At 41.2% G+C, this 576,716-nt stretch overlaps 1 protein-coding gene, 1 non-coding gene and 1 pseudogene across 2 annotated transcripts; 2 read left to right on the top strand and 1 right to left on the bottom strand.

Annotated features, from left to right (window-relative positions):
• Window positions 1-115,182: 115,182 nt before the first annotated feature.
• SEMA5A (semaphorin 5A) lies at window positions 115,183-544,122 on the bottom strand. Its single transcript, XM_036280207.1, has 23 exons — window positions 543,692-544,122; window positions 443,291-443,382; window positions 391,801-391,997; window positions 341,672-341,771; window positions 326,705-326,750; window positions 264,145-264,207; window positions 255,000-255,098; window positions 253,211-253,424; window positions 237,135-237,420; window positions 232,490-232,625; window positions 225,645-225,849; window positions 201,212-201,419; window positions 189,883-190,000; window positions 180,308-180,489; window positions 176,415-176,558; window positions 164,753-164,900; window positions 138,955-139,180; window positions 135,816-136,034; window positions 129,589-129,759; window positions 127,923-128,078; window positions 126,495-126,542; window positions 120,820-121,031; window positions 115,183-118,320 (listed from the first exon to the last, which is right to left on the bottom strand). Exons 3-23 carry the CDS (start codon window positions 391,919-391,921, stop codon window positions 118,201-118,203), a joined length of 3,222 nt encoding a protein of 1,073 aa, XP_036136100.1. The 5' UTR covers window positions 391,922-391,997; window positions 443,291-443,382; window positions 543,692-544,122; the 3' UTR covers window positions 115,183-118,200.
• LOC118641477 lies at window positions 376,489-379,447 on the top strand (annotated as a pseudogene).
• Window positions 544,123-547,170: 3,048 nt separating the features above from the next.
• Window positions 547,171-547,240, top strand: LOC118643043. Its single transcript, XR_004961931.1, has one exon. It is a non-coding gene; the product is annotated as a small nucleolar RNA SNORD123 (small nucleolar RNA).
• Window positions 547,241-576,716: the final 29,476 nt, after the last annotated feature.

Below are 576,716 nucleotides of genomic sequence, written 5' to 3'. Positions count from 1 at the left end.
CACACGTGTGTTCTTATATTGAGACGTGGTGTGAAATTCATTTCATGTAGCTGAGAACAGAAACTTCTGTTTATATGCAAACTGCAGCTGGAAAAACTGATGTATCTCCTCTAAGGTCTCCAAAGAGGAGTGCAAGCTAGATATAGTTTAGTGTAGCAATCTTCTGTTCTTGATATTCCTGGCTTAGTGAGGATTGTTTGTCTTTTATTGTTTGTTAAATTCAATAATGGCTATGGAGTTCTAGGAAGTGCTTTTTATGTATACTGTCAAATGTTGTTTCACATCAACAGCTTTACTAATATTGAATTATTTGTGCTTCCAGAATCAATACTACTTTGTCATTATGTGGTGTCCTTTTAATACCTTACTACATTCCATTTTAAAGGTTTTTAAGGATTTTTGTATTTATGTTCCTAAATTGCTCTATAGTTTTTATTCCTATGAAATGAATCCAGATTGCAATGCTAGCTTATATTAGTCTAAGATAAAGCTAGACTATGTTGAAATAATGAATAAACCCAATCTTAGTAACTTAACCAAGACAGCTCTGTTTTTAGCTGATGGTATAGATGCAAAGCTGTTGAGCTCTGCTCAACACAAAGCCACTCCAAGGCTTTAATTCAAGGAGTCACTCTTCTTCACCATTTTCAGCCCCATCATCTGAAACATGAGACCTTCACTGTAACTGAGGCAGAGAGAAAGCGTGAAGACCTTACACTGGCTGAGCCCATGCCAGCCAAATGTCATATCTTGCAGCCCCTTGGCTAGACCCAAAGCTATGGCTCAGCCAGAGGCTGGGTTGTGCAGCCTCTCTGGTGCCTGACTGCAGAATTGCAAACTGGTAACCCATGGTAATACTTAACTTATTGCTGTATTTGTGTGCTCTAGAAGAGTTGTAATGGTTAACAGTGCCTGTTTCCAAATGTCTGTGAGGATTAAATAAGTTGACATGGGTAAAGCAAATAGGGCGGCACACACAGTAAATAGTAAAACCTGTCTGCTGTTATATTGTATTCACAGGAGCGATGATGGTAGTGGTGGTGGTGGTGGTGATTGAGACAGCAGCAACAGTCACATCTGTAGCACTAGCAGTGCAGTAATGTGAGTCATCAAAGCAGCAGCATTAGCCACAGTAATGGGGGTAGGAGTAGCCGGACTTGCAGTAGCAGAGCAGTACTAGTAGTAGAAGTAATTGTCGTAGTAAAGGTAGTGGTAGTGGTAGTGGCAGTAGTAGTAACAACAGTAAGAGTAGTATCAGGGAAGCAGTAGCTGTTGTAATAATAGTACCAGTGGGGGTAGTATCATGGTAATAGTTGTAGTAGCAATAGTTTTAGCAGCAACAGTAGTAGCAACAGCAGTTATAGTCACAGTAGTAGTGGTTGTAGCAATAGTTGTAGTAGAAGATACACTATCAGTAGTAGCAGTAGCAATAGCAGTGGTTGTAGTACAAACAGCAAAAGTGTTATGTCTTCATTCCTTGGCAAAATTCACATATATAAGCACATACATACACATGTGTATACCTTTACCTTTTTATTTATTTTTTTCTATTGATTTAAATATTTTTTTTCCTCATTGATTTTTAGAGAGAGAGGGAGAGAGAGATAAAAATATCCATAAGAGAAAACATCGATTGGCTGCCTCCTGCATGCCCCCAACTGGGGACCGGGCCTACAACCTGGGCATGTGCCCTGACCAGAATCGAACCAGCAACCTCTTAGTGCATGGGTTGATGCTCAACCACTGAGCCACACCAGCTGGGCTTCCCACTGATTTTTAGAGAGAGTGGCAGGGAGGGAGGGAGGGAGAGAGAGAGAGAGAGAGAGAGAGAGAGAGAGAAACATCAATGTAAAAGAGACATATCAATTGGTTGCGGTTTGAACAAGCCCCAACCAAGGCCAGAGACTGAACCTGCAACCAAGGTATGTGCCCTTGACAAGAAATCAAACCCATGACCCTTCAGTGTGGGGGCCAATGCTCTAACCAGTGAGCAACACTGGCTAAGGCTATACCTTTACCTTTTGGGCAGTTAGATTTTATGTTCCACTTTCAGTTTCATTTGCTTATTATTCTATTCATAATTCCATTAAACATTTAGTAAAGTACTTTTCTTTTTATCTTCATTTATTTAAAAAAAATGTCAAAATGTTCATTCTACTATGATTACATCTTCTATACACAGACGACTGTTTTATCTCTTCTGAGGTAGTTTAATTTAGTCACTTCTGGGGTAGTTAACTTCTTGAAGGCTGAAACTAGATATTCTGGGCTTTGGTCCTGCCTCCAGCACTCCTGACTTTCTCTGTTTTCTCAACTGTAAAATGAATCATAGTAGTACTGACCTTGTAGGATTGTTTTGAGGATTAAATAAGCAAGGTATTTAGGACAGCGGCAAGCCTAGAACAGTTGCTCACTGAAAGTCAGTTCTTACTGTTACCTGAGTGGTGTCTCCTTTCCTGTGCTACTTACTTGTATTCGCTCTCTTTTCTCATAGATTTGTCTGAGATGTCTCTATTTCTGACCAATTGATTGCTTCTAGTTTCTGGCTGCTATATTCTGTAATCTAATTTTATTGCTTTCTTTGGCATTTCCAAATTGTTTTTGTCAAAGTCCTTCAGTTATATAGTTAGTGGATATAATTTTAGTGTTTGTATTCTAGTACATGCATTTAGAGTCATACTTTTCCTGTAGTGGTTTGGTTTGTATTTACTTAAGGACTAATAATGCACAGTACTTCTACATGTCTTTATTGGCATTCATATAGTATCTTTGTAAGGTATCTATTCAAATCTTGGCTTATTTTTATTGGGGTTCTTATTATTATTGAATAGGAAGAGCTTTTAGTATGTATATTTCATGTATTTTTATATAATCTAAGTATATTTTCTAGATCTGCAAATATTTTCTCCTAGTTTGTGACTTGTCTCTTCATTTTTGTTACGGTCTCTTTAAACGTGTCCACATGTATCATGTACATTTCTTTTACCATTTGTGATTTTTCCATTCTAAGAAACTTCTTCATGTCTCAAGGACACAAGGATTTTCTTCTAAAAGTCTTATAATTTTAGGTTTTCCATTTGGGTGCTGTATCCATTTAAAGTAAATATTTGGGATGAGATGTCTTCTATTCCCCAACCCTACCACCACATATAAGGTTATCCTATGGCTTGAAATGGTTATGCCATCTATTGAGAAAAATATACATCTACCATTTTATTATTTGTTTTCTTTCAATCCCAACAGTTTAACTAATTGTTTTGTCATTTTTTAGTGTTTTTTTAATTATTATCTCATAAATAAGTATTACATGCTTCTTAGTTGTGCATTCTTTTACATATATTCAGGAGTTGCTTTAGAGATTACAACACACTTCAATGAATAATTTTATCCTCAAATATGTTATTTTATCTATATCTTCCTATACAATACTAGTAATTAAGGACATTTTAAATTTATTTACATTAATTCATCTTTTGAATAGTTGATGTTATTGTGCTTGCCTATTATATATATATATGTGTGTATATATATATATATATAAATATTCTTTTCATATTTACCAGCAGATTTATTCTTTCTGCTGTTCTTAATTCTATCCTAATTTTTTTTCTCCATCTTGGATTGTTTTACTCTTGCAAGTAAACCACTTTTCAAATTTCTGTTAATGAGTATCTGCAAGTGATAATTCTGTTTCTATTTGTTTGGTTCTTATTTATTTTACCTGCATATTTTCAGAAGACTTTTACTTAGTGTGGAATTCCAGACTGAAAGTTTTGTTTGTTTGTTTCAGCCCTTTAGTGAGGTGATTTAATTTTTTCTGACTTCTGCTGTGTTTGCTTATAATACCAGCCAGGAGTTTCACTCTTGCTCCTTTGGAGGTTACATGTGTTTTATTTCTGGCTGCTGTTCACAATACCCCTTTGCCTTTCATATGTCTCAGCATTGCTACTGTGACTTGTCTGGCTGTGGTCATTTTGCACTTAAGCTGATTACATTCAATAAAGTTCTTGAATCTGTACAATGATTTTTTAAATTGATTTTTAGGAAGTTATTGATTTCTCTCTCAGTGTCTCTCTCCTTGTCTTCTGGGGTTCTAAGTATATGCAATTCAGACCTATTGACTCAGTCTTCTTTGAAGCTTAGATATTATCTATGACAGAGAAGGTTCACAGTACCCTATGGTAGACAGCTGTTGTGGAGCAAATCATTTCATTTCAGGATAGGTCTGAGCTGACTCAATTTGGGTTAAAATTTTCAACCTCTGTCTACTTCTGGTGCAGCTCTACTGCTACTGCATAGCTCTCCGGTTGTCACAGTTTGAGGCTACGCTTTGCAGGGCATCAATACACCTTAGCTCCTCAGCTCCAATTTTTTTTGCTCTACCTTGGAAATCTACTGAAAACTACACTCTAATGTTCAACTTTTGCTTGCTTAGTTCCTCATGCATGGCACCCGTGTAGTTCAAGAGTTTTGCAAATGTTTAGAGGGTCACGCAACAACATGCCAGCTCACTGCTCAGCACTTGTTTGTTCTCAGGATTTCTGCCTTTCGAACTTGATTTTTCTACCATTTGAGCTCCAATTATGCTTTTAGTATAAAAGCATAGAAGAGCTACCATTGAGTAAAAAGTTTTACTATTTCCCTAGCCCGGTGGCTTAACTGGTTGGAGTATTGTCCTGTACACCAAAGGTTTTGAGTTCAATTCTTGGTCAGGGCACATACCTGAGTTGCAGGTTTGACCCCAGGTCAGGGTGTGTACAGGAGGCAACCGATAGATGTTTCTCTCTCACATCTGTGCTTCTCTCTGTCTCCCTTCCTGCCTCCAAAAACATATCCTCAGGTGAGGATTATAAAAATCAGTTTTAACATTAGTAACATTTTTTACGCATGTTGCTAAACTGTCTCTGCAAGATTGAATCAATTCACTCTCTTACCAAAGTGTACGGCACAAAGTATATTTATGTGTAAAGTAATTATTTTCTATAGTGTCTTTAATCAATATGGGCAATACAAGAAGATGAATAAAATTGAAGTTATTCTATCTAAAAAAAAATGTTTCCATAAGTAAGAGAGAAAATGTAGAGGCAAAAAATTCTTTTTAGCTTAATAAAAGAAGGTAAAGTAATGGCTCCTCCTTGATAAATTTCAAGCTTTATATAGAGATCACTATCAATTTAGCACTAGATAATATATCAAAGTCTAATGTTACAGAGAATTTAAACTTTCACTCATGTCACTTGACTCTGATAAAAGATAAGTCTTTGCTTTGCCTTCTATCAATTTGCATATATTTTTTTATAAAGACATAAATAATAATTTATGTGTTTTGATATATTATAAATGATTTAAGGTTTGGGACTTCTTCCAATACTCTTCCAATTACATGTAACAACTTTAGATGCACTATGGGTATTTCATGCACTGTGTTGAATGAATATTTCTTGAAAAATTTGGACTTAGCATCATCAGCAAACCTTTAACCTAAAGAATGTCATCACAATTGCCTTTTTCTAAAACATCCATAGTGAGTAGTTAACAGATTTCTTTTTGTTGGTCAAAAAACTGTCAGTGCATCAAGACACAGAAATGCCTGGACTAGTCAGCATAGGCCAACACTGTTTAAAGAGAGTCCTACAATTCCTTATCTCAATTATCTTCTTAAACATACTTTCTAATATTTTTAAATCTCAGAATATTTTCTTACAAGTGCAGCTAGCATCCACATAAGAAGGGATCGTTATTTTTACAATACTAAAATTATGACTTAAAAAGAAACTTGCAATCTTTCATGATTCATGCCCTAGGGCTCCCAGGATCTATTAAGTATAGACATACATGAACCTAAGAACAAACTGTGGCTCAGGCACACCAGAGAGGAGGACTCAGCTTGCACACACACTCGACAGTGTAGAAAGGAAGTCTGAAGGATTATCTACACCCACTCTCCTCACATCTCCCAGTCAAGATTCTCCTGTACCATAACAAATACCGCTTGGCCCTGTTCATCCTGCTAAACAAACACATCTGCAGGGCTCCAGGCACAGCTTTGTAGATGTCCTCCCCAAGCACATGCTCTACAGGATAATGCAGAAGAAGCCCACAGTATTGATAAAACTATTCATCAAAATGTCATTCCTTAAACTTTTAAATTATAGCATTTAATATTCTTGGGACAGTCATGATTTTATAGAACATTGACTTCACTTTATTATATTAAAATATTCCCCCAAATTCTCAAACTTAATGTCCTAAGGTATAAAGATTCTTCCAAAATGTAGGCATTTTAAAGAATTAAGGTAAACCATAGCAGGCTTTAAGAAAAAATCCCTTCCAAATAATTATCTCAATAATGTTTGGGATGATTGTTTCTGCCTCAGTGATTTGGTAGCTATTTATTCCTCTGCTAAACCAGATAAAAATATATTTACCATTGAAAAGTATTTTACCACCTGATACACCAAGGTTGCAAGTTCCATCCCCAGTTAGGGCACATACAATAATCAATGCATAAATAAGTGGAACAACAAATTGATGTTTCTCTCTCTCTTTCTCTCTCTCTCTCTCTCTCTCTCTTTGTGTATGTCTCTCTCCCTTTCTATCTAAAATCAATCAATCAATAAATTATAAAGAAAAAAAGAAAAGTATTTTACCATAATGATTTATAAAGTAACATGACATACCTCTAGAAAAAAATATTATTGAACCTGTTAAATGCATAGCTACGAGCCACAGAGAGTGTATGGAATAGACGTAGAAGGAAACTGTATATTGTAGTGTAAAGAAAACAAGATTGCCTGCCTGGCCGGTGTGGCTCAGTGACTGAGGGTTGACCCATGCACCAGTTTGATTTCCAGTTAGGGCACATGCCCAGGTTGTGGGCCCAATCCCCAGTGGGGGGCATGTAGAAGGCAGCCATTGATGTGCTCTCTCATCGATGTTTCTGTCTCTCTCTCCTTCCTCTCTCTCTAAAATCAATAAAAAAAATATATTTGAAAAAAAAAACAAGAAAACAAGATTGCCAAAAATATTATGTTAATGCTTCTCTGAGAATACCTATGCAAATGACTAAGATTAGTTAATTTTATATAAATAAATACATTCTTTCATTAATTTCAGTTATGCACAATGTATTTACTTTAATATATAAATTTGATTCATTTAATTTTTAGTATAAAGAGTCTTAATGCATCAATACTAATGAATAATTGGTACAGATCTATAAAGAATATTTCATTCACCCAGCCAGTGTGGCTCAGTGGTTGAGCGTGGACCCATGCACCGAGAGGTCACCAGTTCGATTCCTGGACACGTCATTCAATGTTCTCTCTCATCAATGTTTCTAGCTCTCTTCCCCCTCTCCCTTCCTCTCTCTCTAAAATCAATAAAGAAAAAAAAATTTTTAAGAATATTTTATTCATTTTTGGTTTTGCCTCATCTTTTATTCATTCATTCATTCATTCATTCATTCAATTTTACTACTGTGTAAATTTACTCCTTTTCTGAACCATTTGAGAATATATATTTAATATCATGTTCTTCCCACTACTGCTTAAGTGTGTATTTTGTAAGAACAAATTATTCTCATATATAACACAGTATGATTATCAACTTCAAAAATGTCCTATTAACCTGATAATTTTATCCAATCTGTATTCCATATTCTAATTCCTTTATTTACCTCAGTAGTGCCATTTTCATTGTTGTTTATTTCTCTGGTATAGATCTAGTCTATACATTGCTTTTGTCATTTCTCTTTAGTCTCCAGTTTAGTTCTTCAGATTGTCATTGACCCTTGAGTGCTATTTTGAATACAGCCCAGGTATTTTATAAAATTTCTGCAGTTTGAGTCCGTCTGATATGTCCTCATGACCTGATTCAATTGCTTGACCAGCTGTATTGGATATGATGCTATGCCCACAAGATAATGTCCATCACTCCCACTGGTGATCTGAATTTTGACCATCTGGTTGATATTTTATTTGTTTTCCTCACTCTATACTTGTGTTTTTACTCTTTTGCAACTTCCACGGTGAGAACCCTGGTTTCAGATAACATTATCATGTGTAGTTATTTGCTCAATTCTACAATCTGCACACAATTATTTCAGAAACACTATAGCTGCATAGCCATAATAAAACAAACCTGGTAGTCAAGATTTGTTTGTATGTGATTCAGGTGATGAGAAATATCAGTTATTATTATATTGGGTCATATTTTAAAGTAATTCTGACATTCTCCCCTAATTTAAAACTGCTAATACATGCTTTTATAATATAAATTCTATACACTAATTATTTTATTGCTCAATTTATTATTTATTTTTAGAGTGCTTTATCTCATTGCATTGTATATACTTTTGTAAACCAATCAATCAGTTGGTTACTTCTGTAACAAACCACTTAAAACAAGAACAATTATTTCCCTGGCTGGTTTGGCTCAGTGGTTAGAGCATTGGCCTGCATACCAAAGAGTCACGGGTTCAATTCCAGTCAAGGGCAAGTACGTATCTAGGTTGCAATTTGATCCCTAGCCCTGGTTGGGTCATGCAGGAGGCAACAAATTGATGTGTCTCTCTCACATTGATGTTTCTCTCTCTCTCTCCCCCTTCCTCCCACTCTATCTGAAGATAAATGGAAAAATATTCTTGGGTGAGGATTAAAAAAAAAAAAAAACAATTATCAATTTGGTTCATAATTTTTTGGGTGAACAATTTAGATTGGCTTAGTCTGGTGGTTTTGGTCTTTGCTAGACTGGTTCACACATCTGTGTTCATGTGTGTTTGGGAGGGTATGCATATAAAGTTTTTATGTATTATAAAATGTGATATTATGGGTCATGATTGATGTATAGACAGGCCCTGGATTAGTATGGTTTAACTTACAATGGGAGAAAAAAGACAAGTCTCCAATGAAGAAAAATTCCAAATAAATTATGATGATTCTGTGACCTCATTGAAGTGAATGAAACAAAGCTCTTTAGATGAAGTGGATCAAAACTCCTTAGATGTGAGCTTCCCATGGTGACTGTCTTCAAAGAGTACAGTCTAGAAAGAAGAGATACAAGAGTAACTTTATAGTAGAGAAATCTGATGAACTCTGTCTCAGCCAGCTGAATAAGGTCACAACCAACAGCCATAAGTCATGTTTATACACCGTTGATATGATGTGACAGGAATGACACTATCTCAGTGGTCTTTGTTCCAGTAATTCATAACCCCTGTCTAACCAGAAGAAAAATGTCACACAAATACAAACTGAGGGATATTCTACAAATTACCTGACAAGTCCTCCTCAAAACTGTCAACGTCATCAAAGAACAAGGAAAATCTGAGCAGCTGCCATAATCAAGAAAAACCTAAGGAGTTATGACAGTTAAATGTGCTATCCTGGGGAGGATCTTGAAAAAGAAAAAGACATTAGATAAAAAAAAAAAAATGAGAAAAAAAAAATTTTTTTTAAAGACATTTGCATAAAATAACTTTAGTTAAGAATAATCTATTGGTGCTGGTCATTAGTTGTGATGCATTAATATAACATGTTAGCAATATCCAAAACTAGACTGGGGTATACAGAAACCCTCTTTACCATCTTTGCACAGTTTCTTAGTCTAAAATTGTTGATGGTGGCAAGAACAGCACCAGGTGTTAAATTGGTGAGGTCAGACCTGACCTTGGTTCAGCAATCTCGGTACTTGAGTTCTGGCTAAGAAAGAATTCAGAAACAAGACTCAAACTGTAAGAGAAAGTTTATTTGGAGAATCACAGAGGTAGAAGAAATGAGCAGTAGAAGAAATGGGCTCAGGCAATAAGTTACAGAGGCGAAAAATAAGAACCCTAGGAGCTTAGGAGAGAGAGATCAGGGTAAGGTAACACAACTGAGGATGATGGAGAGGATGGAAAAGGGAAAGGCACAGGTGTGCTCCCTGGAGGAGGGAGAGCTCACTGGGTCCTCCATCTCAGAGATTTAAGGGTGGGGATTTGGGGCGGGAAGCAGGGGTATCTCAGTAGAATATGCATCAGCTTTGCAGGTATGTCTTTTTTAGGTTGCAGTCTCTACTAATTGGTTGGCATCAGGACAGGGGGTCATTAGTCAATGCAGGTGGTCCTGAGATCAGCTTGTCTGGTTTTGCTGCCTTTCTGGGCCTTGAGCTGAAACATAACTGAGGGCTGGATATATTTGATGCAGGTCAGAACCTTATTGTCCAGGGGAGCTTAATGCTTAGGGGCTATTCTCTAGCTTCCTTGTTCATTTTCTCTCTAAGTGGGACTAACCCATATGACTAGCAACATGCCAGGGGAGGCCGGGTAAGGGGAGGGTCTAGACTGCATGATTAGTGACATGAAAGGTCAGGGGGTCTAAACCAAATGGCCAGCTATATGCTAAGGATGACAAGGTTACCCTGGGGGTGAGGTCCTTTTTTTTCCAGTTATACCTGTTGCTGGGCACCTGGGGCTTTCTGCTCTGGTGAACTTCTGTACCTGGCCTATCTTCCTTGCTCGGCTCATGCCTGTCTAACTGCCTACCACAAGAGGAGTTGCCAATGTGTCTGGAAGGTTCATATAATTGAAAAAGTAAGGTCATCCCAAACCAGGGCAATTCCTGTGTCTGGGTCAGTGCTTCTATGGAGAACTGCTCTTTTAAAGTCAATATACCCACTAAATAGTGTATTTAAATATGGGAATAACCAAGTGGATTGATGTAATGTATTTACCTTGACTTCTCATTTGTGTTTTCTATAAGTTGTTAAATGTCTCCTCTCTGAAATAATGTTCTATTTAATATAACCATAAGGAATGTATGCCTCTACCAGTATTTTCTAGCTCTTTCTGTCTCTTATGTTTTATCAGAGGTTTCTTGCAAAAAAAAAAGGGGGGTCTGAATCATGGAATTCATACCCAGAGCATTGATAACCTTGTGGGAGCTCTCACACATGAGGCACTGCACCCGTGATGATGAGTATTATACCTGGGTGTGCATGTTTCAGGTTCCAGAATCAAACTCTAAGAAGTGGTTAGGAAATAGTGTGGCTGAAAAGGCCACAACATGAAATGAGAATATTTAATGATGTAGCATATGTAGACATGAATTGCAAATGAGAAACATCAAGAAAAATGTCACCAGGTGCAGGCAGGCAGCAGCAGGGTGGGTGCCAGCCAGGCTGGCCACTTCATAGGTGTGGGCTACACGGGAGCTGTGCAGAGGACGTAGGTGGGCCAGAATCCAGGGTGCCTCCTGGGCTACAGCCAGCTCCCCTCAATGTGCAGGCGCTGTGTCCAGCGTCAGGAGGCAGGCTAAGGGCTGAGATATCTTCAGGCTTCCTGACAGCTGGTCCTGCAGTTCCTCCTCCCCACTCACCCTGATACCATAGATGGTCAGGGAGTCTTCCCCACTGGCAAAGATGGAACGGGGCATGGGGCAGGGGTGGATTCTTGCACTGAGCATGGAAGGCTAGAAAGACAAATGGGTAGGGCCCAAGCATGCCAAAAGCTAGCAAGATAATTGGATAGAAAAAAAGAGTCTCCCCCTCCCCAGCCCTATAAGAACCATAGGCCTGAGCAGGAACGAGAGATGTTCTGTGAGACTGGAGTTCACCGTTCTCCCAGGTCACAGCAGCCGAATAAACCTCTTTCTTTTTGTGCCACTGCCTGCCTCACAACTTTGGCTTTTGTTACAACAGGCAGCCAAACCTGCATTTCAGTCACAAAACCACCGAATACTATCTGGGAATGTTATTGTTGTGATATATGGTCTACCTAAAGGGAGAACTATAGTACTATTTAATATATCTGTACAGAAAACATGCAGAGAAATTTGTACTAAAAAGAATTAGGAAACATCTCTGGATAATGAAGAGGAACTCACCATATGTTGAAGAGAGAAGCTGTTTCATAAATGGGTATTGCTTGTGTTCCTGTATTAAAATGAGGTGACGGCCTTGACTGCAGATGGTGGGAAGGGAATTAATGGGGCTGGCAGCGTCAGTGACTTCAGAGGGAGACTCTGAAAAAGAGTCTCGGGCTCTCTGAAAAACAACAGAACAGAAAGCAAAATCCTATAGTGGGAATTAAGGTTTAATTCACAAAACTTTCTGAAGTTTCTAATTGTTTACTTAGAATAAATTAGTTTCCAAATGACTGCAAGGACAGCAAATCAGAGGGTTAGGGAGAGAGGCAGGGTACGAAAAATAAAAATAGAACTCCAGCCCAGTTCGTGTGGCTCAGTGGTTGAGCATCAACCCATTCACCAAGAGGTCACCAGTTTGATTCCCATTCAAGGCACATGCCCCGGTTGTGGGCCAAATTCCCAGTGCGGGGCATGCAGGAGGTGGCCAATGGATGTTCTCTCTTTCATCGATATTTCTCTCTCCCTCTCCCTTCCTCTTTCTCTAAAATCAATAAAAACATTTTTTTTAAATAGAACTCCAAAGACAAAAAATTTACATATGTAAAGAAGTTTTCAGAAGAGATAGATGCTAAAATAATTTCACTTTATTTTTTTCATTTTTTCTTATTGTTCTACTAGTTGCAAACCAGGTTGTTTTCTTGTTCACTCCTTTGTATGTTAACATGTGGCCTTGATCTTGAATTGACGTTCTGGGAGTGTGACAAAGGTTGACAGCATCTCCAAACTACAGCCTGTGAACTGCTCATTCATTAGCAGTGTTGAAATAATAATATCATTACCTCCAGCTGGTGTTGGTGCCCTGCAGAGGTGAATGAGGAGTACAGCTTTAGGGTCCCCCATTCAGAAGAGGTCTGGTGCCACAGGGATGAGTGTGTCCTCTGGTGGGCCACTCCAAGGCACCTCACCGGTGCCCACTGACAGTCAGCCCTGAGGCTGCCTCTCTTCTAAATCTCAGATGATGCCAATTCTTGCGTGAGTGTGTGTGTGTGTGTGTGTGTGTGTGTGTGTGAAAGAGAGAGAGGCACAGAAAGAGAGACGCTAGTTATCGTCTAATATCTGATTGATTTTGTCTAATTGTTAGCTCCCTTTCAGTTCCAGCTCCACTCCATCCTCAGTTGGTGACCTAGGGTTTCCTTGGTACTGAAATACTACAGTATTGACTGAGTCACTATAACTTATTTAATATATTCAATAATTTCCTTAAATAACAGAAGCAATCACACTCACTGACCTACTGATCTGAGCTGCTAATGTTACTAGTGATGTGCTATGACTTGTTCATCTCCCTAGATATTGTATTTAAAATTTTGATAAAACAATGTATAAAAATCACTTAAGAAATGCCTTACGCTGTTTATTATCAGAGATGGCCCACATTTCCTCTTGGCTGTGCAGTTCCAAATATTGATTTGGACTAAAAGGCCTCCAGGCCAATAGATTTCAATTTAATTTGTTAAAGTAGGACTCTTTATTGTAATTTTTCATATTGAACCTATTCCATGGAATTCTGAACTTAAATTCGGTGATGTTAAACAATCAATCATTTCAGAGGTCAACCCTTTTAGGAAGAAGTGTGACCTGCATAGGTGATCACCCAGTTCTTCTGGTGTAGGTGGCACCCCAGTGTCAGCAGGTGATGGCATGACAGCTAAAAGTAATCTCTTTGTTCTAAAGGACAGGAGGGAGACCCCAGCTATGGGCAGTGGGGGTTCTCTGAGAGGAGACAGAAAGTGTCCCAGAGCACTTGCATCTGAGGGCCTATGTTTTACTTGGTTCCTGTCCTAAATATATATATTTTTAAGTATATAATTTAGAACTTTACCCAGCTGGAGAGCACAGACTTAACATCCTACAATAGTGAAAAAGTGGGATTCATGTCAAAAATTGTATTTCAGAGTTGATGATAGTGAAAGTTCTCAATGTTGTAAATTAGTGGGAAATAAACACTTTAATATATTCCTTATAGATGGTCTAAGACATATAAAAGCTTTCCACATTTTGTATTTGGAACTGGAACTGAGGGATTGACTATGGAAGTTGTTTTTCATCAATAGCTTTATTGAGGTATAATTGATATACAAAAATTGTACATATTTAAAGTATACAACCTAATTAGCCCTGGCATACATATTCTCCCACCAAACCAACCACAATCAGGCAATAAGTAAACCAATCACTTCAAAATTTTTTCCTGCTCATTTGTGTTTGTTTTTGTTTTATTTTTAATTGTAGTAAGAACACTTGCCATGAGAACTGACTTTTAGACAAAATTTTCAGTGCACACAACAGTACTCTTAACTCTAGGCACAATATTGTAGATCAAGTCACTGAAACGTAATCATCTTGCATAACAGAAACTTTTACCCATTAATATAATCTCCCATTTCCCCCTCTGCCCAGTTCTCAGAAACCACCATTCTACTCTGCTTCTATTTAGATAGCTCAAATAAGTGAAATCATGCAATATTTGTTTTTCTGTGACTGGTTTAGTTCACTTAACATAATGTCCTCCACATTCATCTATGTTGTCATGTGTAACAGAATTTCCCTATTTAAAATATTGAATAATAATTAATTTTATGTATATGCCCCTTTTTCTTTTCTTATTCATTTACCCACAGATAGACATTTAAATTGATTTCTTGGATATGACACCAAAGGCACAGGCAACAAAAGCAAAAATGGACCATATCAAACTAAAATGCTCCTGAAAAGCAAAGAAAACAGTCAGCAAAATGAAATACAACCTATGGAATGGGAGAAACTATTTTCAAGCTATATACATAATGTCCAAAATATATAAGAAACTCATAAAACAACCCAATTAAAACATGGGCAAAGACACTGAATGGACATTTCTCCAAAGGAGACATGCAGGTAAATGTCCAACCAGTATATGAAAAAGTGCTCCCCATCACTAATCATCAAGGAAATGCAAGTCAAAGCTGCAATTACATAGTACCTTGCACCAGTTAGGATAGATATTTAAAAAAAAAAAAAAAAGATGTAGAGACATTGCAGCCTTCATGTACTGTTGGTGAGAATGTAAAATGGTGCAGCTGCCATAGAAAACAGTGTGGAGGTTCCTCAAAAAATTAAACATGAAACTACCATATGATCCAGTAATCCCACCTCTGGGTAAATATCTAACAGAATGAAAATCAGGATCTCAAAGAGATTTCTGCACTTCCATGTTCACTGAAGCATTATTCACACTAGCCAAAGCTCTGAGAGATGTTGCTGTCATGTTAACTGAGCACTTCCAAATGTGAACTCACAATTTCCCAGATCAGCCTCCTGTTAACCAATAGTTTCTTACCTGAACACCTTTCAGGTTCTGTCTGTCTATCTATCTATCTATCTATCTATCTATCTATCTATCTATCTATCTATCATCTACCTACCTACTTACCTTCCCCCTCCCCCATCCTTCACCCTGTGCTATGTCTTTGGAACCCTGATGGACCATATGTGGCCTTAGCCCCATGAACATGGCTGAGCAGCCCTGGGTTAAAACTCTTCCACAGTTGCCTGGCCAAGACTAGTGGTTAAGATTCTGCAGGCCAGGGCTGGCAAAAACCTGCTAGAAAGGGAACATGGATGTGTGTCCTGCAGGCATATTTTGGCAGCTGTAGAGCAAGTAGAAATGAAAGCACCAGTACCAAAATAGGGGCCCTTTTTCATACAAAGTCCCTTCAGTACCATCTTCTGCCACAATTTAACATCCCCTCAACTAGTAAAGGAGAAGCAGTGAGTGAAATCAGTTCCATGATCACAGAGGGTGTGTTGGAGAGGAGCAGCAATAAATTGATAACTGGCACAACTGACTTACGAGCATCGCCTTTGGTGTGTCTTGTTGACTCACATATGTTTGTTTTCTGTCTACCAAAGTGCTTAAATCTAAACAGTGGTGATGTACCTCAGCACGAAAAAACCGGGGACTGGTTCACAGAAAGGCACTTACGACATGGCTAGTGGATTGGTCGTTTAGTAGAGCAAGGGCACAGTAGACACCTGGAAATGAAAAGACACTGGTCATAGCAATTCACTTGCTCCACAGCACTTTAGTGTTCAGTAAGTGTCAGATTCTCAGGGAAAAAGTGAGCATCCTAGTTTGTATAAAAGAAATCATACATCAAAGAACAGACTTTTTAAGAACAAGAAATACAAACATTAAATCAACACATTTACACATATGAATTTGGTTATAATCACAATGCGTAAATTTTAAGGTTGCACTGGGGAGCTCATTATCATAAGCTCATTATCTCTCTCTCTCTGTCTCTGTCTCTCTCTGTCTCTGTCTCTCTCTCTCTCTCTCTCTCTCTCCCTCTTTCTCTCTCTCTCTCAGAAAGTTTCTCATAAGAATAGTGTCATAAGTTATTTTTACACATTCAAAATTATCAACTCCACTTTTATAAAACTAGATGATTGTGAAACTGGTTTTGCCAATATACAGAACATTACCTCTCTGTGATTGTGACTGAACCTGGGTCATTCTTTGCTGATAACTCCACACCATACCTTTACGTTATTGTGCCCTGCTTAGAGAGGACAGGGTGAGAGATGGCTTTAACGCCACCGGGAAGAATCAGTGCCACAGTTGTGGAGATAAGCTCACCACAGAAGCCAGCTATTCTTTGTCTAAACAAGAGTCTGGGTTGGAATTTTTTGAAAATGTCCTAAAGGATGTTGAGTTGTTATAACTTATGTAATGAACTGGACTTTTACACTCCTCCAAAAAAAGACTGCTTCCTAATCAGTATTCAAGGAGTTTTCATAACCATGTACTGGAGTAAATAATGGCCAGACTATAAAGGAGGAGAAATGTAGGGAAGGGCATCAGGAGGGAGAGGAAGAATATTGACCTCACTAGTCTTGGGACTCCTGCAGCCACTAACTTTACCATTCAGTAGTTTAATTTGTGATACCAGTTATTTGGGGGAAATGAAAAAAAAAATTTTTTTTCAATAATTGCATTTCTTTTTAGATATGATGGACTCTTAGTAGTAAAATAAATCAAGCAAAAGATAAAATAAAATATGTTATAATGTTCTCTTTTGTGTAAAATGTCAGCAGACCTCATTTGAGTATAGGCTACCCAGCACTTAACAATGCATGAAAGATTTTGAATAATTACAGACCTGCCTACTGGTTTCATCCCCATGGTAGAAGCGTAATAAGTGCTGACTAAAAGGAGAGTCTGTGGACTGAGACATTGGCCTAGAAGTCAAATTCCACAGTTAATGCTTTCCTTTTACTGGATGATTACTCCACACTGCAGTTTCTGAGTGATGAGAAAGCTCTCAGAAGAGATGTCACTGTCCCCCGGAGGATTATTTACATTTCCAATATAGTTTGGGGTAAAAGGCCCTCAAAGAAAAGTGTCAGGTAATAACCTGGGCCCTGTGGAGCCTGGAGGAAGATGCGGCTAGAGTGAGTTATTTGAAGAATGTAAGGCAAATACCACCCTGTCAGTAATGACAAGCTCTGTCTGAAGATGAATCGTGAGACAATAAATCATAAATAGAATTTCAGGTGTCAGTCAGAACAACAGCTATTACTTTGTCCAAAGTGAAGCAGTTGGGGACAACAGAGCTGAATATTGCATATCTGGAAGCTTCTGTGAGCTCTGGGTACCATGACAACCAGACCTAGATAGGGAGTAACATTCATTCTCAAGGGTAAATGGATCACAGCAGGTTTTCCTTCTGAGCTTAGAACACAAAAAGGAAGAGGGATAAATGGAGAATTAATTTCACTGGCTCCACACTCCTGAGAATGTCCAGATTCCTAGAGGCTGCTGGGCAGGGCTGGGGTCATGGGTGGGCGTGATGAAAACATAATTCAGGCAGGTGTCTTCTGCTCTTGCTGTGGGAAACTGGTAGGCATCTCATTTTGACTTTGCACAGAATAGCACTGATTAGAGTCTTTGCCAATTATCCCTGGGCTGCAAACATTGAGGGAATAATGTGGAGATATTTTTAAATGAAGCAACTTCAGATAACTTGTATTTTTCATAGCATGTGGGTATTTGCTATTAATGAATAATAATTTTGAAATTCTAAAAGCTTTCATCGTGCACTTATCCTGTGATCTTGATAACAAAGGGATCTAGGTAGAAGTAGGCTGAGTGTTCCTTCTAATTAGTTCTTTGTTTCTTATTTTTCAGTGGCATTTTTTTAGAGAGGGAAAAAAAAAAAAGTTGCACAGAGTTGGACTTGTGTAAACACAAGTGGACCAGAGTCAGAATTTTGTACCGCACAAGACAAAGTGACTGGACACTTTACGTGCTGTTTGCCATCTTCCTTCTCTTCCTTCTGTCAAATGTTCTCTATACTGACGATCTCTCTGTTAAAGATGACATAGATGAGTTATAGGTATAGTCACTGCACAGTCCATCCAAAAAAAACCAAAACCTTTTGAATTCCTTTTTCTAGATTTTCAAGCTGTGGCTGCAATTCTGCACTCAATTCCGAAGTGTGGGTTCCCCCCCACACCAGGCAATTCTCCAACACCAGCTGCATGTCCCACTATTCAACTCAATTCTCAGACGATCTACCTGAAGGCAATGTCAGACCCCGTATGTTAAGGGTTCTGTCCTACAAAACTGTCCCCCCACCTCAGACCTCACTCACAAGTCCAGGTTGTCACCTGTGCTTCTGACTGACTGGCTATAGACTAGAGGTTCCAACGCCCCCTTATTAAGTTCAATAATTTTGCTAGAGCAGCTCACAGATCAAGCAAGAAGAGCTTATCCATTGGTTAAGCCTAGTACCCTACAAATGAAAACACCGCTTTCTACTACTTAAAAATATCACTTTTTTTCTTTTAAATTGTTTTTTGTTTATTTTTTATTGAATTTATTGGGATGGCATTAGTTAATAAAAGTATATGGGTTTCAAATGTACAATTCTGTAACACATCTATATATTGTGTGATGTGTTTACCACCCCAAGTCAAGTCTCTTTCCATCACTATTTATTCCCCCTACATTCTCTTCTACCCATCATACTGTTGTCTGTGCTTATGAGGGTTTTTTTTTGTTGTTGTTGGGTTTTTCTTTTTTTGTGGCTATGTATTTTGTTGTTGTTGTTGTTTGTTTTTGCTGTCAGAGGAGAGGGGCATTGGGGGGCTGGGTGGAAAATGTGAAGGGATTAAGAAAAAGTCATTTTATTTGACTTAAATTTTAAATCAAACTTTAAATCTATCATTGTATGTTTCCATTTGAATTAAGAAAACAAAACACCGTTGGGACTGCGGACATTCTAAGCCAATGTGTCTGCTGTCTGAGGTCTGATCTCTCCGTGATTCTCCCAAAGGGAGACATGCCATAGGGGATCTGCATGCTCAGGGCTGCACCAGGAGGGAGGCAAGGAAGGGTGTGTCCTCATCCCCAGATCCCCTGGAGTCCCCATGTTCCTGTTGTCATCATCCAAACAGTGGCTATTCCTTGTTTTCCTGGAGGTTCACTCACTATGTGGGTTGAGGGCAGCAGGAGGTGACACATTAAGATGTCATGAGGTTCAGCCAGAGTTTTGCTTCTGCACATTAAATTGAATTAGAAGTCGCCCTCCTTCTGTATCCATCATGTTAAGTTGTCTTGAAAAGATTTGAGTAAATTATTCCTGGAAAAGGTTGCTGTGAGTGGGTTGTGAACTTCACTTTTTTTTTTTCTTTCTGAAAAGTAAGCAAAAAAGTTCTGTTAGTGATTCAGTGGGGTGGAGGGGCTCTTTCTTCGCCCGTGAGCCTGTACAGTCTGCAGTGATGGGAAATGAAATTGTTGACCTTGGCAGTTTAGTCTGTGTTGCTATTAAGTCACTTTCACGCTATTGCTTTGGGGAGGTTCCAGAGTCCTGTTCATGCGTTTTCTACAGATCCCTTTTCCTCAGTCCTGTTCTATCTTCCCTATAAAATTATAGTGCTCAGGAAATATTAAACTCAAATAAAGCGTCCCTGTTCCATATTGCTACCATTTTGTTTTCTGTTATAATAGTCCTGCGTGTTACGTAATGGAAGGGACACATATTCACTTAGGAAAAGAGAATACTGTTCCCCCAACCTGTTCCGTCTGTCAGTGTCAAGGTTTAGGCGAAGGGAAAGGAAGCGGCAACAGTGACTGTAAGACAGTGTCTTTCTTCCACAAGCTACGTGTGCATGTCTGTGGTCCTTGCTCTGCAACTGGAGACCAGATGCCACTCCAGAGAGCGTGTGGGTCCCAACAAGCCCCAGAGCTTCCCAGTGGGAGCGTGGTGGGTCCACCTCTCCACCAGCCACATGAGGCCCTGGGCATTTTCTTCCTTAGCAGGTGCTGCCTGAGCTACTGGCAGCCTGGTGTTCAGAGAGAGGAAAAGACAGTGGAGTCACCAGGAAACAAAACCGCTTGCTGAGTCTCCTAGGACTGCTAATTTCACAACTTCTGTTAACTAGCCATTGTTGTGACTGATATGCAAGCCTATGATGTGTCTTTTTATGGGACTGATGTGTTATCTAGGCAAATTTGCAGAAGTTCAATAACCAGAGGTTTTACACCAACATAGAAAATAACTCACACATGATGAAAACTTAGTAAAAACTTCCAAATAACCAGTCTGTAAACTGCCACTCCCAATCACTGAAAGTCATCAAAAGATAACCCAAAAGAGAATCTTTTTGAAAGGGTCAGCTAAAATGCCCCATTTAAAAGCGGGGGGAGGGGGACAACTTTCACATCCTGATTAAAATCAGAATTCTTAGAAACTCAACCTAAGCACAGATGGCATAAGAGACAAGCTGTCCTTAATCTCATCAGGCCTTCCCGATGGTGGCCATAAGGCCAGCCCATCCACTGTGGGAGCAAGGACACAGAGGCTGCCTGCCCACTCCAGTGTTGGGACTTCTCCCAGAAAAGTCCCTTCAGGCATATGCCACATCCTTTAGGAGGGGCCATGAGAAGAAATTAATGGTCTCGTGTCTTCCAACTGCAGACAAAACCACAGATGGTGTGGTGTTGATAACCCAGCAAGGCCTTCCTCACTCATACTGTAACAGAAGTGTTACTGTTCTTGCAGTTGACTCTGTTCAATGATGAGTAAAGAGGCAACTGCATGATAACCAGAGCTGGACTCCAGTCTCACTAAAGATAAGCCTACACCACTGGACTCCACTCAAGACCATGGAAGGACCAGGATGCGATGGCACAGCTGACTGGGCCATGGTGTTATAGCCACCTGCCAGCTCCTAATGAGTGTCTGGGGCCTGCTCAATGGAAGTGAAGGGATCAGAGGGGTTTTACCTTTGATTCGGCTAGAGTTGCTGGTTTCATCAATCCAGGGCCGCATTTTACAGTATAGTCTCAGGTTGGCATTTTTGATCCATGCAGGTAATGCAAATTCAAACTCCATACTCCTGTGTGGCAAGGACTCAATATATAGGTTTTCATGATTCAGCAACCATTTACTGCACACCTAGGATATGCGAGGTGCTGTTCTAGGCGGTAGATCCAGCAGTGAACCAAAGGGTCATAAACAGTGTCCTCATGATGCGGAAATGTTCAGAGGGGCGTTGGTCTCATCCTGGAGGCACAGGAGAGCGAGCTTTATTGCCCCTTCTGGGTGGTGATGGTTTTCCTTGCCTGCTTAGATTGGCAACATTGAAATGACCCTGGCTCAGGGTGTTGGTTCTATTTTCCCTTCTTAGTAGAATCAAGGCCACAAACCTGCCTTCCCATGGAATTTGGAATCCTATCCCCCTGTGCCTGTATCCAGATCCTGTATCAATCACTTTGGCTGCTGGAAATTCAGCTTCAGTCTCCCAGTATTTCTTGACCACAGTGCTCCCCTTGCATTTGAGCTAAGTAGCTAATTATAGTAAATTCTATTATATTTTATTTAGCACGTATCAGGGTGTCCACAAAGTCTGCAAATATGGGTCATGTTTTTCACATTGAAAATGTCCTAGATATGCTTTTTATATTCTATGTTTAAAGAATTTATGGACACATATTTTTAGAGAGCATGTTTGGATCCAACTAGGTCTACCAAGTTACTGTAAGTGCGTTCAGAATCCCTGCAAACTTCATGTATGGGCACCTTCTCCACCTTCCCACTTCCCACTTTCATATTTATCATGGAGTGAATGATAGAAGAGGAAAGGAGTCACAGACTCTGTCCTGGTGAGGAAAAACTGTGATACACAATTTCGAGAACTGATGCCCTCCTCTTCTTCTCTTCCATGATTCGTGTTCTCTGAGCTCATCATCGTATGTTCTCTCTCTCTCTTTTTTTTTTTCCTGTTTCTCGCGCTCCACGAGGTGATGAAATTTGTTCTGTGCACCCAGCATCTCTTTCCTCCATCTTTGTTGATAGTGGTCATCTCCATAGGGGTCTTTTTCTTGCCATCCCATGGTTGCTGGTGTGACTGTTAACATGAGTGCTTTTCTCTCCATGACAACGGAGGGGAAGAGCGAGCCAAACCCACCCATTATACAGCAATGCCATGGCCAGTGTTTCAGGTATTGTTGTGCAATACAGCACCCCAAAGCTTATAGCTTTAAAACCACCTCAATTTATACTCAGTCATGTGTTCTATGGGCTTATAAGGCAGGTCTTCTCCTCTAAGTGAGGTAATCTGGTGCTTGTAGGTATTCCACCTGAAATTTCTTAGGTCTCTCCACTTCTAGGTCTCCATCCCTCATAAGTTCTCATGGCAACAGGCTCCTTCAAAGTTGCTGCCATTCATCTTATACCCCCACCCCCCCACCCCCACAACCAATGCTGTTCTACACTGTTGCACAGTGGTGTCTCTAAAGCACACATTAGATCGTGTCTTTTGCAGCAGACTATACTGCCAAATCTTCCCTGAGACTTCAGAGTGGAATCCAATATTATGATGGAGCATGAAAAAACCTATAATCTGCTCATCTCGGTTACCTTTTGCAACCTCAGTCCTACCACAGCTTCCCATATTTCCCCTGGCCTTTGCCCATATGGAAATTGGCCCGGTTATATAAATACATCATGCTTTCTTTAGAGACAGAGTTTTGAGGCTTCTCACTGGATTGTCTTTTTGTCCTTTCATCTGAGACCACTGAGACCACTATGGTTGTGTTTGGGGGAAAGAGGGTGGATAAGGTTGAGAGAGTAGGTGGAAGGAAACCACAAGATGAATATTATTCCAATATGAAAATGCGCTTAACCCTTGACTCAAAAATTAAACTTCTAGTCGCCTAATTGAAAAAGTACTTAAAGTTGCTCCAAAATGATTTTATTACAAGATATTCCATCACAGCAAAAATTAGAAACCTAAATGTCTTTGCATAGGAGGCTGATGAATTTTTAAAAAAATGTTTTGTACATTTATGCAATAAAATGTAATCGCACTAAGAGAAAAACTTGATTATTAAAGAGCATAAAGAAGCAGGGAGCAGGGAAGCAACATCAACAGCAAAACAAACAAAACATAAACCCTCAATAGACGAAGAGAGCAGCATGGTGATCACCAGAGGAAAAGGGGGTTGGGGGAGGGAGAGGAGGGTAAAGGAGGGATGAATGATGACAGAGGAGGCTTGACTTGAGTGGTGAACACACAATACAATATACCGATGGTGTATTGTAGAACTGCCCACTTGAAACCTATATAATTTTATTTATCAATGTCACCCCAATAAATTCAATGAAAAACAAAGAAAATAAAAATAAATTTTTTTTTTTAAGAAAGTGACTCTTTAAGTTACAGAAAGTGGTGTTTCTATACCCTATTTGTAGGATACTATGCTTAACAGAGGAGTGAGCTCTTGCTTACAAGATACTCTTACTCTGTGTTGAATGGAATTTCATCATTTATTATCAGAAAGATGCATGTGTCATTTCTGCAATACAGACAAGAGTTTAGATGTATCAGCAAATAAATCTTGAAGTATTCATTTCATAACAAAAATGGTCCATTTTCTTCCTTTGACTGTTTTCTAGTTTTGTTTTCTGTGTGCATTAGTTGCTAAAGTGCAGGGAAGATCTATGGAATATGATGAACTGTGTTTGCAGAGTTACTTTCATGCTAAACTCCTGTTCTTGGCTACTTATTACTTCTTTAAAAAAAAAAAAAAAAAAAAAAAAAGAGCTTTTGGCCTAAAATTTCTCTTTCTGTTTTCAAGCCAACAATACCTTTTATTTGGAAAGTTTAAAGGGGAAAACACTTTCAGTTATTAATATTTAAACAAATATGGTTCTTCATACATTGAGATTTAAAAAATAACATGTAAACACTTTTGTTTATGAGTAACCTGAAAAGGTTTTCATTGAATTGCCCTCAAGTTGGCATAGTTGCAGTCATAACTTAAAAAAAAAATTTTTTTTCTTTATTTATACTTAAATGCAGGTGAGTAAAAGTGAGTAGCAGCATTCGAATCACTATTGCCTTTGGCCTTTCTGGATAAATATTAATCTCCAAGTGAATCCACACAGATGAATAAATCTCTTCATTGGACTAGACCACAGCAGTGTGTGTGTCTGTGTGTCTGTGTGTCTGTGTGTTTTAACATTCTCTCTCTCTTTCATCTGTTCTTTGACTGCAAAAGTATTTAGTTTCACTCTTGAAATGATGAACCTTTGCATGGGTCTATTTTTACCCCCTTCTATGAAATTCACTCACTTCACCAGTAGATAGAGTAAAAAAAACTAATTCCTTTCACCCCGCAGCACCCTCCAGATTTTACTCTCCCTCTGTTTTGAGATGTGTCTTCCTGACCTTTGCCTTCCACCATAGACTTGGCCAGGTCCGAGTTGGAACTGATGGCAGCTCGCTGCTCACAGTGTGGTCTGGGGCCTGGCATTGGCCTGCCTGTGCCTCTGTCCCTGCCTAGCTCCCTCATCACTTTCACATGTTATCTAACTGCTTCCTCTGATTATAACCAAGATTTCATTTACTTGTACCCCTGTCTACTAAATTTTCATTATTAAAACATTATTGTTTGTCCGGCCAGTGTGGCTCAGTTGTTGAGCGTCAACCCATGCACCAAGAGGTCACCACTTTGATTCCCGGTCAGGACACATGCCCAGGTTGTGGGCCCAGTCCCCAGTGTGGGGCATGCAGGAGGTGGCCAATCGATGTTCTCTCTCCTCAATGTTTTTATCTCTCTCTTCCTCTCAATTCTTCTCTCTGTAAAACAAAAAAAAATTTTTTTAATTTTATAAACCAAAAAACATTACTGTTTACTATTTGCTGCTGAGCCAGAGAGGATATTGTGATTATACTTTTTCTTCTTGGACCTTTTTTTATTTTTATACTCTCCAATAGCCTTTAATATGCTTCTTGATATGGTGTTGCTTGGGTTCAGGACTCCCTGATCATCTCTGTAGTCCGAGTTCCCCTGAGAACAGTCTTCCTGGGGCTCTTTGACCACAGCTCCCACTAGAGTGTTTGGCGTGGTTCTATTTTAATAGGATACTATTTATCAAAGTTTTTCTTCAACCTTTCTTATTTTGCCCCCTTGACCCCTGTTCTGAAATACTGGGTGATGCCAGTTTCCAAGCCATATGAAGAACCTGCCATGTAAACTGAATAAACTGAGATTCAAGCGTTGGTCCCCATCAGCCCAGAGTGTGTATGTTCCTCTTCAAATCACAGCGTAACCCGGAAGCCTGGGTGTCTCAAGCATCTCACTGACTTTTGTTCCAGCTTCTAAAATTTTATTGTTATTGTTGCCTCTCTTGTGTTTTGTGTCTTTTAAAATTAGTTCTAGTGGTGATTTTTGGAGGGAACAGATTTAGTTTTTATAGCTTGAATTCCATCTTCCCACTTACCTGAGAAATTGTGTATAATCGTTAATGCCAGTGCAGTCTCTCTCCTTTGTAAGTGGTTCTGGAAGGCTTAAATGAGCAAAGAAAAATCTAACCCTGACTGTCACAACATATTCCTTATTACTTTAGGCCTGAAAACATCCTGAACTCTAGAGCTACAAGTAATGGACAGAGCAGTATTTTCTATAACAACAAACTAAATATATCCCAAAGCAGAAGAACTAATGCATCTAGGTTCCTGTGTTATTGAAATATTAAATTAAAGAATTGTTAAATATCTTGCATATTAAGATGCACAATTAAGAGCTAATGTATAAAATATATAAATAAGTTAAAAGAGAACTGTCTAATGCCTCAGTGGGAGGAAGATGATTATTTGTTTTAAACCATGAACTAGAGGAACATTTGAAGTGAGTTTCATTATCCATTTTTTATTATCCAATCTAACTTCTCTTGAAAGTACCATTAGAAATTTATGAGGAAGAAATCAGAAATCATGATAGAGTAAAGCTGATATTAAATTTCTAATTTGTAGACTTTCAAACCTTTAGCTTCTGTCTTTCTATTGATTAAAATTCTTATACTTTACTAATTCATATGAACCCGCTATTGAACTCTAATTTTTAGTTGCTAAGTGCATTAGAAAATTCTTCTACATGTTACTTGTTGATATAAAATATAAACCAAGCTAAATAACACTCACTTTTAAATGTTCTGTTGAATTATATCTATCTATAACTATACCTGCATCTATATATCTACAGCTATATTTAATGATTTCCTTGGACTTCTACTCCTAGCAATATGACAGACTGAAAGAACACCGTTGAGTTTGGGGTGAATTGAAACAAATAAAATTTAAATGTATTCTGAGGCTCCTGGATGTCAAACAAATATTAAAAGAGCAAAAAGATAATTAAAAAGTGCAGAAAAAAACATTATCTTATAGTATTAAACTTGGGGTTGCCCTTGGAAAAAAATACTAACCCTAGGTCTGATATTATGAAATTAAGTCTAGTACCTGCAAAGATCAAAGCTTTAACATAAGACTCTTTTTTTAAGACATGTTGTCCATTGAAAGTCCTCATCATTTCTGAGATTAGATTTAACCATTGGGGGCAAGATTTTATATCACTAATTGTAAAATGAAAGACACCACCTCTTAAAAGGTTTCAGATGTTAAAATTATAAACATAATGCAAAGTGCTATGTATGAAATATCTAAAAATTAAATATTGAGTCAAATAATAAGCAGAGATGTACTATCAGAAATGGCAAGGCAGATGTGAAAAATAACTAAAGAAAGCATATGGAGATAAAAAATATAATTATTAGTAATAAAACCGTAATTGTGCACTTACAGTCAATTAAGCAGAGGTTGAAGAAGCTATGGGTGTCTTTGAAGACAGAATTGATGAAATTATGAAGAACATAGTAAGTCAAGGCATAGTAGGAGATGTAACAAGTGCTCTAGATTCTACTGTGTTAGGAGCCCATCTCAAAACTTAACAGTTTGAAACAATTATATTATTATTTTCATGGATTCTGAAGGTCATTGTTTAGGGCACAGCAGGGATGGTTTGTTTCTCATCACAGATGTCAGGGACCTTAGCTGAGAAGACTCAAAATCAGAGGTGATTTTAATTAGTGGCTAAAATCATCTGAGGACACCTTTACTTATGTATCTTGAAAGGTAATAATAACGGTCATCAGCTTGTACCCAAATTGAGCTGTCAACCAGTATAAGTACACATGGAGTTTTATCTGTGCACCCCAAGGAAGAACCTTTTGGGGGCTCTCCATGTTGTGTAAGCTGAGCTCTAAGAACAAGTGTTCCAAAAGAGTGTGTCATTGTAGCCCTGGCCGGTGTGACTCAGTGGTTAGAGTGTCAGCCTGTGGTCCAGAGAGACCCGGGTTTGGTTCCCGCTAAGGGCACATACCTTGGTTGCAGTTTGTCCCCAGCCCTGGTTGGGTCGTGCAGGTGGCAGCCACTCAATGTGTCCCTTTCACATCGATATCTCTCTCTCTCTCTCTCTTTCTCTCTCTCTCTCTCTCCCTCCCTCCCTCCCACTCTGTCTGAACAAAAAATGGAAAAATGTCCTTGAGTAAGGATTAAAAAAAAAAGTTTGTCATTGTGATGACCGAGTTTTGGAAGTCACTAGCATCACATCTGTTAGACTCTATTTGGTTGAGACAATCACAAAGATCCATCCAAACTCAAAGACAAGGAACTTATGTATATCCCACTATTGGCTACCATGACTGTCAGGTTCACATCACAGAAGAGCATGTTGTGCCATCTTTAGAAAACATACTCTGTCACAGAGGTCAAATTCCATAGAGGATATTGAAAAAGTCTAACATATCAATAATCAGTATCCCTGGAAAGAAGACAATGGCAGAAAAGCAATCTTCAAAAAGAAAATAGCTGAGAATTTTTCACAAGGATGGAATACACGAATCTACCAATACAGGAATCACACCCTATACCAATAAGGATTTATGATTTAAAAATATACCATTTTCATTTTTTAATAAAAGATACAAACAAACACAAAGTTGGAGAAAGTTCTTGGGATTAAAAAGAAGGTAAAAGGATCACTTAATGAAGCAATACAAAAAGTGTCTCCTCAGACACAAAAATGAAGTCAAAAAGCAGAGAACTATGTCATGGAAGTGCCCAGAGAAAATGAATCTCATCCTGGAATAGTTTAGGCAGCAACACTGCATTTTATTAATAAAAGTGAAATATATTTCAAGAGATCAAAAAGTGAAAAAAAAATTACCATCCACCAATCTTGGCTAAAGAATTTTAAACAATACATTTTTTTTGTAGTTTTTTTGAGGTATGCGCCTTCAAGGAGTCTTATTTCAAGCATTTCAAAGGTGTGTTAACCTAGATACGAAAACAAAAAACAATGAACTGGTGTTGCTTTAAAAGCTTTCACTAAGTGGTCAGGTCTTGGTGGGCAGTCTCACCCAGGCATGGAGTGCTCACAGCCTGCGTGTGGGCATGTTGAGGTGGCAGAAAAGCATGAAGCGTTTAATTTACAAGAAGGGGCCTCAAGCCAAGGAATGTGGGCAGCCTCTAGAACTGGAAAAAAGCAAGAATACAGATTCTCTCGCCCTGGCCAGTTTGGCTCAGCGATTAGAGCGTCGGCCTGCCGTCCAGGAGACCCGGGTTCGGTTCCCGCTAAGGGCACGTACTTCGGTTGCAGTTTGTCCCTGGCCCTGGTTGGTCGTGCGGGTGGCAGCCACTCGATGTGTCCCTTCACGTCGATGTTTCTCACTCTCTCTCCCTTCCTCTCTCTCCCTCCCATTCTATCTGTACAAAAAAATGGAAAAATATCCTTGGGTGAGGATAAAAAAAAAAAAAAAGAATACAGATTCTCTCCTCCAGCCTTCAGAGGGAATGCAGCCCTGCCAAAACTTAAGGCCAGAGACCTACTGTGGACTTCTTACCCCCAAACCTGTAAGAAATTTGTGTTGTTTCAAACCACTAAGTGTGTGGTCATTTGCTATAGCAGCATTTGGAAACTCTTATAATCTCTGAGGAAGGGAGGCATAAAGCTACAACTTCAGTTTCAAAGAGGAGGAGAGTAATGAGAAGAGGTGGAAAGATGGTTTTGCAGGACATGTTGGATCCCATCTGTGCCTCCTTATGAAGAGACTTGTGGGTGGGGGAGCAGAGAATGTATCCACAGGCCACACTATCCCTGACTCCCACATGGCATATTGGGGCCTGGTATGTATGGGAATATTGTCTGAAGTCTGAAGATGCCAAGAAGAAGTGATGTAGCCAGTGACCCTCCAAACCTGATATGTGAGCCAGATCACTTTGATCTCTGTGGTTTCCTCTTCCTGCTACCATGGCTGGAGCTGCAAAAGAGAGCTGGCTCTGGAGACACTCCATGGTTGAAATATTTACTCATCCCTTCTGGAGAGGACTTTGGGCAATTTACTGAGCATCCCTATGCCTCAGCATTGTCATCTTTAAGATGGGTGCAATATGTAGTATGCACCTTCTCATGTTACCATGGGAATTAAATGAGCTCATATATTTAAGTGCTTAGCGTAATAGTAAGCATATAGTTAGAACCAATACACCATTATTGTTATTTTATCTTTGCCATAGTAATTACAGCTCCTGAAATTTATCTGAAGGGGAAATTTATCTGGGGGAAAAACATAAGCAACCAGTCAAAAGGCATTGACTCGAATGCACACAATTTTAGGACAGGAAGAAGGCTAGATACTATCTGATCCAAATGCCTCATTTTCTGAAACAAGGAAGGAAATTACTTATTTTGTACTGATGCCCTCAGGAGTTAGCAGCAGGACCTGGCTGGAATCAAAAACAGAATTGAGTAATGGATCGATGCACTTTCTATAGCATCGTAACCTCTCTATAGACATTATTCCAGAATCCAAGTGGAGAATTTATTTGAAAATTATCAAGAAAAGTCAGGATAATAAACTGAGTTTACACTGTGTACATTCTACTGGGATCTTTTTGCTTATTTTTCTTTCTTATAACCCATTTTAAAATTTCTAACTTTTTACATGCAATGGAAAGCAGGAAGAATTACTATTATCAACAGTTCCACATTGTGAAGAGACACTAAATTGTCTGTTAACATCTGAATTGTCTGAATCTCAGCTGAGATAAAGAAAGGCCATCTATGGTGTTTATCATCCTAATTGTTACCCTGGCAACACATCAAGTTGTAACAAGTCTATAAATGTCATGGACAGAGATTCTTTAATCGCCCATTGGGCTCAACAGGTCCTTGAACTCTTCAGATAAGAAAGATTTTTTAAAACTCTCTCAAACACCAGGACTCACACAAAGATAATTACACACACACACACACACACACTCATTGTTGGAATGGGATGGTCTAGTCCTCATTCTGGCCACTTACCAAGAATATTCTAAATGAAATGTGCAAGTATTTACATGATGGAGATTAAAAGATACATCAGAATTGCCCTTTAAATGTTAGAGACTTCCTTTTGCCTCCAAGGAAATAAAATGTTATTTCATGGCTACCTAGAGGCAGAGGACTGAAGGGAAGGAATGAGTGTGTGTGATGCTGGCCTTTTTGAGTTTGGATTGCTAAGATACATCTGAAATTTCATCATTTACAGGGTGCAGTGGTTCTTTGCTTCTCAAGCCATTGCTACGGTGTCTACGCACACACTGTCTGCGGGTCTGTTTCTCTCTCCACAGCCCATTGTAACTCAGTCTTGTGATTGTTGTACATTTTTTCCCTTAATGAGGGTGTGGAAAATAAGAAGACCCTGCACCCCACAGCAAGAGCTGTGTGGGGGACATAAAGTCCAGGCTCTAGTCTGGCTCCCACATTGTACTTGGGTGCTGGCAGATCTCTGCACTGAGCACTATCAAGGGATGATGAGGAAGAGGGCAATGCCTCAGTCCAGAGAGCTCACCCCAGAGAGAGCGACATCTGCTAGGAATGCATGACACCCTGGGGTGCATGACAGGTTGCATGAGAAATACACACTGAAAATGGGTGAAGGATGCTAAAAGTGTCAAACATAACAGGACACAGTTTTACCTATATTGTTACACTACTACTCTCATTAAAGTCTAGTTCTGGAAGTCTGAAATGAGTCATGGTTATAAGCTGAGTGTTAAGGCTTAAGGAGGCTCATAGAAGTGAAGTCAAGTAACTCATGGTTACTGTAATTTTCTGAGATATCTAGTCCACATTTTCATTTGTCACAAATAAGGCAAACCCTAAGAACGTTCATTTACTGCAGTGATGAACCCCTCTCCATGGACCCCCATCTAAACCCAATATTAGAGCAGTAGCTCAAAATAACTGATGAGAATGCTATTGAGTTACACATTTATTTCTCAGTCTTTTGTGTAAAAAATCATGCAAAATCCAATGAAACATATTTAAAATAAATCAAAGGAGACAAAGTTCCATATATGACAGAACATGCACCAGACCTCTTAGGGAGATAGAATCCATTAATAAACACTCGTCTTTGTTCTCTTTAATTACTAATAAAGACAGCAAGTAAACATAAGAGAGAAAAAGGGTAAAATGAGAGAATCTCATATTTGTATTTTTAATTTGAAAAGGTTTTCAGCTCAGCTCCCTTGAATTGGAGAGATGTATATTACACAGCAGATTAGAACTGTGATCAGCCTTTGAGTAAGCACCACACAGGAAGCCAGCTTCATTACAAAGGGGACCCATTTTCATTTATTATTATTTAATATTTTTTAATATTTTGGGGAGAACCAGGGAGTAAGATGGGCAATGAACATTGTTATTTCTTGCTCCCAGAAAAGGATTAAATAATTGAAATGTCTCTTGGAGTCAGCAGGCTAAATTTACTACATAGAAATTTCAGGAACTGTTATTTACTGCCAGGAAATGAAGGGCCAGACCAGTGCTTAGAATCTATCAGAGCTTTGAATAGGCCCAGCAATCAAGAAAACTATTGAGTGATTTATTTGGAAACCAGAAATGTCATTTTTTCTTTATCACAGATAAGAAAGGTGTCTATTTGAGATATGGTAAAACGTACTGCCTGGTATAAATTATCCACAATGAACAAATCTATCTCTCCTCTTTGACCTTGTTCTTCGGTGGCAAGTGGACAAAGGAATTACTCCAGAAACCACTAAAGCCTTGTGGCCTTGTGTTAAATCTCAAGGGTATCTAAAGTATCATGATTACAAACCTAAATTTTAAGAGAAAGAGAACAATTTTAAAAATGGTTCAAAAGCACCTCCTTGTTAACTTGGCTGCCTGACAAATCAGCGAATCTCTGCAGAACCGAAGCTGCTATTCAGGGCCATGTGGCAGGAGCTGACTCACACAGAGCCACCCCACGGAGAGTTTCACCAGGAAAGAAAACATCCATCCAACTGGAACCACGGATGGAGACTCTCCACGCGCAGCAGAGACCAATTCAAACTCGGCAGAAGGGGTCCAGGCCTTAAGGCTCAAGAAGAGCAGGGATTGGATGCTCTGTGTGGGGTCTTGGCCATGGGAAGGCCCACCCCCACCCCACTGGCCAGTGAGGGTCTGCACTTCACCATGTGCTGGGCCAGTGAAGACCCAGGAACCTGCAGTGACATGCGCTAGGACAACATGAAGGTTACAAATGTGCAGAAAAGGTCAAATCATGAGTGGTGCTCATTTGTGGATGTGTTTTCAGGGAATGAAACTCAATGTAGATTTGAAAATAAAGGATGAGAAAATAAAATCACTAAATTACCCACATGCAACAACATGACTTTTCTTTCTTTCTTTCTTTTCTTTCTTTATTTTCTTTGCTAGTTCTAGCAGTCTGAAGGGGCTCTTGTTTATAAGTTGGGTGTAGCTAACCCACTGTCACCAGGAGTGGTTTCACCAACAGGAACAGGAACTGGAAGCAAGTCACCCCATTTCCACCTGCCAGACAGGAAGGGGGGGCCCATTTCTCTTTTCACAGAAGTCCTCTTCGTGTTGGGTGAAGGGTCTTGTGCCACCTCCCAGGGAAGAATGTGCTGGGCCCTGACACACCTTCAAGGGCCCAGTTCCCTCATTCCTCAATCAGGGGCTTTGAGCATAGTAGTGAAATGACCCCTTCAGGCAAAACAAGACCACTCCAGAGACCACAGCCTCAGGGAACAAACGGAAGGTCAGCTTCAAATTCCTTCTGCTAATACAAGGTGTGTTCCCAGCACGGGGAGGCTATCACTGACCACAGACATCACTGTTTCTGGCTGGTTTAGAATCCAGGTCCTGTGTGTCGTTATTTTACTGCAGGTGAGTTTCCAAGATTCCCAGGATGATCAGAGAACGCGGGGCAGGGAGGGGTGCAGAGCACGGCACTGGGGCCTTACCATGTGGTGCCCAGACACTTGGCAGTGTCACAGCCGTGGTCTGCACTCTATCCATTTGAATTTCAGTCTCTTCAAAACAACACGCAGGGCTTGGACTAGCAGACCTCTGACCTATGGTGGCACTTAGATGAGACCTCGAGTGGTCATAAAACATAATCAGAATATTGTTACTTTCATCCATTCATCATTCACTTATCCCATGCACGTGTTTAAAGACTAATGAGTGCCAGACACCTGAGATGACAGAGATGGGATGATGTCACCCTGGCCTTCAAGTAGCCCCCACCGTAATGAAGACACAGATGCACTATTACCTCGGATTGTGTTAATGGACATATTAAAGGAATTAGGGTTTAACGTTTACCAGAAAAAACAATGACCTCTGACCTGACACCTCACCATTTGACATTATTTGGTTCCACGGTGGTCAGAGTCCACACCCACAAAGCTCATGTGATAATGAGAGGAGTATGACCAGGCACCTCTCAGTCCAGCTCTGCGGACTCAAAGGAAAAATTGTCAGCTGAGCAGCTAGACCAAAGTCCTACTGCCTTGCCTCTCACACCTTGCCAGGTTATTAAACTCTGAGACAAAGTATTCAATTCAGAAATTTAAATGTTTATTACAACATTATTGACTATATTTCCTATGCTGTACTTTACATCCCCGTGACTATTTTGTAACTATCAATCTGTACTTCATACTTCTTCCACCTCTTCACCCAGTCCCCCAACCCCCCCCCCCAGCAACCATCAGTCTGTTCTCTGCATTTATGAGTCAGTTTCTGTTTTGTTAGTTTGTTTATATTATTCTTTAGATTCCACATATAACTGAAATCATGTGGGGTTTTTTTTCTCTGACTGACTTATTTCACTTAGCATAATAAGTCCATCCATGCTGTCACAAATGGTAAGATTTCATTTTTTTATGGTCAAGCAATATTTCATTGTATGTAAGTACCACCATTTTTTACCCACTCGCTGATTGGTGGGCACCTGGGTTGCTTCTATTTCTTGACTACTGTAAACAATGCTTTCACAAACAGGGGTGCATGCACTTTTTTGAGTTAGTGTTTTGGGTTTTTTCAGATACATACCAGGAAGTGGAATTGCTGGGTCATAATGTAGTCCCATTTTTAATTTTTTGAGGAACCTCCATACTTTTCTCCATAGTGACTGCACCAACCTGCATTCCCACCAATGGTGCCAGGTGAGCACTGGCAATATCAGGAGAAACACTTTGTAAAGTGCATGATTGTCTAACTACTATGCTGTACACCTGAACTAATACAAAATAATATTGGTTGTAAATGGTAATTTTAAGAAATTAAAACTTAACCCTGGCCAGTTTGGCTCAGCAGTTAGAGTGTCGGCCCGTGATCCAGAGAGACCTGGGTTCTTTCCTGCTAGGGGCAAGTACTTCCGGTGCAGTTTGTCCCTGGCCCCGGATCGAGTCCTGTGGGTGGCAGCCAGTCAATGTGTCTCTTTCACATCGATGTTTCTCTCTTGCTCTTCCTCCCTCCCTCCCTCTCACTCTATCTGAAGATGAATGCAAAAATGTCCTCAGGTGAGAATTAAAAAATTAATTAATTAAAAATTTAAAAAAATTTTATAGCCTAAACTATTCTTCCAAAGCTGAGATGTTAAATAGCATGGCAAGCCTCCACAGAACCCCCAGCACCCCCAGCCACTGTCATGTGCAGGGGTGCATCAGATCGTCTCGTCACTGTGTGAGCAGCACTAGTGAGAAGAACTGAGGTCCTAGGAGTTTAATCTTCTCAAGTTTTCCCAGCTGGTTAATGGTGCCTAATACTTTCTTTCAGTTGGAAATGCTGTCCTGTTTGTTGAAACAAAGGACGGCAACTGCAGCATGGCCGTTATTTAGTGAATGGTTTGACACAGGGACACGCTATTCCGCGGTCTGTGTCATAAATCCCACCGACAGTGAGTCACAACAGAAGAGCGTCTCATGATAAACGTGAGCCAAGTTACAGCAGCGACTTCAGCATTTATATTCACAGCTCCCTCAGTGGCATAGCTTTTCCCTTGTCTTTGCTTCACCTCTGGACTTGGATATGTTCTATGCTGGGACTGTTGGCCACTTGTTCTGCTGTATGAGGTGCCGCCTCTCTGCATAGGGTGAGCTTCGGGTGCCTCATTCTGTTTCACGGGCAAAGGTCTAGAGTGAGACGCACCTCACGGAGAAGAGTACCACTCGGCTGTTATCAGATCTATCATATCATCAGGGAGAGTACTCGAATGTCAAGGGCAACCATCAGGTCCGATGTGAGAAGCAGACTCCACATAAGAAGGAAGAAGCGTTGGGGAGGTGCCTGGGACCACCCAGCTACTGGGGCCAGTGCTGGATCCCAAAGGCAGGGCTCCTCCATCCCAGCTGAAAGCCCTCTGAGCTCCCTGGGGCCCTTGCCTGGCTTTTCCCTCCATCACGTGGAATGACAATATTTATCCAAGAACGAAGCTCGCATGGCTCTTCTGAGGTCCTTGAGGAAAAGCTGTTCTCCATGTTGTGTGGCCTTTTCTTGCAAAAACAAGATTGCCTGAAACTCAAAGCTGAAGACTGACGCGAGACCAAGCTGCACAGGCCACTTAATTCCCAGGTGTCCCAACAAACACACGTCAATGCGGGCTGGTAGCAGCTGTGCACATGGAGTTGATGCAAGTCCTCTCTAACCCCATGGCCCTCGTAGGAATGATGGATGCTAAATGCTATAATATGGTCACGGGGACTTCAACAGTGGGATCTCAGCTCCCTCTGCCTTCAGTAGTGTCTGGCAGGGCAAGTCCCACAGAGGCTGCTGCTGAGACCCAGTACGTGGATGCACACACATGTGAGTGAAAGTGTGTGGGCACGCCTGTGAGAGTGTGGATTTCTACCATATGATTCAAAGTGTGTTTATAAGTGATTGTGTATGTGAATGCATGTGTATGAGAGTGTGAAAATGTCATCATGAGTGGATAATGAGTGTGAGAGATTGTGAGTGTGTGTGTGTGAATGTGTATGAGTGTGAAAGCATGTTTGTGATGTGTTTTGTGAGTGTGTGTGAACATGAGTGTGAAAGAAAATGTGAGAGTATAACTAGACTAGACTAGACTAGAAGGGTAGATGTGTGTATGAGAGTGTGAGCATGTGATGTGACAGAGAGGGTACATGAAAGGGGGTGTGAGTTTGTGTACTCTAGGGGTTGTGGAGATGTGGTAAGAAGGAATATGGAGAGTCTGTTAATCACTTTCCCTGGAAAATATGGACACTGCACATCCCCTGACCCGTAAGTGCATGTGTTGCTGAAACCTCCCAGCCCCAGAAGCCTAGAGAAAGATGTGGCGTTCCTTCAAAATGAAAAACAAGAGCCGCAGTCACAACAGGTTCCCACTGTTGCTCTGACCCTTGCCCTTCAGTGCCTGTACCTCCGTGAGCTCGCGATTCCTGCCCGGGTTCTCCTTATGGATGGAGAGACTGTCAGCTAGAAACAGTGCAGCCTGCTCCCCTCCCCTCTCCTTCCAGCCTGTCCCTTGGCCCTGTCTTACTTTCAGGACCTTATGGTGCTAATCACTTCAGGCAAAAGACTTTCAAAAGGAAATGATTTAGAAAAAATCTGTTTGTTAATTTTAGATTCTGCTTCCACAGACCTGTCAAAGCAACTTATGTAACAAAGTCAGCCGAAAGCGCAGAAGAAATTCTGGATTTGCTGTTTCTGCTTTGCCCTGAAGGAAGCCCCATAACTGGGCACTGAGCTTGTTGAAAGTCCTAACCAAGGAGCCTGGCCGCCCTGCTTCCTCTGCAGGGAGGTCATTCCTTCTCCTCTGGGAACCACCCCCTGTGCAGGAGCTTGGAAGGGCTGCCCCGGAGCAGGGGACGATGGCCGTCGCAGCCACCGCTTCCCCCACATCTCTCTGAGAAAATGAGTGTTGTCAGCTCACGTCCCCCAAACAGCTTCTTTCAGTCCAGGACTTCTTGTAGAAGAAGAAAAGCATTCAATCAGGGAGAAGGCAAAGACGCAGAAACAAGGAACAAGATGGACTGTTGGAACACATTCCAGGGGTAAGAAATTCAGGCAGAGAGTCAAGACCAAGGCTTCACCTTCAGGTTTTCATCTTGAAATGTTCAAGTTAAAAAATATTCACATCCCATATAAAAACATTGAACAGTTATTTTGAGAAAACTAGGCTGACATTCAAAACTGACATTAGAAAGATTGCTTACTACAGACTTTTGAGACTAAGACCAAGGGTTGTCATTCCTGGCAAGGAAGATGGAGACCTTTGTCCGTGGCTTTTGGCTTTGGTCTATTCTGCAACTCTACACGGTGATCCCTGGTGCCATGGTGTGGGGAATATTCTGCAAGGAAAAGAGACAGAGGTGAATCAGAGATCTCATCACTCCCAAAGATTGCAAAGGGGCTCTCTTTGGCCTTTGACAATCATCACTGTCCCTCTAACATCTTTTACTACCAGACAGCACTTCACAGTTCACCTCTCAATCTTCATACCCACCCGCTCCTCCAGTCACTCCCATTAGCTGGTGTTTCTCAGAAGTCTGATATGATGCTTAATTTCTTCTCAGTTTCCATGTCATTTACAGAAAATCCTATCCAATTCCATGTCTTTAGTTATAACTGACAACTTTTAATTTTTTTTTTTTTTGGTACGTGCCCCTAGTGGGAACCAAACCTGGGACTCTCTGGTCCGCAGGTCGATGCTCCAACCACTGAGCCAAACCAGCCAGGGCTTAACTGACAACTTTTAATATCTTACAAAGCCCTGACCATTTTTCAGGGGTTCAGAATCACATTTTCAAATTGCATATAGAACGGTTTTATGTAAATACCCTAATGCAATTGAAATTTAAATCTCTATTACCTAGTTTTATTATTTATCCCTAAATACAGTCTACTACTCCTGTATCCTTTATGGAACCAAGGTGATTTTCTTAATAATATTTTAATAATTATTTAGAACCAATACCGTTTTCTATAGAAAACAGTCCTATAAGAACGGAGTTCTTATTGATCTGCAAAACACTTTGAGATGGATGTGGAGGTTAGTTTATCAATGAAAGTTGGGGGGTGAGTTAAATGCTGGACATAAACAAGAATTGCGACTGGCCGGGTATATCCAGGAGAAAGAGAGTGAGGAGTTAATGCAGGAGTAGGGAAGAAAATAATAGCAGGAAAATAATGAACAGGTGTGTAAATTTGTAAAGAAAAGTTAGTGAGAGACTGTCACTGTCAGGGTAGCTGGAGGAGACAGGTCACTGTAGGCTCCGTCTCCTGCAGTGAGCAAGGTGTGCCCTTCCAGCTCTCCAGTAAAGAGCCTTCTGTCCTAATTTAGCAGTTTCCTCAGATGGGGAAAATAAAGCAGATGGAGTGTTTCTTCAGTATGGAGTGATATCGGGGCAGTTGATATAAGGGTCAACTTAAAAACAGACAAAAGACAATCAAATGTGTAGAGATAGTCCATTGACAACAGAAAGGGAAATGCAGACCCTGCTGAAATCTGGAGAGATGTGTCTTCAGACTTTCACAGTTGTTGGAAAGACAGTTGAAATCAATTTTTTTATGAATATTAAGAGGTCAGGAAAACTCCTTTGACAGTGGATTTTCTCTTTTGAGTTAATAACCAGATCACACTCAGCCATCTGGGTCGCATTAGACCCTGGGACAGTCACCATTGACTTCTCCCTCACCCTTGGCCTGGACTTCTTCTGTATTGTTGGTCCTCATCCATTCTTCACCCTTTCCCTGCCCTGCTCTGCACCACAGGTCCCTCCTGCAAGCTGTATGTCCCAGCCCCCTTCACAGCTTTGTCTGTCAGGACCCGCCAATAGGAAGCTCCAGCAGGAAATGGGAAGATGAGGGGAGGGGAGAAACCAAGGCATCTTCCTCTCTCTTTGTCTTTGGAGTCTTTGGCAGAAGCTGGGTCTCCTCTATGTATCCAGCAGAATTCTGTGCTGGGCCCTGCCACTGGGTCACCCCAGCCCTGAGCTCCAGTAACTGCCTTCTGCCTGTGAGCCTCTAGCGGGGGGTTAGTAGCATTCTGCATGGTCCATCTCTGAGTGACCTCACCAACTCATTCAGATTCTCAACATTTCCATCACATATATGAGCAATGTTGTTTAAATTGCCTCTGTTTAATGGTTTTTATTGATTTTTTAGAGAGAGAGAGAGAGAAACATTGATGTGAGAGAGAAACAACCATTGGCTGCCTCCTGCATACCCCCTACTGGGAACTGAGCCCGAAACCCAGGCATGTGCCCTGACCCGGGAATCAAACCGGGACTTCTCAGTCCATGGAATGAAGCTCAACCCACTGAGCCACACTGGCAGGGATTAATGATCTCTGTTTTAAACACACAGAATGATTTCCTTTTTCTTAACATGCTCACTGATAAATTACTTATGGCCAAATTTCCCAACGAACCCTAATAAGAAATATATTTCCATTTGGATATTGTATTTCAACCAGTATAATTTCTTGAATCTAATATTAGAAGGATATCTAAAGTATTAAATACAGAATCTACTCTAAAGATGCTAAGGGTAAAATACCTATGGGATAATGTAAAGCGATTCATTAGCACTTTGAACAAATCAGAGAAAGGCAATACGTTATTTATTCATTTAGTCACTTCCGCATGCACCCATTTTCTTAGCAAACATTTACTAGCACCTTCCATGAACTAGAAGTTCTTTGTTTCCACAGAGGAAGGATTAGAGGTGTGTGGACAGGAATAGATGGCAGTAAAAACAACAAAACCGTTTCTCCCTTTGAGGAGTCCAGGTGCAATTGCAGGAAAGAATAAACAAATAATGACCAGTACTGCAGCCAGGTTCTGCACCCCATGCAACCAGTGCCTGCTGGACAAGGAGGACCCCATGGTCACTTCTCATTAAAAACACAGAAATGCCAGTTTTAAAATATTTATTATCTCCTGTGTGTTTACTTTTACTGCACTTCTCTTTTATGCGTCATCTGTTTGACTTTCTTAAGTTTGTTTGATGCTTGGTCCTGCCAGACTTGCATTCTCACAGCTGTTGGAGACTGACGTACATATTTTTGTGTTAATTTGATTTGTCATGGAGGAAATAAATATACACTCTGCCAAAAAGTGTCAGAGCAGCCATATAGCAAGACCTATTTTAAAATTGAGTGCATCATGTGTTTCTTTTTTCCTATTCCCAGAATATTCCCAGAGCAGAAATACATTAAAATTTGATATTTTGTAGACTTATCTGCGTACCACCAACACAATACTTTATTTGATTTAAAAGCCAACTGCAGTGTAAGCTGTGACCCACATCTTTTATAAAATGCTACAAGGTGAAGCAAACTTTAAAGAATCAGAGATGGGGAAGATAACATGTATATCACCTCAGCACCTGGGGTGTCACTGGAGAGCCAGACCAACCTCCGTGATCCTTAGCTCTGCACATAATTGAAAAGAAGGAACACAAGAATATTTTTAGAAATAACTTATGTGAAAGGCTTAATATATGAGTGGACAATGGCCAGATCATACATAAAAATAGAACTCTGACACACAGCCTGCAGCAACCAGCCCAGGAAACCAAACCATTATCTCCAAACTAGCCTGGGAAGCCAGCCTGTTCTGTCTAAGTCAGTTTTGTAGGAAGTCAGACCAGTTTTGTAGGAAGTCAGACTAGTGAATGATCCCAGAAGCTAACCATTAACCCCTGTAACAATTGGTCAAAAAGGGCCAGGACTTGGATAATACTGATAGCTTCCCAGTTCCAATTTAGGACCAACAAGAGAAAATCCAATGTTCTCCCCTAACCAATCCCACAGGGTGCTCCACTTCTGGTTAGCCCTCCTCCAACAACAGCTTCCCATCAGGACAGCCCTGAGCCTTCCCTGCTTTCCACTAGAAAATGACCCTTTGGGTCTCTGCCCAAATGCAGGCGATGGTGGCTGACTCCTTGGCTATAGGAAACTGAATTAATAGCCCGTGCTTTTCTCTTTCGGTTGATCTTTATTTCCACATGCGATTCCTCTGCTTTCTTTTCCAACATGCATTTAGTTGCTTAGGTGGGGCATCTATTATTACAGTGAACAACGCACTCAGGTTTTTAAACCAGATTAATTATCAGAGTTTCAATAGCCACTTTTGGGAGAAGCTGTGAAACTGCTTGTCATAGCATCTTAGCTCAAAACCTGAATATATCTAATAAACCCAATAAAAGTACTAAAAGAGGTTCCCTACTGGGGTCTGCATCATTGGGCTAAGCAGAAATGTAGGTTCCTATGGGGACAAAAGCTAAAGAGGTAAAATTAGAATGTGCCTGGAGAAAAACTCTGCCATATAAAAGGGGATCATTAACAACTACAATACCTCAAGAGAGGGTAGGCAGGATACAGGCTGGGTCTGGAAACCTCAGTAGAATGGACCAGTGGCCACAGGAGACCATCCACCCATAGCAGAGATTCAGGAAGAATTTCACAGCTGACATTATAGACTAAAATAGATCTGTGGTTGGAAGGGCAAGGGGGGTTGTTTTATGATGCTCTAAAAACAGTATAAGGGCTAGCACGTTGAATGTAGATGGCAAAAATACCTTTAATTCTTAATATGTTAATATACTTGAAGTATTTCAAATGTATGATTAGATTATTTCTAAACATTTTGTGGTTGTGCCCAATTACAGTTGTTATGCTGAGATAATGAAGTAGCCAGATATTTGCTGTGCACCCCTCCCGGCTAGTGGGCTTCCACTGAACAAAACCAAGGTGGGTGTGCAGTTTTCGAAGGAAGCTTCTCTCTCAACTGTAGGAAGAGCTTGCTTGATAAGGAGAAATGATGAATAGATCTGATGTTTCACACTAGATGGTATTCTGGAATTAAAAAGGGGGGGGGCATTAGGGAAAAACTAAGAAAATCCAAATCAAATATGGAGTTTAGTAAATATAAAAGTATCAATAGTGACTCATTAGTTGTCATAAATATACCATAAACTATAAGATGTTAAGAAGAAAAGTTTATAGAACTATCCAAACTACCTCTGCAACTTTTTTTCAAAATATAAAACTATTGTAAAATTGAATGTTTATTTAAAAAATAAATGCTCCTTAAAATGCAAAGGACTGAAAATACATAGGTTTTGTTTTTCTCCTTTACTAGGCCTATGCAGCTAAGAACGTGGTCAGAGGTATAACATGTCAGAGATGTTATATTAAATTCTAATCTAAACCTAAGGTGGGAAATACAGATAAAGTGAGCATACCTCATGTAATACAGGAAATCACTTTATAGTACTCATCAATATATTTAAGAAAGTGTTGAGAATCAGTCATTGCCATAGTTTGAGCTCCAAACCATTTTTATTTGATACTTTTTTCAATGTTCAAGATTAATGTTAAGACATGAGAGCAGAAAGCTTTATTTTAATATGTAGAAAGTATTTTTAAATGGGCAGGTTCTTTTATGGGATTCCACTTATAGATTTGGATTTCCTTTCTAAATAGTGTGGGAATTAAGCTTTTAGTCACTATGCTAAATAAGAACCAAAGACTCTAGATAAGGCATGTTCTTTCATCAATAACTGCTGACCACACTCAACTTATCTAGAGTGATGACAAAGCAGAGCCTCACGTCTGCGCCAGACCACACACCATACTTCACTAGGCAGGACACTACTTTGAACAATTAGCTAGCAATCATAAGTTAAGCCTAATTAAAGGTTAAACATTAAAGATAAAGAAAAAGCTAATAAAAATATTTTCAAGCAACTCAAGCAATCACTGATACTTCAACTCTGGGTTTCTTTAGGAATCTATCATAGAGACATTTTGTATCACAAGTATTTTTTTTTTAATTGTGAAAGAACATGCATTTATGAAATACCTTTAAGCACTTTTTTTGGATGCAGATATTATAAATTCAAGGGTCATTTTTCTGTATTTCTTGTAATATCAAATGGTGACCAACTGCCATAAAACTTCAGATTATACGCTTGTAACAGAGCAAATGTTCCCTTTACTGTTCCTTTGGTTGAAATAAGTTCTTATTGTGAGAACTCACTTCCTATGATTTACAAATGTAGATAGATAATTCGTATCAAAAGCTTCCACGGCTTATAGAATTTTGTTTTTGCTTGAATTGTTTCTGAGGATGAAATTCAAGCTGTAACAGATATAGTAAAACCTTAGTGAATTTTGGAGCGTTCTGAAGAATTGAAAATACTTAGTGAAACAGGAGAAAAATATCACTCCCTTCCACAGATAATGTTGTATAAAATATAACCAAATGAAATATACCAAATACTTTTAGTGACATTTACTATTTTGACAGTCTTATGTTCACCATGAGAATCTAATGTGAAGATTTAAATACTAATTAGTGTATCACTAATAACAGAGAGTGGTATAACATAAGCAATAGCACAAGGTGGTAAGCCTGACTCTAGTCTCCATCCTACTGACTTGCTATCTAATTTTAGGTAAGCCACTGAACTGAGGTTGTTCTGTTTTTTTCTTTTCTTCCTGTAAAATAGGGACAACAAAGTACTCACCTCAGAGGATTGTTAACTGTTGCTATTTTTGTCATATCTTTTACCTCTAAGTATGTCTAAATACCTACTTCATAGTGTTGTTCTCTTAAAAGTTTTCTTTTAAATTAAATGCAAGGAGAAACACACACTGTCTTTCATATTTAATCATCTATTTGCCATTTACAGTGCTCATCAGACCTACCTGCAGATCCAGGTTTCCAGGGTTCCTGTGTCCTGCAGCCCGCGGGACAGCCTTGGTGCTCCCCACAGAGCAGGTAGGCTGTCAGCAAATCGCCTGGGCTTCTGTTAACATGAAGATATCTCAATTTCTTCCTCACTTTTGGAGGATATTTTTGACTGATAAATTTTAGCTTTTTTAAATTCCTGCACTTGAAAATGTATTTCTATTCTCTTCTGTGAAATTAGCAGTTATTCCAATTCTTGCAAGCCTAAACATAATGTGTCTTTATTTCTCTGTCTGCTTCCAAGGTCTTTATTTCCTTTTCTTTAACTTTGGTTTATAGCATTTTGACTATGGTGTGCTTAGGTATGGTTCTTTTAATATGTATTTTGCTTGAGACTCACCCAGATTCTTAAATGCATAAGTAAATTTTTGCCTCTCTCGCCCTCCTCCCTGGTCTGCCCACCTTGTCCCAGCCCTCTCTCTACGGGCCAGCACTATGTTCAGCAGACAATTTTCAACTCAGTGTGATTTGGGCTCTTCCACTTCTGTGTCCTTTCATCAGTGCTTTCTAAGCAGGGGAACACATTTTTTATTTTTACTTGTACTGAAGGAAATCACTATTTGAATTATAAAAATTTATGAAAATTTTAGGTGTTATAATGTTTTATGCTGAAATAAAATTTTAAAGTTGATTTATTTCCCTTTAAACAGTAGGCCTTAAGAAGTAGAATTCTGCATCATCTATCAAACTTCCAATCCCTAACCATTTATATAATTTCTCTTCCTAACTCCATTAACCTTTTGGGACCCTTCACCAACATGTCTCTGGGAAGATTTGAACATCCTAAGGCTCTCTGGTAAATTAACCCTATTTGTCAACTGCTAGCTGAACACAATCTGCCGTCAGAGTCCTCCGTCCATGCTGGGCGTTGTGGTTTCCCTTCTTGCCTTCGCATCCTTTCTGAATTCAGGATGGAGTTCTTGCATACTTGGGCATCCTGAGAACACCATTACTTGGTCAGATGTACCAGTTGTTAGAAGACCCTTGGCTACATGGTCTCCCCTCCCCCTGCCAACAGCCTCCATGAACAGTCAGCTCCACCAGTCAGCAGCCGCCAGGAAGCAGAGGTGCAGGACTGACCAATGCCTGCACTTCTCAGTGGGCTGAAGCCCAAGTCCGGTTCATCCTGCCTCCCGCTATCTATAACCACACAGCACGGCTGCTTTGGGGAAGGAGGATTAAGACAGCTCTGAAACTTGACTGGGTCTTCCTGCATCGTCCATGGTTCCCAGCACCCAGGCAGAGTGGAAGGATCCCTCCTGTGAATGCTGCCCCCCCCCCTCCACACATGACAGCCAGCCTGACTCCCAGGAGTTTCTGTGTGCTTCTGAACTTGCAACCAGAAGTCGCCATAGGGTGGGAGAGACCACTGCAGAATTATTAGCAAAGCAGTGTGTTCAAAGTGGAGCTATATTCACTTCAGGAAATGTTGGAACATGAACAGGGCAATCCTGGGTCGGAGCAGAGAGAAATCTACACCTCCCCTTGTCTTCTCCTTAGGCAACCATGTTCTCATGACAGCCAGCTCCCTGACAGGTCCAAGAATCAGGCAGAATGTTATATGTTAAAAAAGAAAGAAGAAAAGTAATTCAGAAGCTTCAAATCCCTTCTTAGGAGAAGGCTGGCCTTTCACCAGCACAGATGTCTTATGAATCCCACAGGTATGCGTTGGCAGAGGAGAGAGGTATACAGGAAACCAATGCGCTCGGGCAGGGATATTGCAAAGGACAGTTACAAAAGTTTGGTCAACTTTTTTACCTTCTCTCAGCCTCTTTCTCAGGAGGCAAGACAAGAGGAGGAACTTGCAGGAGAGGAGTGAAGCTTCCTTCTGATTGACTTATTGTTCACCTGCCCACTTGTCACAGACGCTTGCTAGCATTAAACCACCAATCGTTCCCCGGTTTTATCTCAGTCTCTAGCTGCTGTGTGTCAGTTAATGCATCTCCTCTTCATTTGGAGCAAAGGGACTACTGATGCAGTGCTACGGACTTTCCAAGCTGCCACCATCAATCAAGCATTGCCCCTTGAACACCTGTTTCCCTGCAGGCAGCATTAGCACTAGAGCCCATCTGCCATAAGATATCGTGAACCCTAAAACACGGTGCTTTTGGAGAGGCCTGCTTGTCTCTGAGGGTTTAGAAGAAATCAAACCTTTCTCTCCTTGGCACTGTCAAAGCACAGCCTTCAAGGACCTGCCGCATGATTTCTGCACATTTCCGTGTTCTCCCTGAGCATGACATTGACTTTGCGTTGTGTGGAGTGACAACGGCATCACCCCCAATCTCAGCTCTCATCCCACCTGTTAAAATACAAGCACTTTTCCTTCAACTAGTCAGTTTTGCAAGAGAGCAATTTCTCAGTCTTAAGGCAATGCTTCTCAAAACATCCCTCCTGACCCAAGTCTCAGGGCGGAGAGAGAAAGGGGCCACTGAGACCTCAGAGTGGACGTGTAGCTTCAGAGAAACTGAAATGCCTATTTGGACCCTCATGTTTCCCCAGTAAATGCCATGTGAATTTCGTACCATGTGCCATTATATATTCATATTTTTAGAGAAATAATATTTAGTATAACCCAACTTCAAGCAGAATTAATTCTACCTGAAAAATTTCCATCTTTATCTCGTGGTTTATGGTCCTCTCTGACATGTATTGGTCCCATTTTAAAAATTCAGGGCTTACAGTTTATACTTTCTCTTACTTGGAAATATCCCTTAAGTGGCAGATCATGGGATATGTTTGTCAGTCCATTACAGTTTAGTATGAATAAGCTTGATAGAACTTTTGCAAGAGGGTGTTAGTGTAGAGGAAAGGGTTATGCAATTATGAGGATATGGGGAGAAGATAATGAATAACACTGAGTGGAGACAGTGACACAGAGCTGAACAGGAGAACCATTGCATGATTATAAAGCAACACACATCCAACTATTATTTCAGGAATTAGTACAAGGGAGGCAAACCTGGCCTGTTAAATTAAGGCAATTTTAATAGCTTCTATAGCAGTAGTTCTTTTAATTTTACACACCACATTCTAATCACAGTTAGCAATAAAAAGTAGAACATACCCAACCTAAAATGAGATGAGATCCAACAGGAAACCAATATGAATGACTGAGGCAAATGCAAGGTCATCTGAGTATATTTCACAAGGTTGGCTCAACCACCTCATCTGAGAGATTACCTAGGAGTTCAGTTCATAAAGAAGGAAATATGAAACTTCTTTAAAGTTGTAGGTATCTTTAATAGTCATATATGGATGGTGTGAATAACACTGTAGATAGATAGTGATAGGGGAAAAAAGTTCATGACATTTGGGCAATCACCAATGTTCTAAATAAACTTTATTTTTAGAGCAGTTTAAAGTCCACAACAGAATCCAGCAGAGAGTGCGGAGATTCCCATATACCCTGCCCTTACACATACACAGCCTCTCCATTATCATCATCCCTGACCCAAAGAATGATGCATTTAGTAGAACTGATGAACCCATGTTAACAGCCCATAGTTAACATTAGGGTTCACTCTTGGTGTCGTACATCCTACAGGTTTTAACAAATGTATAATAGCATGTATTTATTATTACACTATCATACAGGATAGTTTCACTGCCCTAAAACTCCTCTGTTCTCTGCCTATTCATCTCTTCCTCCCGTTAACCCCTGGCAACCACTGATCTTTTCTCAGATGCCATATAGTTAGAGTCATGCAGTATGTAGCCTTTTCAGATTGGCTTCTTTCACTAATATGCATTTAAGGTTCCTCCATGTCTTTTATGGCTTGAGAGCTTCTTTCTTTTGAGTGCTGAATAATATTCCATTGTCTGGATGTACACAGTTTGTTTATCCATCACCTACTAAAGGATATCTTGATTCTTTCAAGATTTTAGCAATTATTAATAAAGCTGCTATAAACATGTATGTGCAGATTTTTGTGTGTACATAAGATTTCAGCTCATTTGGGTAAATACCAAGGGAGATATTGTTGGATTATAAGGCAAAGTATGTGTAGTTTTGTAAAGAAAAAAAAATTCACCAAACTATCTTCCAAAGTTGTCATTTTGTATTTCCACCAATGGCCTTAATGGTCTTCCAGAAAGATCACATTGTTCCATTACATACCTCATCTAAGTGCCCTCTTCTTTTTCCAAAGGTCAACTCATTTCAAGTCATACGTGGAAAGAACACAGTTTGTCTTCTACTTTGGGCCACTACATTTGCCTTTGAGGTCCACTTGCCCCTCAATGGTCCCTCCCAACCTGCCCCCACCCCCCTCCTCTTCTAGTCTCCATCCATTCCCTCCCCTCTTGTTTCCTCCCTGGTTCCTCCCCACACTTATCTTTGTTCCCTCCTTGATCTCACACTCCCCTCTACCCACTTCCTAGTCCTACCCATCTCTTCCCGCTCATCCTCTTTCTTCCCCCAAATCACCACTCTCCTCGCTGGGATGGATGCTGCCCAGAGGCTGCCACTCAGTGGTCAAGGTGGGGAGCCCTCACCTGCCTTGATGTCTCTTCCTGTGTGCCTTGAAGCATGGCTCTACCCAAGGCTCTCCCAGTGGGTAAGCACACTCACATTGCTAATACTACATTTTCTTTTCTTTACATGCCCCTGGTTCTTGAGGGCACCTCCTCAAACCTGTCAGTCTTTACCCACCTTTCCAGAATTGGAAGTCAAAACTCACAGGGGTAGATTTGCACCATAATTCTTCCCCCCTCCCAGACGTCCTCTAGAAAGGCCTGGCATCCAAGAATGTTCCAGGAAGGTTTTGATGCTCCAACTGCAGCAAAAGAGCATTGGCTGTCAGCAACAAACCCATCCTCTTCAGGACTCACGGCCGCTTACCTCTGCCCCCAGGCAAGTGAGAGCTAGAGCAGGTGTGCATACTCCTGAGTGCTCAGAGGGTGAGGGATGAATTAGGTTCACACACACACACACACACACACACACACCCCTATCAAAAACAAGTTTCCACAGCAGCAGAAATTGTTTTCTAACTTCTATAATCTTCATAACAATGTCTCTGACAGTGGATTTTTTAAAAATTATTAAGTAAATTAGAAGTTTTGTTTTCTTCATCCTCTGCTATCAAATTGTGCCCTTCTATCTCGCCAGGAAAAAGGAGCAGGGCCGCTGGAGCCCATTGACAAAATGTGGGTCCCTCCCTCATCTGCAGCAAACCTGGTTGGGACTTGACAGGCAAGGGCTGCTGACTTCTTGCCTAGTACCCGTGCACCCTTTGCCACTTCCAGTTGGAGAAGAAGCACGTCTGCCTGTTTGTGACAGGAATAGGGAGCCAACACATGTTTCTGATCAAGCAATGTTATCAAATTGGTATCCAATAGAACTTGCTGACTGCAATGTGCATTAGGCATGCAGGGAATGGTCTGGAATGAAATATTTAGGCAGCTGTAGCCATAAACAGGATTAGTCTGTGAACAAGGTGGGTCATCTGAAGTTCAGAAGGCTCACTGTAGTCACAGATGTTGCTGTTGGGGTGACGTATTATGAGGACTCCCCAGCTCATTGTCAGACACAGGGACACACACCCACGTGTCAAGACTCATCCCTGCACAGATGTTGGCTGCTGACCCCAGCTCAGTGGCAACTTCCCAGTCCAGCCAATGGCCTTACTCCCATCTGCTGCTCTGACCGCAGGTCCCCTTCCTGGTGACACTGGTGTCCCAGTGCACTTCCCTTCTGGCATTTCTAGGGACAGCTGTGGCAGGGACCTGATCTCTCTCTCCACAGATGTAAAAACTAATGCCTGTGTCACTGCTTCTAGCTTGTCTGGACCTGTGTACCCACTCACTTGTTAGAGATAATGACATGGCCAGACAGTAATTGAGGTCAGCAAGCCTCACTTCCTCTGCCACGCCTGGACAATGGCTCCCACCGCATTTTTGGTTTGTTTGTTTCACATGAACTTTCACTTAGAAGAGGTCACAGCAGTAACTGATCGGTTTGAAAATAATTCATCATGTTTTGATTTTGCTTTTGAAATCCTGTTTTGAATTTGGTCATTGGAGTCATCAGCACGCTCTGTGACCTTCCGTGAAAGAAGGCTTATCTGCTTGGGCAGTTTGAGCCTTTCGTTTTTGAGAGGCTAAATGACATTCTAGGAAAAATGTTTCTGAGAAGCAATGCTTTCTTATTAGTTTGTCAGTGGAGGAGTCGCTGGCCGACGGCTCTGGACAGGGTCAGAGAGCCAAGAGCACTGGTACTGAAGTCACAGAGCTTGAGCTGGGTCAGTGTGGAGATCACCCACCTCTGCCCACGTACCCCCATGACAATTCAGATGGACTGCTGCTGTTGCACTTTTGGTCCCTGGGTAGTCATCACAGAGAATTTGTGTTCAGGAATTTGCACATACTAGGATGTTTGGAATATTCCCCCCACACAGACTCCGGTTTACTTGTTCCTGGATCAGGCCTGGAAACTGGAATGATATAAAAGCTCTGCTAGAATTGTATACCCTTGATGGTTATGTAAGGTGGGGGCTGAGTCTCAGGCAATTGTGAATAGGTTCTTATACCCTTCTGAGATGATGAAGACTGATTTAAAAAATGGCAATAGTGAGGCAATTCTGTTCACATATACTCTCCAAGTTTCTAGTTAGCTCTGGATAAGTGCAGTTTTATGGGCTCAGTGGGATGTTGTATTGAGTCCGGTTCCCTTACTTTCCCCAGGAGTGCCCTTATTTCCCCAGCCAAGGAGCAGATCCCCTAGGGAAGCTACAGAAACCTGAGGAGTGAATGATTGCCCCAGGTGCCCTGAGGTCATGCGAGGGACGGTTCCTCAACTTGTAAACTGAAAGAGTTAAACTGCGTTACCATGAAGTTTCCCCTCGACCTGCATTCTTACCAATAGTTTAACTGTGGCATTGTCACTTCCCAAAGGGGCTGGCATGTGACTTGGTTTGACCTCTGAAATATGAATGGAAATGAAACTCGTGACTACAGAGTGAAGCTTTAAGAGCCAGGGCAGGACTGAACACCTTACCTTCCCATTGGCCTGCTGTAGTCACTTGTGCCGAGTGAAGCTTTTCTTCCTGTGGACAATTGAAGGATTATCCTGGGCAAAAGATGCTTGCCCACTCATGTTGTATAGACCAGAACCAAACCTTGACTATTTCAACCAGTGCAATGATTAGGGAGCCGTTTGTTACTCCAGCATCCTATAGGTTTTCTGACTGATGCATCCAACTTCTGCAATCTCCCCAGGGACATTTCCAATGCTTTGAGCCCTGCTGAGAGCGACTTTGTCAAATGCGTGATGATCAGGATGATCCAGATAGAGTAACCTGTTTGACTTTCCAAAAAAGAGATCATTTTTCATAGGTGACAACTATAAAACATGTATGACTTTTTCTCTGCATTCCTGGGATTTGGCCCTTGTGACTTACAGATGCTAATGTAACCCAGACATTTATGATTGTGAGACTAATAATTAACAACTATATTCTTCAAAGATTATAATTAAGTGACAGTTATAATGAAGCATCGGGAGTTTCTCTCTCTCTCTCTCTCTCTTTTGTCATTTAACGATCAATGATTTGGACATCAGAGGCTACAGGATTTATAAGAGACACTCCACAGACAGTCCATTTCTCCCTTTCCGATTAATGGTGTTTGGTTAAAAATTTCATACCTGAGATTTGCTATTAACTTAGGCCTGAGGCAATGAACTACACGTGTGGCATTCTGCTGAGATCATATGCACAAAAATCACATGAAAAACAGAAATGTCAGAGTTCATTTAGTCCAACTGCTTGCTAATGAAGACACATTACTAATGAAGAGGCTTATTCTTTAACTGGAAGTTGCACCTGAGGCTGGGAAAATACAGAAGACATGGGTAAACCAAGACAAAGAGTGGAGAAATTATTTCTAATTAAGCATCAGTGACGTATTTGCTGAAGGTCAGATACCGTAATGAAAAGTTCACTGGTTGTAAAGAGGAAATTCAGGCTGTCCTGGCTGATGCCATCCTGAACTAATTTCAATTTGAAATCACCAGGGTACTCTGCCCAGTGTCCCTGTCCTCTTACAAGGCAGTTCTTCGTGTCTCTGCGGTTGCTCATGCACTCCCAAACAGGGCAATGAGAGAGCAAATGGCCCTCAAACCTTAGAACAAGAGCAGTGACAGCCGCAGACATTCAGCAGACTGTTGTCTTTCCTGTGCTGAAGATGCTAAAGTACTGTGACCTGCCAGAGTCCAAGCAGTGCCTGGAACCGTGTCCTTGTCTTTCAACACGCTCCATAGTGTGTACTTGCTTTACAGAAATACATGGTAAACTTGAAAAAAAAATAATTTATTTTGGATATTCCTGGGACACCTGTCAGGAATAGGTACAGCATAAAAAGTAAGAGACTGACAGACTCCGAGGCTAGTAGTTTGGGGCAGAAGTATGCAGTACAGAAGGCCTACTGAGTGGACGAGGATGCTCAGACACGAAATGTTGATGTAGTAAGAACAGTTCTCAACCCGAGGACAGAGATTGTGGAGTCTTGCTCACTGGGTGGATACTCAAAGAGGATTGGAACATTCTAATGAAAGTTTTATCAAAGACATTTTCATAGACCTAAATCTTAGCCCCTATGTGCTTCTGCATGCAGGGCCCTCCTTGCCATAGCAGCCGAGAGGCACTGACGTCTTATATCCTGATGCCCACACAGTTCATCTCAGGTATTTACGGTGTGCCTGTGTGCTAGGAACGAAGATGTAAAAATCTGAGTGGCCCTTGAGGTGTGTATTCTCCTTTCCTGGTGAGCTTAGCACAGAGGCTACTTAGCTTATCAGAGTTATTTCGACAGAAGAATAGGCTAACTCCAGTCCTTCTCACTGCCGTACCTAATAGAGAACTTCTTACCCCAGGGATCGTCCACTGGTGATAATCACTGCCCTTACAAAAGATGCCCCAGAGAGCTTCCTTGACCCTTCTTGCCCTGTGAGAACAAAGTGAGAAGATGGATATCTGTGGACAAGTTATGGACTCTCATCAGACACCAAATCTGCCAGCACCTTGACCTTGGACTTCCATCCCCTAGAACTGTGAAAAGTAAAATTCAGTTGTCTAAATCCACTCAGGTTACGGTATTTGTTTATAGCAGCCCCAAGCAGACTAAGACAGGTATGTGTCTCTTCTATTTCTCCGCTCCCAAGTTCTCCTCAGTAAACCTATGTTCTATCTGTACCATGTGCTAGTTGTGTCTGAAAGTAACCCCTGTGCACAGCTCAGGAGGGGCACAGACAAGTAAACCCTACTTAGTGTTAAGTCAATGTCTTACCACTGGGGAGAGGCCCTCATTCCCACCTGTTGCTGGTAGGCATGGATTTCTCTCAAGAAAAAAAATTTTCTGAGACACATGGGAGAATGAGTAATTTTTTTTTTGCATGGAATTAAATCCCTGAGTTTCCAAGGTTCCATTTCCCTTTGACCCCACAAGGAAAAGTGTAGCTGGGGCTTCAATAGGGCTAGAATCAGCCAGAGTTTCTGTTCTGTGTTAGGGCACAGTCCAATCCAGCATCAGCCTAGCTTAGTTTGTGTTCCCTGCTGCAGTCCATCAGTCATTGCATGTAGGGTCTGCAGGGCCACGTGGCTATGGAGGAAACCCAGGCAAATTCAAGGAAGCAGGAATGAGAGAGACCCACAAGCCAAGAGAGCTCCTTTGTTTAGGGGATTATGCTTCCCCAAATTTTCACGGCCTTGCACTGACCACCACTTCTGGCCAATAATTTCTATTTCCAGTTTTGACTGAAAGCAAGCACCTTCCCCAGATCACCCCAACTCACCGCACATATGCCCATCTTCTTCTTTGTCCAGTCCCTTCCCCTAGTGACCTGCAGGGAATGGGTCGGTGGTTCCCCAGGCAGTGCAAAGTTGCAGCTTCCTGGTGAAGCTGCCCGAATGATATGCCTATAATGTCTGGCCTTCTCATTTCTCCTTTCTTATTGTTAATAACTAGCTAATTACACCTATATCAAATGTATAAACAATGTTCTATTTTACTACAAAGAAAAAAGCCTAAATTCCACCTACAGTCTGTGGGAAGGTTTCAAGGAGGATGGAGTCATCAGTTTGGGCCCTGAAGGCGAGTTAGGTTTAGGATAGATCAAGAAGGTGAGGGCATCCAAGTAAAGCAGGGGTCAAAGAGATGTGAGTGCTTGGGGGGTGAGAATCTGTGCAGGGCTTGGATGTCTGTGCTTTCAATAGACCACATCTGCTCAAACAGCAAAGGGTACATGGGCTGGACCTGAAGAGTTTATGCCACAACCCTCTGGGAAATAGACATGTCATTAGGACAGCTATCAGTGGGACAGTTGTCATCAGGACTTCACAGAACGTAGAGTTAAAATGAAACAGAGACTCATTGATTTTTTTTGCTTTGCGATGGTTTTGCACCTCTTCTTCAAGGTGCTGCTTCCTCTAAAGTGGAGAGTCTGTAGCTTCAATATGCATCGTATATATGAATTATTAAACATTCATTTATTCAAAAAACACACACTTTACTACACATTTCTCAGAATTTTTGGTTGCTGTTTGGTGGTAATGGGTAGGTGCCACTTCTCTTTCAGCAGACAGATTTGTGTTTCTTCTTCTGAAAGATCTGGGGTTTGCATTTATTGCTAGGATAGGTTCAAAGTTGCCAGTATCAAAGGAGAAAAGTCAGTCCCCTTTAAAATTTCTGTGTTCCAATGCTGACCACATAATAATAATGTGACATTCTACAAATAATTATCATATTCTAGAAGACTGTCTGATATTATTTTAGCAGAATAAATACTGGGGGTGGGGGGGTGCTAGAAAGTTCACCTATCTGTTTCTCTATTTTTTTCAAAAATATATAATGCCATTAACCTAAGGTAGGATTTTTAATTCAACTAAAAATACCTTTGGACTATTGAACAAAAGTTTTAAAGAATTGAGTTAGGTGAAAATTATAAACTTAATAATACAACTCAACTTGAAATGCTCTAGCTTCTGCTGATGGAACATGAATTGGTAAAAAGGGCAGGTTCTCACATTAAATTAACTGTGGAGTTAATACTTTTTTTTTAATCTACCCTCTGATTCCAGCTGTCTTCTTTTCTTAACAAGCAGTTCACATTGACCTTCTCGAAGAACGGTTCCCAGCAGCTAGAGGAGGGCCAGGGGAGCATGATACAATGAACAGCATAAATTGCTATAGGGAAAATGCCAACTTAAAAATCTATATCTAGCTGAATTTCCAACTGGAAGGCAAAATGAAGATATGTTCAGTCAAACGAAAATGGAGACAATCTTTTGCAAGCAGACCTTCACTACAACTGAAAATAAAGCAATGTTTCAGGTTGAAGAAAAATAATACTACATGGAAGCTTGTATCTACATAAAGGAATGGAGAGCCCTGGAAATAGTAGACACAGGGGCAAATAAGAGATTTTTAAAATTTTATTTAAAAGATAAGTAGCAGTTTAAAGAAGCAATTCTGAAACATTTTTGTCTCACAACACCTTTACAGTCTTAAAAAAATTGTGAGAACCTCAGAGAGCTTTGTTTATAGGGGTTATATCTATTAGTATTTGCCATGTTAGATATTAAAATGAAAACATATTTATTTATAGAGATTAATAAGTGTTTATTTATTTATTAACTTGTTTAAAAGTACCCATCCTATATCAGCCAAATAATATTTTTTAACAAAAATAAATACGTTTTCCAAAAGAGAAATAAATTAGTGAGCAGGGTGACATTGCTTTATATTTTTGCAAATCTCTTTAATGCTTAACTAAATAAAAGACAACTAACATAGTATATTTTCTTTCCCATTTATTCTGTTGCAATGTCACACATAATGTAGCTTCTGTACTTGAAATAATATAATTTAGAAGTAGCCTCTGACAATGTGAACATATAAAATTATAAACCTTGAGCAATTATTGAAAATAAATAAAACAGATTTACCAAATAGTATAAAAGTGGTGATAAATAGAATATTACAAATTAATCACGTACTCTGAAAGAAGACAGGAATAAAAGAAAAAAGAAAAGATGAATATGCAGTACATGTAGAAAACACATTTTTAAAAGTGCACATGAACCCAACAATATCAGCAAGTACATTAATGTAGAAGGTTCATAATCAATGATGTGAGCTTCCTCTGCCTTAATAAATGAGAAAAACTGTATCAAATTTAACCAAAATAAATATACTGGAGGAAACAATAAAGAGTTAAAACAATGAAACGGAAAACAAAAATAGTAGAGAAAAACAAAATCTGGATCTTAGGGCAGATGAGTAAAATGTATAAAACTCTGGATATACTAATGAAAACAAGAAAGAGGAAGAAAAAGCAAATATTACCATTGTATTAGTCTGTTTAGGCTGCTGTAACATAATACAATAGGCTAAGTGGCTTGAAGACAGAAATGTATTTTCTCACAGTTTTAGAGGCAGGAAGTCCAAATTCAAGGTTCCCTCAGCACTGGTCCGGTGAAGCCTCCCCTCCTGACCGCAGGCAGCCACCTCTGCACTGTGTCCTCATATGGCCTTTCCTCTGCGCTTGTGCAGACAGAGAGCAAGATCTCTGGTCTCCACTTCTCTTCTTTTTTTTTTTATCCTCACCTGAGGACATTTTTGCATTTATCTTCAGATAGAGGGGGAAGGAGGGGGGGAGAGAGAGAGAGAGAGAAACATCGATGTGAGAGAGACACATTGACTGATTGCCACCCACATGACCCCAACTGGAGCTGGGGACGAACCACAACCAAGGTATGTGCCATTAGCAGGAACCAAACCCAGGACTCTCTGGTCTGTGGGATGATGGTCTAACTGCTGAGCCAAACTGGCCAGGGCTCCATGTCTCTTCTTATAAGGATTAGAGTCCAACTCTATGACTTCATTTAACCTCAGTTATGTACATATAGGCCCTATTTCCAAATACAGTCACATTAGGGGTTAGGGCTTACATGTATTTTTGGGAAGACACAATTCAGTCCTTAGAAATCATCATCAGAAATAAAAGAAGGAATAACATTAGAGGTCCTCCGGACATCAGAAGGATGTGAGGAAATGTTATGAACAAATGTATGCCAAAAAAAATTGGCAATATAAACAAGTAGATACATTTCTCAAAAGATCAAAAATAAAACTGACACAGAAAGAAGTAGAATGTTTGAGCAGCCCTGTTCCTAGTAAAGAAATTGAGTTTGTAACTAAAAGCCTTTTTATAAAGACACAGCAGTCCCAGCTGGCCTTACTGGTTAATTCTATCAAATATTTAAGAAAAAATCCCAGTGTTACTCAAAAAAACTTTTTTAAATAAGAGGACAAAATATTTTACAAATCCTTTTCTAAGGCCGTCATTGCCCCATTACCAAAACCAGACAAAGATAATGTAAGTAAAACTATGAATCTCAAGAATGTGTATGCAAAACCCTTCATAAAATAATGTTTAACAACAACAACAACAAAAAAGAGTAATACATTAAAAACTTAATATATCATGGCTGAATGAAGTTATTCCTGCAAATGTAAAGTTGATTTATTAATCAAAAACAAAATATTTCAATTCTCCATATTTAGAGAATATAGAAGAAAAACTATATGATCATCTCAATAGGGACAGTAAAAATATATCAGAATTCAACACCCATTCACAATTTTTAAAATTCCCTTAGAAAACTGGAATTAGAGGGAAATTATTGTAACTTAATAAAGTTCATTTACAAAAATAAAAACACCTATACTAAGATAATACAAAGTTGGGAAAAAATAAGTTATTCATCTCTAACAATGAGAATAGGTCAAGTTTGTTTCTACCAGTTCTGTTAAACATTATAATGAAGATCTCAACCACTAAAGTAACGCTCAAAAAGAACTTTTAAAAGTATAAAATGGGAAAAAGGAAATAAAACTGTCCTTATTCAGAGATGACATGAACTTATGATATAGAATATTCTAAGAAATTTGCATAAAAGCTAACAGAACTAATAAATGAACTTAGCAGGGTCACAGAATTTAAAGTCAATAAGCAAAATAAATATACAATGTACACAAATATAATAATATACATATAGACAAATGAACATTTATAAAAATAAATTTAAAAAATTCACAATAACATCAAAACATGAAAAAAATTAAAGACAAATTAATGAATCTATCCAAGACCTATGCAATGAAAACCATAAATCAGAGCTGAGAGAAATTAATGAAGAATTATCTAAATGAAAAGCCCTGTTTTGTCACTGGATTGCAAAACTCAGTATTGTCAAGATGTTTATTCTCTTTGAAATGATTAATGGATTCAAGGTAATTTCAAATTAAATTCTAGAGGTATGCAAGAAAATTTGACAAACTATTTCTAAAATGTACGTAGAAATGACTATACATTAGAACAGCCCAGTCAATTTTGGTAAAAGACAACCAGATGGGACACTACTTGGCTTCAAAACTTATGACAGAGCTACAGGTATTAAAATCAGACTGACAATCCCCAGAAGAGGGGATGGTGGGGGAGAGATAACACAGAACTTATATGCATGTATGCATGAACAGTGGACATGGACAACAAACTGGGGACAGGGCGGGGAGAGAGAGGGAGGGGGGAATCAGTGGGGGGGAAAGGAGAAACATCTGTAACAAAAATTAATTAATAAAAAAGAAAGGACAAAAAAAAAAGAAGAAAATTAGGAGTGGAGTGGACAAACCCATATGCAGCTTCATTGTAGCCATAAGGCTGTAAAAATTACAAACTTTTAAAATTATGGTTCTAGAATTTAGGATTCAGTCAATGACAGCCTAGGAAGAGGGATTGCCACTTAGCTGTGAACCAGGTGACACTAAGAATATCAGGCTTGGGACTGTGGGTTGAGCACATCCCCATTCAGTGGCCCTGGCAGCCTGGGACACCTGTGGACCTCTACAGAGTCACCTGTCCTTTACCTTATTTGGCTAATCTCTTAAATCTGTCCTTGGGGTCTTCTTTTCAACATTTTATTAATTTTAAATATTTTCCTTTAAAAATTGCAAAAGCATGTTCAATGTATATAAAACCAAAGGAAACCATAAAGAAAGAAAGTAGGATCTGACCATTGAACAATAAGAAAAAACTTCGTACTATTTTCTTAAGCCATGAACAGAGATCAAGGAAAACATGAGGTGAATGTTGAATGAATATTTAGAACCTGGTTTGGACTTATCTGTAGTGATTGAAGAGAGACTGGTAGTTGCCTTAAGGAGGATTCTGTGAAGGAAGGAGCACTGGAATGTTCTATAGTCAAATGTCCGGGTAAATACATAGAATTAATTCAACTGCACTCTTAAGATTAGCACATGTCACTGTACATGTGTTTCCTCAGTAAGATTATAAGAAAAAGTTTGGGAGCATTTATCTTGCTAGATGTACTGGATGAGAGAAAATGTAAAATTAAATTTGAAAATACTTCATTGTCCTTTAAGAATCTTTCTTCTTTGAAATAGATCTAAAACAAATAAGGGTAAGGAGTGGGTAGGCTTTGTTTTATCACAAGCTCAATGATCAGGTGGGATCCAATTTAATGAGAAGAGAAATAAAGTCCTTCCTGATTAATGGAAGTCCCCACCACCCAAACCTGGAGTTCTGCTGAAAGGCATAGCAACTTGCCTGCTGAATTTCCAAGCAGCATGCCCAGAAGCATGCTGTGTCGGGCTTCATTTGTGACAGCTACAAGCTATCTGATGGCAGAAGACACCACTACCCACTGGCATGCCACATGTAGGTTGTATGTGCTGGCAGAGTTCTAATGACCAGAGTCACCATGGGTCATGGAACCACTTCGAGGCCAGTGCCCTTTCTGAGAATTGATACCTATCAGTTTTTCACCTTTAACTGTTGCTACAGTCAAAACAATTATGCAAAGCAGCAGCAAATTAAGAGAGACTGAAAGCTGACCCTTTGTCAGTTTCTCTATCCAGGTGGGTTTGTTTGTTCTTTTTACCAGGCAAGATAATAAAGGACTTTTAACTAAGTGGGCAGATCTGAACGTTAGTGTAGATTACAATGACTGACTCGGGGACAGACTATTCAGCTTGTGCAGTGTAATACATGGAAGTCCTGGCTGTGTAAACCAAAAGTCCTGCAAGGAGAAAGGGTGAAGTATTCTGAGTGAGCCATTTACAACTACATCAAGAAAGGCAAGCAAATGTTTAGGGAGTAACAGATGAACCTGAAATCTCAGTGACTCAGCATAACAGAGAAATGTTTCTTGCTCTGTAAAGAGTAACAGACAGGTTCAACTTCGTGCTGTCATTCAGGGGTCCCTGTCACTGGAAACAGCCATGAGCAGCACATGGCCCCTAGGTCACCCTGTGTTTGACGATCTCTCAGCTGATAGAGGGAAAGAGAGTGGATGATCTGTCTGGAAGCTTTTAAGGATCAGGCCTACAAAAAGCATATATTAAATCTGCCCACAACCAGTATGCTAGAAGTCAGTGATCCCATTAAGACAAAAAAGGGGTCAGCAGATATAGCTACATTAGGGAAGAGATGCATGAGTCTTGGTGGCCAGAGAGCTCTCTCCACCACAGACACTCAAATACAGTTTGAGGTGACTTTCAAGACTGTGAATGCTTGTAAGGTACTTGCATGGGTCCCAATCAGAAACTCCTTGCTCTGGACATCAAAGTATCCAAAAAAAAGTAGATTAGATTATCCAAAATAATCTGCTAGATAAACTTGCCTTTGTGATAAAATAATTTCCACTTTTGGGGAGAGCAAAAAGCAAAATTTAATAGAATGTGTTTTTTATATATATTAGGAAAAGGGAATGGAGGCTGATATTTCTGAATTAGGGAGAGATCTTAATTAGGATGTGATTAAATAACTCCCTTATTAGGGTATAAAAGTGGAAATTTTAAAACTTACACAAAATGTATTTATTTATTTATTTAAAATCCTCACCCGAAGATATTTTTCCATTTGTTTTCAGATAGAGTAGGAGGGAGGGAGAGAGATGGGGAGCAAGGGAGAGAGAAGCATCAGTGTGAGAGAAACACATTGATTGGCTTCCACCTGCATGACCCTGATCAGGGCCCTTGACCAGAATCAAACCCGCGACTCTTTGGTCTTCGGGCCAACGCTCTAACCACTGAGCAAACTAGCCAGGACCAAAATTTATTTTTAACTAACTGTTTTATTGAGACTCAGTATACAAAACCTACAAATCATAAGTGTACACCTCAGTAAATTTTTCACAAAATGAGCATCCTAGATCAAGATTGAAAAAAAAAAAACATGGCCCTGGCTGATGTGGCTCAGTTGGTTGGGCATCATCCCATGCCCTGAAGCTTCCTGCTTCAATTCCTGGTGAGGGCACATGCCAGGGTTGTGGTTTCAACCCCTAGAAGGGGTGTGCAAGAGGCAGCTGATTGATACTCCACTCTCACATTGATGTTTCTCTCTCTCTCTCTCCCTTCCTCTCTCACTAAAAATCAATAAACTATGTTTAAAAATTACCTTAAAAAAAAAGATAAAGAACATGACCAGCCCGCTCCATGTCTCTCCGCCTATACCAATCAAATACATTTAACTGTTTTCTTGGCTTCTAGTATTTCACACCTGTTTTATCTCATTTTGAACATGATATAAATGACATCAGACAGTGTGTACTCTTTTATCTAATTCCTTTTCCTCAACATTGCATTTGTGAGATTTGTACACTTTTTGTTGCTGAATAACATTCCATTGCTACTTCTGAGAATTTATTAGTTCCCAGGAGTCTGTCCACGGCCTCCTTGTTCTTTTAGTGCTGAGTGCTCTCTCTCTCTGGGACCTCCTCTCCAGTTCCACATAGTGCTGTATTCTCTCACATTCCACTTCAGACTAGACCCCACTGCTAATAGCGATGCTTACCTGTACTGAGCAGATATTAAGTGTAGAGCCTTGAAATTTGGAGACTGGCAAGCATCAGTTTTTTGTGCTGCATTTCCTAGGCCCTTTTATAGCTAGATGTGGCCATATAACTGGATTTCAGCTAATGGCATGTGTGTCTAAATGATTGATGTCTGAGACCTACAGGATGGTCCATAGGAGCCGCTCTCATTTGATCCTCCAAGTTCTTTTCTTCCCATGGAAATCACATGTCTGAGTGGATGGAGATACAAGATGAAAGGAGATTGAGCTCCTGAAACACTGTTTGAAGGAGAGCTTTTTATCAATCAGGGACACCAGTTACAGGATTCATATGAGTAAGAAACAGTCTTCTATTCATGCCTGAGGTATTACATTTGTGTATTTTTGTTTGCTTCAGAAGCTAGGGTCACCTTAACTGGAATGCCCGCCGCAGGTGCACACGGGCAGCTGCCCACTGACATCTTCCCTGTAGGTTTCACAGGCTCCCCAAGCTTGGCAGGCCTGGAATTGAACTGTTTCTCTTTCCCCACCCGAACTCTATTCCACGATCTCCATTCCCTGTCCATATCTACCCACACAGCTGGAAGTCAGCCTGGAAGCACTAGACCCCCAGAGCAGTCCATCCCACCATTTCTACAAATTCTTCCTTCCGAGTATCTCTTGTCCCATCGCCTTCTCGCATCCTTCACCATCAATGTCTGCTTGAGTCTTCATTATCTTGCACCTGAACCTCCTTAGTATTTCTGCTTCCTTATTGCTCTCTGTAGTATTAGTCAGGGTTCTCCACAGAAACAGAACCAACTGGATATATAAGAGGAGATTTATTTTTAGAATTGGCTCATGTGATAATGGAGGCTAAGATATGCCAAAATATGGCATCGGTAAGCAAGAGTACCAGGAAAGCCAGATGTATAATTTAGTCCAAGACCAAAGGCCTGGAAGTGTGGGGGAGAGTGCTGGTGCATGCCCCAGAATCTGAAAGTCTGAGAACCAGGAGCTCTTATCTGAGAGAGGGGGGATGGATGTCCCAGCTCAAAGAGAGAATTTCCCCTCCCTCATCTTCTCATTCTCTTTGGGCTCTCAAGGGATGGGATGAAACCTGCCCACATTTGTGAAATAGATCTTCTTTACTCAGTCTTCTGATTCAAATGTTAATCTTGTCCTGAAATACCTTCACATTCCTTCAGATAACATTTTACCAGCTATATGGACATCTCTTAGCCCAGTCAAGTTGACAAATAAAATTATCCATCAGACTGTCAGATATTCTTTCTATAATAAAAAACACTCCAAATTTCAGAGTCCCTCAATGGTCCTTCATTCCCCATCCTCCAAAAAAGGCCAAATATACAAGGCTTGTAATAATCGATGATAACTCATCAGTATGAATGCCCTATGCTGAACCACTCACCACATCTGTGACTCTCCTGTGCTAATGGATGTCTTCTGACATGTCAGAGAATGTGTTGCTTGAAGGCTTTTCTTTTTTTTTTTTTATTGATTAATTTTTGTTACAGATGATTCTCCTTTTTTCCCCCACTGATTCCCCCTCCCCCTTCCCTCCCTGCCCCTTCCCCGGATTGTTGTCCATGTCCACTGTTCATGCATACATGCATATAAGTTCTGTGGTTCATCCCTCCCCCACCTCCCCACTCCTTAGGGGATTGTCAGTCTGTACCCTGCTTCCGCGTCTCTGGGACTACCCCATTCCTCACACTGTTATGTTCATTATATTCCACAAATCAGTGAGATCATATGAAATTTGTCTTTCTCTGTTTGGCTTGTTTCACTTAGGATGATACTTTCCAGTAGTCTCAAAGGATAAGAGATCTTTCTTTCTTACTGCTGCATAGTACTCCATTGTGTATATGTACCACAGCTTTTTGATCCATTCATCTACTGATGGGCTCTTGGGCTGTTTCCAGATCTTAGCGATTGTAAATAGTGCTGCTACAAAGATGGGGGTACATATATTCTTTCTGATTGGTGTTTTATGCTTCTTAGGGTATATTCCTAGAAGTGGGATCACTGGGTCAAATGGAAGATCAATTTTTAATTTTTTGAGGTGACACCATATTGTTTTCCATAGTGGCTGCACCAGTCTGCATTCCCACCAGCAGTGCACTAGAGTCCCCTTTTCTCCACACCCTCGCCAACACTTGTTGTTTGATGATTTGTTGATGGCGGCCATTCTGACAGGTGTGAGGTGATATCTCATTGTTGTTTTGATTTGCATCTCTCTGATGATTAGTGATGATGAGCATTTCTTCATATGTCTCTTAGCCATTTGTATGTCCTGTTTGGAGAGGTGTCTATTTAGTTCCTCTACCCATTTTTTAATTGGATTCTTTGTCTTCCTTTTGTGGAGTTGTATCAGCACTCTATATGTATTGGAAATTAACCCCTAATCTGATATATCATTGGCAATTATGCTCTCCCATACAGTGGGTAGCCTTTCCGTTTTGATGATTGTATCTTTCGCTGTGCAGAAGCTTTTGAGTTTGATGTAGTCCCATGTGTTCATTTTCTCCTTTGTTTCTATTGCCTTAGGTGATGTGTCAGTAAAAATCCTGCTGCGTATGATGTCTGAAATTTTGTTGCCCACAGTCTCCTCTAGGATTTTGATAGATTCATGAGTTACATTTAAGTCTTTTATCCATTTTGAGTTTATTTTGGTGTAGGGTGTAAGTTGATGGTCTAGTTTCATTTTTTGGCAAGTAGCTGTCCAATTTTCCCAGCACCATTTATTAAAGAGGCTGTCCTTACTCCACTGTATGCTCTTGCCACCTTTGTCAAATATTAATTGAGCAAATTGCCTTGGGTCCATTTCTGGGTTCTCTATTCTGTTCCACTGGTCTATATACCTGTTCTTGTGCCAGTACCAGGCTGTTTTGATTATGGTGGCTTTGTAGTATAACCTGAAATCTGGTATTGTGATCCCTCCAACTTTGTTCTTCCTTTTCAAGATTGCTGTGGCTATTCGAGGCCTTTTTTGGTTCCATATGAACTTTTGAAGTAATTGTTCTAATTCTGTGAAGTATGCTGTTGGTGTTTTGATGGGGATTGCGTTGAATCTATAGATTGCTTTGGGTAATATGGACATTTTAATGATGTTAATTCTCCCAATCCATGAACAGGGTATGTGCTTCCACTTTTTTATATCTTGCTCTATTTCTTTTTTCAAAGACCTGTAGTTTTCTGCGAATAGGTCCTTTATTTCTTTGGTTAAGTTTATTCCTAGGTATCTTAATTTTTTTGCCGCAATGGTAAATGGGATTGTTTGCTTAGTTTCTCTTTCTGTGAGTTCATCATTGGTGTATAAGAATTCCATCGATTTCTTGACATTAATTTTGTATCCTGCTACTTTGCCAAATTCATTTATTAAGTCTAGTAAGCTTTTGGTGGAGTCTTTGGGGTTTTCTATGTTTTCTATGTACAGTATCATGTCATCTGCAAATAATGACAATTTCACTTCCTCCTTTCCAATTTGGATCCCTTTTATTTTTTCTTCCGGTCTGATTGCTGTGGCTAAGACTTCCAGTACTATGTTAAATAGGAGTGGCGAAAGTGGGCATCCTTGCCTTGTTCCTGTTCTTAAGGGAAATGCTTTTAGTTTTTGCCCATTGAGTATGAGGTTGGCTGTAGGTCTTCATATATGGCTTTTATTATGTCTAGATATGATCCCTCTGTTCCCACACTGCTGAGCGTTTTTATCAGAAATGGATGCTGGATTTTGTCGAAGGCTTTTTCAGCATCTATTGATATTATCATGTGGTTTTTATTCTTCAATTTATTTATGTGGAGTATCACATTTATGGATTTGCGAATATTGTACCAGCCTTGCATCCCTGGGATGAATCCCACTTGGTCATGGTGGATAATTTTTCTGGTGTATTGCTGGATTCGATTTGCTAGTATTTTGTTCAGGATTTTGGCATCTATGTTCATCAGGGATATTGGCCTGTAGTTTTCTTTCTTTGTTGTGTGTTTTTCTGGTTTTGGAATTAGAATTATGCTGGCTTCATAAAATGAGTTTGGAAGTCTTCCTTCTTCTTGAATTTTTTGAAATAGTTTGAGGAGAATGGGTATTAGTTCTTCTTTGAATGTTAAGTAAAACTCCCCCGTGAAGCCATCTGGGCCTGGGCTTTTGTTTGCTGGAAGAGTCTTGATTACATCTTCAATTTCTTCTGTTGTTATTGTTCTGTTCAAGTTTTCAATCTCTTCCTGATCCAGTTTTGGGAGACTATGTGTTTCTAGAAATTTGTCCATTTAGCTTAGATTTTTGAATTTGTTGCCGTATAATTGTTCATAGTAGTTGTTAACGATCTTTTGTATTTCTGTGGTGTCAGTTGTTATTTCTCCTCTTTCATTTCTGATTTTATGTATTTGGGTTCTCTCTCTTTGTTTCTTGGTGAGTCTAGCTAAGGGTCCATCAATCTTGTTTATCGTTTAAAAAAACCAGCTCTTTGTTTTATTGATCCTCTGAATTGTTTTTTTTGGTCTCTATGTCGTTTATTTCTGCTCTGATCCTCACTATTTCCTTTCTTCTACTTGCTCTGTGGTTTTCTTTTTGTTTACTCTCTAGTTCTTTAAGTTGTGAGGTTAGGTAGTCTATTAGAGATTTTTCGTCTTTTTTGAGGTAGGCCTGTAGTGCTATGAACTTCCCTCTCAGAACTGCTTTTGCTGCATCCCATAGATTTTGTATTGTTGTGTCCTCATTTTCATTGGTTTCCAGGAAGTTTTTGATTTCTTCCTTGATCTCCTCGGTGACCCATTCATTGTTTAATAACATTCTATTTAGCTTCCATGTGTTAAAATGTCTTTGTATGTTCTTCTTGCAATTGATTTCTAGTTTTATACCATTGTGGTCTGAGAAGATGCTTGTTATAATTTCAATCTTCTTGAACTTGTAGAGACTTAGTTTGTGACCTAACATGTGGTATATCTTTGAGAATGTTCCATGGGCACTTGAGAAGAATGTGAATTCTGTAGTTTTGGGGTGTAGTTCTCTGTAGATATCTATTAAATCCATTTGGTCTAGTGCTTCATTTAGAGTCTCTGTTTCCTTGGTAATTTTTTGTCTAGAGGATCTATTCAGTGATGTGAGTGGGGTGTTGAAGTCCCCTGCTATGATTGTATTGCTATCGATTTCTCCTTTGAAGTCCTCCAATAGTTTTTTAATATATTTTGGTGCTCCCATATTGGGTGCATATATGTTTATCAAGGTTTTATCTTCCTGTTGGATAGATCCTTTCAATATTATGTAGTGGCCTTCTTTGTCTCTAGTTATGGCCTTCAATCTGAAGTCTATTTTATCAGATATAAGTATTGCTACCCCAGCTTTTTGTTCTTTTCCATTTGCTTGAAAGATTTTTTTCCATCCCTTTACTTTCAATCTATGTGAGTCTTTTGTTGTGAGGTGGGTCTCTTGTAAACAGCATATAGATGAGTCATGCTTTCTTATCCAATCAGCTACTCTGTGTCTTTTTATGGGAGCATTCAGTCCATTTACATTTAAGGTCGTTATTGATATGTACTTATTTATTGCCATTTTTGTTTAGTGTGGTTCTATTTTCCCTCCCATTTTTCCTGGTAATTACAGCAGTCCTTTTAACATTTCTTGCAGTGCTGATTTGGTGCTAATGTATTCCCTTAGCCTTTTTTTGTCTGGGAAGCTCTTTATTTGACCTTCTATTTTGAATGATAGCCTTGCTGGGTAGAGTAGTCTTGGATTCAGATCCTTGTTTTTCATGACCTTGATTACTTCATGCCATTCCCTTCTAGCCTGTAGTGTTTCTTGTGAAAAGTCAGCTGAGAGCCTTATGGGATTTCCTTTGTAGGTAACCTGTTGCTTATCTCTTGCTGCTTTTAGGATTCTCTCTTTGTCTTTAATTTTTGGCAGTTTGATTACTATGTGTCTTGGTGTGGGCCTGTTTGGGTTCTTCTTACTTGGGGCTCTCTGAGCTTCTTGAACTTGAATGCCTTCTTCCTTCACCAAATTAGGGAAGTTTTCTGTCACTATTTCTTTGAATATATTCTCTAGCCCTCACTTACTTTCTTCTTCTTCAGGGACTCCTATGATACAAATATTATTCTGTTTCCAGTTGTCCCACAATTCTCTTAAGCTCTCTTCCTGTTTTTTAATCGTTTTTTCCTTTTGGTTTTCTGATTAGTTGATTTCTTCTAGCCTGTCTTCTAATTCACTGATCCGGTCCTCAGCTTCCCCTACTCTGCTTTTTAGACCTTCCAGTGTGTTTTTCATTTCTGATATGTCATTCTTCATTTCTTCCTGTTGGTTTTTCATTTCCAGATGGTTTATTTTCAACATTTCTATGTCTTTACTCATGTTGCTCATGTCCTTACACATGCTGTTGAGCTTCCGCAACATCATGGCTCTAAATTCTAGTTCTGTTAACTTACTTAACTGCACCTCATTTATTTCATCTTCTGTAGAGGTCTCTTGATCTTTCATTTGGCTTTTGTTTCTGTTTCTCACCATTTTCGTTATCACAGTGGGCTTTGGAGTCTGCCAAGTTTTCCCAGTGGGTGTTGGTGTTCTGCTGTTTGTGGCTCCCTCTCCTGGGTTTGGATGCACCAGGGAGGACCCATTTTAATCCCACCAAGTCCCCTGTTCTCCGGGAGTCTGTGTGGCTCCAGCTGAGAGCTTAGCAGGCTACAGCGTTCCCAGGGCCCGTGAAGGGTGGCAAGGGAGGTGGTGGGAGTAATTTCCTGCTGAGTTCCCTGGTACGGCCGAGTCCCCTGGTGCCCGGAAGTCTGTGGGCCTCAGCCGAGAGTTTAGCAGGCTACAGAGTTCCCAGGGCCCTTGCAGGGTGGCAAGGGAGGCGGTAGGATTGTCTTCCGGCCGAGTTCCCTGGCACCGCCGAGTCCCCTGGTCTTTGGGAGACTGTGCGGCTCCAGCCGAGAGCTTAGCAGGCTACAGAGTTCCCAGGGCCCATGCAGGGTCACAAGGGAGAGGGTCGGATTAACTTCCCGCCGAGTTCCCTGGTCCCACCGAGTTCCCTGGTCCCGCCGAGTTCCCTGGGGCCTGAGAGTCTGTGCAGCTCCAGTGGAGAGTTTAGCTGGCTACAGAGTTTCCAGGGCCCATGCAGGGTGGCAAGGGAGACGGTAGGATTAACTTCCCACCGAGTTCCCTGGTCCCACCGAGTTCCCTGGGGCCCGAGAGTCTGTGTGGCTCCAGCGGAGAGTTTAGCTGGCTACAGAGATTCCAGGGCCCATGCAGGGTGGCAAGGGAGACAGTAGGATTAACTTCCCGCCCAGTTCCCTGGTCCCGCCGAGTTTCCTGGTCCCACCGAGTTCCCTGGGGCCCGCAAGTCTGTGTGGCTCCAGTGGAGAGTTTAGCCGGCTACAGAGTTTCCAGGGCCCGTGCAGGGTGGCAAGGGAGACGGTAGGATTAACTTCCCGCCAAGTTCCCTGGTCCCGCCAAGTTTCCTGGTCCCGCCGAGTTCCCTGGGGCCCGCAAGTCTGTGTGGCTCCAGCGGAGAGTTTAGCCGGCTACAGAGTTCCCAGGGCCCATGCAGGGTGGCAAGGGAGACAGTAGGATTAACTTCCCGCCAAGTTCCCTGGTCCCGCCAAGTTCCCTGGTCCCGCCGAGTTCCCTGGCCCCTGCCCAGGCCGCTGCGGACCCTGGGCTCTTGGTCCCCTCTCCCGTCCTCGCAAGCCTACCAGGATTAAGTGGGTGTTTCTGGTTAAGTGATCCTCCAAGATGTCTTTCGGCTGCCCTTTCCTGACGGTTTGCCTTTATTTTCGTTGTAAATCCAGTTTGGTCTTGGGAGATGGTCTGGGTCATTCCATTCACTTCGCCGCCATTTTTCAACTCCTTGAAGGCTTTTCTTATTCTGATTACTCTTCTTAGTGCACCAGCAATGGAGAATTTACTCAGATCATTGCCATGATCACCCTTCCTTAGAAGTGAGCCAGGGTTATTAAAAACATCTTCCTATTTTAAAAGCAATTCATTCTCATTCTCTCTCACTCTCTCGCTGGCTGTCTCCCTCTTCCTCTCTCCACATACTGTTCTTCTTGGCAAATCCACTTTCCGAGCACGTCTGATCTTGGAGTCCCATCTAGCTCCACTTCCCTCTGGATTCACACCTCAGCTGTTCCAATGGTGATGCTCCAGCTTCCTTCCATCAACGCCTCGGTTCACAGAAACTGGTTTCCATGTCTCTTTCATGCTCAAATATTTCCTTTGATTTCAACATAAAATCATTTTTTAAAAAACTGCTTCCAGTCTTCACCACTCCTCATGTCCCTCAACCAGGACACCAAAGACTTTAGCTCCATCCTCCATGTTGTCTGAGCCCTCTCTGAAATTGATTGGGACTCAAGCTAAAGTTTCACTTCTTCGACCAGTTCCTCACAACAGGGCTTTCTCACCAGCCCTGTCCCTGACCCTCGAGGCTCCTGGTGTACACCCTTTGCCTGGATGTCCTCATGGGGCCCCCGGTGGCCTCCAACAGCACCTGGGTGGTAAGGATTGAAAACCTGATACCACAGCCTCCTTTGGAGTCCAACCCACACCTGAATGTCCTCAGTTCCTAAACTCATCACTTCCCAAATGAAATCCACTTGCTCTACCTACAAACTTCCTTCTCCACCTTACCCTGATCTTCTTAAGCTGTAATGCTTAAAGCTTTCTTTGATCCTCCTTTTCCTTCCTCTTTCCCCAATTTTTCTACCTCCGAAATCTATCTCATGCCATGTACCTCCATTCTTCACTGTGCGAGGTCCTACCCTGATCACCTGTCTCCCAGACGACTATGTTTGCTGCCCTTCCACTTCCAAACAGCTGCCAGAAACATCTTTCTGAAGGGAAATTTATCATTCTGCTTAAAATAAGGCATTTATTGAATGCAAAGTATAACATGGGAAATCTCAAAATGGTTTGGGGGTATCCATCCAAAGGGCAGCACCAGTGTGTGTGCCCTGCACTTAAATGCTTTTCTGTGCTGCTCTCCCCATGTGTCCACCCCTCAGGCCCTTATTATATTTTAGCCTCCCCTGAGTGCCCCATGCACATCTTTATACCTTTTTATATCTAGGAACCCTCTAAAAAATGTCGTCTGGTAGTCCTTTTAAATCTGAAGCTATTTTTAAATACTCAAGTCAGCTATCTCCTGTGATGCCTTTTCGTCCATCAGTTCCTTGAATAGCTGTATTAATATCCTTATTATAGATTTTCTTACTATATTAATGACATACTTATATATGTTTCCTTCTAGAATATGATGTCCTCAAAATTAAGGATACAACGATCTTTACCCCTGTATTCTCAGGGCCTAGCATAGTGCCAAGGATATGATCAACTCTTTGTAAACTTTTATCCCTTTTAAGCACTTACATTCTATTTCATGTTACACTTCCATGTTGGAATTTGAGATACTATTAAAGCAAAGCCAGGTAAACTTGTATAGTGTCATTATTAACTTGGAGAAAATTCTGTTTAATTGCAGTATTTCCCCTCAGGGTCTCCTTTTCTTACAGAGGTTGTAAAAGTAATAATCACAGAACACCTGACTACTGTGAACTCTGTGCTAATGAACTCTGAGTGGGACTTCAGTATAGAGAGTACTTCCTACCCAGGGACAAGATGATTGACATTTGATAGCATCTCTACAGCATTTGAAGTTGAGGATTTCAGATGAGCTAACTGCCAAGTATCTTAACCTATAGAAAAACAATGACATTGGTAATGGCACTCTAAAGCTGTGTACTTTAAGTCTTTATATATTGACTTTATTAAAAAAAAGAAAAGAAAAGAAAAATCCACAACTTACCATGATAGTGAAAATTAAACAGCAGTAAAAAAAAAGAAGAAAGAAAATAATGACCAATGAAATGAGATTCATGAGAAAACTAGCTAGATACTCTTGCCAAGAATAAAAGAAAAATCTAGAGATAATGTGATGTATATAAATAAGGGACAGTCAATAGTGTAATGTATATAAATAAGGGACAGTCAATCGCTGAGCTTATCCAGTCCATCTGGGAAATAGAAAAATTTAGATGCAGTTTCCATACAAATGACAAGGAGAGAAAAACAAACAAACAGAAAAACAGAATGGGTTCCAAAACCTAGTCGTTCTACTATACGATCCAGCAATTCTACCTCTAGGTATTTATCTAAACATAAAAAATTAAAAAACTCTAATTTGAAAAGCTATATGCACCCTATATTGATTACAGCATTTTTTTTTTTTTTACAATAGTCAAGATATGAAAGCAACCCAGATGTTCATCAATAGATGAGTCAAGAAAGAAGATGTGGTATATACCTGCCATGGAATATTACTCAGATAGAAAAGAATGAAATATTGTCATTTGCAACAATATGTGTGTACCTACAGAGCATTATATAACTACATGCTCAGTCAGACTTATATGTGGAATCTAAAACAAAACAAAACCAGACCCATAGAAACAGAGATCAAGTTGATGGTAGACAAATGGGAGGAAGTTGGGGCCATGGGTGAAAAAGGTGAAGAGAAATATAATTAATAATATTGTGATAAGTTTTCAGTGACAGATGATTACTAGACTTAGTGTGGTGATCACGTATAAATGTCGAATCAATATACTGTGTACCTGAAACTAGTATAATTTATTTACAGACTATACTTAAATTTTAAAAAAAGAAAAAGAAAGGTATTCAAGGGGCATTTGAACGTGCCTGGCCTGGACCCTGTCAGCTCTGACTATTTCTGCACATACAAACCTGGAAGTCAGCCAAGGGTTTTCGAACTAGAGATACCAGCAGAGTCAGCCACTGGGTGGCCTGCATCATCAAGAGAGAGCTGGATCACATCACCTTGTCGCCCCCCTGCCCCCAATTCTCCACACTGAACTGCCCTGTATTTTTCCTTTTGTTTCCCGGCATATTGATTTTTTCCTCTCCAATTTCAACTAAAGTCATATTTGCTTCCTAATTCTGAGCTTAAACATTGCTATCTACCGGGATAATTGTTGTTGTGTTATCTGTTGATTCCCAAACTTAGGAGGATATTCAGATGAACTATTTTTACTCCCTGTGACCTGGTGCTGAGGGCATGTCCTGCTTGGGAAATCTAGGATACGAAATGAGCATCATATTTCTAAGTGCTCTTCAAGCAGTCCTCTGCCTCTTCCCCAAAAGAACCAGCCTTTCTCCAATGCTCCCGATCACAGTGTGCTCAGTTCCAGTGGGTTGATACAGAAGGAAACACCCAGTTTTACATATTAGAAGAGATGTGTATTTCTCTTCTGATGATGATAAGCATAATATTTTGCATCTTAATAACTGGCCTCATTTGGATATTTAATTTTCAAAGAGAAGAACTATTTTGTGTAGGCTACTTTTACTCGCTTTTTAAATGGTCTGGAATGTTCTTCAAATACTTCAGAGTATTCTACATTATTTTCATTAATGAGTCACTATGATCTGCTGTAACAAATTTGCACAGTACTTTTGTCCCCCAAGCTGGTGGCTCATAATCCTTCACCACTGACTGTGCATCGCTTCCTTGTCTTCAGTTCAACCCGGCTGCTTCTTGGGGAATTCCTCATGACCGGTGGGCTGAGAAAGCGGACACTCAAGCCTGGTTTACAGATGAATCTGCACAGTATACTTGAAACCCATCAAAGCCACAGCCACAGCTGTCCTCACAGTCCCACCACTGTCCTCAAGGTCACTTCTGAGTGTTGGGAAGGGCTCCTTCTCCCTCTCAGCCTCTGACCAGCATCAGCCTTTCTCCATGTCCAGCATCTCTGAGACCTGCTATGGGTTTTCAGTGCTCATGAGGCTGGAGAGCTCCAGAAGGCTCTGCAGTCAGAGCTCCTGAGCCAGAGGGAACTTACTCAGAAAGACAGACGAAAGGGCAGGTGGTGTGTTTGTGGGGACACATAGGAAGCACTCCAAGAACTCCAGAAATAACTGGAGGACTCTTGGGGAAAGGACTTCTGTCCCACCCCTATCACAGAAGGAAATTATCAGTGCAATGGCTACTGACTATGTCATACTTTCACACAACCACGGCACTGCACCATGAGCCGTTCCTGTGATCTCTTGGTTGAGATGGTTTATACCATTCACACAAACCGGCTTCATTTCCTCCTAATTAAATTGTGTTGCATGCTCTTAGCATCCCTCACAATTCCAGAAGGGTCCGACTCCTAAAATTGGCAAAGAATAAAAAAGAAAAAAAAAAGATGATCTTCCTAGCTTTGAGGAAGGTATTTGGAAACAGAACAGAAATATAAATTGGGATAACCTTATCACAGAGAAATTTAACTATCAAATCAAAAGCCTCAAATACATGTCTAACTTTGACCCAGTAACTTCATTTACTGAAAATGTCTTAGGACATACTTACAAATATTGTCGTCACTGCCCTGTTTGTGATAAGATACTTGGAAACCACCTAACTTCCCACAGACAGAAATTTTACATTCTTGACATGGAAACTATGGAAGCACTTAAAATGAAGAAGCAAAGCTAACATTTTTATGGTTTCAAGTTTTACAGTTAAATCTTTAATCCATTTTGAGTTTATTCTTGTGCATGGTATAACAAGGTGGTCTAGTTTCATTGTTTTACACATATCTGTCCAATTTTCCAAGCACTATTTATTGAATAGACTTTCTTTAGCCCATTATATATTCTTGCCTCTTTTGTCAAATAATAATTGACCATAAAGGCATGGGTTTCTTTCTGGGCTCTCTATTCTGTTCTATTGATCTAAAGAAGAAAACATAAGCAGTAAAATCTCAGATATTTCTCTTGGCAATATTTTTTCTGGTATATCTCCTCAGGCAAGGGAAACAAAAGAAAAAATAAACAAATGGGACTACATCAAACTAAAAATTTGTGCACAGCAAAGAAAACTATCAACAAAATGAAAATACAACCTCCTGAATGAGAGAACATATTCATCAATGATATATATCCAAATTTATAAAGAACTTATACAATTCAACACCAAAAAAAAAAATAAAAAATAAACAATTCAATTACAAAATGGGCAAAAGACTAGAATAGACATTTTTCCAAAAAGGACATGCAGATGGCCAATACACATATGAAAAGATGCTCAAAGTTATTAATTATTAGAGAAATACAAGTTAAAACCATAATGAGATATCACCTCATATCTGTAGGAATGGCTACCATCAATAAATCAACAGACAGCAAGTGTTGACGAGGATGTGGAGAAAAGGGAACCCTTGTGCACTATTGGTGGGAATGCAGATTCGTGCAGACACTATGGAAAACAGTGTGGAGCTACCTCAAAAAATTAAAAATAGAACTGCTTTATCATCCAGCAATTTTACTTCTGGGAATATAGCTGAAGAAATCCAAAACACTAGTTTGAAAGAATATATGCACCCCTATGCTCATTGCAGCATCATTTACAGTAGCCAAGATTTGGAAGCAGCCCAAGCCCCATCAGAAGATGAGTGGGTAAAAAAGATGTGGTGCATTTATACAGTGGCATACTACTCAAAAAAATAAGAAAAATGTTACCTTTTGCGACAGCATGGATGGGCCTGTAGAGTATTATGCTAAGAGAAATAAGCTAGTAAGAGAAAGACAAATACCATATAGTTTCACTTATATGTAGAATCTAATGAACAAAATAATTAAGCACAATAGAAACAGACTCTTAGATGCACAGAACATACTAACAGCTGTCAGAGGGGATGGAGGTGGGGGAGTTGGGTGAAAAAAATATGAAGGGATTAAGGAAAAAAACCCTCGTAAACACAGACAACAACAGTATGGTGGTTACCAAAGGGAAAGGCAGGTGGGGTAGGTAGAAGAGGATAAAGTAGACTTGACGTTGGGTGGTGAACACACAATACAATATACAGATGATATATTATAGAATTGCACACTTGAAACCTATATAATTTTATTTACCAATGTCACCCCAACAAATTCAATGAAAAGGAAAAGAAAACCTAATAGTGTTTTGCATAGGACATATTCAAATACAATGCTAAGAGAGGGGAAAACAGTTAAAAGAGTATTTAAATATCTAATAATGCAAACACCTTCATTGGAATAGACACATTCTGGATATGGATTTGCCTTGCTATCACCACCGTCCATAGACTCACAGAATTGTCTATCATTATGATGTTCTGCACAAAATAATGCTTCTGATCAGGAGCTCACTTCACAGCAGTAAGAACAGCAATGGGCTTATATCCATGGAATGAACTGGTCTTGTCACATATCCCATCACCTGAAAGCAGATACCCTAATTAAACAGTAGGGAGGTTTACTGGGGACTCAGTTATGGCACCATTTTGAACACAAAACACTACAGACAGTTTTGTTCTGCCTTATAGGCTGCAGTATATTCTTTGAATCAGAGACCACTAGGTGTTGCTTTCTCCTCCAGAGTCAAAATAACTGAGTCTGGGAATCAAGGAGTAGAAGTCAATATGTCTCCTCTCAAGGTTACCCTAAATATGCAACTCAAAAAGTTTGCTTTCTGTCCCAGACACATTGAACTATACTGATTTTGTTTTTGTTTTTTGTTTCTTTTTACCTTTAAACACTCTTCACACATTTCTCCCACCTCCTGCCCCTCCCTCTGGTAACCAACAAACTGTTCTCTGTATCTATAAGCATACTCTTTCCATTTTGTTCTTTTTTAGATTCCACATATAAGAGAGATCATACAGTATTTGTCTTTCTCTGACTGACCTATTTCACTTAATATAATGCCCTCAAGGTGCATCCATGTAGTGTTAAATGGTGAAATTTCATTTTTTTATGGCTAATAATATTCCATTGTATGTTTGTACCAAAATTCCTCTATCCATTTATCCATTAATAAACACGTAGGTGGTTTTCATATCGTGGATATTTTAAACAATGCTACAATGAACATGGGTGAGTGCATATATCTTTTTGAGTTAATGTTTTTGTTTTCTTCAAATAAATACCCAGAAGTGGAACTTGATAGATCATATGGTAGTTCTATTTTCTTTTCTTTTTTTTTTTTGAGGAAACTCCATATTGTTTTTCACAGTGGCTGCATCAATTTTCAATCCCACCAACAGTGCGACAGTGTTCCATTTTCTTCACATGCTCGCCAACTCTTGTTATTTCTTGTCTTTTTTAATAATAACTATTCTAATAGGTGTGAGGTATATCTCATTGTCATTTTTATATGCATTTCCCTGATGGCTAATGATGTTGAGCATCTTTTTATGTACCTATTGGCCATCTGTATGTCTTCTTTGGTAAAGCGTCTATTCAGATTTTCTGCCCATTTTTATATTGGGTCATTTGGCTTTTCTATAAACACTACTGTTTCTGAGGTCTTATTTCCCAAAGCATAATGGCTCTACCAGAGAATACAAAAATGGCTCACTGAATTAGAAAACGAGACTGCCATCTGGATTTGGTCTTCTCATGCCATAGAAGCAACAGAGAGAAAAGGGGTAATAATCATTATCAAAGAGAAACTTGGTCACTGTTACATAATGGCAGACAGGGAAGACGATGTCCAGAACACATAAGGATTCACTGGACTAAATGCTTCCATGCCCACCTGTAAAAGTTAAGGGAAAACTACAATAATCAAGATGGTAGCTCTTTTGAGTATCAGTACTATACAGGAGTGAACATTTGTACTTCAGTAGATAGAAAACCCTGCTCAGCTTAGGTTATAGTTAAGGGCAAAAAAAAAAAAAAAAAAAAAAAAGGTGGAATTTTTAGTTGAAAGAAAAAATTCACAGATATCAACTACAGTCATATGATCAATTAAAAAAAATAAAGATGGTCATATATCTCTTATTTGAGATATAGTATTTGTATATATTAAACATTTCCCCTTTATCTACCCTTTCCTTTTTTTTTATCCTCACTCAAGGACATTTTTGCATTCATCTTCAGATAGACCAGGAGGGAGAAAGGGAGGAAGAGAGAGAGAAACACCCATGTGAGAGAGACACATCAACTGGCTGCCATCCACACGACCCCAACCGGGGCCGGGGACAACCAAGGTACGTGCCCTTAGCAGGAACCGAATCCAGGACTCTCTGGTCCGCGGGCTGACACTCCAACCGCTGAGTCAAACTGGCCAGGGCCTACTCTTTCCCTTTTTGTTTTATGAATAAATTGTTGGAAGTAACTTTACCATATAGTCTTTAAGCAACAGAATAGTTAATGATATCATAACTGACTTTGAGGAGTGATTAATATAGCCAGCAAAGGACACAATGATTGCTAGAAGTATGCACCTCCTCCTACTAGTGAAGGAACGAGAACGTGTTCAGTTATACAAAGAACAGCTGTGCCTCTTTAGATGGAAATAGAGCTATACTTTTGCTGTACAGAAGTTCAAATATGTGAGGAGTGTGTATATGGAAGATGAGAAGCCAAAGGAGTCTTCATATATCATTTTATTGCTCCTCAGCTCAAAATACTCTTCTCTGCTTTTCTTTGTGATACTAAAGCTGTAGCTTGCAAACATTTCTTCTGTGCTAGCTGGGATCGTGCTGCTTTGTTATTTCCTGGTGAAGTGCTGCTTTGTTCTTTCCCAGCTCCCCCTAGTACCACCACCATAATGATTAAATAAACAGCACTAGTGTTCTTTCTCTTTGATAACTCAGTCACATGCACAAAGAGATGGAGACATCTATATACATTTGATGAATTGCATACCTAGTATCTATTTCTTTATTTGTTCCTCCTTAAAATAACTCTAGCTTTGTCCAGGTGACCACTATATTCAGATGCTTTGTCAGAAGCTGACTCTATCCTCCCATTCATCCATTCATCGGTCATTCACTTACCTACCAACTGCGTCCACAGCCCTTACTTTGTCTCAGACTTTTTAGAAATAGTAATTCAATAACTCACCCCCATTTGCAGACACGAAGCCCCTAAATAATCTGGGTCAGTTAGGTTCAGCCCATCCTCGGTGCTAATATTTAGATCTAAGGTGGAAACGTGGCACCATCTGGACCAATGAAGTATCAAGAGAGGTTTACCACTGGCTTCAGAGGAAGTTCTTGTTATTCTCCTGGGGAATGCCCAGGAGCAACCATCTTCATCACCAGGTACAAGAGTGGAAACCTGGAGTCTCATACCCTGAGATTCCACCTTCAGGGAACCATTCTTGACAGGAGCTGGAATATGGACTTGGGACTGGAGAGACAGAAAACCTGAGTCCTAGGTTCCTCCACTGAGCCAGGGGCCCCATCAGCACCAAGGCCAGCGGCACCTTGCAGTCCAGCAAGTGAACCTGGGGCTTCCTGACTTTCTTACTGAGTAAGTTAGGGGTGGGTTTCTCTTTCCAATTGCTGGAAACACCCCTATATGTTCACAGGTCTTCCAACCTGACAGAATAAGGTTATTTCTAATTAAGTACACCATGCACACTGATAAAGAGAAGGACTCAGTGGACTAAGTCTAAGAAGTTTGCTCTAAATAAGAGACCTGGTCCTAGAGAGAGAGTATGCCTTTTAATTATAGGCAAATTTGTTATTTCCCCTGTCTGTGCTTTGGCTCTTCCTCCATCTTAACATTGAAGGAGGTAAAAAAATTATTCCATAGGACTTGATGAATATGCAAATAAATGGCAATACCCACACAAAGTCAATTATAATTAAATTTATCACGTTTCTAGTGTGGTCTGATTCATTATGGGATGGTAGATTTTCAGACAACTTTGAATTAATTCTAGAATTTTGGTCCCTAGATCCTTTCCTCAAAACACTATTAATAACCAGCCAGTGACTGTGATTTAAATTGCATTTCATTTGGAAGCCAGCCAGAGGAACTCCCTTACAGAAGAGATGAAATAACTTTGCATTTCCATAGGCCTCTTTCAAACTACATAACAGCAAAATTCCTTGAAAAGGTGTGTTTAAATTTAGCTTCCTAATCTGTTGATCCTTGTTTGGTTGCATTTACAATGAACTTGTTGAAATAACATACATCTTCCCAAAGTCAGAGATGAAATATCTTAATTTCCAGCAGTGCAAAAAAAGTCAAGCAACAATGTAGCTTCAATATATGGCTCTTACTAATTGTCAATAATCAGGAACAAGTTATTATCATCTTTGAGCCTGTTTGCTTTTCTGTGAAATGAGGATCAATCCATCAATTTCAAGATTTATGGAGTTCAATGCAATCATATTGATAATAATATCCAGTACCACAAGTGTCTTCTAGTTCATATGTTGCTAATATTTGTTTTCACTTCCTTTTCTACTCACAGGCTTCATAAACTAACATTTACTCAGTCTAGTGCTTGGCTTCAGTTTAATTTTTAACTTCACCTTGAACCTTTCTCCTAAGTCCTCCACTTTACCCAAAAATATCTCCTTCCATCATCCAATCACTGTGCATTACCACCTCCAGCCATGCTTCTGTCCTCCATACTCTCCTTCGCTTTCAGACTTATTCTTCTCTTGGCCTCTCCGGACTTTGGCAACCCAATCATCAACTTGCTTCTTCTGAAGACTTCTGCAAGCTGCAGCCATGCATTGGGTCTGCCTCTAGAGCATGTCATTGTCTCATTGTAAGGTATCACATGCTCACTAATGTCTGAGCCCTGCATTGTGCAATGACAAGGACTCTGCACTAGGGGGCGAAGCAACAGATTATTTACCCCACTGCTCTCAGATACTGTGTTAAATACAGACAATGAGGCTCTTAAAGGGAAATGACTTATTTTAGGTTCATGGGACTAGTCATTTTTCAAGCTGAATTATCTCAGTTTACTAGAGGAATCATGTCACTAGTTAAAATATAAACTAAAAGAAATAAAGTCATACCATATGAAATATAGAAAATATAATATATTGTTTTCAACATCCATTGCTTCAGAAATCTATTTGCTGTCAATGGCTCTCGTGTATGACATGAGGATGGTGGGCCCATCTTTCACAGCACTGTGGTAAGAATTAAATGAGAATTCACAGACAGTGCCATGGGAACCCCATGTCTGGGCTCTTGTGCCTCTCCACTTCCCTGGACACAGACTTCCTGACTGCAGGCATCTGGACTCTACGGGATGCTTTGTGCTGGGAGAGTTATCAAAAGATGCATCGACCATGAAAAAGCTTGCTGTCTATTTTCATGTTTGCCACGAGCGTTTCTTTCTTTTAGGCAGTACATAGCTCATAGAACACCACGCATAAGTGTCTTCCTGGAGTTTGCTGAGAGACTGGGGAGCAGTTCAGCCTTTCCCCGCTGGAGGCAGTAGAGAATAAGAGAAAGGGTCAAGAAAGGGAATTGAAAGAATTATAATCACCAGACACTTCCATGTTTCAATTAAACCTCTCCAACAACACTCTGAGGGTTATTGTTTCCCCTCAAAAAAAGAAATTGAGAGGGATAAGTGACATTCCAAAGAGCCCCACAGAGAGTCTACACCATGCATGGTTGACTGGGTTCAGGCTAGACTGAAGACCCCAAATCTCCATGGCAAAGGAGGCAACCAGCCACATCCAGGCACCATGTCACCTGGGTGTGAGATAAAAAAAGCGTATAGGAGAGAGATGCTCTGTGGAGCCACAAAGCATGTGCTTAGGGGGAGTATCTCTTTTGCTGGGACAAGCAAAAGAGTTCTTCCTTTCTTCCTGCCAATGTCTTTATCATTCTTCTCTTCTTGAACTTGGAGCCAACAGAGGATTCAGAGCCAGCTGAGGGATACCCAACTCCTGTAGCTCAGAATTAATTGACAGGTGGCCCACTGGAGGGGAAGGCTTTGATGAAACGCATCTCAGCCAAATCATTCACCTGGTAAAATGCTGCCTCCTCCACCATATGCCATGCCTTAGCCTTTGCCAAAACATTTTTTGGCCAGCACAAGTGCATATCTTTACTGCAGAGATGCTTTGTCATTGCTGAAAAGGAACAAAAGAAATATTAATTCAGTGAATTTAAAACTATAGAAAATAGGACATAAAAATTGGCCAATTTATAATATTCAGTTCAACATTTATCATAGAACAACTAAATTTATCCTGGATGTTGCAAGAGGATACTCTTATGGGAAAATTTATTTCCTAGTTGAGATTATCTTCTATATATCATCCATTAGTCTGCAGCAATGAAAGTCTTTCAAACCAAGAATATAATGATTTGTAATTTAGCCAAATTCAGAAGTCCTGCTTTAGTAAAATGCAATCAAAGTCTGGATTGTGGTTAGATATTGTGCCTCAGAATGGTTTATGAATCAAAATTGACAAGCAATTGTCTGATCCATACATTACCATTAAACATTTATAATTGAATTCTTGATTTAAATGCATCCCAATTGCCTGCATTGAGGAACACTTCTCATAAAGAGAGAAAAATAAACACTAGACGATTTGGATACTATGGCATAAATGTTTTAATAGATTTTTGGAATACTGTGATTTCACAGAAGTGACATTTATAGCTTAATATAAATTCTGAATACAGTGGAGTAAGATGTGTGACATTGGAGTTTATATGTTTAATATTGATCCTCGGTGTATGAAATCAAGTAATAGAAAAAGCAGATAAAGGTATGCTCAGGATGGCAAATCTATGGCCCATGAAACACGAGTCATCTCTGTAGAAGTCATGAAGAAATTGCTGATCCCATGGAGAGATGAGAACAGTCATCTTTGCAATTTCATAAAAAAGAAGCAGTAATGGTGTATGAAAAATGTATATTTAGCATGTGCCAGGCATAGTGCTGAGGATTTTACATGGATTTCTCACCGAATCTTCAGGATTTCTCAGATAAAGAAAGTCAGGACTCAGTAACAAGAAAGAGCAGGGGACTTGAGACTCAGCTCAATGAGGGAGGACCAAAAATTTGTGTGTCATAATTGGCAAGATAGTCCCTGTCATCAGCTGATTAAATGGTATATATCTAGGAAGAATTTTCTGCAAAGTGAGAGTTTCTAAATGGACATTCAAAGAGTTTTAGTTATTCTGAGCAACTTGTAAATTAGTGTGGCATGGGGTTACTAAATAAACAGATAAAATGTACTCAGAAGAAGAGGGAATTAAATAGGACTAGATCACAAAACAAAGTTGAGGACTTCCTGAGCTGCATTCCATCAAATCTTCAAGTTAGACCAGACACATAAAGTTCTGTCTTGTTCCTATTCCAGTATATGTTCCACTGAGCCTGTGGTTAATTCAAACAGAAGCGGAGGAATTTTTTTTTTTTTTTTTTTTTTTTTACATGTAGGTCACACAACATTCTCATGTGTGGCTGATAAATGTTGTTTTGGGAGATAGTTCAATTGTGTGTAGTTCTTTGGACATGCACTAGAAGGAACTCCATACTGTAGATGGAATCATAGTGTATTTTTAATACTACAAATAATACAAGCTGGACCAAAAATAAAACTGGGTCATTATCACATCTCCTGATCCATCTAGCTGTGACCTTGGGATACTCTGTTTTTTTGGGCTCTCGTTTTCTTTATCTGTAAAATTTGTGCTGTTGAATTATCTTCTCCCTTTAAGAAAGAGGATCACATGGCTCAGATTCTTTTATTTCTTGCCTGGGATTTTTCTTAGAATGCTGCATGGAAAATGTCATAACACCCAAGTTTCCTGCTCAATAGGTGAAATCTGTCTTCACTTTGGACCACACCATTCCCATAAGAGAAGATTGACACTCTTACTCCTAACTAGAGATAGTCAGGAGTAGTAGTACATGACAGGTTCTCGAAATGGAGCCTGGGGACCCTAGGGAGCACCAAAACCCACTTTAGGCAGTACACAAGGTCAAGACTATTCTCACGATAATTCTAAAACATTGTTTACCTTTTTCACTCTCATTCAAATCTAAAAGAAAAACTAATTGAATATACTAAGCATGAGTATAATGAGCTCTTTAAAAGGCACACATTGTTACAGACTTTGACCCCAGAAATGAGAACACCAGGGAGCACCTTGCAGGGTGAGTTATGGCCTTGCATTGGCTGGAGGACCACAGACAATACTGCTGGGTGAAACCCAACATGACATTCTCACTTTCCCACGATACAGTAACTTGTGGATTCAAATGTTTTGCTACAAACACAAAGATTCAGATAATATCTCAGACAGACTTGCAATTTGACTCAAAAATGGCTGAATCTGTAGATGTGACAAGACTTGCTTATTTTGCTTACATTTGTCAAATATGAACAATAAATAATCATCAAGAAATATTTCCTAGTATGTAAGTACTCAGCACAAAAGTTAAGAGGTACTAAAATATTCAAAATACTGAATATCTTTTTTAATCTTGTGGTTTATCTCAACAAGGATGGCATCTGTGACCACCAGGTGTGAGGGAGAAAGAACAGCATCTCACTACCGGGAAAGGAGGGGGAGGAGAGCATCCCAGGCACCAGGAAAGGAGGAAGGAAGACTGAGCCCAAAAGGAGGAAAAAGGTAGGTGGAGTCAGGATATACTTTGCAAGTAGAATGCCCAGGTCTATGTGCTAGAATGATATAGCCAGGCAGCACCTTCACCTCCCTTTATGGAGAAGGAAGCGCTATAAGCAGGAAGAAATAATATGAATCTTTCCTTTTTATTAAGCTATAATTTACATATTACATTTTATTAGTTTTAGGTGTACAACATAATGATCTGATATATGTATATATTGCAAAATAATTACCACAATAATTTCAGTTAACATCCACCATCACATATAGTTACAATCTTTTTCTTGTGATGAGAGCTTTTAGAATCTATTCTCCTCACAACTTTTAATTATACAAGACAGTGTTGTTGACTATAGTCATCATGCGGTACATCATTTTAAAAAGAAACTTTGATGAACTAATGGCATTAGAAAAGTATTTGCAAATATGATTTGAATGTTTGAATGACTCTTCTTCTCATATAAAAGAAATAAAATTCTATTTCTCAATGAATAAAAGCACAGTGCTGGGTAATGCTAAGAGAGATCACTGGTAATTATTTACTCAACATTATTGTTTCATTTATCCAAACATTGAATTTCTACTATCATAATTATTTTTATCATTATAAGGTTTTGTGATTTTATTTCAGCAGCAATGTTAGACATTTTTATTTGCCACTTCTACTTTTCTGAGGTTTCGTTACATATATTTTATAGAGGTATTTATATGTTAATAATTTCAATATATAAAGTATTCCATAATATTACCCACACCTCTACTTGAATTTTCACCCTATTTTCCTTTGTGTTACTTGCTTTTATCTGAAGGGTATTAGAAGAAATGGCAGGTTTTCATGACCATTCTAAAGTAGGTGTATGTAGGACGATACTCCCATGTAACTTTAATACAGTAATAATAGCATTATGACTAGTTTGCCAAGGAATGGAGTGAAGAAATTATACATAATTCATGCACATAAATCATACAGAATTTTACAATAAACTGGCCAGCTAGCAGCATCTGAGATAAAGGTCTGTAGGCTTTAGTCATCCCCACATTTAATCCCATTGCCGCCTCTGAATTACTAACAAGATCTCAGTAACCCCTCTTCCAGCTTTATCTGCTCTTCTGGTATTTCTTCCTTTCGGGGAGTTAGGCGGTGTGGAGGAGGCTTGTTCTCTCACATGAGCTACTTAAGCCTTCTGTAATTCCTCATCCTCTCAGGGATTTTCTCCCAGTAAATGTTTCCATATACTCCTTCCTATCCAGCTTATCCAGTGATTGATTCTTCCTGTAATGTGTCTTCCATTCACCCAGGCACACATAAAGATAATGTACAGTTTGCTCCATGGCATCAATGATGGGGACAGTGCCATTGCTTTTCATTCTACTAAAGATGCTGCATATTAGCCAGTCCATGTAAAATACACTGATAGTTGCAGCAACACTAATAAAGTGTCAGGTCAGTGTCATGTGTCTTAAAATCTTGAATTGTGGCCAAAGCAGTAAATAATTAAGAGTCAGTTAACTTTTTGAAGATCAGAGATTCTACTTACTAGGATTTCATGAAGCCCCCTAAGGTGCAGAGAAGAAAGCTTCCACATTCCTTAAGAGCTTTCGTCCATGACTTAGTTGAGATACTCACCTTCCCTTTAGGGGCACTCTCAGGGAAGAAAGAACCAGGGAATTAATTATCTTTACTTCCCTTAGATATTTTCAGATTAGTCAGAACCAACTGAGCCTTAAGCCACCATGCTTAGGATGGATGATGCCATACGTGTTTATCATCCCTTTAAAGCCCTTCAAATTCATGTAACTTCAAATACTGAGGGTAAAAATGGGGCATATTAAGTAGTGTGAGTTCCACAGATAAAATAAAATTATCCAGGAAATAAATCCAATTTTTTTCCTCTCATAGTTCTGTTTTCTCTGCTAAACAACTCAATTATAAAGAGACACATAGTACAGTTTTTCGCCTACTAAAGACATAAAGTTACTGAAGATACAGATCAAAGTTATAAATACCCCTTGCATAATAGACCTCATATCAATCTCTCACTTTTACTTTACTCATGTAGCAATGCTGTATGGAAGGTAGAATAGTAACTGGCTATATTTCAGACATGAGAAACATCAGACAGGAAATTTGTGTAATTTTCTAAAGGGCTCAGAGCTTGGAAGTGGCAGAGTCAGACTGAAGCCAAGAAGTCTGACGTCTGGTTTCTGCTCTCTTTCCACAGTAACAAAGGGTCTCTTCACTGCTCCTTACTGCCCATTGGCCCAGGGTGCGTCCGAGCAGCAGATTCATGTAAATTCTATTGGATTAAGGGATAAGGGTACATGAGAATCACAAATGTATTCAAATAATATTAATACCTATTTTCATTATATTACTTTTTGTTGACTTGGCTGGTTTTCTAAGTTATCAGTGGATTTTTGCTCTTTTGATATTTGTAGATTAGGTTGTTGCAATCCAACCACCAAGAACAAGTGGAAACACTGATAAAATAATTAAATATGATTATTTGATTGAAAGTTTTGCAGAGCTACCGAGACAGTAGAACCCAAGACACCAGAGATAACGGTAGCACAGAGAAGTAAACTCACCATGAAGCACCATTTTCCTCTTGAGTCGTTTATGGATTAAAAGGCTAGTTTCCACTGGCTCAGAAGCTAATGCTGACAGATGAAAAGGCTAAGCAGAGCTTTTAGAAGTCTCATTGCACCAGCGAGACCAAAGCTGAAGTTTAGATCCCAGCAAAGTAATTAACCCAGTCATTCAGTGGACACCCTGAGGGCTACATCCTATGAGTAAGAATAAACAGAAATGAACCAACCCCCAAGAATAATGAAGTCCAGCCTCTAATCAGTCAATCCATGATTAGATTCAATTTATGATTGGCTTGAGTCACCAGGCTCTGCAATTTTTAATTCACAGATATCTAAGGGGAAATAGGTGCTTAATGATTAATTATCTGCCTGTCAGAAGTAAAATTGATTCTTTATCAGGATGATAACAAATCCTGTTTACAACTTTTAAAAAAATAGGTGTGGCTTTAAATTAAAAATGACTTAACACACCAGGAGATAAGACCAAATGTAAAAAAGTAAAGAGAAAAAGAAAAACAGAGACCAAGATATTCATATTAAAGGATAAAAGCAGGAAAAATAACAAATATATGGCTGGGGTAATCTACATGAATATTAATTTTTAAAAATAAATATAGTGCTTTATTGAGTTTTAAATATCTATAGTATCAAAATACATGGCAACAATAGTAAAAATATGAAAGAAAGCACATAGTGATAAAGTGTTCTAAGACTTTTGAAGTTGGAAAATAAAAATCATAGATTCAGGCTGTAAACTCTTAGGTGGGGATTCTCAACCAGGTCTCATTTTACCTCCCAGAAGATATAAATTTCTGTAGATATCTGTGGCTATCACAGTTGGGGCATCACAACAGGGGTTTGCTACTAGTTGCTATTTGGTAGAGGTCAGGGATGTTTTTAAACATTCTACATTACTAATAGCCCCCAACAACAAAGACTTATTCAGCCCAAAATGTCAATAGTGCTGAGATTGAGAAACCTGCTTCATAGTATCCACTACCGATTGATTAGAGAAAAAAACTTGATAATATTCATGTGCTATCACCTGACAAGTTTACACCTAGTTATACCCAACAGAAATGTGTACATATGTGCACCAACAACATATGTAAAAAGGTTAGAGCAGCATTATTTATAACAAAGAAAAACACACACACCTGTAAACAATGCAAATGGTCATCAATAGTAGAATGTCTAAAGGATGGTTTATTCATTCATACAATGGAAAACTGTACAGGGACAAGAATGGGCAACAACGTGGATGAATCTCATAAACATACAAGAAGTAAAGCACAGTGGAAAACATACTCCATGCTTTTCCTTATAAAACTTTCAAAAATGATTAAAGCTTAACTTTGAGATGTGAAATGAAGATAGTGCTTTTCAACTCAGGGAAATAGATAGTGAAAGGGAAGGGTAGAGGGAACCTCTGGTGTGCTGGGGATGCTCTCTTACCTCGATATGGGAGATGTTTACATGAGTGTGTTTCCTTTGTGACAATTCATTAAATTGAACACCTATGCATTCTTCACTTTTCTATACATGTGAAATACTCCAATAAAAAAAGAAATAAAAGATATCTTTAAAAACAAGCAAGTGATAAAAATCTGTGGCCCCTGGTTCCCAGAGTAATATCTGGTGCAATTTTCCAAAAGGTAGCAATATTTGTACCAGGTTGGAAACTCTACTGAACCAAAGTATCTGCTTTCCTTTAACTCCTTCTGGCAAGTATACACGTGTTTTCCCAATGTTGATATTTTACATGTTACTGGGGTGCTGGAGGGTAGAAAGAAGATGAACAGGAAACCTGAGGACCTGTGTGGATTGCATTGTGTGAGCTGTAAAGAGGAAATCTCCTTCTTGACTGCTCGAGAGTTGTGTCCATAAACTAGTTAAGTTAGAATACATTTGGTATACGTTAAGTAAAATGTCTCAACTTTTAATTTATAAATTAGAGTAGTATTAATCATCCTTATAACAATATCAGCATTATTGACTTATGTAAGTGTATGTCCCCTGGAACATTATCCAAAGTATAAGACTCAGTTGAAATAAATTTATAATTCATTAGCCAATGGGATTATTTTTAGTAAAATATAACATAGAGAATACATACACGTTCCATTACTTCTCACTAGACTATTTTGAATAATAATTTTATACAATTAACTTTTCCTTATTTTTTAAAACATCCTTCTCTCTGTTATTTTTAAATATGAAATAATGTGGAATGAAAGTGACTGAAAAGCTTTTCTTCCAAATCAAAGTCAGGACTGAACTATATTATTGTGCATTTTTTGTCTTGCTTTTGCCTCTTACGTATTATGTCATGAAATCCCGGGGCTTTAGCAGTCAGGTTGCAAATCACACACTATTGGACTCTCACAGAAACAGTACATGGAAGAAGGCATGACCAGTAGACACAGAAGCCACATCACATTCAGAGGAGAGTTTCTATCTCCACTCAGAGTCATTGCTAAAACTCTATGAACTAAACAACTAGTTTATTTCATAGTAAAGATAGCAAGCATGTAGGAGAAGATATCTTTACATTAAACTAAACATGCCATAATAGAATGAGAATTTATTTCCTCCCAACTCATTTAGGTCTCTAAACTATAACAATCCTCTATACATTATAACCATTTTTCATTATGTGTGGATTATTTCAAAATATTTCCTTTGTCTTAAAACTCCATCTCCATTTCTTCAGAAGCACTTATTTTTATCATCTCTGGGAATTTAACTATTACCCGACCTATGTCATATTTTTATCACCAATTTGACACAGAAATCGCTTTCATTTGTATTCATCATTTCTTTTGTCCCTCCTTCATTTGGGAGCAGGTGCTTCTGTCTTAAGCCAAGCTCCTCTCTAGGTTCCCTGCAAACTCATCCACACCACCACCTCCTCAGTTCTCAGAGCTCTGATTTGGCAACTATCTTCTCTCTGCTCTATCATCAACCTCTCTTTGTCTCCTCATTGGCATTTTAAAATGCTCAAGAATCTTCTGTCTAAAGAAAAAAAAAAGTCTTTGACCCTAGGCATTCCTCCAGTTACCTATATGCCTCTCATTTCAAAGCAAAGACTTCCTGAAAACTTGCCTACATTTGTTATCTCTATTTTTTTAACACCACTCCCTAACAGCTGTTCTCAACCTGAGGGTCATGACCCTTTGGGGGGTCAAACAACCCTTTCACAGGGTCACCTAAGACCATTGGAAGAGGCATATTTCCGATGGTCTTAGAAACTGAGACACTGCTCCTCTATTTGTCTCCAGGAGGGTCCGCCCACATGCAGATACGCCCACATACAGATATGCCCACATATGAGTACGAGGTATGATGACATCATCATGCCAAACCCATCATCTACACCCCATACATATACAGGTGTATGTGACAAGGTTGTCACCATATTGTACTTTTGCAGACCAGTCACATATGTGTAGAGAGCAACTACTGTGTAGAAAGTAGTTACTCTGTTAAAAGCAGCAGTATTGGAGGTAAAACAACACTTCATGAATTATAATTACTGGGTAAATGTAAAATCACATACTGTAAAATCATCAACTACTGCAAAAAAAAAAAATTCAGTTTTTTATATTCAGCTGTGGTTGATGTGAATACTGCCCCCTTATGATAGTAACAGGTATGTAAAAAACAACAACACAGAATGGTAAATCATAGGAAACTTTAATGAACTGTATTGACTAAACTATGCCATGTATCATCTTTAGTATTATTCAAGCTATTGTTATATAGTATTTTCATTAGCAAACCATCCCATGACAATGGATCGTGTAGAGAAGAATGTCAAGAAAAGAAAATATAGTGAGGATTTTTTACAGTATGGTTTTACCTCAATAATTACAGCAGGAATTGAGGAACCACAATGTGTTATTTGTTGTAAAGTTCTAGCAGCCGAATCTATGAAGCTGAACAAATTAAGACGCCATTTTGATAGTAAGCATTCAAGCTTTGCCGGCAAGGATACCAACTATTTTAGAAGCAAAGCTGATGGACTCAAGAAAGCCAGACTTGACACTGGTGGCAAGTACCACAAACAAAACGTAGCAGCCCTTGAAGCTTCATATTTGATGGCACTCAGAATAGCCAGAGCTATGAAACCTCACACCATTGCTGAGGATTTACTGTTGCCAGTGGCCAAAGACATCGCTCAAGTTATGATCAGAGATGAATTTGTTACAAAATTGAGTGCAATTTCCTTATCTAACGACACTGTCCGCAGAAGAACAGATGACATGTCTGCTGATATTCTTGATCAGGTAATCCAGGAAATTAAATCTGCTCCACTTCCAATATTTAGCATCCAGCTTAATGAATCTACAGACATTGCAAACTGTTCACGGTTACTGGTTTACGTGAGGTATAGTAATGATGGCGACTTAAAGACGAGTTTCCTTTTTGCAAACCTCTTGAAACAACAAATACTGCATATGGTGTATTTGAAATAGTTGGTTCATTTCTGAAAGAGCATACGATCTCTTGGGAAAAGGTTTGTGGTGTTTCCACAGATGGTGCTCCAACTATGCTAGGATGTTGATCTGGATTTCAACGTTTGGTACTGAATGAGTCACCAAAAGTCATTGGAACTCACTGTATAATTCATTGGCAAATATTAGCAATGAAGACGTTGCCACAAGAGTTATAAAAAGCGATGAAATGTGTCGTAAGTTCTGTCAATTTTGTAAAGGCGAGCACTTTATTTATTTATTTATTTATTTATTTATTTATTTATTTAATTTTATTTTTTATTTTTTTGGTACATGCCCCTAGCCACTAGGGCCTTGCGGGAACTGAACCTAGAACTCTCTGGTGCGCAGGCTGATGCTCCAACCACTGAGCCAAACCAGCCAGGGCAAGATGAGCACTTTAAACAGTCAACTATTTTCACAACTGTGCAACAAGTTGGATGCGCCGAACAATGCTCTGTTATTTCACACTGAAGTGAGATGGTTGTCAACAGGAAAAGTTTTAAAATGTGTTTTTTGAGCTTCTTGATGAACTCAAATTTTTTTTTTTATTCTTACCTGAGGACATTTTTCCATTTTTTGTACAGATAGAGTGGGAGGGAGAGAGAGGAAGAGAGAGAGAGAGAGAGAAACACATCGATGTGAAAGGGACACATTGAGTGGCTGCCACCCACACAACCAACCAGGGCCGGGGACAAACTGCAACCGAGGTAAGTGCCCTTAGCGGGAACCGAACCAGGGTCTCTCCAGACCGCAGGCTGGTGCTCTAATCGCTGAGCCAAACCGGCCAGGGCTCAAAATGTTTTTTAATCAGAAAGCAAGACTGTAGTTCACAGAACTTTTCAGTGATAAAAGTGAACTGCAGAAAATAGCTTACTTGGTTGCCATCTTTGCCATCTTGAATGAATTAAATTTATGATGCAAGGACCAAATGCAACATGCCTCGATTTGTCTGAAAAGATCCGATCATTCCAAATGAAACTTCAGCTTTGGCAAAAAAAATTGGATGAAAATAAAATTTACATGTTGCCTACCTTATCTGCTTTCTTTGAGGAACATGACATTGAACCAGACAAAAGAATTATGATGGTAATTTCTGTGAAAGAACACTTGCACATGCTTGCAGATTAAATTTCATCATACTTTCCAAATCTACCTGACACCCCATTTGCACTTGCCAGAAGCCCATTCACAGTCAAAGTTGAAGATGTTCCTGAGACAGCACAAGAATTCATTAAACTTATTAACAGCAATGCAGTGAGAACTGATTTCTCTATAATGCCAGTTACAAAATTCTGGATCAAGTGTTTGCAGTCATATCCTGTTCTGTCTGAGACTGTGTTGCACCGTCTTCTTCCATTTCCAACAACATATCTTTGTGAAACAGGGTTTCCCAGCTTGTTGGTTATCAAGTCTAAATACAAAAGTAGACTTGTTGTGGAAGATGATCTTCGTTGTGCTCTTGCAAAGACTGCCCTGAGAATTTTTGATCTGGTGAGAAAGAAGCAGTCTCAACCTTCACACTGACATTGGTTTTTTACATGTACTGTCACAAAATGTAGCAATGTGGTTTACTGTTGTTATATTAAAACTGTTACCCATGCTACACCATGTTTCAAGACAAAATTTCATTTATTTGTAATTAGAAATAAATATTTCACAATATATAATTACATATTATTTTTTAAGAGATCAATGTATTTATTTTTTAAATTAATTAATTAATTTTTGTTACAGATGTTTCTCCTTTTTCCCCCATTGATTCCCCCCTCCCTCTCCCTCCCTGCCCTGTCCCCAGCTTTGTTGTCCATGTCCATTGTTCATGCATACATGCATATAAGTTCTGTGGTTTATCTCTCCCCCACCACCCCCTCTTCTGGGGGTTGTCAGTCTGTACCCCACTTCCACATCTCTGGGACTACCCTATTCTTCAGACTGTTATGTTCATCATATTCCACAAATAAGTGAGATCATACGATACTTGTCTTTCTCTGTTTGGCTTGTTTTGCTTAGGATGACACTTTCCAGGTCCCTCCATATCATCTCAAAGGATAAGAGATCTTTCTTTCTTATTTTTGTGATTAATCACTATGCTTTCTGTTCAATTTGTAACAATGAAAATACATCCTGCATATCAGATATTTACATTACAATTCATAACAGTAACAAAATTAGTTATGAAGTAGCAACAAAAATAATTTTATAGTTGGGGGTCACCACAACATGAGGAACTGTACTAAAGGGTCACAGCATTAGGAAGGTTGAGAACCACTGCCCTAGAGACACCATGTAGCTGTCCCCATTGAATGTCCTATATCTCCTCCCACCCCAAACTTGATCCTTTTCCCAGTAGCACTATTTCTACCCAGTTGTGGGAGCCAGAAACCCAGCCAGGAGTGCCACTGCAATGGGAATGAACATCTTCTTCCTGTGGCACCATCTCTTGCTCGTGGAATTCTGCTGTTTCATAGACAAGGTCAATGCTAAGCACAATTTTATGGCTTTTTAAATATTTTGCCAATTCTGTGTGAAATGTTGTGTCAGTTTATAATTATAATAGAAGTGTTCAAAAGGGTTAAATTAGACATCACCAAAATAGTCTCATTCTCTTTTGCCCTGGTCAATTGGGTGAGTGAGAAGTGGTATTTTATAGTTTTTGAATCTCAGTAAGTCTTGAATCTTTTCCCATGTAGCTATTGTCCTTTGTCTATTTGGGAGTTGGCATTTTTGATCCTTGACTCATTTCCTTATTATTATGGTAACTTCTTGTTGGTTTGCACACAATCTAAAAATTTATATGACTTTTTTGAATAAGTTTTGTTTACCAATGGAATATACTGAAATTTTAAGTCTACATTTTAAGTCTATATACAAATATACAAAATATAATCAAATTAAATTAGCTCAGGGTATGGTAGAAAATCACAAAATCGTCATTAATGAAATATCAGAATCACCATAGACCTAGCCTTTATGACGGGTAGAGAATAATAGGTCCAATGAGTTATGGTCTTACTCAGACTGAAGAAAAACCCTGAGTGTTTTACTAGTTTATTCTGGGCAGACACTATATTACTTCTCAATGAAGCTCAGAGTTATTGATTTCAGTCAGTCTTCAAGGCAAGGACTCTTATTTTATAGGGAACTGTGAGGTGCTGCCAATGTCTCAACTTGGGTGGATCTGTCACTTTGATGACTGTCTCTCTGCTCCTCCTCCTGGGCTGGGTCAGGGTCAACATTGGATGGTAGGGGGTAGGGGTGGGGAGTAGAAATGAGCAGCACAGCTGTCTCATCAGTCTCCAATGTCCATGAGATTGAAACATTTACTTTCTTCACTCAGAATAGGGTTTCTGAGACTCCCGGAGAGAAAGGAGTTTCTTGGGACCATCGGCTTCACTGCTCACTGCCCATTAGAAGAAAGGCAGCAGCTTGGAGAAGCAGAAATCACAGAAGCACCTTCTCCCTGACACTCCTTCCTCTATCGGACAACGCAAATAAAAATCACAGTGTGAGCAACTGGGAAATCTAAGCTTATACTTGAGATTATGGCCTGCCCCAGATGGCTTGTGGTAGGGAGGTGAATACCAGTAGCTCCTGTGTAGGGCATGAGAAGTGGACTATTGTTGTTTGTTCCAACTCCCCCTAACATCACCACTGCAAGGACAAAAAAGGAGAGACACCAAGTACCCTACTTGGCTGCTCTATATTCTGCCTCATCAGCCCTCACAGATGATCCTTAGAAAAGAGGAGATAAGTATGATTGAAAAGGAAAGTCCAAATGGCAAAAAATTACTGATGTCTGACTCATGTTGTTTTCAGAAAGGTGAAAACTGCTTAACTCATTCAAATACAGAAACTATTCTGCTTAGCTCCTATGTGATTGTAGCACAAAGAACCCTGATGACATGTTTGGTTGATGAGTTAAGATATTAAACATTTATAATGGTTTATATTTATACAGATCAATTCATATTGACTTCTCATGGAGTCTGATTATCCAGATCAAATTGAGGAAGAAATTTTGTAATCATGTAGTTACTATCAAAGATGATAACTGGTAAAATGGATAATTAAGGTAAAAAATGGCCTCCATTTCATACCTCAGTTATTAATGTTCACTGAATCCCTACCATTTTCCTTTAAGAGGACAAAATAGAAAATCATTCACTCTAGCCATTTGACAATGAAGGTAACTATAAGAAGGCTAGTTTTTTTCTAATTTTAGCTTGCTTTTCTTTTTTTTTTTTTTTTTTTTGATTTCTCCAAAAAGAGAATAGGGGAAAATTTTTTTCTATTTTATTCTAATATCATTTTTTCTTTTTACTAAACTTATAATCATAATAACCAGTGAAATATGTTGAGACTATTATCTCAGCAGAAAATAAGATGAATATTTATCTGGATTTGTGTGTGTGTGTGTGTGTGTGTGTGTGTGTGTGTGTTAATTATGAAAGATTAAATGCAATCTGAGTAGTTGTAAAGGAAAAATGAGAAGACAGTGACTACCTTATATCTGTCTAGTACTGTTTCCTTCTTGTTTTATCTTCTGAAAAGTGTCTGTGGTTATATTTGGTTGCTGTGTTTCAAGATTATTATTAAGATGTCTGGAATTCTACTTTTCCTCAGAATATTTTGACCTTGTATAGCATTTTCTCCAGCTGTAAACAACATAAAATTGAATGAAGAGGCCAAACCAAACACGTTTTTCTGCAGAAAACAGAAGGTAGAAGTACACGTTCTAGTTGGAAAGAATATCTCCAGACTGAGCCCAGGAAACAGGCTCCTCCTACCTTTCTGTTCTATGATCTTAAGCGTATGGCTTTTATTCTTATGTTCACAGAATGGCTGCTGTGCTTCTAAGCATCACATTTTTATTCCAGGCAGCAAAAGGGAAAAGGGGTAAGAGCCAAACAAGTGTGCCAGATGAGTCTGACCCTTTTCAACTACACTTGAGAAGCATCTCTTCTTCGCTATTGCCAAATGGACAACCAGCTATACATATATTCTCTGGGGGTTCCCCCTTTCAGTATACGTGAGCCATCCCCAGTAGGGGGAGTGTGGAGAGCTGACAAAGTGCATCTATCACAAAAAAATAAAACATGCACAAATACATTAGCACACAGCTCCCAGCCACCAGAGAACTGTCCCTCCAGGGTTCTGCATGGTCCAAATCATAATCTAGAAAAATGGATGTGTACTCTTTGTATATTAAAAATAAACTTGCTCACTTTCTCTTTATTGTAACTCCTCATTTTGGTGTTATTTATCAATGTAAAACAAACTGGGATCCTTGGAAGAATAGTTGATATTCTCAGATCATGTTAAATAGTTTTGCATTAGGACAATAAACCGAGTGTTGATCTGGGGTAATGCACATAATCTTTCTTTCACATGGCAGTATTCAGACAGTAGGGTCAGATGGCATCTATAGTCTATTCCCCACTACTGTGGAGATGACACCCTGACAGAAGCATTTTCTCTCCCACTCAGCTCACAGTGAAGCCCTGTCCTCTGTCATGCCACAGGGAGAATGAATTCAGCTTTCTCAGTATGTCCTTTGATGTAGTTGCCATAAAATACAGCCAATTTATTCTCCCTTTAAAATATCCATCTTAAAACCTTTATAATTTCTGGAACTCATTGGCCATGATTCATGCTGACAAGAAAATCACCTGATTATATGATATATGTAGTCCATATTCTATACACAAGTAGTCTTATTTTTCAGAAAGTAATTTAGGAGCTTAAATTGAAGGCAAGCAAATGTACACATCTAGAAATAGATGTTGAGTTGTTGTTTTTTTTTTCCTTGACTAATTTTCCTTGTGTCCCAGAACTTTAAAGCTGATGCAAGCCCGCCTTCCTGCACCCATCATTGTAGAGGAAGCTTACTATTCCTCTTAGTCGTCTCATTTGTATCCCACAGCTCCGCTTGGAGCAGACGTTCTCCGGCAACCAGACATTCTCTGTGACCAGACTTGTTCAGCTGGTACTTAGCATCTCTCAAGTCAAATGTTACAGCAATTTACAGGCCACATCGTTTCCACTTCTACCTGGTTCTGTGCCAGACTGTTAAAAACCATTTAATTAGATTACTGCTGAAAATTTCCAACCATAATTTGACGGTTTCAGACCAATTATTAAAACCATGTTCAGTGTTTTGTTTGCCTTTGGGATTCAGCAGGTGGAAAAGGTTACTGTGTTAGGTTAAAAGGTGATCAAGTTGTTCCTGCTCTTCTTTCCATGGTGGGGAGTCACCTGGCCAGCCAGGGGTCAAACAGATCATTTCGAGTTGGAAGACAACTTTAGTCTGGGTGAAGACTGCGATATTTAGGGTGAAGCGGTAACACTTGGGCATTGTCTGGTATGTGTGTATTGGGGTTTCACCTGCAAAAAAACACCTGAAGAATTTCAGTGAGCCCCAAGTGAACATTAATTTGTGAGTCTGCCAATGATTGTGACCATAAAAACATAGTTATATGGTTTCTAGCAATTATCTTTGGAAAAGCATATAGAATCCATGAGATTGCTGAAAGTATAGAAAGAGATACATTTTCTCATAAGAGAAGAAAAGTGGCTAAAGGGAACACCTTCAAACAAATCTAGTCATAGAGTCAAAGTCAATAAATAAAAATACTGAATGAACTGCAAAACATGCATTTGTACGCACTTGCACAATCTAAGGGACTCAGCCCAGAAATCCACAGAACATGTGAGGAATGTATTTAAAATGCCCAAACCAGTTTGCCCCAGCATGTGGTGAGGAACTGAAAGGTCAGGGGAGACCAACCCCAGGCAGGGCCCCGAAGCAGCCCAGGCAAGAGCCAGAGAGAAGTCAGTGGTGACTATCCCTGGGTCTAATGTGACTCATGTGGCAGACTGTGATCAGTCATTAACTCAGATGAGGAAATCCACTGTCAGAGTTTTCCTGACCTCCTAATATTCAGAAAAAAAATTGATTCCAACTTTCTTTCCAACAACTGTGAAAGTCTAAAGACAGATCTCTCCACATTTCAGTAGGGTCTGCATTTCCCTGGCTTTGTTGCCAATGCACTGTCTCTATACATTTGATCCTTATCAGACACTGTCATCATTCCAGACCAAAGAAACAACCCCTTGTGTTTAATTCCTGCTGTCTGGGGAAAATGCTACATTAGGACAGAAGACTCTTAACTGGAGAGCTGGAGGGCGCACCTTGCTCACTGCATGAGATGGAACTTACAGCAGCCTGGGTCTACCCCTGCCTCTGTTTATCTAAAAGAAGTGAAATAAAAGTACACATTGGGAAAAAAACAAAATGCTACCTATCTAACCTTTGCTCTAAGGAGGCCTGCTTCTAAGCATTACCTCCTTCATTTATGCTGCATCTATCAATCATTCACCCATGGTCAACTGACCTACTGAAGGCAATTTGAAATAAGAGCTTACATTCTATGGAATAAACTCCAGTCCAGTCATTCAAATATCTTTTACTTGCCATCTACCTGCTGTTTTGTTCACTGCTGAGAACAAAGAAAATAATTTAACAGAAAGGATTTTTATTTTTACTTACTGATTTTGGCAAAATGTATTATGACCTAGTGGAAATTCATTTTCCAAAGATTAAAATTAAGCATTGTAAATATTGGCATAATATAAGCTTCTAGTTCCTTTTGATGATCATTCGTTTTCTCTTTGTTGAAACTTGAATCATGACATTTGGCTGCCACTATTTATGCTGTTACTATTCAAGTTGAATTCAACTAAATTGTAAATATAATGCAGGCACTAAAGTCATGTAGTTATCTATTTGTTCCCAAGTGAGTGAATATGTGAGTGTGAGTGTCTGCGTGTGTATGGGTTTGGCTATTTTATCACATCTAAACCTGCATGGTTGTGCTATTCAATATCCAATAGTCAAAACCTAAAATGGGTTGGCCAACACTTGAAGGCATTAATTATACCACTCTCCAATGTATTTAATGAAAGAGTTTTGACAATAAGCACTACTGAATCTTCTAGTATTTAATCTGTGCATTTGCACCTACAACAGGAGGAAAAAGTTCCTTATAGAGTTCATTGACCCTGGAGGATATTTTTCAGGTTCTCTTCAAAGAGCCATTCTTTCCCTGCTTCTACATTCATGCCTAAAGTGGATCATTATTTTTTATAAGAATACACTTCTAGTCAAAAAAGCAGAATATGGCCAAAGATATCACCTCTCCATTCAAAAATATAGAAAGAATGGACACAAACACACACTCAAAAATAATGTAAAGTATCAGTGAATACATCTGGGAGTGGAGTACCATGGTCAGAAGAAGTGGGGCTCAGTGGGATTCACCTTACAGAAAAAGCCACCAAACACAGCCCAAGTATTGTAAGAGACCATAAATGGACTCCCTATGTGGAGTGAGCCCTAAATATAAGTTCTTCGCTTAAGAACAGAGGCTGAAAATGCTCTTGGAGCCCAACTACTATGTCTTAAGGAAGCACTACTGAGCCCCCACAAGGAAGGAGACCACAGGAAAGGCTCACCTTCTGTAGAATCCAGTGCCGGCTGCCAGTCAGCCTCACCCAGCCGAGAGGTGAGTGGGTGAATCTCCAAATGGCTCCAGCCTCTGGGTCTTCTGCCTGAGGACCGGATATTGTGGAGCAGAGACCACCTATTCCTACTGTTCACTGTTTGAATTCCAGACCCACAGAATCTATGATCATAACACAGGTTTGCTTTAACTGCTGAGTTTTAGGGCATTTGTTACACGTCTTTTGTAACCATTCATTATTTATGTCTTTATAATTTGCCAAATGTTGATTATCTAGGCCTCCAGAGCTCAGAACAAGAACATGACATTACTTCTCCTCATTATTTTTTTCTGTAGAAAGTGATGTGAATAGCTATGAACCATCCCTGCTCTATGAACCCTTTTCTTTGGTGTCTTCTGTCCATATACACTTGTTATTAAACTTTATGTAAATAAGCTATAGGCATTTTCTATATTTTGGTTATTCTATATCCAAAAAACCTTTTTTTTTTTCTTAGAGAGTTTTTTCAGGTTATTTTTGTTAAGATTTATTATATCTGTTAGGTGCGGTGGAGACAGGTTGATCTCACACCTGTTCCCATATTCTCTTCAAGTTCAAGGTCTAATTAGACTCTGTTTTGGGGGTTAGCTCTCAGCCCTGTGCCCTCTCCACACCAATGTGCCACGTCACCCCACATATAAAGTCTTGTTGTCAAAATAAGTCAAGTTCTAAGACCAAGTCCAAATAATTTCCAGAAATTAGAAGGTATGTGGAACAAGAACAGAAGTCTGAATGCATAATTTTCCTTTCATACTTATTTGAAAATAAACTTTTATATAAACTCTACAGTCATGGAAAACATATAATAGGCTGTTCTTTGGCCAACCTTATTTCTCTGAGGTTAATTAAACAGTTGGGGGGTTATTGACCTTGTTTGTCATTGTGCCCTTTTTCCTGAAGCCAGTATTATGAACGTGGTCATCAAAATGACAACACAAACAGCAATATTGTGGTTACCTGCCAATTGCTATTCATGTCTGTATTTTTTTAGCATTTATCTCTGACTCAGATATCTCCTGAATCCACGGCTTCACATATCATGTCGCTTTGCGGTCCTCACTGGAGCTGTCCAGCACGAATTTTCATAGACAATCACAGGAGACACAGTCTCCTTCTGAGCAGACTTCAGGGGGTAAGTTTTAGTGCTGTGCTGAAATTATGGTTCTTATGGGTTCTGTGAGGACCATTTAATTTCACTGTATCATAATTTACCAGGTACAGCGATATAAAATAAGATTTGATTGAACACCTGGGGTGTCTAATCAGTGTGATGAAGATGAAGAGAAAGTCAAGATGCCCTTGGTGTTAGGAAGCCTGGACTTTTAGTTCTCCAGTTTGTGGGATAAAAAATTTCTCTAATGCCTAATAGTGTCTTTCCCTTTGTGACTAATTATGTTGTTATCTTCCCTGTGTGTAGAAACATGCTTTCTTCCCGTAAGGTTTCCACTTCACTGTGAGATACTTCTGGCCTCTTGTCTAGTCAGCTTAGTTTTTCTCCAAACTTCTATATGTAATTTCTGTTTTATGATTCCATTTTTCTTTTCTTTTAATTTAATAGAAATCTGGAAACTTTGACTATCATGACTACATGCCATCTTATTTACAAAAAGGTATGATACTGCCCAGTACTAAGTACATCATTGGCAACTCTGTTCCATGGGTCTGTGAGGTGCTGAGTTAGAGCAGCTGTAATAAACCCTCAACATGCATGTCATGTGCAGTTAAGAGTATGTGGAGTTAGAAATTCTTGTAATACAATTCCAACAGGTCGAATAGCCCAAAATTAAAAGTGGAACAGAAACCCGGCCACTGTGGCTCAGTGGTTGAGCATTGACCCATGCACCCAGAGGTCACTGGTTCAATTCCCTGTCAGGGCACATGCCCGGGTTGTGGGCCTGATCCCCAGTGGGGGGCATGCAGGAGGCGGCCAGTTGATGTTCTTTCTCATCGATCTTTCTGTCTCTCTCTCTCTCTCCCTTCCCCTCTCTCTAAAATCAGTAAAGGAAAAAAAAATTTTTTTAAGTGGAAAAGAATATTCTCCTATAAATTTATTTGTTCACTTAATTTTAAAAATTCTATTCTAGCTTTCATGGAAGACCTGCTGTGTTACATTAGACATATTAGATGTATAGAAAAAAATTTTAAACACATAAAATTCTTTCATTCCTAAGGAACAGAGTAAAAAACAGTAGATGTTAACTGGAGAGAAAACAATCCAGGCTAACACTGTTATAGTCCTCTCTTTTCTTCAGTTAGATCTTTCATTCTCTAAATTCTGTAGTAGTGTTGATCCTTGTATCTGACATAATGGCTTCTGTGATGAAAATGGGATAATCACACACACACACAAAAAAAACTTAGGGAAAAGATTATGGTTAAAGATGAGAGATGAAAGCCAAATTAGTGATAACTTGGATGGACCTTGAGGGTCGAACAAACTGAACAGAAACGGACTGATACATACAGAGAACAGACTGGTGGTTTCCAGAGGGGAGTGTTGGGGAGAGGGCTGAGTGAAAAAAGGAAGAGATTAAGATGTACAAATTGATAGTTACAAAATAGCCTTCGGATGTAAAGTACAGTATAGGGAACACAGTCAATAATTTTGTAATAATTATGTATAGGGCCAGGTGAGTACTAGACTTATTGGGGGAATCACTTTGTAATTCATATAAATGTCCAAGCACTATGCCTACACCTTGTAAATTATATAAATATCTATCCACTACACTGTACACCTGAAGCTAATATGAAACAATAATAAATGTCAATTATAATTTCCAAATAAAAAAAGGACACTTTTAAAATCCAGCTTAAAATTTTACATCTTAAAAATTAAAAATCTCAAATCATTAAAACGTACTCTCTAATTTATTTATTTATTTATTTATTTATTTATTTATTTTAATCCTCACCTAAGGATATTATTTTCATTGAGTTTTAGAGAGAGTGGAAGAGAGGAAGAGAGCGGAAGAGAGGGAGAAAGAGAGACAGAAACATCAATGTAAGGGAGACACATAGATTGATTGCTTCTGGCATGCATCCAGACCAAGGCCAGGCATTGAACTTGCAACCCAGGTATGTGCCCTTGACCAGGAATCAAACCCATGACCCTTTTGTCCAGGGGCCAACACTCAAACCACTGAACAACACTAGCCAGAACTATAGTCCCTGCTTTTTTAAAAAAATTCACTGTTTGTTGCTTCAAATTATTTTAATTACAGCCTCATATAACATTTTGATGAGATAATCATTTTCAAGTGAAGAACAACTATATTTAAGAGAAGCAATTACTTTCCAGAACTGTGCTGAGCATCCATCCATGTTTGAAACTGAAATACACAGGTGATAATTTCTTCCCTACTAGTCACAGGAAAGCACATGATGTGAAGTTAGCCTCGTCTAATAAGCTACTCATATCACTTTGCTGAAATCAGAAGACATGAAGAAAAGGTCTTTCTTTTTTTCTTCTACAGGACCCAGGGGGAAGCTGGCTGCTCACCTCTGAATTAAGCCATCACTTTGTATCACTCTCTCGGAATGAATCAATGTCTCCCTGGTGCTCTTACATAAACACATAATGAAATATGAGCTCCTGTCATCATCTCAGATCCCAAACAGCCCCCAGGACAAAGCTTTGCCTGGGGTTGACTCTCCGGAGTGGCTTCTTGAATGTGGAAGGATTAGTCATGGGATCCTCAGTGAAGCTTTAAATCCCCATCCCCACCCTCAACAGGGCAATAACAGCACTGTGAACTGTTCCCCTGTATTTAAGCAATAAAATTCTTCCAGAGCATGAAAAAAAATGCTGATATTTTTCCTTGTCATAATGCACAACCGTGCAGCACAGATCTGCTCTCTGCTTTGATGATAAAATATACTTGGCGCAGCCTGTCGGCTTTTATTGATGACATCTCTTCATTTCAGTACTCCCTGTTCTCTCTAACACTCCAAACCCACATCAAGTGCAGCAGAGCTCCATGAACTTGGGCACGGCCCAGGGAGGGATGTATATTCATACATCCCCTTAATCCAGCTGGAAGATCAGCCTTGTTGTTTGGTAACTAAGGTAAGAACAAGACAGTGCCCAGCACGGGTCATGACAAATGGGTGACTGTGGCTTCATACAGCTCAGGGCACTTCAAGTCCTTTGCCTGGCTAACCTGGGAGAAGGGAATCTCGGGAACTTGAGTGACACTGGTAGGAGGAAGACAGCGCATGGACCCTCGCACACAGGCTGCTACAACGTGTGTTAGAACAAATGCAGTCAGAAGACCTCACCCAGGACACTGAAGAGAAGATGGGGCTCCCAGTCCTGACTCTTCACCAGAGAGGTCTGTGACATAAAAGTCCCTTTGCCCCTCCTGCCTCAGTTCCCTCAAGAGCGAAATGAGAGGACTGTATATAGCTTAGTTCCAAAGGCGATGTAAGCTTCAGTACTTTGTTCTTTCAAAACATTAAGGACAAACACAGATTGAGTTGAGAATTATAGCACTATAAACACATCCAAGAGTTTCATAAAGCAGTAAAAATGTGCCTCTGGTCCCACATCTTATAATCATCTAGACTCAGTTATGTTTCAGCTCCAGAACGACCTCATTGACCACATCTTTGTGAAACCAGATGAAGCAACGGGACGGCTGACATCAGGACCAGATGCAACGATCAACTACCCCCTACCTTAGTGCCACGACTGTAACTCCCTTCTTCCCCTATACAACCCATCCCCTGGAAGCCACTGCGAAGCCAGGTCTTTGAGGATAAACTCCCTATGACTCCAGGCTTGGCACTACTTCCCCAACTAATAGATCCTCACTTCCTTGGCTGTAAACTCCTATTCACGTCTGCTTGGGCTTTGATGCACACAGGCAACATACCTCTTTAGTTCAGCAACACTTATCCAGCTCTGTCTTCACCGCCCACTCACTCCACTGTGCTTCTCCTCCCGACCTTCTTGAGCTACATTTCCCTCAGCCTTCTGCTTCTGTTTCAAATTCTAAACAGGAAAAGGAATTGCAATGAATAATTTCCTCTAATAATGTCTAGATCTATAGAAGATGAATTTAAACCCTGGTCTAAATATGGGTTTGGGACTTTAAAAGTATTTCCTGCCCTGGCCCGTTTGACTCAGTGGTTAGAGTATCGGCCCTCAGATCAAAAGGTCAGGTCTTTGATTCCCGGTCAAAGACACGTACCTGGTTCAATCCCCAGCCCTGGTCAGGGTCATATGAGAGGCAACCAATAGTTGCAGCTCTCTCACATCAATGTTTCTCTCTCTCTCTCTCTCCCTCCCTCCCTCCCTCCCTCCCTCCCTCTCTTCTACTCTAAAAATCAATGAAAAAATATCCTCAGGTGAATATTAACCAAAAAAGTATTTTCCAACTTTTAAAAGTGTTTCTGCCTGTCTCATGAAGTCAGACAGGAAGCAGTGATAGAAGTCAGGGTTTTGTTGATCGTTGTCCTGGAATGTCAACCAGTTCCTTTCATTCTTAGGCCCTTAGGAAGGAAAATAGCTAGAAGCAGTACATTGGGAAATGCCAGGAGAGCATTTAAATAATCTAGTTGTGCATAAATCAGAAAAAAAAAAAGCTTTAAGAGACATTTCAAAAGAAGTACATTATCTAAGGTTGTTTCTGGAAGTTTTTCCCTTAAATCTAGATTGGGTAAAGATACAAAAGTATAAACTAAATAAAGATAAACCAAAATAAAGGTGAATATCTTTAAATATTAAAAGGTAGATATTCTTTTCAACCTTAAGTATATATTAAATCATCTTATTCTTTTCCCCATTAATCTTAATTTCTATTTTGTATTGAATATCTATGCTTTATTTTGCCTTATTTCCTCAGTTCTACCTTTTAATTACTGTCATCCCATCAGTAACATCTAATTTACCACGGACCCTTCTTCGGAGATATTTTTTAATGCATATAGGGTTTTTGTTTGTTTGTTTCCAAAATGTTGATGGCTTTTCTGAATTTCCTTTCTCTTTGGGCATCATGCTCCATCTTTGCCTTATAGATTCTACTCTCTTACCATTTTAAACATCTTAAACATCCTTATTTTCAAATCTTTTCATAAGATTTGAAATAGCCCCAAACTAGAAATAACCCAAATGTTCATCAACTAATGTCAGTATCTGAATCTTTCTCAAAAAATAAAAAATTCCATCATGAGGTTATACTCTTTCCTTATGTTCCATGGAAGTTGTTTTAGGGAGACAGCATTGCACCAGTTGTGGGGGCCTTATTGGTGAGAGAGTTTTACATTTATCTCTGCCTAGTTTATAACATTTTATCAGTCTAGACTATATATTTTTTTTGCATCAGCATTACTGAAAGATGTGAATAACACAAAATAAATATTTTGAGTCAATGTTTATCATTTTTGGCAAATATATATAGTAATGTAACTCTAATAGTCATTTCTACTACTCCAACAATTTCCCTCTAGCTCCTTTGTAGAGAACATGTTCCCCCGACCTCCAGCCCCAGGCACCCCTATTTATGTTTTCTGTAACTCTGATTTTGCTTTTTCAAGAATTTTGCCTCAGTGAAATCAGAATAATGTGATGTCTTCTGTGTGTGTGTCTTACTTGTTTTACTTAGTATAATGCTGAGAGTCATTTACGTTGTTGTTTATCGGTAGTTTATTGCTTTATGTAACTGAGCCCTTTTCCGCTTTATCAGGATACCATACTATCATTCACTAGTTGGTGAACATTTGAGCTGTTTTCAGTTTTGCCCTTATGAACAAAGCTGCTATGAATTTTGTATACAAATACTTGTTCCAAGTTTTATTGCTTCTTTGCATGCTTAGTCTTTCGTTAATGGATGCCGAAAATTGAAAAACTGTGTTTAATATTGAATTTATTTCATTCCTGTATAGTGTCAAGACTTGTTCTGATGGTCAGTTATGTTATTTAGATTGCCCTGACCATTTCAAGATTTGCTTTTAAGTTTGCTAGGGAGGGTATGAGCATATTTTATTACTGTAGGCTGCCGTTCAACATTCACTTCTATATTAGAGTTTTGGACATCACACAGGCTGTGGGTTCTTCTTTCTCATGGGCTACTCTCTCAACCACAGCTCAGAACTTGTTTCCACGTAGGCATAAGATTCATCCTTGTGTCATGCATGACACTGACTTCCCAGTTCCGGGCCCTAGAGAGGAAGTCCAATTCCACTTTCCTTCAGCACAAAATAATGTCATCCTTGAGAGGCATCATCTGGTGTCTTGTACCACTTCTCTCCAAGGATGTCTACCACCTCAATTAGAAGTTTTACAACCTTCTGTTTTAACAAAATACTTAGTTGAAGGGACGCTCTAATGCATTTTTGGTAGAACTTTCTGGATGGTAGAACCTTAAGCACTGCAAACTGTTTAGTAAGTATATTTTATTTCCTTAGAGACAATCTGTGTCCCTATGTGCAGAAAGGCCAGCACAGAAATAGGGGCCTTAGTATAAACTAGTCACAGTAGCTTACAGGTGATAGAAGATCAGTGCAGATCAGCTTTTCCAAGAGAAGTAGTTTTCCTGTTCAAAACATCTAGTCATTAAAGGGAGAATCCAATGTAATGTAATAAATATAACAAGACAAAAATCAGCAATATTCACTCTAATGAACCCACTCATGAGTTATATGTGTTAACTTGCTTTTTCTTCAGGCTTCAACATTCTATAAACAACAATGCCCAGTTCTGGCCCTGTGCATGCAGGGTGAAGGCATGCCTGCATTTCCCCGAATCCCTGCCTCTCCACTGTTTCTGAACATCTTAGCCTTGTCTTTCTAGTAGCAACATTAAATTCGACAAGGTGGGTGAGCTGTCACCCCTCAGAGTACTCGAAACAGATTCAAAGGACATTTCCACTTGGGTTGCATAACATCTCATTGTCTCACAAAGGACGACCGTCACAAGCCCAAAACCTTCTTATACAGTCCAACAATAAGGTTTATTGCTACCTAGGTCACTTCTCAATTTTATTACATTGTTGAAACTTGTGTTCTGAAAATAACCTGACTAAATTGTAAAGTTAACAGTGATGGGTTTTAAGACAAACAAGACAGTTTGGCCAGTTTCTAAGCACTGAGAGATCACCTCATGTCCTGACCTCCAGGTTTAGCAATCTGACATTTGCCAACTGCCAACAACCCATCCTTAATAAATCTCCAGGCCCTGCCCTTGGGGCCTGCATTGTCTCACAAACCCCTCACCTTTCCCTCTTTCTCTCTCTGTGATTATAAAATCTTTTCACCATGTTGTGAGCCATGGTCTATGAATTGACTATTACTGCCCAGGAATGTCCTCAGGGTAGGATTCTTCTAGAAGCAGGGGGTTGGTCAGGAGGTGTAGAGTAGTACCGGCAGCCCCACCGCCACCATACCAACCACCTTTAACTATTCTACATATTTGTGTTTCACATATATGTTTTTTTAAAGGAAAAGAGCTCCACAACTTCAAACAAAAATAAATTAATGCCACTTGTCCACGGGAGTGAGAGTTGTTTTGTTTGTGGACAAAGGCACCCAAGCCCTCCAGCGTGGGGGTCCCCTGACCTCCCTCCCTTCTCGCCTGCCCTCCTCTGCCCTGTGAAACCTTCTGCCGCCCCCTCCCTGCACCTGGCGCCAGCATTCTCCCTTCCTGTCACTGACTCTCGAGTTGCCGAAAATGTAGGGCTACTGATTTTCCACCTCTGCCTTTCATCTGCTCACAATTGTTCCCATGTCTCAGGAACCTCCTGCTGTCCGCACCCCCACAGCAGCTTCATGGCGGAGCCCCCAGGACAGGCCCCCTCCAGGGTCCGGAGCGTGGGGCGGACTCGGTCCCCCACCACGGGTCCCCTCTCCTTCCCCTTCACCCAGAACGCTCCGAAGAATGAATGGGGCTGCTGACTAGTAGCCAATATTCATCTCCGCTTCACACATTCTTGTTTTCACATAATCTTGTATAAAGATTTGAGTTTTCAGAAAGGCATCTTCCCGTGAGATTGTTCCTAAACAGGGACTTTATATTCAGATTCGGCGGCTGTGACAGGGCGGATTCTTGCCAAATAATGTTTATCCAAGTAGGTCCCTCCCCAGTGGCGAGGTGTTTGAATGCCGTCAGGGAAGAAAACACAGATGAAGAAGCGGAAGAAGAGAAGAGCCCTTAATGAGGTCACTTCTTGGGGTGCGCAGTTACACTTATTAAAATGCCTCAAAACGCCATCATGCTGGCCCTCAGGATCCGTCATTTCCCACAGGACTGCCGTGATTGTGGTGTCGCTCAAGGACAGCAGGCCCACATTCACGCCACAAACTGCACCCAGTGACGTGCGCTGCTCCGTGAGCCCCGAATTGACTCACGCTTATACCCATGTCCAGTTCACCTGTACACGCGCTCCAGCCCAGGTCACCTCCAGAGTGCTGGGCAGCAGGTGTGCTCATGCAGCTGCGGACACCAGCAGTCTCACCACTTCACACCCACCTGCTGCACAGGTGCTCCAGCCCTGCTGCACATGCCCCCGGACATCAGGAGCCCCAGGGCTGTCCGTGGGCAGGAGCATGGTGCACAGCCATATCTCAGAAAGGGGCCCCCTGTTCTCACTGGGGTCCACCTCCCTCCCTCAATTCCGTAATTTCTGTATCTGCTTGGGGTTGCTACCCTTCAACACGCCCCTGTGACAGAGAGCTCTGGGTCCCACAAAGAAGTGAAAACAGCATTCTCCCCAACTCACGTCACTCCTCACCGCTGTACCAAACTGTGTTTAATTTCCCCAGACACTCACAGATCTCCCCTGGCCAAGAGCCCTGTCCAGAGCCTGGCCTGGTGGCCTCTGCCCACTAGGGTTCTCAGTTCTAGGACTGGAGGAAAGACCAGGCCCATCACTGTGTTAACACTTTCCTGCTAACATCTCCATCTACCCCACCTCACACAAGACCAGGAGCCCCCAAGATATCTGCCTGCTCCTTGAAACGCTTCTAAAGCTTCTAATCACACACAGGAATAGTTACATACAAGAGCCGTCTGTTTATGTGGGCTGTGGCCTGTTCTCACTGACACTAATAGGAGGTTTAAAGCTAATGCTCCTCCCAAACCCTGTTCCCTTTTCTCCTTCACCCCCTTACCTGATGATCCAGCCACACCTTCATCACCCAGTCTCAATGCTGGCTGCTCTCACCCCAACTCGGGGTCACCTTCTCTCCATGGCAGGCCCAGGGTCCTCTGGCCCCTACTACTTCTTGCACCAGGAGAGGTCATGAGGACCTCTGTGTTACCCTGGTCACAAGGAAGACCCAGCTTCTAGTTGCCTGCTGCTTGCACATTCCTTGGCTGGAGCAATCGGACTCACAGCCCAACCTTACTTCCAAAGAGAGAGAAGACAAGAGAGCAAACCCCACAATAAAGGGGAGAGAAATGCAAACTAAGTTATTTCAAAAGTATCACCTCTTACTTGTTCCTTTCAAAGCAACCATGGGCCCCTTTCTAGGCACTGACAGGGCTTTGACAGGCATTCCTGCCCTGATCTCCGCCACAGGTGTGATGGGTACCCTACTCGCCTAATACCAAGCTCACACACATTAGTGAAAAATCGTAGTTCACCAAAGTTTTCTCTGTGCTCTACAGTAAGACTCATTTTCAAAATTGTAACAGTTTTCAAACTAAGGATGAACGCTTACAGTTCCTGTGGATTGTATGAGGAATCATTTTACAAAGGGTTATTTTAAAATTTTTATTTCCTCTGTTATACTTTCAGCCTCTCATCTGGAGAGCTCCGCACCATCGAGGACTATCAGGGTATGTCAGACGTGATCTTGTTGCTTTCGGTTTTGGTCTGGCTGTGATCACAGGGGTGAAGCGAGAGGTTCATGTCTTCCGAGGAAAACGTACGCCAAGCTGACCGACGAGAGAAAAGCCATTTCAGACATTATTTTCTGTTGGATTTTATAAATAAACTGCTGTAAAGAAATAAACCAAGTAAAATGCCAGAAAAAATAATACTGTTTCATATATGATTTTAAGGACACTTTCTTCTTAAATTAAATATCTACAGCTTGGCAGCTGATACACTCAATCCTTTCTTCTATTCTTCAAAAGCTGGGCTCCAGGAGACACTTGAAATAGAGATTTACAATATATATTTCAAATAGTTCCAGAAAGATATTTTAAATCATATTTCAATTTTATTTTTAAGAACATGAGGTTTATAAAAATAAGTTGGATACAAAAGCAATGTGTGAGAATGTGTAAATATTAGAATATATGATTATAATTACATATTCAAAAAATCACAAGAAAGGAAATTGTGGTACTTATTTATTCCATTCACTTTCTAAATTACCAGCCAAAAGTAGTTCTTCATGGAATACTTCAAATTTTTAATATTTCATAAAATACAGATACTCAGAACCCAAATTGAATTGGTCTGGGATGGAGTTTGGGTGATGTTTTACAGAAAAACACCCAGAAAATACTAATATGCGGCCAGAGCTAATAATCTCCTGGATTGTCAGCCTGCTCAATGGGGGCTCCCATGAAGGTATAGGAAATTATTCTTCTGGGAGCCTTTCAGGGCTGCTGGATATCCAACCTTCCAAAAGGAGAGAAGTCTTTTAACAGTATAGTCAGCCTGGGTCGTTTGCACAAACACAGAATCTAGAAAATGAATATTTCATTATTGGTAACTAAACAGTTTGATTATAACATGCTTCACTAGTTTTTATTTTTATATAGTTCCATTTCATTATAATTTTTGGTCCCTATATTAAATGGGATTTTTCAGGGTTTTTTTGTCAATTGAAAATTATATACATGTTTATATATACATAGGTGTATATATATTAGATATAAATACACATTGCAGAGAGAGAGCATAAATACTGAAACACAGTGCTCGCTCAGCAATTCTCTTGGGCCAGGCATCTCTTTAGCTGTGTCCATGCTCATAGTGGTTCATTCTAGAAAACGTTTTCTGCAGAGAAGAATGAAACACAGTGTGCAGGAGAGAAGGTGAGCATAATAGTTAAACAGATCAATCGTCGACCATATGTGATGCCAACCACGTGTAAATTAAGAACTCTATCAGCTTTCCTTATCACACTTGCTATTGCCCATAGAAACGTTTCTAAAAGTTCTTTATTTCACAGAATCATGAAGCTGGCAGGTCCTGTCTTTGTCTCCACTCGAGAGGCTTTAGGGTCTGAAGAACCAACAAGAGCATATTATGGGATTTACCCAGGCGGTCATCAAGTCTCAATTTGCTGAAACACGCCCCTTCAAGTAGTGACTGCTCCTTAGTATGTCTGGAGACATAGGGGACTTTGACGCTATGCAAAGAAAAATGCCACTAAAGGGTTTCCTAAATGGTAGGATTTATTTCAATGCTCACATACAGTTGAATGAGACAAACTATTTACATAAAACCTAGGTACAAAAAATATAATAGAATTTATACTGTACATAATCTGGATTCTCCTATTTTGTCTCAGATAGAGGTGAGGAGGGGGTTGCTATGAATGGCAAATCGCCACACTATTAGCAGTACTTAGGGTCATTCTTCATGAATTTGTGTTTTTTTTTTAAAAAAGATAAGTTTGGGTTGTACGAATTTACCAAGAGCAGTGAATGAGCATGGAATTTGCACGTTTGTAACAACAGCTCATTTGGATTTATGTTTTCATCAGAGTCGAGGCTGGCAGAGATGTGAGTTGGTTTCTGCTGATTAGTTGGGTACCCCTTGCCCACCCTTTCCTTCTCTAAACTCCCATGATTGATCCAATGAAACAGGCAATGAGCTTCCTGCCCGGGCTCCCACAACTGGCGTCTCCAGCTGATTTTTTAAAACAATATCTGTCAGGTGTCATTAAAAATTTTTCTTAGATATTGACATGGACAGCTCTCAAGTGAGCATTTAAGACCAGTGAATTGATGAACAGAAAAACTAAAAGTGAACACCACTGGAAATTTGTATTTCACATTGAATGTAAGAACTGAAAGAAAAGCGTGGCGTGCTCACGGGCCCTGTGAGGAAAAACTCAGCAATCCACGAGTTTTCCAACAGGGTGACCAAAGCTCCGTTCTGTCACTCAGATGAAGGGGAAAGTGATGCTATCTCCTTCTATAAAAGCTCCAATATGAGCAATATTAATATATACATATATGTAAATGGCCTTTAAAAAAATGAAACAATACCAAATAAGTTTATTTTGTATCACAAAACAGCAAAAGCAAGTTAACACAGAATGAGGCTTTTAACATTTCATAACATTTTCAAAAGTCACGTCAAGTGGCATAAGACAAACATTTTGTTACACACCTTTGAAGAATCCTACACTAGACGGAGTTTGTGCATTTTCTTTGCCAACGATGCAGTGTTTGGTGGTGAACATAGGGGCTCGGATCAAAGGTTCATACTGTGCTTCCTTTCAAAGTGCAGAAGTTCAAGTTTGGTTTTGGCCAACAGCCATGGAATAGAGGAAAAGCAATCAGCTTTAGCAGAGAAAACACCACTAACTTTCTTAACCTACATGAAGTGACAATTATGTGAACTTGTGAAGCAGTTTTGACAATGACTCAAAAAAGAAAGAAAACCAAAAACAAAAACCAGTAGGCAATATTCTAGGTGGTTCTCATTCCACTCACTTCATCTGTGGCAACTGTCTCTAGCCTGGGTCTGATTTTCCTCTATCTATGGACTTGCCTGCAGAGGGGCAGTAACACATATCTTTAACTTCTATAAGCATCACATTGACATCCTCCTACAGGGCAAACACTAAGGTGTTTCCTGGAGGTTGTAAGATTTAAGTGATATCAGTTTCTGGAAGGCTGAGGCTGGGTCCACCACATTCTGAACACACCAATGTGGGGGTGAAATCACATGTGAAGATAATGCGCTTCTTAGTCATTTTCTGTTCCTGAGTTCAAAGAGGCATAGAAGAATGATTTTCTTCAAAGAACAGCCAATCAGTCCTCTGCTTTGAGTTGGAACCAATCATATCCAGATGAAATGATAAATCACTTTAAACAAGGCACTGACAACTTTTTATAGTAAATTAAACTATCTGAGCAGAGGATGGCTAGCGATGTTCTCTTCTTAGCAACATGACTAAATAGTTTGGATTTCCAGAATCTAGATTTTGTTCTGAGCTTGCATTTATCTAACATGTGAACCATTTGAACTACTGTTCATCCAATATTTGGATCCTCTGGAATTACCTTGTCAACAAGCTGAGAAAAAATATGATCATGTTTGAAATACTGGCCTCATATTTCTGAGTAAATTTGGTAGAATGAATCTTCTTCCCCACCCAATAAAATTGTTAGTTTAAAAATGCCACAGAGTGGTTGTCTATCTCCACTTTTCTCCTTCCTGGTTCTTAACTAGTTACCATCCTCATGCCAACAAAGTAAAATGTATTTACTTAAATGATAATTGGTTTTGACTCTGGTCATGGGTAAGAAGCTTGATTGTTTTCTATGGCAAACTTATATGATCTTTTGAAAATACTATGTAAGACAGCCTTCACTAGGAACTATATACTTTGTGTTAGGCTTGAATTTGGTTTTGATGATGCTCTAAGTCCCTTGGCAGAGTGAAACTATATTTACAAATGAGAACAGGTCTCCAATTCTGATGCTTCAGTAACATGAACCAAATCTGTGACAATGCAACATATGACCACTGAATCAAACTTTGATCCACCTGTTCAAAAAAATATGTATGGGGCACCAGTAACATAAGTCATTAAATAGGGGGTATGAGCCCTGGCCAGTTTGAGAATCAGCCTGCAGTCCAGAGAGATCCGGGTTTGATTCTCGCTAGGGGCACGTACCTGGGTTGCAGTTTGTCCCCGGCCTTGGTTGGTCGTACGGGTGGCAGCCACTCGATGTGTCCCTTTCACATTGATGTTTCTCTCTCTCTCTCTCTCTCTCTCTCTCTCCCTCCCTCCCGCTCTGTCTGAACAAAAATGGAAAAAAATGTCCTCGGGTGAGGATTAAAAAAAGGAGGGGGTATGAAATAGTCATTTTAGAGATTCTGTGTTTTTCGCCTTCCTATAAAATGTTGGTGCACTGTAGGGTTGATAGATGGTGACTAGTCTAGAGAAAACAATGCTGGGAACCACTTGCAAAGAATTTAAATGAGACTAAAGCCATTTCCTAATGAAAACCAGCCAAACGTTAACTATATCCAGAAATAATCCTAAAAATTAAACTGTGATTAATGTCATTTGACATCAGTTTCCTTTAGGGGGATTCAATTGCTTGGTGCAGCATCAAGTATTAATTTAGAATTGTGCTTCTTGCAGTAAAAGGAAAAAGAAAAGAGAGAATAAAATGGCCACACAGAAATGAAAAATGCGACAAGTGTCCCCAGGGTTTGGCAGGAATCCCAAATGCTCCAGCCTAAAGAGCTGCCGTAGGAAGGAGGTCCCCATGGAGTGGTAGATGTCCCTGTGAAAGCCTCCTGCCATGAGGCGGGGCATGAGGTGAAATATACACATGAGCAAGAGCTCTACAGTGACAGGAAAGCAAAGTCACTCCACAGATTATAGATGAAGTTGTTCTAAACCATCTGACACCTGTTAAGTGAAAAGAAGGGAGAGAGAAAAAGAAGAGAGATACAGAGAGAAAGAGAGAGAGAAGACAGAAAAGCCAGAATGATTTTTCTTTGAATAGAATGCCAGGGAAAGATATGAGGGGATTTCTTTGCAGTGATAATAGAAAAGATGTATATAATCAACAACATGAAAATTCTGTTGTAGATAAAAGGTGTTTTCCCCAGTCATTATACTAAATTGATTCAAGACCAGAGTTGATGTCATTTAGAAAACATTTTCCTTGAAATCCAGTGATGCTTTTTAGAAATATTAGTTTCCTCCTTGCCTCGGGGAACTAGAATGACCTTTTAAGCTTAGAAAATATTGAGGGCAGGGATCCAAAAGAGCAGCCAACATGAAACACAGTGAGAACATTTTTGTTATAGGAAAGTGATGATATGGGTTGAAGTATGCAGTGAAAGTCCAATCCAGGAACAATTTGGAAACCATCTGGCTACATCGTACCTCCAGAATGTGGACTTGGAGTAGAGACAGAACAATCCACACAGCACACAAGGAATGCAGGCGATACTACCTGAACTCCCTGCTGCAAAGACCTGAAGAGCATTCCATTGCAATCTACCAGGCCTCCCAGAGCCCACCTGCCATTTAAATTTTAATTTTAGAGCCATTTTTGCAAATCTGGAGATAGGAGGAGATTTTGAACTTAATATTACCAAACATTAAGATTTTCCCAACACTTTATGAAACTATTTCTTCAAATTGGATAGGGAAAAAAACACACATATGCTAATAAGTCTATGTTCCTCAGTGCCCATATAATACATTTTCACAGATGCACAGATCTGAAGATTTGTTGATCAATAACAACATTTTTCAATGTCCACCCACACCTTTATCACAACGCCCTGAGGCATTAGGTGAAGACTTTCAATCTTGTTTCTACTTTCAATAATTATCCAAACAATTGTCATATGTTATGTATCAGTTGTTGGTTAATAATTTATCTTCTTTTTTGTTTTTCCTACTGGGGACCACTATGAATCGTATAGCACTCTGAAATGCTCAGGACCACAAGGATCATTAAAAACCTTACTTCCAGATACGCTGATTTCTCAAGGTACATCTTGAAATGCTGTCGCCTCCATGCAGGGAGCAGTAGGAGTTTGTGGATGGGAAGGCAACACTAGATTAAAACCAAAAGGCACCAGAGCTAAACTCTCCTCCTCACCTGGCCCAGAGGCAGGCAGCAGCTCACCATGTACAGCGATGGGCAGCAGAAGCGAGTTTTACATATCATTAATGCTCTTGGTAGGGGCATATGGCCACACATTAGTTCTATCAGAAAGATGGGAAATAAAAGCTGGCTTTCATTAAACATCAGTTCTCTCGTTACTTTCCATAACATAGTAAATTACAAAACAGTTGTTTTTAATTCTCTTTCAGTACTTTCAATACTTTCTTCAGTGGCATCATTAATGTTCAAGACTTTTTCTTTGCAGGGAGAAAGGAGGTGTAGAGTCTACCCAAATGCTAAACAAATGATTATTTTACAGACCGGCTCTTCAGGACAGTATGATGGACGAGACAGGTAGGCATCCAGGCCAACTGTGTGACCAGGAGCTCCCTGGAATGGCATGAAATCAGGAGTCAGAATAAGGCCAGTTTCACAGCAACCACGGAATATCTTCCCCTTTGTGGTGTCTGTGCCTCTGCTCTTTCCATTTACCTGAGTGGTAACACAGGAACTGCATCAAGACCAAGAGTGGAGTATCTTGGGCTTCATAAATCACCTCTATAGATACAAGCCAGGTTGCATCCTGGGCTTCCTCAGGCAAAAATCATTTCATATCCACACACAAGTTGCTTCTAAGAATTCCACAGTATTCTCCAGATTGGGAAGATGGGCGCTCCATGGTGAATCACTGCATGGCCACGTTCACACTCTTCATTTTATCAATATGATGGACCTAAGCCTTCCATGTGCGTGTGTGTTAGTAAGAGCTCTCTCATATAAAGTGACTGTTGAATTGAAACACATGAAGATTTATGCTCAAGAGCAAGAAGAGGCTGCTAGTTCTAAAGACTCCTTCCAATGTAGGTGGTACATTTATCAAAAAGCTCAAGGAAACAATTGACTTGTTAGAAAAATGGACTGAATGCAATAATAATAATAATAAAAATCCACACCATGGCTCATTCAACAATGATCAGATATTATAGACCAGATTTTCACAATGTCCTATTTAGACTTTGTTAACTTTAAGGATGTCTGTTTTTGGTAGCAATGGGACACTCTTAGCTTGAAATGCACTTGAAATGTATCCAAACTTCATCTCTGAAGTCTCAGAAACATGGGCAGTCATGGATCACAGGCCTTGAGGAACTGGGGAATTACAAGAAGCCAAAATATAAGCACTATTAGTACTCATCATAATTATTGAGATCTGTAAAGTAGGCATTAGAATAAGTCTTCCCAGTGAGATGTGGGTTGAAGTATTTGTTTCTTTCCTCTAGGATTAAGTTGTTTTTATTAAATGCCTGTAAAACATAAAAGAAATATTTAAGCAGTATTTCAGAAAGAGAATATAACTAGGAGATGATGATGTTAAATTCGAACTCTCTGCTAAGGTCCCATTACTGGAAAATATGTTTTCTCACTTACCAGCTTCCTAACGTTATTGGTTTTACTGAGGATTTGCCTTATCACTAGAATGCGGCTGATAATTTTGACATCTCCCAGTCTATATCTGAGTTTGAAGCAGAAAATTTCCAAGAGCTAGAAAACCTAAAACTAAACCTCAGGGAAAACTAAAACTATAGTGAATTCAAACTAACAAACACTTGGAATGTTATCACATATACCTGAGTAAATATTTAAGCAGTTTTCTTATTACCTTGGATAGGTACCATGACAAGACATTTTGATGGAATTCATTTAAGTAAATGCATGGAATTTCAAATGACTTAATTTCTTTTCCTTTTCTGCACTTGTAAGGTGACTACTGCAGGCACCTTGGACAGGATGTTCTTCCTTTTTAATAGTCACTAAAGCCACTTACACTACAGTTGTCCCTACACGCTTGGACTTTCGCGGCTTCACTCTATCTTGGGGGACGACTGTGTATAAATAAAGAATCCTACTTCCCGGAAATTCGTTTATCGCAGTAGAGTCTGGAACTGATTAACCACGATAAACGAGAGCTGACTGTATAGCTGAATTATCCCAGGTGGAGGACAAATATTGGGAGAACCAAACTAAAGTTGAAGGATTGTAGGCTGAGGCCAACTGTCCATGACTAGTGTAGGCAAGGCATCAGAAGAAAGTTCTAGAAGGATTTACTAGTCACTAGGCAGTAGTCAGTGCTCTCAGGTCCTTGTCCTCAGAGCAGCAAGATTTCTGATGATTTTAAGTGGCTCCTGGATCTTAAGAAGACCCGTTAGCTTATCTTCAGATGCTAGAAGTGTTAAGAGTGGCCACAGATAAGCTGAGTGGGTTGGAATCATGTTTAGAGAAGACTCATTCTTTGGTTCTGGACTGTTTGAAAGGTTCTTGCTCACAGAAGGAGCCCATGTTCCTCCTCATACTGGGGAGCTCAGTTCTGAGAGGATGTGAGGGGGTGTTAATTACTGGTGCTTCGCTCCCCACCTCTGCCATTAGACTAGGATAAGGTGCTGATGGACTCTGGAGGTGGTATGAGCAGAGTCTGTGGCTGAAAGTCATTGGTTTTGTCTCTAAGTGGTGGAGAATGCAGGTCTCATGGCCAGTGGGGAGGGAGGTGGTCGAGCGAGGACATTGGCTCTTAGGACACAAGATCTTTCAACCATCTGATGCTGAAGATATTCAATAAACCCACATGGGAAGGAAATCAAATTTCAAAGAAACCATCATAGCATAGAGAGTGCATCAAAATACTCCCTAAGAATGTTAAAGGGAACCACCACCTGAACAGGAATACCAAAATACATATGACTGAGCTCATGAGAATTTCCTTCATTCACGTGGGTAGCAAGGAAGGTCAGGTGCAGTTGACAAGAACAGACAGGGCCCTAGATGTCTTTCCAGTAGCACCCCTGACCTCCTGTGTAGACACAATGAGAACAACAGCTACTATTTGCTGGGTGCTGGGCCTCAAACATCTTAATCCATTTAAACCTCACAACAGTAATAGGAAATACATATTGTTATATCCACTTAAAGATGAAGATACTGAGGTTCGAAGAAGTAACATGTACTCTAACCCATGATGCAAAATGCCTCAAATTACAACTACATTTATTTTGCCCAGCATTGTCCAAGGCATTTCATATAAATTACCCCCATTCGATGTTCATTATTTTCAATTTATTGAGAAGAAAACAGAGGCTCAGTGAGTGTGAATAACAGCAGGTAAGTGACTCATGAGCCTGGGTCTGCCAGCTCCAGCACCCTTCCCACCCTTTATTCCTGGGAACGAGGAGGAGACTGGTTATTTACTCTGGACTTTGGAGCAAACACTAGGTTAATCACCCATTGGGGCAATTTACAAAATCCACCAGTCACACAGCTCTTTTACATCACACAGAGCTTCACTGCTTGAAAATTATTTGAAGAATGTCTTTATAATACTGTAACAGTTTTTCTCAGATTCCCATCTGTGATTCTGAAATGAGCCTGTATATCTGATTGCCCAAGCCTGGTCCTCATTACCATTGCCCAGCATGTATGGGTCCTCAGCCTGGGGGCTTCTCTTTGGCATAACCTCCTTTTGGATGCAGAAGGCATAGTGGGCAGAGTTGGACACCGGCCAATGCCCCAATATTTTTCCAGCATTCTATTTGTTGCTGTTTCCATGTCCCATTTTTAACTACAATCCCAATAGGAGATGCCATCTTTTCACAGGCAAAGTAAAGCTAAAAAGGCAATTCATCACACACCAGAGTCTGTTACCTTGTCCCCACTGTGACACCTGTGCCACTGCCATTGTGCTTTGCCAATAGCCCAGGGTCCCCCTGCCTTCTTTGCACATCTGGCTGCTGCATTTGCTGCCCATCCCTTACCTTGATGGCCTCCACAGAGTCATACTTGTCCAGTTTGTTGATGTGGTTGGTTATGCTGGTGTTGAGAGGGGCAGGTGCAATGGGGTGGATGACAGTGGCATCGTGAGACTGCTGCTGGTACCGCTGGCAGTAAGTGTAGACGAGGAGTGTAAGCAGGCAGCCCAGGATGGAGCTGCTCAGCCCCACAGCGACCATGTGGAACATGTTGAACTCTGGGAAGACAGCATCGAAAGTGATGCCACACTGGAAAGGAACACGCTACGCAACAGCTCAGTGCTTTGGCGAAAAGAGAAAGACGAAATGGAAAGCCCTACATCCATTCAAAATTAAAGAAGTCATATGCCCCTTGCCCGTATGCCAATTCCTGCTAAATGCCATGGCCACCAAGACACTTCTGCAAAGCGAGCACAGTATATTTTAAGTCAAAGCAAAGCATGACCCTCAGACTTTTGGAGATCACCTTAATACACTAGTAGGATCTTTTTTTTTAAGGGCCATACAAGAATGTTCTTCTGTTTCAAGTGGAGCACGCTCTACGGTCTCTGGGGTTTCTAGTAAACGTGCTCTTCGGGCTCCTGGACAGGCTGGAGACCCTGCAGGCAGCAGAGCTGTGTCCCTCCCTCAAAGGGATGGTGCATTTACTGCTCACCTGCAAGCCAGACTATTTCTCCCCTTTCCTTTATTATTTTATTTTATTTAAAAATGTGTTCCACTTACATAATTCTTATGTTTTTCATTACATTTTTATTATGAATATAAACACATTATATAACATTAGAAAGTGTAAAAGGGAATACAAGAATAACAAGTCTTATTCTTTCCCAGAGGGACTACTATACCCACTTTCTGATGTGCTGTTTCCAAGATTCTCTGCACACTTCTGTGCTATGTGTGTGTGTGTGAGTGTGAGTGTGTGTGCATAAATATTATCCCGAGTACCATTTTTTAAATTTACATTATATTTTGGAGATCTTATAAAGAAAGTGGAGTTCTTACAAAGAAATAAAGGACTTGTGTCAAAAGAATAAAATATGATATTTTAATGGTCATAAAATGACTCTTTTCTTACATATTTTTCTGTTTGATAGAATCTTTGAGTTATTTTCCTTGAGTTGTGAGTACAAAGCATCAACAAAGTGAATGGGCATGGATTTATGACTGCAATATAGCAGTGGTTTGAGTGACATCAGGTAACATAACCAAGACCTGCATAAAGTCTGAGAAACAACAGCAAGAAAAAATAGGCTCTCATGGTGTGTTTGTAAAACACTTTACAATGAGCATTTCAAGCCTTTCAGGGACTAAAGACAACACTGGGCAGCGCTGGTGAAGCTGGGCTTAGGGAAAATTAGGTCAAATGGAGCACGACCTGACTTCTTCTGCTGTGTTGGCCCAGGTGACTAGCCAGTCGTTTGTGGGTTACTGGCCTGACATGTTTCCCCTGCACAGGACCATCCTGAGGACCTGGCTTTCCCACAGGGTGTCCTCTCCATTGTCCACCAAAGGGTGCAATGTCACATAAGCTCAAAACCTCCTCCCTCCCCAGTCTGTCCACACTGCCCCAATGGAACCAGTGGAGATGCCTGCTGGGTCCCACCAGCAACTCCAGGAGAGTCTGCAAAGCTGCAAAGCAAGGCCCCTGGGGCTCTGAGGAAGAGGAGACCTGCAGGTCTTCCCCCACCCCCAGGTCCTGGGGTACTTGCACCGTAACTACCCAGGCTCCCCAAGGACTTTTCAAGCAGCCTTCACCTCACCTGTGATCCACAGCTGAACCGAGTTCTCTCACCTGTCCCTAACCCTGGACTTCTCCCTCTAAACTGGATCCCTTTACTGTGTTCCAGGGCCCTGGGGCCCTGAGAGTGGATCCTCTTTCCAAGGTGGACGGACACTGTGCTGTGGCTTCCTCCTCGGTTTGCTGTGAGCGCAACCAGCACCTCCTACCCGCACCAAGACTCCAAACGACCTGACATTCCTACGGCAGGTGTCCAGTGTCTTCAGTGGGGTCCAGATGATCCACCAGGATGTTACTAGAACATTCCCCAGGTCTCACCAACTCCTACCATACACCTCAGTTTTTCACTTCTTGATTATTTGGCCAATGATTTGACAATGTGAAAGGACTTCATAAATCTTTGGCTTTTCCCGATTTTGCCTGAAGCCTCTAAGGCTGGACAGCTCCCAACCAGGGACAAGTGGATAAAGCACCTGGGTTGGTCCATCGGCGACCACTACAGGTTTCACTGTAACACAGAAGCTGTGCTCTGGGTACCAGGCATTGTTGTCATGTCTTCACACTTTAGGGTTTGGACTCCCTGGGGTCAATGCCAGGTAGAGATATAAGTACTTTCTGCTGCACTGATAGCTTATTTTATTGTAACACATGAAAGATGTACGACTCTATCCATATGCAGATATTTTGTCATTAGTCAAATGAATCGTTCCTGCAGGTGCCCAAGGAAGGTGGGGACCACTGACGTCTTTCTGTCGACTGTATAGTCTGAGTCTTAGATGCAACTAAAAATAGCTCTCGAAGATGAAAATTTTCAATATACCGACTTTTTTTGGGGGAGGGGGTTGTTTGTTTGTTTTTGTTTTTTGCATAAGGGCAAAATAGTGCCTATTTAATCTCTGAAATTTGCTTAGTTTGACTCTTTGCTTTAAATATACTTTTTTTTTTTTTTTTTGCTCTGATTTTTGGTCAGTAAAACTGGAGTAGAGGCCAATTACCCAGTTGGTTCAACTGCCTGATTTTCTGTGCAAAAAGGTGATTGATTTTTTGCAACAGACTAAAAAAATAAATCCATGTTATCGCCCTAAACATCCTTGTGAGGTGATTGTTTTTACCTACCAGCCCAAAATCAAATCCATCTGACCTCTTGCCCAACTATTCTCTTGTGTCAATGTCAGCAGCCTAAACATCTAAACAATTAGTTTTAAATATTGTAGAGTAATTAAAGTTTCTATGATTCAATCAATAGCGCCTCAAGGCTTGATTCTGTGTAGCCATTTGGCACAGCTGGCCCAGACACGCAGAAGCAGAATTGTAGAACCGCAGTGGGCTGTGCATTACGTTCTTCTGGGTCCTCAAAGTCTTGGAAGGACTCCCCTCTCCTAACACCGAGAAGGCCTGCCAAGGACAGTGGTGTTCACACTTGTGGCAGATAGATATAAAGGACCTGCTGACTCTGCAGAGACATCAGCTGGTGGTTCCCTCAGGACAGGATCACTCCCTACAAATGCCACTCGCTCTAGACCTTCACTGCCTCTGCGTGCACCAGACCTCCCTGGACCTGGGGCGTTGTCCAGGAGTGTCACCTGCCCAAGGCATCTGTGGCTCCAGCTCCCCAGACACAATCCTCCTGGACCGTTCTCCTGTGGGGTCCAGAGCTTCAAGCTCACTGCGATCCCACTGCCTGGGTCCGACCTGGGCTCCACTGCTGACTGCCGGTGTGACCTTCAGGCAGGATCTCGTCTCTCTCTGTCTACTTATAAAATGCGGATAAAAACCCATGGCTGATAACACTTTTCTACAATTCCCAAAACCAAAATCTCTGAAAAGTGGTTTTATATCATTTACCTGGCAGCAAAGCATGACCTGACCTGACCCGGTTGTGAAGCACTGACCAGAACGGCCAGGAGAAGCATCAATATATTCCTTTCACCCACATGTCATCGCAGCATCATTACAGGAATTGGCCATGAAGTGTGGCCCCCAGACCCTGCAGGGGCATCATGTAACATACAGGACATGCCACATATGACCAATCTACAATCTGAAAGTCTTCAATTCCAAAACCTTCCTTATCTCCAATTCTGATTTTACATAAAAAAGTGTTGGCTCTGGCACCTATAAATGCTCTTTGTGAGGACCAGATAGGTTGCTTCGTGTCACTTAATACAGTCTCTGAAACATAGTGAGTGATGTCAAAATATGAAAGAATTCTTGTGATTATTTTTCTTTTTTTGAATTTCTTTTTCCTTTATTGATTTTAGAAAGAGAGGACATGAGAGAGAGAGAGAGAGACAGAAACATCGATGAGAGAGAACATCAATTGGCCGCCTACTGCATGAAGCCCACTGGGGATCGGGCCCACAACCTGGGCATGTGTCCTGACCAGGAATCGAACCAGCAACTTTTTGGTGCATGGGTTGATACTCAAACACTGAGGCACACTAGCTGGACTGGATATTTTTCTTTTCTTTTTTTTTTTATCCTCACCCGAGGACATTTTTTTACTTTATTTTATTTTTTTGATATTTTGTTCAGATAGAGTGGGAGGGAGAGAGAGAAAGAGAAACATTGACGTGAAAGGGACACATCGAGTGGTTGCCACCCACACAACCCAACCAGGGCCAGGGACAAACTGCAACCGAGGTACACGCCCTTAGCGGGAACCGAACCCAGGTGTCTCGGGACCGCGGGCCGATGCTCTAACCGCTGAGCCAAACCGGCCAGGGCTGGATATTTTTCTTTAAAGTGGCACCTATTCATCTTACAGCTGGATCCCAAGTTAGTGACTGCCAATCTGTGGATTCAATGAGCTGACCCAGGCCCAGAACCAGACATTGTCCATCTGAAGATACAACTACCAGCTCTAGAAGGGCTGGGCTCTTTCTGTCCCCACTGTAAGCTCAAAGTCCCTTATAAAACTAGCACAGAGTGGGTGCTCAGCAAAGACCACTGAACGAATGGATTCAGTGAATCCATTGAATAGATGGCTGACCAAACAGAAAGAATGTAACAGATAGTGAACTCATGAAATGTAAATATATTCCTAAAGTATGCCTAGAAGCTCCAGATTCCATCTGAGCATACACTGAGTTGTCTGGGACTACCCTGGTGGACAGATTATGGTAGAAATGGTTATCAATAGGTCATCAGCCTATGAATACACACATATTACAATGACTATCTTGGTGTGGATTTTAGCTTTGATTAGCTAAAATCAAAGGAGGACAGAGACTGCCCTGGCCGGTTTGGCTCAGTGGTTGGAGCGTCGGCCTGTGGACCAGAGAGTCCTGGGTTCAGTTCCCGCTAGGGGCACATACAAAAAAAAAAAAAAAAAAAGGACAGAGACTAAGCTTGGATCTTGGATATATGGACAGTCAACCCCGCCCACCCAGAAGAGATAGACATGGACAGTAAATTTGAAACATACTCTAGAGATAGAGGTAGAACATTATGCCCCTTATAATTTTGACATCCCAGCAGTCTGGAGATTTGAAGCTGACTGCCAGGAATTTGCACTGCAAATATAAAAAAAATATTTGAATATTGTTTTACTCATGGGAACTCCAATATCTATATTTAGTATCTACATAGTATCAAGATACCAAGATCACTTGTTCATGAAGCTCAGCCTTCACCAGAAGCACCTGAAGAAGGGCTTATTAAGCCATGGAGTGCTGAGTCCCACTCAAAGAGGCTCTAATTCTGTAAATCAAGGTGTGGCCTGAGAATCTGTATTTCTCTTAAGTCCCCAGGTGATGCTGATCTGGGAACCCCACTTGAGAACCACTAATATAGATGTCAAACACTGACTCCTAGCATTTATACTACCAAAGCATAAGGTGCTTGGGATCCAGATTTCTCCAGTCTGTTTCTGAAACATTATTTGGCCAATAGCAGAAAATATCAGAAATCAATTAGAATGTAGTTAAAAGAAAGAACTTACCTCCACACCTTTTCTCTTCTACGCTACTGGATCTAGCCACAGATACTTCTGGGGAAAAAAAAAATCCAACCACAATGTGTAAATGGTATGGGGAAGAAAGATCACATTGGCAATTCATTTACAAAATGTCTAATGATATTTAGTTTTATGTGAGTCAAACTTCCAAAAGCCTGATCTTTAAAAAAAAAAATATATATATATATATATATATATTTTTTTTTTAATCAACCTGAGCTATATTTGGTCAAGGTCATCTTGATTGGGAAGGGTGAGACTCATCATCACAGATAGAAAATGCAATAGTCCTCTGAGCTAAAACCAGGGCACCAGTTTCAAAGGAGGCCAGACAATGTGCAGATTTTCTGTTAGAATCCATTCCGCCAGCTGTGGAACCCTGCAGTGTCTGCCTGTGGTGTTCCTGCCTCAGATCTTTTGTCTCATCAAAGCCCATGTTGTCATATTCCCTACAGAGGGGTCCAATCCACCAGAGCTGCAAGGAAATGGCCAGGACAAATACAGTCCCCACGCATACCCTGCCATGCTCCATGTGCCACACCAGCGTGAGAAGTCCACCTATACAGTGAAACACTATTTCAGGAGGCCAGAAACGTTCTTCCCCTATACTGATTTTTTTATTAGATAACAAGAGTTAAAATTGTATCTCTGATTATAAAGGAAAACAACAACAATAAACATTGCAGTTTCCTACCATATATGACTGAAATGGCCTATAGGGCTAAGGCTAATACTTTTCTCTAAAACATTATCATGGAGGAAAATGAGTTATTACCTATTATTGTTTTGTAGGAGGTTGGTCTCTGCTTTGGTCCACATCTCAGTCCTAACCCACACAGTGGGCATTTGTGAAATGATGTAATAGTTTATACACCAGACCTACAGTGAGCAGGTGACAGGTGACTACCTACCACTGATAACTAAACATCAATTTGACATGGAAAAGCCAGTGGCAAGAGGATCAGTCACCCCTTCTCCAAGATAAGAACATGATGGGTTCCTCTTCACCAAAAACATGAAGGTTTCACAAAGAGAACTCCCCTTTTTCTCTCTGCAAACACGTGCACACAAGCATTGCCAAGACATTTTCCTTAATAATTAAAATAACCAAATATGCCACTTTCACTTTTTGAGCAAAATCTTCTGCACATGCTACCGTCAATAAATTATAGAAGACAATTCTGTGCTAAAACTATGTCTATGGTTAAAAGAATCTTAAAACTCACAGCCTACATTCAAATCAAAACCTGTGGTTATGTATAAATCTACATTTTAACCACTCTGACACTACAAGAGTTGATGGAATCATCTCTGTTTTACCAAAAGGGATCCCCAAGAAAAGTTAAAACTCTAACGGATGACCTATTTCCTCGTTGAATGTGGGCAGTGATTTTGCTCACACTCTGCTCTTACCTGGGATGAAATTGGAATCAAAAATACATGGCCGGCTCTCGGTGGTGTTTCCAGAACACTGGCTGCCCACAGGGAACAGCAGGATGCACTGGCGGGCACGGACCTGGACTCCGGATACATCACACTCAGACCAGTCTGACCACTCCGACCAGCTCTCTGCAGGGACAGACATGGGGAGAGGAGGCAGCAAGGCCACTAAGATCAATCAACCTGGAATCAATGTCACATTACAGATAGGACTGGAAGTCCTCCTATCAGATTTAATGGGTCTGTATATAAATAAGATGTACTCCTATCTCTTAAAAGTCCCATAGATAAAATACACATGAGCATGAATAAAACAACTGGTATATCACCGACCTGAAATAATGCACCTGAATCACATTTGCTGAAACCACATTATTTTAATGCTTTAAAGTAATTGAATTAGACACTCAATAAGCTAATCAATGATATCCAGCTGTGCAGACCATCAGTGGCCAGGGAGCAGAAATCATCCGGACAGATACCTTTTCCACCAGGGCAATGCTTCTCTGCAAGGCAGCCCCCAAAGGCTTTCCTGAGGAAGTGCCCCGGCTCCACGCTCAGGCGAGAGCAAAAGCGGTGTATTCACGAGAAAGCCTGGTTCTGCATTCATGAGAACCCCACACTGCAAGCGTTCTCTTATAAAAACAGACCTGCAGCCTCAAGATGCCAAAGTTGGGCTATACTTGAGGTACAAGTCATTTCATCCCATGTTTGCTGTCACGGAAGCTCATAAGATCAGTGCACAAGTCTTGAGTAGAGGCCAAAAATTGAGTGATCAAAGGATACTTTACCCTGCAGTGGAAGATCTGCCAGGATTTTTTTAAATTCACCTAGGACCGCAGCTGTGTGGTAGGCAAACTCATATTTGAAGTAAGAAGTTTACAAAAATGAACTTTTAATATTATTTATAAAATATTAATCAACATAAAAATATTTTTCTAAGCAATGTTCTTTTTCCCCCTTATTTTAAATGCAAGATATAAGCATCATCTTTGCACTTCAGGGCAAGTTTGGAAATCAAACGTGAGCCTTGATCCAATGGGAAGAGAGATCCAAGGAAAGGGGACAATTTTCCTTTAGAAATCTGTTAAGTGCCAGTTTTCAGAATGACTATGATCATTTGTTTCTAGGCACTTTTCAATATAAATGGAGCTAAAGATCTGCAGGAGTAAGTTAAAAAAAAAAAAAGTAGAAATGTCTCAATGTGAAAGTTAGGTCTCATTTTCATTCCAGTGGTCCTCACACGTCAGAAAACGAAGCTAACTCCTGGATGGGGAGGCTGCAGACGCTCATCCAGTGGGCACCAGGGTCAGCCAGCCCAGGGCTTGGACACCCCAACCCCTGGTCCTGAGGCCCGTTCCTCTGAGGCCGCTTCGCAGATCATCTCCATGCTCCCCACCCTGATTTTCAACAAAATCTCAGATTTCATTATGTGGTTAAATGTTTTACAAAGACTTTGTTATAATCAGTTTCTGCTACGCATTCTGAAACTACGGTAGGGTGAGAACCACTTTACTGCAGAAGGCGTGTTATGAAGCCACTTCCAGGGGGACAGTTGATGGTCCCCTCTTTCAGTCCCCGTGATGTGGCATCATCGATTTCACCGTCTCTAAATCACCATCTTTGTCCCACCGCTTACCCGGGCAGGGCTGCGTGTTGCAGAGTGCCTCCTCAGTGTGCAGCCCTAGACAGATGTCTCCGCCGTAGGCTGGGGCGGGGTTTGTGCACGAGCGGGTCCTCATATAGTGTCCACCACCACACGTCGCTGAGCATTTTGACCAGGGGGACCAGCAAGACCACATGCCATCCACTGGGAAAAGACACAAAGTCACATTGCTTCTGAAATGCAAATCTGACCAATCAGATGAGGCCACAGTGAGAATGTGCACAGCATGACCAATGGCCAGCCAGCTTCCCTTATTAATTGGATTATAGTTTGCTCCAGGACAGGTATAAAGAAAAGGCAACAGGTCCTGTGAAGAAGGACTGTGGGGACGCTCCATAGATATAGAAACTAAACAACTAAACTAAGTCTGTACCATGCAGACTTGATGGTGTGTTTATGTGAAAGACTAAACAGACAACCTGTTGCCTGCAGCCAGACTGCAGGGTGGATGTGAAGGTGAATTTTGTACCTCTAACATTAGGCGGAGCTGGTTCCTGATGAACCCTTACCATGCCTGTGACCCCCCGCATTTTTCCTGCTTTCTCCAGGCTGGGTTTCTGATGCCTGTGGACAGGCCTCCTGAGCTCTGGGTCAGCTAACCCACCTGGATCTTGGTGCTCCCTCCTACATTAGCTGACATTGTTAAACTGACACCTCAGGCCAGCTTCTGTCTGACACTGTCAGATGGGATCTGCTGTTTGTTGAACTCCTGGCTGACCCTCCCTCTTGTCAGCTAGACCTGCCCTATCTTACTGAGTCCCAGAGCCAAGCTGCAGGCCTTTGTCAAGATGACATTAGACCCCAATTAGCAAAAAATAATCATAACCTCAGAAAATGACATAAAAATGCTGACGAGAGACTCACTTTTACAATAAGAAGATAATATCATGTTTTATTTTCTCCGGATCCTACATAAAACAAAACAGAAGCATCCAGGAAAAGGAATGCCAAAATCGTTAAAAACACAAGGCTAGCCCAGTTGGTGTGAGCTGGGCATTGACCCATGCCCAATCCCCAGTGGGGAGCATGCAGGAGGCGGCCAATCAATGTTCTCTCTCATCGATGTTTCTATCTCTCTCTCCCTCTACCTTCTTCTATCTCTAAAATCAATAAAGAAAAAAAAAAAAAAGACACAGGCTGTTTTGGCTAGAATGACCTACTTTATATTTAAATACACACCTTGTGATTTAATACACTTTTATGGAGTAATATGTCTCTTTAGATATAGACATGGGTAAAAAGAAAACATTTTTGAGACATATGAGCAGAAACATCATGATTTTTTTGTTTTTACTTCATTTTATTTTTTTTCATCCTTACCCAAGTACACTTTTTTGCATTTATCTTCAGATAGAGCAAGAGGGAGAGAGGGAGGAAAAGAGAGAGAGAGAGAAACATCGATGTGAGAGAGACACATCGAGTGGCCGCCACCCACACGACCCCAACCAGGGCCGGGGACAAACCGCAACCAAGGTACGTGCCCTTATCTGGAACTGAATCCAGGACTCTCCAGTCCATGAGTCAACACTCTAACCGCTGAGCCAAACTGGCCAAGGCAGAAATATAACGTTTATGATGATATTTTAATTTGCAAAAAGTAAAAAGAGAGCAGAAAAATCATTTGACATGTAACTGGAAATTTTGTGTTTTGATCATTTACCCAGACTTGGAGAATTCAACATTTTCCCCAATAGGCAATAAGCATGTCAGAAAGTAAGAGAATGAATCAGATATCTGACATTAGTTGTAATTCCAGAAAAGGCAGGCAGGCACAGGTTTGCCTAGAAGTTTCAAACTTCCAAACGCCCAACGCATGTCTACTCTCAGAGGGCACTCTTTCTGGCAGTGTTTCTCTATCTGTAACTCGAGCTGAAGCTTGGTTTAAAGTGGGTACGTGTATATGCCCCACACTAAAGCAAAGGTAAGTCTAGTGCCTTAGAACAGCAGGTGTCACAGAGCTCAGATGTTTGAATGTACGCAAGGCAGTCTGGGGCTCAGGAGGGTCTAATATCTCATCTAGATTGGTGATGAAACTGGACTTAGAAGCAACCATGTCATCTGAAAATCCTTGGCTTTTCTATTACATAATGAACCTGCAGATCAATGGCCAGTAGGCATATGAAAAGATGTGTAAAATTATTAATAGGCAAAAAAAATACAAATCAAAACCACAAGGAGATATCACCACACACCTGTGAGGATGGCTATTATAAAAAAAACAACAGATAACAAACAGTAGATAATAGTATTGGCAAGGCTGTGGAGAAATTGGAATCCTTGTACCCTGTTGGTGTAAATGTCAAATGTTGCAGCTGCAATGAATAACAGCATAGTGGTTCCTAAAAACTTTTCTTAAATTTAAAAACTATCATGTGAACCAGCCATCCCACTCCTGGGTATATATCCAAAAGCATTGAAATCAGGATCTCAAAAAGATATCTGTATTTCCATGTTCATTCCATCATTCTTCACAATAGCCCAGACATAGAAACAACATAAACATCCATTGGCAGATGAGTGGATAGTGAACTTGTGGCATACATGCACAACAGGGTATTTCATTAAAATGAAGGAAATCCTGTCATATTCCAAAACATGGATGAATCTGGAGAAAATTATGCTAGTGAAATAAGCCACAGAAAGACACATACTGCATGGTTCCCCTGATTTGTGAAATCTAAAATCGTCAAGCTCATCGAGGTAGAGTTGGGGGAGGGGAAATTAAAGACATGCTGTCAACAGGTATGACGTCCCAGTCAGGTAGCATGAATCTGCTGTGCAAGACTGTGCCTAGAGCTAACAACACTGTATTGTTAACACACTTCAGTCTGAAGAGTCTGTCCCTCGTTAGCCTCTCACTGTTTCCTTCTCACTCCCACTTACTGTTTTTTATGAAAAAAGACAAAATGAACTATGTTATTTGAATCTCAGTACGATTTAGTAAACAGCACCACCTGTATATAGTCTCTGCCTTGGTCAGCCAAGGTCTGGAATCCTTAGTTCTGAATGAAACATGGACTGAAAAAAGGAGCAAAGGAGAAACAGCAAGCTATGTCTCAGGGTGCAGGTAAATTACGTAGGTGAAGGGACCAGAGGGATCAACCCGCAAGACGTTGAAAAAAATAACTTTACCTTGTTGCAATTTATCATACACGTTAGAACCGGAGATCAAATCTAAAAGATATTTTACATTCACCTAGTTTGCTTAGATTTATTTTCAAACTTAATCATAATGAGGCAGCTTTTTTAAAACTAAAATACAGTGCCCCTTTGCATGTGTTTACTATGGACTCAACAGGGCTAAGGGAGAGTAAATTCATAAGGAGGAGAATGTCTGAAATGTGGTAAAAATAGCCTATAATCGGACCTCCTCAGCGCTGAGCAGCTCTGCATCCAGAGCCCCGAAGGCCTCTGACCCTCCTTGATGGGTCACATGCTGTCACGTGATCAGGACTTTTCTAGGAGGTGGGGGAGAGAATTGACATTTGCCCAGTTCAGCCCTGGGAACCCACCCATGCCCAAGTGGAAAGTGAAGGGGCCACTCTGAAAGTTTCCACAACCCTCCAGGGGTGGGGAACCTATTTTCTGCCAAGGGCCATTTGGATATTTATAACATCATTCATGGGCCACAGAAAATTATCAACTTAAAAATTAGCCTGTTCTATTTGGTCAGGCTAATGGGGTGAGACGTATGATGTTGGCTGGTATTGATTCCTCTGGCCTTGTGGGGCCCTTGGTCCGGACGTTCCCCACCCCGCTCTATGGAATCTTGGCTTTCAGAAAGAAAATAAGGACAGAGCTATTTCAAGATAGTAAGGTTATATACACATGATATTGTCTTGACAATCAAATCAACTAAGATAAAAACAGCCACCAGATCATGCCACAATGGGTGTCTCTGACACGGGCACTTAGCCTGCCCTGAAGGACAGGGCAGCGTCCCGGCATCTGCTGACAGCCACGAGGACTCGTGTCTGGAGCCTGGGAAGTGAGAGTACACAGAGGGGTCCTGATGTTCCCATATCACCCTGCCTGCTCGGTTTACTGCACAAACCCTGATCTAATGATGCGGCCCCATGGGCATCCTCCTAGCCCTGGTGGGTGGTGGTGGTGGGCGGTGGGGAGGGGGGGATCCTCCACTCTCCGTGCTGGGGCTGTGGGAAAAAGCTGGCTCTGTGACCTTTCCCAACCCCTCAGCATCACTGGGCTGGGAAAGCTGGATGGTCAGAGGGAAGAGTCTCCTGAGGCTGGAGAAATCCTGGCAGAGACGGCTCAGGAAGAGCAGGACAGCTGCACCAGCAGGGACGTTACCAAGAGCCTCAGCTACAAAGCTGGGAACTGTGTGTTTTCAGTGTAATGTACATATTTACACACCCACCCCCTCGCCATCCATCCATCCACCTACCATTCATTCATCCATCCATGCACCTATTCATCCATTATCTATCCATCATTTTCCCACCATTCGCCAATCTATTTACCCATCCACCAAATGCTCACTGAGCACTGCTTCAAGTCAGTTTCTTTTTCAAAGAACTCAGCAAGTTGCTTATACCTATTGAAAAAGATGCTACACTTTCAAGCTTCTGTATCTTTGAAAACACTGTACCTGGTGTTTGGAATGACCACCCACCCCATTTCTGATACCTAAGTGTCTGCTTGGCCATCTCCTCTATCCCTCAAGACTCAGCTCAGGGGCAGCCTGCTCAGGGTAGCTGATTCCAGCTCAGTGGGTCCTTGGCTGATGTAACACCGCATCTTCTCACCAGCCCAGTAGCTGGTGACCATACTGGTTGGCATCATTCACAGGCTGCCTCCTTACTGAACTCCAGGCACCTTCTGACCTGGACCATATCACTGCACCTTTCTTTACTCTGTGAAATAGACTATGCAAAAATGTTTGCTGGTAAATTGAATAAATTTGCTTGCTTTCCCATCATTCAACAGTTACTGGTAGGTGTTCCTGGGGTGTGCCAGGCCCGTGCTGGGAGCTAGGGCAGCACACACCATGACCCTAGTCAAAGGCAGCACACACAGCTGGAGGCCAGCACTCAGGACGGCCCCAGGCATCAGGTGACAGGTCCTCTGACTAAGGGAAGGTGGGGCGGGGGGAAGTGATGAAGGTGAAAGGGCCCCACCCAGAGCTGGGGCCGGAGGGATGCAGACAAGACAGGGGTCCGTGGGGCTGTGTTAGCAGATAATGCCCTGTGTAGAGGACAGGGGCTCCCAAGGCTCTTTTAGCTCATTTTATGCACTCTGTGCTTGTTTGGGAATTCCGTGAAATGAAAAGCCAGGTCTCAGGAGGAAGACCCAGAAACACAGCTTCTGTTGGCCTCCAGGAGAGAGAAGTGGAGAGACTCCTGCTGACGGACTGGCTGGCTGGGCCCTGGTGAGTCACCCTTGATAACTGTCACCCTGGAACAGGAATCTGTGGTGAACAGAGGCAAGTTCCTGCAGGCCTGGGCCCATCAGAGCCTGGGAGGGGGTTAGCCTCCACTTTCAAGGACAGGACACCTCTCTCCTGACCATGGCAGTAGGGCTGACTTTTTCATTAGGCACAGTGCCTAGGGCCCACGATCCTCAGGTGCTCATAAGAATGTTTCCATTTCTATTAAATTGGAAGAAATAAATGAATATAATATAGCCTAAATTATATTTGTTTTTATACCAATGCAGTTGGAAAATACAATCTATGATTTATATATGTGCCTGTGAATTGTGTGTGTGTGTGTGTGTGTGTGTGTGTAAATATACAAGCATACCTCATTTTACTGTGTTTTGCTTTATTGGGCTTACAAGGTAGATGGCAAGACCCTTCACCAGAAAGATTACAATTTGCTGAAGGCTGAGATGATGGTTAGCATTTTTCAACAATGAAGTCTTTTTTAATTAAAGTATGTACAATGTTTTTTTTTTTTAGATATAATGTTATTGCTCACTTAATAGACTACAGTATAATGTAAACATAACCTTTATGTGCACTGGGAAGACAAAAATGTGTATGACCTGATTTATTGCATTATTTGCTTTATTGGAACTGAACCCTTACTGTCTCCAAACTATGCCGTTCTCTTTCTCTCTCTCATATACATGAGATAGAAACACAAAGCAAGGGCAGCTGGTTGAGCCTCACTAGACCAGAAGGTCGTCCAAGGCTCTTGATTTTTTCAGATCTTTTCCAGATTCCTCCATCCACTTACCTGGACAGGGCAAAATGTTGCACTCCTGGTACTCCAGGGATGGGCCCAGGCAGGGCATGCCCCCGTACTTGGGCTCAGGGTTGTTGCAAACCCGCTTCCGGTTCCGAATGCCCCTGCTACAGTCGCGGCTGCACTGTGACCACGATGTCCAGGCTGACCAAGCCCCGTTGACGGTGTGGGCAGAGTACCTCCCGGCATGCAGGAAATCACCAGAAAGGCCTGCCAAGGAAAAGGCTAAACTGTTAGTTCTAGAGTTGAACGTTTCTTGCACTTCAAAACCCCAAATTACAAAAAGAAGCTGCTGAGTAATAACCTCCTGTAACTCATGTGTCCTTCTCTGCAGTTACTATTAAATACAGGTACAAATACGATCTCGTTTTGTGAATGTGGCAAAGTCCTCACACAGGTCATAGGCCCTGTATTTGTAATTCACTTATTTTTCCGAGAAACTTTTTACAAAGAAAACACAAGTTTCTCACTTCCCTTGGGAATTCTACACAACCTGCCCTTGAACTCACCATCGAGAATATGGTCTAGGAAAACAGAACAGGATTCGGACATTTTACACCTGGTCTTTAACCCGTTAACCTTTGCAAAGTGGAGTAAGTCTGGTGAAAGGCATAGGTTTCAGGTTTCTGAATCACAGGTCGTGGAGACACGTCAGTTCCAGAATCCTGCAACGGGGCCAAGCTCATGGCCTGGCACCCAGCCCATCCCTGAGTAACCTTGTTATGTGGCAAATGCTCCCATGATGTTCAGAGCAGACTTACTAGCAAGACATGCGTACCCAGGAACACATGTAGTTATGGAAGCAGCAGTAATTGGAGGGGAGGGGAGGCTTGTCTTGGTAGAAACAGACCCTGAAGACTGTGTCAGGTTTGCTCAGAGAGCACTTTGCACTTAAAGTCACTTAATTAGCCACAGTCAAAATTCCTGTTCAGTTTACTGAACAAGGCACCCACTTAAATATTTAAAAACATTCACTCATTTTCTCAAATGCAGGCAGAGTGACATAGGTTAATAAAAAACTCTCCAAGTATGCACCAAAGTTCAGGTTAAGTGTGGGAGGCAAATATGCCAACAGTTCTAAAATTATTGCCAACTAATTTTGTTGTTATTTAAAAACTGGACCAGAAACCAAGGCAGGATGCTCTTTAGAGAAAATGGATTAGAAATGTCTTACTGTGATGAACCAGTACTTTGTGGTTAATCAATAAAGGACAACTATTCACAATTAAGCCTCATTTTGAGTGGTTAGAGGCAAATATATTCACTTGTGTATTTTCAAGATATCAATACCAAACATGTGTGGCTGGTCTTTAGAAGCTGAAGCTATTAAGACACAAGAAAGATGAAGTCTTTTTAAAGCAATGCCCATGATATACTTTTAGAGGAAATACAGAATATATTTTATACTAGTGCATTAAATTTGTCCTTACTTTATATTACTAGCATTTAAAACAAATATTAGCTTTGGTTTTGTATTTGAGAATGGAATACAAAATCTATTTTCAGAAAAGAGAATAAAAATGTATAGAGAAACATGATTAGTCATTTTCTTTTCATTTTTACTTTGATATCATAAAAAAATAAGATAGTTCATAGCCAGCTCTGAAATAAGGGAGTAAGTGAATGGTGTTTATTTGTTTTATTTAAATTGCAGACTTATTCACAAATTTCTTTACTAAAGCCGACTTCTCCGCCCCACCCCCATCCCCAACCAAGAAACAGTGAGCAAGCTTGTTAGTTGCTGAGCAACATTATTAAGCAGGATGGTTTGAGGTGAGGCTTTAATGTCATTAACTTAGCAGATAGTTAATGTCAGCCAAAGCAATATGACTAGGAATGGTTGTTGATGTCAGCTGTTGGTCCTCCAAGCATCCAGGCTGGCAGCTGAGCTGCCTGGCTGCTCAGCTCCCAGGAGACATGAAGTTCTGGGACATGTGTGCAGCTGGTCTGCTCATGGCCACTCGTTGAAGAGCTTCTCTCAGGCCCTGTGGGAGACGATTTTTTGCACCTCCGTGGATTTATTCCACCGGCATCAATCCAACATGATGAGTCACCAGCTCCGTGGTTCCTCAAGGCCAAGGGTCTAAAGCTCCTTCTCTAAAAAGAACACTACGTTGGCCTATGTGGCTCAGTTGGTCAGGCGTCATCCCATACTCCAAAGGTTGCCAGTTCGATTCTCTGTCACGGCACATCCCCGGGACAGGGCGCGCAGGAGGCAGCTGATCGATGCTTCACTCTCACATCAATGTCTCTCTCTCTCTCTCCCTCTCCTTTTCTCTCTCTCTAAAAACCAATAACAATATTTTAAAAATAAAGATGACATTGATGGAGACTGTGTTTTCTCTATCATATTCATTTTGGGAGAATAAGGTGGAATTGTAAACACAGAAGCACTGAGAAATGTTTGGAGGTGGTCGGGGGAAGGTATTACTACCACTGTTCTCATCAAACCGTCTGTGAGGTGAGGCCCCACCTGTGAGCAATTGTTTGCGTGTTTGTTTTAGAACTGGCCAGAATTTGTTACATTAGATGAGAATGGTAGAGGAGATGAAAAAGGATGCAGAAATGCCCAGGCAGAGGATGGACTTTCTGGTCTACCCTAGAGCTCCCCCACACTATTAATATGTCATTGAAGGGATTTACACAAATACAAGGGGAAAAGCAATTTCAAAGACTATTAGAGGATTCTCACATGGTGTACTCGTAAACATCCTTTTATATATTGATAAACACAAAGAGGCACTTCTGTTTTCTTTATCCACTTTTGAGATAAACAAAAGAAAAGCTTATTGCAAATGTTAGTGCCAAAAGACCTACTATGGAAGGTCACTGACCCTTCCTGATATTTTCTAAGTAAATCTCCCACACATTTTGCGGACTTGCTATAAATCTAGTGTTATTTTGAACTGCCACAGGACCATCCCAATATGTAACTAAATTTTTACAGTAAAGCTGTTTCCTATCAATTTGCTATATAGCCAGTGCTGCCCCAGAGGGATCATTGTTAGATGGCTGAACCATAAGTCATAGAAAGGAAAGATCTGCCCTCGCTCTTCTATGAAGCTCTTCTAGAGAAAAGATTACACGCTCGTCCGTGGACGTGGATCAGTCCCTGCAAGTCCCCACTCACCATCCGTGGAGCAGCCGCTGGTTCCGTCACTAGAGCAGTACCGCATTTCAATTCTCTGTCTTCCCACTTCCAGCAAATTTGGATCAGGAAGGCGGGCTTTGCATGTGTATCGAAATCGCTGCTCATAGTGGCCCCCGTTGTCAGAGATGTTGACGGGTGTCCAGGGTGTCCAGGGCGTGGTCTTCTTCAGCTCAGGGCATGGGTTGGTATTACAAGGCTGGTACTCCTGGGAGACAGAAGGCATGGTGTGTGCTCATTATACAGTATAAATAGAGCCAGGAATTGTGTTCCTCTAGCAAAACACAGGGGTCTCTAAAACTTCAGATCTTTAAACACCCATCAGCTATTCTACAAGGTCTAAAACACATTTTTGCTATATTAGGCATTTAAGGGAATGTTCAGCTTTCAACTCAACTCCAAAGGATCTGCACAATTTCTCCTGCACCAACAGTGAAAATGAGACAAGGAACATAATTGTATGTGAATAAAAATCATGATTCCCATGTAAATCATCTTCCTTTCACATAATAAGTTACCAAAATTGCTGATTATTCTGATGTCAAATTTAGCTGCCTTCTCTAAAAGATTAAAGTTAAAATAATAGCACCAGTATGTTCAGTTTGTGACTAATGAATGTTGTAAGCTCTGGAATCACAGATTCAAAGTTATAGGCTGGTAGGTATCCAAATGATACCAGCATATACAACTTTTGGTGGACAAGTAGTCTTCACAAGATTTCCCTGGTTAGAACCCCAATGACATTTGTCAGTTTCATCTCTCTTCCCTCACACCAGGTATCTCCCTGTACAGGTTGGAGGGTCCTGGGAGCTGGGCAGAGATCTGAAGTGTTGGCAGTACAATGAGTGTTGGGGATTGGAATTTAAGACTATAATTATGAAGGTCCATCTGAAGCACTAAAATATTTATTTGGCAAACATTTTAAACAGCATGCTTCCAGAAATAAGGCCAAATTTAAGGGGTAATGGGTTGGAGTTTGGGCAGAGCACACCACCATGATTCCTCCATTTGACAACAAAAGATATTTCCTTAGCAGGAAAACCCACAACATGCAATACACTCAACTGTGGCCATACTTCTAAAATTATTTTTATCAATGGCAAACATAGACATAAAATAAAAGTTAAACTGCTCTCCAAGCTGTATTATTAGAAAAGAGAGCTGTTGCAGGCTTCCCCCATCAGTTTTAGTTAGACATTTTGATATGTATCCCAGAGAGCGAACAAGAGCATTTTCCACCAGGCACTGTCCAAGTACTGTGCACTATGGAAAACGAGGATTTAACTTTTAACTCCCTTCCTGACTCTCTGTCCTCAACATTGATGCATCCTTCTCACCTCCCACCATCTTAATGGGGTTAAGCTACACTTTGGTTAGGTCAAAATCCAGGGCTTGCACTTAGCACGAGCGGAATGCTCTGCACACCCGAGTGGTGTAAACCATGGCTGGTTTCTGTTTCCTGCCTAGTTCCCTTCTAATCCAAGTTAAGGGTTCATCTGTTTAGGGGATGGTTGTTTAGTTTCTATGAGCATGACATCAGTTCACCCCTGTCATGTGTTCTGACACAGTAAGAATTGTCTTTGTGGTTTCTGGCTTGATAAAGTATCCCTTTAATATTTTATTAGTGAATTTCCAGTAAGAGAGAAAGCCATGTGTCCACACCACCAGCTTTACCTGGAATCCTATTAAAATCATGATTGTGTCACTCTTCTAATTATTCTAACTAGGTTTCTTTACTCATAATCCATCTTTTTAATCATTTTTACAAGGGACAATACTCTGGAGTTCTCTTGTTGGTGACATCATAGGCTTTTAACAGAAAGTGTGTAAAGTGATCACTGCTTCTCTGATGCAATAGCCTCTCATCTTTCCTTCCCCAGCCCATGGGTGCTGCTCATCTCCACAACAACACACAGTGGAAGATAGATGACCGCATTTTCCTCTGTTTATAGCATCTTTTATTACGGCATCTTTTGGATGCTGCCTCCCACATGAAAAAATAGCCCCAATTCAGGCCATAAACTCAATCATGTGAGAAACTAGACAGGACACGTGTGAGCGCTCTCATTTTCACTTGCAATGGAAGCCACGTGCTAGGAATGCAGTAAACCTTCTCTGGGGTCTCCAGGCGCCGTGTGGCAGCACTTCGTCCCCAGGCTGGAATGCCATATGTGACTGTCCTCCCCTTCCTGACTCTGTGCCAGCCCGGCTGGGCCAGCGTCCAGGGCTCCGTGCTGAAACAAACTAAAGCATATGTCATGTATAGAGAGACTCATTTTAAAAAATGCAGGCTTATAAGCTCAACGTCCCTTATAAAATCTTATCATCTCACATCTTAAACAAAAATAGAAGGTATTTCCAATAATTCTTAGCTTCCTTGCACAAAAGAATTCATCTTTTCTATGGAGATGAAGGTGCATTTGTGGGATATATGAGTAACAAATATATTTTAAAGCTGCTCATGTGCCCCAGTTGGCCTCTGTGTGCTGGTGACATGCCCAGTAGGGCGGGGTCACGTGTGCCAGAGGTGGACACAGCTCAAGGATGAAGATCAATTCAGGCTCATTAAACCTGAACCTCTGATAACAAAGTCTGTTCTCCTGTTCATTAACTTCTCAAAGCACAGATTTCAACACAAGACACATGACTTGCTCTTTTTACTGCATTTTGAGGTTTCATATGATGCATTGACTTAAAACATCAAATTATGAAATGCTGAGAAATGGTATGACCAATATGTTTTATATTAATGACCAAAATTATGACGTGATTCAAGTCAATGGTGAGTAATTATACGACTTAATGGAGTCTGTTTGTTACAATTTACTGTTGAACTGTTGCTGGAAGTCCTCATATTTGAATGGAACTTGAACAGCATTACATTTAATGTTACAGAAAGAAGTTATTTTAAAAGTAGTTTCAGGGAGCTAATTACTATTACTTTCCACATAGGATTCTGAATATTCTGGTGGAAAATATTATGTAAGAATGGTTACTGAAAGTAACCCTACGTCTGGAGACACACACACACACACACACACACAGTATTTATATACAATGACATATTATCCAACCATGAGAAAGAAAGAAATCCTGCCACTTGAGATAACTCAGATGTGTTAACAGACACCTCTTGCAGATACCAAGTCAGAGAGAGAGAGAGCTGTCCCCACCTCGATTCTTGTTATGCTGTGTGAATGAATTCAAACAAGTGACTCCAGATGATTGCATTGTAATAAAGCCAATTTGTTTAAAAAAAAATTAAAGTAAGCAAATTGATTAAAGAAGCAAGGCCAACAAATCTACTACACTACATCTGAGCTGGGACCTAGCGGGGCTTTCCCAGCTAGTCAGAAAAAGTAATGTGGTTGTGGTTCAAGGGGTTATATACCCTCTGCCTATAGATTTTAAAATTCCTTTGCTAGATATACTGGTGCAGGTTAACTCTGAAGGTTTCTTTGCCTTTTACTTTGTTATGGAGTTCCCAGAATTTATGAGAAGCACCTGGTAATTAAATCCGGACCTTTTTGCCTCCCTGTTTAAACGCTGGGATGAGATAGTACGGCACTCTTCCTCCCCTCCTTCTCCCCTCTTTTCTCCCGTCTCAGTTGGTTTCAGGGTGATTTAAGATATGTATACTATAGTTGCATTAAAATTCCTCCATCTCTTCCCCCTCTTCTTCTGTATTCTTTGGAGAGACATTAACCATTTGTTCTCAAGACTCCCTGATTGGGGGAAGATGAGGGCCTGCTATTTACAAGCTGGCTGCAGGCTGCCAAACTGCGCGGCCTTGTTCAATGTTCTTGTCTTAGTTTCCCTATTTCTCCTGCCCTAGAATTTTTCTAGCTGTTCACTACTTTGTAACTCAGATGGACCTTGAGGGCATTGTGCTAAGTGAAATAAGTCAGACAGAGAATGACACATTCTGTATGATATCACTTGTATGTGGAATCTAAAAAATGTAAATACTAGAAACTAATATAATATTGTATGCCAACTATAGTTTAAAAAATAGACTCAGAGAAACAGGAAGTAGAATGGTGGGTATGAGTTTCCAGTTATTAGATTAACAAGTTTGGGGCTCTAATGTACAGAATAGTGATTACAGCTTATATAACTGCATCATACAGTATATATAAATGTTGCCGAGAGAGTAAATCTTAAATGTTCTCACCCCCAGAAAGAAATAGTAACAATGTGACCAGATAGAGATGTTACCTAGTGTTATGATAGCACTAATTTGGCAATTTATAAATGTGTCAAATCAGCACATGGTACACCTTAAACTCATACAATGTTATGTGTCAATTATATCTCAGTGTAACTGGAATAAAGTTTAAAAAAACAAAGCTGATGCAAGAGCAAAAAAAGTCAAGGAAAACAAATTTTTAAAAAAGTGGTTACTAAAGCAATTTCAAACAACTCTCAAATATCTTCCCAGGTAGCCTCTGTCTCAGTCAACAGTGATAAGATCATTCATTTAAAAGTTTAATCCAGAAACCCTGGAGGCAACCTGCTGCTCTCCATCCCACAGATAGGGCCTTTTTTCTAATTCAGGCCACCATCATCCATTAACGCAGGCCTGTTTCAGAGCCAAAGCCTGTATTTTCCTGAAGTTTAATTATCTAGTTATAGATTGCCTATACTAATAGACAGCACGTTTGTCAAGAGCAAGTACTTTGTCATACTTCACATTACCAACCTTAAGTACAGTAACACTTTTTTTGTGAATGGATAAATCATACTGATCAATTCACAGATAAGCCCATTCAAAGGGAATTTGCATAAATCTGGTGAACAAATTTTGGTTAAGTGGAGCCCCCTGTTTTGCTGTTTATTTTTCCTATCAAAAAAAAACTAAATCAAGATGCTCTGGTACTAGCATCAAGATACAAAAATCAAGCAAAGGAATAGAATGAAAAGCCCAGAAATAGACCTGCGTGTATATGGTTTATTCATTCTTTACCAAGGGGCAAAGCCAACACAGTGAAGAAAGTAGTCTTTTCAGCAGATGGCGCTGGAACAATTAGATAGCCAGATGCAATAATTTTGATCACTAATTGCTTCATGAATGATAATAAACTCAAATGGATCACAGACCAAAACCTTCTAGAAGAGAACAGGAAACCATCTCTGTAACCTTATGTTAAGCAAAGGGTTCCTAGATATAATGTCAAAACAATCAATCATAAAGAAAAATAAGTTGAATTAATAAAAATCAGGAAGTTCTGCTCTTTGAGAGACATCATGAAAAGAATGAAAGACAAGCCACACACTGGGAGGGAATATTTGCAAATCACATATCTGATAAAGACTCGTATTCATTATATGTTTGAAAAATTAAACGTCAACAATTAACTTCCAAGTATTCTGAAGAGACATTTCATCAAAGATATATGGATGGCAAAAAGCATATGTTACAATAATGTTCGAGATAATTTTTTAGAAAAAGTAAACTAAAACCACAAGTAAATCACCACACACGTCTTAGATATTAGAATGGCTAAAAGAAAACAAAAGAAACCAGAAACCTGACAACATCAAATGCTGGTGAACTTGCAGAGCAACAGGAACTCGTGCCCTGCTGGTAGGAATGTAACATGGCGTGATTCCTTTGCAAACTATTTGACCTTCCCTTAAAAATTTATAAACACACTTATCATATGATCAAGCCATTTCCCTCCTAGATATTTACTCAAGAGAAAAGAAAGTATATGTCCATACAAATACTTGTACATGAATGTTCATAACAGCTTATTTGTAATATCCAAAAACGTGAAACAATCCATGTCTATCAGCAGATAAATATCTAAGAATTCATCTTATATCCAAATAATAGAATACTACTCAGCAATAAAAATAAATGAATTGTTGATATGGACAACAGCATTGAAAATTTTTTAAATATCCTGAGAGAAAGAATCCAACAAAAAGAAAAACACATAAAATTATGAAAAATGAACACTAATGTAGGGTCAGAAAGCAGATAAGTGGCTCCATGGGACCGGGGAGGACACAGAGTGCAGGGGGAGGGCTGGCAATAGGGAACAAGGAAACTGCTGGGTTGATGGACATAGCCATTCTCTTGATTCTCCTGCTGGCTTTGGAAGAAGTTAGCTGCCACACTGTGAGAGGGCTACGTGGCTGGGACCTGAGGGTAACCTCTAGGAGGCTCAATGACCTCCAGCCTAAAGACTGAAAGAAAACAGTGACCTCAGTCCTAAAATTACAAAGAACTAAATTCTGCAAACTATCCTGAGCTTCAGGAAAGTGTGCAACTCTGGATCACACTTTGATTTAAGCAGGTGGAACACCGAGCAGAGGAACCAGTTACATGAGGCCCAGAAACAGTGAGATGATAAAAAAAAAAGTGTTGTTTTAAGCCACTAAATTTATGCTAATTTGTTGCATGGCACTATAAATTAATGCACAGGTAAATGGGGATATTTATTTGTGTGTTTATATAAAAAGGAATGTATTCTGTGACCCTGCTTTTCATTAAATACTCTAAGGATTCAATTTATTAGAAGATTCAAATGAAGTTGAATTTTTCTTCATCTCCTGCCTCCTTTGCCTCTTAGCCTGGTCTCTCAGTGGGAAGGAATTTTCTTTTACCAGAAACTCATTATCTTCCAGCTATGATATTCCTCCAATTCTTTCTTATGATAAAATTTTGGTTAATTTTTTTAAATTACCACTACTTGCTGTTAATGATACACAGGATATTCAAGGTGTTGATGAGAATCCCACAGGTTATCCACCAACCTGAGGTTAGTTGTTAGAATGCATGTTTTAGTAAAGATGCCTGGTCTCATGCAGAATTTTATGGTTTTTTGTTGTTGTTGTTGTTGTTGTTGTTGTTGTTTTAAATTCAGCTTTGCAGAACTGTGACAAAATACACATGTGTTGATCATTGATTTGAATTTCAATTTCACCAATTCCATTAAAGCTTTAGATTTCAGCCCACTGTGTTTGGGTGAAATATGTTAGGTAAATGCCTTTCGCTTTATGGGCATAAACAGAATCTAAATGGTGTTCAATTCATCCCATAAAAGAGCTTTTCCTAAAGTGTGTCTCTGGGTAGCTCATGGATGCTCCAGAAAAAAGCATCTGTTGTCAGGAAGGGCTGAGGAGCCCTGGGTTAAACAAAGGTAAACAGGTTTCTTCAAAACAAGAGTGATCGGAGCTGATCTTGAGCCCTTTACCTAGACCTTCTTGAGAAACCAGAACTGAGTGAGCACATTGCACATTAGTAAATGCTGCTGGGGAGGACGCTCCCTGGAATCAAACACATTCCCAAAAAGTGAAAGCCATTTTGTGTTGTATGACTGATTCTACAATCAATTTCACTGATTCAAAACTAAAAATGAGGATGTGTTCCTGCAGTTTTGAGGTTGGGTGAAAGATCCCCGCTTTGGCCAAACCTAACCAGGACTTGCAAGATTGCAGATAAAGCCTTATGCTCATAAAATCCTTAGCCCAATGAAATGTCCATGTCCATGTTCTAATGAAGAAGTCATCTAAAAACCCCTTCTTCAAGGCTGGTGGTGGCAGCTTTCCAGGGAGTAGATGATGCCTAGGGAGCCGGCAATTCATCCGTCTTGCTTCTCAAGTGGTTCACCTTTGAATGTATTCATAGTTTCTACTGTGAAGCTCTCTGACCACATCCAAGTTTGTGAGTCTGCATGATAACCAACAGAGCTCACCAGGTCTGCCCAGGGAGTCTACTCCCTTCATGTCCATAACCTAGTGTCTCAGATTTCTCTTTGGTAAAGTGAGTATAGAAAGAAACACATCATGATGACTTGGGAGTGTTAAACCAGATAATGCATTTATAGTAATTATCAGAGAGCTTGGTACAGGGGGCACTGTTGGTCTGCAAAGAGGCCTGGAAACAAAGATAGGGTACAGAACACAAAAATATAAGGAGTTCTCCAAAGTTTGTCACTAGCAATCTCCAAAAAAAATTCAGATGGTCATACAAATCCATAATCATCCTGGCAGGGTGAAACACAGGAGAATGGATTTATCTAACTGGTAAAGTAAGTATCCAAGTTTCCATGTATATTATCTCATTCCCTCTGTAATGTGATCATGTAGTGGAAAATTATCTTCTAAATTTGTTTTTCTATAAGTTTATATGAAGCTGACTTTTTATCAGTTTATATTCCTTAAACAATTAATTAAGATTTAATGCCCTAAAAGATAGTAGTAAGAACATTTATTTAATCTAAAATCCCAATACCGTGTATAATGTATTTGGAACATTCATTGATAAGCTCAGATCCTTCTGTCATTTCATTTCACCAGTAGGGAAAAATTTGGAACTCTTGGGTGTTTTCTTGGCTTTCTAAGCTGGGATTCATCATTTAATGGATCTCGGAAATGAAAAACATGTGTGTTTTATCAACATCTTTCACAAGAAATTGCACGTTTTTGCTCTTCTTTTGGCCAATTAACTGTGGGAAATTATGTTCCTCTTAAGAAAAGATATTAAATGACTTCCTTTTTATAATTCAAATGGTTTAATTATGTTCCTATTCCTTCATGAATGTTTTCGGCCAGAATGTATGGCTATCGGCCTAAATAATTTAAACATTTATATTTTTGAAATTAAAGTCAAAATAATATTGCCCAAATGACATTTTCAATTAACAACAGTTATGAAAATGGAAGTATCATGTTATCCATCCAGCCATCTATCCATTCCGTCATTTCTCCATTTTTCAATAATCATTGTTGGAGTACCTATACTTCTTCAGGAGATCTTAGACATTAATGATGAAAATAAGCACATGAAGTTCAAGAGAGACATGAACATGTCATCAGCCCCACACCAACTATGTGTTCTAGGAGTTCAGATGCTGAAGGGACTTGACTTTCAGTAAGAGAACATAGTCAGTGAAACTGTGGTCAATCCCAAGAGTCACTCCACCGGGATTCTCTGTCTGAACCACCAGTCTCACAACAAGGTGTCCTGTCCTCCTCAACCACAGCACCGAAGGTGGGACATACCCACCAATTTAGTTGCCTGAGTGTCCAATTCTAGCAAAATGATCCATGCCCTAATAGTAGAAGGCCATTGTTAACCAAAAATAAAGCAAAAACCTGGTGCAACCTTAGCCACCTTAAGAAAACTTTAGAGTCTTGATCATAGAAAATAAAAGACCCACTGGTTAAAATATACATTGTCAAATTTGTTAAGAATACACCCTTATTTTTTGTGTTAATACAGTTAACAGTGTCTGTGCCCCAGTTTCATCAGTGTTCCAATGTATGCATTAGGGTCCCTGCAATGACCCTAATGAAAAGAGGAAAGTATGAAGGTAGTCTGCTTAGAACGTATGGTCACAACTGACAGCCAAGGTTGATTCCAAGATGCAAGGCCTGGGTGGGTTTCCCTGTCTGCTATCATTAGTCTGTTGGCTTGTCTCCAAAAGCTGGGAGAAACATTAACCAGAAACTCCCAATCTGCCTTTGCAACCTAAGGGTAAGAAACTCCTTTCCAACCTAAGGATAAAGGCTTCATCCCTTCTTCGCAAAATCACCATCTCAATGCAGTAATATAAATATATAATGACTTTCATATGATCCTTCCCAAATAAACTATTACAAAAGCGAATACTCTATCTATATGAGGTGAAAACATCATAACACAGTAATTTTTCTATGACTGCTATTGATGGATTTATTTCTAAGATTTATAACCTTCTTTCTCAGAACTTAATTTTATGGCTTAATAATGTCTTGGGGTTGTAATTAAATTCACTTATTACTGACAGCACTATTGATGCACTGGAACTTTTTTCCCCACAGCCTACATACATTTCTTGAGTCTGCTTGATTTTTTTTTTTTAACCTAAGTTTGGGTCACAACACAGCAACTTTCTTTGCCTCCACTTTTCACACTCCTCTCTCTACTTTCATCTATGTGATAGTCCAGAAAATAGACAATGATGTTTATTAGAGTAAGTATCAAAGACAACAGTCAGACATCACGACGCCACTGAAGTCTTTGCTACAAAGGTGAACAGCAGAATCCCTATCACTCACCTGCTTTCTGAACCTGGCCCTGCTCCGGGCTGCCAGCATTTACGCATCGGTGGGGCAACACTAGGTCACAGTTGTTCATATGGGAAATAATACAATCATAAATAAATAATAATACAAGAACAAACTGTGTTTCGTGTACTCACAACTCCCACCCTGGGTCTGCAATAGAATTAAACTATTCAAGATGTTGTAATCAAACTTACAAGTTAAACATTTCTAGGTTTTAATACATGGCAATGATATTACAGAGTTTATCTAGAAGTTTCCCATTAAGACATAAATGCCCAAATCAATGCTTAAAGACTGAGCTACATTATGAATTTTTATCTACTTACATATGATTGGAAAATCGTTCTGCTATAAATTCCTAAAATATAAAATGGTGATTAGATAATAAAGTGGATAAACGTCTTCCAAATCCATATTTTAGTCACAGATGCATGTTGTTCTAGCCATTCCTTAGTTTTTTAAATATGTTTTCATTAATTTTAAAGAAACGGGAAGGGACAGATAGAAACATCAATGTGAGAGAGAAACACTGATTGGCTGCCTCCTACATGCTCCCTACTGGGGATAGAGACCTCCACCTGGGCCTGTGCTCTGACAGGGAATCAAACCAGCGACCTTTTGGTGCACAGGATGATGCTCAACCACTGAGCCACATCAGCCAGGGCCCTTTCTTAGTTTTTAACTATACAAATGTTCTATCCCACTAGCATCACTATATAAATGCACTTCTATATATGAAAATATAAACACATGGTGGAAGTCGCTTATTTGAAGGGGTAGGAAACCTATTTTCTGCCAACAGCCATTTGGATGTTTATAACATCATTTGAGGGCCATACCAAATTATCAACTCAAAAATTAGACTGCTATGTTTGGTCAGGCTAATTTTGTGAGGCGTAAGATGTTAGCTCGTATTGATTTTGTGGGCCTCATACAGCCCGCAAGCTGGATGTTCCCTACCCCTAAATGCAGCCACAAAGCTCTTGTTCGAGAATGTTGCGTCTTTTCCTCAACAAGGTAAGGGAGTTTCTTATTCAAAGCCATCTTTCAGGCCTGCAGAAAATGTCCCAGTTGAAATATTTAGGATTCTGTACTGTGGATGACATTAAAATTCATTTTTCTCCCCCAGACACATTGCAAAATTTAAGCAAGAGTATTGAGTGCTTTCTACTTCAATTTCTATTCATTTAGGGAAAAAATTCCATAAGGTGGCTGAGTAAAAGTGCTGGCTCTTCTGAAATATGACTCAAGTATTTCTAAATTGCTTTATTTTCTTACAAATATTAGTCTATAAAATAAAACAATAAGTGATATAAGGGTGACTGTAGACATCTAAGTTTTCTCTTATAGTGTGATGAAAAAAAAGTAGTTTTCTTCTTTTAGCCTGTCCCTCAGTAATAGAGGTTCTTTGTCTTTATTACACCCTGAAATGCTCTACCCACATTCAGACAGAACATGACAGTCAAGGGAATGAGATGTGAGGTTTGTTCAACAGGAGTTTGCACAGGCAGGCAGGACACCAGCAACCAGAAGACGAAATATGTATTTAAAATATTTAACATGTAATTATATCTATATATACAATTCCACAAAATTACAATCAAAATGGTACTCGAGAAAGCTTTGGTGCACGGTGGGTCACGGCGCCCATCTAGAAAAACACTGGGCTAATCGGTGTTTCTAATTGCTTCCGTATGGCTCATGTTACTGGCAGAGTAAAGTGGAAAGTGCTCAGGTTTCTAGATAACTCAAAAATCAGATCAACGGCTTTGTCTCAAACCCCCCCTCCCCCACCTCAGGGCCTGTGTCCCGGCCACACGAACCTGTCTTGAAGACCACAGACACATGCTGTGACTTCAGGTCTCTATGCCTTTACCGCGGCTGCCTTTCCTTAATCTGCTGGCTTTCTCCTAAAACTTCCTGGAAACTACCTCCTCCCCGGAGCCTCCACTGTCCCTTGGCCAGCACTGCAATGACGGGTCCGCACAGGGGCCTTCCTGATGGATTGGGAAGTTTGTGAAGGCGGCGGCTGCCAATGTCTCATTTTTCTGTCTCGAGCCAGGCGCCGGATGCTTGCTAGTTATCACAGGGCAGGCACTCCGCCCGCACCGGGGCCAGAGGCGTCCACGCGTCAGAAACACGCCACGGTGCTTTGTGTGATTTTTGATAACTTTTCCTCGACGGTGCTCAAAATCTTTATAAGTAGTGAATACTCGTTCAACCAGTAAACAGTACACAAACGGATAAAGATCCAGAGGCGATGGTCCAAGTGGGGTGGAGGCCCAGGCAGTTGAGCGCCCGCAAGCCTCCTGCAGGGGCTCAGCATGGCACCATTGGCCCAGCACTGCTCTAAGTGACTGCCACACTACACCCAAGGACCAGTCATTAAGGGACAGGCTCTGATCTTTCAGACATGGGTAACCAGCTGGCAGCAAGCCTTGGGATAAATGATTCCCATCTTTGACCTCACAACTCCTATTTCTTTGCCTTGTTGTACTGAATTGGCTGTGATTTCCAGTACAGCAGGGAATCTTACAGAGGCTGGCAAACCCTCAGCTTTTTCCTGACTTTAAGGAAAAGTCTCCTGCTGCCATCACTATGATAATGTTCTCTGTAATGCTTTGATAGTAACCTTCAAAGGGTTAAAGATGCTCCCATCTACTCGGTTTATTGACTTTTTAAAACAGTTACGAATGAGCATTGAATTTTTATCAAACATTTATTCTGCATCTATTGAAATGACTGTAACATTCTTTCTCTCTCTCTCTTTTCTTTAATCCTCACTAGAGGATATTTTTACATTTATCTTCAGACAGAGTGGGAGAAAGAGAGAGAGAGAGAAACAGCAATGTGAGAAAGACACATTGAGTGGTTGCCTCCTGCACGACCCCAACCGGGGCCAGGGACAAACTGCAACCAAAGTACGTGCCCTTGACCGGATCTAACCCATGACTCATTGCTCCGCAGGCTGGTGCTCTAACCACTGAGCCAAACTGGACAGAGCATCACTCTTTCTCTCTTAATCTTATTAATACAAAATGTATTATTTACGAAATTTTTCATTTCACCATCATAAATGTCATATTATGAATATGAACATAGGAACCCAAGGGAAAAGGAAACATTAAGTATAATTTTCATTTGTACTTAAATCCTGAAGAATGAGCATTGCACACAGCTGCACATATAGACAATGCACAACAGAAGATCCTGGCGTGGGTGGGGGGTGGTGAGGGCTGCAATTCAGCCTGTGTCTTCTCTTAAACCATAAGCCTTGGACGGGGCTGCCTGGACCTAGAGGAAGTGGCACCATGCTATGCATACAAACATGCTGGCCGCCTGCCAAGGTCTGATCCCGTGGTGTGGTGACCCTCAGAAGGGAAACTTACAAAGGCACCTTACGGGTTAGCAATGCTCCTGGATCTTAACCATTTCTAATCCTCGGAGTCAACATCATTCGCCAAACAACTCAACCACTGGACACATCAGCTTGGGAGAACCTGCTACAGAAGCCCTCACTTTAACATAGAAGGCCCTCTTGGCCTACCCTCAGGATCCCTGCTGTTCTAACTGGCTCTAGCTTCTGACACCTGACCTCTATGAAAAGAGGTGGCCATGAGGACAGGCAGACAAAGGTTTAAGGTAGAGAGATACAAATAAAACTTAAAAATGTTGAAGAACTGATCCTTCTCTGCATGTGTTATTTCAAAAATGATGGTGATGATTTGGGGACTGCCTGAGAAAAGATTTGATCTCTACTGCTGGTCCAAGTTTGTGACTGTTCTCTCTCAATGTGAATGCTGCCCATGCATGTTATGTTACTCATTTAGCAGCTACTCTGTGCCAGTCACTGAGCAGCGGCTGACGACACAGTAATGAGCCACACAGACAGAGCATCTATCCATGAGAACTTCAAATCCCAGGGTATACTCAGCAAAGTGCCCCCGAGTTGCTGGGGCACCTCCCCTCTCTAGTGGAAAAGCATCACCCAGCTTTCTCTAACTTCAGGCTCACCAATGATTTCATTTCATCCTGACAGTTAGGAGGACAAGATTACAACTGTCAAGCAAACTGTCCTCCACTGAGACGTAAATAAAATGTCCACAAAGTACAAGGATTGTAAAACTTTCTTATGAGTACTCGTCCTGCTGTAAATATTTATGTGGAAAACTCATACTTTTCAACTTTAGTACTTGTGTGGAAGTTAATTTGGATTCCTTTCAAGCAAATGAGGCAACACCCAGAAATTGTATAGTAAACTCAGAGCCACACTGCTCAGAGGCTTCCCCTACGCAAATATCAGCATAAAAGCCACGAAAGGGAAGTTGCAGATCCTACTGGGGAACAAGGTGCAGCGTCTACTGGGGACGTCATGAATTCCTTAATCATATTGTTTTGCAAAGATACAGGTAAAAGGTAGAAGTCATGTGCCAGAATTTTAAGTTAACAATTTGATTTAGGATAAAATGGGATTTCTCGTGGCCTGAATCCTCTCATGCTATGATTCATGGGCCACAACCAAGAATAATATGACCTATGAGCATCAAGGAAACAAACAAGACAGTGAGAGAGGCCCTGAGAAGGTCACATAAGATATGTGCATCCAAGAAAGCCCTGCCAAGTCCCTCCATGAAGGCAAACAGAAATTACATCTCTCAGCCCCAGGAATTGCGGTTTACACAGTATAGTATCAATGCCAATGGTCAAAATATTTACACTTTCAGTTTAATAAATGAGCAGGCTAAGTGACCCTCTGGTACTACTGGGATTCACAGGACAGGAGAAACCTAAAAATTGTACTGGAGGTCCAGAGGCAAAGCCCTATCCTGCAGAGAAAACAATGAGCGTGCCTCAGTGTAGCTAGGGGGCATCCTCAGAGTCCTGGGGCCAGAAGCATACCACAGCCACATGCATCCCCAGGGAAACACGGGATCCTCAGCAAACCCCAGTGCCAGTCCCTCTTTTGTTGAAGCAAACTATTGGGGACACCATTTATATCCAAAATCCCACTGACCACTGGTCTTCCCAGGTCTCAGTAATCCACCAAAACATCCAAATGATTTATTCTAAAACGATGATATAAGGCTTTCCCACAGAAACCCATTCCATGTACATGGGCCTTAAAGTTACAAGCTTGGCTCCTTCCAACCTGTGGGCACCTGTACCTGGATTTCAGTGTGGCACTTTCTACCTGGAGTTGATGTTACTTGGTTGTTAATTTTCTTTCTCCTCCAAAGCTGAGAGCCCCTTGAGGTCTAGGACAGCAATGTAATGAGATTCCTATTCCATCAGCCGATATTCCAAGCTGTAGCTCATCCTCATACTGGCCTGAGACATGTTTGTTGAGGGAGCAAAGTTGGGCTGGACTCGGGCTGCTGTGCATGAAACGCACCAAGGGAAATAAGACAGCATTTGACTGACATGGGCATGTTGGTCTGGAAAGGACTCAGAGCCATTGAATTATTTACAAAAGGGAGCTCAAATACTGGAATCCCTGCCATTTTAAAATACTAAACTCAGATTTTCTTTTCTAATTAGGTGCTCTGAAATCTCATTGTTAGTATACAGGAATGAGGTGGATTTTTGTTCATTGATTTTGTGTCCTGCAACTTTACTGTATTTGTTTATTTTTTCTAATAGGTTTTTTTTTTTTTTTTTTTTAGAATAGTCTTTAGGGTTTTGTATATACTAGACAGCCTCCTTTAGATTATAAAATCAATGTGATTATTTTTTTTATTAAAAATATGATGCAGCTTACACATTTGAAATCATGGAAATATTAACCCAAGAAAGTTAGCGTGTCTCCAATTATGTAACTGCAATTGCAAACCAATGAGAGCTGAATGACTATGCACCCTGCAGCCTGGTACTCAAGACCTTTATAAGTGAAACAAATGACTTTCCAAATCTGTGTCTGACCACATAGCTTTATACATCCTCAAGTCACCCAAATGATACTACTTAGGGCTCCCAGTATGTACCCCACATCCTTTGATCCTCACTCTTCACTCATGTTCCTTGCACAAAGAAGCTCCCATCTCAACTTGGCAAAATCCTGGCCACACCTCATGGGTACCCTTGACCTATCCAGCCACAGATAATCTCTCGCTCGTAATTGGTCCAATGGCATTCCCAGCTTCTTCCTTTAGTGTAGCCATTAGATTTATATTTTTTTTTCTCTGAAGCTAGAAAGTCATGTCCTTGAGGTTAGAAGTTTTATTGCCTATATCTATGTATCTTCCATAGTGCCTAGGACAGTTCTCTACACATGATAAGTATTCAACATTCTGGGTTTACTACATACACAGATGAAAAGATCTGAAAATTCTACAAAGAATATGATGGCAGACATGGATCAGTAGCAAAAGTCATTGAAAATGTTATTTTCTTCCATAAGTAAAGCTATTTAGAAATTAACAATACCACAGGGGATCACACCAAGCATCAGACAAATTAATTCTTAAAGAAGGCTCATGTGGCCCTGGCTGGGTTGGCTCAATGGTTAAAGCATCAGCCCAAGGATCGATTCCTGATCAAGGGCATGTACTTGGGTTGCAGGTTTGATCCCCAGCCCCGGTTGGTGTCATGCAGGAGGCAACCAATCAATGTGTCTCTCTCACATCAATGTTCCTCCCTCACTCCCTCCCTCCCACTCTAAAAATCAATGCAAAAATATCCTTGAGTGAAGATTAACAAAAAAAAAAAAAAAAGAAGGCTCATGTAATAGGCACAGTCCTTTCCCCCTCTTCACTTTCAGATGTCAGGGCTTTCTCAGTAAATGGTATTAGTAGTTGCAAAAGGATAAGAGAAAGAAATCAACTAAATAAGCTCCATAAGGAAAACTGCCTGGAGAACATCAGAAGTCTCCTCATGAGGCCTGGATTCCATCTGGTTGCCCCTCTATTTCTGTCTCCCTCTCTGTTGAGAAGCTACGGTTCAAGCGCAGCTGGTTTCCTATGTGCAGCCTCAATCATTCCATAAGTAGATTCCAGAGCGTCCTTCTTTCAGCCACTGCCTTTCTGTCTCCTCGGAAGACTGCTTTGCAGTCGCCTTAAACTGGTCAGCGTCATGGACAAGGATGGGCCGGAACAGATGTGGAAATTGTTTCACATCATGAAAGAAGCAAGATGCAGAGAGGAGTGTGCGAGACGCTGCTTTCTCACGCAGCATGGCCCATAAAGTAACGTGGGAATGTGACATGGCATGAGCGAATTCCAACGTTAAGGGTCTTTACTGCAACGATTTCTTTCAAATCAGAACCTCGAGAGATTCTGCAAGGCAAAGAGATCTAGAAGAAAACATGCCGTGGAGTGAAATGAAGAGACGACTGCTCGAAGAGTGTCTGCTTTGCGGCACATCATCGGACCACAAAGCAACATAAATAGGCTTTTCTTCTTTTCTGACAAATGTTGAGGCTTCTACATGCACCACTGTGTTTCCATTTACAAAGATTATAATATCCACATGTAGCACTGACTTCTTACATTCTCCCTTGTATCCACATAGAAGAGGCTCAAGTGCTTAGAAAGTGTAGGATTAGTAAGAGGATAACATGAGAGGAAAGAAACAATGGTACCTGTGAAAATAATCAGTGTTTCGAAACCATGCTTCGTGCGCTAACATCTGTCACTTCCTTCTTTGCTTAATTACACGTTGCTTTGAAAATTATTCTGCGTATGAATTGTTTTAACAACTAAAATTATACATGTTCAATAATTTCATTGGAGGCCCTCGGATGAAATAATAAAATGTGAAATGCAAATCTTAAGTAAAATAGCAATTAAAACATATCATTGATGTAATTAAACCCTTAGATTACTTCTCCAAAAGGAACAGCTGTCTGCTAGGAGCCAAACCAAAAGACAAGTATAATGTGATTCAAACTCGTTTGAAAATCCTCTGGCTGCACTTGTATACATGTGAACTAATTCTACATCACATCCCTCCTCGCTAAGTGGAAACTGGTATTAAAGTACATTGTAAAAAACAGCACCACAAAAAAAAATAATAATAATAAGGCATTGAACAAACTGATCCACAAACCAGTTCGGTTTAAGCTCCTCAAGTGAGGGCTTTGTCCTAAGTTCTGAGTGGGGACTGTGGTTCCTTTCTTCGTCCTGCTATCCACAGAGCCCATCAGGGGCTAGACACTTCATCGTAATATTTATTAAACAATGATGAAAAATCAAGATGCTCAGATTCTGGTTATATCATTGTGAGCTTAGGCAAACACCTTTGCAGACTGTGCTGTATGCAGATCCAGCAAGCCTGAGTAAACCAAAGGCAGACCACACCACAAGAAGCACAATCAATTAAGTAAATGACAAAGCCTTCCTTAAAGGGATGTGTCACCAGGTTTGTTTGCTTGTTTATTTACTTGATTTTAGAGAAGGTTTCAGACCTCTCTAACATAAAACCTAAACTGGGTCGGATCCCTGCTTCTCTCCACCTTCTCTGTAAGTCAGCTGAGCAGAGTTACGATCACGGTAGGGCCACAGGTCTCACATTGGGATGGCCGAGTGGCAGAGGGCTCTCATGTAATCATGGCCTAAGCTGCTATAATGCATAAAAATGCCTCCTGGAAACATAGTCTAACCTCTACAGTAAGGTGCTAGACTAAATAGGATTTTTAAAAGTTGGAGGGGAGATGGAAGTACCCAAAGATGCAAATAAATGCAAGAGCTCAATCTTCATGCTGCAAACTCCCCCTTCACCTCCAACAGGAAGCCCTTGTCTTCCAGAGAGAGGGACAGCATCTCAGCACATCATGTAAAAGCCAATTTGGTTGAATAACCAAATAATTTTTAAAAATTAAGAGAGCCGCCCTGGCCGGTTTGGCTCAGCGGTTAGAGCGTCAGCCTGCGGTCCGGAGAGACCCGGGTTCGGTTCCCGCTAAGGGCACGTACTTCGGTTGCAGTTTGTCCCCGGCCCTGGTTGGTCGTGCGGGTGGCAGCCACTCGATGTGTTCCTTCACATCGATGTTTCTCTCTCTCTCTCTCTTCCTCTCTCTCCCTCCCACTCTATCTGTACAAAAAATGGAAAAATGTCCTCGGGTGAGGATTAAAAAAAAAAAAAAATTAAGAGAGCCTTCTCTTTTATTGTAGTGGCAAGTTGCCCAGTGCAACTAGAAGCAGACAAGGTGAGCTACAGAAATTGACCAAAATAAGTGCTCAATTTAGCAGGGACATTAAATTGACTAGACCACACAAGGAATTCTCTATGGACAGATAATCCATGATTAGCCCAGTAGTGTCTGCAGGGCTACAATCAAAGACGGAAGATGCATTTAGAAAAGAATATTCCCTGACCGTGTTTGGAAAAACACCTACTAAGGTATTATATTTAGAAAGCCATATTTACTTATTCATTTTGTAGCAGTTAAAAATCTGGTATAATTTAAAACAGAGACCTGGGGTTTCCTGTTTCAAATGAAGATAACTGAGTATTAGTTATGCCTTTAAAAAATGGGTTTGTTCTGTGGATATTATGTATTCATGTAGACCTACAAAATATTTTTAAACTCATGGTTATTTAGTGGAAATTGTTATAAGTAAAAATACTTTTTCCCTAAGTACATTTAGGTATTTTAGTGTCAGGTATAGGAAAAGATAGATCATGGAAAGTATTAGCAAACTGTAAACAAAATATCTCTCTGTGTGTCTTATTTAAGTCACTTTTATAGCAGAAAACCTCTCTTCATGTCAGCTTCTCCTTTCAATTAACTTTGAAATTGCTGTATTTGAATTATCACAGGCAGAAACAAGCCTGATTTTTTGTACAGCCATAGAAATCTGTGCAACAGACTCTTAAAACTCTATAAATAAAACATTTTTGTGAAATCCTCCAGACCTCCCTATCGGTCACAATTTCCGAGATTGTAGACGATATTTACATGTTCTAGAGACAGACTTCTGATGAATTAATTCCTATAATCCATCATTTTCCTTTTCTCTCCCCCTGCATCATGCATCATTCTCAAACTTGATCAGCTTCAGTGCTAAATTTCAGAAAACGTACGCTTTTGTGGCCACTTGCTGTACCACTTGATTTTTGTGAACTAATATCAACTCTTTCAAAATACTCAAGCTTCTTTTAACAAAATGTGACATTTTTACCTTGACCATCTTTCATTACTGCAAGCCTTTCACTGAGCTATAACATGAAGAAAGCAAATTTTGCATTCCCACGCTTATGAATGTGCAATCAAGCTTAAGCTAGGTCGATCGTCCCTTGCAGAAGAATATCTGTATATGTAAGTGAGTGCCCTTTAAAAGCACAGTGCAGTGAAAGAGTTCATACTGTGACCTTTATCATGAAGGTCAAGGTCCTTTGTTGAGCTTTCATGGTAATGAATCACATAAAAATTTTAGATCATTTCCAATAGACACAGCAACAAGAAAGAGCATGCCTTCTATGATCAGTTGTGAAGTGGCATTTGAGAGGCAGCATCCATAGCCTGGAAGGAAAGGGGAAAATATGCATCTCAAGAAGTAGCCCAAGCAAGGAGCCTGCACAAGAGGCCAGCATCTGACTGGGCCTTCAGTGTATTGTTAGGGGCAGCGAATAAACATGGGGAAGTGGATCTTGACTCAAAGTGAAATAATAACACTTTAACTAACACACATAATTTAGTACAAAACTAGCAATGTTCAAATACCTGTAGTCTAGCAATGCGCTGGGCTTATATTGTACAAAGGGAACAAAAGCAAATAAAAGTCACTTCTCAGTTTACATTTCCTCTATATTTTATGCAGAAAGGAGGTGCCATTCTGCTCCGTCTGAACAGAAGTAGGTGCCATTGCAAGAAGCTATGATTTCTTTAAAGATATTTTAGGGCTAATAAGAACAAAGGGGTTGCCAGAGATAACTGCCTTTGACTCCATCTAGCTTTGTGGGTGTGGGATACTAGATCCTGCTGGTCAGTCTCACAGTCTTGCCCAGTGTTTTCTAGGAAGCTACATATCCTGGACCTTTAAGGTCCCGAGGGGGAGAAGACCTGGATGTGGGATATTACTCTGCCAGCTACAAGGTTTTATGTATGTAACTAGTTTTCTCTGAGCCCTGATTTTTTTATTTGGAAAAATCAGGAATATATGAGATGACATTTCTAAAATATTTTGCAATTTCCAATGTCTCACACAAAAATAAGGTATTTTGTAATACTGTCCATATCTTCATACATCCTGATCTATTTAAACTACCAATTGCCAGGTTTTACTTGCTCCTAAGTTTATCCACAGTGACACAAACAATTTTTAGTATGTTGTATCAACTCTGATTAACCTCCACAGAATTCCTTTGACAACATGTTTTGACTTTACTGTCTTTCTCCTTGACCTTTCTGGACCCTCAGTGGTCTGGTTTCTTTGCAGGAATCTCTTCTATGGTCCCTGTTGATACTGTATATCATAGCTTTTGGTCAGCGGGATTCCATTGTGTGTGATGTTTCAGTCATACATATGGGGCTGACAACACTGAGTCTGTTTCTGTTTTGGAATGACCTTTGCTGTATCTAACACTGTCTTTAGCTCTATTCTTTCACACGTCAGCTAAGCCTTTGAGAAAATGTTGAGTTACATTAACTTCAGAATTCTATTTATACAACATAACATTATATATGTCTTTTTTCCTTCCATGTGTTGTAATTTTCAGGCTAAACATAGAATTAAATTTGCTATGAGTTTATCTTCAATTACTTTTCATGCTCATAATAATCTCTTAATAGTACTCTCATGGTTGGCTGAGAGAATATGACCACAACATTATGAAACTCAAGAGTGCTAATGAACGAGAGAAGGGTTATTCAAAGACAAAAACGCTCCTCTGTCTCTTAAGAAACACTTAGTACTAAATAAGAATAAAGAAAATAAAGACCTATCATTTATTACTTAACAATGAGCAAAAAAGTTATGTAAATGGAGTCTTGTCATTAAATTCTATTTGTGTCCAGAGATCCTGAGCTCAAAAGCTGGCCCAGCCGCCCACCCACAACTTGCTACTGGCCAAGTTCATTAATCTTTCTCACGTTGTGTTTTCCCATCCCCACATACAAGTAATAATGTAAACATCTTCACTGCCTAGCAGGTGTACAGGAAGAATAAATAAAATAAATTTTAATTACTCTTAGTGTAGTGTGTGGCATGCAGTAGGTGCTCGATAAAAGTTAATTATTTTGTTATGTAACACAGGATTTCAATGTAAACTGAAACATGACAACACAAGATAACATGCCTAAATAATAACTAAAGTATACTGAGATTAATTTCATTTGATATTATGCAGTGTCAGGATATCTAAGACGATCTAACAATTATTAAGTTTATCAAAACGAGTTAAAAATAAAACACAAATATGCCAAGTAGAATTAATATAAAGTAATATTTATATTTAATATAAAATATTAATTTAAAAATAATTTTAAATATAACAAAACATAAAATGACATTTGCCCTGCCCTGGCCGGTTTGGCTCATCGGTTAGAGCGTTGGCCTGCGGTCCGGAGAGACCCAGGTTCGGTTCCTGCTAAGGGCACGTATCTTGGTTGCAGTTTGTCTCAGGCCCTGGTTGGGTGTGTGGGTGGCAACCACTCGATGTGTCCCTTTCATGTCAATGTTTCTCTCTCTCTCTCCCCCTCCCTCCCTCCCACTCTATCTGAACAAAATATCGAAAAATGTCCTAGGGTGAGGATAAAAAAAAAAAAAAAAAAAGACATTTGCCCTGATTGTTATATTACTCGAGAATAGAACTCCCCGCACCCCTGAAACTTCTGTTGATGTCAACAATGAAAAATAGTTCAGCCGCTGTGAAAAGCAGTATGAATCTTCCTCAAGACATTAAAAATGGAACTGCCTTATGACCCAGCAAGCTCACTTCTACACAGTTACCCAAAAGAACTAAAACCAGGATCTTGAGGAGATATCAGTGCTTGGTGCTTAAAGAGCAGAATTTCACACGCACAAAAATACTACTAGCTCTCAATGAGGGTCCTTATCCATCTGAACTGAACCTCTGTTACGGAGAACTAAATAAAAGCTTGGAGATATATTCAAAGACAGGACATAAGAATTTCACAGGTGAAATGGAAAATCTTTTTGTAAAATTTCTTTTAAAATGTCAGAGCAAGTAAAGATTCAAAAGTCTTTTATATATTCTTCATACTTGAACTTGAAATCAACTCTTTCTCTATAAGCTGCTGGAATACTCAAAAAATTTGAGTTCTTTTACTGTCCACAAACATGTTCCTTACTGTATAAATAATATTTCATTAGCATCACACTTCATTGACATTTTTAATAAGGTTGAGCTCAGAGAAGCAGCCAAAGCTCCGGAATAACAAGGAGAGAAATGAGCGTGGGAAGGGAACTCAGTGAAAGGCCTGGAAAGTGAGACCTTCACTGGAACCTCACTCCCTCACCAAATAGGACACTTACAGCAATTATGGGAAGAAGGGACTGTCACCCCTTTCTTAGAGGAGGAGACAAATTCAGAAATAGCACCTGACTTGTCATCCAGAGAGATATTGGCAGGCAGATAACCAACTTCATGATTCTAAAATCAATACATTACCTATACTTACAGCTACAATCCTGATAAAACACCTCCATTAAAAACATGCACACTTTGTGGCCAAAGGTTTATAAAGTGTAGTTTGAATATGAAGATCAACATATTACTTTAAATAGCTATTATTTTCAAATACACTTAGGAATTTAATTGACAATGCATATTTTCTAAGCACTCCAAAGAAACCAAGCCCCTCCCTCATCCCTTTCCCTCAGCTTGGGCTGGCATTCCTGCCTTAGAGGAGACAGACATTGGGATAAACTGGAAAAGCCACATGGGAAGGAAAATAAAGGTTGTGCTTCTACCATAAAAGAGTAGATGGCTCCTTTGTGCCACAACAATACCCTCCTGGAAGCACGTGGCCAATAGGTTAACGTTGATGGGAAATAGAAATAAACAAACTAAAATACTGAAGAACTGACATTAGGCTCACTGAAGATTTACATGACATTTCTTTGGATTTGAAAACTGTTATATTTGTTTCATAAACTTCAATTCTGTGAACTTAGACATAAATAAAGCAATAACATTAACATTCTAGGAAGACATTCAATTTTTACTTTTATAGTCACGTCTATCTCATACATGCATATATACAATCCAGTGACTACACCAAAAATATGCTACAATTTCCTTAGTATAATTTTCCTTTCATTAAATGGTTTGTAAATGTAATTATTGAAGTTAATTTGAAATAAGAAAATGAATGATTTGACAAGTTTTCTCATATATAATATATATATATTGCAAAGTTTTAGAAACTAAAGTGTAAGATGAACTCAGGTTCTCACCTCTGAGGCTGCCCAGCTGACTAGACAGCCCGATCTGGGGCATGAAGATCCCAGGCTCAGACTCTAAGCCTCCGGGAACAGGAAATGATATATTTCAGCAAAGAATAAAGCTACCACATTTGAACTGTTTTCCAAGAACAAGAGAACGTTCACTGATTTACCTTTCATGTCTGAAATATCAATAAACATGTTATCGCAATTGGACGTTAAGATTTTTCATGGTTGAAATTTAGTTCGGGCCAACCTGGAGAGAAGTGCCTCTGTAATCAGTAACAGCTTCTATTGAAGCTACTGCAATATCTGCCGGTGCAGAGGAAAGAAATCTAATTGGAAATCCCAATAACAAAGGACTCCTTGGGTCAAAGTAATATCTGGCAAAGCACCTCATAACCTCTTCTTCTCTCCAAATTTCCCAAGGCGGTCTGGGGTGTGTGGTTTTTGCTTCTCACACACAAAAAACAAGCTTTCCAGCAGCACAAAAGCATCGCACAGCTTCATCAGCTAAGAGATCAAACTGCTGCAAAGAGCAACCGGAAAGATTCGTGCACAAGGATGCCAGCCAGACCTTCCCATGCCAAACTTCCCCCACTGTCTCTGCATCCGCTCTGAGGTGCCAGCCCCAGGGGAAGGCAAAAGAGGTACAAGTCACCCTGGCAGGCGGCACAGGAGGAACAACAATGAGCTTTTGGGAGGGAGCTCGTACACGTGGAGTTTTACTGGAGGGTTTAAAGTGTTTAAAGAAACATGACTTGCTAAAGCAGAAGAAAAACAAAACATAGTTGTCTTTTATTCCCTCTGGATCGGCACCTTTGTGCGCTGACAATGATCCCATCAAGTTTCTCACTCCCCAGTGTCTCAGGTTCATCCTGCATTCTATACCTTGGTGTGGGTTCAGTATAGCAACTGCATCCAATGTCCCCAAACCAAATATATGGACCAGAGTTAAGCAGGCTGAAGTTGTCATAGCTCAGAAATGGAAACACAAAAACTCCTGGGGCAGAATATTGAATTCAAAGTGCTTCCAGGATACTCTAAAATTCCAGTATTTCCTGCAAACATTCTCCTTAACCAGAGAAATCTGATTCACAGAAGCTATTGTACACATAGCATCTAGTGCCTGGACACGTCATGTTTACAGAGCATTGCATATCTACAGTGCATGTAGTGTGCACAGATAACCTAGTGTCCGCAGAGCATCTAATGTTTGCACGTGTCCTGTTCACGGGGCACTTCGTATTTGTGGGGCTCTAAGTATTCGCAGTGTATCTTGTGTGTTCAGGGCACTGGGTATGAAAACATCTAGCGTGTGCTGACTCTGCGCTCCCAGTTCTAGGTTGTGGTCTGGGGAGGAGGACTCTACTCACCACATTGCAGCCCGCGCAGTCGGGCCCATTCTCGCAAGTCCTGCGGCGAGCTTGAATGCCGCCCCCGCACTGGGCTGTGCACCGTTCCCAAGGACCCCAGCCTGTCCAGAACACGTGTGGGGGGCACAGCAGGTGCTCATTGCAGTATCTATAACGGGGAAAGCAAGAGGAAAAGGAAAGTGCTCAGTGGAATGTGAGGCCCCAGACCTTCCAGGCTCCGCCCCTGCACCAGATGTCGAACGCATGGGCATGCTCGGCGTGGAGGGGCTTTGTATTTGAAGTGGTTGCTCAGTACGGAAGGCAGATGTGACGCTGGCCATGCTGTGTGTGCACAGACAATGGGATGCATGGGAGGCGGTGAAGAAAATGCTAAACTCACAATGCGGAATGGATCTTCCTGTGCAGCCAATTAGAGGAGAAACAAACAAAACAAAACCCTTCAAATAGACACCCAAAAATGAGAACACACAAAAAATACCTAGGTCAGGGATTCATCTTCTAAACATAAACATTGAAAGATAAAGCAGGCTATGAATACAAAGTCAGCAAAAGTGTATTTGGATTTCAGTTTTCATCCATGAATCAAGTAAGGCTCATAATCCTATTAATATAATAAGTTAAAGAAAAGTTAAAGCCTCGTTTTAGCATTAAGCTTCATGCCATATACTGCTCGGGTTATTGCATTTTAAAATTTATTTGCAGACTTCCAGAATAATGGCCAACCTTAGCTCTAGACTACTGGTTATCTAAAAAGAGCTGAATTACTATTTACAAGTACTAGTCCTATTTTTATGACTGAACATATTTCTGTTCTTCTACATCTACATTCATATTGCTGATTTTTAGCCAAATAAACAAGGGCTTCGTAAATGGTATGTGAGTCATTCTTTGATAGTACAAGTGAAATGAGGGAAACAAACAAAACCGAGAAACAGCCCGGTGTTCTACAGGTTGCAGCCCAGAGGGAGGAAGGTGCTACTCTGAACATAGCCAACTTTAGTGAGACACACCAAGCACTTTGAATGACTATTTAAGTGCCATAGTCCACCCATTAAGCACAAATTTGGCTTCTAGAGTAGACTAGAATGTAAGATGTTTCTGTCTTTCTCCCACCCATGCCATCTGCCTTTAGAAACAGGAGGCAGAGGGTCCTATTTACGAGGCTGTCAGTTACCTTTAATGTCATCACACTCAATAAACAGATAATTCTGAAGGGCACTATGCAAAGGGCATTACAAAGAGTGCTTCCGTCACAGAGGTTTCCAACCGAGATGAATACCGGGAAGTGGACACAGTCCAGGATGTGCAGGACAGCCCGCCCTATCTGTGCGTGGAAAACAGGGGCCAATGGCAGTTGGTTTCCAGAAACCAGGAAAAGTAATTTAGGGAGCATAATTTCCTGACAGCAAATACTGACAAGGTTCAACAGTTTCTTCATCAAACCAAGAAAACTCCATAGGGATTGTGAGGGCTTGGGGAACAGTCACAGTGATGAAAAGTAAAAAACTGAAGGGAGTCAATAAGATGAGGTGTGTGGAGCATTGACTGATGTTCTAGAAAACAATGGAAAGTAGAAATGGCAAGAGAGAAGCAACGGAGGTCACAGAGGTAAAAAGAAGAGAAAAAGGTGACAGAAAGTTGAACTTTATTTACAAGGAACTAAGAAAATCCCACAGAACTCCAGAGACAAGAGAGTACCATCCGAGTAAGAGTGGATGTGGATGATGGTCTTCAGGGTTTGGTGGCTCATGCCCCCTGGACATTGGAGCCCCTGAGATTTGAGGCGTTCTCTGTGCCTTGGGCGTGGGGCCCCGGTCTCCACAGACAGGGGAAGTGAGGCCACCAGCAGGAATTGCTGATAGAGCAAATACCAGCAGGAGAATCTAGACTGCAAGAACTGAAGAGAGACGGTCCAAGCGAGACAAACATGATGGTAGTGGAAGGACGAGAGGACGGGACCCCCATGGATTTGGTATAGTGGGAATAAGTACAGAAACTGTGTGAATGTGCAGAAAAAGTAACAGATGGTAGAGTCAGAAGTCAGCCTCTCAAGTAGAAACGGGAGGCATGCTTACTTCCCAGGAGAGAGAGCTGATAGGTCCTGGCAGAAGAAGCCTCCGGAAGGTCAAGAACCAATCAGGCAAATGCTCTAAGTTCTCTAAATTTTCACATAAACGAATAGCCCATGGAACTAAAGAGTCTTCACGCTTCTTCGTTTTTTTCCACTTTTGAGGCAAAAAGAAACATTAGGTTTCCCTTTCAAGAAGTCACACGGTCTCCCAGGGCCCTGGCTTTCAGCTCTCTGGGTCATGGCCACAGAAGGGGAGGAGCTGCTCAGTGAGATGTTAGGTGACCTCTAGATAAAGAAGCCAAAATTAAATGGAGGATACAATAGATTAAAGGAATGTGACCTTAGGAAGCATGTGCAAATGTGTAGAGTTACAATCAGTGAAGCATCCGACTGCTCAGATATTACTAACATATGTGTTGGTTTATGGACAGTTCCAAGAGGAAATTGCCATTTATTTTAAGAACATGTTTGAAGGCAGTAAGTCAAGAAAACTCAGAACATCAGAACTCTCAGCATGTAATTCAAATTCTCCATGTGCAGTTTCTCTCACTGTGGGTATAATGAGAAGTAGAAAACCACCTCCTGTGTCCAAGCCGATCCACCGACATTTGAAAGGGGTGGACATCCTAGAGGCCTTGGCCCTAATTTCAGCTTTCAAAAACACAAACAAACAATAAAAGAGTAGGGAGAGCAAAGAAAATAGAAGACCTTTGACTTTTAATAAGAAGCACAAAACTGAGCTACCATTTCCCCATAGCAAAATAAATCATAATGCACAAAAACTTTCTCACATTTGACTGTAGCAGGCCACCTTTGAAAACACCCCGCATGTGGTTATAGCTAAAAATCTATTTCAGGAGAACCTGGAAGCTGCAAGGAGCACAGAACTTTCAACCAGTGTTAATCAATTCCATATCTGGCTGCGTTTGAAGGTTGACTGCACCATGCTTTTCTTTTCTTTCTCTGTAGTGGCCCCAGGAAAAAAGCTACACCATGGTTTTCTGAATATGTCACCCTCTGCAAGGGAGGTCAGAAGGAAAGCAGAAATTTGTAGGCTCTCTTTTTCCCTTTATGTCTGCTTTAAAAAAAAAAGTAATACAAATGCCCCCCTTTTTCCCCATTGACCCCCCTCTTTTAAGCTCCCACCCCCCTACTGCTTTCCCCAACCTACTGTCTGTGCCAATTGGTTGTGCATATATGCATATAAGTTCTTTGGTTTATCTCTCCCCACCCCTCCCACGCCCCATTCCTCTGAGGTTGTCAGTCTGTTCCCTACTTCCATGATTCTGGATCTGTTCTGGTCTACAGTTTATTTTGTTAATTATGCTCCACAAATAAGTGAGATCATATAGTACTTGCCTTTCGCTGACTGGCTTATTTTGTTTAGCATAATGCTCTCAAGGTTCCTCCTTGTCATCTCAAGGGGTAAGAGATCTCTCTTTCTTACAGCTGCATAGTGTTCCATTGTATGTATGTACGTCAGCTTTTTTACCCACTCATCTACTGATGGGCACTTGGGCTGTTTCCAGATCCTAGCTATTGTAAATAGTGCTGCTATGAACATAGGCGTGCATACATTCTTCCTGATTGGTGTCTCAGGCTTCTTACGATATATTCCAAGAAGTGGTATCACTGGGTCAAATGGAAATTCCATTTTTAATTTTTTGAGAAAAGTCCAAGCCCAGATGGCTTCACAGGGAGTTTTACTAAACATTTAAAGAAGAACTAACACCCATTCTCCTCAAACTATTCCAAAAAATTCAAGAGGAAGGAGGACTTCCAAACTCTTTTTATGAGGCTAGCATAATCCTAATTTTAAAACCAGATAAAGATACTATGAAGAAAGAAAACTACAGGCCAATATCCCTGATGAACATAGATGCCAAAATACTCAACAAAATATTAGCAAATCTAATCCAGTAATATTTTTTAAAAAGTATTCACCATGACCGTGTGGGATTCATCCCAGGGGTGTAAAGCTGGTACAATATTCACAAATAAATAAATGTGATACCCCACATAAACAAAATAAAATATAAAAACTATATGATCATATCAATAGACACTGAAAAAACATTTGACAAAATCCAATACCCATTTCTGATAAAAACGCTCAGTAAAGGGGGAACAGAGGGATTATATCAACATAATAAAGGCTATATATAAAAAACCTACTGCTAACATCATACTCAATGGGCAAAAACTAAAAGCATTTCCCTTAAGAACAGGAACAAGACAGGTATGCCCACTATCACCATTCTTATTTAACATAGTACTGGAAGTCTTAGCCACAGCAACTAGACAAGAAGAAAAAATAAAAGGGATCCAAATTGGAAAGGAGGAAGTGAAACTATCATTATTCACAGATGACATGATATTGTATACAGAACACCCTAAAGACTCCATAAAAAATCTACCAGATCTAATAAATGAATTTGGCAAAATAACATGACACTCAATTAACATCAAGAAATCAATGGCATTCTTGGACACCAATAATAAACACTCAGAAAGGGAAACTAAAAAAAAAAAGAATCCCATTTACCATTGCAACAAAAAAGTAAAATAAAATATCTAGGAATAAACTTAAGCAAGGAGGTATGTCTGGGTTTTTATTCACAAATGCAGCCAGAGAGTCGGCTCACAGGCAAAGCCTTTGCAAGCCCCTAACTGATTCTTTGCCATTTCAAGTGCCCTCTGGTCTCCTGACTCTCGTATCCCAACTAACTTGTGCTCCTAAGAGATGCATTTCTTGGTCACAAACAAAAATGGAAATTGAAAGTTAGTGACCTTGGAAATTGCTTGTTCAAGGATTTTTTTTTTTTTTTAATTTATGGGTCAGATACCTGCACAACGAACTAGTTGCTGGGTCCTCATTGCTCTAGTCCTCTCCATGCAGCTGTTTTTTTTTGTGTTTTTTTTTTTTTTACCAAATAACAAGTAAACATTTTTGAAATTTTATGGGCTCTCTTAGATCTCTAGTATCTTAAATCACTGACAGTCACAGATGCGTTTCATGATGCATTAAAAATTAAGATTTTAATTTTGCCCATGAGTGCTCACTCTCATTTTGCATTTAAAAGTTAATTAATAATCCAGTAATATTTCCCCATAAATTATCCATTTTTCCACAAACCTTGTCTCTGTGAAAAGAAATGCCTTTCATAAACCCGTATAGACTAGATTCTCAACTATGTATAGTTTTGTTTTTTGTTTTTTCTTATTTCTTTATGCTGTAAATTGTGTTCTGTTCTTGTTAGGTCCATGATAGCTTCTCACTGCAACCTGTTAGCCTGAGCCAATCAGAGCCCTGTCAGAACTAGTTTCTCCTTGGTTCTCTCTAAGTGATTGTCCCTTTGCTGGGCCATAATAAAATAATGGCATATTATGTGCACTGGAGAATCTGTACATACACTGCATCCACCATAATATTAATTTTTATCTCAAGAGAAAGCTAAGATAACCCATTAAGGGAGAGTAGTAACTTGCAAAGAGCTCACTAAGGATTAAGTAAACACATTCATGAAGACAATGAATAATCGTATAATAATAACCAGCCATTCATTCCTTTCACTTAACTCTAACCTGGTGCCCATGACCCTTACCTCCCGGAATTCACACCTGTATAAATCCCTCCCATTCAGTGTTAGGGAAACCTGCGACTTGTTCCTAACTAATAGAATGTGACAAAAAATGATAGGATATCAGTTCCATATTAGGTTACATAAGACCATAATACCCTATTTCAGGAAAACTCTCCTGTGCTGGTTTTGAAGAAGTAAGCAGTCAGGTTAGAAATGCTCAGGAGGCAAGAAACTGAGGGCACCTGCTGGCTGACAGATTCAGACAAACAGCACAAAAGGAACTGAACTCTGCCAACAACCATGGGCTTTGGGAAGCAGACCCTTCTCCAGTTGAGCTTCAGATGAGACCACAGCCATGGTCTACACCTTGGTGGCAGCCTTGTGAGAGGCTGCAAAGGATGCACATAAATTGTGTCCAGTCTACAAACCCATAGAAACCATGTGGGGCTTTAAGCAGCTGAGTTTATGTGACATTATTATATATTAACTAGTGAAACAGAATTTGGCACCTGTAGTACTACTATATGAAATGTAGTACTACTATAAGAAATACCTAAACATGTAAAAACAGCTTTGGGACCAGGGGTTAGGTAGAAGCAAGTAGGAATTTGAGGATCAAGGTAGAGAAAACCTAAATCATCTCGAACAGACTGTGAGTATAAATCTAGACTTTGTGAATGCTGCCAGTGAGCATTTAGAAGGAAAGAGGATAAAGAACCAAAATTCAACTTCAAAATGAACCCAACCAGAAAATGGGCCAAGGTCTTGAATAGACATTTCCAAAAAAGATTACAGATGGCCAATAGCAGGTGAGAAGAAGCTCAGCAGCATTAGTCCTTAGGGATATGCAAATCAAAACCACAATGCGGAACCTCTTTATACCTACTAGGATGGCAATAAAAGAGAAAAAATAAAGTAATAAGGATTGTTGGTGAGGAGGTGAAAACAATCGTAACCTTTGTATTGCTGGTAGGAAGGCAAAATGGGCCAGCCATTGTGGAACACAGCTTAGAAGTTCCTCAGAAATCTACACAGAGTTAACATATGACTCAGCAATTATACTCCAAGGTAAGTCTGCACAAGAAATCAAGCAGGGACTTGAACAGACACTCATATGACAGAGTTTACTGCAGTGGTATTTACAATAGACAACAGGTGGAAATAACCCAAATGTCAACTGATGGGTAAAGGGTTAAATTCAATATGCTATAGCCATGCAGTTGAATATTATTCAGCCATAAAAAAGGAAATGAAGTTCTGATACATGCTATGACAAGGAATAACCTTGAAAACATTATGCTCAGTGAGACAGCCAGACAGAAGGGGCCAAACGTTGTATCATTCTACCTAGAATAGACAAACTCATAGAGACAGAACACAGATTAGAGGTTACCAGGGACTGGAAAGGAGAAATAAAGAGTTGTTGCTTCATGGCTAAAGAATTTCTGTTTGGGGCGATGAAGTTTTGGAAATAGTAGCAATGATTGCGCAATACTGTGAATGAATTCACGTCACTGAACTGTACACTTAAAAATTGTTAATTGGCAAATTTTATGTTATATATATTTTATCACAATAAAAAAAATTAAAAAGGAAAAAAAGAGCACATTACTGGAAACTGGAAGAAGAAAGAGCCTTGTCATACAAAGCAGAAAGCTTCCAAAATTGTTGCTGAAGTGATATAGAAAGGAGAACACGTAAGTGTAAAGTAGTTATGCCGTTGAAGAAATTCCCAGGAAAAGCATTGGAGGTGCTGCCTGGTTTCTTCTTCCTGTTTATTGTTAAATGTCAGAGAAAGAAAAATGTTCTAGGAAGAAACAGTAAACAGAAGGAACCAGGACAGAATAGTTTTAACAATTCTGAGCCTCTCCTGAGGGCAGAGATGCTAAAATTAATAGCTCCTGAGCACACCAGAAATGGCTGACCGAGTAAAAAGCTGAGGATGTGACTGTATAACCTTTTGTTAAAACCTCAGAAGGAGCAAATGAGCAGAGCAGTACTCAGTCACACAAAGGGTCAAGAGGTCAAGAGTAAAGACACGCCTCACAGGTTTTCTCATCACAAGCAGGCTGTTGTCCCTCAACCATCTCGCAGGATCCCCAGGTAGAGCAGGGCCATCGCACAAACGCCTGTGGGTATAGATTTGTTCAGTGAAGTAAACACCAAGGAAGGCCATGGACAATCCAGAGTTTATTCCAGCAAAGTGCAAGCCTGGATTGGAAGGTCCATGGGAAGTGCAGATGAAATGAGACTCTAGAAAGTCCAAAATTCTGCTGGCAGAAAGCAGACTGATGGAAGGACCCAGACGCAAGCACGTCCTACCTTTTAAGAAAAAAGAGGAAAGATTCAGGGAGCAGAACTGAGAACCCGGAAGACAGAGCCCAGAACCAGGGGAAATTATGCCCAGGCATTGAAACCTAATTGAAAACCTCCCAATACCTGTCTGGCTAGATTTCAGAATTTCTGTGGAGCAGTGGTTACAATGCACTTCCCATTTTCCCTTTTTCAACAGAAATGTCTCTAGCTGGTGCCCTCTGCCTGTCCTGCCACTGCATGTTGGGTGTGTTTGTGGCAGATAACTTGTCTCTCATTTTAGAGGTTGGCACACTGAGAGGAACCACATGGGGAAGAAACTTCTATCACATTTAGGCCTAATTTACATGATAAGGGTCAGTACTTTGGTGAGATGATTTAAGGGCACAGTATGAGTGGGAACTTTGGGAGTGGGTGAAATGCATTTTGTATGTGGAAGGGATGCAAATGACTGAGGGACAGATACTCTACAGACCATGGTAGATACTCTAAGGTGACTCCAGTGATCCCTGCCTCCTGGTATCCATGCCCTATGTAAAGCCCCACTCTTGAGTGTAGACAGAGCCTGTGACTCACTTCTAACCAAAAGAATATGGTTAGCTGATGGCAAGTCATTCTGTGATGACATTATATAGCAGTGCAATGCCTATCTTGCAAGGAGACACTCTTTCTTACTAGATTTGAGGAAGTGACCATAATGAGAAGGCTCATTGGGTACTAACAACTAACAGGAAACTGAAGTCCTCAGTTTGACAGTCCACGGGGAACTGAATGCTGACAACAACCATGTGATCTTGGAAGAAAATCCTTCCCCTTTTGAGCCTGAGATGAGATGTCAGCTCTGGCCAAGCAGAGAACCCAGGTAAGTCACAGTGCAAAGCCCTGATCCACCGAGGCTGAGAGATACAAAATGTGTGTGGTTTTAAACCTTTAAGTTTTTAGAACTGTTTTATAGAGCAGGAGAAAGCTCTCACACATAATGACATTTGCCTCTGGATAATAGTCACATGAATAGCCACAGCTTCATCCTTGTTGGTGGACCTTGGGGAATCAGGCTTCTGCTCAGTTCTTGATACTCATGAAAATCATTTCCAGGTAATTTAAAACAGACACAAAGTGTCCATAACTTTTAGAGTACATATGAAAAATAAGTTAGGTGTTTTCTTTATCAATTACTTCAGAAGAAATTATTGGAATATTTCTGAGATTTTTGTTGTAATAAAGCTCTCATTGAATTATTCCCCATATTGAAGATTTGGTCTCAAATGAAAAGTCACTAACTTTAATCCTGGCTTTAACGAGGGAAATTTTTGGGGAGAAGCAATGTAGTCACTTGAGGCCTCTCAGGAGTTCTTAGGACTGATGGAGTTTACATAAGCATGATGGGATTGTGTTAATGGTTGCGGATGCTTATTCCTTGGTCTTTTGTTTCTTCCCATGGCGACCAGGTTTCCTTTAATCTTCAGTTTAATTCTCAAATGTTTGAAATGGGTGGTGTTCCTTTCTATTACTTAGGTGGAGAGACCTCTCATAGAACATGGCCAATCTAAGAACTATTTGCTTGTGAAGACTGAAAAAGAGATATCATGTACTTGGCTTTTCTAGTTTTCATTAACCTCCTGCTACGCCACTAGAAAGGCTATTCAATAAGGAGGCTTCAATTTTATAAAAATCTTCCATAGCCCCTGTTCTTACTACCCAGCTTTTTATTACATAAATCCAATGTCCTCCATTAACCAAATTCATTTAGTCTAAATGAGCATTTCTTCTGTTAAAAAACAAAAAACACACACACACACACACACACTTTAAATGTAAGTCCTCCAAACACACTAGCCATCCTGATCTTTTCCTGAAAACAAAGCTTTAAGGACAATCCTAAATGGATACTGTTTATCAGAGTTAAACAGCTTCTTCTTTCCTGGGTGCTCAGCTGGGAAAGGTGACAAGAGATGTGAGGTTTGTGGAGGTGCCGCTACACACAGGTGAAGGTGGGTATTCTGTGACAATATATAGCATTTTTAAATTGAACTCCTGGGGTGACACTGGTTCACAGAACCATACAGGTTTAAAGTATACAACTCAATAAAACAGCATCTACATACTGCATCATGCACCTACCACCCCAAGCAAAGTCTCTTTCCATCTCCATTTTCTCCCCCTTTGCCCAACCCTACCTGGTCCCACCCCCATTTCCCTCTGGCCGTCACTACTCTGTTATCTGTGTCTATGTGTTATATACATATATATGTTTGTTTGCTTCATCCCTTCACCTTCTTTCATCCAGCCTCCCAACCCCCTCTTCTCTGACGGCTGTCAGTCTGTTACATGTATCCAGGCCTCTGTTTCTATTTTGTTCATCAGGTTATTTTGTTCAGGAGATTCCACATATAAGTGAGATCATATGGTATTTGTCTTTCTCTGACTGGCTTACGCCCAGCCAATTTTAAATCTTACAAGGCTTAGAAGTAGCAGGGAGACCGCTCTCCCATAATCAGCTTTCACACTTATCAACTAGTGTTAACTTGGAAATGACATACTTTTGCAAGAGTATCTTTAGGGAACCACTTCAAAAATGACCAACCCTGTTTTGCAAAAGTCTTCTTTCATTTTCCTCTGAGATCAAAGGAATAAAATCTTAATTGGTAATTTAAGAACACAGTGAAAAAAAAAAAATTTGTCTAGTTGTTTTGAGGTTGTAATAAATCTAGTAGAGAACTATCTTTCAGTAGGACTGTATATAAATATAACATGTAAATATTATATTGCCTATATAAATATTTATCACATAGCAAATGGCTGCAGACAGTATTTTATGAGGCTTCACGTGAATACTTATCACTAGATACGGGCCTTACCACATTTTAATTACAAGGTATTGAAAATCATTTTCTTTCACATGGGATCAATACAGTAAGTTTATGGGAACATAGCAGAATAAAAATCCTGAAAGTGATGTGAAAATTGCCTACTTGGATATTCTCCAATGACCATAAACAGAAACGTACTTTAAATATGCAAGAAAGAATGAAATATCACAACTGTAGATTTTATGATGCCAAAATCAAATGTCTGATTCTATAAAAACCAACCAACTGATAATGCAAGACTGAACTCACATGTCCCCAGTATGGGCTGAAAGCTTAAAATACACGTGGGAAAGAGTGCCCCACCGGAGCAGCTCCACTGAGGGTATGTTAGCAGTAGAGTGTGTGCTAGTTATAAATATAACCCAGGCCTTGATATGTTCTCACCTATGCTCCAGCTGCTTACTACAGTTCTGACGGAGAACGTTACTTCGTCTGGACCCTTTGTCCTACACGGAACTGCAAGTTTTGAGACTGGTGTAGTTGGATTCCAGCGAACACAAGCTCTCTCCAGCAGACTCACTTTTGAGTCTCCAGAGAGCCCAGCAGACAGGAACAGATGCCCACTGTCCCTGGATCTCCACTCTGTTGGGAGTTGCTCAGCTGAGCCAACCACACAGGGACCACAGCGGCCCAGTGAAGCTGTCAACACGAGGCTTTGGTCAAAATTTAAGGACGTCAGGAAAAGAGGAGGACAAATCAGCTCAACAGAAAGGGATGCCACAGATAAGCTAAGCTAGATCCAAAACTAAAGCCACAGGGGAACCGACCACACTGGAATGACAGTAAGTGTGAGGACAGTGATGCTGGGGAGGTGCGGTCCGTACCTCTCCTCGCGGTTCTGTCCCACACACACGCGGCCCCCGTGCCGGGGTGTGGGGTTGCTGCAGGACCGCTGGCGCACCTGGAAGCCGATCCCACAGGTGGTGCTGCAGGGAGACCAGGAGGTCCAGGGGGTCCAGCCTCCGTTCCTGGGGGGAGGAAGCAATGTGCTCACTGAGTCAAACCGGCCCAGAGTTGATCCGCCATCTGCACCCACCTCCCCATCCAGGTGCTTCCCCACGTAGACCACCCAGTTACGGGCTGGGAACAAAAAGGGAACTGGGGCCATGAGGCTGAGTGTACTGCATCACGGGAATCTCAGTTACTGTGAGATTTTTCTCCTAGGTAACCGATTTTAAAGTCAAGAGAGGAAATTTAAGAGTAACATTTTTAGTGCCCTATAAATAATTCAAATTAGGCTATGTTAGAAACTATTAAGAAAACTTAGTTATGAAATGTAAATCTAATAAGAAATGTTAATTTATTGAAAAGCAATTAAAGATGAATCCCTGAACTTCTAGAATGTATGCTTTTACTTGTACTATTTCAGTTATAATTTAAAGTGAACATATGAACAAAATAATCATCTACACCTACACATAATCCTTCCTTTGAAAATCAGTAATTCTCTTGGCAGCATTCGTATCGACATAGAACACATAATGTCTAAAGCTTTAAAACAAACTTTATTAAAAATGAAGGAAAAGTATTTTAAATTCAGATTCTGTCTATTTTCTTGCAATCTGACAGACATATAGAAGATGAAAAAGGAGTACAAACTGTGTATATCTGAATGTATTCATGTTATTTAGGTATAGATACAAAATAAGGTAGAAAAAAGACAAAATAAAATAAAATAAACCACTTTTATAAAATATAAAATAATGCTTTTAAAATAAAAAAATATGACCAGCCAGTGTGGCTCAGTGGATTGAGTGTCGTCCCATGGACTGAGAGGTCCTGGTTTGATTCCCCGTCAGGGCACATGCCTGGGTTGTGGGCTTGATCTCCAGTAGGGGGCGTGCAGGAGGCAGCTGATTGATGTTTTTCTCTCACAATGATGTTTCTATCTCTCTCTCAATTCCTCTCTCTCTCTCAAAAAAATCAATAAAAACATATTTAAAAAATAATGAAATAAAATAAAAATTACTACTGTGGCCTTGGCTGGTGTTGCTCAGTGATTAGAATGTCAGCTTGTGAACTAAAGGGTCATGTGTTTGATTCCCGGTCAAGGGCTCATTCCTGGGTTGCAGGTTCGATCCCAAGTGTGGGAGGCAACCAATTGATGTGTCTCTCACATTGATATTTCTATCTGTCTCTCTCCCTCCCTCCCTCCCTTCCACTATCTTTAAAACATCATAGGAAAATATATCCTCCGGTGTGGATTAACAACAACAAAAATTACTACTGTGGTCATGGTGCTATAGATGCAGTAACGAAGGAGAAATTTAATTATAGTTGTAAAAAAAAAAAATCGAACAAACAACAATAACCAAACGATAAGCAGAAGACTCAGAAACCTACTCAGTGGACCACACTGTTCGGACATGTCTCCCGATTTCCCAGTATCAAACGCTGCAGAGCTAGATGTTGGGAGACAGGTACACTGTAAAGCAGAGAGTCTTTTGATTGGGATTTGCTTGCCTCTCTCAGCTACTGCCATAGCACACAGCAGTGGTGGATGCCTCGCAGTGTGTCCTGTGGACTGAGCACGCCTTCCTCCGGCTGCTGAGTGGGGCGGCGGCTATAACTCAGCTGAGAGGATCTAATAGGTTTTGCTCCTAAAGTACTAAATTAGCAATATTTCAAGTTTTCCAACACTTTCTGAGTGTATTGGGTTAAACAAGTTGCCTATACATAAAGTACAAGGTTGAATTTAGAATCATCTGAAAGATCTTCTTCAAAGGCTCTCTGATGTACTTTGCACAAATTGAGAAAGGATTTGGCAGTACTGACTGAGTAAAACCTTCCGTTTGCAAATTCGGTGGTTACAATGTTTGGCTTCCAATAAAATCAAAGGCCAACATAAATAGGTTATCAACTCATATAGGACACTAAAAAAGTCTTTGATGTTAGATGATCATGATTTTGACAGATAATTTTGAAAAAAACTTAGAGATGCAAGTGACAATGCTATGATCTCACACTTCCAACTAAAGTAATTAAGACCCGTCAACACTTAGAACTAGAAAAATAAAACAGAAAAAGGAATTGGTGCTAAGCCCTGCCTGATTCAGGCAAGAAGCTGCATCCATCCCTGAATAGGAACAATAACTGGGAATTAAAAACAATGGCATTAAGGAATGAAATTCCAATAAAATCTCATTTTTCAATGTTAAGTAATGATTAGTCAAAATATGTAATGTCCATGGTTTTTAGATCAATTGTATTTTAATTTTCAAAATACATTTAAAAATATAAAGCTTATGGCTATCAGCAATAAAAATGTTTGTTTTCTTTTATTTCATTTATATAATTTGTTTTGTGGTAGTCACACAGAAGTATTTAAGAATTTAAGAAGAATTTAAGACTTTCAGACATAAAAAAAAAAAAAAATATTAGGATAAGTTTCTATAAAGCAATAGACTGAAAATGGGAAGTTAAAGGGAAGGACATACATAAAATTTCTGAATGTTAGACAAGCCTGCCTATCATTATTTTAAACAGGAAGGTGGCTAACAAGTGACTATGGTATTTAAATTCCACTTACACATTTAAAAAGTGATGTAACAAGTTATATCTTTGCAAATATTAAATCTTTTGATGAAATAAATTTGATGCCAACCTGCAGGTATCTTAGGGGGCATCTAGTTTATCAAGATTATTTTAGGGGGCAGGTGAGCGATTTGCTGTGAAGACCACTGCGCCAGGAAACCCAACTACCCAAGTACAAACATTGCAAATGAGAGCTGTCCACCCCAGTGCGAGGGACATGTGGGCATGGATGAGCTTTGGTTGCTACCCTAGACATGTCCTTTGCAGACTCAGAGAAACCAACTCTAGGGGCAGGTAGGAAGCTTCTGTTTGACGTGGGTGCTGGCACTCAGAGGAAGCTGCTTGAAGCAATGCAGACTGCTGCCCGCCCCTCCACAAGAGGGTCACTAATTAGCACAGGAGCAGTTATGTAAACTAACTGGCGTCCAAGAGAGGATGAGCTGATACACTATGAGTGCATCTCTGTCCCTGCACACCTGGGTGCAAGGCTGTCCCCTCCCCCCTTGATGAAGTGTCTGCCATGATTACAGAGGGTGCCTTCCGCTGGTCTGACCAGAAGGTGGGCTGCCTGGCGGCCAGAAAATCACACCTGCATCATGTGAACCTCTCCTGGGTGTGCATTTCAGCATGCCTGAGGGACAGAGACCTGGAATACCATTATTTACAAGAACAGGCCATGTCACAGTTGTGTGTGTCTGCCTAAATTTGATCTGAGACTGGCTTTCATCTCAGGACCACTGAATAGCAAGGTCAGAAGGGTGGGGCCTATAGCTCTCACTTCTACTCACTGAGGGGTCACTGATGCTGTCAGAAGAGACAGTTGTGAAGCATCAAGTGGATTAGGCCAGCGCACAAGACGTATGCTGGGTTGTCCTAACAAGGGATGCAAGTCTACATATTCCAGGGAGACTGTTTTTGGCACATCCCTCAATCAAGCCAATAACACTGTGCGATGAGCAATATTTTCCCTGATCTAGTGAGGGACATGACAATAAGTTCAGACTTGTAATGTACTTTAGAGCTTAAAATCGCCTATGGAACATGCAGTTTTGAGGTGGTAAGTGTCCCTGTCTTTTACGCCTTTCTCTTTAGATGGGAAGGTATAGATTAGGAGTAATTTCCCCAACTCCTCTAGAGCCTGAGTTTACACCTGAAAGTGGGCTGAGCGTTGGGAGCGACGCACCTGGAACAGTTGGTGATCTCCATGCGAGGGCCCGTGCACTGCCAGCCGCCACACTGGGGGGCCGGGCTGTCGCAGGAGCGGGCGCGACAGAGGCAGGTTCCCACGGTGCTGCCATCCGTGTGTGTGCAGGGCGTCCATGGGGACCACGCGCCAAAGTGCCCATCCACAGTGAGATTCCTCGTCTAGGAAGCAGATACAAGAAGGATGTCAGAAAGGGTTAAGGCTGCAAATGTAAAGAAAAAATAAAAAGCAATCAGAACCCACTTAGAATATTTTATATCACAATAAAAAGGGATGAATGGGGCAATATTTCAAAGTAGAGCAGCAGTGGTCATTGGTGAAGATGATGATGGAGAAGGTGGGGGAGGGGAAAGGAGAAGGGAGAAGAAGGAGGAGCAGGAGGCAGGAGAAGGAAAAAGAAGAGAGAGAGAAGGAGCAGAAGGGAACTGAAGGGTGCTAATAGCTTGACAATCAGGTGACAGCATAACTGTCCGCTAATGTGAGACACCCAAGGAACAAGAACTGGATGAAAAACCACAGATATACAATTCTGTTGCATTTTTATGTAGCACAAAAAAAATGAAAGATTAATCAACTAGTTGTCATTTAGGAGCTGTCCTGGCTCAAATGTCACTGAAAACTAACAGCATTTAACTTACTTGTCAAGGGGCTGGCACAGTGACTGCGGTCTTGTTCAGGGCCATGATAAGTGTTGCATGGATCACGGGGAAATATTGCCTAGTTCCATTTTGGTTTCACAGACCCAAATACGGTTTCTTGTGCCTTCCTATGACATGGAAATGGCACTCTGCTCAGACAAGACTTGGATCTCAATGACAATGACCTCAGTGCTCAACTGCCCACGGATCCGTAGCCTCCCCCTTCTGCTCCTGGCTGGAACGGGGAATGAGGGACACCCATTCTCACGAAGGCATAAGAGGAAGAAGGGAACTTTCTACTGTTTGGGGCATTTTCATATTGAAAACATTTCACAACTTTTATTCAAATCACTGAATCACTGACAGGTTTGGCTCAGTGGATGGATTTGTGCAAAGTATGAGGTTTTCCCTCCTGAGCTAGTTACTGGGGAACATATGAAATACAGAAAGAATTGGTTTCAGAGCACAGGACTGCATTGTGTCACGTGGGTACCATGGGCTACTTGGTATATGATGTATCGGCAGGTGGATGTCCCTCCTAGCACCACACACACACACCCCTCATGGAAAATGGTGCAAACACCTAAAGAGCTTAAAAGTAAGTGATTTTTAAAAGCAAAGCAACATGAAAAAACAAACAAAATGGTATCTATACTCAGAATATCAACATCCATGTATTTTAACACATCATGTTGACCCTAAAATTTTACATAAAAATCTTCCTTCTCCTCTATGAGACTGCTGTCCTATGGACCAGACTCCAACGCAGGCCGGATGGAGCCAGAGGCCTCTTGCATGTTACTGAGCGTCAGGGAAAGGGAGCCCCAGAAGTTACAAAGTGTAAAATAACATGGCTTGATGGCAGAGGCGGGGCCCAGGGGAGAAACCAAGTCTAAGTACCTGCACGACCCTGGCAGGAAACAGAAGCCACAGTCTCCGTAATTTTGAAGAGGACACAGCAAGGCCTCTGGCAGAAGCGTGGGCTGAGTTAAGGGAACCATCTGGGATACAGAAGTCACCGGGAAAGGACCACACGGGAAGCTGGGAGCTGTGACTAGGCCAGGCCTCTCAGGAAGAGGGGTGGGCAGGATACAGGGGCCAGTGACAGACAGAGCCTGGGGAGGGGTTGCTGACAGGGGCTGTCATAGGGGCATAAAGCTCCTAGCAGACTGACGTCTGAGCAGAGGAGGGAAAGAAAGAAACACCCCAGTCTCCCTTCTCCTGCCAGTGCCTCCCCAGGAGCGCAGAGAACAATCTGGAAGCGAGGAGGGGGATGGGGCCTGACCAGCACAGTGACCGGCAGCAGCATCCTAAGAGGCCCTGTGAGACAGCCGGCCTTCCATCGGCCTCCTCCTCTGTGAGGGTGTGAGGGGTAACGCAGTTGGGGACACCACTGTAACTTTTGAAGGTTTAGAAATTTTCCCAATATTGACTGGAACTTTTAAAACGTCAGGTTATTTGGAGACAGATTAGCAGGTTGAGGTCAAAAGATTCTCTCAAAACCCCCTCGGCCTCCATTTCGTCAGCAATATACAAAGGAGATGGGCCCAGAGCCTGCCAGGATCTCTTTAGCAATTCGAGACAATTTGAATATAAAACCATGAGGATGTGTGAGGCCAGGAGGAAATGCAATATAGTGACACATTAATGAAGATGGAAACAGAAATCATTCAGAATGTTCCAAGGGGACCTTTGCTGATGCGAACAGACACAGAAATTGGCAAACTGAAAAATAAGTCCGTGACTTGTAGAAAAGGACCTGCTACCAGCCAAGTTTATCAATAGGTGATAGAAATCAATGAATACAGGGAAGATACAAGCAGAAACACCAAGTGTGAGAGGAAAAGACAGACAGACAGACATGGGGAGAAAGAGTCACAGTTGCTGCCTTGATTGCTGATAACTTTGAGGTTCCTGTTCTAATCCATGTGGTCCCTTAAAATCAATCTCCTATTCTGCAGGGAATGTGAGAATCTCAGTTTCTGAAGCCCAATCAGCCTAAGTGTGGAAAGGTTTTTATGAAGGAGACTCTGAATGAAAGGGCTTTTCATTCGTCATGGGAATTATCCCTTATAACTCCCCAGGGGAGAGGAGGCATCCACGCCAGGGTTGTGTTGATACCACCAGCCATGACCTTGGACAGCAGCCGCCCCAGGCCAGGGGGTGCTAATCCTGCCTACTCTAAGCCAGTCAGGGCAACCCCACTCACTGGCCAGTGCGGGACTGAGAACAAACATGTGACCTGATACTGGAAGATGAGGTGAAGAGACTGCAAAAGGCTTCCAGAAATGCTTTTCCTCCAGACAAAAGTAAAAAACACTCTGTTCCTTTTCTCCTTCCTGCCTTGGATTCTGTTATATGAGGATGTGATGTTTCATGTGCCGGGGGTGGGGGGCGAGAGGAAAAGGCCCAGAGAACATGAGGCCTGCTCACTCAGAACCTCCCTGAACTGAACAGAACCAGCCCTGAAATTGCAGTCTCCCCATCACAGAAGGATGAAGATAGTTGTTTTCAAGGCCCTACACGCAGGGAATTCAATTTCTATTAAGTAAATGCTGTCTTATTGGACAAAATCTTTATATACTATTTCTACAGAAAATGCAAACTAAGATGAAGAGTTATGAAATTGCCAAAGACTGCACAACTAGTGATTTGGAAGATGTAACTGGAAATGCTGGTCTGCTTTTCCCTTACTGTGAGATCACTTTTCTCAATCTCTGTAACACTGACTGACCCTTGGGCTGGGTTATCCTTTGTTATGGAGGCCGACCTACTCATCCTAGAATCTTTGCTGACATTCCTGGCCTCTACCCTCTAGATGGCAGTATCCCAGTGCTCCAGGATGTGGCAACCAAAAATTCTCCAGATATTGCTAAATGAACCCAAGGACACTTCCAATGAAGAACCACTACATTCATTAGACATCCCTTTTTCTCTCCCTCTGGACACGGGTGTAAGATAGCAGGGTCTCGGACAAAGAGATGGTATAAATGTTCTCCTTCCAAATATATGGATGGGCAGAAAGGAGTGCATGTGAGTGACAGATGAAAAGGGAGGATGAATTTGAAATAAGTGACAGTTTATGAGAGAATAGTGAGAAATGAGGTAGAAAAAAATAGAACAGTTAAAGAAAACACTGCATTCAGCAAATCATTAATGAGAGTACGTAGTGATATAATTCTGCAGGATAAGAAAGTAGGCTTTATTTTCAGCTGCATACTTTGAGGGGCAATATTTTCAACTCAGATACATTGCTGTTGGTTCTATTAAATTCAAAGCAAGAAGAGCTTGCAATTTTCAGAAAAGCACGTGGGCTGTCTGCATTGCATTTAACTACAGGCTTGTTTTGATCCCGAGTGTATTAGTTTGAGCATCTGCCTCGGAAATCAATCCATGAATAATAGGGTAGGTTCTGCTGCTTTACTTTTCCATATGAGTAGGTATTTTTATATTTTCTTGGCTTTCTTTAAACAGATATCAGAAATAAAACTATGTAGAATAAATTTTCAGTAGTGGTGCTATGTTCTGGGTTTCTGCCAAGTGACTTTCTGTTTGGGGTATGTGCTCTATATTATTAAATATTGTCATAGTAAAACATATACTTGTATATATGTAGATAGCTTAGTGTATGCCAACCACTGTGCTGAATGATGTGCACGCATTAACTCCTTGAATCTTCCTAACATCCCTACTGTCTGCATCCCATTTTATAGATAGGAAAACTGAAACTCCGATGAGACTCAGTTGGCTCAAAGTCACACTGTGATCTCTGCTACTTCATTCTATAATGCAATTCTTAGATCCTTCTTTGGGGAGAGTCTCATAGAAATCAGCTTCATGCACTTTTACCCCCAACTCTGTAACAGCAAAGTCCCCTTCATCTAGGAAATAACTGATTTCCAAGAGCTAGCTAAGGAAGATTCAAGTTTTGTTAACAAGTAAAATCCATTTCAATTCATTCATGTTCAATTAAATTAATTCCCAACTGACCCAGAATGGAGATGCATTTGGTGTGTACACTGGCCCCTGGAGCATATCGATAGGTCCTTCCTGTACTCCAGACATCATTCTCTTATAACTACATCAAAGTCTCGTATTTTCTATTCAGACATTTTTTCAGAAGTCAAAAGATCTACCTTTGTTTTCCAAGTTTCAGGTACCTTTCATCAGAGCAGGTAACACAACAGGATATTAATATACTCCTTGATATCATTCCTAAGTCTGTCTCCATAGATGGATTTTTCACCAAGAAAACAGCATCTTTGAGGAAACAAGCGGAGTGCTGTGTGGCCTCTGAGAGGCCGGGTGGACGGGGCCAGCCTGCCTGCCTCGAGGCCCAGTTCTGTTGTCTATGAAATGGAAGCAATGATGTCTCTCTTCGGGGGTCACCATCAACACTGTATGAGACAATCCATTGAAAATTGCCTAACATGTCACTGAATCATAGTCTTAGACACATAATTAACCTTAGTTCTCTTTTCCTTCTAGTAGATTTTTTTTCAAGTCTTACATAACACTTGTTATATAAGATACTATATATAAAATGTTTCATTTGAGAACTCACAGGTAGCAAATGCTTGCTAAATGCCATGATTATCCCAGAATCTCATCCCTATTTGTAAAGTATCCTGTAGAAAAGCAACAGGAATTATCTTATGGGGTAAATAAGTATGTTATACTTGTAAAAGAAAATAAAATAAAATAATATAAAATAAAATAAAATAAAATAAAAAACACCGTAGATCACATTACAAAATTTAGAAATAACACCTCGTCTCCTATCTGAGCATAACACGCAGGGTGACCACTGGGTCACATGATTGGGTCCACCTGCAGGCCGCTGCCTTGGGGAGATGCTAACAGATGTGAATAGCAATGTCTTGTAGATCAGAAGTACTGTATCTAAATCTTGATTTCTTTCCCAATGTAGTTTTAGAAACTGTGCAAGCCCATTAGATGATGATCTATGGTGTTGCCATCTACATGGAGGGCTTTGGGTTCCATCAGTGCTAAAGTCCCCTTTCTTTTTTTTTTATCCTCATCCGAGGACATTTTTACATTTATCTTCAGATAGATCAGGAGGGAGAGAGGGCAGGAGAGAGAGAGAGAAACATCGATGTGAGAGAGACACATCGACTGGTCGCCACCCACCCAACCCCAACTGGGGCTGGGGACAAACTGCAACTGAGGTATGTGCCCTTAGCGGTAACCGAACCCAGGACTCTCTGGTCCGTGGGCCAACACTCTAACCACTGAGCAAACTGGCCAGGGCTCCCCTTTCATTTTAAGGTTGCTAACTGCACTGTAGCCCAGGAATAATCCTATAATTCTGAGACATATTTGGTCTATCTATTCTGTTAGTTATTACATGATATATTTTGGAACAGGAACTCACCATCCGATATAATATGCTGGTAACCATGTACCCACAAAGGATGTGGACAGTATTTGTACATAAAACCCAGGTAGATTCTTCAGACTATACTATCCTTGTTAAGCAACATTATAAGCTATGCAGGGCATATGTACATATTTTTGAGTTACACTAGATATTTTGATTTAGATCTTGCTCAAACATTTCAAATTTATTAAACTGAGAACAATGTTTTTAACTATATTTAAATAAGCAAACAGAATTTTAGTCAATAGTCAACTACTGCCCTGTCTTCTGGGCAACAGAAATCCATCAACATTTTTAAAAAGAGACCTTTCAGTGGAAATAGGTCTTAAGCTGCTAAGTCCCTGGGAAGGTTCTAGGATTCCCATCAGCAACTTCAACTCACTGGAGAGCAGAGGATCTAAGCAGCAAATGCAGCCTGTGGGTGAGGTGTGACTGGAAGCCAACTTTGGGGAACTCAGCTGTGCCACAGGCTCTGTCCGAGGTTTGTGAAGATGTATAAGGTAGGTTCCTATCAGAGGGTGTGATATCAGTCTCAGCACATTCACCATCCCTCTAACCTTGAGCTCCACATACATAACATGACCTCCTCTCATTAGTCAACTTGAGCTTTTATATTGGATATAAATTGCCTTGGTCTCATTTAAAAATCCCTCAGTGTATAAAGCTTAATTTCTCTTGGCTAAAGAAATGCAGATTAAAAAAAAAAGAAATGTATTTCGATAATTATAAGATTTTATTTTATAAGATCTTTAACATCTCAAATCAGCTGGCATCTTGTATTCCATGGGAGTATTTTTTCCCCCTTATAAAACAGTAGTATACTTCATGACCAATGGCATATCAGAAATTATGAAATATGTTAGATTTGGTGAATAAAATTAAGCCTTTCTTCCATTTCATTCAAAAATAAAAATTAACATAGAAGTCAATTACATTTTCAATAGTCTTTAAAAATACCTCTCTAAGTTAAGACTGCTATATGTAAATGCTAATAATTTTCATCTAGTTCATTTCTTTCTACAAAATAGATTGTTAGAAAAAGAAATAAATTTAAAATAGTAGTTAGGTTATTCAAAATTTCCTATTTTCCACATGATAGCCTATATATATAATAAGGATGCATTGTTTTATTTCCTGATTATTGCTCAAAATGACATAATTTAGTCTCTGTTGTTGGATGCTTTCCATATTATTAACTTATTAAGAGTATATCTTGAATATGATACATTATATAGAGTGAGAGGACAGGGATGGTTTTGTATAAGAAATCACCTCAGAGCTCAGCTGGTGCGGCTTAGTGGTTGAATGTTGGCCCATAGACCAAGAGGTCACCGGTTCGATTCTCAGTCAGGGCACATGCCCAGGTTGCAGGCTTGATCCCCAGTAGTGGGCGTGCAGGAGGCAGCCAATTGATGTTTCTCTCTCATCAGTGTTTCTCCCTTTCTCTCTAAAAAATCAATAAAACATTTTTTTTAAAAATCACCTCAAACAAGAAAAAAAAAAAAAAAAGGCTTTGTTATGTGTTTTCTGGACAGTGAATCTGAGATCACATTTCAGATATAATTTTAAAGCAGAGAAGGTGGAGAAACAGCTCCTACCCCAAGGCAGGTTCACATTGCCCTCTGCCCTTCCCGAGTTTACAACAGAAATGTTCCTCTCAGCAGTACTGACAACTGTAAGAACAACACTCTGGTCACTTCTTAAATATTGGATCATCTCCATTTTTGTATTGTAGAAATATACAGGACACATATTTCTTATAAACCAAGTGGCGGCATGTGTATTTTTCATTACACAAGTAAGCATGTCTCAGATATCCAATAAAACAACCATGGTCCTAGATGGATAGTCTCATTGCTTAAGAAGAACCACTATTATATTCATTTGCTCTTTTTACTATTAAAATATCAATGTCAAATGTCTAGAAGAAGGTGTGCTGATTCTTCTGAAGTACACATCCATACATTAGAGACAGCACGTTATTCGCTCTAGTTGCAAAGAATGGGAGGTGAGCCCTAGCCAGGTGGTTCAGTGGGCTGGAGCATCACCCCATTCACCAGTAGGTCATGGGTTCAATTCTTGGTCAGGGCACACACCTAGATTGCAGGTTCAATCCCTGGTTGGGGCACATACGGGAGGCAACAGATCAATGTTTCTATCTCACATCAATATTTCTCTCTCTCTCTCTCTCTCTCTCTCTCTCTCTCTCTCTCTCTGTCTCAAATCAATAAAAACATATCTTCAGGTGAGGATTGAAAAATAAATAAAAATAAAAGAATGGAAGGTGAACACCACTGTGCTTCTTGAGAGTTGTTCAGAAATGAAAAGGGACTTAGAACACTGGCATTTTTAATCAGTTTCAAGAGACATTGCAGAAAAGTTTGCTTCTAAAATCAGAGATCTGAAGCTATAACCTGAAGGACTAGCAGCTAACCCCCTTGCAAAGATGTGCTTGAAGCCTGGATAAGGTGATACATTCACTGTTGCAGTGAAAAGCCTTGATCTCATGCCAACATTTGGGGAAGGGCACTGGTTCTATGAGCCCTGGCCTTGGACATGTCACTCTGTCTGATTTTCCCACTTCCAAATGGAAGAGAGTCTTCATGGACACAGGTTTACATAACAGAACTAGCAGGCTCTGTGATAGGAAGCAGACACACAGTTCACATGCCTCAGGCAGTTCTGTATTGAAGAAACAGCACAGATGTCAAATACGGAATGTGTCACTTTCCTTCTCAGCCTTGTCTTGCAGAGGAAGGCCAGAGCCACAGTCACAGAAATCAGCAGTCACAGGACAGCAAAGTAACTTAATAAATTTGCAAATGTGTGGAAGCTAACAGCTGTTAATCATATTCCCCAAGGGAAAAAAAGACAAAGGGGTGGAGGGGGAATCAGCAGTTTCCCAGAAGTGAGGACCCACACAAATACTCTGGCAAAAAGAAAATGTGGAATCTGTTTTCTTGGATTCAGAGACTACATCCAAATACAAGCAGGCTTCTCTCCATTCTGCAGAATTCACAGTGGGAATGTACATTAGGCTGCTTCTCCCAGACCCTGCTGTGACCCTGAGCAGGCTCCACAAGAAGATCCCACAAGGAATTCACTGGTAAGAGCCTTTAGTTCATTCTTTTAAAAGCTCTACTTATCTCGGCTTCTAGAACTATAGCTCCCAAGAGAAATTGATGGGTGTGGAAGGTACTATTTTATTAATGCTGTAAAGAGTACAATAGGTCACACCAAACTCTGGAGATAAAAATCCAAGAATAAAACAAGATATTACACCCCATTTTCAGACCAGCACTGTTTTCTCCTCCAGAAGACAAGAAGCTTAGGCCAGTACCCTGCGTGGCTCCTGTGCAAGCTAAGAGCTGAGTAAGTTAGGAGAGCGGACAAGGTGTGCAGAAAATATTCCACGACAAAAATGCATGGACGCCATTCAAGTGCTGGTTAGGACCGTAGGACAGAGGGGTGACTGTGGACAGTGCGTTCCGAGGACCCGGAACGTGGACACTTACAGGACAGGTAGAGATGGTCTGCTCCCACTGAGTCATGCTCAGGCTCTCCTCCAGGCTCGTGCATTTCTTCATCACCACGTCCCAGCCACAGTAAGGATCCTGGGCCCCGATGCAGGCACTGGAAACACACCCAGGAGTCAGCAGAGAGCCAGCTTAACTAAACTAAGACATAAACTAATGCAAGCCTGGTCCCAGTGACTTGACATTGGAACTAGTTATGGAAAACAGTCTCAGTCTACACGTGAGAGAACATAGCTTTCTGCACACACCTGCAAGTATCCAATTATAATTAAATAACAATTTCCATTGAAATACCTATATTTTTTTCTAAAACAGAAGGCAGGCAACTAAATTACTATCTGTGTCAACATGAGCCTTTTGGTGTCATCAAAAGACCTAAAGTTAGAATTCTGCAATGCTCAAAACTACTAGTTGTTATCACCACCACCATCATCATCCCCTTAACAATAGATATAACCTGTTGAAAAACTACTGTGATAGGTCAAATTATCTCATTTAGACATAAACAACTTTGACAGGGAGGTATTATTATTATCACTTTCTTTATCATCACCATAATCATCATCACCAGCACCGTCATCATCACTATCATCAACACCTTGATAACAGATATTATTTGTTGAACACCCACCTGATATATCAAGTTATTATATCATTTTGACACCTAAAAATCTCTAATGAGGGAGGCATTAATAAAGCAACAAAACATCAAAGACACAAAATTTATGAAATTGGCCCAAGGACAAGCAAATATACTCAAAAACCCTGCAACATGGTTCGTTCAAATTTAATAAAATAAGTCTTCCTTTTCAGTACCATAGCTCAAAAATGTATTAAAAAATTTAATTTAATATTAGTTTAAACACCTGTCTAGAATATTGAACATAATATTCAGAAGTACTGTGCATAGTGGGTATTTTATTTCAGCTTTGTCTCAGTGAAGAAGTGCATACACAACCTAGGCTAGGCTTTTCCAGATGACTATTTGGGCCCCTATGTTTTAAATACAATAGAAGGTAGATGTAAGGGTGTAAGAAGTAGAAAGAGATAATAGTGAGAGAGCCAAAATTATACAGAGACCACCCCACAGAAAATCAGGGCATTGACTACCTGGGAAATCACTTTCTGATGGGGCCAGGAGATCAGGTATGTAGGCATCTGATGTGAGGAAAGCAAGGTGAGAACATCATGGAAGTCTAATTTCTTTATGGAGTTAGAAAGAAGAATAGGTAGCCTGGCCGGTGTGGCTCAGTGGTTGAGCATTGACTCATGCACCAAGAGGTCACCAGTTTGATTTCTGGTCAGGGCATATGCCCAGGTGATGGGCCTGATCCCCAGTGGAGGGCATGCAGGAGGTGGCCAATGGATGTTCTCTCTCATCAATGTTTCTCTCTTTCTCTCCCTCTCCCTTTCTCTCTCTCAAATCAATAAAGAAAAATTTAAAGAAAAAGAAAGGAAAATAAGTAATAGTTGCACATCAGTCAAACATGGGACCATTGAGGTAGTATAAATAATAATCTAGTTAACATTAATGAGATAAAACAATACTAACACACCAAATATGTTAACCACATATTTGTTAAGCACTGTTATGATAACCTTACCTCTATTAGCTCATTTCAAATTCAGATTCTTATATAGGACCTCAATTAGTCACTACATTTATTCCCACTTTAAAATGAAGAAACTGAAGCAGAGAAAGGTAAAGTTCCACAGCTGGGAAAGATATATCTAAAGACAATAATCAAGCAATAGAGGTATAACATTATTATGTAGCTTATTACGCAATTATTATTTATTAACTACCTAAAAAGTTCAACAGGAACATTTACAATTGGTGCTTCTCACAGCAGGACAAAGTTGAGGTGGAAGAGGCGTGAAACCATGGCTTGTCACCATAACCTCAACAGACCTTTTCATAAGTGACCAGGCGCATGCTAAAAGGTACACTTAGCACATTCAATGTCTCAAGAGTTTATTTCTGCAAGTGTAGATTCCAGTCAAGCAAGGTCAAACGGAAACTGGTTTGAGGCTCCAGACAGGAGCGAGGGGAGAGGTTTTTATAGAGAAAACATGGAAGCAAAGAAAGGAAATTGCTTGATTAGCTCTAGCTCATGTGGTTGCTTGTTCAGGAAAGCCTGGTTGGCGGTGTGCGACTGGTTGGTCTTCCGTTTCATTGTATCACCTTCCAACGCACTGACTGACTTAGGTTTCATTACACAGGCTACCAAGGCATTAGGGCCACTCACGTCCAACGGCCTCCTTGTTTATTGACTTTAACACTCATATTACTTTCATGCAAAAAAAAAAAAAAAGAGAGAGAGAGAGAGAGAAAGAAATCAAACAAAACAGTAATAAAAGGCAAAGTAAAAGTTCTCCTTCTCCAGAAGTAGGCACTCTTCACAGTTACATATTTCGGAGACAGTGTCTCAATACAAATAAGGGTTCATGTATGGATATATCTACATGTATTATATATATTCTTTATATATTTATACATTATTGTTGTTTATATTTACAACAGCTGTATGTAACATGTGCAAAGGGCACTCACTGTACACCCTGCCTCCTGTTTTACTTTTTAGACATAATTATACATCACAACACTTTTTCTTGTCAGTAAACATAGCTCTACCTTATTCCCTTTAATAAATGCATAGTATTGTTACCTTGATGAACCACTATGTATTTAAATTAGCAAGGCTGCAATGCATGTCTTTGTACATATTTTCTCCGTGATAAACTTTTATTGATGGACTAAAAGTCATGGGTATTTACACTAAGAACCTTCTGCAGCGGCTGTGACCTCCCCAGTGGTGACAGTGGGATCTCACCCACAGCATTCTAGTCTCACTGAATCCTGGTTGACAGCACGCACAGTGTGCATCACACATGGCAACGCCCACTCCTGGTCCTCTGCATGTTGGCGAGCAATAGGGCACAGCTACACTTACAGAAATCATTCAAAAGACCTGAATTCCTTTTCATGTTTCTTATTAAAGCAGCATCATACAACATTACAATTTCAAAAGTGGGGAAAATTCCTCCAATTCCCTACCTTTGCCCAGTGTTCCCCTTGCCAAGCTACCCGGAAGAGGGAAACAATGCCACATGGTTTCGTGAAATATTTTAAGCTGATTTAAATGAAAAGCTGCTTGTACAAACATCATTTTTTTTCCCATAATGCTGCCAGTTCTTCACATTCTTAACATTCCATTTATCCCTTAAAGTATTAAAACTTCTCTAAAAACACAAACACCCATTCATTAAAAATAGCATTTATATATAAATGTTTTCCTCACTTAAAATACTTCAAACCATGGGTAAAATTTTGATGAGGTCTACTTTTATTCTAAATTATACTTTAAGGAAAACAAGTCATCCTAACTTATTTGTTTGGAAAGCGGGTTTTTAAAGAGACCACGGGAAACCACAAACTTCCTGTTAACCAACATGAAGATGACTTTCCTTTATTCCACTTCGAAAACGTTTTTCTTTGAATGATGAACCTTTTGAATTGCCTTATTTTTGTGAATAACCTTAAATTATTCTCTTTTGACATATTGCTCTGGTGTTTGAAATGAACTGAATTCAGAAAAAGAAGTCAATCAGAATCTGATGGATTAACTTGAAAACATTTATTGAGAGTCTGTTGTAGCGCTAAGTGTATATTTAGAGTCAAGCCTTAATTCCAGAAGAAGGATAAACAACTCTCCCTTTTCTAGGATGCTGCACAGCTAAGAAAAGCTAAGAGTCGCCCTGGCCGGTTTGGCTCAGCGGTTGGAGTATCCGCCTGCGGTCGGGAGAGACCCGGGTTCGGTTCACGCTAAGGGCATGTACCTCGGTTGCAGTTTGTCCCTGGCCCTGGTTGGTCGTGCGGGTGGCAGCCATTCGATGTGTCTCTTTCACATCGATGTTTCCCTCTCTCTCTCTGCCTCTTTCTCCCTTCAACTCTATCTGTACAAAAAATGGAAAAATGTCTTCGGGTGAGGATAAAAAAAAAAAAAAAAGAAAAGCTAACAGCCTACACTACTGGGATAGTTTTAGTCCTCCTTCTTGTTCTTAGACACATATTCTTAATTGTAATAATAATATATAATATATAACTAATTAATTAATAGAAATAATAATATGATGACATTAAAATATTTGGCCACAGAGGAAAAGAAAAGGAAAAAATGTACTCGTACCATGGTTGTAGCGCAAGAGAATGGGCATAGCAGAAGGTAGGGGCAGCCCATGGTTATCTCTGTAAGATGGCACACATATATTTTCTTTGCTTTCATTATTTACCTGGATCAAAACAGATATGTTTCTACCATTGCCAGAGGTGGATTTACAATGAAGCTAAAAAAGCTTTACTTCCTGGAGTCTTTACTTCTTTAGTTCAGAAGGCCCTTTAATGCCCTGTGATTGGCCCTAGTCATTTTGTATTTATAATTTGATATTCTTTTCCATAGTGAGAACCCCTCCCAAATGGTATAATCTACAGGCACCACAACACCTTAACTATTAGAGAAAAGTAGCATGTCTTCTGTTTCTTAATCTACTAGTCAAGTAGGTTCAACACACTTTGTCCATTCATTTCCCACCCTGTCTAGGACCTGGGGGTGTGTGCTGTGACTTTGCTGGAAGACACTGGGTTCCAGCCCACGCCCACCTCAGACCCCTCTTACAGTGTGCTCTTCACAATTGTAATTAGCATGTTGGTGAATGTACTTTGTTTTTCCCCCTTCCATTTTCTAAATAGTCGTAATGATAACGTACACATAATGTCTTCCTTTTTCCAATTACTGTCATGTCACACAGATGTCTTCATAGTCATTACTTAATGGCTTCGGAATAACCCACTGAGCAAATAATCCACTGAATAAGTATATCACCACTTGTTGATTAATTCCCCTACTATTGGAGATTGAGAACTGGAACACTGGTTGTGATTCAGGAATAACTGTAAAAGTAATTGGACAGGGATGTCAGGCTCAGAGACTGGGTCCCAGTGCAGTCCACCTGAACTCTGCTGCAATGATAAATCGATCCTGGGATAAAGCCTAAGGTAACTCCAAGGCCCTTTGGCTCGAATCAACAATAGATTTTCTGGAGATTTTATTTATACCGGGATTTCTCATTAGATTCTGAGCCTGTGAAGACTGGGTCAGGGCTGCTTCATCTGTCATCATCCATGCAGGGCCTGGCTTGGCGTTTGGCACATATGAAATTCAATAAATATACTAGCAATGAGTTAACTAAGGAAAAACCACAGTCTTTAGAGGCTACACCAAGGCCAACACAAACAAAACTCAAGACATTGAGATTTGGAAAATATTAAATTTATACCAAAGGGAGAATAGTTTGGAAAACAGGTACGTGTCAAAACATCTTTCTGAATGTTTATGTGATTCATAGCTGAATGGACAAGGTTGTCTGGATGGGGACATTGTGGGGATCCTGCAGTTTCTGTCTATAAGTGTACATTTCTCCCATCAGGCAGAGGCTGTCTTTAGAGAATATCTCATTAATAAAGGCGCCAACCAATCAACTCTACCGTTTAAAACTTTGCCATTTCAAGCAATAAATGTCTTAATTTCCAAACTAATTTTCTTAATGAGGTGTTAATTTCTTTAAATAAAAACTAGTACAAGTTGACTGAATTAAGGATGAATAAAGACCCATTCACAAATACAGTCATGGTCATTGTCTTAAAAGTCTCATTTTTCCTTCCAGTTTTATGAAGCAAGATTTAAAAGGCGTGTGTCTTCTGTTTTATATGGAAGCTATGATTCTTCCAGTTCTTGGCTTTTCTTCTCTGCACAATCAGTTTTATTAAAGCAAAAGCAAAACAAACACCTAAGGCCCAAGGGTTTTCAATCCTTTGGCTAATGTTTTATATCACCACACTTTTTCTGTAAAGGGTGTTTTACTGTTCCACAAGAACTTAAGTTTTCTTTTTAGATTATAAAATAAAATAGGAGAGAGAAAAGAGGCTGAGTGTCCACCTGTTAATTTGATAAATATTTACTGAGCCTGACTGGGGCCAGGCACCATGCTGGAGGCTGGAAAGACAGACAATGGCCAGCCACTGGGAGCTGTGTTCCTAGGGGCCGAGCAAAGCCGACTCATAGCAGTACTCAAAAGTTCTAGTTTCGGTTCTATGACTAATGAGTCTTTGGACATTCTTTCTGATTCAGATCCATCCCTCCCTGTAAAATGTTCACTTTACAACCTGATAGGTTTATCTTATCTCATAATCGTGGTGGATGTTAAATTAAAAATGAAGAATATATAAAGTCTCCAAGGGACCACTCTGTAAAGTACATGATCGTTAAGTACTTTGTGCATATCTGATACTACTACACTGATTAATATTCAATGTAAACCACTATTTAAAATTTTTTTAGAAATCTAATTTATGTAAGCATTAAAAAAAAGAATATAAGTATCCAAAGAGAAAACAATATCATGTTATTCAGAAAACATTAAGGTATAGAGTTAATTTATGTAATTTAATCATTTTAACACCTAATGTTATAAATCAGTGTACATAATGTTTTAAGGTCCATTCATTCCTTCAATATGAAAATATTCTGATTTAGGAGTCAGCAAGTGATAAACCTAAAGTTTTACTGAAACAGCTTACAGGGAAGTGCTCTGCCCTGGCACCCGGGTGGGTTTTCATGTCCCACACGGGGCAAAGTGTAACCACAGCTGACCGGAGCTTGGGCAGGACACCCGGTGATCCTCCCTGATCACAGCGTGTGTGAGAACGAGGAGGAGCTGTGCTCGGCCAGCGCCCTCCCCCCTCCCTGTTCCCGGGAAGCGGTCAGGAGCCTGTCTAACCGAGCTGCAGGCCACACCACCCAGCTCTGCAAGGAGGCGCCCTGGTTCTCCTGTGACATCGTCGTCGGGCCCCTTTTGTTTTGGTGTCATCCCGTGGGACAAGGGACATGGGTAGCTGACACCTTTTCTGCTCCTACTTTTATTTTTCTATGAAAGTAATAAATGATCTGAATCTAAAAGTTATTTTACTCCTCTGCCTGATGAATCTGTGAGCCTTGCTGACAGCCACGCCCATTCATTAGGATCTGTGGCTGCCTCCAAGCTCTGAGGACAAAGCTGACTGGTTTTCAGAGAAGCCAGAGAGCCTGTGAAGCCTACAGCGGAAGTGGGCTGATCCCTGATCTAATGAATGCGCAATCCTTAACATGACTTTAAAAGTCTTTATCAAAAGCTCTCCCCACTTCACCCAGGCGTGGCAACCTTTCAGACCAGTCGGAATGCGTCAACATTTCCCTGAGTGGGAAGGTGGCAGGAAAATAATCTGACTCTACCACTAGCCCCAGTCCTGTGCCTAGTCTCTTCTTCCTGAAGCAACGAAATGGACGCTCTATCAGCTCTGCCAAAGTCTGTTTTCCTGCAGGTGTAAGGTTATGAGTTCACACTGGTATTTATATCTCGGGGAATAAAGACAGTGACTAGTCCTTGCTGCTCCATCCTGTGCATCTCTATGGAGACCTTTTTTCCACTTTCAAGACCTCACCCAGCTATTGGGGAGCCCTGAAGGTAGTCCCCGAATGACGACAGCGTACCTACCTTCCACTGTCCTATGCAGTACCCATATCTGGGCCTGTCCTGATCCCCAGGGTCCTCAAAGTTTGCAAAATGTTAATTCACTCTATGAAACTAACACACACATGTGAAGCAAGTCCTAGAGTACTAGAGGATGCACAGAGAGGAAAACGTTTCTCTAGCACTCTACACGCAAGAGGTAACCACCCATTCTGATGAATGACATTAATTCTTTGCCTAATTTCCCCATGCCATTGAGTAAATGGTTGTGGAAAAAAAAAAAAAGGCGACAATTAAAACCTATATTTTAACTTGTTTTTTGAGATCAAATTTGACTAAAATATCTATTTTTAAATAATGTTCTTTCAGAATAACTGAGGAAAACAGCTGTGTGAAGGTAAAACATCATGCCATCTGTCTGAGGTTACGATACGTGCACAGCACGGATGGTGCAAGCTCTCCAGCCTCCCCCGAGGCTCCAGGATCACCTCTAGAAAAACTGGAGAACGCAGATTCACTTTAAGATAATAAGGGGGTGCAAAATGCCTTCTGGTCTGCTGGATCAAGCAAATGAGGAAGAAACCAATGGACGCAGCAGAGACTAGCTGCCTGTAGACCTGCGTTTGGCCTGTCCTGACACTAATCAGCCAGCCTCTCAGGGAGGAACACAGGCAAAGTGCCCTCAGAAGCTGCCCCCCCCCCCCGAAATCTGACCACTGAGCCTGAGGTCCTCACTGGAGCAGGGACAGCACAGAGAACCCAAGATGAAGCCTGGGCCTCGGGAACAGAAGTCCCAGCTCTGAAACTGCGTTTCCTAACACTAGAGCTATGTGACCTTGGGCAGGACAGCAAAAGCCTAAGCCACCGTTTCTTCATTTGAGAAATGGAGACAATAGGGACTTTACACTCGGAGTATATGATGGACATGATAAAATGGTGGTAAAATCGAGCACCCTGCCAGATATGTGGCAGGAACATGTGGAATTGTATCAGTTGTTATCATTTATAAACATTCATCAAACTGTACATTGCCTTTGAAAAACCAGATATTCTGAAAAATGAAAAATGGGAATGTAATTAGTTAAGCTCAATTTCTCTTCTTAAACACTTCAAAATTCATTAATAAAGCTGGGTTTCTAGTAACAACTAAAATTACTTACATTCTACTAAAGAAAGTCTAATTAAAGAAGAAATCAGTAACTGCTGGCTACTCAATTGTTATTCTGTTCCTATTTAGTGTGCTTCTTTAGGCATGTTTCTGAAAAATCAACATTGCTTTTGTCAAAAACAAACAACAACAACAAAAGAGCCACCATCCACCCCTTCACCCCCACCCCAATTCATATAAAGAAAATCTGTTCATGTAGATATTAGTTTCTTAAAAATAGATTCTTTTCTCCAGCTGATCTTCACTAGGGAGATTTTCACTCTGTCTTTCTACAAAGAGATGTCAGAGAAACATACCGGAAAGAATCCAGAGAAACTCTTGCGTTAAAATAAAGATTTCCTGCCCTGGCCTGTTTGGCTCAGCGGGCAGAGCAAAGGCCTGCGGACAAAAGAGCTGCTGGTTTGATCCCGGTTAAGGGCAGGTACCTCGGTTGTGGTCACATAGATGTTTCTCCCCCTCCCCCCCACCTGAAGACAGGTGGAAAAGGATCCTCAGGTGAGGATTTAAAATAAGATGTTCTTTTCTCAACTGCAGTTGTTAAGAGTCAGATGCAAACTACCCCACACAGAGTGTGGGCACACAGAGACCACCATCCATTGGTCTACAGTGAAGTTATTAATCTCTCTGCTTTCCTCTGAGCGAGGGGAGGAGTAAACAGCAGGAAGACGCAGCTCTGGGTATAACAGGTGTAACAGTAAAATCTCCCCGCAGGAGCCTGTGATGACAGACAAGTGGCCTTAATTTCCTTGACAGAAAGAGGGAGCTGTGACCTGCCTGCAGTGCCTGGCGTCAGTCACGCGAGAGGTGAGAGTGAGCACGATGAGGCCTGGCTTCCCGGACCCGATGCAGCACTTAGCTGTCTAACCTACAAGGAGCCGAGCACCTGTAACCCAGGCCCAGTGAAGGAAACATCATGAAAGGACGAAGGAAGGGCCTCATGCTTTGTAAGCTACGAACTGCCACTCTGGCACCAGAAACACAAGACATGCAGCACCAGCCTGTACCTTCTGGCACAGGCATGCCCCAAGGAAGTCACTGTTCCAATCAGAGCTCCTTGGGACAGAGATGCAAGACTGGCACCTTCTCACTGCATTCTGATCTGTGACATGTCTGTTAGCAAGACCCCCACCCTCCTGTCCCCCACTGAGCCATCAGCAACTGGGCAGAATAATTCCTGCCCTAAATGAGTCCTGTAGGGAACACAGATCCAAACAGATTTTAAGCAACCATTGGTTAAGTTAGAGAAAAGGTGCTACATAAAAGATAGTTGCTGATAAAGATCACCATTTGGTATTAATGCTCACCACAGCATCGCCATTAGCTGGGAGGTCCCTAAAGTTATTTCTCAGCACTCGAATACCAAGGAGGGCCTCAGAGTATAGACTTCATTTTCCAGAAGACGTACTATACTGTAATAATTTTTATTGTATATAAAACTTTCCTTCTACATAAGAATACCCACTTTGCAGACAGCTTTAAATTTTGCACTGTACACATTATCCCATTTTATTCTAGAGTAATTTGTGAGTTAGATAAGAAAGTGAGATTTAAAATACTGTGGTGACCAGGTCAGGAACAGCATGTACAGGTCTGTAATGTGACTCCCAGCCCCTGAACCCAAAGCTGGTGCCACTGGGTGCCTGGTTTGAGAGTGACCTGTAAGTGGTGTTTGTGAATGATATATCCAAATGTCCACTTCTACTTCTACACCAAGTCTACACTGATGCCCTGTTTTGGGGACTGGAATTAACAGGAGCCCTAATCCTTATGGACACTTGAGGTTGTGATTTCCCCAGGGGCAGTCTTGAGTCGGGGGACAGAGCATTCATGCAATATTCCGACATTAAAGTGCTGGTCAAGTGTATGGTGTACACGGAACTTTTCAGTTTCCAAGCATGTGGGCCTGCGTTTTTCCAAACTGAGCTTCAAACATCACTGGGGCCAGTAGTGGTCACTGCACGGTGATGAGCAGACTGGCCGAGGCAGTGAGACAGGGTGTGAAAGCACATGGGTCTCCCTGCACCTATAGAATCCCTGCGCGTTGTCTCCTCCCAGGGTCTGAGTGACCCTGGAGCCCCAGGAGAGAGAACGCATCCCAGGACAGCTGATGCCCAGGACAGCACCATGAGGACTGCCCGGAAAGGGGGCATCATTGCTCCATCTGAGGGGATTAGCTTTGGACTACGGGGACTCACTGCATATTGTTCTCTCTGCTATATATCTGATCATATATAGAGACTGTGCACACACACACACTACACAAATAAAACTAAACTTGTGCCAAATCACTATCAGCATTATCTCTGAGTGCTCTAATTTATTGTAACCCTGGCAGTTGCTTGCAGATGTTATCATGCAGCTCCTCCTCCACGGACACTGGTGGGTTATTTTCATCAGTTAATCAGTTTGCACCCAAACTCTCTGCATCCTGGGATTCAGGACTCACAAGGACGTGAAGGCCTTTCAGCCATTCAACCACAGGGGATTTAAAGACCTCTGGCTCCCGTGCTGTCTCTCTGGTGGCACAGCTAAAAGGGGCACCGACGGACAGCATGGACGCCGGGGCTGCCCTACCTGCGCGTGAGGTGGAAGTGGCACCTCCTCAGTGGGATCCGGGCCACGTGCTCCCGCAGGCCCACGAACAGGACGCTCTGGCTGTGGAGGATCTGCAGGCTCCTGATGGGCTCCCTCTGCCGCTCGGGGAAGAGTTCGATTTCTTCCAGCAAACAGCTACCCGAGGTCTGAGTCAGGGGTGCGCGCACCTTCTTAATGGTGCCGTAGTCTGCAAAGGCAAGAAGGAAGGAAGGAAATAAGGTCAGTGGGTCTCCCAGGTCACTGGACAGTTAAGCAGCCATGGTTCTCCAGCCTGGCTGCATAGAGATTCATCTGAGGAGCTTTGAGAAATGATGATGCCTGGGCCCCAAGCCCGACCGAGTCAATCAGGTGTGCTGGATGTGGGCCTAGGTGCCAGTCGTTTTTACAGCTCTCGGCAGACGTAACATGCAGCCAGAAAAGATGACCACTCGGCTCCCATCTGCCTCGTCCTGGCACGTGTCTAGTGACCAGAGTTTGCTGGGGCTCAAAGGAGCCCAATTGGTGCTATCCCATGTGGAACATCGGGTGACAGAGATGATCTTGGTTTCCAGTGTCAGAGGGGTTGACTTTGCTGCCCCAGCAGAGCAGACGCCGGGCCACACCTTTCCATCCTGCCCGGGAGTCTATCCTTCGCTCTCTCTTCCCCGTTTACATCACTTCCCTCTTCTTCATCTCTGATGTTCTTCTCGGGGATGCATTTCTTGGTCTCAACTCCCCAAAGCCTTCTTTCCTGTACTATAAACATCCCTTCCTGACCTGGACCCCTCCCACCTGCAGTTTTTCTGCTCACTTACTTACAAGCAGTGCCCAAGGACAAATGACCCTGAACCAGGTAGACTCCCCAGATTGGCTATGAGGGGCCCAGAAGAAGGATCTTTCAGCCAGTGAGGGGCATGGAATGGTCAATGCTATGTGTCAGACAGAATCAAAACACAGCTGTTGTCCCAGGTGCCCTGTGGTGAGGCCCCTGCTACCAGCCTGCAAACCAGCACATGAACCCAACCCTCTGGAAGCATTGCCCCAAACATTAATTCCTCAAATCATCATGAAGGCAGTGACTGAATAAAACTCATCAGGGTCCAAAGTTTCCAACAATCTTATTCTATACACACACAAAAAAAGGCTAAGACGTGACCTAAAACCAGAAGCAAATCATGAACCTTTGGGTCGGAGGCCTCCTGTCGATCATTAACCTTGGAAGACTCTAGACAGAAAAACCTTTTCAGTTTTGTTTTGTGAAAGTCCTTAGAGTAGAGATATTCACATTTACAGAGAAAAGGTGTTTACGTTTAAAGAAAAAATACATATGCAGACATACACTGCCCTGAATTTATTTTAAAATGGATATCTGAAACATCTTTGTTGAACATGTATTGATTAGGAACTGGCTACAAGGTAATACATGCAGTATTAGTAAACCGTTGCTTAATTTTATTTTAAGCTAGCTGGTTTAATGTGTTTGAGAAATTTCAAGTATGAAAAGTATAATTATGCTATATGCTGGGATGATTAAAAACATAGTACCTGTCTTTGAGGAGGAAAGTATGTGTTTGTAAACAGAAGAGAAAGAGAGAGAAAGAAAGAAGGAGGGAGGAATGGAGGGAGGGAGGGGGCAGCCTGTGGAACCGGAAAGCAGATATTTTAACGTATGCACTTTACAGACTTAAGTATGCAATAGAATTTGTATGACTTTAGTGTGTAAGTCCAGTGAATTTTGAGTTGGAAATCGCAGTGCCCAGCAGGTGGGAAATGAACCTTCAGTGCTTTGGGGGTTCCTGCCTGGATAGTGCAAAGCACAGTACACAGCATTAGTTACATCGTCATCATACCATATGATTTTATTACAAATGGGTACATTTGAAACATAAAATAGCCAAGGGATACAATTCTCCTTGGAATAAATTAAATACAATAAAGAAAAAGAAAGCCTGAGTAATCCTCCATTTCAGAGAAGGGACGGGTTAAAGGAATGGCGTCTCTGAATCCCACAATGGAACTGATGCCACTATACTGAAGTAGATTTAATCTGGGGCCCTGGGGGTGGATACTCAGAATCCCCACCGGCCAGCACCTCGCCCAGCAGGTGATGAGTCAGACCCTGTGTGTTCCTGGGGCTCCAGTCCAGGGTGCTCCCTCATGACTCAAGCAAGGCTGAAGCACATTTGCTCTGAAGCTATAGGACATGGCAAAGTCATTGCTCCTTTTAGTGGCAGAGAGGCAGGGTCAGATCACAAAAGAGAACCCATGAACAAACGTCTATTTCATTTACACAACAGAGGGACCTTCGGGGCACTTTATTTGTTGTGGTTGTTTTGCTTGACAACATTTATCCCAGTTTAATTGCTAATTTGCTTGCTTTGTGGCTTCTACACTTGATCTTAAACTCCAAAGGGGCAGACACATGTCAGTTTTGTCTGATGTTTGTAGAGGGGCCAGACTGAACAAACAAAGGAAGGAGGAGAGGGGAGGGGAGGGAGGAGAAGAGAGCAAGGGAATGAGGAAGGGAGGGAGGCAACCTGGACTGAGAAAGTCGCCATCACCCCTGTAAGTTGCTAAAAATAGTCCTGGTCAATGTTTTTCCATTGGACTTTAATGAGAGCTATGATATTGGAGTAAAGGTGAAACAGGAAATATTATTCCCCAGTTCCCCAAATTGGATAGATTTTTACCAAACAGGTCAAACTAAATATGAATGAAGGAACTATTTTAATGTGTTTCATCTAAATCCTTAACTCTGAAAATTTGCCATAGAAAAATAAAACCATGTACACTTCCACACACCTGAAGTTCAATACTCTAGTCAAAGGGAGCTGCAGGGGAAAAAACCATCGATGCCAGAAATCTGTAACACCTTCTCAATAAGTCTTTAAAATTCTGAGATGAGAAATGAAAGAACAAAGTGGCCCTTCCTGTCAATCATAGCTCATCTACCCAGGGAGAAAAGAGGAGAGTGATGGGGGAGATGCAGAACCTAGCTGACGGAGCAGGGAACTGGCCCAGGATTAGCACAGACTCTCATAATATTAGCCTTTTAATGCAAATGTCAACTACTAAAAATGTTATGGACATAAATCTGAGGTTCATATGTTTATACTTTATCTCTCAAATGGAACGCTATAGACATTCATTGGAAAAGAGACAGAGCTACTGCAGGATTTTGAGGACTGGTCAAAGCTGACAAAACAAATGACCCTGACCCACCTTTCAAACAGAAAGGTGTGGGTGATGCGATCTCTCATCAAACACAGCTTGAATAATCAACATGTTAAAGCTAATGAAAACAAGAATAAAACTAATAAATTGTCCCAAAATGACGCTAACATAAAAAGAAAAGCACAGCCCTCTGGTGAGGCTCAGTGGATTGAACGCCCTCCCCTGGACTGAGAGGTCCCACTTCGATTCCCTGTCGGGGCACATGGCTGGGTTGCGGGCTCAGTCCCCAGTGAGGGGCGTGCAGGAGTCAGCCAATTGATGTTTTTCTCTCTCTCTCCCTCTAAAAAATCAATAAAAACATATTTTAAAAAATAAAGGCACAGATGGCTATCTTGATGTACACAGACAAAATATATAGACCACCTTCATTTTCCGAATTCAGTCCATTTTCTGAATTCAATGAGCTAAGTTCTTGGGGACAATGAGCGATGTCATTGGTAGGACCACCTCTAATGCAAATTATGTACCATCATTTTGTTTTCTAAGCCAGAATTTCAAACAGTCACAGGACACTAGAGTTGGATGGGACATAAAACAATATTTTGAATTTCGCAGGTGAGAAAAGCAAAGCCCAGAAAGGTTGAGTTGGAAAGATCAGATTATTGGGCCAGAATGTAGGTCCGCTTCATATCAATCAAGAACTGGTCTCTAAATCTTCAGGGGTGTTTTTGTTTTGAAAGCATGTAAAGATAGCATGCAATTTCTATAATGGCGAGTCAGTAATCGGAGAGCTGATGACTTCCTAAAAGATCAGGTGGACTGATAAAACAGTGTACTTAATGGCAGTTGTTATCCAAGGCAAAGATTAAGCCATGATTTATAAACATGCGCTTATCTTATAGACTTCAAAACACAGATAATGAATGTATAAGTAGGGCCAAGCCCAGGGCAAATCTCACTCTCTATCAGGCTTGAGGCTCTCATTTTCATAAACTCAGGAAGCAAACAAGAAATAATCTGATGATAAAAAAAAAACAACCTTCTATTTCAGTTTTTTTAAAAAAGAGGATTTAAAGTAACAAAAGATTTGTTTCATGAAAATCTTTGCAATTGAAATAATAACTTGAAACCGCTAACTGTTGTATGTAATGTAAACTCTGTCTATTGTAAGCTCTAATGCTCCTAACTCAGTTATTAGTTGTTGAAAATTAAACATATGTTTGACTTTGGAGGAAACGATCAATGTCCAGTTTGCTAACTAACATGAGTTTAATGGTTTTAACAGGATTCTATTTTGCATCTTGATAGAGATGGCCAAGTATAACAGTCTGTCCTTTGGTATGAAAATATGCCTTATAGTCAGGACTGATATAGGCTCAAAATTCATATGTTTAAGTTCTAATTCCTAGTACTTCAGAATGTGGTACTTAGCTACAGAGCCCTTAGAGTAGTAGTTAAAATAAAGTGAGGTCATATGGGTGAGCCTTAACCCAGCGTGACCAATGTCCGTAAAGAAGAGGAAATTGGGATACGGACGGGCACCCACATGGAGGACACGCTGAGAAGACAGGCACCTGCAATGTGGGAGGCCTCAGAAGAAACTACAGCTGCTGACACCTTGACCTTGGATATCCAGACTCCAGACTATGAGAAACAAATGTGTTGTTTAATCCACCTCATCTGTGGTACTTAGTTATCTTCATTATGGCAGTCCCAGCAAACCAGCACAGGGACTCCAAGAGTGGGAAGTATAAGAATAGATTTTGTCGTCCAGATAATTTGCACAAAGCAATTTCAAAAACAGACTGTAAATTATTTTCCCTATTTCCCTTAATATGACAAATGCTAATGCAAAGGTGTTATCAATCAAATGTTAGACTCAAATCCTTTACCTTGTATGATCACCACATAAGATTTACTTTATTAACAAATTAGTATTTTCAAACATTAACATTTATTTTATTTAATGTCTATAACCTATACATATGGTTATAGGTTAGGAAAGAACAGGGGATAACAGGGGACATATAACATTGTGAAGAATTGATGCCTTTTGATAAACATTATACAATAATTCATATAGCTGATGCTGTTGCTCATGACCTTTAGGCTAATGACTCTGGTGATCGTTGGGAGAAATTAGAGAAAACTAATGAGTGCTCAAGATTGAACTTTCAAGTACTGAGGAAAAGGTTGCTGATTATAATAAATTTCTTTTTGGAGGATTTATAGAATTTCAGTCTCACCAAAATTCAAGATTTTGTGAAAAATACAAATCTGTTTGTAGGAAAGAAAGGGCAGGAAGGAAGGAGAGAGGGAGAGATGGGGGAAAAAAGAAATGTGGTCAACTCAATAAGACATTTACTGTCGCTGTGAATTAAATAATTTTTTGTTTTTCATACTTGTAGATGATCAAATGGCCTTCTGCCATTCACTAAAGCTTTAAAAATGAAACAAATAATAAGGTGACAGTCATTATACCTTAGGTGTACAGTGACCCCAATTCTGATTACCTTGAGAACCCTGAGCAATGAAAAAAGATGCAGAAAAATTAATTCTTCTTAAGAACAGCCTGAAGCACTTCCAAAACTCATAGTAAATATAAATATTTCCTCTAAGGTGCAATAAAGAACTCAGAGGGTGGAGTGGTAACATACTTGATATATAGAAATGTTTGTTTTGTAAGAAAAGAAAAACGTCATACCAAGAAACAAAGAGCTCATTCAGAAAAATATGTGTGATACAAACATGTAGAGCTTTTTGCAAAGCATAAGACAGTGAAATCTGTAATCCCGACTCCATTTTTCTCTTACCGTTTCTCTAAGTTTTGTCATGTTTTAAAAGAATGCTTATTATTCAGCTTTCCAAGTGCTGAATCCGGCACAGAAATTAAAACTCTGAAATGAACAAGTGGCAATTCTGACAACGGTTACCTGCAACAGGGCTGGAGAGTCACTGCAGACACAAGGCCAACAAACTGGGAAGCTGAATTACTTTATTTCCAAATGTGCACCGGACTAACCCTCCAACACTGTCTGAGAGTTGTTCTTAGGGCTTGTCTCATTGACCCAGAGTTATTGCAGCGCAATAGGAAACCATTTGTATTTGCATCCGTTGCTGTTCCAACCATTATCCGTAAGGTAATGATGAAATGCCCTCTTCCACTCACTGGGCAGCATGTTGCCATAGTAACAGATCATTATATAAAGTTCATCAATTCAGCCAGTCATTACCCCAAAGTAGCAGACAGCTAATATGTTATGAAAGTTCTTCCTTTTAACTTGTAATTGAGCAAATGAATTAAATTGGTCTTGGCACTGGGATCTCAGCGTTACATTTTGAAAGAAAAAAACAGGTCTTTTTGGCTACAGTATGCCTGAAAAGAAGATTCTAATTAACTCCGTTTATCAGATGCAACTAATGGCTTCTTTCTTCCCCCAAAGCATATGTGAGCCAGTTTAAACATCCTACTCACAAATTACGTGCAACATTCTTTTACTTCAGGTATTATTTTAAACCATTTTCCCGCATCCTGGCTTTTGGCTCCAGGGAGTCAGGTGCTGGGGGCCATAGCCTGTCTTGTTCACTGTGGTCTCACTAGAGTCTAGAGGGTTCCTGGCACACAGGAGGTGTTCAAGCAGAGCACATGGTTCAGTGTGTGGACCTGAAGTCTGATGGCCTTGGTTAGACTCCCGACTCCAGGTCACTAATGTCTCTGTGTCTTCCTCACCCTGGGGCACAGCTCACAGGTCCAGGGCCCTGCAAGGAATTTATTTATGCAAAAATGCAAAAGGCTTGGATGGTGCCTAGCACACAGGGTTCACTATGTAAAAATCTTATTATTATTTTCTTGCTACTTTAACTTATGGATAGATTGCAAGCCGTCTCACATTTTATCCAACATGAGCAAGCTCCCTCCCTGTCGGTTTTGCACATACGGAGCAGGAGGAGAGAAGATCACTCTATTACAACATCTTCTACTGCCTTGCCGAAGAAAACCTCAGAAACACCATTCAGACCTCTAAATCATAAGCTGATGCTTATAGGAAATTTACCACCGAAGCTTCCTGTGAACAAAAACCGTATTACGTTTAAAACGAGAGTGCAATTAATAGAGTCCTCTGGGCATCTTCTCTAAAATTCTCATCGAACCCCACAGCCTAAATCTCACTCTCATCATTCTGCAAAGGAGGCAATTCAAGTCTCCAGAAGGAAATTGCTTGTCTCAGATTTATTGCATCTAAATTACAACACAGCCACCCAGTTGGCAGAGTTGGCAGCCCTCCCATGACAGTCACCAGGCAGGAATACCGCGTCTAGATTACCCTCCCACCCCCAGCGGTGAAATTTATACTGCGTCTGATCCCATTAGGTGTGGATTCAGATGGCTGAGAAAAATCTATGCTAAGCACTTTTGTACTTTTGCAACATTAATTTAAAAGAAAAAGAGAGCTCTTTACTCAATGGAATACAAAAATTATTTTGTCATTTCTTCTGAATTGCCACATTATACTAATTATGAAGTAGTTAATTCATGTTTATGTTGACTACGAACTATTGCTTGTCTCACATACCAAGCTATTTGGTAGGTAGAGTTTTCACTCGTTTTTCAGGCATAATATTCATTCCTATGGCTTCAAACTGATCTGCGGTCTCTATTACAGACCCAAAACTCTCCCTTTAGTTTCAAAGGATTTCCAACCAGCTGTCAGACCTACACATGCAACTGCAGCTTGGCATATCCAGAACTGAGCTGTGTCTCCCCTTTGATCCAAATCTGTCCATGCACCCAAATCCTGAATTCATTTATTAGGATAAACATTTCAGTCTGACCTACCCCTACTTTTCATCTTCATCTCTTTTCACTCCACCCCCACCAGCTAATTTAAATTCTTCACCTTTCAGAACATCCATGCCTTTCTATACCTAAAGGTTTTGCATAATTTGTGTCTTCTCCTGGGAACATCTATCCATACCTTCTCCACCAGGTAAACATCGCCCTATCTCTAAGAGGCAGCTCCCATACGTCTCTTCTGGGGGGCATCTCTGACTCTCCTAGTTCAGGCCAGTAGTCCCAAATCCCTGTGCTTCTGGGATCTAGAGAAAGAAGTGCTTAACCAATCTTTGTGGAAAGTATGGGGAAGAATAAGCTTACACTTTTCAACTAGACCTGGAAGAATGAGCAGGCATTTACCAGGCAAAGAAGGAAATGAGGGCACGTGAGGGAGGGAGGGTAGCCTGACCAAAGCAGAGATTGGGGACCAGGGTGCAGGGACATGTCAGATTAAATGTTCCTTGGAAGTGTGGTGTATTGGGTTGGAGCCAGTTGGTAAACGGTTTGTGCAATGCTCGAAACGGCATCAAGGGTAAGGAAGTGCAGAATGTGTTTGAGTCTGTCAGACACAAACTCAGCTCTTCTCTCTAACTGTGTTTAAAGAGAATAAGACACAGCAATCAGAAGACGTTGAGTAGCCCAGGAATTAATTAACAGAAATTATGGGAGGGCAGTGGACTTCCAAAGGCATTGGACATCTGGAGTAAGAAACTAAAAATTCAAGTGGCAGGGAGGCCCAAGCTGGCATCCAATGGGCAGGTGTGATACATGTCATTAAATGTTCCTGTGCAAGGAAATAGGTTTATGTTGCGACACATTACTGAGATGAAAAGCTGAAATATTCAGCCACTAACTACGGCTACACTGAGGATGCAGATTCCATGACCCCTGGGATTGGGGGCTTCGGGGCTGACTTTCCAGTGTGGCTCCCTGTGTATACATTTGTTTTTGATCTATACAGCATCTCAGCTAAGTTCTTACACAGAAGGCAAATTATGAGTCTTAACAAAATTGATTGTTTTTCTCTAACTAGGATTCAAATGTTTGAAGGGCAGCCCTGTCCCAACACCAGCTACACATCTTCCAACCATAACGGCCCATGAGGGTCCCAGTCAGGCAGCAGGAGACAGAGGGCCAGCAGTGGGGACAATGGGCGGGTCCCTGGAGATGGCGCAGGACAACCACATAGCACATGAGTAGTCACCTGATTCCTGGGGTGGAAATGTGTCAGAGGATGCAGAACAAAACTCCAACACAAAGAAAAGGCTGGCTCACAGGTCACCAGAGATGTCAGAGGAGATGTCACCAAAACTGGGTGAGAGGTCAGAGCCCAGCCAGAACTAGGTGAGCTGGCACGCAGCCAGCACCCTGGTTTTCCTGGCGCACTCTGTGCTTAAGGCCAGGAAGGCCCCAGGATCTGAGAACTCAGAGGTGCAGGATTAGTCCTGAAAAAAGCTATCCGGTGAAGCACCACACGTCAGTGATTCATTGACAACCAAGACAACTTGCTCGTGTTCAATCCATGCAGAGAAGTATTAATGTTTCCCACTAATATTAAAAAAATAAATAAAAAATACCAACACTGAGTAATCAATACAATTTCTAACAGAGAGGAAAAAAACTGTACTTTAACTCCAAGAACAGCAGCTCATTGTAAAGATTGCCTTTAAAGACCCAATTTACCAAGGACAAGTCAAGGCCTCTGTGGGTGAGGCTATTTTCCACTTGAACCAGGGCTCATTTTCTATGGTCAAGGTCAGATTTTAAAAATTAATTAAATGATCATATCAGTGAGAACCTAAATGAAGCTCCCACCCCGATAATTAATCTTAGAGATCACTTTCAATACTAAGAGTGGGAAGTACAACTCTTAATATTTTAGCCTCACACATATTTCTAGTTAAACAAAGAAATCTTTCTTGAGCAAATTTTCCTTTCCTTTCTCTCACTCAAGTTTAATTCCTCAAGTAAAAAAATTACATATCTAATCAGTTTCTTTATACTCAGTTGGAACTCAAGAGTTAGACTAAAAATAGACAGCGCGAATTGCCCTTCTAAGCACTGTTTTAATCTCAGAATGCTTTAATAATTTCAAACAGAGTTAAGCTTTAGCAGTCTCCAGAAATCCAAAAAGTGACGATAATCATTCACTTAGACAGAAAGTTAATTAATTTGCATTGACTGCCCTTAAATGGCTCAGAGATTTTTTTTTTTCTTTTCTTCTTTCATATTTGGTGTTAGTTAAAATAGTGACAATGGGGCTGGCTGGTTGAGAGGATGGGTGGATGGACAGATGGACAGATGGTTCTCTGTTTCCCGTCTACCCATCTACTGAGCATTTTTATAGCACTTACTAAGGTCAGCTGATGCAAAACAAAGGAACTTTTTTTCTTCACATTGATTTTTTTTCGGTCTAGAAAAGTAACTGCCTACATAATTATAATTTCAGGTCTTCTTGACTTCAGGGGTTGGTTAAGTTCAGGCTGCTTTGATTCTTCATATAAAATCTCATTAGCAAAAGATACATCCTCAGCTTCTCCTAAGAAATGCTTATTTATCAAACACTTAAATGAGATAGGATCAGGTAGAAACAGCATTTGCCCCTAAGGACATTAACTTGAAACATCATCCTATGCTCAACACTGAAAACTGTTTGATTCCTTGATAAGGACCTCTGCAGCATTTTTCTAAAGAGAGTTCTGTTTAAAGACCATAAAATGCCCTATTTAAGAAATATCGACTTGGCCATCTCTGTTTCAAAAAGGAAAGTAGGAGGGAAATATTATAAACCAACAGATACTTGGACAGTTTTTTAACCTCACTTTGGGATTTTGCTATTTTTTGAAAGAACCCAATTAAAAGAAAACTGACGTTGACATCTCTGCAAAGGATAAATACTGCTTCTGCACATCGTGCACAGTGAAAAACTCACTGCCATCAGCTGCTGACCCAAATCACAGTTGGCTCCAGGCATCCCGGTGGAAGGAATCATGCTGTGTTAATTCACCAGGGTGATTTGGGGATAAGCCCTTTCTTCTAATGGGTTGCAGGTGGGAGCCACAGTACTAATCCACATACCTCACTCCCACACCCTAGTGCTCTTACAGGTCTGTCAAATCTCTTCCTTGGTCAATAAGGGATTTTCTACCAACATCTCCTCTGAGAAGGCTTATTTGCAAAGAAATGATGGGGTGTTTTTTCTTCCAATCACTCCACTGTGTAACAACTTCTGGAAGAAAGTCCATATAGATTATCATCGTTGACACTGCAATTATTCCTTCCTAGTCCTTCAGTGCATGGCTGTCTGCTTTAGAATTTAATTACCTAGAGGCCAAGGGCTAAATCTGCTTAGTAGTAAAGCGTCATTATTACCAGGCAAGGGCCATATACACAAGTTATCAAGGACAGCGGAACATGCTTAGATGAAGAATAAAAAAGGTAGACGTTCAAAACCAAGGCATAAACAATCCTACAGGTAATTTGGCTACTATGATCGGATGTGGTTCAGCTTTGGCCCAAGCAACTTGACACCTTTGCAAAGCCCTCATTACCATATCCTAAATGTTAGATGAAATCATTACAGAAAGATTTACTCTGAAGACAGCCTTCCTTTTAAGGGATCACAGCATTCTGGCCATCTGAGAGGAACTTAGTTTTCCTAGTGCCAAGATTCAATTTGTTAACACATTGTAACAGAATCAAATTATTCCAGGTTTTATGGTGCTAGGAAGAGTTTTGTTTTCTGATTTAACAGTTTAGGGAATGCCTGGGGTGGGCCAGTTGACAGCAATTATTCTAATGCCCACCAGCGATGTGGAGGTGTGGGGGAGTTCTAAACTTGTTCCTTGCATTCCCCAAGGAATCACAAAACGTCATCACAGAGGTCCATGTCAGCCCTAGGCAGTGGTCAGTGTCTCCTTGTAGGAATCCTGAATGCTCCCCAGGGGCCCTGAGTCACTGGGTGTCAGAGAGGCAGCGCCCCCTGGGGGAGAGGCACAGTCACTTCAATGCCTAGAGGTGACTTCAGGAGGACTTCCCTGACAGGTGTTTATCCTAGCAGCCAGGAAAGAACACGCACTCTGGTCACAGAACAAAGAAGGAAGAGGGCACAGAGACGGCAGGCGGAGTGCAAGTAGAGATGACAGCAAGCCTTACATTTTTATTGTTGTCAGGTAGGGAGTCTTTTTTGTTTATTTGTTTTTATTCATGGGAAATAATTGTTAAATGCCATAAGATATTTGGCAGTTCCCCCTTGCCCTCTTCTTCTATATTGCAGAAATTTTTCCCAGCCAGACGTGTGCTCACGGAACACTGGGGCCCATGGGAAATGACCTCACTCGGCCACAGCTCTTCAGTCAGGTCTAGATAACCAGACATAGAGCCAGTGATCTATGCAGTGGGCAGGTCGAACGAAAGGAGGAGCTCTTGCCCCAAGGAAAAGCATTTTATATTTAATGTTAAACTTTCCAAATTAAAACTTCCATGTAGAGGTTTTTCTGTTTGTTTTGTGTCTGTTTTGGTTTCGGTGAGAGGGTAGAGCATGTGTGGGATGGGGGCATTCAAGAGACCTCGAATGGTAGACAGATTGGTAAAATAGTTCCACAATGATGTCTCCTTCCCTTGAGTGGTCAGACCTGAATGTGGTGGTCACTTAGGTGATTAGGGGACATCATTATATGACGACCGTGAAAGGATTCAGCAGATGTCATGAAGATTCCAAATAAGTACATTTTGAGTTAGCCAAAGTGGGATTATCTTTTGTGGGCCTGGTTTAATCAGGTAAAAGCACTTAAAAAGAGGGTCTGAGCCCTGAGAATAAAGGCTCTCTTTGCAGTCTGGATGGAGTAGGGGGTCATGGGGAGAAGAGAACATGGGAAGGAACTGCAGCAGCCGGTGCAACATGGGACTGGCCTCTGCTAACAACCTGAAAGAGCTTGGAAGAAGATTCTTCACCAGTCCAGCCTTCAGATGACACTGCAGCCCACCCAGCATCTCAACTGACACCTGGTGAGACCCTGAGCAGATGATCCAGCTGAGCAGTGCCCAGGGTTCTGATCATGGGAACTGTGAAATAATAAATGTACGTAGTTTTAAACTGCTTATATTATATCACACAATGATACAAAACTAATAAATCTCTGAATATACTATTTAACCTTGTGGAATTGTTTGCAAAGCTGAGTATCTCCTTCTGAAGTCAGCGGCCTTGCTTCTGTTGCAGAAATAGGACGCTTCTTTGGGTACATGTCACTCTGTATCAACCCGCAGCTGACGGTGCCAGTGGGCCCCTGCCCCAGGTACGGCTACTCTGCAGGCTGACCAGCTGCCTTCGGTGTGGTCTGGCTTGGAGTCCTCTCTACAGCCAGACTAATGGTGATTAGGTAGACAGATCATTCTCCTTCTAAGCAGAGTGAATCAAGAAATGCATAGAGGGGTGACAATTAATGAGGCAGCAGAAACATGTATCCTTACAATACTCCCATTACTTGAAATGATCTGAGGAAGTCTTCCCCTCCACCAAGAGAAACTACTCCAAATTAAACACTATGACCAGGTAAGGACTGTGATCGTACCCATTTGATGGGAACTGAGGTGAGGAGAATGTTCCAACAACAACAAAAGAAATCACACGGCAGACTTGGAGGAGCAGCGTGGCGGTGATGTGAAGCGGAGTCCTTAGAAGAACAGTGTGTAAACTCTGTCTGAACAAATACAAGCCATTTGGAAACCAGAAGACCAGGGCGCTCCAGGCTGATAATGTCTCTTTGGAACTTGGAGTCTTCACAGAACTGAGGTCAGAGTACAGGTTACAGAAAATGAAGACAGAGAACAAGAAAACACGACAGCTTATCTTAAGGCTCATACGATGCTCTTTTAATTTTTAGTTGGAAGAGGAAATTATGGGGAAAATTACAGCTGACCCCATCCCAACTTGTCAGAGATTCTCCTATGGGGTAGGGGGGATCATTCCTGACATCCTCACCTTAATCTTTGGAGGGCTTAAATACTGGGCGAAGTGGACTTGTTCTCTCATTGACCATTTCCTGAAATTGGCACCTTGACTTTATCTTCGCTGATAACTCCATTTTCATCTTTATTCGCAACTACAGTGAATGCCAACAGCATCCCTGAGAGGCCCCTGAGACGTGTCTTCACGCTGCCTGCCCCCGTGCACCCTCCTTGGCCAGTGAATGTCTGTAGGAGAGTCAGACCTCTGACTTCTGCCTGGTGATCGTACACGACCTCCTCTGTCTCACAAGTTGCTAAAACTTAAGTGCATTTTTATTTTCATGTGTACTCAGCCCAAGTCGCCTATTAAAACTTTAAAACGAAGCAGGGAACAAAGGAAAAGACCACATAGGGATGCGTGTTTCACCTAATCATCTAGCACTTGGGATTTATGAGGTTTCCGGGTATAATTTGAGTTCCAGCTCTGGTATCCATAAATGCCAGAGATCTCACAGTAGATCTGAATCTACATGGGGACAAATCAGATAAGCTGAACATTGCAGGATGCCACATTCATTACCAATACAATTGGTGGTCTTATAGCACCAGAGCTTGAATTTATTTCTTTAAAAGTAATTTTATTTTGCTCTTTAGTTGATTACATAATCATCATGAGAGATTTTTTTAAAAACACAGAATTTTACTATTCAAGTTCAAATACTAGTAGCATCTCCTCTCTTGAAGTTTTTTGCATAAAAATAATCATCAGACTGTATTGGACACAGGAAAAACTTTTCCTTATATTCAATATAGCTGATCTTACCACAGCAACTGCTGGAGTAAAGTATATAGGGATAAAATCTCTCTTAAGACAGATGAATATTTTGCACAAAATGGGGTAGTTAACAAGTGTTAACAATAATTTCAAAATGTATTTAATGTATTTGCCACAGCCAATGAAACGGATGAGAATGGAGACTCTAAGATCTACAATAAAATTTTTATTATAACATTTGCAGAGTCATCATCAAATGATCAGACAAGCGGGTCTTCTGACCACTGAATTACCCATGATAAAAGTATCTGCTAAAACTGCTTGAGCGTGTTCCTCAGTTACCTGCTCCAATAACAGCACTCTCCACCAGACTTGCCTTAGGAACTTTTCATGTGGAAAGTGGTTGGAATGTCCCCCTGCAGAAGGAAAGATTCAGACTTCACAAAATACAAAAACCTGGGGCACTGTGGACATGGCTAAAATCTCTTCGAGGTCAGGACATCATCATTTCACACAGAAACAATAATAACTAGGTTTCTGTATAAGGAGAAGAACAGTGGGTCCGGAAAAGGAGACCATTGTGTGTAAACTCCAGGAACTTTCATAACCTACATCAGGCAAGATTTATATGAAGATACATGGTAAAGAGAAACAGTTTGTAATTCTTTTGTTCAAAGATCACACTGCTTTACTACTTGGGACAACCTTCAATTAGCACTGATCATGTGAAACATGAAAGAGAGAGTAGAAAGATTTATATGGCTCTAAAACAAAGAAAGATGCAGAGAGAAAGCAGACCAAGAGAACCGTAAAAGCTGCTACTCCATAAAAAAATAAAAGGAGAAGAAAATCGCATCACTTTTAGAGTAAATTGGTATATTTACTAATTCATAGCATATAACTTTGTAATATTATTTTGTGGTTGGGGAACTAGAAATAAGCTACTAAAATATTTAGAAAACATAGTTAAAATAAAATACATTAAAATGCAAGGATTTATATTCCTATATTTAGTAAAACAAAATAATTAGTTGTGTTTATGCCATTTAAGTGGTTTGGCATATATTCTTGTTTTCGACAGCAGAATTTTCACTCTAATTGGGCCTGACATAAACTAATACTAAAGAGCTAGTTCTGTTTATTGAGTTCTGGACACTGAGCTATGTCAGGGGAACAGCGAAAGGACAGGCTACACTTTAACTGCGGCTGCAGGACCGATGCGAAGGGGAAACGCACACCCGTGAATGAGTGGCGTCCGGCTGCTGGGGTAGAATCATTCACTCCGCATGGCTTAGGGAAACAGAAATACATCACCTCACAGTTCTGGAGGCCAGAGATCTGAAACCCAGGTGGCAGGGCCCTGCTCCCCTGAGGCTCTGGGTGGCACCCCTCTGTCTTCAAGCTCCTGGCAATGGCTTTCCAAGCCTGGCTGTTGTCACGTCGTCCTCTGTGCCTGTCTCTCTTCTCTTCTCATAAGTAAATGACTCATATTGGATTAAGGGTCCACCCTATTCCAGTATAACTTAACCTTAACTAATTACATCTGTGAAGACGCTATTTCTAAACAATATCACTGAGATACTAGCATATTAGGACTTCAACCTATCTTTTGGGGGGAGGGGACACAATTTAATCCATAACACCAGGTAACAGATTTTCCTACCTTGTAATTATTCACTGAAATTATACAATCATTAAACTCAACATTCATTAAATATTATCAAGTAAGCATTCAAACTGTTCCCGGCACGTTACATAAACAGGCACATATGGAACAAGTCTAAAGTAGGTTTGTGTTTCCAGTTTCTTCCCAGAAGGGCAGAATGTGGAGTGACCACAACAATCTTTCCAGTGTAGTATTTCCACAGTGTAATGTTTTTTTGGGACACTTAGGTGGTTGATTATAAACACGGAGGGAGATCATTGCTAATAATGGCAAAGGAAAGGTAGTACTTAATTTTGCTGCCCAAAAGGATCTCCTAGGGTTTCTCAAATCCTATGTACTTAGTCCAAAGGACTGCTGAGGTCTGTGCCTCCCTGAGCAGCTTCTTACACTCGTTAGAAAAGAGAGTCGGCAGTCCTGAGGAGAATTCAGTGCTGAAGAAACCACACAGGCAGGTGAGGTCAGGAAGGATTTCACTTTTTTTGTGGAGCAAGTTGCCAATTGTCACTATTACAAAAGAAAGTTCTAGATAGACTACATAGAAGATTCTCCATGTGTCTTGTCTACCAGCTCATTTGGGAATATTTTTGATTTCTGGATTTTAATAATCAGTAGTAGCAAATAGCAAGAAGAGTGTTGTGTTCTGTATTAAAAATATATTTGGAAGAGATGAATGAAACGGTAGGGTAGAGCCATTGGTTCTGTTTCTCCGCGGTACTCCCGACAAAGCTGAGCTGAAGAGAATAGGCCTGAGTTCTGGGCTCCCACGTGCATTGAGAATGCACCTCCTGACCTCTGAGCCCTTGTGACCCTCAGAACCTCACCCATTTGGGGACCTCTTTCTTGCTTCAGACTTCCTTCTCAGTGTAATCCCCATCAGTAGTTGTAAAATTTATAAAAGTAAGGTCCATGAGGGCTTATCTCTACTAAAAGTGCTCAAGGTGGGACACTCCAAAAGCTAAAGTTCTTAAAGGTGAATTCCAGTTTTTACCTTTTATGGTTGGAAAATCATTAAACACAACAGATCTCAGAAATGAGTCCTTAACATGGAAACCCTCCCCTCCCCCATTCCTTCTTCCTGCTTTATTTCCCCCCAGCTAACATTTAATGTAACTTTATTTTATTGTTTGTTTGTATCTCTGTTTAAAATACAGTGATACCTCGGTTCTCGAACGCCTTGACTTTCGACCAAATCGGTATTCGACCAGGAGATTCGAGAAACTTTTGTCTTGGAATCCGAACAAATATTTGGAACTCGAACTTCCGAGATGAGCCGAGTTGAGCCGAATGGCGTTCATTCGGCCCAGCGCGCCTTGCTCGCGTCATCAGTGTGAGTGCAGAGAGAGAGTCACGCTTTGTGGAGAGAGTCACGCTTTACACTGAATTTAACCCTTAGACATACTGTACACTTTTATTTCTTGTTGAGACTTATGTTTTTCTACATATTATATACAAATTAGGCCAGTAAATAGGCATTTTCTGGGGCTTGGAACGAATTAATCCAGTTTCCATGATTTCCTATTGGGTTTCATTGCTTCGGTTCTCGAACAATTTGGTTCTCGACCGTCCTCCTGGAACGAATTATGTTCGAGAACCGAGGTATCACTGTATAAGCTTCTCCAGGGCAGGTAGTCTATCTATTGTCTTCACTGCTGAATCCTTTTCTAGGAATTTGACACTGAAATTTCAGTTTCTCTCTTCTCAGCATCACTCAACTGCCCAACCCCAAAACAGTCAGGGGTCATTCTTGATCTTACCCCTTTTCTCACCCCACATACCTCCACATGTACTGATCCTGCCAACTTCTCTCTGTGAAAATGCCCAAGAACAGCATTTCTCAAACTTTTTTCATTATCATTATGGAAGAGACAGTTCACTTTTTTTTTTCTGGAATTGTTCTACCACCCATGAAATTTTAAATACTAAATATTGTATATTTGTGTAATGCATGTATATCTATATTTTTATTTTTTATTTTTTTATTTGTTAATCCTTATCCGAGGATATTTTTCCATTTTTGTTCAGATAAAGTGGAAGGGAGAGAGAAAGAAATATTGATGTGAGAGATTGACTGGTTGTCTCCTGCATGACCCCAACCAGGACCGGGGATGAACCTCAACCGAGGTACGTGCCCTTGACCACAATCGAACCTGAATTCAGTGGTCGGTGGGCCAACACTCTAACCTCTGAGCCAAACCGGCCAGGGCGTGTGTGTATGTCTATATTTTACACACACACACACACAAAAGATGCTTTGTACCTCAAGAGAAAAAAGATTTATTACTTAGTTTCTTCCCATACTGTTTCTCATTCTATAGACACCTTAATTTTTCTTTATCTGAAATTAAAAAGAATTCTCAGCTCCCATCCAACCTTCTACCATTACTCATTACTTATTTATTTTTTATTTTTTTGAGGTTTTTTTGTTCTGATTTCCTTGTTTGGCTAGAAATAAAATTTTTCTGTTTTTAAAGTTAGAACCACAACTGCTATATTCCTAAATTTTCCATGTGCTTGTACTTTTGAAGGAAAGATTAGCCTGGAGTTTAACCCGAGTCACACTCCTTCTCCTCCAATTCATATATATATTTTGTTTTATTTGAAATCTGGTATGGAGTGATCCATTTTTCCCCCTTTCTTTCTCAAATTTTTCCATCATTTGTTTCACTGAATCTGTCCATTGATTAGTCTTGTTTTGTGTTTGGAAAAGATATCACTAATATTCTATTGTCCAAGATTTTTGTTTTGAGCAATATCTGCTTGTTATTTTAATTCCTGGTTGAGTAGAATATTCTTAATTCACACAGTTTTTATCATTATATTTTAGGCTGTGTTTCACAGATTTATGCTGCTGGATGGTATTCAGGCACCATCTAACTTTTTTCCATTTGTTGGTATTTTCTCCCCTGTATGCCTAAATAATTCCCTGTCTCATGAATGCCTAAATAATTCTTTCTTTACCCTTGGAATTTAAAAACTTAACCTGGCTACATCTAGTGCTCATTTATTCTGAATCAATATTGTTCAAACGTGGTGTGCCCTGAAATTTGCAGACTCACTTCTTCCTTTATTTCAGGGAAATCATTCCTGGAACCTTTGCCTGTCCCTGAGCAGACCATCAACTTCTAGTACAGAAAATATATGACTAATTTTTAGCCTGATATATTTTAATCATTCTGTATTAACTTGCTGCATCTTAAAGCATTTGCTTTCAAATCAAGTCACAGCTCATTTGCCAACTAGTTAGCAGTTCATACCAGCAACTACTGACATGAAGAGTAAACATGTCTGTTTAGCTCAAGTCCAAACAGATTTCATATCTGCATCCCAATGATGTCAGCGTTTAACCACAGAGAGCAGCAAGGTGTAGTCATTAGAAAGAGGTTCTAGGTGCAGAATACCATTATTTCATCTAAAACTACACAACCTGAATATGGTCCAGAAATACCCCATGTGATGTTCACCTGGGAGTCTCTTAGAAAGAACAACTCTCTGCACTGCACCCGCATCTCATGAGGTTGGCACAGAACTGGTATTTCCACGTGCTCTCCAGGTGAGTTTTATGCATGCTCAAGTTGAACAAACACTGGTCTAAAATAGTATTCTAGAAACAGTAAGAGTTTAAATTAAGGAAATAAATAGTTATAGAAAAATAAAGTAAGGGGTTGGCAGAGGTGACAGAGGGCTCAAACCTACAGGACATGGTGCCTGAACAAGAAAGAGAGAGGATATCGGGGAAGCATGAGAGTTGTGCAGAAAAGATATAAATTCAATTACAGACACACTGAAATTGAGGCAAAGCGACAATAAATATAATATCTTTCACCGTAGGAGAAACGCTTTTGCCTGGTGGTATTTCCAGGAGGGCAACATAGAATTAGAACAACCTTAGCAATGGCAGAGCCAGAGCCACACGGAGAGGCAGGCAGAATCTGTGGAACCAGCAGAGGAACAGCACAGAGGTAGCGGAAGGGGCCATGAGACGGTGCTCTGCAAAGCAAGCAAGGGGGAGATCCCCAGGTACAGGATGGTCAGTACCACTGTGATGTTGTCTTTGTGGAGAGGAGCTGAGCAGCTATTTGGACATAAGACTCTGTCACTCAGAGAACCCCAGTCATAAATATTCTAAAGGAGTTATCACTTGCTATTTTGTCTCCAGATCTGGGAAGACCTTCAAAGAAATCATTTATAAAATATCAGCGCAGATAATGGCCCAGATAGCATGCTTAGACCTGGCTGGACTTCCCATGAGAGAGACAGACCCAGAACCTGTCAGGGAGAGGCTGTGGACTCAGCAGGGTGCCTGCCAGCAGGGAAACCCATTGGAGCTGCGCGAAGCACCAGGAACTGCACTATGAACAGAGGTCTATTTCACATTGACCTTTAGATAATGCTGACAAATAAAATAAACCAACTTTCAAATGGCCATTGACAGGTTTTCTCCAATTTACATTTATTCTAGTAAAATCAAGATGGGAGAAAATAAACTTATCGCCAGATCTGGATTTCCAAACCCAACATAATGAACAGATTGCATCATCTAGTTAGGAAGTACCCTAGCTTGCCATTCGCTATTGAAAATGTCGCAAGTCTATCAGCTGAGTATTTATCAGTTTCAGGATAAGATGCAGCATGTGCAATTGGACTGGAAGGATGTCAGCCATGTGAGCTCAATATCAGCTTTAATATAAAAAAAGATGATTATACAGTCATCCTCAAAGTCCATAATAGGTTCTTGGACACTAAGACTTCAAGTGAAACGACATAACAAAACCAGTTTTAGCCGAGGGTAACTGAAACAAACAAGAGCTAAGTTCCTATGGCATATCTCTGGTCACAAAAACATCACTAAACTTCTAAACAGAGACCCAAACACGTCTAATAGTAAATATTGAAATAAATCGGAGCTATATATACATTTAAGAAAGATTAGGAAAAACAAATGAAATAATTTTTTTCTCATCTGCTGGCTGTAGTTCAGCGTCCAATGTGGCCGAAGCCCCTTCTAGGAGCTCAGGAGGGCCCCACCCTGAACAGACACCCTTCCACCACAGGGCCACTCATACACATCCACACTCCCTCAGACTGGGACAGTGGGAAACGCCCGTTCCCCTCAGGCCACATCTCTGGGATGTGGGAAGGAACCGGAGCACCTGAGAAAACCCAAGCACACCTGGAGAGAATGTGCCAACGCCACACCATCAGGGGCCCTGGCTGAGAATCGATTTTTTTTCTTCTCATCTACATTATAATGAAACAACGTTGAACCAATGACATTAGTCCAGGACTTGCTGTACCCGGGGTGCTCTGATTTAACTTTCCTGGGGCAAGACATAAATAAAAGGCCATGCAAACATCAGTGCTTTGAATTGTAAAAATCAAAATCCCTAATCTTTGTGATCCCTACTGTCAGGAGTTGGGCAGCTCTTTGCAGGTTAGTTAAAACAGACTAGAATTTCAGATAGTCTTTTAAATAGTCCATTTTTATATTTTAATACCTTGGAAATAAAGAAGACACAAATATGCTTAACCATTAAAAATTATATCCTTTAAAAGTAAGTTTTACCATGAATTAAAACTTACTAAAAAAGAAATCTTCTAAATGTATTAATCAGTGCCATCAGATATCAGTGAGAAGACCCAGAACTCGGCTGAGACATGACATTCATTATTACAGAGGTCCTGAAGTTCGAATTACCATTCTAGTCAAACAAACTTCAATGCCGTCTGCCTATCTGGCCGCCAGGAGATCTCTGTGTGTCTTCCCAGAGTCCCTGCGTGTGGTTTGGAGAAGGACTCTCTTTAGGACCCATGTACCCATGGTTATTCCCTGCTGGAAGGGACCTCTACCCACTGCAAACTCCTCTTCCCCTTGAGTTTAACAAACACCTAACTATGAGACATGGAAACTGCAGAAATATTCTATGTACAGAATCTTCCCCCATACTCCTACTTGTGACTTGAGTCAGCAACATCTTCATGTACATACCATAATTCAATCTGTAAATAAGCAGTAGAATAAAACAGCAGAATATAAGGTCCATAGAACAAAAAATGAATCTCTGTGAGACATATTTGCTGAATGGCACATGGTGTATTGTTACGGAATCACTACTACAAACCCGGGGACAGGAGTGGACAGCCTGGAACAGGTGGACCTTAGGCAGCCTGAGCTAATCCCCGGTAGGGAGGGATCATTCCAAACAGACTTGGGAAAGCAAGTTTCTTGAAGGCTGTACTGTTTAAAATGCCACGGATGTTGAGTATAATTTCACCTCAGATCTATAATTTATCTAAGTTGGTCCATTTTGATTTGATTTAGATTTTGTTCAAACATATCATACATTATTTCATTCCTGTGAGCATTCCTGGAGTTTTAAATAGTCATACAGCAAGTTGCTCACTGCCACAGACTAAATGTATGTCTTTCCAAAATTCATGTTGAAGCCCTGGTCTTCAAAGCAGTGCTGTTTGGAAGTGGGCCTTTGGGGAGATAATTAGGTCATGAGGGTGGAGCCCTCATGAATAGGATTAGTGCCCTTATAAGAAGGGACATGGGAGAGATGATCTGCCCCCACCACATGAGGGCACAGCAAGAAGATGGCCATCTGTCAACCAGGAGGAGGGCCGTCACCAGGAAACAAATCGGCTGGCACCGGGACCTTGGACTTCCAGCCTTCAGAACTGTGAAAAATAGATTTCTGATGTTCAGGCCACCCAGTCTGTGGTATTTTGTTACGGCAGACTGAACTAAAAACTAGTCAAAATTAGAGTAGAGGGAGAGGCCCATTAGAAATCATTCTGAAGCTCACCTTCTCATGGCCTTGGATGTGGAACAGGTCAGGATTCTTAGGCTGAGGCCTCAGGCTGTGCTGCACTGACTTGCCCAGGCCTGCTCAGGACCAGCCCATCCCCCATGTGCCACCTCCCTCCCAGGTACTGATGAAGAAATCAACAGCTACTAGCCTTCCATATGCTTTCATCTGTGCCATCCATCAGAACATTTATGAAGAGAAACTAGGAAAACTATTGGAATGTCCAGTTCAATAATTCCACAATCTACCACATGCCAAACATCCGGAGGGTCAACAAGGATAAAAATGGCAGAAATTAAGATGTGGTTCCATCATACGCTCATGACCAAGCAAGGCAGACACTGTCACGGGTGGTAACCACATCGATCCTCTACCAGCCTCACAGAATAGCTTCTAGAAGCTCGCTCAGAGCAGCTGTTTCATTGAGCTTCCTCCATGCTCCTGCCCTTCCCTCCCAGCTCCTTCAGAATGATTCAGAGGCACCGGGCCCCTTGGGTGGTATGATGGTCACATCCTTGCCATAACCTTACCTGGCCACATGGTGGCACTGCCCGCAGCAGACCACTCCTGCATTTGGCCCCTGCAAAGCCAGCTCTTCCCACTCAGTCAGGTCTCAGTTGGAATGTCACCTCCTGGGAGAAGCCTCTGCCCACCAGTGTCAGGAGCCTCCCTGGCTCTCACTGCCATGTCCTGTATTCACCTCCACTGCACGAACGTATCATCACTTCTCCCACGTTTCCTTAGTACTTGGCTTGTGGCCTGCTGTCCCCATGAGAATAGAAGCCTCTAGGGCAGCAGTTCTCAACCTGTGGGTCGCGACCCCTTTGGGGATCGAACAACCCTTTCACAGGGGTTGCCTAAGATATAACAGTAGCAAAATTACAGTTATGAAGTAGCAATGAAAATAATTTTATGGTTGGGGGTCACCACAACATGAGGAACTGTATTAAAGGGTCACAGCATTAGGAAGGTGGAGGACCACTGCTCTAGGATAATGTTTCACACAGCAAAGTCCTCTAACAAATTCTATTGTCTCAAATTATCCAAATTTAAATTTGCCCAAAAGAAGAGTTATTTTATTGGAAGTTAAGGAACAGTAAGGTACAAAATCAGCATTGTTTTTCCAAGTAAAACTATGACTAATGTGAAAAAAAAAAAGAAAAATTAACATTTCTCAAAAAAAGTACAGAGGGTGAGGAAGGAAGAGAAGGGAGAGCCCCTACCTGTGGCCAAGTAGATGGTGTGGATGAGGGCGTCCCTGCCCTGCACCAGGTCGACGGCCAGGTGGGAAAAGCGGCTGTTGTCCTCCATGAAGGAGGGCACTGCAGTCACCGGCTGCACCACCTCGTGCATCAGTATGAACTTCTGAGCATCCTGCAGGTTCCTCTCTGTCAGGTTCACGTACATCCCCTGGTCCACCGTGCCGCACTGCAAGGGAAAACAGGCCATTGCTGGAACCAGCCACCTAGACACCCACTGGTCCTGGCCACCCAGCAGGAGGCTGGTGTAGAAACCGAGGAACTGAACTGCAAACATGCCCACTTCTCCTTTGTCCCTGAAGTCCCCACCCTTAGCACCTCTCATTCTCGATTTGAATTTGTATTTGAGGAGTCTCTCAACTTCATCACAGATGGATTATCAGACGTTGAAAAGAATAAATGAAGCACTACTAACTTTAATATGCACAGCATATGCATAAAAACTCCACATCGCCTGCTGAGCCCCCTTCTATCTGTCTGACAAAGCAGGTACTCAACTAAAAATGCAGCAATCAAATACATCATGCAGATTTATTAGCTTTCTTATTGGAGCAGTGGGTCTATAAGCAAGATACAGATTCCATGGAGATGGACTTAGGCGACTGTAATCTGAAAATTGTGCAATATCATTCTAATATCTTTCTCATGGGCTACAAGAACACTGTGCTAGCCTTAATGCTTTGTGCTCATATGCCAAGAGTTTTGAAACACACAAAAAAAATGTGTTTAGAATCTAGTAAGATGAGAAATAACATGGCGAATTTGCAAAATGAGAGAAAATAAAGAGATAAAAGAAGTGAGAGGGAGGGTGGTGGGGAGAGAGAAGAGTGTGAAGGAAGAAAAGGAAGAAGGAAGTAAAGAAAGAGGACTACAGATTGCGAAAATATATAAAGATGAATCTAGACTATACAGGGAGAAAAAATAGGCCTAAAAATTGCTGAGAATTAAATTCAGAAATGAGTTATGAAGAGGCTGGGAGGTATTACGTAGGATGGATTTTTGGTAAGGCTGAGATAAAAAGGGGGTAAAAAGAGAGCAAAGCTTTCCCGGGACAGAGCACGGAATCAGAATATTACCCCTGACCATTCTCTTTTCTTCATAAACTTTAAACCCTAGTACCAATAAAGACTGATCCACAGCAGAACTTCACATAAGTCAGTTTGATGAAAATAAACTTCCCTGAGCATGCCATCTGGAACTACCATTTATAACATACCATTTCTAAAACTGGGTTTTAGAACAGGTTAGAGGTGCAAAGTGTAATATGGAACTGGCGCTTTCTTCTTCTTCTTCTTCTTCTTCTTTTTTTTTTTTTTTTTTTTTTAAGCAGATGATATTTTTGTAGCTGACTGTAGAATTAGAGAATCTTGGAATTAAATACATTCTGAGTCTGGTCCAGTGCTTAACTTAAAGCCACATCCTTGCAGGGCTACCTCGTGTGCCAGGGGACCACATGCGGTCAGGTGAAGGACTCAGCTTGGCCCCCCAGTAACCATGTGGTCTCAGGTGATACATTGTTTCTCAGCCTCTGCATCTGCCTATAAAGTGGCTAGAAAAACACTGTGCTCACTTCACAGGTCTCTGTGAGACCACCAGAAATAACCATTATAGATAATTTGTAAATTAATTGCAAGTGCTTGCAAATACCAAGGCATGAGACAGTGTGCCAGGCACACCATTTAGTGGTCAATGCATCCGTGTTGTATCAAAACAGCAACTCTATGGTCCATTGAGCTGCAGTGGCCAGAGGGAAATAATGAATAAAGGAAGAAAGGAATTAGTGGGTGAATACACTAGCAGTTGTTACTGAGCCAGAGGGACTGTGCTAGGAGATTTTTAGATCATTATCACATGTAGTAGTAACACTTGGAGGACAGGGACATTGCCTGGTAACTAGTATATTGCAAAATATAAGACAGCTCTACCAGACTTGGTCTGAAGTCTATCCAGGTGAGTTCCAGTCTTGAGAGTGACTTTGTTTGGTGTTTACTCTTCCTAAATCAATGGCAGTACTTAAGGTATAGATAGCAATGTTATCTGCCTGTTGGGTGAGGTTTTGCACACAGGTCCTGTTTGCATAGTGTTTTTTTAAAGATTGGCATGATAAAAATCTGAGGACAAGAACGTGAGGAGCTCTCGCTCCTGAGGCATCTGGAAATCTGGGAGACCGGAGGCCTCTGTGCACCCCTTGTTGATTTTACTCCCGGACCCCAGATCTTACTCAAGTCATTGCCTTCTGATAAAGTGATTTATAATAATTAAAATACATTTGGTCTTCCTGTTTCTGGCACAGAGCTCCTAAAACCTTAGGAATTTCCTAAGTGATGACAGGCATCAAGGTGTCTTTTGTTCTGTTAATGAGGTGACTTTTGGACAGCACCTAAGGATAGGGGCTGGTTGCCAGAGGAAACAACCATGATTGGAGGCCGGGAACCTTCCAGTCCCATCACCCCCTCCTGGGAGGGAAGAGGAGCTGGAGGTTGATTTTAATCGTCAATGGCTGATGATTTAATCAATTCAACCCATGTAATGAAACCTCCATAACATCCCAAAAGGACGAGGTTCACAAAGCTTCAGGTTGATGGACAGGTGGCGGTGCTAGGAGAGGGCATGGCCACTTTGCACCCTTCCCCACACTTTGCCCTGTGCATCTCCTCCACCTGGCCGTTCCCGAGTTACGTCTTTTATAATAAATGGGCAATCTAGTCCTGGGAAATTAATGGAACCCGAGGAGGGGGTTCTGAAACCTCCTATCTATAGAGCATTAGTCAGTAGCAAGGCTGAAGACCTGGACTTGAGATCGGTATCCGAATTGGGGACAGAGGAGCCTACCTATGAGGTCTGATGTTATCTCCAGGTAAATAATGTAGAATTGAGTTGGATTGTAGGACACCCAGAGGGTGTTAAAGAATTGCTTGGAGGGATAGGAAAATCTCCCACACTCTAGAGCTGGGTGACAAAATTGTTATATAAGAACTGGTTTTGAACTACACTCTATATTGTCTCTGTTTCTTTTTCCGTCTATAATGAGTATCTTGCCCAAGGATTCCTTTTCAAATATTTGAGAGCTATTTAAATTAATAGTATATATGGCCCTGGCTGGTTTGTCTCAGCAGTTAGAGCATCGGCCCTTGGACCAAAGGATCCAGGTTCTATTCAGGTCAAGAACAGGTACCTGGGTTGCAGGTTTGATCCCCTGCCCTGGTCAGGGTCATGCAGGAGGCAACCAATTGATGTGTCTATATCACATCGCTGTCTCTCTCTCTCTCTCTCCCTTCCACTCTCTCTAAAATTCAATGGAAAAATATCCTTGGGTGAGAATTAACAATAAAAAAAAAATCAACAATATATATGTATTGATCATACATAACCTAGCAAGCTCTGTACTGAGCTGCAGATTATGTAGTTATAGAGAATCTCTAGTTATATTCTCTGCCTTATAGACAGGACTCCCCTAGTATCTGTTTGACACCCTGGGACTCTGTGCAAAAGGAAAACAATGGAAATAACAAAAACACAGTTATTGTCCTCATGTGACTCATAACCCATAATGGTGGTTGTGCTAACATCTCTGAAAGTAATAAGGTCAATAATTCTAATTTTAAAATATGATACTTGCATTTGTCTTTATTTTTTTAAAGGACAACAGATTAATCCTCATTCTAACTTGCAGGCGCTGGGTGGGTAAGTCCAAGCACCTAGCTTCATGCTGAGGATGCCCGATTTCATAATAACCTGTCCCCCGTCTTGCTACAAATGTGCACCATGTATCAAAGGGTCTTGATGACATGGCCAAGTCCCTTCATGTAGTCCTCCAACACAGCCTCCTCATCTAGTTGGCACCTTTAAGGGTGCATTATTCATTTCAGCTCCATCATTTCTGATTGGTGGAAATCAGAACTGCACAGAAAATTCCAGTCTGTACAACCGCAGCTGAGTCACTAGGTCTGGATACTGTTCCCCGTTAGGAAATGGGTCTGGGTGACTTTGGGGACCAGAGCCTCGCACAGGGCAGGATTCTACAGCATCCCCTACCGTGGTTTCCAGAGTGTAAATCGATAGTTTCTGTGGATTCATTATCATTTTCTATTGAGATCTCTATATTAAACCTTGAAAGATTATGCAATATCCTCCTAATCCATACTTCTTCCTGAACTTGAATCATGTTTCTGTTCCTCTAATTAATAGCTACTTCTAATACGAAAGTGCCGCATACAATTCCAAATGTTGGTAGATAAACAAGAATTAAAAACAGACAGAAACTAACCACTTCTCAATGTTGGTTACTACAAACATAAGGCCCTTTATGCATGACTAGTACAGGAATTCTAAGTTCAAAACCTATTTCACTCTATGCCAGCCTAGATGGTTCCAGGAATGTCAGTAGGAATGCCTAAGCTAGCACGATTCCACACAAGGTAAACCAAAAGAAAACACTTGGACCCTATCTGTACTAGGATTTATACAAAGAACAACCATACTCTATAACTTTAGGTTCCCACAAATCTTAACTTCTACCCAAAGAAGACAAGCTCAGCTAACCCAGCTTCCTACCAGAAGTGAACCAGGTGCCTACAGCTTCAGTTATTACACTGAAGCCTGGACCTCCTCCCATCTCAGACGTGACTAAGCCCTTCAGTGTGACAAGGGCTTTATAAAACCACATGTCCATGGCCTTAGCAAATGATCAGATTTGCTGTGGGCTACAAATATATCCAGATGAAAGAGCTAAAAGTTACCCATTGCCTGAGGCGGTAAAGCTTCACAGTTTATTAAGTCTGTTCTATTTGAAGACTTTTGCAATAGTAGCATCAAGAATGAAAAGTATGTTATAAATATAGTAAGTATCTTTATTAAAATTTTTTAATCTTCAGAAATTACAATGGACTTTCTTAAAGGGAATGGTGTATTTCACCATCAAGATTTTACAAAGGGCCTTCTTTTATAAAGACATGGGTGGGATTTAGATAAAGAGACTCAACGAACAGGCCATGAGTCAGTGTTGGGTTAATAACCACAAAAATCATATATGTTGTCAGGAAAAGAAACTACCACATGTTTGGTCCCCCTCAAAGGTGAGCTCACCTGACCCACAAAAGGAATTTCTCTGTCCAAAACTAAACGTTCTCAATAGCAAGCCTGGGACAATCAATATAAATTGGATCCCTCAATTTCCTGACTTATAAAACATTATACCGTAAACAAAGCACATTAATTGATATTATCACAATTGACTCCTAAAATATGTATGCTTGTGCATCTGTTTTGCTCCTTCCTCATTTTATTGATGAAAATATAAGATGAAAGATGCTAAATAAATTGTCCAAGTAAAACAGTAAATGGTGAAGAGGATGTGTAAACCACCTTTATTATCCTCAATCCAATTCTTTTTTTTTTTTTAAATACTGTTTCAAAACAATTAAAATTGAACAGTCCCTGCCCAAGTCCAAGTAAAGTGCAAGACAGCTGAACGTTCCCATACTCCCAGTTTTGTCAAAGCCAAAGCCTGTATGTGTTGGGATGACTAAACCAACTAGAGTTCAGAGGCCGGGATACACCATTAGGGTGACTGACGGTCCTTCAGTGGGAAGAGGATGGGCGCTGCACCTGAGGACCTGCGTGGGGTTCCAGCTCAGTCACGTCCCCGGTGTCCTTGGCAGGATCGCCTGCCCTGCAGAAGCTGGAGGGGTCAGACACTGCCGCTAGCATGTGAGATGCCACAGCGCAGCACTGAGTGCCATCTAGAACTGGGTGGCACTGAACATACACCCACGGGGAGGAGAGGAAGATGAGCAAATGACAGTTTTGGTCAGAAGAGAGGCCCTTACGGGAAGCCTGCTGTTAGGACATGAAGGTCTGTGTCTCCCCACGTTCCTTATGTTGAAGCCCTAAGCACCAGTGTGGGTATCTGTGCAGATGGGCCCTCCAAGGAGGACCCAAGTGAGGGATTCTGACCCTGTGGGTTCAGTGTCTCTCCAGGGCACTGAAGATAGGCCACCTAAGGACAGGGCGAGAAGGGGGCTGTCCACAGGCTCAGGAGACAGCTCTCGCCAGAAGCAGGACCGGCCAGAACCCTGCTCACAGACTTCCAGCTTCCAAACGATGAGAAGATAAATGTCTTTTGTCCGAGCCACCCCATCTGTGGTGTTTTGTGGTGGCAGCCTAGCAAATTCAGATACCTGCTGATCCACCAAAGAAGAGTGAATGGTTTCAATTCTTTGGGTCTCAGCTTCCTCTGCACATTGGGAGATGGAACTAAATGCACACAGAACCTCTTATTGATTAAACATCATCCTGTAATTTGGAGATTTATGAATGAATGGCCTCCATCTGCTCTCCTTTCTCTGCAGCTGCCCCGTGCCATCCCATTCACCCCACAAGGAAATCTCACCACACTCGCCAATTAGAGCTTCAATTCTGTTTGTACATTTCCACCGCTGTGGCCTGGAGCCCATTCATCAGAGCATCACTCATTAGGGATAAGAGCTTTGGGGACAGAGTCCACCATCATCAGCACTAATTGGAGCTTGGTTTCCCAACCTGCTGCATCAAGCTGGCCTTTTCCAGTCCAGCCTGAGGCGTCACAGCTGACAAAAGGCCCTTTTTGGTCCAGGCCCCTCAGTTGACAAAAGTCTCAGTCCATTCACATGAGCCAAGCCCAGCATGGGTCCATCCACGAGGGGCCGGGGGAGCTCACAGATGCCTGTGCAGACACTGAGGGTTTAAATCATCCCAGCCGTCTCCACCAGGCTTCAGCATGCTTTCAAGGGAGATGACCTATTGAGTGCCCTAATGTCCCCTGAAATTACCTGGAAGTTGGGGTTGGGGTTGGGGTACGGCAGCCAGGCAGAGCGTGAGTTCTCCTGGTACTTGAAGGGTCCATTAAAGGCCTGCGAGATGGCGCTCAGGTTGAAGACGCACACGGCCGACGCAGCGATGCTGTTCCTGGGGGGCCGAGAAGAGCGAGAAGGAAGGTGAGAAAGTGCCGCCGAAACCACCGTCTTCCCACAGACCCTTGGACACCACCCAGTGGAAGCATCCTGTAGAGAACCTCAAGATCCCAGCCTCCTGAACATGCCAAGGATGGAGTGGGAGGCGTGCATGGTACGCCCTGTGATTTCTCTGTATGAGAACAAATCCTTCAGTACAGAAACAAGGCTACTCAGCAGTATGACACTTGTAATCCTGCCGGATGGGATTAATCCGCTCAGCCACGACGGCAATGATGAAGGATTTTGAAGAGCTGAATGTTACGCCTTTTAGGTTCTGGAGGAAAAGAACTTTCTTCGCCAGAGGCTGGCGCCTCTCAGCAGCGGGCGAGGCCCCCTGACCCCCGGCCATCGGGTTACTTTAGGGGGCTGGGCAAGCGGCTGCTGCTTTGTAATCCCCAGATATCTGTGTTTACTTGTAAATCTTGAAAAGATAATCAACTAAAGGCATTTTGCAAAAAGTGCCTGACACACACCCTCATGCATTCTTTCCTTACGTATACTTTAAAAGGGGGAGAGAGACAGATCTGAGAGTGCCCTGATATCCCGAAGCCGCGATTTAGAATCCAGGGTCTGCAGGCAGGCGAACATGCCAGGCACTCAGGAGCTCCGGGACCTCCCACGAGCGTGGAAACAGCAAAATCACTTCTGGTTAAATAAATCTGCATTTTGAGCTCAGCTTCGGTTTTAAATTTTCTTGTTAATAGTCGTAGCCAATATAAGTCAATTAAGTTTTTTCCTCAATCAAAAGAAATTTCACAGAAACTCTAAAGCAGAAATATCCGCCTTACACTTGGTTCATTTGACAAACGCAATCTAGTTGCTGGACGCCATTCTAGAGGCTTCACAAATCCCAATTCACAGGATCGTCTGAAGGGAAGGGACAGTCGCTGGTAAGAAAGGCAGGGTACAGTTAAGCCGACACACCTGCCCTAAATCACCCGGCTACTAATGAGGAACTCGGACATCAGCCCCGGGTTGTCTGGCTCCAAAGAGCATGATTGTGAACTCTTTGTGAGGGCTCTGGGCGGACTGTTGAAACCACCTGTGGGAAGGGGGGAGCCCCGAGGGTGGAGACTGGGTCTCCTCTGGCAGCTCCAGCACAGAGCGGAGAGGGCGGGCAGCAGGCCGATTCCCACAGCTGGTGAACAGCGTGACAGATGCTAAATGTGCACCTATTCGTGTGGCTGTATTTACTCTTTCTTGCTTCCCCTCAGAAAAGAAGAATGTGAGACGTCAAACAGCCACTGAATACGTGGCTGGGCTTTAGGAAGAGCAAGACAAGGACTATGTGAGAGCAGGAACAGCGGCGTGCGCAGCAGGATGTCTACCAGGGACCAGGCGAGGCCACCTTGGACGAGGAAGAGTGCTAATAATGATAACATCCCCGGGCTGCTCTGCTCAGCCCTTGATAAGGGTTACCTTATTTCTCACAGGGGCCCTACAGAGGCTGAGACCAGCCCGACTCTACAGACAGACAGAGGCACAGACACAAGTCACAGGCTGAGGAAAGGTAAAGCCGGCCGTGCACCCGCTTGGCATGGGGCCCCAGAGCTCCTGTCCACGATCCCACTGCTGTGCTCCCTCCTCCTGCAGGCAGCCCATTGCTCAGTTCCCTGCATTCAGTCTCTCAGAACAGGCCTGGGCTCTGTGTCTGGGGTCAGCCCAGAGTCTCCCTGGATGCCCCAGTGGCAGCCAGTCTGGGCATCTGTGACAGGTATTGGGGGACACTTTTTCTCAAAACCCCTGGGGAGCGGAGCACCATTGGTCTCACATACGTGTGCACACACACACACACACACACACACACCCTTTGACCCTCCCTCTGGTGTTTTACGTTCTGTGAGAGGGGTCAGTGGGGAGCAAGGGCACAGCTATCATTATGGCCTCTCCTCTTCATCTTTTTGGGATAGGCCTGCCTTCCAAAATGATATATGCACCTTCACCTCCCCATCCCTGCAGGTAAGTGAGGCCAGTCTAGGTCTAGAGCATTGTGACCTTGTGTACGAGTCTCCTTAAAGCAGGGATCGGTACTCATAAGCCCATTTGGCAGACAGACCATCAACCATGTATTGCAACCTCATCTCCCTCAGAAGTCATGGTCATGCTATGGCCGTCATTTCATGCTAAGTATTATTAATTAACTTGTTCAGAGTCCAGGCAGGTAAAAGTGGAGGTAGGTCCTCCCTGGTGAGCCCAACAATACTGGTACATCAAGTTGGCTTCTTTAGTCTACTGAAAGCCGCTGGGAGCAAAGCAGAGATGATCCTCCCAGGTCTTCATCTCCTAAGGAGGGAAAAGACAGCAAAGACTTCACAGTTCTCCACCCCATTTAGATATCCCAGAAAACACAAGTAAAACCTTCAGAAACACTACTGCAATAATATGCCGTGTCCTGCAGTCCAACTCATGCCCACAGGATTGAGAAAACCACTGTCACACGGAGGAGGGAGTTAGTGACCTCTCTCTATCCCCACCCTATTGCAAAACCAGACCTTGACAAATACACAGAACCAAACCAAAACTATACTATGAGCAAAAGCACCAGAAAGCTTAGCCCCAGCATTTTACAAGCATCTGCTTCACAGACAGGAAATAACCGGCTACCTCTGATCATTTCATTTCAGTTTGGAACAAGTCTTGTCATGAATATGGTCATCGGTGGAGAAGGTAAGATCAGGCGGAGACATGAAAGGGGGCAGAAGAAGGACACACTGTGGGATTAGAGATGGATATACTGGAAAGTTGTTCCCAAGACCCAGTGAGAATAAGTATATGGCAGAGAAAGGGAAGATGCAGAAATTCTGCCTCTACCAGTATAGATGCTTAGTACTGGGTGATTTCCCTGATGCTGGGTGTTTACAACACAATCAAGTAGTCTGGAACAGTATTAAACTTATTTTTGTGAGTAGCTAAATTAACCATTCACCATCTTGGAATGGCCCAGGCACAGTACATATATAACTTTTTAAATTGTTCATTTTTGCCCAGAGCCAGAGGAATAAACAGCTAACTAAGCCAAGTTCCCATTATGTTTAATACCGATGTCAACTGAACTGAACATTCATTTCTTGCAGCCTACACTATTTCTTAAAAAATATTTTAGAAAGCAAATCAACTTCAAAAACTATACTTATCATGGAGGGAAAATAACCTCTGAGGTTGAAAGCCAGATTTACAATGAAGATCATTATGGTGGAGTAGGGATAGGGTAAAGAGGCATCCACTATATTCTTATTTTTCTAACAATGTCAGAAAGAAGCCTCTTCATAGAGTAAACATTATCATCAAGGAAAAGATCAGAAGGGAAAGAACAATAGGGAGGTAAGATGCAGATAAAATGACTCTTTAGAAATGCAGTTCATGGGCAGGCTTCAGAAGCAGAGAGATGAAGAAGGAAAACGACTTAGAAGCTGAGCAGATGTCATAGGGGGATGGACGGTCCCAGAACAACCAGACTGAGGTTTCCTGGGATGCAGGGCTCTCTCCAACTCCAAATCCAGGACAATCCCAGACAAACCCAGATGGTTGGTCATCACACTCCACGTATCAGCACTTTCAACACATCCTGATTCAGATAGTTTACTCTGGAGACAAATATTGGGCTTTTGTCCAAACTGTTAGGTTAACAGTTTAAAGAATTCAAAGGTGATCCAAACCAGAACCCATGCTGCCAAGTCCTCCTCCTTAAGCCAATGTTGAGAAAAGTGGAGGCTGGTGGGAGGGCCAGCTCTGATTGCTGGGGCTGGTGTGGCCATGTTCAGTCTATCACAGCACATCAGCTAAGACTGGAGTGAATGAAAGATGAGAAAACTTCATGTGCTTTATCTAGTCCAAATATTGTCAGTTCTGAAGCTAAGAGCATCTCCCCACAAGAAAAAAAAAAAAGCTATTATTTTTTCAAAAATATTTTAAAAGCATAACCATCATTTTAGAAATGCCTGCCTGAGATAGCCATTTACTACAACAATGGCTTAAAATGCAACTCTGGGAAAGTGAGAATGTGCATTTCATATATGAGCAGCAGTTTAGTCAGAGTTACATTATCTCAAACATCAGAATTTTCCAGACAACAGTGCTTACATTATGCACAAATACATAATGTGCAAATAATAATAAAAAAAAAAATCTAATGTATACCAGTATTTCAGAAAGGACCAAGAGCATACTGGCAAATCGGGAAGGACACATTTACAGGAGAACACTCGGGTGCTACTATTACAATAAGGATGGAGCCAAACCTTTTCAATTAGCTTTCTTTTCCTAATACCAGTCACAGAAGTCACAGATCTCGACGTAACATTTAATTCATAGTCAAAAAAAAAAAAAAAAAGTTTTGACTGTTGGCCCAGTAAAATAAGACGGACTTCTTTTTAAAGCAACTGTCAAACCAGAACGGTCAAAGCACAACGGGTTCATTCAGAGAGAGTAGAAAGCAGGGAAGGCAGTTCTCTCCGCTACGTACACGTTGGTGGTGAAGATGCCGTAGAGCAGATCCAGCTCGGGCAGGAAGAACGTGCTCTGCAGCTCGTTGTAGTAGAAGGGGACCTCGCCGGGGCGGGAGCAGTTCAGGCGGGCCTTCATGAAGGTGGTCCAGGTGTCCTCCAGCAGGAAGCGCCCGCCGATGTCGTTCTTGCAGACCCGCGCCGCTCTGGAGAACACGGTTTTCCCGCAGTCGTGCTCCACGGCATTTTCTCGGAAGAAGAAGTAGGTGAAATTCCCGATGTCATACGAGGACACAAAGTTTGGTTCTGGAAGGAATAGGAAAGAAGAAAAGTCTCAACATTGACATGGTATTTCTTTAGTCGTGCCTGCTCGTTATTTTTTCCGAGGAGACTCGGTTTGGGGTAGACGTCTTACAGGATGAATGGGGGGGCCGCCCTGTGTGCATCTTTAGAAAGAGAGAGAAAATAAGATTAAAATGGGATTAAGAAAAAACAGGTGAAACAAAAGCAGGTTTACGGTTGTGAGTACACGAAACACTGAGTCCATTCTTGCATTATTATTTATTAGTTATTGTGTTATTTTCCATACAAACAACAGTAAACTTACTATTGTCCCACCCTGTATAGAAGTCTATATCATGTTTGTAAAATGAGACAAAATTCTTTAATTTTACTAATCACACATCTATGATTGCTATAATTTATGTGCTTTTAATAAGGACTTTAAAAATCTTTCTCATTTATGAAAACTGAAATTGGAAGGTTAGTGTCCTGAATTAGCTTTAGCAATTCCCGTTACTATGGTAACCACATAACTGTGAGGATTAACCCTTATTTTCTCTTTTCTGAGTTGCTGGAGAATCAATTTAGAAAAAGACAGTGTATTGAGACAGAGTCACTGACCGAAACTTTTGGTCTCATAATTAGCTTAAAAACAGGGATTTAGAAATGGCACAAGTCTGACAAAAACTTTACATACTCACTAGGCTAATAAGGAATTTAAGGCTTATACAGATTGTCCACTGAATTTTATATATAGCACTGAAGTGTTGTATTTATAACTCTCTGTTCAAGCCCATTAGTAATACAGATGATACCCTTTCAGACACAAATATGCTCTAATAATTATCTTAAAAATTCTAATAAACATATTTGATTCTTATTATTTCCTCTATTGCTGGGAGGTTTTCATTTAATCATCAAGTATTTGAATTTTATGGTGCAATTAGAATAACATAGCAATAACTTTTTGTGTTCAAAATTAATGGAAAGTTACACACCGCTACTATGCACAAGAACACATTTCAGGGGCAATTAATTTGGGGGCACAATTCAATTGGCCTTGTACTTTGCCAGATTTCATCAGAATGCACCAATAGACATGTTATTGGTAGGACAAATGAAAATATGCTTGGCTACAACATGACCCATTAATGTTATGAGTAAGACACACGGAAGGTTCACCTAAGACCTGAAACGTAGACCCTGATCCAGAAGCTGACACGATGCTGGCCTTGAGCACACTACTATTCTGTCCAGAAAGACTGCTGCTAGTCTTCAGTCAAGGCATACCTTCAATGCCCTTACAAAATGTTCCCATTCAATTCAATTTTGCATTCTAACAATGTAACAAATATTCTAAATTACATATGTAATGTGCTTTTCTCTACAGTTCATTATATTGTGAAGTTGTTTAAGAATGTCAAGTAATAGAATGGGAACTGGATAAAAAAAAAGTATTTTAGTTTATAAACAGCTAAACATACTAATAGATAACTGTTGCTTTAACCTGAAGTGGATATTAGAAGATGAAAAGATAAAATTAAAAACACTCTGGACTACATTAAAACATGAGATGGTAGTTAACTATATTTACTGTTACAACATGCTTTTCTATCCTATAAAGTGGCTCACAAAACAGGAGGCTACATATCTCTGACTTGTGCTTTTTGGAACATAAAGCAAAATATTGGGGGAAATTTTGAAAGTGTGTTCACTATGAGTCTCCATAGAGAATGACTTCTGAAGCACACCCCAAAAGCCAAGATGCAGAACAATTACAATTTATATTTGGTTTATAAAGAAACTTTACACCTATGGGCCTAATTTTAAAGAGAAGGTGAAATCGTTTCAGAATAGGTCCTGTACTCAGGCTCCTATATCGAGGCTACAGTTTGATCGTTGTACTGAAAACACGTAAGAAAACATCATCATCAATAACAACAACAAACCTCAACTGAAAAAGAGAAAAGAAAGCCGGTCCAGGACTACCTATGTCTAGCTCAGGACTATGTGAGCAGCACTTGTGGATGAGGAGTGAGGCAGAGACCACCAGCTTCATCAAACACCCTCCCAACCACTCCTTCTGCTAGTAACTGGGGAACAAACAGCATGCAACACACATAGTAAGTATCTCTATATGTAGGAAGTCTCAAGCAGGAACATGAGAAGCTACAAAGTAAAAAGATCCATCATGGTTTCTTCCAGCGCAAGGTTAGGTGTGTATTTAGAAATACCTGTGCTGATGCTTGGTGCCAGGCTCTGCGCTCAATGCTTCACATTCACACACTCATTCAGCTCACAGGAATCACAGAAGCAGGTGCTGGGTCATTCTTCCCATTTCACAGATGAAGACACTAAAGCCCAGAGGTTTCATCATCTGTCCAAATTCACACAACCAGCAATGGGGGACAGGGCTGAGGGTAACATCCTGAATCCAGACAGTCTGACCTCACAGTCTATACACTTACCTTTACGCTACACTGAAAAACATAATGGATTGCACGAGAACAATTGATTACATTAACAATACTCAAGAAGAGGATTTGGGATTCTGAATAATGCACTAGAAATTGGAGCGATGAGCAGGTTTCCAGCGGATCAAGATGAGGAGGGTTTCATAACCAACTAAACGAGAAGATCGATGTCCAGCTGACACATGACTCCCTGCAGCTTTTAGAGACACCGGGAATGACCCAGAAGGAAGAAAAGGCAGGAAGAAGGAGCCAGCAATCCAAGCAAGGGCTCATAAAACAAGAATCTTGTTGGGAAAAGACTGCCCCAACCCCAGAGATGGTGGCCACCACAGCCCCTGAGTGCCTGAGAGTGGCTGTCTGGGTGTCTATTTCCTGTTCAATGTCCACTCCACTGAACAACTTCATTCAGGTTTCTCATGTAAGCCGGATACAGAGCAATGTCAAGCAGATCGGCTCGCTGCTTCCTTTTTCCACAGGGAACCCCTAATATCTCTCCAAACCACCCTGAACCAATCTTACACAGAAATACTCAAATGCAATCTCTTGCTGAGAAAATAGGGGAGAATGTGTGCTTATTATGTAGTGTATGCTGTTCTTCAGTTCACCACACATTACAGGTCATTTTAGGGGCTCGACTTCATTTGGACACACAGCCTGCCACCCTGCAGTGGTCCTTCAGGACGCTGAATGGTCTCTGACTGAGTGACCTACTCCAAAGTCAGGAAGTTTGGAAAGCAGAGCCTTTTGAAACTCAGCCCACATCCTGTTTCTCTTCCAAAGACAGCAAAAAAAAAAGCAGGAATAATTATTAAATAGGCAGGCAAATATCTCTTGCATATAGAGATATAAATCTGGAGGCTGGGGACATTTGATTCTCACTAGGCAGGATAATAAGATGCACATTGTTTCTCTTACATTATTCAAGTTCTGTCCCTGGTTAAAATGCAACTCACCACCAACCAGTATCTGTCACTCCTGAGTGAACTGAACAAGTCATAAATGAGGCTCTGCTTGATTATCTGCAATGAATGTGAGTGTGAATGGCAGATCCGAGGGGTCCTTTAATTATTATTATTAATATTATTATTATTATTAGAGCTACAAAGGAACAAGAGGCGTGCTGCTAATTCAAAATAAAACCAAACATGAGCATATGACAGCTTATTACAAATATATGTATGGGGCTGCCTTACCTCATGCTTGTCCAACATATTGAGTTATGGGTTACAGTACTCTACTAAATATGTCATGTTATCAAAAGAATCATGTTTCGTGATATAAGAACTTTGATTTCACACCTTAACCTCCATAAAACTGACCAAGCAGAGACAAGTACTGACACGAGACCCACATATAAGTGAACCCGGGGAACCCAAACGCATTGCAACATTTCTGAGAAGATTCTGACCACGTATACCACCAGACGCTGAACATCCAAATGCACCCTTTCATCCCACACTCTTTCCATTCCAAGGCCACCGCGTCGGCCTGCAGGTGCACCAGCCTCAATGGTTCAGTTGCATGATCGACCAGGTCACTGACAGGCTTTTGATAGGAGGAACATATTTGTAGACATTGATGAGAATGGATATGAAAGACCAAAAGAAATTCCAGTTTTCCAAATCTACATCTTACTAGAATCAAAATCTATCATAAATTATTTTGCAAACAAAGGCCACCTTGTGATATCTTGTCACAGGTTAGCCAATGCCTGGTAAGCAGCCCGAGTGTGTTGTGGCTCCACCCACACCCAGCCTGAAACCCTGGGCTGGACCACTGATATCCGGAACGTTCCTGCATCCTGTTAGATGCTTCAGGGCACGGAAGACCTACTTTGCTGTAGAGATTTAAGAGATATCTACATAGTAAAATTCTAATGATTGGTGGATATAATTATTATTTCAGAATTTACTTTTGATTCCCCTTTTAACAATTTGTATTTAGTAGAAATTCATATAATAATAATATTAATAAAACATACATATATTAACCTTAAATGTGATCAGAAATTAAGGACCATAAATACAGCCACACATGCCGAGTTTGTAAAACAGCAAGCTATTCCACCACAAGAAAAGAGTTAACGGAAACCATCTCTGCAGGCGACTCCCGGTTAGCCAGTGACTTTCTGTTCCCTAATTTTTGCCGTCAGTCACTACCAAACCATTCCCACATACATTGTTCGAGTTCAGACCCCATCCTATTGAGCAAATTGTGTCCCTCATCACAGCTACACGAAAATGTGCTGCAGAGGCTAACAGAGTAAATCTAATTTCATCTAGATATTTATTATGAGTGGACAATGAAACTAAATTAAATTACTTTAAGTTAAAGGAGGTTTGAAAGCCATTAATGCACTTCAAGTCCTTCCCCTAATATTTCTAGAACCAGATAGACAGACAGATATACACTGTGTGCGTGCGTGCGTGTGTGTGTGCGCGCACGACATACAGACATAAAGCACTGAGGTGTACATATGTATATAATGGCTCAATACTTCCACCTACTGGCTCTGTGAACTTAGTCAAGTTATTTAACAGCACAAATTCCCAGTTTCCTCCTTTTGAGGATGGAGGTAACAATGCCCAACACACAGTATCACTGTGAGAATCGAAGACAACACACACCAAGTGCCTAGCACATGATTGCTATTCATCTAAATACAGATCTCTGTTTATTTACATATATAAAATAATACATGATAAATGTATAAATTAATAATAAATATATACATAAATATATAAATTAACATAAACATACACATTGGTAAACATACCCCTGGTATTTACTTATCAAACCAATTCATTAGTATGGCATTCTGTATGTCAAATTAGGGTCTGTGTTTCTTTCAGCAGATCTGGAACCAAACAGGTGGAGGGGGTCATGCTATAGACGGAGGGGGTCATGCTGGTGCCAGGAGCCCACTGACCTACTGTGGGGACTGTCCTGGGCACTGGGCATTCCATGGTAAAGTGATAGGCACAATGTGAGCAGACAAACAAGACACAGACCAACAAGTAATTACAATGATGAGGAAAACAAGGGCCAAGGGCAGCAAGGTGAACTTGAGAATCAGAAAGGAGGGCATCAGGGAAAGGACCAATAGGAGATTGGGAAGGGGCCACCAGACCAAGGACAGGAGAAAGAGCAACCCGAGAGAAGGCCCTACGGGTGGTTGGGAATGGAACGAAGCCCGTGGTGGCACAGAAGGAATCAGTGGGGCACGAGGTAGAGGGCCGGGCCAGCCAGCCATAGCGAGGAGTTTGAATTCCCACCGCCACAGGAGAGATTCCAAGGGTTTTAAAGAAAAGCATATGATCCAAATCTCTGTGTGTATGGTGGTGGCCATGGTCAGGTGAAGGAGATGGGGTGGCCCCAAGCGAGCCCTTAGGGGTCACTGACACAGCAAGTGAGCCTTGGATCCCAGGTCCTTCTCTTCCTGAGCACCTGGTAGAAAGAAAACCATCGCCAAACGCCGGCAGAGGACTAGAAACATGGTTCCAGGAACCTTGATACCTTCCTTCTTCAAGAGGAATTGCCCTGTTGAAATAAGGGGTTTACTGATTCAGGTGGGAGTGACCTTGTACCATGGGGACACCCGCTGCCTCCCTAAATGAGAACTCTGCATTGGCAGATGTGCTAGGAGCCCCAAACTCTCACCCAGAATTCTCCTTCTCCTATGTCTTTGTCTAAATGCCTGGCTCGAAGGGACACGGGCACTGTTGTCCATCTGCTCCCACCCCAGTCCACGCACGAAGGCCCTGGCAGCCATTCGACTCCCCTGCGCGACGCTGCAGCCTCACGTTCCTCAGTGCGGGTCCCTGTGGGTGACTTCACAACTATGTATTTCTGGACATTTTGAAAACAGAAAATGTTTCTCTGTACCATGATCATTTTTTTTCCTCATTACATTTTAAATCTGTAGGTTCATTTCTTTAAAGAACAAATAATTTAACCTGCAGAGCTGTAAATCAAAATTGAGGAGGTTATTTCTTTGGAATAACAATCTTTGGATATTAAAATATTTCAAAGTTTTCAGATTACTTATAGAATCATCTGAAATTACTTAGATTTTATAATACATAAAAAATGTGTTTTTTTAAACTAAGAGGAAAAAAGAAAGATTTAATTGAAAGAAGATATTGGGCTACACCATTATGCAGTTAGAATAAGTAAACTTTTGGTTGGCTTTGTCTTTGTCTATCGAGATGATCTGAGCCAGGCCAAGAAAGAAGGCAAAACACAGAGAATGAACTGCCCAATATGTTGCAGTGAATGGAAAATAGTGAGAGGCCATAGACGGAGAAAAAACACTAGTTTAACAGAATAATCTGGGGACAAATTTACTGAAACACATAAAACTGAATATCTTATAAGCAGGACGACAGTAGGATTTATGGTCCACACTGTAACACTTCTGAGAGGAAAAGAGAGCAATGTTCATATCCATACCAGGATGCCAGGGGTCACCCAGAACTGTCACACGGAAGGTGCTCAAGATCTCTACACAAGGAGCTTTAAGTCATTCCCCTGAGTGGGTATATAAGTACCAGTAAATTTCTACACAACACATTATATTCTCCGTAATGAGGCAGGTCTTCTTTGTGTGGATTTATTTTTTTAGGGAGGATGCATGTCACCATAGGACTTTGGGTGTATGGTTGGTGCCTTTGGCCTCATGTCTTGGTGGGGTACAGAGGGCTCATTCATTCATTCTCTTTTAAAATGTGCAAATTGAAATTCCAAATGACTTATTAGCAAGTATAAAGATTTCGTCACAAGACTGAAGGGATGTGGAGGCTCCCAACTTCCAGGCACCTGGTGCTGGATGACCAAGACAGGGCAGAACACGATTTTCAAAGAGCAACCCATGAACTGATGCCTTCATGCCGCTTCCAAACTTCTGTGCCCATAAAGTACTGTATTAAATTAGCCCACGGGCTCTTTTGTTTTGGGTTTAATAGTCCCAGTTTCTTCCACTTCCTCTTATTAAGCTTATATATGAAAACACTCAACCATTTCCAAAGTTCCTATATTCCTTTTCCATCACAGCTTGGGCGTAAAAACACAGACACAAGGAGAGAGAGATGGAGGCAGATTAGGAGGTTGATGTTTCCTAGGATGTTGACTAAACAAAGGGGATACCAGGAGCACACAGAAGGAAAGAAAATTAAGCTCCAGAATAGGACCTGTTTTCAAACCAAGCTCAGGTACTCATCAGTTGTATAGCCCTGGTTCAGTTGGTGAATGCCTCTATCCCCAGCTTGCTCATCTGCAACATAAGGATGATGCCATCTCCTGTGGAAGGCTGTGTGAGGGATTTCAGGTAACATGTACATGGAGTCTCCCATGCACCTGGCAAGTTATAAATAGCCAAGCAACTCTCCCTTGCACCTGGAGTAATAACCAGAGGTAACAAAGATGCCAAAAGGTGCACAAACAGGCAGATGGTATGCAGGAAGGGTATTTATTTAAAATCTTGTCTGACCCTATGAAGAAAATCAAATTTGGCTTACAACACAATTTTCAAATACATCCATCCTAGACAAGATAGACAACCTGCCATGCCCTCTGATGGGTTGGACAAAGCCTGAGAGTTAGAAAAGAACAGTTCATCATGCAGGGTCACATGTCACAGGACTGTGCTCACATGCTGTAAGTCCAAGTCTTATCACTCAGCAAGTTTACCTCCATGAGTTAGGTGTCAGACTTTAGCCTTCAGCTGCAAAACTGAAAATATCCCACCATTTACAATGACACCCTTTTGAAAGCATCTCCCCAGCCCAGCCTGTGGTTAAGCATCAACCTATGCACCAAGAAGCCGTCAGTTTAATTCCCGGTCAGGGCACATGCCCAGGTTGTGGGCCCAATGCCTAGTGGGGGGCATGCAGGAAGCGGCCAGTCAATGTTCTCTCTCATCAATGTTTCTATCTCTATCTCCCTCTCCCTTTCTCTCTCTATAAAAATTAATAAAGAAAAGAAAAATTAAAATACAATATTAATAAAGCATCTCCCCAGATGCTGGTTTGGTAAAGTATAAAACTTGGCTGCTGACTATGCGGTCTTAATTTTGTTCTGGTTTTATCAAGCCTCCTCGATAAATACTTCAGATTTCCTACACAAACATAGTCGATTCCCAAGCCTCACTTGTCTGTGTTTTCACTTGTTCTGTGAACTCTGCTTTCACTGATGAATTTCCTGCCTGAACAAATGTCATCTGTCCAGCGAGTGTCTCAAGACAATTCAGGGAAGGCTCTGTGTAGACTCTGCCAAAAGAGCTCCCACTGTCCCCAGGACAGAGCCCAACAAAGTCAGCCCGGCCTGGCCATCCCTGGACCGCCGAAGGGTGGCGTCTGCTCCCAGGGAGAAGCACCCAGCTCCACAGCCCAAGTCTTCATGAGAAGCAGAAACAATTTCTCCTGGAGTTAAGCACAGAGGGGATTTGCTCTCTCCGAGTGAATTATCTTTAATCATTAGTAGGCTAATCATTGTATTTTAAAGACTATTTAATGAGTGGGTAAGATCATGAAAGCATTTCACACCAACAGAATTTGAGAGGGTTACAGAAAGAGTTTCCTTAACTAAAAACATAATAGCTCATAAAAAATGGCACTATTAAAATGAGAACCCTTGTGGGCTTCAAGTGCCTTTGCCTCCACAGGAGGTCATGGCTGGAACCTCAGGGAATGGGGGAAGCTGTGGAGTGCATCAGGACAGTGTAGCAGACAAGCAAACATTTCCAATAGGAAAACAAGCAGGTTGCGGAGTGTTACTCAGATTACACCTATGCAGATGTCCACGCTGAGTTATTGAGGCTGATTTATGAATTAGTTTTTCTAAGTTTCCACTGAGGTTTTATTCCATGTGCAAACATTCAGTTCCCTCAGAACCCACAGACTCAATTTACACACTATTAATTTGGAAATATAATTTTCCCCTTTTTACGGTTTATTGTTTCCCCAGTTTGACTGCCAATTTCTTAAAGGCAAGTTTTACAGCTTATCTATTTTAAGCATTGTCCATTAAACATTTATTATCTTCCCTTATAATAATCATCTAATGAAGGTTATTAATAATTAGTATATTAATGCATTAAAGCTGTTACGGTATTTCTCTAAATACATTCATTTACTTTGAGTTATTTTTGCACAGGAGACAAATTTAATTTTAAAACTTATATTCATTACCAAGCACATAAACTCAACATTTCAAACCTCTAGAATGTTATCGAATTGCTCACATTGCCTTTGATAACTGAGATGGCAAAAGGAAGATATTTCAAATGTTTCGACCTGACTCAATCTGGGTTAGAAGTAATATAACATATTCCCCTTATTAACACCATCATTCATATTTCACTTTCTTGTGAGGTGTGGTCATCTCCTACCCATTCAACAAATGTTAACAAAGCCTCAAGTGTGTTTCGGTCACTGAGTGAGATGCAGAGCCCACAGAAATAGCTCACACATAATCCCTGTCCTCAGGATTCACAAGCTCATGAGGAGAACAAAGTAAACTATTCACCTGTTAACTCCTGTATCCAAAAATATGTATTGGATGCTCAGTGTTAAAAGCACGTGGGATACATCAGTGGGCAAAGCAGAAGGGTCTGGCCACCAGGGAACTTGCATTCTAATGGGGATAAAGAGACAGTGTAGTCCAGCCAGTGTGGCTCAGTGGTTGAGCGTCGACCCATGCACCAGGAGGTCACTGGTTCGATTTCTGGTCAAGACACATGCCCAGATTGTGGGTCCAATACTGGGGAGGGGGGCATGCAGGTGGCAGCCAATCGATGTTCTCTCATTGGTGTCTCTATCTCTCTCTCCTTCTCCCTTCCTCTCTCTCTAAAATCAATAAAAAGCAAAACATTTTTTTTTAAAAAAGAGACAGTGTAATAAAGAGCATAGGAGCTAAGGATCAACCCTGAACATGGTAAGGGGCATCAAGAGTGCTTGATGGGAGAGGAAGTGTTTTCAAACTAGGTGAAGTTCCATTGAGAAGTGTATTTAGCAAGACGGAAAGGAGTCAAAGCAGCTGGCCAGGTGGATTATTGGGGGAAAGAGTTTTCCAGAAAGAACAGGGCTGACTGACTACAGTGCATGGTCCAAATCCTACCCACTGGCTACACACAAAGATCTGTGAGCAGAGCCACGACTCATGTGTGCACTGGTGACGGCGGCTTTCCTGCTATGATGACAGAATTAAGAAGCTGCAGAGGAGACCACATAAACTATAAAGTCTCAGCCATTTCCTCTCCAGCCCTCTCTAGAAAAAAGTTTGCTGGTCCCTAGAGAGGAGGAACGAGCCAGAGGCATGTGCAACATTTGAGAGGCTGGAGCAGAGGGAGCCGGGGGTCCACAGTGAGGACAGGAGGTGATGGGAGGCCTCAGGGCTGTGATGTTCTCTGCAGAGGAAATGAGGGCTCGGGGAGGTTCTGATCAGGAGAATGACCAAGAGCTCCAGGACAGTGGAGTGAGCACAGTCGTGCACATGCCGAGAGCAGATGAAAGACCCCACTGAGTCTGGAGGAAACCGAGAGCTGAGTGGAAGGAAAGACGAGCCCACACGAGGCAGAAGGCACAATCAAAGGAAGAGAGGACAGCACATTGCCACGGGCACAGGAACGGGTGAGAGAGTGTGCGCTTGCTCTCTGGAGCACCAGGGCTGCACACGGGACCATGGCTGGAGTCAGGGATGAAAAGACAGGCGGAGCAGATGGCTCTGGCCGGGAAAGAGAAGCAGGTAAACCTGACAGAGGCATCCATAGCCAGCCCTGTCCTCTCTCTCCACACAGCTGATGGCACTTTACTGACAGCTGATGGCACTTCCCGCCACCCGGGTCATACTCAGTGGTGCACAGCCATAGGGCTGCAGTAGGAAATCGGACCTGGAACGGGTACTGAATCCAAGGGATGCAGCATGCTCAGCGAAGGTTGCTGGAACTAGGCCAGGTATTTATGCTGGCTGCAACACTTGAGCATTTCAAGATTAGGGCACGGTGATGGGTTGAATTATATCCCCTGAGAAAATATATGTTGACGTCCAAACCCCCAGGACCTGTAAATGTGGAAATGGGGTAATTACAGACATAATTACTTAGAAGGGGGTCAAGCTGGAGGAAGGTGGGCCCCTAATTCGAAAGGGCTGTTCTTACATGAAGATGGCCACGTGAGGACGTAGACACAGGCTGTGTGAAGACAGAAGCAGAGGCTGGAGTGATGAGGCCATGGGCCAAGGAACACCTGGGGCCATGAGAGAGGGAAGAGGCAGGAAGGACCCACCTGAAGTTTTCACAGACAGCACGGCTCTGATGACACCTTGATTTTGTACTTCTGGCTTCCAGGACGCAGACAGTAATTTATGCTATTTTCAGTCACCCAGTTTGTGGTACTTCATTCTGAGAACTCTGGGAAACAAACACCAGCACTGTCCAAAATGCCCCTGAAGGTGGTGCTTACGGAAGGGGAGGGTTTGGTGGCTGGCTGCCAGGGGGGCCTGCAGGTGCCTGGCTCCGGCTGGCACCGGCACACACGGAACAGTGGTGACTGCTGTGCTAGCGAGTCCGTGAGTCCGCCCTGTGCATAAGTAATAGAATTGTGGAAAGGGTTGCTGCTGTGTATCAGCAAGTTGTCCTGCACACAATTTAATCACAGGCAGTGAGTCCAAACACACATTCTGCTGACCGTGGTTAGGAGGGGCCATCCTCTAGACCTCTCCTGCAGAGACAGTTCTCTTTCATAAACACAAAAAATGTTGGAAAACTAGAAAATGTCCACAGCAAAGACACAGCTTCTATTTATCATCATTTGTCAGCAGCTGTTAGCTGAGTCAAGCCTCCCAGTGGCCCTGACTCCTGCATGGATTGGGCAGCGAGGGGCAGGTCCTGACTGTGCCCAGGGGACCTGAATGAGGCAACAGCAGGACAGGAGGGTCGGGAGGGGCCAACCACAGAGGGACAGCAGGTGGCACAGCTGTAGAGCAGTGAGGAGCCTTGTCAGCGTCAGGAAAGAGGAAGCTGACAGGTGTCAGTCATTCAGGAACACAGCCCAAATTGTTCACCATTCATTCAGTGAACAAACATTTATCAGCTATCCTACGGCACTATGGGGAGTGCACAGTAATTACCATCATTTACTGAGTACTTGCTGTGTGCAAGGCACTAATATTCATCATCTCTTCATTGTCTCATTTTGTTCTCACAACACCAGGTCAGGTGGGTAGTTATCTCCATTTGCAGATAAGGAAACTGAGAACTGGAACACAAATCAGCATCTCCAAGGCTGAGTGTTAATTCATCCTCAGGGGTCTCTGCTGCCAAAGCTGCCAATCTCAATCAGTGAGCTGACACCATGCATTAAACCCAGACTTATCACAGTCCCTAACATAGGTAGGGGAAGAAATGCAGATGAAGGGGAAATGGGAGACAGGGAACAGGGGAGATAAGGGCCCAAAGCAAGCATGCAGGGTCTGCGAGGGCCACGGGAGGGAACAGGCAGTTTCGTTTCCCAGAATAGAGGAGCCATTAAAGGGGTATTAAAGCTGGGACTGGCATGATCTGAGAACAGTGTTGAAGGATCACCCTTAGGTCAGAGAGGGGCTAGAGCAGAATTTCAGAACAGAACTGAGGAGACTGTCAACACAGACAGGAGCAGGGGGAAAAAGGACCACTCACCAGCACACTGCATGAAGCCTGCCTCCTGTTCCCCACTAAGCTCCACTCAGAGCAAATCCCACTCTCAGGTCTCCATTCACTGGCTCCTGGGCCTTGCTTCACAATCAGTTGGAAACCCAGGAGAAGAATATAGGAGCATCACTTAATAGATCTCTAAAATCAGTATGGAAAATAGGAGCCTTTCTGGACATGGCAGAGCTAAGGGTTTGTCTTAGCTTTTTTGTTTATTTGTTCCTGTCTCATTTGAGAAAAAAGGATTATGAGCATTTTTATAAAAAGAAAGTGATCATCATTAGAGAGGGAGAAATGTAAGGACATGTCCAAAAAGAAGGGCTAATAGACAGAGAAACCATCTATTGAAAGGAAATTACTCCAGAACACAGCAGAAAGAACTGAGACGGGGCGTCCGGTCAAAGAGCAGATGGGCATGACGTGTGGTTCCCCATTAGGTCAGTAAGAACGGATGGCTCTGCACCCAGTCTCAGCGGAGGACTGAGTGGGGGACAGAGGCCAGAATCTGTCCTGGATAGAGGATCCACAGGAGCAGAGAACCAAGTCCAGCCACCCAGGAGTAGGACCAATATCTCAGGGTTCAATCAAAGAAGGAGCTGCCCCCACAGAACCCAGGACAGGGAATGAACATTGAACACGTACGAACTGGGAACCCTCAGTCAGGCTCAGCGCTCTGCCCCAAGAGTCGGGGCCTCCCTGGTGTGGCCAGGGGAGGGGTGGGGAGTGCTGCCCCGGGAGGAAAAGCAGGGCCGCTGTGAGCTGAGAATCTAAAACGTCCCGCGATCGACAGATGATGATGGCATCCCTGCCGTGACTGAGGTGAGCACTGGGCTAGCGCTCCGCGGCCCTTGTCTGCCCCAAGTCTCAGCTGGACAGAATTCCACCCAGAGGGTTAGAGAAGATGGCCATCTGATCAGCCCTGGATATCAGAGTCACATGTAAAGAAACACCTAGCATGTATAACTCATGCTATGACCTGAATTATTTTTCTAGGATATTCTTAAGGGTATCACTTTAGGGAAAAGAAAGAGACTGTGCTCCTAATTACTTTTCACTTTGCTTTCGGCAAACTCTAATTGCACTGCCCTTGGGTGACAGAATTTTGATTTCTAACTGGAAACTTTGCTTGGCTAGTAAAAATCAACAGAAAAATAGGAAGAACTTTGAGCTACACGGATAAAATCTTCAGGGATGGAAGTGGACTTTCCATAGAGAGTGGACAGGGTCAGTTCAACAGAAATAATGTTAATGGAGAGAATCTAGTTGCTCTTTGGTTTGGATAATCAATCCATGTTGCCCCATGGAAGCATATAGTCATTCTATTTCCTGGAGAAACTTGGTGAGAACATTTTCTTTTCTACAAGGGAGTCTTCAAAAGGCAAACTGTGATGGTTGGTTTGACTATATTATTTGACCAAATACTTGTGCAGTGTGTACACATACCCATATACACATGTATTCATAAGCAATAGATCTAGAGCAGTAGTTCTCAATCAGGAGCAATCTTTGGAAGCTTTTGTCATCACAGCTGGGGGCAGGAGGTATTGCATCTCGTGAGTATAGCTCAGGGATGCTGCTAGCCATCCTGTGACATTCAGCACAACTCCTCCTCTACCCAAAAGAATTATATGGCCCAGAGTGTCAATAGTGCTGAGCTGGAGAAACTCTGCTCTATATAATTAGCTTGGCCTTGGCAAACGGCCAGTAAATCTTTGTAGAATTTGAAAGCTCAAAATAGAAACTATGATAATGGCAGTTTGAAGATTTCATCTTAGTGCAAACTCTCAAATACAGGAGGGAATGGATTCCATATGGTACAGATATCTATCCACAACATGGTGTGTGTGTGTGTGTCCACGGTCACACATTAATATACACGTATACAGAGGGCTGAATTTCAGCTGCCACATCTCAGGACATGGTACAGAGCCAATGTCCTAGTGAGCGGGTGTCAAGTTCTAGCCCAAGACTGAAGGGAAGTTTCCTGGAGTTTTCTGATTTAAAAAAAAAAGACGTTGGAATGTGACTCTTCTTCCACTAGACACTGACACATTGAGATACAGGACGACAAGCTGCAGCACTGAATTAGCATCCAGAGCAGAGTCAGCCTGAGGACCAACCTGACAGACAGGCTGTGGATGCAGAGAGACCAGGGACAGGACTGGGTCCTTATTAACTTTTGAGCCAGTGATACAAGCAACTCTAAGGACAACTACCCCAACCTCCCAGTAACATGACTTGATATATATCTTTTTAAATCGGTCAAGCATTTGGAGCTACCAATAGCCACACACGTTCTTTTACACAGTGTCTGAATACTTCATGAAATGCTAGTAATTTTTCTTTTTAGATATATAATAAAGACATTTAGAAAAATGCACAAGTCTACAGATACCTTTGACACAACATCACGTTTTCTCAATTATAAACAACAGTATTAAAACCCAACATAAGTTTGATGAATATGAAATGAGTCCTATTCTCATGGTCTACACTGTTGCGAAGATCCCTGCTCTTTCTATCACCAAAGAGCCATATGATGTACAAAATGAAGAATTTGCTTTTCTCCAAAACTGTGACAGTTTGCTTTTGAGCACCATGTAACCAAGCATCAGACACACGAGAGGGACGCAGCAGGGGTGACTGTAAGACTTACCATTGAGCCACTTGGAGTTGTACTGGGCGGTGCGGAGAGGAGGTAACACGCCCAGACTCCGGTAGATGGCGGGATCGCGCCCCGGGAAATCCATGGCTGTAGCAGCGTACAGCTCCCCACTGGCTGTCAGGAGAGCCGTGGAGTTGTGCTGGGGACTGTAGGGACAGCGGGCCATGCCACTGATCTGATCATGGATCTCAGTCAGGTTATTCAACTGTGGGTGAGGATGGGAGACAGAAACCGGTTATTCCCGGGCAAGCCCATTAATAGTGCAGTGCCTGAACTGCTAACGAAGCACGGGGCTCAGGACAAGACAAGACGGGCTTCCACACTCTGCCTCTGATGACACTGCACACTGTGGTCGTGGGTAAAGAGTCCACGAATCAGTCTTTCTCATCAATAGAGTTCCAGAACCTCATACACACTAGTGAAACCTCACAAAATCTGAAGATTGTTCCTATCTTCATTGTTCCTATACGTTCCTATTCATAATGCCTGGGCCACAGCTGGTCTTTCCACTTGAATAATGACACATATTTCAATACTCAGAGAAATATAAACCACAATAAAGAACTATGTACAATTTTATCAATATAAGTGAATCAGTGTACTATGAACAACCTAAAACTGTGTTCTCAGGTGAGGATGTGTGGATATTTAGAGCACCATGTAGTCAAAATTTCCAAAATTTAATTATTCAGTTTTGAGAGACAACTCCATGTCTTGCTGTCATCTGGTGGGAATCCAGCCTGTCAATCACTGAACGAGAAGAGCACTCTGGGTGGTGAGGGGTCTCAGGTCCATTTGTTCCTTCGCTCTTTGCTGAGAGGCCACAGAGCAGAGGGAATGGGGGACCTCAGAGCCATCGCCTGCTCCGCAGGGAGACCTGTCATCTCACTGAGTTACACAAAGCCTTTCTCCCCCAACTCTCCTTATATAAAACAAGGCCCCAGAGGACAGCCACCGCATGGGGTAGAGATCAGCGACAGAGGGCTCACTCTTACAACGGCCTGTGGCACCCAGAGATCTGTGATCAACAGTTCTTATCAGCATCCTCCTCCCTTTATTTCCAATAACTGAATGTTAACACAAAAATAATGAACACTGAAAGCCGAGGATGGATTTCGCTTTTGAGAGAAGTTGTGCCACCAGAAAATTAACCTGATGCCAGTTTTCCATTATATTCCCCGAGGAAGATCAAATGATCATCCCACTTTGGGGAGAGGACAAGTGTGTTTTGATAACCCTGCCGCTCTCCCGGCGTACGCCAGGGACGTTGAAAATCCGTGTCAGTGACAAGAGCTTGAAAGAAAGAGAGAGGATCGGTGATAAGTGCTTCGCCTAGAGTTCCAGTTGTTCCCTTGCTTTAATTTTTTGCCATGCTTCTTATCCAATTTGTAACATGTTTGCTCATGTGGACTGTGGTTTTAGGCCACTTCAGTACTTAACAGTATCTCCAGAGTAAAGTTGAGTAAGAAAAAAGAGTATGTTTACTATTAATGTTTAGAGTCACTGGTGGGGAAAAAGCTGATAGAAATAGTTTCAAAACCTATTTATATTTAATTATATAAGCTATGGCTATTTCCAGTTCTTTACATAATTGAGAGTTGTGATTAGGAATAAATCAATACATAAATATTTATTCAATTAGATGAAAGAGTTTTGTTTTTTTTTAATTAAACAGCAACTTGTTGGAGAACAGAAATAAAATAAAATAAAATCCTGTATTTTAATAGAAGATTTAGATTTTCCTGTGTAAGTTTTGGCAACTCTCAACATGAAGCCGTACCGTGCGGTTGGTGCACACAGGTGTGAAAGCGTTGGTCCCACAGGTAAATAACCGGTCACCTCCCACCAAAAGCACCCGGATATAGTTCTGACATTCATCCTGAAAAAAAAAAAAAAAAATCACAAGATATACATTAACAAGGCCTCAGCACAAAGGGAGTGGTGACTCTAAATACACTCTGTCTGGCTAATAAGTGTTAATTGACCATTAAAAAATAAATAAACAAAAAACTCTTGGATATCGAGCAAAAAATAGCAATAAAATTATGAAATAATCTTACAATCAGAATTCTTGTTTAATAGAGCATACTATGTTCAATGAAAATCTCAAAGCATGTGTCTTCTTTTCATGAATATAGTTTCATTTTAATTATATCTGATAGCAATAGGAACACTAAATTGCCTTTGACATGTATTAGGAAAGTAAATAAAAAGAACACATTCAATGCTGCTCATAAAGCAGTATCTTGGAAAACTTCCCCAGGACTTTGAAAAAACATTGTGAGTGTTTCTCCAAAGGTGAAGGTCACATGTGAAACTCTGCGTTCGAATTAGAACAAGTTTTACATTAAGTTCTCAAGCTGTGTTACATACATAGGAAGACTATTAACATTGTTGTTCTTTGACAGACAAGTAAAAATATAACTAACAAAGAAAGGATTTCTGAAGCATGGGAGCAAAGCCCATGCTGAGGGATGGCCCAGAGCTGTATATTTCTTGTAGCTGCAAAGTACTCATAGAAATTCTGGGGCAGGGTCATAGGGGTGCACGGACTTTGAGCAAGCATTTACTGATCAGATACTCTTTGGTAGGCACTGTGGTGAAAATCACAATAGTAGGTTCTTAACAGAAAAATTAAAATACAGGGTCATAACAATTATTTTAGAGTTGTCCACAGAAGAACAGAATATGTCTAACTCCAGAGGGGAAGGGAAGGAAAGAGGTGTAGGAAGGCTTCCCATAGGAGGTGACACCTACCATCAGTTCAGAGGAAGAGTAGAATTTACTGAAGCTTCCTGAAGGAGGCACAGTTTGACACCTGCAGGATTTTACTGAGCAAAGGAGGCAAAATACATTCCAGGCAAGGGGGCAGACTGTGCCAAGGTACCCTGGCTGGAGAAATCATGGTGCTTTCACTCTGTAGAGAAGAGGTAACAACAAGCTAGCAGCCAGACACAGGCCAGGTGTGCCAGGCTGATGACTCTGCATTTTATTCTGATTTGAAGGGACCTATTATATGTTGTTACTGCATAAAGTTCTGGCGTGATCCAATGTTTGTGATTATAAGACTACTGAAGAATCAATATGGAAGCTAACCTGGAGGTAGGGTGACTGCATTTCAGAGACAGGTAAGGAAACCACTTCCACAGTCAGTCCCTCCTCATCCCATGCTTGGACCATGTGGGAGTGTGAAAAGGCAAAGCCAGGATCCAGCCAATCAACAAGATGTGGGCACTGACCAACCAGCTGGACCAAGAAGGTGACACAATGATTTGAAACACATATTGTTCCAAGTCAGGGAGATCTGGAGCCCAGCATTGCTCTCCGTCAACCAGATGAACCCTAGTCTCCATGAAATGTTTATTTGTCACAACTCAGCCTGCTGTGTGGGCTGGTTGTGAGGATGAAAGAGCAAAGCTATTTGAAATTGCTTTCTAAATGTAAACTGAAATATCAAGAGCAGATAAGTCTCCTAATACTAGTACTAACAATAAAAATAATAAATGATCATTAGGTGCCTATCTGAAGACACTTGAACTGGGGAAAGAAAACCACAGAATGAAAGATCTAAGATAACTATCAGGAGAATTAAGAACTGAGTGTAAACAGGAGATAGTAAATTGGGTAAGTGAGAAAGGTGCACCAGAGCGGGAGGTGTGTCTTGTTTTGTTCTGTTCTGTTTTGTTTTTATAAAACTGGGGAGAGGGCAAGGGAGTTCAAGAGAGAAAGAAGAAACAAGACTTCAAAGAACCACATCGTCATCTCTTCCTAGCTCTGGGAGTGTACAGAGAGCGCAGGAGGTGGGGCCTTCGACTTGGGAAGCAGAGGGGCAGGGTTTGCAAAGACAGGATCAGTGGGAGGAGGAAAACACAAAGCTGGAGCTTGTCTGAGAGGAGTCGGAAAAGACACCTTGGAGAACTCAGGGCCAAGAGGGCCTGATGCACGAACAGATAAAACGGACACAAACATGCCACCATAATGAAGAATGAGATGGAGAAGTACACACAGTGCAGAGAGGTAGGGATTTTGTTCGTTTTCTGCTGTTGCTTTTAGAATCTTTCAAGAATGAGTCAAGATGTTCTTTATTTATTATTATTATTTTTATTGGTTGATTTTAGAGAGAGGAAGAGAGAAGGAAACAAGGATGAGAGAAAACATCGATTGGCAACCTCCTGCATGCCCCCCACTAGGTATTGGGCCCATAACCTGGGCCTGTGCCCTTACTGGGAAGTGAACAGGCAAACTCTTGGTGCCTGGGTCGACACTCAACCACTGAGCCACACCAGCCAGGCAAAATGTTGTTTATTTTTTTTTTAAGCAAGAGAGTGATTCAAGATAGAAATATGCTAGAGGTAGTCCCTATTAACCATGAACAAGGTCAAGGGTAAATTATTCCAAGAGAATGGTTCAGATTGAAAAGACGTGATCTTGAGGCTGAATTCTAGGGACCTGCTGAAGAGGGAGCCTCTAATCAATTACAGGAAGGCAAACAATCAAGGTAAGGTGGTATTTACCTTCAGAGCCTCAAAGAAAGACCAAGTGAAAATAGGACTTTAGATCCTTAACATTCCTGAAAGCCAATCACGAACTTGGGAAAGATGGTTAGGAAATGTGATAACCAGGACTCAGACCTGTGCCAGGGAGGCAGGGCAAATCCAGCTGGTAATTTCTTTTTTTAACTTTGGATAAAAGTAAATGAAGGAGAAAACAATATTATTTCAACTAGCACATTATTTTTTTAAAAAGAAAAAAGCCTGGTCGGGTCATCAGGATCACCCTGGGTGGCTCTGCTGTGTGAGGAGGCCGAGTGCCCGGGATGGCCTGCTCTGGCTCAGTGGGTATGCAGCAAGGAAGAAGGCAAATGTCAAGAACCAGGACAATCAGACAGAGGGTCTGTGCAGTCCTCTTCTAAAAGGATGGAAGAGGACTGACCTCTATGGAGCCAAGACTTGCTCACGATAAGTGGGACCTAAGGAGGGTGATGTTCTAGAGGAGTCCAGCATGTAAGGTGTGATGGAACTTGGTGTCCTACAAGAGAAACCTTCAGAGGCAGGTGGTATTTTGTTTCTTCTTAACTGTCAAGAGCTGAACTCATTTGCCCAAAAGTTTGGCTCATTTCATCTCAGACCCTTCCTATTATTACTCACTTAGACATTCTCTTCGGTTGTTCAACTTATCAACTGCCCAACGGATTCTAGAATCAGTCAATGTGAATCCCAAATAAAGAAATACATTTAAAATAATAACTTGTTGGGGTTTATTGGAAGCAAGATTGGGGCAAGTTCAAACAAAACAAAATGTAAAATCATAAAAATAGGAGAAAGTGAAGGTACTCATCCTTTGAGCAGAAGATAAATTTAGAAATAAAAAGAGTCAAAATGAAGAATGAAAGCAAATGGTCTGTGTGCCAGGATTTGTAATAATTAGTCTCTCCTGATGGTTATCCAAAGACCCAAGTTCTCATACAGAAAATCTCCTGGTGAACCTCTTTGTAGGTCTGTGCTACAAAAGTGGCCTTCACATGGGTTTGCTGAACTTGCTGGAAGGACTGCATGGAATCACCTTTTTTAAAGTAGAGACATAATATAGAAGCCCTTTAGGTGATTGTTATAGATTTCTCTTATAAGTCTGCTTATCTAAATGTCTTTGAATTTTTTTTTTCTCATTTAAGATTTTTTTCCCTTTATTCCATCTTCAAAATGGTAGAAGGGAATTTAATGAATTCTGGTTTTCCAAGAAGTCATACTGCTCATTTCCAAGGCCACTAGCAGCATGCCATCACGTGGCTTCTGTTGTTGATAAATGACAGTCATCTATCTACATTTTTAAAATACCACTTGGACATTAAATGACCCATGTGTGCCTGTGCTCCTGCAGGCTGGTCAGCCTGTCCTTGACTTCCAAGCCATTCTTATCTGAATTGATAGCCAAGATGCATAGTTGCTGACTCACTGAGAGCTTTTAGATGAGACTGGCCAAGGCTCACTTGGTCTCAAGGACATGAGGTCTGGCTCCAGAGGAGAAAACACATGTTTTAAGACCATCTTCTTAATGAATTAACTGGTTTTGCCTTATAACATTTCATCATTTTCCTTTCAAACAGTTATGTTCTGCTTGAAGGAAGACTGTAATTGTATAGAAAGATTAACTGTGGCCAGGGTAGATGCCTCAGCAACAGCCAGCCCATCACCAAACCCATCAATTTTAGGGAGGAGGGAGGAGAGCTTGGAGCTTGACAGCCTTTATGTTAATCACAAAACTCCCACTGAAAGCAGTGTGTCTGTCTCTTAATGATGCATTACCTTTGTGAGAATCCAAGGAGCAATTTAAAGTAATTGCATGTGCCTTTTAGGTTCATTGTACACCAACCAAAGTCATGATTACCAGGCGGATCTTAAAAAACCATATGATCCAATCAGGTGTAAATATGTACAAATGCATACGACTTATATGTGTATTTCATATGTATAAATGTGCATAGGTATTACAGAAGTATATATACATACAAGTGTGGGCAAAAGGAGATTGGACTTCAATTGCCTCAGGGGGCAGTTGGTCCGAACCAAGCAGGTCACAGACATTCAGCTTCGTTCACTGATTTTCAAAGATTACAAGAAGGTGTAAATAATGAAGGCTGGAAAGTTGAGCACTTACAAGATTGTACTTAAATGCACTTTGCTGCTGACATTCTTGTGAATTTATAAAGCTATTGTAATAATTATAACCTGCATGTCTTTTTCTTTTCTTTTTTTCAAATCCTCACCCGAGGATATTTTTCCATTGATTTTTAGATAGAATGGATGGGAGAGAAGGGGAGAAAGAGAGAGACACATATCGATGTGCAAGAGACACATTGATTGGTTGCCTCCCGCATGACCCTGACTGGGGCTAGAGATCAAACCAGCAACCCAGGTACAAACCCTTGAATGGGAATCAAACTCATGACCCTTTGACTGAAGACTGACACTCTAACCACTGAGCAAAACCACCCAAGGCACCTGCATGTCTTTTTCCATATGACCAAATGAGAATCTATATTTTCCCATCCTTGTATATAGATATACTGTTATATCAATATTTATATAAATTAAAGAGATATAAGTATGTTTATAAATATATAGCTATGTATATATGCAAATGTATATTAACATTATACTATGTTCTATAATACATAGCATGTTAATAAATTAAATTGTAATTACTATACTTATATTTACATAATGCGACCATTTTCAATGAAGTTCACTCCATGAGAAACTTGTTTGGGAACCTTGATATGAAAAAGAACGAAATTTGATGAATGTAACCTGCACAGGCAGTTAGTATCTAATCTAAAGAATCCTCGATTTTTGCAGCAATTATATAGGATAAAGGCAGTTCTGTATTTGCCAGGAGCATTGATTGACTCCTAGCTTTCCAAATACTGGCAAGTGAAGTGAAAATGTCAAGTTTCAACCCTGATGCCACCAGATTCCCAAGCAAGAAGGTGTCCTGTGTTTCTCTGCCCACTCAGGTGGAGGTTAGCTGTTTGCCTGCACAAGCTGACAACCTGGGAACAGGACCACAGGGCACAGCAGGGGAACAGTAAACAGTGGCCTGCATCCATATCAAAACTCTCCCACTAACTAGCAAAATAATTCTAGTAACCTGGTGTTGAAAGTACCAAAATGAGATCATGAAAAGAAACTTTTGAAAATTATAAAGGGCAACATATACACAAAGCAGCTCTTTCATTCCCTTAACAATTAGTTGCGTTTCCTTTGTAGCGTTCCTAAAGGTCATGGTGGGAAGGGCTTTGGCTCAGACACAATAACCCCAAACAGACAAGGAATGCTTGTTAGATCACCAGAGAATTGGTTATTTATGTTTAAAATAATATTTGTGTAAAAGACATTTAAATAGTTCTCCAAGCCAAATGCTATAAGCGAATTTCAAAAAGTACTAAATACAACAGATTTTATTATAAAAGGTTTTGGAATGTATAAAAACACATTTTTTTCCCTCTTTTAACACGGGGCATGTTTAAGCCATGGCAGCAAAGACATTCCCATCTCTCCAAAGTGAGCTGAAAATTGTGAGAATAAAATAGAACGCAAACTTCAGGAAGAATTAGTCTCGTTGTCTTACTTCTCTTCTAAACAAGCCCAAATCAAAGATTTTTGCGACATTTTCTTGACCCCGATTCTCTAAATTGTCCCTGGAATGGACTATGCATGAAACGATGTGGGCGTCCGTCCCCGCAGTCCCAGGGAAGCAGGAGGGACGGGCGATCCCTCTTCTCCCTCTGTGCAGTGGGCTCCGAAAGGTTCCCACGGAGAAGTGTGGGGGCGCGGGCGCCCCCCCAGCCTGCCCTGTTCACGCTCCACATTCCCGGCTCCACAGGACAATACATTGTGCAGAGCAGCACAGACCACTTTTCTGAGCGTAGGAAAAAAACATTCAGTCCAAATGGCTGGCATTTTTCTCATTTTCGAGATGTCATATTTTGCATTATTCTTTTTATTTTAGGGAGAAGGGAAACTTTGTAATCCTGTGTTCACTTTCATAATACTAAGCACAAACAAAAATATGTAACAGTTGAATTCTCATTTCTAAACCCATGGCTACAAAGAAAAGTCTGACTTCCAATGCCTGCTAACCGATGTTGCATTTTAGTCAGAGTAACTCTAAGAACATTTTCTGATTTGGCCCCGCACTGTCAGAACAGGGAAATCCCGAAATCGGGCTTAGCCTGTGGACAGGTGGAGTTTCGCCCAGCTGCTCCTTTTCACTGGGGCCGCCTTCCCTCCTGTGCCCCAGGAGCTGGGCTCCGTTCTCTCATCAGATGGCTCCTGTGTCAGGTGCCCTATTAAGAAAGTAACAGAGCCCTGGCCGGGTGGCTCAGTTGGTTGGAGCATCACCAGTACACCAAAAGTTTACAGATTCGATTACCAGTCAGGGCACATACCTAGGTTCAATCCCCCTGGTAGGGGCACCTATGGGAGGCAACTGATCAATGTTTCTCTCTCTCAATCTCTCTCTCTCTCTCTCTCTCAAAATTCAATGAAAAACATATCTAGGGAGAGGATTAAGAAAAAGAAGAATTAAGTCATCAGACAGTGCCCTGGGACCCTGGGAGGTGGCAATGTCACCAGGCAAAGGGGAGGATGTTGGCATTAGAACCATGGAAAGAAAGGCTGATGTTTTCCGTCAGTGAATCTTTCTAGAAGAATGAAAAGTGACATTTTTTCCCCACCCCACACCCAGGTAAATCTGATTCCCTACATTTCATTCCGCAGCACGGGTGATCTTGTGTGAAGAACTCCCTGTGCTCTGGCGAGTGAGGAGCAAAAGTATAATAATACACCTGCCATATCAAGACATGTAAATATTACAGGGAAGAGAAAAAAGCCATCTAGAAAGCATTTTCAAAAGGCATATGCATAAGCTATAAAAACTCAGTAAGGTTATCGAGGTAAATAAGCTTATTATGTACTTATATATTTGGGGGGGTATTTTAAGAGACAGTAGTCTGATTCTTCTTCTGTCTGTGTGTCTTTGATGGCGTATTTCAGAAGCATTTTCTGAGGTTAGAGATCTTGGGGTCACTAGCCTTTCTTTTTCTTTGTCTCTGAGTATTTCCCTGACTAAGATTGTATTTTCTTCCTTCTGTTCCCTTTTCCTAGTTCCTAATTCAGCTTAGGGAAACCCTATGACTAAGTTTGTAGAGACTTAGGTCCATGTCTGACCCTCAAAACTGTTGAGTTTAAAGACAGAGAAACAGCCCTGGTCGGTTTGGCTCAGCGGTTAGAGCGTCGGCCTGCGGTCCTGAGAGACCCGGGTTCGGTTCCCGCTAAGGGCGTGTACCTCGGTTGCAGTTTGTCCCCGGCCCTGGTCGGTTGTGCGGGTGGCAGCCACTCTATGTGTTCCTTTCACGTCGATGTTTCTCTCTCTCTCTCTCTCTGTTCCTCTCTCTCCCTCCCACTCTACCTGAACAAAAAATGGAAAAATGTCCTCGAGTGAGGATAAAAAAAAAATATATATATATATATATATATATATATATATATATAAAGATAGAGAAACAGGCAATGAAATTAGGTGAAATGAAGTGCAGGACAGTCTCTTACAAATACAGCTGATGGAGCATGTTTTCCCAGTGATGCCCTTCACCTGCTAAATGTTTCACCTGAGACCACACTAGGGAAAGAGTGAGCCCTCTTTGCTGCTGTTCGTGGATCGACTTCCTTCTGGAACCCGATGTGTGACTGACGTTGGAAAGCCTTTGATGCAACAAAGGAAGGTGATCACTAACAGAACGAGACAAAATGAGCCTAAGAACCAGCGGCAGAAGAGTTTCCTCAAGATGATGCAGCATCATCTTCTCAGAAGCACGAGACTTATTCAGAAGTAGGAACCACCGCAGCCTGCTCTGGGCCAGCGCACTGCGTGAAGGTACCCCGGCCACGGGCACCGATGCTCAGGACGTGCGTTTCCACACAGAGCTGTAATCTGCTCTTTCCTTAGGAACTTGGGGCGTAGTGACTATTGTGGAGCGAGTGTTTATTTTAAAAACATGTTAAATAAATGATAAAGAAATCTCAAATCACTTTTGCTGCCATTATTTTAGATATCATATAGTTATTTTCCAGAATTAGCCATAAGGCACAACTGGGAGAAATGAAAACGTTATTTTAAAAATTCAGGCCCACATTATTCTAAATGATATCATAACCCATTAATTTCTTAGCTACCGTCTAATGACTGAGAGTGTCAATTAGATCCGATCTTATGTTCTAAATCCCTTTTGGAAACTAATTTAATGTTAAAACCAGGAGAATTTACTGCACATATATTTCAAACCTTGCCTTTTTCACGGGGCCCCCTAACCAGGAATAGCCTTCACTTTAACACGCTTTAAGCTCCCGCGGTGGCGCCCTCCTTACCTCCGACTTGCCCTTACTGTAACAGGCCTTCTTGGTCGCGTCGTCACACTCCCACTCCACAGCCTGTAGGGGACACAAAAATAACAGCAACGATTACAGCTTTGCTTTACAAAGGGGGTGGGGACCACCAGGGGGCACAACATGACACCAGTACGTTCAAGATAGTACAGAATTTAGAACAAGTACATAAAATTAAGTCGGACGAGTTTATACTGAGCTAAAACTGAAGAATTTCAAAGGACTCAGCCCCAAGTCATTGCATGTAAGCAGTGATCGTGATATTTAGACCTAGTCACTGTGAGAGAGGCTGGTCCAGCGTGTTGGCGACTAGGGCACGATGACAGAAACCGTCACTTTCCGATACCACAGAACAAACCCATAGCATGCTTCTAAGAGAAGCCTCAAAACAAAATGAACTAAATACTCATTTAGACATTTACAGCTTATTTTAATACTATGCCATCTATCAATATTCATAGATAATGAAGCAAGGACAATTTTGCATATCATTACTCCCAAGATACATATATAAGTGGTGAAGTCAATAAAATAAATAGCTCTTGCAAAAAAGCACATCTACTACCCCCTCCTCCAAGAGCAGTAATTTTCAAACTGCTATTACCTCTCACTAAATATTTAGAGCCACAACTTTTAAGTAATTTTTTCTCAGACTTTCCAAATCTAACTCATGCTGACCAAGTGGCTGGGTACTTACACATCGGACACTAACTCAAATGGAGCCCGTGACTGGTTAAGAAAACATCCAGCGCTTACTACATAGGAGGAAATGATGCTTGAAAATGCTAATGATCTCTATGCTGCAATGGAGAATCAGTTTTTGAAGAAATGTATGCATCTGAGTTGTTTATCTTTTCCATTACAGTATGGAATGTGAACTATTATGGGTAAAAATGTTTTCTCTATCTGTGCACGTTATAATTATGTTCTATCTTAATATTAGAGTGGAAGGTCTGAAGAATCCAGGGTTTCTGATTTAACCCTGGTTAAATCACTGTCAGAAAATAATTCAAGCGAGGGGCAATTATTTTGATAATTTGAACTAATGTGAAATAATAAACTTAATTAGCCCAAAATAAACTAATTTCAAACAGGATGAAGAATAAGGGCTTCACTTTTACTACTAGAAAGAGTTTTCTTCTAATTCCCTTAAATATAGGGGTGGGGAAGTTAGTATGTCATACTAACACCAGTATCTAATTTTTACTTGTCCTCTAAAGAATGCTACATGACAAAGATTAAAACATGAAACATGGCTTCTTGCATAACTTATCTAACTTGGCAAGTGTGAGTCTATAAGAAAAGTCTTCCAGAGAGAACACTTCAGTGCCTTTCAAACATAAACAATGCTACAACTGTTCCCCTTGTGCAGGCTTAGAGATATTTATAAGTGTCAACATCTGATAGGAGAACTTGATTCTTTCTGTGATGTTTTCCTGTTCATAAGGTTTAATGGCAACAATAAAGTCACAGTTAATCAGCATCTCATGCAAACAAATGACTTGAATTCCATGGTACGGTGGCAAATACTTTCATGGAAAGTGATGGCATTTCCATAAGAGATAAGAGCTTCATGTACAGTCTCATAACTCTATCCCCGAGAAGCACAGATAAAATAAATACATTCTGAGAGGACCTTTCCCTTCTTAGATCTCTTTATAAAAGCTCACTCTGGATTTTATTTATATAAAGATATCCATGCCTCTGCCCTCACTTAAACTCAAAACAGAATTGATCCACTATGATATATTCTTTTAGCAAAGTAGGCCTCATTATAACTGTAATTTTATATTACCCAAGAGGATTTAGTGTTCTACATCACAGGGACAAATTAATTTCTATACAGTGAAATGCTTTAGATAAAAAGGTATTAATAGTGGCCCTCAGTGGTCTGACGTTTTTGTTGAAAGTTAAATAGTAATGCTCTCTTCAGTAAACGTAAGAGCTAGGAGGAACAGGGTTAGTCCCAGAGTTATGAGAAGAATATTTATCAAAGGATGTTATCTGATCAGATCTTTCTGCCAAAATGGCAAACAGAGGGTTTCCCAAGTCACCTAATTCCCAAGTACCCTTTGCATTTTCAAGATAAATACTGGCCAACAATGGGAAAGAAAAAGTAATCTAAAAATGAATGTAAGAGATTTCAAAAATATGTCATTACTTTATTCAGTTGACTAAGAAAGAGCAACAGCACTCATAAGTTTATCAGACCGTCAGAAAACAGGACAAATCTTAGATTTTACTGAACACAGTTTCTAAAAGTAGCAAAATTCACTTTCCTGGGGCATTTTCATTACACTATTACCACCTTCCCAAACAATATTCATATCCAGAATTAATTAAAAACCATAATTGTATAGCTTTTCTGTTGACTCGCTTTCTACCTCAATAAAAGATAGAACAAAGGGAAATTATATTAGCAGGGGAACTAAGCAACCTATTATAAAGCTGAACACATATTATTGGATATCACAGAATGTGGGAAAGAATGGAGTTGGAAAATGTGTGTGTGTGTGTGTGTGTGTGTGTGTGTGTTTTCATATTGGCCTATAATTGGGTATTCCAAATTAATCCCATAGTATTTTTCTATTCCTTCAGTGAACTAGACTACCCATTTGACCACTGTGTGGAAAAACAAACAAAAAAAAACACAAAAACTTTCATTGGAGAGAAATATAAATATCAATGCAACTCTCCTGTAGGAGATCTTAGTTCTCAAAGTTACTCATCATTCTGTATAAAATTAGATTTTGTTGTAACCTGGTCATGACTTGTCTCAGTCCGTAAGACTTGTTCTAATCAACTAAACTTGTAATCAAGCCTTCCTGCTCTCTTCGCAACGGAGAGTCTTGGTTATTCTTTCATGGATCACCACTTTGGAACAAATCTCACCACCAATCGTGGAGCCATTATTATGATAGACTTCCTTTTAAGATACTTTTCTACCTACCCAAACCAATATTTATAATAGTCAAAACAAATGGGAAAACAGTCTTCACTCTACATTCCAGCTCTCAATATAACACTCATCAACTAATTTCCTGAGTCTCTGGGTTGTTTTAATCTTTAGTTCTTGTCATCTCTAGTCTTTTTCCATTGCACGATATCCCAGTAGAGAAAAGAAATCTTAATTCCCTATTCTATTCTGCATTTATTCTTCATTATATTTTTCAGGAATAGACATGTAGCAGGAATACAGCCATTACTTGGCCAGTCAAAGGCTACACATAGTAGGCAAGGAGTTTCAAACACCTGTATTTTAAAAGACATGAAGATTCTTGTTTGTGATGTCTTTTGGTGAGGGGTGGGCCTGTAAATACATGCAAATAACATCTGTGGTCTTCAACTACATACAAAGGTTTTGCTCTATGCAGAGGCATTCAATCTCTCTTTCATGCAATAAATATTCAGTAGGTACCAAGCAAGTGCAAGGCGTTGCACTAGATGATGATTGACGAAAGGAAAGACAGATGTATAGATAATATTTGCACAAGTCAGATATTAGCTTATAATAAAACATGTCTCCCTTCAGTCTAGACAAGATCATGAGAATGCAACAATGCCATTTTCATTGTTACAGTAGCCACGTTCACCTCAGATCCAGTGATGGAGTGGATCTTACTACATCATCAACTTTCAAGAAGTGACACTATTACAGCCAGATCTAAAAGGGAATGGAGTAGGTTTACCGAAAGTCATTTTTTTGGCTGCAGAACCCGGAAACATGCAAGGAAGGAAGCACCTAGGGTTCCGTGGTCCAGTGCACGCCTCACTGCCCCGCCCACACATGCACACATGCTCAGGTTAGGAGGTCTCAGGAGTAAATCAGATGCGAGAAAGTAAAACAATTGGCTCTTTTTATGTACATGTTTCATACATATAAATCCACAGTTCTCAGAATTACATAAACAAAGCTGTGTATATCACATTCCTTGATGAGAGAAGTTAATTAGACAGGGACCAGCAAAGGCAGATACTTTTCATAAAAATGAAGAGAACAACATTCTTAGGCAGATGGGCCACTACTCTTTCAGCAGATGGCTTTGCTAATTAGATACTGGCAAAAGATAACATTTAAAAAAACCTAGTTTAATTACATGGTGCCAAAAATTAACAACCACCTGAGGGCTTTATTTATATGTTTGCATTCATATTCTTATGGCGTGTATTCCTGTGAAATGCTGGAGAATGTTAAATTGTCAGGGCGATTATAAACACATCGCCAGAAAATGTGAGGCCGTGCCTTCGTTCAGAACAGAAGCAAATACAAACAAGCTGACACTTGAAATCACAGCAGTCTGCATGTAACTTGAATGCAGTGTCGATCTAGTTACCTTGAGCATGGATGCCGTCACTCATTACCTTTGGTGGCCACGTGTGACCGGTGAAAACAAGGGGCACTGAAGGGCCCATGCTGTGCACTGAGAGGCACAGAGGGACTGCAGTCACTTGGGAAAATGTGTCCAGCTTTCCTCTCTGCCTTTACTTCTGGGTGGATATAAACTGCACTCATTCACTTTTAATAGTAATTTGCCATATGCTTGCATTTACGTCCATGTCAAACACAGGCACGTCCATGTCATTCTTACCGGTGACCTCTGAGAATCAGAGAATTGGGAAGGGACTTTAGTTATGTATCTAACTACTCTTTTTTTTATTCTCATTACACTGATATCCTCCAAAATTAGAGATAAATCATAACCTTAGAACATCCCATACACATGCAGTATTGTCATTTTTACACCTTATTTTAAAGCCCAAGATTTTCTCCCACATAATATTACCAAATCCAACTCACTCTGAGAACGGCACCTGGGGCCCCCGGAGTGTTATAGGCTCACTGAGCCTTTTATTTAATTGGGCTTTTTTCAAGTGAGGACTGTGTTTTAATTGAGCAGACAGGGTATTAGACTCCTAGGGCTGTTGTAAAAACGTACCACAAACTGAGTGGCTTTAAACAGTAGAAGAAACCTGTTCTCTCTCAGATGTCAAGGCTAGAAGTCCTAAATCAGAGTGTCCATAAGTTTGGTTCCTTCTGAGTCGGTTTTGTGAAATTTAACATTTTTAATATGAAAAGACAGTTGCTCTTATGTAACAATTGTGTGCTTTCAAAATGAATCTGTGGTATCATCCATCCCTTCTTTGCTCAAGCTCTCCAGGGGCACCTCGTTAACCTAGAGTGCAAACTAAAGCCACGTTTTCTCTGTCTCATTTCTTGGTACCCTCCTGCCACCCACACACTCTGCTCTGGAAGACAGAGTCCTTGGTGTGGTCCTCAGACCATGCAGACATGTTCATGTGCCTGTGCACCAGCTAGTACCACTTGCTGGAACATTCTTGTCCCAGATGCCCACCTATTAACATCCATGCCTCTGGCATGTCTTTATTCACGTGTAATCTCCCCACTGTGGCCTGTACAACTATGTGTGTAAAACCCCATTCGGCTCCTCATTCTCCACTAGGAGGTAAGTTACATTCAGGCAGCATCTTGCCCTCTTGGTTCACTTATATATCTCCAGCGCCTAGAATAGTGCTTCACATGAAAAAAGAACTCAATAGACAGTTGTTGAATAAATTAATGAACACAGAATGCTCTGCACACAGCCTTGGAACTGGCTCCAGGGTGTCCCTGAAGGACCTCCCCTGAGGAATGGACCCGTGAGGCTTTGGAGACTTGGAGCAGCTGAGCAAGCCCACCCTGTGCTGCACTTCTATGTTTAATGTGTCTTTTAAGTCTTCCTTAATCTATAGTCTTCCCTTTGCCTCTCTCTTTTCTTTATACTTTATCTGTAGATTTTCCCATAGTCCAGATTTTGCTGATTGCACTGTGGTATGGTTCAACTTTCTTCTGTCCTCTCTACACTTCTATGGTAAACACCTGCAGGATTCCTCTTTCTTTTTTTTCTTTTTTTTTATCCTCACCCGAGGACATTTTTCGTTCAGATAGAGTGGGAGGGAGAGAGAGAGAGGAGAGAGAGAGAAACATCGATGTGAAGGGACACATCGAGTGGCTGCCACTAGCACGACCAACCAGGGCCGGGGACAAACTGCAACCGAGGTACGTGCCCTTAGCGGGAACCGAACCCGGGTCTCTCTGCACCGCAGGTCAACGCTCCAACCGCTGAGCCAAACCGACCAGGGCAGGATTCCTCTTTCAAGGCCTCACTTTGCTCTGGAGTATGAAGAGAAACAAAGAAGGCAGCTTCTATCCAAAGAGGGACAGGAAGGACCAGGGCAGGGATTTCCCCACTTTCTCAGCAGTAGACTCTTTTCTGTAAGTAAATTCTTATGCACAATCTCATAGAAAAGAAGGTAAACTTGGCCTTTACCAAAGTCATGTTTTAAGTGAAAGATGATAACATTAAATCACTTTAAAAAGGTAAAGCCACCCTGGCCAGTTTGGTTCAGCGGTTAGAGCATCAGCCTGCAGGACAGAGAGTCCCGGGTTCGGTTCCTGCTAAGGGCACATACCTTGGTTGCAGTTTGTCCCTGGCCCCGGTTGGGGTCGTGTGGGTGGCAACCAGTCATTGTGTCTCTCTCACATTGATGTTTCTCTCTTGCTCTCTCTTCCTCCCTCTATCCCTCTCGCTCTATCTGAAGATAAATGCAGAAATGTCTTTGAGTAAGGATTGAAAAAAAAAGGTAAAGCCAAGTGACTGCTTAGTCATAGTGCTCCTAGTAATTATTTCTATATTTTGTTTTGTTGCCTACTTTTGAAATAACACTGATTATACAAATCAAGTAGTAATAACAAAGGCCACCTTTGAATCACAGTTACTCGGGGGTGTAATCAGAAATGACAGCAGACACTTTATCCCAGTCTCTACAATAAACCAAGTAATCCAGGTAATATCATAATAAAAGTTAATTCACTAAGGATTTCCAATGTGTTCATAATATTGTACATGATCTACATTGGTGTAAATTCTATTTTAAATAATAGAACGAAAACGTATATAACATAAAATTTCTGAGCACTGCTAGAATCCTGAGAGTCCAGAAAACATACTTGACAAGCTACTACTTGAAGGAACCAAGGGTGCCTGATAAGCAATCGAAAGGACTTGGAATGGACCTCAGGGTGGAGAGAAACACAATAAAGGAGGATGAGTTCTAACCCTGTTCCTGATCATGGATGTGCCTCACTGGGGTGATTTTATTAAAAAAAAAAAAAAAGCCTTAGAAGGAGCCCAATGTTAAAGGACATTGATATCTGGTATAACTTCAATGACGACTGTCAGACAGGGATGCTCAAACAACTGTTGCACTTCAGAAACGTTGCCTTCGTGAAAGTGATGTGGGAGGTAAGGCTAGAAAGAGCAGCTGCTCTTGGATTTAAAAAATCACTTTCATGAATCCAAGTGGATTGGTTTGAAAAGTGGCTTAATGTCCAATCTGTTAGCCTAAATGTAGAAAAAATCTAATCACTAGAGGAAGGTTATTTTCAACATAAATTTCCTAAAGTATTGGTAATTAAAGAACTCAATTCAAAGTCAATCAAGCATGGGATAAAAGAGTTGACATTAGAATGGATTGACTTCTCAAAGACTTGCCTAATATTTCCCTGAAGTGTTTCATTGGCAAACTGTTGCTTACAATGTCACTTTTTCTCTTTTTTAGAACATACAATTACCTAGAAGATGCCATTCAAACATCACAGTCTCTGTAATGTTCCACAGAAATCATGATGTTAGCTAGAAGCTAAATGGATATATCCCAAGTTAAAATTAGACATTTTAGCTGATTAACAATTACTCTGCTCATGCAAAGAGATACCCCCAAAGGAAAAAGTTGATTATAGAATGCAATGAAAAATATCAGACTGAACTGAGCTCGTTAAGATTATTTGAAGATTTTGTGGGACAATGACATTAGGAAAGAAAGAAAGAGGGAGAGGGAGAGAAAGAAAGAGAGAAAGAGAGAAAGAGAGAGAGAGAGAAAGAGAGAAAGAGAGAAAGAGAAAGAAAGGAAGGAAGGAAGGAAGGAAGGAAGGAAGGAAGGAAGGAAGGAAGGAAGGAAGGAAGGAAGGAAGAAAGAAAGAAAGAAAGAAAGAAAGAAAGAAAGAAAGAAAGAAAGAAAGAAAGAAAGAAAGAAAGAAAGAAGGAGGAAAGGAGGAAGGAAGGAAGGAAGGAAGGAAGGAAGGAAGGAAGGAAGGAAGGAAGGAAGGGAGGGAGGGAGGGAGGGAGGGAGGGAGGAAAAAAAAGAGAAGCATATCAACATAAGATGCTTAGTAGGACCTTGACCAACTCTGAAAATGAACAACTTGATATCATGAAGGTGTTCTTGGAAATGTCTTCACAAACCTCAATCTGCAGTATGGCTTTGATCAGTGCCTTCTCCTTGCATAAAGCACTTGACAGCTGGCAATCACCTTCTAGAATCATTAGGAAAATGAAGAGAAACAAGTCTAGCCATATGATGAGATTTTTTTGGAAATATATTTAAAGAGTTCAAAATGGACTAAACCTCATAGGTCACACAAAGCAGGAAGGTTTCTATTTTCAGGCAGCAGGAAATAAATGTATAAAGGGACTCCAACAACTATAGCATGGGTGCCTTTGAAGAAGCAGAAAACCTATAATTATTTGTCTGGCTTAGAATTTTAGTTTATTGATGTTAATAAAATAGTTTTACATCTTAAGAGGACTATCCTATTTGGGATTTTGTGTTAGATTTTGCTTGCTTCTAGTGTAGTCACCTATACTGGGGTTATACTTTTGGTCCTATTATTTTTTATCCTGGCTAAATCGTAATGAAGACTTTGTATACAAACTGTCAGCTTAATAGCCAATAGAAATGTAAATATATGGGTGTTTGCTTTTAGTTTTTCCATCAATATTTTCTAGTTTTCTGAAACTAGCTTCATGAAAAACAAACAGCACTTCATACCTGATTTTCTCAGCAGTTCTGAGTTGGAATGCATGGTGGAACCCCCGGAGTACATACAAGGCTCAGATTACAGTTCTTACCGAGGATTTGTTTTATACTCACGGGACCGTTCTGAATTTACTTATTATTTGAGTTATAAACACTTCTTCCAGAGATTCATCTTAACACTACAAAGATTAACTTTACTTCCAACTTCAGAACAGATTGAGCTATTTGCCAGATCACAAGATATATTGAAAAGTCTTTTATGAGCCTTATCAGTATTATTTCCATAAATTTTTGCTTGCAGCTGAGAGAAATGAACATTAAAATTTGTTTTCTGGTATACATTTGGGCAGTTACACTTCTTTCTTATTTTAAATAAAATGTACAACATGATGACATACTTCTGTTCAAGAAGCATTAGTTATAATATCACGATGTTAAGTGTGGATTTAATGAACATTATCGATATATTCATTTCTCAGATAATATTTAACACTCTCATTATTCTAGGAATAGCTGCTTGAACTTATTAAAGCAAACATATAATTTAACATTAAACATCAATTTGTGATTTTTGTCATTTGTTTCTTCAAACATTTTTTTCCTCTTCTATAGTATAATCAGTTTATTTACATGCCAGGGGCAAGTCCTAAGATACTATCCTTCTTAAAGTCCTTGATGAAAAAGAACTCTACTTACTAAACAAGTCCAAAAGTGTTAAGTATGAAAAAGAGCTGGTGATTTTATTATATATGTGTAATTTTTAAGATACTTTAATTAAAAATGGATATTTTTGTTATATTTTACAATAAATGAAGGTGAACATCACTCAGTCTCCCCACCCCTTTCCATGGATTCTTACCAGGTCTTCTGACACTGACAAGCGATTGTCAAGTCTTGCAACTTTACCTAAATTGCTGTCAAGGAATTTGGTTTTGATGTCAGTGAATTGGCTCTATGGCTCTGAGGCTTATCCCAAAGCACAGATTTTGTATGTCTGGGGGTGGGTCACTGTGGCAGCTAAATAATGACCCTTGTAAAAGATATTCACATCCTGTTCCCTGGTACCTGTGAATGTTACCTGTAGGCAAAAAGGACTTTGCAGATGTAATTAAGGATCTTGAGATGGGGAAATTGACTTGGATTATATAGGCGGACCCTAAATATAATGAAATGTATCCTCATAAAGGGAGATAGATGGGGTTTGACACACAGAGGGGAAGGCAATGTGATCAGGAGGCAGACATTGGAGTGGTGCATCCATTCTGGAAGACTGGTAAAACCTCCAGCAGCCGACTCTAGAAGAGGCAAAAAACAGAGTCTCCCCTAGAAGGGGAGGGAGGGAGTATGGCCCAGGCAACACCTGGACTGTAGTTCTACAGAATCATTTTGGATTCCTGGCCTCTAGGACTACAAGAGAATAAATTTCTGTTTGCTTTAAGTCACCAAGATTGTAGTAATTTGTTAAAGCAGCCACAGAAAACTAATAAAGGCATATGTACACACTAGCCTTATATACATCTGCAAACATGCAAACATACACACACATGATTTTTATATCATCAGGGAGAAAAAATCATCTCCATATTCTGCTAAACATCTGAGCTCATAGTCCCTGATATTAGAGAGCTCCAGAGGGATCCACTCTGTGGTTTGGGGAGTCTTGTTGGGGAACCTAGCCCACATGTGGCTGGGGAATGAATCGAGACTTGAGCTGGATTGTGAAAGAACTGATGAACGAATGGCAGAATGGGTGCTCATGAAAAGAAATTAACACGTGCAAAAGCCTGGAATGGAAAGAAAGTACAACTGTTATAGGAACTAATAAGTCACAGGGAGGGAATGAAGAGGAATGTGGCTTTATGGGATGGCACGCAGCTCGGGACTGACCTCCCAAACCATACCAAGGAGTTCAGACGTGGTTCTTCAGCTAAAGAAAAGTTGTGGATAAATGTTAAGCAAGATGTTGGCATCGTGAGATTAGCAATTGAGAAAGATCTCTCTGGGGCATGATAAGGGCTAGATTGGAGAGTAGATGAGTAGTAGACTGGCCAAGATTATGGACGCTGAAGCCACAGATCCTGTGTTCAAATCTTAGGTCATCCACTTAATAGCTTGGTGACCTTTGATAAATTATTTACCTTTCTACCTACTATGTAGGATGAATTTAATACTAGTGCCTGATTTGTAGGGCTATTGGGAGGGTAGAGTGTGTAGCAATGGGCAGAAGAGCACCAGCCATCATCCCCATCAAGAATTCTGGAATATTTCCCCTAATATATCTTCCTGGCAGTTCTTTTAAGGTGTGTTACTGTCACACATGACCTGATTTCTTGTTCCTGTTGTTGCATAGTCCTTGTATGCACCAGTCCCTCTTGGATTGGTGTGTCAATTCCAGATGACGGGGTGCTTTCTGCAGGCCTTGTTTATCTGTCATGTGGGGTACTAGGAACTTTGAGATTCCTAATTCCTTCCTGCCTCACCAAAGTCCTGTTGAAAGCTCAACTTTACCCAGCCAGTGTGGCTCAGTGGTTGAGCACTGACCCATGCACCACAGGTTGCTGGTTTGATTCCCAATCAGGGCACATGCCCAGGTTGTGGGCCAGATCCCCAATGGGGGGCATGCAGGAGATGGCCAATCAATGTTCTCTCTCATCGATGTTTCTATCTCTCTCTTCCTCTCACAAGGAAAGATCAACTCTCCTTGCTTTTATTTTGTGTCAGAGGAAATACAATGCACTGCTTTCTCTTTCTAATAAAAGGGGGGAAGATGCTTGGAAGGGAAATGGGAAATGAAATGGTTTGGCTGAAGAGATGATGCTCTTCATTTCATCATTACTGAGAATTTGACAAAACTGTTAAGATTTTGATATTGATTCCATATATATTCATTCATTTGAAAGCATATGGTAGCACCTAATCCCCCCAGCTGTTTGAGCTCTGAAAGTACATGAAAAACACAAAAGTAACTTTATGAAAATAGTCTATCACTCTGCAATTCTGTGCAATTATCCAAACCTGCTGGAAATACTATCTGAGCCAAAATAAAGAGCAAGTATGTATGGGTGTGTCTACAGTACCACGTTCTGCCACAGTACATTTGGGTCAACATTATTAAATTACTGACAGGTCATTTAAATGGGGTTCATTCCCAGAGTGAATGAGTAGGAGACTGGCTAAGATTATGGATGCTGAAGCCATCCTGGGCCATCCAGTTAATAGCTTGGTGACCTGTTGAAATAAAGGAAAACTGTCTGACAGAGATACCATGCAAGGTGATAAGCACATAGGGCAACAGAGCCTGAGTCCTGGATATGACTGATCCTCTCATTAAGCAGGTGCAGCCAAATGAGATTCTAAGATTCCATGTCTCTCCATGCAGTAAAAGGCAGTCCCCATCACCCCACTTGGAATACGGGGCCAGGCAACCCCATTCTGCTACAGCACAGCACAGGGACACCCTGAGGAGGTGTGAGGGGCCACTGAAGAGGTGATACTAGGCCTGGAAAAGACAGACTAGGAGCTTCCACACTGGCCAAAGCCAGCCTATCTGCTCTCACCCAGAACGTCTCCTCCTTGTCTCCAAATGGCTTACAATTTTCCCAGGTGTCCTCTTACTGGAGGAGCCAGCCCCTTACAGTCTTCCTAAATGGGCACGAGGTTGACAATAATGCCAGCATTAAAGGGGAAGCCAAATATATCTCCTGAAGCCATCACATGAGCTGTGGAAAAACACTGGGCTTTGAAATTAGTATTTTCTAGGACAGTCAAACCCTAAAGGAGCTCTAACATCTCTATAATAAGGAATGCTAACAGTTACCCCTTCATTTCCTAAGGTCTAGATATCTGATTAAGCTCGATAATTGAGAAGCTGCTTTTTCTTCTTTCTTTTTCCAAATAGAATAACTTTTTTCTCCATACACGTCTACATAGACTCACACTCAAGGCCAAATAATTTAATGGATTATGATGATGGATCATTAGGTCTCTTAATTGTTTTCTTAGGATTATTGTAGCTGTGAAAATCAAGCCACAAACATTCAAATAGCAATTATGAAATATTTAATTGCTTTTTTATTTTGAAATGATTTCTGATTATGAGGACTATCTCTGTCTCAGTGTGCCCATAATTTCTCTTTGCATATTCAAAAACCTTATCAGTCTATTTATAACCATTTTGATTGGTTTACCTTCTATGGTGTTTTGACAAATGTCATTCATAATTGTTTATATTTGTGTTCATACTAACATACAAACCAGGTGACACAACCAACAAATAATTCTTAACTAGCCAATTGAAATTGATTCTATTAAAAAATAGATGCAACAAGCCCATACATGGTCCAGAAAATCTCAGACCTGCGCCTTTGCTAGACATTGGACCTTGGCTATTTCCAAAAACAATTAGATCCCTAAGCCATATTTGCGAATTTCTGCTTTTCCTTTAAGTAATGGTGTATCTCAGGAGAAAGTCTTAGCATCAGAAAACAGCTTCTATATTGCCACTCCATCTGTGATAAATTACTATTGCATAATAATAATCTTTGTTCTAAAATGACAAAGATTTTCCTCTGATGCCTAACACCACTAAACACAGTCATTAAGGCTTATCTGTGTTTAATATTAAGAAACTCATGACATAAAAAATACGGAAATAATCTCTATATACTCATTTTAATTGGTTCTGTGCAAAAGATATACCCGGAAGCAGGCAATGCTATTATCCAGTCATACTTACTTACTTGTAAACTGACTCAACTAATATTTACCGAGAGCCTATCATGTGACAAAATTTGGGATACAATAAAATCCTTTCTAAAGCCTTCTGCATTTTAGAAATTCTCAGCCTAGTAAAGATGATGGAAAAGTAAGTAAGTTATTATAATACAACATGGGACATAAAGGCATATCCCGTGAAAGTACCCAGACAGGAAAACATGGTCTGGAGAAGATGAAGAATCACACCGAGCAACACGGCCAAGCATCAGCTGAGCAGGGATGGAGGGAAAGTGGAGTTTCTACAGTAAAATAAAAGAGGCAGATGCTTCCCGGAAACGGGCACCAGCAGGGATAAGGTCTGTGGGAAGTGTAAAGGCATTTCATGTTCAGGGGACAGCAGGAAAGGTGTGTGCTGGAGCCTGTGAGGAAAAGTAGGGATCTGCAGGTTTCGAAACTCAAGAGGGAGAAAAATTCAGACCACAAAGCATCTTACACGATGTGGTTAGAAAACAGAAAGTGTTACATTTAAGGGACTGAGACAGTACGGTTATATAATAGCTTACCTATACTAAGACATTAACTACAGTACAAGGCAGGGGAAACTGAGGCACCGGGCAATACAAGCGACTTACCTGAGGTCAGAAAGCAAGTGAAGAATACAAGGACTCACATTAGAAAAGATATGCAGTTTGGAGAGGTGACTGAGATAAAAGGATTGAACAAACGAGAGTAGAGAAAACAATGAGTGAAAGACTATTACACAATACATAATTTAAGGCAGTTGAGATAAGGCCGAATCAGTTGTAGCAATGGGCGGAATGGAGAGGTATGGGTATGGGCACTGTTAGCTGAGGCAGGATCTACCAAAAGCCTTGCTTTCTGTGGACACGCAGTGTCCACACCCAGGTGCTGGTCCTGGTGTGGATGTAGGTGAGAATAACTCAACGACCCTTCTCTGAAATCCCCTTGTTCAGAGCGAAAGATGACATCCTCTAACACAAACACATGGCTTGAGCACTGTAACATTGAGATCAAGAGAACTCAATACACTCTTTTCTCCTAGAGAACAGAGCAAAATGTCCATCAGAGCATTTCCCTAAGCATTTTTTACAGACTTCTCAAAGCATTAGTGATACCAGTCCTTCCTTCTAGACCCGTTTTCTTCACATGGTCTATAACCCATACTGGTCAGGTTTTCTTCCTCACTCACTCGTTGCTCCTCGGTCTCCTAGACAATTACTCCTCTGCTGTGTTTCCATCTGCCTGGGACCCTCCTCATTCCTCTCAAGTCTTCCTCTTCGGGGAGTATTACCTGGTCCCTCAATGGTAAAACCATCAATACACTGGACCTCCATATCTGTTCATTTCTAACTTTCTCCTGGGTATATCGCTGGTGCTATCCGAATAGGGTCCCAAACTTAACGTATCCAAGACATCACACATGATCTCCCTCAATGCTTCCCAACTTACTGCTCCCAGTTTTGTTCATATCAGCACCCAATCAGTTGCTCAGGTGAAAAATACATGAGCCATCCTTGATTCCTCTCACTATCAACACCTATCCACCAGGAAATCCTGTTCAATGTAATGAACACACACACACAAATCCCAAATCCATCATGTCCCTGCAAGCATCTCTTGCCTGACCCATGGTAGTCCTTTCCTAATTGGTGTTCTTTCTCCAATCTTGCCCCATTACCCTCTGTCTATACCTCAATCGAAGCAACCTTTTAACTTGAAAATTAGATCATGTTTCATAACCTCCAAAGGCCTACTGTTGTAATGGAAATTAAATCTGGAGTTTTCAGCCTTGTTCACAAGACCTCATGAGATTTTGCCCCATTTCTCTGATCACATCCATTCCTCCACCTCTTAACCGTTGTTGATCCAGCAACATTAAACATCTTTACCTTCCATTAGCCTCCCAGGGTCATTCCACTTCTGGGCCTTTGGATGTGATGGTCTCCCTTCCCAGAAATCTCTTCTCCACACTGCTGCCTGACTCCTCAACATTCACACATTAGCTGAAACATCACTGAGGCTGGACCTTCCATGAGCACCTCACCTGCAGGGGCCATTCAGACACTGCCTATTGTACCACTGCACTTGCATCCTTGTAAGCATACTTACCAGTTACTAATACTTTAACCATGAATTGATTACATGTTTGTCTCCAACTGTAATCAAACTTCTAAGAGAAGAAAAGTCCTTTCCTTTGGTTCCCCGTTTTACTCCCTGCACTTAAAAGTCCGAGTGCCACACAGAACATCCTAATTAAGTGTGTGTTGAAAGGAGAAATGTATCTGGGAGTTCAGAGAGGCACAGAGACTTCTGGAAACATTCTGAACAGATAACTGTCTCAAGGTGAGAACAAAATCACATTTATTATCAGGTGAATCTGGCTTTAAGACCATAGGTTCAAAATGAATGTAAGGTATGGGCAAATAATTTTGCATTTCTGAAACTCATCTTGCAAACTGATGGAAAGGGAATAGTAGTCCCTGTGCTTCTTGTTTCATAAGCTTGTGAGACATTAAGAGACGAATGTGGATACTGTCTATAAACTCTAGGGCATATACGTCAGCAGGAGTAGCCGGGCCTGAAATCCTATGTCTCCATCAGTCATTGAGAGCTTATTCTCGTCAAACATGGATATGCTGGCCCGTGAGTGGGTGTGACATAAGCAGGGCGGTGGACATTGCCACCTGGCCCTGAAGAGTTTTGTGTCTGGCAATAATCCAGAGAATAAATCCCTTGCATAATAATGCACACAGAGAAAACTTACTAGTTATCATCTCCATGACCTCCTCACAGCAGACTGTACTGAAGGCATTCAGGCAGCTCCATGGGTCAAAGTGTGCTCACCTTTTCCCTTTATAGGATATGGCACATGTAATATCATACTGGACAGATGGCCACAAAACTATTCTCAGAGGGAAAAGTGAAGCTCACCACATCTGGCAAATAAAATATATATATATTGATTGTTTTCACACCTAATTAAAGTTCACTGAAAATAAATCAAATGAAATAAATGCTTCTGTGTCATACCTGGAAATGCCCATTGAAATTGCTCCAACACACAAGGTGTGGTTTTATTAGGAACTGGGACTCTGTACCTGGCTCTAAACAATTGATTATAATTTCTCCTTACAACAAATGGGGTCAGTGGATAATGCTTCAAATAAATGAAGCCCCCTAATCACCTCCTACCCCCACTTCAGTCCCAAGGCATCACCACCAACTCAGAACCCGAGCAGTAGAACCATCAGCATTGCACCCTAGTGTTGGTATGGCTGCCAGACGTTTCAGTGGCAGGATCAGGGGACATCAATGGGTGTCTCAGGAAGGTTCAGGAATAAGTTATAAAAGAAAGAACAGAGTGAGACAGCATCTGAGGTCCCAGGAGGGGAAGAGAAGTCCAGTGTACTATGGTCAGGGTGTGTCCGGGTGATATCACTGCACCCCACAAGCAACGGCCAACACCCAGAGGTTTGTACCTGCTGAAGACTTACTCAGACTGAACAATGAAAACTGGCTGAGAAGGAACATGGAAAAAAGAGTTGTCAAATGGCATGTTGCTAAAATTAAATAGAAATGCTCACACTGATATGGAGAGACTCTCTAAAGAAATTACAGGTCTTCCCCTCTTCCCTTCAAATAGGTTCTCGAAATGCTACTTTGAGGCTTACTTTTATATATTCATTTTAGTTCTTAAATTAGAAGGCTCAGTGAACAAAAATTTTACAACCCAATAAAAATCCTGACTATTGGATTAGAAACATATTGATCAAACTTACTCTAAGGATGGTGTCATGTTACCTAACTGAGACTGAATGCCAGATAGGTACACTGTTGACCAAGGAGGAAGGGAAAGACAGCAGGTTTGTCTGTCAGTCTGTCTTCTCCACTTTCAGGGTCAAAGACCAAGTCATTAACATCATCAGGACCCTGTCTTCTTATTTGTAAAAGACAATGAGAATCCTGCTCTAACCACCCTTGGGTCTATCTGGGCATATAAAGAGCTGGGCTGAATCTTGGTTATGTGATTTAGTTGAATCTTTTCATTTTCCTCTCCCTCATTTCTCCTGTAGAGTATTATACTAAGTGAAATAAGCCAGTCAGAGAAAGATAAGTACCATATTATTTCACTCACATGCTCAATCTAATGAAACAAAATAGAAACAGACTCATACATAGAGAGCAGACTGACATCTGTCAGAGGAGAAGGGGATAGTGGGGCTGGGAGAAAAAGGTAAAGAGATTAAGGGGGAAAAAATCATAGATACAGACAACAGTATGATGATGATCAGAAGGAAAGGGGGTGGGGGGAGGTAAAAGAAGGTAAAGGGGAGATGAATGGTGATGGAGGGAGACTTGACTTGGGACAGTGAACACACAATACAGCTGATGTATTATAGAACTATACACCTGAAACTATATACTGTTATTAACCAATGCCCAATAAATTCAATTAAAAAGTAAATATATATATGGAAAGAGAGACACAGAAAGAGAACAGGCAAGTCACTTGCCTCCTCTTGCTCTCTATCTAGAGGGAAGGTGTGGTTGTTCTTTCTGATTCAACATTCAGCATTTTTTCCTTGACTGTGATTATGCTATATATATAATTCCATATCCTCTGTTCTGGTTTACATTATAACACAGTCTCCTGATATTATACAAACTTCAGAAATATCTTGATCATGAGAGCAGGGACCATGTTCATCATGTTCATTGGATTCATCAATCTTCTCACGTCATGAACTTGGCATGGAGAAGCCACCCAGGAAATACTGTTTGGCTGAACTCAGCTAATAGCCATATTGTTGTTCACCGAAAAGCTAACTCATCATTTCTGTAACTCACTAGACAATCTAGTTATTACCAGTTCTTGGTTTCTATTGCAAATTCTGCATAAAAGAATTTCCTCATTATTTAATAAAAATAATAAATAGCAACAACCTCAAAGGGCTGTGGAGAGGACTAAGACTTTTATCGATGGATTTAATACAGAGCCTGCACATAGTAAGCCTGCAAAGTTAACTATTTAATTCTTTTAATTGCTTAAGTAAAAATTCTTTATAATCCCATTGTAATCCTTCAGACATGTTTTTAACTTGGAAATAGAGTAGTTTCCACTCATCCTTGGGGGAATAACCCATTCCTTTCTAGACCCCCAGTGGATACTTAAAACCTACATATACTATGTTCTTCCTATCCATACATACCTATGATAGCATTTAATTTATAAATCAGGCACAGTAGGAGACTAAAAATAACTAATAATATGAACAATTATAACAATATATTGCAATAAAGTATGTGATGTGAATATAGTCTCTAAGTATCTTCTTGTCCTGTACTCACCCTTCTATGATAATGTGGAGATGATACAATGACTCCACAATGAGAATAAATGAGGTGAATGGTATAGGCATTGTGATGCAGAGCTAGGCTGCTATAAGGGTTACTTGAAACTGCTATACTAGGACAGTCAATCTGACAACTGAGATGGTTACTGAGTGACAAACAGGCAGGTAGCATATACCTCAGACAGCATTCAGATGGTAGAAAAAGAAATGGGTCATGACCCAAGCAGGGTAAAGTGAGATGGGGAGAGATTTCATCATGCTACTTCAAACAGCAGGTAATTTTAAAATTGAATTATTAATTCTGGAATTTTCTATTTAATATTTTTAGATTTTGGTTGACCTCAGGCAATAATCTGAGGAAAGTGAAACATAGATATGAGTGAACTACTGTATAGCTAAAATAAGAAAGAAATGCAAGCAGCTACTGGGCAAGTTTTCTTTTAATATTCATAAGGGTTCACAGTACCAAATATTTCCACACATGTTGACAAAAACTGTTCTTTGACTTGGAGGAGATTTGAAAATAAAACTTCAAATAAATGCCTCAGGAATTCCAAATGATTAGAAAAGCTAAATCCATTCAATCAGTAGGAAATAAAACAAAAGAGAAAACGATGCCTGCCAAAAAAAAAATCTGTTCAAAATATTAAGTTGCTTATTGCAATAGTTGGAGAAAGCTGGAACATTAAGGAATAACTGAAAAGTTCTTATCAATGTGTGATACAGTGAAAAATATATACTTGGTCTTTGTATCTAACTCTCTTCCATCCTAGGTTCCTAACAGAGCTCTGGGACCCTTGGAATTTCCTTTGTTATTCAAAACAAGCTCCTTTCAACCACACCTGAGTTTATGCTAATGAGGCCACCCTTGGACTCCAAAGACAGCTTCAGGATGAGGGCTGGGTGCCACAGGAAGCAACCACCTAAGGGAGAGTGTTGGCCCCACCCCTGGGTGTCCGGGAAGGGGAAGAGGGGTTGAAGATTGAGTTTGATCATCAATGGCTAATAATTCAATTAATCATGCTGATGTAATAAAACACCGATAAAAATACCTATATGATGGGCTTCAAAGAGCTTCCAGATTGGTGAACACACTGATGTGCTGGGAAGGTGGAAGATTCTGAGAATGCAGGGATGCTCTGCCTCGCTCTCCCCTCCCCATTACCTTGTTCAGTGCATCTCTTCCAATTGGGTGTCCCTGAGTTGCATCCTTTATAATAAATAATAAATAATTTCCTTGAGTTCTATGAGCCATTCTAGAGAGTTATTGAACCTGAAAAGGGGTGAGGTGGGATGAGATGGGGAGAGCTCTAATTTATAGCCACATAGTCAGAAATACAGGTGACAATCTGGATTTGTGACTGGTGGTTGAAGTGGGAATCAGCCTTGTGAGACCTATTCCTTAATCTGTAGGGTCAGAGAAACTATAGATAGTGTCAGAACTGAACAGAATTGTAGGACACCTGGCTAATGTGCAGTCAGATCATTGAATGGTGTGGGAAAACACCCTCATTTGATGTCAGAAGTGTTGTGAATACAAACAGACTGAACAATCTAAATAAAACTGCCCCCAGATTCCCTGGTGTCATCAGAACACATGTATCCTACCATCTCCCTAATTCCGTGCAGGGATTGAGAAGAAATGAATTCAGCTTGTAAATCTATTTTTGGTGTTGCCTTGAAGCTAACTTTAGCACTGGAAACTCTGGAATGGTGGCGAAGTGCCTAGTTTCTTTGTAGAAAATATGGTCTATAATGAAAGATGTAAACAAACTCCAATTCAAGTCTGTTGGGGGAATCATGTTGTAAGATCGGAAGAGAATAAAACATATCATTAAAACAGATCACCTTACTCCTAGTTGAGGTCTATTCCTGTTTAAACATTGAACATTTGTCCAACACATTTCGAAAGCCAAACCACCGGGACCTGTGCAGTGGGAATAAAGACACAGCAGGGGCGGGTGAAGAGGGGGAGAAAAGGAAGAGGGGCTGGGAGGCGAGGGAAATGGGTGCACTGCAAGGAAAGAGGGTAGCAATGACACAGAAGAAAGCACTGAAGCACTTAACCTCCAAGCTCACATTTTGTTTCAATAATGTTCAAAGCGAATATCAGCATAATCTTCTAAGTACTTAAAATTTAAATATGGCTGTACATTCAGGGAACCGTTTCATGAGGAAATTAAAAAAAAACCAATGTCAAATGAGTCTTTTGAGTAGAAAACACCCTATGGTTCTACGGTTGAGATTCCAGGCTGGTGTGAGAGGAACATCTGCATATCTGTGTCCTCTCCGTAAATACCTGGGCAATGTTCAGGGATTCCTCAGTGGACCTAGATACACAAAACTGGAAATCCATCTCTAGTTGTACGATTTTGTATATTCTATTTGATTAAAAGAATGACTGTAAAGAACTAGAATGATTATACAGTTCTTTAGCAACAGGAGGAACAAAGAACAATGTCACTATTTAAGTCACTTGCTGTCCTGAGGTTGGGGGCTGAGGTAAGGCAGGATGGTGTGGGGCCAAGAACCCTTTACCTGCTATGTAATTTCTTCTTCCTTCATTTAAAAAAAAAATGTTTTTTTCCCTTTATTGATTTTAGAGAGAGAGAGATAGAAACATTGATGAGTGAGAACATGCACTGGCCACCTCCTGCATGTCCCTACTGGGGATCAGGTCCACAATCTGGGCACGTGCCCTGACCAGAAATGGAACTGGCGACTTTTGATGCATGAGTTGACACTCAACCACTGAGCCACACCAGCCAGACTTCTCCCTTCATTGAGTTCCAAAAGGTGGCTAAGAATTGTCTTTGATTTGAAATTCCTTCTAACCTTATTCTGGGGATTCTTCCCTATAATGTGTAGACATTTCAATATTTAGGAATAAAAATGAGTCGAGTAACTGAAACAATGAGTAAGTGGGCTGTTGTGACCACAAATGAGTGCATTTTTTCTTTCTTTTTCAGACGTGGTGGCATCAGGCCTACAAGTAAGGCCCACTATTATGTGCTGCCTGGATATCTTGGGGACACTTGAAATGCCCATTCTCCTCCCCATTCTGTCCCCCTAAATAAGGTCCCTGAGCCAATAGCCCTGCAGGGTCGCAGGACCAGGTACTGTTCCTACCCATCCCTGAGTATTGGCTTCAGTTCTCTGCCAGCCCTGCAGTTATTCAGAGAAGCCAGTCACATCTTCCCTCAGGAACTCAAGGGCACCCCACCCTCTTGATTCCACCCAGCCCGCCTCACACAGCCTCGCTTGTTCCTTCTGTTCCCATGCGGCCCTGCTGGGTGTGCAGTGTCCTCCTTGCCCAGCTGTGATCACATGTGACAAACTGCTTTCATCTCATCAGTCCAGCATCGAATGTCATGTGTTCAGACATCCCTGTCACCTTACGGGAGAGGATCCTTTGTGTCACCATTGGGCTACTAGAGGCAATTGACACAGGCATCACCTTCCAGGTGATGCTAAACCATGTTCAGGGGAGCTGCCCCTCGGCTTCCTTTCAGGCACTCACAGGACTGATTTCCACCCACACTGAACGTCTGGGCTCCAGACACAGGAGCACCAAGCACGAGCCAGATCCCCACCACATGCTCAAGGGGAATGGAGGGTCTGGCATTTGAAAAATGCTGGAAGGGGAAGGGCAGTGTTTTGCGGAGGAAGACCAAAGAGGAACTGCTAAAGTTTTAACATTCCTGGCCCCACAGCACCCCCTCCTTCTAAGCCTCTCCCACATTTTCTCCCACTATCACAAAAAATCCACTTATCCCACATTTCCCAACCTGTTCATGAACAGAGGGTGTCAGTGTTCAATCCCACACTGTGTGCTCCAAATGGCACTGGCTCTGTGTCTGCCCTGAGGGCATTTTAGGATAACATGGATTTTAGAAACAAGCCTCTGAGTGCATGTTGACAATCCCCAAAACAGTCCTGTCCAGCTTTGTGTTTCATTTTGATGTTTCTGAGAACGTGAGATGTCAGAGTTAGCCAGGGCACATTTCAAAGCTCAAAAGGCTTTCTAGGTATCCTATAAATAAAACCTGTTGGTAACCCTCTATTTGTAAATACTATTAATAAAATAAAGGGGATGAAGAGTAACATTATTGGGGGGTATCTTGGTATTTGTGACAATTTATAGAGAGCTATGATACCATGAATGATGGTTACACACTTACAAAGTCTTAATATAATGATGTAACTGCTTACCTGAATAAGCCATTTTTTTTTTTATTAGTATAATTTTAGGCTACACTGGACACTTGTATCAGGTCCCTTACGACAGTACTAGAAAGCAGTATTTTATCTTGAAGACAATTTCTCGCACCCTATAAAAAAGATGTAGGAAGGTGACAACAATGAAGTGATTGCAACTATTCTCTTTTGATGGGAAGAAATAAGCATGATTAAATTAAGAATATATTTATCCTAGAGTAACAAAGAGAATTTGATCCAGCCCAAAATGCCCCACAAATTCTAGCCTCGTTCTGGAAAGGCCATGTGTAACCCATCTTTGTAGCCCTGGTCCAGGGTCTATGTTTGAAATTTTCCATAATAATATTAACATGGGAAGTTTGCCATTTGAACAATAACTTCAAACACCTACTACCAGGTACCTGAGTACAGAGACTTTAATTATGACCCCTTACTTAATTCTCAGGAAACTCCTTAAAATTCCTATTTTACAGAATTAAAGCTTGAAGCTCGGGAGGGTAAACATCTCACTGAGCTCTGCCGAGCTAGAAAGTGGCAAAATGAAATTGGGAAATCAGGTTACCGGCTCAAAACGCGGATCTTTCCACGGTGCTCTGTGTCCACACTGCAAACAGTAGAGTGAAGCCCTTACATGCTGTCAAGTTCAGAAAAAATAAAACCTCATTTCATATATACTAAGAAGAGGCTAAGCTACTAATCCGAGAATACCGCACAGGTTCTGTGATTTGGAGAGAGCATGGGACATCAAATCTGCCCTAAATCCTTTCTACCTTCCCCTCTAAGTCACACTGCCAAGTTGTTGTCTGGTCCGCTTGGTAAATCCGGTTGGTTGAAAACATCAATTTCGTGTGACAGTCTGGAATCTTTGGTCCACCTGACTTTATGAAGCTTTGATTTAAGCTGACATCTACCACCCCATAGTTTTTACCCAATCGTTCTGGTTCTATGCCTTAGAGACACATACATTCTTTTTTTTTTTTTTTTTGCCTTTATTGATTTTTAAAGAAAAAGGAAGGGAGAGAGAGAGAGAGAAACATTGATGAGAGAGAACATCCATTGGCCGCCTCCTGCATGCCCCCCACTGGGAATCAGGCCCACAACCTGGGCATGTGCCCTGACTGAGAATCAAAACTGTCGACCTCTTGGTGCATGGGTCAACACTCAACCACTGAGCCACACCGACCAGACAAGACACATACATTCTTAAGCTTCTTCTACATTACTGTTCCTTTTGTTGAGGAACCTCTACATGGTTCTCCTGGATCTTCACCTCTCTAGACCAGTGTGCTCCAGTTCCTTTGCTAGTTTCTCAGATATGGTATCCGATTCCTCTGACCCTTCAAATCCCTGCCCTCTCTCTTCTCTCTGATTGGCTATAACTCAAAAGTATATCAACTAAAATACTGAAAGATGATATGCCATGTCATTTGAGATTTGCTTCAGAATGTGCACAGGAGAAATAGTTAAGATAACAGATAAAACATGATTTGTAAAAATGTTGATAAATTTTAATATAAATGCTGAATACAAAGAGTTTCATAATATTATTCTTTACCTTTGACTATGTTTGAAATTTTCCAAAATAAAAAGTTTTTTTAAAAGCATAGTATCCAAAAACATATATAATACAGCAAACATAATACGATTAGTTAGAAAAAGCTAGGACACTGCATTGGGTAGCATAGTGATTACTGAAAAATAAGATGACTGTTTTTAGAGCCACATAAATCTATTAAACTGTGCTTTTGATACACCTAGTCTATTCCCATTCTTGATTAACATAGTTTAGTCTTGCTGTTTTTTTTTATTGTTGGTGGATTTAGCTCCAACTGTAGAGCTGATCATTTGCCCTTGAAAATATTATATGGGTAGATTTCCCCTGTTCATGACCAATGGACCCTAATACTATCAATTAATTTATTCACTTGCAACATCCACGAATATTTTCAGCACAATCTTTAAATCCTAATCTGAATCATTGATAAAAAACAAAACAAAACCTGAGACACTGATATTAAACAAATGGTGATAAGATCACCCATTTATTGAGAAAAACACAATACGACGCCATGAAACCCTAAGGAAACAAAATGTAAAGCTTATTTTTTTATACCTTTTTGCAATAAAGTTCAGAATTTGTCTGTCAATGGTAATGTGATAACACTTATCTAGAATTACAGAAACCTTAATGATGAACTAAAAATGCCACCTTAATAAATATTTTTGCCACAGGCTTCGAGGGTTGATGTAGAAGTAGGACACATTGAATCCAGAAGTAAGAGAAATAGATAACTAGATGTTAATAAAGAACTTATTTTCTTTCCACTGTGGCAAATTTGATTTACATCACACTTTATAATCACCTTCAACACTTCAACAGCTTGCTATAATTTATCATGAATTTTTAAAATGCTATCTTGTATATAGACAATCAGCACCAACTGTTTGATTTGTAATTGCTTAATGATTAGAGGATACATTATATTAAACTCTGTTTTGAACATACTAATTTATTTTAGAAGTAGGTATATTTCAATTTATTTTAGAAATGATGACAATTTCATGATAAATAAGCTGGTAAGGCACACAACATTTGCATTATACAATTATCTCCTGGGATGCTAAGCAAAAACACATTTAAGAAAATTTTTAAAAATATATTTTTATTGATTTTTGAGAGAGAGAAGACAGGAGAGGAAGAGAGAGAAACATCGATGAGACAGAAACATCAATCAGCTGCCTCCTGCATGGCCCCCACTGGGGATCGATCCCACAGTCCAGGCATGTGCCCTGAATGGGAATGACGTAAGATTAGGCCTTTAGATTAAAGAAATTTCCAGAAATGCATCCCTTGGGAACATGACAGAAGGCCGTATGGGGAGGGGACTATACAGAGAGAAAAAACTACTGGATGCAGAGCTGACAGCCGTATGCACATTGACTCACCCTAAGCCCTCACCTGCAGCAAATAACCTAGGAGAGAAGCCCACCCCCAATCAGAGACACCTTGGTGGCAGATGGAGGAGAGGAGATAGCCAGGTAGACAACATATGAGGAGAAGTTTAGCACTGTCTGCTATAGTTATAGAAACAATAAGAATTGCTGTTAATGATAACAACAATCTATTGTGATGAAGGCATGACTTTATTCTGGTTCAACCAACAGAACCCTAGAGATGACTGAGGAATTCATAAAAAAATATAACAAAAATATTAGCAAACTGGCTTTTTTTTCTTTCTTTTTTTTTAATCCTCACCCAAGGACACTTTTCCATTTATCTTCTGACAGAGTGGAAGGGAGGGAGGGAGAGAGAGAGAAAAAGAAACATTGATGGGAGAGAGATACATCAATTGGTTGCCTTCTGCATGACCCTGACCAGGGCTAGGGATTAAACCTGCAACCCAGGTACATGCCCTTGACTGAGAATCAAACCCGAGACTCTGGTCCGCGGGCCAATGCTCCAACCTTTGAGCCAAACCAGCCAAGGCTGCAATGGCTTTCTTTTTATTAGCTATGTGACCTTGACCAAAAAGCAGTATGATAGAGTTCAAAGGCGATAAGATCCATAAAAATACTCTTGTTAACAAAAAAGTAGAATAGAAACATTTTAATTTTAATCTTTGTAACAGTAGCAAAGGAGTCATAAACTACAGAATATAGCACTCTGTATGATAAAGGGTGATCTTAAGGTTTCTATAAATTTTATAAGATTTCTCAACTTATACTCTCTATTTCTACTAATACATTATCAAAATATAATAAATTTACATGGGCAAAAAATAAGGAATAATTCTAAAGGTCTTCTGTGATTCAGGCAACCAGTGCTATTAAATTCCATATAAAAATGAACTCCAGTGCCCTTTTAATAAATATGTGCATAGAAAAGAATCAGCAGAGCAGGGCTGATTCTCCAGTCCTTAGAAAGGATTGCTTGCGAAGATGGCCGTCAGCAGGTATTGGGGAGCGGGCCTTTCAGAAGGGTTTCCACCATTCTTCATTAGAATGGCTCACCAGACCTAAACCGTGCTGAAATCGGCTTTCCTTTAAGGGTCTGAAATTTCAGTATGTTCCAGGCAGAGGGTACCTATGAGACAGCCCTCAGTAAAACCCTGGCACGACTCCAGTGAGCCTCCCTGGTGGACAGCACGTCATGCGCAGGTCACAGCTTGTTGGTGGAGGAACTACATTGTCCTGTGTGACCCCTCCAGAAGAGGACTCCAGGAAGTTTGCACCTGATTTCCTCTAACCTCCCTCAAGTGCCTCTGCTGATTTGGCTCTGGATTCATCACTCTAATACACCACAGCCATGAGGATGAGTTTACAACTGAGGCCTGGGAATCCTCCTAGGGAAACTTCAATGCTGGGTGGTCTTAGAACTTCCCTCCCTACCCCACCCCCAATACAATTGCAACTCTCTAGACTCTGGCCAGAAAAGAAAATGTGAGGCATTACAAACTGGGTAAGGTGGTGTTTGCTCAGAAACCCAGCATTCACACCAGAAATTCCTCATGTGGTCCGCGAGCCCCGACAAACGGGACAACCATTGGCCTGGATTCACTGCAGTCAGACTGGGAGGAGAGCTCTCCAGGACAAGGTGAGGAAACTGTGTTTTATTTGGAACTTCTGGTTAGCAAAATGACACTACAAAATGCGAAGTGAAAAAAAGTAATTCTGTGTGTGTGCACACACACGCACCTTTATCTATATAATTTAAGTCATTCACTAAAGTAACCCGATTCTTTGTTGCTATATTTGTTAACATGAATGGAGAACTTCTAGGTACAATGAAAGCCATTTTATAAGTCTCATTTAATCCCAACAATAACCCTGAAATAGGTATCATTATCATCCCCACTTTATAGATAAGAAAACTAAATATATTAATATTGTAAATTAAGATGGGCTATCAAAATTTAATTTCTATTATTTAATGATCTTCATAGACCTGATACGATTAAAAAATACAAAAGCAATACAAATCACCATATTTGATAATGGCATAAGAATACAATTTGCATTTTCCCTCTAGCACGAATTCTTCTCTACTGGAATTAAAATATTCCTCACCTCATTCAAATACCTGATTGAATCCAACCAGTAGCTCACATTTAAGATGTTTCCTTGCCATTATCAGGTAAGTTGATGGCAGTCGTCTCCAACTGGAGCTGATCCCTTCGCCCCCAAGGACATTGGCAATGTTTTAAGAAATGTTTTGTTGTCACAAACTCGAGTTCGGGGAACATTAGTGGCATCTAATGGGTAGAGGCCAGAGAAGCTGCTGAGCATCCTAGAATGAATGCCCAGGGGATCCCACAACAAAGAATTTTTCAGCCCACAATGTGAACTGTGCCAAAGGTGAGAAACCTTAAATTATATGAAAAGTAAACCCATATCCATATTATTTTATTGACTCTTTAGACAGGGTTATGGAGAGATACTGAGAAATATCTGGATTCTTATAGACGTCCAAATCATTAGAAAGGATAAGGCAAACGCAGCCATGAAGCCTGATCAGATGGGAGTAAGTGCAGTGCTGTCCCCGACGGGGACAAGACAGTATTTTACCTCTGTCAGGTCACTTAGCCTCCCAGGAATACAGGGGCCTCTTACGTAACGTGAGAGATGGTTGGCTCATATCTCTGTTCCTCCCCACTCTCAACACAAGAGCAGCATCAAATTTAGGTTCAATGAAGTTCACTCTGGAGCAAACAGATTAAGTCCAACACACCTTTAAAAATAATGAATATAATAAAATTACAAAGGCCAACAAATACAGTCATGGACCATGTATAACATTTCAGTCAACAATGGACCACATGTGACAGTCATTCCATAAGATTATAATGGGGCTAAGAATTCCTGTCACCAAGTGACATCCATCATTAACAGAGAGGAATATTCAGAGTACATTACCTGCTTACAAGCAAATCTATGATTTTTAAAAAAACGGAGGCCCTGGCCTGTGTGGCTCAGTTGGATGAGTACCATCCCATGCACGCATGCACCAAGAGGTCGCTGGTTCTATTCCTGGTCAGGGCACTATGCCCAGGCTGCAGGTTCAATCCCCCGTCAGGTGGCGTGTAGGAGGCATTTGATCAATGTTCCTCTCTCACCTATGTTTCTCTCCCCCCCCCACTCCTATTCTCTCTTTAAAATCAATTTAAAAATATTTAAATTTTAAAAACTAATAATTTTTTAAAAGAAACAAATGAACCAAGCAAACCACCATGGACATATTTCTGAGGTACACCTCCTCAAGAAGGGCCCCACGGGTGCTTCAGGAGTGTTCTAGAAGGTGCTGTTGTCATAGGAGGGGACAGCTCCACGTGCCTTACTGCCCCAAGAGCTGCAGAGGGATGAGACGTGGAGGAGGACAGCAGAGCTACCCACGGTCCTGACCCTGTGTGGAACCAGGCTAAGGCGCGTGTTTATGTCTTAGAGAATAGTTTCGTGCAGCTGTAAAATGTGTTTGTGTTTTAAGCTAAGTGTTATTACAGAAGAGTCAAAAAGTTAAAAAAATTTAAAGCTTATAAATTGAAAAGCTACAGTACAATAAATTAAGGTTAATTTGTTATTGAAGAAAAACATTTTTATAATTTAGTGCAGCCGAAGCATAGAGTGTGTACACATTCTCCAGTGTTGTACAGTAATGTCCTAGGCCTTCACTCACCACTTGCTCCGGCCCTCCCAGAGCAATGTCCAGTCCTGCCAGCTCCATCCATAGCAAGGGCTCCAGACGGTGTACCAATTTTAAGTCTTTTCTACCGTGTTTTTACTGTACCTTTTCTATAGTTCGATATGTCTAGATGTACAAATACCACTGTGTTATAACTGCCTTACAGTTTTCAGTACAACAACGTGCTGTGGAGGTTTGTATCCTGGGAGCAGCAGGCTCTACCATGGAGCCCAGGTGTGCAGTAGGCCAGGCCACCTGGTCTGAGCAAGTACAGTCTGTGCTTGCATAGTGACAAAGTCACCTAATGAGGCCTTTCTCAGAATGTTTCCCCATTGTTATGTGATGGATGGTTAGAGAAAAAAATTTTTAAATGGCTATGAAAAACCAAGCCGAGAGGCAGCTAAGGCTGGAGAGACAGGAAGCCAGACCGACACCAGCAGTGGAGCCTGAGTCCTGGCAGTGGGCCACGTGTTGTCCCGCGGGTTTTCAGGAACGCAAGTGAAGAGGACCCAGAATCTTCGAAAGGCACTCACTGGAAAAGCAGTAACGGCACTGTTCCCACAACTTGCAAAGTCATACAAAAGGACACATTGCCCTCTCCTTATGAAGTGGATATTAAAGAAAATCAACACTGTACAACAATTATGTACAGCTAAATCCACTTAATTAAACACCATTAGTGAGACGGAAGAACAGACGGTGAAATCTCCATTGCTGCAGGGACACGGATGCATCCCACGTTTCCTGGCCTTCACCTCTGCCCAATGGAGAGAGGGAGCCCGAGCTGGGCCTGCCCTGACATCAGAGCGCTGTCTGCAGCACACATTCCATCCTGTTGCACGTGTGCCTCCCAGTTCACAACAGAAAGCTCAACTCCCAGTGATAGAGCAGAATAAAGAGGTCCACACCCTCATGCTTGGAACCTGTGGATATAGTATGATACATGGCAAGGGACCAATTTTGGTTGCAAATAAAATTAAGGTTTCCAGCTCAGCTGACTTTGAGATGGGAGATTATCCTGGATGATCCAGTGAGTCCAATAGAATCACGAGGGTCCTTATAAGTGACAGAGGGAGGGAGGAGGGACGGAGTGAGAAAGGAGATGTGATGAACGCAGCCGAGGTCGGGCTGGTGTGACGGCGATCTGTGAAGATGCGAGGTGGCCAGCAGCCATGGAATGCAGGCGGCTTTAAGAAGCTGGGAAGCAGACTGTCCCCCTAGAGTCTCCAGAAGGAACATAAACCTGCTAACAGGTAGATTTTAGCCCAGGGAGATCCATTTTAAACTTCTGACATTCAGAACGTTAAGATAATAAATTTACCAGATTTAATACTGTTCTAAGCCACTAAGTAATTTGTTAGAGCAGCAACGGGAAGCAGTGCACTCCTTTGTTTTCGTTTTCTGTCACGTTCTATGGCGTTGCCATACACATGGAGGCTGAAAGCAATACCCTTTGTTCTGCCCCAGTGCTCACGGTCAGGAGTCCAGCGGGGGCCTCTGTTTAGGATCCCACCAGCCTGAGTCAAGGTGTCCGCTGGAACTAAATCTATCTGAGGCTCGGGATCCTCTTCCAGACTCACTGGTTGTGGCAAAACTCAGTTCCTTGTGATTGTAGGACGGAAGCCCTCCATTCCTAGAGGCTGCCCATCCACACCTGCTGTGTGGTGCTTCCTAAAACATGGACGTGCACTTCTTCAAAGTCAACAGGAGGGCTTCCGAGCCTCTGCTACGGCCTGGGATCCTTTTGGGAGCTCACTTAGTTAGGTCAAATACACCACAAATAATCTCCTTTTGGATTAATCTATACTCGACTGATTAGTGTTCTTAATTACATCTGCAAAAACCCCTTTACTTTACCATATAAGGTGACCTCCCCATAGGTGTGAATCCCCATCCTATTCCCCAGCGTGGCCCTCCCTCAGGGAGACACGATTACACAGGGAATGTCCACCAGGGGGCAGAATCCTGAGAACCCTGTGAGAGTGTTGCCTGCCACATTCCCTGCCTGAGAACACAAGGAGCTGTGCCAACTTGCCCCAACGTACCGAATCTTCCTCCAAATTCCCCGCCAGAGGCAAGTCGCAGAACCGAACACACTGCTGGATGCTCACGGTTACACACAACATGTGTCACGTCGGGCAGGCCCTCATCTCCTTCCTGTGACTGCCCTCAGGTCGGATCATCAGCTGCCCCTTGCCTGTCTCAGAGAATTCAAACTTCACCTCATTTCCACTGCCACAGTGCCTAACACGGCACGGGGTGCACGGAAGTATTTACTATACACCTCAATGCACACGATCCCCGATCTACCAAAAATATGTACAGAAAGATGCTGTCTGTGCCCAGTGTGTTTTCCTGGTTGACTATTCCAATTCTGGATGAAAGCACATTGGAATGAATACCTAGCAGTGCAATAATTTCCAGTAGACTATAAAACAGTAGCAAATACAGAATTCCGAAAGAAAGTAACAGTGACAAGGGGAAAGCGAACGACCTTCATTTTCATAATGTAAACTCAATCCTAGATCTGCTTGCCTGCAAAGTATCAACGTAGACACATCCGGAATGAATTATGTAGAGAAAGCGGCCATGTGGGAGCTAACAATGAGCCAGCGAATAAGGAAAGAGGAGAATATAATGATTTCCATTCCTTTTTTATGACGGATTGGGCCAATTCCAATTCAACACTATTTATCAATTATTTTTAACAATCACCAGTGAGGGAGATTTCCCCCCCACTTTATTTTCTAACTCAAGAACTCAAGTTTTTAGAAAATCGTAAGTGGAGTGGACTCCCCGATCGCGGGCAGTGTGGACCTACAGTGCTGGTGTGTAAAATGAGGACCAGCTTCCTCGTTTGTCCAGCAGGTTTCCGCTGGAAGAAGCCTGCCTACCTCTGCAACACAGATACGCTTTAATAAACCGCTCTCCTGGTGCCAACACTCCACACATTGCTTCAATTAAAGTGCTACTCCAGCACGGGGGAGGGAGGGCCCAGTCCTGACAGCCAGGCCTGGGGCAGGAAATGTGCTGGCGGCCCTGCAGAGGGTATCCCTTGGCCAGCCACACAAATGCTGCCAGTCTGGGGCAGCTGGCCCAGCAGGACAACTCACAGATCCTTCCATTCTAATAATAACACCAAAGGAGAGGAAGGGAGAGAGAAACATCTGTGGTTATGTGCTAAATTCCGCACGCCTCCAACACTTCCCAAGTCCCCTCCCTTTAATTAGAAGCATTTCCGCCTCTTGCACAGTCCCTTTCTCCTTCTGGTCACTGTCTAGGATTCATTCTACCCTGGTAAAGATTTCTACCACTTTTTGTTAGAAAAGGTTTCTGCCTGCAAAGACTTGCGTTCTGGATGTAACTGACCTACCTCCACAGTAGAGGGTTGAGTTCTGCAGCCCATCTTAGAGCAGATCCCTACACATCCAGCACTGGACCACCAGCCAGCCAAGACAGTGGCCTCTGTGAGTTGGTTTGAAAGACCCAAAGCACTTAGCTTCCCAAAGAGGCCTGAGATTAAGAAGGGACTCCTTACCAAGTGTCTCAAAATTTTCACATGCATATTAAACACATCCTTTAACCCAAACCCGTCACCCTGTTAAAGCCGGGAGTCATAAGACTCAAAACCAGCTAGGCTTGGTTCTTCTCTAAGCTAAGCTTAAACATCTGCTTGCAAGTTTCCACAACAGCTTTTTCAGGTGCCTGATGCAACTCTCAGCTCAACAATAGGCCAAGGACAGGGCAGTGCCACCCTCCAAAGCAGGAAGAGATGATTTCAGGAGCAGGAAGAGATGATTTCAGGAAGCAGGTCTCAGGACAACCTTCATACCCATGAAAGACAGGACCCTATAGTGAATCTTGACCTGGGTGCTCTACTGGGGTCTGCCTCACAGAGAACAGGAGAAATACTGTCAGAAGATATGCATGGTTGCAAGAGAATCAAGGCAGGAGGAAGGAGGTTTCAGGCAAATCTTCAAAGAGAAGCGCTGAATATTTCTCTTTTTGCACCAAGCTTCCCAGAATACTAGGAGTTTGTCCCAGCATCCTAACCAAATGCAGATGATAAATTAAGGTGCTACAATTCCATCTGTAATATTATAATAAAAAGAAATCACAGAGATGTCTTAGGAAGTTGTACAGGAAAATGTACCTGTGTTCCCTGTAAGTGGATTACCTATCCTCCCTCACCTGATTGTTCCAACACAAAGTCAAATTTTCAAGTTGTTGCGATGCTGAAAGAGCTAATTTTAAAATATACGTTATATAGAAAAAATTTTCCTACCATTTATTGATAGCTTCATTTTCCATAGAATCTGGTGCCCACTCCCATCCATCTGTCTATCTCCCAATCTAATTAATAAGGTTAAGTAATCTCTGCTGCATGACTTTGACTTCTCACGTACTGCTTTGGGCAACAGAGTAGACCTCAGCTTACAATAATCACTGCCAGAGAAGCAGCCCTTCAAAAGGGGGCTTCAAAGACATGGTCTTATTGCCATTAATTTCCGAGTCATAGCTGATTGGATCAGGGATGGACAGTTAACTTACTCCAGTCCAAATACGATATTCTGTAATCATTTGTCAGCAGAGAAAGAAACAATACACGATGAGGAACACGAGTCTCCTGCGATCAGCCTTGGACCAGGCACCCCCGCATCCTTGCACAACCTTCAACCTTTGCTGACAAAACCATCACAGCCCACTGCAGACCACCGGTTTTGTCTGCATGCATCCTGTCCAAGGGAGGAGAGGGCACACACTGTGCAGTGGCCAGCAGGTCAGTAGACCATGAACTAACGAGTCAGCTGCCCCATTTCCTGTCCCCTCATCGGGCAAATGTGCACACACATGTACAGAATGAATAAGAACACTCATTTTTACATTAACATAGACACCAGCATGATCTGAAAAACACCATCTGTGTCAGCCCTGGCTAATGTTAATTAAATATCTTTTAAGTGGTTTCAAATTCTATTTTTAGGCATCACACTAAGTATTACTCAATTCAAACAAGTTAAATCATATATATATACAATTCTTACAGCCAAGCATCGCTTTATACACTGTAATTATTTTTAGAGGAATGTAACTAGGACTTTTCCATAAATAAAATTTAAATAAGGATTAAATGTCAAAATTTTTATAATTTCATCCATTGTAAGGATATATAATCTATATACTTTTAGAAATTCTACGCTTTTGAAAGAAATGATATACATTTTCTAGTTTGTGTTACTATAGCACAGGCATTAAATAAGCACAGACAGCAGGCCAATCTGGTCCATCATCCACTATCATACATCAAGTTGTACTGCCCCACAGCCCATCTCGCTTCATCCGCGTGAGCCTGTGGCTGGTTTGACACCATAGAGGCAGCTGACCAGCTGCACCGGAGTTCACATGGCCTGCAAAGCTTCAAAATTTGCTATCTGATCCTTTGCAGAAAAAAACGTGCCAACTCTTGCTCTAGTCAAATACAGCAAAGCACATTTTTCTCAAACTGTGATTAGAAAAATAAAATGGCATCATATTTAAATAAACACAATTTTTTTAAAAAAGCAGATTCTTAAAATCTGTCTCTATTCAAAACCATCACCAATGTAAAGGAAACACATGTTATATATGCTGCATTCTAAAGCAGAATTTAAAATATTTTCAAACACAAAGGAAATCATAACATATATTTATAGATACTTTACTAATCAAGGGTCCTACAGGACGTATGAGACATCATCACATAAAATAACTAGAGGAAGAATTAACAGGAGAACTATAAACAAAGACCTAAGTCGGGTAGAGAGACACAGGAGTCCCCAGTAGCCACCAGGGGGTCAAAGTGGACAATGGGAGAAGACTGGGCCCATACAGAGAGAGAGAGGCAGTAGAGAGCTTTGTCCTTGTGCTGAGCTGACCTTTGGTCCAGGGCCACAGTCAGTCGGAGGTGACTCAAGTGGGCAAGCGAAGGGAAGGGCATCATAACCATGACCTGCTCTGCCTTTCTCCAGCAGATCCATGCACCTTCTTCACTGGCCCTTCCAAATGCACACCTGGAGGCACCGGAGTAGGAAGCAGTCTGTGCTGCAGGGCCCACTGGAGAAGGGGAAGGTGTATGGGGCAGGGCAGGAGAAGATGCCCAGCACAGGTACGTGGGCTTTCAAGGGGGGAGAAACAGGAGAAAATAAGACTAGCAGTGAAGTCTCATGAGTGAAATTTATCTTCTAAAACCAGGAGGAGACTAAGAGTGATTCTTTTTCCAACATTAAACTAAAAACAAATTTGCCAAAAGCCAGTTGTGCGATGAAGTGGCTGGAACAAAAAGGTAGTCTTGAGAAGATTCCAATTCACCTGGCAGTAGCTAGTGTGCAAGTCATAACCTAGATCTAATTCTTACCGTGTGGTATTTGAAAAAAGCAGACATGAAGGAACAAAATAAATGAAGAACAATAAAACCTTCCATCATGCTCTGCACACAAAGGCTTTGTTCTCTAAAACAAATAATTTTAAATTAAACGACTTTTCTCCGGAAAGAGAATCCAAGCTGCAGCACTCTTTTAATCATTGTTTAAGGGAATCGGAGACCAGTACTGTTCACCAAGCACCTTGCATTGGACTCTGCCGTATTTCCCCAAATGCTCTGCTGATGTCCCTGGTCACTAAGACTGCTGGCTTGTCCTCCCTATCAATATATATGTATTTCTTTATTTATATATTATACACAACTGTGCAAGCTTATATTTTAATTATAATGCACATATTTTTTAAAATAGCATACAATAAAAGATTTTTAAATAGATGTTATTTTATATTCTAATCGTACAAGTTTTTCTATCTTAGTTTAATAATTTATGATAGCGATTTAAAACTGTTTAGAAAGTTTGTTTTTACATTCATTTTATTTTTATTTTTAGATTAAAATGGTTACAACTGAAGTAGACCCACAAGGAGATATGCAAACCTATCTTACCATTAGACAAGTTATTGTTGAAATCTGCATAGTATATTTCCATCCTCACTGATGTCAAAATCTTATGCTTCAAAACTCCAAAGAAAAATTTTAAATGAGCACAAAACACACTGAAAACCTCCAATGGAAAATTTTATAACCAGGTAAAAAGTATAGGCAAAAAATTTTTTCAAAAGCTTTCTAAATGTAAAAATCAGAAGTATAGATATGATCATTATAGTGACACAAGTATGTCAATTTCAACAATAAATTCACAAACATTTAAGTGTGTGGTTGAGGAAAAAAAGGAGGAACATTTGTAATACTCTCAACAATAAAGATAAATAAAAAGTGTATGGTTGGAAAATTACTTTTTTATTGCATGAGATTTTTTGCAAAGCAGATTCTGTCTCATTCATTGTTTAAATAAAAAAACTTATGGTTTCTCCTAAAGTACTTACCATTTATCATATTAACAATTACAGAAAGTTCAGCAAATTTGGATTACTTGTCTCTTAAAAAAGGATAGACAGATAGACAAACATTCATGTGTGTACATACATATACACACATCTACATATTAAGTGTGGTACACTTGAATAGGTTAGAATACAACTCTTGAAATATGCTGCCTCGTAACACCTAGAAACCTCTACATAGAATAAAACGGAATGGCCTACCCCCACATCATCACAGAGCATTATAAAGATTCTACTATTAAAATCACAATGTACACACCCACTTTCCGGGCACTTGTCAAGCAAAATCCTCCCTATTTGTCCATGATCCCCTTAGCACACCCCAGAACTTGACTGACACGTGTTAGCAGCTTGACACATTGAGAAAACATCAACTTGCATGCTATTAGTGAATTTTACACTGCTGATTTTTACATAAAAACAGAAATTCTTGTATTTTCTTCCCATCCACTTTTGAAATAACTGCTTTTGATTCTCAACTCACAGCATGGGGCTCACCTCGGGGCGTTTGTTTGAAATGAAGGTTCTTGGTCAGCGGAGCAGAATGTATGGGAGGTGGAGTCACAGAGCACAGGGCTTAAGTCGGCTCTGGGGTCCATGCAGCCAATGGTGTGCTCCACAGACACCTCCCACAACATCCCCCTGCTCAGGCATTCTTCAGTGTCATCAGCCGAAGCCATCCAGCACCGGAGTCTCGTTCACCACTTCACCTGTCAGGACGGTGGCTGCTATGACCAACAGAACAGGACAGAAGTGACCATGTCCCTGCCAGTTCCGTGCTCAGCCCTCACTGGCCTGCAGCTCAGCTTCCTGCCTCTTGAAGGCACCTGCCTCATGCGAAAACCCCTATCCAGCAGAAGAGGAATGGAGGATAGAATGATGGATTGGGGGGGGTGGGTAGATGAAAAGGGTGAGGAGATAGATACACAGACAGATCCCAAAGAACAATGCTGTACAGGTATAGGAGTTGACACACCAATTTGACTATGGACCCTCCACTCCCAACTGCCTCATCCGATGCCATGATCTTAAGTGAAATCTCCAGCTTAGGTTTTTGTTTTTGTTTTTTTTTAATTCCTTCCTGATCCACAAAATGTGAACAAAATAAAAGTTGCTTTGTGGTAGTTTATTAGGAAGCACTTGACCCCTGAAACAAGTAGCAATTATTCTGTCACAAGTCTAGATGCCTAGTAGACACTTTGCTGCTCGTCAAAGGTGCCACATGCATCAGGCCCCCTCTCTCCCCAGCATCTGTCACTCAAGCCACGCAGGAGAAACAGGCTGTCTTCTGTGCCCCAACTCATCAGCCCACCCAGGCTCCCTTTGCCTACCTGGGCAGAACATAACTGGTAAGGGGGAAACAGTGGCATTTGGAAGATGCCAAACATAACAATAATGATTTTTTAAACATATGTAAATGTTTAAAAGCCCCTTATCCCTTAGCAAATGCCTAGGGCCCCACATTTACAAATGGATTCTGTGAGTCCTCCAGTCAATTCATGGTCTTGATCTTAAATGACAGCATTCACCAGTATAAATTCATTTGTACAGTTCACAATTGTAACAATAAAATAAAGTGACATTTGGTCAGTGTTTATAATATGCCAGGCTTCCTTCAGAGTGTTACCTGCAGTAACTCATTTAATTATCATAAACACCTAAAGGAAGGAATTACAATGATCTGAGAGGAAACTGGGCACTGGGTGTTTAAGGAAATGGTCCAAGACCACATATACTAAGCTGAGCAGTGGACACCAAGAGAGTGCTTTCGGAAACCCTTCTTCACTACCTCTAGGATACAAGGTTGCAGATGGAATACCAGATAACTAAACTTGGATGAATTTACAAAAGGATTAACAACTCTAGACTTGCTTGTTAAATTTAAACAATCAATTTTCATGGTGCTTTATTTATTGAACAGAACCTGACACTAAAATAGTCGTTTGAAATTCCTAAGTAATATAAAATATAATCAACTATATCATATGGGTAATTCAAAAGGTAAATCCATTGCTGTTAGTATAATCCAGTGGTTCTCAACATGGAACAGTTTTGCCCTCCAGGGAACATATGCAAACGTCTGGGGATTATCTTTGGTTCTCATAACTGGGGGGTGTTGGGGGAGGGGCCCACGAGTATCTAGTGGGTAGAAGTCAACAATACTGCTGGAAATCCTGCAACGCACAGACAGCACCCCCATGCCATAGAATTATCTACAATAAGTATCAACAATGCTGAGGCTGAGAAACCCTGGTTTGGAAGGTGATCAGAGACGTACCCTCTCTGCTCTGACGACCTCTGTCCCTGTCCCTGACCATCCTCTCATCCTGCTCCGAACTCCTCTAACAGCATATTTCACACCCCAGCAATCAATCAGAGTGCCTGGGACAGCACCACCAATATCACTAGTAATACTTCATGAGCATAAACCTTACCCTGTTCACTAGAACATCAGCTCCTTGTGCCCACTCAGGTCCCCTTCCTTCCCAGCAGAATGCAATGCCATCAGTCCCTGATATCTATTTGTCAATATGATTTACCTTATAATTTCTACTTCTTGAAAACTTGAAGGACTCAAAGCAATCGGGTGATCGCTTGCATCTGAGAACACATCTTCATGAACAGTCTCTCACCTCCTGAGGGTTTATGACGCTGTCCTTTCCCCATCACCCTCCCGGGGCATATGAAAAGCAAGCATCCTCTAACTTCACATTGCAAGAGAGAGTTATCACAGGAGAAACACAAACTTGAATTTTTGAACATGTAGTTACCGAAATTCCAGCTGCTTTATACTCACTGTATGGATAATCAGTAATTGCAGCTCTTTAAGAATAATAATGAATCTAATGCATGTCATCAAAGTCTACACTGCTCTTGGTCCCATGTTGTCACATATGCATTTATGCAAATTTACTTTCAAGTCTATTCGTTAAAATTAAATATTTGCTCATCTAATTTCTTTTTTATTTTCTCCTCTAAAATTTAGAGTTATTTAGATCGATTATTGATCTGCCACATGCCTGGGTTAGTAGCCCTACTACACCCATTATTAGGAACTGAGACACTGTTAACCCAAATTAGAAACTGATATTCAGGTGAAAGTGGAGAGGATTTGGTATTTTTTGTAAAAAAGATTCATGTTGGCATCTGGTTAGCTGTATACTAACAAAGAGAAATGAAACATATAGCAATTGGTACCTTTATTTGAACATTATAATTACAGTCTCTATATTTCAACGTCTCTGTTTTATACCTGGTAGTACCTCTACCAACATAGGTATAAATGGTTTGAAAACATGTTGGCTTTTAATTAATCACAGAAATGAAGGGAGGGAAGAGGCAGGAAGATGAAACTAGGAACAGAAGCTCAGATCACATACAGCAGTGAACTATCCCCAAATCCTGCTTATCTGTCTGTGAAATGTGTCCAGACAGCACTCGGGCTTCTTGCCACATACCCACAATGTGGGGGCCCCACCACACATAACTGTCGCCCAGCCCAGCTCCGCTCTAGCTGCCCAGGGTTGGAGACTTGGACGGGTCCTGATCTCCCACAGGTGCATAGCCTGGGGTGTGAGCCTCAGCACATGCCCCTACATCACTTCGAGGAGGTGCACACACACCACGAGATCCTTTCCAGCGACATCAGCAGAGATGCAGAGGCAGTGGGCCCTTTTCCTGCGGCTCAAAAGCCACGGCTCTGCCTGACGCCAGGAGATGGACACTGAGACGCAGTTCCATCCATTCTTTCCTGGATTCCTCCAGCGGTTCCTGACACAAAGACTGACATAATGCCACTCTCATATCAGTACCTATTGCTGTCCAGACCCCTTGACAGAAAGAATGGTCTTGACAGATCCACTGACCAGCCTACCTGTCAGCTGACCTCTCAGAATGCCAACCCATCCCGTCATCTGCTTTGTCCAGAGACCCTGGACTCCCACACACTTTGCCTCAGAGCAGCCAATTCATTCTTCCCTTACACTGAGAGTGCAGAAGTGGCTTCCTTGAGTCAACAAACTAGTCCCATTCTCAAACCTACCTGGTTCCACAATTCATTCATTCATTCACTTGTTCATTCATTCTCATTCTTTCCTTTTCAGTTGTTCTGTGTTCCTCCTCTTTCCCTCTCCCCTTTCTCTGCCTCTACCAAGATTAAAAATTGCCTTTTCAAATACCCAGTGGACAGCCAGTTGGATGCCTCACCATCACTCAAGGTCATCAGGGTCAAAGCAGAGCTTCCTGACCTCCATCTCCTCAACCTACCCAAATACCCAGCAGTTCAGCCCCACTCTCCCTGCTCCTCCCAGCACTTTTGGGACCAAATGCATCATTTTCAAAACCCACGCTTGGACCTATTCCCACAAAGTATGAGTTAACACCAATATTTTCGTTTCCCAGGGTTCATGTTCAAAGCTGGAATCCCCATGACCCTGAAGCCTTATTCAGTAGGCTTGGAGAGGATTTGGGGATTTTCATCTTTAAACGCCTATTCACGTGAATCTGATGACCTAACAGATTCTGGTGTCACCGTGCTAAAAAGTCAGTAAGCCTCTAATCTAACTGTATTTGTAACACCATTCTCCGGGAAAAGGCAGTACACAGGAATAAACTTCCCTTTGTGAGTTGGGGATTTCTGGTTTGTAAACTTCATCTACTTTTCAGGATTAAGTGAACAAAGAGAAAATGAAAGACCAAATAATTTGCAGTGACTGTTTAGATCTTTGGCTTGGTAGAATTTTATAAATGATTCAGGTGGCATGTGGAAGTTATGGGGGGAGGGGCAGAAAACAGAAAAGGAGCAGGTGGAGTCTCTGTCCCAGATTATCCTGCTCTTCAATATTATTGGCAGAAGGTTAAGAGCATGGATGCTGCAGCCCTGAGGTCTAAACTGGAGTCCATCAAGTCAGAGATGTGTCACACTGATAAGTTTTCCGCACATGCAAAATCAGGATGGAGATGTGCCTCTCATAGGAGCCCTGATAAGATTCAGTGCATGTAGAGCTCTTAACATACAGAAGGAGAAGCATAATAATGTCCCAAAACTGGCTACAATCACCATGACAAGATTCAGGAAAATTTAATCTCTTTATATTGTTAAAAATCTCCAGAGAATTACATTGCACACATCTTGAAGATTGGTTGGAAATCATTGTATTCATCCAAGTATGCATTCCTTTGATTCTAGGTAGAATGAGCAGAAAATATAGTTTCTATTTGCCAAATAACAACTCCGATCAACCAGTGGAGCAAAGAGATAATTACTTACCTTTTAAAGGGTATTTTAATGTGATGAATGATAATTGAGGGCTTAAAACCTCAAATGCTACCATGTTAATTTAAAAAGGATGTGTAAATGACACAAGGAAATACAGACTTGCATCCCACAGGAGGAAAGAAATAGAGTCTAAGAATGCCAGATATTTTAGAAGGTCAGGAAAAAGGTTATTAGTCTATAAAGCTGTCCCATCCCCCAACTTTACCTCCCCTCCAATAGCATCTCTAGGATCCAGGACCTGAGGTTCTGAGGGTGTAACCAGGCCAGCCAGCTGTGATCATCTGTGTGGTCCCTCGGGGAGTTGTGTTCCCAGATATCACTGAGATGAGCATTAGAATAAAAAAGTCTCTGACACTATCAACCTCCTCCCAAGGCTAAGGTATGGGCACTCTGGAAAAGGCGCAGGTAGGTGGATTACAGCTCCTTCCTTGCACCATAGTCCATCGAGAAGCCATCCCTTCGACTTCTCTAATGGCAAATGCAGAATTTACATTTCGCTCTGTGCTTTCCAATTCCGTAGTCTCTTATCTCTTGGCCTTTCTGCCAGAAAGCATTTATCACTGTCACAGTGTAACACGAAAACAGAGCCATGCTTCTCAACTGGGAGAGATTTTTGCACCTCAGGGGACATTTGGCAATGTCTGGAGATGTTTCTGATGTCACAGCTGAGGGTCGAGGTGCTACTGGCATCTAGTGAATAGAGGTCAGAGCTGCTGCCTCTGTCTTACATCCTACAATGCCCAGGACACCCCTAGAACAAAGAGTTATCTGATCTAGCTGTCACTAGTGCTGAGGTTAAGAATCCCTGAGACAGAGAAAAAAGCTAAGAAGTCATTTAAAAAACCATGCAATCATAACACCAGCAAAAAGCCTCATGGCACTGTGAATAGGTGGGATCTACTCAAAACAAAAATGCATAAACTCTGGAACGTTTTCTTCTACACAGAGCCCTGAGTACTACACCTACATTGGGTTGAACGAAAGTGAATATGACCTTAGTTGGAGAAAAGATCCTTTCAAATCCAATTGACAATCTCAAGATGAGGTCATCCTAGGTCATCTAGCAGACCCTAAATCCAATGATGAGTGTCCTTATAACAGAAAGGTGAGGGAGGTATGAGTCAGTGTGACACACAGGGGAGGCCACATGAAGACAGAGACAGAGATCTGAGTGATGGACAGACAACGGAACAAATACCAGGAGCCACAAGGAGCTGGAGGGAGAGCAAAGATCCTCCCCTACAGCCTTTGGGAAAAGTGTGGCCCCTCTGACAATTCAGTTTCAGACTCTGGAATCCAGAATGTGAGAGAACCATATTCTATTGTTTTAAGGTCTATTGTTTACATTTGTGGTTGTTATAGCAGCCGAAGGAAACCACACATTACCCAAAGGATATGTTCAGATTTCACTTGTGTCCTTCCTAATGGAAAGAACTGCCTAGTTTAAATGTGACTTCCAAATGAATATTTTGAGATCTGTTTTTATAAGCCAAATACGTGTCTTATGATCTAAATGACTCCCTCAAGCAATGGTAACATTTATTTTAAACAGAAGAAAAACACACTTGGTACATGCATCAGACCTAACACTCTGAAGACAAATTCTCCTCTCAAAGGGCAGACAAACTTAAGGCAGCAAATCCCTAAGCATCATGAGTCTCAAAGTAAGTGTACACTGGCACTCAGATGTGTTATGTAAAGTTAAATGTGAGCAGCGGACAGAAGTACAATCATTTTAACCAAGCCCTTAGGACTATCTTTGTGACAAGTGATAAAAACTCAACTCCAGCTAGTTTAAGCCAAAGAGTAAAGTTTTTAAATATTTTCTAACTGGAAAATACATGAGGAGAAAACCAGATTCAAACACAGACTAACCCAGGGATTTAAAGTATGCTATAAAAATTCAAGAGTGTTGATTCTAATTATTATATGGCAAGAAGTTTTAAAACTGGGTTTTAACATGTGGCCCTTTTTTCCTTCATGGATCTATTTAAATTGATAAGCCTTTGCGGAATACAGCCTCTGTTGGGCCTTATTCCTGAGCAGATACCACATGGTGACAAGATGGCTACAAGTAACCTGCAATTGACGTCATCCTCCGAGTTCAAAATTACAAAGAGGTCAGACCTGTTTCTCTCAGTGCATATTGCAAAGTCCTTAAAGGCTACGAATTAACTGCATTTGGATCACTTACAGAACCCTGAGCAAGAAGATCAGATATTCTAATTAGACTTCCTGGGTCACTGGCCTCCTGGCCATGGGTATTAGTTTCCTGACATTGCTGTAATAAAATTGTCATAATCGTGTTGACTTAAATCAGGAGAATTTATTTCTTCACAGTTCTGGAGGCCAGAAGTCGGAAATTGGTGTCACTGGAACGAACCCAAGGTGTCGGCACAGACACACTGCCTCCAGAGGAGAACTCATCCTCACCTCCTCCAGCTTCTGGGGGCTGCTCTCTTCCATGGCCTGTGGCTGCATCACTCCAATCTTCAAGGCAAGCTTCTTCCAATGCCTCCCTGTTCCATCTTCACATGGGTTTCCCCTCTTTGTCTATATCTCAAATCTCCCTCCACCTCCCTCTTGTGAGGACATATATGATTACATTTGGGGCCCACTCATAATATCATCCAAGTTACCCTCCCATCTCAAGAGTCTTAATTAACTTCAACATGTTGTTGCTGTATAAGGTGACATTCACAGGATCCAGGGAATTAGAACATGGACATCATTTGCGGGCGCAAATTCTCAACCTACTATACCATGTCACTGGCAATACTTCCAGAATCATTGGGAATAAGGTCCTGGTAGTCCCAGAAAGAGCGTAAACAAGCAAGACAACGATGAAGCCCCTAACAGGCTAAAGCAGGGCCTCTCTCGGTTGACCCTGCTGCTGTTGGTTCTCTAGCTACAATGAAGTCAAGACACAACTGAACTACCACCTAAGCCAAACGGATTCTCATACCTGCATTACCCTCACGGTGGAACCAGAAACTGACAGCGTGGGAAGAGCGTGTTTCATTTCATGCTCACATTCATTTATGCTCAGCGACCTGACTCACCCATGGCTGTTTCTCAGAGCAGATTCACCCTGATTGTCAAGGTGGATCCCAGGTTGGAGGCCTCCAAGTTGCCATGACACTAACATTCACCACAGTGAGACAAAGCCAGTGCTTTAGAAATTCAGAGAACCTGATGCTCTAAAGTTGAGAACTCTGGAGTTCAAATGCTAGCCTGGCAGAGAACGGGGTAATGGTGGAAAACACATGTATCCATTCCTTCAGCATTTCTTCCCTGACTCCGACTGTGCCACACTGGGGAGCAAAGAGAGGGACCCTGTAACACACTCCAACTATTACATGGCAAGAAGTTTTGAAACCAGGTTTTAACATTTAGCTCTTTTTTCTCTTCATGAATTTATTTAAATTGATTGGCCTTTGTGGATACTAAAAATAATGCAGCCAATTTAGCAAATTATGATAAAGGAAAATCTATACCACCCACCACATGAAGATGACATTAGCTAATTCACTTACTTCAAATACTAGATTTAACTTTACATATTTTTTTAAAAAGAGAGAGAACTTGAGGTAAAATGGAAGGACTACCTGAAATTCATATTTCTTCATCAGATATATAAACCCCTAAAATGTTCCTAAAAGTTACCACTTAATTTTTTTAAAGTATTAAATATGTAGAAGATTGTAAATATGTACAAGGTGAGATCATTAATGTTGCTTTTTATTTTTAAACACGTCTCTTTATAAACAAGGTTATATTTCCAGTTAGTAAAACTTAGATCAGCTATTTAAGAAGAATCAAAATAAACAAAATACAATCCTTGATGATTACAAAGTTTGACACATCTTTTACAAAATATTTTGAGAAGGAACAAATGTTGAAGTGTAAATGTGCTTTTAGCATGACTCTCAACAAAATACTGAAGGGAGAAGATGAGTATTGATCCAGCAAAATATCCATTAATGAAAGATAAATCACTTGTTACAGAAAAACAAATAAACATCATGAAAAATTGATTGTATGTTTAACTATAATACATCCTAAGGAATTACACACATTGAAAATTATGGTCCTTATGTTCCACCCAAAGTTGGTGCTTTTGCTTTCTCATACTCAAAATTATCTCACATTTGTTTTATATTATAAGTACCATTTTCTTATATGATTATTATTATTATTATTTTATCCTCACCCGAGGACATTTTTCCTTTTTTTTTAATCCTCACTGGAGGACATTTTTCCATTTTTTGCTCAGGTAGAGTGGGAGGGAGAGAGAGGAACAGAGAGAGAGAGAGAGAGAAACATCGTCGTGAAAGGGACACATCGAGTGGCTGCCACCCACACGACCCCAACCAGGGCCGGGGACAAACTGCAACCGAGGTACATGCCCTTAGCAGGAATCGAACCCGGGTCTCTCTGGACCGCAGGCCGACGCTGTAAACCGCTGAGCCAAACCAGCCAGGGCTATATGATTATTATTTATCTTTGTTTTCATATAGATTTTCTACTTTTCCTTTTGATCATATTAATCTTTTTTTTTTTAATCCTTACCCGAGGACAGTTTTTTGCATTTATCTTCAGATTGAGCAGGAGGGAGAGAAGGGGGAAGAGAGAGAAAGAAACATCAATGTGAGAGAGACACATCGACCAATCGCCACCCACATGACCCCAACCCGGGCCAGGGACAAACCGCAACCGAAGTATGTACCCTTAGCGGAAACCGAACCCGGGTCTCTCTGGTCCATGGTCCGATGCTCTAACTACTGAGCTAAACTGGACAGGGCTGATCATATTAATCTTTATATAATTAACCACTTTCCAGTTGTTAGCTTTGTGAGTTGGATGAAAATATCCACTTTCTTCTTATAGGCATTTTTAAGAAAACTTCTAATTTCCTTTTGCATATATAGGACTTCATATTTTTATTTCCACAATTCTTATTTGTTTATTTTCCATGGCATCCTTCTCATGCTTTATGAAAACAATATCACCTTTATATTATTTTTTAAATTATACAGGCACTTAATTAATAAAGAAATCTACAAAACTTAAAGCAGATTAAGATAAAGTATGCCCTCTACATTGTACCATATATTTTGTTTGTTCAAAGTAAGAACTTTCAACTCTTTGGTCAATTTTGTCATTTATCTCTGAATCTCAGAACAATATGGTTTTACTGTTATTTCTTGATTTTTTTTTCAATTAAAAATATAATTCACTGGCTCTTTTCAAACCTATCCTTCTCCCATATTAACACAGACAGATACATTCTTCTGTCCCCATTTTCCCAATATTGATTTATCCTAATTCTGCTTGCATATTCAGGGTTTAAATATTCATGACTATGTCAATACTATTCAAAAATGCACCATAAAATAAGAAACATTTCTCAAAACCAGTTTTGTTTTTCTTGGAGTTAATAACAGTCTTGTCTTAGCACATCAGGCTGATATAACAAAATACCGTAAGCTGCATGGCTTATTAAGAACAGAAATTTATTTCTCATAGTTATGGAAGCTCAAAAGTCCAAGATCAGGGTGCTGATAGATTTGGTGTGTAGTGAGGGCGGCGTCCTGGTTCGTAGGTGCTGGTCTGTTGGTTGTGATCACACATGGTAGAAGGGCTAAGGAATCTCTCTGAGGTCTCTTTTATAAGGGTAATAATTTCTTGCACCTACTAGAACCTTACCTCTCAACACCATCACAATGGGGTTTTAGTTCAAACCTAAAAATTTGGGGGGGATGCAAACATTCAGTCTATACCAGGACCCTTATTTGTTTCCCTATGTACTTATTGCTATGATGTCTCCCAACACCCAACTATAAATTCCATTTCCTCCGAATACATACAAATACCTAAGGTACTCCCCATTGTTGTTATGTTCCTGAAAAGACATCTTCTGAAACTGTTTCATCTACTCCAGCCTGCTCCTGAGGCCCCCAGCACGACGATTCGTACCCCCAGCCCTCCTCCTGGGCATACTTTTCTCCCTGCCTCTTGGTTGGCGCCTCTGTATCAAGCCTAGTGTATGAATCACATACTGGTCACATATATTCCTTCACTTCCATCACTTAATCTTTATTGAAATTTCTGGGAAACTCAACTTTATTTTCTAATTTTCCACTGACATTGTCATTTTTACAATCACATATTTTGACAATAATCTTATAAAGGTTTTTAAAATTTATTTTCTGGTTTCAGAAGATGTTAATAACTTCTTGTCTTGATTTCCTCTAAGCTTCTCATTCAATTTGCTTCCATGTCTATTTTACATAATGGGGACTATAAACCAGAGCGGGTACATGAACTGCCTTCGGGACAAGCAGTCATCAAGCCTGTTGCCCTGGACGTGACTTTCTGTGGTGCAGTGACTACTAATGCCAATACCCTCAAGACTCGCACTGTAGGCTGGTCAGATACCTTCATAAAAGTGTATTCTAAAAGACTACACAAAATATGGGTGAGCATAAACACTGCATACTGGAGGAGACAAGCTGGGATCCGAACATAGACTTACACTGAATTTCCCTGCTATTTGATTTAAAAGTGAATTCTAAGCTATTTCTGGGTACTCTAGTGCAATGTGCCTCCAGGTTTTTCATATTCCAAAAATTAAAACGCTATTTTCTTTCAAGATGATGCAGCACAAAGTGAGGGAGAAGATCTGGGTATCTAGGCACCTGCCTCTCTTTCATTGCCTCCTGGTTCCTGCAGCTGCTGTTGGAAAACCAGCTGTAAATCTTATTTTTACTCCAACAAAGTTTAAGTGTCTTTTTCTCCACAATCTGGTTAATTTTTAAGATAGTTCTCTTTGTCATTGGTTTTCGGCAATTTGGTTGTACTATGTCTAGTTGTGGTTTTACATTATTCTTTTGGGGGTTTGATGAAACTCTTAATGTGATGATTAATGTCTTTAATTGCCTATTTTTAAAGATTTTTAATTGCTTTTTGGAGAGAGAGGAAGGGAGAGGGAGAGAAAGAAAAATCAATGTGATAGCAAAACATTGATTGGCTGCCTCCTGCGCACCCCCTACCAGGAATCGAACAATACAACCAGCAACCTTTTGGTGTATAGGATGATGCTCAACCAACTAAGCCACACCAGCCAGGTCCTTTGTTTTTGAAAGGTCTCAGCAATAAAACTATGAATATAGCTACTGCTTTGTTTTGTCTCATCTCCTTTTGAGACTCAAATTATACAGGTATAGAGTTTTGAATGTCTTTTATATACCTTACTTTTAACATCTGTTCCCCTAATTCCTCTCTGTACATGAGTTAAGATATTTCCCAGGCTGTCTTCCAGTTTACGATGTTAACTGGATCATCCATAGGTTTAATTTCATTGCCTATTTTTATCTAATACATCTGTCACAAGGTATTTCCTTTTCACATATCTAGACTATGTTATTGCATGCTGACAACTATGGACACAAAAACTGTGGCAATTCCAAATTTTGCTACTTCCACCAAAAGGTCTTCCTTCAGAGAGAGTTCCTCTGTTGAGCAAATTTGGGTGGATGAGAGGGGTGAAGACAGGAACTAAGCTGAGTCAGGGCTGAAATGCAGTCTGGAGAGATTCAATATACTTCTAATTCATCTTTGTTTCTAGGACATGTCTTCCAGGGTTTTCAATCAGGAACCTGGGGGGTATATAGCTCCTCGGTCCTTTGAGTCTGTGGGAGATCGATTCTACTCTGTATTGGCTTAGATCTTTAACTGCATGACCCACACATCATCAAAGACTGGAAAACATCTTTGGGGAGAAGATCAGCCATGTGTTTGAAGCCCATTACATCTTTAATTTGTGACTAGACCCTTGTTTGACAGCCAGAATCTCTGCTCCCTTTGTTGTCTCTGAGCAGCAGCCATCACTAGAGGCTCAGACCCTAGCTACACCCAAAGCAGTTTATCTTCTCTCAAATCTCACTTGCTCATGAGGACTTAGGATATATAAAAACTGCCTTCTGTCCTCAAAATGTCTGAGGAGAAGGCTGAGGTAATCAGGAGTGTGTGTTCAATCTTCCATTTTTTATAAAAAACCTACAGTGTTTTATTAAATCTCATTAAATGCAATATTTAAAATTTCTTTACTGCTATACTGTAGTCCTTCAAATATTACTGTTTCACCTCAAGTAATTAGCTTTGTTTGTTATCTAGCAATGAACAGCATTTTTTGGAATCTTTTTTTCTGTTCTTGTGTATTTCCAAATATTCAAATAAAGAGTGCTTTCTATTCTTCAAAGAAGTAAGTGTTTAAATCAGGATATATATATCTATATATATATATATAGATATATATATCTATATATATATTCCATTTCTAGTATTCATTATGTTTTTCTTTTTATCTATCTTTATTCTCATGTAAATGCTGTTTTTGATATAGGTATAATCCGTATGTGAATTCTCTTCACCTTACTGAACCAGAAACTAATAGCTATCCTTTAAGACTACTTTTTCTTTTAAATACGTTTTTAATGATTTCTGTAGAGAGAGAAAGGGAGAAAGAGATAGAAATATCAATTGGGTGCCTCCCACATGCCCCACCCCCCACTAGAATTGAACCCGGACCTCTTAGTCCATGGGATGACCTCAATTGACTGAGCTACACTGGCCAGGCTTTAAGGCTACTTTTGATTTCAAAGCTCCTTTATTCAAATGATTTAAAACTTTACAGCAAATAACTTTGAGAGGTCTTTGGAATGCAGTTATTAACATGATTTCATACCTATTAAAGCCTATTTTCTTATTAAATAGACTACTTTTAATAGTAAGCATCTGAGTAGGCAACTTGCCTCTGCACTTTCTAGAGAACATGTAAACAATAATTAAGTATCCCCCAAAATTGAAAATGAAATTGAAATTCAAGAATTAAACTGTGCCCTGGCCAGTTTGGCTCAGTGGTAGAGCATTGGCCTGCGGACCAATGAATTGTGGGTTCAATTTCATCAAGGGCACGTACCTCGGTTGCGCTTCGGTCCCCGGCCCTGGCCAGGGTCATGTGGGGGCAACCAGTCGGCGTTTCCCTCTCACCTCAGTGTTTCTCTCTCTCTCTCTCTCCCTTCCCCTCCCTCTCTTTCCTTCCTACTCTATTTGAAGATAAATGGAAAACTATCCCTGAATGAGGATTAAAAAAAAAAAATTAAACTGTTCAGTCAACCCATATAAAATTATAGCAGAGACCATATCCTATCATTTGAAAGACTAGTAAGAACTAATGCAAACAGATTAAACACTATGACATAATGAAGAAGTAATAATATATAAACTCTACAAGATTAGCTACAAGAGAATAGCCAAAGGAGAGCTTTCTGGGCAAAGATTAAACAAGGGAATTGCCCATTACAGTTCCATCCACAGTTACTCTATCCAACTCATTCACAGTTACTGAATAAATTCAGAAAAACAAATGGCTTATATGTTAAAGAATCATCAAATCAAGAGTTTCAGTCCATTCATTCAAGAGAATGGTAGGCCAGTGTGACTCACATTCTTTTCATTTCTATTTCTCCCTTGCCGTTCATTTTCACTTGGTCTCGAGACTTCAGCTTCCAGAATACATAATCTCTTACCCAAACAAGAAATCCATTACTTATATTGGAAACAAAGGACTTTCCTGGTACACTGGTTTATCTGTGTCAGCATTTTGGAAGAGGTACACAAATAAGGAAAAGAAAGCAGGGCAGAGAATTCTAAGCATGCCCATCGTTCAACAGTTTTGTCAGGTTCTGGAACCACTTCTGAAATAGGAGAAATGCATTTTAGATAAATGAAATGGACCCCTCCATTTATCCAGCAGCCTGTGGTTGTCAGTCAGTGTTTGCTATTGTCTTACAGAAATTTCCTGACCTCGTTTCATGAAACCAAATGATATACATGACTGAGAAAAATATTCATGCATCTTCAATTTTTGAGCCTGCAAGTGAAGCATAAATTCAGAAATGGGTAGGTAGAATTATTAAAAACTAAGGCAGGTACAACACAATAGAATGCATTCAATAATCAAGCATGCATTACATTTTTTTTTTCAAAGACATAAAACGTTTTACTTCTTCAGTGCTTGGGAATAGTGAGGGTGTAGAACATCAGGATAAGCCTAAGTAAAATACTAAGTAACGCACACCGTAATGGGTGCTTCAGTGACCTCCACAGCTCTCTTTACAGAAGGATGTATCTTCCTCTAGTTGCTGTCTTTGCTGGTTGATACCAGCTCAAGCTGTGCCTTTCTCTGGAGAATTGCTCTTGTATGGTCAAGAGATTATGCCACTACACCTTCCAATCTCTAAAACCTTCAGTTAAAGACTGAAGGACAAGGGAAAAGTTGGGTATAAATCATTCCCCTTGACTCAAAATGAAACCCAGTGAGATTCTAGTCACACTCCAGAGTGCCCTTGACTTCAAGCTGATCCAGATGCAAGCAAACCCTTGCTTCCTTGCTCCCCCTGTTCTACCCACCACTCCTCACCTGCTGAGGACATGCTCTCAATAAAGCACAAACACAGGAATCGCTGTTTCAGACTTACAGAAAACTTGACCTAAAACCCAGATACAAATTACATTGTCAATTAACAATTATATTTACCATGAGCCAGTCACCAACCATAGTTGGGGTGGCAGTCGGCCACGATGCCATTATACGATGAGTATAATAAACAGCATATTGGTTAGAGATCAGAGGCTCTCCTCTGGAGCCCAACATACACAGGTCCAAAGCCCAGCTCTGCCACATACAGGCTGGGTGATCTTGGAAAAAGCACATGAGCTGCCCAAGCTTCAACTCCTCCTCTATAAAATACTGAAAAGAAAACCTACGCCTCAGTATAACTGAGAAAACAAAGATGAGATGATGCCTGTGAATAGCTGAGCACAGAGTAAGGGCACGGCAAATGCTGTCTGCTATTACTATGGTTGAGTCACCATCATTTCATGACAAATTAGGTCATTAGAGTTACATCAAATAAGCATATGCCAAGTTCCACTTATAGGGTAAGTTTTCCTTAAAGAAGGAGGAATCCAAGAGCATTTAAGCAATGAGAGGAGAAAGAATACGTGGAAGAATGGTGCATGTTAAGAATTTAATGCCATTAGGAACCTCAGGGATAATTCCCGACTCTCCTCTCCAAAGGCACCATGGAGAAAATTGAGGTCCAAAGAGGTTAAGTGGTTTGTTCAAAGTATCCCCACTTTGTTATTTACAGAAATGTTAGAAGCATGAATAAATCTGTTTGTGTGGAGTAGAAATTTTGAATGGCTGGAATGGCAAGGTAGGGGGAGCCTGGGGACAGAACAGGGAACAGTTAAGTGCATCCCTAGGGGCTAGTCTTGTTTTTCCTAGTACTGTCCCCCACAAAATGCTAATGAATGCCATTTTCTAAATATCTGAGTTTTCCATCTCTTCCTGGGTACACAGACAAACTACACTTCCCAGCCCCCTTGAACTTGGTTAGGCCATGTGACTAGGTTAAGGCCACTGGAATTTGGGCAGAAGGGAGGTATGCCACTCCTTGGCATGGCCCTTATAGATCTCTGCATGAGCCTACACTCTTTCCTCTGAGCTGCCTCTGGAGGCGTGGACTGAAGACGGAGAACTGTGAAGAACACCCAGGACCCCTGGATGGCAGCCTGGAACATAGCCCCAGACCCTGTGCACAGATTGCCACATAAGTGAGGACGAAAGCTTTTGTTTGAGCGCAGGGCTCTGTTTACAGCAGTTGGCACAGCTGATGAATGCTCTCAGAAATTAGCAAAACCTTCGTCCTCTTCTATATAAATGTATGTAAGCAACTTTATATCCTCCAGGAACTTATGAGAACAGGAAAGTAAATGTGACTGAATACATGGGAAGATAAAACAGCTCTTGTCAGGGAATTTTCACCAAGGAAGTAAATGTAGGAGACAAGAATATGGGGACAAACCATTACACTACCTTGGGCTCCCCACCAATGGGTCACGGTCCACTGGAGACCATGAAATTATTGCACAAGGAGTGAAAATGAACACATCAACCCAATATTACCTGAAAAAAAGCAGAAACAAAGAATTGTACCGCATCATATTGAGCTCATTCATCCATTCGGGAAACACTCATTGAGAACCTAGAGTGTACAAGGAACTGTACCAGGTGCCCGACTTTTCCTTAAATGGTCAAATGGTAGATATTTTAGGCTATGTGGGTCAGACAGTCTCTGTTATAACTGGTCAGCAATGCTGCTGAAGCAGCCACAGACAAAATATAAAGGAATGGATGTGTGTCTGTGTTCCAATAAACATTAACTATGATCACCAGTGGGCAATACGCAAAGAAAAGAGTGTTCCAGTAAAATTTCAACTGAGACGCACACCTTAGATTGCAGATCCTTAAAAGGTTTTAATAAAGATTATCTGTAAGATCCCTTCTACTTCTGCAACACTATTATTTGAAAAATATATTTGAAAAAGACAGAAATTAAATAAAATAAAGAATCATAATTTTTTAGGACAACAGGGGAGACCAGTCTCCCCTTGCTAATATAAACATAAAACTTGATTTTAAAAGTGAATTAACATGATTATTTCATTTGAATAGTTATTCTAAATTATTAATTAATACATCATTCTTTAAATTATACAGATGAATTCCAACTGAGAGGAGTTATATCATATTATTATGACCCATTAGAGAAAGTATTGGTATTATAAATTGATTCAATTTATTTTAAATTTAATTTCATATTAATAAAAGGAAGCAATATAAACTCAAGGTCCCCAGCAGCTTCTTTAGAAATGGCCACTAAGGATTTATACATGTGTTTAAATATATAATGAAATCTAAAGAGGAAAATTTCCTAAACACATCAGAAATCTTATAGATTTAATCAAGTGATATTAACACCACCAACCGGAAACGTGTTTCCTTCCAGATATGTAGAAGCTGAGGTTGCCACCACCTTACACAGGGTGTCTGAACCTTGGCCTTCTTCTCATTCAGAGCCTGGACATTCTCCATTGAGCAAGGAGAGATTTTACCAGTGCCACCCCCCCACCCCCGCGTCTCTACCCACTAGGAAGCCAGCAGCAGCCTTCACTACCCATGGTGATAACCAGATGATTCTAGTGGGTTAAAAAGCCCCTAGTTGAGAAACACTGGTTTAGAAATTAAAACTCAATACCCCAAACCCCAATTCAGGAAGCAAAGTTAACACCTATGTCAACTTCTCAGAGACTTCTCTACCGATACTGACCAGGTAGAGGTTTAACAGTTCCCCATTCAGAAGGCACAGAGAGGCAGGGGGCAAATGGAAACACAGATTTCAGTTTTGCTGCTTACTCTTGCAGTTGTGAGGAACAGGCTGTGAATTTCTTTTCCCTCGGTAACAAAACAATATACAAATGGATTGTGAGCGATTTCCCTGAAGAACATTGAAAGATAGCGAGGTTAAATGAGCTGCGGTCCCTGCTCTCAGGAGGCTGCTCGAGGAGCGCGTGTGCGGGGCCATGCGGGGCACAGTCCCAGATGGGCAAATGGGAAGCAGTCTGGAGACCAGCTGTATTTTTCAAAAAGCTTTGTTCTTGCAAAATAATCGCTGTGATCAAGGCAAGAAGAAAAGTGATACTGAAGAGTTGAATCTGTTATTATGACAAGTAGGAGAGACAAATAATGGTAAGCTGCCACGTCCTCTCTCTCGGTGCCTGGAAATGATCGGTTTCTAAGATGTGATGACTAAATTTCAGCACACGGTGAGCTGCGAGGGGATTTCCCTTATAAACGATATCACATTAATATTTCATTCTCTAGTCAGTCTAGTGGTTGATGAAAACCAGGTTTTATTTCTTTAAATTAAAAGCAACTCTTGGTCTTTCACTTTAGTGCATTAAAGTATGGCTGTTAATAAAACAAAAAGCACAGGATATATTCCAAACACAGCCATTTTACCTCATGGTATATTTATATGTGAATATTTTGCGGTGATACCAACAGAGCTAAATCAATGGATGATGTTTGCTTAGGGTAGTGGAGTAACTGTGTCCTAACCCAATCCTTGCGCCACTGGTGATACCTCACCTTTATGAGGAAGAGAAGGGCAACAAGACTTCTTTCTTCTTCATTTTGTTTTATGTTCCAGAACCATTTATCCCCCCACCCTCTTCCAAGGCTTCTGATTTGGGTTCTGTTGACTACAGCTCCAGATTGTTGACAACATCAGGCTTGCAATGGGCTTTCCCGTTCTGAAGCCACCCCACTGGAGCCCATTTTCCTCCCCAGTGGATTTCAGCCAGGCCCCACAGGCTGAGACACAAGGCGTGACCCTCTCGGGAAGAATAACGTGCCCAACTCCTCATGCCAGCCGCTCGTCTCCCCTCCTGCCCTCACCGCTGTGGCAGAAACGAGAGCCGCAGCCCTTCTTCGGCTCTGGCGAAATAGCAGGTTTTGGAATTGCCAAGTCGCCACGTGGGGACGACCTTGACCCGAGGAAGGGGAGAGGGAGAAGTTGCAGGAGGAGGTGCTCACCGAGCTCCTGCTGTGGCCAGGAACCCGGCTGGCCGCTCTATCGAAAGCCGCACGTTGAACTTGGGACAGTGACACTGTGGAGGGTCTCTGTGATCCTGTGAAAATCATTAAATCCAGTTTTGAAAAAAAAAAAAAAAAACATTATTCAACATCTGCTTTCTCAGTACTGATCCTGAAACAATGTTGAGTTGGGAAAAGAATTTGGGGAAGAGGAAAAGTGCGGAACAGTGTGGAGCCTACCAATGACTGTGATGTGAAAAAGGAGGGAATCAGGGTGGGAGATTACCTATATTGTTCCAGAACACCCCTGGGGTGAGACTGTTCACGGCTGTGTTTTAGGAAGCCAATTTCAGCAAGTATTTCTCATTGCTATAGTAGCCGGACTGTGTGACTTTCCTTCTCTTCATTTTAGGGACAAAGATATGAAATTTACCCACACTCTATTAATGGTAAGTTTAAAAAGATAAAGAATTAATGAACATGTCACTGAATACCAAGGGATGAAAACTTTCACAGACATTTGTTTAGAGTCTACCACCTGCCAGGTAAGCTAAGCCAGGGATCTGCTCTGATCTAATACTGAGGGGACCAAGAGAATGCCCCTCACAGCACACACTGTGATTTCAATGTGAGCAGTGGGTTCTACTCAGAAATAAAGGCCCAGAGGCTATAAAATGCAACAGAGGGTCATCAGTTGAAAGAGACACAGGATGGGTGACAACGAGGGCACAGCTAAAGTGCGACTCGGGAGAAGACATCTTTTTATAGACTGAGAAGAGGCTGGGATACAAGTGTTTGCAGCAGAAAGGACAGCAGAGCAAACTCTTCCAGGTGGGAAATAACTCCAGTTCAGGAAGCTGTACGCAGCTTACAGACAAGGCGGAAGTGTCCCAAGGTAGTGCAGATGATGAGGAGAGACAGGAACAATGCAAGCTGCCACCAGAAAGTGGACCCAGCTGTTGGGCAGAGAGGGACTAGATCAAATAAAGCTTGTCTGGTGTTTAACAAGGGCTATTGCTGGTTCTCAAATCTGATGCTTTCCATTTTTGCACACTGCTTTTTCTCCCTGGACTCAGTTTCCTTATTTTCCCACATTTAAGAAATGTTCTGTTTTTTGGAAAGAAAGAGAAGGAGAAAATCATTAGCCTGAAATATCCAAATCAATCCAGATGCCCCCTGGCAGAAAATAGCATTTCTCTAACTCAACTGAAGGCATCTCAGCCATAAATGCTTCTGTTACTCATGATCTCGAATGCCACTGTCCACCTGGGTCACACTTACCCACACTAAGCTTTCGAATGCTGGCTAGTCTGAATGGGAATAAGCTCTAAGAGTAAACACATACCAGAGTTTGAAGACTTAATACCAAAAAAAAAAAAAAAAAAAAATGAAGGGGAGTGTTCCTTGTAATGTAATGAGCAAGAGTTGAAATGATGGCTTTGATATAATGACTTAGGAAAAATATATTATTAAACGTAATTTTCCCTGTATTGTTGTACTTGCTTCAATGAGACCACCACCAAATAATCTTAAATTACCAATGAGGGCTCACATATGTTTCTGCTGGACAGAGCTGTTTCTAACACCAGTACAGTCCTTTCTTCATCAGTGTGTATTGAAAACAGTCATGTAAACTAAACGGAACTATTCATGGAATTCAACAAGGCAATTCCACAGAAGACATGTAAGAAACAAGCAGTCTGATGGGAAGAACCACCAGCTTGCTCTCTCCACAGAATAAACAGTAGGCTACCAAGCAGCACACACAACTGAAAATGTAGAAGGAGGGTCGTGTGCTTTGCACCAATGTTGTTAGAGCTGAGCAATGTCTGACACCTGTTTGAGGACTGTGTCGTCAAGGTGATTGTTCAGAAAACCCATCCACTTGCTTGGCTCTATGTCAAAGACTATAATCTCTGACTAGATGGTGATGCTCATGGGTTTTCCATACTTCAATCATGGTTCAGTTCTATCAAGAACCTAAACCTGACTTTGACCACCGGGCAGTTGTGACAAGGGGAAGGAAGGATAGGAAAAGCAGTTTCCCTCCCCCCACAATAATATCATACATGGGCTGATGGCAAATACATCTCTCAATTTTTTGCATGTATTTATTTTGAAATAACATCAAGAAAAACATAAGAAAAAGGCAATGAACTCTTTTAAACTACTCACTCAGACTTATAGATTTTCCTTGTTAAAATTCTTTTTATTTTTATTTTTTTATTTTTTGCATTTATCTTCAGATAGGGTGGAAGGGAAAGGGGAGGAGAGAGAAAGAGAAACATTGATGTGAGAGAGACACATCGACTGGTTGCCACCCACACGACCCCATCCAGGACTGGGGACAAATTGCAACTGAGGTACATGCTCTTAGCAGGAACTGAACCCGGGACTCTCTGGTTTGCGGGCCGACGCTCTAACATCTGAGCCGAACTGGCCAGGACTCTTTTTATGTTTTAATTATACTTTACATTCAACGTTAGTTTGAATCAGTCTCCCTATTAACTTTTTATCACATTTGTTTTATCATTCTTCCTGCATGACTGTGTGTATATATTGCATTTTATACATACGCACAATGTAATTTTCAAAATCATTACAAAATAAGTTGCATAAATTATATTCTTTACCCCTATTTATTGTAGTAGGTTCTATGAAAGAACAAGGACATTCTCCTATATAACCACATTACAGCTATCCAAATCAGTAAATGAATATAATACATTTCTACTATTTTATCTACAGGCCTTAAAATTTAACCAGTTTTTCCAATAGTATTCTTTATAGCACAAACATGACCTGTTCCAAGATGCAGTTTGGATCAAGTATTTCAATGGATCATCATGTCAATTCTTTCTCTTTTATGATAGAATAGGTCATCATTTTGTTCCAGCTTTTCATGACTTGACTTTTGAAAAGTAGCGGGAAGTTGTTTTGTAGAATGCCCTCAGTTTTTGTTTGTGTGACGGTTCCTAATGGTGAGGAATATTATGGAAATCTTACTGTCCTTGTGCACTGATTCAGGGGTGGTTATGCTGAGATTGACCAGGATCTTCACCATCAAGTCACATGGTTTGCTCTTATAATTAGTCAGTATTTTATAGGTAAATACTTTGAAAATATATAAACATCCTGGTCCTCATCAAACTCTCACCCGTAACTGTCAGCATTCATTTCGGCATTTTACAGTAAGGAACAGCAGCCCCTTCGCCTCAATAGTTTGTTCATCTGTTTTTTATGTTAGCATATACTCATGGATTCTTAGTTTATTCAATATCTTATCATCTGATAATATCATTATTTATTTGAACAATCAAATTGTCCCAGATTTCTTCAGTGAGCCCTTTCCAAGCTGGCTCCTAGCTCCTTTTGACATGCCTCACCGTTCTTTAAATATTGCCTTAATTTCTGGAACAACAAAATCTTCCTGGCTTAGCTGGGACTTTGGTTACCCAAGCCCTAGAATCAGCTACTTTTATAAGAAACCTTGGTTTATGTCAGTGGAGAATAGAATTTGGAAAGCCAGTGCTGTGTCCTGTGTGCTCATTGCTTTAAACCAGTGGTTCTTAACCTGTGGGTCGTGACCCCTCTGGGGGTTGAATGACCCTTTCACAGGGGTCGTCTAAGACCATCAGAAAACACATATTACGGATGGTCTTAGGAACCGAGACACCGCCCCTCTGTCTCCAGGTGGGTCCGCCCACATGCAGATATGCCCACATACAACATGAGGAACTGTATTAAAGGGTCGCGGCATTAGGAAGGTTGGGAACCACTGCAAGAGAGCCAGGAAATTAGGAAATCAATGAATACACTTGTACACAAAGGCATCAACACATTCTACTTTTTAAACACACACACAATATGCGAGATAATATACTATACTATGAGAATCACAATGAGCATAATATATAGTTTCCATCTGTTGAAAGGTCTATATTTTAGATTCTATATTTAAAGGGTATTTCAAAATTGAAGTTTAAAGTGATACTTTGCTTAAACTGCTGATCGTTCTGAGTCATTTACTAATACATTATAATTTTGTCCACAAATCAATTTACCTTAGTTACATACTAAATTGCAGTGGAAAGATAATTCATTGCCCAGTGTGATGAAATAATTAGGATGATTATATATTATTTATTATTATTCCATTTAAAAAACATAAGCAATTAACATTTGTCCAGAAAGCAGTGTGCCTCATTTCTCGTGCATGCCTTACTTTATTTAACTTGAGCAGTGACAGTGTAGAAAAGGTAGTGTTTTGTGGCCATTCCACGGGTGAAGAAACCCACCAGTGCTGGGAGTCATGGGGCTAGACCAGCAAATCTACCGTCTTCACACAGCCCTTGCTTTTTACCAACATTAGCTTTCCTGTGTCCCTGGTAAATAAAAGATCCAATGTTCATTAACACCAGCATCACAAAGAAAATAAACTTCTCTCCAATCACTTCTTAGAACTCCAGGACAAGAGGGTAGCATTAAAAGTGATTGAAGAACATTTTCCAAATCACACACAGCCCCAGAATTCTGGCATGTCCACAGGGAGTTCTAGAACCTCAGTGAAGGAGATATTTGTGCCATAACCATCTTTTCCAAAGAGACCCTGGTTATCAGACCCTTCTCAAAGAATGGAGGCAGCCCGCCATGTGGCTCAGTGGACTGAGCATGGTCCCATGGACTGAGAGGTCCTGGTTCAATTCCCTCTCAGGGCCCAGGTCGTGGCTTGATTCCCAGCAGGGCATGAGCAGGAGGCAGCCAATGGATGTTTCTCTCTCACATTGATGTTTCTATCTCTCTCTCCCCTTTCCTTTCTCTCTAAAAAAAAAAAAAAAAAAAAATCAATAAAAAAAATTTAATAAATAAATAAAAGACTGGAGAGCAAAGTGGGCCTTTGCAGTTCAGCTCTGCCAATGAAATAAATACTCCATTCAGACATGAGTCTCAGGCTCCTTCTCCAAACAATCAACACAGACATAGATAAACTGCATTTTTATCTATCATCACTTATTCTTCACTAGATGTATTTTTAACACATATATTCATATTCATTTTACTATAAAGAGGAAACAATGATTTTCTATGGGGGTTGACTTTTATAAGACTATGATGGCTGGAAGCATCGATGTAAATAATCAATAAATTATAACTGGGCCAAAACAGGACGCTCCCAGACACTGAGGACATATCCTTTGAATTATCTGTCGTTTGAAGAAGAGAAAGTCAGGTGATGCCATTGAAAGGAAGAGCGACTGCCCAGCAGGAGAAAGGAGCCCCTGCGAATTACAGCAGGTGGTGACTGATACCAAACAGGGCAGCCAGGAGTCCTGTGGCCTGACCTCCTGAAGCAATGAAGCCCTGTGCAGCCTGGATTAATACCTTTACGTACATCTGTCTTCATGTCCTCCCACAGTGAGCTAATTGGGATGGAAAATGAAAGCTTGAGAAAAATAAATTGCACCTACCTGGATCAGAGACAAATCCTCAAGCTGTAATCTGAAGAGGTAGTTTCTACAAAATATAAAAAGAGAGCAGTTTTATTTTTAATAGGTCCGAGAAAATGACAGTTCCAAAAAATCATGAGAACAAAGGGGGAAAAAACAATGATTTTTGCTTCCAAAGGATTCTCCTGCTAAGAATGTGTGTAGTACAGTTTTCCTTGGACCTCAGAGTTCAAAAAGGCATTCAGTAATTCGATAGATACATTTGAGATCGGTGAGAAACTTAAGGCATTAGGGGTGTGTGTGTGTGTGTGTGTGTGTGTGTGTGTGTAGGTGCGAGACTCGGGAAAGTCTACACTATTAACTGGCTCTCTTGATCTATTTGAAATGGACAAAAGGACATGGGCATCTGTTCTGAAATAGAATTTAAGTAAGAGGATAGAAAACCATTCTTCATGAGTCTTCATTCTTACAGATTACCTATATCCACCAAGTTTCATCATGAAAACATGTCCAGATTTTGAATTCAACAATAATCCGAGTCCTAGAGTACTCTGTCTTGTCAGATGGGTTTAGTGCATAATAAGTTTAGAAGCAGAAACTTGGTCCGGCATCAAGGGCTTGAAAGAGTCAGCCCTGCCTGCCCAGGTGTGAAACAGGAAATTACAGAGAAGGGAACTATCAGCTTTCAATAGTGAAGGGGAAGAACAGTGCAATGAATATGCAATCGAGGTCCGCAGAGCACAGGGGGAAAAGCCGTAAGTGTCGGTCACATTAGGCTTTAGACCCTAGTGCGGCAGCTTTTAGAAAGAATGGAGGGGCCTCCCTGCTGTGAGATGTTTCAGCCTCTACCTCGAATCGTGAAGGAACGAATCGTGAAGGAACGTCATGCAGATGAGAAGCTGCAGTGGGGGCCGCACTCCAGGGATGAGTGGAGAGAAAGTCAGCCAGGTGCAGACAATAAAGGCCGCAAGGAATTGGCATGGAATAATGGAAAGCAGACAGGCCCCAAGAATGTAGGATGGAGGGGAGGAGGCCCGGTAAAACTGAGGTTATGTTATAGTGGGCGATTCCAAGGTTACATCTAAAAAATAACAAAGTATTTCCCACACCAGTAAGAAACAAAAGTAGATGACTTTAACTATCTGGGGAGGTAGGTAGATGTCAGAAGCAGACATGTGGTCCAATAGAAGTAACAAGTGACAGTCAAGTTAGGCCAAGTGCATAGCCTACAGGACCAAGAGACATGCCTATGGTGTGGATAGAGTGGGGAGGACAATGCAGTAGGGAAGCAGGCACCCAAAAGCATGAGCCACACACTCCTGGAGGAAGAAACGGGACTAAGTTCCTTTTCAGGGTGGTCTGACACATCTCAGGGATCACCCCTGGGTTCTGGGATTTCTCACAATTTGTCCCCCACCATGGGGCCACTGCCATCCTGCACCCAGTGAACACTGCTTCCTCCAACCACGACCATGGCCACTTTGCTAACCTCTGAAAATAATCCCAGAAACAATCCTGGCACGTGTCACCTCACCACAAAGCCACTTGGGAAAAACCTCCCCTCTCTTTCTTAGAGTTGAGTCCTAGCCTGCTATGTGGAACCAGAATAAGGAGCCTTGAAGGAGGAAATGTGGCAGCAGAGTTTGTTTTTATTTAGTCGGGCACCATGCAGAGACAAGGTTTCCAACAGAAACATCTCCTGCAGGGGAAGGAACAGGAACGCAGTGCACACATGGAAAATTGTGGTCCAGCTGCCCGGCACGTGCCCCTGGAGGCTAGCTTGCATTTGAAGAGTTGCCAAGATCTCACCTGATATGAAACAGACCAGGAGGACACCTCAAAGAGAAGTTAGAAACCTATACAGACAGAGAGATGCGTCTTTCACGTGAGGAGCCTGCAAGTGGTACCAGACGCAACGACTGGACATTAGGCAGCACTGTGGCTCCTGACCCTGACCCTCAGGCCGGTTTCCTAAGTGCTTCCGGCTGTAGGAAGCTGCAGTGCTCACTGCCCCTGTTACGGGGGACAGCATTTGTGCAGAAGCCTAAACTCCACCACTATGCAACCAGGGGGGAATCCGCGCACTCTGCCTCAGTCTCCGCTTCTGCGGAATAGAGCTAACAGTCAGAGCTGCCCCAGGGGTGGCTGTGAGGTTTCAATCCAAGGAGAGCACAGACTGTGTGTGACACATAGTAAATGCAATTAATATAGCTCCTGCCAGACTGTTTATAAGTATATTAAAATTTCCAGACACAAAAAAAATTCTCAGCATCATCTCCATGAGTGAATTTTTAGAAAAAAACATAAAATCATTGTTTATCTTGTCGTTGTTCTGGGATCCAGTCATCACACTCTTTCCAACTCACTGGCTCTGTAAATGTTCCCTATAAAAGAAACCATTCATACTTTCAGTCACTAAATTACTTGAGGGCTTTGGTGATGGTGTAAGGCCACACCCCACCTTACCCCACCTGTCTCTCTCATACACGCACACGCACACGCACACTCCCTCCCTCACCTATACACATACGCATGCGCATGCCCACGCTTTAGTATCCATCACTTTCGAGAAAGGCGGTTCTCATACCCAAAGGAAGAGCTGAAAGTCCCCAGACAGCACTGAGGAGAGGACGGCAGTGTCCCTGAGGTTCTGCAGAGCTCTGGGCAGAACAACCAGAGTGAAATGTTCAAAGTCCTCGCTACGTGGGGAGAGGCTTGGAGAAGGTATAGAGATTATTCTCCGAAACCCATGGGTTCAGTTTTCAGGTGTTTTCCATTGGGAAGCACTATACTCTGCATATCTGAGTCTTCCCAAACTTCATGTTAAAAATACTCACCCCCAAAGGGGATGGTATTAGGAGATAGGGTCTTTGAGAGGGGATTTGGTTACCAGAGCGGATGCCTCATACATGAGATTATTAACCTCATAAAAGAGGCTCCAGAGAACCCTAGCTGCTTCCACCATGTGAGGACACAAAGCAAAATGCTGGCCAGCTGCCCCCTAGAAGCGGGCCCTCCCCAGGACCCAGCAGTGCTGCCTCCCTGACCTGGGACTTCCAGACTCCACAACTATGAGAAATTAATTTCTGTTGTTTATAAGCTACACCGTCTTTGGTATTTTGTTACAGCAGCCTGAAGGGACTACAATAGAAAGACGCTGATTTTTTTTTTTTTTTATGACAAACAGGCTACATCTTCGTCTACAGCTCCCAAGCAAATCTAACTCTGCTGACCATCCTTTTCTGCCCCTGCGGCCACACTGTCAGTAAAGGTACCACTCTCCAACCCCAGCCTTTACCAGTGGATGTCGACTATTTTCTCTGCATTCACCAGACACCTGGGAACTATGGTGTCCTCACAACCATGTCATCAGTAATAAGTCAGTACACTAGAGGCTCTGAATGGGTGAATGGAAGGGGCAGGGAGGAGGGGCCTGCTTACTAGGAAAAACATCGCAGTAATTATGAGATACTGTCACAGCCCCTACCATCTTAATGAAGCAAAGCATAAAAAGTTTGAAATTTTTGATTCAAGCTGATTTTTTTAACCCATGCTCAATTTTTTTACCTAATAAAAATCACAGAATCCAAGAATTCAAAAGCTGTGTTGCCATTAGAGAGAATATACCCCTCAATTTATAGATGGAGAAACTTCTTCAAGTGAAGCTGTGCAGTGTGATTTATCCAAGATTATTAGAATTCAGAGAAAGTCCCAGGACTAGAAACAAGACCTCTCCACTTTAGAGCCCCTTGTCCCATTGTGCAACATGGCCTCACCAATCAGTCATCCAATGTCTCCTTCCTACCTTCACTGGCACTAAACACACACACACGCACACACACACACACACAGTAATAGTTCTTAGAGTACAATTATTTCATGCCTTCATTGTTCAGTCACTGGTGCTTTTACAAATCATTTTGAGACAATTCAAGGCTAGCACTGCTAATGACAAGGTTTTGATTCTAGACAATTGGTTCTCACCATTAGAACTGTGATCTGTGACATATGTGTCTGCCCATTAAGAGAACATGTTCATTCTACTAGTCTGGCTGATGAGACGGTGCTTACTTTCTTCCTCCTAGTTCTCATAAATTCTTCCTCAAATTGCCTACCCATACTTATTTTAAGAGTGCCCAAGATTCTTCATTTATGAAATAAAAACTATACAACATTTAAATAACACAAATTCCTACAAGACTGTGACCATTTTTTAGATATAGAAAATGACCAATAAAGTTGGATGAACATATGTCCATCTAATAAGGGACTTCAAAAGATTTATCATAATATATTTCAATAAATTTATGGAAAAAGCTTACAAGTGCTTTTATTGTTTGCAAATGAGTACAGTATTTCAAAGTAATGTTAAATAAAATTTCAGCATATAGAAATAGAAGATGATTCTTTGTAAAAAGTATTCAGTAAGTACTTATCTACAATATTTGTTAATCATAAAGTCAGTTGATTACACTGATTTGAAAGTTTTGACATTGGAATTATCAGACCTATGAGTTTGCATGGCCTCAACATCTATTTAAGGTCTATTTTTATGTTGTTTGGTTGGCTATGTTTTTGTTGCTTTTTTATTAAATTTGATTTTGGAGACAAAGAATCGGTAGATGTTTTCAAATATTTGTTTAATACATGACTGTGGTCTACACAAACCCCAAAGAAGCAATTCACTGCCTTGCTGGACCTTTCCATACTAGAAACACGTACTGTTATACATTTCAGTATTCACTTTATCTATCATATTTTTTAGCAATTTAAAAAATATTTTAAAAGATGAAATATCTGTGGAATTCCCCAATCTCCTCGCTGGAACCTAAGAATCTGACAAAACACAGTGTGGATTCTACTATTCTCAAATCTCTTTCCTCAAACTACTTGGCTCCGAGTCCAAGTCCAAGTCCATTTTTGCTGTTGGAACTATTCCAATCCAGCTAGCAGGATGAGGGACCTGAAATCTCCCCAGACAGCTTGATCTGTTAGAGTTTAGGTCAACGACCTATGAAGCTAAAGGTTACAAAAAGAAAGAAAATCTTCTAAAGGGGAAAAAAAATTGATATTACCAGATGTGGGGCCACTCACACACTAAAGTAAGATCTATGGTCCCCGGCAAGTGGCTGTTCTCCAGGGCATTACAGAAGAGGCAACCTCTTTATCTTGCAGTTGTGAGCTCGCAGAGAAGGGAAAACCATAGATGTGAGGTTCACGAAAAAGGCTACCAACCTTTCCAACATGAAGGAGTAATGCTTTTGGCTCCCTGCCAACCAGAAATGCTAACCAAATGTTTCATACAGGGTCACTTTCTCTAGCAGGGCAATTCTTTGAGCCACCCAAAGCATTTAAGTGGTCTCATTAATCTTCATAACACCCCTAGATGTAAATAGGTAGTGAGGAGGAATATTACCATTCTTTAGGGAGAAGGCAGAGGTGCCCAAGGTTAAGAGACTAGATGCTCAGAGTGTATTAGTTGCACAGCTTGGGGGGAGGGGCTGCCCTCTTTCCATTCCCCCTCCCAGTACAGAGGTATGAAGCAAGGGTTTACCAGGCTGTAAAGGTTCACTTTATTGGCTACGGGCAAATAAAAATATGAGCTTCTCTTCCCTTGGTGTGGACCTACTTCTCCCCAATGTTCTGGAATAAAATTTGACATTGCCCATTCAGATGTAATAACCATATTACTTTCAGGAGTGCTAATACATGAGTAACACAGAGATCCAATAGACTGAATAATTCAAATCACAAAGCCATTAAATTTGGCAGACACAAACTGTCAGTCTGGAAGCCTGTTCATCCCTTACTCAGTAGACATCTAAGTGCATTTCCTCCCTCTTCATTGGGGTTTATTTCTCTTGACTGCAGGACTGAATAACTCATTCCTGTGTCCCATGACATCCCCCAGTGGCCTATTAGCAACAAATCACTAAGCACAACAATATATTCCCTGAGGGAGCAGTATGAGCCTTAATAGACGAAGTTCATCTGTGTCCTCGTGTAAAGTAATAAAATTCAGCTGGCATTAAAGAAAAGGTTGAGCCATCATGAGCATATTAACTAAATGGTTCATTTTATCTAGAGACACTATAAAACTTAACTCTGACCTCCATTAATTATGAAAGACACAGGTGTTTTAAAATGACATTCTCTTAGAATAACTCAATTGGTCTCTGATGAATATAGCTATAAAATCAAAGAAAAAATTCCAAGTTCCTATTGAACAGGTACGTTAGAGTCTTTCTTAAGAAAGAGGAGCAGAATACCAAATAATTAAGACAGACATGCATTTTGCACAAAAATAAAATGGAGACAGAGAGCAAGTAACTCTATAAGAAAATGCTTTAAACGATGAAAAAAACTATGTCAAGGTTTAGAACATGGTTGATCATGAAACAATCTGAATGCAAAATACACACTATATAAAACCTGAGACCAATGGGGTAAATCTGAGAGCTGACAGCAACTGAAAAGCTAGCCTCACCTATACCTGTGCTGGCTTCATCCCCTCCATAATTTCTTTTTATATCCAGATTCCTTCTAACCATTACCGATATCCAATTGGCACAGAGCTTAAAACAGTGACATCCTGCATAATAGCCAAATTTTCAATGGCATTGACAGACTTAAAGATTAAAATATAAGTCTGTGTCTTCCCAGCTAAGAAAAAGTAGTAAATATATCCTTTAAAACTCAAAAATGTTTTATAAAAGTTAAGTATTTAAATAAAACTATTGTATCAATCATACCCATAGCTTTAAAAGAACAAGATTTAATTTGATCATGTAACCATCTTACATCGTTCACCCACCTATCTATAATTGCTCTTTCTAAGACTTTCATTACATTGGTTGACTCAAAACATCTTATAGAAGCCTTTATTTTTTCTGTTGTTATAATGCTTCCAAAATTCTCTCTTTCACATACATTTTCCACAAGTTTTTGGGACCTCAATTAAATTTTAAAATTACCAAACTATTCCAAATATATAGCATAATATTTAAGTAGCTGGATCACATTTAGAGCATAGCTTTGAATGTTGAATTTTTTCTCACTAATATACTTTTAAATATGGAAACAAATATATAATATGGCCATGTTATGAGCTACCTTCTCAGTCCAACTTTTTCTTACTCTCCTCAAAATAATAAATATATGTACTATGGGTTATAAAATTTTTTAAATAATTTTTATTTTATTGTTGTTACCATATGTATTCAGTAAGCACTTTCCCAGAATTGTATTGGCTTATTTCATTCCCTAAAAGGTTATTTTAAACCCTTTATAAGTCCTGGTTATTAGAAATAAGTTTCAAAGAATACATCAAAACCAAGATCAAACAGTCTTAATAGCTCTCTGGTATGTTTCAATACAAAGATTAAAAGTCACAGAAGTACATGGATAGCCTCTTGGTATTTGGCAAGTAGAATGAAATAACAAAGATGGATTTTTAGGCATATGCTGCAATTAAGACCAATGCTGTTAGCAAATTTCAGAGATATAAAATCAAAATAACCTTTTCCCATAAGCAAATTAAGGGGCATAGTTATTAATCAATATTGTTAATCACACTGATCATTTAAATTGTACTATGCTCTAAATGTTACTTGCAAATCTCTAACAGCTTTGAGGATTACAGATGAGGACTTATTGCTCTAAATTTAACTGGTGACTTTTGCTTTTTGTATGTCCACTGGGTATTTGACTTGTTCTTTTCCATTTTTCAGTTAACATAAGAAATAAATTTTCATTAAAAAAAAAATACCAAGTGAATTTATCCTATGATTTTTTTAAACTTCTGTTTTCCTAGAAATATTTACTGCTCAAATTATCTCCATATACAATTATTTTTCTGGGTTATCTTCAGAATTAGCAAAATCTGAAGTTGTTTTTTAATGTTTCTTCAAATAATCAAAGACTTACTACTCATTCCCCATGTGCCCACCCCAGCTAACGCCATCACAAGCCATACTCCCAAATCTTGCTCCTAAATCTCATTTTTGGCCCTTGCCCTCAGCCACCCCATTCTATTTGTCATTAATCACTGTCAGACACAGCTCTGAAATGTGTCTCAACTTTGACTTCTCTTCTCCATTTCCACTATCACTAACTAAATTTAAGTGTTCTCTTCTGTCACCTGATCCACAGCCCCCTGCTACAATCCCTACCTCCAAAATTTTCCAAAATCTAGCAAGTTCTGCAAACAATATGGCAAAAGTATCTTCCTAATGCAAATCTGAGCTTGTGAATAGGTAGGTTTAGACACCTCCCAAGCAACTAATGACACTGGAAGAGGTTCTCAAATTTGCCAGGTCAACAGATGATCAAGAATTTGTTAAACCAGAGATTTCAACATTACTTCCAGGCATCTGCTTTCTTAAAAGGACCTCAAGTAACTCTCATGACTACTGGAATTGGAATCATGGATCTAGAGGATAAAATCTAAGCTCCTCCATAATCTGACCTCACTTAAAGCTCTGGTCTCACCTACAGTGAGTTCCCTCTCAACCACCAACAAGTCCAATAATGCCTCATCATGATCTGGGACCTTCCCTATGGTGTGGTCCTTCTGGCAGGAAGACTCTATCCGACCTGCCAGACTTCTAATGCATCCCCAAGGCCCAATGGGTAGAGCACATTCTCAGTGTACCCTTTTCACCCAAGAACCATCATGCTCCTTTACTCTGGATGTTTCCAGGGCCTTTAATTCAGGAGAACTGAATTGCTGGTGTTGACCCATCCACGAATCTAGGAGTCAGCAAACTTTTTCTTTAAGTGTTCAAGAGCAAAGACTGCACTTTGGTGGTCTCAGTTGCAAGTACTCATCTCTGCAGCAAGGGCCCTAAAGCAGCCATAGGTAAGATACAAATAAATGGGTGTGGCTGGGTTCCAGTAAACCTTTTTTTACAAAGACAGGAGGTCAACTTGGGCCTTAGCTTGTCAACTCTTGCACTGGGCTGCAAATTCTTCATCTTTGTTTTGCCAATGCCTAAAATACTTCCTGACATAAAGTAGGCTCAATAAATATCCGATGCATGAAGAGTCATGAAAGAGTAACAAATGAACTAATAAATTCTGAAAGATACCACGTAAACACACTCAACATAAAGAGGCTGGTTTATTGTTATCACATTCTTGTGCTGGCTCATTCATGCAATTTGGAAAATGGAAGACTATATATATGTAAAACTAAATAAATAACTACACAGCTAGGCTTATCTGCTCCCTACTCCAGTAGGGAAGAAAGTGCAGATTATTATTATTTTTTACCTCAGCGAAAGGAACACAAGGTTAGAAGTCTTTCCCACAAGAGTGTCTGTAGTCCACCTGTGTGTTAAAAGCTCACATTACAGGATCCCCTTCCATTTCCTGAATTAGAAGGGATGGGACTAGGGAGCAGAGAAAGCTGAATTTTGAATGAATGTCCCTGGGTGATACTTAGGTATCCTGTTGGGCAAATATTACACAAAACTGAACAAAGCCAGCAGACAAAGAATAGACTTTAACACAGATTAGGTTAATTAATCAAATAGGCCTATTGGGAGAGAAGGGAGAACAAGTAGAAGGAGGAAATATAAGCAGAGAGAAAACACACACCTATGAATCGAGTGTCAGCACAGAGAAGGAAAGGAGAGAGAGAAGAAAAGATTTAAACCATAAAGTATAGGTTTAAAATAATTCCAGGTGCGTAGGGGTGAAAACGAAGAGCAGGAATGAAAAGCACTGCCCTTGTTTTCCTCACCAGCTGCTTTTCCTAAGTTGTAATTAATGTAAATACAATATAAACATCACCATTATCTGGGATTTCTTTGCACGATGGGGTTCTGCTGCTTTTTGGATTCACTCCTAATTGCTGATTTCATTCCATTCAGCAGGAGTTACCTTTAATGTACAAACTTGACTAAAATACAGCCCTTGGAAAATAGAAGCTGTGGCTACTAGAGGCACAAATATCATGAAAATCTCCAGTTTCCCTTTAATTACATGTGCTGCCAACAAATTAGTTCTAATTTAAAACTTTAAAATGAAAAGAGGAATTATAACCACCAAAAGGAAGGAATTCTATTAGTCAGTTTTTTAAAAAATGACTTTTATGTGAATGTAAAATATAGCATCCTTGGTTTAGAACCAGTGACAAAGTCATTTTGAAAAAAGGAACTCATTCCAATTAAACAGAAGCCTGCCCACTCATTCCATGTGATCTTATGGGAATAGACGCACTGAATACTTAGAGCAAATACAGCCCCAGCACAACAGAAGTAATTTATCTTTCCTTTTTATCTTTAGTTTTATAGATTCAAACCATGAGCAAAAAAATGATTCAAAATAACACAATAAAAATTTTCAAAACGAATTTGTTGTGACTGTTAGGAATACCAAGCTCTGCCTTGGAAACACTCGGGTTTTTGTTTTAGTTTCTGGTAATAAACATGCTGATTATAAATCTATACTATTTGCTGTACAAAAATAGAGAGAGAGAAGTATCTTCCAGTAAATGATAATAATTCATTGACTATGAGGGCAAGTTCCATGCAAGGCATGCAGTGGGCTGGTACTCACATCAGGTCAGGTGTGCAAGGAGACTCAAGCATGCCCATCACCCTTTCGCTTGATATCCTTAGAATGCCCCCATTTTATGATGCAATTTTAATAGAATTAAAATTAAAAACTTCCAGTGACAAAAATAATTATATTTGTCATCAATTTTGATGATTACCTGACCCAAGTACTGGGTATAAGGGATTCCATCCCACCACTTTAATCATAAGCCAGTGGGTGAGCCTCCTCAACTCACAGAAAATTGTGTGAGCACTTACAACTTACAGGTGTGTTCTTGCTATGCCCTGCAATGTATACATGTATGTGACACTGACCTTGTCAGGGACAATGAAGATTACTGAAATAAAACTATAGGAAGAAATTAACTCAAAGAACAAACAAACAAAAATCTTTGATAAAAATTTCTTTTCCTTAGCTCTGTATGGCTTTATGCTTTATAAAAATAAGGCTAATCTGTAAACGCCCTGCGCTGTATGCACGCCAAGTAGTCACCGTTTGGAATAATATTTAAATTCAGCACAGACTCTCCTGCCATCCTTACAGTGAACCTGAAACACTAAAGAGCATCAGATTCATTTGGAGAATTAAAATGTAATCACATTCCCTTACATCTAGTGTTAAATTCTAAAGGCAGGAAACTTACACTGTGTCAACTTTGTGGTGCATTAGTACTATCATTATTTTCATAATTATCTATTCATTTACCTCTAAACTATAACACATTCCTTCATTCTGGAATTATTATTTTTATCTATATATCATGGGAGCCACTATTAGTAAGATTTAGACCAAAAAAATGTTTTTTTTTAATATTTTAAATATAAATCATAAATATAAACCAATAGAAATCAAATACTGCAGGGAAATAACTAAAAAGGTTGACCATGATTATTTCTGAAATTGTGTTTTTCCTTTATGCTTTACTGTATTTTCTATATTTTCTAGAATAAAAATTCCTGTACCTCATCACTGAAAACATCAACATTATTAATTTTTAAGAGGCTTGGATAAACAGGATATGAATGTCAACGCTTTTAAAATATCATGAAAGACAATGTGCTCCTTAGCGATGTTAAATGTAGGGGTCCGTTCAGAACATGTATGAATTCAGATGCAAGGACTTTCTGGCACTACACAGCCCAAATCGCCCAAACAAAGGCTTTTCTTTTGCAGCACAATGAAGTTCTTTTGGCAAAGCGCCAAAGAATCTTGAACTGAATTCAATTTCAGAAAGATAAAGTGTCGCTGGTATAAAATGAAACCATCTAATAAACAATTTTACAATGCCTAGTGCTAATATGAAAAAAAAAGACCTCTCATTGTATTTTTTTTCTAATCATATATTTAAACCATTACATATTTCTAGAATATACACCTGCTATCTAAACTTCTTTTGCTAGGTCAAGCCTACCCAAACAGGAATCTGAGGGCTGGCTTATTTTTAAAGTTTTATAATTGGCTCATACTCCCTCCCAAACATTCTGAGCCTAGTCCAACCAAGTTTTCTAGGTAAAATTCCTATTCTTACTAAGTGACATCTGCCAATATCATATGCCAAATCCCATAGATATCCACAGAGCTCCCTACCGCTGCATGCTTACTGGGTGCCTGCTACTGTGATGATCACTTATTATGGATTATTTCATTTAATCCTCACAACAGCTGAAAAGCATAGAAATAATTATATCAATTTTAAAGATGAGAACATTAGACTTTGAAATGGGTTCAAGGTCACGCAGTTAAGCAAGTCCAGTCTATTCTTTCTTTTAATTATCGAGTGCCTACAATGTACTATGCACTGTACTAGAATAGAAAATACAGCCCATGTCCTAGGATTGCTTACCTGAAATTCAAATATAACTGCATATCCTGGACTTTTATGTGTTAAGTCTGGAGATCCTATTGCTCCTGGTTGCCATACTGTGTGCTAGGTTGACTCATCCCTACCAGTGTGGCTGGGCTAGGACTGTGGAGAGATGAGGTAGATAAAGATTTCCAGGTACACTGGGATGGAAACCTCCAGGGCCACTAGGATGAAGACCTTCAGGGATGGGTGTCCCCTGGGAACAATCCCCAGCCATCTCTCCAGCCAAGGCAGACCATGAGATGTCTGTTCTAAGCCCCATTTTGCTCAATGGCTTTTCACATTCATTAGGAGACTGTGTGTCATTGATCAAATACCAACCACAAGCAGAGTATATGCACATGTGGTGCTGCTTGTTCAACCTCCAGAAATGAAATGATAGTCATTTTAGTCAAACTCACAAGAAAATCTTTTCCAAAATTCATTAAAATTCCATAAAGGATTTTGACCCACCTATACCAGTTGAGGTCATATTTGCACCTGTTATCCCGGCAGGGGACCTCCCCTCACCAACACCCCATTCCCACTAAGGGAAAGAGTCCACCTTCCATAAAGGTTAACTTAGATGTTTATAGTGGCAACTCCCTTATGTCCTTGCCCAATTGTAGGTATCTGGAATCAATCAATTACATTTTCTAATTCCTTTCCCTTAAGTTTCCTGCAGATGCAGAGGGGCACATATACAAATCAAATCCTGGAAATATATATATTGAAACAAAAAACATTTCTGAGCTTTTACCAGGAGGAAGAACTGCTATATTCTAGAGAACAAAGACAAGAGAGAGATATCCTCTCTACCATTTAGTAAGTCACTATCTGATAATGGGGGTACACTGGATAAGAAGTAATGCATTAAGCGCACTGATGAAGGTGGATGACAGGTATTGTATAACAGGAATTCTAAAAGGACAACAGAGAGCAAGGAACAGAACAGCTCCAGCTGCATGAGGAGCCTTGAGCCAGATCCTTGTTACAAGTACAAGTTCACCTAGTAGATAATTTGGGGTGGGTTGGGTAGATAGCTAATATTCCATAAAAGTAAGCAAATCCCAGAGGCAAGAAAGAGAAGTGTTTACTTTGTGGGTAACATAAATAATTCCACATGCCTGCACTATATAAGAATGAAAAAAGGTGAGTCTGTAAGAGATGTGGGACCACAAGACAGAGGGTCTGGAGGACCCACCAAAGAGCCAGTGTTATCCAATGGGATATACTATAAGCAGATATTTAAAAAGATGGCATTGGCAATGGTATGTGGAATGAAGAGAAAAATCTTGGGCCAACAGGCCAGGTAAAAATCTTTGCAATAAACAGCCCAGGCTCCAGGGATGGATTTTCATGGAACTTAGCATCAGAAATCCACCAAGTATTCTCAATGGGCTAAAGTAGGCAAAAACACACCAAGTGAGCCTATCCAGTCCACACTCATTGTCTACACACAGATATCAAAAGAGATTCAGGTGGCATGTTCAGTGCCAGGAAAAAAAAACAACTTCTGTCTATTCATTTAAAGTTAAGAGCATACATCTTAATGTCTTCAAGTGTTCGGTGGATGTACAAGGGCTCCTTAAAATCTGATGGCAAAAGCAATAATCCTAGAAAACGTTCAATGTTTGTCTAGAGTGCCCAGAACCTAACCCAGATTTAGATTCATTCAGGTCTGTGTGGAAACTGAACAACCTCTCTTGCTATAAAAATATGTTTCATAATCTAGTAAATTTTGGCAAAAGAGATGTGAGCATTCCACTGTCCAAAGTACTTTGCTTGGTGCCTGAAGAGTCCAAATCTACAAATTGCCTCTTTCTTCAAGTTCAATGTCATTTTCCCTAAGAGATGGATGTAAAGCAGTTTTTTTTATACATCATCCTCAAAATACATGGGCAGTACAGATAATCTGAATGCAGGGATTATGCACATTTTCTAAGGAAGTCATGGTAAGTATGAGGGAAAAGCAAGATTTGGCCTCACTAACAAACTGGAATGTCAAATGTTGACCTGGATGCAGAAACTTGTGAACCTTAATCGATATAAATAGCAACAAGTTCCTTGAATTCTCAGTTGGCTGGTAAATGGCCTAAACAAGGTCACAAAGAAAGGTAACAAGGGCCAGAATGGATATAATTTTACTGAGGAATCTAGTAAGAAGTTGAGAACATGGTTTCTGAAGTCTAATTGCTTGGGTCTGAAACCTGGGTCCATCTTTTATTAGACATAATAAACATGCCCAGGGGCAAGGTATTTATTCACTTCATGCCTCAATTTCCCTATCTCTAAAATAGGGATGTTGATAATACCTACCTCTCAGGATTCACAGGAGGGAAAAGGGAATGAATTCATGTTAGAACAGTTCATGGCACATGGGGAGGGCCCAATAAACAGTTGCTGTAAAAAGCAGTGGTGATCCTGCTATTAGGAGTGTACTTGATGACACACTGGATTTTCTACTTAGAAGAATCATTACTCAGCACTGGTCAACTGTGGCAGAGCAGCTCATGTGTAACTGCACAGATGTAAAATGAAGTCCGAAAATATCTGTGGTGGCAAAACGTAAGATCTCTCACCTTGCTCCTACAACAAGTTCTTTCTGTCCTGGGTCAAATGTTAACTGCGAGAAATCCACAGCATTCTTCGCTCTGAACTCCCGTAACCAGGGGCCAATTTCTAAACAGGAAAAATAAATAAATGAAAAGATAAAAATGAATGATTTTTCTTTTGGGGACCACAGAGAGTGCACGTCAGGTAGCAAACATTACATTTCAGAGAGGATGTAAAGGTCCCCCAATGTGACTGTTGAGGGACCACTGGAGGTTTCCATCCGATGTCACATAATCCACGCTGAGAATGTGTAAAGCACAAGACAGTCACCCAATAAAGAGGGAGCAGGGTACAGATGCTTGGTTGTGATTTACAAGCCAGATGTGTATTTCCCCATAGGCTCTGGGCAGGGCAGAAAATAACACAGCATTCACAGAAAAGGCCATTTCCTCTGCAACCTGACAGGAAAGCGCTGAAGACGGAAAAATCACAAAAGCCCTCATAGGAACACCATTTGCCTTCATTCAAAGTGGACATTCCATATCCCTTCTTTGAGTTTCTATTTTGGCCCCATGATTAGACTCGTCCATCCTAGATGAGAGATCCACAGTTACTTCTCGGCCTCATTTGCGTTTTTCTTTTGAGGGAAATAAGGAAACAGCCACTATTTAGAGACAGGGTTTGGTTTTTTCATTTCTTTTTTATAAGCACTCTTAAATCCTATTAAGTGGCTTCCAGCCTAGAGTCCTATTCTTATAAAATGATAGTATTTGAAGACAGTTATAATGGTGCTTCATGAGCCATTTTTGTAAATTTCATTAGCTCCTTTCTGACCCTGAAAAATATTCAGTGACTCATCTTGCCATTTGTGTCAAACCTCATCATCAGCCTTGACAATTAACCGTATTACCTGATTGTCTCTTTTTGTTGGATTAAACATTTTGAGTGATACCTCATTGACTAAACAAACACATAACAATTGTCAAATCAACAAAATTATTGATTCAAGGAAAAAATGTGCAGTACAGGAAAAATCACTTCCAGCAAAAGCAGATGCTAAAAAGAGATCTAATGTAGAAATACACCCAAGTCCCATAGCATGCACTGTAAAAATGCCTTTGTTTATGCAAATAAGATAGATGATTTTCAAGGGATAGTTTTGTTTAAGAAATATGGCATTTTTCTACATTGGTGACTGAGGATAAAATGACATGAACCGAAAGTTCTATTCTGCTTAAAGGGAACCTAGGTTGAGTTATGTAGAGAGTGGTATTTGGTTTTTGAAGTTTTCATGGGTATGGCATCTTGATTTTTTTCTTTAGTACTTTATATAAATGTCTTCATCTTACAGGCAAGTCAATTGAAAAAAGTATTTATAGCAAAGTATATAAAGGGCACTAGAGGTATAAAAAGTTATTAATAAATGATCCTTCCAGGAATTTATTAATTCAGTTAGGGAACTAGCCCTAATATTTTCTTTAAACCCAGTATCTATAAATACAGGTGTTTATATGAGTACATGAAGTATTCATATATACAAAGGAAAGATGCTTAGGTAAAACAAGAGAAAAGATTTGCGTTCTCATTTCCTGTGCATTTATATTTCTTTTCATTTAAAAGAACAGAAAGAAAGTGACCAATAAAAACCAGGAGGAACCCACATATTTCATGTTTTAAATCCTATACAGAGCAATGGTTACACTACTTCCTAAAATAATAAAAGGAGTCATGTGGAGAGGGGAAAATGAGTTAACAGCACATAGTTCTGTCAATATTGTCCAATTTTCCTTACTTAAATTGCTAACTAGCTTCCCCATTAAAACTACACATTTTTACGGTTAACCCTAGATCCAAGTTGGACAATCAGCACATTTTCTCCTTTTTTGATCTTCATGTGCACTCACTCCTCCACAAGGTCTACCTCGCTCACCTCTGCACATCACAGGGTCTTTTGTCTTATTGGATCCCAGGAGGGCCTGGGGACAAAGTTCCTGTACGAACCCATCTGTCTAACTGAAAATATACCTAAATCAATACCTGTCATCTCAACTTTCCCTCAAAGATCAGAATCATTGTACTCTATCCTCTTCCTGAAAAACAGTCCCTGCGACTTGGTTTCAATCTCATCTCTTCCCTCATCTTTAATCCTTTCCCTGAATTACCTCTTTTGTCCTCTAATTAATCTCCAATGTTACAAAGTCTCTTCCCATCTGTAAATAAGTATATACACAGTTCCCTCATTAAAAAAATTTTTTTTAAGTACTTTTTCATTATAGTCTTCAAACACCCAAACAAAATACCTAATAATCCCCATCCACGGAAAGGACTGCAGGCTGTTTTACACTTAAGTTTTATCAACTCCTTAGGAAATACATAAGTCCAATTTTATATAAGTTATTTCAGTAATTAGACAAAGAAGTAAAGCTTCTCTTCTTTCAGCAATCTTGAGGCTATTATGATCTTGATAATCTTGATATTAAGGCTAGACGAGGAAATTATAAGGAAGAAAATTTATGGGCCATCTCATTTAAGAACACAGCTGAAACACTCTTAAGGATAGCTGTGTTAACATCACACACACACACACACACACACACAGAGGCTAGATTTAATTCAGAAAAACAAGGATGGCTCAGAAAAGCATAACATCAGAAAATCTATCGGTAGAATTCACCACCACAATAACAGAGTTCAATAGTGTCATGAAGATTTATTGAACCTGCTTTCTAAGGAATTGGAAAAATGAACAGTTATGGGCTCATAAGAAGAGCTACAAGAATACAGAGTCAGGAGATGAGAGGACAGGGCAGGTGGTGGTGAATAAGCTCATCAGAGGCCAAAGAAAAATGAGGATGAGTGAGGCAATCAGGGGAGGACACAGCATGAGATGAGTTAGGGATAAATAATTTTCAATAACATTGACTTTCTTTTTTTAATTTTTTTCCTATATTTGATTTTAGAGAGAGAGGAAGGGAGAGGGAGAGATAGAAACATCAATTAAAGAGAATATCAATTGGCTTCCTCCTACATACCCCCAAGGGGGATCAGGCCCACAACCTGGGCATGTGCCCTGACTGGCAATCTAACCAGCGCCTCATGGTGCATGGGTCTACACTCAAGCACTGAGCCACACCAGCCGGACAAACATTGACTTTCTTAATACATGCTCACTTCCCCAAAATAATGGATTCACTATTTCCTTCCAACCCTCTCTCTGATCTTACTGAAAAAAACCAAATGATGAAATGGAACTTAAATATAGGAGCCAAAATGACCATTGTGTGCAAATTAAATAGTAACATAAAACCTAGAAATTTGAATTGAATACTCTGTAGATAATTTTAAATATTTGATAATAATCACACTATCTAATCCATTCATTGCACAAACATGATTGTTGAAACATGGGCTCCGGCAGCCCTGGCCAGTGTGGCTCAGTTGGTTGAATGTCATCTTTCCCAAAAATGGATGAATGTTTCTCTCTCTCTCTCCCTTTCCCTTCCTCCCGCTCTCTCTCTTTAAAAAAAAAAAATCAATAAAAACATATTTAGAAAGAAAAAAATATGCCTTCTGGCAAAGATTTTCTATTGCAAAATTAGCTGCAATGATTCGTAGTGCCTTCTCTTACTACTATATAAGCACTGACATAATTGCTTTGTAAAGTCTATCACAAGTGTACTGATTCAATTTTTCAAAGAACCCAGTGTCACTGCTTCACAAAAAAATTACTTTTATAAATATATATCCAGTATTAATAAATGTGGTCCAAGTAACTGGTATATTCAAACTATAGACTAGCATAACAGATTCAAATTAGCCAACTCCCCAAACCAAAAAAAGGACAAGAAAGTAGTAAAAGTTGCTATTTAAAAAAATAATTAAACACTCCACAAATATCCAAGGTATGATGGTTATAAGCCAAGAAAACCTTTTAGAGGCTGCTAAGTAAGGATCACAGGAAATTGCGCTGATGAAGAACAGCACCTGTCCAAAACCTGACAGTCGTTCTCCAAACCAGATGGATGGCGTCTGCAGAGGCTGGACGTCAGGCACTGATCACCTGAGACCGAGCTGACTTGCGGGCAAACACTGAGCAGGAAACCTCTCTGGTGGAATAAGGGTGACAGAGCAGCCTGAGATTCTTTCTTTTCTCCTTCAAACTTCTGTCAATTGCATCAAGAATGTAGGGTGGCAACACTTCCTTGGGAAACTTGAAACCTATATTGGAAACTGAGTCACAAGGCACCAGGGGATGGTGGAGAAAGCCACAGAAGCTCAGGTAGCAACAAAATATAAAAAAAAATATGAGTGCAAATCAAGGCTTACTCTTTCCAATTATCATGAAATTATATTTTGATTTAATCTACATCTAACACTGCACAGAGATAATGATAAAGCTGACAACATGACTACTGGTAAAGCAGCTAACAAACATAGCTAACACTTAAACAGGGTATGCCTCTGCTAGATGCTCGCCTATGTATTTGACAAATTTTAATTCCTGTATTTCTCACACCCTATTACAGGTGAGTAAACCAAGTCCTGCTGACCTCAACAGCTAGTAAGATTCAGCTCTTAATTTTGGCAACTATGATGCGCAACTATTAAACTGCATTAAATCAAAAATGTACCTTCCTGTGGGACACATTTTAAAAGTAACAGGAAAAAAGAATACCAACAACCTCTTCATTTGGAAAGTGAGTTTATTCACACTAATATGTACTGTTAAACAAAAATTTCCACCCTCTGGGTTTTGAACTAAGAACTAGAGAAAAGTAAGATGCAGTAGCAGAAGGTAGGGTCTCCAAAAGCCAGCTACTATGTCAACCTGTAAATGCAATGTTTATTGTTTTTACTATTGTTATTATTAATAGCCATAGTCTACAAGTCAGTTAAGCTCTACAAGAAAAAACATTCAAGATTTTCTAAATGGTGGCGGAGTGAATGGAAGCTACACAGACCATCTCCCAGGACCAAACAGAAATTACAACTGAAATAAAAACAAATTGTCAGGAAAAAGCAACAGAAAAGCAGCTGGAGAGGACCACATAACCAGGGACAGGAAAAAAGACACTGATTAGAGCCTGGTAGGTCTGTGGAGGTGCAAGAGGGCAGTTTAGGATCCCAGAGACAGCAGCGGTTTCATCTATGAGCAGCTCTCTCGGGGTAAAAATACCAAACCGGCTCCACAGCGCACAAGGCCAAGACAGAGCACTAAATTAGCTACAGCGACGAACCTTGGGCTCCGGTACAGGGAGGGCGCACTGGACTGAAACTCTGTGGGAACACCCAAAATTTGGAAGGTGCTCAGAGTTTTAGCCAAGTCACAGCCACACAGGACAGTGGCCATCTTGCTTCTTCCCACAGCTCTGGGGAGAGGCAGTAGCCCCTCCCTCAGAAAATTAACCCCACATAGCTGGGCCAGAGAAATGCAAATTGAGGCTCATTAACAACCAGCATCTGCCCCACCCTCAGGAAATTGTCTTAGACTGAATACCTGAGGAAGTTTTTCATTCAGCTTAAGACTACAACCCAAGGCTCATCAAGTAACTGAGACAGCATCCAGGCAAAAAGCTAGAGAATAACTGAACATTTCCTGGGCTTGCAAATCTACCCAGGAAAGTAAGACTGATAGTGGTGTTGAACATGGGTCCTCCCACACTCACCCAAACTCACTACAAGGAGGCACAAACAACTGAACACCAACACCCACAGAGAAAATTTGGCAGGCTCCAAAACCCACTGAAATATCCAAAATGGTGAAACAAAATCCAAATGAAAACACAGGAGAACTCTACTGAAGATAAGATAAAAAAAATACAGTTAAGCAAGTTATCAGAGGTAGAGATCAGAGCCATGATCTTAAAGAAGCTCAACAGCATGGGTAAGAAGCTCAACAGCATGGGTAAGGAGCTCGACATGAGTAAAGATATAGAAACACTGAAAACCAACCAAGTAGAAATAAAGAATGACATAGCAGAAATAAGGAACACATTGGAAGGACTAACCAGCAGAGTAGAGGACCAGAACAATGAATTAGAAGACAGGGTAGAAAATAAATCAACCATTCAGAAAATCAAAAGGAAAAAACAATTTAAAAAAAACAGAAAGACAACTTAAGAGAACTGTGGGACAACTGGAAACAAATAACATTCGCATCATAGGAGTTACAGAAGAAGAAGAGGAAGGGTTAGAGAATATGTTTGAAGAAATAATGACAGAAAACTTCCCTAACTTGCTGAAAGAAGAAGGCATTAAAGTTCATGAAGCAGAGAGAGCACCAAGTAAGAAGAACCCAAACAGGCCCACACCAAGACACATAGTAATTGAAATGTCAAAAATTAAAGACAAAGAGAGTAGCCTAAAAGCAGCAATAGATATAAGCAACAGGTTACCTACAAAGGAACCCCATTAGGCTATCAGTTGACTTCTCAACAGAAACACTACAGGCCAGAAGGAAATAACATAAAGTAATCAAGGTCATGAAAAACAAGGATCTGAAAATAAGACTACTCTATCCAGTAAGGCTATCATTCAAAATAGAAGGTCAAATAAAGAGCTTCCCAGACAAAAAAAAAGGGCTAAGGGAATACATTAGCAACAAACCAGAACTGCAAGAAATGTGAAAAGCACTGCTGTAATTAGTAGAAATAGGATGAAAAATATAACAACAATAAACCAAATAGCAATAAATAAGTATATATCAATAATAACCTTAAATGTAAATGGACTGAATGCCCCAATCAAAAGACAGAGAGTAGCTGATTGGATAAGAAAGCAGGACTCATCTGTATGTTATTTACAAGAGACCCACCTCACAACAAAAATTAACATAGGTTGAAAGTGAAGAGATGAAAAAATAATCTTCCAAGCAAATGGAAAGCAAAAAAACTAGTGTAGCAATACTCATATCTGATAAAATAGATTTCAAAATGAAGGCCATAACCAGAGACAAAGAAGGCCACTACATAATATTGAAAGGATCTATCCAACAGGAGGATATAACCTTGGTAAACATATATGCACCCAATATAGGAGCACCAAATATATTTTAAATCTTCTGCAGGACTTCAAGGGAGAGATTGACAGCAATACAATCATAGCAAGGAACTTCAACACCCCAATGACATCACTAGATGAATCTTCTAAACAAAAAATTAACAAGGAAACACAGACTCTAAATGAAACACTAGATCAAATGGATTTAATAAATATCTACAGAGAATTACACCCCCAAAACTGCAGAATTCACATTCTTCTCAAATGCACACGGGACAACTCAAAGACAGAACACATGTTAGAACACAAAGTAAATCTCTACAAGTTCAAGAAGATTGAAATCATATCAAGCATCTTCTTAGATCACAATGACATGAAACTAGAAATCAATTGCAATAAGAAGATGCATAGACATTTGAACACATGGAGGCTAAATAGCATGTTATTAAACAATGAATGGGTTACTGAGGAGATCGAGGAAGAAATGAAAAACTCCCTGAAAACCAATGAAAATGAGCACACAACAACACAAAATCTATGGGATGTACCAAAAGAGGCCTACCTCAAGAAACAAGAAAAATTTCTCATTGACTATCTAACCTCACAACTTAAATAACTAAAAAGCAAACCAAAAGAAAACCCCAGAGCAAGTAGAAGAAAGAAAATAGTAAAGGTCAGAGCAGAAATAAATGACATAGAGACCAAAAAAAAGAAAAAAGAAAAAATCAAAGGATCAATGAAACAAAGAGCTGGTTTTCTAAAAAGATAAACAACATTGATGGACCCTTAGCTAGACTCACCAAACAAAGAGAGAGAACCCAAATACACAAAATCAGAAATCAAAGAAGAGAAGTAACAACTGACACCACAGAAATACAAAGATGGTTAACAAATACTATGAACAACTATACAGCAACAAATTGGACAATCTAAGCGAAATGGACAAATTTATAGAACCACATAGTCGCCCAAAACTGAACCGGGAAGACAGAGAAAACTTGAACAGACCAATAACAACTAAGGAAACTGAAGATGTAATCAAGACTCTTCTAGCAAACAAAAGCCCAGGCCCAGATGGCTTCATGGGGGAGTTTTACCGAACATTCAAAAAAAAAACTAACACCCATTCTCCTCAAACTATTCCAAAAACTTCAAGAAGGAAGACTTCCAAACTCGTTTTATGAGGCCAGCATACTTCTAATTCCAAAACCAAAAAAGACACTATAAAGAAAGAAAACTACAGGCCAATATCCTTGATGAACATAGATGCCAAAATCCTGAACAAAACACTAGCAAATTAAATCCAGCTATAAATTAAAAAAAATTATTCACCATGACCAAGTGGGATTCATCCCAGGGATGCAAAACTGGTACAATATTTGCAAATCAATAAATGTGATACACCACATAAACAAAATGAAAAATAAAACCCATATGATCATATCAATAAATGCTGAAAAAGCACTTGACAAAATCTAGCACCCATTTCAGATAAAAAATGCTCAGCAATGTGGGAATAGAGGGATCATATCTCGATATAATAAAGGCCACATATGAAAGACCTACAGCAAACATGATATCAATGGGCAGAAATGAAAAGCATTTCCGTTAAGAACAGGAACAAGACAGGGATGCCCACTTTCACCACTCTTATTTAACATAGTACTAGAAGTCTTAGCCACAGCAAACAGACAGGAAAAAAAATAAATAAATAAATAAATCCAAATTGGAAAGGAGGAAGTGAAAGTGTCTTTATTTGCAAATGACATGATACTATACATAGAAAATCCTAAAGACTCCATCAAAAGTCTGATAAATTTAATAAACAAATTTGGCAAGGTAGCAGGATACAAAATTAACATCAAGAAATCAACGGCATTCTTATACACCAATGATGAACTCACAGAAAGAGAAACTAAAAAAGCAATCCTATTTACCATTGCAGCGAAAAGTTAAGATACCTAGAAATAAACTTAGCCAAAGTAGTAAAGGACCTATTTGTAGAAAACTACAGAACATTGAAAAAAGAAATAGAGGAAGATATAAAAATGTGGAAGCACATATCTTGTTTGTGGATTGGAAGAATTAACATCATTAAAATGTCCATACTACCCAAAGCAATCTATAGATTAAATGCAATCCCCATCAAAATACCAATGACATATTTCACAGAACTAGAACAATTACTTCAGAAGTTCATATGGAACCAAAAAGGACCCCAAACAGCCACAGAAATGTTGAAAAAGAAGACAAGGTATGTGGGATCACAATACCAGATATTAGATTATACTACAAAGCTACTGTAATCAAAACAGCCTGGTACTGGCATAAGAACAGGCATGTAGATCAATGGAATAGAATAGGGAACCGGAAATTGACCCAAGACATTATGCTCAATTAATATTAGACAAAGCTGAAGTAAAGACAGCCTCTTTAATAAATGGTGTTGGGAAAATTGGACAACTACATTCAGAGGAGCTAAATAGACACCTCTCCAAACAAATGGCCAAGAGACATATGAAGAAATGCTCAACGTTACTAATCATCAGAGAGATGCAAATTAAACAATTATGAGGTATCACCTCAAACCTGTCAGAATAGCCGCCATCAACAAATCATCAAACAACAAGTGTTGGCAAGGCTGTAGAGAAAAGGGAACTCTAGTACACTGCTGGTGGGAATGCAGACTGGTGCAACCACTATGGAAAACAGTATGGTGTGTCCTCAAAATATTAAAAATTGAATTGCCATTTGACCCAGTGACCCCACTTCTAGGAATATATCCTAAGAAGCCTGAAACACCAATCAGAAAGAATATATGTGCCCCCATGTTCATAGCAGCACTATTTACAATAGCTAAGATCTGGAAACAGCCCAAGTGCCCATTAATAAATGAGTGAATAAAAAAGTTGTGGTACATATACATAATGGAATACTAACTATACAGCTGTAAGAAAGAAAGATCTCTTATCCTTTGAGACAACATGGAAGGACTTCGAGAGTATTATGCTAAGAGAAATAAGCCAATCAGAGAAAGACAAATACCACATGATCTCACTTATTTGTGGAATATAATGAACAAGGTAGGCTGATGAATGAAATAGACCCAGAGACATAGAAAGGAGTATGGTTCAGACTGACAAACCTCAGAGTAGGTGGGCAGGGGGAATGGATGAGATGAACCAAATAACTTATATGCGTGTATGCATAACCAGTGGACATAGACAACAATGCTAGAGGGGTAAGGGGAGTGGGATGAGGAGGAGGAGGTCCTGGGGGGAGGGGGGGAAACATCTGTAACAAAAAGAAAAAGAAAGAAAAAACATTCACCTTTTTTTTAATCCTCACCCTAGGATACTTTCCCATTGATTTTTTCAGAGTGGAAAGGAGGGAGGAAGGGAAGGAGGGAGGGATGGAGGGAAGGAGGGAGGGAAGAACATCGGTGTGAGAGAGACACATTGATTGGTTGCCTCCCCAAAGACCCTGACTAGCGCCTGGGGCTGAACTGCAACTGAGGCATGTGCCCTTGACAGGACTCAAGCCGGAGATTTTTTGTTCCACAGGCCTACGCTCTAACAACTGAGCAAAACCAGCCATGGCAAAAATATTCACCATTGTCACTCATAAGGTTTTATGATCCAAGGGTCTCTATGTAAGTAAGGGGAGAGGAAATGTCAATACTACCATCGATCTGCTTTACTGAAGTGAAGAAAATTCTGGAATGAGAAGGGGAATGAGCAATGGCTGGATTTCTAAGCAGTTTAAGTCATTCAGCTGTGATATGGGGGACAGGACACTCCTGAAAATGCCCCAGCTGGGTTCTCACCTCCTCCAGAAGGGCACTTCTGACAGCGGGGCAGGCAGGGCAGGAGGAGCAAGGCAGGCTGTAGTGTTTGCTGAACATTCTGGAAATTCTCTTTGTCTGCCCTTTCCTTTCCCCAAGTGGTGAAAGGAACTGTCCTATCTCAGAGACACCTATTGCTCTTTAAAGTTGGCATGCATCTTCCTTCTACAGACTTCATTTTCAGCTTCAGTGCATTACGTACATAAACTATTCGACCAATGCACTCTGGGCTAAAAGTATGATTGGAAAACAGAGGAGTGGAATTCTAAAACGCCACAAGGAGAGCAGTGAGGCAGGACTGTGCTGGTGCACTGCACTATGACCCGACGGCTGTCATTTTCCTTCCTCCTCCCTTCCAGTCTGCTTTTCCAGGCCTGTTCCGCCCTCCATCACTCACAGCAAGTCAATCTTATGTCTGGTAGTAGGCTGGCAGCATCCCCGTGCCATGTTTCACCCCCCAAAATAAGATACATCAGGCTTTTAGCTACCTGAGTCCTGTCTGAAATTCTGTGACGACAATAGATCTCACCCTGTGGAGCCAAAAAAATAACCGCACAGGGTGATCTAATCATAAATTCCTAATTTGGCAGGTCATGGTGGGTAGTCATACCCCAGGAATATAAGTATTTTTATGAAAAGGTTTATCTTTGCCTTAAGCAAGCCCTGTCTGTTGTTTCTGTGCATCTAGATGAACACAACTTTGAAATAAGTGTACCTCCCTTCAAGAGAGCACATAATCGTCTCAGCTCTCCTATACTCCAGTCTCTGCCTTCTTCCCCTTCCATGTACTCTTCCCTTAAATTCCCTCCTTAATTTCAAATGCATTAAAGAAGCTGCAAAACTGTTATTTTCCTGAGCATCTGAGACCTTGCTTCCCGGCAACTGTTGTGACTTTGGCTCAAATAAAATCTAATAAAATTTTTCTCCAGGCTTTGACATTTCTAACATGGACAGTCCCAAAGAATCATGTGTTTGTTGAGTGGCAAGTCAAGGCAAAACACTTTCTCAGAGTTGAAGTGTGCATATTCACAAACATCACTGCTTTTGAAAAAAGACAAATCAGAATAACCGCTGTGTCTTATTTACACTTTTTTCTTACTGTCTATACTTTCAGTGTTTACTTGGTTGTTAGAACTGATTAGGTATTTTTACATGTTAACAATTTCATTTTTGGTTAATGCTCATAATTCTATATAATGACCTATTATAATCTTTTTTGTAGAAATAAAAAATAAAAGTTAGAAATCCTGAGATTTTGACAAGTTATATATCACCAAATGTAACATGAGAGGTAAGCAAATACACTTAAATTTAAACCCAGGGTAGGACACAGAAAATATTCCCATGAGGTCAACATTTAAAATCAATTTTCCAAGGAATGTATGAAATACATCAATGCTTAGCACCTAGTAATTAGCAGCATCAAATAATTTATTAAAAATAGCAGTTGCCACCCACCAAAAGAAGAAATTGGTGGTGTTTTCAGATAGGAGACAGGAGTGAACAGCCCAATTTGCCCGCTGGTCAGGGCACAACTGGAGAAAAGCAAAGTCCCAGAGCAAAGCAGATAGAAACAGGGTCCACCACACACAACAAGGCATCCAGAGGAAGACGACCCCAACAATGGAAAATGTATCTCCTTCATCATGTTGCATCCAAGACAGGTCTCAGTTACATCAACTCACTTAGAAAAGGCAAATACACTCCACCTAAGTTTAGCTTTGTAGAAAGGTTGAAAAATATCAAACCAACTTTGTTCCTCCAAATGTTTCAGCTCAGTTACTTTCACTGTAACTCCTATCTAGACTTAGTAGAATCAAAGTAGTTGTAGCAGGACATGACATTGGCTGCCATGCCATCAACCCCCTGGACTTCATCGTCGGTAAAACTATGGGCAAAGAAGTGACATGAATGCTCAAAGCCACATGCCAATGAGAGGCAAAGGGGAAAATGTTGTCCTGTGACTTCGTTACCAATCTGTATCTCCCCCTCTGGAACACTAGTAGAACGAACAAGGGGAAGATCATGGAGTGGTCTCAGTCAGCACACCTACAACTCTCTAAATGCAGTCTTCTAAGGGACTAGAATATCTATATCTATATTTAGGTTCAATATATTTACATATGTGTGTATATGAATGTGTATGTATATACTTGTGTTTATTCACACATATATACATGCACAGATACATAGATATATAAATAAGTATATATTTACATATATAAATATCTAGATACAGATGTGTATATAGTTGTGCATCATTATGCCTAGATACTCATCAGTATGTTCATTCATGTATATATGCTTGTATACATGTGTATTTGCATAAGCAAACATTGAGATATCATAAGTATAAACTTTATGTATATATAAAATATATACTAAAGACTATAGAAGAGAGAAATTGTTTCAAAATCTTCTCCATGAAAGGATCAAAATGTTCCGCTGATGTGACTTTTCCTTTAAAATAAAACAAAATTATTTGCCCCAGCTGGTGTGCCTCAGTGGAATGAGTTTTGCCCCATGCACCAGGAGGTCTTTGTTCTATTCCCAGTCCGGGCACATGCCCCGGTTATAGGCTCAATCCCCAGTAGAAGGTATGCAGAAGGCATTCCACTGATGTTTCGATCTCTCTCTCCCAATCCCTTTCTCTCTCTGAAATCAATAAAAACATACTTTAAAAAAATTTTTTAAATAATAACCAATTAGAAAAATTCAAACACTTTATATCAGTAAAAGCAAAAAGGATCCTACATATCAAGAATGCATAAAACACTTTCATGGACATTTTTATTTGTGAACATGACACATTAAACACGGTGTTTTAACTTGCAAACAGTGCTTTCTCATGTCCGTTTTGTCTTTGGTTGCATATCTGCTCACATGAGTCAGGTATTGTGTCAGGTCCCTTCATGCTTTCCTTGCAATGACACGTAACACACTTAATCCATTTTCACATGGGAAAACCCACAAACTGCAAGTTTTGCAGAATATCTATGCCCTGGACTTGGGTCGTTGTGAAGTTCACTGCTTCATCTTGGACAGCCTGCCTGCTGCATTTCTAAGAAACCAAAGCGGTTGTAGTTCACTTGACTTGTTCCTGATCTGGGTCTTCTTAACTCAAACATAATTTGACAACCACAAGTCTCATTTTAACCTATGTTGTACAGCCTGGAATGCATGGTATACCATATATTCACAATGTAAATAAGCACTAAATATTAGCCACAAGCCTGTTAAAGTCTAGGAAAGAATGCACGCACTACTCCAGAAGGCAGGAGCGGCCAGCCTGCACGGGAGGCAGCTGTCAGATACACGCTGGCTGGGGACGGGCTGAGGGCACGCTTCTCTCATCGCAGGCATTCTTGTGTGACTTTCGGACGTGTCCTTTTTTCAAAGTTAGATTATTGCAGGATAATACAGAACTAAATATATGTGTTTGATATTTTTCCTGGGCATGCATTTTAAGAGAAATTTGGGAAACAAAATTTCGCTGGCATCAACTATCATCCCGTTACCAGTGGAAATGTGCTCTCATTCTGAATCAAGAGTGGGGTTCATGATTCCCAGTTTCCCCAAGTTTTCATCTGTTTGCATGAATTTCTGGCCAGAAATACTTGTTCAATCTCTGAATCTAAATGTCAGTATTAGGGAGGGTCCAGGCTACTCTAGCCCCAGAAATTCTGAGTTGTCCAAGGGTTACCCGAGACACAGCTGGCAAGCTATAAAGGAAACTTCCAGAAAGCGACGTTCAAACTCCTCCTGGCCCACCGGCACTGCCTTCCTTTGTTCATAACTTTTAAAATCATGGAAACCTCCTATTTCATTAGACCATATGGAGCAATTATTCCTAGTAACCGCGACATAAGAACCACGCTAATCAGTGGCAGGTATTTATTGCTGGATAACTCACACAAGAAGCAATTTCTACTTATCCATTCATCGAGACAGACTTTCATTGAAAGATTATACAAATTCATAGGCCAAGACCTTCAAACTCCTGGCCTATGACCAGCTTTGTCCTCTAGGCTCTGAGGCCGGTGCCAGTGCTGTGCTGCCTTCAACGCTGTGTGGCATCTAAGTGCCCTGCATCACCTACAGGAAACTTTCCTAGTGCAGAAGAGTCTTAATTTTGCCCAGTGACCCACAGCATATGACTGTAGGCTATAAAATCTAATTGCAAAATCTTAATGTTGTGCCAGAGGACATTAAAAAGTAATTTCCTTTAGATTTATAACTTTAGAATTACAAATGGTGTTAATATGACTAAAAACATAAAAATGAACAAGTTCTATTCGACAGGCACAGATTGTTCCAGGCATGGCCACGTGCTTGCTGGGTAAGCAGTGGTGCCCGTGTGTGCCAGGGTAACCACGGGGCCTGCACCAGATAGTTGCAGGAATGTCTTAGAACCTTAGGGCACTTGGTTTTAAGATATTCCTACACTTGGTCCTGCCATGTATCCAGGAGTTGCCAGACCTCGGCTTTCAGAAAATAGATCATTTCCTGAAGCTAATATCTCTTTCTTGCAATTCACTCTCAGTTTCTTCTCTCTCTATTTACTAGGGGAAAACCATCATGTTCTCATCTAAGCCACCACCTCTGCAGACCTCAGGGTCCAGGGGAAGAAGCAAACCACAAGAACGCAGGAGACAAGCCAGGGTTGTGCGAGAAAGTTTCCTTACCAAGGACATTCCAGTGCGTCCCAAGGTGGTCTTTTTGCAGAAGTGCTGACTTTATCTATACATCAAATAGAATGCTTTCCAAAAAGACCAGATCTTTCTAGGGACTTAAATGTTAAGCATTAGGGTGGTATGCACCAAGAATTTGGGGGCAGCACAATGATTTATTTCTGGAATCAACAAATGATTTTTGAGTACCTGCTACATCAAAGAACCCACTGTAGGCACTGATTGGGATGCAATGTAAGACAGGTCTCTGTCTTTGAGATATTTATAATTTAATTACAAAGATGAGACATACGTACAAGAAATCTTAACTGACAAAAAGAAATGCTAACTGGTCTCAAGAACAGTGTGATGATAAATGCTCTGAGGCATGCTGTCCAATAAAAAACATAATATGAACACACATAACGTTGAATTTTCCAGTACCTACATTTAAAAATTGTTATGAACTCTCCGGCTGGTGTGGCTAGGTGTACTGAACATCATCCCATGGACTGAGAGTTCCCGGTTCAATTCTCTGTCAGGGCACATGCCAGGGTTGCTGGCTCAATCCCCAGTAGGGGGCATGTAGGAGGCAGCCAATTGATGTTTCTCTCTCACATCAATGTTTCTGTCTTTCTGTCCCTTCCTCTCTCTTTAAAAAACAAATCAATAAAAACCTATTTAAAAAAATGTTACAAAGCAGGTACATTTTCAACAGTATAGTTTATTCAACTCAAGATATAATTTCAACATGATATCAAAATAAAACTTGAGCTATCTTCCTTTTGTGTGTATGTTATAAGTCCTCGAGATCAAGTGTATAATATTTTAAATTTTTTTAAATTTTTCATTGATTTGAGAGGAAGAGATAGAGTGAGGAACAGCAATTTTTTGTTCCACTTGTCTGTGCATTCATTGGTTGATTCTTGTATATTCCCTGATCAGGGATCGACTGCACAATCTTGGTTACCAGGACAACACTCTAACCAACTGAGCTGTCTGGCAGGGATCCAGTGTGTACTTTATACTACTGCCCATCTCAATTTAGAACAGCAACATTTCTAGTGCTCAACAGCCAATCATTGCTAGTGTCTACTCTATTAACAGAACATATCTAAGGTATTAAGAACAGGGCTTCCTTAGTAATATAGAGACATTATTCTACTACATCTATTATTGAAAAACAAGGTAACTCTGGGTCTTCTCAGAACCAACTGCCATTAACACCTCAAATAAATCAGAGACTGTCCTCCATTCACCCAATCATTAATCAAAGTAAGTGGTTCTTCAAGTTTGGTTGACTTGGGTCAAATCTTGGATGCAGAACTTTTTATCTGTGAGACTTTCAAGCTACCACCAGTGGCTTCACTTTTTCTTAACAAATTATAAAATAGAGAGGAAATAAGAAAACAATAGTTGATGCTGAGAAGAACGTGTAAGCTAACTTCCAAGAAGCATTCAGCACGGTACCTAAAGCATGGGAGGGTCTCCATCTACCAGTTCCCACTCCAGCCACTCTGGGCAGTAGCGGGGTTTCCTCTATCTCACTGCTGTACCACGAGGATGGCCCTATTGTCTCTCTTGGCAACACCCTGAGAACCAGGTAGAATATCTGTCATCAATTTTAACCTCTTCTTAGCACCACATATAATGGCATGTAAACCTCAGTGTACCTGCTCAGGGTCTAAAGCCTGCCAAATCAGGAAAGCCACGGACAACCACTCCTAACTAACTGCAAAGCTACCATTCTCTGGCAGAATGCTATCACTCAAGTGAGCGATTCCAAAGGTCTGGGGAGTTCAAACCCTTTATATTTCAAAGAAAAGTTTTACCCCAGTCTGGCCAGTGTGGCCCAGTGGTTGAGCATCAACCCATGCACCAAGAGGTTGCTGGTTCAATTCCCAGTCAGGGCACATGCCCAGGTTGTGGGTCTGATCCCCAGTAGAGGGCATGCAGGAAGCAGTTAATTGATGTTCTCTCTCATCAATGTTTCTCTCTCTGTCTCCCTCTCCCTTCCTTTCTCTCTAAAATCAATAAAAGGAAAATAAATAAATAAAAAGAAAAGTTTGACCCCAGAATGGCTCCTAGAAGATAATTTCTAAGACCTCTGAATATCCTGCCTGATAAAAGTGTTTTTGTATACTTGGGGGCCTTGGGCCATGCCAGGTCCTCTACGCTGGCAATGTGATTGATGGTGGGAACCTTTGACTATGTTGTATTAGTCCTACCTCTGCAAAGGCTAGAGACTGAAAAACTAAGGTCAGCCACATGGGCATTCCATGCTTACTGACGGGGACGGGGGGGACGGGGGACGGACAGAGGACCTGCACACTAACCTTCTCAAGTGAGATTCTCTGGTTGGCAATATTCCACACATATTGCCACACATCACTGCCAAGAGAACAGTGCTGTCCAGATGATTTGACTAGGAGAGAACAAATAGAAGCTTATACCTGGACTCTCTTAGACATTGCTCTATGTACTTAACTTTTCTAATTTTAGTATGTATCCTTTATCCCCATAACTATAAATGTAACGACATTCTTAGTGAAATCACTGAACCTGAGCGTGGTTATGGGGACCCCTAACTAAGAGGTTATTCCTCTTGTGATGATAATCAGTAAAATAATAAAACCCATATAAATTTTTCTGAAAGTTATTTAAATATAGATATGCTGGTCTAGATGAGTCAGAAAAACATCGAATCACTCTCTCACTTTGTCAGGGAACTATTTAACCTGTTTATCTGGGAAGAGCTCTTGCTTCCTGCGGATAGCATCAGAATCTCTCAGGTAGCCAGTCTATAGCTTTTCCATAGGGTAATTCTTTCCTAGGGTCAAGCCCACCAATTTCTTTATGAGACAGGTAAATGTCATTCCTAATACAATTAGTACATTTCATTGTGACCTTTCCTCACATATTTTATAGCCCACAGCCACTTCATGTTTTTTCTAAACCAGCCTAAGAAATGTCTCTACTTAAGAATTTTTACCTTGTCTTCTTCCACAGAAACCAACAAGATGCCAATAGAGTAAGGAAAGTGGCAGACATGCCATTATGTTATTCATTGTTCTGTTGAATAATTAACAGTGGTGTTCAATGAAGAAAGGCAACATGCAATCCACTTTGGATACATATTTTAGGAAGATTGGAAAGTAGAAAAGTCCGATTCAGAGTTGTGAGTGTCTCAGTTCTTGTGAAATCTGCACACAGATGAAGGTCCATTCTTAGCTAACGGTGTCCCTGTGAACTTCCAGACATATGGACTTGGTAACAGCCTTTGGAAGGCAATCCAACCTCAAGTGGCAACCCTGTGCTCGCCTTGCACTGGCTTCCTCTGCTTGTAAGGTTCCACGGGCCATCAAACTGCCTTTCCCGCAATCAGTCCCTCAACAACTCACCTGCTCTTCGCTTCTCTCTGTTTTTGCCCAACTCAGACCCTCAGTCATGCCACAACCAGCGCTTCACTCTCACCCTCCACATTACTAACATGATTCCACCCCTTCTGAATGATCTTCCCTCCTATTCTCTAACAAATGGAACAAGCAGGAAGCCCCCTTTGAGAGCATCACATATGTTTGGTATATCTGTGTTCTAATATGTAATGCAACAGGCCTTGAATGAATATAATGCTGAAAGCTTCATGGTACAATGCAGTCCCAGAATCTGCCTGCATTCTTCCTTAATGACCTCACTCGCACTCTCCATCCCTCTGCTCAGCCAGAGAGTGCCCGTAGAACACACACTGATGGGTGGCTGTGGTTAAGGAGCCCTTATAAACTACGTGCTCGCATTCTCAGTGCAGACAAAGCAGGAGCTGCATTTATGAATTCCTTGCAGATAATTGTGAATTCAGGATCACACATACATTTCTAATCCTGTTCTCAATTTTTCTTGACAAGTGCCATGTATTCATTTCCTGATGTATCCCCAAAAGTCTTCAGAGGCACTTTCTGCTCTGTGCCTAATTTTCGTGGCATTCATCATGGTTCATCTCTAATCACTTACTTGACCCCATTAATGTCCCTTCACTGGGCCATCCACTGCCAGGGGCATGACAGCCTTCTTTCGGCTAACTCACTTAATGATGCTGTGTCTGGCCTTGTGCTTGGAAGCGGAGATACTGCAGGAAAATAAACAGAGAAGGTTCTTCCCTTCTCATTAGGTGTATATTCTTGTGACGAGGACATAATCAATAAAGTAAGTAATAAGTGCCATAATATAAATAAAACAAGATGATTTTTAGAATGTGGCTTGGAGCAACATTATGTAATTTCCAAGGAAGACCACTCTGCTGAGGAGACAATAACCTGAGATCTGAGTGATCAGGAAAAGCCCTGCTGGGAGGAGGGTGGTCCAAGGCGGTCCAGGGTGGGGAGCTGTCTGGGGAGAGGCCCTGAGGTGGGGATGCCACAGGGTAACTGAGCAGCAGAAATGAGGCAGAATGTGTGGGAGGAGAGGCCAGGCGAGCGAAAGGGAGGCAGAGACCGGTCAGGGAGTCTTGCAGATCAAGGTTAGAAAGTTCAGATCTTATTCTTTATGAGCAATTAGAAAACTCTTGCTAGGAGGAGACAAACAGAATTTCAGGCTTTGCAGGCCCTGTGTCTCTGCCACGACCACTCCGTGCCGCGGCTGTCACTGTGGACAGATGTAAAGGGGTGGCGGTGCGGTGGTCCGACAAGAAGGTCGTCACAGTGAACGGAGGTGGGCCAGATCTGGCTGTGGGCTCTTGCGTTTTGCAAACCCTGTTCTATGAAACAAGGAAGCCAAAGTGTGTGGGGGTGGGAAGAAGGAGGTCAAGGGGGGAGCATGAGATACTTTGCATTTTCATTTACCCTCACCCAAGAATATGTTTATTAATTTTAGAGAGATAGGAAGAGGAAAAGTAAGAGAGAGAGAGAGACACCGACCCCAACCAGGGATCAATCCCAAAACCTAGGTATGTGCTCTGACTGGGAATCGAACCTGCAACCTTTTGATATATGGAATGACATCCCAACCAAATGTGCCACCTGGCCAGGGCACTTTGCATTTTTAAAACCTCCTATGGCCATGTATGGAGAATGTACCACAGGGGACATAGAATGCAGTCCAGGGAGAAGGGGGGGAGGGCAGACTTAGGGGGTGTTTGAACTAATTGATTGGGGAAATAAGGAAATGTGAGGAATTAAGGATCACAGCCAAGCTTTCTACTAGACCAACTCAATCTCTGCGGCCATTTCTGAGAAAGGATAGATGCTTGAAAAACCGCTTTGGGGGTTTGGAAAACAACGAAACAGTTCTTTTGTGGATGCTGAAATGAAGATCCCCTCTGGAAATCCCAAAAGAGAGATGAGTGGGTTGATGCAGGGTGATTCTGGGGCTCGGGCGTGGTTGAACTGGAAATAAAAATGTGATAGTCATCAACACTCAAAGGATAGTCAATATAGTTCTAATTGGGATATTACAGGAGGCAGGTTAGAACAGGAAGAAAATGGGACCCCACACTGAGGGCTTGTGGAATACTGAGCAAGGGAACAATAAATGCATGAAGGAAGGAATGATTGAATTCCGTCTTCTCCCTGAGGAGGGTCATGTTACTCCTCTCCAGTCATCTGCAACTCCTATAACTCCCTATAGACTTTTACAACTAATAGCCATGATGGTATTGATCTTAGAATTCATTTGACTATTTAACCGCATTTCTGAGACCAATAAGCCATTTATCTGCATGTGCTTTTGAAGTGTCTCCCAATTGGATACTGTTTCCAGTGCCATAAATATAAATTCTAACCTCCCCTCTCACCCCAGCTCTTTCCCCAGAAGTGACAGCTTGTAGTCCTAGGTGAGTTTTATCCTCCCTGAAGATGCATGTCCTCTCTGTGGGCTCTCTTGAAGGACAGTGGGTAGTGATCAGATGGGTAACTAACATCTTTTGTGAACCAGTTACTAGATATTTGTTCTGATTAGTTTGCCTTCCAGTCAACCCATTTCATGTGCATGAGCAGGAAAAGAGGCAGGTCTTTGTGTGCCTGTCTGTGCCTGTCTGTGCCTCAGGGTATGAGATGTAACAGATGTTACAGTAACAACAATTTTTTTATGCTTTAACAAAAGGATGAAGGAGGTGGCGTAGGCTGATGAGTAGAGTCTTTGGATTCCAAATCAGACCAAAAAATACTTTGCATGAAGTTGTAAGAAAGTGCCAGTGGAAAAGAACCCCCACGGAGTTCAAAGGGACCTGTTTAATCAGACAACAACAATTTTATAGCCTCAGGAACCCACTTGGTGTGCGAGGCAGTGGTGAAGTTGGATGGTATCAGGCACTGAACCCAGCAAGCCTTTGCATCATTCTCTCTTTGTCTGCAGCTAGTGTTCAAAGACATTCACTGTGTAAAACATACACTGAAGTGGATTAACCCGTGAATTAACATAGTCGTGAAAAGCAGTTCCCTATTATGAGCAAGATATCAAATGGCTTCTCAAATACAGGAGTCACTGTCTAGCTATAGAACTGCCTTCTTCCCGAGTCTTCATGGTGGGGCCTGCTTTGTCTCCTCCGGGGACGCTCTCATGCACCCAGTGACCTGACTGCAGCTTCTTGACCACACCCAGGAACCAAACTTCAAAAAAAAAAAAGTACTGAACAAGGGGAAGGCAGAGGCTGGCAAGATGTAGAGAGGAGCTTTGTTCCCAACGTCATTCTCCTTCCTGGGCCACTCACACAGGGCTTTGTCCCATTCCTACCTGAAGGTCACATGCATGGCCCAAGCTCCATCTCATTAATTATAACTGTCGACAAGCCATTAAAAATCTCATTTCATTTTACCGTTCACCCTCCTTTTAACTGACTTTTCGTAATTATAATTCTATTTTTGACATACCAGGCCTATTAAATTTAATGCCATACAGAGATCTCAGAACTTCTGAAGAAAAAAGATAAATGCTAGACTGTGTCCGCCAGAGGATGCACGGCCCTTGCTTGGGAGTGTGTAAGGGGGATACTGCACGCATTCTATTTTCATACCTAGAGAAAGGCAAGTCAAGTTAATTACATATGGTCAGTATACTAATGCTGTTCATCTGGAAGGGCTATAATTAGTGAGAATTGTTTGCACAAACAGCATCCACCAGGCTGATGAGGCCAGCTTGCATTAGTTCTTTTTTCACCGCACCGGTATAAACATCTCTATTTTTGTTCTTCCCTGAACATAAACACTACTACATTAAAGATACCCAGGGACAGGAGAGCCTGGCCATATCTTTATAAACTCTGGAGTAAATATAAACCTCTTTTCAAATGTTGAGTCTGTCATAAGGATTAGGGTGACAAAAGAGGGTAGGAGGGACTGTCAGCCAGGAAGCCATGATGTAATTGGCGGTGTCGGGATCAAAGCCTCAGGGGAGCACTCTCCTAATGAGGACCGAGCGGGTGCCCAGTGCAAAGGTGAGAAGAGCATCTGAATCCCTCATTCCTTAAAATATATAAGGCAAAAGTATTTCTCTCTACATCATAGAGTATAATATGGGAGAATATTTACAGATAAATTTCTAATCTCCCTTTTTAAACTACAGTTGTTTAACATTTGGACAGATCATGAGAATGCCTTTTCCAGTGCTGAAATTCAACTAAAACGGAAGGGATTGTCAGGTTTCGGTTAACTCAACTGCAGACCTGAAGCACCATGCAGTGACACCTGCCCCCATCCATTCACAGAGCCCTGTCACATCTTCCTAAACGTGCTCCCTCTGCCCCTTCTGCTACGACTTTGGTTCAGGCTACCACTCTCTCTCCCCTGCACCACTGCTCCCCTGGCTATGCCAACAGTCACTCTCTCGGTGCCTTGGTGACCCAGTGTTCCCGGCCTCTGACTTCACATCAGCACCCTTGGATAAAACCTCAGCAGGCTACACCGACCTGGCTGGCTCCTTCTTAGCTCTAACCCCATTCTCCGTGCACTTTCGGCTCTGACTGTATCGAGGACTTTGGTCCAGGGACTATCCAGAGTTTCCCTTACCTCTCTTTTCTCACCTGGTGCACTGTTACCCATCCTTCAGGTGCCACCTGCAATGATAGCTCCTTCAGAAGGCCTCCATGGGTCCCTTAAACAAGATGAGGGACCCCTCCCATGTGCATGCAATGCACAAGCTTCGCCCCATTAGGCCCCACGACCCAGTGTTCCATTTGCCTATTTACACATCTCTCTTTCCACTTCCTATATTCCCAGTGCCTGATGCAAAGGCTGACATAAAGGAGGCACTCAGTCAATGAAAATATATTTAGTGGATGAATGAATGCTGCTTCAATGAATAAATGTTGAACACAAAAGTGAATGAATAGATGTTCGTCCTTAGACGTCCACTCTGTGATGAAAACAATGAAACTAGAAAGTAAGAAAAGCAGTGAATGTTAGACTGGAGTTTTTCCACTATGTCTGGGGTGCTCTGTCCTCTGTAGTGCAATAAGCACACCTAGACTCTGGAATGGAGCCTCTCACTTTGAGTACTGAGGTACATGATGAGATATCTTTACCTCAAAACAGTTACGATTCAAGGAGAAAAGAAAGCACTGACTCAGAGCCCTCTTCTAAATATGACAGCCCACTGGGCTGTGGGACCCTTCTGTGGACATGAAAAGAGGGAGCAAGCATAGACATGGTGACCCAGGTGTAGCATGCTTCCCCTCCCAACCTGGGCCCCAGCTCCTCAGCACAGCACCAAACCACGCACGCACGCACGTGTGCATGCAAACACAAGGTAGAAACAGCCTGGCACAAGCTCCTCCTACCATAGCTATGGGCTGTAGAATTTTAGAAGCTTGCCACTGCAGACCAAAGGTCAAGACTGCTGTGCTCCAAAGGCACCATGGCCTGTGGGCTAATTACTTCTCTTCTAGTCTATTTCCTGGGCTGTATAAAGGGTGGAGACATAGCCACTTTACAGACCTTTATAAAGACTAAAAGACATGCTGTATACAAGACACGCAGGAAATATCTGCTGTTGGGTTTCAATTTTATGTTGCGAGGCATTGACGGAATAAGAGACTACTATACTTTGCTTTTTCACAACCTGTCACATTGTTTTCATCCAGTAGATTCCCTTTGTAACTCAGAGGCCAGAATAACGGAGTGGCCAGAGAAGGGGATTCCAGACATGTTAGATGGAAACGTAATCAGAGACAAGTTTGACATGCATGGCATCTAAAATGAGTCTTTCTTGCATAAGGAACACAATATAACTTTCTTTTATGCCTATAATAATTATTTCTTTATACCCAATTTTGCCTCATCCTTTAAAAAATTAAAACTTTCATCAATCCAACTTACTCTACCTTATGTTTGGCACAACATCTTGTTGGTTTCTTTGGCAGTTAAGTATCCACATTAGCATAACTCAACCATTTCCTTGAGTCTGAGGGAAAAGAAATAAACCATGGGAAAAGTTATCCTTTGAGGGCAAAGGGTCTACCCAGTTTCATAGTATAGGAACAGAGGAGGCAGAACAACCTGGAATCCAAGACTGTAATGTTCTGAAAATCATTCCTTTAAGATTAAGATGTCATGGTGGATTCTCCTAAGGTCATGGTAACCATGTTATGGTTGTTTTGTCCTCATTTTATAAAAAGATAATGAGAGACTATTTTTGTTTAGTTTTGAAATTCAAGGTAAACAAAAATTTCAACAGTGACATCATCTGTCAGCAATGGCCTTTGAGCCCTTTGGGCAGGTCAGTGAACAAGTCACCATATGAACCACCATTCACCTTGGTAGGGGGTTATCAAATCTTTACTTGTACTGTCTGGAGATGAATCAGTAGTCAGCATCAAGTACGGAACACACACTTGAGGATAATATAGAGAGCGTTATCTACAGAAAAGGGATAGAGTACAGAATTCAAGATCTTAAGAAATTTGTCAGATTGGACGTGTTTCAAAAGAGACAAGATTTCAATAGTCTAAAGATTAGTAAATGTGTTTTTCAAAATATGTAGACTGAAAAAATAAACGTACCTCTAAAGAGAGGTTGATTAAGAGATAGAGAACAAGGAAAGATGACCTATCTCAACAGTATTCCCCAAAACAAATTTTTATTGCATCCCATACTTTAGTTTTGATAACAAGGCAATAGTTACCAAAAGTCATGAAATTTTAGCACACGCTCTTGAGGAATTTTATTTCAGATGATGGTGAAATAATAAAGCTGAGATGAAAATAATAATACCAGGATTGGTAGATATTGATTTCATACAATATTCTAAGAACTAAGCCAAGCAACCCTGTGGTTATTATACATTCTCAAATCTTTAAACCTTTAATGCAGATATTATTATTCACATGACTCATGCAGGAAAAATAGAGCTCAAAAAGCTAAAAGGTAAAGACAAGAAACACAAATGATGAATGCTTTTTATTTTATCATTTTTCTCTATCAGTCTATGATTTGTCTTTTGAATGCCTAATATTTTGTTTCTTCATCCTATTGAAGAGAATAAGTTCTTGGAGGGAAATATGACATCTATGAAGTCCTTGCTAGGGGTACAACAATAAACAAAACAGAAATCTCACCCTCCAAAAACTCAAGTCTATGCACAATCATGTACTTTCCTTGTTGAAAATAAGAGATGACTATGTGGCTCTTTTTGAGAGAAAGGCAGACAAGTGATAAAAATTAGACCACCATGACCTCTATTTTTTTTCTGTGATATGACCGGCTCATATATTTCTTACATGTTAAGAGATGTAGATAAATACTTCAATGAATTCTTTACTTTGAATTCAAATATGGATTACTCTATTTCTTTCTAACGACTACATTTGCACAGCTTTCCTCAGAATTTTTTTTTCCAGCTCATATCTTCTTTACCAGATCTACTCTCTGTCACTTCTATATTATGATCTCTTGCTCTGGCCATCCTGAATCTACTTGTGTATCTCTTATAAGCTTTAAAATCTGTTGGACATTGATTTATTATATGGGCGGGGGGCTTACGTTCTGTTTTGATTGTCTTATTGATATTTACTCTTTAACTCTAAGGTCATCTTCAGTAAAAGTAATTCACACAAGAGCCCACAATCCAGGAACTATCCAAAAACACTGCTAGAAAGTGGAAGACTAGAGGGCCCTCTTAGGGTCTAAAACTTGTTGTTTAGATGTCAATCAACTATTTCTTGACTTGGGGTTCCTCCCTGGCAAGTATAGTACGTGTTTGGGAACCCCATGCGAGCCCACAAAGCAGGCCTGGTATTCCAATTTCTCCTTCATGAGTCTCTTTCTACCCATAGCCAGCTCCCTTCCCTCTTCAATGGTGGTTAAATGTGGTTCTTCTGGGCTTCCCTTTCTCAGGTAGGACAGCCCATTGTGGCATCTAGCTTTATGCAGGAAGTTGAGTTCCCACTCTCCCTGCCCATCAGTGCCCACCACCACCCACTTCTCCCATCTCTAGGCATGTTTGAAAACCCTAGCCCCCAAGCCCTTCACCACACATTCCTACTGAGGATCCCAGACTTGACTCCTCTGTGTAATAACTGTCCCCTGGGACTTTCCCTTTCTTGCTTTTGAAGCAGCTCTGTATTTTGTAATGCCATTACATGAGGGTAAGGGACTTCTCCCATAAACTCAGTCCAATGTTTTGCTGGAAATCTTCTATAAGAACTATTTTCTTTATGTTTTCCCATCAGTTTCTCAGCAACTAGCAATACTACCTCAAATGAAGAAGAGCATTAGTTGAATGCTCTTCCAACATTTTCATGTTGACAAAGATTAATATTTTAAATCTCCAGGGAAGAGGTATGTAATTTTCGGTCCCTACTTTCTATTTTACATTGGCCTTTTCAAAATAGAATTTAAACTGCTAAAGTAAATCCAATTTAACTATTTATTATATCAAAACAAAAAAAGAGAGAGAGAGAGAACATAAAAACCAAGTAAACACATTTAATCTACTTGTCCTATGGTTTCAGAATTCAGCCCACACACATCTTAATCTCTGTACTAGGCCCCGTGCTAGAGAAATACCAAATGTGAGATGATTTCAGTGGTTAGTAAATGAGGTTAAAGCAAAAACTCTTAAGTTTCCAACTCAAATCTTAATATTTATGTACAAAACCTTATAAAAATGCTTAGAGGAGAAATGATGACCTGCCCAAATACCATTAAGCAGGTCGTCGGGTCCGCAGGAGTCCTCAGTAAAATATTTTAGCATATCTGAGATGTGTCTCATTTTTTGTTTTGCATTTTTATTTCTGTGAATATAGTTAGAAAAACCCTACTAATTAAAGATTCCAGTGCTCTACAGTCCATTTCATTAGAGCAGAATTTTTCATGATCTCTTAAGTTGTGTTTGTTTTTTCGGATGGTGTTTTGAGCAGTTATGTAGCCAGGAGTTTGTCTCAGACTATAAAAGGTATAAATCCTTTTAATCTACAATGAACAATTATAGTACACAGGAAATCACTGCAAAACGCTGATATAATCTTTTCTGTTTTACTCCATCTGAAAGTGCACACTGGTCCGTTAATGTTCCACAGATGATAAAAACAAATAGAGCAGGGGGCAGATGTGGCCCTGCGCTGGATCTGCTCTGGAAAACAGCGCGGCTGCTACTCCACCTACCGCAGTAGAAGAGGGAGGTCACAATTATGTGGTAGGGCAGAAATAGGTCAAAAGCAAATTGCTGCAATGAGAGAAGATCTAGAAGGTCATGTGGTTAGATTGGCTGAAAAGTAGCTCCAGCACTAGCAAATGTTTTTGTTTGGCTTGAAGTCTTAGAAAGAGCTGTTGCTGCATAATAGAATTACACATCCTTTGGGAGATATCTTCCTCTCACTTGGAGTGTGAAATGCTTGGCGATATCAGCTGAAGCTCCACATAGGTATGGAGGCAGAGTAATCCCAGAGCATTTGAGAATTATAAACAAACCGCAGACCGAATATTATCCAACTGCATCCCCCATCCCCCTGCCCGGCAACAGCTACATGGTTCCGGCCAAGTGATACAGACCTGCAAAGAGTCCCTTGCTCAGTTGCAACTAAAGCACCTGTTAATTCATGCAATGAAGTTACTAAATCAAAAAGTAAAATAAATAAAAAGGTATCTTAAGTGGCCAGAAAAAAAAGGGGGGATGGTATATGGAAGTAGGCAGAGCATGAGGCAGGATATAGCCAAGAGAAACACAGTACTTCATTGGTTGCTTAAAGAAAAAGTTGCTAAAAAACAAAAAACCTGGCTGCTCAGGTTTGGCTCAGGAGGAAAGGGAAGTCCCAAATAAGAACAACAATGATAAACATATGCAAAGTTCACAGAAATCTTCCCACTTTTTCTTCCACTGCCGCATACATTCAATGTTCTCATAGCAACCATCTTTAACAAACAACTATGCCAATTTATTATTTCCATATGTTTTTCCCTTTTCCCCCCTAAATTCCAAACATTGGCCTCAAGAACTTTCAAAAACTGAATTAAATCAGAGAAGACACTGAACAATTTTGTGCAAACACCTTTGAAATTGAAGAAGTTGTGTCTTATTAATGGTGTGAATAATACATTTGGCCCTTAATACAAACGTATTTTACAACTTTGCACGAAATCCCTATTACATATCCATGTTACTCAGGTTTCACAGGTCTAGATAAAATTTTTTAATATGAAATTTTCATTGGAGGAGGGTTACTTATATTCACAAAAACACCCTGATGGAATTGTAAAGCTTCCCATTGAGACATGGCTTGCCTTTATCAAGTCCCTTGAGGGGATGGAAAGCTTAAGAGGTTTGAAATAAACAGCTTATCAACATCAACTACTAGCAGTTAATCAAACCAAAGATAGAATGAGATTAAAACTGTAGGAAGAGTGGATTCTTTTTTGCCATCTTTCCTACTGGATAATTATAAATTCTACAATTTAATGAGCATGTTCCTTGAGAACATACTCAGTCACCTTCTACGACTGTGAAATTCCCATTGCCCATTCAGGACACATGGAAAGGCACCAACAGATCTTTCTATTTTCTCAACTTTTTCAGGGTCATCTTTTAAATTTCAAGTCACTCAAGAATTTTCTTTTTTAATGAGAAAACACAAAAATAGGAAACTCTTGCTCTTCTTCATTGTATCTCAGATTTGTTTGGGAACAATCTGCTAGGGCAGCGATTTTCAACCTTTTTCATCTCATGGCACACACAAACTAATTACTAACATCCTATGGCACACACACCAAAATATACATTATGTTTTTTGCCACTCTGACAACACACACACACAAAATAGGTATAATTTTGATTCATTCACACCGGAAAGCTATTGTTTTATTAGCTGTTTTTGTTTGTTTGTCTTTTTTAACTTGACAATCTAAGATAAAATAGGTCAGTGCCTATGACTAAATAGTCCAGTATTGCATGTTTTTAAAATTCTTGCACACACCGGTTGAAAAATCACTGTGCTAATGGTAACTTTTCTGTTTCTTGCCATGAGAGGGTCTAGTCAGTGTTTTAATCAGAGACTATTTTGGGTATTCACTGTTCAGAAAATCACAAGATAGAGTGGACACTGTTTATCAGCCAGAGTTTCAGAATATAAAATAGAGACACACATATTTCATGAAGCAGATAGAAGGTCACACATTTATAAATTTCCATGGGGGCACATACACCAGAACCAATTACACAGCTTTGGAGACCAGGTTAGCTGCCCCCCAGTTCTTCCTTGCTAACAGAGCTTGATTTTGTTAAACATCAGGGCCAGGACAAATGTGGAACAAACTGCCCACATTTTCAATAAAGACATTAAAGCTCCAATAGGGCTTGGCAGGAGATTTCACTGACCCAATTCTCATTTAAAATCCAGATCGTTTGTTCATTAATAATTTTTTGTCACAAACACTGATTTATTAAATATTGTATTAATATATTATTTATTTCTATCACTAAATTTGTGGTGCCTCTTAAATACTGCACTCCACATTGTTTCCTCACCTCACCCCAGTCCCTGGCCTACTGGACTCAGGGGTTAAATGATTTTCCCCATCCCCCTTTGGCAGACACCTCCTTTCCCCTTGTACCTAGAGTCAGTCACGTGACACAGCTCTGGCCACTTGCACATAAACAATTCTGCACATGAAAGTTTTGCGTTTGTTGTTGATTTCTGACATGAAACAGATGAGGCAAGAAGTTGGGTATCCTCCAGTCTCCCAGCGCTGCGTGCTTCCAGTACTGCCAGCAGCCATCCAAACACGAAATAAAAGCAGAAAGCAAAAGCCAGTTCCGTGAGGATGACTGAGCAAGATGATAGAGCCTGGGTCTTGCTGACACTTCTGAACCAGCCCTGGAGAGACAAAGTCTTCACTTCTAGTTAGGGAACGAGGAGTATCCTTATGGTTTAAACCACTGTATGTTGGTTATCTGTTACTTGCAGTCGAGATATTTCTAATTGATGTTGTAATTCTAATAGCCAGTCCGCTTTCAGAGTAAGAGTTCCTAAATTTCACTGCCTTGACAACTTAGTATATATATTAATATTTCATCTCTGTCTTGTTTTCTAGGTAGCAATAAAAAAGTGCTAAGTCTAACCCTGGCTGGTTTGGCTCAGCAGTTAGAGCATCGGCCTGCGGTCCAGAGAGACCCAGGATCGGTTCCCGCTAAGGGCGTTTACCTCGGTTGCAGTTTGTCCCTGGCCTTAGTTGGTCGTGCAGGTGCAGCCACTCAATGTGTCCCTTTCACGTCGATGTTTCTCTCTCTCTCTCTCTCTCTCTCCCCCTCCCTCCCTCCCTCCCTCCCTCCCTCCCTCTCTATCTGAACAAAAAATGGAAAAATGTCCTCGGTTGAGGATAGAAAAAAAAAAAAGTGCCAAGTCTAAAGTGGAAAAGGATTCTAAACTCTTTCTATGTTAATTAACTATGAAAATATATGAAAATGAGAAGTCAGACCATTCTTTATATAAACTATTAATTTTTCCTACTAAATAAATATTTGGATACAAATGTTGTCTCTATCAACAACGTCAATAGAATCTCAATTTCTATTTCACTCTTAGAACACGGAATCTGATTGTATTATTGTTTGAGGATCAAGAGAGGAGGGTGTTTTGTTGAAGAGATAAAGAATATCCCAAATGTCCCTTGGGCTACTTTACTGTCCTAATTTAAAGAGCAATAGACTCATCACTGTGGTAAAACCTTTCGTGTAATAACATATACCCACTTTTCACGTATAGAAATTGAAACCAGCCAGAAAGACAGTAAGAGATTTTCTTTACATCAGAGAACCAATTATTGGCAGAAATATAAAAATTACTTCTAGGGAAAATTTTCCTCTTCCTAACCCAGTTTTCTTAAAACATGAACCATGAGCCCTGGCCGGTTTGGCTCAGCGGTTAGAGCGTCGGCCTGCGGTCCGGAGAGACCCGGGTTCAGTTCCCGCTAAGGGCACGTACTTCGGTTGCAGTTTGTCCCCGGCCCTGGTTGGTCGTGCAGGTGGCGGCCACTCGATGTGTCCCTTCACGTCGATGTTTCTCTCTCTCTCTCCCTTCCTCTCTCTCCCTCCCACTCTATCTGTACAAAAAATGGAAAAATATCCTCCGGTGAGGATAAAAAAAAACACAAAAAAAACATGAACCATGACATGCTCCAAAAGACTGATTTCAATACGATGCCAGACTGTAAGAGCCTGTCACAGACACGGACACGGACACAGTCACAGTCACAGACACAGTCACAGACACAGTCACAGACACAGACACAGACACAGACACAGACACAGACACAGACACAGACACAGACACAGACACAGCAGCCTGGGCCAATAGTTCCACGTCGTGCTGGAAGCCAAAAGTCTACAACTAGCTTTCCAATATGACAGTCACCACCAAGAGGTGCTCTTAATGTCCTAATTTTAGTTAAGTAAAATTAAATCAAATTAAAAATTCTTTACTTCCGTTGCACCAGCAACATTCCAGCCCTCAGCAGCTGCTCATGACTAAGTCAACCATCTTTGTCAGCACAGAAGCTGAGCATGGCCATCATCACAGAAGGTCTACCGGACAGCACTGTTTTATACCAGTTGGTCCTCCTACTGCCCCATTTCTAACTGTCGGGGTGAGAAGTGAAAGACCACCTATAGAAAAATCAGTCCTAAAAGGCAAAAAGAAGAATTGTATGCAAAGGTACAGTGGCTAACTGAATGCCTCCCCCATGTCCTCTCTAGGTTCTGATAATTGCTCATTCCAAGAGGTATTATTATCTCTTAAATTAAAAAGTAACCTACAAATCAGCAATTCTCATGTGATGACATCATCTCAAAGTACGTATAATTCAGATATTTTCCTTCAAAGGTTAGCCTTGGCCAGGGGTGCTGTTTAAGAAAGAAACATTTTATATAAATTATCTCTCTAACATCAAGCTAACCTGAATTATTAGGGTTTTTATCTTTGAAAATAACTTGGGTGAAAAACTTTACTGATTAAATAGTTTATGTGGTGGGTTTTCATTACACACCTGATTGTTCTGGATTTTAGGTAGCTCTTCTAATAAACACATAGTTACACATTTTACTAAATGTTGCCTATCACATTATTCATCATTACCTTTCTCATTTTAAAGTTCTCTCATAATGTTTGGCCTTAGTGCCAGAAAATGTGTTTTGACAAACTCAGGCTACTTCCTGAGCAATTTGATTACTGGACCCTACATTCTTGACAAGTCCAGGCTCCTGCACTATAGTTGGAACCTACAAAATTTTTTAAATTAGGTTCACTGAGGTATAATTTAGACAAAAAAAACATTTACCAACTTAAATTCAACAACTTTTAACAAATGTATAAACTTTGTCACCACATTCTCAATCATGATATAAAATATTTGTATTAACTTACATGTTCTCTCACAATCCTTTCCTGTGAATTTTTTCCTGTACCCTGTACCAAGGCAATCATTCATAGGTATTCTGTTACTTTAGTTTTGTCTTCTATAGAGCTTTAAAAAAAAATTTTTATATGTTTTTATTGATTTTTGTTTTTGTTTTTAAGAGAGAGAGAAAGGAAAAGAGAGAGAGAGAGAAACATTGATCAGCTGCCTCCTGCACGCCCCCTACTGGGGATCGTGCCCACAACCTGGGCATGTGCCCTGACCAGGAATCAAACCAGGACCTCTCAGTCCATGGGACGATGCTCAATCCACTAAGCCACATTAGCTGGGAAAATTTTACATAAAGGAATAATATATAATATGTAGCCTTTTACATCTAGAATTTTTCACTTAGTATGATACTTTGGAGATTCATTAATTTTATTGTCTATATAAGTAGTTTTCTTTTTATTGTCCATATACTCCATTTACATAATTAATTTTTCCACTCTTACTGATGGACTTTTAAGTTTCACATTTGGGGGCTGGTATAAATAAAGCTGCTGCAAACCTTTGAGTACAAATCTTTCTGTAGACACTATTTAACATTTCATTACCCTTGGGCAAATACCTATGAGGGGGTGTGCTTGGATTTAGGGTGAGTGTATGTGTAATTTCTGATGAAACTCTGTTTTCCAAAGTGGCTGCACCATCTTAAATTATTAAAGCAAAGCATAAGAAAGAGGTCTATTTCCTCCACACGCTCACCAATCCTCAGTATTATCTGTCTTTTTAATTTTAGTCATTCTGCTGCATGTGTAGAGGTATCTCACCATTAGTACTTTGTAAACTGTATAAATGTCTACTCCAGTCTTAAAATTTGAATTATATATTTTCTTATTAAGTTGTAAGAGTTTATTTATATATGTAGACACAAGACCTTTAGTAGACATAGGTTTTGTAAATACTTTCACATAGTATCTGGCTTGCATTTTCATGTACTCAATGGTGACTTTGAAGAAAATGTTTTTTATTTTGCTGTCATCCAAGTCACCATATTTTCTTTTATTTCCTTTTTGTGTATGGTACAGATTGATATCTTAAGACTGAGTCTTCTGATTTATAAATAGTTGTCTTCATTTGTTTAGGTCTTTTTCATTTTCTTAGTAACATTTTGTAGTTTTCAGTGTTCAGCTCCTACACATACCTTGTTAAACATATCCTCATTTCATATTTATAACACTACTATAAAGGATATAATTTAATTTCAATTTCTAACTATTAGTTGATAGTATATGGCAATGCAACTGAATATTTTATATTTACTACATATCTTGAAATCATGAAAAATTCACTTGTTAGTTCTAATAGTATGTTTTAAAATTTTAACTTGGATATCCCATATAGATAATCTTGTTTGCCAAGGAGCGTTTTAATTCTTCCTTCCCAATCTGTATGTCATCTATTTATTATATTACATTAATTAAAATATATTATTAATTTATCTATTATTACCTTACATAATGGCCAGCACAATGATAATCCAAAGCACTAAGAGTGGTAAGAGTAGACATCCTTGTGTGGAAAGCATTCTGCCTTGAACCATTAACCATTAAGTATCACGTAAGATTTAGATTTTTTAAGATGCCTTTTGTCATGCTGTGGCAATACACTTTACTCCTTTTTTCATTCTGAATGTGTGCTGAAATTTATCAAATGACTTCTTCACTATAATTTTAAAAAAATACATTTTACTATATGTATTGAGATTAATATTTTTAAAGAATAGTCAATACATTGATTTCTACTAATTGTTTTTAAAATGTTAAACCATTGAAATCCCATGCAATTTTGAGGATAAAAGTCAATTGGTCGCAATGTATTATCCTCTTTACAAAGTATTGGATTCAACTGATAAAATTTTATTGAGAAATTTTGTGTCTACATTTGTGAGAGTTACTGGTCTGCAGTTTTATATTTTGGGTGGTCTTTTCTGGTATCAGTGAAAGAGTAATGATAACTCCTTAAACCAACAGGTGTTCCATCCTCTTCTACACTGGAAGAGTAAAATTAGTTTTGTTTTTTCATTCAGTATTTGTTAAAATTAGCTATTAGAGGAGACCTTTGGATTTGAAATTTTCTTTGTTTAAACCAGAAATTTGTTAAACCACGAATTTAATTCCTTAGAACTAGTTCAGTTATCTGTCTCTTTCTTAGTGAACTTGGATAGATTGCATCTTCAAAAAATTTGTCCATTTCACCTAAGTTGTCAAATTTATTGACATAAAGCTTTTCATTGTTTTCTATTACTATTATTTTTAGTTCTGTGGGTTCTATAGTGATGTCACATTTATTCCTAATATTGATAAATATGTCTTCTCTCTTGTTCCTTATCAATATGGCTAGAAGTTTATTGATACTCTTCATCTTGTTAAAGAACTAGGTTTTAGTTTCATTGATCACCATTAGTTTTTTTGTTTGTTTTCCCCACTTAACTGGTTTACCCTCTTATCTTCATTTTCTTTCTTTCTTCTTTTTATCATAGATTCAATTTGCTTTTTTTTTTTCTATTTTCCTAAGAAACATCCCCAAATCATTGTAATATATTTTTCTCCATCCCTAATATGAAGAAATAATGCTGTAAATTTCCCCTGAAGCTCTGCTTTGGGTTCATACCAAAAATTGGATTAACTTGTGCTTTTGTCATTTAGATGGAAATATCTTTAAATTTCCCTTTTAATTTGTTCTTGGACCTATGAGTCATTTAGAAGTATATTACTTTAAGTCGAAAACAGTTTTTCACATGTCATTCTGTTATTGATGTTTAGTTTGATTCTGATAAACTCAGATAATACAGGCATAATTTCAGTTATTTTAAATGTATTGAGACTTGATTCATACTGGTTTATCTTTATATTACCTACCACTGTGTTATGTCTTGGAAACTACTTCCAATGAGCTGAGGCAATCATAGGACTCATTTATTTCCTTTCTCTCAGTAATTACAATCCTGTTCAGCCCTCCACCTACTGTCCACTGTCTGAAAACTGTAGTTTCTAATATTTTATCTGGTTTTCTTATTTAAAGCAAGGAGGCAAATCAAGTCCCTTTTGTTTACTAGATAGTAAAGTCCTCTGTATCATTTTTCCATTTAAAATAAATGATCATCTGTTTCCAAAATCTTGGTCAAACAAGAGACATATGTAATGGAAGCTCTCTGACAATATGTATACAATTTTCAAAGTTAGTACTAGATGTTATGGTTTAAAACTGTTACGGACGAAGAATTTACACATTCATGTATTCTGCTTAGGTTTGCATTTTTAGTTCCCAAAACTAATAGATTTGGGTTTCCAATTTATACCTTGATCCATGGATTTATAATCTAAAACTTTGTGTCTCCACTTTAAAAATAAGGTTTATGGTTTCCATGCTGGGGCTTCATTTTTATAGATATGATTTTATTTTTTTTAAGTAGGGCTAACCCTTTGAAATTAATTTATTCTAGCCCACTCTTTTTCAATTCAGAAAATGTTTAAATCTGGCTTTGACTAGCCATGCAATGATTTAAGATTTTCCCTTTAACCCCCTAAATGAGAACTTCTCAACATATCTTTGCATTATACAGTGATTAACATTAAAACCCAGATAAAAACCTTAAAGATCAAATATCCACATTCCTTCTTCACTTCATCACTGCTAGGTTTTCAAATAACTGTGACTCATAGAGTATTCAAAAATCGCTAATAGTTAGAAGTGTTATACAACTACATTTAAGTTCAAAGCCAGCCATTTTTAATGTTGGATACAATGACATCTGGGATTGTAGTTCTTTGTACTTTCACACACACACACACTCTTATTTACCCTACTCATTAATACTATAAAGACAGCATTATCATTCCCACTGTTTAAGTGTTAATGGTGGCACAGAATTATTAAGCAACTTATTCAAGTTCACATGATTAATAACTCACAGGATATAAACCTGATTTCCTGACCATATTATTCTCTCTGCTCCTCAACAGCTAGCTAACAGTGTCTTAGTTAAGGGTGCCAGACCCACTTCTGAGATTTATCTAAAAGAGGTAGAAACCTCATACAATACTATTTCTTAAAGATTACTAGGGCAGAAGGAGCGGAGGCCCGGCCTCGTCTGGTCGCGGTCATTGGCATCCTCTGCGTGGGGCCCTGCCCGCCCTAGATTTGGCATTCTACACTGAGGTCACCGTGAACTTTTTCAAACTCCTGATGAAATAGAAGGAACTTATTCCTTTGGTGATGTTCATGACGGTGGCAGCGGATGGAGCTTCGTCTTTTGCTGTATATTCCCTTAAAAAAACCAATGTGATCATTGATCGAAAAAGAAAGCCAGAACCTTGGGAAAATGTGGATCCTAGCGTACCTGGAAAGCTTGTAACAATCGACCAACAATGGAAGCCCACTGAAGACTTGCAGCAGGTCCGAAGGGCAACCAGATAACCATTCCTGGCTGCTTTCTTCCAAAGAGTGCTCTAGGAGTCTAGTGGAAACACTTCTGCACAAACTGGATTATGGACACCAGTGTGCAGAAATGCTTCTGCTACGTTAGTAGGGCTTGCCTACATGATTGGACTCTGAATAAGAAATTATAAAGATAGTGCAGCAATAACCAGTCTAAAAATGAGTTTCTTGTTGTAAATTTGAATTTTGCATATTGAAATTTTTATGTTTACAATGCCTGACTGTTCTAAAGTGTATAAAGATTTGTAAAATTAGACAATCTATAATAAAGTACCATTGGTGCAAAAAACAAAAAAAAAATTACTAGGGCAATTCTTTCTTTGGCCACTTTTCAAGGGATATTCATATTCAAAATCTGTGGCATGTGCCATGATCACCTGAAGTATCTGACAAATGTTCTTCAGCCAAATGGACCCCAGTCTCAACTTGGAAACTCTGGGGCCCTTCAGTGCCTTAGTGTTCCTCTCCTGTTAGCAAATTAGCATCAGCCTCCTGCTTTCTGACAGTCAGAGCCAAGTCTCTAGATTTTAGCCTGCCAGCTACTGTGAAGGGACATATTCTTCACCAGGCTTCCAGGAAATCTCTGACTCTCCCTTCTCCATCTCATTTGCTATCTCAGCTCTTGAAACTCTATGCACTGAACAGCTCCAGGGCTCACTCAATGGACCTCTTCTCTTTCCAATAAACACTCTTTCCCCTAGAAACTTCATCCAGCTATGGTTTTAAATGATGTCTATATGTTAATAACCACCTCCAGCCAAGACTGTCTCCCAGAATTCCAGACTTGTATATGCAACTGAGTACTAGCCATTTCCGATTGGATGCGAAAGAAACAGTTCGCACTTAACAGGTCCAAAATGGAGCTCCTGAAACCCCTCCCAAATGTGACTCTGATAGTCTTCCCAGTCTCAGGAAACAGCACCTCCACCCTTCCAATCACAGAAATCAAAGGCTTAGCATCACCCTTGCTTTCTCTTTCTCTCACAGCACATATGCAGTCTTAAAAGAAAACCTTTGAACTTGATTTCCAAAATGAGCTATATGCAGAATATGACCACTGCTCCTTGTGTCCGCTGATAACACCCTCCTCCAAGAGATAACACCACTGTCTCCAGCCTAAATTATTCACCAGCCCCCAAACTGGTCTCCCTGCCCTGCATCCTGCCCACACAATTGGAGTCCATCCTGGCATAGCAGCCAGGGTGACCCTTGTGAGTCACGTTAGACTACATTGCTCCTCCGCTCAAGACCTTCCAGTGGCTTCCCACCACGGTCACGATAAAAATCTAAATTCTTAAAGGCCCTATAGGACCTGGCATCTAATATCTTTCTTTCTTTTTTTTTTTTAATCCTCACCCAAGAATATTTACCATTGACTTTTTTTTTTTTTTTAAGATAGAATGGGAAGAACGAGGGAGAAAGAGAGAAACACATCAATGTGAGAGAGATTCATTAATTGGTTGTCTCCCACATGACCCTGACTGGGGCCAGAGATCGAACCTGCAACCAAGGTACATACCCTTGACTGGGAATCAAACCCACAACTCTGGTCCGAGGACCAACTCTCTCAGCGCCGAGTCACACTGACCAGGGCTCTGTTATCCTTTCTGACCTCATTTCCATTACACTCTCCTAAGTTTCACTCCATTCTGGTCATTCTGACCTCAAACTTGGCAAGCATGGCCCTGCCTCAGGGCCTTTGCACTTGCTTTTCCCTCTGCCCGGAACACTTTTTCCTCAGTTGTTCATATGGCTTGCCTCCTCACCTCCTTAAGTTTCCACTCGATGGTTCCCTTGCATAAGTCACAATTCAGCCAGAAGAACAGAAACCATCTTAGGTTGCTTAAATAGAGAAAATTTAACAGAGGGGATAGGGGATTGGTTGAAAAGTTACTGCAAGAACGTGTACAGCAAAAGAATGAAGGACGGGGACTGGGAGAGCCAAAAGGAAGAACACATGCACACACAGACCAGCAGCTGCCAACGAGCTGGGCTGGAGCCCCTGCCCGTGCCTGTGCCGAGCTCTTCTCCAGCACCTGTGATGCCAGTGGGAATTGCCAACGAGCCTGCCGGCTGCCGTCTCTGCTCAGCCATGCGGTGAAGGCGTAAACGTGACCATCTCTCTTCCTCCCGCCTGCTCTGCAACTGCTGCTGCCTCCTTCCCACGTCTGAACAGGAACCCAGCTGGTGCAGGGGCCTGAGGAATCTTTCTGACTTGCTGAACAGTTGTACAGAGGATAAAAAGGGGTGAGTGTGGGGCTGAGAGGCAACAGGTAAATGTCTGTCACGCCAGGTTACCTTGACGAAAGCTGGAAGACCCTCTGCCGTGTAGCCCTGCTTTGTAGTTTTCCTCGGTCCTTATCACGATATAACCTACCCTCTTTATGTCACCTTATTATGGTCTGTCTCCCCGAATAGAATGTAAACTCAGAGCAGGCCAAGATTTCTAGCTGTTTTGCTTAGTGGGATGACCCCACTGATGGAATCCATTTCCGGCACATAACATGCACTCAGTAACATTGAATTAATTATTAATGAGCTTGACCTCTGCCTTTATCTTCAAACAAAGCTAAAACACTGTGTGCTGAGGCCCAGGAATACAGGCACAAAACTCATAAACAAAAACGAGAAGGACACATATTCATTTCCTACTGAGAGCGACGAGGAGCACTCTGTCCGCCACACCTGGCATCAGGATGTGGCCTCGCTGATTTCACTTACTAGGGTGTGTCGTCTACCTCACAAGTGCCCAGGGTGCTTCCAAGCTGGGAATGATCAAACTGCTTTACTGCAGGCTGTCAGACCGTGGACTGAAGGAATTGTCCATTTTGGCAGTTAGCACACAAGGTCACTGAGCTCTTGATGAAAGAGAATGCTTCCTCTCTCATGCAAGTCATGTGACCAGCTCCCTGCAGTCCACCCAGAGCCTCATGTGGGAAATGGGGGGGCAAAAAGAACTCCAACATAACTCCTCCAAGGCCAGGGTTGCCCTCTGGCCCCTCTTCATTCAATAATAAAAAAAACCTTCCAGCAAATTAAAAGTTAATGTGTTCATTAAATTAGACAAACTAAATTAGATTGAAAAACCTCACTGGGGTCTTTTCTTTGAGGAAAATACCAGCAATGCTGTTTGGTGGAGCTGGCTGATGTTTGCCTCTCAAATGTAGCCACCGTCGCTTACCTTGCCCTCAAACTGGAAGATAAGAGGTCATATGTCCGAGAAAAATGCTGCCTAATTAAAACCTTGTACACCTACATTTAATCTTCAACTCTTCCTTCATATATAAAATAAGGACAAGATTTTTATCTATCTTCAGTGTGAGAAACAGAGGAATTGCCCATTTAATGCTTAGAAAGACCATGATGTGCTTAAAGATAAATAAAACACAATAACATACCATTGGAGGCCAAATGAAATGAATGTTTTAAATCAGAATCCTGACACTAACTTTATAAAATCTTATTCCCAGTTTTAATGCAATTACATTGAACTACTTCACTCATAAAATATTCCATTTGCAGTCTTAAGATAATAAAAACTATTTTCTCACCAAGACAAATCAATCAAAAATGAACATTTTATCCTAAGATAAAATATAGATGGTCACTTATGAATTATTTCACTAGTGGTCCTAGAACACAAAAGTAATACAAAAGTTATTGATAATTCTCAAAACTCAATAAATCACTTTCAGAATCTAATCATTATTTATAAAAAGCATAGACCATCTCAGGTCTCGTCAGTCAAAAGATCAATAACATCATCAAAGTATAACGTGGATACTGGAATCAGTTTAGTCAATGAATAACACATATAGGTGTTAGAAGAAAATTCGGTCTAAAACCACTAACACCTCTATGCATTTATGAATAATTATTATATACCTACATTACAGAATTTAAAAGTGGTATCTTTATTAATATTCCTTTTTTTTATTCAGAAAGCAAACTAGCAACAGACTTTAAAATAAAAAATGTATTCCCAAATGCCGTTTGCAATGTAAGAAGCTGGCAATGTGCTGTGCCTTAGTCGTTTCTTTTGCAAACTGGTTCAAATATTTTGCCAAGTGATTCTGACATTCCATTTTAGGGAACATTCAATCATATGCATAGCAAAAGTCAAAATATTTATGGAACAATGGACTTTTTAAGGATCCAAACCACTTGTCTTCCCGAAGTAAACTCAGGAGAATAACTCATCTCCTGTTATGAACCCAAAGAGAATCTCACTTGGTTTATGTAAATTTTAGTTTTTACAGAGAAAACGTTGAGTTCAAGGCAGTGTTCAACTATTAGTGGTGACTTGCTGTACTTTATACATATTCCTGTGAAAATATTAAAATTAAATATTAAAATCAATTTCATGCCACCTATTTTTCATTAAAATAAGTTTCTGATTCTTCCTTGGAGAAAGTGGGCCACTGCTATGCACTCAAGTACGCATGTGATTTACAAACATACAATGGCAGCCCTGAGAACAGGTGAACGGCGAGAAACACTAGAAAGCATTGTAATCAAGGCTTATGTACTCGAAGACTCTGAGCTCATACAGGGACTTTAAAAACTATCTACTCAGCTTTGTGATGATGAGGGTCCTAGAAACTAGAGAAGAGGTGATGATGAGGGTCCCAGAAACTAGAGAAGAGGTGATGATGAGGGTCCCAGAAACTAGAGAAGAGGTGATGTTGAGGGTCCCAGAAACTAGAGAAGAGGTGATGATGAGGGTCCTAGAAACCAGAGAAGAGGAGACATCCAGCCAGAGCCAGGTCACTACATGACATCTGGGGCATGAGACACCAGACAGCCAAAACGCGAGAGAAAATGCAATGCCGTGGGATGTGCAAAGATCCATGGAATATTCATGGGGCCACAGGACAAACATGAGCCATGGCAAAAAAAAAAAAGGTTTCTTGGGGCTCCTTCCACCCTTGTTTTCTAAAAGGCTAGTGCACCGTGCCTTCAAGGGTGACTGAGGCTGTCCACGTCACGCCTTCCCCAGCTCAGAGGAGCAGGCCAAGCATGCAGGTGCTGCAGGGACTGTGAGGAAGCCAAGGGAAGAACAGGCAGAGGCAGGACAAAGGGCAAGCTGACAGCACAAAAGGAAATGTGGACGCGGCCACCTTACAAACTGGTAGAACACAGCCTCCCAGAGGTGGGAAAGGCAGAGGTCCCAGGAAGTGAAACGAAGAAGACTCAACAGAGTTACAAAACAGGTCGTATATTTTTATTGTCAGTGTTTAACACATGAATGCCTTTACCACAGACATGAATACAATGAAATATAATTATATGATTCAAAAGAAAAATATGGGATCCATGAAAAATAATCATTCCTCCTGTGCTCTCAGACTCAAACCCAAGTTTAAGATCCTATGTTGGGCCCTTGCAGTCATGATTCTTTCAATCACCTTTGACTCCGTGTGGGGATAAAGGCAGCTATTTATACTCAAGGGACGAATGCCACGCGCCAGTCCTGCCCCCGTGATGGCCCAAGCTAGAATATCAGTTTTGATTCCTTCAGATGCCCTTCCTAAGATCTGGGGCCAATCATTGCGAATCCTTTATCAAGTGTCCATATAGCTTCTCGGAAATAAGTTCCAAAACAATTCTCCCTACATAGGCCAATCGATGATCCCTCCGAAGGAAGACACGCAACAGGAACACCAAGGAATCAGGAATAATGATCTCAGGGACCTGAGACTGGAGTGAAGAGTGCCCTGTCTGATTCTGCAGGCAAGAGTGATTTCAGACGTCAGTACTAAGTGCCGTCAGCTAGGACACTGAAGAAAGGTCTCCAAATCAGTCACAATATTGAAGCGCCAAGGCCAAGAAAGCCTGTGTGTGACATGACTCGCCCACTAGTGGTCCTCCTCTGTGCTTCACGTAAAATTGTTCCCCATAAAGCAATTCCTATCACTGGAGCACGCTCTTGAAATAGGTGGGTTAAACTTTAATCAATAAACAAACAAAAGCAGAATATGGCACTATCGCCTTAGTGAACATTAAACATTTAAAACTCATTTCAGAGATGGTTATGAGACTCAGTAAGCATGCTGAGAAACATGCTGTCTGGAAGGGTCACTATTTTTCTCCCCTCTTTATTAGAACAGACATTTAAGCAAACGACAAGGACATAAGTGTGAACGGTGCGTCTGTAATGGGTCAGGGTGTTTTAGCAGCCCCTGCACAATCAGGGAGAAATATGCCAGAACATGCAGCCAGGGAGCAAGCTTGCAAGCACAGCAAGCTGTTCCAGCATGTTGAGCAATGAGCTCCGCCAGACAAGAGAAGCCCGCAGAGACTAGGGAAAAATAGTCCTGCCAGCATCTTCTGCCTGTCCAGGTAAATCGAATCAAGGCTTTAATAAAGGAAGGGGTTGGGGGAGATGAAGAGGATAAAGGGGGTCAAATACACAGTGACAAAAGGAGACTAGACTCTGGATGGTGAGCTCATAACTCAGCGTACAGATGTGTTATAGAGTTGTACACCCAAAATGCATGCAGTATTATTAACCAACATTACCCCCCAAAATTTAATTAAATTTAAAAATTCTTTTAAATAAATAAAAAAATTTAAGAATACTTCAATCAGACGTGCTTCGCTGTATAAGATGTTACTACAGTGTCTGGTTCACTTTACTAACAGCCTCTAGTGCAGAGTGCCTTCAGTGTTATCACACTGCATCGTGAAATTATAAATGTACATGGAAATCAAAATGCCATAAGTCAAGACTATCCAGTCCTTCTTTTATTTCTCCCTTACGTGTTTCATCTAGCTTTCTCTCCTGTAGAGTCCCATGTTACAGAAAAGTGGTCATGTAGGTTATCAGTGGCCACCTGCTCAGCGGTGACAGGAGCCATTTCAAGGATGGACTGGGCTGCTAGCAAATCTTTGTGTGTTTTTAGTCAAGTCTTATCTCTTCTTTGGAAAAGCACTTCCTTTCTAAAACCCCCATATTCTTGGCCCTGGCCCAGCCTACTCCTTCTCAGCTGACATGGAGGTCCTCAGGAACTCCCTCCCCTTCCAGCTACCCCCACTCACCTCATCAACTTTCCTGCATCCTGGGTGCCCTGGCCACTCTCCCTCCAGCTTCACTGAGGTGGAATCCCCTTCCTGTAAGCTAATACCCTGCCTATGCCCAGGACCCTACCCCCTCCTACAGCCTGAGACTTTTCCTGATCAATTATCTCCTCCTCTCTCTTCAGCCTCTTGCATCACCTGGCTTCTTCCCATCACCATTTAAGGATGGCTAAGTAATTCTCTCCTAATAGCCAAGCCCCGTTCTCATGTCCCTGCTGACTGAGACAATAACCTCTCCTTTTATATCTATGTCTTCATCACACATTTATCCCTCCACTCATCACCATCTAGTTTCTCCTCCCGCACTGACGTCAACCTACTCTGATAAATTCTCTTTGTTATGGGTTGAACTGTGTCCTCCCAAAAGAGATACTGAAATCCTAACCTGGACAGCTGTGAACATAATGTTATGTACAAATAGGACCTCTGCAGAGGCAATTAGTTAAGATGAAAACACGCTGGGTTAGGGTCAGCCCTAAATGCAGTACGACTGGTGTCATCACAAGAAGAGAGGACAAAAAGATGCAGACACACAGAGAGAAGACCATGTGACTACAGACTCAGAGTCTACATGCCAAGGAAGGTCAATGATTGCTAACACCACCAGAAGTTACAAAGAGGAAACCAGGGTTTCTTCCCTGGAGCCTTCAAAGAGAACATGACCCTGCCAGCACCTGATTCTGGACGTCTAGCCTTCAGAACCGTAAAAGAAGATATCTCTGTTGTTTGAAGCCACCCAGTCTGGTATTTTGGTTCAGCACGTCTAGGAAACTAATACACCACTGCTTGCAGAATTTCCAGGAGATGACCCTCTGTCCCAGTTTTCTCAGAACATGGGACTTTCAGTGCTAAAACAGAAAATTCCCAGGCACACCAGGTGAGTTTGTCACTGTACCTTCGGACCCACATCCTCCTTAAGCTCTCTGTATCACTGAATACACCTCCCTCTCGAAAACTCCTCCGTTCTTGGTTCCCATGATGCCTTGTTCTCAACCAGATAAGTTCATCTGATGGCAGAGAAACTCAGTGTTCAGCAACTAAAATTGTCACATCCCTCAACTATGCTTCCCCTTCTTTCTTCCGTATGGAATAAACAGCCAATAACTTGGAGATCATACTCGGTGCCTCCTTCTACCTCCTATATCCATTAAATCATCAACAAAAACCCCTTCAGATTCCTAGAATCCATCTGCTTCTTCCCATGTCTGCTGGCAACTCCTCAGGCTAGCTCCGCACGACTGCTCCCTCCGGTCAGAGCAGCACCTCAGAATGCGCTGCCCACTGTCCTCCAAGCGAGATGCCTTTCAACACCTTGCACTGTGAAACCACATTAACCACTTCAGCCTCATCTCCCTCTACGTTGTCTCTGAAACTCTGAAACTTAGACTAAGATTTCATGACTCACTATACATGACACTATGCTCCCCTCCCTGACTTCAGGACCAGTACATTTGGTCTCTCCCTGGGACACCTCCCGCTTCGTGAGAGTCAGACACCTTCTCATCATCACCTGGGACTCAGCTCTGGCAATGCCTAATCCTTACTGGCACTCCTTCAGCAGGGCTGTCTGGTTCAAATGCCCCTCTCCGAGGTTCCCACAGCCGCCAGCTATGACACCCATTAGGACCCTTAATGAAATGTACTGCAATGGTCATTGAGGTTTATATTCCCAGAGATATTCTAAAATCTTAACAGAGACTGTGTTTTTTGCCTCTATCTCCTCAATATTTACCACAGACCCTGGTTCACAATAGGCACCAATTAAATGTTTGTTGTACATTCACTCCTAATTAAAACCATGCAAATTAAAATAAGCTGAGATGCCATTTATGAACTGTGAGATTAATCCAAATCCCAAAAGCTTAACAATATACTCTGCTGGAAAGACTGGTTGTAAACAGATCCTCATATCCAGAACAATGAGAATACAAAATGGCACAATCTTCATGAACAGAAATTGAGAATCATCTAGCAAACCACATAGGCATTTACCTTTTGACCCAGCAATCCCAATTTTAGTAATGTCTCTCAATGGTACTCTTGCAAAAATATTAAAAGTTGTTTGTAGGAGGTGCTACTCATTGTAACGGTATCTGTGACCACAAATGACAGAAAATAACTGAACTATGTGGGAGCTATGAGGCTATAAAAAGAAATGACATAAATCTATACTACTCGGGAGTGGCCTCCAGGATATATTGTTATGCTAAAAAAAAGTTACATAAAGGAAAGTTTGTAAGTATGCAACCTTTTATCTAAAAAAACGAGTGTAAGAATGTCTGTGTGTGTGTGTATACATGTGTGTTTGCATTTTAAAAGAAGCATGGATTGTAAACTATAAGTAAAAAGTTGGCCAAAAGCAGAGAGAGTAAACGGTTATGAGGGAGGAAAGCTAGTTTCCTTAACGTCCTTGTTTCATGAATTTGACTTTGAAGCAGTATGTAATAATGCAATAAATTTTTTTTTAAATCTCTAAAAATTAAAAATGAAATTTAACAAAACTCACTGGGTTTTGAGTTGTGTAATCATACAAGAGGAAATTATTTGAAGTTATTTCAAGGCAGTAATTCTACTTTAATTTTCCAATGAAATTTATACCCTGACACCTGGGTGGGCAGGGGGGCAGAAAATCATCACACGGGGTTTCCAGTAGTCAAAAGTGACTTGAATTGCATGAAACTGTCATTCTGAAACAACTAAGTGTCTATCTCAGGAAAAGGCAAAGGAATAGTTACATGGCCTGCACAGACTCAGGATTTTGTGCATAGGAGAGAAAGATGCAGACACGAGATGGAAAGGTTCAGAAAATCTGACCGTCCTGGATCTGAGCTGGAACTATCTAGAACATATGGAGCATTTTTTTAAATATTTGCCTCAGCTTAAAACACATAACTGAGAACCTCCACATAAAATCAGCCAAAAATTGCTGGTTGTCAGATCTATGGAAAGAAATGCCTAAGACAAACCAGGAACATTGTGTGGTCACAGAGACTGAGCAAGCCATCAGAGGCAACATGGGTTGTGTCCAAAGAAATCAGGAGCCAAATTCAAGAGGTTCCCTGAGGCTGGAAATGTGAAGATTTCACCATCTATAAGAACAGAAGCTGTAATTGCTTAAAATATATCAAACATTGAAGTCCACATATTAGTAATAATTCTAACAATCAGCACTGGACGGTGTGACTCAGTTGGTTGGAGCGTCCAAAGGGTCGGGGGTTCGATTCCCAATCAGGGCACATACTCAAGTTGCGGGTTCAATCTGTGTTCAGAGCATATACAGGAGGCAACTGATTCATGTTTCTCTCTCTTTCTCCCTCTCCCTCTCCGTTACTCTCTAAAATCAATTAAAAAACATATCCTGGGGTGAGGATTAAAATAAGAATCTAAATAAGAAAAATAATGCTAGAAAACAAACTAGTCTTTTAGAAAACAGATTCAGCTGTTCTATGTAAGCTGTACCTTCAGGATAGTCAAATAAGATGGTGAAGAAAAGTTATTTTATATGGAAATACTCTTGCCACTAAATGAAGAAAAAATAAAATGAGGAAACCCCAGGTTTGCACCCATGAATGAACCGGTAAATGCAGGCAGTGATCATCAGCGACTGCCAAGCTCACACCTAGTTGTTATCTGCCTCGATAGAAGTACACAGCATCGTCCATGACAGAACGGAGACACAAAGATTTGAACTTGAGCCTAAGCAGCCTCTTGGTATTACTGCATATTTACAGACATATTCAGGACATTCGAACAACACCAATGGGATGGGCTTGGCAAAACCCAGACAATGGGAAATTCTATGCTACAAAGAGATTACATTTTTTTAAATAATTAATTTGCAAGGGAGCAACTACAACAACAGCAGCAACAGCAACAACAACAACAACAACAACAACAAAAAAAACAGAAAAAGATTAAAAGGACTCAAGAGATACACAACCAATTGCAATGTAAAAACTCCATCTAGATCTTGATTCTATCCAACTATTAAAAAAAGGCAAAAGCATCCACGAGACCATCAGGGATCTCACAACACCTTCCAAATATCTGGCAGTATTATGGAATAATTTCTGGATTCTTTTTTGTTCTGTTTGATATGATATTTTATAATCTCATATCAACATGATATGATACTTGATATGATCATCATAAACTGATATATTATAGCTAAATTATATGATTGCTTAAATTTGCTTAAAAATAATTTGGCAGGTGTGGACCAGGAGTGGGGATTTAAAAGAAGAAAGGTGGGCCATGAACTAATAAATGCAAGGTTTGGGTGTTCCGTAGACTATTTTTTCTATGTTTGTATATAATTGAAATTTTTCATAATACAAAGTTTAAAAAGTAACAAAACAGTCTGGCCAGTGTGGCTCAGTGGTTAAGTCTTGACCCATGCACCAAGAGGTCACCAGTTTGATTTCCAGTCAGGAAACATGCCCACATTGTGGGCCAAATCCCCAGTGGGGGTATGTACAAGGCAGCCAATCAATGTTCTCTCTCATAGATGTTTCTATCTCTCTCTCCTTGTCCCTTTCTCTCGCTTTAAAATCAATAAAGAAAAAATTTTTTTTTAATTTTAACAAAACAAAACTATTGGATGGATTATTAAAACACGATAACTGAATAATTATGATTAGCTTGATAATATAACTGTGAGTTTGCTGAGGACAGCAATAAACACATTTTTCTTTCTGAATATTGAGTGTCCAAGGTGAAAAGAACCCTAAATAAATTTTGATTAATGAAAGAATGAGTGGATGTACATACTAATTAATTACTCCTATGGATTCATGGAGGTACCAGAGACATTAAACCAATTGTCTGCCATGCAATGCCAGAGACAAAAATCACACATTTTGTGGTAAGACTAAGGCGTTGTTGGAAAATGCTGAACTAAAGAATTTTTTGTTTGTTTTCCTTGATTTTTGTGTTATTTCTGTGGGTCGTATTGTTAATCCCCTGGTTCACATGCCTAGGAAGCTTCTAGCACCTGTTAAATAAAGGTGGTCTCAACTCTGGGACTTCTTATCTGTGATAACTCTGGTCTTGGAGTCTTCTTGAGACAGTGATCTGCTTCTGTACGTGAAATTCTCTCGATGAAGGATTTTGCATTTTTGCTCGTATTTTAAACAAGGTCTCAAGCAAGAGTCGCAGAGCAAAAGGGCAACAAGCACAGCTCTCCTTTGTCACTGAGAACTGAAGGTGCATTTATGTGGGGCCTTGGCACTCAGAGCACGACTGTCCCTTACCTTTATAGGAAATGACCGGGTGCTCCGCTCTCTGGCACTGAGAAGCGTCTGTTTCGGGCTGGGCGAGTCTCCACCACCCCAGGCTGGAGAACAGCCACGCGATGACACAGGTTCCCTTCATGGTGGGCAGGGGGGCTGTGACTCTGGCACTTGTCTTCTAACCAGAAGCTTGTCCTCCCGTCATGTGGGCAAAGTGCCTAGAACACAGAGGAAAACAGCCGGATGATAGAGAGTTCAGGTGTTTTGGTCTTTTGGTCATTCCGTCACTACTTTTTTTTAAAAAAAGAGTTTCGAGGGCTCAGACAAGCAGACGTTCTAGCGTATATGTCAGATGTGTGTCTCAATAAGACCTCTTTTTATCACAATAATTTTATGAGATACTCATTTCTTATGTAAAAAAAGAAATGTTAACTTTATGCTCTACCAAAACATCATAGTCACTCCTAAAGAAGGCAGTTTAAGGTCTGTGATCATCCATTGATTTTCCCTTGGAACACTGTCCTCATCCCTCATGCAAACAGATCTATCTGTGGAAACTCTAAGGACCCTGCCCTTCCTTTTCAATATTCAAAAGACCCTATTTAATAAGGCCATAACCACTGTCATTTACTAATAAGTTGATGAATAATATGCTACCCAACTCTTATAAATTGCCCATATTTGGTGAATTTGTCCTTTGAAATTTATAGAGGACCTGTCTGCAAAGTTTCTGATTAGAGACCAAGTATAAATCCAATGAAATCTATATTGAGTACCTACTGGGTGAGATGAAATTACTATGCTGGGAGTGCTGATACTTGAAAGATTGTGAATAATTTAGAAGATGAATAAACTTTAAAATAAGATAGGCTTGTAAAAATAACTATAATGCAAGTTGTTAGAAAACCATAAAAAGAAGTGAGGAGGGGGGTAGTAGAGAGTCCTGCTGCTACTGGGACAGACCGAGGGTGTGTCCCCACAGGGGCTCGCGTTTGAGTTCAACACTGGAGGATAAAGAAGATTTCAACAGATGGAGGTTACTGGAAGTACACTCCATGCCAAGGGAAGAGGATGAAATGATGCCCTGGAGAGGCAAGAGGAAGGAGTAGGCAACATGTTTTGGGAACAGTTTACTATACTTGACCCAAACACCAGGAGATATAAAAGGAGATACAGTGAGTGGGAAGCAGCTTACAGAGTAGGTTGGGTTAAAATTTGGAGCAAACTGTACTAAGGTCTCTATATTTAGGCAACAAGCTCCCATAGTATATTAATATTACAGTAGATAAAATATTAATAAATTATTCTTCCAACAGTGCACATAGGAAATTGGGCAGAAAGGAGCACAGAGGTGCGGAAGTTTATCTGGAGTCTGCAATGGTTCAGAAGAGAAACAAAGGAAGCGGTGATGTCGAATAGTGTCAATGTGAATAAAAATGCAGGTAACCATTCCAGTTGAGGGGTTAGAGGAAGTATGGCAAATTAAAGAGGGCTGCAGAGTCTTTGAAATTCCTCTCACTGAGGTTGGTCTGTGACCCTGCTCTTGAACCTGGGTTTGCTCTGTGACAGAGTGACTCAGTCAAATGCCACAGAAGTGATGGTGTTGTTTCCAAGCCCAGCCCCTAAGCCACTGGCCGTCTCCACATGTCTCTTAGTACATGTTCTCTGGGCACTGAGACCCCAGAGAAGAAGTCCAGCTACCCTGGGACTGCCATGCTAGAGAGACCACATAGAGTAGCTCTAGTGACATTTCCCACAGAGCCCAGCCTCCCAAGCACCTGCCAAGGCACCGGAGAGGTGAGTCAATGGGAAGCCACTGAATGACTCCAGTAAGGATGAGAGCAAAGGAATCGCCCAGGTGAGCCCATACAAATTCCTAACCCCCACAGTGTGAAACAAAATAAAATGATTGTTGTTCTAATCTGTAAAATTTGGGGGAAGAGAAGGCAGAGAGGCACGGATGGACTCAAGACAGAGAAGATAGGAGACTGTGAAGATGGTAATGCCATTTTACTCAGTATGATAATCAACAGAAGAATTTTGTTTGGGTAAGAATATGATCATTTCGTCTTGTGCCTGCTGGTTTTCAGATGCTAAGATAATGCTTAAGGAAAAGCCACAGACTGTTGAAAATCCAGGCTGGGTGCTCAGAAAAGAGAAGTCAAAGACTACGTACAGTGTTTAGAAGGGTTAAAATCATGGGTGTGGTTACAGTCACCAGGGAATGGCAGGAGGTGGAAAAAGGAGGAGCTCAAGGAAACTGTATGTTTGTTTGGAAGCTGCAGTTTAAAAGGTCACCACACAAAGATGAGAAGGAAATCAAAGACAGCTCGCCAAGCGAAAATGGAGACCGAGTTAGGTTGATATATGAAAATAACACTTTTTAAAAAAAAAGGCCTGGTTAGCTACATCCCAATGAGAGTAACAACTTTAGTGAACAGCCAATGATCAATTTCGGGGGACAGTTTCAGCAAAACAAGAGACAGAACCCCTCCAGCAAGATCCCAGAAAGGAGAGCAAGAGGGCAGAACATGGATGGCTGTCTTGAATGCCAGGTAATCAAAGATATTCAGGGAAATCAGAGAAGCACTAAATGGTGTAAAGAGATCATTAAACATGGGAAAGAGACTGTAGATTTAAGAGGGAGAGGAGGTATCAGATAGAAGATCCAGGAAAAACAAAGGCGGGAAGCTATTGAGTCCTAGTAAAGAGCGTGGTGAGGAAAGACAGGAAGAAGCCTCGTCTTCTAAAGGAGCACGCCCATGAATATATGGTGAGATTTCACAAAGCAGAAATATAAATGTTAGGGTGCGTCAGATTTCTCAGTCTCCGTATTTTGAGTCCCATGGACTCAGTGCTCCCACTGATGAAAATGTTCACGCCGAGCAGGAGACAGTGTAGGGACCGCAAGTCATGACTAGGCCAGAGGACGGCTTCTGCAGGAGCGAGCGAACCTAACCACGAAGGTGCAGGAAGGAACGCAGAGGAAAACTGAGAGTCGGGGCATCTGTCCTACGGGTCCCTAATCCCTGCCCAGGCACAGTGCAGCACATTGGACAATGAAGGCACAGGTGGTTTTTTGTTTTTTCTCCCCTGGATTATAGAATAATTAATAAAAGAATGATTAATTTCACTCTTTAAAAAAGTATCATAGTCTGCAAAACTGGGCAATGCTCAAGAACTCTAGTGCAGAGATAAACACATGAAGTAGCCCATCTTTTGTATCCTTATGACCTGGAACTTAACACAGGAAAGCTCATTGGATGCCACATCTTACCCTAGAATAACACTTGTTAGAGGAATTCCAGATGGAATTTAGTGCTGTTCAGAGCAAGGGCATTTGGAGCACCCTCACCAGTCCCAAGAGGTGGACTATCACTGCCCCACGTGAGAACAAATCAGCAGTGATAAAAAATAACGCAGGAAGGATAATGAAAGTACCAGTAAAGCCACAGAAAGGGCTAGCTCTGTGGCAGGCATGACACCACACATCTACACCATGCCTGGCATCCAGCGGGCACCCAGAACAGTACCTCTGACACAGGCAGCAATCTATCAGGAGACAGAGGGGGGCACTGCCCCTGCTTGGCTTCCCAGACTGAACTCAAGTCAACTAGCGACTAAGAACAAATTTTTCTCTTGCACATGGTTTTTCTGTGTATCAGGCCCACACCAACACAGACTCCCCTTCTGCTACCTATAAGTTCCACAGACCAACTGTTGATTGAAACTGTCTAACGTGAACAACAGCCATGAACTCTCACCTCAGTTCTAGCATCTTTGCCTCCTGAAACAAAGGTAGAGAAAAATAGCACAAGTGCCTGAAACATCCCTCCCCTGGGATGTGGAAAGTGGCGATTAGAGAAGGAGGAGATGCCATGTCGAGTGTGAGAGCAGCTAAAATGGAACACGGAGGTCCACGGTAAAGAGGTGAAATTACATGTTTGCTATGAAAAACTAAGGGGAGCACATTTAATGAGAACAGGTGACTTTTAGAAGTTTATAATTTTCAGACTACATAGCAGGTTACCCTTATTCTTAAAATAAAGGTACTATAAACAGTCTCTGTGGAAAGATGCCAGGGAAGGGTATTTACCATCTTCATTTATAGAGTTGGTTTTTCTGAGTGTCCCACCATCCACGGTTAACTCCCCGGACGTCTTTACTCTAAGTAGGCTTATCTCTAAATAACAGGCTCCTCCACCTCAGACTATGTAGTTCCAGCTTCCACTGAATCACAGAGCTCTGGCCTCTCAGTGATGCGTGTGTGTGCAGGGGACACAGTTATATCAGGGTTTTTAGTGCTCAATCTCAGCACTTAGACATTTAGGGCAAGATCAGTCTTTGTTCTGGGAACTGTTCAGTGCATTGAAAGGCATCCCTGGCTAGTTGCCCATAGCAAGCCCTCCCCCACCGTGCCAATCCAAACTATCTCCAGAGTTTGCCAATTGCCCCTGATTGAGAACCTCCCATTCGTGTGCATCAAAATACCTCTCCTTCTTTAGAAATTAAATAAGCTATCATCACTTGAAAGATTATTTTTAAATACACTTGTAAAAATCACCCAACTACATTTGTACTGAGTCACATCAGCAAAATTTCAATAAGAATGAAAGTCATGTTAATTATAACTATTTGTTACATTGGGAAATGTATTATGAAGAAATTTTAAAATGATCACTTGAAATAAAGTTGTTCTAATTGCATACCATTACCTCTAAAAATTTAAAAATATATTAGCTGTGTTAATACTAAACAAATGATTTTGCCAATAGAAAGATTTATTACAGTAGAACAATTTGGGCCACAAAATAGAAGCAATTTTTTGCATCTATTTCAAAACCCCTGAGGCCTTCCTTTTAGTTTCCTGGTGTAGGAGGATCTCTCCATAAGCTCCATCTAAATAAGCAAAACTCTGTGTTTAAGTGTGTGTGCAATAAATAACATTTCCCATTCACACCCACACAGCATATGAATAGGCTTTGGGGAACAGAAAATAACTGTTCCTCTTAGTTTAAAAAATGTTGTCAGATAAAAAAAGAAATCAAAAGAATGAGCACTTACACAAGAAGTTTGCTTAGGGAACAAAGTATAACTGGTTATTAATAAACACAGATCCAAAATAAGCTTAAAGTACTTGTGTTCAGAGGAGGCTGGGTTGCCTCTGAGCCTTAGATCTACTGTAAAGTTGGAAACAGCCCTATCCACTGGCAGACCAGACCTCACAGAGTCCATAAAATTCAGGACTTCCACAGGGAGCCGACAATGAAGTCAGGTGAGCTGACTCGGACAGGACTCAGGAAGCCATGCCCACCCCTGCCCACTGCAGAGTCCTTAGTATCAAGGGGCTGAAACCAAAGTTGAGGAGACTGTTGCACGTGTGCCTCTGAATTATACAAAGTTACAGCATGTGTAGTGTTGGGAACACAAAGGCCAGGATTTGTAGAGGGGAATGGCCAGCTCTTCTGAAAGGTGTATTTCCATTCAGTCTTCCCATCTCCTGGCCCTATTCCACAGAAGCTGATGAGCCAACCACTCCCCCGGAATTAAGTCCCAGTCCAAACTGAAAGCAGCAGACCCACTGAAGAATCATTCCACCACCCGAACAAACCACCTGGTCTCATCCCCGCACACCCTGGTACAGCTACATACGTTATCTGTTGCACAATCATCAGCTGCTACCTGGAAAATAGCCCAACACTGTTAGAAAACTCTCCGGGTTCCTCCACTGCACTCCAAAGAAAACACTGTGCCCCTTCACCAACAATCATCTCCTCCAATTCCACCCCCACTACTCCCACTGCAAAGGCATCCCTCCAGCCCTCTGGTCTACTCGGGATCCCCAGCCAGCCCCGCACACTCTTCTGCACGGGGCTGATGCCAAGGGCCCCACACCTGCCCCGAGTTGTCCCACTGGGCTTGGTTCATGCTGGCCTCCACCTTCTGCACACACAAGGCTGCCGACTCCAGCCCACAATGGCAGCTCTTTTCTGGGAACCCTGATGTAACAATGACAGTGCCTGATTCCTCATCAAAGGTTGCATGTAGAGGCATACAACCTTTAGTATTCTTACATTTCGACTTCTCGTTCTTATTATAAAGCAGCTATGGGTTGAACACGTCATTACAGTCCCGCGTTTATACGTTCCAACATGCTGAATGAGCAGTCTGAATGAATCAGAAATCACAAAGCATTTAGAATTCACCCATCCCTTGCCACTGAGCAAACACTGCTGTGAGGTGGTTTATTCATTCCCGTGGCACATATGAGACCAGAAATGTGTCAACGATTCAGTGAGTTCAAGAGGTGAAAGGGGAGGTTGAAATCACCCCATCTCTCTCTTCACTTTGTAGCCGAGATAGAAAAGCTCAGGTTAAAGGCATCCACAAGTGTGCAGTTGGGTGAGGCTACTACCCCCTGGCTCTTTGCAAGGCTTGCTCAGTCTTCCCACTCTCTCTGGCAAAACCCCACACCTATTAAGGGCCACAGGATCCAGTAACATAGCCTTGACTCCAGAATTAATAATAAGGGATAAACCCTTGGCAGAGAAACAAGTGGTGTCACAGGGGGAATCATTAACCAACCAGTCACATTGAAGGATGTCATCTGTGGGCAAGGGAAGGCACGCCAACACAGGGGAGCAAAGAATAAGAGGGTACAACAGGAGCACTTCAAGGTCACAATTAAAGGTAGTCAAGCAAGTAAAAATTTATTTTTCAATGATTATCAAATAGAAGTAGAAGTCAAGTCTTAGGAACCCAGAAGACAGAGGAGTTCCCTTTGAACGGAAGAAGAAGGCAGAACCTTTCTGAAGGGTTCAAGCTAAGACCGTTTACCGAACCAGGAAGAGATGATCCAGGATAATCCATCTGATGTGTTCAGGACTGGAATCAATGTATTGAATGAACCTATGTTCTTTCCTTGCAATAGTTCAGATCTCTTAGGTATTGAGCAGGAAATGGGATTAAATGAAGAATCAATAAAACAATAAACTTAATACACAGTGTGCAAGAAAATAGATTCTTCTAAATCTTCAAAAACAATAACTGAACATTTTATTCTTTGGGAAATAAGGTGAAATTAAAGTTTTCTTGTTATAATGTTGAGTCTCTATGGGGAATCAGGATGGTCACCAGACATACTGCATCTGTCTTCCATGTTTATGTACTTTTTTGGCAAAAAAAAAAAAAAAATAGGTGCTTTTTATATTAGTTTAACTCATGTGTCTTGACTGTCAAGCTTCAGCCACAATAAGTTTAACACCAATGAGTTACTGAGACATTTTTAGGAACGTGTTAATGAAAACACCAATTGCCTAACTGCAGAAGCATCATTCGCTGCCCCCTTCAGGTAACTGAGTAAGAAGTTGGCTTTGTTGCTCATAGATTTTCATCATATCTAAATGGAGATGAGATCGAATTTTATGGCTATATAAAATGACCTCATGGTATAAAATGGGAAAAAGCAAACATTAAACTATTTTATACATTTCAATAATGGTTCGGCTCCAGTGACCTTATTTTATATCTCTCTTCAAAGGGAATTGTTATTACATTTTTGCCTTTTTCCCTTAGTTTAGTTCCAGATCGCCTGAAGGAACCATAAAAATAAATGAAGTCCATTAGATAAAATTATTATTTACACAAAGGCAATATTAATTTTATCTGTCAGCAGGTTTTAAAACGAAGTGAAAGTTCATTCAATCCACTTCTATGTTAGCTAAACTAACAAGAGTCCTTTCTTAAAAAGAAAAGTTAAATAATGGGTCTTTAAGGCAACAATGTACAATTTCTAAAAGGTTTTATCCAGAGGCATTTCCTCAGGGCAGGAAACTTATATGGTCACAATAAGATAATCAAGTTATAAATGACCCTCATGGTGTTGAAATTATTATTCATGGCCCTCGTTTGTTTTCAGTTAAGATAAGCAGGACTCTGAGTGTCAAGTCTTTGCCAACTTGTGAAGGCACACAATGGTAGCAGGAAGAAAAGGATACACCCTTAAGTCATCACAACTCTGGCCTGCATCACTGGTCACCTCCTGAATGTCAAATCTGGTGAGCCTATGCAACAGAACAGCTCCATGGCATCTGTGCCCGCTGACCTTTTCTCTTAAATAGCACCCAGAACACTCTCTTCCCTGGCTTCAGTAACACCCAAATTTCTCTGTGTTCCTACTATATCCAGAACTCTTACTGCTCAGCCCTGTTCTTAATATATTTTTTAAAATATGTCTTTAGAAGGAGAGAGAGAAACATCAATCAGCTGCCTCCTGTAAGCCCCCTACTGGGGATCGAGCCTGAAACCCAGGCATGTGTCCTGACCAGGAATCATACAAGGACCTCTCAGTCCATGGGACGTCACTCAATCCACTGAGTCACACCAGCCAGGCTCAGCCCTCCTCTTACATGAAGGTGCACCCCAAGCTCTCCTGAAGGTTTGTTACTTCTCAATCTACACATTCCCAGTGGCCTATCTCTTCAAACTCACATGATATTACAAATTTTCTATAAACTGTTAACTTCTAAATCTATAACTATCTTCAAACTTCTGTACATAATCCAAACTCCTAAATCAAAATAGATATCCTCATATAAATAACCTAGAGATGCCTCATCTAAAGGTGACCTCAATACTCATCTTCACCACCTGTCTTCTTCATACCTATTTCCTCTCATCGCTAGCCCCACAGTTTACTCAGACATCCAACTCAGAATCTGAAGACTCACCATCTCCATTTCCTTCTCTTCCAAAGTTTGTCTTTCATTTTGTCACTATGTTCTGACAACCCTTCCCTCACCCATATCTCGATCACGCCCACTTCTGCCCCCTAACCTACCTCTCTATTTCTCACCTCTGCAACACCAGCTGCTTTTGGATGGGTTTCCCTGCCCCCAGTCCCAATTATTAACCTTCATCTCTGAGTAGCCCTCTCTGATTTTTTTCCACTTTCCCCCCATCCCCACCTGGCCCCATTGTACATCAATACTCATTTCTATTACAGCCTTTAACATCGTGAATTAAAATTACCTGTGTACCTCCCCCATTCTTAAGCAAGACTGTGAAAATCTCCACCTCTGGACAATATAAGTCATAGTATAGACAAGCCATACCAACCTGAAGAAGTTAATGGATGAAAATAATTCAAACCCATAAACACACATCTCTACCTTACTTATTTATTTAGATAGAGTGGAAGGGAGAAAGGGAGTAAGAGAGAGAGAGAGAGAGAGAGAGAGAGAGACATCTGCATGAGGGAGACACATTGATTGGTTGCCTCCTGTATGACCCTGACCAGGGCCGGGAATTGAACCTGCAACCCAGTTACGTGCCCTTGTCCAAGAATCAAACCCGCCACCTTCGGGTCACAGGCCAGCACTCTAACTGCTGAGCCAAACCAGCCACAGTCTATCTTCTACCTTCTGAACAATATTTATGCTTCCATTAAAATACTATTCATATTCCTTTTTCTTCTGTTCTGCTATTCATTGTCACAGATGTTTTATTCCTCTATTAAAATTCTCTTAACATCTGGTCCAAATACAAGGATTCCCATGGTTTTGAGAAATGTCCTTTCTAAATGTCATAATTTCCCAATTAATAGTCAAAGGGATGAAGGGATTACTACAGGCAGACCAGCTGAAAAGAGGAAGTCTCCTGGGCCTGGGAAACAGAAAGCACATGGAAGATCTCACCACAGCGTGTTAGCCCTGAGGGGTTCAGAGCAGTTGCTCCGGCACACCATAATCCACTGGAACCGCAGGAAAAGTCAAAGCACAACCAAACGGAGGACGTTACAATTCATAACAGAAATACATTCATCAAATTTGTTATACTCTGAAGGAAGTGCAAGTTCCTTAAAATAGTATTGGGTGAACTTGCAGATAATAGCTAATACCCTTGGAAAAACTAGGGTATTTAATAAAAAGGCCCCTGATTTGGTGTTTTGAGATTTTAGTTGGCAATCACCCTAAGCATGATATCTGATGATATACCTATTGGCCCAATGGACCAGACAGAGCAAAGTCTATATATTTGAGTTCATTTAAATCTATCACAATCTTTGGTGTAGGGGAAAGCATAACAAAATAAACAAACAAAATTAGATGTCCAGTGCACTAATTATTACTTTTGTGTCAGTTTATTAAGAGCAAGAATAAGAAATCCTCATTAAAACTGAAAATTAGTTATAGTTAATAATACTGTTTTGCATATTTGAAAGTTGCTAAAGAATGAACCTTAAGAGTTCTAATCTCAAGAAAAACTTACTGAGACATATCAAAATCAAAGATTCAACTTATCAGAGAATAATAAAATTAAAGAAACTGCAAAGAAGATTGTGTGATGTGGTGTAATAATAATACATCTCTTATTTTCCTGAAATAAAACTGTAAAATAAATATTTTCGTTCCCTCCTGTTTGACAGACGTAGGAGGCCTCACAGATAAACAGAACTAACCATTTTGACAGTTAAGACCCCGGTCCCCGGTTCCCCAAGGTCACCTTACTGTATTGAAGAACCTGTTTTTGTTTATACCTCATTTCCACAATGACTGTTTACTGACTAGGGATTGGGAGCCCAGCTAGACATGTGGATCATTGGGCTGAAGAAACAAGCAGATGCTCTATTTCTAAAATCGACCTCCTGTTGGGCCTGAACATGCATCCTTGGGGATAGACATTTCACCAGGCAACCAGCTGCAGCATCATGCACCAATCCTGGAGCCAGAGAGCTAACTGACCAACATTTCATTCAGCCAATGATGAAAGCAAACCAGCCCCTGCACAGCCATGGGGTGGCCTTCTCCATGTCTTATTTCATCCTCTGCCCGACATCGACACACCCTCCTGGGGGGCCCACGATAATAAATAGCAGTTTTCAGTTGAATATAAATTTATATCCAGCCACCACTGAAACAGCAACTTCCATCACTTTCACTTCTACTTGACAAAGAATTACCTCAAACATGGACCTAGCAAACTAGATTCCCCCTTCCTCAAATCCACTTCCTACCTGAGTCTCCCCATCACAGGCAGAGCCATTTTTATTTCTCTAATTCCTTCACAGAACACAGCCCATCAGTCACCCAATCATGTGGGTCACACACCTGCCCCCTTCCCTCACCTCTACTGCTGCTACTCTCTGCCTCATTCGGACTCAGCGGAGGCCTCTCTAGTCTGTCTTGGGGCTTTTCATATGTGCCCCCCCAAAAGCTCAGTCTCTACATTGCACCAAGAGCTATCTTTGTGAAGAGTCTACAACAGAGAAACTCACAGAAGCACAGAGTAGAATCGTGGTAGTCAGGGGTTGGGGGTGGTGGGGTGGAAATAGGGAGAAGCTGATAAAGGGTACAAAGTTTCTGATATGCAGGATGAGTATGTTCTGGAGCTCTAGTATATGGTATGGAAACTACAGGTAATAATACTGTGTTATATACTTAAAATGTGCTAAGACAGTAGATATTACATGTTCTCACCACAGATGCAAAAAGTAACTGAATGTGGTAACCATTTTCACACTCTATGTGATGTTATCTAAACATCATGATGTACATAGGAAATATGTACAATTTTTATTTGTAAATTATACCTCAATAGAGATGGAATAACAAACAAGTATAATAGAATATTTGTATATTTTCTTTAAAAATGTATGTAGCTGCAATTTTCTTTCCTATATAAAAAGAAAAAACATTGTTAATCAGATTAGGTACTTCTTTCCTGTTTAAAACTCATCACTACCACCCTTTGCAACTTTCCAAAACTGCAAATCCCTGACTCCAATCAACAAGAACTCCTCTGTGATTGGCCCCACCCACTTCTGCACCTTTCCCAGAATACCCAGGGCTCTCATGCACTGTGTCCAGGCCTCATGCCTGTGTGTGCACATGTGTGGGCACGTACACACACACACACACACACACCTTCTCTCTGATGTTTTACCCACCGAGCTCATCATCTTTCAGAAAGCATTTGCGACCCATAGATCCAGAGAATCTTTCTCTCCAAGTCTGCGGTTCTCAACCTGTGGGTCGCGACCCCTTTGGGGGTCGAACGACCCTTTCACAGGGGTCACCTAAGACCATCAGAAAACACATATTTCCGATGGCAATTCATAACAGTAGCAATTCATAACAGTACAGTTATGAAGTAGCAACGAAAATAATTTTATGGTTGGGGGTCACCACAACATGAGGAACTGGATTAAAGGGTCGCGGCATTCGGAAGGTTGAGAACCACTGCTGTAAATCCTTCCAAAGTGATTCCTCATTATTCAGATTTCCCTCAAATGTCACCTCCTCAGAAAGGATTCTCCACAAAGACCCGCTAAAGCACTTGTCACTTAAAACTACTTGAAATTGCTCAATAGATGTACTTGCTTATGGCCCACTAGGCTATAAGCAACTAACTGGAGGGCTGAACCTTGGATTTGTTCACTCAGCATCCCCAGGACCTAGAAGAGAATATCACACATGTAATAATCGACTGACTCATTAGGTACTAAAGGGGATAGAAACCAACATAGTGTTTGGCCAAATGATGGAAAAATCATTGGGAAGACCTAGATATTTTCTGCTAGTTCCACTGAATAGTGCTTACTGTGGGTTTTAGGAGAATTTTTATGGAAAACTACAAGTTCACTCACAAGGAATCAGTCTGTTATGGGAGACTTCAGGAGAACAAGTCAATAAAGACCTTGAATTAGCTGCCACATAAGCATCGAATGATTAGCACGAAATGCGATGCAGAGAGGTGCAGACATGCTGTGAACATATGGTATTTTATTCTTCTGAAATGTGGAAAGGTCATTCAGGACATCACAATAAAGGTCGCCATGGCTGAAAAGTAATCCCCAAGTGCTTTAAATTCGGTATTTCAAAATATCAAAAGCTTTGCCACGGTGGATATGTTAATGAAAAGACAACAGGAATAATTCTTAAATGTAAGTCCAGAAAAAGGAAGGTCAGATTGCATCAATTTGGCAAGTTGTTCTCTTCACAGTGAAGCGGTGAAACACAGCCCCGGGATGGGTCACTGCCTCTGCTGTGAGAAAGGCTAAGGACCATCTAACAGTGCCCCTCGGCCCGCACCCCAGTGGCCTCCGCGCACCAGCAGTGGTTCAGGAGAGGCAGCAGTGCAGAGAGTTTAAGAACACAGGCTCTGGCCCCAAACTGCCTGTGTCCCAATTTTAACTCCAATGTCATTAACCTTACACCTGAGTTTCCATCATCTGTAATACGGAGATAAAAACCATGGCTTAAAATTATGAGTAATTTGAAAGGAAGTAGTGTCCTCCTTAGCAATGAGAAAATACTAAAAAAAGAAATTTTAATAAACATGGAACAAATAAGGACTAGTCTCAAAATATTTTTTAAATCTTATAGGAAAAAAATTTTCTAGCAGCCACATTAATGCCATTCTAGAAAGAGATGATAAAGTCAGTCCACTTTTTAATAAGCTATATGATGGTGGACTATCTCAGCCTTAGGGAAATTCCACATCTGCCCGGGAAACATGTAAAAGAACATCTACAGCAGCCTTGTTCATAACTGAAAAAAGAAAAACAGATTTAATACTGGTGTCCACTGAAAGAATGGAAAATTTAATAAAATTGTATATTATATTATAGTGAATATGAATGGACTCTACCTACATACAATGTAAATAAATATTAGAAACATAGTATTGGGAGAAAAAAAATCAATAGTAATATGTAATACAGTAAATCAATATTTTCTGAAAATACAAAAGAAACAAAACTAAACAATACTTTGAATTTGTTAAAGCTATGTTAAAATTTTTTTAAAAGGCAAGGAAATGTAAACAGAAACGTCACAGCAGGGCTGACGTGAAAAGTGCATGAAAGTTGAATGAATAGCAGAGGTAGTTCTCTGCTTCATCAACTTGCCATAGTCAAACCATTAAATAAACAATTCACTCCTCCTCCTCAGGGCCCACACTTTCCCACGGCCACCCTGCTGCCTAGAGCACATCCTTCCCCCCACCCCCACCAGGTATATATTAGAACCTATCCCTCCTCTGAGGTCCAGATCCAACTAGCTGCCAGATCCAAACAGCTAGCTTCTCCATCCCTGTAACTACTTCCCCAGCAAGAACCAAGGACCGCCCACCTGCCTCCTTAGGAGGTAATTCATCTCTGTGGCCCTCAGCTCACTCTGTCCAAGTCTGACTTCTGCCTTGTGACCTGGCATCCCTGCAGGGCCACACAGGAAAGCCTGAGCCCCACTTGCCACGTAGCCCCTCAGAGCCCCTCACAGCCCACCACAGTTTCTTGCAGGTAGAGGCACCCAACACATATTGAATAAATAAATCAACCAACCACTAACAAGTAATGCAAAGAAGCATCGGGCTAATAGAGGACAGGGCTGGGGAAGGTGAGTTTTGGAAGAATGGGGTCATGTAAATGAACTGGAAATTAAAAGATCTTTTGGAGGAAAAATGAAATCAAGTTGCAGGGTTGAATTTACCAAAAATGGGGGTCGCAAACACATTTACCTGCTTGAAATGAAAGGAACAAAGTTGTAAGTGATGAAATCAAATAAATTATGGCACATGCCTTCGATTAAATATTATGCAGCTTGTAAAAGCAAGGAAGTAAGACTTGACACACTGACATAAAAATCCAGACATTGAATGAAAAAAAATGAAGACATTTATCTATCTACACAGAGATTAAAAAGAGAGAAAGAATAAGATCCAATTTTTGACTAAAATAAACCAAATGATTTCTATGTTTATATGTTTGTAAATAAAAAAGAAGTGTTATTACTCCCAGGCAGTGGAGATATTTTCTGTTCTTCTACCTTGCTTGAATTTTCAAGCATCTATTTATTTTGTAATTTAAAGTGAGTAAAAATAGCCCTGGCCAGGTGGCTCAGTTGGTTGGAGTGTCGTCCTGCACACCAAAGGTTGTGGGTTCGATCCTCAGTTGGGGTGCATACGGGAGGCAATCAACTGGCATTTCTCTCTCCCTTCCTCTCTCTCTAAAAATGAATAAATATACCCTCAGGTGAGAATTAAAGAGGGGAAGAATAAAATAGAGTAAAAATTTTGAGATTTAAAATAAATGAGTGAGGTGAGATTAGTTTTATGAATTAACTAATGAGACTGGAGCCCTAAGGTGCATATGAGACTCAGTCAGGTTTGATTTACTGGGTCCAAGGCAGTCAGAAGTAATGGACAAGCCGCTGTGGCAGGGCAGAACAGAAAGCAGGGCAGGTTTAAAGACAGGACAGTTCAAAGGTACAGACTTCGGTCAAGAACTTCCCATAGGTAGTCTCCAAACAGAACAAGACACTCCTATCAGTCTTTAAAGTCTGGTGAAGAATAGTTGGGATGAGAACACAGGACATGCAGGTGAATGATGGACAGTTCTGTAACTGGAACCTCCCACTCCTTCCCTTACTAAATTCCTTTTACCCAGGGAAAATCATCTTCCCTCTTACCTAGAGAAAGGAAATTAGTTTTATCAGCCTGGACTATGCAAAGCTCCCTGCTTATACAGAGGAGAAGTGCTCGGGCACACAGCATTGACAAACACTGTCCATCCTGACAGGCGATAGGTGCTTCTGTCCACAAAGTTGCCCCTTTAGCTTGGTAAACAGAACATACCTGTAAAACCATTCTAGGAGAGTGAGCACACCTGTTTGTTTTGTCGATAAGCAATAATTGTGTTTCCAGCTGAGTGCACAGATGAAAGCGAATCACTTATTCTAACATCACATATAAGAGGCAAAATGTTATGCTTAATCTCGCTGTTCTGGGAAATTCCTGCAATTCTCTGTTTACAACGCCAGGAGCACAAGACGCAGCTCATTAACCACGGAGATGAGATTGGAGGCGATGGGGCTGTGCTTCAACTCAAACAGCTCAGTCTGGGAAACACGGTGTATCCGGAGCACAACACGCCATTTAAACCACAAACAGATCTGTCTGGTGCAGTAACTAATCTAACGAATCACATAAACTGGCAAGTTGTGGAGGAAAGCTACCTATTTGAGAAGTCTGAAAAAAAATTGTTTCCACCCTGTAGAATTTGGCTGCTTTGATGACTGCCATTTTTGAAATGCAAGCAAAGGTTGTTGATGGTGGCTTCGGCTGTTTAACCAAACAGGTTTTTGATTTGACAAACAAGCATGTGTGCGTACACACACACACACACACACACACACACACATTTTAAGGAGCTTAAAAGTATTTATACACTTGTGGTTTAGAGACAGGCCAGTAAACCAGGACAAGTGGAATAGGGAAACTGAGACAGATAGCTGAACAAACTGACAGAACAATTTACAGCAGATAAGGACACCTCCCTAGAGACAGCATCTAGGCCTTGGTTGTATTTCAGCCCCAGACCCAGAAAAGCAGCAAAACCAAGTGGGCAACATCAGGACCAGCTGCAATGCCTGACAACCCCTGCCCTGACACTGACCAGTTAGTGAGGACCACAACCCTGAAGGAGCACACCTAAAACCTAATGAATATTCTATTGAAATCCTCCCCTGGGAACTCCCCTAAGATTCCCACCTGCAAGAGAGAAATAAAAGCCTCAAGACCAAGGAGCCAGCCAGTCCTCTCCTTCCCAGGAGCACGCCTGGGAACCCTCCTCATCTTCCCCCACAGGCACGCATCTCCTAGACTCTAAAGGGACCCTCAAGACTTGCAATCAGGGCAGCAATGGGCAGCGGCAGTTCATCCCAGACAAACCCCCTGAACCTGTCCCCAAGACCCCCTTTTCTCTGACTTCTCAGTGAGCCAAAGCAGCCCAGCCTGGGCTCATTTCCCCAGCCCTTCCTTGCTTCACTGTCCCCAGCTTTAATAAACATCTTCTAAAATTCATCTGGACTCGTGTTGTGAAACCTTTCCTGCATGAAATCAAGAAGCTGCACGCCACCGGCTGGCCTGAGGCAGACCATTTAGGGCCAGGGCCTCTTTCCAGTAACAGGAATACCTCAGAGAAGTCAACAAAGATTTACATTGAGATGTACTCCTCTAGTCGAATTACTATGTGTTACAATCAGGATTTGGAAACTTCTATTTAGGGGGATAGAAATAGTTCTATACAAATTAAGGATATGTTATTTTCAAGAGAAATTTTAAAGACATGAGAAATGCTAAGGATATAATATCAAGTGTATCAGTAGGAAACCAAACTCTGTGTGTGGCCTATAAACAAATATGCACACACAGGCACACACCCACAGAGGTGTGCTCACATGCATACACATATGCACATTCTCCTGTTTATACATAAACATATGAACACTGGAATCCTGGGCTGTAAGTCTGACTAGACACTGGATGCAAATCCTAGCTCAGCCTCTTGCTGGTTATATGTCCTCTATTTTCACCTTCAGGTGGTGATAACCTTTGTACCTTTCTCATGAGGTTCTAAGGATTTAATTATTTAATGAGAAACACTTGGAACAATGTGGGTGCACTGCAAGTGCTCAATAATTGTTAGACATGACAATGTGGATCTTCACGGATACATTTAACATCTGGAGGAAAATACACCCAATCATTAGGATGTTCTGATTTACAGTTCTGCATATTTTTAATACTTTTGGGGGCTGTTCTTACAAGTTTACCACAAATGGGCAAGTGTGATTATGTAAGACAAAATTTGTATGTGTTCTAAGAAATACTACAAAGAATAATCAAAATTAATTGGGGACTTACCCCCTCACTGAGGACAGAAGCAGCCCTATTTAATAAAGCCATTCTCGGCACATTGGTTACATGTGGTCATGCTTGAAGATGCATGCCCTCAGGAACAGGGACAATGGTGTCAAAGACCATGTGTAACTATTTTAAAGGAACCAGAATTATTGTATCTCCTCAGAGCTGGATCATTATCTAAAAGGCATATTCCCAACTCAACAGCATCTGACTGCTCTTCATCTGCAAGGAGAGCTACAATCTCCAGATAAAAAGAAAAATACAGTAGAACAAGATGATAAACCCAAGTATCTAGAGAAAATTCTACATGGCTAAAGATTTTACACAAAGTAGAGAATTAGAATTTAGACTTTTTTTACCTAAACTGAAGCAAGCCCGTTAAAAAAAATCAAGAAAAACAATATGGTGTTCAGAAGCCTAGAAAAAAATAGCACAATCGTGTGGCTACGAATACCAAGTCCAATGAGAGGCATGGGCAGTGTTCATCCATAACTCCCTAAATGGAAGGCAGTGCTGAAGTTCAAAAGCACCATCACTGGACTCTTCATTTATCTTGTGAGTTTCCTCTATACACCACACTAAAGATAAAATGCAATGAGATCATAACCTTTCAAAAGCTTAGTTTATTGTCCAATATTTTTCTCCAGTGGTTAATGGTGATTCTCACAGATTAGAACTAGAGAGAGGTTATAGAAAAGGGCAAGAGCCAGGCACATAGAGAAAACGATTTCCTTACAGGAAAGAGTCACAGCATGGGAGAGGAGCACCCAGCACGGTTGCATATGGAGGAACTGTAACCCAGTGCACCAGGGACCAATCCCTCAGCCTTCAGCTGAGAAGACTACTCCGTTTACGAAAGTTACCCACGCAAATGTTACCATTTTCTGCATGCAATAACATGAAACACTTTGGAAGAAAAATATGACAGCTTGAGAATCACAGATCTGTGTTCAGTGTGGATGAGAAACTAGGATCCAGAGAAGTCAGCCTTCTAGCCCCAGGTTATCGTCAATCTAAAGAGCAGCAATGTCAGGAGTTAAATAATTTTAAATACATTTCACTATTTATAATTACAACTTACTTTATAACTCATATTATCTATCACTAAGAATTTGCTCAGTGTATATTATATTATTTATCAATGGTTATATTACTTATGTTCTGTTGCTTAATAATTGTGTTGGTGGAGACCTGGCTCAGAGCCCAAGAACTGTCATCTCCAACATGCATGCCACACACACCCTTCCATGGTCCCTGGAGACTGCTGTATACACTTCTTCACCCAAACACTTAATAGAAATTTCCATTCTTTTCCCAGTGTTTTAGCAATTAAGGCAGATAGCTAAAGGAAAGTTTTTGTAGTATTGCTCATTCTTCAAAAAGAAGAGCAAATGGAAGAACCAGTGAACATGTAGGCAGAGGGCAGTATCCATAACAGGGGTGTCCAAGTATATGGACTTATTACTTCAATTCTGTGTAATATTGCACTGATTAGAGCACTGAGTTCTTAGAAGACTCAGGATCTAGTGCCATATGGCAGCCCAAGAGAACATTTCTGGAATCTCAGAATTATCCCAAGGACCACAGGTTCCACCTCCTAATATGTAGCCTCCATCATGCAACACTTGTGTAATTGACTTGGAATCGGCAGTCCCTCGTGGTTCTCTTCTCAGCTCTTAAATATCAGTATCACCCCTTCCTCCATGGTTCCCACAGCCTGAGGTCATAGTGTGTTGTAAACTGTCAAATTAGCATTTCAGATCATGAAATAGTTATGTTTTCCCCAAATTGCAATCCTATAAATCTTTAGCAAGTAAAGTCTCTTTGCAAATTAATTCCTTGACCACTGAGCAAGATTATCATCCTATGGGGATTTTCTGGGCAAGCTTCTCATCCCATGGAGTTTTCCTAAGGAATTCCAAGGATGAGAATTGCCCCCGGGTCACTAGCTAAGAACAACATAGCAATAACACACAGCTGCCTCTTCTCCTGACTGTCACCATTCCCTCCATACCAGTGTCTCCCAGCACACCAGAGCACTGTCTTCAGCACACTCTAATAAATCAAATGCAAGCCTGTCCAAGTCCAAGTGGACCCCACATATGAATCTGCACTTGTCTACAGGAAGAATTGTGTCCTTATTTGCTATAACCACATGCTTAAAACGATTAACTCTACACACAAATACACATACATTGGACTCAGATGTCTAAACTCTATACTGTTGGTCCATTCTTTTTACTGAACATCAACTCATAAAGGAGGATCCTCAAAACATTGGTGTATTCTTGCAATTAATAAATAAGCTGATTGTGCTCATGGCCAAGGACTAGAAGTAATGAACCCATTGTAAACATTCAACCATGGAGCTCAAAAGGATGTTGACAGCTTATCTATCAACACTTCTCTAGATTTTTTAGAAGTGATATGTGTCAACCTCACTCTCGGTTTTTAAAGAGATATTATGACTTTATCTCCAATTCTATCATTCAGGTCCTTCAAGCAATTTCTGGAATCAAATAGATGTAAGTTTGAGTTCAGCTACCTTCTAAATTGGTGACTTTGGAAGAGTTTACTAACCTCTACCAACGGTCTTCTGTCATCTAAAGTACTAGTACCATACCTATCAAAATTTTTGTGAGGACCACATAAGCTCATGCTTTTAATGCTCTCAAAACATCACCAGGCATGTATTAAGTGGCCACTAAATGCTACCCATTGAATGCATTTCTCTTCCGGCCCTGGCCAGTGTTCTGGTTGAATCATCTCTGGCTCTGTTCTCTTTTTCTTTCATCTACCCTCAACAAGGCTTAAACAATTCTCTCCTGACCCTCTGCACCTGATCCTGTGGACCAACCCTGAGCATGGCCAGCAAGGAGCAACGCAAACTCACCTCCTCTCCCACCAGGCACCAGACATGAGTCAGCATTCTTGAGACACCAGCGCATTCATGCGTATATATCTATTTACTCTTCATGTTCAGAATTCCTTCTCCAAAGTGGAATTTTCCACCTACCCCTCCTCTCCCGTGAAGGCCCACCTCAAATGCATCTGGAAAAGCTTTATTATGTCCCCACTCTCATTCTCCATAAGAATCAATTCTTCCTTCAACCTTGCACTCAGGACCCATTGTATGTAGACTTTACTGTTCCACTTACAAAGTGACATAATTAGTTATAAACTTAATTCCCATGGGCAGAGACACTCATATTAGTTAGTACACTTTAAAAACCCATGGGCAGAGACACTCATATTAGTTAGTACACTTTAAAAACCCATGGGCAGAGACACTCATATTAGTTAGTACACTTTTTTATCATAATAGAGAGCTTGGGCCTTCAGACACAGCCAATGTCTGTGAGAAAAATAGGCAAGAATAGGAAGGGGTAAGAAGCCCAGCTCCTCCACTGGGCTTCCAGAATTGCTGGCTGGGTGAGTTTGGGCAAGTTAATTCACCTCTCTGAGGCTCAAGTAACTCACTGTGAAATGAGGAAATTAATTGTACTTTCCCTGTGGATGACTGTGAAGATTATAATATTAAATTTTTACATGCATCATCTCACAATGACTAGCAGGCAATGACTAACACATACCTGCTGTCATACTGTCATGAAAATCACAACCCCTAATTTTAAGTCATCTCATACTCTGTTGAAAAATGGGCCAACCCTCTTTGCAGGCATTCCTTGTCAGTTGTCAGAGAGAGAAGTGTCAGAAACAAACAACTTAATAAACGGGGCAAGAGAAGGAGAAAAAACAGAAGCAGACTGAACACACACAGCTCTCTTGTTCTGCCAGTGGAGCTGGTCAGAAGCACAGTAAAGGTCTGGTTATAAAACCAAATGGGGTTTTGATCCAAGTTCAAAGCCAGGCTCAGCATCCTACCGTGAACGATCTTTAGAAGATGTACATATGATTCCTATATTAATTCTCCCATCTATGAAACCCCAAGCTGTCTTATTCTCACAGTCCACGGTGATACATGCTTTCACTAACTGCCTGCCATGAGGTTAAACTAAGTGAAATACATCAATGATTTTGTTTCTAATCAAAGTCATAATGTCAAGTGATTTCAACTAGCACTCTCCACTGTGTGTGTGTAAGAGAAAAACAGCCCTGGCCGGTTTGGCTCAGCGGTTAGAGCGTCCGCCTGTGGTCCGGAGAGACACGGGTTCAGTTCCCGCTAAGGGCATGTGCCTTGGTTGCAGTTTGTCCCCGGCCCTGGTTGGTCGTGCGGGTGGCAGCCACTCAATGTGTCCCTTTCACATCGATGTTTCCCTCTCTCTCTCTTCCTCTCTCTCCCTCCCACTCTGTCTGTACAAAAAATGGAAAAGTGTCCTCGGATGAGGATTAAAAAAAAAAGAGAGAAAAACAGGACTCAAATTGCAGCCTAGGTGCCCATAACTTTCTAATACCAGCAATAAATCATTATGCCATGACTAAATCATTCATAAGACTTGGTAACAGTTCTGAGTCCCTAGTGCTGTATCACTAGATTCTTAATTTAATGAAATTATTTTGAAATGTATAATTGCAATGATGAGTGATTAAAGCCTCCTCTTACAGGGAGTCCTTCCAGGATCCCATTGGCACATAATTTGAGGACAAATAATTTCCCTTTGTCAGGGGTAGAAATTGGTTAGACCTCTGAGCAAGTTCTTAATATCACAGGAAGAAAACAGCCAGAAATGAGTGAACAAACACTAAGCCCTTCCAGGTGGACCCTCTCAGGTGGTCTCCAAAAGTTAACTCATGGAAGGAGGATACTAGCATTATGACCACAAACCAACAAGGGATGAGCTGTTTTGTTGTCTTCCTTCTTTTGAACAGGTACCAGATTCCAAAACGGATTACCCAGCCACCCAAAGAAAGGGTGACTATAAGGTGGCCAGCATGTTCTCTCACCCAGTTTAACAAGGAGCCATGTGGTTTGGAAGCAACTTCTAGAGTTACAGAATGTTAAGCAAGATATTCATTATTTTATCCCACCATGAAACAACAGGCCCAAGCAGCCAATTCCAGGAATGTCCTCCGAGACTGTGTTTGTGCACGTCAGGAAACAGAACAGGGTGTGCAAAACACCCTGCTTATTACAGCATTTCTGTCCCTTCTGAGAATCTGGATAACACTGAGAAATGGCTTCACAGAGAAACGAACTCGCCAGAGACCCAGAATTCTACAGGAGGCCACAGTGGGGACTGTCCTGCAGGCTCTCATAAAACCTTCTCTACCATCCAGTCACCTGAATTCTCTCTAACTTGGGGCTCATCAAACTTTCCATTTACATGGCAGCACCTTCTTAATTTTAAGAAACATTTAAAATCAAGTTTCTGAAGCATTCCTTTCCAGGTTGAGTCACCTCCCTTCACCCTCATTGAACTGAATAATTTTAATAAAAGCCAATGAGACTTGGTGCACAGACAGAGTGAGAAGAATACCATATTTGGAGCTGGGCAGACTTGAGTCAAACATAGAAATAAAAACTGTAGCCCAGTTACTTCACTTCTTTGATGCTATTTCTTCTCTGTTGGTATGATAAAGATACCCACACCCACTCTCCGGGTGATTATTGCAAGGAATGGTGAGCTAATAATACCTGCACAGGGTTGGCAAGGTGCCTGGTACCCTGCTGATGGTCAATAATCATCAATTAGTTTGCATGACCTTGTAAAGGGGGAACTTCATATATGCTAGATTCTCTTCCATATCACTTAATAGTCCCTATGATTGAATTGGGCACATTGTTTGGGTCAACAATGTCTATAAGAGAGGGCACCAACTCGGTCACTGTGAGCAGGCACAGTCTGTATCCTATCCACTCCCAGGAGGCTAGACAAAGCAACCCATACATAGGCCAGCAAAAATGATAATAAATGATGACTCTCGGGACTTCTCTTTATCTACCAGGAAGAAAAGGAGGTTTCTAACTCCCCATGACGATGCTAATACACATTTGCTGCTTTACCTATCAGAAAAAAGGACACAGAAGAAAGCTGGTTAGAAATCAAACAGAACACAGTTAAAATGTCGCCAGTGAATTAGCTCTGTCTCAAAGGTTCCCCACGTCCAAGAGCAGGGTTTATCGAAACAGAAACATTTTTCTACTGGTAACAGCTTACTCACAGCTAAGTTTAGCCACGTCATGGATATCTATTTATATTATTACAGAAAAGAGAGCATGACACAAGCTTTTACAAGGTTGTCCAGTTGGAACAGTCTCCTAAAGACTCTACCTTAGATTTATTTAAAAGATAAATACAATAATTAAAGTCTAGAAAAGTAGAAAGCTAGAAATATTTTCTCAAATATGAAACAAACTGCTTTCATGTCAGTATTAAAATCCAGTGAAATCTGAATATATTTATTCTTGGGGAGTGTCAGAAAACATTGGTTTTACTTTTCAATGAAAAAATAATGGATATAGCCCTGGCCAGTTTTGCTCAGTGGTTAGAGCATCGGCCCACAGACCAGAGAGTCCCGGGTTCGGTTCCTGCTAAGGGCATGTACTTCGGTTGCAGTTTGTCCCCGGTCCCTGTTTGGGTTGTGTGGGTGGCAGCCAGTTGATGTGTCTCTCTCATATCAATGTTTCTCTCTCTCTCTCCCCCCCCCTCCTGCTCTATCTGAAGATAAATGAAAAAAAAAAAATTACTCGGGTGAGGATTAAAAAATAATAATAATAAAAGAATAATGGATATTAAGAAAATTTTTTATTTATGTAAATAAATCAAGTATCAAATTTTAACTTTAAGTATTTATTGGCCATGTGAAGCATGTATTACACTAAACTACATTTGAAAAATAATTCAAACAAATTTTATACTGTATTCAGGAGCTTAAAACCAAATTCAGGAGTGGGGGACATAAATACCAGTTGACTTGCAAGAACTAATAAAAATACCATATGGGAAAGCATAACATATCTGTAAGGTTAACACTTAAATTGGAAATGTTTGTGTCGAGAGAATGTACAGAAAAGATATAAAATTAGCACAAAGCAAGTAGGTTTCTTTTCTACAGATTTCAAACAGATCTTTAGATAAATGTTACGCCATTATTGTCACTGATATGGAAAATAGAAAGTAACAGATTCTAGAGTGATGAACCTATTCCCTCAGATTTCTCATAGAATAAACACTATATGCCAGTTTCTCAATCACAGGATCACTGTCATTTTACATGGGATAAGTCTGTGTTGTCGGGGGCTGTCTAAATACTGGATGGTGTTTAGCAATAACGCTGGCCTCTACCTTTGAGAACTCAGTAGCACAAGACAACAGTGTTGACAATCAAAATATCTTTATATATTTTGAGAAAAGAGGGTGGGCAAATCACCCTCCCCCACACTGAGAATCACTCTCATGTACAAAGTTAAAGATCTCAAAGAAACTGAGTTATGATATAACAAAAGGACTGTACCTAAAAGGGGAATACTCTATTCTTTTTCCATACTTCAATCTTCTTCAATGCTAATGTGACCCTGTGGCTAGAAAGTGCTACACAGACTAATCCAAACTGTCCCCTGAATCTCTACAACACCCAAGTCCACCAAAGAGAAATGCGGGTCCCAGTCAGTTACACAACAGCAATCAGATGGATGACTTCAGTTTCCACAGTAACAAGACAGCAGAGTTTGGTAAATGAAATGAACACAGTCAAAATTTATAAGCAAAGCCTTCACCTAATCTACTTCAAAAACCTGAACAGGAAGCCCAAATGTTCCCTGGAAATGTACTCTGATCCCTCTGCTATCTGGCTACTTTTGTTTTGCTTTGTAGATGGTAATAAAATTGAAAGCCAAGCCCTGGCCTTTGGCTCAGCAGTTGGAGCGTCGGCCTGCGGACCAGAGAGTCCCTGGTTCAGTTCCTGCTAGAGACACATACAAAAAAAAAAAAAAAATTGCAAGCCAATTGTGCAGCTGAGGAAAAGGCTATATGACCTTCCCGGGGGTCAATCTGCAGAAGGAAAGCCTCCACAGTCCCCACCTACCCACACTCTGTTCTCTGATTGCTGCTCAGTGGCTTCCTCTCCTGCATTACTAAGAGTTCACTGAGCAGCTTTTTATCAACTGGCATAGCAGTCTGCTAGATGCCTTTAAGTTCTGGAGGGAGAAAGCACAATAGTTCTTTGAGGTAAAAATATGAGACTCCTATTGTGCTTCAACCATCACTACTATCTCCACCATCATCATCACCATCATCACCACCATCTTTATCATCGTCCCACCAACAACGCTATCACCTCTACATCCTCCGCCATCATCACCACCACCACCACCACCTGTAAGTCTCACCTCTACAACAGTGAATCCAGCAACTCTGCACTGGGCTCCAGCATACTAAACCCAACTTAGACATAAAAGCCCATCAAACTTTCCCAGCACAGACTTCATACCTACACTAGACTTTTCTACTTCTAGAAATTATACATTTCCATAACTTGCTCAAGTTATTTTTTGGGCCTAGGACATCCACTCTACACAAATGCTTAGCTTACCAAACTGGAAACTCACTGAACATGCAGAAGATACTGAAATTGCTCATAAGTTGCAAAAATTCTCTTCCAAGTTACAACATGAGTTTTCCAGTGGGTAAGCATACATTTATTTAATTCTTTTTTTTAAAAAATCCTCACCTGAGGATACTTTTTTCCATTTTATCTTCAGATAAAGTGGGAGGGAGAGAGAGAAACATCAATGTGAGACACATTGATTGGTTGCCTCCCCCACAACCCCCGACCAGGGCCGGGGACTGATCTGCAACCAAAGTACATGCCCTTGACCAGAATCCAACCTGTGACTCTTTGGTTTGTGGGCTGACTCTCTATCACTAAGCCGAACTAGCCAGGACCATTTACTTAATTCTTAAACAGCACTTAACAGGTGCCAGGTGCTGCTGAAAATATTCTGCAATATTATTTATTATTATTACAATATTATTACTATCTTGCCATTATAACAACCCAATGAGACAGTTACCATTATTACATTTTTCTTTTTATTATTAATACTTTACTTTCTATAACAGCTTTAGGTTCTCCGCAATATTAATGGAAAGATATCGAGCTCTCCATACCCCCCAGCCCCCACACACTCATCGCCTGTGCCATTATCAACATCCCCCACCACAATGGGGCATGTGTTACAATCGATGAACCTACATCATTATCACCCAAAGTTATTTTCCTCCTTTTACAGATGAGGAAATTGAGGCACAGGGATATTAGAAACTGTGCCCAAGGTCACAGTGAATGACAGAGCTAAGATTTGAACCCAGGCTGCAGCCTCTCAGGATCTCTGAACCACTCCACTCTGCAGCTACTCAAAACTGCAAGTGCTTCAAGGCAGATTTTATGTTTAAGTTATATTTTTAAATAAATCTCCTAGAGTCCTACAGAGAGCCAGGAACACTTGGTCTTTTCAACCTTTCCTAACAACAGACCACTATTTTCCGAAGTCATGACCTGGGCCTCCCTTTCCTCTAAAAGCACTTTGGGGAAAGCCTGGGCCATTATAAACACAACTTAAAAAACAGTGATTTTACTTCAACCTTCTCTTTGCACAGACATGGAAACTGAGACCCCTAGAGGGGAAGTCATTTGCTAAGAACCACCACGGAGAACAGAGCTGACAGCAGAACCCAGGAGTCCGGGTGCCAATCGGTTTTCCTTTGATGATCCCTTAACACCCTGGCTAACCGACAAATACGCATTTTATGTAATGTAGAGGTTAAGATCCATCAGTTTAGAAGCATGGCTAAAAACGCATGAAAATGATTCACCAGGAAAGCCATTCAGCCAAACATGCCCCTCTCTTCAGGGTCAAATATCCTAGTGTGAAATTTAGGATTTGGGCTGTATCTCTCATCTATGAAGTCCAAAGCCTTTTTCAGGTAAACCAGAGCAGCCAACTTACAGCTAGCCAGGGAGAAACTGTAACACGAAAACTTTACTGATCTGAGTTTATGGTTGAGCAACAGCTAAACCCCATGTCCCTCCGTCTCTCTGTCCATCTACAACCAGTGCCCACCCCTGGCCCAGGCTCTCCCTCCCAGCCCACACCTGGGAAAGGACCTTTACCTGCCTGTGGAGCAAACACAGTGGCATCTCGGTGGCAGCTCTGTAACTGATTTGGGGGTTGACCTTCAGACTTTCACATCTTAAACTTTTCCATGACTAAGTTTCTCCCTGTGGAAAAGTATACGTCCCTCCCCGAGGAGGTGTTGAGAAATGATCAATGCACCTGGCCTCCTCAGATGGAGGCCTTGGATGGGGCAGCTACTCATCCCAAGGTCTCCAAGTAGAGAAAAGGACTTCTGGAAAAACTGCAGCTTTAACAAGTGAATAAGACCCCCTAGGGCTCTCTGGCTTCATATTGATATGAAGAATGATACTATATCCTTTACTTAGGGTTGTTGTTGTTTTTTAATTTCTATATCCAGGCATTTTTTAAATCTTAATAAAAACTGTTATGTATCTCCCTATAAAAACAGATAGGAAAAACTCTTTTAGCTTTTGTTTTATTGTGAGAATTTTTCTCTTTTAGAAATTGTTAATTAAAAGTTAGTTTTATTTTCTAATATCTTTCATTTGGCTTTATTAAATAACAGAAAATGTGTGAATAACATATAAGCATTTACCTACACCTATAATAGGACAAAAGAAATCATAACATGATTTTACAGGTCTACCACCTATTAAGAAAGTAAAAAATTAATAATAATAAGGCACTCCAGAGAAATACTAAGATCTTATTTAAAATATTATATATGTAACTGCTCATTTTTTTTTTAATGTTACATGGACTCCAAAGAGGGAGGTCCTTTCTTTGTTCACCTTTTCAAAGTATTTTGTTCCATTTTCTAGGGACTGTTTTAATGTCTGATTTCCCTGGGCAGTCAGCAGTCTATTTCCCCAGGATTGGGATTTCCATTTCATTGGTCTTTAATCTTACAGAGCACCCAGGCTATTTTATCACATATTATAAGTAAATAAAACAATCTGCAAGTAAAGAAAAAAGGCACACAAGCTGCCTACATTTCCACAACAGCGTTCGGTTCCTACTTACGATATTTATTCTTGAGTTACAGCAAATGACAACTTCCATCTGGATTTTTTTTTTCCCCCACAAAGTCATTTCTCATTTCATCTTGTGATAATGTGAAAGACTGTGTACACTGTGTAACCATAAATAAAATAGCTTACAGCACCATTCCAAAAATTATTCTCAACCTCTGAGCACATTATGCTAGCTTTCCAGCCTAGACAGCAGAAACAGGGTCAGATGGCCGCACAATGAACAGAAAGAAAGAAATGGCGTGTCTCCAGCGTGTTCTCTGCTATGCTGCTGATTATCTTGTGGAGCTCCGGAGTTTAATAAATCTTCCTAATTGGACACTTAGCTCAGCCACTGGGCTAAGGCCGACCAGTGAGAGATGAGTCTTTGTTGTGTGCTCTGTGCCCTGTCTATACTGTGGGTGTCCTCTGAATTCAGCCACTTCAGAGGTCATGCATCTCTAGCCCATATCTAAGCAACAGCAAATGGAAGCAGCGTACTGACACAGGAACACCTGAATCTCACGTATACCATCCCCAACTAAAACAGGGTGTTTACTTCTCTGAAGTCACCTGCAGACTGATGGTCAAGTCACATCATTACCATGTTTCACCCACTGCCAGAACAATGGCTCATTCCCCAGCCCAAAGAATTAAACTGAGCTGGTGAGTTACCCACAAGAAAGAAATAGAACAAGGAAGAAATAAACGTAATCTTGCATTCACCAAATGGAAAAACTGACATCAAGTATGCAATCATGATTTAAAAATATCATGAGTTACAATTAATGGGAAGATAGATTAAGGCTAATCAAGACTAATCAAGACATGTCGTCAACACTATAGCTTTCTTTTAGAACGAGACAGAGGGTCTTAACAAAATCCATGCAAGGTATTCCCTGGAATGAAAGACTATCTCCTTTAAGAAGGCAGTGTCCTGTCCGAGTAAATGGTGGATAGAAAAACAATCTTGTCATGGATTCTAGGTGTCCTTGCCTTTATCACTCCCTTCTTCTGCTTGTTCTAATTAAGCCCTAGAAAATTATTTCTTCAGAACAAAATATAGTCCCCCACTTCATAGATTATTCTATACCTCAATGACTTCTCTTTGGAGTGACTAACTTGATTGACTAACAATATTCTTTTGACTTTCAGATCAAGAGTGCCATATAAAATAAAAAACTATGACCTTTTTTTTATTGATTCCTCTACTACTTAACTAACTTTGTCTACACCAAACAGTCTCCAGTGTTAATGTTTTCTTATATGAAGGGACTTCATAATCACAACACCGCACTCCTATTTGCATCCACCAACGTCTGCTGTTTCATCCACAATGTCGACCATTCCATCATACAACCCACCAAATAAAATGTGTGTGAAATGATTGTTAGCAGGCAGTAAGCAGAATCTTCATTCCCAAGTAGGGGGTCACAAAGTCAGGCATCCAGCTACTGGGTTTCTGGAAATCAGAGTGATGGTAACTTTAGGAATGAAGGACAGGACCCCAAGAGAATGTGAAATAAAATTATACAATGATAGGAAAGAGGGCAGAAACTTTTCAAAATCATTGGGGTAGTAGTCCATGGAAGGAGAAAGGGCATTACTCAAACAGGTACCACCTACAATAACACATGTAATAGTATACAGTAGATATAGATGGAGCTAACTAGAAATAAGAAAGTTGGACTGAGAAGAAGAAGAAACTCAGCTGGCTTCTGAAGGCTTAAACAAGATTTAGAAAGTTTAGGCAAAGAGTATCCAAGGCTTAAATGGCATGCCCATCATACTGGGCAAGGTGAAGCTAGAAATCACATAAATAGACTGGTATAAGTTCACATACTGGGGCAAACACCTTCCAGTAGATTCAGTAAGCCTTCATAAAAGGAGAAGCGTAAGCCTTAAAACAGTATGAACTGGAAGCAGTGATAAGGTATTCTGGAGAGTGTGGCTGAAGCAGAAGAGGTTAGAAGAAAGGGTAAGAACAAATGCTGGAAATCCCTAAGTATTTTCACCCTGTTGAATATACATAATTACAGAACAAGGAAGGAGAATGACAGGAGATATTATGACAATGTTTTAGTCACACATGGACAGCAGAAGCTCCATAGGAGGAATAAAAGTCCAGTTATAAAACCATAATAACTTATGTTTTTCAAACATTCCTGTACTCTGAGTATCCCCCCACCACCTAGCATTGACTACGTTTATTACTTCTCTTTTAAGTGAATTTCACCGCACCTGAGCAAGGTATGTACTAAAATAGGTATGTAAAGTTTCCATAAAGTAAGTAAAACTCATCTCAAGAAATTGGGAGAAAACGTTTCCTAACATTTTTTTTCTATCTAGTAGGATCTGATTCAAAATTATCACCTACTGTCTTTCTTGTTTAACTGGATGAAAGCTAAAAGGATATCCAACTCTTCTGTCACTGTGAAATGAAAATTTATTATGTAATTATTTTAGGAAAACACATATTACATGCATAAATAGATATTACGATCATCATATTTCATTGTAATAATATTTGAGACTTTAAATGATACCATTGAAAAAAATTAATTTCATTTGTAATAAATGAAGCATAAGATATGGAAAACACTACTCAGCTAGGTTCAAGATCTAGCAATTCACTATGAATAGAAAAAAATTACTTTCATCTAAGATGATAGTTTTTCTCTAGCTCTTTCTGCCGATGCTTATCCAATATATTCTCTCTAAATGAGCATAAAATTTTTTAAAATGTCCCTCTGATTAGATTTTATAGCAGAGATGTACATTCAGTGCTATAAAGATCATGGATCCTGCATAAATATTAAGATGGAAATATGTCCCTTTTAAAATGTTTATAAGTCATTGGCTTGATTGATGCTTTTACTCTCTACTAATCATAACATAAAAACAACAGTAACATTATTTACTAGAAATCTTCACACAAATGCAACAAACTCAACCAAAAACCTATCAGATATATTCATTAGATGAAAATATCAACCACATCATTCACAATTAAGAAAGAAGAAGATTTTTCCCCCCAGTATGAGGGCATGGCCTTTTGAGCTAGCAGATCCTGGAATGAATCCCAGCTTTCTGATTCTACCTTGGGAAAGTTACGTAATGTCTGTGTCTCAGCTTTATCAATTCCAAGGGAACAAAATCCCTTACCTTGCAGGGTTTCTGTCATGACTGATATAACTTCCAAACAACACCTATTACAGAGTCTGACACATAGCAAGTCTGCTATAAATATGACACCATTTCACAGATGACTGTTCGATAAATATGACACCATTTCACAGATGACTGTTCGATAAATATGACACCATTTCATGGATGGGCGTCAACTTTGCATGACTCACTGCCACCCAAAGCTCAGTCCACTTGATACAAAGATAGGCAAAGATCTGGTCACCTTGAGACAGGGCGGCTCGTTAAGGAGGTAGGCATTTGACTGAGATAAATCAGAGACTAGATGTTTTTTTTTATTCTCACCTGAGAACATTTTTTGCATTTATCTTCAGATGGAGCAGGAGGGAAAGAGAGAGAAACATCAATGTGAGAGAGACAAATCGACTGGTTGCCACCCACATGATCCCAACCAGGGACCGGGACAAACTGCAACCAAGGTACATGCCCTTAGCGGGAACCAAACCTGGGACTCTCTGGTCCACAGGCCGACACTCTAACCGCTGAGCCAAACCGGCTAGGGATAGACTTGTATTTTTCATGATAAATTCACCACTACTTGATTTATCCAATAAGTGCCTCCCATGAGTGGTTACTTTTAATATGCATCTTTCAGGAAATTGCTTTCTTTAAGCAAAATTTCATTACAGAATGGGAATAAAGTTTTGGCCCATATAGAGGAAGCTGTCCTGACCAGAGGACCATGACTGTCAGTGTCCAGGGTTCCACAGATGTTGGATGGAGTTCTCTTATTAAGAGAGTGACAGAGCCCGCTGAAAACAGACATCTATGAGATGTTGGGCCCAGAGGTGTAAAATGGTAGCAGGAAGAACAGGAATCTAAACACTTTTTCACACATACCAGATGACAAATAATTACCAAAGAAAACTTAGAGGAACTTCATGTCACTGGATGCATGCGATGAAAGATGAAAAATTAGCATTCTCTTTAACATTAAATTGCATTAAATACAGAATTTTTGTAATATTTTTCATCATCTATCATTTTTCATTGTTGGCAAGGTGTCAAACGACAATAAAGGGAAAAAGTACTTCCAGATGGTTGGTCTACGCAAACTGGGTGGAATTTTCCTCTAAATAAAGTGGAAAATATAGGTACTAAAAGGCTGCTGAACACCTATCAAATCAGAATGACTACTGTCTGCATCATTATAATTCATTCACTGGTTTATGGCCTCACTCTCTTTCCCAAATTCATGTAATGTTGTGCAGGGTTCGAGTTGCCATCAGATCTCTGATGTAGCTCAGATATACAGACTATGAAATCTTCCATTGTTAGATGATTTCCTTCCTTGGAATACAGTTGGGAAAGCTGAGCAGCAAACATCATAATAACAAAATAATGTTTTAAATTGCAGTCTTTCAAAGGCAGCTTTAACCTGCACTCACTCAGCTCAACAAACTCTGCTGGTTTCAGGGACAAGACCAAAGAGTATACATTTCACTCTACTTCTTGTGAGGTTTTGGGGAGTTGTCAATAAAAATAAAAGAGGCAAATGAAATGATGGTAGATCACAGATCATAAACTAACTCTCAAAGCTCTTAGAAAATTTACTCTTAATTTCTTCAACCTTCAGAAGGGGGATTGGATTTCATTTATTCCGCTCTTTCATTCTAAAACCCCTTGAGGGCATACCTGAGAAGAAAAGGCACTGAGCATCGTAAAAGTAGGAAGTCAGGGAAGACAAAGGTTAACCAATGGCAGTGTTTTGTCCACTCTAAACCATTTCTGATCACTGATCTCACTACAGGGTGAACCCCAAAGTCACTATTCATCAAAAGGCAGGCCCCACACTTCCCAGCAATAAAATCCTGGTGGAAGTGAGTCTCCCACAGCCTTTAGCAGAAGTCATTGCTGGGTCCTGCTTGCCTCACCTCCACCCAGGGTACCTCACCCATGTACCGGAGGGAAGCTATTGGCATAAGGTCAAGAACGCTGGCAAAGGCAACATGCAGGTGCAGTGCATCAGTCCAGGGCCTCGCCATCACAGATGTGTGGGCACACAGGCACACTCGTCTTTAAGGCTTCTGTCTGTCCTTCTTTTAAATCAGTACAATGTGTTTAGACCAATAGCTGAAAACCAAGGGTGATTTGACTTCTTCTGTCTGGGATCATTTGGCAATGTCTGGAGACATTTTGGGCTGTCCCAGCATGGGGGTGCTACTGCTGTCTATCGAGGAAAGGCTGGGAAATGCTCATAAATACCTGAAATGCCTAGGAAGCCGCACAAGAGGAAACAATCCAACCCCAGTGTCAATAGTGATAAGGATGAGAACTGTGCTTTAGAACACAAATAAATAAATAGAGATGTGATGTAGGCCTGGAATGTGTGGCTTAGTTGGTTGAGTGTCGTCCCATGCACCAAGAGGTCATCAGTTCAATTCCTGATTGGGGCACTTGATCCTCGTTGGGGGACACGCAGGAGGCAGCCAATTGATGTTTCTCTCTCAACAATGTCTCTATCTCTCTCTTCCTCTCCCTTCCTCTCACTCTAAAATCAGTTGTTGTTTTTTTAATGTTAAAAAAAAAAAAGATGTAAGCCACACATTCCAGGCCTACATCAATGAATTGAGCATCATTCCATGGACTGGGAGGTCCGGGTTCAATTCCCAGCCAGGACACATGCCCCAGTTGCAAGCTTGATCCTCAGTGGGGGGCATGCAGGAGGCAGCCAATCGATGTTGCTCTTGCACATCAATGTTTCTACCTCTCTCTCTAAAAAATAAATAAACCCATTTTTTTTAAAATATGCGATTTAGGTAGCACTATGCCCTATAAGGAGAAAAACTGATAAGCCCGATTACCAGAAGTAGTTATCAGACCCACGCCCGTGATTCTAATCAAAGCCTAGCCATTTGCTCGCAATTTCTGCCTCCCAACAGAAATGTTCTTTATCATCTGCATGTGACAACTGTCATCCACTGTTCACGAATACTGAGGGCACACTCATCTGTAAGCTCCCTGGCACTGAAACTTTCCTCAGCTACTAAAATAGGGAGCCTGGTACAGTCATTGGATAACTTTCTAATTATCTTTTATAACCCATACAGATCCTCTCTTTATTCTGCCATGTAAAAAATTAGAGCGAAAATTATAGCAAGCATGTCAGCTCTCTGCTGTATTATTTTAAGATGCTGCTGCTTTTACATTTTACCCATAAAAAGTTTTACTAGAATAAATAAAACCAGTTGGACACAATTTACAGACAATTGTTTTTGAGTATATTTTTAACATTATAAGTTGCAACTTCTAATTAAATATGCTATCCCACTGGATTGTCTATGCAGAATATATTTACCACTTCTACTTATGCACATCCTCTGCTTTGCTAAGACAATTTTTTAATATCTTACACAAATGTACATTTCTTTAGGCCTTAAGTGGGATCCTAGTTTGTGCATTTCTTTCCTCAATTTCCCGTATCATTTGATCCCAATTATTCCTCAGCACTGCCTATAACTTGCAATGTAGGAACTAAGTCGTATTTCTTTTAGTTTTCAAAGTTAAATGAACAAGAATGATAATGAAGGTTTAATAAGACCCAAGTCCATAACTGCACTCTTCTCTCAGAACATTTTCCTTCACTTCTCTACCCTGTCTTTATTATCACAGATCCTGAGAACTGCACATACCTTGCCTGTCAGCCATTCTGACTGACAATGTCATTTTACTATTTATTAAATCCCTCCTGCCTTAGCTTGGGCTGCTGTAACAAGTTACCATAGACCAATTGGCTTAATCAACAAACATTTATTTTCATATTTCTATAGGTTTGGAAGTCAAAGATGCTAGTAGATTCCGTGTCTAGTGAGGGCTGGAGGGGAGGGGAGATGTCTCTCTCTCATGTCTCTCCTACAAGGGCACTAATCCTATTCAGGAGGGGTTCATCTCATGATCTGATCCCTTCCCCAAAGCCCCATTTCCTCCACCATCACATTGGGGGTTAGAAATTCAACATGTAAAGTTTAGGGTCCGGAGCACTGAGTCCATAACATCTCTTATGTGTAGGAGGAAGCAAATTAAGGGCACACACTCCATTTCCCATGGACTTAGTAGCTAGAAGCATTTGGTTTCAGCATGTAGTTATCAGAGCCCCTCCATGACTGCAATCAATTGGCTTGTCATTTGCTCACAATTCCTGCCAACGCACAGGAGTGTTCTTTATCCCAGGCAGCTGGTAACTGCCATCCACAGATGACAGATACGAAGGTTACACTAAAATATGAGCTCCTTAAAAATGGGCACCCTGATATCTGTGTTTATACACCAGAGAGTCACAAACTTGTAGTATTTATGCTCCTGAGGTTGATGAGGACAAGTAATGGAGTAGAAAGTGCCAGACACCTGTTGATGCTAAGAGCGGCTCGGGAGAGTAACAAGCCTCTTAACCGTTTAGGAGAAAGTAAAGGACAAACAGAGTATGTCTCGGCCAGACTGTGCCTCACTTAGGAAGTAAGGGCAGAGGCACAGGGCGGGTGGTGACAAATCATGTTGACACTCCTGCTCAGTGAAGAAAAAGTGCACTTCTGAGGTGACGACCCAAAGGGCCAAGGTGATGATGGTCCTTGGATGCAGACTACCAAGCTGCCCTGTCTCCTCAGTACACTGGGGCAACCTCTCCTGATGTGATGCAAAACTATGGAGATGCCGAGCATAGATGGGCTTGGCAAGTGTCCTGCAGCAGGAATAAGATGGGAGGCTTCCTTCGCCTTCTCTCTGGGGCCTGAATGAATGTACAGGTCCACATACACCTAAATGTTTAAGGACGACGCCCAGATGACTTCTGCGTGTTCATCCAGGCAGCACTTCATTTTCCTCCAGAATCAGTGCATGAGAAGATATGGAAAAGCTCCTCTAAATCAACCCAGAGCCAGTGAAAACAAAGCAAGTTCTCAGAAAGGCAAATGAAGAACAATCTTTGCGATGTGCACCCCAAAGCCCGGTTAGTGCATTTTCAGCCACACCACTGGCTTCAGGATGAGCTCCTGCTGGGCTCTGGGTGGCCATATGGTTCCAGATGCTGTTTAAGTAATGGGAGGACAGTTGATCTGTGGCTGCCGCCCCCACTTCTCCTTGGCATTGTTTGCTCTTACTCATGCACATGCGGCACTCCATCCTGAACATCGGTGATGCCCTGGAGGTCTTCACCAGTGGTCTAGAGAGCTGGCCGACACCCACGGAAACCCCCATCTTTGTCGCTGACTCAGGTGGATGTCGCCATACCAGTTATTTGTGTTTCTCCCTCAATCCCAGCCAGTTCCCTCTAAGCAATAGCAGCAGCACTGTTTGTTAACAGAGCAGTGCTGAGGGGCTATTTTACATGAAACCTTTCTGTTTACACATCTCCTGAATAAAAAGTTAGGCACTAACCATTATAATTTACCTTAATTATAGTATTTGTTACTACCCGTACACAAGTGAATGGTGGTATTTGCACACATAGAAAAGGAACGTGAGATGGGGAAGCATTTTTGACATGCCCAAGGGTTACTCAGGGGCTGGAGAGAAGAGGAAATATTTAATATCTGACATCAAACACTTAAGAGCAGATTTGGGGTTTCTAATCTACTGCTGGTGAACGTTTCTTTTCTAAAAATGGAAAGTTTGGAAGAAGAATGAATGTTATCAGAAGACAGTCACAAACAATCACTGACATAAGTTTGGGAGCCTATATTCCTAGGAGTGTTTTTAAGCCCTTTACAGAAATGGAAAGGCTCTCTGACAATCTTACTTATAACCAGAACTCTGCTCTATCCAGAACAATATGGTCAAAGCTCATGGTTCCCAATGACCCAATCTTCATACTTTTGCCCGCTCAAGGCCCACTGCAAGGCCATTTCTGAGAAGCTGCTTCTCCCCCTGCCCACATACCCATTGTTAGCATTCTAGTTCCTTTTCCATGTCCAAGGGATCGTGTACAAACACATGTATACAAACTTGGAGCACGAGGGTCTTTCCACTTTATAAAACGGGATCTACTTTTCTCACTGCATAGTATAAAAATCTCTCCACAGTAGCCAGGTATGAATTAATCTTTAAATGGCTGCATCATACTTGAGGCATTTTCTTGTCTTTTGTTTTCTTTTTTAATGTTTTTATTGATTTTTTTAGAGAGAGAGGAAGGGAGAGAATGATAGAAACATTGATTGGCTACCTCTTGCATGCCCTTCACTGGGGATCAAGCCCGAAACCCAGGCACATGCCCTGACCATAAATTGAACCAGGACCTCTCAGTCCACAGGATGACGCTTAATCTACTGAGCCACACTGGCCAGGTGAGGCATTATCATACTCTAATTTTATATAATCTATAATCTATTGATACATACTCAATGTGCAAGGTAGTTTTTTTGGAGCTGGTGTTTTTATTTTTATAATCTATATTTCCAGAAGAGGTACTACTGGATCAAAGAGTTTGCATATTTTTAATAGGGGTTGACAGACTGATTTCCCAAAAACATAAACAACTTCTGCCTGGCTGGTGTGGCTCAGTGGTTGAGCATCGACCCACGCATCAAGAGGTTGCCAGTTCGATTCCCGGTCAGAGCACATGCCCAGGTTGTGGGCCCAATCCCCAGTGTGGGGGGCATGCAGGAGGTGGCCAATCAATGTTCTCTCTCATCGATGTTTCTCTCTCTCCCTCTCACTCTAAAATCAATAAAGAAAAAAAAATTTTTAAATATATATAAACAATTCCCATATCCATCAGGAATGGATTAGTGTCCCATTTTATCAACATCTTTACCAGCAATTTTTTCTTAATTTTTTTTTCAATCAAAGGAATAATATTTCATTTGCATTATCATAACAGTAGTGGATGGAACATCTTTCATTTTTTTACAGGAGATCAAAATTTACTCTTATCTGAATTGCCTATTCATATCTTTACCCATTTTTTTATAGGCTGTTTGAATTTTTATCAATGTTTAGCCCTTTGTAGGTGAGATGTTAACCTTATGTCAATCATATGCATTGTCAATACTGTCTCCATCTAATACTTGATTTGTTAACATTATTTATATCATCAACATAGAGGTTTTATTTAATGACAACAAAATTACATTCAGTCTGTGACAGCTAAAATTAAGACTCAAAACATCCACTCAACGATAAACTGGGAAAGAGTCTGGTATAAATAAAATTACATTTCCAGAAATGCAGTCGTCTCCACTGACACATTACCTTTCCTGACAGAGAAGCGATCACTCAGGAAGTCGGTCACGTGACTGGCCCCACCTTGTGAGGAGGATGTTACTAATGTGTCTCTCTCAGTGACTCTTACATCTGGGCAAAGTGCTTGTTTGGGGAGCTTTCGGCTGCAAACACTGTTCTGTGCTGTCCCTAGGATGGATTCTGTTACCTGAGACCTGAACACTGCCCTCAGCACCAAAGGGAGATCATATAACACTAAAATTCGGGCTGATTTGACTTAGGGGGCCGAGTGTTGACTTCTGACCCCAACTGCTTTGTTCAAAATGGCATTCATGAGAAGTAATTCTCAATCTCTAAAATTAACACAAATTTTGAAAATGGGATCTACTATATACCATAGAGCCTATTAACTAATAACAGTATCATATTTCATACTTAAATTTGCTAAGAAGTCAGATCTTAGGTTAAATATTCTTACCAAAATAATGATAATAATAATAAAGGTGTGAGGACACTTTGGGGAGTAATGGTATGTTTTGGGCCTTGATGTTTTTGATGGTTTCAGAGCTATATTCTTATCCCCAAACTTATCGAGACCTGTACATCAAATATGGATAGCTTTTAATGTCATGCATACCTCAATAAAGTATTTTTTTAAATGACACCTTTCAGATTGCTTGTAAACTAGTTTCTATATTGGCATTTGACCAATGAAATGATTCACTAGAAAAAAAATACTTATTCTTTAATTTAGTTCATCTCCTTTAGCAAGTGATCACTGTGCCTTAAAAAGTATGCGTGTGTCTCTCAGTGGATTCTGCATGGTCAAACCCATGACTTCTCAACATACAGTCCCATAGCCTGGTTTACAGTAAAATACACCTGGCCTCCGGAAATCTTAATGGCCAGTGCCAAATCTTATTTTAACTATGAGAAACATAAGCCTTCAACTTCACATTAGTAGGCCAAATGCATTCTCTTTGATAGAAAATCAATGTTCCAAGCCACTGATAAAACTCCGGTGACATCCTGAGCTTCAGAGCTTTGATCCTCCTACGAAAGGTGTTAACAATGCAAGTGGCATTAACTGAAACCCTTGCAGGGAATCACACACTGAGTGGCTCGCTGGCCTGCATCGCTAGGGCTGTATTATTATTAACAGTGTGTCTCTCTCCCCAGCACACTGCAAATGTTCAGATTCATTCTGTCAACAAGCACGCTGACTGCTGCCAGAACCAACACTGAGAACATGAAATACATTAGCAAAAATACCCGACAGGCCTCTCAAACACTGAACTGTCACTAGCCCAAGGTTCCTGAAAAAATATATAACTATAATAATTAAAAAAGCACAGAGCAAGGTGAGAGAACAGTGGGGCAAATTTTATGTCATAAAGTAGTACTTCCGTGACAAGGAAAACTTGTCTTGCCTCCTGAGACTCCGTTAAGAGAGGCCCCTTTGAGAACAAGAGCGTGAACTGCTGATGGGAATGGACAAGCAGAATCAAGGCTAAAGGAGCTCCAATCCATACTTCATTTTAAGAATCAGACCTTATTCCTTATAACCAGAATGGCATTTATGTTACCATCGTAAGGAATTTTGCTGCTAAGCTGTTGAATGAAATCTCTCAAGGGGACGATTACCTCTGGGACTTCTTGTCACTTTTAAGATCACTTCTGAAGTATCTAAACACTATTTTATCAAGTGAAGTATTATGAAGATCCTCCCAACACCCTCTTTCACCGTTCCTGCACCCCCAGTTCTGTCTGAGGTATGCTTTTCCTCCCTGCAGAAGATCCTAGCTGAGAGGCCCTAGACTTTAACAACTGTCAATATGGCGACACCCCCAAATATCTCCCTCTGGTTCCAATCATTCCCAAACAGTCCCGACTCACACACATAACTGGCTACTTGCTCCAGCTGGGTGAGGAATGAAGCTGCCAACTCACAGTGGACATGGCCCCAGAATTTTTTTTATTCTTTATTGATTTTTAGAAAGAGATAGAAACATTGATAAGAGAGAACATCGATTGGCCGCCTCCTGCATGCCCCCCACTGGGGATCAGGCCCACATCCTGGGCATGTGCCCTGACTAGGAATCAAACCAATGACCCCTTGGTGCATGGGTCAACACTCAACCATTGAACCACGCTGGCCAGGTGGCCCTAGAATTCTTTCCCTCCAAACTTGCATCTCCCCAGGACTTCTGTCTCAGTACAGGGTCCACTTTCCACAAACTTTCTCAAGTCCAAAACTAACAATTCATTCCTCATTTTTCTTGCCCACTCCACTAATGCCAAGGAGGGTTGGCTCTGCTTCTAAATATATGCCAAATCCATCTAGTTTTCTCCTTCTCCACCAACAACACCCTGGTATGTGCCACCCTTGTGCCTCATCCACTCACCTGCAAGGAACTTCCACTGATCTTCCTGCTTTCCCTCTTGCTCCTCAGCAATCCATTTCCTCAATGGTAACCATGACAACTGGAGTGGCAATTAAAAAGTGCAAACAAATCTTGTTCCACCAGCGATTCTCCTAAGGTTTCCTAACACCCATAATGAACATCCATTTTTATTTATTAATTTGTTTTTGTTACAGAAGTTTTTCATTTTTCCCCCATTGACACCTTCCTCTCTTCCCCCCACCCCCCGCCCCATCCCCAGCTTTGTTGTCTATGTTCATTGGTCATGCATACATGCCTGTAAGTTCTGTGATTTATCTCTTCGCCCACAAACCACCTCTCCCCCCCCGAGGCTTGTCAGTCTGTACCCCACCTCTGGGTTAATTTTGTTCAGCAGTTTGTTTAGTTCATTATATTCCACAAATAAGTGAGATCATGTGATATTTGTCTTTCTCTGCTTGGCTTGTTTCGCTTAGCATAATACTCTCCAGGTCCTCCCATGCCATCTCAAAGGATAAGAGATCTTTCTTTCTTACAGTTGCACAGTATTCCATTGTGTACATGTACCACAGCTTTTTATCCACTCATGTACTGATGGACACTTGGGTTGTTTCCAGGTCTTAGCTTGAACATCCAAGTTTTGAGTGCTGCTTTCCAAAGTCCTACACAACCGAACTCTTACCCACCCCTGGAACCGCTCTCCTCTTCCTCACCACACACCATCCAAAGTTGAGCCTATCCATGCTCTATCACACGACCTTATCTGAATTCTCTTGCCACTTACCATTTAGCACTTAGCACTACATGCTACTTTTCTTATTTGTTGTGATATAATTATTATGATCTGACTTTCCCACTTGAAATGTATGCTCTGTGAGAAGTGGGAGCCTGTCCTGCTTGCCAGTACACAGCCAATGCCTAAGAGTCTCCCACACTGTATGCGCTCAATAAATATCTATTTAAGGAGCATGAGGGATACAGGTTATTTCTCCTTGTCACATTCCTGACACTTTTCAAGAAGAGTGGTCAGTGTGTTATGTCAATAACAGGAACACAGTTCCCAATCAGATATTCATTGAGATGCCCGCTAGTCCTTGATGACCCCATGTATAGGAAGAGATACTTCAGAGGAGCCATTTGTTTACACAGATGCTTGTCTATGAGGAATTTTTGTTTGAGATGAACCACCAATCATGTATTTTGGGCAAGGAAATTACACAGTGACTGTGGGTTCCAACCCTCAAAATACTTGCTAGCTTAGTAAAATAAAACCAAGACACTATTTGCAGAAAGCTATAGCTGCATTATTTTGCAATAACATTTAAATAGGTGGGTTCTATTGCTTTGTAATTATTTTCTATAATATTCCAGCATGGGGGCTCCTTTGGTGACCTTTGGGGGGAAAAAAGGAGTGGGGGACACACACTAGATAATATATATTATCCACTGGGCCCAGCTATGCAGGTCACCTCTGAGTGACCTTGGCCAGTTTCTTAACCTTTCCATGCCTTGGTGTACTCATTTCTAAATGGGAATAAGATCAGAACTTGCTCTGATGTTGAGAAGATAAAGTGATATAAGCAAAGCAATTATACCAGTGCCTGGGATGCAGGAAGTACTGTAATCAGTTGAGCCTTGATTATAAAGTATTACTAGGCTATTACCAGTGGTTTATAAAATGTTTCTTATTATAAAATATTGGAAAATCTTTATTGAACTCCCATTGTCACTGCTATATTACAAGGGGCTGTTAAATGACTCCCACTAGTGAGCTGGTCCCTGTCCTTTTTCAGAGCCAAACAAGGGTGACTACTGCGGGCAGGTGGAGCAACTCAGGAAGCTTTACACTCTGCACTGTCCACACCTGGGGAACTGGCCTGGGTTCAGAGAAGTGAGAAGTGGATCCAAATCCATAAAGCCTTCATAAACCATGCATCTGGGTAAAAAATATTAGCTGTAGGTGTATCTGACCATTTAAGATTTGCTTAAGAAAACAAGTTGCTTTATAAATTTTCTGCCATAAAGATGAACTTCAACAAAAAAGTAAGAGTCATGGTTAGAATATATACAAGACACTTAACATTATAATCCCAGAACAATGTTAGACCATCATAACTCACTTTTTAATTATTGCTATTATTATGACATTCCAGAAGAAACTTCTAAGACCTTTACATAGACCTTGTTATACCTGGATTATAAAATAATCTTAGAAGACCATAACACAGTAAATAAAATAGAAAGTTATGAAAACATTGTAATAAGCTTCATAGAAAATGTGGCAATGGAATGATAAAGTTAGCATATAGCAATGCCTCAAATTAAGTTAAGAAGGAGGGAATACCAGAAAAATAGAAACAAATCATAGTTACTTGGGAGAAAAGAACTAGACCTGCAGACAAAAAGATGCTTGGTTCTGTGATGATATTTTAGAATGAGCACTAATGTAGGAACATGTGGTCATGCATATGCTTCAGTGAAGCTGTTTCTGCTACTTTGGCACCTACTGTGTGCCCAGCCGCTGGATCTCCTACCTGCTACTCACAGCCAAGAACACAGGTGTCAGCAAGACACAGGTGTGTGTTCAGGGATGACTAATAAGAAAGCTGGCGACTATTCACACTGTTCTATGAAAGACATGCATATGTGCATGTGTGTGTATTTGTGTGTGCATGCACGCATGCAAGCTCACATGTGCTTATAGCACCAAGTTAGTGAAAGACCATTTCTTTTAAAGGTACTGCAGAGCTTGGATCTTCCCCTATTCAGTGGATCCTTCAGCAGCTGTCAGTTAATTTACCAGAAATTCATAATTAAGCCACAAAGCTGGATTTTAGTACATTGCTTTAGACATTTATTTCATTGATTTTTAAGCCTGCCCTAGTGACTTCCATGAGTCTCAATAACAGTGCTATCTGTGTCTATATCATCTATATCTATGTCTATAAACATACCTATCTATAGATCTACATCAATATCTGTATCTCTTTATGCCTACATCTATATCTAGAAATCTATATCTATCTATATTTATACCTACCTATCTATTCAATTGATCCAGAAATGTGCTCCCTGCTCCTTAAAAACACATCAATAATAAACATGTACACACCAGGAAACTAATTTACAGGAAGTATGACTACAGGGTTCTGAGCTTGGCTCAGCCCATGCCCTGGCAGTCATGCTGTGCTGTGTAATTCTTATGTGAAATAGTATGTGCTCCTTGAAGATGGTACTGTTAAACTCCCACTGAGACACTGACAGTCGGTGCAACTGCTCAGCTGAAGAAATGTGAAATGCCAAGAAGGAACCAACAGCCGACCCCGGGGTTGGGGAGGCCTGTGTGGATCTTGGTCTACATACTATTTGATGACTTCTGCCTTCCTTTTCAGTTCTCTGCACAACTCACAGACAATCAGCTTGTAGAAAGAGACTTTGGAAGGATCGTGCACTCTCTCCTGTCTTTGATACACAATGAATGTTGTTCACTCATATGGAAAACAACAAAGACCATTCAGGAGAGCAACAGAGTGAATGGCCTCAGCTAGACAAGATGGGGACAGTCTATAATGGCCACAGCAAATCTAATGATTTAATTACCAAAAAAAAAAAAAAAAATCATGGAATAAAAATCTTAAAATTAAATGTAGCACAATCAGAAGGCTGGAGGAGCACATTTTTATCACCCTGTTTAAGGGCCATTAAAGAAGTTATGTTTTACAAAATTTCAGTTGGAATCACTTCATTAAATAGCACATGTGTATTAGGCACTTATTGTGTGTCAGTGTTAAGTACGGAGAAGATGAACTCAGTCAAATCAAGGGCCTTGCTGTATGAAGAGGAAAGACTGTGTGTACACAACAAATCCAATCTTAAATCACCCTTGACGAGGCATATGAGGGAGTGTGGAGACACAGACAAGTGTGACTTAATAGGTCTGGTCATTGAGAGAAGAGAAAGGTCCACAGAGATGACATGTGAGCTGACAACCGGTGAACTAGCAACTATCCACCCACTGGACAATATGGGGAAAATCATACCAAATACACTAAACTGTGGCTGGGGGTAGACCAGAACACTCCCAGTCCTTTCTCTAGTAGGCAATCTCATTATCTTCCAGTTCTGTGACAAAATTAGAAATAAAGTTTTGTCACTGTTGAAAAATCCCAAAAGACCCATCCATCCATCCTCCCCAAACCCATCATAAAACAACTAATTACTGACAGCTTTCTGTGCCGTAGGCCCTTCTCTATGCCTGGAGATGGTGCAATGATCAAAATGGCAAAAATCCCTGCTGTCATGGAGAGTGCGCGGGGGAGGGCAGAAATTCCACAAACAGTGATAAAGGTGAAGCAATGCCATGTGTTGTCCTGAAACCACATGGAGAAAGTTCTTCAAGGAGGTGGGAGAGATCCACTGTCCTGTATGCATGCTGCTGATTCTGACCGTCAAGTACAATGACAACTGAGCCTCAACTGCTCGATTTATCAACATGGTGGTGATGGGTGACCTTGTCAAGTCAGTACTGATAGATTAACTGGGTATTCAAAGTGGGTTTGAGAGAAAATTGAAACACAGGAATTAAGGATAACACATATAAACAAACACTTTTATGGAGTCTTTCTGCAAAGAGGAGAGAAGTGGGTTATAGATGGAGAGAAAAGTGGGGTCAACAGGTCATTTATAAAGATGGTAGACGTTCACATTCCTATTGGAAAGATCCAGTAGAGAAGAGAAAATAAAAAATGATGATGCACAGCCAAGAAGGAAAGAACTGTTTAAGAAAGAGGTATCAGTGTAGGTGTCTAAGTTGGAGTTCTGGCATCAACTAAAATTAGTCAGAGCTTCCACCAGATGGGATGTATGATTGGCCAGCTGGGGTAGGTGCCTCATCTTCAAGCCATCCCTGTAGCAAGGAGGTGGTCTGCTATGGAAGGAAGAGGAAGAGTTCTCAGAAGGTGTATGACATCTGAGCTGTAAGCTGGGCAGTCACCACCACCACCACCCCAAAAAAATCTGAGCTATAGTAAGTAACTTAGATGCACCCACCAAACTCCTCCCACTGGAAATGTAAGATCTGTTCACTATTCTTAGATACAGTTAGTTCAAAACATGGTGGCACAGACTCCCCCGAATGTCCCAACCATCTTCCCAACTTTCACTTTTTCTGCTTTTATTTAACCAATAGTGGTAACTATCCAAACTTGAAGCAATGCAAATGAAATAAAATGACTGATCCCTTTGTGGCCTATGAGGCTAAAAGAGACACAAATGCACATGAAAATCACACAAAAAGCCCCAGCAGATAAAACATGAACTGACTGGCTGCCCTGCAGCTATAAAAGCCTAACCAGTACTCTGACCTAGAGAGCACGATGTAGGAAAACCCCTAGTCCCCGGAAACCCAAAAATCCAAACACAAGGTCACTGTTACGCCCTTCAGAAAGTTCTGCCAAGAAAGATCTTTTGCGCAGTTTAATCAAGGGGGCAATTTCCTTCCAAGCACACGTAAATCTTCAGCTCGAAGTAATTAACCCCACACATAGCGGGCCCTCTAATGGGTGTGTGAGAATGAACAGACACATATGCCATTCCCAGCCTAACACAAATGAAGGAAACTAAATGGATTCTAAACTTGCCCACACATCTGTGATTTACAAATATTTATAGTATTCATAAGGCCAGCAACCTTCAGGACAATAACTTTGCAGCCACTCACTAAAATAAATATGTGTGTGTGTGTGGGGGGGGGGGGGTGGATCCCATACACACAAGGAAAGAAGGGAAGAGAGTAAGGTCTTGGGAAACCTTCCAGATGAGAATTCCGGTGCATCCTAATGCAGAGAATGGACGCAGACAGTCCTCCGGTCAGTGGACTTGCCTCATGCAAAGGGAATGCACATAACACAACAGATCAGATCTGCATGGGCCCTTCCAGGTCACCTCACAGAGATTTTCCATCAAGCAGACTAGACAATAGGGCAGGAATAAGAAGCAGAGTCCATGGCTTTAGCATTTCCGACATTATCAAGAATGACAGGCTAAACCTTTATCCCACAATACAACCACACAGCGTGTGTAAGCAAGTAATGTACCCTTATCCACAATATGCATAGAAATAAAGAGCAAATGCCACAAAATGAAATTCTTATCAGCACAATGTCATCAACTAAAACACCACCAAGGCAGTCAGCCACTTTTTCACATGTAATCCCTGTCTCCGGAAACTCAGTCTGTTTCTCGTTGTCTATTCCCAATCTCAGATGACATCCTCTCCTTTTTCTTATTTTACAGCCAAGAAATCTAGAAAACCAAGTAAAGTACAGACGGAGAACTGAGTTATAGCTCAATCTGTCCAAACCCAGATGGATTTTCAACTCAGAAAGAGAAATCTAGCAAATTCTCTATAATTTGGAACCATTACGTCAGAAACGTCATAACCAGTTAATATTTTAAGTGAATGCTCTAAATGCAACAAACAAGGACATCAATCTACACATCACATATATTTGACCAGTGTTGCCTGGTCTTCTGGACACACCATATACCATTTAATGCAAACACCGAACTTTAGGTATAAAAATAAAATAAGAGAAAAAACACTGTGATAATGACTTATTAATGTTCAACATAACAGGTTAAGTACTATTAAATCAAATACATTATGCGACTCTCTATGGAGCATGCCTGCAAGACCTTCCCCCCAGGTGCATTTTCCTTGCCTCTTCTTTTTCATTAGCTCCAAAAACCCCTTCTTTTGCCTCTGTAACTTGCTAAATAAACTTTCTGTAATTAAAAAAATTATATATATATATAATTTATATATATGTATTATATATACATATATAATTAAAGATACAGGTAAAGGCTATAAATATCTCAAAATGTAGAAGTTAACCTTTCTCTTTCCCTAACCAAAAGAGAAATAAAAGAATGAAAAAGTTTCCGTTGTCTGGCCATAAACTTGGTCTCTGTTTGTAGAACAAAGCAATGTGCAACTGAGATCTTACAGTCATACAAATATCTTAATTGTCTGAATATCCTCATTAAATTTAAATTAAGGATTGAGTTTTGTCAGTGAGGAAGAACAGAGGCAGAATAAAATTGTAAATCACAAAAATCAGTATCTATTTTTATATAACTGAACTGTTTTTTCTGAATTAAAGAACTGAGTATATTTAATAAGATTGGAAGAGAGTGAAAAAAATTATTTTTCTAAACACTTGATATAATTATAAAGAAAAATTTGGCAACACTACAATAATCTTTAAATTTAGAGAGATAAAGCTAAGCAAATTAAATGTAGAAACATACAACAAAGAATGAATATTCTTAGAAATAAAGTCTGTTAAAATCTGTAATAAAATTCTGAATCTAATCTCAATAGCTCAGCAAGTATAAAATAAAACAAACATTTCTCTCACACGTCTCTCTCTCTCTCTCTCTCTCACACACACACACACACACACCACACACACACTTTCTCAAAGTAATGGCTAATAATTACATAGAAAAATAAATCAAATAACATAATGAGTAAACATATAAAAAAGAAGGCATACAATAAATTGACAGAATAATTAATGGTGATACTCAGTGAGGTTTTAGCAAAGCAAACTCTCTAGCACAGTATTGGTGAAATATAAATATCTATAACACTTTCCAAAGCCAATTAGCAATCTCATTAAAACTTCTTAGGTTTGAAATAGTAAATCAACTACAGCTATTCTAATACAATGAATAAACCATCAACTAAAAGAAAGCTTTACAGTAACAGTTGCTATTGTTTATAAAACATCTACTTCATGCACCAAATTTCTGCTTTTCACAAAGCAGAAGATAGTGTGACCTACTAAAAGCTAATAAACAGTACTGGAAATAGGTATAAGACATCCGTGCTTCTCAGGATTGTTTCATCATTGTCTACTATTTTTCTTAACTGGAAATGATATATACATCCACCAAAAAAATAAAAAAGGTAGTAAGTCACATAATAGTACCTTCACATGATAGATTAATATGATGTATTAAATGAGGGTCATTAACAAATTTCAATAATATGATATAGTATTATCATATATGTATAATATACAAGTATATGTTACAACAAATATAAAAGCAGTATATAAAATATCATGCCTAGTATTAATTCAAACCCATGAATTACTAACCAAAAATATACTATAGCCCTGGTCAGTGCGGCTCAGTTGGTTAGGTGCCATCCTATGCACCAAAAAGGTGACAGTTCCATTCCCAGCCAAGGCTCATGCCCAGGTGCTGGATGAATATCCAGTAGGGGGCATGCTGGAGGCATCTGGTCAATATTTCACTCTCACATTGACATTTCTCTCTCTCCCCCTCTCCTTCCTTCTCTCTCTAAAAATCATTTTAAAAAAATTACACATATATATAAAATATATATAATAATAAATATATATTTTTATATATACATATATAAAAAATAAAAGGCTACATTAAATACCAACAGCAGTTTCCTTTGGTGAAGAAATTAAGGATGAATTTTGCCCTTCTTTTATACATAGGGTGAAGCAAAAGTAAGTTTACCAATCTTCGAGTGGAAAATAATGCAATAATTAATAAATAATAATACAAGAATAAACTGTTTTGCACTCACCACTGTAAACCAACTTTTGCGCCACCCTATATTTTCTATAATGAGCATTTATTATTCGCTATTTTAAGCCTTCTTTTTTTATTCTTTCAGATTGCACACTTTAAAATTAAAAATTTTAGATAGTGAAGATAAGGCTCATGAAGTGCCAACATCCTAAACTGAAGAATAATCTATTTACAAGTTGGTATATGTTGATACATGTTCTGGTAGACTTTATAACACATGACTGTGGGTAGAGATTATATGTTTGCATGTTTGTGTGTATTTTTAAGATAAATAGGATTATATTAAATATTATTCTGCTATTTTTTCCAGTTAATAAGGTACCACATAAAGCTTTATTTTTATATCATTGCCATTAAAGTGAAGAACATGTTTCCATAACTCATGGAACAAGTACATAGGGACCAGTCACTCTTGAAAAAGGCATTTTCTGCCCGGACGGTGTGGCTCAGTGGTTGAGCGTTGACCCATGCACCAAGAGGTCACTGGTTCAATTCCAACAGGGGCAGCATATGCCCAGGTTGTGGGCCAAATTCCTAGTGGGGAGCATGCAGGAAGCGGCCAATCGATGTTCTCTCGCATCGATGTTTCTATCTCTCTCTCCCTTTTTCTCTCTCTAAAATCAATAAAGGAAAAAAACATTTTAAAAAGAGAAAGGCATTTTCTCCAAAAGTTCTGCTACATCAGGCTCATGGACTTGCTACAATTATTTATTTATATGAATGAATGAATGAATGAATGAATGAATGAATGAATGAACAGAGTAGTTCCCTGCTTAAATTCCATAAAAAAATACAAATTAATTAGTATTTCTTTGCCCATTTTTCTAGATAAAAACCTGTCAAATGGGCCTTATGATGTCAGAGTACCCTTTGGGAAGAAGTTAAATAAATAAATCATCTTTTTGATGTATGTGGCAAAGGCTGTCCCCATGTTATTTCATGATTTAAGTTTGTCAATCCCGCCCAACCTTGACTCTTGTAAACATACTTATCATAATAGAGCGAGATTTGATACCAGAACACTTCCGTGCAACATAATTATGAGATAGCCCCAAATAATTGCATGTTTGTCCTAATATGTATAAGTAGCAATATGTATAGAGGTGCCAAATAAAACTGCAATCAGGTGGACAGCACACTGTGGGCCAGAGGTGCTGTTTCAACGGCACCCTGTTAGACTTTTGGGTTTCCTGAGTGAGAGGTTAGCCCAAAACAGTTTTGCCATGAAGACGTGTGTCTCTGAAAACTTGCCCATTCACTGCCACTTTTAACAGCAGAGATAAATGAAGCTCATTAGCTGTCACAGTATCTGAGCCTAAAGAATTGGTGGTCCGTCACTTCCCCGATGTCTGACTTACCGAGGAGGAAAAGGCTGGAGCGTTCCTTGGATCATGTATCCCACTAAGGATCCACAGTCATCTGCTCACTCAAGCCCAGCTCTCACACAACACTGCGAAAAAGAAAAGACAAAAATGACCCTGTTTTTTAAAAGATGTTGTGGCTACTGCTTATCAATTCTAGAAAGTTCTATTAGTGCCATGCACAACCACATGGAGCTGCTTTAGCAATGTAAGACTTAAAACAGTGACACAGGATAACTTAAAAATGACAAACAGGATAGTCCTAGCTTAAATGATATCCTTGCACCAATGGATTTCTTTCTTCAGACAAGGAGAAATAAAAATTCAAAAGCTATTAACCTATGAAAACAAATCTCAGAAAACAATAGAAAGGGCTATCATTTCAAACCCATTTGAATTACTTTAAGCAGTTTAAACATCAGAGTCAGATTGATAGTGTGAATTTACCCATTTTATGATGGCTTTCTCATGCCTTTTGTGAGGGGGAATACAGTAAGATAAGTAATACATTTTTTAAATAAGAGATTAAAGGCTGAAGATTTAGAATAAACTAACACCAAAAATTTGAGTTTGTATTTTTATTTACACATTAACTTATTTGGAGCACAATATGACACTTTATAGGAAAAAAAATTATAAAGCATAAAAATGACTCACTTTACTAAAACCAAGCCAAGACGTCCAATCGCCCCATCCAACTTAACGTACAAAATCCTGAAAACTTGATGTTGTAATGACAGAAAGTCTACCACAAAGCACCAGCTTCGGTAGAAACATATGTTCCAGTACCTGGGTTACTTCCCACTTCTCATTCATAAAGAAAATGTGTCCATGTGCTGTGTTTTTTTGTTTGTTTGTTTGTTTTGTTTTAATGTTTTTATTGATATTTTAGAGAGAGAGGAAGGGAAAGAGAGATAGAAACATGAATATGAGAGAGAAACATCTATCAGCTGCCCCCCACTGGAGATCGAGCCTGCAACCTGGGCATATGCCCTGATCGGGAATGGAACCAGGACCTCTCTGTCCATTGGATGACACTCAATCCACTGAGCCACACCGGCCGGGCAGAACGGTGTCCATATCACTTCAGGATTTCAAATACTGCACTTCAGGGCTCATACTTTCTCTGCTGTCCTTCTTCACACAGTTTCTTTCTACGCTCCATGCTCTGCAGCTTCTGGCTGCCATAGACCCGGAGCATGCTGATGTTGCCTCTCCGAACACACACACTTAGGCAGCAGCTGAGAATAATGGCAAGAAAAGGAGAACTTCCTGGAACATTCTGGAATGTTCTGGCTATTCCTCTATTTAATATTTCCCATATCATCTCCCTCGGTAATTATCTAAAAGCCATCTGCCTGCAGAAAAGAAACTGAATGACAGCATCTGGCAATTTGTAAAATTTTGTATCTGCTAAAGGGCAATTTTGAAGTCCCCCGGTTCAGAGGTCAGAAGGGAGTGGCTAGGTCACACCATCTCTGTGAGAGGCTCCTGCCCCGGAGGTGCCTTTGGCAAGGGAGTGATCCAAAGCATTGCATTCAGAATTGCCCAAGAAGGTACCCACAGCCCAGGTGCCACTGAAACACTGCAGGGTCCGGATCCTGACACGGTCCCTGCAGAGCCTTTGCAAGTTCATGACATCATCCTTTGGAAAGGAGAAGGCGCAGATGCAAATCCTTGAGTCCAAAAGAGGAGTGAGGGAGCTCTCCCCAAGGTAAGGAGGCATCCTCCACCCAAGAAACATTCCTAGAAGCAGCCAATTCGTCCTTACAACACCAATAATATCTCTTTTGGGTGTGGCAGCAAGTACGTTGAGACTTCTTTATTAAACAGCATCTTCGAATATTCCAACGTTCTCTCTAGAGCCCTAAAATCTATTTTCTAATTAGTACTAAAACTTCCTTGTATTTGTGTGCATCTTAATCAAAATTTAAGTAATAAAGTTGGACAGATCCATTGGTTGCTGCCATGAATACCTGGAGATTTCTATTGGTTCCCATGTGACAGAATTAAATTAAAAACTGAGGGCTGATAATTAGATCTGGAGGCTGAGTTTTCCTATCTTCCCCTTCGAGGTCATAAATTAGGCGATGAGGCCCCTTAGCTAGGACATCCAAGAGTCAGGCCTGCAGAGGACGGCCATCCTCTTTAACGGCAACAGCGACAGAGGCCAAAGAGGATGTTGTAAGAATTCAGAATCCTTGATGCAACCAGACAATAAATACTGCAGGAAGAGAACATCCCTGCTGAATCCAGGCACTTCCTTGGAGAAGGCAACGCTCAAGTGCAGGACGCCTAGCGCAGAACTCACACAGCTCAGGGACAACACGACTTCCTTTGGAATCTGAACTCCAAACCAAATCCCAGTTCCAACAACAGGATTCGGTCTAACACACGCTGAAAGGTTTACTATGCCAGCATTTATATCAATAATTAAAAAGACATTTTACCACTCAGGGGCATGAAGGCCAGCGAACAGCATCAGGACCTTCTGCTCCATTAGGTCAACCCTTGCCCCGGTAAAGTTCCACCTTCTAGAGGCACATACATTAGTCAGTACGACATCCACAGGTATGAGCAGAAACCACAGCAACTATGCAGTGACCTTGAATAGGAGCTAAGTTAAAGTCACAGACAATGGCCCCTTCAAATCTAAAGGCCAAGCTAGCCCATCCTCCTCGGTGAAGTCATACATCAGCTGATGTATAAATCACAAATCCCTGACACATTTTCTAGAAAATGGAGTAGATACAGAAATGGCAAAGCCTCAGAAGCTGGCCTCAGACTGGAGGGTGAAATATTTTAAGGTGGATATTTAACTATCCATTAAATAAGAAATGTCTCCATTTGACTCAATTCCATGTTATTCTTATTTTTTTCTCTTTTAGCTTAGCATCACCTTTAGTAGAAATGACCTCAGAAGTCCTCTGCACCAAAATTCTCAGTTACAACCTTGTCCCCAAAAGCCTGCCCCAGACAAACACCCGTGCAGAATTAGCCCCCAGAAGTACCCTACAGCCACCTCCACAGACTCTTAAAATTGTGTCTAAACCAAAATGCATGAATAAAATGTAAACATCAGTCACAATGCACTAAGTGCTCCTCAACCCAGGCCCCTCTGCACAAACGCGACCTACACGCGGCCCATGATATTTAGAATGAGAAAAAAAGTGGATTTAAACATTCTCCTACAGATCAAAGGTTAGCTGAGTAGTAGCCATTATCCTTCAGATACATTAGAGAAATTACAATTTTAGTCCAGTGTTAAGAGTTCAATTTAGAAACCAGCCACAGTAAAATAACAGGAAATAAAATAAAAATGGATGAGACCACCTGGAATCATTAAAGACATTTGGTGGACAAGTGGAAGAAACCCCACCAGTATAGACTCAGGAAACCTATAAGCTGTTGGACTAGGGTTTCCCAACTTTCAAGAATTTTACCAGTGACCACGAAGTTTGAGAGACATCTAGTCCTCAGTTTCCCACCCCAGGGCCATTCTAGGCAGGAAGAAGACAAAGCAAGAACCGAGTGTGTTCCTGGTAGCTCACACCAGGCACTGTCTGATCCATGTGCTACACAATTCAGTAAAGCTCTGAAATTGGAGGAAAAGGAGGTTACTTCCAAGTGGAAGAGCCAAGAAAAGTTTCCTGAAAGTAGAGAAACGTGATCTGGGCTTTGAGGTATGGGTAGGATATTACAGTTGATGAAGATTAATTGAGTGGGGTGCATTACAAGTGAAGCAAATGGCAGATCAAACAGGAAGACCTGAGAATTCTCAGACAGAAGAAAGAGCCAATCTGGCCAAAGCCATGCTGAGACAGAGCATGAATGTCTGGTAGTACCCTTGGGATAGGGTTAATGAATGCAAACCCCAACCTTGGGCCATATAGGAGAGTGGACTGAACTGGGACAGGTGAAGCAAAGCAACTCTTCTACGGTGGAAAGTCAGGACTGGAGCGCAGCAACAATCATAGGTGGAGAGTTGGCCTCGTGCTCAAGTTTGTGGAGGAAAACAAGAAAGCAAACTGAATGGGTTCCAAGTGGGAGGCTGAGGGGCAGGGAGGGGCCACATCAGGACTGAGTGGACCAGCAAGGCAAGCCTGACACAGGCTCCAACACATGGCCAGTGGGAAGAAGGCTTACAGAAGCTGCTTCATGACAAAGCAAGTGATCACAGAACAGTAACACAAGAAAGAGATGAGGCTGCACCCAAAGGAAGAGGGGTCATGGAAGTCTCAGTGGAGGCCAGGACCATAGTGTTTTGGTGGGGATCAATGTGGAGCTCTGCAGAGGCCAGACAAGGGGGGTAGAAACTGGGGGCCTGAAGCTCCACAGAACTTTAGATTTTAAAATTCTTTTTTTTTAAAGACTATAAATCATAGCCCATATTTGCAAAACATTAATTGTATAGAAACAGTCTAGAAACTGAGCCTGTACTAAATGAGAATGAATGTCTTTGAACCTAAGATAATACTGCAAACAATGAGAATCAGAATTTTCTTACTAGGAATTAAAATACAAAATAAAACAGGATATTAGTGGTGTTTGCTCACCCATTCAATGCCCCTGCCTCCGTCGGGAGGAAGTGTCTGGAGAATCCACTACTCAGAGGTAGATGAGGGTGGAGGCCATCTGTTTACTCTCTGTGTACATACTGCTCCCCTTTCAGACACTGTCCCTACCTTGGCTCTTTCTGCATTGTCGCCTTGGACTGTCTCTGTTGTTCCCTTCAAATATATGTGCCGCACTGGATGGTGCTTGAAGAAATCACAGTCTTCAAAGATGCTGTCTGAAAGAAGGTGGGCATAATGCCACAGCTACATGGAAGGGCTCTGGATAATAATTAGTAACCAGCTAATTATTTCTGTACAAATAATGTCACACATTGGTCAAGATCATTTAACAAAGAATCTCTTTGATAATCCCTTGTGTACATTTAAAAAGGACAAGTGCCAGATGTCACAATTTCCCTTCTTTGAATCTGCGACTATCTTGGAGACCAGCCCCAGTGATGGCTGGGGTTTCGTGGACAGTGCGTCCTCACAGGGAGCACAAGTCTTCACATTTGGGTCATTTAATGATGCAATCTTTGGGCTCTGAAACCAGCAGAGGCAAATACTACCTGCCTTAACAGAAGAGCAGGTACTTCTGAAAGTTATAGCCAAAGAGGATGATGCACCAGGAGGAGAAATACTCTTCCTGCTTGGAGCCTTCACACTCAGATCCACCCCAGACCCCTCTCTCCATCAGCCAGTTGTCACTGTGAAATGTGAAGCCTTAGAACAATTAAACAGACCAGAGACCTAGAGAAAAGAAAGACAGAAACTGGGGGCTTTATTTCTCAGTGCTGACTAATCCTAACAACATTTGGGAAGACAGAAACCCATTGTTTTCCATTCAGAATTCGTGTAGATCACCCTTTGTTGAGCATATAAAGCTGGATGGAATTGTGGACCTTGGAATCAATATATTGCCTCAGTAACAGGGACAGAGCTGGAGTGAAATATTCCCCAGTCCTTTCCTCCCACATCAGACATGGAGAATGTTCTAAGCTGCTAGGAGGCATGGGAGAAGAGGGAAAGAAAGAGAGGGGCAAAATGACTTCTTTATTAAAGCAAATAAGTTGCCCAAAAAACAGCAACTATTCAAAATGAGCAATTTCTAAAATCAGCTCTCTGGGGACACCCAAGGTCTCTGCAGAGTGACTACCTCTTTCTTATTTGTGCCACCATGTGCCTAATTGTCCAAGGCTTTTCATGGGGGCAATTTTGAAGCCCTTGTACAAGTGGTCAATTTGCATGGGCAATTGGGCCCTCGGCTTCCATTCTGATAGCTAAATGGATCCATCCTTTGCAGATGACATTCTCAGTACCCAGCCAGAGAAGGCTTTTTGAAAAACATGGTCTCTCAATTCCTACTTAAGAACACATTAGACCAGATTTTATCTGTAAGCATATGCTTGCCCACACAAGAGAGTCAAGATTTTTATTCTAGATCTAAATTCAATATTCTAAGACCAAGATTTAACTCTTAAAAAATTATATAACTACTACTGTAACTTACCGTTTGTTAAAGCAGGAAGGGTTGGATTTACATATCCGCCTTTTGGTCATTACATAGGAAGGGGGAAAATATGGGCCACTGATCAAACCCACAAATGGCACCAAAACCTTCCCAGAATGAAGCTGAACTATGACAAAGGTCGGCTGCAAGAGCACCAAGGAGAATGTAAGCTTACTGATCCCTGGAAAGGTGGCTGACTATAAAATTCATGGAGTGTTTGTGAAATGGCAATGGGTTAAATCACCCAGAAAAATATTTTCCTAAAAAGGACAGACAGCATTTCTTTAGAAGTTTCTAGCTACAAAGGATGCTCTCTCCAGCTCGGTATAGAGACATGAAAAGATGTTCTCCTTTAACTCTTTAAGGGCAATCAGGTTAGTACAAACACACCAGCCAATTTAGTATGCACATGGAGCTGTGTCAGATCTGGGTTTTCCATGACTTAATTCATTTTATGTGCCTAGATGTTAACGTTGCTGGTTGACATGGTGTACAGTGATCTGGACCAAGGAAACTGTGTTGGACTTAGAAGTCAAAATATAGTGGGTTATTTTTTTGCCTTAAATCCAGCAAATATTCTGAAGTTATTTCAGATCATTAATCTTTCTGAAGACATGAAGAATAAAAGTCTTTTAAATGCTGCTAAACTCAGTCCCGGTGACCTGTTGGGTCGTCCATTGTCAAAGGTGGGCACCGAGGCCTAGAGAAGGAAGATGCATCCCATTTTTGCGTTACAGCGTGCAGGCGAAGGAGCCGTTCCCCCCAAGCATCTGTTTCCTGCTTCTAAACTACAGAAGCCTTAGCCCTGACGGTGTGGCATAACGAGAAATCTCATGTTGTTCTATTTGTCATCCTCTCAATACAAATTAGTGATAAAAATAAGAAATAGGCTACTACTCATTGAACCAGCTGGTGTATTACCTTCCTATAAACACTGCTGTGTTTAGAGTGTTTACATGCATGGGGAATAAAAAGTCTCCTTTTTTTTACTTTTGGCAATGAGTCATGTCATCCATTTCAGCACAAACTGTACTGAAACATCCTCCCTATGAAGAACCGGCACAGCTTCCCTAATGTTTAAAAACAACCACGGCAGCTGCCTTGGATTAGTCACGAGGCCCGTCTGCCCATCCTGCAGCCTCCATCCAGGAGACATCTGATCAAATCTGACTTGCTAAACAAAACCAGAAGGCGGGGCATGTCCTGATGCAAACCTACTGGAGAAGGGAACTCTCCTTTGTATGAGTCAGAGATCCCTCGTTCGTTTTCTTTGTTACACACACCCTTCAAAATTTCAGCCCAGGAGCCTAACACTACCTGCATCCTTCTCCCCACCCTTCATGAACACCATGGATGTAAAACATCACACCTGGGAGAGGAATGTTGGATGATCTTAGGAAATTTCTGAACTTGCTGATTATTAAAGGAGCCACAGCTCATCACTCACCACCACAGTCAATAAAATCCCACTCCTCTGAATTAACTGGAAAGAAAGCAAGACCAGTTTGGAATGCACCATATTTTACAAAATAGCATTTCATGATTTTCCACTGACAAGCTCTGCCGGCAAATGTGATAATGCAGGTCAAGTGCACAGGGCGATGCCTGATGAGATGAACCACCAAAGGGTGTCTGCCCTGCCCCTTCTCCCCACCAACAGTGGGGCTGGATTTGTGTTTCCTTTTTATAAACTGTCAGGAAGACAAATGTCCACTTTGTTGGACGAACAGTATTAAATGGGTTTGTTTTTTCCCTTTGGTTTTATAAGCTGTATGAAGTTTATTTATGACTCTGAATCCAGAACTCCGTATTTCTCACCCTTTAGACTTTTATTGGCTTGACCTCATCACTCAAGTGGTTCAAAGAAGGTCCCTGTATTCCCGTTGGCTCTCTGAAGTCCTCAGTGTCCCCCTGTGATGTTGTCACCTCTCCCCTGGGACCAGGACACTGAGGCCCACCTCTGGTTTTCTCTGTTGTTTATTGGCTGGCCTTCCCTGTCAAGAACAGTCATTCATGTCATATTCAACTCTGAATCCCCGAGGCCAGGCCAAGTAAACAAGCATGTTCAAGAAAGACATTGGATGGGGTTTCACTGACTTCGGTGTCTACATAACTGTTCACAGACCGGGGCCCAACCCAAATGTCATCTTCAAGACAGACTCTTCTAATTTGAGATCACATTGCCTAATCTGACATCAGTCACAATCACTCAGAAAAATAAAGCAAACTACACCTGGAGGAACTGGATGCTGCCCCCTCTTCCTGTAGGTCTCGAACGCGCCCGGCCCTCAGCAGGTGCCCAGGCAGGGCTGGCAGATGGCAGCTGTGCTGTGCTGGAGAGAAACCCCCGAGAAGGGAACATCTCGACTTCCTGGCTGGAGGTGCCAGGCTTGTCTTGATCCCATCTTCGCTCAAAATACAGTTCTCTTTCCACATCCCTTCAGAAAGTTCCCATGCCTCATAAGAAGTTTTCTGATGCTACTCAAACAGGTTTGGGCCCCCCCTTTTTTTTTTTTTTTTTTTTTTTTTTTTTTTTTTATCCTCACCCGAGGATATTTTTTCATTTTTTGTACAGATAGAATGGGAGGGAGAAAGAGGAAGGGAGAGAGAGTGAGAAACATCGACGTGAAGGGACACATCGAGTGGCTGCCACCCGCACGACCAACCGGGGCCGGGGACAAACTGCAACCGAAGTACGTGCCGTTAGCGGGAACCGAACCCGGGTCTCTCCGGACCGCAGGCTGACGCTCTAACCGCTGAGCCAAACTGGCCAGGGCTGGGCCCCCCTTTTTAACATCCTCCTCAAACTCTTGTAAAATCCAAACTTACTGCAGACTCCACTGGGCAAACATAACCAAGTCTCCCCCTCTTCTTGCTTGTTAAGCTGACGGGCAGATATAAGGATTCTTCTTCAGACTCTGTGGGGAAGCTGTGTCCACTTGAGAGGTCAACCTTATGGCCAACGGTGATTGGTCAGAAAAAAGACTTATCCTTTAGATATATAAACATTACCTTTGTAAATATGTCTACACTAATAACTAACTCCCTTAGTCAACCAGTTTTTCATAGGTATCAGGTCCCTAGTTTCTGACTGACGGTGTTGCCTTGACCTAGAGTGTTTCCCTGGAGCAATCCTGCAGCTTCTGGTTAAAACAGTTTTACTGCCTGGGCTTCTGTTCTCTCTGTAACCATGGGTTTCAGGCACCTTCACACCTGCAGTGTCCTGAAAGCACTTGACCCTGGGCTGGCTGCCTGCTCCCCGCCCCCTCCCTACGCACACCTGTGTCCCCTGCTCCCCAGGTGGCTGCAAGAAACAGACACGTTTAAAGGAGCTCCTTTGTCATGGCCCCGTTTTCTATTTCACACGTGGCTTTAGGAAACATGCATGTGCCCTGGACAAAATGAACATGAAATTATGATGAGGTTTATACCAAATTAAACACTTAGGAGCATTTTAAGTAATTAAACACCAGAAAGTCATTTTGTTCTTGAAGGCCCTTTATGACTGACTCCAGAATGTGCATTTTAGTCTCAAGACGATTAGGTTTTTTACTCGGTTAAATCCCTCTTATTGTTCTCATCAACCACTTTTGTAGGCCTGTAGAAATTATGCTACTTCACGAAAGCAATAAGCCTAATAATTAAATCCAGAGCCTTAAGAAAGACCTGTATAACTCCAGTGTCAAAGACAGAACAGTGACGCAGAAAATAAACTCAAATGACGACAGCTCTCAGACCCACCCTTGCTTGGGTAGGTTTCTCTCAAACTATATGGACTCAAGTGCACTCGTCACATCCAGCCTCTTACCCGTGTCCCCTCTCAGACCAGCAGACCCTGCGGCTCAGCAGAGGGTGAAAGTCAAATCGCCTCTCTCTCCTCACACACCGCATCAGAGAAACCATCATCTAATGACGGACTGTCCTATCACTGCGGCAGTCACTGTGAACTCCAGGGAAATTAAACCATAAACAAAACCCTCCTTCAAGTGCAGAGCTGACAGCCCTGCAAGGGGAGGTGATAAGCCCTTCCTCATACGCGGACAAACGTCTCGCCCTGCTGCCTGTTCACACCTTCCCGGCCTGGGGTTGCCCTGGGAAGAAGGGCCATAGCTGTTCCTTATTACAGTTCCTCAAGTCCTGACCCTTCCTAAATGCTATGAAGGAGAGACTCATCAGAAAAGGGCAACCCACTAAAACTCCAAAGGCAACCCACTAAAACATAATTTTATGCCTTAATACCATGTTTATGGCCATTCTCTTGTAAACCACTCATGCCCTTCAAATTGGGTCTCTCCATTTTCATGTTCTGGGGCACACGGAGTCATTCGGCAGCAGCGGAGAAGAGCACGTTCATCATGACCACCCGAGGTAAGAAAGGGAAGGGTCAGACACGGTCCAGGGGCCACGGTTAGCCTCTGCCATACACCATGGTGGATGCCAATGTCCCCATCCTCTTCCTTCTCTCGGTCAAGGACAGAAGGTGGGAACTCCCCTTCACAGACGAGGCACATGCACCCAATGAGGTGTGAATGCCACAGAATGATGATTCTTCTATCTGCACCTCCTGCTGAAATGACGAAAATGACAATCATGATGGAAACCTGAATAATTAAATGGTTTCAGCCCTACGCCTTGTCCATCTGGTGTCAAGTGATAAAGTGTCAGGAGAAACAGACCCTCCCTCACCGCTCACTTCACCTTCTCCACTAGCCCCAGGTCCATCTGTGGGGCCTGGAGGTCCCCAGGGGCCCTGCTGGGGCCCCTGACGCTATGACAGACCTTTAAAGAAAGGAAGGGCGGAAAAGATACAATGACAGTGCTTTTCTCCCATGAGGACATTCACTCCAGACACTGTCACTGCTCAGAAGACATCCTTATTCTGGCTGAAATCACCAGAGGGAGCCCCCTTCGCCTCAGTCCCAATTTGCTTTGACAGACATCTGGCTGTCGGGGAGCCGAGTGCCTCCCGAGCGAGCGGCTGCGCAGGAACCCCAAGGCACCCGGCAGGGTCGACAGGCAGCCGCGTGGGGAGACACTGCTGTCCATCACAGTGAGCATCTGTCGCGCTTGGCAGTCCCCACTCCTGCATCCCACCCAGATGCTTGCCACCGCCTGAGTGTGCCCCCAGGGCAGAGAGGCGCGTTTCAGAGGGAAGTTTCAGTTTAAAAGTTACAAGGGGCTCCCACAAATAAGGCCACACTCTTTAACACACACCACACAAAACTTTTTTTTAGCTTGCAGCCACACCCTCCCAAAGCAAAATCCTGAAGGAGAAACGGGAGGTGCAGGGTTCCGGAGCTGAAACAACCACTGTTGCTCACGCCTTGCTCTGGAGATGTGCGCCGTTTCCTCGGCCAGCTGGTGGTTCAAGGGGCTGCTCATTGCAAAAGCTCCACGATCACTGTCCCCAGGTCAGGGCGGAGCACGAAGTCCAGGAGCAGTGACGCCATCAGCAGGACAGGCAGGAAAGCTTCCAAAGGGTCTAGTTCATCACCAGGAAGAAGGTGCTGCTTCAGAGCCTGTGATGTCTTCCACCTGTGATGCTATAACCACCCAGGACAAGCTTAAACATCTACTTCACACCTACAGGATCACAGTACAAAAGGGATCGAATAACTCCAGACCTTACTCTTTGATATGGTAACTGGTATTCACGAAAGAAAAAGAAAATACAGTTGCCTGGCTGGTGTGGCTCAGTAGTCGAGCGTCGACTCATGCACCAGGAGGTCGCGAGTTAGATTCCCGGTCAGGGCACATGCCCGGGTTGTGGGCCCGATCCCCAGTGTGGGGGTACACAGGAGGCGGCCAAATTGATGTCCTCTCTCATCGATGTTTCTCTCTCTCTCTCTCCCTCTCCCTTCCTCTCTCTAAAATCAATAAAGAAAAACAAATTTTTTTAAGAAAATACTGTTGGTCCTCATTCATAAATCCCATATTTGTGAACCTGCCTATTTGCTAAAATGTATCTGTATGCCCCAAATGTGCTGCTGGCAGTGAGTTCAAAGCCAATGAATCAACTATACATTAATAAGATATCTTTAAAGAGAAAGACGCAAAGAACAAGGTTCTTTGTTGATGGGTTAATGAAGATGCTGTGACCAGAGGCTCACCGGAACTTAACCTTCCATGTCCCCTAACAGCAATGGTTCAATATTAGCTAATTCAGTGTTTGCAATAACTACATGTGGAGAACATGAGCAACATGAATAATGAAGGTGGCCTGTAGAGACTGAAGGACATGAGCCGCAGATAAAACACCACAGCAGTGTCCCCAGCTCTGCACAGGACCATCAGGAGCCATCTGACGGGAAGGTGGGTACACTGCAAGACTGTATAGATCAGAGGAGTCACCACCTCGACGGAGGGAGACAAGGATCAAGCAAGAGAAACTCCGATGACACAAGCCAACTGATCCCGAAACACCAAATATCGGCCCTCTTGCTCCAACGGGCACATAACTCAGGGTGCCAGCTGCAAGCTGCCAGGTCCCCAGGGCCTGGCTGTCCGGCCTGAACCACACCAGGAGGGGAGACCTTTCTGAAGCCATCCTACAGTGAAAATGAGACCCCTCCGAAACAGAAATGTGAACAATCAGCGGGCGTCGGGGATTACAGGCTGGAGGCAAGGTCACTTGCTGGATGCGGGCTCTGGCAGACTCCAGCTCTCATAATGTGAGCCAGACCCCGTCTTCTGCATCTGACAATGATTCTTGCTCCCTCCATTTAAGGCGTGATTACCATCTAAAGAGTTGATTGCGACTCATTACACTGGAGCTAATATATTCCTGACAACCCAGGCTATTAACTTGAACTTCCAAATACCCACACACATCACACATGGCCCCTCTAACATACCCGCACCTGTTACGTGTTGAACAGGAAAGTGATTTCTCACCACCCAACATATAAAGGAAGAGAAGTTAAACTGGTATAGAATGGCAATACCATCGTCTCCAGTCAAGTGAAGTCTTGTAACTTAAGGGTCACTTCTAGTACGTGGAGATCTTGAACATTAAAACACAAAGCAAGCAAAGTAATCCACAAAGGCCACCGAATAAAAAGGTCCAAAGCTCTTACTTTCTTGCTTCTTGATGGCCTCTCAGCTCTTCTCCTCCAGCAGTTTCTCCCATTTTATTATAATCTAAAGAAGTGTACTACTGTTTTTTGGAATGGAATTGGCTTCCTTTTAAACTACTTTCCTTCTTGTATTAAAAAAAAAAAAAATTGAGCCTCTTTCGCCACCTCTACCTCTACTCTAGTTGTCCATAGAAAGTGAAAAAAACAGAAATAGTTCATGTGTCCTCAGGCTGAGAACACACCCTGATAAAGCAATGCACTGCTTCCCAAGTTCAAGGAGAGCAGTTTCTACCACAGTCACAAAAAGATTAGCGGGTAGGCTCCACAAAGTGTTTGTAAAGAACAGCACAATAACCTGGAAGAGCCATAAATCAAGCTCAAGCATTATGGATATGAGTCAGGCACCCAAATTTTTATTTCCCCAGCCCCAGACAGGGCTTTCTCTAGCCTATGCCCTGCGGTTATGATTACTGCGAACTAACCACACCTCTCCCGGAGTTTCCTGGTTAGTTAGCCAACAGCCGGTTGTTTCTAGAAAAAGCATCAAGACTGGGAGGCAGTATGCCAACATGAGCGGGCCAGAACAGGAAAAAGGTTTGAAACCTGGAATCAAGCAATCCTGTAGTAAGAAATTGTGAAAATTAAAAGAAATAAATGACTATTTCCTCTGCCTTTTCAGCCAGATCTGACTCCTGAAAAGTCCCCGACCCTCGGAATACTTGATGCTAAAATAAAGACGTGCTGTACAGAAGTTAACAGAGCTTTAAAGAGGTCCGGTGGCAACTTGAAAGGAAGGCTTAAGCACCACTAAAATTTGAAACTGAAAAATAGAGAAATGATTGATATTTGATGAAAACGTACAGAAGATCCTTCTGGGGAGGAAGAGTGGGTCAGCAGGGGACACATTATCTGTTGAGCTTCAAAGGCACAAAGCATGGAGGGAGAAGGTGATCAAAAGAGTCGGGGACAGCGCAGAGAAGGTGCTCACCCAGAGCATCAGACTGGCTGCCAATTACTGCAGGAGCCAGCTCTGTCTCCAAGCAGCCCGCAGCTCCGGAACTTCGACTGGGGCATACATTCTAATTAAAGTAAGTCTTTCCGGGCTCCCTGCAGAATTTCTTCTCACCACCTTCATCTTTCAGCAGGGTGGGAGTCCCTTCCTACCCCGTGTGACAGAGAGCTGCTCTGTCCTCGGCCCAGCCAGGGAGAGAAATACCGTCGAAGTCACACTGTTGCCTTCCTGGGACATTTAATCTCTCTTCTGCCACGGGCTGCAAATAATTGCTTCGCACTGAGAATCAGGATGGGGCTGGGGAAGAGAAAGAGGTCATTGGAAGCAGAGGAAAAAATATAACAAAAAGAGAAAATACAAAATCCTGACTTCCAAGGGAATTCAAGGAGAACACAGAAAGGTGAGAGGACTAGGAGGAAGGAGGAACATTCTGGCGAGCAGACAGAGCACAGTCAGGGACACCTGTGACGTCGGGAGCTAACAAAAAGCAGCTGGGTCCATGGAACCGGTCCCCCGTCCCTTCAACCCCGTCCTGATGCGGCAGGATCTTACCCCAAACCACAAAGGGCTGGAGGAGAGGAGGGCTATCCAAGTCAGTCCAGCTGCAAAAACAAAGCTGAAAGGTCGAACCACGAAAGCTTTTAAAAATAAACACTGGGATTCAAAGCAAGGAGGAAACCCAGCTCTGGGGAAACTTCAAGAAGCATCGGACCTCACCAGACATCAGTTTTAAAACCATTTGGAAACTGCTTTTCAATGAGGTGTTTAAATGACAACAGAGAGGCTGGGCCTCCAAAAGAGAATCTGATCAAACAGAGAAATCCTCAGAAGTCCCGGCTCAGATTGTTCTACAAAAGGACTAAACAGGCCTTTTATCTCCCCATGAGAACTTCCTTAGCCCTGAATATGCCTTAAAGCCCCCAGGACACTGAAAGTTTCTGGTGTCTTAATACTGTTACCCCCTAAAAGTTCCAAATCAATCCTAACAAATTAGCCCAACTATGTACCTATTTCAGAGCTGTTGTGAAATAATTGGTCTCCCGGCTCGCGCTATAAACCTGCTGCTTCCCAATTTGATTCATGAAAATACAAACTGTGGTCCAGAACTTACTGAGGGAGTGAAAAACGGGAGGTGTCATCCATTCGTAATGGTGGTACCCCTGAACATCTGCAGTGCTCCCCCTTTTCTTTAAGGACAGGTCTATAAAGGCTGCCCAGCGTGGAAACGGCACCGAGAAGGAGTTCAAACCCTGCCGCTACTTTCTCCCTGTCTAGCGCGAACATGTTCTGTTTTGTGCTAAAGCTTCCGGAGTTTCTTCTGCTGTAAGAGCAGGATAACATCAGCAACCAGGTTACAGGAAAGTTATGAGGTTTCAAACCTAGGCGCACAAGTTTCTGGCTCAGAGTTGGAGTCGACGTTGTCATCGTTACAACAAACGGTGTTCTGGGCTACGATCCCAAGTGGGTAACTTCACCTTTCTGGGCCTGGTTTCTTGATTTATCAAATGGAGTTCCTGTATTAGATTATTTTCTTTAATGCCTGTTGCAGGTCTTGAAAATCTAATTGTCTGGGAATTTGGTTTCCCCCTTGCAAAGATCCGTTCGATACCTAGCATAACGTTTTTTCCCTCCTAGTTACTTTTCCAGAAAACAAAAAAGTAAAAAACATCATTTTGATGCCCTCTGGAGTATACAAGGACTAGATGTTTAAAAAGGGTCACAGGACACGTTTTTGATATAAATTACACAGGAAAAGAATGTGCATTCTCTAAAAATCAGCATTTCTGCTTTTATGTGAGAATGGAGAAAAACGGTGGTGTGTTCCGAAGTCCAAACGGCTGATGACAGATAGGGCCCACTTTCTCCCCGATGATAGCGGTTTTGTTGCTAATCTTCTACCTTCTAAAAATCTACCTGAGCAGTCTTGCAGGACTGCCAGTTTGCAGGATACTGTAGGAAGTTGCAGCCTGAAGGGGCTGCTCTGAACTAAGAGGAACATTTAGCAATGAGGCTCTTTCCTCACATTTTAAGCTGTTCTGCTGTGTAAGCACATCAATAATAAATCTGTGCATGAGACGGGGAGGGTAGCACCCACTCGCATGAGGTCCAACATGCAAATTCCAGCCAAGAATGGTGAGGCTGCCCATTAAACCACGGAGGGCAGCTATAAACTGCTCTGGGGCTGCTTGGCGTGTCCACAAGCCAAAGCCCTGGGGTGAGGGAGGCCAGCTCTGCGAAGGGCAAGGTCTCCGTGTGTAGAGCCAAGTTTGCTGTGAAATACATCACAGGAACCTTTGAATTGCCGTGGGTGACAGCGTCAACTCCATGGAACATGTGTGAGCATCAATATTTGGAGGATTCAATGACAGGTAACAGGCAGGTATTATAAGCTGAGAAGCCCAGGTAGGGAGTCCCAGAGATGTACACATTTTACAGCCAGATCTGTATCAATAGTGACATCCTTTAAAGCAGCAATTTTCAACCTTTTTTATCTCATGGCACACAGAATTACTAAAATTCTGCGGCACTCCAAAAAATAGAATTTTCGCCGATCCGACAAAAAAAAAAAAAAAAAAATAGGTATCATTTTGATTCATTCACACTAGATGGCTTTTGTTGTATTGGCTGTTGCCATTTTTTTATTTGACAGCCTAAGGGAAAAGAAGTCAGTGCCCCTGACTGAAGTCAGGCATTGCACGTTGTAACATTCTTGCGGCACACCTGTGTGCCTGCCTCAGAACACCAGCTGAAAAGCACTGTTTAAAGCCTTGCTGACTACTTACACCTTCAGCTAGAAGAGAAGAAGCTACAGTAAAACCTGACTCCAAAGTCTTAAATACTCGGTCTTTGATTCGATGTATTTTCACAAGAGAAAATATAGACCAGGAAGATTCTGATCAGTGCCAGTGGCAATAACTAAATAAATAGTGCTCATTTTATGCTATACATAGTGCTTGAGATTACTATCTACTATACAATCTTATTTTTGACATTTGTCCACAATTATATTGTTTTAAGAATTAAAAATGTCTCCTGGAAAGCTGCTGATGGACCATGCGTGAATGAGAATTTAAAGGCATTCATGCCCTTGCATGCCCCCTCTACCGGAGGGAAGACGGGATCTATGACTTGCTTCTACCAATAGAACACAGCAAAGGTGACCAGATACAAGTGATAATGTGTTACATTGTACTAGATTGCAGGACCACCTTGCTAGAGTTTCTTTATCCCTGGTTGGCTTTGAGGAAGTCAACTGCTATGCTGGAGAAGTCCACAGGACAAAGTGCTATGGGAAGTCACTAGAAGCTAAAGGATATTTCCAACAAGAAAATGAAGGCCTCTGTCCTGCAACCACAAGCAAATGAATTTTGTTAACAACTTAAGTGAACCTAGAAGCAAATTCTTCCCCAGCCAAGTCTTCATTTAAGACCCCAATCAATTGCACTTGATTTGCATCATTGCAAAGAATCCAGCTAAGAACCCAGACTCCAGACTCACAGAAACAGTGAAATAATAAATGTGTGTTCTTTTCACTCGCTCAGTGTGTTGCACAATATTTATGTATTAATAAATAACTGATGCAGATCATTAAAACGCAAGTTGTGTCACAACTAACTTTATTTCAAATAATTTTATATTATAATTTATTCAACTGAACTTGTCTATTATAAACTATAAATTATATATTCATGTTTGATTTTAATAATTTTATTTTCAACTACAATACAAAATCAAGCATTACAGATAACTGATTCTCATTTTCCATTCACTGTTCTGTGAGTGATTGGTTCTAAAAGAAGCTAGGCCTTAACCACATAAGAGAAATAAAGTCAAATAAGATCAAAATGTCAACATTTGATCATTGGTTACTAACCACAATAGTTCAATTATAAAGTGCCATATCAAATACTGTCAAAGTTTATTTTCAAAATTGCAACAGATCATATAAAACCACTGGGAAATTTTGATTTTGATGTTAGCAAGAGTATAAATGGAAGATCCGGTTGTTTGCATGGGCATGAGCAAGCTATTGCTAAACTGTATTATATTAGCAGTTTATGGATAAGAACAATTTTCAATGAATTTATACGAGTATATGTTCATGAAGCCATAAATGTAGATTTCTATATTTTACACAGAACAAAGTCTATTTCTATACATCCTGGAGATTAAATATATTCCCCAACATGAAACAGTCCACATCCATGTATTAGATCGTGTTGGCATAACAAAGTAGCACAGATTGGGTGGCTTAACCAACAGGAATTTACTTCTCATAGTTATGGAGGTAAGAATTCTAAGATCAAAGTGTTAGGTGATTCTGTTCCTGGTAAGAGTTCTCTTCTTAAATTGCAGATGGCCACCTTCTTGCAGTGTCTTCAAATGGAGAGATCTCTGGTGTCTCTTCTTATAAGAACACGAGTCATACCATGAGAGCCCTACTCTCAGGACCTCATCCAAGTCTAACTACCACCCAGAGGCCCCATCTCCAAATACCATCCTATGAACTGGGGGCAGGAGATTAAGTCCACCATAGCAATAAGTATTAAAGTATTTTTTAAATTATATTACATAACTTTTTCTATATTCTGCTAAAGATTCTAAAAATTCATGACATAAAATATAGTGTGCTAGACATACAAGTAGAAAAATGTTGCTGCTTACTCGAAGCAAAACGTTTTCCATCACATCTTCATTGTGGGGGAAGTAGAAGGGGATATGTTTTCCTCATCTTGACAATGTTTACCAATTTGAAACAGAACCAAATGTTCTAAGTTTATATTTTCCAGCTTCTAGAAATTACGGAATTCCTCATTTCATAAAATTAATTATTCTCTTGTCACTGAAAGTGTACAATACAATTAAAAATAAATAAATACTATATTGGAGTAATGTATTCCTCCACTAACAAAAAAAAAATAAGCCTTTCTCATTATGTTTTGAAAAACTTTAGCTTATTTGTGACTTTAAAATTTAATTTGGTTGGTTAATATATTACCTATTTTGCTATTCTTATAAAGAGTGAGTTGACAATTATTCTTTCTGTTTGCGGCCTTAGATATCCCTAAACCCTGCTAAGTAAGTAGGATACTGCTTCGCTTTGGACCCACCCCCAAAGCTGAATAAGGGAAATGAATACAGCCAGTCTCACCATAATTCCCATCATTTGTGGAAATGCTCATTTCCTTAGTCATGGGCTTCTCCCATCTACAGCTATGCATTTCACATAGAGACTTCCCAGCACAGAAATGAAACAAGGAACTCCATAACCTTTTTATCCACTCATCTACTGATGGACATTTGGGCTGTTTCCAGACCTTAGCTATTGTAAATAGTGCTGCTATGAACATGGGGGTACATATATTCTTTCTGATTGGTGTTTCAGGCTTCTTAGGGTATATTCCTAGAAGTGGGATCACTGGGTCAAATGAAAGTTCAATTTGTAATTTTTTCAGGTAACACCATATTGTTTCCCATAGTGGCTGCACCAGTCTGCATTCCCACCAGCAGTGTACTAGAGTCCCCTTTTCTCCACACCCTCGCCAACACTTGTTGCTTGATGATTTGTTGATGGCGGCCATTCTGACAGGTGTGAGGTGATACCTCATTGTTGTTTTAATTTGCATCTCTCTGATGATTAGTGATGTTGAGCATTTCTCCATATGTCTCAGCCACTTGTATGTCCTGTTTGGAGAGGTATCTATTTAGTTCCTCTGCCCATTTTTTTATTGGGTTCTTTGTCTTCCTTTTGTGGAGTTGTATGAGCACTCTATATATATATTGGAAATTAACCCCTTATCTGATATATCATTGGCAATTATGCTCTCCCATACAGTGGGTAGCCTTTCCATTTTGATGATTGTATCTTTTGCTGTGCAGAAGCTTTTTAATTTGATGTAGTCCCATGTGTTCATTTTGTCCTTTGTTTCTGTTGCCTTAGGTGATGTATCAGTGAAAATTCTGAGCAGCCATTGTTTTTTAATTAGCACAAGACAAGTGCAATCTCAATAGTTTGGTGTGTTTGCACACACACCCACATGTGTAGGCAATCTCCAAATGCTTGGCATTTGCCATTCTATGTGCCAAAGAAAAGGGCATCCACTCCATCCAATAATCTCTACAGTAGCCTTTCCAATCATGAAATCAAACACCCAAGAGACACTGGGACTGCAACAGCATAAAAGTTAAACAACACACGTTTCTTTATCATCCCTCTCTGTATTTCTCTCGTTACGATGGTTGCTAGGAACAATTCAACCCCCAGACTCTTCCCCACTCTGGTGCCAGCAGCATCTGTACCCCAAGTCTGAACTAAATGCTTGTGAGTCTTCCAAAAATAAGGATGCACCTTATACCTGAGCTCTCACAGAGTCTCATATAATAGGGATTAATTTATGTTAATCAAGAAGACTTTACTTGGGATAGATGGGGCCTGGAAAAAGCAGAGAAAGGATCTCAAGTGTGCAGCAAGGCTTTTGATAAATAAAAGTTCATTGAAACAACTGGAGAGAGAAAATGTACGCACGCCGTTGGGTGACAGATTGCATTTGAAAGAGTTGCTTTAAATCCAGAAGGAAATAAAATCATACACAAGCTTCTGGTGCTGCCTAAATAATAAAGGCTGTCATAGCCTTTGGGCGGGAAGAACAAGAGTTCAGGACAATATTATTAATAATAATTGAGCATGATTTCAATATTATTAATATTAATTAAGCGTGATTTTCCTAGCAAGTTCATTTGCTTTATCCTAAGCTTAGTCGGTCACAATCTTTCTCTAAAGAAAGAACCCTTTATCCAGGCATAAAGTAAACACAGTCGAGCCGCTACAAAAATAAAGCAGCCAGAATATAAACCAAGGGGGAAAAAAAACCCTCTGGGGCTAAAAACGGATGCTCTCATTTTGCCTACGAAATTATAGGTTCTGCAGGTGCTCTGAGCCGCCAAGGACCCCGCCAGCACGCCTTCCTCCGTCCCAAAGCAGCTCGCTCTCCTCCAAAGGAGCTACATGATAGGAAATGACAAGGTAGATTTAATATCCAGGTAGTCGATGCTGAGACCACCAAAGTCGTCCCAAACCAGCGGACGTAACACTGGAGCCCAGGCAGGAGCGCGCTCACACACAGCTCTGCTTGGGAAAGCGGTGCACCTCCCCCCAGAGGGTTTCCACTGTATGTATTCTGTGACCTTGTTTTATGCTGCTGCTTCTGGTTGACAGCTACACTCTGAAGGCAGAATCCATCCAAGCCTTTTAAAATCAGGACTGCTAGCTCAGCTGGAGGGGCTCAGTTGCTTGAGTGGTGTCCTGGGCCCATTCAATTCCTTGTCAGGGCACATGCCTGGGTTGCAGGTTCCATCCCTGGTCAGAGCGTGTACAGAAGGCACCCTATCAATGCTTCTCTGTCGCTTCTCAAAGGTAAAATAAATAAAAAGTGATGCTATAGCAGGTTTTCTTAGCATTGGCAGCACTGACGCTTGAGACCATATCTCTACTTCAGGGACAGTCCTGCACTGCAGGATGGAGGGCTGCCTCCCTGTCCCTACACTCTAGAGGCCGGTAGCACCCAGATTGTCCCACAGTTTGTGAGAAAAAAAAAAATGTCCTTAGACATTGCCTAATGCCCTCTCAGGGAGCAAAAGCGCCCCGGGGCGGGGGGGGGGGGTCGCCGTGCTAGGTGTATATATAATATAACTTGCTAAATGTAGGCATTGAAAAGTATAAAGTAAATCAATTTGCTGCCCTAGAACTATCTTTGCGGTAAAGAGTTACACAAAAAAGGCCAGGGGCCAGAATAACACCTAGCCCCCATGTCTTAGCGAGGATGCGCACAGAGAGGCTTGTTTCCACCTCCTTAGAAAACCACTGGAGAGAAACCTAAGACACTGTTAACCGTGCTTGTCTCTGGAGTGGGACTCTCATTTACACTCTGCTACTCTTTGAATGGTTTGCTATACTAATGTATTCCTTTAAAAATTTTAAAAATAATTTTAATAACTTTTCAGAAAACACCAGGGTTTTTTCGATGTTTTGGTTGTTTTGTTTTTTAACTCAGATAGGGGTTTAAATGAAGCTCTCCAATCTCTTCAAACCTCCAAAGTCTCAGCTGAGGGCTAAGAGTCCGAGGGCTCCATGCCAGGCATCCATGCCCGCCTTGGTCAGCCTGACACTGAGCCCTGCTCACGGTCACTGCCTGTGTTGAGTGAAATCAGGAGAAAACACAGGAAGTGCCCACAAATGAATGCTTGCTGGGAGGTGGGCTTCGCCCTGAATGAGACCATTGGGACTAACAGACTTGAGCCTCATTAAAAACAAATGCTGGTGGCAGGTCCTACCCATTGCTCTGCAGCCATTCGTGACCAGGGTTTATGCCTCCTGCCTGCGTGTAGTGGTGGGGTGGGAGGTGGAGGGTGAGTGTGTGTGCACACCTTTCCTTGCATTCCCCAAACACCTTCTGTTGCCTTGTTAGGTACAGGAGTCCCAGTTCCATCACCCGGAACCTTCTCCAAGGCTGTGTGGATGGAGTGATTGACTGACTTCTGGGTTCTGACTCCCCATCAGAATCACCAAGAACACAGCAAAATGCAAGGTCTCAGGTCCATGACAGACTTAGTGAGTCAAAATCTCTAGTATGAGGCCTCAGAGACTCTGTTTTAACAAGTTACTGGGTCATTCCTATTATACTTATTGCTTATTTGGGAGTTCCTTATATTTTCCATTCAAAATCAGAATCTTATATAAAATAGAGTGACTTTCCCAAGGGATAAAGATCTAAGGATATTCCCCAAAGGCTCTATGGATCAATCTTAAAACAGTTGGGAGAAATTTATTCATAAAAAAAAAAAAAAGTGTTTGAATTACCCACAATGTGCCAAGATATGCTTAATATACTCAATTATAGTCAATTGGGCTGGCAGCCATGTAGGTATTCAATTACTTTACACAGCTTCAGGTCCTTGGGCAAAAGCACCAGTCACCACCTGGAATGCCAAGGTGACATCTGAACGGGTTATCTAAGCAGGAGGAGTGGGCAAGGCCCTGCAGTGGAGAAAGTGAGAACAGAACAACCTCAGTGTGAAGTTCAGAGTGAACTGAATGGAGAGAAGCCTCGAGGGGTCAAAGGTGAAGTTGCACGTTCAACTGAAGGTCTAGCCTATTGACCAAGAAGACCTTACCTCACCCTTAGCTTGAGTAGACTTTAGGCCCATTTCTTCCTGACTCCATGCCCTTGACCACCCTTTTCTTAGAGCATTTACTATAGAAAACTTACTATTTCAAATCTTTTCTCTGCTCCTTTGAGATATAAATCTTGGCCCAGCCTCTGGCTGGATTTACAGCCCAAGATTGTTTTTCCCAAGGACCTGGGAGCCATCCTTTGGAAATGAAATCATCAAGGAAGATAGAGGTCCTATCTCCCAGTCTCTGTGGGAGGGGAGGAACCTAACTTCAGTAAGTGCCAGTCAGCCAACACAGATGGCCTCACCACACTGACCAACCTTCTCTGAAAACCCTCTAGTACTTTTCCATTCACCCTCCACTGCTTAAAACTCCCCGGCTTTGAATTTCAGTGGAATTGAGTTCAACCTCTCCCCACTACTGACATAGTCTTGAATAAAGTCTTAATTTCTCCAGTGAGATCTGACTTTAACATCATTGAAGTAATCCGCCTATAAGGACTGTCTGTTTCTTACTTTACCTCAAGGGTAATGGGAAACCAATGATGTCTGAGAGCTGGGGATGCAGGGATCTGAGCGGCTGTCCACAGGGGTAATCTGGTTGTCACCGTGGAAGCAGGGATTAAACCAGCAGGAGTGAGAGGCATCATGAGGCCAGTGCCTGGATTGTGCCTCAAACGACCAATGTGGTTGAAGAGAACAGAAAAGAAGGGCTACAATATGGGGGGGGGAGGGGGGGCACTGATTTATGAGATAGAATTTGGTGGCTGTTAGAGAAGGGTGTGAAGGCAAAAGGAGAATTTAGAATGATTCTGAGATTTCTAGCTTGGGAAACGAGGTAAATGTATTTTTGTAGATAAAGATAAGGAAATCAATCACTGAAGAGTCATCAAATGAATATAATCTGCTCTTATGTTACTACAAAGTTATTATTTTCAACATTTATCATAAATATTTCAGAGTTAATGATCTGAGATTGGATTCACCTGGGTCATTGGCTGGTTTTACTCATTCCTCCTCTTCCCACTCAGCATTAAATAATTGGCATCCACTCTCAACAAGCATTTCTGAAGTACTCTTCAAAGTCACTGCCAAGGGGGAGACTGTGTTTTCAGATCAGTGCACCTCAGATTTATCACGGGAGTGGGCAGATGTGAGGAGGAGAACGAGGCTTGGCACTCGCCATGCGGAGTTGAGCATCGTTCTTTCTGAGCACCAAAAGACAACAGGCAGGCAAAGCCATCCTCATAACTGTCCACATCCATTCTCCTCCCCAGTCACAACCTTCTAGCCCTTTTGATCGATATACAGAAAGACCCAGACACCGAGAACAGGCACATGTGTTACATGAACTGTTCTGAGACCAGATGAGCATTTATTATTCCTGGATTGTGACTTCTGGCACGTTAGGGAGCTTTAGGGAGGACTTCTCAGCTCTGCTTGGCCATGCTACACTGCAGAACTCCGCAGCTAGGCAAGTGGGCATCCATGGAAAAAGTTTCTTTGTTTCCTGGCAGGGACTAGAGGGCTGTGAGCATGGGTGGCTTGACAGAATTTGGATAATAAACCCAAGAAGCCACTAAGCCAAAATCAAGCCGAGGCAGGTAGCACAGCTCCATGCCCAGAGGTAGGCGCCAGGGTGGGAGGGGCGGTCCAGGCAGGCCAGAGCCCATCCGGGCCCAGTGTGGGTCTGGCGTGGTGCCTGTGGGAGGCTGGGTGCTTGTGCGGAATTCCTAAATGCTACAAATAAGGAAACACTGCAGTTGAAAGTTTTACAGGTTTTTTTAGTAATAACACCATTCGGGGCACTAAAACTTCAAAGTCCTTTTACTAACAAAGTCCAACTAATCTTTACAACACCCTGGTGAGCTGGGAAGCAAATGAGTATGATTATCTCCATTCATGGCTCGCAGAGAAAGGTAAAAAGCTTTGCTCGGGGCTACAGGAAGATTGGTGCTCCTCACACACGGTAAGGACCAGGACCGGACCAGGACCAGACTGGGAGCCGCAGGCTGCCCCTTGCTCGGCTGACTCAGGCTGCTCCTCACAGCACAGGGAGGGGCAGCCGGGGGTCTGTCATTACTCAGGGGAACCTGTGATTAGATTTTATTTAAAACAAAAGAAGTAGGCATGGTTTCTTGTTGTAGCTTTAATAACAGTAAATGGCAGTAATTCTGCCCAATTAGGAAGGTCTAACTACTGTTACCGGAACGTAGACGGTGTGATTTCGGCAAATCCCTCCCAGGGCTGGAGCAGCTGCCCCAGGCCTCCGCTCTGGCGGCCCCTAGGTGCCCCACCTTCCACCACAACCTGAAAAGCTTATTATGAGCACCAAACTTTCCTAGTGTCTTCTTCGTCTTCCTTTAAACACATTATAATCTTTTTCTGAATATATATTTATTACTAATAAATTTTGGAAAACACAAAAAAGTAACAGGAAAATGACAGCAGTGAGTGATCTCTTGGTGGATTATGATTTCCGGTAACATTTGGAAGTATGTTCATCCTTAAATTTTTATGCATGTAAATCCATTTCTATTATTTACTCATTATTATGTAAAATTGGAATTACTCTGTCTGTTTTGACCTAAATCCTGGAATATTCAAAACTATGGTTTAGCCCAGCCAGTGTGGCTCAGTGGATTGAGCTTCATCCCATGGATGGAGAGGTCCCAGTGTGATTCCCCGCCAGGGCACATGCCCAGGTTGCAGGCTCGATCCCCAGTAGGGGGCGTGTGGGAGGCAGCCAATGGATGTTTCTCTCTCACCTCAATGTTTCTATCTCTCTCTCCCTTCCTCTCTCTCTAAAACTAAAATCAATAAAAACATATTTAAATGGTTTAAATGGCTACAAAGCAATCTGTCAAATGGTAGTAGCCATTTATTTAGCCAAACCCCAACTACTGGATATTTTGGTGGGTTCCAAATACTGCTATCATGACACCACATGATTTCTCATAAATCTTTCTGATTATTTCCGTAGGGAAAATGTGTGGAGAGAAATCATGGAGTTAATAGAGTCATACATACGTATAGCTTTTCAGATATATTACTGTTGTTCTCCAGACTGTTGTATCAATTTCCACTTTCATCTGCTGTAAGAAGTTAATTTTTCTACAATGGTGGGGCCTAAGAGCGGCACTGGGTTGCAAGTCATAGCTAGGGCACTTGGCATAAAGCCACGTTTACAGAAAGCTTCCAGGGTGGCCAGGGAAGACTGCCAGGCAATGGAGAAAGCTAACATGTCTCCATCCCCCAAAAGCCACTACCATTCAATAAGCACCTAAGGAAAACACCTCATGTGTACCATCCTTGCAAAGAAGGTGTCCCCATTTTACATTTGAGAAAAACAAGGCTGAAAGAGCTTCTCTAACTTGTTTGTAAGTCATGAAGGCAGAATGCCAGCCCTTGACTATCTGCTCCATCCCACTGAAATATAAAATAGAAATATAACAGGTCCTGGAGACCCTGAACCGGGTAGGTAAGAGGTCCTTGTAATTAGTTCATGGCTATTATTCCTCCTCTTTTTCAAGTTACCAACGGCAGGAAAGTTTCCAATCCTAGATTCAAAGCAACCTTCTTCCTGCATGAACCCCCAGTGGGCTTGAGTGGAAGGAGCACTTTGTTAGAACCATGGAAATGTGGAGTACTTTTACTGAAACCCTAAGGGACAAATGGTTTAGAGAGCAAGCTTTGGGTCAGACAACTGTGGATTTTAGTCCCGACCCTGCAAATTAAGGTGTTGACTTTGGGCATGCCACCTACAACTCCTCTGTGAACTGAAGATGAGCTAAAGAGGACAGAGCACACAGAGGGGCTGTCCCAAAGTCTGGATCATGGTACATCCTCAAGAAACGGCAGTGTCAAGATGGACATGGTAGGAGAATTCGCACTATTTCAATAAGGTCATGAAGATTCCCCTAGGTTTTTGTCTCAGAGGAGATAGAAATCTAGCTTCCACACACAGTAAACTCTACCCACACGATGTGAGGGTAGTTCCCTAGGCTGTGTTACCCAGCAGGAACAATTAGAACAGTTCCAGGAGTGCCCAACTCCTTGACCCTGCACTGTTGCCCCAAAAATTCGACAGCAATTTTGTGCAATGCCCGAGAGCCTCAGCCCTGGGAAAACAGATAAAACTGGATTAGAGCGCCAACTCTGTAAGCCTGTGTGTCAAGGAAGGATCATGACAGAACCTACTTCCTGTGAGAAGTAAAGGAAAGGATACTACACCAGCAAAGGTTACAGTGACAACGCCAATACAAGAAAATGAATGACAGTTATTATGGTCCTCATGAATGCTGTTCTCCTGTCTTCCTGGTAGAATCCCACCTCCCCACCTCTGACACAGGACCGGGCACGTGATTTCTCTGGCCAATGAGATATAAGTGAATGAGGACCCGTGTCCTTCTGAAGTCTTTGCAAGTCAGCGCTCAATATTACCATGTTTTCTTCACCCCTATCACAGTGACAGCAACGTTGGCCCAGGTGACAGAAGCCCCAGAAGTCAGACTGCCACTCACTCAAGCAAGGATCACCGAGAGCAGAGCCTCTGACAGCCCCACACATGGGGGGAGCAGGAATGAGAAACAGACATTTGTTGTTTAAAGTACAAGCATTTGGGAGCTGTTAGTCTGGGCCTTGGAAAGGCTGAGTTTCATTTAAGAATCAGGCAAACCCAATTCCCTCACATCCATAGATCACATCCTAAGTCTATAAGGGTGGTATGGATAACCTGAGGATGAACATGTGATGGAGGTCCAAAAACAACTTGGCCCTGGCCAGGTAGCTCCCTGATATACCAAAGATGTGGGGTTCGATCCCCAGTCAGAGCACATACAAGAATCAACCAATTGAATGCATAAATAAGTGAAACAACAAATCAATGTCTCTCTCTCTCTCTCTCTTTCTCTCACTCTCTCTCTCAAATCAATAAATAAAAACATAAAAACAACAGGGCTGATTTCTCATTTCCTGTGGGACTCTACCTGTGGGTCTCCCAGCAGCACTACGCAGAGGCAAACGGAGAGAATCTGTTAGAGTTTAATGAAGCCCCACAGAGATGGAGCAGGATGCCCAGCCCTCCTCCCCAAGGTTTCTGCATCACTGCCTGAGTCAGACAATGATAGAATGATATGGCCTCTTCCCACCATCCTTAACCACCAGAGAGACAGGAAATGCTCAGTGCTGAATTTAGAACTAGCCATGACTTGAGAAAATTCAGAGACTGTTGCCAAAGCAACCAGTTTTGGGTTTGATTAGAATAAGCAATTTTTTTTTAAATATCCAAAATGTGTAGCATAACCAAGTTTTAAAAGTCATATGTATTATGTTGAATAGGTTTTCTCAACCAATCAGTCTTTGTGTATTCCTGTAACAAGATTCAGTAACTAAATACCTAGCTGAATGATACAATTACAAGCAAATGAATTTACTCGAAATTAAATGCTCCCTGGTACATTTTTATTTCCAATTTCACTTGATGGAAGAATGCAGAAAAGTAACAACCTGCTCTTAGTAAAATGATGGGATGCTCTTTACACTATAAGATCTATAACACAGATTATTAAAAACAGCATTGTACTTTCAATTTATAAAAAAGTTTATCAATTTATCAACTCATTGCTTTGCTTTTGTCTCTCCAAATACATGACCAGTCATGTGTTTCCAAAGGCATCTGTCCTTGGGGAAATTTTTCTTCTACTTTTTCTCTAAAAGCTTGGCAGCGAATGGTTTGGTTCTGGTTTTCGTTTTTCTTCTCTCTGCCACTTGACACTTTGAGCATAGAAAAGACATCATATAGTGTTCTAGAAGCTTTGTTTTTTGTTTTTGTTTTTGCTTTGTTTTGATTTTTGTTATTTTACGGCACTCCCTGATAACATTACGTGACTTTGAAAATCAATGCTGTGCTGTGCGAATAAGGTATAAAATGAAAAGTTCCTGCCTATGTTGAAAGAACAGAGTTGGTCCTATTGAGGCTGTATCATAAATTTCCTTGTACTCTTCTATCGGCACAGAAAGAATCCCTCATTCAGTCCGGGGCAATGGCCAAAGAAATTGTGAACACAGCATACTGACGGGATAAGAGAATTGGGAGGCAAAGGTGAAGCAGCCAAAAAACATGGCATCATCATACATTTTACCACTTCCAGATACGTTCTTAATGTTCCCAGAGGTCTTTCTTCCTGGTGTAATCTGCACATATCGACTGTAGAAAACGTATGAAAGTATAAAACAAAATAAAAATTCATCACCATTATGATTTTGTTGCATTGCTTTCTGGTCTTTTATCTGCTCCAAATTATTTTTTGAAAAATACATATTATATATATGGAGCAGGATGCCCATATATATATATATATACACATAAATTTATACAGAATTGGTGTGTATTGAATAAGCTATGTATAAGATACATTTCCATGCGTATAAAGTGAAATCCTTCATAAGCAGGATTTTTAACAACTGCAAAATATTCATGTAATTTATACAGCATTTTTAATTAAATCACTTCCTTACTCATAGCCATTTCAGTTTTGGTTGCCCCTTTTGGGGGGTCTATTCCCATAATTAACACGAGTGATAAATGTCAGCAGGGAAAAGCACTAGCAAATCAGCCAGTCATGTAAAGGACTTAAAATAACAAAAAAAAAAAAAAAAAAGGAACCTAAAAAAAAAAAATCTATTTGCAAGTAGCAGTGTTATGGTACACTATACAAAAGTTCAAACAATAGAAAAATGGTGGAGAGTGATACGGGAGGTGTTCGTGAAAGCCGTGGACCAGGCGAGCAAGAAGCTCTCTCCAAGGTGAGGTGCTCAGTCCCTCGGGGCTGAATCCTGAAGATCAGAATCGTCTGCGGGCAGAAATGACTTTCTAATGAGTCAGACCACCTCTCACACACCTGGCTGAGGCCAAGTTTGAACACGGTGTGCAGAGTACAGCGGAGCCTGAAGGCAAGTTTAAGCCAAGTCGTCTGTAGGTGAAAGGATTTGGGGAGAGAAGCCAGGTGTACAGGGACACCAGCTGTGACAGGCAGGAATCAAAGGCCAGGGCAGACCTTCCCACCAGGAACTAGGAACTTGGCTTGAAAAAGACCAAGTAGTAAATAGTAGTAACTGAGAATCACCTTACCAATTTTTTAGGACATTCTGGTATTTCATCTGAAAGAGCCTACCTGTGTTTTAGATTATCCTTTTACTAAGCAATGGAGAGGAATACCCACCGTGTGCTATGGAATTAATCTTCTTCTACCTCTAAGGTTATGAGGTTTGCCTGTCATCTCAGAATCATGTCCATCATCAGGGAGAAATGGCCACTCCACTCTGCACGGAGGTAACGCAGCAGGAAGTAGGGCCATCTGCCTCCTGCCAGCCAGCCCTGCCTACCTGTCCAGCCTTCACTCTGGCCAACGCTCACAAGCCACTGGAGACTCAATATGGCCAGCTTTTCCCTGTCTCCTTGTTCTCACCTACTGGAACACAGCCCTCATCATGTGTGGCTGGTCCTCCCCCTTCAGGTCCACCTGTAAACACCGCGTCCGCAGAGGCTCCTGGGGATAGCCCTGTCAAAATCTTCACCACGCCCTTTCCTCCGTACCCCTCATCTCAGTGTCAGTGACACACTCAAGTCTTTGTTCCTTATTTGTCTCCTGTTTCTCAACTACATGTACTTTAAAAAGGACCACATACTTCTTACTCATCAATATATTCCTGGAACCTACAGTGGGCTGTCTGTGAATACATTCTCCTATGTGAGTATCTCAGACCGTGATACACATTAAGTTGTGGGGGAAAATACAGCTTTTAAAATAACATTTCTTTTATATCTCATAATATTAAAAAATTATTTTTAGGCCCTGGTCGGTTTGGCTCAGCGGTTAGAGCGTCGGCCTGCGGTCCAGAGAGATCCGGGTTCAGTTCCTGCTAAGGGGACGTACCTCGGTTGTGGTTTGTCCCCGGCCCTGGTTGGTCATGTGGGTGGCAGCCACTCGATGTGTCCTTCACGTCAATGTTTCTCTCTCTCTCTCCCTCCCACTCTATCTGAACAAAAAGTAGAAAAAAATTATTTTAGAAATGTGCAGAAAAATAATTCACCTTCACAGTACCAAATGACTATTTCTATTTTAACCTAACTGTCCAGAGCAACAAAGTAACTGAGAATCCCAAAATAGAAAATGGGGTTAATTTGGCCAGTAGGTATAAAAGACTGGAAACTTCTGTACAGCAGGACAATGCCTCGTCCATATTTGTTTTACCAGTGCCAAGCACAGCAACCCTGTCCCGTTCCCGCTGGACTCCACCAGCAAGCCTCCAAGTTGTGACAACTGCAACTGTCACCAGACACTGTCCAATGTCCCTTGAGAGGCAAAAACCAGCAATGGTTAAGAACTCCCAATTCACGGTATAGAAAAACAAACAAAAATTTCTTTTTTTTAATTAAAAAATTACAATGCTGAAAATCGCTTAATTTTTGCTACCTTCCTGAACCCAAAGCTGTTCTGGAAGTTGAGCTAATAATATAAACCATAAATTAGCAAAATAAGTCATCGGGCTATTTACAAAGGATAGGCGACTATTCACTGCCTGAGGCAAATCAGTCATCAGCTGCTGCTGATCTGGAGAAGGATCCAAGCTGCAGGCAATCAAATCTTCGGGTTATTTATTTAGCCAATTAGAGTCCTTTTTGGTAGCAACTGTTTTTGTGAGTATGAATAAGCAGTGTGTATTTTTCAATTAACCAGAAAAATTGTGCGCCTCAAATCTGCTTTCATTGCCTTTCAGCAGGAAGAGTGCGGTAGGAGTGGCCTCGAGCCGGCAGAGAAGGGAAAGCAGCCCCAGCTCCCGAGAGCAGCAGCCTCATAACTTACCCACCTCGCAGGAGAGAAAGAGGTGCGTGAGAAGTGTGTAAATCAGATGCGTCGGCTGTAGCCTTCACTGCTTGACTCCTTCGAACTTTCTAAACTCAGTCCAGGGCAAGACGGGGATAAATCACACCAAGCAAAATTTAGATCCATGGGCATGTGGGCAGCCACAGTTTATGACTGTTAGCGGTGACATGTCCAATCTTAACCACTATGAGACTGGAAACTTGTTTAAAAATATCTGTCTGGTGTCACGAATGCAGTATCATCCATGTTTACATTTTGCTCACAATTTAGGGTATACAAACTATGGACTTTGACAGTGGACCTTTTGGGGGGCTTATTTGGGTCCAACAATGTGGCATATGTCCCTTTCACTCTCTGGCGTTCAGTCCAGACAGAATCATCTCTGAGCAGTCCAGATATGATGGCCAAATTGGGGGACAAAATACCACCCCTAAAAAGACTATAAACCTATACAGTTCTGTTTGTTGTGACAAATGACTGGAAATCCTAGAGATTTCTGCTTCAACTTAGAGACTTACAGATTCTTTTTTTTTCTTTTTTTTTTTGGTCACTTAGAACCTTAGCTCTTCCATTTCTAGTATATTTCACATTCTTTTCCCTTTCTCTTTAACCTTTTCCATTTTTTTGGTTCCACTCATTGGTTTCAAGGCCAGATATAATAATAACAGGTGCCTAAAAGTTGTGAGGTACCACAGAAAGCCAGACTCTTATAAAAACCAGCCACTTAAGGCCACTGACAAGATTCCAATAGGAAGCTGCCCTTATCATTGACTTGTCCTCCTATCTGAACAAAGACCAGGGCCTCCTCCAAGAAAGACTTCTAATGCACAGACACATCTGTGTCAGCCTCCCAGGAGAGGCCAGGTCCATCAAATGCTCCTGATAGAGGCACAAAATGGAAATCACATCTCCAAACCATTTTTCTTTCACTGACATTGAACTGATGGTTCAGTAAACAAAACATAGTCTCTGCCCCCATGAAATTTCACTGACCCCCAAACACTGTATTTGTCAACCCGACACTTTTCTTTTGCCTCTCAATGTGCTTTTGGTTGTGTTCACCAAGGTAGTGGTGTACATGGGGGTGCAGATGACAGTGCTGTGACCTGAGAGCTAAATGGGGTCTGACATTTCCTCCACTTAGGCTCTGGATTTGTTTGATGCTGTGGAAGATCCAGATCGTTACCACGTTTTCACATGTGGCACCAAGGACCTGAGACCATCCAATGAGAGCAGCCGATTACAGCAATGGCATGCAAGGCAGATACATTTTGATGGAGGAAAAAAAGAGAAATCAAGAGCACAAGACATCACTCAGGTGGGTATCCCTAGAGGTCAGCATTCTGTGTGGAGGCAGGTAGGAGGTAAAACAGCCCCTGTGGCCACCCAATAATAAGTGACATGGACACAGGTCGCTAGCAGGGCAGAAGGAGCACCCAATGGTGCACCGGTCAATGTTTAATTATCGGCTTTCCAGAGAGCCCTGATTTGTAGTGTTTCGCCAGTTTCCATGGTGTAAATGCTCCCCCCATGGCCAGGCTGTCAGGACCGTGGAGATGGGCAGAGATGCGCACAGCTGGATCCCGGGAGGTGAGGGACCCACTGCAGCACAGCACACCCCTGGCCAAGGAAGTGGAAGGAAGAAGGTCCAGACCCATGTCCCAGGCTTGCAGACTGGCTCTGTGGGGGCTTCCCTCTTGACACACTGGGCTTTAATGACCATTTATTCCAGAAGATTAAATGGGGTTTCTTTCCTCTAACTCTCTCCATTTGCCTTTATAAAATTCTTAGAAGTTTAAAAATTCATAAAAAGCACATACTAACTTAAATCCAAATCTCAAAGGACTATTCCTTTTTTTTTTTTTTCCTGTTGTGACTCTACTGTATTAAATTCTGCAGGAAATTATCATGCCGCCTATTTGGATTCAGAAGCACTTTACTTATAGGAAGATTTCCTGTGTGTGGCATTTATTGACAAAGGCTTTTCACTCTCTCATTCTGAGAGTTCTCGTTCTCTCTTCGTCTCCCTCTGCCACCCCTTCTCTCCCCTGCTGGTCTCTCCCCAATGTTCTCTTCTTTCTGGGCTCCTTCCATGTCTTCTCCATCCTCTCCCTACACCCCTGTCTCTCGATTTATCCAGCTCTTCTGTCCTCTCCATCCTCCTCCTTGTTTCTCTCTCTCTCTCTCTCTCTCTCTCTCTCTCTCTCTCTCTCTCCCTCTCTCTCTCTCCCTCTTCCTCTCTCTCTCCCTCCCCCTCTCCCTGACTCTCACTCTCATTCTTCTCTTAATTTCCAAGTACAGTAAAGTCTTTTGCTCCTGTGTTTACAACTACCTCAGAACTCATGCTATCATGTTTAAGAGTGACATGCCAGACTGCAGTTCACGGGAAGCAGTAACTGAATGGAAGCAGAGCAAATCACCACCCATGAACAAAGCTCTGAGTGCGTAAAGAAAGTACATATACCCTTCCTTAATATGCGTACGAAAACCAACCACAGCAAGGCAAAAGAATGGACAGACACGGGAGAGTAAATTACTACTTAAAGGTAGCTAAAAATGCTGCCATAAAATTAAGTGTTATTTCTCTTTTATTTTCTGGTTTCCCCTTGCCTAGATATGAACTCACCAAGCCCTTAGATTACATTCTTATATATCAAAAGGTTTGGAAGAGAAAAAGTCAGTCAGCTCCAAGGACAGAAAAGTTTAAGTTACAAAACAAGTGCACTTTAAAATAATAAATACTCAAAGACTTAAGGGGAAGGAAGAAAAAAAGCAGCTCTGAAGGATTAGACAAAGAATAAAAATCCTATTAAAGATGTAGATAATGTCCAGGCCGGTTACTGCTCCTGCCTGACACAGGCAGTATGGCCAACACGCGCATACACAGAAGGGAAGTCACATGACTCTGAACGGGACCATTCCTGGGGGCTAATTCTCTAGTCACAGAACCAGTCTGCAATGCAGGGGTCCCAGAAAGAACCAAATCAAAACTCTGCCACCAGAGAATAATAATGAAAGGGGAAAATGAATTGTCGACATCCAGAGATTTTTTTTCAGAGGGAAAAGAACAGATTTCCAACTCAAAACCATTAAAATGTAGGCAATGTTATAAAGAACTTCTTTCCAGAGATTAAGGAAAACATAATCCTCTGTTACATAAAAAATGAAAGCTACGTTTATAGTTCTTACAATCACTTCACAAATATGTCAACAATAATTACTCACTGACATTATTTCATTGACTTCCCACAGTCAGGAGAATATTAAAAATTCCTTATGTTATCTCTTTGTTTTAACACACTGGTTCTTTTTCAGCATGTCATCAGGAGGCTGTATGCAAATAGCTAGTTAGCTAGCTGTCACAGTCAACGTTCAACATCTTTGAAGTTAATGATACTAAATGGAGACACGGAAGAACTGTAATTAAAGAGCATGTTTGGATAATACTTCTCAAGAGTTATTTTGCATTTCAAGCAAAGTACTAGATATAACTCAGTAGACTTTATGGTATCACATTCAAAGTGTTCTTTATCTTTAATGTCAGTACATTTATTCTTAGAAATTCATTTATTCGCAGTTAAGTATTATTTGGATCACGCATATACTTAATTATTGCTATGGCCTGAATGTTTGTGTGTCGCCCCCCCACCCCTCAAACTCTTATGTTGAAGCCTAACCCCTAAAGGGATGGTAGTAGGAGGCGGTACCTTTGATCATATGGGTGGAGCCCTCAGGATTGGGATTAGTGCCCTTATAATAAGGGCCCTAGAAAGCTCCCTTTCCCTGCCACCACATGAGGACACAGCGAGCAGATTCTTTCTATGAACCAGAACTCAGGCCTTTCCCAGACCCTGGATCTGCCGCCATCTGGATCTTGAACTTCCCAGCCTCCAGAACTGTGAAAAATAAATTTCTGTTGTTTAGCCCGGCCAGTGTGGCTCAGTGGCTGAGTTTCAACCCATGCACCATGTGCCAGTCAGGACACATATCCAGGTCGTGGGCCCAATCCCCAGTTAGGGGCATTCAGAAGGCAACCAATTGATGGTCTCTCACAGATGTTTCTAACTCTCTCTCTCCCTCTCACTTCCTGTCTCTAAAATCAATAAGGAAAAAAAAAAATTTTTTTTTAATTTCTGTTGTTTCTACATCACCCAGTATCTGGTATTTTGTTATAGTAGCCCAAAGAGACCAAACAACTGTGAAGTTGGCATTAAGAAAGCATCTGACCTATGCAGGGTGGGTCAATCTCAGTTCAATTAGCATTTAATTTGATCCAGTTCTCAAGGTGGATAATATCTGCATCTGCAGAGTTGGGGCTCTAGGAAGACATATGTTTCAGGGTCCCTAAAGTGTGGGTCATTCTCTCCTCCATCTCCACCCTCCAACACACACACACCTGTGGAGTGAGCACGGCTTCTGTACACCACACACCCATTGGTAAGACGGCCAGATTTAGCAAATATAAAGACAGGATTTACAATTGAACTTAAATTGCAGATAAAAAACAGTTTCCTCGGTTAAATGTAAATGTCAGATAAACAGTGCATACTTTTTTTTGTCAGAGTAAATACAAGACAGATTTATACTAACACAATTATGCATTATTTATCTGAAACTCAGATTTAAATGGATACCCTATATTTTATCTGGCAACCCTACCAGGAGTCCTGTGTGAATGTGTGTAGCTCAGGGTCCTGTCCCCTCCTCAGATCCTGGGAGTGACAAAAAAGGTGTGTGCACATAAAAGAAAATGTTCATGAAGTGCTAAAAGACAAGAGGAAAGTGCCATGTGGGCCATAAATCTTGAGGAATCTCTGAAAGACAGAAAAAAATAAGCTCATTTCAACAGGAAATCACAGTCTGGAATATGAACTGAAGATTCCTAGAAAACACAGTGGTGCTTCTAGGGCTGCTCCAGGTTCCAAAGCAATAGGTGCACTGGCAAGAGAAACGAACGCCATGCAGATTCGCTGGGGAGCCCCAGTCAGAAAGCTAAACAATGGTGCCTGCCACCCCCACCCTGGGTCAAGCAGCAGGAGAGGCTGCTTTCGATGGAACCCCCAGTGTGAGTTCTTAGGCCAAAGAAGCAGGGAGGTGCCTTGAATGACTAGGGACACCACGGAACAGAGCCCTGTCAGCCTCAGGCAATGAACTCAAACTAAAGGAAACAAAGCTACAAACCATAGAAAGAAGAGTACAGGCTCTCAAGATGAGCTAATGACCAAGAACCTTAGGAAAAGCAACATCAAGACAAAGAGGACCAGTCCGGCTGGTGTGGCTCAGTGGTTGAGCATCAACCCAGGCACCAAGAGGTCACCTGTTCAATTCCTGGTCAGGACACATGCCCAGGTTGTAGGCCTGACCCCCAGTGGGGGACATGCAGGAGGTGGCCAACTGATGTTCTCTTTCATTGATGTTTCTATTTCTCTCTCCCTCTCTAAAATCAATAAAGAAAAAAATTTATTTAAGAAAAAAGAATATGATCACATTATGTTAGCCAATTATTGGTAAAGAGAAAATTGTTGGTTTTTGCATACTTATTTTGAAACTATAACCTGATTGAATTCTTATTTCTTCTAATACTTGTAACTGACTATCTAGAGTTTTGGGGACCAAAATGAGGAATTTTTTTATTTTCCATTTCAACATTCATATTTTCTTATCTCCCCATTCAACCAATTGCACTGCATAAAATTTCCAGTACAGCATTAAATCGCACTGGGCAGCCAGCATCCTTATCTTTTTCCCTCCTTTAATGGGACAAAACTGGTTATTCCCCACATTTCTCTCACAGCCTATGGCAATTAACGTTCTGCATCGGTACCGTAGGTGACATCTGCAAATGCTCACCTGTGTAGCTCCTCCACCCCCACCCTGGCTTGGATCACCTCCTTTCTTAGGAGTTTCCTTCCTTAGAAAACAACTCGACACAAAACACACTGCCTTTCACAGTTGAGCTGGCTGCGAAGGACCACTGTGGCCTGACCACACTCTAATGCCACTATATTCTGCTATTCAGTTGCCCCCTTATTTTTCATTACTGTTCTCAGGTCAGGAAAGTCAATGACTAATCTTGACCCTGTATCTATTGAACACCAGCCTCTGTGTGAGGCACATGCCTGCCATACACCTGCATAAGAGGCTGTCCTCATGTTAATCAGTTCCTAAAATGATGTGATCTGTATCCTAATGCTTGTGTAGACCCAGATCACAAGCATTTACTTACAACACTTGCTATGTTCTAGAACAAAATTTACCCATTTGGGAATCTTTTTTGGAAACAGAGAGATGTTAAGGTTTATTTGAAATCCACCACCAGGTTCAAACATCGTGGAAAGGGAAATGTTAGGAGTCTATGAAGTTCCTTCTGAATTAAGTAAATTTTAGTGTGAATTATCCTCCTGTGACTCATTTTAAGTGAACACAGCCTGGTTCTCAAACATCTTCTGAAGTGTTCTCTCACTGGTTTGTTTGATACGGTTTCTGGTTGTTATTTCTTTTGTATTTGGCTCCAGAGAGAAACTGCTTAACATTTTCGTGACTACCAGCCCCTCTTTGAATAACCAGAAGTCTGGGGCTGGGCTCACACACCATTTCTAAGGTCCAGACTTTTCTGAGGTCCAGGTGACATCCAAAAAGTATCCTTCAGCAGCTATGGCCCAATTCGAAGAAAGATAAGTTCGAATGCTGAATTAAGCTAACAGCAACGGGTTCCTTTGGTTCTAATGAAAACTAGTCAAAAAAAAAAAAAAAAGAAACTGTCAGCTTTTGCATAAAACTTGCTTACAGATGCTTACTTAATGTGCTTGGCTCAGGATACAAGAGTTTCTTTAATTCTAATTAAAATTGTGCAAAAGGGAACAAAACTTCAATCTTTCCATAAAGCATTTACCTCTGTAGTCCCTCCTAGGAGACAAGCTCTGTGTCAGGGGAGAAATGTAAGGTGACAGAGAAGCCGCCAATGGGAAGAGAGTCAGGGGATCAGAGGAGATGGTGGTCAGCGCACATTTCACCGTAACTAGACGGAATGTGCTAAACATTGTGGATTACGTTGCAAATATGTCTGGTCCATAATATTCACTTTGAGTATCAGAAATTTCCAGACAAACTACTCTCCAAATAGCATGGTCGGAATAGCTCAAATAGAATTAAACAGTGAAGTGGATATTTAAAAACTTCAGGAACAAAAGTGTCCTTGAAGCAGATCTTGGAGGACAGGCGCGTGGTGGTTACAACTGTTGACGGAGGGATGTGTATTTCTTATCTTATCCTCCATTACGAATCAAAGGGCAAATTGCTGTCTAATAGGTTACTCCAGTGAATATTTGCTCTAAATACACTGCCTTCAAGCACCTCTCCAGATTTCCAATTTTTAGCTTTGTAAAGCTCAGTTTTCACTGGTGCCAGTTCACCCTCATGAACACAGGGCCGGTGTTTTTCTTCCCGCCATGTGATCATGAAAAAGATACACAAGTAAAATCAGCACAGACTATTTACAATCAACAAATGAGAAATTTATAAATAAAGATAGAAGAATTCAGGGGATGATTCTTACTTGCTCCCCAAACAAACTAAATTCCTTGGTGGGAATGCATAGGTAAAATGATCAAACATGTGCAAAATGCCTGAGCAAATTTCTTCAAAATGCATGCACGTAAATAGGACTGGCAACTTTCATCTGCTCATTTACTGAGAGCAACGTTTGCAATTTGAGAACATTAAAAAGGCCCCACTTGAAATGACTGAAGGCCTCACACAGCAGAGAAGAGGACAAAAGACAGCAAAGCACATCTCACTTAAACTGACACAAGAATTGTTTTTGCAAAACCGCATCCTTACAATGCAGCTTTTGAAGACCCTAAGTCAGACTTTTAAGAATGAGTAACACAGAAGAGAAGATCATTTTCTTCTTTTATGTGATTCATCACTCATTTCTCTGTATCAGAACAAAAAATCATTAAAATATTTTGACAATAAAATTATGCCTTAGTCAGTATTTTATTTCAAAAGCATTCTTTGAAGTGGATATATAGTAAATAAACAAATGCATTCCTCCTTCAGGAGGTATCCAGTTACTGTACTCACACGGAGGGTTCTGCGCAGCTCCTACTATAACCAGCCTGCACAGCTCTGATGCTGACGCCTAATCCCACATTGCACTGGAGAATGTACACCGCTCTCCTGCAGCTCCTTGGGGTGTACCGACTCAGATCTCACTCAGGGCCTGTGGCTGCCAGCCACCCAAGGGACAACGCCCTTGACGATAGATAACCTCACATGAAATCTGACTTCTTTTTTCCAGCTTATCTCTCAGAACTGATAAGTGACAGTTGGTCTAACAACAGAGCTCCCATTGTCCCCAGTGTGGCACACTGCCTGTCTTTCCACCGTATCCTTTTCTAAGTAAAGAGGTGCAGCAAAAACCATGTCATCTGTTTCCATCCTCACAGAGTGGCCTGATAAGCCAGAGGTGTCAGAATCTAGTGGCAAGGTCAACAGGAGAGAACTGTCCCGAACCAGTGACAGGCGGTCCAGGCCTCCTTAGGTGTCCACTGAACATGACCAGCACTTGGCTCGTGACGTCATCCACTGCAGCATTGGACAGAAGAAGCCACACTTGCATCACACACCCTTTGCCCCAGTTTCCCTCACCTGAGAGCCGGGCCTGTCTGGCTAGCACAGCCCTGTGTTCATGCTAACCACTCACCTACAGTAATCAGGAACTCTGAAATTCTTTTATATGTTTGTACCTAGTCTGTATATACAATTCAAAGACTTAAATAAATGCAAATTCAGGAAAAACATCTAAGGAAGTAAAAGTTTATGGACAACCAGCACTGGCAAATTCTCTGATAAAAGTCAGGTTCAAACATCTACCATCAACTTTAATGTTTTATTTTAACCAGATCAACCTTAAATTGCCACTGCAAAAATGATATTAAAATATAAAAATAAAAATAAGCTTAAAAATCATTTTCAGCCCTGGCCGGTTTGGCTCAGTGGTTAGAGCGTCGGCCTACAGTCTAGAGAGACCCATGTTCGGTTCCCGCTAAGGGCACGTACCTCGGTTGCAGTTTGTCCCCGGCCCTGGTTGGTCGTGCGGATGGCAGCCACTCAATGTGTCCCTTTCACGTTGGTGTTTCTCTCTCTCTCTCTCTCTCTCTCCCTCTCTCTCCCTCCCGCTCTACCTGAACAAAAAATGGAAAAATGTCCTCAGGTGAGGATTAAAATAATAATAATAATAATGATTTTCAAAGAAAACCTCAGAAAGACAGAACGGGGCGGGGTGGGGGAGGGGGGACCAAAGAACTTACATGCTCATATACATAACCAATGGACACAGACAACAGTGTGGTAAAGGCAGGGGTGGGGGTGTGAGCAGAGAGGAGGGTGTCAATGGGGGGCAAAAGCAGGGACATCTATAATACTTTCAACAATTTTAATTTTTTTAAAAAAAAGAAAAAACTCTTTATTGCCACTGTCATTTTACCCATCAGGAAGAGACATGGGGCCAATTCCTTACAAATAAATTGAATAGTTCTACAACCATGAAGAGAGATCCTTATTCAGTATATTTACTGAGAGAAGAAACCATGGATAAAATTGACTTGCCAGTAGTAGTGGTCCTCAATTTGTGGGCAAACACTACTTGCTACTATTCATGCTCTTCCATGGCAAATCTGTGGTCATTCTTCCTGCAATACACACAGAAGGAACACGGCAGCTTCTATCGAGTCCGTCGGTTCATTTGGAAAGTGCATTCATTCATTCGTTCAGCAACTTTTTATTAAGTGTGTCAGACGCTTCTCTTGACACTGAGGATCCATCAGAAACTAATCAGATAAACCTATCTGCTCTCACGCAGCTCATATTTTTGTAGGAGAAAAAAAATAAAAATAAGCAAACGGTATAGCTGGAAAATAAGTTCAGTGATAATGCTAAGAAAAATAACTGTAATAATCGCCTGTCGACCTCTTTTTCTGGGCCAGGCTTTGTGCACACATTACCATGAAGTCATTATTGACACCTTTTCTAGAAAAGAAAATTGAGGCTCAGGAAGAAATCTGCTTCAGTTCCCAGAATGGGAGGTACTGACAGGATTCTAAGGCACATCTGCACAACATCAGAGAGTGTGTTTCCAAGCATTACACTATTGGACTCTTGGTCAATCCTAAAAGAGACCTCGTTAACTATCTGAATGGAGAAACGGGACCCTACACCCACTACAAGATGGGTAAGAAGTTAACACACAGGAACAGGACACCAGATGATCCAATGCTCATCAGCCTCCCCAACACCCAAGTGCCTCCTCCTCATCCACGGTATCTGCAATACCCTGATTTCATTTGCTTTCCATTTTTACAGAAATCTTTATGTAGAAGAGAATAGCATAAAGGAGACTTCCTCTAAAGGCATACTTTCTTGTTCATTTTAATTGCAAAATCATGGAAGTAACCAAGATGTCTTGCCCTGGGTGAATGGAATATTATTCAGTGCTAAAAGGAAATGAGCTATCAAGCCAAAAAGACTCAGAGGAACCTTAAATGGATGTTACTACATGAAAGAAGCCACTATAAAAAGGCTACATACTGTATGATTCCAACTGTATGACACTCTGGAGATGGTAAAACTATGGCAACAATAAAAAGTTCAGTGGTTGCCAGGGGTTGAAGGAGAGAGAAGGATGAACAGGTGGAGCACAGAGGATTTTGAAAGCAGTGAAACTACTCTGCATGATACTATAATGAGGGATTCACATCATTATACACCTGTCAAAGCTCAGAGAATATACAAAACCAAAAGTGAACCCTGATGCGAACTGTGAACTTTGGGTGAAAATAATGCTTCAATGTAGGTGCATCAGTTGTAACAAGAATGCCCCTCTGGTGGGGGATGTTGACAGCAGGGGAGGTTGTGAGTATGTAGGGGTCAGAGTGTATAATGAAAATCTCTGTACTCCCCACATAATTTTTCTGCTCTTTAAAAAAGTCTATCAATTCATATATATTTAATACATACATTATATCTAATTATTAGTTAATATATTTAATATTATATATATTAAATATGTGGGTTTTTTAAATGTTTTTTTTTCTCTTTATTGATTTTTAGAGAGAGAGGAGGGGAGAGGGAAAGAGAGATGGAAACATCGATGAGAGAGAACATCCACTGGCCACCTCCTGCATGCCCTGCACTGGGGATCGGGCCGAAAACCTGGGCATGTGCCCTGACCAGGAATCAAACTGGCAACCTCTTGGTGCATGGGTCAACACTCAACCAGTGAGCCACACCAGCCGGGCTTAAATATGTGTTTTAAAGCATATGGTCATCACCTCATATTAATATTTATTCAAAATGTTACAAAATCATATTTTTTTCAGAATAACTTCCCTCTATCTTACCCACAGACACCTAGTTTATTATAAGACTCCTCAAGAATCATGACCAGTTAACATGAATAATTAATTATTAACTTATTTCTACGGGGACAATGTCAGTATAGTCTCTCTATACAACAGAAGTAAGTGAAAACCATGGGCCAGGGAAGGAGAAAAGAAAATTTTAATTAGGAGGTGGCAGGCCTTGATAATGAGATTAAAGTTATTTTCCTCCGGACTGCAAATATGCAAAATTAAGTTGATATTATTGTGGTTTTTCTTTTTAGAAAGGTATGCTATGCCCTTGCGAGAAATTTTTCTCATGCTATATTGTCTGTCACTCCCAGGAAACACATATGAAAAATGCTAACTAGTAGACAATGGCTTTGATGCAACGTCAGCATGATGCTGGCACCTGCTGCACACACACACACACACACACACACACACACCACACACCAGCAGCAACTCAGAACTGACCTTTCTAGAAATAAAAAATTTTTGAAAGAATATTTTCTAGCAGTGAGCCAACAAATCATCTGTTTTCATCTTTCAAGGTGTCTCGGTTCAACACAACAGGTGTAGGTTTACCAGACTCTTAACAAGCAGTATGTATTTCTGGCATGTGCTAAGTAGTGTCTGTTTTAATTAAATTTAAAAATACATTTTTAAAATATAAGTGGGCCATGTTCCTATCTAGATCTGTCCTTCCAAGTGTTCTCCATAAAGACTAAGTTTAATTATCCCTTTTTAATAAACCCCAGTTAAATCAGCAACTATCCTCAGAGCTCTTTCCTTTTGCATAATTAGCCAGGTACTTTAGGAATAACAATAAATAAAAGAAATACAAGACATAGACCCTGGCCCTGGACAGATAGCTCAGTTGGTTAGAGCTTTGTACAGATGTGCCAAGGTTGCGGGTTCAATCCCTGGTCAGAGTACATACAAGACGCAACTAATGAATGCGTAAATAAGTGAAACAATAAACCTATGTTTCTCTCTCCCTCTCTCTCTCTGAAAATCAATCGATTTTTTTTTTAAAAGACAAAGCTCCTGACCTCAAGATGCTTACTTACATAAGAAGGGAAGAAGTGTTGGAGACAGGGAAAGAGAGAAAGAGACAAAGAGAACAAAATTCATCTTTTAACTCTCAAACTCGAGACAGTAAAAAAAAAGAAATAGAACTTCAAGGCAGTATGATATTCAATCTGATGCTGACAAGATTTATAATGAAAGAAGTAAGTCTACTTCTAAGTTCATCTTTCTGCTTTCCATGTAGGTTTCCAAAGATTGTACACTTGATCTAAACAAAATCTATGCAGGTGACACACTAACGCGCTGGCCAGTCATTCTCCAACCTGGATGCTCCTCAGGTTCACCTGGGAAGCTTTCCAATCCACGCTGCTCCCAGCCCCTGAAGTTCTATTAGGTCTCTGATGAGTCAGCTTCCTCCAATTCCCCCTTCTCCCAGGCCCCCCACCAACATAATATTTGTATATCACTTTAGAGTTTGCAAAATGTCCTTGATCCTCCCAATTTTTAACCTCATGAGGTCATTACTGCCATATTTTTAGATGAGAAAACACAAGTTATATGACATGTTCATGTTTGTAGCCAGTAAATAATATATACTATAGGTTAAATTTAAACATTATGCAAGATCAAAACAAGTAGTTTCTCCTGTAGACCAGCATATATTAGTGACATCAATCCTCATACAAAAAGTTATGCTATCCAAACATCTGGTTAAAATGTTCAAGTTTCTAAGAAATAATAAATGCACCCTTTGGCATTTTTTACTTTAAAAATTCTTGTGAACTGCCTGTATATATTAAAATATTCATTCTGAAGTTAAAGCTAGGAGTTTCAGCAAAGAAAAATATTTGTACTAAGTGCATGAATCTACTTCAAAACAAAAGTAAATTGTAGAATATTTCAAAGTGCTTAAGTTATTTTTCATCCCTTTGAGGCTGCCATTATTTTGGGCAAAACACAAATCTGCATTCCTTCTAAGCCATGGGGCTGCCATACCTTTGGTCATACCTGAAGTACAGTGGGGTCCTACTAGAAGATACATTACCCAGAGACAGGAATTAAACCGCCAATATAGGAGTCACAGGTGGGCTTAGTCAAGGACAAGGGTGTATGACTAACAACATCACACAAGATAAATTCAAGGGCTACCTGTGATGCCTTCTCCCAGGAGAGAGCAAGTAAATGACCCTAAACTGGAAATGTTCCAGGTGGGAAAAGCTGACTCATGTAGGCAGCTCTGTCCTTAACTTCAACATCTCCCAAAGCGAGAAGACACAGTCTTCCATTCGCAGTAAGAATGGTGCTGGAAACAGAATCTATGTTCCATTATTAAACATGCATTTGTTGACTCCCTACTAAGTGTCTGGCTCTGTACAAATGAGGAAACAAGACTTGAGCCCACAGTGAAGGAGTTTGTATGGTTGAGAAGCCAGCCCATCAATGTCCCTCCTGAGAGAAGAGCTACACTAAAGGATGAGGAGCCCGTCCAAGCCAGGATATTCAAAAGATACTCATACATTTTTAAAGTGGTTCTTGACAAAGCAATATTTTTTTACATTTAAAAATGGACAGTAATACATAAATAATAAGTCAGTGTATTTTAACTGTTTCTTCAATTTTTTCATTTTTTATAATTTGTCCTTTTTACCTAAACTCTACTTATAAGAACTAGGAAATAAATTTGAATGTAATTTTCTTAGTTTGTATTTCTGAACATATCCGTGCTTGTCAGTTAATGCATAGGAGATATGTGACTGTTATTTGATAATTAAAATGTAATAATTAGTTACTATATATAATAACTAAAAATTTCCATCTTGGCAGTTTGAAAGCTACAATGCAAATTCACATTTCAAAGTTTCTTCTGAGTATTTATTTATGGTTCAAGCTGAGAATTAACCCTCAGAGTAAAAGTAAGAATTTACCCTCAGAGTAAAAGGGCAGAAACAAATCACACATGAATTAGAAGAAAGTATTTAGTCATCGTCCTGTTCACTTCTGGACCACGGCTATGTAATGGACTGCAGAAGTTGGCATCAGGTCTTCCCTAGTGTGGAATAAGTTTATTAGTCAGAAGTAGGTTGTCTGATGGCATTTCCTTCACAGCCAACACCTCCTCCACATCCCCACCACGGATCAGAAGGCGTCAGTCTTAGAGTGCACAATTCTCCTTGTGGCTGGAATCTGGCATCACCAAGTCAGGACACATGCCCAGGTCGGGGGCCCAATCCCCAGTGTGGGGCATACAGGAGGCAGCCAATCTATGTTCTCTCTCATCGATGTTTCTATCTCTCTCTCCCTCTCCCTTCCTCTCTCTAAAATCAAGAAAGAAAAAAGAAAAAATGTGGGTGTCCACAAAACCAAAAGGCTAGAGCTGCAAATCTAGGTTTAACTGTATTTTCCACAAGTATTCCAAACAATCTATATACAATAGCACCGTTATTTTATGCCACAGGAAGCTGTCCAGTTTGAAGGAAGAGAACTGGTGTAAGTTGAGAAGATGTTTAACAGACTATTCTTCCCACCCTGTGACTGTCTTCCTGAATGGCTGAGGCGTCCTCAGGGACTCTAGTGGCTAAGTGGTTTCAACAGAGGGCAAGACAAGCAGTGCCCTAGGTTTCATCTCCAGCGTTTCCTTCCCTAACAAAAACAATGCTGATCCACACAGTTCCTCCCAGAGTCACAACTACAGTAACATCTTTTAAAGACAAGCGTGAGGTAAGAGCAGGCGAGAGCTCTGCTCATGCCCAGACCAGGGGTCTCCCTCAAACCACAGTGACTGTAAGAACAGAGGACAAGACAGCCCTGCACAGTGCACGACCTCAGGCGGGGACAGCCCAACCTGATCCAAAGTGGGAAATGTGTCGCTTTCATGCCTTCTCAGACCATCTACCCATCATGCAAGAAAAACTCAAATTTTTCCAAATTTTAAACCATATCATATTTAGTACAGGGAAAATGGGGGAGAAGTAGTTAAATAAGTTATATGAGATTATTTGTAAAATACCTTAATCCAATGAAAACAAATCTATCACTCTGTCAATGGCCAAGCACACCTGAAGATCACTCTACCTCCACTCTCACATCCTCTGACCATTTTAAAGGTAAAGGAAGAACTTTGCTACCAGAGTGGTTTAACAAGTCCCACTATATTCCATGGCAAATCCTAGAGACAAGCATAACATGTGGTTACCCTCAATCGAAATAATGCAAATACTTTTATCCACCAAAAATATATCTATTCCATTAACACAATTCATTCAATTAAACCATCCTTTACGACCTGTCACTTTTCCTCTCAGTGAGGAGAGCAGACTCAATTTAGCCTGCTGAATTGTTCTTCACAGAATTAGTTGTCCCCGCTACACTGAATATTCATTCGTTTACTCATCCAAGATCTGTTCCCCCTTCCTTATCCACACCTTCAAATGTAAGCTGTTGTCTCCTCAGCATGCCTGGCACAGACTGGGCACTCATTTCTTGAATAAACATTTGGGTAAAAGAAAGATCAATTAGTGAAGAATATATAATTGCATATTCTGATACAATGCATTTTAGACAAAACTTAAAGATAATATAATTTTATTAGTTTATCTCATAAAGAAGTACTGGAAACTTCTACCGAGACAGTCTACTGTTTTTGAAGCAGCTGCTTCCAACACTGAAGTTGTAGTGAATACAGCCAAAAGAAATATTACGATATGCATTTTTCAGGTCACAAAACATGTCCCATTTAAGCCAGCCAATATGTGGCAGTGTCAAAATTTGAAATTCAGAGTTACTGGATCTGACCCATGTGCTCTGTCCACTCCATACACCAGCCTGCTTGGCAGAAGTCAACTCAAAATCATGGTCCCAGAGTATTCAGTAACTTACCTAAAGAAGGCTGGATTTTTAGAACTGTCTTGATTATTTACTTTCTTATTTTTACTTTTAGGGATACATTTTTATAATTCACCCATTAGTCCATAAGAATATTTTCAAAGCCCATAAAACCATGTACACCCTGCAACCCACTACCAGGAAGAATAAATATTCTAAACAGCCCATTTGAGATAATCACTGTTCATTTGTGTCTTAATATGCATGAGTAAAAAGGCCTTAAAATAGCCTGGCATATGAATCCAATATTTGTCTTTTAAACTAGTTAATCTGGAATTGCCTTCCAAATGCAAAGCCTTATTAAAAAGAGCATTGCATGGTAGCATTTTTCATTCCCCCTTTAGTTTGGTGTACTGGAGACTTATAGGGACATGATATTTTCCTCTGAAAAACTGGAGCCAGTGAAGCCATAATGACATGGAGACAATCAGCTTTCACACTTGGAGAAAAATGAGTTCTTAATGGTAAATGGCCTATATGTATTTAACACCAGTGGTTTCTTAAGAAACACATCATCGCTCTTCATACTGCCTCAAAAACCATCGTGCTCAAGTACCTTTGGATGTGGAGTTGGGGGGAAATGCCCTGCATATTTTTTATGCCCACTACCTTTCCATATTTTCAACTGTGGAGTCCACTGTATTTGGATGCAGTTAGTTGGGGATAGAGAGTGCTGTAAAGGCAATGATGGAAGAAAAAGAAGAGCTCAGATCATTAATTACCTTCTAGTGTATCTCAGTAATTGAGTACACAGCACATCTGAGGATTAAGGTTGAGCATCATAGAACTCTGGTAAGAAATGTCAGAAGACTGTGTTTGCTAACATTTAGCCAGACCTTCAAGACCCCAGGAATCTAAGCATGTTACAGATGGTGGCAGTTCATCTTCACAACAGCCCTATAAGAAAGCGCTATTATTATCCTCACTTTGAAGAACGGGAATACAAGACAGAGAGTTCAGGGTCACACAGGAAGTAAGTGATGAGCAGTGATTCAGCCGTGAGCCTTTCTCTGGGAAGCTGCTGCTCTTAACCATTGGGCTGTCTGGCCTTCATTCATTTTTCATTGATGCTGCATGGGGCTGACACTGGTCCCTCTTCCCTCATCACGGGTTGGCCTGTGATTTGACTCTCGGCCAGTGCTCAGAGGCAGACGCGCACCATTGTACTCAAGGCTGTTAAACTGTGCATTCAGTGTTGGGGATATGATGTGTGCAAATTGGGTACAGCAATGGATACAAAGACACCATCCCAAGTTAACTGCACGGAGGTTGAGGGCCAATACCCCTAACAACGTTCACCTATCCTGTGAGTCATGGAGTACGTTTAAACTCCAAGTAAGTAGACAGTAATGCTCACTGAACTACCCCTTTAGTTTCCTCAAATAAAAGATAACAGTTGGTTTTTAAATTATTAACTAAAAACTACGCCTGTGCCTTTAATATGTTTCCATTGCCTATAAAAATTCTTTTATTGTTATTATTTAAAAAGTTGATGTGTAACTTAGCTGGAGTGAACTATTTTTCACCATCCTACCATTATCAGAGATTCATCATCGCCTTATACGTACCATGGGCTGCCATGGACCCCTTGGTCCTCACCTCGCTCTGGAAGGACAGAGAGGGGCGAAGGTGAGGATGGTGGCTGAAGACATTCTTGGCTCCTCCCAGCCAGCCTTCCTACTCTGTGGCACTGTGCTCCAGTTCAAAGGTGTTTTAAATGGGTATGTTCCAGGGAAGAGGTCTCACTGTGCTCTAGGAAAGTGCTTATTTTTCTCTAGGTCAGAGAGGTAAGGAGATGGGGAAGCGGGGATGGGGTAGAAGTGGGCCTGGGAGGCATGCAGACCACCAGCTGAGTGGGGCATGACCCCCTTGTCCTTGTCTCTGGAACCAGAGCACCAGCAGCCTGCCTGACCTCAGGCTCCTGGGAATCCAGGTAGGGCCCCTAAGCCAGAGCAGTCCTGGGCATTGGGGAGCTGCTGGCTCGGCCTCCTTTGTGTTCCCATATTTGCTTCTTTTATGTATACTGGGTTGATCTTTTTTTCCTGCACTGGCCTTGCCTCAATAGTGAAAGGGTCAGGTCAAGATTTAGGCAGAGGTTTGCAGGGAAGTGGGGAAAGAAGGAAGCTTGGTCTGCTTTGGAATCGCGATCCTGATCAAGAAACATCAAGAAACAAATGCTTATCTTTGCTTTGAATAGAGGTTCTGTGTGGAAGAAGAGGAAATGGAGGGTATGGGGAATGAAGAACAGAGGTTAAGTCAGAACTGAGGCAAAGGCTCACCTGGTGATCAGGTGCTCCTGTGCTGGCCTTGGCTTTGGCTTCTGTGCTCTTATTTCCCTCCATAACCTGGCAGATGGTAAATGCTCTGAAACAGAATTAGGTTTCCTAAACTTCCTGCTATCAACCAGCGCATCTTATAATGCTTTATACGCAATTAACCCTGATGAAATATCTTATCCATTTGTCTGGAACTGAGAAACCATTTCCTGAAATTGGGAGCAATCATTGCCCACAGAGTCCAGATTCTGGGCCAACACACAAGGATGCATTTGTTACCTACAGAACAAAAGAGTTTCTGGAATAACAGCCCAATTGTGACAATGTAATTTCAGAGCATCGCTGTCATAAATAAAAACAAAATTTCTAAAACACAACAATGTCACCAACAAGGAAACAACTTTCATTCACCATCCACCCAGCTCTTTTGAGAAAATTATGCCAAACTGTGTCACATTTTATTTGAGTTCAAAAATAAATTTTGGCAACCGTAATACAAATTTCTGGAGGTGATGACATCTAAAAAGACAGAGTTGCCGTCCTTGTTGGGTTCTCCCAGAGCACTGTGTGGATTCGAACATGGAAGGTGCTTTGTCACCGAGGCACAGCCACTGTGGAGACGTGGGGCCCACAGGGTCTATTTCCCAGCCCACAATATGGCACCAGGGAGCAAAACATTGTGAAACAGTAGATGAGCCTCAGATCGCAAAATTGTCAGCATGAGTTCACTGTAGCTGCTTGGTTCCCATGGGTATGTCATTCATAGCGCAATAACCAACTCCAACCCAGTAAACACGTCATGCCAGGGGCCATTATGACTCGACTGGATAGCCGCAGTCAAACTTGAACCACAAACATAAAAGGCTATGTTTGACGGGGTTTGGGGTGGGGTGGGTTTAGTAGGGTTAGCATCTGTTTTTGTTCTGTATTTATTTTGTCTATTTGTTTTGAGTATACAATTAACAATTACAGAACCCTATCAAACTGATATAATAGTTACTGCAAGCTCAGAGGAACATAATGAAAATGAACGCGTGCCGCAATGACGATAATGTCACAACCCAATGAGTCAACACAGAGAAGTGGGGTGAACAGAGGCAAGGAAGGTCCCAGTGGTTCCCTGGACCAGAAGGTTGTTTGTGCTTTTGTGGTGCCACCTGGTGGAGCAAGAGGGACTGGAGCAACTGGGCATAAAAATGGTTGACTGTCCCCACCCCCACCCCCACCTTGGGAGACATTTTATAAGAACCAAAGCGTTACTACTCTTAAAACTTTTATGGGGCTATTGAAAACATTATTTTAAGGGATAACATCAAATAATTTAGTGCCATTTCTTTATTCTCTTTCTATCCCCACCTGAGTCAACCTTCCCATATTAAAAAGTCATCAAATCCAAAATAAAGAAAAGACAAGAAATAGATAAAAATGCTGAGTGTATTTGGTAATGAATACACTACAAAGTCACAAGAATTGCACTATTAGTGATGGCACAAAGCCTCCCAGTGGAACATGAAGAATGCCTCATGGGTCTAATTATCTGGATATGTGTTCTGCCCTCCCCTCATTAGGCTGCAAGCTATTTGAAATAAAACAAACACCTCCTATATCTCTGAATATCAGTCATTGCCCTACACACAGTAGGCTCTACAAAGAAGCTAATGTAAGTGCACAAAGTGTAACACTTGACATCATTTCTCACGGTCCGGAAATGGACACCTCGATTCTTTGGTATTTCATTTTCCTGTCATTTTAAATAAGGATAAGAAAACAACAGCCACAGCAGAATGTAACAAAACCACCATCATCGATACACAAAGACATATCGCCTTAACAGTGCTTCAATCTGCTTATGTATTGATACTTTCCATCCACTAATAATAAAAACCACACTCCAAATGGATTCCAGAACAAAGACTCTTCCATCACATAGTAAGTGAAAGGAAGAAACAGATGAGAAAGTGTTGGCGCCCTGACCAGTTTGGCTCAGCATTTAGAGCAACAGCCCTTGGACAGAAGGGTCACAGGTTCGATTCCGGTCAAGGGCATGTACAGGGACAACCAGTCAATGTGTCTCAATCACATTGTGTTTATCTCTCTCTCTCTCTCTCTCTCTCTCTCTGCCTGCTCCCTCTCCTCTCCTCCACTCTGTCTAAAACATAAAAAAATAAAAAAATAAATCAATGAAAAAGTATCCTTGGGTGAGGGTTCACAAAAAAAGAATAAAGAGCCAGAAAAGTGAGGGGAAAAAAGGCTGAAGTTAGTGCTGTCACACAAAAGTTTTATTTTACAGAAATAGAGACATCAATAAACAGAAAACAATGAGAAAATATATGGGATGTGAAGCTCCATTAGCAAGCACCCATCTGTTCCTCATATTTTAATATCTTCTGTATCACTCTATAGCACAACATATGCAATTAAGAAGAGATTGTGAAGCAGTATTTTTCAAGTAAGTTACTGTCCACGGGCCGACCACACAGAGCTACATGCAAATCACCAAGTCAATTCAGTAGCAGTTTATAAAGTTTTGATTAATCCTCAACTCATTTTTGGTTATTATAATGCATTATTCAATGCAGCGCACGGTTCAGACTCAATAATTTGCACACGTGCCAAATTTTGATGGTGAAGGTGGGGTGGACATTTCCCCCATGAGGTCTCTGAAGCGATATTCTTTCCAAATGACATGAAAACTGCTCATAAGACACATGTGAAAGGCTGTCTGGAAAAACACCAAATCTTCCAAAGGTTTTAATCAGGCTAGCTCTTGAAGTGTGCATTTTTAATCAAAGGGTGCCTTGCTAAACAACCAAAGCCACTCATTTTCTCTGGACTGCTCCAGAGATCACCCCTCCACCTCGGGGACTGTACTGAGCTGATCCAGGCTGGAGGAGCCCAGTGGTATACCCAGAGGTACCCTGACAAGAGGGTGTCAGAGAACATACAGGATGCTCAGTTAAATCTGCATTTCAGATAACGGGGATATCTTCTTAGTATCATCATATTCCATGCAACACTTAGGATACACTAACACTAAAATTCCTGTTAACTCGGGCAGCCCTACACCCAGAGCATCAGGTGATGGTCTGTGCCTGGCTGGCCCAGTTCACACTATTTGTTTCAAAAGATGAAGGTTTTTGATGGCATTCCCAGCACAATTGCTCCCTCGAGTCTCCCCTTGCCTTTTTGGTGTTTCCAACACATCCCTTATAAGCTGGGCCTTTACTCAATGTGAATCTTTTATCAATATCTTCAGAAGCTACACTGCTAATTAAAGATCAAACTAAATTCATCCTCTAGTGAAAGAATTAACTATCCCTGCCTTTATGAAAAAACCTAACACATTTAACGGCCACTGTGTGAGGCTCAATTTTCTTACACTGATTTTCTTGATATTCATGATAACTTAATACAAAGACCATGGGAGAAAAATTAATTAACAACATTCTAAATAAGATGGCGTTTCTTCAATTAAAACATGCTTAATTCACAAAATACATTAGCAGTTTCACATAACTGTGTCGAAATCGTTGCCAACACAATTTGATCCCTCACCAGGTAAGCATGTCCGGCTGTGACAGCCAGGTGTCCGAGGACATGGGATCTGAAGTCCCTGAGACATCCACATCACGGCGAGATTGACGGGACATGGCAGAAAGAGCAGAGAACTGGCCTGGACTCCTTGTCCGCCATGGGGATCTCTAAACACCCTGCATCTCGAGCTTATCGAGTTTCCACGGGATTCCTCAAGTGTGAGCAGCCTACTCCTGCGCAGGGAAACACGAGCTGAGCTTGTCACCTGGCACACTCCCAGTGAAACCAGAGAGCCCAGCCCTGGCAGAAGGCCCCGGGCACTGCAGCCCTCAACTTCAAGTAGAGGAACAACTTAAGTCTTTGGAATCCATCAGAGACATGCTGCCTGAAAAAGCAGAGGCCACGCAATGAAGAAATAGCCTTCCCAAATAGCTCTGCTTGGGGGCAGAGAGCAGGGAGGAGAAGGAAAGAGAAGCGAAGACAGGAAGGGAAATGTCAGGGATCAACAGGTTTTGTCCCATTCTTTGATTTCCTGAATATTTTCCCAAAAGGACCATGAGAATACTAAACTGCTCAACCAAGGTTACAAAGTTTTCCTCTAGAGAAGACATTCTCTTGATTCTTTTGCCCTGGGCCCTGCAAAAGTTATGCATCCGAATAATGCTAGTATTATGTCTTCATACTGCCCTATGCCTGGTGCACCAGCTTGATGTCCAAACACCTTCAACATTCCTATAACTGTGTTTTTGACGGAAATCAAAATTCATCACCAAGTAAATTCTCACCAAAAATCACAACAAACATCAGAATGCTGATGAATTAAAAGTATAATGTACCTTCCCTACTTATCTTCTATGGGGGCAGAAAAAGTACAATAACTTGCAGGAGGAAAAAATGTTCTAGAAACATCAATTATTACCATAGCAATGATTAAGCAATTTCACATGGGGCGGGGCAAAGAATGCAATACCCAATCCCCACCCCCAACCCCAAACCTGGCTCTAGCACTTATTTTATTAGTTCGCAAACACAAAAGCATCTAGCTTTCAACAGAGAGCTCATTGATCTCGGCTTATCCAATGAAGAAATTAGTTTAGTATAATTTTTTAAATTATACATCATGTGTCTATGAATCAAACTTTTCAATTACTACCTTACTTCATCAGTTATTTTCACTAATTACCAGTGGGAGATCTCAGGTACAGCCTCACTCATTAGGGAAACAGGAAACGGTCTGCTAGAGGGACTGCAGCCCCGTGTCCCCCTTGGGAGTTGATCCACCGACTGTCCCAACTCTTTCTGATTACACGGTGGAGGCTGTTAAACCTCCTCTAGTCTGTCTGCCTGAACCACTGAAAGGAGTTATTTAACCGCCCTCTTCTGGAAAGCCAGAGCAGCCAGAGTGCCCGTGCCCACACACAAATCACCCCAGTCCTGAGACCTGAGGACCCCCAAGAGGAAGAGTCTCAGCACATGGCACCCAAACACCTCTGCCAACAGCCTTTCCCGAGAGGACAACCCAGATTCCTAAAGCTCAAACAGTGATTTATTTTCTAAGCGCTGCAAGGAAATAAGGTGCAGACTCATGAATGGGGGCACAATTTTTCTTCATTGTCTTTGACTTCCAGGTTTATAATTTCATGATCAATGATAAAAACAGCCTCAAAGTGAGCAATCAGAAATTGATTCTGGTAGATTAACTGTCACCCAAGCAACTACTCTCCACATTCACCAAGCCAGATAAAATATGCTGAAAATAACACCAGGTGGGGTGAGAAGATACCAAGGGACCATGCACCCTGGACCATGGGGGGCGGGGGGTGTCTCAAACTCAGGAAGAATGCAAATTATAACTAAATTAACAGGTCCAACCAGAATAATTTACATGATAGCTACAGAAAGGTGACATAGAGAGACCAGATAATTCAGAATCGTTTCAAGATTGATAAAACATTAGCAAGTTCCAATTTCACTGTAAAAGTTTGATTTATATTAGCTATAATGGGACACTCTTGTAGCAGGCTACATGTGTTCTTAACTTTAAACCATTGGTTAGAAGTTGCTAAAATTACGTAACTTTTTCATTTGTTCATATCTACATTTAAGTGCCATAAAATATATTAATCCATAATTAAGATTCTAACAAGCTGCTAAACACTTCTGATACTCAACTCCCAAATTACTGTTTTAAATCCAACATTAATATAAAGCATCTCTCTTTGAAAACAGCAAATAGCTATCTTCAGACCATCTTACATGGTCCAGTTTTTGGTGAGATGACTGCCAAGAACCCCATTTAAGGAGGAGGACAAGTGTAACTACAACTAAGTGCATCCCCACGGGGCAGTGGGGGGAAAGGAAAGGCCCTGGTTCTCTGCAGCATCAAAATGCCCTGACCAGTTTGGCTCAGTGGTTAGAGAGTTGATCTGCGGAACAAAGCATCGGTCACGAGTTTGTTCCCCGGCCCTGGTCAGGGTCATGCGGGAGGCACCCAATCCATGTGTCACTCTCACATCGATGTTTCTTTCTCTCCCCCCCCACCCCCCACTTTATCTATAAATCAATGGAAAAATACCCTCAGGTGAGGAGTAACAAAAAAATAAAGAAGAGGCAGACAGGGTTAGAAAATCCATGTGGCTTTGTTGTGCACTTATTAATTGTTGGCAAAAATGGCAAATAGACATATTGAGAAGATGCTGAAATCCACGAAAATCATGTCTGTATAACCCAAGGTCAACAGCGAGCGTCCAGAACAGCAGATCCCAGTTACGTAGGTAGTAGGTAGTGTCCCGAGAGCACTGCCAGACTGAAGCCACGCCTCCCACCCCAGACCCACCCCCATTACCCGCGTCTCACAGGCCCTTCTCTGCGATAGCTCCGAAGCCCACGCTTGTGCCAAGATAACCTTTAAAATTCAGTAACTTCTGAGTATGTGATTAAAAGCTGATCTTATTTTAAGTATGCTACAACCAATAATGAAACAGATGTCAATTCCTTATAGAGCCATGTCTATTCTTGGAAGAGATGGGATGAAATGAGTGTGTTGGCATGGGTGTTATTGTACGAGAAATGAAACAAATGTATTAAGTTATGTGGGTGCGTTCCATCACAGTTAGATCTAATTACGTTGATGGCTGTAGTAAAGGAGCACGTGCTGCTGATGGGGAGCCACTAAACTTCCACCATCGCCCTTGAGTAGCGGGTCTCTACCTCCATTATCATCAAGACACTTTCAGGTTAAAACCATCTTGGAATATTTGGTGCAGATTTACATGTCGACGAATTCCTCAGAGAGGGAGGTGCCATCTGGCCCTGTACGACTTCTCGGGAACAGTGTATCTGAATGCCCTCATCTCGTTCCCCACACATGCGTAATCACCTTCATCGGGAATAAACAGGCTCTCTTGTCAAACTTGCTTCCCTCACAATTTGGATACAGATGCTTATTACTTCTTACAGGATGTACTTCTGAGGTCTTGCCTTATTGCTGGGTTTCCACTATCTGATGCAGCACCTATAAAGCCTACCTATGAGGGAAGCAAACCGACTCCTGTAACTGCCAAGTGGCGGGGCCCAGGCAGAGTTCACCCTAGAAGTGTCCACCATGGAAAGCTGTTCTTCCAGCCAGAGACATGTTAGAGACCATGTAAGGAAGTGTGTCTAGAACATAATTAGAAAGCTATGGCAGCAACTGGAGAGTGGGTCAAGTCTTAAAATGCAAGGATTCGAATTCGTCCCTCTCTACCCCACCAACACAAGTAATCACTTTCTCCAGTTTTTCACCCTGGAAAGCAGCATCTGTTCTTCTAAAGATCAAGCAAAAACCTGTAAGCATCATCTCCCTCTTCATGATGAAGTCCCCTCCTCTTACCATCTCCAGCAGTCCCCAAATCCTGTACATGGAGCCTAAACTCCTGTTAAATGGACCTACTTCCCTCTCACTCCACTATTACCTCTGTCTAATAAAAGCCACCAACATAGCAGGCGTGGGCTAGTGCAGCAGCTCATACGCTGGTTTCTCCGCATGCAATCTTGTATCCTCCAACTCATTCTCCATGCTGCAGAAAGGATGGTTTGTAACATTCCCATGGGTGCATGGCACTCACTGTGGGATAGATACCTGCTGGACATAATGTTTCCAGGCCTCCCAACATAGAGTTCCCTTTGCTTAGAAATCTAACTAATACCACCCTACCTAGGCTGGGCCCTCTGCCTTCCATGAGTGTCCATATAATGGCCTTTCTTGTAACACCTTTTCTGAACCCTGCCGAACTGCCACCTCCTCACTGATATCTTTGGAGCTTTCTCTACTTTCCCTTCCATAACCTTCCTCCCACTTCACTGAAGTTACTTTTAGGACTTCCCATTTTCTTTGGCACAATGGAAGTTCCATGAGATTCTACAGCCACTCTGCAGTCTGTCTTGTCCATCACCGTGTTTTCGGTGGCTGTCACACAATAAGAGCTTAAAGACATATGGCAATGAAAAGTGATTTACAATAAAGAACAAAGTCCAGGATAGAGTCTCACCGACAACCCTAGAGGATGCTGATCAGAACCTTTGTGGGTCCAGCAGTAAAAACAGAATGTTTGGCAATGAAATCAATGCCTCAAAAAGAAAAGAGAAGCCAAGTGACCTGCAACCATGGACCAATTCTGGCCAAGCAGAGGGTATCAGATGAATGCAAGGAACAGTCCGCTACCACTCTGCAGAGCCACATTGCTAACAGGGAAGGCAGGTGGTGACCATGGAGGCTAAGGACGTAAGAAACAGGATGGGGGGATAGGGCTTGGCAAGTCCTCCATGATCCACTAAGTACCCACTGCCCAGCACTTAGTACAGATTCAACAGAAAATTGCTGAATGAATGAATACTGGTTCTAGAACCCAGGATCTCTGTTACTGTTATCCCTTCCACAAGGGCTCAAGGTTTTATCGTTCTAATATTCTAAACTCTGTAGAAACTCTCAGAATTTCACCTAATGCTTAGTTTCTGGGTAAGACTAGGGGAAATCAGTGGATCTCACTAGACAGTTTCTTTTCAAATGATTCATTCGTTCATTCAAGAAGCAGCATTTACTGAGACCTACTGTGTGCCACTCACTCGTCTAGAGACCACAGATAAATTACTGAATAAGACGAGATGCCTCCAATCATGGACCATACTGAAGACAGAAACAATCAATATGTAAACCGCAAAGCACATTACTTCAAACAGTGACGAGGGTAAGGAAGGAAATAAAGGCAGAGGAAGATGCAGCAGGGTTTTCGTGGGAAGAGCCATGGGTTCCCTTCGGATGGCTATCCAAGAAAGGACTCTCTTGGGCAGTAACATGCAAGGTGCCAGGATGATAGAAAACAGCGATCCCATGGAATCCAGAAAGAACTTGGAAAGGAGAAGCCTTCATAGTAGAAGCCATACCATTTGAGTTCCCATGGCCTCTGGCACAACCCTAGTCCAAAACTCACACTCATTCAATCTTCTATTCATTTACCATCTCATTCCTTCCTTCAACAAATGGTCACTGAGGCTTTTTAGGATGTCAAGCACTGTGGCAGACAGTAAAATATATGATATAAAATAATAAATGTTGCTTGATTGGAAGAATTAATGTGAATTAGAACACTTAAATTCTCCAATATTTTACCGATTTTGTCCTAAAATGTCAACTTCATATGACTCATAGGTGATGTTTTATTTCTGGACAAACCATTGGCAGGTAAATAATGTGTTAGAAACTTGATTTTTCAAGTCATTTGTAAGTGCTCATTCACATACCATTACAAGATATTAGTGATTTTCGTTGCAAAGGAGTCTCATATCTGGATTACGAATAATTTTTAGGAATTTTTTGATAATCTTGTTCTGTTTAATGCTAATGGATGAAATAGATAAAATGGCAGGTTATTTTTTAAATTTACACTGCAGACCTTTCTCCCAAGTTATGCAAAGTTTATAATACACATGTATTGATATACATTTGAATCCCTTCCATTTATCTCTCAAGATTTCAATCTAAGATGATGTTCCCAAACCCTCAGGAGAAAATGTTGTAAAATATTATTTCACATATCAACTCAAGGAACTTAGTTACACAAGTTTGGAAGATATTTTTTTTGTGTGACAGCCATTATACACACACACGCAATAAACTGATTCATAGTCCACTTGGCCTAACAATTCCAACAAAATTAGAAGTGTTATTGTCTTAAGTCATTCAAATTTTAGTCCACATTCTATGGGCCTAAGTATCAAATATTCATAAGGTCATCCAAACCCTTATGGAATTCATGCACAATAAATAATTATAACAGATTCCTTAACTCTTGGGGCAATGAATTTTACAGGAGCATTTCCTAATGTGCAACACACTCCTCCTGCAGCTAGTCAAAAGTGCACCCCATTCGAGAGACTTCCTGATGTGGTAATGCGATGATGCTCCTCTCATCTATGTTATTCACTGTGATGTGGAACTGGAATATGTCCCGTTCTCTGTTTACACTAAGTCAAGGAGATATTTTCTGTTTACAACAGAGTCAAACATTTTTATCCAGCTAATTCAGGAGGCAATCATAAGAGTGGAAACTATCCAATGTTATAACGCCTTGTGTAATTATCATTCCATACGACTCAAAAGCCAAGAAAAAGTTATCTCTGGTGCACTGGACACAACAGCTCCAATGGAAAACCTAACAGCACCTCACTCTCTCAGAAGATCCATGTCACCTGGAACTGTTCCAGTCTCGTTTGTCTAGTACCTGGGTCCCAGGTATAATCTGAAAACAAAGCTAAATTACCCTTTTAAGAACCCAGCATCAAATGATTTGAGGGAAAATTATGCTAAGTAATAGTGTACAACAAAAATGCAAACAGTGCCATCCTCAGACAAAATGTGGTTTCTCTTCCCATTTGTTTTTTGCACAGACATCCTGTTCTCTTAGCCAGGGATTGAAGATGAAGAACCTGGAAACATCCTTTGTAGTTTAGGCATGAATGGAGGCAAAGGGGTATTCCTTAGTCTCAGGTTCCTGGCATTGAATGCTGGAGGTCACAACTGTGGCTCCTCGAAGAGAAACTGAAATAGCCCCAGATCCTTCTTGCATTTCCACAGCTTGGGAGCAGAACTGATTCTTCCCAACACCACCCAAAACATAAACACGTGTGCAAAAACTTTACTTTTTCCTGACTTCAACAATGGTCAAAACACCTTCATAATTAAGCATTTCTTTTTATATAAACTTATATTTTACTAAGTGGGTAAGAAGTGAGACTCCAAAAGCAGAAATTCTAATCTGCTAATCCATAATCCTGTGACACCTTTATTCTTTTTTTTTTAATTAGCTGTTCATAGTAGCCGAGCAATCTCAATGAACACAGAGTGGATTTAAAAGTCAACATTCGTGTTCACTGCTGTGGCACTGTGCGCAGTCTTCTGGGAAGTCCTCAAGAAGAGCCTGGCCACGCGCCAGCAGGAGCACTGGAGCATCTGCTTCTCCATTTAAGGCATTTAAACTGCAGAAAGCCTTTGACACCACCTCCTTCTGTTCCACTCTCAAGTCCTTTCGATGAAAGCACCAATGTGGTTGAGTTGCAGATTATTTTAATCTATTTTTGAAAGTCAAATACACTTAAACTGAACAAATATGTTCCCCTGCATGTTTTTCCTGAATTTCAGTCAAAGTTTTTCAGTAATTAGGCATTTTTCCTAGAGTGTTGTGAACCAAATAGTGTTCTGTGCCAGAGCAAGACACAAGCATTAATGAAAACAAAGAATCAAAGAAAGTCAATCAAGTAGTACAAATGTTCTGCCTTGTTTCATCGAAATGAGACGTGGAAGGAAAGTATCAGTGCGAATTAAAGTAACATCAATGTTGTCAATGTGAATCCTCCCACCGAAATCTTCTGAGAAAATAAATCTCCTCTCTCAAGAAACCTAGATGATCCTATTAACCAATGACACCACAATAAATTTAATTTTTAAAAAATCAGTCACCTGGATAAAGGTATATTTTAATAAATGTAAGGATTGGAATGATTCCCTCCTATAATATTATTAAGCTGGAGAATTTTATTATCCTCAGAGGAAAAAATAAATAATTCACAGAGAATTCTATCACACTGCATTTTTTAATTAATTTATTTATTTAAACTTATCTTTATTGTTGAACACATTACAGATGTCCCTCCTTTTTATCCTACTGACCCCCTCCTGCCTTCCCCACACTATTGTTTGTGTCCATTGCTTATTCATATATGCATAGAAGTTCTATGGTTTCTCTTCCCATCCCTCCCTCCCCCTTCCCTTTAAGGTTCATCAGTCTAATAATCAATGTGTAGTTCTTAATCCCTTCAGCTTTTTCACCCATTCCCCCAATGCCCCTCCCTGTCTGACAACCAACAAAAAGTTCTCTGTATCTATAAGTCTGTTTCTGTTCTGCTTGTTTATAGATTCAATTGTTGATAGATGTGTATTTATTGCCATTTTATTGTTCATATTTTTTATCTTCTCTTTCTAGATCCTTCAACATTTCATATAATACTGGTTTAGTGGTGATGAACTCCTTTAGCTTTTTCTTGTCTGGGAAACTCTTGATATGTCCATCACGTCTAAATGATAGCTTTGCAGGATAGAGTAATCTTTGTTTAGGTTCTTGCTTTTCATCACTTTGAATATTTCTTGCCATTCTCTTCTGGCCTGCAAAGTTTCTTTTGAGAAATCAGTTGACAGTCTTATAGGAGCTCCCTTGTAGGTAACTATCAGCTTTTCTCTTGCTGCTTTTAAGATTCTCTCTTTGTCTGTAACCTTTTGCATTTTGATGATGATGTGTCTTGGAGTGGACCTCTTGGGGTTCATCTTGTTTGGGACACTTCCTGGACTTGTATATCTGTTTCCTTCACCAAATTAGGGAAGTTTTCTGTCATTATGTTTTCAAATAGGTTTTCAATTTCTTGCTCTCTCTCTTCTTCTGGTACCCCTATGATGTGAATTTTGGTATGCTTGAAGAATCTCCTTACACTGTCCTCATTTTTTTTTTTATTATTCTTTTTTCTTTTTGCTGTTCTGACTGGGTGTTTTTTGCTTCCTTATATTCCAAATCCATGGTTTGCTTCTTGGCTTTACCTACTTGATTCCCTGTAAATTATTCTTTATTTCAGTTAGTGCATCCTTCATTTCTGACTGGTCCTTTTTTATGCTCTTCAGGTCCTCACTAAGTTCACTGAGCATCCTTATAACCAGTGTTTTGAACTCTATATCTGTGAGGTTGCTTATCTCCATTTCATTTAGTTCTTTTCCTGGAATTTTGTTCTTTTCTTTCATTTGGGACATGTTTCTTTGTCTCCTCATTTGGGCTGCCTCCCTGTGTTTGTTTCTATGTATTAGGTAGAGTTGCTATGTCTCCTAGGCTTCCTAGGGTCGCCTACTGTAGTAGGTGTCCTGTAGGGTCCAGTGGCACAGCCTCCCTGATCACCCCAGCTGGGCCTTCATGTGGACTATATACCCTTCTGTTGTAATTGAGTCTTGATTGCTGTTGGCACATCAATGGGAGGGATTTACTCAGGCTGATCTGCTGCAAGAACTGGCTGTGCCCACTGACCTCTGACTATCTTGATCAGCTGTGTAGGGGCCCACCACAAAAAGCAAGACTTACTTCAGCAGGGCTCTGGTACCCACTGAGTCCACTCCTTGAGCGTATCACTTGTGGAGGTGGTTGGGTGCTTCAATGTGGTCTGAGGCTGTCCACTGAAAATGCTGGCTCTGGGGCAAGGTCAGCCACTGTCTATGTTCTACCTGGGGCCACCCAACATAAGCTACAAAGTGATCTTCACATGGCTGCTTCTTGTGCTGGGCGAGGAGTTTCCTAGGCAAAGCCAAGCTGTGAACCAAGGCTGGCTGCTCCTAGTGCGAGGTCTGAGGACACTTAGTGAAAGGTACGGGGTTTGCTGAGGCCAGATGCTGCTTTTATGAACGAATTTAGGAAAATCTGAAACAGAAGCCAAGACAGGCCATTTCTATGGTAAAGCCACTGGGAACAAACAGCTTGGGTGCCTGAAAGTTGGGTGGGGCGGGGCCTCAGGGAATCACCAGGGTGGAGCAAACAGTGTGAGCCAGGTTGCCAGAGTCCCAGATATGGCGGCTGTCTGCCACCCCAGGGAAGGGCTCACCAAAGGAACAAAGGCCTCCACCAGCACGTCTGTCAGGGAGAAGCTGCCTCTCCAACTCTCACCCCAAAGCCAAACAACTCAGTTCTTCCCCCATATGTTCTAGTGCCTTTCAAGCTGCCTCCCCCACACTGGAGCCTAGGGGGAGGGAGTCTTAGTAAGTTCATGCACAAAGGCCCTTTAAGAGGAGCTGCCTAGGACTCCAGCAGCCACAGCCAGCCTCAGCCTCAATTCCCCCTGGGTTTACAGCCAGAAGTGATGGGGATTCTCTTCCTGGCACTGGAACCCTGAGCTGGGTGCCTGGTGTGGGAGGGGGACCCCTCACTCCTCAGGGAGGATCTTCCCAGACGAGGTGTCCTCCTGAATTTTATCCACCATACGTGGGTGTGGGATCAGCCTGTCTGCGCCTCCGCCCCTCCTACCAGTCTCGATGTGGCTGCTTCTTTAATTTCGTAGTTGTAGGACTTCCATTCAGCTCGATGTCAGGCGGTTCTGAACGATGGTTGTGCTGTAGTTTAGCTGTAACTTTGACGTGGTTGTGGGAGGAGGCGATACTGTGTTTATCTGTGCCCCATGTGGACCGGAAGTCCTCACATTGCATTTTATCCAAGGTTTCAAATCCTTGGATGACAGCCAGTTTCTCTAACAACAACAACAAAAAGGAAACATTTCTTCTCCTAGGACGTGTTAATCAAATCAAATATAAATATAAAACTGTCTTCCAGAAAACTTGAGCCATTGGGAACACGTATGTGCTGGGGGGAGAGGGGGACAGGTTGGGAAGAAGAGCACACCTCAGTAAAATTGGCCATCTCCCCCCTGCACGGTGGCGGCAGCAGCCCCTGGCCAAAACAGATGGTGCAACATAGAGCTGTGCTTCAAATGCCAAGAAACTGGAGAATCACTAATTCCATCTATTTCCACAGCTTTTCCAAACAATCTATACCCCCGAGTCTGCTTCTGAATTTTGACATTGGACTTCTCCTGATTTAAACCACTGTAGCTGTTACAGTTTCTCATGGGCTCATTATACACTTAAATATTAATTTTCTTTGAAAAACTCAATGCTGTTATGGCAAAAGCTCACTAGTTAAATAGTGGAGTCGCATATTAACTTCCTATGTAACAACTTATCGCTGTTACAAATCACCATAAATGTGGTGGCTTAGCACAATGCAAATGTATCCCCGGCATCTCTGGGGGTCAGAAACCTGAAATGGCTTTCCCCGTTTCCTCACTTTCCCCATCTTCTAGAACTGCATTCTGGCACCTCCTGGCACGCGTCATTCCTTCCATGCCCCACCTTCCCTTCTCCATCTGTGGCAAGTATCCACCTGCCTCTTTTTACGAAGACTCCTGTGATTATGTTCAGAACCCACCTGGTTACCCAGGATCCTTTCCCATCTCAAGACACTTAATCACGTCTGCAAAGTTCCTTTTGCCATATAAGGTAACATTTATAGGTTCTAGGGATAGTGACAGGACACCTTTGGGGCCACTCTTCCGCCTACCACCGCACTCTGTTCACCTCTCAATATCAACGCCTCCTGACTCTTTCCTAATCACCTTCATAAGTGAATACATCCTTTGGAAGTTGCCTTCACAGCAGTCAGCTTTCAGAAACCTTCGGCCGGCTGACATTCCACTCAAACTTAAACCTTAACCCTGTGCACTATGAAACCTTTGGAGAAAACTTACAGGATGGGATCCCTGATAGTCCTTCATTCTGCCAACAGAGACAATGGAAAGCGTCAAGTCAGATTCTGCCGAATGCTTTTTTCCCGTGCCCAAATTGTATTTTTATAACAGCAGTCAACGTCCAACTAGAAATTGGTCCTATTAATTTTTATTTTTCATGTTTAAAAAAATTTTAAGTTTGCTAATTTAACATCAGCCTGTGGTGTCAAGGAATTGATTGAGTACCTTACAGTCATGGGGATAAGAGTAAAACATAGTCATCTGTGATCATGGGATATTTTGAGTACAAAATAAATAATTGGGCATTTGAGCTCAGACTCTTGGCTGTTTTTAAGGTAATGTTGAGCTAATGAACATTACATTTTTACTTAGTATGTCATCAGAAAAAACATTTTCCAGTTCTTATTTTAAATTATTTCAGCAACAGTCAGATGAAGCAACCACTCTGGGATGTCTCACAGCCGTGGGAACCACTCTGCAGCCCCAAGCTCTCTCCTACTGGAAGGTCCCAGCCAGAAAGACACCAGAGAGTGTAGAGCTGCTCTCTCCACAGCTCAGGCTGATGGACAAGCTGTCCCCACACCCCACCTACCCACCAATGTCTGAATGTCTCTGCCCACTGCACAAACTCTCTCCTCCCTCCCCGTCAGCTCCGGGACATTCTTCTGTTTGCATTTATTCTGTTATCACAAATGTCCCTCCCTGCTCCTCGGGTTGCTCCGCTTGTCCTTGGTGATATGCTGTCCTGTAGCCAGGGCCCTCTGTTGTTTCTGGAAAAACAGTCCATCTCTTCAACAACAAGGTCAGTCCTGGAGGCAGGGACATGCATTCTGCTCAGAGCACCCATCTGAGCCTGCGCTTCCTGGAACAAAGGTGTAAGAGGCAGAATCCGACACACGCTGCTGGTTCTTATGCGAAGACTAAGTTATAAAATAACCGTCATTAGGTTAGGGGATGACTAATTGAAATTAAATAAGTAAAGTACACATTATAGTTATTAGACTATAACAAGCTCCTTAAAAGCAAAAATGAGTCGCCCCCCCATCCCAAATGTTATACATAACTCTAAGATCCCTAATGTTTAATAAGATAATGTGATTGATTACAATAATAACAATAATACATATAAAGCATGCACCAGGCACAGTTCTATTTGCTTTCGTATATTAACTCATACCAATTCATTGAACCCTAAAAAATGCCTGGAAGATAAGCACTGTCATCGGTGCTTATCAGACACAGAAACTGAGCTCAGAGAGGTTAACTCATTTGCCCACTCTCACAAGGCTGGTAAGTGGCAGAGCCTGTCCAGACAATGGGTGTGCAGAATCCCTGCTTTTAACTACACCTCAGACCACTTCTTTACTTAGCACATTTAGCATTGGCAAATAAAAAAATTCTAAAAGTTTAAATAATGGAATAAAATATAAGCAGTATATAAACACCTGAAAGAACAGAAAATGTAACAGATCAGTTTGTAAGAAAAATTATAGAAAGATATATAGATTTATATTCATCCCTATTACACAACATGAAAAATACAAAAACCATTGCCCTGGCCCGTGTAGCTCAGTTGGTTGGGCATCATCCCATGCACCAAAAGGTTGCAGGTTTGATTGCCAGTCAGGGCACATGCCTGGGTTGCAGGCTCCATCTCCAGTAGGGGGCGTGCAGGAGGCAGCTGATTGATGCTTCTCTCACATCCATGTTTCTCTCTGTGTGTGTCCCTCTCCCTTCCTCTCTCTCTAAAAATCAATTATAAATATATATATATACAAAACTACTAATAAATGCCTCAATACAAAATTTAAGGTTTAAAAGTGACACAAAATATTTCAAAATGTTCTCTGAATTATATTCTCCTACACACATACATTTACAACAGGGTTCTTTAAATATTATGTACTATCATAAAAACATTTAAAATCTCTTTCAATTTTAAAATATGGTTTAAACACTCTTCAGGGAAACATTATTTTTAATGTCAGGTGTGACTACTCACAGATCCCCGTCCTCTGTCTTAGGAAACTCTAGCCTTGCCAGATTGAGATTTCCATCTCTAAAGGGCATAACAATGGGAGACCTTCACCTCTAAAAAGCAATACAATGGGGTGTGGGCAGCTCACAAGGTGGGGGGAGGGAAATTCGCCCTGCAAAATTTCAGAGGCCTATGCAACACTCTTGTCCTAGGGCACAGATGAGGGGCAAATGTGCTATTTCCTACTTAATTTCACTCTTAAATGAGCCTTTTCCAATTCAAGGGTGAGAAGGACTCCCCTAGAACCCACAACCCAAGCAGGGCAGCTTTCCTACAGATTCCTGAGATGAATACCACTTCTCCTCCCGCTGGGCCAGCTCCTGCAGAGGTTCCCTGCTGGCTATACACTTAGAGGCCCAGCCAGGGGTAGGGGCTGCCAACCTCCTTTCCTTCCTCCCACACGTTCACAAACAAGTCTTTCCTTCCTGCCCTCAACATCCAAAGAATGGACATCTAAAACTTCTTTTTATCTCCCGGCATGTTAACACACATGCACTGTGCATCATATATGCAAGAATATAATTTTCAAAACCCACTAGTGCATCAAGCAAAAGAAAATGGAACAGAAACCTCATAAAAAGTTGATATACAGAAGCTTATGTGACAGTAATATGTGGAAACTGTCACTGAGATCCTTAAATGTTAAAAACACTTGCTTAGCCCGGCCAGTGTGGCTCAGTGGTTGAGCATCAACCCATGCACCAAGAGGTCGCCAGTTCCATTCCTGGTCAGGGCACATGCCCAGGTTGTGGGCCAAATCCCCAGTGGGGGCATGCAAGAGGTGGCCAGTCGATGTTCTCTCTCATCGATGTTTCTATCTCTCTCTTCCTCTCTCTCTCTAAAATCAATAAAGAAAAAAATTAAATTAAAAAAAACAACAACACATGCTTACTATGGTTACAGCAATAGAGAGCTGAGCAGAAAACTTTGGAGAACGTGCAGTGTTGCCAGTTAATCCTGGTCACCTACGAACTACACAAACAGAGGTGCTTTCAGCCCTAACAAAATGAAGTTATGTTTATCCCCTCAGCCAGCCCAGAGTGCAATGCGGCTAACCGATGATAACCCAGGAATAGTAGCTACTTTTCAGAGCTGACTCTTCAGCAGCACTGATAAAAAGGAGAGGAAAAGAAAATATTTTAATGGCAGTATAAAAATCTGAAGATAAATTAATCATAGGATTTTAATTTCGTTATATCCTAAAAAAAGTGTGCTAAAAATCCAGTGGTATTCCCTGGTGCAGAGGCCCACTGAGACGCTCACTTGTCCATCAGAGGCAGTCAGGTGGTGCCTTACAGACGAACCTGTGATGGGAATTCTGTCTGCTTATTAATTCATCTGCTCCTTTCTTAACCATGGTTACTTGAATTTGTAAATTCACTATGAAAGCAATCTCTTTTTAGTCCATCAAACCTAGTACTCACACAGTCAATGCAATTTAACTGGACAGGCATGCTGAACACCTACTCCTGTGTAAAACATGGTGCAATGCATCACAGAGGGTGCAACGCTGCACTCGACACACACACACTACATACACACATCACACACATGTGCACACAAACACATCACATAAACACAAGCATGCATATATTCACTCAGACACACAGGTACATTACACAGGTACAGGTACAGGCAAACCACACACAAACACACATCAGACACCACTCACACATGCACATAAAATACCACACATCAACATACACACATATACATACCACACAAAACAGTCATATACCACATGTGTGTATAAACACATACATATACACCATACAAGCATATATACATATAGACATGAACAGAGATGCACAACACACAGATACACACATACACATAGGTCACATATCCACATGCATGACATACGTGCACGCACGTATGCACAAGTGCATGCATGAACATCTGCGCAGAGATACACACATGCTGAAAGAGACATGCATATCCATACATACACACATACCACACACCCATTGATTTGCCCGTGAAGAGTAAGAGCTGTCTTGTTAATGACATAAAGAACTGAAAGAGATTTTAAGAGTACTTTTACTTGTGGTCACACTTCAAATCTCTAGAAAAACCAAGAGCCCTCCTGTCTGCCATTTCTGCACTCTGCACAATCCATCCACACATTCAGCTGCACAGGTGACAATCCACACACCAGCAAATTGTTAAAATTTAGAAAACTGTCTCTACTTTAGTATGAATATAAGAATCCTTTCCCATTCCACCCAAGGGAACCCAGTGCAAAGAGGCATGATGGTTTGTATGGTTGTCCACTTACTGCTAAATGGTTGGCAATTCTCTAAGACATTGTCTCATCAAAGCATCCTGCAGCCCCGCACAGGGAAGGGTGTCCAGCGGCAGCCATCGGGAAGCAAGTCTGGCTGCCCTGGCCATACATCTGGAGAAGCAGTGACCACGAGCAGACCTGGAACCACGCTGGAGTGACACCTCGTGAGACACACCAAAGCCCTGGGACGCATTTGCCAACCATAGATGTATAAACACCCTTACTTAATGAACACCCCCATTAGCATCATATCCCAAAGGGGGCAGAAGAATTACTGCAGAGCTGAAAAGAATCTCTAAGCGCTACCAAATCCTAGTATTCTTATAGCAGCTTCTTTGGAAGAAAGTCAAGAAAAATATCAGTGGGAACACAGAATTCACTTCATTACCATCATATCAGCTCCTAATTATTACTTTCTTCTCAGCCACATTAACACAGGATCATCCATGATACTGTGGTCAAAAAAAAAGTACAATGTATTCTTTTCCCCCCCAAAAAATCCCAAACCTATGTGAAAGGTGGGGGTAGAGAGAGCCCATCACTGTTGTCACCACTCAAAGAACCAAACACTAATGGAGAACAAATCTGTGATGCCTGTTGACACTCACCACATTTTTTCAAAATACAGAACAGCGAGAATCCATTTAAATTTTGCCTCGCCTGTGCACTAAATGTCCATGCAGGAGGAGAACCTTTGTGTAGCATAATCCCCGCTACTCGAAGTGGAGGCCCCAGACCAGTGGCATCCGTCACAGGACAGCATGCTGAAATGCAGAAGCTCAGACCCTCCCAGAACCACTGGCTGAGAGTGTGCAGTTTACAGAACCCCCAGCCGCTCGGCATGTAACTTCAGGTAGGCAAAGCAGTGACCTAAATACCCAGGTGCAATAAAAAAGTCACTTCTTGTAGTTTACTTTGTCAAACTGTTGACTATAATTTCTGTAATTAATAAAGCTAGTGATGGCTAGAAACCCTTGGCTAACAGAAAGGGTTATGGTGAAATTAATCTGTGGAAGTGATGAGTTTGCGTGCATCTTTAACATTTACAAAGATTATTTTCCCAGCTAGCTATGAAGCCAGTGTCACAAAAGAATCTAATGGTTGCACCTTACCAAGAGCTGACTTTCTCCAATCTGGTTCCCTGTAACCATAGCAACTCAAATTTGCATCCTTAGAACACAAAAAAAGCAAACTAACTGGAGTTTTCTCCCTTCTGGTCATGGTTTGTGGTAACAACAGGTGAGAAAGGTCAAGAGAAGCAAGATTTGCATCATCCCATGAAAAAGAAACACAAGAAGTAACCGTGGCAACCAGAAGAAAACTTCAAAAATGACTTGCAATTTACAAAGGGCAGAGCAACTCTGTTTCACTCACCAAAAAAAGTCATAATAATTATAAGCAAATCCACTGAAACATTTCCCAGAAACAGCTGAATTTGCAGAAGACAATAGCATACACTTTCTACTTGGCACCATCACAGATTGTTTATTTGCTGTGGGAGTGTTAAATTGTGTGTTTTCACAATTGGGTTACTTAGGTGTGACTCAATTTAAATCTAAATCTTCATGTATTCTGAAGATAAAATGGGCCCTTACTTGCATTGGGTAATTCCTTAGGAGAAACGCCTATTCTTTGGGAGGTGAATTAACTCTTGCAGGTCAGCAGGGTGGCATCTCACCAGTTTTCCAGATTTAAGAAATTCATGTACCTACTTCTAAAATATCTAATGCTCACCTAAGAAAGATGATGATCAAGGATTCTGCCTATTGCACAATTGCTATGTTGGTACTCTCTAGGTCTCTGATGTAAGCATCAGTCTAAACATATACATTATTTACAGGGAGCAGATAAAGGAGGAAGACTTCAATTACTAATGCCAAGCTGCCCACTGCCTGGAGACGGGCAAGCAGCTGCACTGCGAGAGCGACTCCCCCGTGTGTGTCTGCAGAGTCTCCGATTTATCAGTTTGACATGCTCACCCTGGCTTTCAGATCAGAAATTATTTACTCCCTGTTCAGATCAGCTTGTGCACCGCCTGCTGCCTAATGGATACGCACAGGAGAAAATGACCACTCTATTAAAAAAGAAAAGAAAAAAGATACTGCCCTGGCGGGTATGGCTCAGTGGATTGAGTGTCCCAGTCAAGGGCATACACCTGCCTGGGCTGCAGGTTCGATTCCCAGCCCTGGTTTGGGGCATGTGCAGGAGGCAACCAATCGATGTCTCTGTCTCTCATTGCTGTTTCTCTTTCTCTCTCTCTGATCAATGCAAAAAATATCCTCAGTGAGCATGAACAAACAAACAAACAAAATACTGAATCACAACAGGGGCCAGGGACACACTGCAACCAAGGTACATGCCCTTAGCGGGAACCGAACCTGGATCTCTCAGGACCGCAAGCCAGTGCTCTAACCACTGAGCAGAATCGTCCAGGGCTAAACAGAAAAATTTTACACGAGTTTCCATGATACTTTTATAGCCCAGAATGACATGTTTATCGTTCACCTACTTTTTTTATTCCACACCAGAACAGAAAATAGTTTTTGAGCATGATAAATAAAGGCTCCTTTGGAGGTACCTGCTCTGTGAATTACCACTCTTGGGGTCACATTAATAACTCTGGCATATTATAAAGGCATAAATAAAATTTTGAGCTCTATTCTTCCTAACATAGTAATGTGAGTTTTCGCCTTATTTTGTGTGTTGGGGGTTTTTCCTTGTTTTGTGTGTTTGGTTTTCCCTCTTTCTCCATAAAACATGTCACTGCTAATCAGCACCCGGCCCCTTACTGAGCGCTGACAGAGCCCCCGTGCACACAGAAGCTGACGCTGTTTGCGGGGCGCCTCTGCCGGTGACTTTTCTCAGTGAGTGTCCCGCTTTCCACTAAAATCTGAAAAGAATTTGTTTTCAAAATTAAATGTTTGCATTTCACTGTGTGCATAGTGCACTGCTGATGGATTAACCAAAACAGAAATAAGAAAAGGAGTTTTAAGTTCACCAGTGTTTCATTAGGTGGCGTTCAAAGAGGACAAGGCCCCTAAACTTTCCGCTGTTCAGCCCCCGCTGGCAGCGAGGAAAAGCTTCCCATCTCCAAAATGCAAAAACCACCTGAGCTCGCTGCTCTGACCATCCCGGCGTCATTTTCAGTTGTGCTAATGCTCTAATTTGCTCATGTGTTGGCTCTACCCACAGAAGTAATGCTGAAAGAAGCCTTTTAGGGGTTTGCCACTGAGCACTCTATGTCTTAATGGAAGGCGAAATTCCTTCGATATGTTCCCAATCATCATGCATGTACTAAAGCCAATAACTAGCAGAGCGGAACTACCACCTACCACAAAATCCAAACAATTAATTGCTAAGAGTAGCACGGGCTGAGACGCCCAGGACCATGCTAGGACCAGCGCAGGCGGGATGGTTAGGCCTGTAACTCTCTGACTGTGTTTCAGTGCATTCTGTCTCACTGTCATGACATTCTAATACATCATCTGTCACATCCCCCCTTCCTTTTGCTCTCGTGGTATGCTCCCAATTAATCCTGATGCATTTCCCTGATTGAAATCCAGTTTCATTCTCCTAGACAAAGTGCTTCTGCAAATATTCTCACAACATATACAGCAACCAAAAGATCAGACCCTAATGAAAAAAAGTACTAGAGAAAAGGAGTGCCCCTGAGCCCCACTATTCTCAGAATATAAGTGTATAAAAAGGTTGGCAGAAAAAAGCCAAGCGATATGGGTTCCCATGAATGATACCATGAAACGGACCATCAACGTGGCCCAGCATCAAACTTTATTCAGCCACAGATTGCAACCTGCAATGGAGAGGACCATGGGCTGAAGGCTGTGACCTTTCTCCTACAAATCATTCACTCATTCATGTGTTCATTTGATATTTTTTGAGCACCTATTATGTGCTAGGCACTGTTGTAGGGGCTAAGCATACAGTGAACAAAGCAAGCTCTCCAACCTCCAGGGGCCTACCCTCTAGGGAGGAGACATCCACCAAACAGATGAACAAAACTACACAGGGTGCCAGTGGTGTAGGACAGAGCAGGACAAAGTGTAGCAGAAGTGGGTGGCACAAGGTCCAAGGGAAGGAGAGCCAGAGAGGTGTGGGCAGTGAGGTGGGGAGGGGAAGTATATGGTAGGTGTCACTTAGGGCCTTGGGGCCCTCTAGACACCCTGGATTTATATGTTATTTCTTATTTTATAAGATCTCAGGCAGGTGATCAAGGTCAACATCACCAGTGATGAGTCCAGTTGACGGCATGTACCCTTCATACAATGTGATAAGGATACTTTACCTCTTTGTGGTCCTCCTCCCCAAAACGGGTAACTACAGTCTAGTCATGAAAAAAATCAGACACACCCAAATTGAGAGACACTCAAAATACCTGACCAGTACTTCTCAAACCTCCCAAGGTTATCAAAAACAAGGGAAGTCTGAGAAACGAGCACAGTTACAATTAGCCTAAGGAGACATGACAGCTAAATGGAATGTGGTATTCTGGATGGAGTCCCAGAACACAAAGGCCATGAGGAAACACGGAGGAAGTCCAAATACGGTACAGGCTTTAGTTAATAATAATGCATCAATGTGGCTCTTTTGTTGTGACCCAAGTACCATGCTAAGAACAGACATAAACAACCAGTGGTCTGGGCCCACAGTATATGTACTGTCTTGGCAACTGTCCCATAAATCTAAAACTATCCAAAAAATTTTTTTTAAGTTGATTTTGTTAAAAATATGCAATTTTCTTCTGTCTAGAAATAATGATCTGGAACACAGACTAAAACAAAAAACAATGAAGGTGATGTAACAACTTGGGAGGTTAACTATTCAGGATTTATCACCTCTCAGCATATTTCAGCTAAGTAGTCCATCAAATCTATTGGAACCCTCAAAGCTGGCCCATTCCATCTCTTTATGACTCTATTAAGTGCACCCACTGGTCCTCATCCTTTCCTCTGGGGCACAAATGACAAGAAAACGTCCCTTCCTTTCAACAGTCCTTCAAGTCCTTATTTAGGGCAAGTGCTCTTCAAAGCAAGTACTTCCTTCCCTTTGCTGGTTTCTGAGCTTCCCTGCATTAACTGTGTGTGTCCATGTGTTACTGGGGTGTTCTGTGGTTGTCACTGTCTCCAGGGAGGGGGACTGGCATTTTCCAGGGAGGAGGTCAGGGATGAGAGCACCTGCTTGATCCACACAGGGTCACACATACGAGATGTTCAGGTAGGGCTGCAGCCACACCTGTCCCTGGGCCCCTCCTTCTCCTTCACTAGAGGGCCAGGACATGGGCTTAGGTGATTTCTGTGTATAAGAGGCCCCATCTACATGGACTGAACCTTCTCAACAGACCTCCCTTCTTCCTTAGGCACCTTCCCAGCTTAACGCTGTCCCTACATCCACGGATTATTCGATCAAGAATGCTGACAGTGTCCCGTGAGAAAAGCAAGGACGATGGGCTAATGTAATAAGTGATCTCAGACCTCTGGAGCAGCCAGGCCATGTGCGCAAGAGAGAAAATGAGGAAAAGACAATGGGCACGTGCAAATCTTGGGAGGTGAGTCTCAAAGGATGCCTTACTCTGCTGAACAGTTTGATTCTTGGACTTCTGAAACAAACAATTTTAATCTGGAAAGTTAAGCCAAGCCTTGGCGGTTCATGATAACTATGGCATTAATGGCTAACAGAAAGCGGAATCTCCTGAGCTTAGTCTCCAACAAACCCTAATACAATTCAGCTTCTCTCTTTTATGTTTTAGTTGTGGAATTTCTTCCAAGTTCTTGATCGAATTGGTCTTCCACTAAAATTGAATTCCCACAGCCTTTTATGTAGTTAGGACAGACGCAGCTGTTCTTACTTAAACTGTTTCACAGAGGTAATTTTTTTCTTTTCCAAACTCATATGCACATGCATATTTAGAGCTTAAGTGAGATAAAGATATAAGCAATTTTATAAAATAAAGCAATTAGTAAGCGATAAAGGTGACTTGATTTTCACAGCTAATATGAGAATGTTTAAAATCTATTATAAGCTGAAGAAATCTCTTCTTTATTTAGATAAAATGGGAACTAGCTCTTCCAATCAAGAGAAAAATGAATTTGAAAACTGAATCCTACATTACATGAGAGAACCGTGTAATTGCCAAACTGAGCCCCCACAAAGAACAGTATGATTTGAGAAGAAGAATTAAATAGCAATAGTACTCTGTTTCTTCTTCTTGTTTTAATCCTCACCCAAGGACATGCTTAGAGAGAGGAAGGGGGAGAGAGAAATATCAGCACAAGAGAGAAATATGGATCAGTTGCCTTCCCTCTGTGTCCCGACCGGGGATCAAACCTGCAACCCAGGTATGTGCCCTGACCGGGAACCTAACTGGTAACCCTTTGGTGCACAGGACGTCACTCAACCAAGAGCCACTCCAGCTGGACCAGGGGTACACTACTCCAAATATCTGAATGCTGGGTCCTATTCCAGAGCCTTCTCTTACCACAGTCCCGACAGAGATGTGAGCTCCTGTACTCTCCTCTCTAGAAGAAAAAAAGGTGGTTTCAATTTCTAAAGTGGCAAACTTAATCATGCTCATAAGTTCCATAAAAATACTGGACTTATAAATATTTATAAAGTGAGAAACATCATAGCATATTTTTCTATTCTTACTGTCATCACAACCACCATATATTGTGTAAAATTGTTCACAAAAGCTCAGAAATCAAAGCCATTAAATACAATCTAAGTTAAGAGTCTACATTATCATACAAATGTACAAAAAGATACAAAGAGGGACCAAAGGGAAGGTGACATGAATCAGTGTTTCAGCAGTGACTTATCAATTATTGATCATCAAATACCACATAATAATCACCTCCTGAGTGAACTTCCTTTTGTCAATAGTTGGTCTGGAAGAGGAAGCTCACAGGTAAATTAACATCATTCAAAAACTTAATTCTCCATTGTAAGTCCAAAGCAATAACCCAGACCATCTCCAGAGGCAGAAAGGTCACTGCAGACCTGGGGAGACTCTGTAGAACGGCAGCCCAGTGTCATCTCCAGCGCCAGGCACTCTGCACCTTCCCCCATAGATGGTGTGCTGGGTTTGATAGTGGGATAGTGGCCCCTCCACCATAATTTATGTCCATCAGAACCTCAGAATGCGATGTTAATTGGAAATACATTTTTTGTAGATGTAATTAGTTAAATTAAGGTGAGCTCGTACTGGATTAGTGTGGGACCTAATCCAATGACTGATGTCCTTATAACAAGAGATACAAGGACACACTGGGGGCAATGCCACATGACAACTGAGGTGGAGCCTGCCTCCGAGACAAGGAACACTAAGGACTTCAGGCACCCACAGGAAGAGGCATGGGACAGATTCTCCCCCAGAGCCTTCAGAAGGAACCAACTCTGCCAACACCTTGATTTCATACCTCTGGCCTCCAGAACTCTGAGACAACAGAATTCTACTGCTCTAAGTATGTGTACGATGGCCTAGGAAAGAAATACAGATGGCTAACAGCAACCACAACATAATGAAAATCCCATTGGTCACAATATAAGAACACAGCAAATTCTCAACCATCATTAATGTAGTCACACACATACACACACACACACACACACACACATTTTATGGTAACCTAGAGAATATTTAATAAACTATATTTTCTTCCAGTGAGAGAATTTTGAGTTCAGTGCTCTGCACTTCATTCAAATACTAAATATATATTAATTGGATGCCCAAATATTCAAGGCTTTGACTTACACAGTATGGGAGGCTAAAATCAAGCCCAAAAAAAGGAGGGGGGGAATGAGAGAGATTCAGATGTATTTGGGGTAGAAATGAAACACACATCCATATGATAATGAGGTTTACAACAAAGAATATAATAGCTTAAATCATATAAAATTGCCAATAGTTGACCAATTTTTTTTGGTGCCGAAACCTAAGAACGAACCAGAGTTGACCATTTTTAACCACAAACAGAACTATTTTATATGGTTTAAGCCAGGGGTCTAAAACATGGCCCTTGACTTGCTTGCATAAATAAAGCTTTATTGAAATATAGCCACGCCCAGTCCTTTGCATACTGCCAATGGCTGCTTTCACACTACAACAGCGCAACTGAGCAGTCATGACAATGACTATGCAGCCCTCAAAGCCTAAAATATGTACCAGGTGGCTCTTCAAAAGAAAACTTTGTCATCCTTTGTTGTAACCTAATATTTACATCCAATGACTAGCAATGACAGCAAAGGCAACAGAATTTCAGGAGCAGGTGACCCCTGAGAGCGAGGCTTCAGCTGAGACTTAGGAAAGAGCTGGATTCTGAACCAGAAGGGACAAGGACTCTGCAGAAAAGGGTGGGTGACATCAGATGATAATGGCTGTGCTGGCCTTCAGGTCCCAAATGCCAGACGCACCCATCAGGGGGACATCCAACAGTGCCCCGCCCCACACACTGCTAGGCACTGTCTCTACTGAGATGCTCCAGGGGCAGTAAGTGAAACTAGAATGAGAAAGTCTGGTACAGTTTTCAGAGAAGTCAAATTTCCTTGAATACCTGGCCTTCCAGTCTAAGAAAGGCGATCTTTTTAGTTTAATCAGGAATCAATAGAAGGCTGGGACAAAAGTGTTTTATTAGAAAAACTAAGCTCTATAAATGTAAAATAATTACGTCGAGAGCAAAAATTATATTATTTAGAATATCTATGTGGCTCTTTGTAGGGTCATATCATGAAGATTAATTAATTACTGCAATGATTTCAGTAATTATATTTTAAAGGACTAGGGGAAGTTTCAGACAATTGGAAACCCATTTGGGGTTATTATCAAATAGAAAAGTATCACAATGAGCATTTCTTCCTCATTAATAAGCCAAACACTTCATCCAAAATATGACCTGCTGTAAAGCTTGTATTGCACATTGAGTTGCAAAGTTCTTGCTTCCAAACACTTCTCCAGGAGATGTAAACACTGAAAGGGAGGGGGAATCTGTCGGCGTCAGGAACACACTCCGCCTTTCCATTCACATCAATTATCCAAAACACACTCTCAACTTGTGATAACATACATTTAAGTTTAGGATTAAGCTAGAAAGTCAAGTAGAATGTGTGTGTGTAAACCAGTAGGTAAATAGAAAGGTGTGTGTTTATACATCTAAAATTAAATATATCTTAGACCACGTTCATAAGGACTGTCCAGGGTAATACAGTTTACTGATTTTATCAAAACTAATTCACAGCATAGTCAGGTGCCTTTAATTATGTAAACCAGCTGTCCACTGCCCAGTGAAGATGTCAGCTTACAAAATAAGAATTACCTAGCTTAAGGAGGGTGGGAAAGAGGGAAGGAGAGAGAGAGACCTACAGGTGCTCCTGATTTCTAGCGCAAATACTGCCAGGCCTTAGTCAAGCTCCAGGAGACTTCTTCCCGGAGAATCATGAGCACCTGAAGGTCCCAGCAGACCCTGGACAGCTTGGCTTCAAGCTGCACGTCCATGTCCCTGGTTCCATCCTCCCTGGTGGCTGGGGTGAGGCATGAGAGCCAGGATTCTGGTCCTGGTTTCAGCACAAGAGCATATTTCCGGTCACATGATCTGCTTCACCACCCACTGACTCAAATAATGGGAGACTGCCTACCATTCAGGGTTTTCAGGGACTTCAAGATAATGCATCCAGCTAGGAATCCCCTTCCTCTTTGCTGGCAGGAGCAGCTATTACAAAACCAACTGAAAATGGAGGTAAGTGCTAAGCATCCAGGGGCCAGGAAGGACACAGGGTACACTTCACCAGGTATCGTGGGTATCTGGAGGAGAGTGTAACATGGAGCCTTAACAACGAGAAGGAAACACAGGTCAGGGCCAGGGCTACTCACAGTAGCTCAACTACAACCCTAGATCTGCTGGGCTGGGAGGAGGGAGCATTTTCCAGGTCCCAGAGCCCAAGAGGAAGCTGGAGGGGAGGGGAGGGGAGTGGTGGTTTCTGAGGCCTTGGAAGGAAGGATGCAGCCAGTCCAGGGAGACCCCTAAGGGCACAAGCCCTGCTTTCTCCATGCTCTGCAGGGCTCCAAAGGGAGGAAGCCCACAGAAGTAGACAGCTGGCAAACTTCGTGCAGTCCCTGCAGCTGACCCTTCCCCAGCCTGGAGAAGCCCCCACCCCCACCTCAAGAGGATCTTCGTGGGCAAGCAGAATATACCCGGCACAAACAGGTAAGACATCACTGACCTTCCCTTCATTTTTTCCTAATGTTAAGAGATATTTGCTTTTATGCAGCGTCAAGCAACAGTGCTTATCCCAGTTGTTATTTCTAGCAATTCCCCTTTTGCCTCACACCTTCCTTCCAGGACTCTGTGCAGGTAACCTAACAGCGAAGCTGCAAGAAGTGCCTTGTGGAATGTGCCTCTGGGCAGCGGAAGGTGTTCACCCACACAGTGGCTCAGCTCCTCAAGAGAATTCTGATTCATTAAATCATCACAACACTAATACTTGCTAACATTTCCAGTGCTCACTATGGAACAGGTGATTTACATGTATTAACAACCTCTGTATTTTACAAACCCTGAATGGTGTGGCTTAGCAGGTTGCAGCTTGGTCTAGTACAACAAAAGGTGTTGGGTTCGATTTCCCAATAGGGTACATATCCAGGTTGTGGGTTCCATCCCTGGTCAGGGTGTGTAAGAGAGGCAACTGATCAATGATTCTCTCTCATGTCTGTCTGTCTTTCTTTCTTTCTTTCTTTCTTTCTTTCTTTCTTTCTTTCTTTCTTTCTTTCTTTCTTTCTTTTTCCCTCTCTCTTCCTCTCTCTAAAATAATAAAAATTTTAAAAACCCTAACAAGGCAGTAACTACTCTTACCATTTTAGATTTCAGGAAAGTGAACTACAAATCTGCCCACCACGTTTCCAAACCCCATTCCCATAACTGCTACATTTAAACTGCCTTGTAATCATATTGAAAAGTTTGGAAGACCACCCAGCCGGTGTGGCTCAGTGGACTGAGCATCGTCCCATGGACTGAGGTCCTGGTTTGATGCCCCATCAGGACATATGCCCGGGTTGCGGGCTCGATCCCCAGTAGGGGCCTGCAGGAGGTGGTCAATCAATGTATCTCTCTCACATTGATGGCTCGCTCTCTCTCTCTCTCTCTCTCTCTCTCTCTCTCTCCCTCTCTTCTTTCCTCTCTCTAAATATCAAATCAGTAAAAACATTTTTTTAAAGTTTTAGAAGACCTTGATATTTTTATGTGTTTTTATTGATCTTATAGAGAGTGAAAGCAAGACAGAGATAGAAATATTGATGAGAGAGAAATATAAATCGGCCATATCCTGCACACCCCCTACTGGGGATTGAGCCTGCAACCGAAGCATGTGCCCTGACTGGAAATCGAACCTGAGACCTCTCGGTGCACGAGATGATGCTCAGTCCACTGAACCACACTGGCCAGGCAAGAGCTTGATATTTTTTTTAAAAAATTCTGCAACCAGCCCTGGCCAGTTTGGCTGAGCGGTTAGAGCGTTGGCCTGTTGTCCAGAGAGACCCGGGTTCGGTTCCCGCTAAGGGCACGTACCTCGGTTGCAGTTTGTCCCTGGCCCTGGTTGAGTCATGCAGGTGGCAACCACTCAATGTGTCCCTTTCACATCGATGTTTCTCTCTCTTTCTCTCCTTCCCACTCTGTCTGAACAAAATATGGAAAAATGTCCTTGGGTGAGGATAAAAAAAAAAAAAAAAAATCCTGCAACCAATCTTCCTGGTGGCATAAAAAAAATCTACTTGAGCGAAAAGGATCACCCATTATGTGACTTGTAGACTTGATATTTGCATATTGTATTTGCTGACTACCAATTTGTTAGCTTCCAAATCCTGTCATTATAGAAAAGAAGTCAAGTATGACTGATTTAAGCAAGTGATTACACATTTTGTTGGTTCCTATATATCAGCATTTTCAACATTTCTACCTCATGGCAAACACAAATTAATTACTAAAACTGTGGCACACCAAAAACATGGTATATTTTTTGCAGATCTGACACACAAAAAAGGTATAGTTTTGATTCATCCACACCAGATGGCTATTGTTGTGTTGGCTGTTGTCATTTTTTAACTTGACAATCTAAGTAAAGAGAATAATCAGGTATTGTATGTTTTAAAAATTCTTGTGACACACTGGTTGGAAATCTTTGCTGCATACTATACATAATATATATAAACTACAACTTCTTAATCCATTCATCCATTGATGGACACTTGGGTTGCTTCCATGTCTTGGCTAGTGTAAATAATGCTGCAATAAACATTGGGATGCAGATGTCTTTTCATGTTAGTGTTTGCGTTTCCTTCAGATAAATACCCAGAATGAGAATTGCTAGATCATATGGTAGTTCTATTTTTAAATTTTTGAGATATCTTTATACTGTTTTCCAGAATGGCTGCACCAATTTACAATCTCACCAACAGTGCATGAGTCCCCTTTTCTCCAGATGCTCACCTACACTTGTTGTTTGTTGTTTTTTTGATGACAGTCATTGCGAGAGATGTGAGGTGGCATATTAGTATGGTTTTGATTTACATTTCCCTGATTATTAGCAATGTTGAGCAACTTTTTGTCTACCTGTTGGCCATCCATATGTCTTCTTTAGGAAAAAAAAAATATCTATTCAGATCCTTTGAGCATTTTTTTTTCCTCACCCGAGGACATTTACATTTATCTTCAGACAGAGCAGGAGGGAGAGAGGGAGGCAGAGAGAAACATCAATGTGAGAGAGACACATCCACAGGCTGCCACCCACACGACCCCAACTGGGGCCGGGGACAAACTGCAACCAAGGTACGTGCCCTTTAGCGGGAACCGAACCCGGGACTCTCTGGTCCGTGGGTTGACGCTCTAACTGCTGAGCCAAACCGGCCAGGGCTAAGCATCTGTAATTGGATTATTGAGGTGTGTTCTGTTGTGCTTTGCTATGAAGTTACATGAGTTCTTTATACATTTTAGATATTAACCCCTTATCAGATATGTGATTTGCAAATATATTTTCTCCCATTCCACAGGTTGCCTTTTCCTATGCTGTGCAGAAACTTTTTAGTTTGATATAGAACCACTTGTTTATTTCTGCTTTTGTTGCCATTAAGTAGTTCATAAGATACAGCAATTTCGTTGCAGGTCTTGGTACTCCTGGCAAATCCACAGAGACGGGCACAAGGGCAGCCTTTGAACTGTTGTAGTGCTGCTTCCAGATGGTTCTGGCTACTACCACAGTTTTGAAAGCACAACCAGCTGTCAGCTACATCCCATCTGAGGCACCATCTAAGCACGGCGGCCAGGCCCGTGGTGAGAAGAGCTTCCTGCCTCAGTGAGCCAGCTTTGCCGCACATCATTTCCAGCCCGTATAATTAAGCAAAAGTCCTCACAGCCTTCTCTCTGGCTGCCAGACCTGTCAGCACCTTTCTGAGAGGTCAGGCTGCCGCTTGGCCCGCCCCAGGGCGGCTGGGGCTCGCTCCTCCCACCTCTCCTCCACCCACCAGCTGCACAGCCCCTCCCAGGGATCTAGGACTGTGGACTTTATTTCATGATAAGCTACTGAACCGAAATCACAACTAATAAACTTCAATTAAAACATGTAAGCTCTTTATGCAAGGAATATTTCAAACCCTGGCCTAAAGGCCTCTACCATCATTATTTAGACAGTCACTGAACTGGAGCCAGAATTATATATTTTTTTCACATTATAAACCAGTAACTTGTTTCAGATACTGACCTCCTCTTGGTATCTCATGCCTTATGAACACCCATGGGTATATTTGAAAGCAACTATGAAGTTAGCTTTCAATTATTCATTCCCCCTGTTTAAAGCTCTTCAGCAAGATGGGAGTTAATTTGTGAAGTAAAGTTCTTTTTGGCAACCTCACATATTGCTAAGCTCTCTTTTCCTTCTTCCTTACTCAGACACTCACTGCTTATCCACTCCCTCAGATCCCTGGAACTGGGGCCTTTGGAAGAGTTATCTGGAATTTAAGGACCATGAAACCCTGAAGGTGTCATGTTCAAACAGGCTCAATATAGTATCCAAAAAGGCTTGGTGGCCAGTGCAACCTCTGAAGAAGGCAAAGTCAAGGCACTAGGCAGGAAGACAGAGGCGCTCGGGGGCACCTGCTAGCACACATCGCCACACTGCTGCCCTGGTTTCTGCCTTCCTCGGCTTTCTTGGAAGTGACTGTTTCCAGAGATGCCATCGCTAGTGGAGTCAGCAGCCCTTTGCCATGTTGGCTAACCCATGCAGAGAGAGACCCTGTGTTTAAAAAAAAAAGTGTTCTCACAGGGCTGAGGGACAGTTCAGATGTCCCCGATTTAGACTAACAGCCACATTTTTAAGTGTAGAGGCGTTCATGGCTACAGAGAACTTAATGGGCAATTATAACATAAATACATCTATCCAAATTAAACTCTCACAATTTATAAACTCAAGGCTCAAACAACACCCTGGGGGAAAACCAAAAAAAATAAAAAATAAACACAACCTCCTTTATTATATCCTCTTCTTTCAAAAATGTGTGTTAAAATGAATCCCAAAACAAGGTGCATCTCTTTCAGGTTTACATAAAAGGGCAAAAGAAAGAAAGCAGAATGGGAGTGAGTTCCTTCTGGTCCGAACACTATGTCATGAGCAATGACCAACTGGTTGCATCTGCACACAACCCAAGAAATCATAATTGTCTTTGGCCTTCTGACGGTAGGTACCTCACTGATGATGGCTCAGCTCAGATAAAAGCAGCATTCAGGACTCACAGAGGAGCTTATAAAAGAGAGGGGTGATCCTCTGCAGAAGCACAGTCTAACTAGGACTCGGAAATCACTCTAAAAGGGAACGTCCACAAAAGACCGGACTCCCTGGCGGAGGAAACAGGGAGCGGCGGGAAGGCATTGGCACTGCAGGGAAGGCTGGACGCGGAGCATCTGTGACCTGATGCTGCTCCCATTCTCCTTTCCACATCCCGAGGCTACCATGTCGGGAAAGGCCAGCCTGCTCGCTCGATCCTGACTGCACAGTGCACTAGATATTGCAAAAGACTGTCCAGCACCGAAGGTGGATTATGAGATGTTTTTCCCTAAGAAACATCACACATTCGGGGCCATGTGCCCTAGGTAAGCCCCTCTTCAAGGACACGCTAGATCCCCATCTCTATATAACAGTTTGGAAAAGACCCTGCCTGCAGACAAAGACGCATTGGTCAGCCTCAATAGCGGCTTCTGAATTCTGGAATTCTGTGGAATGGTTCTATCAACATTCAACAAATAGACTGTGTAACTCACCTATGTTCATTTCCCTTCCTTTACATCAGATCCACTTCCTGTCTGCAGTGTCCATTCGAATTAAGACAACAGACAGGGTTTGTCAGAATAAAGCTATTAAAAATTAGCCCATCGTCTTATAAACTATGAATTAATTTACAAGCAAACTAAAAACCTTAGGGAAAACCAGTAATCAATGAACCCTGCAAAGGACAGCTGTATGTGGCATATGTATTTAATAATGAAGTGCTTCTGGAGATGTAAATACAATTCTTTCAAAGTGACGGTCATTCGTCTCTAGGATGACTAGGGGCAACGTGTGTAGAAGAGAGGGTAACTGTATCTCTCCTTCTTTTCTCCACAGATGAAAGGCCACTGTGGTGACCAAGCCTTTCCTGCCCTAGGGTCAGTCAACCTGCTCCTTTGACCTTCTTTTCATGAAAGCAAAACAGAAGAGGGGGAAAAAATCTCAGCTGTCCTCCTTCATGCCCTTCCCAGCAAAATAAAAATGCCCCTGTGAGGTACTGAACTGTCCTCATCACCAAGATACTGACATCTTCCAATCACTTGGAACTGCTCCTGATTTTATTCAGCACCCACCTTGCTAGCACCTAATTCTGCAGATTCTAACCTCTTTGTTCACTAGGAGGTTATCCTTTTGTCTTCTCCAAACAATGATTTATTGTTTGGCCAAAGCCATCAATCCTGGTTTGAGATTTAGGTTGACAATTCAAAGATGTTGAGCGTGCTGACTGTCTGAGCCCTTGACACTGTGCTGTCCAAGATCCCAGGACTAATTTTGGATCGTTGGAAATCGGCCACCACAGGATACATTTGCACTTGTTAAAAATAGCCCAGCTACCCCTCCAAACATTGCAACTCACTGTGGCAGCCACAGAACAGTGCTTCTAGTTTTCAACCCGCTTGCTCCTCTGGGATGCAGAAAGGGACAGAATTTCATGACATAAGATTTTTGAGATTGTAAGATGTTTTAAATAGACTTTTCACTTCAGAACTAACAGTAGATTTTTTTTTTAAAGATTGTCAGTATAGAATTGAATGTCTTTTCTCCAAGCATAAGCCAGTCATGTGGTATATTACAGATCAATAGAAAACAATATTATTTCAGAAGACTCCCTGGGCCTCCACGCCACTTAAATGTGGAGCATTTAATTAAATAAATCCAATTAATCATCTGGAAGCTAATATGGGAAAAGGAAACAGCTGACCACCTCCCAATTGCTCTAAAAAGCCAAAAATTTCAAACATGTATATTTTACAAGGTTTATATGTACATCTAATTGTGTGTGTGTATTAATTCCTTTAGCTTTCTACCAATTCTTAGACGTCTACATAATGCCAAACTCTTTTATAGAAATACACCTACAAAACCTTGTCCTTCCCACATACAGGAGAGACACAAGGGAGGGACTGGTCCGGCACGGATAGCTCTTCACAGGGGCTGTTTAAATGTCTGACATAAAACATGACACATGTGGGTCACACAGCGATGATCAGGCAAAATGGCTAACTGTGGAAAAGTCAACATGTTTCCCAATAGGTAAGTTTAAAAAAACCCAGTAGCCTTTTCCTGAGGAGGAATGAACATCACCAGGAGCAAGCCCATCCTCCCCAGCAAGCAGCCTACCCCAGTGTGCCTCGGACCTGTTTTCACAAGTGTTCCCCCGCAGGCTTCAGTGAGCCTGATACCAACCCTGCATTCACTCAAAAGTGAAATTAAAGAAGAACCCAACAGGCACTGGCCGGTAGCTTAGTTGGTTAGAACTTTATCCCAGTACACCAAGATTGTGAGTTCAATCTCCAGTCAGGGCATCTATAAGAGTCAATCAATGAATGTATCAATAAGTGAAACAACAAACCAATGTTTGTCTCTCCCTCCTTTACTTTCTCTCTCCCTCTCTCTCTCTCTCTGAAATCAATAAATAACAATTTTTATTTTTTTTAAAAAAAGAGAAATGCACCAAAGCCACTCAGTCCTATGGGCCTCCCACCTCTGCCCCAACCTGAGCCATTTACTAATTGCACCCTTGGTCCAGGACTCCTAAGAATGACTGCTGATCCTCCAGTCACAACCCTTCTTCCCGCTGTTAGCGCAGTCTCCAACAAACTCAAGGCAGGAAATCTGGGCCCCAAAGCCAGCTCTTCAGGGAACAAATGAAAAGCCCACTGAGAGGCATTTAGTAGCAAATCCACAACTGCATCAAAGTTCATGAGCTGACACCATTAATCAGGGCCTCTCGATTACAGGTCCTTGGAGGTGAACTCACAGCCATGTTTTATGGGTCACAACAGCGCCCAGTCTGTGGGGCAGGCAGGGCAGGGTGCCAGTCCAGGGGCTTTGTCCCCACGCCAAATCATGTCACCATACCTCATGATAATGCTCACCTGCAGATCACCTGCTTGAGTTAAGGGTCAGATTGGGACAGCTTTTACAAATAATGATTTCTATCTCAGACACAGGAGGACAGAAGAAGCCAAAGTAGACTTCCTTAAAAGGAAAAAAAAAGAGAGAGAGACTAAATGGAACCAGTGCTCTCTGGAGCTCAGAGGGCTCTCCATTATTCAGGGTGATCCTTTCCTTTCTGGACCACTCCTTCATGTTGACCCCAAACCAACTCACCAGTGGAGCTCGGCCTTCTGAAAGAGGACAAGAATCGGGTGGCCTGTGGGTGACATTCTGGAGAATTATGCAACCTCACTGAGTTTCTCCTCTAATCAATACCCACTGGCTAAGAGGTCATGATGATTCTTTTCCCCCTTGAAGAAAACGAGCAAAGTACTTAGCCACTAGAAAATATGATTTTCTAGAAGACTGTGAAGGAATGTGCAGGGTCACAAAGATCAAATGAAGAATGTTCATCAGTTGTTCTCTTTCCCAAACTCATTTCAAAGCCTGTACAACTCCCCTCTACCAACCAAAACAAAGAGTTGTTTTCTGTTATAATTTCCATTATATGACTTTTTATAAGTCCCTTTTAAATACTATCTTGTCATTGGGTGATACCCTTCTTCCCAACCCAAAAACTATGATGTGTTCTTCTCTGTATTCTCTTCCCCATGCTGGTCAAGTCAATCTTCCCTTTAGACATGATCCAAGTACAAATCATTAATGTCCATGAGCCAGCGTCAACCAAAAATTAATTCACTGATAGATGCTCTGTTAAAAAATGTCTTCAAGGTATTTTAATGGGCAGGTGTCTGACCACTATGAAGACTGGCTGTCCCCCTCTCTTTTCCTAACTGTGGTTTATACCTTCAGCAACTCATGTCCAAGTATTTACATTTACTCTATGAAGTTTTAGAGACACGACCTTACAACACAGATTATTAGACCAGGGATGAGTGAGGTGTGGGACATCCGAAGGCCCTTCTCTGACATCATCTCTGGCACAAATCCCCTAAGATCCCCACTGTGAACCTTCAAAGTTTTCCTCTGTACCACAATAAGCCTCCATGCGATGGAAACCCAGCAGGTGGACCTAGAAAAAAAATGTTCAAAGCTAAATAATATTTGCAGGCATAAGCTTTCAAGTGAATGAATCTTTGCAATTCTCACTTGCCAGCCTGCAGTTTCCTGAATGATTTCTTTTCACAAGCTGGTAACAGGACCTAGGAATTCTACCACTGCTGGCGGACAGAGAGTCAGTTTGGCCCCAGGCCTGATTTTGGAGTCTGCTTTGAAAGCCTTGACAGCCAGTATGTGCTGCATGGACTTGCAGAGCCCCACCCCAGCCCCACCCCCTGACCACTGCACAGTTTACATTCAAGGGTGGCATTTTCTGTACTGAAAGCTGTAGAAAATAAACATCAGTCTGAGATGTGCATTGTAATAAAAAACAAAAACAAAAAAAGCAACAAGAATGAATAAATAGAATGAGAAATACTTTCATCTCAAGCACCTGGGTGCAAGTATCCCCACCTGCCCAGCACCACCTCTGTGGCGTAACCAGGGGCAAAGGAAGTGAGAGTGATTCAAAGTTGGAGAGGAGGGAGTACCTTGACGGGCATAGCTCCAAGGCTTCAGTTCTTTTCCATCATGAAGCAAGGCTGAGGAATGAAGGGGTCCTACTGTAGCAAGTGGTTCTCTCCTCATAAGCAGATACATGCTTGCAAGAACCATCAAATGTAAAGCAACTGTTGGGGTGTCCCTAAATCACCATCACATTCCTGTCATACTCCAAACTGACCCAGATGAGGTCTGGTCTATATAAGCGAACATGAAGCAGCCCAGGAACAAGTCTCTGGGCAAAAGAACATGCCTACGGCCATCCCTGTCATATCAGCATCAACTCTGAATCCCCACAGCACAGAGCCAGGTAGGTATGGAGACACCAGACAGTATCAGACACAGCTGCAAAACCAAACTCCCTTTGACATGGCCGAGGATATTGAGACAGAGAATGGAAAGGAAAGTGAGGAATCTGGGTCTTATTAGAAATATAGGGCCAATTAAAAGTTATTTTAAACTCAGCCTGGGCCCTGGACAGTTTTGCTCGGTGGTTAGAGTGTCGGCCCACAGATCAGAGAGTCCTGGGTTTGGTTCCTGCTGAGAACATGTACCTCGGTTGTGGCAGCCAGTCAATGTGTCTCTCTCAGATCAATGTTTCTCTCTCTCTCTCTTCCTCCCTCTCTCTCTTCAGCTCTATCTGAAAATAAATGCAAAAATGCCCTCGGGTGAGGATAAAAATAAATAAATAAATAAATAAATAAACAAACAAACAAACAAACAAACAAACAGCCTAAAAACTGTCTAGTGAAGGAGGAACATAATTAAAAGACTTCTGGATTAGCAGAGAAATTGACCAGAGGAGGATAATGGTAAGGAGAAATGGAGAATCTCTAAGATATGGAGAAGGAAGTGAACAAAGGACATTTGAGGAGCAACCTTATCAGAAAGGACAGGCAATCTCTGTCCAGTCTTCTCCTTTCCACATTGGACATCTAGTCACTTTACCTTGAGCAAAGGTTCAATATATGGGCACTGGACTCCTACTCTGTAAAACATAATCTTTCTTCTATCTTTATAGTCTAGAAATATTACATTTAAATGAATGAAATGCCTACCTTTAACTCCAGTTCAAACTTTAAAGTTTTCCTTCATTGACATGTTGCCAAAATCCTCTAATTTTTTATTTCAGAGCAACAACAAAAGGTAAAGAGAGGCCTGCAGGAGAGAAGGGACCGAACACATTAGCCCTCCAGACTCCATGGTCAACATTCCAGGCTCTTCTCCAAGTCCCGCCTGCCAGAAGAAAGTTAGGGTCCTGTTCATTGCAGAGTGTCCAAAATCAGTATTAACCGATGTTAACATTTGGATGCTTTCCAGAAAATAAAATGGTTAGGGAAAAAAGTAAAAATCATCTAAAGTAATTATCTAATACATTTTCCCCACTTAGGACAGTGTCTTTGATAACTCTGTATATACTACTATGTGTTACTTTAATCATGATCAACTCCAGCTATCAGATCCAATACAAATCAACAATTACTATAAAGGAGGTCTTAAAACAAGGGAAAAATTGCATCATTTTCTTATTCCTTATGTTTCACAACTAAATATATGGCCTGACAACATGGAAATTTCTCTAATTGTGTAACCAGTCAGTCTGTTTAATAAAATGCCTAACTAGTTCTCCCTGAAATCTAGAGCATATTAACTCATAAAAAATGAAAGAGAAGAAAACAATACCCCCACACATACACACACACACACACACACACACACAAATACCAACTTACATAGCATTTTATTGACCAATTAAAACAATCAAAAGTGACATCAAAAATAAAAATGTCAGCTACTCCTAAATATTAATGCAATCTCATAAACAAATGCCTAACCACTCACCAACAGTGAGCAATAATTTAGGACTGGTAGTAATAGAAAAACATGGTCATCTTGTAAATTTTACTCTTAGTTTGTGTCTAGGTTGGGCTGCAAGTTTGGGAGGAGGCAAATTCAAAACAAGCTAGCCCAGAATTACATTGGTAAGAACAAAAAACCGGTTGCACAAGGATTTAAACTCTCTATCAGTCTCAATTTTTGCATGAAACTACTGAATTTTGCAAACACGGACTCAAGAAATTGGACGTCATCAAAAATGTTTGCCAGAAACATCACAGGGTTGGATCAAAATACTTTATTACTAATGGGGAGATGCATAAGAGTTCTGAAGGCTGGCGGGTCTCAGATAGGTCCTGGTGCCCAGGTGGGGGTATCTGGAGCTTGGACCGTCTGTGCCAAAGTAAACACTCCCACAGAAAGTCACCATGTGGAAACCAACTGATGTGGAGAGGACGGTGCCCAGAACAGACCTGAGGAAGCCCTGAGGCAGGAGGCAGAGGGGCTCTGAACACACTAAACAGATGGCAATAGCAATAAACCAGAGGGGAGAACTAAAGATACTTCCACCCAGAGACAGCAGCCGAAGGGCAAGGCAGTTACAGGCTATTCATATGTATCTCTACCCACAACCTCATTTCAGCTTTGCTTTAACTGCAAAACATGCCAAAGCAGAATAGAAAAAGCTATGACCCTTCTACTAAGGCAGAAAAAGAGCACACTCCCCTTTAAGTACTCAGACACTAGGCATTTAAAATCTGCCTTCCACCACGAGGTCTAGCTGTTAGAAGTAAACCGCCTCACCTGCTGAAGCCACTGCTCTGCTATGCAAGTGGACACAGAAGTAGGCACCCTGGACTTCTCCCCTCCACAGGAGAGCAACATCGTTTGGTGAGCAAAGCAATACTCTGCAGCCCTAATGAGACCAGCAGATTCTGCATTTTAAATGCCCCCCACTCCCCATCTCTGCAAAAAAAGAAGAAGAGAAAAGTAGCAGAAAAGATGTATACTCTAACAAATGACAAGGAATTGGGGTGAACCAAACACTGAGCACCTAGAATGTCTGATTAGTATAATGGAATGATGAAATTCAGTTGTGGTCTCATCTGGAAACAACGTGGGCTTGCTTGTTTTCCTAACAGAGATCCAGCTCTGGCACACTTCCTCACCATCAAAGAGCCACTGCTCATCTCGGCATCCGGTGGCCTCAGCACCGGGCTTCGTGACAATCATGAGAGCACAGACCACGGTTCCCGGCAAGGGCAGCATTCTGCACAGGCCACTGGCGGTTTCACACGCACGACCTCTAGAGGTTATGCCCCAGATTAGTTTTTAACAACTTTATTGAGGTATAAGTTACATCCCATAGAACTGACTTGTTGCAAGTGTACATTTCACTGATTTTTGTAAATGGAGAGTTGCGTGATCATCTCCACAATCCAGCGTTAGAACATTTCCGTCATCCCCCAAAAGACTGGCCCACCCATTTGCAGGGCCCACTTCCCATCCCAAGCCCCAGGCCACCACGATTCTGCTGTCTATACAGGTTTACTCATCAACACAGAACCACAGGATACGTGGTTTTTTGTGACTGGCTTCTTTCACTATGCATGATGTTTTGAAGTTCACATATATTACAGCATAGATCAAGACCTCCTTTTATTGCTGAATAGTAGTCCATTGTATGGCTATACCACATTGTGTTTATCCACTCATCTGTTTCAGCTTATTAAATCCATAAATCCAACTAAGTGACAAGGTTTATTGACCTAATAACCGAAGTAAAATAAGAAAGCCTGCCATATTTCTAAAATACTCTAGAATTTCTAAAATCTCTATAATGTGTGAAAATAATGTAATAAGGAATATGTTCCCAGGAATTTTTGTGCATGGGGGCAGGGGGGTGAAGGGGTGCTGTTTTGACTAAGACAACATCCCCGAATTTCAATTGTTTTAATATGCATAAAATGTTTTAATACACATAAAGTGTTTTTATGCTAATTTCTAACTCAAGCAAGGTCATCAATTCATTTAACAAGCATTTACTTACTGTGCAAACAGCCCTGAATTAGCATATATAAAGTACATATAGTCCTTGGCTTACAAAGGCATTTGTATTTCAAAACTAGGCTAATAACTCAGCTTGGGGGTTTCTGAAACCTTTTTCTCCATATAAAGAATACAATTAGTGTCTAGCTTCCATGGCCACAGTCCTTTATCTGGGATACCACAGTGCGTTCTGTACTGTTTATACACTACATAAAGGCATCATTGATCCATTCGCACATCACATATAGTTGAGAGCAGCACATGTGCCAGGCACTGTCGAGGCACTAGAGACACAAATGACAGTCTCGTCTGTCTCCTAAGCTTATAGTCTCTATTGGTGAAAGACGTTCAGAAATAAATAGTGTAGTGGGTGATGCAAAATGCTATGAAGAGAAAAAGAGGAGGCTGAAGGAAGAGAGGAGAAGGGAATGCTATTTTGACAGTGTGATTTGGAGATGCCCTAAAGCAGTGAGCCATCAAAGACCGTGGAGGAAGAGCATCCCAGGCAGAAAGAAGAGGACACACAACGGATGGGAAAGAGGCAGGAGGGGCTGAAGTTGGGAGGGAGGAACAGCAGCGGGGCCAAGTCAGGTCAGGAAGCCATGGTCTCACAAAACTCTTCCTATGTTCCAGCCTCAGGTGCACAGTGGCCTCACCCCCTCCCAATTCTCCATTGAACCAGTTCAGTCCCCAGTGCAGGTATCTGGCCCAAGGATGACCCTGCACTCAAGCTTTGGACCCACACTCACAGGCAGGTAGTTCTGCTGGCTTGATTCTAACATGACATCCGAATTCAGGGACCTCTGTCCTGCTGTTTCCTCAACCTGTTCTCCACCTCAGAGTTTCCAGTTACGTGCTTTGTGTCATCGTTTCCTAGGCCTTACCCTGGAAACCAAACATCCTAACTCTTGTAGAGAAGTCCTGCCAGGCTTCCTGTCTCCACACCTCCTTTATCTTCTTGAGGCCCTGTTTCTGTAAGGTCCCACAGACCCACGCACACATGAATTCTGACCCGCCACTGACACCTGGCCATCTCCAAGTCCATCCACATATCCCACCCACAAACTCTGGGCAGGGCCCCCCCAAAACCTCTTTATCCGATGCTCCTGAGTCACACAGGGACAGTTACGCCACTGTCAACTGCTGCTGCCCACACCACCCTCTCCATCTGCCCAACTCTAGCCAAAAATTAGTCCACCACTGCTGACTTCTCTCCAGCACAGTAGGCGGGCCTGTCCCCTGGGGGCCTCCCGTGGCCAGTGAGTGCTTCATTCAGGGCGGAGGCCTCTCCAGACTCCCTGCCCAATTAGGCAACCAGCTCGATTAAACTGTGGGCTTCTGATATTTACTCTACCCCCCTTTCTAGCACTAACTTTCTTAAAGTCCACAGCTAGCAAACATGAGTATTTACAAGACAGACAGATGTCCTAGAAGCAAATCCTTCTTTAGTTCATACTTGCATGTCAACTGTCGTGAACAATGGCTTCATTACAATTTCTGCTGGACAAAGGAAGTTCAACGTCCACAGCAATTCTTTGTGCTTTATGCCACCACTCACAAACATCTTGTCAGCTTTATAGTCCGGAAAGCTATACAGCAGATCTAAATCTTGGTCCTGTAAAAGATATCGCAGAATCCAGCTGGGATTCTAAAATGCACTTGGTTGCAGGATGTCCAACCCCAATGTCCTGGCCTGCTCCACAGCACACGTGAGCAGTCCTGCAGTGGGCACCCACCATCCTCGGTGGCTATCTGAGAACAGCTTGGGAACCCTCCCCGAAATGTGCCCAACTCTAGTTTTGTTGTTGTTTTACAGGAAGTGTAGTTCTTTGTGTGAAATTTTATCTGGACTCGGTTTAGGAGGAACGCATCTCTTCTGGGAAGTTTTAGCCAAGCACTAGTCATTTTCTGGTTTTACAGACAACTCACAGAAAACTGCTCAGCAGAATTTTCCTTATGACTTTTTCATGGCTCGGCTTTTCTTGCATAGGCACCTCGTCCATCGTTGCCAACTGTTAGGTGGATTTGAAGTGACTGAAAAGAGGCTCTATTTCCTGTGAACAATTTGTCCTTGCTCAATCCTGACTGTCACTTGCCTAGAACTTATTTAATTTCACATCTCAGCAAATACAGTATTATTTCTTCAGTAGAGTCGGTTTCTGATAGCATCACTCTCCTGGTTACTTACCATACATATCTGTAATTGAATTACCTGTTACAGTAATGTGATCTACTCTCAAATGTACATAAAAATGCAACATAAGATAAAATTGTTCCAGGGTATACTTCTTCATCATGCTACGCTAGGCTAGACAATTCCATGGAGATACAGTGAGAGATAATAAATGAAAGACGAGAAGATAAAAGATTAGGAAGTTCATGGCCTTCCAAAAATAAAAAATTCACCCCTTAAAAAATTTATTCTTTTAAAATATAATACTTTTTTCTTTTTTCTTTAATATGTTTTTATTGATAATTTAAAGAAAAGAAGAAGGGAGAGAGAGAGATAGAAACACTGATGTGAGAGAGAAACATAGATAGGCTGCCTCCTGCACGCCCCCCACCGGGGATGGAGCCTGCAACCCAGGCATATGCCCTGTCCAGAAATCGAACGGAGACCTCTCAGTCCATGGGACGACACTCAACCCACTGAGCCACACTGGCGGGGGTAAAACATATTAATCAGGAAACCAATTTTAGTGTATGAGATAAAAAAGAGCAAAGAATAAAATAATATTTTTCCAAATGCCAATATACTTTAAAACGTAGAAATGGGAAGTAAAGTGTGCTCATCTTTGCTCTCGTCAAACAGCCATTAATCTTGGACAAAAAGAAAGGATTAAAAGAAGACAACGGCAACTCCTTTGAGAAAATGTTCTGTTTTCTTGAGCCCACTGTTGAGTTAATCCTGCTTTGAATGTCATGCGCCCGGTGAAATATAACTTGTCTTTAAAGTTGCCTGGCTTCAGAATACTCTGAAATTCAGAGCCAGGTTTCCCTAGCTCCAGAACCTTCAAATGGCAAAGAATGATTGTGTCAATTCCAGTATATTATAATAAAGTACTTATTCTATGCAAACTTCTCTTGGATCGAGTTTTCATTTGCTTTATTCTGTTTGGCTTAAATTCTGAATCAAAAAAAGTTTTGGGTAGGCTCGTTGAAAGTGAAACGTTGATCTATGTGCATTCTAGCATACTTTTTCTTTTTTTCCTCCTTTTCTTGCTGTTAGAAATTGATTTTATATATCAGATAACCAGGACCTGACGAACACATCAAAGAAATAAGTGATGTATTTATCAAGCATACGAAAAGGTGCTTCTTCAACCTGCTCCCCGATGAGCTACTCCTCACCTGTGAATTTATCTTTATGATGCGACCAATTTGTACAAGAAATAGAGACAGCAGATTGCCCCTATCTATGGCAGATCCTTTCTACAAGGCAACAGGCAGAGTGATTAAAAAAACAGCAATTTTCAACAAAACGTCTGCGTCTCAATTTTAAAAGGATGCTGGGAGCATATGTGGAAATGTCTGTGTTAGCAATAAGAATACACAGACATAATATAAACAACTTAAAACACATATAGATGCTCCTCTTAAGACTCAAGAAGAAAGTTCATTTTCTCTGTCTAAATTTGCAAAAAGATGCAGGTGGGAGGAAATGTACAAGGTCCCACTTAGACACTTTGCACTCTGGTGTAGTAGCTCAATTTGTTAGACACTGTAATTTACATTTAAAAATTATTTAACACCAAACAAAAATTTGTCACCTTGGTGTTATAATTATACACTAAGCACTTTGAGTCACTATAGTAACAATTTCAGAAGCATTTTTAAATACAAATTTGGTATAATTATAGAATCAAGAATTATGGAGGAGTTACCGCAGCGTGTGGGGCTTCGCTCCTACACTAGACACATGCTTCTACAGAAACGGATTCCTTGCCTGGGACATAGTATTAATTAATTGATTTGTTCTATCCTGCAAACCATGATTTGTAATCCAAACCTCTTCTCTAGGGATTAGTTTCTAATCTTAGTTAATTCTAGAATTCATGATTACTTGTTTATGTGATAGAATGTGTATCAGAAGCAAAGCCTCAATTTCAATGACTTTACAACAACAACAGAAAAGACATTTGGAATCATTAAAAAAATAATCACCAAGTTAATGAAGAACTATGTAAACGGTTCAGTTCAAGCAGCTCTCTACTATCAGGAGCATCTGACAGTCTCAGGAGCTGGCATCTGTTATTTTAAGGAATTACCATACAACGAAGAGAAACGTTTGTTGGTTTTAACATTTGTCACAGATTAAGAGTCTGAAGTGACTATGAAATAAGACTTCTTACTGCAGAGCCATGGATGGGGCTTCAGAAGGTCCATGAACTCTCTCAAGCTTAAGCCAAAGTTTACATGAATATTCATTAGGACTCCATAGCTATCGCACTATACGTTCCCGTTTCATTCTATCTAGACATGGTGAAGAGATAGTTTTTAAAGAAAAGGGCAGTGAAGAACACAGGCTTATTTATTACCAAATTCTGAACATCTCAAAAAATGACTTAGACAGAGACAAATTTGACCACCCCAGAGACTAAAGTCTTTGCTCACAGCAGGGATGTCGCAGCCGTCTGACATTAAAACCATCAAATAAGTTAGTACAATTCATAAAAGGCATAAAATGATTAGCATCATCCATCCTCTCCCTGTTAAGAAAAGTGCGTACAGGCTAAAAGCATGTAAAAGCAGGTACTAGTTTATCACCCGCAGTTCCATGAATGTGACCATGCGACACCCAGGGGGAGCTGCTATTTTCTGACAAAGTTTTTACAAGAGAGGAACTCAAGCAAAATAAAATCTGTGTTTCAAGTAACCCAAACAGTTACATTGAGGACTGCTTTTTCCTTAAAAACAAACATGAATAAAAATCTTTGGGGATAAAAAAAAAAAAAAAATCCATGTTTCCTCTGGGATAAACACAAGTATAGACCAGAAAAGTTATTTAAGTGCTACACAATTTAAGATATCTGCTAGAATGAAGTTGTGAACTGGTCACTCAAAATAGTGCATGATAAACTTTACCCCTCTTTTTAATAATAAAAATTAAATATTAACAATTAATTTAGCAATGCTAATTAGGTGTTAAAAATCTTCCCTAGTAAAATCAGTTTTTGTCTTTCTGTGCCTCCTTAGGAGAGACTAACTATAGTTAATAGCATACTATCTGCTGTTCCCAAAACTGATCATGATGACAGAGCTCTTCTCGGGAAGCTTAGGGTGACATGCAATTGTTTTCCTTAAAAACAAGCTGCAACAATCATTTGTAACTCCTGGCATTTTAACGAATGTTCTCCTGAGGAGCAGAACTTTATGTCAGTATTAAACACAACTTACATTACCTTCACCAAGTTTCGAATTTTTTCTGAGTAGAGACAATCGTCACAGAGAGGAAGATAGAGATACAGACAGGAAGAGTTTGCAGTGATGCTTGTCTCTGGAAGGAACTTTTCTATTTAAAGGACTTGTGTTTGACGACCACCTTTCCTGTCCCTTCTTCTAGCAACGCTGACAGCTCCCTCTGGTCAACAGATCAGTTGCTGCCACCCTACACCCCTATGAAACTATTGCAAGATCTTCCTGGTCCTGCTGTTTGCTGACTGGGACCCCCACCCACTCACCCAGAACCTAGTCGCTCTTCTCAGCATCCTCTCTCGCTCTTCCAGCGCTCGCTCTCAGCGCCCCCTTCCGGGGATTCCCGGGACGCCGCAGGCGCAGGAAAGTTAAATCCCAACTCTGAGCAGCCGCGTCCAGGTACAAAGCGAGGAAAGGGCGAGGAGGTGAACGCGCTTCCCGCCAAAGCCCGGGGAATAGGGATCGACTGTTAGGCTCCGCACCGGGCGCCGCGGGCAGCGATACCGGGAACATCACTCCTCCGCAGTGGTTTCCTCGCACACCTTGGGAGGACCAGTTCCCTCCGGGCCAGATCTGCCTCCAGCCCCGAAACCCTGAGCCAGAGGATGCGAAATCGTGTAAGGGCGCAGAGATGCCCGCGGAAAGGGACTTGCCGGCCTGCAGCCCATCGGGCAGGCGGTTCCCCAGGCCTGTGCATCCCCGGCCGCAGCGTTCAGGGCGGCCCCCAGCTTCCATCTCACTCACTCATTAACCAAAGCTCTTGGCGGAGTTGAGCCCAAGTCACACTGCCTCCCAGTTTCTCACGCGCCTAAAAACCGCTGTAACTAGAACAGAAAAAGCTGCCCTAGCCGGGGGTCTGCAAGCCTCAGCCACCGGGACCCCTGCCCTTCGCTCCAGACGATACAAGCCTGCACATGCTCCAGGTGCGGACACAGGCTTCCACTGCGCACCTTCCTGAGGTGTTGGGTAGGGGGTCCCGTCTTGCGCACAGACCGGTCGCTTCTGCTCCTTACCTCTGCACGCGCAGGCCTCGGGCAAAGGCAGGGACACAAACTTCCAGCTGGTGCACTAGCTCAACTGTGTGAGCCCTCGCACTGATGGTAGTCCTAATCCTGTACGCGCCACCACCCGCTGTCTCCTATTCAGGCCTGCAGGTCGACCCTCTAACCAGATCTACACGACACATTCACCGACCACTGCCGACCCCGGGTCCGAGCAGCCAAGTGGGCTGCGGTGGGGCTGCGGCCACGGTCACTTGGGGATGGTGAAGGGGGTCGCTTACCAGGTGCGATGCGCGCTCCTCGTGCCAGTTACCCAGCGCCTGGAGCCCCGGAGAGGTCTTTGGGTCTTCTTCAGCACCGGACGAGGAAAGTAGAGGCAGCAGCCGATGACGCCGCCGCCCCCTACCACTTCCCCAGAGCCGCACCCCACTTGCTGCGCTCCGGGCTTGGGGCGCCGGCTTGAACGGTAGACTCACCGTCCCCGGGCGCGCGGCGGGCCCGGCAGTGAACAGGTTCGTTCCCAGCGGGGGCGACGGTCAAGGAGGCAAAGTTAGGTGTCCTAACCAGCTCCGCAAAGGAGCCCCCGGGATTGGCTACAAAGACTGGGCTTTCCCCGCGGAGGAGAGGTGGAGAATGGGGCCGCGGCAGGGGCCGCGGTTGGTCGTGGGTTGCGGAGCCCACCCGCGGCGGGAGGGCAGCGCACAGGAGCCGGCGCAGCGAGAGCAGCCGCCTCCGGCGCCGCCTTCCAGGCGAGTAGAACAGCGCGGGGAGCGCGAGCCAGGAGCGCGGGGCCGCCTCGCCCCGCCCCCGATCCGCCCCCGCCGCCGCGCCTCCTCCTCCCGCTCCCAGCACTAGTGAAACCCGAGTGCTCCACCCGCGCCTGACCTCCCAGAGCTCCTCCCCCGACACCACCCCTTCCCGGGACCGGACCCCATGTGCGCCCGCGGCGCCCCTGCACCCCAGGAACCCCACTTTGGCCTCCCTTGTGCAGTGCGCCCGAGCCTGGACTTTTGGGGGCTTCCTTCCCCCCGCTCCCTCTCACGGACCTTCAGTGGCTCCCCGCCCCTGTCCCGCCGCTCGGACGTGGCTACTTTGGGGGTGGGGGTGGGGGTGGGGGTGGGGTGGGGAGCGCAGTATAAAGGGCTGGAGGCGGCGCGGGCCGAGACCTAGACGTGGCGCGTCCACTTCCCCGGCCTCGGCTCCAGGTACGTGTGCGTCTCCCGGCCGATTGCGGCCGTGTGATGTGGGGGTGGGCAGGGGCTGCCGAGTCCTCCGGGACTCCCGAGTTTGTGATTTGTTTTCCTTTTTGTGTAACAACCTCTTACGGGCTCTGAACTGGAACTCTTTAAAGACCAAGAGAGTCGCAGCTGGTTCTTGGTGGAGCGACTTAGGGGTGAGCCTCCCGCCTAGTTTGGGTCGATTTCCGCAGAATTCAGAGACAGGAACAAATCGGAAGAACCAGGGAGGCAGGTCAGGGGGTCCTCACGTAGTATGCTGAGCGTTAAGAGAGGAGCTCTCGGATGGACAAGGTGAGCTCGTCCAGTTCTGGGGCTACATGTTACTTGTTGCACTTTTGCAGTATCTTTCCGCTCTGTGGAGCAAGTACTCAAGTGAAAAGATTCATAATTGTAAAGTACCTTGCAAGACTCCTAGAATTTGATACATTTTAGCAAAGCATCTATTCAGACCTCCGAAGAGCAGCGCGTGACCCTTTTCCTGTGAACGAGGGTGGGGACAATATCTCTGGGCCTACTTTTCTCCACCTGGGCTTTCGAGGGTGGCTTTAAAGTTCCCCTTGCATAAGGAAATGCATGAACGCCCCACCGCTGTCCTCTCTTAGCTAGTGACATATGATGTCGCTCCAGAGCAGGTTGTTGAGATACCCAATACTGGGAATGGGCCAGTATGCCCATAACTGTACCATTGAGTTCATCTGTGCAACAAAGAACTCACCACTTGCTGGAAGGTGTCATAGCCAGTCATATCGAAGAGAAGGAGAATAGAAATACAAATTGACATTGATTTTTGTTTATTTTGTAGAAATATTTTTACTAAAAGAATTAAATGAAAGCAATCCTGAAGGTTTCCATGGAAGCTCAGCCCAGCTGCCTGGGTACTCAAGGCCTCACTCCTCACTCGGATGTCCTTTAAGACATCCAGGAGGAAATGTCAGTAGCTGGGCACCTGTGTTAGGGGAACTCTGGCTGGTGCCTGGCAGCTGCCTGGCTCCTGGGACTTTACTGAACAGCTTAAGAGTTGTATGCTTGGCATGAGGGCACTAGCTCCATTCTTGACATTCCGATTCTCTTGCCTGCGTGGCACAGAGGCCTAGGGACGCTCTGGGAGGAGGAGCCATCCCGGGAGGAGGAGGCACCCTGGGAGGAGGAGGCTGCCTAGGTCTAGCCTGGCTGCTCTGCTCTTGCCGGGTGGAGAGAAGGAGGAGCGAGAACATTACCTTACTCTTGCCAGTGGTTCTCAATCTTCCTAATGTCGCCACCCTTTAATACAGTTCCTCATGTTGTGGTGACCCCCAATCATAAAATTATTTTCGTTGCTACTTAATAACTGTAATTTTGCTACTGTTATGTCTTAGCCGATCCCTGTGAAAGGGTCTTTCCACCCCCAAATGGGTCGCGACCCACAGGTTGAAAGCCTGTGCACCCTGCAGTTCTTGGGTGCATGGGTACCTTTGAAGCCTTCAGCTGCCAGGGCAAAGGGAAACAGAAATTACAACCCAGATGTGTAGTTAATCCTTGTCCTTGCCTTTCAACATTATAGTTAAAGGCATGTACACTTTAAAAAAATCTTGGCATATAGAGAGAGCGTAGCAGTGGGAAGAAAATAGCTTTCTATATGGTTACTCAGGGGGACTGATAAGATAACGTTTAACTGAATAAATTGTGTAACTTTATGTGTATGTGGGGGAGGGAGGTCAATTTCACAGGCAGTAATATGTATGTTTAGTGATAATGCATTACAAATTAATAATGAGGACAGATGAGAAACAAAATAATAGCTCATCCTTAAAGTGAAATGGCCCTAAACTGAGGTCGTGATTTCACTTTGTGACTTAGGGCAAGTTCCTTAACTTTCCTGAGCTACCCTGTCTTCACCTGGACCTTAAACAAACCCGCTGGCAGATGTGTCCTCTATAAGCACTGAAAGAGAAAGGAGTGATGTAATTCAATACCCAGGGCCCAGCACAGAAGAAGGTTCTCTACAATAAAATTATTTTAAAGAAGCCACAGGTGTTTCCTTGTTCCATATGAAATTTCTGGGTGTGTTTTTGTTTAAGTTTTGTTCACTGAAGAACTTCCTACAGTAAGCTTCTCTTCACATGGTAGAACTAGGTGATAATTTCAAAACAAAACTGTTTAGTTCTCTTTTAAAAATAAAATTATGGCTCTCCCTAAACTGTTTTATGTCAGTCATGCACACAATGTAAAAGAATGAGAACACCAGCCCAGGCCATGTGGTTCACTGGTTGAGCATTGAACCATGCACCAGGAGGTCACTGGCTGGATTCCTAGTCAGGACACATGCCCAGGTTGTGGGCAAATCCCCAGTGAGGGGCATGCAGGAGGCGACCGATCAATGTTCTCTCTCATCAATGTCTTTATCTCTATCCCTCCCCCTTCCTCTCTCTCTCTAAAAATTATTAAAGGAAAAAAATAAATAAATAAAAGGTCTAAGCAACTAAAAGAATAGAGTTGCCATTAAAAAAAATATATATATATATGAGAACACCAATCAAACATTCGGTGAAAATGATGAATTTTGGGGCACTGACTCATGTGACCTGAAAAACGCCATCCATTTCCTGATTCACCTCAATTTCTGTGGCAATATGAGGGATCTTGTTTGTCTCTGAAATAATTAACCAGTTTTGTCTTGTCTTTATTTCTCTCCCTTGCGCTTGATTTTCAGCTACATCGATAAACTGCCACCTCAGAGGGGAGCAGCAGGGAGGAGGCTGGAGAGAATGTCTCCTAGTGAAGATGAAGATGCTGCTGTGATCAGGAGTGACCTTCAAGGGAAACCTCGATACCTGTGACCTTTACAACACTCGAGATTGTATTAGTGTCATGAAAAACCTCAGACCAGAAATTGTAGCCTGTGGGCATTTACATCTTAACTGGATTTTTCTACAAATGAGCCAGGGGACACTACAAGTATCCACAAGTGTTCCCTTTTTGTCCTGTTTTTCTTCTTCTTTTTTTTTTTTTTTTTTTTTTAGCTCTATGACATTTAAGAATTGAGAAAACTGCTATGTTCTTTGATCAGCCCCATTAGTTTTTTTCTTAAAATGGCCAAACACTGATAAAATGATATGCAGTTTTATGCCTCACTAAGATTGCCTACTGCTGGTTTTTTTTCATATACTATTTTGAGTATTTGAAAGACCCATGATATGGCTACAGATAATGCTGTGATGCTCCCCCAAAGTTGTGACAGAAGAAGAATCACCAAGTGGGGGGAGTTCAGGGAGCCATCAGCTCCTACTCAAGTCCCTTGAGCTTTATCGGGGTTCTTTAAGGTTCTTTTACCTCAAGAAATACTCCCCTTTTAGGTTAGCAGCCCACTCCCATGGCAGAGCTAAGCAGACCAATTTTATTCAAAAGCAATAGCCAGAAACTAAAACAGAATAGAGAGGAAATAGTTCTCGCACATCTGAGAATGAGAGTAAATGGGCATGGGACAAAATGTGGGGTCCTGAACCTTAAACTGAAGGACCAGGGCAACCACTAGGACGCCTGCTCACCAGCCCCCTGCCAGCCCGTACACTGCCCACTCTATGCTTCCCTTCTCTGAAGTCTGGGTTCCACCCGCACCCACCCAGGGCCGGCTTCCCACTTCCCATGTCTGTCAGAAACATGTTTTGTCCCTGCCAGTTTTCCCATGGAGGTTGTCACAGAGCGCCCTGGCCCTAGTCCAACCCCGGTGAGCTTGCTCACCTTTGACCTCTCTGGAACTCACTCCACAGATGAAAACCACCTCTGGAAGTATTTTTGCCTTGTCTTTATGGTTAAATTTCCAGATATATTTTTCTAGCAACTCAATTCCCCTGCACTAAAATTGTACTCAAAATACCTCAAGTTGCCTTTTTATAAGCATGGTCTGAGGTGAGGGAAAATGCTGGGTTTAAAAGATGTTTGGAATACCTAGAGGAAATTCAGGTGGTTTGTGGCATGGAGATAAAGCATCCATATGGTTTCTGGGTGTTATTTTCTGACTGGAGCTTTGTGTGTATCTTGAATGTCTATAAGAATGGCTGTACTTTTATAGCAGATAAGCTTGATGCTCATTAATCAATGTACTCTATAGTCCTCTGTCTTTGAAAGTAGAGAGTTGGGGGGGGGGTATAAATATATTTGGAAATAAATTTTCAAAAACAATGTTCATCCTGCATAGATTTAGAAGTACAAGTTACTCTGCCTTAGTTTATTCCATCATTTACTAGGAAGATTAGCTCATGATGACCTTGAGGTAATTGAAAAGAAATATCTGCTAAGTGAAATTGACCAGTAGGCAAAGTGTCTCCTGAAGCATATAAGTGGGAAGATGAGCTGTCAAGGATCCTGTCACCCTTCTGTCGAGTCTAATTTCAGCCCCTCCTTTCCATTCCTACTGTTGTCACCTTAATTCTGAATATCAACTTCTCTCAGCCAGAATACCAACACCTCCTCTTCCTGGTCTACAGGTCTCCCTGTGCCCCTGGTCTCTAGCACTGTACCACAGTGATCATCCTTAATAACACAGACCTGATTATATTTGAATTGCAATCTGCCTGGCTTAAAAAAAAAAAAACTACTTTCATGTAACTTAGCTGTAATCAGAATCAGTAAAATAAAAGTCAGTGGGATTCCAAGAAAGAATTCATAAAAGGGGGCAACAACTAGCTGTGTGTGATATTTCTTGCCCTTTCCTCCTGAAACCAAGGATTCATATGACTTTGATTACATTTAGTTTTAAATCCTAGCTCTAGAAATCATCTCTCTATATATATAGATAGCCCCCTCAGAGACCTAGCCTTTCCCCCAGATAATACAACCCTCGAGGCAGCAGACCATAGCCTGAACCTTACTGATGGTCACACTCTGGACCCCTGGCAGGCTAAAGATAATGTCTTGACCTACGTTATATCTCAGTTCCTGAGCCTAAAGTGAAATGACCCTCTGGCTACATTCCCATGAGACCAGTCAGAGGAACTCCAGAAGACCTCCAAGCTGCCCTCAAGACCCAAAGAAATCATTCATTACCCTTACCTTACCTCCAGTCAATCTGCTCCCAGCACGACCCTGAACCCCTAACCCACAGTGTCTTGTGATTTTGCCCTATAAATATAATCTATAACCTACACTCCATTTGGGAGTTGGATCTTTAGCATTAGCTACCCATGTCCAGACTGGCCAACTCAAGGTTAAACTATTTCAATACGGCACACTTCTGCTTATGCATTTCTTTGGGCCACTGTGCACAGGCAGGCAGACCCAAGGAAAAACACTGGGGTGCCAGTAACACCCCACTTCTGAATTCCTGCCTGGAACTTGACTGTGATAGTTGAAATTCCAGCCAACATGTGGGACTGTAAGGTAACCTTGAGTATATAAGCCCTGAGCCAAGAACAGGAGAGCTGGAAAAAGGAACCTGAATCCCAAGTGACCCTCTGGAGCCCCCATCTCAGCCAAAGACCGTCACCTCCAGACTCCATAACAGGAGGAAGAAATAACGTTCTCTTTTGTTTTGTCCATCAGTGTCTGTTCTGGGTTTAGCAGGAGAATGGATTCCTAACAGAAGGAATAAGCCTCTTCCAGCTCTGGGATCCCTGCATTCTCCTCTCTCAACACTGCCACCCAGGCGGCCCTCCCTCCTGCTCTGCGTTCCTGCCTTCCACCGAGTTGGCTGCACAGCATGTGCCCTGGCACTGAGCTGTGCATTAAGAATAGAGTCGAGCAGCACAGAGCCAACCCCTGCCCTTGTAGGAATTACAGCCTTTTGGGGAGAGGTAGGAAGCAAGGGCTGATCCCACAAACATGTAATCACAAACTCTGATAAATGCTAGGGAAGGAAAGTTTAGGGGTGTCTGGTTTAGTCTGGAGAGTCAGGACGGGCATCATTAAAGGTGGGATTTTATGATGGGCATCATTAAAGGTGGCATTTGACCTGACATTTGAGGGATGAGTAGTAACTAACAAGTAAATAAGGAAAGGGCATGAGAGTCTGGAAGAGTGGAAATATTTTAGAATTTAACTCAAACACACTTGTTAAAATAGTAAGGATGGTAATATAATTCCAAAAAAAAAAAGAGAAAAAATCCAAGGATATAATCTAAAACAGTAGAGGGGTATGCACAACCAATGAGCACGGACATTTGGCTGGGAAGGCAGGAGGGGGGTGGGAGCCGATGGAGGAGTCAATGGGGGGCAAGGGGGACAGCTATAATACTTTGCAACAATACAATAAATAAAACAGTAGCGGGGGGGGGGATGAAATAAAGATAACTTAATTAATCCAGTAGAAAGTTGGAAAGGGGGAAAAAAGACAGAGAAAGGGAAAAAATGTAAAAAGAGAAGAACTAGTAGAAATTCAGTATACATGTTGTGGACAAAAAACGGGCCACACGCTAACCCTGACAAGCTCAGGGGAGGCCTGCGTGGCGGCCTTACAAACTCAAGTAACCTCAAGTAACCACATAGGATGGTCTGAAATTAAAACTTTCTAACTATAAGCAGTTCATGAGGGTAGTCTTCTCTTAGGATGGTATTTTTCTCTAACAAAGGTCAATCTTGACCTTAACTGAGCCTGTCTGAATATCAAAGTAATTTCCTTTTCTCCCCACCCCTCAGGGCACTACCACCCACCAGAGCAGAGACAGTCCCCCTCATTGTTATAATTATCATGTCATTGTTAGCTGTTAACTAACTTAGACTCACAAATGTAAAAGAAGTGTGTGTCTATTCCTTTTACTTTTTATTCAGTACCGGATATTTAACCCCAACTTTGCTGCCCCCTCTCTTATCTATTACCAGTGGATTTTATATACCCACTATGTCTTCCCCTTTGATTCCAATGTATAAATAAAGTGCAAAACTGCCATTTTCAGGAGCATTTTCTCAATCCCTTGAGATTTTGTTTCCTGGCAATTGTCCTCAGTTAGGCTCAAATAACTCAAAAATTCTTACAGCTTTGGGCATTTCTTATGTTGACAATGAAAATCCGATTATATCCAAAAGCACAATAACACAATGGGAAAAATATATACCAGGTAAATATTAGTCAAAATAAAGAGAGTTTGCAAATATGCATATCAGAAATATAGATTTTTAAAGATAAGATCTCGTCCAGTAAAATTTACTAACTAAAATGACTCGTTTATCAGGAAATACAAGTGTGTATGCAAACAACCAAACGGTTTCAAAATATAAAAAGTAAAAATCTATAAAATTATAAGGAAAATTGACAAATCCACAGTTATTGGTGAAGCACATTTCTCTTGCTAACTGATTCCACATGGATCAGTTAAATTAAATTGTATGAATTTAGATAACCTGAGAAAAACAATTATCAAATTTTCCTGCAAGATTTACAAAAATTAAGCAAGTCTGGAGCCACAAAGCAAACCTCAATAAATTCTAAATAATCAGTACCATGCATTTAGGTTACAAATTAATCTTTTTAAATAAAACACTTAAAATAGTTCATATTTGTCAAGTGTAAGCCACATTTCTTATTTTTCTTTTTATTGAATTTATTGGGGTGACTGTGGTTAACAAAATTATACAAGTTTCAGGAGCACATTTCTGCAGCACATCAGCTGTACACTGTATTGTGTGTTCACCACCCCAAGTCAAGCCTCCATCCGTCACCATTTATCTCTCCCATCCCCCAGTCACCACACTGTTGTTCATGTCCATGAGCTTTCTTTCTTTTTGGCTCTACCCCTCCCCCCATCCAGTAAGCCACACTTCTAATAACTCATAGGACATAGAAGACAATAGAAATCAGAAAGATCCATATGTTGTATGAAAATACAACCTGCCCTGGCCAGTTTGGCTCAGCGGTTGGAGCGTCGGCCTGAGGACCAGAGAGTCCCAGGTTTGGTTACTGCTAGGGGCACGTACCAACAAAAACTGAGCCAACCACCAGTGTGGCTCAGTTGGTTGAGGTCATCCCATGCACCAGGAGGAGGTCATCCCCCCTACTCCCCACTCCACCCCCCCACCCCAAGGTTTTGAGCTCAATCCCCAGTAGCGGGCATGCAGGAGGCTGCCTATCGATGGTTCTCTGTTATCCGTGTTTCTCTCTCTCCTTCTCCCTTCCTCTCTCTGAAATCAATAAAAACATATTTTAAAAAAGAAAATACAACATAAAAATTTTTATGTGATGTAGCATCTACGGAGAAAACCTTAAGTACGTATATTAGGAAAGACGGACTGAAATTGACAAGCTAAAAGTCCAACTCAGAAAGTCAGAGAAAGAGCAAAGGGAAATAACACAGTTAATATCATATATTAATGAAAGACTATAAAGGTACAATGGAAAGAATCAACACTATCAAAGCTGTTTAAAAATAATACAGGTTTAATGAAATAGATCAACCTCTAGTAATACATAACTCTCCAGAAAAACTTAACTTCAGAAAACTAAAGAGGAAATAAGAATTCAAATAACACTTGGAATCATTAAAGAAACTGCATCAGTACATACATAACAAGTAAAACAGACAAACATTCCCGAATGGTTTTCTAGGAAGATACTACCAAATATTCAAGACATAATCCTTACAATCCCTACTTTATGGAAGTTATTTTAATGAATAGAAAAGTCATAGGCCTGCCCTGGTCAATTTGGCTCAGTGGTTGGAGCGTCAGCCTGCAGACCAGAGTCTCAGGTTCGGTTCCCGCTAGGGGCACGTACCAAAAAGAAAAAGAAAAGTCATAGGCCAAACTCCCAAAATTCAAGGATTATGATTTATCCCTAGAAAACATACTAATATAATTCATCTCATTGTCAACAAATGTCCAAACCTGTAAGATTTTTTATGAGTTTATTTGAGCCAAACTGATGACAATTACGAGGAAGCAAAATCTCAAGGGATTGAGAAAATGCTCCTGAAAAGGCAATGTTACCACTTACTTTATACAGCAGAATCAAAGGCCAAGAAACCTCTGGGACTGGATAAAAAGTAAAAGGAATAGACACAAACTTCTTTTACATTTATAGGTATAAAAGACAGTTAACAGTTAACAATTAACCTGATAATAACAACAATGAGGGGGGTTCGTGGTCTCTGCTCTGGTTTGTGGTTGTGCCCTGAGGGTCTGCGAACAAAAGAAAACTACCCTGATAGTCCAAAGATAAGTTATTCTAGAAGCAAAAAGACAATAGACAGGTTTAGTTCAGGGAAAGATTTCACCTTTGTCGGGGAAAATACCAGCCTAGGACCTGATGACCTGCCATTACCTGCTTTTAGTTAGAAAGTTTTAATGTTAGACTATCCTGTGTGGTTACTTGAGGTCTCTGAGTTTGTGAAGCCGCCACACAGGCCTCCCCTGAGCTTGTCAGGACTAGTATGTGGTCTTAGCCACATTATCAACGAATAAAGAAAAACAGTATGATCCTTCAACAGCTACATAATATGCTTTGATAAAATTTAACATATATTTATCATTTTTAGAAAACTCTTTTAGCTATTAGACTAGGAATAAAAGGGAATTTACCTAATCTGATAGACTATCTACAAAAATAAATTAAAAGGGAACTTTATATTTCATTGTGAAAACTTAGAGATGTTCACTTGAAAGGGAAGCTAGAGGCAAGCATGCTCATACCAACGTTTCTACTTAACACGGAGATAATTAGTTGAAAAGGTTGGGGGCAAACTTTCCCTTCCCTTCCTTTGGTACTTTCTGACTGGTCAAATAATTCAAATGATGTACAGCAGATTAAAGGAGAAAATCAAAATTTAATACCTGCACATGGGGCAATTTACAGAAGCATGAAAATTCCAAAGACAGTGAGGTAAAATGAGATAAATACGTCATTTTGGATTAAGGAGGTGCAATTTACAGGTAAATGAGAAAGCAAATGTGGTGAACACATTCATGCAGGGTCACCCGAAACAATGGCACGGGGGTAATTTAGAGTCAGATTTTTTGCGTGGGTCCTCCCTGTCCGCCTCACTTCATTCACATGTGCTAAGGTGACTGTGCTCAAGTTTCTTTCTTTCTTTCTTTTTTTGTCACTCGTATTTATTTATTTATTTATTTTTGTTACAGATGTTTCTCCTTTTCCCCCCATTGACACCCTCCTTCCCCTCCCTCTGGAAGCAGGTTTTTCTACCTGGATTCCTTTAGGCAGGTAAAGGGAGGTTAAAAAAAAAAAAAAAAAACACTTTCTGAATGTGTTGGGCTTTAATTGTTCTCAACTGGAAATAATCTGCCTGGGGGCGGGATGAGGGGATGTTCTGGGGAGACTCACTCCTGACTCCCACAAAAGGAAGACACAAATTTTTAATTGCAGACAATATAATTGTCTCCAGTAAAAGCACTTAAAAACATCTACAGATAATTAGAAGAAAAAATTCTCAAGTCTGCTATATTGCTAGATAAACTCTCAGTACACAAATCAATTTTGTTCCCATAAACCAGCAGCAAATATGAGAAAATATAATTTAGAAAAGATAACATTAACAACAAAAAAAAATCAATATGTTACCTAAGAATAATGTTGGCAAAGAATGTTGGACCTTTGTGGAAAACTTATAAAACAAAATTTAAAGATCCTAAAAAAAGCCTAGCCAAATTGATACTATCCTACATTTATATATAGAATAATTTAGTATATAACATCTTGAATATTAAACATTCATCAAGAAAACACATGCTCCCCAAATACATCCTTTAAAAAATTGCAGATGAAACCCAAATCTCAACTGGCTACATGGAACTTAAGTGGATCATAAAATGTATAAGCAAGGTAAAATCACAGGTCTAAGAATGATTAAGGAATATCTGTAGAAAATGAACAAGATAGCCCTGACCAGTGTGTTCAGTGGTTAGAGTGTCAGCCAATGCACAGAAAGCTTAAGGGAACATACCTGGGTTGTAAGTTTGACCCTCCCTGGTCACGTGTGGGAGGCAACCAACTGATGATATGACAAGTGCTCACAGGGAGAGGTGGGACTCAAAACATGGGTCAAAAAACAAGTGATAACCCTGGTGGAAAACCACTGAATTAGAATCGTTCCTCAAGCCACTCATAGAAATAGCTTCAAAGTAGAGTAACGCTAAAGTGAGAAAACATTAAGGAAAACATATAAGAAGCTATCTATATGACCTCTGGGTAGGGAAGCAGTTCTCAAAATAAAAGACCAGCTATAAAGAAAAAAAAAATCAATTCAGCAAACAGCATTGAAGTTCAGAACTTACCTATGACGACATATAACTTAGAAGCAAGCCTTGGCCTGAGAGAATTTCCAGTGCATACAATTAATAAAAAACACAGGCAGAATGTATTTTCAAACTCCCACCAATCCACCGTAGAAGGAGGAAGCAACAGAGACATGTCCAAATGAAACAGGAAGCTCAACGGCCAATAAACATAACAAGAGACTACAATCTCCTTAACAGTCATGGAAATTTAATTAAAACAATATGCCACCATGTCATACGGATCAGATTGGCAATAATAAAAAAAGTCTGGTGATACCAACTGTTATCAAATATCGGCAAGGGGAACTTTAGAGGTGTAAATTGGTATAATCACTTGGGAAGGCATTTTGGCCATTCTTGTGAAGTTAAAAATGTCCATTCCATACAGCCCAGTTGGCAAAGTTGCAGACGACATGCACTGTATTGCCAGTTTATATAAAGTCTTACATCGAAAAATCACATCTATATAATATATGAATACATACACAGTAGTTACATAGCACAGAAATGATAAACACTAAATTCAGGTTGCTATAGGGGTGGGCAGAGATTGTGAAAAGATAAACAACTTTATCTGTTATTGTGTTTGCCATTAAAAAAATAAGATATGAAACAAATATTGAAAAATGTTAAGATTGGATAGAACTGTTTTGGTAGGTGTTCATTAGATTATTATCCTTTTCTGTATGCTCACAAAATGTTCTAATTCAATAAAGAACTGGGAAGTAAGAAAGTGCAGGTAGTAGGCAAAGGAAGCTCAATAGAGCACTTTTATTTATCCTGAAGAGGAACAAAGAAATTGGTTGTAGCAGCTGGAGGAATGTGAACACAGATGGTTATTTTTTAAAGTGGGTCATTGGAAGTATGTGTATACATTGATTGAAATACCTTCATGGACAGAGAGAAATTGACTATGCAGTAGAGAAACAAGATAATCCCAGGAACAAAAGCCTTGGAAAGATAAGAGGCAATAGAATTTGTGTTTGGAGAGAGCAGGGGCTGTGTTAGCTTTATCATAGGAGATTGGATCAAGGCAGATCAGGCACAGGCAGGAAAGGAATTTTATTTTTTTAATTTTTTTCTTTATTGATTTTAGAGGAAGAGGGAGAGAGAGAAACATCAATGAGAGAGAACATCGATTGGCCGCCTCCTGCATGCCCCCCACTGGTTATCTGGCCCACAACCTGGGCATGTGCCCTGACGGGAATCCAAATGGCAACTTCTTGGTGCGTAGGTGACACTCAACCACTGAGCCACACCGACCGGGCAGGAATGGAAATTTTGTTGGTGCTGATGAAGACCTGCCCCTCTAAGAACTTTTGTTTGTTTTCCTAATAAAATGCAATCTTCCCTCAGTATCTGAGGGGACTGGTTCCAGGATATCTCCACCTGCCCCCGATACCAAAATCTGCAAATGCTCAAGTCCCTTACATAGTATGGTGTAATGTTTGCATATAACCTATGCACATCCTCCCATATACTTTAAATCATCTCTAGATTACTTATAATATCCAATACAATGTAAATGCTATGTAAACAATAATCTATTATATTGTTTAGGGAATAATGATAAGAAAAGAAAATCTATACATGTTCATTACAGACACAACTATCATAGGCCTATCCACATAGAACACATCAGCAACATTTTAACATTTTTTCAAATATTTTTCTATCCACAATTGGTTGAATCCATGATAGGGAACCAACAGATATGGAGGGCCAACTAACTGTATAAGGCCAGGTTTCAGTGGGAAGTAACGAGAGGGCATGAACGTCAAAGAAGAGAAGCAACACTATGAAATCAACACCTTGGACATCAGGAAAACAAGCTTACTGCAATCTCCATGCTGCACTGACTGACCAATTCATCCTAAAATCAACTCCATCCACATTATAGTGAAATTTTCTCTAGCAAAGTTCAGCACCTCAGTCTCCGGTGCGGAGAAGGCCAATGATTAGGGCTTACCAGGGGATGGTTTCACAGGTAACAGAAAAAAAGAGAAGCAGGAAAGTTGACAGTGTTCACAAGGAAGTGACTTAAGGATGGTCATGCAATGCAAGTTAACCAATAGGACACCGGGACAAAAATGATGATGGTGTCCGCGAACTGGAGGACAAGATGAAGTCAAGGAATCATTGCAATGGGAGCCTAAAGAAAGTGAACAGGAGTTGTTGTGGGGGAGGGGTAGGTTGAAGAGGCCCACTGGTCCAAGGTGTGTCCATAACAATGGTATGAGGTGAAGTTAATGGTGTTGAAGGCAGAGAGGACAGATCAGTCATGGAACAGAAGGCCAGCATCTTAGATGCATGACCAATGTTGATGTGGAAGTTACCAAGCCGGACCTTCAGTGAATGTGGCAGTGTGATACAGGAAGTTTGGGAGACAGCAGCCAGGAGCAAATCATTACTCCTGTAATCATTTTATAGAGTTTGAAAATGTTGTTCAGAGAAGGTGTGCCTCTATGGAGCAAAGTGCAAACTAACAACCAGAAGAATCCAGAAGTGTTGACTTTGAACTCCATAGTCTTTCTACTGTACCAGCCTTCTTATACAAGTTTCAACACAGTAAACTTGAATGATTGTACAATGAATTTTGATGTTAATCTCCAGTACCTCCTCTGGATGGAGCAGTCACCATGACCTTTAACCAGTGTGACTAATCAGAAATATCTGGAGAGTTTTTTCAACATAAACAAGCCCACGCTTGACTGTACACCCAGTAAATCGATCTCTGGGGGATGAGTCCAGACCTATGATTCTGAAAAAGACCTCCAGATGGATCTGATACATAGCCTTGTTACCAACCTTTAACCTCAGGCTATAGTCAATACAAAAGCTCACCTGTCTTCGAAACATAAAGGTTCTGACAGTCCTGAGAAAGAAATGATCCAAGAGAACAAAGATTTGAGTGTCCAGTTGTGTTTTCATGTCTATCTCTAAGGGTGATGCTCTGAGTATGTTATACAGCAACTCATTCTATACTAAACTCTATTGAGAGACACTTTTTCCTGTTTAGAATCTTATGTAATGAGAGAAAACCCTAAATATTTGCTCATCTTGCTCAAAGATTCACCAAAGTATCAACTTTTATCAGTTTTCTATAAAATGTTTTGTCTATCTGTAATACAATCTGAAAAATGTTTGTTGCCAAGTTTCTTACTTTTGGGACTGCTAATATTATGGGGGTCACTCTGCCTCTCCCACTCTCTCTGTCACACACCCACACACACTTTTTTCTGCTGGATGAGATTCGCAGTTTTGTGCATGAGTGGAAGGAGCCTTCTGTGAGATATGAACTGAGAAAGCATTTCCCGTTGAGTAGCATAAGACCACTTTGACCATTGTTTACGCTCCTTCTACCCTAACCTCCCAGATCAACAAGCAGGGACACGCTTATTTAATCATGCACCATAAGAGCTACAATAATATCTATTTCACCTTTTTCTACCCTCAGGACATGTCATTCCAACTCACTCCAGGGAAACATGTCAGGAATGGGGGGGGGCGGGGGGGGGTGAGGAAATGGCCTGCTGGTACCTCGGTCCCAGAAAATCGTGCCACACCTTCCCGTGTCCACCAGGATAAACACTGCTATGCTCTCTGAGTGGGCTGGGTTGTCTTCTATTTCATTCTCCAGAGCCTCATGCAGTGATTCACCTACCATATATGGTGACTACATCGATGAAGTCACAAACGTCTGAGGCCCAGACCCTCTTCAGCGAAGTGTCTTGTAATGTGTCTTTTGTGGAGCTGACATGCATTGACTTTCCGGCTTGCTGGGCTCTGGCCCCAGAAGTTTAAACGATCATGTCGACCCCTCTCCAGTAACTACAAATGCTGGGAACTTTATTATCACCACCTCCTGGATGAGAACACTGAGCACAGGGAGGTGAAGTCATTTCCCCCAGGATGAAACAACCAGGAGGTGCAGGAGGGTTCCGGCACCACTGTGTGCTAGCCCAGGGCTGCGCCAACTTTCCCTGTAAGGGCGGGAGAGTAAGTGCCTCTGCGTCCTGAGCCACACAGTTGTAACTCTAGACAACACAGAGCTGAACTGTGTTCCAATGACACTGTATGCGCATAAGCAAGCGGAGGGCCCCGGCTGCCCCAGGTTGTGGCTCTGGAGCAGTGCTGCTCCATCTTCAGCATTTCTCAAAATCACTGGGAGGGTTTGCTCGAATTGAACTGGTGCCCAACAGCCTCCTGCGTTTCTGATTCACTCAGCCTTGGGTAAGGCCCAGCACTGGCATCGCAAAGCCTGGTGACATTGACACTGTGGGTCCGGGACTGCACTTTGAGAACCAGTGTCTAGAGGAATATTAATAAGCACAGCCTGCACGTTCTCTCCTGAAAGCAAATCAGAATTAATGTAAAAGCTTGCCATTCCTGTGACTGAATCCCTACCATTTCCTTTCCCTTGAAGTCTTCATTCTCAGGAATTTTGTTTTCTGGAACATCAGCTCTTCAGACAGGAAGCGCATTTTATTTTCTGGGTATTCACCATGTCTGCGTAGTGGTTTATGTTACCAGGTGCCCAAAAATGTTTGCTGGTAGAATGAAAAGAAAATGAATGACTATTATGCTACTATGTTAGATCATTTCCAACAATTTTTAAATGTGACAAAAATACTAAGGATTTGGGTAAACTGCTGTAACTCAGAGAATGACATTACCTAGTGTGGGGAAATCATTTGTCTTATACCAAAGCTCATTTTTCCCAGTTGACACGTTAAGGGAAATCTACATTTTAAGACAGCCTTGAGTTTCGTCCAAGTCACATTAAATGTAGCCTGCTCCGAGTTTGATTCTCCTAAGAAGAGGCCCTTGCCTGTCAGGATATTGTTCCTCAGAGATTGAAGACAAAAGGAATGGCAGGTTACAGGTTCACAAAGGCATTACCAAGCTAGGCAATAACAGACCTTAGAGTTAAAAGGTTGGGATCAGGCTGACTGAACATGTCCAGAAATAACTCCAGCAGAGGATACCTGTCAGGACTGAGTCCCCCCCTTGGGATAAAGAGCAGATGTAAAGCAAGGAGCTACTTACAAATCTCAGCGCTCTGGCCAAACCCTACAGGCACCAAGGTCCGTGGTTTTCTTTATGTAGAATAATGGGTGGAAAATTAAAATGTCCTCCAAACTGTATGAATTTTTAAAACGAGAATCTCATTTGGTTTCAACGTGTGACTTTTCTTTTTTCCCCCAATTCTGAGAAAAACTGAACTCAGCAGGAGTGTGAAAAGACCACAGGCTATCTTTGGTACACACACCAGCACTTTCTTGTGTCCAAATGTTAATTTGAACTGACAGAACACTCTTGGCACTTTAATTTTGTTTTATAACGAAATGGCAAACGTAACTTCTAAGCGCTTTTATTCCAAGTTTAATGGCTCACGTTCCTGAGGTCAGCAAGCAGACGGAGTTGAAGATGAAAATGTATAATTACAGATTATGAAACTGCAAAATTAATATTACTTTGTTAATGTCAAGATAAGGTTTGAGAGCCCTGGGGGATTTTTGAGATCATTGATCTTAAACCTCATCATACAGATGAAGACTCAGAGGCTGGGTGGTAATGTGTCCTTCCCAGATTCACAGCCAGTGGGGACACGGCTACATCTGGTGCCAGTGTCTTGGCATGTTCTCCTGCTCCCAGGCTCCACTGTCTCCACCAACACCTTACAAGAAAGGGGGTCTAATTTATCCTTTGCTGCTTCACCTTCAAAAGTACAAGTGTATGTGTGTGTGTGTATGAGAGAGAGAGAGAGAGAAGGAGAGAGAGAGAGAGAGAAAGAGAGAGAGAGAGAGAGAAGGAGAGAGGGAGAAGGAAAGAGGGAAGGTGAGGTGAGGTGGGGTGGGGCAGGGCAAGGCGGGGGTGCAGTGTTGGGGGCACATTCTACAATAGTTATTTGGCTATACATTTTAGTTTAGTCCACTATTTTGAGATAACTCATAATTTACTTGGATCTGTTAACAAAACATTGCACAAAGACCATGAAAGAATTAATCAAGAATGACCTAATCTTACCACATAGAGTAACAAGGATTTAACGGAGCTCTACATGACAGACACCCAAAATAACAAGGGCTTAACCACTGGAGGTCTTCAGGTAAAAGAAGAAGCCAGGGCTGTCACCGTGCAGCTCTTCACAAATTTCTCAGGCACCTGGGTCTTCCTCCCGTAGCTCTGACAGTCCACTTAGCAGAGCGGTGGCCCTTTTGTTTTTGCTCCAAGGTTAGTTACCCTGGCCGGAGTTTTAATTCACCTCTCTTGTATGTTAAGTAAGCGAGAACACGCGAACATCTGCATTTTCTGCCCACTTCCCTGAATGTTGGTGACAGCACATGATACTGTAGACGACAGTGGCGCAGGATCTTTGTCACCGTATACCACGGATCACCGGCTTTCCCGCCACCAAATCTGAGTCTTTGCTACCCACAGTAACAATGCTTCCTCTGGGCCACTGACATCAGGTTTAGGTCCTAACAAAGGCAACTCTGCACTTTCAGGTGTGGAATTCTGCTCTGTAGATTCAGGTGTGTGCGACAGCGCTCCAGATGCATGGTGGCGTAAGCACAAAAAATGTTGTTTTTTCTTTCTCACATAGAACATAGGGCTGCGTCTGCTCCACGAGGTTGTCAGGCACGGCTCCCTCCTCACCACAGCTCTGTCATGCCTCGGTAACTGTCTTGTCTTCATGACCCAACATTTCTTACACCATGCCCACCAGTAAGAAGGCAGAAGAGGGATCACACGCCCTTACTTGTCAAGAGACAACTTGGAGATTTCACACATTGTTTCTGTTCAATTCCATTATTCAGAACTTCATCTCAAGAACACAATCATTTCTCAGCCTGGCTTGGTGCTCATGCAAAACTCAGAGTTTTTATTACTATAGAAGGAGTCATATCATGGAACATGAGCTGTCTCTGCTGCACCATGGACTCTTGTTAAGGTTAAGCATAACTATATATAAAACAAACTATTGTTAGTTTATAGATATAATTGCAGTGTGACTATACTGTTTACTTCTAAATCTCCCTTGTCTAGAATATTGGTGATATAACCAACAAGGAAATTATAGGAAATTCCGTATCAGCGACTTTAGGGTGACCGGATCCTTTAGTGTCATTTGATCTTTAGTCCCAAATGACGGGCAGCCAGGCTCTCCTTATGTCTGCACTCATATTAGAGCTCGTGAGCAACTCCTTCGGTTACTGTTCAAGGTTCCCATTTTGAATACATCTGGTTAAGCTCCTTGTTTTAACTTGCCCATTAAGCTTTTATTTTCAATGGGCATGATTTCATGGGTATGAAATACAGAGTCTTTTTGTAAAAGTATTGAAGTTCTTTTCTGTTTTCTTTTGTGGACTTAGTCGCCTCCACTCTACTCATTTTAAAGTCAGTGTCCTATTCTTCCAGTATCTGAATCTACTGTTTGTGCTTTCTACTGACCATCTGTGCAAGTGGTAGATTGTTCTTTCATGATGTTTAACTTGTGAGTTTGTACTCAGTGGGGCTTTATATGTGAAAATCCAGAGTGTCCTGGATTAAAATATGCCCTTAAGGGAAGGCTTTGGGTGTCCCCGGGGTAATGTCAGACCAGAGATACTAGATTCTTCCTCTGGAGATCTCAAGTATAGTAACATCAAACGTAAAACCTTCATGGGAGAAATCTAGAGGTTATCATTTTAAAGGGAGACAGTTTCCCACCATGAGCCAGGATCAAATAGCTTCATTATCTCTGCTGGTGAGCAGATGTTTTGCATACCCTTCAGGGAGAGTACAGGCAATCAATAGGGCTGGCTTTGGGGGTGGGTGTGGGAGCAATTTCCTCATATCATCTTGAATGTCCCAATGCCTTATTTCCTGTGACTATTAAACTCTAAGTCCTTTGGCTATTGGTTATCAATAACTTTGGGGGTTTCCATACTTTCATGTGAGCTCGGCTGTGCATTTTAAAGAACTTTATTTTTAACCAGAATTTTTAGGTGTTTTGAGTGTGAAGAGCTTCAGAACATCTCATGGCCCATGTTTCCATAAAGAGAAATCAACCCACTCTTTCATTCACACAGAAGCAAATTGAGTTACATACTTCAACCTGATCAATTACAATAGAAGCAGCAGACTAAAAGAAAATATTTGCCACATTTGTACGAAGGCTTAGTGTGCTTGTACAACAGGGCACAGCTGGCTATTTGAGTTGGATCCCAGATGCTCTAAGTACTGAAAAAAGCTCTCCCCTCCCCTTCTTCATTATTCATCCCATCTCTGAAGCCTGGCAAATTCTTGCATACAAAGGATGGGCATTCACAGAGTTTATAGGATTGGCACCACTGTTTTCCCACCCTAAGAAAGACAGTTTCTCTGTTAACTCCAGAGTATTCCTGGCAATTGGTGGCAGCTGTGTAGCTTCTCTAGTAGGAGCCAGAAGGAGCCAGAAGGAGATGGGCAGAGGAAGTCAGAGAGCAGGCAGTGATGGCAGCTCAGTAGCTGGACTTACTTCCTCTGGGCTCTACCGGAAGTAACAGGAGCAGGTGGTTTGTAGTGAGCTAATCCTGGCAATCTCCCTGGTGGCTATTGAGCTCCCATAATTGATTGGGTCCCTAAAGCTAAGGTGACTTTATACTACTAAGACATGGACCATCTGGGTGATGCTAAATATATAGAGTACTTAAGAAAAGGAACATCCCAAATAAAAGATAAATAAAGCAAAATTCATAAAAGAAGCAATAAAATAGATATCAAACCTAAAATTTAATTTTGCTTAAAAATTAAAAAACAGCCCAGCTGGTGTAGCTCAGTGGATTGAGCATCATCCCATGGACTGAGAGGTCCTGGAATGTCTTCTGGTCAAGGCACATGCCCAAGTCATGGGTTTGATCCCTGGTAGGGGGCATGCAGGAGGCAGCGGATCTATGTTTCTCTCTCCTCGGTGTTTCTCTCCCTCTCCCTTTCTCTCTCTGAAATTAATAAAAACATATTTTTAAAATAATTTTTAAGAAAGATGTTAGCATTAGATGAAACCAAGTAAAGCATACCTGGGATCCTGCTTTTTTTTTTTTTTTTACAATTGTTTGTAAATCTACAATTGTTGCAAAATGTACCACAAAAGCTATCATGATAATTATCCCAGAAGTGAGACTTTTAGCCCTCTCCAGGTGGCTCAGTTGGTTGGAGCATTGTCCTGTACACCAAAAGGTTGCAGGTTCCATTCCTGATCAGGGCACATACCTAGGTTGTAGGTTCGATCCCTGATTTGGCACATACGGGAGGCAATGGATTGATATTTCTCTCTCTCTTTTCCTCTCTCTCTTTCTCCCCCCCCCCCCCCACATTCCTCTCTTTCTCTTAAAAAAAAAAAATCAATAAAAACTTCCCCAGGTGAGGATTTTAAAAAAGCACTTAAGAAAAGTGGGACTTTTGTTAACAACCTGGGAGGCCAGCTTTGAGTTTGACATTAGAACTCCTGGGAACTCTGCTTCAGATCTTGGAGAAAAGAAAAAACAGCCTATATAATCTGCAGGCCCAGTGTAAACAAAAACATGGGGCCCCTCTTCCAAAATGGGTGAAGCATTTCAAGATGTCAACAGCCGAGCATTAAACCAGGCGTGGAGATGTCCTGAGCACGGCACCACGCCACTACCCAGGTTGCACAGCCAAGCCAGCACGGGTCCGGGGCTTACATGACTGAACTTCCCCCGGCCCCAGGCTTCACCCACATGTGGGCCGACAGGGAAAAGAAGGGGAGTGGTGGTGTTGTCGGTGGGGTGCTCCCTGTGTCCTCCCCTGTTGCTGGTGGAAGTAGAGCTCTTGGGGTGCCTCGGGAACAAGAATTTCCTGAGACTCCCACAGGAGGATGAGGTATCATGGAAAGCTTTACTGATGATGTAACATTAAGAGGGTCCCATCTCCCTCTATCCTGCCTTGGAAAAAGTCCCATCTTGTCTTCAGCAGGGCTGGAATTAAAGCTACTGCCCAGAGTTTCCACTCCACATCAAAGCACAGTCCAGTCCAGCATCTGGCTAGCTTAGTCTATTGCAGGTGGGGTCCGCATGGCTTCTAGGGCCACATGGCTATGGAGGAAGCACAGGTGAGTGCTGGTCATGGAGCCAGCAAGAAACAGGGGTGCGAGAGGAAAAAGAGAGAGAAAGAGAACGGTTTGTCTCAGGGTTATAACTAGGAACTCAACCAATTAAGCCTTCTGTGCACTTGCATTGGATTTTGTGCACTTGCATTGGCTCCAACCTCTTAGCCAATGCTCTTTGTTCCCCAGGCTAGACGGGCAGGCAAGCACTTCCCTACATCACCCCAACTTCACTGCCCATGTGCCCATCTTTCCCCTTGTTGGACCTCCTCCCCCAGTAATCTTCAGGGAATGGACTGGTGGTTTCCTGGGGAGTGTGAAACTGAGCTTCCTGGTGAAGCTGCCCGGATGACCATGTTTATAATGTCTGGCCTTCCCTTTGCTCTCTTCCTATTTGAACATTAGCTAATTATGATCATCCCGGTGGGGCTTGAAAGCTGTCAGCAGTCAGACATTAAGAATGTAGTCAGGTGCATCTCCTTGGGGCACGCCCATCTGAATCTCCTTTTCAAGTAACTTTTCTTTCTTCTAAATTTCTAAGGTCCCCACGAGACTTGCAACCTGAACCTGTCCCCAAGGCCCCTTCTCTCTGACTCTCCGGTGAGCTGACAGCAGCCCCACCTTGGCTCACTTCTTTCCCATAACAGACAGGCTCAGTTAAGGTCAACATTGACCTTGGTTAGGGAAGAATACTGGCCTAGGACATGACTACCTGCCATGCACTGCTTTTAGTTAGAAGTTCTAATTTCAGACCATCCTATGTGGCTACTTGAATGGTCTCTGAGTTTGTAAGGCTGCCACGCAGGCTTCCCCTGAGCTTGTCAGGGTTAGTGCGGGGCCCCTTTGTGTCCACGCTACACTTCCATGGAACTGAACCCACTGTGTTCCTTTTTTTATTGGAGTTCTGAACCAAAATTCTTTCTGACATATGGGCCTTCTCATGGTGACCTGCAAGGGCAAGATAAGAGAATAAGAAGAAGTTGAAAAAAGAAGAGGAAATAAAGTAAGTTCATCTGATCCAAACTCCACTTTCCAGAACTCCCTATAAAAGCCAATGTCTTCATGTGCTGGTCCTGATTCTGGAATTTGGATTTGCCCCAGTTCTGAGAAAAGTCTTTCATCTTCCATCCTCTGCTCTGGAGTCCGCTCCCCAGTTTTGTAGCGTTGTTTATGAATTAAGGACATGGCTGCACCTCAATTTTTATACAAAATGGAAAGAGAGACACACCAGGGAGTTATCACTTCTACTTGGAAGCTGCACCATATTAAAACAAAAAGCAAAAACCATAATCACTGCCTCAAAATGATTGCAAATTTTCCTCTTGGATATTTAAGGCCACAATTAGATATTGTGCCATACTTAACATGTCCATCTGTTGGCTTCTGTATCTGTCATAATGTTAACAGGAGAAAAAAAATCTCCATATGTACCCAGTCACTAGTGGGGAAACACCCCAAAGTTCAACTAAGGAGTCTTGAAGCATAGGTGAACCTGCTAAAGGAGCTGTCTGCATTTTCACAGTATTGAGAAGAGCCATACTCCAGTATACTCAAGTTCCAACACAGTACATCAATAACTCTTGTAAAGGATTAAAAAAACACAGCACCCTACCCCTGGGTGGGGAGACTTGGCAAGTTTTGCCAGTAGGACTGATGTGACTAAGGTGTGCCTCCCATTCTTCACCTTGACAAATGGATGTGATTATTGTGTCATTTTTCTCCGAAGATACTTTTTTTATTTCTTGTTAATCCTCACCCGAGGATATTTTTCCACTTATCTTCAGATAGAGTGGTAGGGAAGGGGAGAGATAGAGAGAGAGAAACATCAATGTGAGAGAGACATATAGACTGGTTGCCTCCAGCATGACCCTGACTAGGGCCAGGGACCAACCGCAACCCAGGTACGTGCTTGACCGAAATCGAACCCGCAACTCTTTGGTCCACAGGCTGAAGCTGTAACTGCTGAGCCAAGCCGTCCAGGGCTCTCCGAAGATCCTTTGTGTTTATTTGTTGTTGTTGCTGTTTAAAGTCGCCAGATAAAGAGGAATCAGAAGCTGACCTGATGGAGAGACAATAGGCAGTCCTGGACTTTGATTGAAGGGGACTTAGCGGGTATTTCCCTCCGCAAGAGCATGTGTGGCGTGCAGAGGGGGCTGAGTGATTCTTTGTGATCGTGATAGTGCCCTGAAATAGCTTGTATTATTCTTATCAACTACTGGCTCCTTCTCACAGTGAAAGGATTATCCTCCCCACCCCCACTGGACCTTGTGACTTGCCTGGGCTGACTGCGGAGCTCACAGGATGCCTGCTACATCTGAGCCGGGTTTTTCTCTTTGGGGAAGGGTGTGCTTGCATCACCTCTCTTGTTCTTTTCCTTCAGCCGGGCTCACTGCATATCCCCAAAAAGGGCCGCTCCTCCCACTTTGGTCCTAGAATAAAGATACATGAAGCCAACCCACAGATGACATCAAATGTGAGTAAGAAATAAACCAGAGATCTGGGGGTTGTTTCTGCGGCAAAATACAGTGAAAACTGACAGAGAGATTCCGGAATTATCCAACTCTTTGTTTCGTTGATTATTCACATAAGGAGAATAAAGCAATGCTGAGCCTATGAAGCATCAGGTCAATATGGTTAAAAGATTTTGTCAATTAAAGTTGAAAGAATCTGAAAGATGAAGGGTTGGCGGCATGTAAACAAAACATCTGGATTACAGACTGAAATGTGGGCTGAAGTGAAGATGTTGCCTGACCTGTTATTGTCTGACTGTAATCATCATGTTATAAAAATTTGTAATGCTTTTGAATTTAGGAGAATTCTCGTAATTAGAACTTGCTTGCACTCTACATAACTGTATTATGGGCTGCATGTAATTTTCTCTGGGAGTAATCAAAACTGACGTTTTCAAAGATGAAACAAAATTTAAAAGTTGTGTTAGCTGAATATTTGTAAATATAGGGTGGGATGTCTACCCATCACTGATTCAAATGGTATTTGACTTCTCTTCTGTTTTATATAAGTCAGTTTTAGAAGGGCTACGACAGACTCATAGTCTGTCTTATTCCTCTTTTTACCCCAAATAAAAATATAAGGACTTCAGGTTCCTCTTTAAAAAAAAAAAAAAATCAGCATTAAAACTCACATATTCAAAGTCATTTGTATAAATTGCAGAGAAAGCTGTTGCCCTCCTGTGATCCATGGGCTCTGAACAGAAGTTTGATAAAGCCCGTCAATTTGCTTGTTAGAGCATCAATAAGCTTGGCCTTTGGGAAGGAAGGCTGAATGAAGACGGATGGGTGGCAAACCCTGGCCAGTCAGGCTCTTCCCTGCCAATTGCTGATGCTGACATACTGGCCAGGGCTGCACTACCCAAGTGCAATTAACAGATGCCACAGCCGGAACAACTGCTCCTCGGCTAGTCAATGCCATCTCTCTGGCTTTGCTGCGAGTTCTTAATCATTTTAATAATATGACATGTTGCTGCTTGTTTAGCTTTTTTTTTTTTAGTCTCTCTCTCTTTTTTTTCCAGATATGTGCGGGAGTGACAGTATTTTCCAAAGAATCATTCATAGTCATCCATAATTTAATTGTGCCAGTTTCAGGCATTTTTAATGGCTGGTGTTTGGAAAGTTAGCATGTCCGAGTTGAGTCCTGACAGTAAAGAGACACATTCAAATCTCCCAAAGTCAAAAGAGGAAATATATAGGCATACATATTCCTTGGGGGGTTTTTTTGTTTTGTTTTATTTTGCTTTTAATCCTCACCCGAGGATATTTTTCCATTTATCTTTAAATAAAGCGGGAGGGAGGGAGGGAGGAAAAGAGAGAGAGAGAGAAACATCAATGTGAGAGAGACACATTGATTGGTTGCCACCTGCACGATCCCAGCTGGGGCGAGGGACAAACTGCAACTGAGGTGCATGCCCTTGATCAGAATCAAACACACAACTCTTTGGTCTGAGAGCCGACACTCTAACCCCTGCAAAAACTGGCCAGGGCTCCTTAGGTTTATTTAAACACTTGACATTCCCTTAAATATAAACTATAAACTTACATTGCATTAATTTGTTTAGGTGACTTTTGATCTCTATATATTTTCAATCTATACTGCTGTTTTATTAAGACAATATTGGTTGCTATAACAAATAAACCCAACATTTTGATTGTTTAACATAATGGAATGTTTCTCCTGTTCATAACAGTACAATGAAAGATTTCTGGTCAGTAGGCAGTTTTCCTCTAACTTGTAATTCAAAGACCTTAACTAACACCTTCCACCCTGTGATGTCAATGTCCCTGGATATTGTGATTGACCCCTCAGAGTATCTATCCTGTTTTCAACGCGCAAAAAGGCAAGAAGACAGTGGAGAAGGCCTACCTGCCTCTTACATACACTGGCTAAGGTGTGACACACATCACTTCCTCTCTTTGGAGAGGACTGGTTCATGGCTGGACCTGGATAAAAGGCTGAGCTGGAAATTGTCCTGAATTGGATAACCACCACCAAAACCATCTGTATATTGTGGAAGAAGGAGCACCACTCTGGGTTCATAGCTAGCTTTCTCTCCATAATCACCCGGGGGGGGGGGGGGGATACGTTTTAAAAGCTGTTTCCCAAACATTTAAAAATATGGCATTCATTTTATGTCAGTGTTCAATTCAATTTCAAAATTCAAGGGGTAACTTCTACGGACAGCACTGAATTATTAACCATGTGACTCCAACTTTCCATATAAACAATTGATACTCTAATTCTCAAAACATTATTGTGTAACATTTAATTCATCTAATACTGCTGGGCCCATTTGCAGAATGTCTGTTTATCCTCAAGATTTAGGGTTGGGGACATACATGGTGCATGCCAGTCACACACTTCTTCTCTCAAATACCATAACAATATTAAATCTAATCACCTCATTAAACTACTCTTCAGAAAAGAATCCAGATGATTTTTCTTTTTTAATTAAATTTAATTGTATTCATGATTTTTGTTTTCTGTTTTTTTATTTTTTAAAAATCTTTATTGTTGAATGTAGAATGTATTACAGATGTTCCACATTTTCCCCCATTGACCCCTTCCTCCCCACTCCTGCCCCCCTCCCCCCCTTTCCCACACTATTGTCTGTGTCCATTGGTTATGCATATAAGTTCTTTGTTTTATTTCTTCCCACCCTCCCAACCCCTTTCCCTTTGAGGTTTGTCAGTCTAGCAATGAATTTGTACTTCTTAATCCCTTCACCGATTTCACCCATTCCCCCAACCCCCTCTCATCTGGCAACCAACAAAATGTTCTCTGTATCTGTGAGAATGTTTCTGTTCTACCTGTTCATTTTGTTTGTAGATTCCATTGTTGATAGATATGTATTCATTGTCATTCTGTTTGTTCATATGTTTTATGTTTTTCTTCAAAAAGGCCCTTCATCATTTCATATAATAACGGTTTGGTGGTGATGAACTCCTTTAACTTTTTCTTGTCTGGGAAACTCTTTATATGGCCATCGATTCTAAATGACAGCTTTGCAGGGTAGAATCAACTTGGTTGTAGGTTCTTGCTTTTCATCACTCTGAATATTTCTTGCCACTCCCTTCTGGCCTGCAACATTTCTTTTGAGAAATCAGCTGACCGCCTTATAGGTACTCCCTAGTAGGTAACTAGCTGCCTTTCTCTTGCTGCTTTTAAGATTCTCTCTTTGTCTTGAAACTTTTGCATTTTGGTGTGGGCCTCTTGTGGTTCATCTTGTTTGGGACTCTCTGTGCTTCCTGGACTTGTATGTCTGTTTCCTTCACCAAGTTAGGAAAGTTGTCTGCCATTATTGTTTCAAACAGGTTTTCGATTTCTTGTTCTCGCTCTTCTCCTTCTGGCACCCCCAAGATGCAAATGTTGGCACGCTTGAAGTTGTCCCAGAGGCTCCTTACACTATTCTCATTTTTTGGGGGTTCTTTTTTCTTTTTGCTGTTCAGATTGGGCGTTTTTTGCTTCCTTATATTCCAAATTGATGGTTTGCTTCTTGGATTTACGTACTCTATTATTGAAGCTGTGTAAATTATTCTTTATTTCAGTTAATGCCTCCTTCATTTCTGACTGGTCCTTTTTCATGCTCTTGAGGCCCTCACTAAGTTCGCTGAGGTTCTCACTGAGTTCACTGAGTATCCTTATAAGCAGTATTTTGAACTCAGCATCTGTTAGGTTGCTTATCTCCATTTTGCTTAGTTCTTTCCTTGGGGTTTTGTGCTGTTCTTTCATTTGGGACCTGTTTCCTTGTCTCCTCATTTTGGCTGCCTCCTGTGTTTGTTTCTGTGTATTACTTAACAAGTGGTATGGGCTAGCTGAGACCAGATGCTGCTAGTTTGAAAGAATTTAGGAAAAACCTGAAGCAGGATCCAAGACAGGCCAATCCTATGGTTAAGCAAGTGGCAACAGATTGGGTGGGCCTGAAAGTTGGGTGGGGTGGGGTGGGGCGGGGCCTTAGGGAATCACCAGGGCGGGGCTACCAGTGTGAGCCAGGTTGCTGGAGTCTCAGATATGGCGGCTGTCTGCTGCCCCAGGGAAGGGCTCACCAAAGGAACAAAGGCCTCTGACAGCACGTTTGTCCCTGAGAAAGGCCCCTCTCCAGCCCTCGCTCCAGTGCCAAACAGCTCAGTTCTTCCCTGTATGTCTCTGGTGCCCCTCAAGCTGCCTCCCCTCCAAGCTTAGAGGGAGAGAGTCCAATAAGTCCGTGCGGGGGCCCTTTAAGGAGCTGCCTGGGGCTTCAGCCGCCTCAACCTCCCTGAGCCTCAGTTCCTGCTGGTTTTTCCAGCCAGAAGTTATGGGGACTCTCTTCCTGGCACTGGAACCCTGAGTGGGGCACCTGGTGTGGGACGGGGACCCCTCAGTCCTCAGGAAGGACCTTCCCAGCTGAGGTATCCTCTTGATTTTTATCCGCCACACGTGGGTGTGGGACCAGCCAGTCTCACCACTGGCCCTCGTGCCTCCGCCCCTCCTACTAGTCTGGATGTGGCTGCTGCTTTAATTCTGTAGTTGTAGGACTTCCATTCAGCTAATTTCAGAGAGTTTTGAATGATGGTTGTTCTGTAGTTTAGTTGTAACTTTGATGTGGTTGTGGAAGGATGCGATACCGTATTTACCTACGCCGCCATCTTGACCGGAAGTCTCCAGATAATTTTTCATAATCTCATTCATTCATTCATTCATTCATTCATTCAGAAATATTCATTATTCGCCTACCAAATGCCAGACACAAAGCCTCATTTCATATTTCTGCCAGTGTAAAATATGTAATTTAATTACCTATAACCTTTTAAAATATACATTTGTTAAGGATTTTTCAAAGAGAAACAAATTATACTAACTGGTTCTGTGCCCCTCTCTCCAACATGTCGACATGGTTATTCATTTCTTCAAAAGGCTGTGGCTGAGTGTCAGCCAGGGATCCGCTCTCCCAGCTGTGCTCTGGTGAAAGTGTGGACATTTCACTGGTTTTTCTGGCGTGGAGCAGTGACTCACCAACTCAGGACCACAGTCTGCACCTTCCTTCCCCCAGCTGCTTCTGGGACTTCCACTGGCCCAGGGGATCCACCACTCCTGTAGCCCTGTGGGGGGAAGGGTAGCAGCCATTTTATTGGACAAAAGCATACCTGTCACTGTCCCTTGATCTTCCCATGGTGTCTGTCTCAGAGAGCCACACTCTAAGAACTGGGGAAGGAAGTCCATATTCATGACTGCATAAGAAGTCAGGTTGGTTTCCAGGGTTTTTTTGTTTTGTTGTAAACCAAGTGGAGGGAGAACTGAATTGAATTGTCATCTGATAGAACATTAAAAGTAATTTTTGATGATATATTATAGTACAGTTTCTGGAGTTTGACTTGGAAGAGTTCAAAAAATTAAGTGGCATTGTTATAAGAATGTTCTTCCATTTTCATCTATTTACGTGGTTGACTTTTCTAAGCACTTGAACTTATAATACTGAAAAAACAAATCAAATTGATGTTGAGTCTTTTTCATCATCTTAGCAACAAGTAATATTGAGGCAGAGACATATAAAGTAAAAGAAAAAATAAAGAATAATAAGAAAAAAAGTACCCATCTAACTAAAGATGAATTTTTTTTCAATAAAATGTTTTCCTTCATATAATTATCAAAATTTATGAGACATTTTCATTTTTGTTCTATTATGCAATGGTAATTATTGTAATGATAACTAAATTCAGAAGTAATTATTCAAAATGTAGAGCAGAGTGTTTAAAATATCATGTGGTATTTTAGAAAATTAAATTTAAATACATTCCTATATTGATATTGTGGAAAAGTATAATGGAAATGCAAATTTCATGAGCAAAAGAAATGATGTAAAACCTCTCTTGCAAAAGAAAAAGTTTGTTCATATAGTTTAAAAGTAGTTGATGGTGGATATCAAGTCACTTTAGAATTTAGATACATTGGAGATATTTTTTGTATGTTTTTATTGATTTTTTTACAGAGAGAAGAAGGGAGAGAGAGACAGAAACATCAATATGAGAGAAAAACATCTATTGGCTTCCTTCTGCATGCCCCCCACTGGGGATGAGTCTGCAACCCAGGGTCCTAGTTCTTGGCACAACCCTCAATCCACTGAGCCACACCGGCCAGGCTCATTGGAGATATCTAAAAGAGAACATATTAAGGTCTTACTGTAAGTTCTTAATGTTTAACAGGGCATTTGAAATCATAGCCTTGCAATTACTTACATTTGTGGTAAGACATTTTTTATATTAACCTAGACATGTGTGAAGGGACACAGTCATGTGACATTCTTATAGGGAAAACATTTGAAAATGCCAGTCATGCACATTAGCAGGCACCAGAATGGACTAAAAGCTATGGGATGGCACACAGATCTTCTATCTCTTACCTAAAGTTCTGAGCTGGAGACATATCACACTTTACAAAAGTGATATGGTGCCTACACCACAGAGTACAGAACATCTGTCTTGGTTTAACACTGGCCACAAATTCTTTGCTACTTTTCTCATTGAGAGGTAGTCCATTTCACTTGTCCTTGAATCTGGGCTGGTATGTGACTTGTTTTGGCCACTGGAAGGCAGTGTCTAAGTGACACTGTAAACTTTGAGCCTATTCCTTAGGAAATCTGTAGCTTTTCTACCGTCACCTTGAAGTTCACCGTCTCAAAATCCAACTGCCATGATGAAGCTCAAAGGCAGCCGCATGGAGAAGGTTGTGGAGGAGAATTGAGACATCTCAGCCCAAGGTCCAGCTCAGCCCCCACTGCCAGCCAAGTGAGTGAGCCATGTCAAAAGTCCCAGCCCAGGTGAACCTCCAGAGGACAGCAGCCCATAGCTGACACCAGGTGGAGTAGGAGAATAGCCTGGCTGAGCCCATCAACCATAGAATCACAAGAGAGAATAAATAGTTATTATTGTTTTACGCCATAAGTTTGGGGGTCACTTGTGTAACAATAAGATAACTGGTATATACCATTCGTGGAAAAGGACTTCACCCTAGAATCAAACACATTAATACTTCTACAGAGAAATCACAAAGTCACAATGTGGCATAATAAAGAAGATAAATATCCTCATATCAGTTCATGTCAAGTTTTCACTAAAAAGTATGTGAGGTCATTTTTGTAGCCACATGAATTATACATAGAATGGTTTGGGGAGCATTTTGAATTTGAGGATTGTGAGTAGGTACCACTCACATTATAAGTTTAAATCTGACCTGTTGTTTGAAACTCAGCTGAAGTCCTCTATTCTTCAGAAAGCTCTCACAAATAACACCAATCACAGATTCTCTGTCACCTTCAGCCACATTACACATTCATAGTTTCCTCATAATTTTTGTTATCTTTTCTTATTGCCACATTGAGTCATAAGCCCCCCAAGGCAAGGAATTTTTCTTCTCTTTATCCTTCTGGTAGGACAAGCCTTGGGCTTAGCACACAAACACACCACAGGATAGAAACTTGCCCTTCTCAGTGTTCCAATCTCATCTTCACCATATGATGTACATCTATAAGGTATCCCCCTTTGGTAGATGAAGAAACTGAGGCCCAGAGAGATTAAGTGAGCTTCCCAAAGTCACACAACTAATAAATTCCCACGGCTGGATTTCAACCTGGGCAGGAGAGCTTTGTAGCACTACAAACGCATCTTAATATTTTGGATAACGATAACCTGAACTGTCTACTCCAACACTAACCTCTTCTCAAGTGAGAGGAGGTTATGTATGAACCTGTGATTTTTGTTTCCCTATGAAATTTAATACATTTCACAAATCTTTATAAAGCACCAGAATACTGTATTAGTGTCTCAAGGTGATGGAAAGATGATTGACTTCATGGAGATCATCCAGAAGTCAAACATACAGATATAAAAATACATATTGTTCAATTTTATTGAATCATTAAAAGAATAAACTATGAATGTGATTTCCCTGGCTTATCTGTGAAGAAGCTCACAATCCTTTTTATTAAGAAGATAAAACATGTATTCATTAAAGTAGGTGTTCTTATTAAAAGCAGCACAGTCCGGTGAGAGCACAAAGAAAGAGATATATAAGCTTTAATAGTAATCAAAGGATGCCCAAATAATGCTTCTCAAATACAAGCTTGACTAAAGTTTTCTTTTTCTTTATACTCTTTTAAAAAATATATTTCTACTGATTATTTTAGAAAGAGAGGAAGGGAGAGAGAGAGAGACATCGATGTGAGGGAGAAACATCCATCGGCTGCCACCTGCACACCCGCTACTGGGAACTGAGATTTTAACCCAGGCATGTGCCCTG

This window comes from Molossus molossus, unplaced genomic scaffold, assembly GCF_014108415.1.
Source record: "Molossus molossus isolate mMolMol1 unplaced genomic scaffold, mMolMol1.p scaffold_m16_p_3, whole genome shotgun sequence".
NCBI classification, from domain to species: Eukaryota; Metazoa; Chordata; class Mammalia; order Chiroptera; family Molossidae; genus Molossus; species Molossus molossus.
The sequence above is the reverse complement of the archived record's forward strand: the minus strand, read 5'-3'. Positions and strand labels throughout refer to the sequence as shown.

Coding starts and splice junctions, on each gene's coding strand:
- SEMA5A (XM_036280207.1), bottom strand. CDS start 391,921: ATGAAGGGAACCTGTGTCATCGCGTGGCTGTTCTCCAGCCTGGGGTGG. Junction 136,035..138,954: donor CAGCGGCTGCTCCACGGATG/GTGAGTGGGGAC, acceptor TTTCCTTGGCAG/GCCTTTCTGGTGATTTCCTG. Junction 129,760..135,815: donor CAACATTTTGCCCTGTCCAG/GTAAGTGGATGG, acceptor GTCTTTTCCCAG/TGGATGGCATGTGGTCTTGC.